Here is a 518,374-nt window from a genome sequence, read left to right as displayed (position 1 = left end):
CAGATAGTTTTCATATGTAAGCTTCAATTCAAGGATAAATTGTAAATGTAACATACAATAATAGTTGAAGAAACATGCGATTCTTGTTTGAACGATCATGTGAATTGATCACAAGAAGTTATGAAGAATAAATCAGTTTTTATATTTTTACACTTCTGATGGCGGTAAATTTATGACAACCACGTTTTACACCTAAATTCGAAATGATTCTTGACAATAGATGGGTTTGTTGTAATGTCGTTTTGTCTAGATTGGAAGTAGAAGTTAAGTAATCAAAAATGAATTCTGAAATTTCATAACTGGCAGCTCTTCAGCTATATTAAAGCGTCTTATGTAGTTAACAATGTACTTTTCACAATTTCAGATTATTTAATCAACTTTTGGACTCTGAAATTCCAATAGAATAAAGAATAAAATCATAGAAGTAGCATGCTTCGTCTCATATTCTTGACAACACGAAGAAACCGAATATCAATAGGAAACGCTGACATTAATCAAATTTATGCTAATTTTGTGGTTGAACTATTTGTTTGGCCGCAACGAGCTAATCGGTTCGAACGGCGCTTCAGTAGCAGCGTGGTTTGACGTGTTATGTGTGCGTATGGAATGTAAATTAGCCAGCGTATGGGAGGCCAACGCAAAAACGACGAAGTAGTAACAAAAGCGGTTTTCTGGCCCCCATATATGTAGCTACCGAACACAATTTGAATGTAAAATTACATCTGCTCGCTTCGTTTCTATTTTTATTGTTTTTTGATTTCTTCCATATCCACTTACACGTAAACACGGATACACAGCCACATCATTTTTCCTACGATCAAGAAAAGGAGTGAAAAAACATAATTGGAGTAAGAATGACCACAAAACCAGAGGGTTTATAATGAGTACATAACGTGGAGGTGTCGGAAAACAATTGATAACAAAGTATCATGAACAATGTAAAGGAATAAGACAGTTGATAACAAAGTAAACAGTTTTTGATGGGAAACTAATAAAAATATAGAGTTTTGGATAGATATCATATTGATAAAAGATAACAATCTGTGTAATAAAAACTCGAGAGTTATAAATTGAAAAACACAATTTGTTAAATCAACCTCTGGAAGAAAGAAAATAAGAAAATTTGAGGAACTAAGAAAGAAGAAGAGGAAATAGCCAATGAAACGCAATAATTTAGAAACCACATGTGAAAGGACATTTCAACCAGTGTTTTACGACTACTATCTTCCTCGGAGGACTGTGGAACAAAAGTACAGAAACATGAAATATTACACTTGAGGGGTCATGACCGAACAGAAAAATAAAATGTTTCTTGTGTATAAAAGTGATCGGTCATAAGATCGGAAACGAAAACGAGAGAGCATTTGCTTAAAAGAATTTGGAAAGTGTGTTCGAGTCAATCAAATATTCTTCACTTTGTAAACTGTTACATAGCAATAAATCAAGAAAGTGTCAATCAAAGGAATCTGTGATCACTGTGAAATGGACAGTGAATGTTCTAGTATTTGGAACTGTGGTAATCTGCCAATAAGAAGTTTTTAACAGAGCAAATGATAAGAGGATCGCTAGCGGGAAATGAAGAAATTTGCACTATCTGTTAGAATAGGGTTACTATTTTAAAGTATATGTCTTTCAGTATTAAAAAAATCATTTTCGCTTTGAAAAATTCAGAAAATTTGACAACAAAAACGGTGGGTGGTTTTGGTTTACAAATAGTAAAACGTATGGGGTGAGAGGTGTTTATTCAGCGGAGGAAAGTTCACCGTTCGACAGTTTCTTTGCAAAAGATTGACTTCCTCCTCATTTTGCTCAATTCTTCTCTTTTTCTTCCTCGCTTGAGTGCTTTTTCACTAGTATCCTACTTACCGGCAAAGCAATAGACACTTTCGAAAAGAATGAAAGCAAAAAAAAAGGAGCAAAAAGAAGACGGACCACAAAGAGCCGCAGAAGAAAAGAGGAAGAAGGGAGGATCAGAATGAGCTGAAGATGAAGTTAGATGATGAGCTTTTTGTTAGATTTCGCGCTAGCTTTCATGCGAAATAATGTGCATTAGATTTTTCACCAACTTCTTTTTTTACCCTCAAGAGAAGTGAGACCAGAGAATATAACTCACATTCAGAATATAATATTTTCATTGTGTCATTCATGTCAATCAAGTTTTTTGCCGGTCACATGGTTGACCCTTTGTAACTTCGTATATACACATCTTGAAGTTTTCAAGAAAGCTCGGCAAAAAACCACAAGCAAAAACAGTCGAAGTCAGAACTGATGACGTTTTTGGTAACTCCAGCAAGCATCAAGACTAAAAACCGCGCAACCGTTAATCAGAAAAACAGGTGAAACGAAATCATATGTTTTGTAGAATTCTTAGTATGCCTCGAATCTTTTTTGTCAGTAGGTTTATTGAATAAAGAATGGGGACATTGCTGAGTAAAATGAGATTAATTTCAACGTCTGGCATATCCTGGTCCGGTTCTAGGCGGTGGACAATGATCGCATGATCCTGGTTGTCCTGGTGGTCCACGTGGTCCAGTTCCTCCGTGTGGTCCTGGAAGTCCGTCGGATCCCTTCTCTCCTGGATCTCCTGGAAGTCCTGGTGGCCCGGCCTTTCCTGGTTGTCCATCCTTTCCTGGTGGTCCTGGTGGCCCTTGAGGTCCTGGTGGTCCTGGTGGTCCTGGTGGGCCTGGTGGAGCTCCGTTGATAACCTTTCCTGGCTCTCCAGTTGGTCCCTTCTCTCCTGGAACTCCTGGCGCTCCTTGTGGTCCGGATGGTCCTGGTGGTCCTGGAAGTCCTGGAACACCATCTTGTCCAGCTGTACCAGCATCTCCTTGTGGTCCTGGAAGACCTTTTGGTCCGGGAGGTCCGGCTGGTCCTGGTGGTCCTGGTGGACACTTTTGACATGGTGGCTTTGGTGGTGGTCCTGGGAGAAGTGCTCCGTCTCTTCCTGGTGGTCCTGGATTTCCTGGACGTCCTGGTGCTCCTGGCCGACCGTCTCTTCCTGGTGGTCCTGGTGGTCCTGGTGGACCGACTTGGCAGGTACAGCAAGATCCCGCAGCAGATGATGGTGGATTGGCAGCAATTGGTTGTGCTCCGTAATTGTCACGACGGGTACGACGGGCGGTACGAGCTGGAATTCCCCCAGAAACAGATTGAACGGTAACCATCTCACGCCACATGTCACGAGATCTGGTCTGAAATATTTAGCTCGTTATTTTACTGCGCTAAATGGAAATTTGCTTACCTTGCAAAAATCCACTTCACTGTTCATAACCGACTGAAGATGCTGCACATGATTGTACACAAGAGGAACAATTATTACTGTAGCTAGCATAGAAACGATAGCCAAAGTTGCCGAAGCAATGGCAAGCAGCCGGAGAGAGCGCCGTGGGGCGCATTTCTGCTCCATATCTGTAAAAACAATTGAAAAGTGGAAAACCAAGAAGAAGAAAAAAGAAACTAGTCGATAGTACAAAAGAAAATGAAGAAAAACTTTCTTATTGTACACATATATATCAGTGAATGTGACCTAATTAGATAACAAAGGAGTGACCTGGATTATCTATCCTCAGTATCTCCGCAAGATTTCGCTTTCATACGGGTAAATGGATTGTACTCCTCCCGTGGTGATCACGGAGATAATGAGAAATTCCGAAGGTCTGTGTGAATTGGAGTAGTAGTAGTGTTCAATTGGTAATATAAAAGATTCATTGTTTCCAATCTACAAATAGTCCGGTATCAGAAAATTGCAAGAACAGGTGTCGCAAAATAGTGATAGTAGTTTTTCATTTTGAGCACAAGTAGGTACTTGAAAGCAAAGATTACTGTACCGATTTTCACTTTGGAATAATGAAAAACCATTATAACTTGCAACTTTCACTTTCAAACTTGAACAGTATCTAACATGCTGCGTCTGAGAGATAGATATTATTTATCTCGGTGATGTACTGCAAAATGTTTACTAATCGGTAACTTTCACTTTCAAACTTTGATAGTTTCTAAATTCCTGCGTCTCGAATATTTTGTTAATTGCGTCAAAGGTGTTATTTTGGTTGTAGTTTTATTTTTCTAACTTTCACTTTCTAACACGAACAGTTTCTAATTGTCGGCATCTTACAGGTAAATGTATCTCTGTAGCTCTCTCCAATTTTGTTTTCTCTGTTAACTTGTAGCCCATCTGTTATCATATCAGTAACTTTCACTTTCAAACTTGGATAGTTTCTAGATCGCTGCGTCTCAAAGAGATATTTGGTGAACAGGGCCAGGTTTTCAGTGTCAGTAATAGTGTACTTTCCAATTCTTACTTTCCAGTACGAATAGTTTCTGATTCTCTGCTTCTTTCAAATAAATGAATCTTAGTGGCTCTCTCTAGTTTTGTTTTCTTAATTTATTGGTATCCGTTTTGTTATCATCTCAGCAACTTTTACTTTCCGACTCGAACAGTTTCTAGCACGCTGTGTCTCGTACCCAAAACTGCGTTCAACCGCAATTCTTTTTCATGACTGTTTCATTTTCCAAATTTTGCAGGAAACATCTACCTACACACTTTCACTTTTCAACTTGAATAGTTTCTGATTTCCTGTGCCTCAAACGAAATATTTCTTTAGTTATATCAATATCTGTTTTCTTAACTGTATCATTATCAAAGTACTGTGAAGTTATATCATGTTGAAATTTTTCACTTTCAAATTCTCAAAGTTTGTGTCAAACTGCGTCTTATATTCTTTCTGAGTGCACGAAGTGTTCATCTTCTTCCTTTTCAATTTTCATGTTGCGAAATATGACCAACTGAAACACTTTCACTTTCGAACACGCATAGTTTCTAGCTGTCTGCGTCTCAAACATTTTCTCTCATATCACAGGCAGCGTGTTCATATTTTTTTGGGCGAGAACTAACTATGGAAAAAAGAGAGATAGAAGTGATGCTATAGTTAAGCTGGATAAAAAAGTTTGGGAAGTTCTTAATAAATGGAAAATAAAAACCCCTCATATTGTTCTGTTTAGCTTCTGTTAGAAAACAAAACAATGCATGACTAACTCGTTCCAAATTGTGAACAGATCACTATTAGTTGTTGGTCAAATTCAGCATGAGAACAAAAGAAAAGTGAAGTTTATGAATGAAGACAAAAGTCAAATATTGTTGCAGTTTGTTTTTGTTTTCTCTATTCAATCAAAGTTTCATGATTCATGCGGTCACCATTTTGGGTTTTTTACAAAATGAAAGACATTTTGGTATGGAAAACGTACAAAAATTATGTGAAATTCGTTCAGACATTTTAAAGTTAGTCTTCGAATTGTGTTTGAAGCATGAAACAACAGTTCTAGCAAAGTCACATCCCGAAGAATATTACACCTGTCCTATAAAACCTATTCTCTGTAAGAGTCGAACATGGTCACAGTAGGTAGGGGCGTACGGCCTGTATTGATGTTACAGATTAAAAATTGCATGTGCATATACATTAGGCCATCAGTGACCCATACCATAATTTTTGGGCCCGGGCTCTGAGTTACGGTAGTACGGTAGGTGCTCAAAGGTCAAAAAATTTATTTTTTTGTTTTTCATTTTTAAAAGCTGATTTTTTTCCAACAAAATATGCACAATTAGTATATACTTTTCCCAAATTATCAGACTTGAACAACTTTTTTTCACCGAGTTCACACCAAAATACCCAAAATTTTGAGACATTTTGACAGAAAATCGAAATTTTCGATCCTTATTCAAAAAAACCCCACGACAAAATTTTTGTTTTTCAAATAAAAATTCCAAATTCTTTGATTTAAAAATATATTCGTTCAAAACAACCTCTGAGCAGAAACCCAAAAGTGCGTCTGACTGAATGACAAAAAAATTTTTTAGACGAAAATCAAAAATTCTTTATTGATATCGTAAGATTGTGTTATATTGAACATTTTTTATACTGACACATTTTTACCAAACTAAGTCCATCTATGAGAAAATCATGTTCAAGATGAAAACAACACTTTTGATGCGCAGTGCGAAACGAGAAATTTTGCGTTGGTTTCATCTTGAACATGATTTTCTCATAGATGGACTTAGTTTGGTAAAAAAGTGTCAGTACAAAAAATGTTCAGTATAACACGATCTTACGATATCAATAAAGAATTTTTGGTTTTCGTCTAAAAAATTTTTTTGTCATTCAGTCAGACGCACTTTTGGGTTTCTGCTCAGAGGTTGTTTTGAACGAATATATTTTTAAATCAAAGAATTTGCAATTCTTATTTGAAAAACAAAAGTTTTGTCGTGGGGTTTTTTTGAATAAGGATCGAAAATTTTGATTTTCTGTCAAAATGTCTCAAAATTTTGGGTATTTTGGTGTCAACTCGGTGAAAAAAAGTTGTTCAAGTCTGATAATTTGGGAAAAGTATATACTAATTGTGCATATTTTGTTGAAAAAAAATCAGCTTATAAAAATGAAAAACAAAAAAATAAATTTTTTGACCTTTGAGCACCTACCGTACTACCGTAGCCCGGAGCCGGGGCCCAAAAATTATGGTATGAGTCACTGATGGCCTGGTATACATTTTAATACAAAAATAAATCCCTAGTACCCACGTTGCTCGAGTCTTACAGAGAATAGGTTATAAAACATTTGAAATATTGAGAGATCTACACGAACGATTTATTAAACATAACTCTTCAAATTATGAACTGGTTAAGTTTAAATGAAAAAGTGAGAAAAACAGAGAGATGCTCAGACTACAGACGGAAATAAATGAGGAAAGTGTCGCCGGTTTGTGTGGGAAAAATTATACCAGCTAATTACAGGATGATGACCACGAGATCTAAAACAATTAGGTGTAATAGAGATTAATTTTTAATAAAAGGCGGAAAGTTTGGGCATTGAGGATTAAGAATAGAATTTAACTAGTAATTGAGCCGCATCGGTTGGCATTTGACTTTGGAAGTGTTTAATTAATCGTCGGCAAGACTTTTCTTCCGTCGCTTAATATCCAGTTTTGTCCGTAGAATGCTGAAATCACTTTGATGTTTCAAGAATTCAATTAGGAGTAACATACTGATTTATACTACTCCTTGATGGCGCATTGTCCCGAGTGCAAATGCCATCTCTTATCAGCTGCTCACGAATTTCACTTTGTCGACACATTCCGAGTCGTGATCTGAATCAAAACAGCTCAAAAACTTTTGTTAAATCTTTTTGGATTGCTACCGATAATCTCTTACAGCTAACACTAAAGGAGATTCCGTCCGTCCTTCTTTGGCATCTTTCGGTTTTACTGATCCTGTTTGGCGATATCTGAAATACATCATTGTGATAGAACAAAAATAGATTTTGATTGTGACTCACCGGTTGAGAATTTTGCTCACACAACTGTGGGTGACACAAAGACGTTTCGAAATGTCGCAGATCTTCCAACCGCCCTGAAAACCAGTTTACTACTATGAAGAAACGAGAAAATTGGTGGTCTAACTTGAAATAACTTCACGATCTCCTCCCGTTCACACATCGACAACGGCAATCCAGGGCTATACGTCCTTCCCAGTTGATTTCGTCCTAGAAAACAATCAAATACATATAAATTAATCACGTTTCAATTCGATTCTTCCAAATCTCCCAAATCAGACAATCACATATAGCTAGACAGACAGATAAAAGAGAAATCCCGTCAGCGGTATGTCATAGTGATAGACGATATATTTATATCAGTGTTGGATCTCCTTGTCTTTCCTTTTCAATGTGCATGTAAAAAAACGGTAGTGAAGGGCAATAAATGAAACACTTGAATTCTGTTGTGAACAACTCGTCTATCTTTTTTCTATTTTGATTGATGTCACCGCTTCTGTAGTTAGGACAAAGTCTGATGAGTGTGAAGATTTACTGCTTTCTATAACAGTCGGCACTTAACAACAGTTTTTTTGGTTTATAAAAAGAATATACTGTAATAGACAGGTCTAGACAGTGATCTGTATCACAATGGAAAGTAATTAGTGGTAGGGAGATATGAGGAAGAATCAGTACTCTCGCTTATGCAAATCCATTTCTAATAACATTTTTGACCTTTGAAATCCGACTAACCTGAACTGCGGGCCACATCTTTTTCATATTGTGGTGGGGGTGGCACATCATAATCTAGGGATGAACAGGATAAGGAAGAAGGTGACCCACTATCCGATGTGTCTGGATAGTAGTATGGATTGTACATGCCAACCTGGAAAATAGAAATGGAAAATACCGTAAAAACTGTATTTGAGGTGCATGCAACTCTATTGTTCAAAGGGTCCATCAGAGGGCACCACTATTAGAGGGGCACTTCAAATAAAGGGGCACCTCAAATACAATTTTTATGGTAACCGCGCCCTATATGCTGATTGTGTGAGATCTCCCTAATATTCATAGTTCTCTTACTTCGAATGCATCCGTGAACTGGTTTATCAATGCTGGAGCAATTGAATCCAAACCGTGAAACACAGCTTTTCGGATTGGGGTATTTGTCGGATCACTCTGAAAACAATCACAGATATAGAAACTCATTCAATCTAGAAATGGAATAACCACTCACATTCAGCCAGGCCATAAAATCTCTTTCCAGCGTTTCTGGAGTTGACGTATCAATGACCGGCTCATCCATTGGAGCGTCTTTGTAGTAATGCAGGTATAAATTGAAATGAAATGGTCAGCTGTAAGAATGCATTTACTGGTATAAAACCAATGGATAAATCAGAAGAATTCATAAGAGAAAGAGATGAAACAAAAAGTTACGAATTGAATCAGTCGGACGTGAGATAATCGAAACGGGAATTTATGCCGAACTTGACAATTCTTGCCGAATACTCTGGTATTATGTTTCAGGCAAATCATCGGTCTCAGTTTTTTTCTCGCCGTTTCTGATCGTCATCTGGTTTCGTGGTTTTGTAATTATGGAGGAATGAAGAAAAGCGGTTGCTAGAAACAAGGAATATGAAAATTATAGGAGTATCAATGTTGAATTCGTGATGTAGAGGAATTTCAAAATATCAGGAGAAAGGAATTCAGAAATACTTAAATGCAAAAGTTGCAAATATAGGAATGCGATCAAAATCAAATGAGCAAAATTGCTCCATTTTTAACTGCATCATCAACCCCCTCAGTTTTTTACGCGCATCCGGTTGATGCTCGAAAGTGAGCACTACATTTACTATTAAGATTCGAAAATAAACATATGAAAAGTTTCGAAGAGATTGTTAATCGAGATAATCGCGTATCCGATGAAAAGAGCAAACGGTCAGATCAAATTAGTGAGTGTTCATCAAATGTATCAAGAACAAGCACCAAAAAGCGAATGAGAAATGAATATATTGAGATACAGAGACGAAATCATATCGGTTTAGAAGACAACAAAGGCACCTAAAAAAACAGTGGAAGCGAGATCGCGTCGCGTGTAGACATACGGATCGAATGCTAGTGATAAAGGACTCGTAGCCGTCCAGATGAACGAAAAAAAACTCAGCCAAATCATCCTGATAAAGAGATATTTACTGCCACTTCCTGCTTCTTGCCGCTCCCTAATTGGCGATAATGAAAAACTGTTCGATCAACAACCTTCAGCCTCTTCTCCTCCTGGTGAGGATATTACTGTTATGGCAATTTGGAGAAGAAGGAGGGAAAAATGAAAACGCGGGCAAAACAACACGAAACTGGAAGAGAAAGAGATAGAAAACAGAATCAGAAAAAACGAACTAATCGGAGAAAAAGAGAAACAGAAAAGACAGAATAAAGAGATGCTACTGGGGCAATGGCAAAACGGAAACTAATCAGTGACCAACGTTTTGAGAAATTGGTATTAAGGTGATGGTATAGGATATCACTTTCAATGTATGAAAGAAATCCTCCAGATATGACCCTTGTTTCTTTTATACCAACATATGTGTATAAATATTTAATATGATCTAGATTTATAACATTTTTCAAAATCATTTTCATTGCCATAGATGGGGGCGCAAAATCTTTGTAGGGTGGGTCTATTCTTACAGCTAGAGCTAGTAGCTTAAATCAGTTATCCGATGAATTCCTGGATTAACTCCTCCACCTCCACTTCTTAACTTCGGATAAAAATGTTATTAGTTCGAATTTCGAAGGTCTATTCAAATATAAGGTTGAAGAGAAGAAAAATCTGTCACAAAGAAAGAATAAAAATAGGAATAAAAAAACAATTGAAATTAGTGATTGAGAAATGAAACTATATGGTGTCCATTTGTCCATTATAGCTGTCCTTTTCCACTATTCTTTCCCCCCTCTCCTGTCCATCATCTGTTTCTTCACATTATTTGGTGGTATGGAATAGAGAAGGAATGGGAACAATAGAAAAGGCTGAAAACAAGATTGTTTGATTATACAGACGAAGGGACCTCTAACAAATCAGAAGACAACCACCAAGTTACAGTATGACATGTTTTATATACCCCGCTATTTGTGGAAGAAGAGGGGGGAGAAAGGCTTACTCCACATATTTTGGGTTGTTTTACAGTGTGGTCAGCCGGTAGGTTTTGGAATGAAAGAATAATGAAAAAATGGTGGAAGACAAAGGAAGACGGAAAAAAATCACAAAAATATACAAGCAAATTTAGAATCTGGTTTGAAGAATGAAATTTTCAGTTCAAAATTTTGAAATCAAAATTGAAGCGACGGGAAGAGAGAAACATATGAAGAAAGAGGGATCAGTGAATAGAATTTGAATCTGAAGTGGCTCGATCGATCATCGGAAGCTTTTAGATTGACTACAATCGGTTTGAATTGAGAATTGAATTGCGTCATTCATAAATGAAACTCTTCACATTAACGATCTGGTTTCAGAGTTTCAAAAATCTGTTAGAAAGGAAAAAGTGATGAAGAGGAAGGAAAAACAAACATGTAGGCCGAAGTGAAAATGCTGTTGCGCAATGTGGTGCCCGATAATATTTTCATTTTCGTTTTCTTCTATCGAAAAATTCAGCTAGATTTGCGATAATTTTAAAATTTCCACACCTTTTCGCTAATGATACTGTAGCATGAAGAGACGCAGACTGATGACAACAAAAATATATATGAAGATTAAACGTATAAAGATAACAATCAATCAGGCGCTTTGCCTCCCACAAAACAATTACACAACCCCCCCCCCCTTTTCCATATCTATAAGCCTTACATGATCCGATCAAATATATAAATTAGAAAACGGCTACCTGATTTTTGACAGTCTCAGGCCCGTATGTATGACCGATAGGCTGAAAAGTGAGAAGAGTGAAAACGAGATTAAATGTCAGCGGATATGTTGATTTAGATAATGCGTCGTTTTTGTTTAGATAACACTGATTTATCGAATTCGGCTGGTTGGCTGGGTTAGTTGAAAAAACGCCTTCAGAATTATCTACGAAATTGACCAGTGGATTTTTCTCAATCTTCACAAGCTTAATCCAAAAGCGAAAAACTGTAGAGTAAGCGAAGACGGTTAGCACTGGAAAACGATTAGAAGAAGCCGTTTGGTCTTCTGTCTCCAACGGATCCTGCCCACAAAGAGATTATGGACCCCCATGACGATGGCCTGCACATACCAGCCGACCGCTAAGGCCACAATTGCCCTATATCTCGTCTTGATCCGCGCATGAGTAAGAAATGGGCAGAATGCAACACGGGAGAGAATGAGAATGAAAGCAGTAGTTAGTTAGTTATTTCAGAATTGCTGCGATCTACATTTACACTCGATGTTCCGAAAGAAACGGAACGGTGGTTAGTGAAAGAAACGCGTTGGGAGGAATCATGGTGACAATGATTGTGATGATGAACAAAGTAGAACAAGAACAATAACGATGGCAGATAGTGTTTCAGGGAAGAGGTCAAACTACAGGAGATATGAATGTTGAGCTGAGGTTAGTATGTAAGAAAAGAAAATCCCAAAATAGAGCTCCCCAATAAAAAACGTCATGTTAGATGTCGGTTTCTTAGTGACTAGTGTAGAACCAAAAACTCTTAGAGATCAGTGAAAATTCGGAGGATAGAAATTTAGCAGTAATTAGTTTTTATCCGAGTGAAACTTGAAAGCGATTGAACTTTTTTCTAAAAATTCACAGTTTTTGCAAAAATTGATAACTGTTATAACAGTGATCTTGGTAAAACAAAAATATAAATAGGAATGCTTAGCTACAGTAATCCGAGATAAAAGGAAAACATGCAATTGGAATGATATTCAAGTCGGAATGATAAGAAGGTTTAGAAAGAAAGGATTTAAATGCAGTGCCATTGAGTATGGCTGAATTGGAGAAGACGATTGGCAGGAAGGACAAGTTGTTAGTGAATAATAGTTAGATGGGATGTGTTTTGTGGGAGGACGAATGAAAGTGCGGTGAAATCCATTGAAATACAGACTACATCTGGCCGCTATACACACATATGTACATAAAAGATATAGAGGCTATCCGAGCGACTAACTAGTTTTTAAGGAAGAAGACGAAACAGAAAGAAATGCCAAGAAATTCCATATTAAAAGCACCGTCGACACCAGAAATGAATGGCAGAATAAGAGGGGGCATCATCCGTTTTTCTCACACCTCACCTCACACTTCGTTTTCAGTTATTCTTCATGTTGCGCAACCGATCTCTTTCCCCTTTTTTCTTCTCCCCCCCCCCTACCTCTCACTTTTCGATAATTGCCAAGATTCGGAATGTGTGAGTATAGAAGGAAGTGCCTTTTGCCATGTTTCCAGTGAAAGCTACAATGAGTTGTCCGGTCTCAAAGCCTACTTTCGATTTCCAACAAAAACATCAATTTCTTAAAGGGAATCAAAGAATTGAGATGGTGTTGTAACGGGAGAGAAAAACGAGACAAAAGTTATAATGGAATCTGAAAGTGAGATGATTGGAAGAGAGACAGGTAAAAGCTAGTGATGTTGTGATGTCTAGAGATTGGAAGATTGAAACATAACACGAACATAAGCACACTCGGAAAATACGAATGCGGGGGTTGTAAGTTTTAAGCCAATTTCTAGTAACCTAGTAACTGAAAATCTTAGAAAAAAACAGAAACCAGCATTTTTATGGACTCATAAAACCACGTGCGTCCTCCAAAAGCTCTGCACGCCATCTCCTTCCTTAAACTCTTGTTATAAGCTTCCGGACTCAAATGGGGTTCGATAAAATGAGAAAGAAATCTGGAAAACAAAAAGAATACAAAAGGGTTCAGATCTTTATCCCCAAATGTTTTGATTGTTATAAGATCTGTCAGTTCGGATATCAAAAATGTTGCATTTCTGGACACCTGAAAGGCAGACACAATGAAGATGACACGATGACAGAATGAAAAAAAAAACTAGCGGCATTCAGAACGGTTATAAGTAGGTCTCGATCATACTTTCATTTGGGAATGTATGAGTAACAATGTAGCGGAGGACAAATGAACTGTCTACTTGAAAAGTGAACATGACTAATTCTTAATGGCGTGCGAGAAGCTGAATAGTTTCAGAAAATCTACATGAGTCAGCTGATGGGTCATGATGTCACATATGCCTATTTCAAGAATATGAGAATATGACTGTAGGTATGTACATTGAAGTTTGGTGTGTCAAGCGGAAGGAAGAAGGTTCAAGTATAAAATGAGGGACTGTTTGCACAGAAAAAGCAAGTAGAACCATATTGAAAATTCACACGCGGCTTTGTTACCGAGAAAGGAATTTTTCCCATTCTTTATAAACTTGAATGAGATAGTGGCACAGAAATTCTCAGGTAATGAAAACTCTTTCACAGTTTTTATGAACATGAACGGAATAGTGGCACGAAAGTTCTCACACAAAAAAAGCACAGAGCATCAAAACTTATGTAAATGTGGTTCATTGATATTTGTATATAATCACAATTCAATCACAACGTGAACGAAAAAAAAATTGGATAAGATCACACGATAGAAAAAATGAAGTCTCCGCTAGGTCTACGCCCGGTGTTCTGTAGGTTCATCAGAACGGGATCTCACAGCAAAAAGGTGTGAAAGCCGCCGATCATCTATCATTTACACCTCAATTTGTTCTGTCGTTCCCTCTTTTTTTCAACATTTGCCGCCACCATGATAGATTTCGCTTAGCGTAGAATATTTCTTTATCTTTCTATTTCCGCTTAATTCTATTATAAAACCACTGGACCTATAAACCTTTTTGAACTAAACCGCCGTTGATAAAGCACTTCCCGTGTGTTTTGCAGCATGCCTCACGCAGGTTTTTCGGACGGATCATACGTGAAGCCATCAATCACAGATTCTTTTAATGGGCGGTAAGTTTAATATGCTTTCTGATCTACAAGCTCGAATATCGAAAATGAAAAGTCACAAAGGAATGCCGCTTGTAAGACGTGTAGTTGTTTGTAGTATGCCAAAACCTTGAATAAGGGGTTTTGCTTCTTCTTCTTCTTCTTCTTCGTTACTGTACTTGAAAACTTAAAGATTTGAAGTTTTAAACACGGAAGAAAATAACAAAAAATGAATGTTTGTTTAGTTAAAATGGAAAACGGTAGATTGAAAACGGAAATTGAAAGCGTGCATAGTAATCGAAAACGTTAACCTAACCTAGTAGAAAATAAAATCTAGTAGAAAAGCCACATCTTGGATAGTATCATCTGTGTTCGCATCAGTGTAAATCCAAACTAGTGACCCTCCGTAGTGAGAAAATTTCACGCTAGGCTTGTCAGACATATCTACTGAAAAAACGCCTTTATTACTCTTTCCCAACTACTCTCCGCTACACACTGTATATTTCTCACTTTCATGGAGGTAAACTCTTATAAAAACAAGGATCTAACCAAGTTTTATGTGTAATTTCTCACCCGACACATTTGAGATGCATATCCATCTCACTCTCTTTTTCTCTGGTCATGGATGCGTTTCGCCCAAAATGACTGATGAGTGGTTGTAGGAAAGTTGCTAGATTGCGTAAACATTTGAAGCGGTACAGAAACTGAAAGCTGATCCTAGGTCTAAAAAAGTATCATTCTGGTCGAAAGAGTGTTGAACCTGACCGCCAGGGTGTAATGAAACTTTCCATTTGGCGCCAAGTTTTTTAAAGATTTGATTGTTTTGTAGGTTGAGAGATAGACTAGATGACGAACTTCTAGTGAGTCAAAAAGAACAAAAGTGAGCTCAAAAATTGAAAGTCAAGGCTGAATATTGAGAGGAGCTACTTTTTTGATGCTCCAAATAATTTCCGGTGGTCAGGATTTTATGATGGAATTTTGTTGCACTTTCACTTTATGAGCTTTTCAAAACGTGCAAATTCATGAATAGTGATCAAAGTAATGAAATTTAAGTACAACATAAAATTTTAAAATTATGAGAATATTTATCATCCAAAATATCAAAATCTAGACCGAGAGATGAGTTCAAAATGATGACTTTTGATGTTTGTATAACTATAATTCAAGTTTCTGAAATCCACTTCTAATGCCGTTAGTCAGCATATCTTTTGCTTCTCTTTTTTCACACCTACATGCCCATTAGTCATGTTACACAACGTTCTCGAACAAAACATTATCGGACGTGAGATCCACTTAATGCGTTTAATTTCCATGTTCATTGTACAAAACGCATTATTAGCTAAAACGTATGATCTCTTAAAGTTCTATCGGCCTTGAACACCGGCCCGCAGGAAATGCGTCGCATGGCGCAAGGCGCAACTTCTGCCATCGGCTTCTGACGCCACACAAGAATTTCCTGAAAACTACGAAATGAAGTGTGATTGGTTTGGCATGTACCTCCGCATTGAAGAATGACTGTCATGCAGCACGATAGATTAATGTACGTAATCGGGCTATCATAACACGACTGTTATCAAAGATATACAATCATTTAGCCTTTGCGGAATTTTTCATTGGGAATGTATATGATGACGATCGTTTCTTTTTCTTCTTTAGACAGGGCGGTGAAAGCGTGAGTGATATGTGAAAGATTCATAGAAATTTGTATTTTTAAATCTAAAGTTTACTATAACATGAAATAACTAACCAATTATTAATTCTAATGATCTAATGATCTCAGTTTTTCCATTACAACCATACTAGACACATTAAGACATTTAGCAACATGTTGATCTCCGAACTAATAAAGTCCTCGAAAAATAAACAATCATCGTGTTGCGTAATTCATCTCACTCTCATTCGAGAACCAGTCTTCATTCATTTTTCTTTCTATGGCGAAAATGAAAATAAAAGCTTCGATGGATGGCAGACCACGGATGCTTAGTAGTGTGTTAGGAATGGCTCATTGCGGTGGAAATCGAAATCATAACTGCATGTTCTCTGTTACACTTTTTAATTTCTATTGCCATGTATTTGTATGAAAGTAACTTTCATTAGAAAGAATAAATCAGAAAAGAAAACCGTTACAGTAGAAAAAAAGACAAAGACTTACTTTTGTCATCCAATTATTATTTTTACAATAAGTAAAGAATGGAAAAGCATAAAATATAGAACACAACTTATAATTTCAAAAAATATCTTATTAAAATAAAATTATATTGAATAAAACCAAGCATTCAAACTTTGAATATAGCTGTATACTGTAATTTCACATTTTTCTCATCTACAATTCTTTCCATCTCTCTTCCCATTTTTTTCCACAAGTTTCCCTTTAAAAAAGTGAAGTCGATGTTGCCTAAAAGAGAAAATGGCAGCTATATAATTAACCTAATTTAATGAAGTGCGATTTGTTGTGATTGTGATGAGATGTGAATCATCTACCCACACACTCAATTTTTTTGTTAAATAGAATAGTTAGTAAAATTGGCATCACATCATTTTACTGGAGAAGAAAAAGAGTGTGAGATATCTCAACTATTAGAAGCGGATGTCTCTTGTAAAAAAAAGTAAGAAAAAGTAAAACTGAAAGTAGTTGTCATAGTGGTTCCAGATAGTAGAAAGAAATAAAATTTATAGCGATATTGGCATTTGTTATATCATAAAATCTCTTAGAAATTAGAATGAGACCAAGAAGATTGAATGAAACTTCAAAAAAGGTCCAAACAGAACGGCAGCAACAATTGAAAAAAATTAATTCGAGGGACTGGAGCCAAAAACAAACCACAATAATCAGAAAGTGTTGGTATGAATTACAGTAACTGAATACAGTTGAACAGAACCATGCGGAATACAAGGCAAAGTTCTAGGAAAAGCGTTTGATATGACAGAAAATAAACAGGATGTGAAAAAGATATGGTCACAACACATAACTGCGTACCATACCATCAAAACAGAATAACATAACAAAACATAAAAAGCCAGGCAAAAACAGAGATAATGACGAACACTGAAAGCTAGTAGTAATTTTGGTGTGAAAGAAAGGACGCTGAAGACTCGTGGCGTTGGTAGGCCACAAATTTGCTTCTGATGACTTTAATTGGTTATGAGATATATCGGAGGCTTATATTGTGGGATTGTGGACATTTCAAAAGATACGAATCAAAACTTGAAACCATTTCACATTATTTGTTATCAATGAGAATGATTTCGCATTTCACTTTCTGCTTCCAATCAGGTGAAGATTGAAAAACACAACAATTCCGGGATCAGAAGATAGAAGGATTGATGGGAAGTTTTCTAAAGTAAAAGGTTGAAAGAAAGATTGCATTCTTCACATATATAAAATGGTTTATCATTAAATGACTGGTACACAGTCTCCCAGACTCCGAGAAAGAACTGCAAGGAAATTTTTGATCTACCCTCATGAAACGAAAAATTTGAGAAATTAGCAGGTCTAGAACATTATTTCTATAATTTTTAGCGTGAAGCTCAAGGTCAGAAGTAAGAAATTTTTAGTTTTAGAATTATTCTGATAGCATTATCCACTCATTCAATCCAAAAATCATGGTTTTATATATTTTTTCAGGTCGAAATCGCAATTTTTCATTTTGATTTCGGAAATATCTACGGGATTTGTTCATTTCTCAACATTATCCAACGAATAATATCTCAAAAGGTGCTCCGGAGATTTTTTCTTATTTCTGTAGGACGGTTTTTTAATTTGTTCATTAGTTTTCGAGAAAATAACAAAAAATTGAAAAAAACAGAATTTGATCGATTTCTCGAAAACTAATGAGCAAATTGAAAAACCGCCCTACAGAAATGTGTACAAATCTCCGGAGCACGTTTTGAGCTATTATTCGTTGGATAATGTTGAGAAATAAACAAATCCTGTAGATTTTTCCAAAATCGAAATGAAAAATTGCGATTTCGACCTGAAAAAATATATTTCTCAAAATTTTCGTTTCATGAGGGTAGATCAAATATTTCCTTGCAGTTCGTTTTCGGAGGCTGGGAGATTGTGTGGTATAAAACTATTCTGGCAATTTCAATATTGATTCAAGCAGAAAGCAGTTAGGTACCATCAGTAAACTTTAAATATGCCGTTTAATAGTTTTCTCATGAAACTTTCATCAAAATAAAGAACTGAGTCATTATTTTTATCTTGTCTATTCACACATCTTAATTATTGTTTCAAAATGCAAAACAACATTTTCCTCCGTTTCTCCCTCATTTTCGTTCAGACGATTGTTTTAATTTTCATTGCTGTAACGGTGTTTGAACATCAATCAACAAAGAGCTCACCAATTTTTGTACTTTCAAGGTTATTCTCTGGTTTTAGTTATTTTCCATTTTCCCAAACTTTAAAAGTAAAGCGTCAAACATCATGTTCCCTTGAATATTTTGCAATTCAGATCACAAGAATTGCAGATATAACTCATTATCAATCCTTGAATTCTCAACACAACAATAGACTTTCTTTTTTTCCATTGTTAATCAAAACAGACAGAAGCTCAGAAATCATTTCATGTATTCTAAATGTCATATAATTAGTATCCTTCGTCTTGAAACATAAATTACGTCTGGAGAAATTGTATCTTGCTAAAAATAGGTAAATATGATTGATTATACCCTGTAAAATATTCATGGTATCAAATATTCAGTTCCTGACTTCTAAACCTAACTTTCTCGGAAAGAAACACGGAAATTAGCAGTTTACACGTCACTCGGATCATTGCTCAAGTACACAATGACATGCTTCATAATTAACTTCGTTTGACTCAGTTGACATTCAACATATAAACAATTATTTTTATCTTACTCATCAAGATAGATTTTGCCAATCAGTCGCTGTTTGGCTTTTTGGTTATTTTTGTTTTATTCTCATTCAAGAAACGCATCCCTTTTTTAATCAAAGCTAGATGCATTCAGATTAAATGAGAAATTTGAATGAATCCCACGGATACTTCCGGCACCAAATGAAAATTCCTTCAGATTTTCCCGAATCTTACATTTTCCAATTCATCATTCTTGTTGATTTACGGTTGAATTTCTATATTGAACAATTTTGGGTCAGTATAAAAGGAGTTCGTGTTATTCTCAATATTCCTCGATTCTAGAAAGTTCACTACAATCTTTTCGAATGTTTTCATTCACATTGAGGGAGTTTTTTTCTGCGACTCCTGACTCAGTTTGGCATTGCCGTTTGGGTTACTCAATGCTAATGAAATCAACTTGTTCGAAACTTCGTTTTGAACTTTTTTGTTTCCAAATGAGGACAACCAATAAGAACATTTCTAGCTAGTTAGTTCGTTTTATGTGCTGATTGGAGTCTGATGGAAAATAGATTAGACGTGTTTTTTGACTTTTCTTTTAGGACTTTCAAAGTTCTCCGTTTTTAAAAGCTCGTTTAAGGAGAATTGTGATGAATGGCTTCCTATTTTTGGTCAATGTACTTCAAGTCTCCTGAAGCTTAAAAAAGACCTTTTAAAGAGTCTCGCATGTTTGAAATGCAGACCAATACATCTTGTTTCTTCCGATATTTCGGAATATTATCTGGTCCCGCCGGTCTGTCTGGCTTTCCGATTCAAGCTGGAAGAGTATAAAAGCGTTTCTCACGTCTCTTTTTCCCAAGAATAAAAAACGTTCTTATTTCTTTAATCCGCTACTGGAAAACACACTAGGTTCGTTTTGTTGGGCAGATTAAATCTTCAGAATTTTCTCTTGATTGCATTCTCAGAATACGAAAAAAGCTGAAATATGTACCTTTTCGATGGAACTCGTGCCTTTGAATTATAGTTTTAAATCTTTGAAAATGTAGTTATCACATGTATCACATGCTGGGAATCTTTCTCCAATGTTCTTGTTTTTCGTTGCAAGTAGAATGAAATGTGTATTCTGAGAACATCAGAAACTATGTGTTATGTGGCCAGACGATCTTGTGTTGCCCGTCTAAATTACTTTAACCATATTCGTAGAATTCAATTCCCAAGTTGCATAGTTCAGTTGTTTTCTAGAGACTTCTTCGCTCTTCTCCGAGTCGCCGATACTCATCAAAAATAATAATGAAGCTGTAGCAACAACATTCTAATTACGGATCCTTGTGGGCGTACCCTCTAGCACGTCTCACATTTTCTCATAAACTATTCAACGATAGCTTTTTTCTTATTTTTTTTCTCTCCTCTCATTGGCTCAATCAGAAGCTGTACATTTCTGCGTACCTGATTGGCTTTGTTTGTCTTCGAGAAAGGGGCGGGGCTTATCCAGCTAGCGGGCTCATCTACCCTCATTCTTTGGCAAACGCCAGTTTCAATTGCTCCTCTCACTTTTTCTCCCTTCATTTTTCTCTCATTTTTTTGAAGAGAAAACACTTTAGCATATGAAATGAGTCAGATGAAAAAAAAGTTTCTGTTTTCTCCGTCCCCTCTTAATCAACACTCGCTCATCCATGAGAAGTGCTCATTAGCCGCCCCCTCGGGATCGTCTCCGTTTTCCAGAGACATCACAACATCTCATCTTGCTCATTCCAGATGAATTCTCGAATTTCGGTCACTCTCCTGCTACTTGTTGCAGTAGCAACCATGTTCATCGCAAGCAATGTTGTTGAAGCTAGTCCAAGACCACAAGGGAACATGGTAAGGATCAGAAATCAAGGGAAATATTGACACCTAATCAATTTTTTCAGCTGCGCTACGGAAACTCGCTTCCAGCGTATGCACCACACGTTCTCTACCGTTTCTACAACTCCAGACAGGTGAGAAACAAACAAAACCAGTAATTAGTAGTATGTTCATTGATTCTTCTTACAGTTCGCTCCACTTAACAAACGAAATAATGCCGAAGTCGTCAACCACATCCTCAAGAACTTCGGAGCATTGGACCGTCTCGGAGACGTTGGCAAGTAGACGTGGACTGAATCTGACAGCACCACTTCTTTTGCATCTTATGTTACATCCAATAACCTATAACCGTTGAATAACAATGTGTGAACTTGAATTTCCGACCAATTTCATTTATTCTCTTTGCCTGCTCACTGATACTGTTGCCATTCTATATATTTTTTCTCCATTCTCAAATTCATTTCTTTAATTACCCTTCCTATCCCTTTCCTATCCATTACACCCTCTTCCGTATGACTGTGCTGATCCTTCGTTGTCCACGTGACAACACAAAATCTGTTGAAAGTAAAAACCGTAATGAATAAACTCATTCTATTGTTGCAGAAATCGTGTTCCTTCTTTTTCAAAAATTACAGAAAAAAGGCACACGTTGATTTCATAAAAATTTTCAAGCTTCTCTAGCTGATCTCAAAAAATTTACTCTAGTGCTTCTTAACAGATGAAAGCGATTTTAGAAGAAAACGTTTTGCCCAAGCCAGCAGTTGCTCAGTCGCCACGTAGCCCACCGGATTAATCAAAAAAAAAGGTAGGTCAGGTGTCCCGAAACGAAACTTTCGTGGAAAGCACGGATAAGATTAATGATGCAGTGCGAACTTTTCGTTCCGCCCTTCGGGATCGCGGCACATATTGAATCAGTTGACGATGAATCCCCCCACCGGAGGTTTATTTTTAGTTACGATCGTCTTTTTCGTTTCTTTCTCTGAATCGTTCTCCAACTACAAGCCAACGGTGGGTAAACTCACAATAGCCGAGAACGAGGAACGAATGGATGTTTGTGGAGTCCACAATCTGTGAGTGAATTGTGACAAACGGGGAGTAGTTAACACTTTTCCAGAAGGGACTTGGAGAATGGAGAAACTGTTGTCAAAGAGAAGGTCAATTATCCCTCTTCGAAATATCTAACAGCACTGTCCACCAGACATATCATCCTATCTCCACTCTCAAACTTGTTGGGATTCATTTACAATAAGGATGAGTGCAAAAACAAGTAGGAACAGATGCAATCCTTCAGTTTTTATAGTCATTATTCAGTATCCAAGTCTTCAAAATCAACTCAACACCAAATGTGCTTGGAAAACTGAACGAAGAGTTGAAGGTTGTTCTTATAGTAGTTTTGTCTCAATCGTAAAAATTGCTTCAGGCTCACTATATTGGTTTTTGTGAACATGACGTCCCACGTGGATTTGTGATTCTTGAGCAATCTCTGCCAAACCTCCGGAATCTAGTTTTTAACTGTTTGCCTGGTTAGTTAGTGTGACAGGCAAAAGTCTTAAAAGAATATTTCAGGCACCAAGATCAAAGCAGGTAACAAAGTAGAAGTCATCACCAAGCCAAACCCCACTGTTCCTGTTGAGCAATACATCACAACCAATGTATGAATCATTCACGCTATCACAACGAAAAAATAAAATTTAATCCAGGTTAACTTCTGCAAAAATATCTCGGAGGAAATGTGCACTGAACAGTTGTTTGATGGTTCCGGAGGTCCAGTTTTTGATATCACATATGAAAGACGAATCTACGTTGGGCACACCACTTTTAGTAAGTCACCAACTTTATTTTCTATTCACAGTCATTCTACTAATTTCAGATGACAATGAGTCAACTCGCGTTGAGCAGATCTATCCGTATCTACAGGAAATTTGCGACGTAGCTGGAATTTGTGATAAGTAATAATTCCAACACAATATAATGAGTTACGGATGTTTGTTTTCAGAGCAACGAGCAAATTTTCTCATGGCAGTGCGTCATTTCTCTCATCTTTCGACGAGTCGAAACTATCTTTTGTGGACCCTGATGAGCCCGTCATTCATGTCAATTTTCCTCCACATGCTGAATCATCAGAAGATACAATCGTTACGTCCCTCAATACTGCTTTGAATTCTGTTATTGATGTTGAAGATGTTGATGTTGGAGACATGAAGGTCGAAATCGAAGAAATCGAGAGCTCTGGAACAACTTCTGAAGAAGCAAAAGACACAAAAATAGAACAACGCAAAAAGTTTCAACGTCCATTGAAGTCTGGTTCTGACATTCGTGCAACAGAATTACAATCTAATGTCAGCTCTAATGGTGAAAAAGTTCTCATCCTCTTCGATTCGGATGGGAATGAATCGGAACCAGTGAACTATGAACCGCTTGTGATGTCTGTTGTACCAGAACAGAAAATTGATGAGCCAGCACCGCAAGACTCAACTATTGTTCGTGCCGAGCCTCGATCCGCTGTGATCATACCACTTTCTAAAACAGATAGCAAAGTTTCTATCACTTCAGTGACTCCCTCAAAGCGTGCATTTTTGATCGTAGCTCTCATTGCTATCTCTCTCATTTTTCTGATCCAGTGCTGTCTCTACGGCTTCTTTGGATACAAAGGCGCAGTCTACTACTGGAGACCGCTCAGAAGAAATGCCTCCGCCTAAATCGAAAATTTGTGTGTCTTAGAATACGGTTAGATTCTAGAACGTGTGTTTTAATTTCTTTCAATGAATAAAATGTTTTATTTCAATTCTGAACATTTGTGACCTTTATGAAGGCAAACGATAAATATGAAACTACTTACTAATTACACCGACAAAAATAAATACCAACGCTCAAGTTCTAGGAGTAGCAAAATACTCAAAGCTCCATTACAACCACTGTTCTAACAACCACATCGTAGAAAACACGTCCATTGTGAACTTGGAAAGCAGCAGTGCTCAATGGAAACAGGCTGTTGACCACCACATTTTTCATAAAGGATCGTTTCAGAGATCTGAGGAAAATAAATTATTTGAGTACAGTAGAGATTGAGTACTTACTGCTGCAGTGAAATCAAGTTCGGACCTTGGACAATTATGTGACCGGGAATATCGGCGGCAAGGACATCGTGGCAAGAAATCACTCGTATTCCCAACATGAATTTTCCGGGTGTCTGTCCAATTCCTATTACACCAATCCTGTACGACATGAACACTCCCTGAAAAAGACGGATGTTTATTCTTCTTTCCTATCAATGAACACTCACTTCCAATATACAGCAAATAAATTTACACGCGATTTCCACTGGCAGAAGTTCTTGAGCAAGATTGATAACCTGCATCACATCTTGTTCATCATCCAGTGTCCCTCCCCAAGAAGACAAATCTCTGAAACACTCTATTAGTTTCATGCTTTAATCCTTTCGAAACTTACACAAGGTCGACTTCCACGAGCATTGCCAACACGAACAGTTTGAACATCATCACAAACAAAAAATCGAGTACTTCAGCAAGAAATCGCCTCATGAAACTTGCTGCTCTGTAGAAAACTGGTTTTAAACTCATTAAAATGACAAAAAAGACTAACTCAAATTGCAAAGTATCCAATTCTGGTGGTAGTTGCTGTTGTGGTCGTGGATATGGGATGATTTCTGGTGGTCCTCCTTCGGACACGATTGATGTTCGTACAACTTCCACCTGGAAAAGTTTTTCTCAGTATTAATTACATAAATCATTCAATTATTTTCGGCAAGAGCATCCTAGTGGTGGTTGTTAAGATTGGCTTTATTCGCCTTGAATTTTAAAACTGATTTTCATTGGAGAAAGGTGCGAGTTTTTTCTCGAAACTGTAAAACGGTTGCTCGCTCCGAAATATTATTTGATTATTCATAAAATTCTCGGAATATTGGTCCTACGTTCATGGTTATGAAATCAGTAAGCGATAGAAATGCTTTAACCACTCTATTGATTTTTTCGTGCTCACACTTTATGTGTGCTTCCAATGATTTGTTATATTCTATTTAAAAAAAAATCATACCCATTGAATAACACCACTGTGTTCTTGTGGTTGTGCTCTAGCAGCGTCCCGTCGTCGTACTTTCTCCAAATACATTCTGTGCGCGTCCGCAAAATTCTGCTGTGATCCGTAGTCTGTTTCTATAGTCGTCAGTCCATACTCTTCAATAAAACGCGCCCGGTTCCTTCTGAATCTCGTTGCGTCGGTATTCATCCTGAAAAACACGAAATTACAATTATTTTACTTGTCATTCTTCATTTTAAACACTAATGCTCAGGGAAGAACAAATAAAAACATAAAAAGCTAAAAACCGAATCGATGAAACCTAGGCAAACGTGTATTGCGGACCGAGAAGTGTACGCACACCTAAGACACCACATCTGACGACACTTGGTGTGCACACAAAGAAACTATTGGAATGGGTTGTGTCAAAAACGCTGTGTACTAGAAATGTGACTGAAAATTTGTGAAATATGAATCACAAAAGCAGTTCGTTATATTGTTCTGGAAAAACAAGAGAACGATTGATTGGCATTTTGCAGAGAGGGTCGTTTTTTGAAAAGGTCCCATCGATAATCCTCATTGAACCCACTTGAATGGTGGGCTTAGCAGAAATAAGATCGTCATGGGAACCTTGAAAATCGTCAACGATACCATTCACATGAGGGTCAATGACTATTGTTCATTTCATTTACGATGTTAATCAGAACTTGACCAGTTCAAATGATTTTCTTCACTGATTAGCTTTGATTATCATTTTTCAGATACCCGTGTGGTATTGTATTGTATCTAGAGAGAATGTTAGGTCATTGTAAATTTTTAGATTTTGATCGGTTGGTTTATTGATATTGTTATGATTAACCGTTGTCCAGTGCGTTTTTGTGGTATTTCGTATTTTAATGACTAGTTGAAATTGGAAACCGCTATTTGACGTAGTCTGTCTACAAGAAGAAAATATATTTGACTTCGAAAGGTATTTATTAACTTTTGCGAATGTATAGAAAAATGTATATTTTCCCAATTGAGAATAATACTCTCAAGCAGTTTTGAACTAATATTTTAATTGTGCAGGTATTTTCACAGATGGTTTCATATAACTCATGCAGTTTAAAAATCACATTCTTGTCTACCACATTTATTTTTTCTTTTATTGTTTCATTGTTCAACATCCATACAGACGAATAGTGGGCTGTCACTGATAAGGTCATTGAATTCCATTCTCTTCTTCATCATCTGTTAGTGCAATCTATGTTTTGCCCTTTTTCACTTCCGATTGCGATTAAATCAATCAATCGTCATCTAATTTCCTTTAAAAGTTTTCAAAAAGTGGGAGGCTGGGAGGGTATAAGTTTATTTAGTGATGATTGTAGGCGGAAAACAAAGTCGGTCGCAAAACTGTCTAGCATGGCGGTGACCGAATTGAAGGCTTTGATGATGATTTAGATCACACAGAAGAAGAAAATCGCCTGAGACCGACATTATATACGGACCGCGAGCGCCTAGTTTCAAGGCCGATCAAGTTGTGTGGGATGTGTTTCTATCAGTAGTATTCGCAAGGTTGGACAGTCGTGTCGTGTCCGTTCAGAAGACAAATCACAACGGTAAATGTCGTTTTTGGCGCGGTGGTGAGAGAATGCAAGCTGAAATCTCGAGAGTAAAAAGAAAAAAAGAATGGGAGAAGAAAGGTTGAAGATGTAGTGGAGGTCCTTTATTCGCCTCCTCGCGCGACCTACGCATCAGATATCTAGACAGCGCACGCATCAGAGTTGTAATGACGATTGGGGTGGTCGTAAGATACGAGTGATAGAGATACCGACGAAGACGGTAAAACGAGGTACTAGTGATAGAGAGAAAGAAAATACAATACGGTGATAAAGAGAGCACGATACAGTATGAGAGAGAAGAAGGACAGATATGGAAGTGAGAAAAGAAAAGAATTTTTTTCTGATTCGTTTTTTTCTTCTCATCACTTTTTTTTCACCCCACACACATTGTTTATTCATACTATCTATGCGAAACAATTGATGAGAAGAAGACGTTGCAGAAAATTGACAGTTTCTGATGTGACTTTCTTATCAAAGAAAAGTAGCCATTTCCTTCTACTGAATTGGCCTTTATAAGAATGTCATATGAAAGTTTGAAATAAAAGCTAGAGTGTTGAAAAAAAGGGTTTCTCATTGTATTGTGACAAAAGTTTGAAAACTCAGCACAAGTTCTGTTTTTTAAAATAATGGTCCCTTGAACTTTATATAAAATCGAATGACATTTTATAATACCAAAAGTCTTAAGAATATAAATACCCAAATATTCCCACAGTTTTTTTCATGGAATATTTCTCACAATTAGCTTTGGTCTCTCCGTTCAGAATTTCATAGTAGCCACCATTTGTAGCTCTCATAGTCTTCTCGATCTCTCATAACATCATTCTCTTTTCGAAAAGAACTCCGAAATGGCCAAGTCAATTCTAAACCACATTTTGACGTGGGCTCAATTAAAAGAATTCATCATCGCATCCTCGGGACCCGCGTCATCTGACTGACAGCGTTGATTTATTTCACTTCCGTCTTCGATTGTTTTATAACTCCTTCATTTTTTGGAGAGTCGCCACTATACGTTTTCTTGAATTCTCTTATTCAACCTTTCATTTCTTTTCCTCACCTTTTTCCGTTTTTCTGTCATTCTAACTCCCTTTTTTCATGTCAGGTTCTTCATTCTTCCAATTAGTGGCGGTTAATGTATTTAGACTCATTCTTCGCATACCATTCGCTTGTGTTCCGAGTAAATCCTGTTCGAGGACATCAACAAAAAACGATGCATCTCATTTCCGTTGTCTCGCATCTCTACTTTAGTTATCAGACTCATTCAACGGTGTTTAATTGTTGAAAATTTTGAATAACTGAGAATTGCCGCAAGGTATTATTAAAAATTTGGAGATCATGGAAGTCAACCGAAAATGTTCAATTCGGGTAGTAATTTGATTGCTAATTACTAGTTGTCAACTATTCACAGTAATTGAAAAACGCAACTTCTTTTTGAAATTCGTCCAATACCATACCATGAAAGTCCCAAAATAATTTTTCAACGAGGAAACGGGAAAGTCATAATAAATCAAAAACTACTTCAATTTTTCATTTAAAAAAAGTTTCCGTTTTATCCATAAATCAGACTAATACTAAAATTTATGACCACTCTATTTTCGGACTATTCACATTATCGGGTCTCTACACGAAACCATTGGAAACCGTGTCTCGAAAGCCCGTTTCCAACGGAAACTCGGCCACTTTTCACCGTTTGATATATTACGAAATGCCTTTCTCGTAGGCGATCCGAAGATGCAAACCGTTTCCGCTCGTTCATTTTCTCCTCCTCCCATCGCAACTTCCATTATCGCTTTCTTAAGAATTGAGATCCTTCTTTCTCTTCTGCCGCTCCTTTTTGCAGATATCCTTTTGCCCACTGACCCTCACTCCCCAAAAAAAAATGAGGATAGGATTTTCCGAGAAGATTGGAAGAATTTTGCTTCATTCTTGAAATTGAGTTTGTCTATTTGGAAATATCAATCTGGTCAAAACTCCTTTTCATGCACTGAAATGGATTTCTGGAGGTTTTGGGGGCTACTCTTTTCAATTTGATTCTGATCTCTTCACTTTTTCTTGCTCTTTTGTTTTATAATTCTCTTTTTTTATCGCATTTCCTGTCTTTTTATTCTGTCTTTGTGGTCTTGAACTTTTTAAAGCATTTCGTCGCTTATCATTTGTCTATTTCAGTCAACATGAAATGAGTCGGTCTAACGAGAACAATGAAAAAACTGACGAAGTTGAGAAAGCGATCGAAGAGCTCAAAAACTTAAAAACTTTTGATGATGAGAAGTCTCGTGAAGGAACTTCTGGAGCTGTACCGCAACCAGTGATTGAAGTTAATGAGATAGCTCCTGATGAGAAACAACCTAATGAACCAACTCCTGATGTTGGTCTGAGTGCTAGTCCAGGTGGATCTGAGAAATCGAAAGAAGAAGTCAACTGCCTCAGTGTAACTCAGCCAACAACTTCTGAGCGGAAACCATCAAGAAATTTGGAGGATATCGATAGAACTCTCGACGAACTTCAACATCTGGCGGACGACGCATATATGACTGCACAACTGGCTCAAGGGAACCAAGCCAAATTGTTCGATAAGTTGTTCGAGACAAGTTCAGTGTATCTGAAAAAGTGTGAAACTGTGCCAGAAGATCTGACCCAACAACAGTTTTCCGATGAAGATGGCATTCTAGAGGAAATTGAGGAAGCGGTCAGAGATGCTGAAGAAAAGCAATATGAGCCGAATCATGTGAGCGTTGTATTGGATACGGAGTGCAGTTCTGATGATGACGTCGTTAACGAGCGGTATCTTGGTCTTGGAAAAGTTGGTCAGTTGAGACTGGATGAAGGAGGAGAATCATCACGAAGTACCGGTGGGCATCGAGTACGACAACGTGTGTCTAGTGTGAGTAGTGATGAGCTGTGACTGAAAATTTTGAATAAAAAACAGCAAAAAACTTCAGTGATCAACAGTTGAAATTTGCAGAATGCCACATTACATGATCGACGTTCAATTATATCCGGTCACGAGAGAGCCCGAAGTAATGATTCAAGGTCTACTAGCCTGTTCTCATCTTCAATTGCTTCGTTCCGTCGACCGATTTCTCATTTCTCCATAGACAACTCTTGCTTTGATATCACTGATCCGCCGACTCAACGTTCCTTGATGTGTACACCAGTTGAAAAGGTTTGTACTTTTTGTCTATTCAAGAATGTTACAAAACATGTCATGTTGAATTTTGTAACATGAAATCATAATTTTTCAAAAAGATGTGTATTCCTAGAAAAGACATTTGTGAAATGTTCAGGTCAGTGTCAGTTTGCTCAGCTGCCACTTCTCAGAGTAGACGTTCTTCAAATGCATTTTCGTCTTAGAAAGAGGTCAATTTGACCCTACTTTGCTCACTAAAATGGAGAGGCCGTGCTTCTCCGCAACCATTATATAATTCTTCGTCTTTTCAAACCTCCAGAGCTCAAAACTGCAAAACACGCGTTTCTTTTTTTTTTCAAAGTTATTTTTCTTTTCATATTCATCACATTTTCTGTATTTCAGATGTTCGTCAAAAACTCTCGCTCAGCACCGGAAATGCGGGTTCATGAAACCAAAATTCATCCGTTCCTACCATCACGTTCTCCATCCAATGATGCCACAACAACGACCAGTGATGTTGTGATCTGAATTCAATACAAATAATGGATATGTTTTTGTTTCAGCCGAGCGTTTCATCCGAGTTGTCTATGGAACAACCACCTCAACCAGCTGTAGCTAACTTGAAACTTCGTTTGAGTGAAGGATTGGCTGAAACCGCTTCTCCAGTGGCATCTCCAATTGTGAAACCAAAGGTTTGTTTCAAAATTTTGTTTTTATATTTATGAAACCTGAAACTAATTCAGAGCCGAAAAGAAAAGAAAACCAATCAACAAATGCTCAAAGGGTCGGCCAGTTCTCCCAACATGAATTCACAAAATTTGGTTGTGAATATTATGAAACCAGTAGATGTATGTTTGTATTTTTTGTTGCTCGCTTTTTGTTTTGCCAGAACTGACCGTAAATCAGTAAAAAAGCTGTTGAAAACAAGAATTTTGTAGTCTTCCAAACACAAATTTTTGTAGTTCTGGTCAGAGCTGGACGGAAGACATTTTGGGGATCGGAGAGATTTAGAGTCGCACTTTTTGGTCTATTAGATTCAATCTCTTTTTACTGTCTGTTTTTTAGTGCTACCAACATATTTTGTCATTCTCTAATAATGTCTGACACTGAAAGCGTTGACACATACGTCTTTTCCGAGGACTCTGTTTTTGAGGTATTCACTGTTTGGTCTAATGGGGCATTGATGTAGTTTGGAACGGAAATACAATTCTTTTTTATCCGAATAGAGCGAATGCTAAGAAAACGAAAAGAAAAAACAACCAATTTCCGCTTCGAAAGCATTTTACATTGCCTCCTAGCACCCCAAAATGCATCTTTATGGATTCCATTTGATCATCCGAAATCATTCGATTTAGCGGGGGTGGATGTTATGAGATGTCACCAAATCCCATTGAAAAAAAGAAAAAAATTTCGACAGTTCAGAGAATCGTTCATGTGACTGAACTTTGGAACGTTCCATTTACAAACTATCATATAATCCAATAGATTTAATGTGAGTCTGTGACAGATTACTTTAGAATGAGGTGCAAAAACTTGATAATCTCTGATAGAACTCAAATAGTCGAGTCAAATCTAGTTATGCGTCTGTAAATTGAACTGAAATAAAATAAAACCCACTCATAAGTCCATATACTTCAGTTCCAATATTCCGCGACTTACTAGTAAATCCTATTAGTGCAGCCAACAATAACGATTGAGAAAAAAGAATCAAATCTGACTTTCCTGCAGGTGGAGATAGAGGGTGACAAGCCAAAACTCAACACAAACCGGACATTTGAAGTTGTGACTGTCAATATTGCTAACGTGGAATTTGTTCGGAAGCCGAAAAAGTCTCTGTACGTGATGGCCAAGTTTGATGGAAAGGATGTGCATCGTTCTTCGAAGCTTCGAAAGTAAGTCGTCTAGTTTGTAGATCTAAAAACTTCTGATTTTGCAAATAAGGAACTGAAAATCCTAGTTTGTAAATGACATCAGGTTCATGATAGAAGCTCGTTTCCGAATTGATCATAGAATCGTGAAAACACAATTATAGTATTTTATACATCTAATAGAATTGGCGCATTTTCATTCACCTCTTCTTTACAAAATATCCTCGTTCAATTTCACGCCGAATAGCAACATTAGCGTTCCCACGCATTCAACAAAAGCAGTAAATTTATCGGTACGCCCACACCTCACAATTGTCCCAATTTTCTTCAATGTTCGATGTTTTTGTTGCGTTATTTATTGTGAATACATTCTCTTCTCTTTATTTTTCTTTCTCCTCACTTTACTTTTCCAAAAATGACCGATATGAAATATGGGCTGAGAAAAGCAATGTGTTGACAGCAAAAATGATGATATGCATAATTGAAGGCAATTGTATATGTGTATTGACGATTATTTCTTCTTTCAGCGAAAATCTTGCACACGACTTCTCCGTCGAAACAACCGACTCGTTCTCGAACTTGCATCTTGTCTTCCTTGAAGGTTTGTTGTTTTTTCCATTTGTTTACTACTTGTTTGCATTCAATTCAGATAAAATTAGAATTCATAGCCCTTTAAATTACTTTTCTCTCAGTTTTCTAATTGTTATGCAAATTTTGGTCAAGTTCAAGAGTGTTGAATATTCAACTCGCGGTCGGGTTTGTACCTGTGACGTAATGAATTGAATTGAATTGAGAGGGGCAAAAAAGAACCGAATAGTTTTTGTATTTGGTATTCTGTTCTGATCCTTCTTTTCGCCAAAAACCCAATTTGTGACCCTCCCGGCAACTAGTTTTGATCATCAAACATCACAGGATCAAAAGCAAAAGTGGCTCGTCCCGTGGGAAAGGTGTCGATTGCAAGAAAAGATCTTGAAGTTGGAGCTCCACTCGAACAGACTTTGAAACTGTGCGCCGTGTCCAAGTATCCTGATTTCTGTGGTCAAATTTGTATTGATATCCGTCGTCGGACGGGCTCATTTTCTTTGAGGTGAGTTTTTTTTTCCATCTACTTAACATCAATTTCGTTCATTTACTTGAATTATGATATTCAGTTATAGTTGCTTTACTGAAGGTAAAGAAACCAAAAAATGTCATAATTCAATCTACCATTGAATCAGTTTTTCTTCGAGTAACGACTAGTCGTACCTAAACTTTCACCTATGGAAAAGCAATTTTCCAGTCAAAAGACCAACTCTTTTTGTTGTGGTGGTTTTGAAAAATTATGAAACACTTGCGTTGAAAAACCGGAAAACCCACGTTTTACGTGTTCAGCACATGTTTTTTTCTTGTTTCAAACTTTTCATTGTTTGCAGACCGTCTTATTCTTATCAATCGCTTACCCCTCCTGACTATTTTCATTTATAAACTGATTTCCGTTTCTCCCGAAAACTTTTTCACCTTTGATTCAATGAGAGCTGAGTGTTTTTTTTTTGTCCGAGAGAAGTTCAAACATCTTACGTTATTCTTTTTGTTTTTTGTTGAGATCCATTGATTGATGTTTAACCGAGCGTAGCTCATCTTTATGAAAAATGTTGGTGGCGGTTTCACTGATTTTCTTTTTTTTTTCAATTGAAACTGAAGACGGGATGCATGTAGCCTAATTTAGTTGGAATAACTACGTTTGCCATGAAAGGTTCTAATTTACAAAAGTCTCTAATTTCATCTTCTTATTCCAAGTTTTAATTTGCAAACAAAAACTTCACATTCTCCTGCAATCAAAACCGTTACAATCAGTCTAGTGTAAAAACCAATAGACTCATTATCAGCCCATTTAAAACGTTTTCTATTTGGTTTTTGACTTCTGGAGCGGGCGAGAATAAAAGTGGCAACCAAACAGTTATTAGTATCATTGAGCTGTCAAACAATACCCCTAGGATTATACTACCTACGCGTACACCCAGTCTCTCTTGTTTCCCTAATCCTTTCTCCACATTTCTGTTCTTTTTTCATTTTTCGCCGTACACTTCGTCGAACGAACGTCTGCATCACCACTTGAGTACTTACACTAAAGGTCATTCCCACCACCATTCACCCCTCTATTTCGCCATTTTTCTTGCCAATCTTCTCACCCATTTCTCATCGTCTTCTTCTGCTGCGTTTTCTAAAGTTTTAGATTGACAAGGGGAATTTGTATTTTGTAAAAGTTCCTAATTTTCAAAAAAAATTTGGGTAGGGTACCCCGCATCTCATGGTTTCAGCTCCCGTGGTACAAAAATTCTTTTCAAAAAACAGTTGGTCAGGTGAGCTTTGACAATCTTTCTAATAAACTCTTGACTTGTGAAAATATCATGAAATTTCAAGGCACATGGATGTGTTTTCTTTTCTTTTCAAAACAAAAATTTCAAGATGAGATAATAAAAATCGTGAAATCTCAGAAATCGCAAAGAAAAGAAAACACTTATTTCAACGGCAGGTCTGGTGCTCGAACATTATTGCTTCCGAATACCACTTCTATGCTATGTTTTTCTTTCTGCTTGACCTGTCATATTCCTATTTTTGTCGGTTGGTGGGTGGCATGCCGGATTTCGAATAGCTCAACGCCCACATTATGTATAACTTTCTTTCCAGATTCTGTTTTCCAGCAGTTCTTCTCAGTTTTCAACGTATTTTTCTATTTCCTTGTTCCTTCTCTGACAAGTTGTGAGAGGTCTTGTTTTCTTTACGCAAATCTGGCACTTCTGCTCTAAAGATAGCCATCAACCGTTAATGAGAAAAACATAGAAGAAAATGAGATAGATGCGTAGGAGGAAGAAAAATGATATAAGTTTCTATTATTATTCTTATTATTCATATTCAGTATGACCATGTTATAGGAAAACAAGAAAAAAGTTTCGAAATCCAATTATACCCACTATTTTGAAATATCGAGTAGTCCATGGCCTCATTTTTATTCTCTGATGTACTGACTATCAATCACTCAACGGCGAACTTTCTCCTTCTCTCGACCTTTTTCCATGAGATATACCCCCGAAATACTTGGATTGTTGGTGGCGGAGAAAAGAAAAAGAAGAAACAGAAAAGAAGGGACCGGAAGCCGTGGGTAGCGTGTTGCTGCTCTTTCAACTGATATTGTGATATTAATGAAGGTGACATTGCACCGCAAGAGCTACCCGTGAGAGAGAGCAAACAGCTGTTTGGCATGCGTCCAACTCTTGATCACCGTAAGGCGAAACGTCTCACCTGCGTGGGAGTTCCTTATCTTTTTCTAATTGTTCCATTTTAAACACACCGTTTTCCTTTTTAAATGACCTCAAGTTCTTCGAGGGAGGGAAAGTAAAAGGAAGGCGGGGGTTGTGAAGACAAGAAGGCGGCAATTTGCAAGGAACAAATTGGCGTGAAAATAGAGAAAAAGAGGAAGAGCGCAATAAAATATGAATTACACCTTGTACTCGGCTCAATTGCATTGCATCTTTTGTCGGCAAAGAATTGAAATGAAGAAAAAGAAGAGTTCTGTTAAATGTGGGCCCCCGGAAGTCTAACTTCACTATCTCATCTCTTCATTCTTTTTCTCGCATTCAATGAGAGCACAACTTTTAACGGAAGAAACAAAAATTCTCTTTTTCTTTTCATTGGGATTGGGAGGACCCTGTGATCCGACCAACAGTTGGCAAAAAGTTCATGAATTATTTTTCAAGCTCATATGACATTCAATTAATTTTTGCCACACCAGTCGTTTCTAAATATTTTATAGGGACCATCCGTCTGGAAGTTAATTGTCGTCTCTCTGAAAGTCATTTTTCTCAACTTTCTCGTATCCTTAGTCTCGCAATTATGTTCTTTTGCTCTTTCTTGCCCTTCTGTTTTTTTTTGCCGGGAATGAATCTTTCATCTTTGAAATTTGAAACTTTTTTTGCCTCCGTTAAATTGAGCTCTTTCGGAACTCCCAGTTGCACATCTGGAAGATGCGCTCTCTCTCACTCCCTCAATTTCTTTTACTCACTCATTTTCCCGCCACCACTCTGATCTTGGCTTCTCTTTATCACCCTCTCAAGACGGGTCAAACCATATGATTGCTCAAAATATTTCGAGAGGCAGCTGAATAGTTTTTGTGTCCGAGTATTATTGTCTCTGAGTCAAATAGTCTGACTTCGCGCAGTGAGTGCCTCTGTTCCGTTTTGAAGAATCGGTGTTGTAGCTTCTGAAAAATTGAATTAAGAACAAAGACAATTATAACAACTATCAAAGCTATTGGTATCGAATTCCAAATAATAGTAATAATAGAAAAACAAAGCAAAATGATCAAATTTTTCCTTGAATTGTTTTGAAATAAGATAACTATTCCATTTTCTAAACTCATTCTCTCCTCTTCCTCCATCATCATCTCAACCCCCCATCACCCATCGATAAAATAACAAATAGGCCGACTTTTGCGTTGCTATAAATTTAATCTAATGGCAAACACATTGTGCGGGAAACGTCCCCGTTCTTAGTTTTCGTTCGGTTTTAATTTTGCGTCGGAAGTGAAAATGAATTACCAACATCAGGTATCTCTTTGTGCAGTGTTTTTGTAACAAATCTTCAATTCATTTCTACTTTTCTTCTGCTCCTCCTCCTCGCACCAACAGAGAACCATCCAGCCGGGCGGTTGTCACCGACAACACTAACTGTACAAATAACCACCCCCGCTGGTAGACGAGACGCTTTTGAGTACTTTTCTGATCTTCTTTGTGTATGTGTTTTTTTCTGCGAAACTGAACGGATGAGTGGGATCATAAAAATTGTGTTAATTTTTTTAGAAGAGAAAATGCCAGATGGATCCACATTGTCGTATTTTTACACCTCTGCTGTAAAAAAAACTGCTGCACGCAAATGCTGTTTGACGTTTACGTTTGTGCGTACCACTAATAAAATTAGTCATCCATTACTTATTCATGCGCTGGTCCTCCCAGTCATAAGCTTCGGGGTTTTTTATTCACGATGTTCTGTTTCAATTCTGTTCTCCGTTACAGAAGAAAACAAACATGTCTTCTTATATTTCATCTGGTGACACCCCCGCCTTTTTTTGCTTCCTACTTCTGCTTCTCAGTTTCCGTTTTCGACATATTTGTCTCAGTCTCAAAAATTGTAGTACGCCCGCGCTCATTAGAAATTGTAGCAGTTCAGGAAAGAGCGGCCTGAGCACTAGTATGTCCAGACGGCGCTATGAAAATATGTTATAAATAGACCCTTTACATCTCCGCCCACACTTTACAACGTATTCAAATTCAACTATAAATTAGAGTCGGAATTCAAAAATGAACTAGAAAACTCTGCATTTCAGAAAAGAGAAATTTTAAAATTCTAATCCTAGTATAATGCGAATTTCAAAATCTAGCATTTCAGTTTCGGAGGATGTCTCAGTTTTCGAAGGGTTCGTCTTCATTGAATATTCAATCTTGTTTTGTTCTTTCTTTGTGCGCCTGACTCACTAAATATGATCAACTCAACTTAGTTTCCACCACTTCCGCTGTCTGAAGTGGGAACATCTCACTCTTTTTTCTTTTTCCATTTTGTCCCTTCTTTTTGTTCCTTGATCGAGTTCTAATGAACAAAAGACTCCGCAAATTAGTAGAATCTTATATTCATCCTTTACAATTAGACACTTCTGTAACGCTGCCAAAGCCTAAAAAAAAGAACGTTCCGTCAACGTCATTTTGTAAACAATCCGTTTTGCTTTGCACAAAGCCGTTGGGTAAGCAATGTGCGAATAGAAATTGGAGTACAACAAAACATTGATGCTGTATACAAGATGTTTCTTACACATTCTTATGCTTGTTTTCTGAGAAAAACGATTATTGTCTAGGCTACAGCTATTTCTGTGTGGGAGCTTGTAATTTTTGTACTTTTGGCTTATTCTTTGCAACACTCATCTCTGTGGTTTGTTATCTCCTCAAACAATGGTTTATGTCTTGCAGAGTCGTCGACTACGGTGGATTGAAACTCAAAGAGAATCAATCTCTACTCCTACTCGTGTCCATAATCAACAATTCCAGCGTATGTACTTTTTCTTTTTCTCCTTTTTCATGTGCTTTGAATAGGCTCCTCTTTTTTCTGGGAAAAAAACTCTCTTCTTTTAGGAAGTGGGCAAGCTGTCCATCGACGCTGACGAAAAGCGAAGCAAGGAATGGTTAGAAATGCCATGTGCTGAAGGAATGCTCTCGTTAAAATTGACTCTCTGGCAGGATCTCCTAAAGGGCATCAATTCAGTTTTTCACGGTCAAGTTCGAGTTGACGTGGACGAGAACTGGAAGTCTGGACCAGCTAAGTGGTTCTACTTGCGTGCGAAAACTAATGAGGAAGGTGATAGTGGTGAAGAAGGTGGAGATATTGGAGAAGTCACTTTAAGAACCACCTATCAAATTGATCATATTCTACGCATGCAAGTGTACAAGTGAGTTTATTTCTATAACCTTCAAAGATATGAACAAATGTATCCAAATTACTCAATTCCATTTTCAGACCACTTCTCGATCTCCTCTTCTCGGCTGGAGATGTTCAACCACTCACGGCATCACTTGTTGCTGTCATTGAAGCTCTTCCGAAGGTTGAACTCGGACCAGTATCCCGTTCTTTGGTTGAACTCATGGCACAAACGGATCGTATTCGTCCAGTTCTCAGCTCTCTCTACGTCAATAGTATCTTAAAGTGCCAGTGAGTCATTGTTCAATTAGTAAAGACGTAACTGTGGTTTGTAACAGGGATGAGAATACATTGTTCCGTGGACAATCTCTTTCTGGAAAGATGTTGTTCGAGATCTTGACTACATTCGGTAAAATGTATTTGATCACTACATTGAAACCAGTTGTCGATAAGGTATGTGGTTTTATTCATACTATTGACACAAAAATTTCTGTTTTAGATCTACAAGGAGCGTAAGAATTGCGAAGTTGACCCAGCTAGAGTCGTTGTTGGAGCATCCTTGGAGAAGAACAGAAACAATTTGTTGGTCTACTTCCAAATGTTGTTTGAACGTGTCACAACTAGCTCTTCTGACTGTCCACATCTTATCAAACAACTGCTATATGACTTGAGAAATGTTGTTGGAACTCATAGTGGTAAGTCAACTGGTCAGTCACAGCAGTGTAATAATGATTTATCTTCCAGTCCGTCCAGGTGTTCAACGTCTTGCCGTCTCATCATTTGTCATAATGCGTTTCTTTGCCGCCGCAATTCTAAATCCAAAAGCTTTTGAGATCCGAAAGGACCAACCAGATCTCCGTGTGTCCAGAACTCTTTTGTTGCTCTCAAAACTTCTTCAAAGATTGTCGAACTGTAGTGTTAGCGAGGGACCATTGTCTTCAAAGGTAGTACATGGCTACTGTGAAACGGTTAAATATGGTATAAATTCAGGAAATCTGGCTGAATGGAGTGTTTGAAACAGTGACAAGTGAACAACACAAACTTCTTATGGCTACCTTCCTTGACAACATTTCTTTGGTTGGAGATCGTACTGAACCACCGAAATGCACAGTTTTTAAGGTATTTACCGTATTCTCCAGAATTAACATAAATATTTCTCTTACAGTTCGGAAACCTCCAACAAGTTGACCGAAGCCGTTTGGCCTGGAAAAAAGTACTGCACTACAAGAAGCGTTATGTCCAACTGACTGATAGCAATCTTATCTGGCAGAAGGATGTTCAATGTGCACCAAAGGGGACTATATTGTTGTCAGATATTAAATCAGTCACTGTTGATAACAAGAACATCATCACTATTGCTTGTGAGACTTCTCAAGTTGAATTCGAAGCACCAGGAGGAGTCGAAGCAAATGATTGGTACGTGTAAAACTGTTCTTTATAATTATGAATTCGTTTTCAATTTCAGGTTGAACGCTATTGAACGACAACGTAACCGTGCAACTCATGAGACCGCAGAAGAACCAGGAGAGCACTTCTTTGTTGACGCTGAAAGACATGTGGACAAAATTCATGTACGTTCTGATCTTTGTCTTTTCTACTCAAACTAATCATTGATCTTTTAGAATCTATTGTACAAGTATCGTGATACAATGATTGAATGGAGAGACCAACTGCAGTCAAATGCCGAATTAGATGAAAAAACTGCACCGGAACTGCTCAAAGCGAGCTATGTAGCCGAAGGAGAAAGACAAATGCACAAAGAGTCACTTATTGCTACCCTCTGTTCCACTATCGACGTCACGGATGCCATTCAACTAGCACATGAAGAATACGAGAAAGAGAATAAAGTAAGTTGTGAATAGAGCCAATTAAAAGGGAAAAAAATAACCAAAGTATTATATTTCAGGGTCAAATAAAGATGGAGGAAGCTCCAGCGGAGTGCAGTCAAAAACAAACTTGATGATGTCTGATGGCGTAATATATTATAGTTGATACAAACAATAGGGGCATAATTCTCCCAATACTTAACATAATTCTACACTTATTCTGTAAACCCAATAATCCGACCCATTGACTCTAAATTGTACTACCCAAAAAGCCCGAATACTTGTCGCTTCGCTTCACGCTCAGCACCACATAACTATATGACATAATAGACCATCCCGAACATACCCTCTGTAGTTGCCGGTGCGCATATCAAATCGATCTTTAAAACTTGTGATTCAAACCGTTTTCCCCCCGACCAAAGTGTTCCACCAAAAGACTATGAGAAAACACTTTTATTATCAAGCACTTCAACTTCACACCTTCTTCTCTCATCATAGTATTTTTCACCCAGGCCAAAGCTACGCCATAAACAACAACCTGTTATTTTTCAGCTTGTCGATCTCACAACTTGAATTTTTTTGATAATTGCTTTCCTCGAAACCGTAAACTCTGAAATTTGTTGAAATATTGTCTGATAAAACAAAATGATTCCACGAATAAAGATTTGAATACAATCTCCTGTTTATTAAACATAGTTTCCACAGGACATAGATAACAATACAACTTGAAAATAACATAATTATGCCAATAGATGTGAACTGATTGCTTCAGATGCAGCCAATGTTGACTGGAGAGTGAGCCGAGCGCATTCCTGGCCGATTTGAAGAGATTCGACAACTGTTTTATTATGGACCAAACCCGCAATAACGCCACTGTTGAAACTGAAAACAAAAAATGTGGACTCTTTGACAGAAAAAGAAAAAAGTTACCTATCCCCAGCACCCGAAACTGAAATAATCTTATCCATGTGAAGCGGAGGAGGAAGTGATTGATACTCCAGCTGACCTAACTTGTTTCTGGAAAACAGTTTTAGTTTGGTTGCCGGATTAAAAAATGTACAAAATACCTGTATGCCACTGCTGATCCTTTATTTGACAGTGTCACAACAAACACCGAGGTGTTCAGGAGCAATTTCGTTTTTTCTTTTTCGATAAGTTCAAGTACACTATCTGCGGAATCAATGACGGAAGGATCAACAGATACATGGCAGAGCTTTGCCCATTTCAGGAACTCATTGGCGTTTGGTGACGCGGCTGTTACTGCTCCAACCATGCCGGTGTCAAACACTTTCTTCGTTTTCTCGATATCAGTTGGCTCAAACCAAACTGTGAAATTTATTCTATCACTTCTTCCTATTAAACAATAAATACCTTGTTTCTCATGTTTCTTCGCAATTTCCAAAGTTCTGGTCATAACTGGAACTGGTAAGTTAGCATCGAGAAGAATGAAGTCAGCTGATTCTAGAGCGTCTTCATTGCTTTCAATCTACATTTAAGAACAGTAATTCTCGTATTCTCATTATTGCTTTTCTTACCAATGACGGGGTGAGGCAACTCAGAAGAGGCTCACAAGTCACAATACCATATTTCACATTCCCTCGAACATTCACGGCTAGATATGTGCATGTTGGTTTGTGAGGTACCACTTTCACTCTATTGGTGTCCTGAAAATATTATCATAGAATGTATCAACAGAGCGAAGACGAATGTGATGCACACACAAATCTGTCACTATGTTGTCGGAAGAATTGTCCATTCTGATCGTCGCCAATTGCAGAAATAAAGATAGAATCGCAACCCAATCTGTAATGGTATTCATTTAAGAGTTTTGTCAAAACTCTTTCTTATTCCTTTTGAGTTTTTAACATCAGATACAACAACTAAGCATTTCGATATAGAACTAACATTTGCTTAACATTGAAACATCAAAAATCAATCAGGTTAGAATCTTATACAGTGACCTTTACTCCAAAGAGTGAATCATTTGAATCAAGTGTGTATGCATTCATCTTTTGCTTATCGCTCTCTGCTGTTCCCTTTCTTTCATTCAAAAACTTTTTTCGAATGTCTGGACAAAATGACGACATCTCATTAACCAAAAGTCAATAGTCGTTTATTGCCGCACTCTATTCTTCCTTTCTTTCTTTTTTGAAATGAGTCAAAATCTCATCTCATTCGAATTCGAAAACAGTTATAGAGTAAACACGCACTTTGGTAATTTCTTTTTTCTCTCTCACTACTTTTCTCCATTCATTCAAAATTGTAACTAACCTGCCAAGCGCATCTGCATGGTTTCTTGCCACTCCTCCCATTCGTTGAACCACTTGACCATTGTATGAAGCGCCATCCTCCTGAAAACAAAAATAGAACGGAATTTTTTTGAAAAGAAAACTTTTTGATAGTTCTCACAACATTTTTTGGTTGATGCGATTTTTCATACGTGTGACACAAAGCCACTTTGATACTTTGAACAAATATCAACGCATCAAAAAGCTGTCCTCCCGATTGGCAGTGCCGGAAGCTTCCACACAGTTCCCATCTATTTTTTTCCTCCCCCCTCCATTTTTCAATCAGATAGGACGAGAGAACCATCATCACTGTTTCTCTCGCAAATCATTCCTCGTAAAGAAGAAACAAACATATGTGTTTTCCGTTCTTCCTTCTTTTCTCTTCCAAGTTTTTCCTAATGTTTTTGAAAACCTTCCCATTGATTTTTCACAGTTTTTATCATTGAGCGCAACTTCTCTTTTCATTTTCAGAATGCGGTGCGGCAAAGCTGCTTGGCTTTACGGCTGTAACTTGGTACTTCTCATATCTGTCATTCTCTTTCTTGTGGCTACCACCTTTATGCTGACAAATCCACTGTTCGTATTGATCCCAATTCACAAGTACGACCCGTATGTCATCGGTTATTGTCTCATCAATGTTTGCTTGGTAAGAGTGAACTTTTTGATGTTTAATTCATTTGAATTTCTACAGGCCTTTCTTTGTGTCTCATCAATTGTCGCCATTCGACAACGACAAATTGCCATTGTTGTTTTCTGTCATTGGTTGACATGTTGCACACTGGTAATCGATGCCGTCATGGTTTTCGTGTTCGCAAATCTCATGTCCACCGCGCACACTTCGCTCCATTCCCACATTCAAGTACTCCATCAGAGCAGCGTAAGTTTGCAAAAAAAGTAAATCGTATAGTGAAAAATCGAAAGAACGATTTGGCAAAAATAGAACTTACAGACAGTTTTTACACAAGATGTTTTTTCCAGAAAACTCTTTGTCCAGTCTGGGACAACGCCTATCAAGCTTTGACCTGCTGCCCACCGACAGAAGTTCTGAAGACCTGCTCAGGTACAAATATGATTTCAACTCGGCCGTCAAACAGATTTTTTTCTAGATTTTCTCAACATCACCAAGTTATTCTGTCCGATCGACAATTCAAACGATTGTCATGTTCATATCAAGAAGTAAGCATTCAAGAATGAAACCCGTAATTTTAGTTTTTTTAGGTGGCTCCATTCTAATACCGAAATCGTTGGTTGTCTGGCATTCTGTATCATGGCCCCCGTGAAACTTTTCATGACTGCTGCTCTTCGTAAGGATATTGAAAAAGTCGAGACAGAGATGGCTGAATTGGAATACTACTCGCAAATGATCAATGACTAGTAAGCATTAATACTTTTGTCTAATTTATCACTATTATTTCCAGCGATCGACACGGAGATGGATACATTGAGAGCTTCAAGAGCAATGCGAACTTGGCTGAAAGCACTTCAACGCAATCATCAAGAGTGAGCCGTGTTCGGAGCTTCCCTGGATATTCTCCATTCTTGAAACACTCTGTCATTGAGGAAGTCGAGAACGAGTTTACCGTTCGTGGAGATGAAATCAGAGAGGAACTACAACAAGCTATTGCTGCACATAATGCTAGACAACTTGAAACCGCTACTCTTCAAGATTAATTAACGGTTTGATTTTTACTTTTTTGACCATTCTCATTCCTTTATTTCAAGGTTGTGGCGGAACTTGAACCCCTAAAACAATTTTTTTTTCAAAACAAATGAAAAAGAAGAAAACCTTTCAACAACTAAAGTTCCATTACAATCTTGATAACTTCCTCATCACAAAAATGTACGTGTTCTGTTTCTTTAAGCTCTTCGAGCCACCCTGAAACATTTCCCTCTTTCGTTGTTTTTCTACCGATTCTCCCTCTCAGTTTCTATGTAGTTCACTTTGACACCTCTCGTTTTTTTGTTTCATTCTCACCTTCAAATACTCGGTCGTGATCGCTTCAAAATCAACGATAGCTGCTCCGATAGATACCTGAAAACATTCGTGATTTGTTTTGCAAATACAAATAAATGTCATTGAAACTGGTAGGCGTTGACTATTTGTCTAGACAAAACTAAACTCGTTGGTATTGTTTCAAACTTTTCCGACAGAAAGGATTTGAGGGAGTAAAGGACAAAAAAAGATACTTCAATGAGGAAAACCGTGTGTTCTCTTTGACTCACCACTTTTGGTTTTCTTGGAGAAGATGTAGAAGGTTGAGAATGAGTGACTGTAATTGGTCTTCTATCCACTAGTTTGGCAGCTAATCTTCCCGCAATTGACGCATTGTTTTCCAGAAGTGCAATATCTGAAGATAAAAAATATGGGGTATTGTGGAAAAATGGAAAAAAAATTACTTGTTTTCATAGAAGCTCCTTGTGTGAGTTCGTTAACCCGGGATAGAATGAATGGGGTTACGCTTTGGGATGCAATTTTTTGTTCTCTGCAGAAAAAAACCGAGTTAAATTTGAAAAATCAAGAAACATGACATAATAAAAAAATAAAAATAAAACTTACATGGCTTCTCGTACAGCTTGATCTATTGCTTTTTGAATCACATCACCATCTGCAGCATATTTCTCGGGTATCGGACAAGCCAAGATAGTACCATATGGTAGCCCAAGAGATTTCGATGTTTCTGAAACGTGAAAATAAATACGAACAGTCATTGAATTTACTCACTCAACAATTGCACAACTTCTTCCAATTTTTCTGTACTGAACTGCGCTCTGCTTCCCGATTTTTGAGTGAAAAAACTAGGAAAATCGTTTTGTATTCCGTATACCGCACAGTTCACAGAATGAGTTTCCAGGTATTCAACGGTTTTTGGAATGTCTAGAATACTTTTTACGCCGGAGCACACTACACAGACAGGAGTCTTGGAAAGTTCCTGAAGATCCGCAGAGATATCGAATGCTGCAAAAAATTAATAAATGCTCTCTCTGAATAGACTCTTACTTTGATCAGCTCCTCGATGGACACCACCAATTCCACCAGTTGCAAAAACACTAATTCCAGCAGCGTGTGCGATTTTCATGGTTGATGCAACAGTTGTTCCACCGACTTCTTTCTTAAAGTTAATAGTTTAGAGATCTGAAAATAAGAATGGAAAATTGTTGACTCACCCTAATTAGAGTTTTTGCAATATCCCTAGTGGAAACTTTCACTGCAGTCTTGCTTGATGCAAGTTTTTCCAATTTTTCGTCATCCAATCCTACATGAATCTGAGTTTTAGAAAAGTGAAAATAGGATAAAAAAAAATTTAATAACTAACTTTTCCATCGAACAATGCGATTGTAGCTGGATGACTGCCAGAAGATCGGACTTTCTGTTCCAAACTTTTTGCAGTACTGAATGAAAACATTATAAATTGAAATATAAATGGAAAGCAACACAAATTACCTCAAATTATGTGGATACGGCAATCCATGAGTGATTACAGTACTTTCAAGAGCAACCACACCTTCTCCATTTGCTAATGCCTCCTTCACTTGAGAAGAAATTTGAAGAAATTTAGAAAATGCACGTTTCTGACCGAAAAAACGAGTGCACATGGTGAGAAATAGAGAGTAAAAGGTCTCGTCTTCAACTGTGGCATGTACTGTCTGCCACACTACTTTCTTTGGTTATCGAACAAAATCAATATGACAAAAAAGATGAAAAGAAAAGATAATGTCGATTGCCCTCTCTATTTTTTGTTATCTCTGAAATGTGTACTAGTCTGTCAGTCTCCAATATTGCATTTTTAATAGAACGCATCTTGATAAGATAGTGAATTCGCCATGAGATGGTTGTAATGTTTTATTGAACTGTCGAAAACAAAATAAATAAAAACATTGAGAAAAGAATTGACACAGGAAAAGGTTCGATCGAGATCGCGTTAACGTTCGTCATGAAATAAATAAAAAATTACAGAGAGGAGATAAAAAATACATAAATAAGCGGTTAAATAGATAACAAATAAATTATAATGTCATTAATTTAGATCGGAATAAGCACTGGTGGCTTTCCACAGGTCACCGGCTCAAAACGTCCGAGTGGGGTGCGATAAATATCTCTGCGGCAGAAATTGCAAGTTTTTCTGCAAATGCGGAACGCCAAATGAGCTGTCGATCCATCGCAAGACCATTGAGACTGAAAAGTTAATACGGTGTAATTAATATAAGAATGAAAAAAAACATACCTTTCCCCAGACATCCTCTTTCTTCAAGAACCTCTTGCAGAATTCTGGTCCATGTCTATCAAAACATTGGTTGGACTTGTGTCCAGCTTGGAAGATGAGCTCGTAACGATCAGCAGCACTTTCCAATCCACATGTGTTGCAACATTGAATAAGAGAAAAATCAGCATCAGTGGCACATCTAGAATTGAAAATAAAATAAAAATATCAAAACTGTTTATGCTATGAATTTTATTTCAGTTTGAATAAAAACTCACCTGTCAAGGAATTTTGATGGGTTATGCTGTTGAAGTCGTCTACAAGCAATACTGGAGATAATATCAGAGCAACATGGTGGGAAGGCAGCTCCAAGAGCAGAAGAAAGTTCGCTAATCGTTATATTATCTTCTTTGTACATTGGTTTCAATTTTGAAATTTGGAAACCAGCGTCAACATTCTCTGAAACAAACGAAACATGCTAACAGACAGATTAACATAATAAACTCACGTATCACGAAAACGGCTGAAAAGATAACCACGCACTTCCACATAATGCTCAACTGATGTGTAATCGAGAATGTCCCAAGTCGTCGGAACATTGCTCGTACTTTTATAATACAGTGCCAATCATTCCGGTTCTGCGCCTCCCGCATTTTCGCGCCGCCCCAAGGCGTTGAGCAAGAGCAGCAACAACACAATGTAAACGATGACCGGAAGGCACACGAAAAAATGGATAGAAGGAGAGGAGAAAGGTTTACTGACGTGATTGGCAGATCGCACAGACAGTTAACAGACCGGATGATTGGTGTTGATTACACGTAATCTCACGTGTGTACAAATATAAGTTTTTTGAATCGTAGCTAAGGGAGTTAGAAAAACTTAAATATTCAGCGTTCAATAGTAACCAAAAGTTAACAAAACGAATAAATTGGGTGGAAAAAATACAGCAGACTTTATTTCCAGAATCATTTTTATTTTGCTAAACCCATCAAAGTGTAATAAATCTTTTTGTGAAAACAAATTTTTTGGATGCAGTTCTCCATAAACTCCTTATTTGCTCGACTGTTCATTCGATATCCTTAACGCCAGCAGTCAATTGAGTGTTGTGTTGAAGTCAAAGATCTGTAGTAAAGTTCAGCGAGCAGCTTGATCAACTGCCACCGCATATTCCTGTCTTGCCACTTGCAAAAATATGTAATGGTCAGCAGGAGCCCAACTCCCAACATTCTTACTCAAACATTCCGTTGCTCCTCTGGCTTATTCTCATTCTTCATCATCACTTATACAACAAAAAAGAAATGCACAAACACCGTTTTTGCGTGAGCCTCTCACAACTCGCCACTTTTACACTCATATCGTCTTCTGAGGTTGTTTGACGTTGCCGGTGGCCACACAGCTTGCCGCGCGGCACGGCATATCATTGACTCATAAATGCTAGACTGGCACATAAGCATGTTGTGCAACAACTTTTTGTGTTGTGCTGCACTTGGAAAATATTCTCTCTTCCGGCGAATCAAACACTTTAGAAACCAAATCAAACGGGGAATGACAGAACAATGTTCATTGAAAAAATATCACATACAAATATCTGGAGTATATCTGGAGCAGGGCAGGATTGTTGGGGTACTGTAACAAATACAGCTGAATTTATTGAAAATTATAAGAAAAAGAAATTTGAATGCTTTCAGAAGGTTTAACACGTACCAACAACAAATATCTCTATAAGTTATCCTGTAAAAATGTGGAACGATTTTCAATATGTAATATTTTTATAGAAAATTCCATTTTGTCCACCCAAATAATTAATTTTAAAAACATTATATTTCGTGCTTCCCTTTTTCTCAAATCGGTGACAACTGAATACTCACGTAACATTTCAAAGGTGAGACAATCCGCAGCTGAACAAATGAATTGGTTCATGACGGTGCCAGGACATGCCACCAAAAAAAACTGTGATTTATCGAACCAAGGTTCGAATTTGTATTCATTGAATCCAGAAATTATTTTAAATCCGAGTGTACTTTGCGTTGTTCTTTCAGTACTAAAATTTTTGCAAGTGTTTTACAAATCGGACGGTGCATAAGCTTCTGTCTTAATTAGTCATCAGACTACACTCACTCTGAAGTATCCTCAGATATTCCTCATCCGTTTTTGGAAAATTGGCGCGAAGTGGGTTGCTTATCTTTGCTCTATTTGAAAAAGATAGGTAGGAAGCGCCTGTCAGACACATGTCTGATCTGTTTATTTAGCTCACATTTGGCAATTTGTCAAGTGGTCTCAATTGCCAATAAGTCTTGTTTTCCAGGATAGGACACTGTTAGGATGGCTAGTTGACTGGAACTATCATTCCCGTATTACGTAAGGGATCTTAAGGTTTCATGCAATTCTGATAGTTTTTGATGTCATGTCACAATCTCTCAATTGACCCACTTCTTCTCAAAAAGTGATTAGAGAAAGTGTGGCGTGAAGGGTAATCAGTTTGTAGATTACGTAAGACCAACAACGTTTTGCGGAAGATGTGACCGATACGAGATTGACGAAAAAAGTATGTCAGTACTTAGCACCGGGTGGCAAGTATGAAGAAGTACACAATTTGCGAAAACCCCCTTCCGAAGGACGTCTGCGGTGATGGAGACTTAATTGAAAGGTCTTCTTCTCCTTCTTCTTCTCAACTGGTTGACCCCCCATACAACTATTTCTCTAGGCCACTACAAAATAGGGAAACCGTTTCACGTTACTGTCATTCGATCGTATTTCCTTTGCATTGAGGCAAATCGGAGACGCAAGCGGCTCAGTGGGAGCCTCCCAAAAGTGAAACAAGGAAGTAAAATTGTGTGGAAAAGAGCCGCAAGACGACGGCGCTCAAACTTTTGCGCGAGCGCTGTCTTCTCTACGTTTCGTTGACGCACGGTTTTGGCACAATTCAGTCTGGTGCGGCTCGACAAACACCACGTACGTATAGTGGTGTGCGCGTTGCGGAGAGCAGCCAAATAAGTAAGCGAGAATAATTGAGAAGGCAAACAGAAGAGGTCCCGCCGCTCCAGCGATGGGATGGCCGCGGAGCCACAGTGATGGTCGGCGGCGCTGTCACGAAGGTCCACACAACGGCGTCTCAGAGCACTCTGACCACACAGAACAGGCGACAGGAAAGGTCGTCGCTCCTTATTTGCCTACCAGATGCGAAACCGTATAGTTATTCAATTTATGTTTGTCTGTTTATTGGCTCGCCACTACTTTCATTTGTTGTTGGGCGAGTGACCAATTGGATGCGAAGGCGAAATCGAAACCGTATCCATCTTTGTGTTTACTGCTACTTGAAAGTTCTTCCCCGGATTCCGTGTTCGAGTGCGTGAGGACATACAGGCACCATAACTCTCAATCATAAAGTGAATTGTGACAGATTCATTTCTCAAAATATTAGAACTACACAGTTATTATTATTATTAACAATGATGATGAACAAAATCCACATGCATACAATAAACAAAGGATATACATATTCTATCAGTTTGCTGAAACATGACGACCCCAACATCAATCTATTCCAATTCAAAAAACGAATTCAACGAGATTTTTTTGAAATCTCCCTTTCTGTCATGAATTCGTTGTCGTGCCATAATACAGTTTGATTCAATGAATGAACGACCTTTGGCTGGTCAATTTGATGCGAAACACTGGACGGCACCAGATCGGCACGGCAAGTGGTACTGACGGCCACTGCGACAACAAAGATAGATAGACTTACTGTTCTATCAAGATAAGATAAATGACGACCGCGCAATTTTCAGGTAATTCAAATGATTGAAGTTCTTCAAATTGCGCCACCTTTCCCAGTTGGCAGAAATTCAGAAGTCGGCAGTACTGAACTTCCTCGGCTTACTTAAAGAAGACACATGGGAAATGGTCAACACAATTTCAGATATTATTTCTTAATCATTATCTGTACAAATATATCCTTGGCATGTTATATATCCTCGCATTTTTTTAATTTAAGCCTGATCATTTGTCCAGTCCGTGGGTGGTTTAGAGTTTAAACATTCGGGTCAGCAGCACACTTCTCAAGTTTGCCGGATTCACAAAGTAGTACAGAAGTGTCTCACGATCGAGGGCCTGGCGCCGGCGCCGCAGAAAAAACTGAGACTGTATGGAAAAGTTTAATCACGTATTCCGCTCGACTCGTCATTTATTTGAGCCTTCTCGCGATGCGGCCCGTTTTTGGTTTTCCGCCTCTCCTTCCTTTTCCCTCGATTTCCGAATTTGCCGCGACCTATCACAGGTCACGAACTTTAGTGCCCGCACGCCGCGTTTTGTATCTACCTGCGCATCTACACGCTAGCATACTATTCACTCAATCCGCGCGGAACTGCCACAAACAACAACAATCCGCGTCCGGCGAAGACGTCGTCACCATACCATCTACTCACATCTTACTCACCGTTCTTTTTTGTGCTTTTTTCAGTTTATCCTTTTTTAGGTGTCATACATTTGAATAGGTTAGAATTATTATAGGCACCTTCTAAAAGTTTTCATAATTCCCTTAACATTTGTTCTTGGGAATTCCATACAGTTTGTTTTATATAATTCTGTACGAATTAATAATTTTATACATCTTTTTGCTGTTTCCACCAGTTTTATTCATTTAATTATTCTAGAATAGGTATTTTATATTCTTTTCATAATAAATGGTACCCTCATTAATGACCACAAAACCGAAACCATCAAGTACATATATCACTGAATGGCACCGGCCCCTTCTTGTGCACTTTTCTCGTTTTGTGTATTTGTACTTTCCCAACCCTATTTTTCTTTACAGAAACGAGAAAGAGAAATCAAAAACCGAAACGATATTGAATCCTACGCCAAATTTGACTTTCATATTTTATGATGACCACGACTGAAAAGAATTCGAACTGTTGGCGACTTGAACAGGTGAGTGACCAGTTAGATAACCGCTGTAAGTTTGTTCAGCCATGTACATGACCATGGCTTTTCAGAATGAGTGAAAAATTTTGAGTTTGCACAACTGTTTTCTCGTCTCTCAGCGGTTTTGTGACTGACTGACCTCGCTGCTTATTTGTGAGAAATATTCAGAATGATCAGAATTTTCACACCATACCTCCGATTTGAATGCCTATCTGATTCTTATTCCACTATTTTTTCTCTCTATTTTACACTTGGTTCCTGCCATCGCGTTTAGATAAATTTTCCGTACGAAATAATTTTATTATAGAATATTAATTGACGTGACTCTATTTTCCATCTATCATTGTCTTCTTTTGCTAGTAGTGTAGTTCAAGAACTAAAGTTGGAGGAACCCAGAAATTGATGGCATCGGGTACCCTTCTTTTTTATATACGAATTGTTCAGTTTTACTTAATGTACGATTCTTCTTTGAATTTTCATTGAATTTTCCACTCTCCAGCAGAGGTAATCTTTCTAGTGAAGTTTATAATTGATGGGTATGCCCTCTACTTATCAGGTCTTCCATTTAATTTTATCAGTCTCTTTCCATTTTTTTTTCAATGTCACCTTAACATTTCTCTTCCAATTTGAGATGGGTGAGCCAACCTTGAATCAACTGGTAGTGCTGGTGTGTACCAGTGCCATTCAGGTTTTGATTAAAAAATCAACATATCAGTGGACAGTACCATTTTGCCTCTGCTCAACTTCAATGGGCCGCCTAGTGAGTCATTTTGAGGCGCCGCGACCTTTGCGCGAGCCCTGACGGTGCTAGGCGCCCGGTCATGACCAATGCGCGAAAGTTTTGTTGCGTAACCGCATGTTTATTGTCCGTTTGCCAATCTCTAACATTTACGATGATACCCTTTGCAGCTTCGGCCATCTTCTTTATGTCGTCCGAAAACTTTTTGATTGGAAACTGTGAAAAAAATCTGAAAACCAACATCTTTTGATATTTCCACCCTAGACTGTGATGCATGTTTCTCAGATGATGCGGAAGGAAATGGCGAAACCAATAAGTTATACAAAATGCGCCACGGCGGTTTCGAGAGTGTGAGAGAGATTAAGTTGTGGAAGGCAGAGAACCAACAAATACAGTACTAAGGGTTCGAGGAGTGCCTCGGCGCTGTGATGCCTGTCTACAAGTTTGCACTTGGCTGGTCAGTGGCGTTACGTGCCACTCTCCGTACTGCGCGGGACGTGGTCGAACTGATGCGAAGCACAATATACACGCCCCAAGGGGTCATTGTTTGCCGTTTACCCCCCACCTTTGCGGAAAGACCTTTCGTACTGTACTCTTGATGTGTGCTTCCTTCCGGCCGGGCACCCGCCACCGTGGTTGTCACAACTCGGATGGCTTCCACTTCCTCCACTGTCGAAACCCCTTTTCGGAAACCCGCCCATTTCCATTTTGGCTCAAGCCGATCTCACAATTTCTTACACTTCACTTTGCCAGTCTCGTCTTGAACTGACAGTCTTCCTTCGGAAGTGTGATGCGTCTATCTACATTTTATATCCTAATTACCGATCTCTCTCCTAATGTTGTCCTCTGTACCAGGGCATGTACTAGTGTTCCGACCTAATCTTACAATCATCTCCTCCTCTTTTTTACTTTTTCTATTTTCCATGAAGGGGTCACTTCTTCATCAGAGAATTCGTGGGTGGAGCGAAGGTGCCGCACTTTACTCATACTGTGCCCTAACCCGTTCACTGTCCACACTCTTGATTTTTCTCGCTTAATTTTCTAGACCACTTCAGTTTTTGGAAGCAGAAGATGTTGTTTCACGAAGTGACCAGTCTTGCGTGTTCAGTTTTTTCTTGGCGTAAATGCCCACTCTTCTTCTTTTTCCTTTCTCCAAGCTTCTTGATGCCCCCTCCTTCACTTTCTCCAAATCAAGGTTCAGCTATAGAAAGTAAAATCGCCTTTCACTCATTCTGGACAAGATTGACTCCAAAACTTCGGTGTTTTCTTTTTTCCACGTTCGTATAAGTTTTGAACCTTACATTTTCTTGGCAATTTTTTCCATATGATATCATCATCAGTTATTCTGGATATCCACTAATCATTGACGCTTGCGAAATCCCGAGAAATAGATATTGAACGATTCCATCTGACTGATCCGAGGCTGGCACTGCTTTGTTCGGTGACCCTCCCGATTGCCATAGTGATGTCCATCCATCACCTTGCCTGACAACCCCAGATGCCAGTGGCGCGGTTTTTGTAACTAATTGGAAGCCGAAAGCTGGCACGCGGTTTCAGTAAATTGAAAAGTGTTTAGGTAAACAGAATCTGCATGTTCTAGATTTACCTAATCTAACTTTTCTTGATTTATATTTTTCACTGAAGCTTGACTTGATAGACTTGTACATCCGGTCAAATAATTAGATGCAAAAAACGCCCATATTGGGGGCAAAACGTCCAAGTGAGAGTGGATCGGCGACTGGCGCTAAATTGCTGTTGCCGATGCGGTTACCATACTTGGAGGCAAGTCGGACAAGGCGGATTTCGAGAGTTGTTTTTATGTGCGTACGCTTTTCACCTCTTCTTGGTTGCCCCTGTGATTGTCTTCTCCTTCGTTAGACGCTTCATTTTCGTTTTCGCTCCTCATCATCATCATCATCATCCGACGCCGGGCTACTAATGGTTCAGGGCACGACGTGCGCGTGCGTGCCTCACACCATCGGATCGCGGATGTTTTGGCGGTTGGCTGTTCATTTAGGGGCGGCCGATTGAAACGAAGTAGAAAGAGATGTTGAAGAAGTAGGAGGAGGCAAAAGGCCTTCTTACTCGCGGTTCGTCGTGGCAGGCAACCTGACCCCGTTCCTTACTGGACCGCCCCCACCAGACGCCATTGGAATTTTAGGCATACCAGTTGAGAAAGGATCACAGTAGATGCAAATGTTTTTGTCACCAATTCCACATTTTAACAGTCTTCCTGTCTACACCCGAATGATACGGTTTCTTCCTTATGTTCCAAACTTCGCTGGTGTTCTTCGCCCTCACTTCGATACATTTCAATATTACACCATCCTGTATAACGAAAATAGGAATTATCAGCATGTGCGTGCCAAGTAAATATTTTTGTTGTCCATTTGGTGCCCGACCGTTCCAGGATCGGTATTATGCAATTTTTCGCTGAACAGAGCATATACAAACTGATAAGAGGTGTTTGTGCTGGCGGTCACTGATTACTAGACACTTTAATTTTGACCGCCAAGACAAAGTGTGGCGTATCGTTCTGAAGAAGAAATAAATTTCTGTCGCCGTTGTTGTACGCCGTCAGAAAGGACCTTGCACTTTGGCAGCGGAGATTTTGCAACAGTAAGAGTGCCTTCCAAGGTTGCGCGGGACGGTGCCAAGCGCAGCGGTCAAGCCAACGGCTTCCGCCAACATGATCCCAATCTCTCGCCTGTCAATTACCTAATTTTGCGGTTTTTTTTCCCGAATCCATCAATCCGGTGTCAATCCGTGTCTTCCGCGCCAGGTCATGCGGGCGTCGGCGCGTCCTTTTTCTGGTAATCACCCCTGGCATACTCCCACATTTCCCTATGGCCCGAACTTAATAGCTTCGACAGTCTCTGGTGCTTATTTACCACAACTTGGTCCATTTCTGGTCATTTTTACTCTAACTTTCACTTCATCGATGACCCTCGCCGCCACAAAAACAAAATGTGAAACTCGAAACGGTACTAGTTATACCTCTCTGCCTTTACTTTCTCGCGCCACAACATCCTCGGAATATTCAATGGAAGAAAAAGGCGGTCAAAAAAGTATTATGATCAAGCTGGCGGAAGAAGGGATTGTGGGTCAAACGAAGTCAGCCGCCGCGGCCGGCACCACCATTTCTCGATAAAAACAGCCGCATGTTGCGGAATATGTGCCATCGAAACTGGTTACTGTATTACTTTCCGATTGTTTCGGCTTGGCCTATACTCCCCGTATCAACGTTTTCTCTTATCGTCTTTTTTCAAGTTCCAAGTGAATTAACCGAAACATTCTTATGTTCTTCGCCCCTTTTCGATACTTTACATATCTTTTTTCAATTTAGTTAACTTTGTTAACCACACGACCACATTTACCCAAAATCGAACATGATGTGAATGTGTCAATCTCGTTTCGACGCATGTTTCTCCCCAATTTCCGTACAGTTGTGCCTCCTGTCGGTCACTCATCCTCTATCTCTTCGCCACTCTCGTTCTCGCGCGCCTCATCCAAATAACAGTATTCAACGTCTTAGTTGGCAGCCGGTTGGTGCCTGCCACGATAGGTTATCAGTTCAAATGGCACGCGCCTCTCGACTGCCCCATCAGCTGATTTGTCCGCCCCAAGCAACTGATAGTGCCAGGGCTGGGGCGGAGAGAAAGATGAGAAAAAAAGTCGTCTGATTCTAGGTGTCTGAACCTCGCTCACTTCTCACCGGCTGGTCCGCTCGTTTTTTGTTACATCTCCTCCATGGTCATATCTCTTTCTATTCTCTTATCATCTGTCTAGTTTGAGTTCAGTTTCTAATTCATCAGAGGTCATTCACTATCTTCTCGCTCATTCTATATTCTTCTCCTCCTGTTCACATGTTATCATACTTTTATTTTTCAGACAATGTTGGGTCTTGAAAAGCCAGGATCCTCAGACATTTCGTCTTCCTCCACTGATACTTCCGCCATCTCACCTATTAGCGTGAGCAGTATGCCACTATCACCGGACAAGGAAAAGAAAAAGGTAAGTACTTTGAGATAACTGTTTGGACTGTCCGAAAGGTAAACACAGTTTTGAAAGGGAACGTTTGCATAGTTGACTGTATTTGTACAGGCGGAAATTATTAGAGGTGGCTCGCTTCCTACACGAATTTCAAAACAACCTGACACCGAGCAACACCACCTTCCAAACCTCAAAACATGGTAGTATTTCAGATAACATTTGTACGGTACAACCCAGATATTCCACAAATTGTCACTTCATTCAAAGGATACCAAAAGTTGATGTTCCAAGGATACAGATATAACATCTATCAGGTATCATAGACCAATCCTGAAAAGTGACGTTCATCACGAGTTGTTTTTTCAGGTCGTTCCAGAACGAAACTTCAAATCTTGGCGATGTGTTTGTGCTAAAAAGATGCCTGATGATGGACAATGGTGTAAGTGTCGCGCCGAAACGACGATGGATAACGGGAAGGCTTGCACAAAGGGCACGCACAATCATCCGCCAAAGCACCGTGTCGCCGAGATCGAATTCATCAAGGTACGTAAGGGTGATGACTGAGACACAACTGTCTAGCAAAGAGCTAGTGTCCTTTGCAATTGGCGCGGTGCCAGATGAGAGCAGCAATATCATAAGGTTGAAATACATGCCAGCTGACTCTCTTTTTTGTTCCGATTGGTTTCTTGGATAGAAGTTCAAATTTCATAACGTCATGTGGAGGAACCCTTTAAACCCAGGCGTGTATCCAAGAGATCATGTACGTGCGGGAACATGGCAGTAATCCACTTCACTCTTTCGTAACCTTTGAATGTCACTTCATGGCACCAGACAGGGTAGTTAAAAGAAGATCGCCAGCCCTTTTCAAGAGCGTAGCACGTAATAGTTTGTGTGTATACAAGTCAAAAGTGCAATTGGATGCGCAAAAGTTTTCGGCGCCGGGTGGTGGCGCCGGGTGCCTAGGTCAGTTGCGAACTTGGTCAGGTCAAATAAAACAATTTGAGCGTGGCACGGTTCGAAACATTTCATTCGCCCGCCTGTGTGTCGCAATCCTTCCAACGAACCACGAGTAATTCGCAAACAGATCCGCGCTTTGCGAAGGTCAAGCTATGAATGGCAGGCACGCGGCAGTGCGCGCGCCGGACCAGGCCGCGCCCTACCACCCGACTCGTTAACCTAGATGCGCCAATTTTCTCGATCTATTGCGTCGATGCCATTCAAATTGGCGGTACTGAACTTTTTGTGAATTCTCAGAAATTAGGTCATCGGAAAAGGTCAGTGCAGACTGACGCAATTTACTGCCACACACAAAGAAAAGTACACTCGAAATTCAAAAGACGATTTGACCTTCTACGGGAAAAAAGGGATCTCAATTTAAAATTGATGTGGTTGAAATAGCTGTGAATTGTTTGTTTTTTCAGTCGCAACTCATCAATGCTGCATTTGAAAACCCGGACCATGATGCTGGGGACCTTGTCAACCAAGCATGTATGTATTTGAGCGAAGGAGTCGTTTTTGATAACAAGGAAAGCCTCAAGAAAAGCCTCGTATCCGCCAGAAGCAAAGAAGGAAAGCCAAGAAAGCAAAAGAGTACCAAAGGTTCTCTGAACCCATTGAAGAGAATGAAGATTGAGCCAGATGAGGAGGATGAGAATGTATTCAAAATGCAAAGAATGGAAAATGACATGTCTAGCTTCTTCCCACTTTTCAACAACGGTCTCTCTATGGTCAAAGTGGAAAACAACTTCAATCAGAGTCCAACTATCCAAATCCCTCAATCAAATCCTCCACCAGCTCCACAACCACAAGAACAAAGCAATCTTCTTCAACCAGCCGCTTTAAATAGTTTCAATAACTCATGGGTTGGATTTGAAGATCCCGTTGCAACAATGTTCTGGGCAAATGCTATGCTCAACCCCGGGATCGGAGGATTGGACGTACTTTCCACTTTTGCTGCAGTTTCAAAACATCTGCAGCATAGCCAAGGTCCAACTCCAGCTGCAACTGCACCAACAACTGCTCCACTCTCCTCAAATCTCTCCGTGAGCAGCTTAGTCACCCCTCAGATGCCAAAGGAAGCGTCGACTGCAATTCAAACACCAACATTCTTGAATCTGAAAGATCTGAAACCACTTCCACCACTCACCGCCATCCAAACGAGTCCGGTCATTCAAGCCGCCAGCCTGCTCAGGCCTATCCCATTAATGAGAGATTCGAGTACACAGACCACAGAGGTAGGTAGCTTGAGACTCTCACGTGATGACATCATTGTGATATTTCTTTTGTTTTCAGGTTATTCAAGAAATCAAAGTTTCCAAGTGTCTGACCTCTGGTTGTGGATGCCGTGTGATCCGAATTTGCTGTTGCGATGAAGGAATCTGCCGGCGAACAGCAACTTGTTAATGAAATATCAGAAGCCATCTCGCAGGACGAGAATCTCATAATGTTACATACTACCAACCATCTTTCAACTCCACCAACTGCCTTTCATGGGTCTGGTTACCCGTTTTCCGTTGTCATACCCGCTTTTACCTTTCCACCCCTGTTAAACTAGTCAAATTCGTTCACTCCAAATAACTTATTAACTTATTTTATTTTATTGTCATTGTTAGTCTTACCAACGGGCATACTGTCTCTTGAAAATATGATCATTTCTCGTCATTCGGCCAGCATTCAAAAACATTGTGATACTTGATCCCCTCCACACCTCAGTCACCAAAACGTCACGTTCACTTTTTCTCCACTCAACTCTCACGTCCTCATCATTTTTTTGGTCTGTATCAATTCATCCCTCTCTCCTCATATTACGAAGTGTTGAAATTATAATTTACTCTCAGAACCGGTAATCTCCCCCGACCGTTTTAGGTAGGTGCTCCCTCCAATCCTCTCATTGTCGATATCCAAATTTAGTCAGAAACTCTATAAGCAGCTTTTATGTATGGGAATATGAATACTCTCAATACTTCTTTCACTTATAGCGGGTTGTGGTGAAAAATGCTTCTATGTCGCACATTTATACTTGTATCCTCATCCAAAAAATAATATTTTGAATACCAGTTTATTGCACTGTGCAATCACTAAACGGTACATGTATGATCTTATAAAACTGTATGGTTATCTGCATTCTATTTCTGTTTTTTTTCCAATTATCTGTCAATGTATATCAACCATCTGATCAAATAAAAAGATTTGCAAAAGACTAATTAGAATGTGTTGAACAGCAGCAGACAAATTCAGATGAAAAACAGTCGGAAATCGATGAAAAAGCATAGACGAGGTTTGACCCAGTTTTAACCGAATGCGATAGCAACGCTTTTCAGCTGGATGGCTGTGCCATTTCAATCGGCGAAACTATTATAGTAGATCTGGCGCAAGACACTGACAGTCGCCGCCATTCCCTTTCGATTTTTCAAAAAATATGGGACACGGAAAGTGAAGTGGTAGGCGACAGACATCGAGACACGCACTCACGAATAAAAACCCACACTCGAATTTCGGGGGCGCAGGTTACTGCATTATGAACGATGACAATCCCTATCTTGGATTCGAATCTACAAAAAAAGGCTCAAGGGACGCTGTGTAATACGTAACCTCGATACTTTTAGAATTTTTTTTTTGAAAAAAAAAGAAGATGGGAGTGCAGATAGCATGCAGGGAGGTCTTTTTAAAATCTTCGAGGGGACTGAGATGGAATATTCGAATGAAATAGAGATTTATGAAAAGAGAAATTCTGGAAATTGAAAAATTATCGGATTATCATTCGTGGGTTTGATAATTATGTTTTTTTTTCAATAACGCTGTTGTAAATCTTCCAAACCCATGTAACTTCTGCTATCTGGACATTGAATCTACGATCCATCATCGGTTTTACTCAATTGGATTATACCACCCATAGCGATCTTTGTTTTTGGGAAGTTGCTGTTAGGTTTTCTATTATCAAAAAAATAAAGGCATTTGCAAGAATTCAATTTTCAGAAAAATCTCCTCTCGTTTTCCTGTAAACAAACTTTAATTAAAACTTCTGCAAACTTTCGAATTCATTATTGTCCTTAACATCACAATAGTTTTTTTTTCTTTTCATTTAGAGTGCAATTGAAGACTTAATGAAACGATACTCAAAATCCTGAATTTATTTTTTCCCTTTCTATTTTTCTTCTCTCATCTTATTTCAAACTTTGCCCAGCTGTAGTTTTCAAATGAAGATAAGAAAAGAGCCAGCTGAGTGCCAGCTGTTCTTGACCCTTCTATTAGAAACATGAGACGAAAAAAGCTCACAGAAAGAAAGTTGCGAAAAGTTCTATGTTTTCTCATTTCTTTTTGAAAAACACCGATTTTGCATCACTTTGATCAAATGTACAAGAAGAAGAGAGAAAGGAAAAGATTAAGAAAGTAGTTGGGGGTTTTAAACTTTTTTTATGGTTTGATGGTCGATACGGGGTCAGACTACAACTCTCAACAGCTGGGAGAACAACTAGGGCAAGTTTTCGAGATAATTTCATTGCAACCAAATCACAGATACCAACCTTATCACACTTTTCCGAACAATGTTAATGGATTGTTATTGTACAAAACTGATATAACGGCACCCGGTTGTTGTTCGTTTTGTGTAAATTACTTACCTACTATATAACTATGTCATACTCTTTTCCATCAAGTCAAAAATAGATGTTACCAAGACTATTGTTGGGGAAAACAACCTCGATGTTTGCACATTTTGAGAAGGGTCATGTCAAAATCCCAAGAGAGCTTAGCCATTCTCCCGGCCCGCCGATTCAATCCACTTGTGTTTTTTCTCCTTCTCCCCTCGTGTTCCAAAGAGCAAAGAAAATGTTGGGTCTAATGTATTTTCTGTAATATTTGTGATGTTTGGATGTTCAATTGAGTGAATTAGTTTGGTGACCTCCCTTCTTTCTATTTTTCTCTTCTCAGAAATTTAGTGGAAAAGTTAATGGATGTTTGAAAGACAACTAAAATGTTTATCTTATTCGATGCGATTGTTTATGTGATGTTCTTAATTTACAGGCAGTCAATGTGACGCCCTCACACTTCTCTTCTTTTTGTTTCATTGTAAACTTGGGACACTTCTGAGCTCCTTCATTTAAACTTTGGTTTTCAATAGTTTCCTTTTTTCTTTTGCTACCAACTTCCCCCCGAGGCGGAATACACTTTGCTGCTGACTTCAGCATGTCTAATGACTTCCTGAGTGTCTGTGTTTTAGTGTGGACCATTTTGTTCTCATTATTTTCCCGAATGTTCTCCTCTTATTGATGACCGACGAGAAACTGAATGCGATAAAAACTTTTTGAAAGTCAAATAAAACGTTTTCACGAATCGAGCCCCCGTGAAAAGGCAAACATTCAAGTCGTGCCGGTCATTTTTCTTCCTTCAACTTGATCTTAAAGTTAATCCTTTCTAACTTTTTTGTACTATCTGTCTACTTCAAGTTTCATTAATAATCAGTTTCCAGGTAATGCGACTTTTGATTTTATCACTTTTATTTGTCTCCACATTTGCGTGGTTCTACGGCCGAGATGAGCCGGATCGTTGGAGTGTCGGAGGGGTATAATCCAACGTATAAACAGTCAGTTCACTCTTTCAAGTTACAGGTTTGGCCACTTCCCCAAAAAATCATCTATGGGTCTAAGAACCGAACTCTCACTTATGACAAAATCGGAATTGATCTTGGAGACAGAAAAGATTGTGATGTTCTCCTGTCAATGGCTGATAATTACAGTTTGTTATAATCCATTTGATCAAGAAAAATAGTTGTAATTTACAGTGAATAAGTGGTTGTTCCCATACCCGGTTGAAATGAAAACAGGAGGCACTGAAGATTTCATTATAACCGTGACAGTGAAAGAAGAGTGTCCGAGTGGACCACCAGTTCATGGATCCAGTGAAGAATGTATGCGAGATATAATAAGTGTGGCAGATTAACTAATCTTTATCTCAGATCTTTTACGTGTCAGTCTCTCAGAGGCAGTAATTAATGCGCAAACCGTTTGGGGTGCACTTCGCGCAATGGAGTCATTGAGTCATTTAGTTTTCTATGATCAGAAATCTCAGGAGGTTAGATTAGATTCCAGGGTATTGCCAGATATCAAATTAAAAAATTTCAGTACAAAATCCGTACTGTTGAAATATTCGACAAGCCCCGTTTCCCAGTTCGTGGAATTATGATCGACACAAGTCGTCATTTCTTGTCTTTGAATGTTATCAAACGACAATTGGAGATTATGTCAATGAATAAGATGAATGTTCTTCATTGGCATCTTGTTGACAGTGAATCGTTCCCCTATACTTCTGACAAATTCCCAGAGTTACATGGAGTGGTTTGTTCTATTCTTGAGATCCCATGAGCTTAGTACTGTTTTTCAGGGGGCGTATTCTCCGCGTCACGTATACTCACGTGAAGATATTGCTGAAGTTATTGCGTTTGCAAGACTCCGTGGTATTCGTGTTATTCCGGAATTCGATTTACCCGGACACACATCTTCTTGGAAAGGGAGAAAAGGTTTTTTGACGGAGTGTTTTGACGAAAAGGGTGAAGAGACTTTCTTGCCAAATCTGGTTGATCCAATAAATGAAGCTAATTTTGACTTTATTTCCGTAAGTGAAAAGGTCAATAGGAAGACTTTTAATCTTCTTGTTTAGGAATTCTTGGAAGAAGTCACTGAAACATTCCCTGATCAATTTTTACATCTTGGTGGTGATGAAGTGAATGATTTTATCGTTGAGTGTTGGGTCAGAAATAAGAAAATCCGAAAATTCATGGAAGAAAAAGGATTCGGAAACGACACAATTCTTTTGGAAAATTACTTTTTTGAAAAGTGAGTCATGATGTCGCTACAGTATTCACCATTCAATTCTTTCAGGCTCTTTGCAATTGTTGAAAAACTAAAATTGAAACGTAAGCCAATCTTCTGGCAAGAAGTGTTTGATAACAATATCCCTGATCCAAATTCAATCATTCATATTTGGAAGGGAAACACTCATGAGGAAATCTACGAGCAGGTCAAGAACATCACATCCAAGAACTTCCCGGTTATCATTTCCGCGTGTTGGTATTTGAACTACATCAAATATGGAGCTGACTGGAGAGATGAGATCAGTGGAACCGCTCCATCTAATTCGAGGTATCGTAACTTTACAAAGCCGGAGAAATTAGGATTTTCTCTGTTTCAGATATTACTATTGTGACCCTACAAACTTCAATGGTACTGATGCACAGAAAAACTTGGTTTTGGGTGGTATTGCAGCAATCTGGGGAGAGTTGGTGGATAATACCAACATTGAAGCCAGACTTTGGTAAGTGTGACCAAGTGGTTCATGCTTGAATACATTAGCAGGTTCTAATTCTAGCGAAAAATTTCAAAAATCACTCTGCAAAGTTTCACACTTTTTGTTCTCTTGTGAATGTATCTTTCTCCGTGGAATTTCCGTTTTTTCACGTTGGAATAGCTAATTGCGCTAACGTGCTAACTAACATTCTGATTTTTCACACTTCAGGCCAAGAGCGTCCGCAGCGGCCGAAAGACTTTGGTCACCAGCGGAGAAGACTCAGCGAGCTGAGGATGCGTGGCCAAGAATGCACGAACTCCGTTGTCGATTGGTCTCCAGGGGATACCGTATCCAGCCTAACAACAATCCCGACTTCTGTCCATTCGAGTTTGATGAGCCTCCAGCGACCAAGTCGGAGCTTTAATAAATCATAAATGCCACAAATTGTTGCCAAATTTTGTACTTCTCTTTGAAAATATGAGCCTCTACAAATGTAATAAACCACTTGAAATGCTGATGTGCATATACCAAGAAAGGAAGAACCAGATTAACAGTCAGAAGCAGGGCGTGACCTGTTATCTAATAAACATGCTGCAATCCGGAAGCGGCTTACCCTCCAATTAGATTCTGGCCAGATGCTTTCGGTTTCTTTGAAGACTCATCCCACCTTTGGCAGTTTACAGAGCCGGTGTTTTTCGATTGTTGCCAATTAAAGGATTGCGTTGCGTAAAAAAGGAGGCGACGTTAAGGTATTTCCACCTTTCACCCTTTCCTTCACCATTTCTCACCCACCGCTAACGCGTTTATTAGGCATACGTCAAAAGGTCATTAGTTGGAAATGATTCTCGGAATACGGTGCGGAACATAATTATCATGTTGCGCGCGGGCTGTCTACAAAGGGTTGAGTTGCGTAATCTGCTCGACCCGGCTAACGGAGCCGTATTGGCAGGTGATGCGACGACAACATCTGGGCGCGCTCAACAATCAAATGTTTACGATCCGATGGATCATCGTTTGCCGCTGACTTTCTGGACAACGATATATGTCGGCATGTTACAAGTGTCGGGAATCGGATGACTGATCATTACGCAAAAGCGAGGGTCTAAATTTTCTTTGTTCTGTTTTCAAATGAAAAAAGAGACATTTGTTATCTATAACAAAGAGAAAAAAACAAAAATATTTCTCCCCGGCCGGGAATTGAACCCGGGTCTCGCATGTGACAGACGCGGATACTCACCACTATACTACCGAGGACACATCAACAGCCAATGCAAACTTTGGTGAAGAAAGAGGAAAACGGGAAAAAGTGTAAGATAGAGAGTGTAGCGAAATAGAGGAAGGAGTAGAAAAAGTATTGTGTGCGTTAGATGGAAATGATGAAATATCTCGGGATTTTTTGTTTTTTTTTTTTCACCCTAATAAATCAAGTCTGAAATTATTTGAAACGAAGTTGCGCTAAATGTGAAACACTCAAATCAAAAACACATGCTACATTATGAAATGTTGTGATTTCTGTATTTTGCCCAAACGGGGGAAATCAACTCCAAACAAAGGAACGTAGTGTCAGTTGTCACCAATCACACCATGTGAACCAAGTCATGACTTTTATGATAACTCTGTGGGTGTTAAGAACTCGTGATGCTTTCTGATAACGGCATAGAAATTACATAAACTTATAGAATGTTCGAGTTGCCGGAACAATCAAAGCTCATGAATTAAAGTTGGGGACTCATTGAATTGTTATGAAATTGTCAAATTTTTGATTATTCAGAGATAGTGTTTCATCAATCATTTTCTGACGCTCCTCGATGAACTTTTGTAACCTATGTGTGAACTGGGATATCGAAAAAGATAAGAAAGCGTGGCTGAACTTTTCTCGTGGGAAACGATGAGATCTCAATGGATGAGCCAATCCGTCATCCGCAAATCAGATAGTTCAACATACTATCTTGTTGAAATATGCCATCGTTCCTTCTTCCCCGTTTTCTATTAATTCGAAAAATGAAAAGTTGTAAGAAACTGCGCGAAACAAGGCTCTTGTCGACAACCGACACTTGTCCTCCTGATCGCTATCTTGATGCGCGGCACGTGTCAATGGTTTTCTTCTCTCCTCCTTACCGTAAACCTAGATCTGCAGGAGAAGTTTTATGGACTTTTTCCGGATAAAGCAGAAAAAAAAACATCTGACGGTGTTCTTTCTTTGTTCGTTTTTTTCCTGAAGATTTGCAAAACCTGCTTTTTCTTTCTGCACCTTCTCTATTCAACAGAAACCAAAGGATATCTGATTATATAGATTCATTCGAATAAAGGAATATATGAAAACTGGGGCTAAACTGAAAGATGGATAGTAACTAAATGAAGAAGTAAGAAGCAAATTTAAAAAACACATAATAAATGGAAAGATGACACGGTACCCATAATCAAAAAAGAAGGAGTTTTAAAACTTTATCCGGATTTGTTCTTGCTGTTCTCGTGCTTTGCATCTTTTTTGAGAATCTGGGCCAGGCATTCAATGTATTTCTGAGCCATTTGCAGAGTCTCGAATTTCGAAAGCTTCTTCCCCGAGTCGATTTCCGGCAAGACTTCGCGAAGCTGAAATGATGCCATGAATAGAAATGAATTTCAAATGGGAAGTCATAAATTGAATGGAAAAGAAATTGGTAGTGAGTGAGGTAAACATAAACGACTAGTATACTGAGAAAGGATAACATCTGTTACCAGATACGTCCTTCATGTCATAGGCTTGCACGTTTACAGTATACACACTCTTGGTTATGATTTTGAATGTTTGAGTGACTATGAATGACAAACGATTGTCTTCAATATATTGCTTATTCGTCAAATCATTAGTCACGCAATCATAATCAAAAGAATTATCTCCAAATGTAAGCCTAGCTGATGACTAGCCTAGATGACTAAACTTTCTATTCATCCACTACAGGTCATCTGAAATTTCTATGAGCTTTCCTTTTACTAATTCACATACCTCATCATAAGCAACATTCAATGTGTTCATTCTTCTACGCTCCCGTTCGTTGGCGGCACTTCTTCTCATCCGGAGCAGTTGTGGGGACGGAGTCTTGTAGCGGCGGCACTTCTTCTTGTCATCTTTTCCTCCACCGTTGCTGTAATGACTGAAAAAGAATAGTGACTATTTGAAGTTATAGTCATTCAAACTCACGAAAGACTTTCGGGGTAATGAGGGGAGTCCAAAGAAAAATTAGGGCTTTGAAGAGGGGTAGTCATAGTAGATTGAATAGATCCGACGGATTGATACATGAGAGCTGGATGGCACTGTGGCACATACATTTGATATTGTTCCCAGCTCATGATGACACACTAAAATAGAAAATGAATGACTGACTATCTAATGTCTTGGTCCGAGAAAAAAGACGATACGGAATTGACTCCGCCCACACTTCTTCTACAGTACTCCGTTTGGGGGGAGGTGCGTTGCGGAGAAGAGGACCGTGATTAATTATCTGCCACGATAGAAGAGCGTGTAAGAAGCGAGATACAAAAATGGAATAAAACGGTTTAGACATTGAAAGTGAATACTTTTGAATTATATCTATCTAGGTGTACACAGAACAAATTTTAAATAAAAGACAAGCCTTGTGGTTTACATTGATGTCTTGTATCCCAGTTTGGGGAATTAGAATATGTATTCATATTAATAATGCAAAACTATAAAATTTTGGAAATCAAATAAAAGTTTCATTAAAACTATCTGCATTCTGAAATATTCCAAAATTAGACTTTGCTAACTACAAAAATATCTATGCAAATTTTTTGATTTTGGATTAACATTAGCCTAAAGGACAAAGAATCAAAATTATGTCAAGTTTCTGTCCCAATGAAACAAATTTAAACCAACTTTGAAGAAAATGTAGTTTTACAAAACAAATGCTTCATCTCATCCTACTATACGACAAACACAAAAATATTTTCTGTACAAATTCACGCCTCATTAAATTTCATATTTCTATCAACACCTTCAAAGTTTTCACCGCCTGTCGTATTTGCTCAGCTAGTGCCTTATTTCAAGAACATCTGTTCCCAGCTGGTTCCAAACGAAAACTTTTTTAGAGTCACTCGGTGCTAATGCGTGGCTCATATTACGTGCGAAACCTGTTACACAACTTGGGAAAACATATTGAGTTCTCTCAGCAGGGGGTGACACTAGATATAACAGGTTAATTAGAAGCCCAAGGTGGGAACATTCGAAACAATCCTATGATGCAACCCGTCTAGCAATCATCTTCATGTCAATGCTCGTCATGGCTCTCATTATTGTTATGACTAGGAAATAGCGCAATACTTGTTGTTGATGAGATAAGAGGTTAGAATAATACACATATCAAGATAATTGCTCATGTCATAATTGTGAGAAGACTGTGATTGATATTCATGGTAGGAATACTAGCAGTGAAATAAGTTTTTTTTAAAGTATGTTTATTTTGAAATTTCACCCAAAATACAAAATACATATTCCAAATACACCATGAAATCTATAAATAAATAAAAACTAGGTGAAATCCGTCACCAGTTCCGTTTTTTGTCGTTAAAAATGACGACGATGAAAATCAAGATTCACCAATAAAAAAAAGTTGCCGCCAATTTGGCGTCAAATGAAAGGAAGAGATCTTGTCAAGACAAGTCTCTAATCGGGTGGCGGCACTTGGTGTGAACTTGGCGCGGCGCATCTTTTTATGTGAAACGAGGCACACGACTGCATTAAAACTTACGTGTATAATTATACTGTACCAGTTCACAATTAGAGAGTAGAAAGTGAGTATGGTTAAGCATACTTTCGGCAACATGAAATGTTTAGTTGAAAACCATTTCTCAGAATAACAAAAGCGCTAATTCCGTTTGAAGTTTTGTACAGTGCCTAAAAACTTTTTATTCCGATTTTTCATTCTGTGTTTCACCACGTAGTGACCTTCTTGCTCACATCCATTTGAGGTGGCAGGAGATGAGTGAGAATGGAATAGATAAAAATCTGAATCTGACATTAACCAATGAATAATTGTTTTGAACAACAGGTGGCATAATTGACAGAGACTACGTTACTCACTTTCATTTGGGTTTTTTCACTCACCAGGTTTAGTTTTCATGATTTATTTACTATAGATGTAGGTGTGTGGACTTTTCAGTTTTTTGTGTAGTTTTGGAAACGTTAAAATTTTAATCTTTCTTAAAGCATCACGTTTTTTTCATGAGAGTGTCAATCATCATCATTATATTCAGATATATAATTTTCGCTGAAAGTATCAAACCTACAATCTCATTTTTCTGAAACAATGTATCATATAGCCGTCATGTATTTTCTCAAGATACACGTTTCGTACTCAAATGTTGACTGCTCAATAATCCTTAATTGTTGGCTGAAATCTGAGAACATGTGACGTGTTGCAAAACTTCTCAGGATATTTTATTCGGAAGTTAGTTCAATTACCACAAAACTTGGAATGAATGAACACTTTTTACAATAAATAGGTGCAAATGACTGCAAAAACGTGAGAAATGAAATGAAGAGAGAAAGTGACGTCTTCACTTTTGGACAGGAGATTCTATTTGTAAAACCACAGGAATTGATGAAACCAAGTAAAGATGTGAGATGTTGAAAAAGCAGGAAAAAATTAATTTACAAATCAGATGTTGAAGTGGGCTCCTCTGCCTTGCGAGCTGCTTCCCGGTTAGCCATCCATTCGGAAATTGGTTCCCGTTTTGGTGCGAATTGGCGAAGTGGACGAACTGTTCGGAGCTGCCGGTTTGGGTTCAGGATACGATCCAGATCTGTCTTTTCCACCCAAACAAGATCCTCATCCTCCAGGGTGATAACATTAAAGTGAGGAATTTGTCCAAATTCGTTGTGCTGTAAATAGAAATGTGGTTTGAAACTTCGAAATATTCAAGTTACCTCAACGGCAAAACAGTTAAGCATGGTTTGCATGTAACGAGCAAAAATGTAGTGATTGAACTTCATTTGTTGAACATCTGGCTTGATTCCCGAAAAATACAGGGACATCTCCTGAAAATTAGCTCTTGGAATTTCTTCACGGTTCCCTATTTTTGTACCTTTTTGCATTCGTAAATCTTGAATGCAAGTTCTGTGTAGACACAGCAAAGAACTTGTGGTTGGTTGGCACAATCCTCCAAGACCATCTCATGGAATTTGAAGTTCTCTTTGATAACTGTCTCGTTCATGACCGAGAAAGCCATCTCGAGATATTTGGTGATAACCTTTGCCAGCGAGAATTGTGGCACCACACGATGCGCTGACACCAGATAGACATCACAGTTTTCTCCCTCAACTGTTGACTTCAACGGTTGATTAATAGCCACGAGATGCCTGAATTGGTGAGTTGACTTTATTTTTTGTTTTAAAATAGTCCCACCAAGTGTAACCGTAGTTGATTGGGAAAAGGATTATCTTCTTCTGAAGCAAGACAAGGTCGTTGACCTTAAACAGCTTGTAGAACAACTTGGTGTACTGAAAATAACTTATGAACTCAACTTCTGAATACTTTTAGTTGTTACATCATTTTTAGTCACAGTCTCCATTGCGAACTTGTTCTCGTACAACTCATCGAAAAGTTCCGCTGCGTAGACAAACACCGGCCTGTAATACTTCTTTCTAGTTTTTCTCTATCAGTCTTTGAATATTCACTCTTTGACAAATTTCTGCATCAAAACCGTGTTGAAGAAGTTGACCAACGCTTTGTTGGAGTTTGGATGCGATGCTGGTGGAAGAGTAACCTTATCTCCAGTCAGGATGAATTGACGCTAAATAACATTATTGGAAACAATATCCCGTGATCTGACCTACATCACATGACGTGACAAGCTCGGAAGCTGCTTCTGGATGTTCAGCTTTGACTGAAATTGATAAACTAATTGTCTTACAAGTGTATTATAGAGATCCTTACGTTGCCGATGGTAGAGTACCGTTTTCTGGTAATCCGGCTCAAAGGTGAGTTGATAGCTCATATTGGCAACAGACAGGCAAGAGTTGACAGCCAAATTGGATACCTAATGATATGTTTTTATAAATGGTCTCATGGAGTTGAGGGCGGAATGCGGGAGGTTTGATCATTGAAACGATGACTAGCTGCGGAACAGAAAGAAGATGACAAGTTATGAATATTCATTGTATAAAAAATCAGAGTACGGTTAGTCTATTCTCTATTCAAAACGAACAAAATTTGAGAAGAAATGAAAGCTGGAATGAATTCTCGAAAGGCAAATGCACAGCAGGTTGCTAAAGGTTACAAAACGTTGCTGAGAAACATGACGTCTCCTTGGTAATGTGAGAGTCTGGGCAAAGTTTTCATCGGAAGTGTGTTGGAAACATCAAGAGCAGCGAGTGTCCTGAATCTGAGAGGCAAGAGAAAGATTGTGTAGAGAAGTGCAGATTTCTCAACGGGAAATGGGCGGTCGTTAATCTTGGACGACTTACCGAGCAGCGCAGAAGCAGAATGGAGCCTCTAGGAGCCCATCGATCGGCTAGAGGCAAAAACGGCTGTGGTTGTGTTCGGCAAGTATAACAAACTAATAATTATATAGTGAAAATCGTGTGGTTTGAGATTAAAAATGTATGCTAGTTTGTCAGCTCTTGACTACGATTTGATGAGGAAAATGCAAAAAGTGGAAAAATACGAAATGAAAACAAACCCAGATCTACGTATTCCAGATATTTCGAAAAAAAAACTAATCTAAGGCTATGAATTCGGAAACGACGACGATCGCATTTCCTGAGTGGCCTCGATAAATTTCCACCAGCCATATTCGCCCTCGATAATTACCACGGTCTAGGAAGTGATGTTCAAAATGAGAAAAAGAAGCAGAACCGGAAAACGGCTGTACAAACATTATTTTGATACTCACAACTAAGGTCATTCTGTATTCTAACTAAAAACGAGAGGAAAACAGTTCACAAAACTAGAACTTAATTACGGTTATTTTAAGTTCCAAGTTTGGTAACTTATTCCAGAGTTACTGGATAACATTCAGGAATTATAGAAAACTATATGTGGCGGACGGGTTTCGCAGTTGTTCTAAAATTGGAACCATAAATATTTTGGTAGTAGTCAACGATGGCTTTTGGCTGATTGGGCTGAGAACTTATTTTGAATAAAATGTTTCACCAATTTTTTTTGCTAGAAGATGGCGCACTTTTATGACTAGTTCCAGCTTCAAATCTTTCATGCTGTCAGAAATATCAGTTTCAGAGAATGTTTTCAAAAACTTGCTTTCGTTTCACCTGTTCTCAAAAAGAAGATTTGATAGTTTCTATAGTTTTCATGCAAAAATTTTATTTTTGACAAAATGATCTTCAGTAAAATTGGAATCATATTCAGATCCGAGCTTAATTTATTCATGCGCAGTAGTTCTGAAAACCAATATACCAAAAAGCACTCTTTTTTTCTTTTTCCTCATTTTCGGACACGTTGTGTTGCCTGAAAACGTCGTCTTTCTCCCATGGCCTCTTCTCGTCTTCTCTTCTGGTTGGCCCATCGATCCGCCACCAAGCAAGAGAGAAAGAGACACAGACGTCGCAACGGCTGCCCTCTTCTCTCTCGCTGCGAGCGGGTCTCGCCACGACTGCCGACCAGCGAGTGATTGTTGTTCTCTAACCCCCGGCATTTTATTTATTTTTAAGTTTAAAAATAGATTTTATTACTTAAAAATGCAAATTTTCGAAAGTTTGTGACCAAAACATAATCTCGAACAGTTATTCACAACTTCCGATTGGTTTGAACCCCTAATTCTCAATTTGAACCGTTTTTTGCACGTATAAATGAAACATCTCGATAAAAACAATAATAAAAAATTCCAGCAATGGCGGAAGTTGCGCATCACAACATCCCGGCAGTGGACATGATCAACGCGACGTCTCGCCTTCAATTGGAGGCTTCAGAGGTAAAAATACTCAATTTTTGAGAGGAATAGTCCGTAAACTGAGGAATTTTCCAGGTCCGCAGCAACAAGCCAAACTGGGGATCATACTACCGCTCCAAGATGATTCAAGAGGACGACTACACTCTTGTCACCAACTACGAGAACGCTAAGGTAAATTTTTCTTCAGAATATTTTTAAAACTTCAAATATTTTCTAGTCGAAGGAAGAGCGTGATACAGTTATCGCTGCCAACGATGCCAACGGACAACTTGCCAAGACCATGGCCAACCTGATCACTCAAGTCGCAAAGGACCAAAACGTTCGCTACGTGCTCACACTTTTCGACGACATGCTTCAGGAGGATAAGGCACGAGTTGAAATCTTCCATCGTGCCGCTGCCCGTCAGAAACGAACTGCTTTCTCGCAGTACCTCGGAATCTTGCAACGTCAAGACAACTTCATTGTCAACCAGGTACGACTGTAGAAAATAGCGGCAACATTTAATTTTTCTTGCATCTTTCAGATGAGTTCCATCATTGCCAAGCTTGCCTGTTTTGGAGTCAGCCGTATGGAAGGACAGGACCTTCAATACTACTTCTCCTTCCTCAAGGAGCAGCTCAAAAATTCTACGGTTGGTTTCATCATCATCAAACTTTGGTTAAATCTTCTATTTTCCAGACAAACGACTACATGAACACCACCGCCCGTTGTCTCCAAATGATGCTCCGCCATGACGAGTACAGACATGAGTTCGTGGATTCTGATGGTGTACAGACGCTTGTGACAGCTCTCAACGGAAAGACCAACTTCCAATTACAATACCAATTGATCTTCTCCGTCTGGTGTCTCACTTTCAATGCCGAAATTGCTAAGAAAGCACCATCCCTTGGAATCATCACTGCTCTTGGAGATATTCTCTCGGAATCCACAAAAGAGAAAGTTATTAGAATCATTCTCGCTTCCTTCGTCAACATCTTGAACAAAGTCGAGGAACGTGAAATCAAAAGAGAAGCTGCCCTCCAGATGGTCCAATGCAAAACTCTCAAGACGTTGGAGCTAATGGATGCTAAGAAATATGACGATCCAGATCTTGAGGATGATGTCAAGTTTCTGACTGAGGAATTGACTGTTTCAGTTCATGACTTGAGTTCTTACGACGAGTATTATAGTGAGGTATGTTACTTTTAACCGTGAGTGAGGACATCTAGCCAATTTACCACTTCCAGGTTCGATCTGGACGTCTTCAATGGTCACCAGTGCACAAATCTGAAAAGTTCTGGCGTGAGAATGCCTCAAAGTTCAATGACAAACAGTTCGAAGTTGTCAAGATCCTGATCAAACTTCTTGAATCCAGTCATGACCCACTGATTCTGTGCGTTGCTGCACATGACATTGGGGAGTATGTCCGTCACTACCCAAGAGGCAAAACGTAAGTGAATTCAACCGCAATGAATTTTCCGAATTGTGATTACTTTCAGAGTCGTTGAGCAATACCAAGGAAAGTCAGCAGTGATGCGTTTGTTGACTGCTGAGGATCCAAATGTTCGTTACCACGCCCTTCTTGCCGTTCAAAAACTTATGGTTCACAATTGGGAGTACCTTGGGAAGCAGTTGGATAGTGATGCTCAGAAAGATTCAGTTACTTCCAAGTAAATGGTGCCATCTGAAGTCTTTTTCACAAATAAATCGATATTCACATTCCAATTGTCGTCATTTACCCCCAACCCGTTTCGGTGGTCTTTTTGTATAAACTAATTGCTGTGTACTATGAAATTTCACTTTTTTAGTGTCGTTTTTGCCGTACTACTTGTAGTACATCACATTCCCTCACTTCACAAACTTTGTCTCACTTCATTTTTTAGTGATATTTATACTATAGTTATTACTAGCATTGTCATCTAGTTACCATTTTGTAAACGATATGCCAATATTTTTTTCTTTTGATGAATACTGCTCCATCGTTCTCTCAACTTTGCAATTTCATAATGTTTCCCGAGTATAAAGGCTTTTTGAGGATTTACAGAGAACAAGTCGATTGAATTGGTTTGAAGGATTACAAGTGAGAATGTATAAGAAACATATGTAAAGAAAATTTTAATTTCTGGCGAAGAGCGCATCAAGTGAAGACGATATCCGGGAACCGTTTTTTGCAAATAGGAAAATTTGAATTTGAAGTCAAAGTTAACAAATTTATGCAAGTAAAAAAACTGAAAACTGCGAAAAGATTATTCTCACAGATTATAGTTTTATTGAATGCAGCTTTACAAAAAACTCGTGAGATAATCCAGCCAGCATCTGGTTTTGTTCAACATCAAGCGCTACTCAGAAAAAATCCATATTTTTGTTTGGATCGGAAGAATAGCTCCGGGACACCGGACGTTTGGCCGCAAGACGTTTTGCCACCAGTTATAGGGAAATTTGAAAAGTTTTATAAGGAAAAAATATATCATTAGTACGCGCTGATTAAACTAATTAAGATAAATAGACTTCGAAAATTGAAAACAACAGAACATCGTCGAGAATCTCGCGTTTCACGATCTGTCACTGACTTGTAAAATAAGTGTTTTTGTTGTATTAATGTTTCGGAGTATATTCATATTAATAAGCATATCAGCGCGTACTAGTGACCGATAACGAAACGTCCCTGAACCGAATGAATGATTGCAAGCCAAATTTTGTTTTCATCACACCAATTTTATTAAACTTTTTGAAGCTGAAGATTCTCTAGGGCCAAATTTATCTGTGTTTAGAAATGATTGGATATTAACCAAAACACAATCATTTTATTTTGTGAAACGTTCAAACAGAAGTCTTCTATTACTAGTTAAAGACAGTATTTTGCGAGATAGTGTACTGCTTCATATTCTCGATATCAGTGTTTACCTTTTATTTTTAAAACAGTTTTTCGAGTCATTCATAGAATCGAAGCACTCCCGAATAGTTTCAGGGACGAGAAATTCAATAAACCGAGCGACACCTAGGCCATGTAGAAAGTTTCTCTGTCGCACACTCTTTTCTGACAGTTCAATCTTTGATTCTCCGTCTCTCACTGTTTCTATCGGTTTTTGGTCTCCGTTGACGTTTGCCTCAACCAAGTGTGTTTAAAGGAATTTTTCATTGTTTTCGGCTGTAATACTACTTTTTTTTCGTATTTTTTAATATACATGTACTAGATTTGATATATGAAAATACGTCGTGAAAAATGTTAAACCTCTGGGTGGGCAGTAGAGTTTGTTTTGTTGCTTGGAAAATTCTTTTGGTTTGGAATTCTTCCGAAAAGTCAGACTCACTTCTCTAAATTACTTTTGATTCGTTTTTTATTAACCTACATTTCTCTGTTTCACAAAATATTACTTTATCTATATTTCAGATGAGCTCCATCATCGAAAAACCTGCTGAGGTGACCCAGAGCATTCATGAGCTCATCCACACTTTGAAGGGTCAAATCAAAAATGCCAGCGTGAGTTCAAAACTATTTTAAGGATTTTTACATAGTGACATTGCAGACAAACGACAGCGTCAACACAACTGTTCGTAGCATTCAAACTCTGCTCCGTCAAGATGTGCACAGACGGGAATTCGTTGAAGCCGATGGCGTCCAAACTCTTGTCGCAGGACTCACTGGATCAACCAATTTCCAACTTCAATACCAGCTGATTTTCGCCCTCTGGTGCTTGACTTTTAACCCTGAGATTGCTAAGAAGGCACCATCTTTCGGAGTCATCCAAGTTTTGGGAGATATTCTTTCTGAGTCAACCAAAGAAAAGGTGATCAGAATCATCCTCGCTACGTTTGCCAACATCTTGAACAAATGTGATGACAATGAAATCAAGAGACTAGCTGCTCTCCAGATGGTTCAATGCAAAACCCTCAAGACATTGGAACTCATCGACGCCAAGAAGTTTGACGATCCAGACCTCGAGGAAGACATCAAGTTCCTCACTGAGGAATTGACCCTCTCAGTCCACGACTTGAGCTCTTACGATGAGTATTACAGTGAGGTGAGTTTTTATTTCATCTGACTAAGGCAGTTATGAGATATTCAAGGTTCGTACTGGTCGTCTCACTTGGTCTCCAGTGCACAAATCGGAGAAGTTTTGGCGTGAGAATGCTTCCAAGCTCAACGAGAAGCAATTCGAAGTTGTGAAGATTCTGATCAAGCTCCTTGAGACCAGCAAAGATCCAACAATCCTTTGCGTTGCTGCCCACGACATTGGAGAATATGTCCGCCACTACCCAAGAGGAAAAACGTAAAAGCTATCTGCTCATTTCTCATCAGAAAAAATAGTTTCAGTGTTATCGAGCAATACCAAGGAAAGGCAGCAGTCATGAAATTGTTGAGCGCTGAGGACCCGAATGTCCGCTACCACGCTCTTCTTGCCGTTCAAAAACTTATGGTTCACAATTGGGAGTACCTTGGAAAGCAATTGGGAACTGAGTCTCAAGGAGAGCCAGTTGCAGCCAAATAAATACACCTTTCTGATAACTTCTTCTACACTCCGACGTCCACATTCCATTCGACTGCGCCCTGCTATTCCAGTTCCTGACAACTACTTCTTCAAAATCGGTTTTTGAATGTATACCGCGAATATTGTTGCTAACTTTTGTATGATTCGTTATTTCCAGCTTATTAATGTAGTAATTCTTTAATTCTTCTGTTCCATTTCAATACTTATGTGATATTTTGCTTATTTTCTAGTGTGATTGCTTAACCCTGTGATTTTTTTACACAACTCACCTCTCGAGATGAAAACTTCAGAGTGAAAACTTCTTGTTTTTTTTATTCGAATTGAATTAATTACCTGCGCTCACTGGCTAGAATCAGAAAATTTTTGGAATTAAAGAGAAGGATAGTTAGCTGACAAGTAAGTAGAAAAATTGATTTGATGAAAAATGCGAATTGGTTTTGCAATTTTCTCAAAAAACTCAAAAATCACAATTTTCTTCACTTCCACCTAGTTTCTCTCATACTTGTGTGTTTGGGTAACTTTACAAATAGATATATTACCATTCGACGTATATTTGAAGCAAAAATTACAGTAAATTTCACTGAAAACGCATCATTTAGACTATCGTCAGTTTGCAAGTTAAGTTGAACACTGTTTATCTAATATTTCGTAACTTTCAATGAATCAGTAGCACATTTTTATTGATGTTTTCTATGGAAAATGATTAGTAAGAATTCTTCCGGTTCGAATGAGGCAGAACACGTTTTCGGACTCAAACTGTGGTAACTGAATTAATCGCTAAATTGAATCAGTTATGAATTTCTATGGCTATTGTGCACAAAGCCTAACAAACATCTAGGAAAATATCACAAAAAACCATCCGAGCCGCGTTTTCGTGCAGAATTTCGTAGTTCCATGGAGAGCTAGCTTAAATGAAGAAAATAGTTCGCATTGTTGCATATCCACTCTTGTCGTTGAGAACAACAGTTGACATCTTCACCACATACTGCAAGTGGATGATATTACTGTTTACCGGGCAGAAGCCTAATCTAACTGAACCTATAATCCACCAATGAGAGCCACAAAACTTGCCGACCGAAACCCTGAACCACACAACGCTGAAAATTCCAACGATGACTGTAAACCCTATCTGATGCCTGACAGATGCGACTAGATGAGCCGAATCTGCGACAATTTTTTTTGCAGGATTCCGTTTGTGACGACAGCTTCGTCATACGGTCTAAATTTGTCCATCCGCAAGCGAAATTGAGATTTCTTCTTCACAACTTGTCTCCAGATAGCTTTCAGTGCCACTACTGCTCCGTCGTCCTTTCTGAATTCCCACCCTTTCCTCCCCGACCATTTATTTTGGACAAGTTTTAAGATTCGGTACAACATATAACAGTTTATGTCAAAAAAATCAACAAAGTGCTTAGCGGCGACGGTGGAAGGTACGCTTGACCTTTGGCTTTGGTGGAAGAATGATTCCGTCGTACTGAAATGATAAACGAATAATTTTAGCATGAGCTATTTGACTATTTTACCTTCTGTTGGAACCACTTGATGGATTCCTCACGCTCGACTCTGTGAGATGGTCCGACACGTCCTGGGGCACGTCTTCTCTTGGCGATACGGCGTCCGGCACGGTCGAGGACAACGTAGAAGTCCATTCCGTAGATTCCAATGGATGGATCGTACTTGATTCCCAAGTCGATGTGCTCCTGAAAGAATTTTTCATGTTTGACAGGCCTAAATTCATCTGAAATAAGTTACCTGGACTCCGAATCCGAAGTTTCCGGTGTCGGAGAAGTTCTCCTTGTAGAGCTCGTACTCCTTAACCTTGAGTCCCTTCTCGAGGATCTCCTCGGCCTTTGGTCCGCGGACGGTGCAGTGAACGGCGATCTTTTCGTTTCTGCGGATTCCGAAGGTACGGACGGTGTAGCGAGCCTTCGAGAAAACTGGGGTTTGTCCGGTGAGCTGCTCGAGCACCTAGAATAGTCCACAATTAATTTCTGAAGAAAAAAATCCTGAAATCTGAAATTACCTTAGCGGCACGGGTCAGTCTATCTCCAGACTCTCCAACGCAGATGTTGAGGCAGAGCTTCTGGATCTTGAGCTCACGCATAACATTGCGGGCTTTCTTTTCGCGGATTTCCGTCTGCTTCTCGATGTCACCCATGTTCTGAAAAATTGAAAGTAAGAAGCGAATCAGAAGATAATGGAGAAAATAAGAATAAAAATATAGAAAAAAAATTATTGAAGTGAAAAGTATAGAGTTTGTTTTTGGAACCCATGAAAAAAAAAACAAAAACCACTTTTTAAAGCTTTTCGCCTAAATTTTCTATATAACTGCTGCATTTTTGCCTAGAAATCTTTAAAACTAACGAAAAAATTAATTTGAATCAAAAACAAGCATCATCTAAACTTTCGAAAAGAAGTTTCAAGTAATTGTCTTGAAAAGGGCCCAAAATTTAACACAAAAAAGAAAAGATCGGAAATTCGCCTGCAAAATACGACTCCCTTCAATAGGTACGGTAACAATGACATGCGGCCGTGTGTTTCGCCTGCACATCTAACTTCTTGTTGGCAGTGTGCCAACTGCCGTCGTGCTGTCTTGCTTCTCTCGTTTTGCGTGCTATTTTGTGTGCGGGTCGCGAGGTTGCTTCGTTTTAGGCCCAACGAGGCAGGTTTTGAGGAGGAAACATTTAATTGATCGGGAACTATTAACACCAAGAAAATGGAATCTGGCAAGTTTTCTATTTGAATAATTTTTAAATAATTTTTTTTTGAAAGAATCAGCCATGGAATATCGAGTTCGTCAGTTTAAAATTCGGATGTAACAAGAGAAACTCCTTTTTGTTTTCGAAGATAACCCTGTTTTGATAGAATTTACGAAAGAAAGAACTTCAGAATTGATCGAAAAACAATTTTAAAAATTGAGACATTAAGACGGATTTGAACTTTTTATTGAAAACTGAACTTTAGAAAAAAAAATAGAACATCAAAATGTTGGTTTTTCACTTTATGAGATATGGCATGAGAATGTAGAATGTAATTTAAGAAATGGAATGATGAAAAAACACGGGGAATGAAAGTAACAAGAAGAACAAGAAACATACGAAAATGTGTGAAACAACGAGACCTGTAGCTGAAAATACCTAAGACAGACGTGAAAAGTCAATGGGAACATATAGTAGGATGACAAGAATGTTGAGAATCACAAGATAGGAAATTAACCGTTTCAGGACAGAGATCTAACAAAAGGAAGCGATTTGAAAAGGACTAGAAAACGGTTGGAAGCAATGGATATTGAACAAATAAGAAATGTAACAGTTATTATACTTCATCGACGGGATAACCATTTGGCTCTTTATCGAGAAGGACGACGGCTCTGAAAATCAGAATCAATTGAAGAAAACTATGGATCCCAACTTACTGGCAACGTTTTCCATGAACAGAGACACGAACTGTTGGGGAATCACCCGTTGAAGTTGGAGAGAGACTTGATCGACATCCAAATAGCCGGAGGAATGCATGCCGATACTCAGAAGAGCACAAAGCGTATAGATAGAAGTTGTAGAGATAACTGTAAAAGTAGAATTCGTCTCTGAAGTGAAACAGAAGCATAAGAAAACAGGAGACAACCGGCTAGGCCCTCGGCATGACTATATTTTAGATTTGTCCACTCACCTGGTAACTTGAAGAAGATTGGCAATTGCACGGAATATTTGCCAAAAAAGTGATCCGTTGACGCGACTGAAATAGAAACTTAGTTTCTATAGCTTTTCACTAAAATATCAACTTACCCAACAAAGAAAGAAATCACAGAAGCTGGGATATTGCAAAAAATGAAAGTAGCAGACGTTACGAAGAGGAGAACGGAAATACGACTTCGATCATCGCGCGGTGAACGAAGTTGACGTTGAGCACTGGATTCATTTCGGCTGTTTTGTGACGGTTGTCTCCAAAACCAGTTACGCTTGTCGATTTTACGAAGACCTCGGACAACACACATGTTGAGAATGACAAGGAGAAGTACTGGACCCCAACGACACACAGTCTGAAATAAATTTAAACTTATGAGTCGGTTAAATGCAGATATTATTTACTTCTCGGAAAATAATATAGCATCGGAATACACGGAGAGCTTCCACTTCTTCATTACGGACAATTGTATATGTTGTTCTGAGATTGAAACACTTTTTAGTGAAAAACCGAGAAGATAGAAAAACTTACATATTGGTTAAGGCATCAGACACGACTCCCAGTTTCTTTTGGAATACCGATGGAAAATAGATCAGCAATGCGATAAAATAAATCATGATTATAATCAGCATTGTGCGTCGACGGGAAGGTTTTGTTTCGTTATTTTGGAAGAATTTGATAGGATGACAGACAGATACATATCTGTCCACTGTCATTGCAACAATATTCAAGGCGCTGAAAAAGGAAAAGTAATGATTTCAGAGAAAAATTCCCGTTTTGGCTACCTTGCTGAAATCAGACCATTGATTAATGGGAGCTCCAGATGAGCGTGATAAAACATTCCAAGTTGCCAAGATGGGTCGATAAGCTTCGCATGACGGAGAAGAAATGGGATAAATGCAATGATACTCAGAATATCTGCTATTGCGGATGCTTTCAAGTATAAGAATATACTCGTTTTGATATGCAATAGTGTACATACATTGAGGCACTGATTAATCATTCCTGAATTATTCACGTGTATACACTTTTTTGTTGTTTGGGTGATATTACCTATGGATAAGACTATGGGCATGACAATGACATGAGCAACGTAATCGACATGATTCATTTCGGGAGAATCATCCAACGAAGTAGTGCGGAATCTGAAAAAAGTAATTTATGAAGAAGTGCACTCGCTGTTTTCCAATTTCCCAATTCTCTTCTCAACACAAAAAGTTTTCGCCTAAAAAGCTCGATGAAAGAAAATTTACGAGTTATTTCGGGTTCAAAACAAGTCAATGACAGATCGAATCATTTCAATCTTGGCCTGAATAACTCGCAGACATAGCTTTTTGGGTAGGAGGCCCGTTTTCCAAAAGGATATCCGAAGGAAGGATTTAGTGAGAACACAGTCTTGTTTAAAAAACATATGTGAATGCCGGCATTCCATTGTTGAACGAGACCGGAGGGAACCTTTTTATACAGGTTTTTTTAATGGAATTTTGCCGGAGATGACATCAAGTTAGAACCTTTGAAATTTGGTTGTATGAGATATGACAGTAAAGTAGCCGATATTATACTTTCACTTACAAGAAGTGTACCAATCCCACGTTATAGACAATAGTGAGGAACAGGACAAATGCTTTGATAAGATACTTGTATTTGTGTTTGCAGTTGATGATTTTACGAAGTAAAATGAGAAACATTGACACCTAGGTCACCACTTCTGAAAAATAAATTTCGTAGAAATTTGGAGGAGACAAGAAGCCAAAAGCAAGAACAAAGTAAGCCAAAATGAAAAGACGAAAAGGCGTTCGAAAAGAGGGCGTGTCCTGTCTCGTCTCAAGATTTATGGTTCCAGGAAAAGCCGGCGGTAAACGTTAATTGGACACTGGTATTAGAAATCTTAGGATTCTCGAGACGAAAAATTCAACTTTTTTCCAATTAAATCAGGGAATCGTGCCACCCTTTCTCGGAACGCATTGCAAAGATGATGCGATGAAAAGCAAACACTTGCGAAACAGCCCAAAAACAGAAAAATTGAAATGTGAGAAATGACGAGTACTCGAGTCAGAACTCATGCTTGTTGATTGACCCAATGGCCCTTTGGGACTACGTGAAGGGCGGTACCCAGCACCTTTTCTTTAAAATTACGTTTTGTTAGGTGGATGAAGGGAAATCATATTCCAGTCTCACCTCGAGATTATTATAGACGATGAAAACAAGAAATCTGACACACCATAACAGCGTCAGATGATCAGAAAGACTTGGGGGATTCTATTCCCAAAAAGTTTTTGTTTACAGAATTAAAAGTTGTTGCCAGAAACAGAACCAAAACCATTAGATGTCCTTGGAAATCAAATTTCGGGGAGCCGAGGTCTTCTTCTGCAACAAAATGCCATAATAGCCAAAAAGTTTTGTGCAGCATCGCATTCTCACATCATCTCTAGACAAACACTCCGAATTAGAAACCACGGCGAGAAATATCTTGAAATTGGTTTGTCATGTCAAGAAATCAATGCAGAAAACTTATGTGCGCCGTCATCCAACCGGGACCATAATATAAATGAGAGCAAGTTTTGATGGAGTAAATTTGGATGGGATGCAGCGGAAAAAAACGGAGATTTTCTGGGACATTTGAGTCAAGTTAAAAGGGGTCAACGCGTGATCCGATTGGTTTTATGATGCATGTAATGTACACAAAACTATTTCAAAGAACTCCTTTTGCGTATAAGAAATGGTAGCTAATTTGTAAGTACTTGAAGAATAAAATTTATTTTGAGAAAACAATTGAAACAATAGAAGTTACTATATACTCAAGATGATATGAGACATATGTGATTGTGGACATCAACTTTAAGCATGCACTTACGTATTTTCCGTTCCACTTACATTCTTGGAACTTTTCGAATACTTTTACCGCTTAGTAGCTTAGTTTTAAGAGCTCCTTGAAACTTGAACTTTTGAAAAGATTCAAGTGTCGACTGGAACACTTTTATCAAAAACTGATCAAAATATGACTGAACACTAACTCAAATAAATTTCGTGATCTTGCTCGATCCGTAACGTATGCAGTAATCCTTTTCTGACTTGCTCAGTCTATGATTTTGTAGGAGATTTCTGACCATTTTGTTAGTACAAAACTACAACGAAATAGGTTATTTTTGAAAACTCACATTTTGGAAAACGATTGAAAAACAATTCCAATTGATGACGTTTGTTTCAAAAAAGTACTCCAAATCTCGTGAAAAAAAGAAATCTAGCCAATTAGATAAATGTGAAGACTGCAACAAAACAGTGACAAAACAGAGGTCACAGAGTAGTCAGATGCTCAATTAAGTGGCTTAGTTACTGCGTAGGCGCAACCATAACAAAAATCTAACGGATTAGTTCTGAAACTAGTTGACTTGAGTTTAGCAGAACAAACATATGGTTCAGAAGAAGAGAAAGTATCCGATCATGCAAATAATCACTCAAGTACACCTGACTAATTTCGAAGTATGACCGAGCTTATATGTTGAAAAAAAAACAGTGAGAAACGTCAATGATGATTTGAAAACTGGTTGAAGTTGTAAAATTCTAAAATTGGATAACAAACTTTAAAAAAATGAAACTTGCAGTTAATGATACCTTTGGAACTAGATGTTCCTCGACAGAGAAAACACTTTTCAAATTGAGAATTCCCCGAATTTCAAAGTGTTCAAAATTCTGATATCATTGGTAAACAACAAGATTGAAAAATTGAAAACCGAGAAACTTTAACAAATCTGGCTTACCTCATTTCGACGTTTTCAGGCAACATCTTTCACAGCTATTTTGAGAGCGTACTCTTTCGGAGGTCCTTTTCTCAGAAGCAGCCACAAATGAAAAGAAAGAAGCAAGGAGTGGGTGTCCGTCAAAAATAGTTGAAGACTGCAAAAATCAAAAAGTTGAAAAGAGATGAAGAGGTTATTGCAAAGAAAAAAAAGAGAAGGTGGACTCTGTTATGATGTTGAAAATGATGATGCGAGTTTTGAAGATGTTGAGCAAAGTTTTGAGGATGTTAGCCTTAACAAAGTTTTACAATTTGCTGCAGACCCATCCCTCTTTTTTAGGAGAAAAAGAAAAAGAAGAAGAAATGTGACAAATGTTTGAAATTGGTTTATTCACGTCTTTGGACTAACTTGGTCAAAGATAAACTGAAAGAAATTGAAAAAAGCAAAACAAAAGAAACTAGAAAGACAAAAAGGAAGGCCAGAGGAAGAAAATGGAGTTGATTGGTGGCAAGTTTTTCGGGGAATTCGAATTTCAATAGTTAACTGATAAGATACTGGCAAAAAGTGAAGACTGATAGGGAAAAAACCAAAAGATCAGAATTACGTAGCACTTGTTCTGACCACAGGTATTCCCACAATCCAAAAGATTCAAAAATAGCAGCCAAATACAATATTCCATATGCCTACATGGACACAATTGAGAGATGCTCGCCTGCAAATTGTGTCTAGTCGTCACATTTTTTGTTGGACAATTTCGTCCGTAGAATTTTGGAAGGATGCAGTCTGGTCACTCAAAATGCAAATTGGTCCGAGATGGGAGCTTACAATTGATAGTTTGAACTATGAGTAACCTGCAATTGAAAAAGCAGAGACTAATAAAGGCTGCAAATATTCCAAAAATAAAACAATATATTCAAACGAATTGTTTTCTAATAGATCTTGGGGGGCTCTGCACTAGTTTTCATGAAAATAAGTGGAAGAAATACCATGTTATCCTTAAGCTATCGATAAATTCAAATAAGACCTAGGTAAACCCTAGAGTGAACCAGGGTTCCCTTATATATTCAAAAAAAATTAACATAACGTGGAAAGGTTCCCATAACTCGTATAAATCAGAGAATTCTCATGTCGACATATCTAAAACAGGAACTCAGGGAATCTCAGGTAAGTTTTTGACGCAGGTCTGTGTGAAAGTTTCATAGCGATCAGACTGGCCAACGTCCACATCATCAATGAGAAGAAACAAGGAAATTTGATCTTGTTTGTTTCCTGAGAAATCTCCGGGTACGTATCGGCCTAGAAACACATATAACTTCGCCATCTAATTAGAGTGAAACTAAGAAAAAAGATTGAAGGAGGAAGAACATAGGAAAAGCGGCGAGTCTCTAAACTTCCGGCAATTGGGTGAAAATAATTATTTTATTCTGCCCGTTTTTTGTGTGTGCCACTATAAACAATCTGAACGGTTTGTTTATGAAAACGACGCGTTTCGATTGCACCTGCAGAATCAAGGATTATAAGGAAGGGAAATAGTGGGAAACAATGAAACAATTGTAACAAGACATCAGAAACTACTAATCAAGATTCAACTTTTTAGATGTATGTTTTATGTTTTTTTTGAGATGATGAACAAAAAAGAAGAAGAAATTTAGTGAAAAAAGAATGAGTAACTTGTGTTTTTTCTTATGACTTTTTCTCCTGATCTTTTGCAACTCAATCGGAACAAACAAGAAAATAGAAAAAAAGGTAAGAAAAAACAAAGTTGACAAAAAACCTCCTGATTTGGAATTCAAAACGAAAAAGTACGAGGTTTGGGTAGTGGAGCACAATGAAGTGTGTCGTGTGAGTGTGAAGGACACGTACACGGTTGGCAGCAGATTAGATAGCTCTTTTCTCTATTGTGGAATTATTCAAGACCACAGCTCATCTTGAGGCGCCTCGACTTCTTGTTTAGAAATGGCACTTTTAAAGTGAGAAAAATGTAAGTGGAGAGAAAAACACACGGGATAAGCTGGAAAAAGTGCGGTCTGTGTTTTAAAATAAGACCAAGCTTAGAAGATTTGACTAGGATGGTGATATGGAACAGAAAAAATTTCAGGCTGATATCACACACAATGAACGAACAGACGTTTGCAAAAAAATGATGTAAAACATTTATTTTTTGATGTAATCACTAGGTTCAAAAAATAAATATCATATAATTACAGTATGCATAGACCAACATTAACAAAGTTTTTAGAAATGATCAAGAGAACAAGATTGTAAAAAAATCAGAAAGTTGAACCAATGAAACATGAGTATCATCTGAATGACACAGCTTTGTAAATACAATTCCTAAGAAGTTATCTGTTTTCATGACATTAGATCTTCGAGTTAAAAAAAGTAGGAAGCGTGTGCCCTTGACTGCCATGAGTGAATTAGCGAATTAAAAACATCCAGAAACTCTTCTTCGATCTATGTTCTTGTTCTCTACGCTGTTACTCCTACTTTTTTGGTCAGTACCAGGAAACTATTTTTTGTTCAACTTGAATGTTCATTGAGTATCAATATTTCTTTATTGAATATGAATGAGGATAGTTATGTGTACATATAAGGTGTCTAGTGAATAAGAGATCAACAAACCCAATTTCTTAACGGGCCACAGGCGCCGTCTTATGAGTATCAGAAGTCTTATGCTCGGATTGCACTCTACCAATACATTCATAATTCATCGCATAACGGGTTTGTCTGTTTTGATCTCAACACATAAGAATGGGTCTTGAGACGTAGGAGGTATAAAGGAATCTAAGAGTAGACGAAATGGAGAAGACACATTTAGAAAATTAAACAGAGAATAAGGAAAGCAGGATGGAAGAAGACAGAAAGGAGAGGGTGTCTGGGTAAATGAATCAAGGAATTATATCTTCCTGGTCAGGGTAGTCTCGGATGAAACCAAAAAGGAAATCAAGAGAAGAGCCGATTTGCATGGAGGTGGGTGGTGGAATAAAACGTTTTGGCGGTCAAGAAGCATCCTCTCAAGTTTAAGAAGCTAGACGATGAAAGTGGAAACTGGTGGGAAATTGTTTTGTTATACTGCTCTTCTTTTTTCTCCGGATGTTGGCTCAAAGACTAAAGAACTCACTTTTTTTGTTTAATTGAATTCAAGAGAGAGGACAACAAACTTTATATGAAAACACTGAACCAATTGTTCTCAATTTCTCAAAAATTTATAATTTTCACGTCTCACTGTCACGTTTCTTCGAAAAACGTTGTGGAGTAATGTCATCACTTTTCGGTAGGTATCGAAAACATCCATTAGAATAAAGGGGTTCGTGGAATCCGCCTTAGCGCCTCGCAAATTAATGAGAAATCTTTTTTTCCGGGATGGAAGAAAAATGGGAAAAAACTTTGAGGCTAGGAAACTTGTAACTTGAAACTTAATGTTCAAAGCTCAAACAAAAGAGAAGAGTGATGAGAAAGTTGCTGATTAATCTATTTGACCAATTACTAGAAAACAACATGTTTTTATGCAGTCAATTGAAAAAAAACGAAGACAACGAATAATAACTACATTCTATGAGAGAATATTCCGGACTATTTTTCAGAGATCTTCTAAGAAAACTCAAATTAAGGATATTTGAATTAACTTACTTAAAACTAAATTAAGGAATAACAGGTATAACATAAATATTTCAGCTTTGAAATCATGGAGAGAAAATTGCATACCAAAAAAAAGCAACTCAATCAAGCACTCATAAACTTAAAAACATATATTTAGACTACCTTTGATAACAATTGTCTCTTTGATTTTTATCTGATGGAGAAAATTGTAAATTGCGTCAGTGCGCTTGCTCCACTACAGAGTGCAGACAGCTCCGCAAAAAAGCTTCCAAAAAACCAACAGTTAAATTTTCCTGGTGGGGTGAATGAGCCAACATAAGCAAAGATATCTATGCCGTAGGCTCGCAAATGACTTATACAAACATGCTGCGGGTCAGCAATTGTGCGAAGACAGGAGAGTTTAAATTTTAATTGCTTATCAACATCATTTAAAAGAGAGAAAATTCAAATAGGATTATCATCTACAACTGCAAACTGAAAATCGAAGACTTCAAATAATAAACTATTTTAGATATGAAGACGCTAAACCAGTGAAGATATAAAAAGAGACAGACTGGCACGAAATGTGTAAGAAGATATCGGAATGAAAGACAATATGGAGCTGACGCTTTCCGAGCAAAATTTAGCACGTCTATTTTCGTGTCTCAATTTTTTCTGAACTTCTTTCTCCATTCGCAACAGATTGAATTATTTGAAAAGCAAAATGTACAGTTGTAGAACTTGGACATCAATCTAATATATCGATATCACAAAACTTAAAAATTGATGAATGGATGATAGTCGAATTAAGTTTGACAATGGGCGGATGTCTTGGGAATAACACTAGTCATTTTTATTGGCTACATAACACTCAGAACGTTAAAAAAAGTATGATTTTATTTGTTTAACCGAACTTATAAACAAAATTCAAACTTCATTTGAATTTAAGTCTTATCAAAACGTTTATTTTCAACAAAAAAAACGGTATATTTCCACAATAAGCCTAAGATTAAAAGAAAAACTAATAGATGAGACTGAAAATGTGTGGGGACGAATGTATAACTACTCCAAGTTTCCACAATCACCTTTACAGAGTTCACAATTGCCCCCCCCCCCCACTTCTACATGCGGGTCAATAATGAGCAAAAGAGAATTTTCAGAGCCTGATTCTGTTCTGATTTTGAGAGAGTCTGTGGGCGAGAAACGTGTTACCATATTTCTAGTACAATAAATGAATATAAAAGTCTTACTTTGTCCTTGTCTGCAGATCGTGTGTCTATTTATGGATCTGGGGAAAAAAATGGAATATGATGGGAGGATTTATACGCATTACTCAATTCCTTTAAATGTCATTGGTTTATTTTTTCGAGACATGGATGAAGCTAGATTTTGTGTTTGCTTCTGAATAAAACGTATTGTTTCCAATGTTAGAAACTTAAAGCCGCGCTCGATAAAATGAAGTTTTTGAAATCACTCTTTTAATCACTAAACCTTGAGTATCGCCTCGTAGAAATGTTCTGATACAGGGATACCACGTCAGAAATAAAAACTGAAGCTTATTTGATTTTCTACAAGCTGTCAATCTTGTACTAAATGTGAATCATGATTCATAAGGTTATATGTCTGTATATCTGTGTATCCTGATGTCCCAATCACATCCTTTCCTGTTTTATGAATGATACCCAAATCACAGCGTTCAGAGTTCACAAGTTCGGCGAATGCCGTCCGAAAAACACTCTACCCCTCTTTTCTTCATGACTATTTCTTTAATTCCCTAACCTCTCTCAAACGAGAATCGGACTTTTGAACACATTTTCCTTCTCATTTCAGTTTTCAGTATCTTATAAAAACCTTTTTTCGCGTATTGTGTAAGCTTCACTACTATTTCAAAGTTATTCATCGAACTTACCAGTTAGAAAACTTATTATTAGAAAAATGCATTTTGTGTTTGAAATAACGGATGGATTGTGAAATGCATCACAATGTTATTCTTCGCCTCGTAGCGTATAAAATCAAGTCTTGTAAAATCTCTAGATCACAAACATTCACACTGCCTAGTTGTTTTTATTTTGTGGACTAGGAAAATCTTCTTTTAAAACTTGTCTCTTCGCCGTAAACCTTGATTTTTTCATCGCCCTCTTCTCGTCTCAATTTTAAACAGCGAAATTGTAGTCAACATGTCATCTACTCCTGTAGAAGAACCAAAAAAAGAAGAACAAGACGGCTGTAAACTCGAATTCAACATCTTCGGTGAATTTTTGGATGATATTGAACACGAAAATGCTGGAATTCTAAATTCAAATAAACCAGCGACTGAAAAAGATATTGATTCATTGATCAAATTTATTGGTGGATTCCAATATTGGCCACTTCTGAATGAAGATTGCAAAATAGAAGTAGTCAAATATTTGGATTATCCATCGAGATGTAAATTGGAGAGATGCTCGAGAGCAGATTACGAAGCAGTTGGAAAGACGCCGATTGAAGTTTACAGTGTCGCAATTATTGAAAACGAGACAATTCATTCTTCTCTGAGTAAGGAACAATTCGTGAGTATTCCTTAAACTTTACTCGATACAAAATATTTATCAACATTTCAGGACAACGTGACAGTTTGTGTCCAGTTCGATCACGACTACAACTCTGAAAAACGATTCGAATTGATCTTTTCTCAACTTGGAGATGACACAGAAGTCCGATGGCTTCAATTAAATCCGAGAAATCGTCTGGAAAGCAGGAATTTGATTTTGAAATCATGCAATTACTACGTAGAAGCTGTGAAATTTGGAGAAAAATGGATGAAGAAAGGAAATTATGAGATGAAAGAGCTCAATATCGTGATGACAAACTATCCATTTGAAATAAGTCAAATCAAGTTTTTGCCACGTTGCAAAAGTATTTCTATTGCTGCAAATGACATGGAGATGATCCGTTGGTGGTTTCAGAAAATTCCTGATCAACTTGAAAATCTTCATATTACCACTAAGTTTGACAAGAAAAGAGAAACTTGGGCAATTCCAAGTGAATTTCTCAATGCTCCACAAGTAAGTAATTGAAAAAAATTCTTTTCACTCTTTTTGCTTTTTTCAGATCATGCTGACTCCTGTGTTGTATTTCTGTAGTAGTGTTGCGTTCACTGATGAACAATTTCTCAATTTGAAAGCCAATAATATTAGTTTCGACTGTGTAAATATCACTGAGGATGGAATTAATCAATACATCAAGGTGTTTTAAAACGGTTACAGGCCTCCACAAATCATTGTGATTTTTAGAAATGGGTCAGTGGAAAAGGTGTTGAGAATTTCAAGAGAGCTCTACTGTGGTCGAATGAAAATTACGATGAATCAGCAATCACACATGGATTGGAATTGAGACCATGGGATAGTGATTTTGAAGAGGAAGCGTTAGTTGAACAATAGCAAATTCGAAAGAAAAATGAATATTTTTCAGAGCCGGATTCTGTTGGGGCTTCAACACCCGATTTTTTAGAGGAACATGCTACCAAATTTACAGTAAAATAGATCCATATGAAAGTCTGACTCTGCGTATGTCTGATGATTGTGTATCTATTTATAAAACTGGACGGAGGGCTGAACGGAACGGAAAAACTTATTCTTACTACTCGATGCCATAATTTTAACATTAAATCCACGTCAGAATTGTGTATTTCTTTCTATAATTTAGTTGTGATAAATCTGCTCTGTTTTTCTGTTCATCCCATTATCCAAAATTCTCGCCTTTCTCATTTTTGATATCATCTTCATTCAACGGCAGCAATTTCTCCTTATCTTGATCATCAGTGTGTACATTTTGGAATTTCATCGTAGTTGGTAGCATTGCCGCTGAAAAAGTGGAAAAATGAATATTCAAAATAATTATTTGATTTCTGAATATTGAGAAAAATTATAAATATTTCAAAAAGTGTAGAAAAGAGATGACAATGGGGCGTGCCTGACGTCGGATGTGTCCACTACGATTATAGGTTTGTTTGCTTCATTCGCCGTCGTTTTTAAGAGAAGAGGAGAAGATGAAGCCACGTTCAAATGTAAGGGAAAACAGCATCGAAAAAGGACAACGAGAAGAGAAATGCATAACAAATATGTGAATGTGTTGGTTTTGTTTTTAAGTAGTGGGAGGCACCATCACTTGACTTTTTGAAAACAATTGCAGGCGAAAAAAAAAGAAAACAGTTTTTTTGGAAAAAAACATAGGTTTGAATTTTGTGTGATCCCTCAATTCCTTCAAGACTTTTTTCTAGACAAACAATCCTTTTCTGGTCGACGAAACGGTTGTCGTATATCAGATCATAATTTATCTATTAAAATTTGAAAATTGGAAATATATTACGTTTTTCCCGGAAAACATTAAAAACCATTGATTCAACAAGTAAAACTGTAGTAGGACTATTTAAAATAATTGAAGCATATCTGATGTAATATTAACAATAACCAGCTGCTAGAGCGTATGCGATTGGTTTTTCTTGCTCAGCATAAAACGCGACCGGCTTCTGTTTTGGTTTCGATTCACATTTCTTGTGTTCCGCCTTGCAGTACCAGCAGAAATTGTACATAGACAAGTTGTACTCTCCACGACGACAGACTTTGACAACGAGTGGCATGACTCTCTCAAACACTTTGGTTGCCGAATGAAAATCAGTTCTCCAGTCCTTTCCTTTCTCGAGTTCCAATGGTTTCTTGCGCCACTAAAACAATTTTCAGTGTAAACTCAGTAATTGAAAACTCATAAAACTAACAGGAGCACTGCAGACAAGTGCTTCGTTGATGTAAACTGATGCTCCACCTTCAAAAATCTTCTGTGTGATTCTAGCCAGAGTGAGACAATCGATCATAGCGTTGTGAGCTCTTCCTGGACTCTTCACGCCATGGAAAATTGCCATTTTCTCCATATAGGTCTGCAATTGTTTAATTTCATGCTGTACAATAATTCATAAATAAAACTTACATTTCCCTCCAATTTGTCTCGTTCTTCCATTGTCATGTTTTCTCCAAATGTTCTCCAAAGATTGATATATTGGCGGAACATGGATGGCAATGGCTCCCTGCACAGACGAAATTGATATTGAGCGATTCTCCACATATCTTGACGACTGTCGCTCACAAGAGCAAACTTCTTCTCTTCGAAATTATTCTGATCAAGCCAGGAGAGAAATTTCTTGTAGACATTGAGAAAAGTATCAGCTTTGTCAAGAGTTTCTTGTTTGATTCCTAAAAAAAAAGGAATTTGCAGATTGGCTACTTAGACAAAACTCCTCCAAAACTCACCAGTTAAATCAGCACAATAACTCGACAACTTTGGGTTGATCACTGGGCGAACATATTCGTTGAACGAAACATCATCACTCTGAAATCATAATTTTGAAGTTTTAAAAAACATTTGAAACAACTCACGATTGTGTTTGACTTGACGTCCAACACCGCCACACTGAATTGAATGACTTCAAATGGGTAGTCGTGGTACACTCCATCAGAAGTTGTTTCAAAATCAAGCATCTGAATAATCTCTCCTTATTCTGAACATATATATATATGTATATTCTTTGAACACTTACCAGAAGATTGTCATATGGACATTGACGAGACGACATAATTACCTGAAATATGTTGAATTGAATGAGAAAGTTGAAACCGATGCTCGATTAAAAAAAGAAAGAAGATAGAGTGGGCAAGAAAATTGATCAGAAACTGGATGAATGTTGTAAAGTGACCAGAAAAATGCGTACGCCTGGCAGAGACGGCAAACAGATTAGTTGACCTCGGGTCAACCAAAACGGAGAAGATGGCAGTAGATTATATTGCATATATTAACATGCCCTACGGTTTTTTAGTTTTAAAGTTGTATTTTATCAAAAATTAAATATAAAACATTAAACTCTATGATAATCCGTCTTCGTGGCAAGCCATATGTTAAGCGTGCAGCAAATTTGCATTTGCGCACACAGTGCGGACGTGGCAAAGAAAAATCGATTTTTGCCGTTGTTCCTTGGGAATTGTTTTGACGCGTTTTAATACATGCTAAATGTATTTTTGAGATTGATTGGTAAAGGGGGACAGTGAAACAAAAAAAGAGAAAATGCAAAAGAACGAACTGATTGTCATGTGTGGAGGTTTCTGCTGTCCGGAGGAGAAAAAAGTAAAATGGAGTGATGGTTCGTTTGCATTGTTGGAGCGGAGGGATAGTCAAGTGAACGAAAACGAATAAAATGTTTCATGAGAGTGCAATAAATATAAAGAAAGTTGATGTTTATTACAATCTGAGGAAGTTTATAGCAGAAAAAGAAGAACGAGAGCAATATAATTATCAAAATAAAGTAAAAAAATACCAATTTTGTGATAGCATTAATTAGAAAAACCATAACAATGTGATAAAGTGGAGATATAAAATAGTCCATCATTTGCTTTGTCATGAAATTGACAATAAATTACTTTTCAAATAAAAAGCGAAGTTAATTTTCACTGCTTTGGTCCATAATTAGTACCCTGCGATGAATGATGAGGTCCTGGTTGTTGTCCTGGGAAAACTGGGTAATTGAAGTGAATAGGTTGATAGTTTGGAATCTGAAATCGTAATTTCCTACTTTATGAATACCTCATTTTCTCTTACCGGAGGATGTAGAAGAATATGTTGGACATTCAGATTTTGATATGGAAAGATAACATGTGGAATCATGTTCATGGGCACTGTATTGACTAATGTTGGCAACATTTGCGGTTGGGGCATAACCACAAGTGATGGTATCGGGGCCTGAAAAACTGTTCAATTGAAAACAATTAAGATCAAACTAGTAGCTCACCATCTCAGTTGAATTGGAACTTATTTGAACTTCTTCAGAGTTTCCAATATCTCTTTCTTCACTCAAGGGCTTGCTTTCAGCGTTTTTGAAACCAGGAAGGAGAGGCCGATCTTCAGGCAAAACGATCGGTTTGAATAGGAATTTTTTATTTTTTATCAATCCGATAACGTTTTGAACTACGACAACTTGGAACCCTCTCAGAGGGAATCTCTCCAATCTTTTGATCACGTCGATACACTCTACCCATATCTAAAAATGTGGCGTAGAGAAAGAAATTGAGAAAGTTAGATCTTACTGATTCGAGTAGTTCCCTCTTGATTCCGTCAGGTTTCTCATACCTTTGTTTGATTGTTTCGATTCTAATATGCACATTGAACATCTCCACTTTGATCTTAGCATTTTTTATTTTTTGATCCAATATTTCTTTCCATGATACAGACATGTGTGAATTCGGTTGAACGAGAGTCTGTAGCGATTCCAATCTCCTTTTGTAAGACTCTGGCTCATAGTTCGACTTCCATGTTTCCTTTCCGATTTTTTCGATCTCAGAAGCGTAATTCGAGATAAGTCTTCTCACTTTTGTGTGATCGATCTCTGGTTCTCCATCATCAGCAAAATCAGCAAAGATTTCGTTCAACTTTCTGATTCCTCGTTTGATATCGAACAGATGAGTTGAGTCATCATCATTCTTATTTTCGAGCATTTCCAACAGTTTAAGTTCCTGAGCTGACATGTCAGCAAGCAAAGCTTCACACAGAATCTGCTCCGTTTTCAAGAACTTGTGCTCATCCTCACTGAAAGTGTCCAAATCCTTCCGTTTTTCTTCCCCAGACCATAAGAAGAATCCGAATCGTGTCTGAGAAAAACCACTTTTCCGTTTCAACAAAGTATAGCTCTGAAAATTTCTGAAATTAAACAATTATTCAGATTGTTCACTAACCATATCTTCATAACTTTCAGGCTCATCCGGGAAGTATTCCATGTCTTCAAATCAAGTACCTTTTGGAGGTATTCGGAAGTTTGAGATACGAAAATTTTTTTTTTAACAATAGTAGGTAGAAAACAGACACAGAACTGAAACTGAAACTGAAAACTGAAATAAGAAGACAAAAACTGTTCACGCTCCCATGCTCGTAAAACTGACATAATTCGATTTGAAGAGGGAAACCAAAAACGGTTTTAGAATCAAGGCTTTACATCGAAAAATCTGAGTCGAACAATGATAATGAATCTGAAAATACAAAAGGGTGCTGTATTTCCTTAATTTGGTCAACCCATTCATGTTCAAAAGAAAAGGCGGGGACTGTAAAAATGAACCGTAGTCCTCGTGTGGTGAGAAATATCAAACAATAATAATTATCTTCCAGAAGTCTGAGCAAGTCTGCTTAATTATTTAGATTAAAATCTGCAAAACTCAATTAATAGAGTTCTCGAATTGCACAACAATTTATTGCAGTCTCCTATTTGGGAAGAAAACTCTAACATAAGTATATTAAAAAGAAAAGAGAAAACGATACAGAGGCAAAAATCGAAATATCAACAGCTTTAAAACATTACACGTGAAATATAATAAAACCAAAAATGATCCCATCTTCCCAAATTGTTTCCATATTTTCTTTAGCTGTTTTGATCAAAATCACTGAGTGATTGGGTTGAGGGGTATCACTGGAGCATAGAAATCTAAAAAAGGAAATTATCTCTGAACGTGTAAATCAAGTTATCTACCAGAATCGGTTGCCGTTGATGTCGACGGTCCTGGTTCAACAATATTTGGCTCCAATTGACTGTTGTGAGTAAACGAATGAGCGGCAGATGGTGAAATACCGCATCCTGAAACTTTAAATTACGATTATTCATTAAACGTTTTGCGTAGAGTAGCATTTTACCATTGTTTGAACCACTCTCAACAGCAAAAGGATTTGCATGGAAATTGATGTTGTTGTTGATCACACAGTCATAGAAAACTTGCGAGACTGCAGGCTTGTACATGTGAATGAAACGGTATCCAGGGGCAGTCGATTCACAGTATTCACAAATCTTCATAATCTCCAAATTAGTCAGTGAAGCCGTCTGTCTCAAAGTTTCAACAGGCCCAGAAAAAACTTGTTGCCATAGCTGTAATTGATCAGTTTTTCTCTAGAATGGCATACCACTGACTTACAACAGCACGCGTTGCTGATTTAGTTTTTTTAAATAATAATAATAATAATTTATTCATCTTTTGTTGTGCGAGAGAAAAAAAAAATGAACCGGGCGAAAATTATAAGAACATACAACAAGAAGGGGTGAATAAAAATGTAAGATGAGCTATAGGACCCGCAAAGAGTCCAGCGCTCAAATTTTTGTAAAAATGGTCTGTAATGGCAGTTGGCGGAGTCGAGACGCAAAATTTTGTTCGGTTACGGTTTTAGGGAAGTAGGGTACGATTTTATCCCAGGTCGAAAAGTGTTTATGAAGGAATGAATTGTTTTTCTTACCGCAAAGTACTATTCTATAAGGGAACCGGGGGGATAGCGCGGGTTTTACATATAAGGCAAGATTTGGGAAATGACACTGGTGGGTTACAATTTTAAAGTAGGTTTTGAGAATTAGAATGATGCGTCTATGGTACATGGACATTTGGGATGAGATTTCTAAGCGTCGCTCATAAGGGGAAAGATGTGCATTGGATGAGGTGGGTTGAAATGGAACAAAATGGACGTGTACTCAAGTGCAGTGTAGTCCGGTGTTTCTCATGAAGTACGAATGAAACTTCATACATCGGATGCGCTAGAGTACAAGGCAAAGTCGCCCTCATACTGTCCCGACAATATGTCCCCATCAAGATTATTCCACTGGATCTGATCCGTAAAGTGCGCAAATCAAGCACAAGAGGAGATGAGCAAAGATAGGAAAATCATTGATACGATGGGTTGGGACAGGCTCCCCCTTCTTGAGACTGCGAAGTCGATGACGGACGGGAAGGCCGCGAGGCACCCGGCGGGTAACTCGGCCAGACGCTAGTAGATCATTATATCCGACAGCCCTGGCTAAGAGGAACCCTGGGAATGGAGAAATTTATGGAAGATGTTGAGGCTGGCTTGGTAACAGCTTCTCTACAGATCATCGTCCTGCAACCACGCAAACCAGTGGGATATGCGGATGATTCAGTACTAAAATCAGTACTGTAGAGAAATAACAGTACCTTGCTTGACCATACCCGAGTTGTGACTGCTCTCTGAGCGAAACACTTTAATGGCCCCTCACAAAATAAGCTCCCCAGCAACAGGTGGCCCGGCCTAAGCCGGTAATTACCACTATTGCACCCCAGGCTCGCCACAAACCACCACATCACAACACCCAAGCCAGACTCTCCAGACACTGCGGAGAGTAAACTTTAACATCCGTCAAGACATTTTTGGGACCTTGACTGGAAGTGAAATCTGTTGTTCTTATTCAGATTCTGAAAGTAAACAGATGAACTTAACAAGAAGTAGAAACTATAACATCTTTGAATTGTGAGTAAAAACTGCAATTTTCATTCTCGGTGTTCTAACTTATAGCATTTCAGGGAATCAATAAGAATTTAAATAACAGGATGTTATTTCTGGCGCATTTTATTTTTTCACCATCACATCCTTTATTAGACTGTCTTGATAAGACTGTCAAGCAAATTGGACATCTATAAACGGTCCGTGTGCGAATGAGGAATACGAGTCGTGCGAGAAACACCTATCGCGAGAAGCGTTGTTTCGGATCCGTAAAGACTCCGCACAAGATTCGCATCCGTAACGCATCTACTCGCGAAAAACCTTGATTGCCTCTATTCGAGCGTGTTTAGAGTGCGACAGAGGAAGACTATCACTTGTAAAATCGGGTCTATTGTGAGCGAGAAATAGGTCAACCAAATGTCTCCCCGTTTGGTCTCCCCGTTTGGAATGTAATTGTTACCAAAATTAATATCTTCCTATCCCCTTCTCAATTCGGAACTTTCGTTTTCTTGCTTTTTTCAACACATTTTCGTGCTTATATCAATTTACATCATAAAAAAAGATGAAAAAAATACAAAAATGTGTTGAAAAAAAGCAAGAAAACGAAAAATCGAGAAATAAAAGTAAATAATATTGTCCGAGAGGACTACAAGGGGCGAAAATTCGCGTGGAAAAACGTGAATTTAGGCCATTTAGAGCGATTTTTAGCATATGCTCCAATGATGAAAGTTGCTCAGAATTTTCTGAAGAATCAGAATCTGAAATAAAAAATATGACTTCTGTCCTCCTTTAAGTAGCAGAAATGATTGCATTTTTCGCTCACTCAGTACTAGTTCCGACAGCCCAGTATCCGGCTGTCAAGGTCCCAACTTCCTGCGTCGCTTTTCAATTTCTTCAATATCACTTCTTAGATTTCATAAATTTGCTAATGCATTTTTCATTTAAACTACGGTTATCAGAAACACAACTAGCATTTTGATTCAATCATCCAAGACACAGATCCTGTGGATTTGTTAAGCAAGTGCAAACTGACTCCTCACGCAATAACTGACTTTATTTCAGAAGAAATACCCTTTTTTAACCCACTCAATCTTTCTGTAGTGACAGAAAAAGTGCGCTCCCTTGAAATGTATGCACACTTGAATTTTAGGTATGTACTTATCATTGTTATTAGACCACTGTATTATTGTGTTAGTATGAAATAGTTTCTCTAACTTCTCATTTGTTACGATTTTTCTTATCAATTGTTATCACATATGTGTCCGTCAAGACATTTTTGGCACCTTGACTGGAAGTGAAATCTGTTGTTCTTATTCACATTCTGAAAGTAAACATATGAATTTTACAAGTAGTAAAAACTATAATACTTTTGAATTGTGAGTGAGTACTGCAATTTTCATTCTCAGTGTTCTAATTTATAGCATTTCAGAGAATCAATAAGAATTTAACGAACTGGATGTTATTTCTGGCGCAGCTTATTTTTTCACCATCACATCCTTTATTAGACTGTCTTGATAAGACTGTCAAGCAAATTGGACATCTATAAACGGTCCGTGTGCGAATGAGGAATACGAGTCGTGCGAGAAACACCTATCGCGAGAAGCGTTGTTTCGGATCCGTAAAGACTCCGCACAAGATTCGCATCCGTAACGCATCTACTCGCGAAAAACCTTGATTGCCTCTATTCGAGCGTGTTTAGAGTGCGACAGAGGAAGACTATCACTTGTAAAATGGGGTCTATTGTGAGCGAGAAATAGGTCAACCAAATGATGCCTTTCTCTCCCTCTTCTTGTCATCTTCCTACTAATGGAATAGTTATATTCCTACTAATGGAATCGTTCCGTCCAACGCTTTTCGATATGTAAATTGTTTCCTCTCTAAATCGTTGGTAAACCAGCAAACTTTTTCCCCGTCATTCTCCCCGTTTGGAATGTAATTGTTACCAAAATTAATATCTTCCTACCCCCGGCGAGGTTCTTCCTTGATCCTTCCGGACTTGGTGTCATTCCAATTCAACAAGATTGCTTGGGGTGGATCTTTCCGCGGACGTGGCTCTTCTTCTTTTCGCATCGACTTGTTCTCACTCCACGTCGATTGAGCTAAAGTGCTTTGTTGTGACCGAAAGATATTCTGATCACGAGCAACAGTAACTGAGATTTCATCAGAGATGATCTCATCTTTGAAATAAGTCATTGAAAGACTTGGTGGATCCGTTCTAGGACGGGATTCCTCACGTCTTCGACGTCTTGTTTTCATCTGAAAACCAACGCTTTCAGGTCCACTTTCTTTCTTTTCGCCTCATTTTCCTCACTATCACAATCCATACTACTGGCACTTTCTGCATTGTAATCATGATTCGTGTTTTCTACTACAAGTATATGCTTGAGCAACTGCATTGACTCTCTTTCAAGTACAGTATTCTGAACCTCATGTTCCTCTTGATCTTTTACTAGATCCACATTACTATCAACCACATCAGAAACTACTTTCTGTTGAATATTTAGCTCATTTGTTTCATAATGTGTAAACGTGACAGATCTCTGGGCCGTCCCAAGTGTTTGATCTCCACTACACAACTTGTCATCAGAAATATTGGCTTTTGTGCACCTCTTGGTCACACCAATATTCTCATCCTTTTCGTGAGTGCTTTTTGTGCAGGAGCTCTGAACCTCGTCAGCCTTAATATCCTCACAACACAACACCTTATTGGACTTCATAACAAAAATCTCCTTGGCATTATCAGCTTTCATAGACACCTTGTCTTCAGTGTAATCCAATTCATTTTCAAAAACAATCTTAGCAATACCTTGCCCTTCACACAGACTTTTCCTTTCCTTTCTGTAATCCATCAGTTTGTCTTCTGACTCACTATCATTTAAACATTTTGTTTCAGTACTTACTGTTACTTTCCCAACATTACTGTTTGAGATATGCACTTTCTCAAAGTATTTCTCCTCAGTTTGAACACCTTTCGTGATATCAACACTTTTCGTATCATCTTCTTTTCTCTTCTCAACAAGCAATTCTTTGCGACTACTAATCCGTTTCTCCCTTTGTACGCGCATGTTATACTTAAGCATTACATTCTCCCATTCGACATCCAGTGCCTTTGCAGTGCTTTGTTCAACAAGGTCTGTTAACGGTTTCAGAATTTTAGCAATTGTGCTCGCTGAACACCTTGCATATTTCTTGATGTTGTCACTTGCTTCTCTGTAAGCCTGTTCCAACAGCAGTCTTTGTGCCAGCTCAAACTGTTTCATTTTTTCGTACTCTATCACCAACTCTGGACACAAGTTTTCAGCACTTTGTGGGAAGACACGAGTTTTCTTTAGATCTCCATCGAAAACCATTTTGTATTCACTGTATGTTCCATTTAGTTGTCATCAACCAATAGAAATGAAACCAATTACTGATTACCGAACGAGTAGACTTGAGTTTCTGTGCGAAAATGAATTTTCGACACAAAAATCGATTGCCAACTTGTGAATTTCAACAAATTACACGGAATTCTGCTCAAAATTTTAATGAATTCTCTATTGCGAGCTATTGTAACCGGGTACTTTTGCTAGCAAAACTTTCTGCCACACAATAAATACTTTATAACTCACTTTTGTGAATTTTGGAGAATGATTGTAATATTTTTCTCAATTTTCTTAGAAAAAGTGAGAAATTCGAGACAAAAAGTGTCACCGGAGCGATGAAATCGCTTCTTTTCGCTTTCAAATGGCGAAAACTGCGAAAATTTCGGTGTTTTTGGCACTTTTCAGAACTTTTCTGTTGAGAAAAATCGATAATCTATGACAATTCGTGAATTACACGACACAGGCTCCCAAGCTTCCAATACGCCAAGCAATGCCAGAAAAAGACGCGTCAATCAAGTAGCTGGCGCAAATTCGGACGATTTTTCGAAAATTTTAGCCTTTTTCGATCTTTTGTTCTGTTACATTTCACGGATTGTTTTTGTTAGAAAGACATTCCTTAGACTGAGAGACGTTCAAAAAGTGTAAAAACTTTAATTTTGGTGGAGTAAATAAAAAGATACGGCCGTTTTCACAGTAAAATTCATGAAACTTTAAAAGTATAGAACTCCTCCTACGCTGAATAAAAATTCAACTTTTTGTGCTTAATAGACTCGAAAAACACTAACTTAAAAAAGTTCGGGAATTGTTTTTGGAAAAATTGTCACAGAAACTTTAAATTCCCAAAAAACTGCATTTCAAGCCAAAAATGGGGTCTAAAATTTGAATTCGCGCCGAAATTGCGAAATGCGTCAACAAAAATCGGCAAGTGCGCAAACAAAAACACGCGAAACGCGCAACACCGCACCTTGCTTTACCGGAAGCGGGGGAGACTGTGCACGAAAAGGAATCGATTTTACAGCGCAAAACACTATCCAAAGACACAATTCCCACTTTTCAGAACGAAAAGGTAGGTTTCGGCATTGCGACACGAAAACTTTTGGCTTCGGCCCCCAAGTAGAAATTCACTAACGAGAATAACGGATCACCTAACGTGACTCCGCCAGCGCCCAAGAGTGCTGAAAATTATTCTGCCAAATATTGATTTTCGGTCAAAAATTTAGCCCGTTATTTTGTTAAAATTGTTTTCCCAAACTACGAAAGTCCTTCTTCAAGCACAGCTCATTACTCAATTTCCACTTTTTTCTCTTCCATTCAATGAAAAACGCAGAATATATTCAGGTTATTTCATGACGACTCTACTCCTCATCTATTTCTGCCTAGCCATCAGACTGCATGCAGGTTAATCATTAGCAGTGAACTTCTCCCACCAACGTATTTTTTCAGAAAATTCCAACACCTCAACAACATCCACCTCCTTTTCTTTTGAAGATGAATATTCTAAAATCTCCACAACATGCTTCAGCTCAAGAGACTACGAACTGCTATTAGGAGACTTTATAAAACATACCTACGCACGCTCGTTTTCTAGTACTCTGCTCGAAAATAGTGTGGAAACTATTGGCCTTGCTGAGTTACGGAAGGCACTCGTTTTTGGGCCTGTTCGCCCATGGACACATTATAAGTATGAGAAACCTACTAAACAGGAACTGGAATCAGCATCAAGTTTAGAGGACTATTACAACCTAATTGAACCGACCACTCCTATTCAAAGTCTTGACAGTCTTTTCTTATTCGAGAAGACTATCAATATAGCGGTTGAGTATTTGGATAAGAGGCTACCCTCGATTCGCAACATTTTTAGACGTAGATTTGAAGAAAAGTCTAAAGGAACGAAGAACGATCGAAAATTAGTTAATATCATGATAGAAGAATGGAGCGAGACGGATGGAAGAATTGATGATGCAATTGACAAAATGCGGTGGAACGATGGAAAATGCCGGGATTGAATGAAATTCAGATTGATGTTGATTTTCTAAAAACAGTGTCCATTCACTACTTTCATTGATTGTCTCTTATTATGCATATTTAAATTTATTTGAATGAATTCATACACTAAGTCCGTTCTTTTCGTTCCTCAAATTTCCATCTCAAAATTTTCAATTTCAGCCAAAGTCTCTACAAATATCTCTAAGGTCTTTGTTATTTAAGTTTCCGTCACGGTGGTTTTTCCCTATTTTTCACGGAGACAAATTTGCACACAGAAAAAAGGGCGAGCTGAGGAAAAAAAGAACTGAACGATCGATGTTTATTGAGAGCGTTGGTAGAAACCTGATACTTGACCGTTGACTGAAACCGTTCGAACTCCTGTAAAAATAATCCTTATGTCGATTTTAAGATCAGATAAGCTGTTTTGACTCAAATTCTGTGAAAATATTAATCTCGTTCATTTTTCAATGAACCGGTGTCAAATTCTGACCGGTGATGCAATAAATGAAGCAATTTACAGCCTTGAGTCCATGAAAATAGTTTATTTTTTTCCAAATACATGAAAATTCGAATAGATAGTGTAACTTTAAACACCTGACATTAATTTTTTATTCCTTCCGCAATTTGAAAAAAAGTGGGCTTATCAGCAGAGGGCGGCTGCATTGATAGTCCTGGCTTCAACGTGTGTGAGAACTGATTTCAAAATGACAAGATAACACCAATGACTGAAAGAAGGTTGCGTTTGGGCGCTAAGTATGCAGGGCAATCAGAGTAGAATCGATAAGGTGTGTTACAGCGTTGAAGAATTTTCCGCGAAAAGAATCTGAAAGGAGTTTCAAGCTTGTGCGCTAGTTTAGATGATGGGGGAGGCGAATAAATGACGGAGCAGTATTCAACAAGAGGGAGAACGTAAGTTTTGAACAGGAAGATATAAAATTGGGGAGAGTTGGATTTGAAAGATTTCAGTAGTTGTCTTGAACGGAGTAAGGCAAGAACAACAACCCGTACCGTAATCCTACCGTAACCGGCCCAATTTTGGGTGTCATAATGATGGGTCGAAGTTGTTACCACCCCAGACTGATCTCCCCTAGTTTGGTTTTGAACCTTTGTGCTCGGGGCTCAAAAAATTGAAGCGCTCGGAGGTTCATTGATGTACCCCCAGACATCTCTTGAAACGGTTCAGAGAGAAAAAAGTTATTCAGGGAGAAGCGTCGGACGGACACACAGAACTATTCTATTAGTCGAAGAAGATAACTTCAATGTGCAAATGCGATGTGGTTGCTAAACAGGGTGATTGCAAAACGTCGTAGTTGCAAAACGTTGCAGTTTCGAAATGACTGGTGGCAAAATATCTTAGTTGCGAAATATTTTAATTGCGAAATGTCGCCGAGCCGTATAAAATAAGCAGGTAATACCAATAGTAAATTATAAAAGAAGAAAAAACACGTTTTCCCGTAATACTCTTTTATTACGGCACACAATCAAGAAAAGAACACAATAAACGGTCCAAAAGACCCAAAGCTAGAGAAAACACAAAACTCAAGCGACCCTTCCCAATTCGAAACTCTGCCTGACTCCGCCAGTAAAAATTCACTAACGAGAATAACGGATCACCTAACGTGACTCCGCCAGCGCCCAAGAGTGCCGAAAATTCTCCATTTCAAACGCGAAATTGACAAAATAGCGACGAGAAGTGCGCGCGTGCCCGTAGGTCAAACGCGGCAACACAGTGACATACGGAGTGAGTCTAGAAACTCAAGCGACCTAAAGAAGTGTTTCGAAAAGCACACGGTACCAACCGTACATCTCCCTTCTTTTCGAGTCCCTCCTGACGCTGTTCTCTCTCGAATGAAGTGCTATTTGAACGTTAGATGTAGTCATGGAGGCATTCTTCAATAATAAGGGGGATAAAATGGGTAAGAATGGTTAAAGATAGAACCTAATGGAGACCTAGAACTCAAGAAATAATGACCTAAACTCAGAAGGGTGGGGATTCTTAAGAAGAGAAATAATTTAACAAAGATCTACTGAACAAGAATATGAAAATAAGATTTAGGAGATAAATAAATATACGATACAACTTTGAAAAGGTAAAACGAAGTTAGTACTTATGGTAGCTGGCGAGATGAGATGTATCCAATCAGCAGCTGAGGAGATTTCTCGTTGTAGACTGCCGCCGATTTCCCTGGTTTCGACATCCGAATAGATTCCCATAATGACCATAGTTGTACATGTGACATACAACGGCGGGTCCTTGCGCGGTTGATGCTCCTCCTTCGTACGTCTCCATGCATCATTGAACATCATCCATGAATCGGGAGGATCCTTCCGAGAACGAGGTTCTTCCTTGACTCCTCGGGTCTTGTTGTCACTCACATTCAGCATGATTGATTGAGGTGGATCCTTTCGCGGACGTGGCTCTTCTTCCACTCTCATCGACTTGTTCTCACTCCACTTCGATTGATCCGAAGTGCTTTGTTGTGCCAGAAAGATATTCTGATCACGAGCAACAGTAACTGAGAATTAGAGATGATCTCATCTTTGACATGAGTCATTGAAAGACTTGGTGGATCCGTTCTAGGACGGGATTCCTCACGTCTTCGACGTTTTGTTTTCATCTGAAAACCAACGCCACAGGCGCCATCACCATTTTTTTTAAGTCCGGGCTTTCCGGGATTGGGAATCTTGAAATCAGAATAACAATTCCTTTTCACAACATTTTCTGTATCATTTGCTGAGAAACTTTGCTGTTTGGTGTGATCAGAAGTGAGAAGGCAGCTTTTAGAATTTAGTGGGGGACCTGGACACGTCACAGTGTCTTCAGCTTTCTGGTCCACTTTCTTTCTCTTCGCCGCATCTTCACAACTAACACCATCCATGCTACTGACCCTGTTCGCATTGGAATCATGCTTAGTGTTTTCCACTACAAGCATATGCTTGAGCAACTGCATTGACTCTCTTTCAAGTACAGTTTTCTGAACCTCATGTTCCTCTTGATATTTTACCAGACCCACACTACTATCAATCACACCAAAAACTACTTTCTGTTGGACACTTTGCTCATTTGTTTCATGATGTGTAAACGTGACAGATCTCTGGGCCTTCCCAGGTGTTTGATCTCCACTACACAACTTGTCATTAGAAATATCTTCTTCCTACTAATGGAATAGTTCTGTGTGTGTGTGTCCGTCCGACGCTTCTCTCTGAATAACTTTTTTCTCTTTTAACCGTTTCAACAGATGTTTGGGGGTATACCCATGAACCTCCGAGCGCTTCAATTTTTTGGACCCCGGGTGCCAGATTACTGTAGGATAACTGTAGCTACCGTAACTCAAAAAATGGAAAAGGGTTTCAAACCAAACTAGGGGAGATCAGCCTGGGGTGGTAACAACTTCGACCCCTCAGTATGACACCCAAAATTGGGCCGGTTACGGTAGGATTACGGTACGGGTTGTTGTTCTTGCCTTACTCCGTTCAAGACAACTACTGAAATCTTTCAAATCCAACTCTCCCCAATTTTATATCTTCCTGTTCAAAACTTACGTTCTCCCTCTTGTTGAATACTGCTCCGTCATTTATTCGCCTCCCCCATCATCTAAACTAGCGCACAAGCTTGAAACTCCTTTCAGATTCATTTGTCTATCGTTTTTACTCATATTTTCATTACATCATTAGTACTGGTGTGCTTTTGACACTTCAAACAGAACATTTCCATTTAAGAATATTAAAATTGAGAATATGCGATAAGAAGTTTGTCGAATGCTGCAATGATCTGAAATTATTTCGTTCTGTCCACACGACTTTTTTCGTTTTTTTAACTTTTTAGTTTTAATTTAAATTTTTATTAATTTCATTCTAATTTCTAATTTTGTATAGTTTCAGTGAAATGAGTGACGATTTGATGTCGATCCTCCACCCGCCCCTCTGTTCTCTCCAACCCCCCACTCCGCTTCTACAGCCCCTCGGTCCGCTTCTACAATCTCCCATCCCGCTCAAAAAAATGTTGACGAAGTGTCTGTGGAACGTCTTCTTGGTCTTCGAGGACCAAGTGTTGATGATATTCCGATGGAAGACCAAGATATGCCGGGGGAAGACCAAGAAGATCCTCCGAGATCAAGTGTTTATGAAATGCCGATAGAAGACGAAGAAGATCTTCGGAGGCAACGGGAAGATTCCGAGGCAACGGGAAGAAATGATTGAAAATCTTAAAGCAAAGGTTAGTTTTCACATTCTACTTACAACATGATTAAAATTAATTGCAGATTGAAATTCAGCGGACGAAGCTTCAAAGACTTTTAAGGGATTTGAAATCGGAAGAGACTCGAATCGAAAAAAGAAGACTATTATATGACACAAAGACTGAGGTAATTAATTGTTGATTATCACTATTGGTAACATTTGTTTTTAGAACCGTATCAAAAGGAGAGATGCTTCTAAACAAATCAAAAAGCAGAAACGTGAGCTAGCAGACAAGAGGGAAAAACTTCGCGAAGAAATGGAGGCAAAGTATCTAGGATGATTGATTTTTTCTATTTTTGTAAACTAAAATTTTTAATCTGTAAATCCTCTGCTAACTTTAATAAATCTATATTTGTTAACGGTTTTTAATCATTGTGCAGCATTTAATAAAACGAAAAAAGAATGAAATAATTGATAAGAAATTGATGATTCACTTTTTGACGCGAGCATTTCATGGAGAAATTTTTCTGATTTTTGTTCAGAAATTTTTTCACTCAGGAGTACGACTTTTTTGCATATTTTCAACCTCATTAACTCTTTTTATCCAGGTTTATCTGAGATATTGGCTCTATTCCAGTTTAGATGTCCTTTAAAAACTCACACGTCCCAAAAAACACTTAAACGTCCCTTAAAACACTTAGACTCCCTTAAAACACTTAAACGTCCTTTCAAACTCTGATTTTTTTCAAACGTCCTTTCAAAAGTTTAGACGTCCCAAAAAACGTTTAAAAGTCCCATAAAATGTTTAGACGTCCCTTGAAACACTTGAACGTCCTTTCAAACTCTAATTTTTTTAAACGTCTTTTCAAAAGTTTGAACGTCCCATAAAATGTTTAGACGTCCGTTGAAATCCCAAAATATAGTTCTGAAGATTTAGACGTCCCAAAAAACATTCAGACGTCCCAAAAAACATTCAGACGTCCCGAAAAACATTTAAACGTCCCTAAAAATATTTAGACATCCCTTGAACACTTTTAGTGATTTTTAATGTTGAAGGAACGTCTAAATATTTTTTGGGACGATTAAATGTTTTTTGGGACGTCTAAATGTTTTGTGGGACGTCTAATTATTAAAAACCAAATTTTCGAACTTCAAGGGACGTCTCAATATTTTATGGGACGTCTAAACTTTTTTTGGAACGTCTAAATGTTTTTTGGGACGTTTAAACATTTTTGAGCATATTTGGGATCCGAAAGGACGTTTAAATGTTTCAAAGGACGTCTAAGTGTTTCAAGGAACGTTTAAGTATTTTAAGGGACGTCTAAGTGTTTTTTGGGACGTTCAAGTTTTCAAAGGACATCTAAACTGGAATAGAGCCGAGATATTTTATGCAGGTTTATCTGAGAAGGCAGACAAACACACTGACCTGAGAAGCTCTTTTTTATGTGTTAATACTGAGTCATGACGACTGGAGGAATTCGCAATGTGCCCGGGTTTGAACTTTTGACGGTTCGCATACTAGACAGGCGCACTACCATTGTGTTATGTCAACAAATAGATAAGAAACGTTTGAAAGTGTTCAAGTCCCTAAAATTTTCTTATCAATTTTGAAAAGTGGTCAGGAGTGGTCAGGGGTGGTCAGGAATTGCGCCAGAGCATATATGGGTGATTTTGGGAAAAGTCGTGAAATGGTGTTTTTGAAACGAAATTGTGTGCTTTGTGTTCGAAATATAGCGTTTTTTATGTCTTCAAGGATTGTCCAAAAAGTGGTCAAAATGGTGTCCCAGAAAGGACAAAACCATACTACTCCCAACGTACTTTAAGTTTTTTTTCTTTGAATATTCTACTTTCCAAAATTTTTTCAACTCTATAAACTTGATCTTGTTCATAAAAAACCCGAATCATTTCATGATAATAAAACTTTCCATCTATAATTTCTCCATTTTCATCAGCCAAAGTATACGTTACAGGATCTGTTAGAAAAATATGAGTAACCAGCCTGTCTTCCCCGCCTTCGGCGGTTAAGCCGGCTGGCCTCTTCTCATTTACGTGGCAACCCTTTTTCAAATGTGCCCACTTGGCCGAGTGGTCTAAAGCGGCGGCCGTGTCCATGGCAGGCTAGTTCGATTTTGCCCGCTGGCTCTGTTTCTCTTCTCTTTCCAAAACCGTTGCGGACATTGCCTCAGACAACGCCCAATTGTCTTTTATATATAAGAATGATAACAAATACCTCCTGAGTCCATCTTTCCTCGTATCCCTTGTCAAATGTTCCTTGTTTCGCATAAATTCGTACATGATCCCCGATTTTGTATTTTCGTCTCACTCGTCGTTCCCTCCGCCGAAAAGGGAAATCTCCATTCTTTACATCGACAGGTGTCTTTTTGATTGATCGGTTTACGGAACGATTTATACCGTCGACCACTTTTGCCAAGACGTCAACATACCGCCAATTGTATTTAGATGTCATAAATTTTGCAAGTCTAGATTTGAGAGTGCGATTAGCACGTTTGGCCATTGCGCATTTTATTTCACTTTTAGGAGTACAGTGTCGAATAGAGAGAGAATCAAGATATTTTTTGACATGAACATTGTAAAATTCTTTTCCAAAATCACTGTACACATGAATTGGCGGGAATTTGAACTTTGAAATTATTTTTTTCAAAGCCACGACAACATCTTCTCCCTTTTTAGACTTTAGAGGCTCCACATGTTAAGGTGGTGAAAATTTCAAATGTTTGCCACGTGCTTTAACCTTTGATTGAATCTTTTTTTTCGAAAACGTACATAAAGTAGATCAATCAAACAATTGAGCCACTTCGAACAAACATTTAAATTTTTGTTTAAAGTGGCTCAATTTGTTGATTGATCTATTTTATGTACGTTTTCGAAAGGAAAATGATTTACTCAAAGTTTAAAGCACGTGGCAAAGTTTTGAAGTTTTTACTACTTGAAAACTATGTATTTTATGAGCCTCTGCTACGAATTGGAAGCTGATCAGAAAACACTCAAACTTTTTGATACAGGATTTGGAGGTCTGTGGTTGTTGATTTCTTTAAACTAAATAACGTTTTCAAAGCTAAAACAGATGAACTGACATCTTTTCCATACCCATCTAAATCTCAAAAAACCGAAATTTTCAACAAAATTTTTTTCTTTTTTTTCGCGATTACCTCTAAATATTTCCTTGAAAAAATGCTTTAAAATAGTTGTTCTGTTTTTTTTAAAGCATTTTAAAATATCCCAACGACTTCACAGAAAAGTTTTTTTTTTGACTCTTAGTCTTAGTTTGACTCTTAGTTTTGACTCTTAGTCTGGTGAAAGTAGGGACATGACCAAAAATTTTTCATAGCCCATCAAAAAGTCTATAAATTTCTCTACTGTTTATTTTTGCTCTTTTCACCGAAGGATAGAACATTGAGAAAAAAATTCATGAAAAAAAAATTTCGAAAAAATTTTGACGAAAATTGCTTTTCCTAAAAATCTAAAAATCTCGAAAATTAGGTCCAGTCACCGGAAAAGCTCTTAGATTTTTTTTTCTAGCTACGTCTCTGTGTTATATGATTGGTTCCCGAAAAGTTGAAAGCCATCACCCTCACACCGAAGGGGTTTTTCATATAAAAAAAACTGAGAGAACTAGAGACTGTAGGAGAAAGGAAGGCCGGAGAAAATTGTAATGTGATCGAAAGCGAAAACCGAGATAATCGGACTAGTGTGTTAAAATAATCAAAATAGTGTGTTGACAGAAGAAAAAAACATATTGTTGACAATAGACATTGTTATTCAATTTTCAGATGCAAGAGCACTCCATGACTCATATAAAAACGGGTTTCGGATTTGATTGTCCTGTTTCACTGTGTAATATGCAGTTCAGTCAGCATAATGCACTTCGAGCACACTTAGAAGAAACACACACGATATCGTCAACGAATCCCTCACCAAGTAAAAGGTGTATTTTTTCGAATTACCACGTATTTTTCGAAATCGCTTACACTGTGTATATTACAGAACATTAACATTATCTCTAATGGACAAGGAGAAATCTCCTTTTCCGGAAAAGGATGACGAGGAGAATGTGGTAAGTGCGGAGATAATGACAGATGTTTGAAAAATCTCAAGATTCGCAAAGCAAATATATCGTCATCTTGTTTTCGAAAAGTCAAAAAAGTCAAAAACATAGTCATCTCCAAGTTAGACTACTTCTTGGGAAAATAGTTATCTATGGATTCAAAAGTTTTCTTATCACCGAAAGTACTTATTTCGTTTCTGGGTTGAACATCATACGCCAGTATTGGAACATAAATCAATCTATTCATGTCAGTACATCTAAAAAACTTGTCGGATAGAGGCCGACAACCATCAATTTGTTGCAAAATTAGGAACTTTCTCAAATAGAAAGAGAGATAGAAAAACCGAACATTACAACATGCATAGTTTGATAAGTTCTTTTCCTGTCGGCAATTTCGTGTCACTGTCACAAGTTTGAATTTATTTCACAATCAACCAAAAAAAAGTGTAGAAAGGAATAATGGATTCTATCATCATCCTTATCAATTCATGTACACAATTAGAAAAAAGAGATAATCAACAAAATAAATCACAGAAAATAATGGGTTTCCAATTTTTCAGGAATGTGGCCACTGTGGAATGGTGTTCTTTGACAATACAATGTACCTCCTCCATCAAAGTCTTCACTCTGAAGGTGATCCGTTCAAATCTGCATTATGCGGAACTCAATGCGAAGAGAAATACATGTTCACAAACCCATGTCATCTTTGCGCATCATAGTACTCAAGCATTATCGGCATCAGTGACTTGAGCAGAATCGAGTTCGATGAAGGAGTTCAGGTACTCCTGCATTTGAACCTCTAATTCGTCGCGATGATACTCTTTGGCAGAATTGAGGAAGAATTCTGGAATTATATTCTTTAGTTAGTGTAGTTTGTAGAGTGTAGCAAAATTATGTCGATTTACGGTATTCGTCGTAAATCGACACAACCTTTTCTGAATACAAACTTTTCTAGTCTTTTTACTTACTTTTTCGGCCATCCCTTTGCCAGAGAACTCCTTCGGATGGCCTAGTGAAGTTTTCAAGGTAGATCCATCCTTTCATATTCCTTCCGCCAATTTTTTTTGAGTCCCAACGGATCTCCGAATGGTTTCGGGTACAAGGAACGTTGTTTGCGTTCTTCGCAGGTTTCTGAAAACTATAAGAATTTTTTGAGAGAACTACGGTACGTTTCTATTATCTCAAGACTTTGTATTTTTTTGTGGAACAAATAAAACTCCAACTTTCTAATATAAGAAAATTTTGAATAATTTTTTCTTTCAAACGGACACACTTATTCAGCGATGGTTCCAAAAAAATGTTTTTCTTGCCAAAGTAAAGCTAGTTTTTTGTTTTAAACAAAATGTTACATTTCAGACTAAATGTTCTTACCCATGAGTCAGATGCACATGCTCAAATGTCTCTACCGACATAGACTGCTCAATGTTCAAAAAATATAGATGAGGGACTAATCTTAGTTTTTTAAGTTCTATAAGGTCCAATTAAAAGCATAAAAAACAGGAAAACCTTTTTGAGATATTTCGATTTTTTCAAAAATCACATAAGGGTCCCTCCTTATGAAAAAAAATGTTTATCAAAAAAATAAACTACCTTTTTTCTAATGCAAAACTGTTGAATTTCTTCATCTACGAATCCGAGCGCATTATCCCAACTACCATGGGGGTGCCACTATCGATTTCAGGAAAGAAACTAACCATATTTTCTCTTTACTGGAAGGTTGCTACTGAAATGCAGAATCTTTCAAATGTGTAGTCATTGTTCAAAAAAGCGAGAACAGACGTGATGTCGAATTCTCCGTTTCTGAAGTACTTCTTGTAAAGATTATGAATGATTTGCATGTCAAGTGGAAACTCAACAAAGTCCATATCTTTGTAGCGGAGGTAGAGGACAGCGTGAGCAGATTGCTCATCCCTGCGTTGGAGCATTTGGATTCCGGATTGGACACGACGGGGACGAAGTTCATCTTATTGTTTTCCGTAGAGGGAAAGTTTCTCGAAGGTTTGGACGATGACTTGTTCGAAGTTTTGTTAAGAGAATCCGAGAAAGACTTCTTCTCGAAAATGGTACCAAAGTGGAATCGAACTCCGTAGAGATTCAACAGATCCTCTGTCTGTTTATGTGTTGCACGCCATAACTCCGTCCGTAGTGGTTTGATTTCTATGAAACCTGGATAGATGGATTGGAAATTTGACTTACATGGAATGTATTTTGACTCCCCCCCCCCCCCTAACCTGCAAAACAGAACTGGCGTGCAGTGAATAGCACCCTCCGATTTTCAACCATGCCTTAGGTGAATTGCGACTTATGTGATCGGAGACAACTTATCATGCGGATAATTAATGATTTATTCGTAAGTGACTCGCCTACAAGCCAAGTTAACTAACACAGAATGTATTTTGTCTGCCCCTTTTAACCTATCACTTTTTTATGCTTAATCGATAGCTTTTCAAAAGTTTTTCAAAATTTTTTTCACTAATTTTTTTGTGTACAATGCAGCATGGAGCACAAATAGAAAATACTTGTACTTGATAGCTAATGTCCTTGGGTATAAAAATATAACATTTAAGCAAAAAAATTCATTTTGAAAATATTTGAATTTTTCGAAAAAACTGATGACCTCCAAAAAAATTTTTTTTTAATCCACGGATGTTTTATTTTTGATTTCAAAAAAAGAACAACTTATTCATAGTATTTTTCCAAAAAAAAATTTGGGGGTCGACGAAGTGTGAAGCGAGATATAAAGGTTTGAAAATTTTTGTTTTTCAAAAAAGTGCTATGAATGGGGTGTGCGGGAAATAGAACCTAAGGGGACCACATGAAAAAAAAGGGGGGACCACATAAAAATAAGGGGACACCACATGAAAAAATTAAAAAATAAAAATTTTTTAAATAGGTCAAAATGATGTATTTTAATAAACTAGACGAATTTAGCAAATTTCTATATGTTTAAGAGGCGTTGTCTGTAAGATGAGGAATCCTCTTGGCACAGTTGCAAAAATTTGTTTCAATCCAAACTCTTTTTACAGCATATGTACCCCTATGGTAGTGATTTACAAAAAATATGTCACCCAGTCCCCTATGACGTCATTATAGGAAAATATGCCCAATAATCGACTTTTCACCCAAAAATTCATAAAAATTTCAATCTTCCAGATAACATCAGGAAACTTTTGCAACATGTTAGGAGTGTTTTTAACTACCCCTACACAAATTTCCAGCTCCCCAGACAGCCCAGAAACCATTCAGATAAATTTCATTTCCATGTTTTTTCAACTTTTCTCGAAAAATCCCTCTAGAAATCCTCAAATTTCAATTCGTATTCGAATTTCCCGCAAAAAGTTCTATTAGGTCCAATTGAAAACATCAAAAAGTAGGGGGACCATTTTGAAATATTTCGATTTTTTCAAAAATCACATAAGGGTCCCCCCTTATGAAAATTTCGTTTTTGAAAAAAATTTCAAAAAAAAATTAACTTCGAAAACTATTGGAATGTTGATAAAACCCTTGAAATAAGTCACTCACAAAATATAAGATCTCAGAAAAAGTGTTTGAACGGATTGCGTTTTTTTTGTTCTTTCAATTTTTTCCAGTTTTTTTCCGTTTTTATCAATAATTTGTACAGAAGTCCTCAAATTTCATAAGATCTTAATTTCTTGCAAAATTTAACATATATTTCAACTGACATCAATAAAAAACAGGGGGACCATTTTGAGATTTTTCCATATATTTCGAAATTCAGATAAGGGTCCCCCCTTATGAAAGAAAATTTTTATCAAAAAAATAATTCAACTTTTTTTTGATGCAATAGACGTTGAGAACATCGAGAAAATATCGAAAACATTTTTTTATAGTTTGAACGTTTTTTGCATCAAAAAAAAGTTGAATTATTTTTTTGATAAAAATTTTCTTTCATAAGGGGGGACCCTTATCTGAATTTCGAAATATATGGAAAAATCTCAAAATGGTCCCCCTGTTTTTTATTGATGTCAGTTGAAATATATGTTAAATTTTGCAAGAAATTAAGATCTTATGAAATTTGAGGACTTCTGTACAAATTATTGATAAAAACGGAAAAAAACTGGAAAAAATTGAAAGAACAAAAAAAACGCAATCCGTTCAAACACATTTCTGAGATCTTATATTTTGTGAGTGACTTATTTCAAGGGTTTTATCAACATTCCAATAGTTTTCGAAGTTAATTTTTTTTTGAAATTTTTTTCAAAAACAAAATTTTCATAAGGGGGGACCCTTATGTGATTTTTGAAAAAATCGAAATATTTCAAAATGGTCCCCCTACTTTTTGATGTTTTCAATTGGACCTAATAGAACTTTTTGCGGGAAATTCGAATACGAATTGAAATTTGAGGATTTCTAGAGGGATTTTTCGAGAAAAGTTGAAAAAACATGGAAATGAAATTTATCTGAATGGTTCCTGGGCTGTCTGGGGAGCTGGAAATTTGTGTAAGGGTAGTCAAAAACACTCCTAACATGTTGCAAAAGTTTCCTGATGTTATCTGGAAGATTGAAATTTTTATGAATTTTTGGGTGAAAAGTCGATTATTGGGCATATTTTCCTAGGATGACGTCATAGGGGACTGGGTGACATATTTTTTGTAAATCACTACCATAGGGGTACATATGCTGTAAAAAGAGTTTGGATTGAAACAAATTTTTGCAACTGTGCCAAGTCCCAACACAAACATTCTCACTCTTACAGATAATGCCTCTTAAATGAGTTGTTCTTTTTTTTGAAATCAAAAATAGAACATCCGTGGATTAAAAATAATTGTTTTTGGAGGTCATCAGTTTTTTGAAAAATTCAAATATTTTCAAAACGAATTTTTTCGCTCCATGCTGTATTGTACACAAAAAAATTAACGAAAAAAAGTTTAACTTTCTAAAAATCTAAATTTCTAGAAAATCAGGTCACGTCACAAGAAACGCATTCTAGGTTAGTGTTCACTTTTGAAAAGCTATCGATTAAGCATAAAAAGTGATAGGTTAGGGGGACGGGCAGTCAAAATACATTCTATGTTAGTTAATTTGGCTTGTAGGCGAGTCACTTACGAATAAATCATTAATTATCCGCATGATAAGTTGTCTCCGATCACATAAGTCGCATGTCACCTAAGGTATGGTGGAAAATCGGAGGGCACTATCCAGTTCTGTTTTGCCCGCTGACTCAGTTTCATTTCTCATTCCATAATCGTTGCGGACAGCGCCTCTGACAAACACTACTTGTCTTTTGTATATAAGAATGATCTGTGTGTATGAATGTTCAGTTATTTGTGTCCCAAACATTTCTCTCGCACAATTTTGAAAGGAGCATAGGCATACTTATCAATGCTTAGTGCGGGACTTAAGCGCTCTGCTGATAAGCCCACTTTTTTTCAAATTGCGGAAGGAATAAAAAATTAATGGCAGGTGTTTAAAGTTACACTATCTATTCGAATTTTCATGTATTTGGAGAAAAATAAACTATTTTCATGGACTCAAAGCTGTAGAGACTTTGGCTGAAATTGAAAATTTTGAGATGAAAATTTGAGGAACGAAAAAAACAGACATAGTGTATGAATTCATTCAAATAAATTTTGATATACATAATGAGAGACAATCAATGAAAACAGTGAATGGACACTGTTTTTAGAAAATCCACATCAATCTCAATTTCATTCGATCCCAACATTTTTCATCGTTCTTCTGCATATTGCGAATTACATCCACAACTCTTCCAACCATCTCGTTCCATTCTTCTATCATGATATTAACTAATTTTCGATCGTTCTTCGTTCCTTTAGACTTTTCTTCAAATCTCCGTCTAAAAATCTTGCGAATCGAGGGTAGCCTCTTATCCAAATAATCAACGGCTGTATTGATATTCTTCTCGAATAAGAAAAGACTGTCAAGACTTTGAATAGGATAGGTCGGTTCAATTAGGTTGTAATAGTCCTCTGAACTTGATGCTGACTCCAGTTCCTGTTTAGTAGGTTTCTCATACTTAAAATGTGTCCATGGGCGAACAGGCCCAAAAGCGAGTGCTTTCCTTAACTCCGCAAGGCCAATAGTTACCACACTATATTCGAGCAGAGTACTAGAAAACGAGCGTGCGTAGGTATGTTTTATGAAGTCTCCTGATAGCAGTTCGTAGTCTCTTGAGCTGAAGCATGTTGTGGAGATTTTGGAATACTCGTCTTCAAAAGAAAAGGAGGTGGAAGATGTTGAGGTGTTGGATTTTTCTGAAAAAATACGTTGGTGGGAGAAGTTCACTGCTAATGATTAACCTGCATGCAGTCTGATGGCTAGGCAGAAATAGATGAGCAGTATAGTCGTCATGAAATAACCTGAATATATTCTGCGTTTTTCATCGAATGGAAGAGGTTTTTTCAAAAAAAAATTACTCTTATATATGAAACGCTTGTGACATTTGTCCGAATCTCATTGTCGGCATTTTCTGAGTAATGAGACACGGGTGATGGCGGAGTCAGGCAGAGTTCCGAATTGGGAAGGGGATAGGAAGATATTAATTTTGGTAACAATTACATTCCAAACTGGGAGAATGACGAGAGAAAAGTTTGCTGGTTTACCAACGATTTAGAGAGGAAACAATTTGCATAGGGAGAACCGTTGGACGGAACCATTCCATTAGTAGAAATATAACTATTCCATTAGTAGGAAGATGACAAGAAGAGGGAGAGAAAGGCATAATTTGGTTGACCTATTTCTCGCTCACAATAGACCCGATTTTACAAGTGATAGTCTTCCTCTGTCGCACTCTAAACACGCTCGAATAGAGGCAATCAAGGTTTTTCGCGAGTAGATGCGTTACGGATGCGAATCTTGTGCGGAGTCTTTACGGATCCGAAACAACGCTTCTCGCGATAGGTGTTTCTCGCACGACTCGTATTCCTCATTCGCACACGGACCGTTTATAGATGTCCAATTTGCTTGACAGTCTTATCAAGACAGTCTTATATAGGAAGTGAGGGTGAGAAAATAAGCTGCGCCAGAAATAACATCCAGTTCGTTAAATTCTTATTGATTCTCTGAAATGCTATAAATTAGAACACTGAGAATGAAAATTGCAGTACTCACTCACAATTCAAAAGTATTATAGTTTTTACTACTTGTAAAATTCATATGTTTACTTTCAGAATGTGAATAAGAACAACAGATTTCACTTCCAGTCAAGGTGCCAAAAATGTCTTCAAATTAAATTAAATTTATTGCAACTAAAAGGAAACCATATAGATTCAAAAGACTAGAAACGATCCCTCACGAGACAGTTTCGAGTAGAAAATAGGGATGACATGATACATAGGAAACGGGGAATGAGAATACATATAAAAAGGAGGGTAGACAGACAAGTTGGCAAGGGGGAAGAGATAACCGTAAGAAAGCAAATTAAATGAGAAACGAATAATATGTATTTAACAAAATGACCAGATGAGATAATTAATTAAAACCGGGTAATGGCAGAGTCAAGAAGATGTTCAAATTGGGAGGGGGAGAGGAAACTACTAACATTGGCAACGATGGCATTCCAGATGGGAAGGATAACAGAGAAAAAATCGTCGGAGAGGGGGGAGAGATAAATGAGGGTCATGGGTCTTCGTGGAGAACTTGACAGTCTGATAAAGGAATTGAGATTGGGAAAATGAGATGCGCCAGCTATAAATTTATACAGGAGGAGTAATTGCGCTTTGAGTCTACGGTGTCTTATAGAGTAGATAGAGAGAAGTTCTAGACGATGCGAATATGATGAGAAAGCGATATTGCAACGTTGGAGAGTTTTCCTAGAGTAAGTTCGTAGAGTGGATTCAAGAAGTCTGGAGAGGGATGAGGAGGGGGCAAGACAGAAAATGACTGAAGCGTATTCAAGAATAGGAAGAACATATGTTTTAAATAGAAAAGAGTAAAATGCCGGATTATTAGACTTGAAGGATTTGAGGATTTGGGAAGAGCGAAGACGAGCTAGAGATACTGACTTTTTAATGTGGGCAGAAAACTTGAGGTCAGGTTCAAAGAGAATTCCTAGATCACGAACCGAGTTGGAAACCATAATGGGTGAGTCAACAATGTGAAACTGGTAGTGGGGGTTGAGAGCACCCAAGCGGAGTAAACTAGCTTTAGAATGAGCCAGGGGAAAGTCGTTGGAAGCTGCCCAGTTGGAAATCAAATCAATACCTGCTTGGAGGCTGGAGGGAAGGTGGGAGTAAATTTTGATATCATCAGCATAAGCAGCGATGTGTAGATGAGGGATTGAATGAAGGCTGATCAACAAATCATTAATGAAGAGGAGGAATAATAAAGGTCCCGAGACGGATCCTTGAGGGTCACCAGAGAAGATTGGAGCTTGACGGACACATATGTGATAACAATTGATAAGAAAAATCGTAACAAATGAGAAGTTAGAGAAACTATTTCATACTAACACAATAATACAGTGGTCTAATAACAATGATAAGTACATACCTAAAATTCAAGTGTGCATACATTTCAAGGGAGCGCACTTTTTCTGTCACTACAGAAAGATTGAGTGGGTTAAAAAAGGGTATTTCTTCTGAAATAAAGTCAGTTATTGCGTGAGGAGTCAGTTTGCACTTGCTTAACAAATCCACAGGATCTGTGTCTTGGATGATTGAATCAAAATGCTAGTTGTGTTCCTGATAACCGTAGTTTAAATGAAAAATGCATTAGCAAATTTATGAAATCTAAGAAGTGATATTGAAGAAATTGAAAAGCGACGCAGGAAGTTGGGACCTTGACAGCCGGATACTGGGCTGTCGGAACTAGTACTGAGTGAGCGAAAAATGCAATCATTTCTGCTACTTAAAGGAGGACAGAAGTCATATTTTTTATTTCAGATTCTGATTCTTCAGAAAATACTGAACAACTTTCATCATTGGAGCATATGCTAAAATCGCTCTAAATGGCCTAAATTCACGTTTTACCACGCGAATTTTCGCCCCCTTGTAGTCCTCCGGACAATATTATTTACTTTTATTTCTCGATTTTTTGTTTTCTTGCTTTTTTTCAACACATTTTTGTGTTTTTTTCATTTTTTTCAATGATGTAAATTGAAATAAGCACGAAAATGTGTTGAAAAAAGCAAGAAAACGAAAAAAAAGGCAAAAAGAGGAGGAGGCAGTTGGGCATGAAAAATAATATAATTATTTCTTAAATATCAAAAGTAAATGAATGATTGATAAAAAATGACGCGCGCTGTTTAACAGAAAATATGCGGACTCCGCATGCTGATGGGATCTGTAAACTCCCATGGGACCTGTGAACTCCCATGGGACCTGTAAACTAGGATAGAGCCCGAAATATCGTAGTTGCGAAACAAAAGTTAGTTGCGAAATGTCGCCGAGCCGTATAAAATTAGGCTTTCTTTAATTTGCATCTTAAAGGAGGACAGAAGTCATATTCTTTTATTTCAGATTCTGATAAATACTTCAGACAATTCTGAACAACTTTCATCATTGGAGCATATGCTAAAAATCGCTCTAAATGGCTTAAATTCACGTTTTTCCGGCTCAAAAGGAGCCTAGATGGAAGAGTTTTCCACGCGAATTTTCGCCCCCGTGTAGTCCTCTCGGACAATATTATTTATTTTTATTTCTCGATTTTTCGTTTTCTTGCTTTTTTCAACACATTTTCGTGCTTATATCAATTTACATCATTGAAAAAAATGAAAAAAACACAAAAATGTGTTGAAAAAAAGCAAGAAAACAAAAAATCGAGAAATAAAAGTAAATAATATTGTCCGGAGGACTACAAGGGGGCGAAAATTCGCGTGGTAAAACGTGAATTTAGGCCATTTAGAGCGATTTCAGCATATGCTCCAATGATGAAAGTTGTTCAGTATTTTCTGAAGAATCAGAATCTGAAATAAAAAATATGACTTCTGTCCTCCTTTAAGTAGCAGAAATGATTGCATTTTTCGCTCACTCAGTACTAGTTCCGACAGCCCAGTATCCGGCTGTCAAGGTCCCAACTTCCTGCGTCGCTTTTCAATTTCTTCAATATCACTTCTTAGATTTCATAAATTTGCTAATGCATTTTTCATTTAAACTACGGTTATCAGAAACACAACTAGCATTTTGATTCAATCATCCAAGACACAGATCCTGTGGATTTGTTAAGCAAGTGCAAACTGACTCCTCACGCAATAACTGACTTTATTTCAGAAGAAATACCCTTTTTTAACCCACTCAATCTTTCTGTAGTGACAGAAAAAGTGCGCTCCCTTGAAATGTATGCACACTTGAATTTTAGGTATGTACTTATCATTGTTATTAGACCACTGTATTATTGTGTTAGTATGAAATAGTTTCTCTAACTTCTCATTTGTTACGATTTTTCTTATCAATTGTTATCACATATGTGTCCGTCAAGACATTTTTGGCACCTTGACTGGAAGTGAAATCTGTTGTTCTTATTCACATTCTGAAAGTAAACATATGAATTTTACAAGTAGTAAAAACTATAATACTTTTGAATTGTGAGTGAGTACTGCAATTTTCATTCTCAGTGTTCTAATTTATAGCATTTCAGAGAATCAATAAGAATTTAACGAACTGGATGTTATTTCTGGCGCAGCTTATTTTCTCACCCTCACTTCCTATATAAGACTGTCTTGATAAGACTGTCAAGCAAATTGGACATCTATAAACGGTCCGTGTGCGAATGAGGAATACGAGTCGTGCGAGAAACACCTATCGCGAGAAGCGTTGTTTCGGATCCGTAAAGACTCCGCACAAGATTCGCATCCGTAACGCATCTACTCGCGAAAAACCTTGATTGCCTCTATTCGAGCGTGTTTAGAGTGCGACAGAGGAAGACTATCACTTGTAAAATCGGGTCTATTGTGAGCGAGAAATAGGTCAACCAAATTATGAAATAGGTCAACCAAATTATATTTATCAACACTATTACAACAAAAAATCTTGATTTTTTTTTTCTCTTCCATTCGATGAAAAACGCAGAATATATTCAGGTTATTTCATGACGACTATACTGCTCATCTATTTCTGCCTAGCCATCAGACTGCATGCAGGTTAATCATTAGCAGTGAACTTCTCCCATCAACGTGTTTTTTTCAGAAAAATCCAACACCTCAACATCTTCCACCTCCTTTTCTTTTGAAGACGAGTATTCCAAAATCTCCACAACATGCTTCAGCTCAAGAGACTACGAACTGCTATTAGGAGACTTCATAAAACATACCTACGCACGCTCGTTTTCTAGTACTCTGCTCGAATATAGTGTGGTAACTATTGGCCTTGCGGAGTTAAGGAAAGCACTCGCTTTTGGGCCTGTTCGACCATGGACACATTTTAAGTATGAGAAACCTACTAAACAGGAACTGGAATCAGCAACCAGTTCAGAGGACTATTACAACCTAATTGAACCGACCACTCCTATTCAAAGTCTTGACAGTCTTTTCTTATTCGAGAAGAATATCAATACAGCCGTTGATTATTTGGATAAGAGGCTACCCTCGATTCGCAAGATTTTTAGACGGAGATTTGAAGAAAAGTCTAAAGGAACGAAGAACGATCGAAAATTAGTTAATATCATGATAGAAGAATGGAACGAGATGGTTGGAAGAGTTGTGGATGTAATTCGCAATATGCAGAAGAACGATGAAAAATGTTGGGATCGAATGAAATTGAGATTGATGTGGATTTTCTAAAAACAGTGTTCATTCACTGTTTTCATTGATTATCTCTCATTATGTATATCAAAATTTATTTGAATGAATTCATACACTATGTCTGTTTTTTTCGTTCCTCAAATTTTCATCTCAAAATTTTCAATTTCAGCCAAAGTCTCTACAGCTTTGAGTCCATGAAAATAGTTTATTTTTCTCCAAATACATGAAAATTTCAATATACACTCATCAATATACACTGTTCATTTGATTCCATTCAAAAGTTTTATCTTTGATGTGATTTGGGTTCTATTTCCCGCACACCCCATTTATAGCACTTTTTTGAAAAACGAAAATTTTCAAGCCTTTATATCTCGCTTCACACTTTGTCGACCCCCAAATTTTTTTTTGGAAAAATACTTTAAATGAGTTGTTCTTTTTTTTGAAATCAAAAATAGAACATCCGTGGATTAAAAATAATTGTTTTTGGAGGTCATCAGTTTTTTGAAAAATTCAAATATTTTCAAAACGAATTTTTTCGCTCCATGCTTCCACTTCGGTAGCTCGCTGCGGAAACAATCATAACAGGAACATGAGAACATGGCTTCATGACATTTCACAACTGGGACATTTCGCAGCTAACGTACGTTTTGCAACTCCTACATTTTGCAGCTACGACGTTTTACCTACTTACTTACCTGCTTAGTCGATCCGTTCTTCGCTCATGGGCGCGGATCACAGCTATCCATTTGTTTTGATTTTTGGCGATTGTGCTCCAAGGCGCGATCAGTTGAATTCCTTGTCGCACTGAGCTTTATTTTTTCAGGGAGTCGGCCCATAGCATCGGCGGTCTTCCAACTGGTCTCTTCTCATTCCTAGGAATCTATTATTGTAGTAACGTTGTCCACTGATTATCGTTTCTTCTCATAACATGTCTAGCCAATCCTAACATACGTTTCCTTATAAAGACAAGAGGGTATTTCACTCGGGATAGTTTTCCTTATGTCGTTGTTCCGTAATGGTGATTCCGACGAGTTTCCTTTCAAGTGAGTTATGTGTGATTTTTACTCGTCCGGATAAGGCTTTTGTGAATGTCAATGTTTCTGATCATATGTCAACGCGAGATGACAGTTGACCAGACCATTCGCCGTCACTGGAGTCGACAACTTCGAACCATTGACTATCAAGAAAGAGGAAGGTACCGATGGAACCGCGTACGGTACGAGGAGGATTCAACGAGATGATGGTCCGTTCTGTCAAACATGTGTTCCAGAAGAACACCAGAAAGTGCAAACTTTCGTTCAAAGAACTGCACACTGTGTTTTACGAAGTTTCGGCTTCAATTAACAGCAGACCATTGACGTTTGTGGAAGACGATGTGCATTTCAGATACCCCCTACGTCACATGAATTTTGTCAATCAGAAGATGAAAACCACTCTTCCATCATCGATCCCAACGACTTCAAAGATATGGAACCAGTGGCGTAACAAGTATCTTGCGGAGCTCAGAGAAGACCACAAATTGAGAGTGGACTCGAAACGTGGTACTCACTAACAACCCAAAGTTGGACAAGTGGTGATCAGATGAAAACCAACCCAGAAATGTGTGGAAACTCGGAAGGAACACAACACTGAACCTTTCAAAAGATGGAGTCATCAGAGACGCAGACTTGAAAACAGAGATCGGAAGAACTCTGAATCGGTCCATAAACCAACTGATTCCAATGGAACTGGATGACTATGTTCTCGAGGAAGATACCAACATAGATTCTACGGAACCAACCACTCCAATTCATCAGGACATTGGTGAACAACGCTACAATCTTCGTTCATGAAAAAAGATATGCAACGACGAAGATCCATCCAACGAGGAGGACAGTAGCGACATTCCTTATGCTATTATGTTTGATAGCTCTCCTCACAGGAACGAGCGCTGAAACTCTCTCAGTCAAATGTAACCAGGAAGGAATCCAGAACAGAGGGCCCTTCAAATCATTTGAAGCATGCTCGGAGAACTACTGCACCAGCAAAACCCGATTCCAACGGACAAATGATGAGAAAAAGGATGTATGGTTTCCACCAGCTATCAACATTCATCCTCACCAAGTCACTACAAAAATCAACGACGGGACAGATATCAAAACTTGGGAAATGGACCCCGCAGTATCTTTCAGTGAAACCATCGACTGTACATTCTGCGCGTCAAACATCACAAACCCAGAATGTCACATGATTTTTGCAATCGTTCGACTTGGAGCAGCAGCATTCATTGCATTTCTCCTACTATATCTCATTTGTATTGCATACTTCAAACTTGAAGATGCTTTACAATTTGCTTGGACCATAATCAGATTCATCACTATTCTACTCGTCAAAACGCTCGTGTGGATTCGGGAAAAATTCAGAAGACACCGAATCAGAAGGACAAAGTGGAGAGAGATTCTGGTATTAGTGACATCGATTAGAGAAGCAAAAGCATTTCAAGAAATTGATATCGTCACACAATTCGAGACAGTATGCAATACTGACGGAAAGTGCGACACATTCACCGAAGAGATTATGCATCTCAATCAATTTCACAACGAAGGCTGTCTTCGCATTGAGAGCCAACCCGTGTTTTTTTTTGACACGTATAAAATCATACAGTGAATGCGTGATTTTTCAACGACTATGTACTCTATTGTACACTGTACACTCTCCCACTTTCGTGCCCCCTTTCACATTATTGCACTTTTATGATTTACCTGTGTGAAATCATCATCTATACTATTCTATCTTACTTTATATATTGTTATAAGCTCCGCCTCTGTTCTTGGTATAAAAGCCCAGGAGAGAGCGTCTATTCTATCTTCTTTACTAAATATATTAAAACCACAGCCAGTTGTGTTTATGGTGCATCGTGGGTCTCGGCCCCCAGTGTTTCTCAAGTCCCGCGTGGCAGGCGCTGGCTGGGAGCTTGACTAGTTCTATTATTCTGAAGCTGACGAAGGATGGACTTGTCGAGGAAGATCACCCGAACTGTAGTTCCCAATGAACTCACAGTCAGAAGGAAGGTGCAGCAACTGGCTCACTCAAACTTCACTTGTCGCCATTACGCTGCTGGGATACACAGTTCTTCGTGCATATTGGCACCAGTCACAAAATCGACAACGGGACATTTGCTTGGACAAGCTAAACGATAGCGAATCCAGCACTCATCGAGCTTTACAATAAGCTCAACCAGAAGACGGACCGTTCAACGTGGACAATTGGACATCGAAAGGACGTCACCCAAGAAACGGAAATCACATTTCGCACCCCGAAGGACAGAGTGGAGTTGGGTCCAAACTCACTTGTTTTTTCACTCATCCAGAAGACCCTGTCGTTCGCCTAATCGAACAACGAAGACAGCAAACCAAGAAGATGAAACACAAGTTTCTCTTCATACAGAACAACATCGACAACGCGACAAGGACAGTGCTTTAAGACTACGCTTCGGACAATTCTCTGTTACCACAAGATCAGAGATATCAAGGAGCCGCATAGGAGCCCTTTTTGCTCGCCTGGAGCCTCTCTCTGCACAGAGAGACCTCCAGTTTAAGAATTCCACCATGACGGACGGAAACAACCGGACGTTATAGTCAACCACGTCGACGTCGTCAAAAGGGAAGGATACAGCAACAAGACAATTCATATTTTGTTAATTGTATTTGCTTTCTTTTCTTTCTGAAGGCCGGGAGTGTACTCGATTGTACACTGTACACTCTCCCACTTTCGGTTTGAAAATCCGGAAAAAACTTTCCATTTTTGAACTGGACCCTATGATTTGTTCAGTTCAAAGTGTTGAATAACGTTCATTAAAAAAAAATATGATGTAAAATGCTTTTGTGAATCTTGATCATCGTGCCACAGCTCTAGAAGTCCAAAATGATATGCTGTTAAGAAGTTATAACTCACCGTAAAAATGTCCAATATAGCCAAAAACTGCGGAAAAGATGCGTATTATATTTATCAACACTATTACAACAAAAAATCTTGATTTTGAACAAATTTTTTTTTTGAATTTTTTCACTCAAAAAACTTTTGTTTCCAACTTTTACCCACTGTTTCATGTTTTTTAAAAATAAAACATTGACGACTCGCAACTAGGAGTTGAATCTTATTTGAAAAACAACATTTCGACTTTTTTCCAGCTAATTTCAGTTGTTTAGGACCTAATCAAAAAAACAACAATGTCTCACATGGAATGATCGCGAATTGATACCCCTGGTTTTGGCTCATTATATTTTCAAACTAACACACATGCGAAAGTAAAATGTTCCTGAAAGTATTGTGTTTTGTCATAACTCGCTTCAATCTAACTGAAATGGAAGATCTAAAAATGAAAAATAGCTTGACTTTTCTAATTTTAGAAATATACATTGCAAACCGTTACGATTTTCGATAATAAAAATCTAGACACAAAATAACGTTTTCCCTTCTGTACATGAAAACCGTAAAAAAGTTCTAACCGTAGAAATCGATTGAAATTAGTGTCATAAAGTAGCAAATGCATGAATTGGTCAAAAAAAATTCATAAAACCCTGGGGCACTCCAAAAGCGGAAATTTTTCTTTAAAAATTCGAAGTCAAAAATTTGAAAAAAATTGAAAACGATATTTTTCCAGCCAAGTATCTATTGACTTAATGCAATTTTGCTATTCAGTCTCATTCTTTGTATTTTCAGCTTTCTGAGTTGCAATAACTTAAAAAAAATTAACATTTGGTGTTTTTTGAAAATGAATTGGACTACAGTGAAGACAAGGTGTCTATGAAAGCTGATAATGCCAAGGAGATTTTTGTTATGAAGTCCAATAAGGTGTTGTGTTGTAAGGATATTAAGGCTGACGAGGTTCAGAGCTCCTGCACAAAAAGCACTCACGAAAAGGATGAGAGCATTGGTGTGACCAAGTGGTGCATAAAAGTCAACATTTCTGATGACAAGTTGTCTAGTGGAGATCAAACACCTGGGACGGCCCAGAGATCTGTCACGTTTACACATTATGAAACAAATGAGCTGAATATTCAACAGAAAGTAGTTTCTGATGTGGTTGATAGTAATGTGGATCTAGTAAAAGATCAAGAGGAACATGAGGTTCAGAAAACTGTACTTGAAAGAGAGTCAATGCAGTTGCTCAAGCATATACTTGTAGTAGAAAACACGAAGCATGATTACAATGCAGAAAGTGTCAGTCGTACTGGTGGCGATAGTTATGAAAATGAGGCGAAAAGAAAGAAAGTGGACAAGGAAGCTGAAGACATTGTGACGTGTCCAGGTCCCCCACTGAATTCAAAAAGTAGCTTTTTCACTTCTGATCACACCAAAAAGCAAAATTTCTCAGAAAATAACACAGAAAATAAGGTGAAAAGGAACCATCCTTCTGATTGCAAAATTCCCAAACCTGGAAAGCCCAGACTTAAAAAAAAGGGAGATGGCGCCTGTGGCGTTGGTTTTCAGATGAAAACAAAACGTCGAAGACGTGAGGAATCCCGTCCTAGAACGGATCCACCAAGTCTTTCGAAGACTTATGCCAAAGAGGAGATCATCTCTGATGAAATCTCAGTTACTGTTGCTTGTGATCAGAATATTTTTCGGTCACAACAAAGCACTTTAGATCAATCGACGTGGAGTGAGAACAAGTCAATGCGAGTGGAAAAGGAGCCACGTCCGCGGAAAGATCCACCCCAAGCAATCTTGTTGAATTGGAATGACACCAAGTCCGGAAGAGTCAAGGAAGAACCTCGTCCTCGGATGGATCCTCCCCATTCTGGTATTATGGTCAATGATACATGGAGACGTACGAAGGAGGAACATCGACCTTGTCATGAGACTTCAGTGCACAGAAAGGAATCTCATCAGCTGCTGATAGGTCACCGAATACCTAAAATTATCTTTCGTTTTATCTTTTTAAAGTTGTTTTTAAAGAGTTCTAGGTCTCCATTAGGTTCTATCTTTAACCATTCTTACCCATTTTATCCCCCTTATTATTGAAGAATGCCTCCATGACTACATCTAACGTTCAAATAGCACTTCATTCGAGAGAGAACAGCGTCAGGAGGGACTCGAAAAGAAGGGAGATGTACGGTTGGTACCGTGTGCTTTTCGAAACACTTCTTTAGGTCGCTTGAGTTTCTAGACTCACTCCGTATGTCACTGTGTTGCCGCGTTTGACCTACGGGCACGCGCGCACTTCTCGTCGCTATTTTGTCAATTTCGCGTTTGAAATGGAGAATTTTCGGCACTCTTGGGCGCTGGCGGAGTCACGTTAGGTGATCCGTTATTCTCGTTAGTGAATTTTTACTGGCGGAGTCAGGCAGAGTTTCGAATTGGGAAGGGTCGCTTGAGTTTTGTGTTTTCTCTAGCTTTGGGTCTTTTGGACCGTTTATTGTGTTCTTTTCTTGATTGTGTGCCGTAATAAAAGAGTATTACGGGAAAACGTGTTTTTTCTTCTTTTATAATTTACTATTGGTATTACCTGCTTATTTTATACGGCTCGGCGACATTTCGCAATTAAAATATTTCGCAACTAAGATATTTTGCCACCAGTCATTTCGAAACTGCAACGTTTTGCAACTACGACGTTTTGCAATCACCATGTTTAGCAACCACATCGCATTTGCACATTGAAGTTATCTTCTTCGACTAATAGAATAGTTCTGTGTGTCCGTCCGACGCTTCTCCCTGAATAACTTTTTTCTCTCTGAACCGTTTCAAGAGATGTCTGTCAATTTCGCGTTTGAAATGGAGAATTTTCGGCACTCTTGGGCGCTGGCGGAGTCACGTTAGGTGATCCGTTATTCTAGTTAGTGAATTTTTACATCTTGCCTTGGTTTTTAAGCATTTTTATCAGTTTTCTTGTGTTTATAGTGGGTTTTGGTGAATTTTGGCCGGTTGGCTGTGGAATAAATTAATTATTCCTCAAAAATCTGTGTTTTGGGTTGTGGTTGCGATTTCAGGTTCTCGCTAGTGTCAAATGGGCTACTATGTCACTTCCGCTTGATAACTATGTCACTTCCGCTTGATTCCTCTCTTGAATCCGTCGTTTATCTCTATCATTTGTGTATTTTCTCGTTGTTTTTAGCTAAGACTGCATCTGATTCTTTGGAATTTGTTGTACGTCTTACTTTCTCTTTACGTCAAAATCAAAATCTTCAAATTTTCGAGACGTGATGCTCAGTTCCTGCAAACTGCTTACTAAACGTTTATCAAGAATGGAAAAAAAAAACACCTTTCTCCAGTGATTAACCATCAATGCTATTGGAACGAAAAACTCTTGATTATCCGAATGAATGAAAATTTTGAAGCTGAACTTATCGTTAAAGTGCATAAATGTATCTCAAATTTTACTTACGATTGTTTTGCATAAAGAATCACTTCTAAAACATCTCCGACCGCTAATGGTTTGATAACTACTGAGTGGACAACTTTTCCATGAATGGATTCAACCTTTGAAGATGGGACAAAGCCGCTTTTAGATGTTTGGACAGCAGATTCCAATAAAGAGGCAAGACCACTAAAACCAGTCTAAGTACTGTTATTCATAGTAAAAAATTTTGAGTTCTTACCGCCATTTATAGAAACTGCAACAGTCGAAGCCGAGAACAAAACAAAAATCAAAACGAGCAACAGTTTTATTAGGTCAATCTGTTAGTTGGTTTAACGTCGATAGAATCTTGTTTTATAGTGGCGAATATAATTGATATAAGCATGGCACGGAACCTGGAGCGGCTCTTGTCCATTGTGCCTGGCACAATTTCAGTGGTCAAGTAGTCCATATGTTTTTAATTGATAAACTAATCACATTCGGGAGAGACACTAAAATAGCAGAGCATATGTTATCAATTGTTTACACAGAAAACTGCAAAAAAAACAGAGGGAGGAGCTTCCGAACAATGTGCTTGGTACTACCACGAAAAGCTGTAAGTATCCTGGTATAAAAGCATTTGTTGATAGCTTTCAGTTTCATACAACTCTATTTTGATGACGTGTTACTGTGTGGGGATGCGTCAAATATTGTTTGCTGTTCTACTACTTCTTCATTTTTTTGTTTTTTGTCCATTATCTACACAAGGAGTGTATGCTCATACCAATGATCAGGTTTCAGTTTTGGTAATCTGGTTCCATTAGTTTTTTGTAACCTACATTTTCTACTTATTATGACGCTTTGATTTTTAAGAAATCCTTCAAAATGAGCAAAGTTACAATGTCTCAAAGTGATTCGATCAAAAATTGTGCAAAAAAGGAAAAGTGTGTGGGCCTTTTTGGAAACGGAGTTGTTACGCTTAAAAAATACCGTTTAGTTTTAATCTTAATCTTATCTGTGGGCCCTACGCCCCTACATACAGGTGATGCTCGAGTCTTACAGAAATTATGTTATATGTATAACTTCATATTTAACATGTACTACGTAATTATAAGTTCTCTTTTTGCTCATCAATTCCTCTTTTGTTTTTATTTCTGTAGTAATTTATTTTTTCAAATTCAGAGTCAAAAGAGGCAGAAGTCTAATCAACCATGTGTTTGATCCATCGGAAGTAAACGCAGTTGAAGAGTTGCTTCATATCGAATCCCTGAATTCTCGAAATTTGGGCGAATACATTGGATCGTTGACTTTGAAAAACCCTGAGAACTCTCGAAAAGCTCTCGAGTTTTCGGCACGGAAGATGTGGATCATGAAACAAGAAGCTTTCAAAACAAAGATTCAGAAAGAAGTTATATGGAGACACGTGACTTTAAAAGCTACGATTCCGAGGAAGAGCAAGATTTGGACTCAGGAGATGTGGATTCTGATGATGTTGTCAAATCAGGAAGAGATCTAGAGGAGGAAGATTATCAGTTTGAAAATTCTCGTAGCAAACCTGTATCTGCGATCGGTAATTCTGTCAACAAGAAAAGCGGAAGAAAAGCAACAGTCTACAATCAAAATCTTGAAGATCAGATTGATTTATCACTTTCTTTGCAGTTACTACAGTAGGTTTGCAACCGGTTGATGAATTTTCTGGCGTTTTTGAAATTGAACGTGGACGATGATGTACGGCGTTTCCTTTGATTCGTTCCTTGGTGGACAGGGACGGTGGTCCGACTTTTGACCATTGATTGCCAGGTTTCTTTGTATCTAAGCTAAGAGTAGTTCCCAGTGTACTATTATCTAACTTTTCTTTGGCACTTTTCAGTTCTCGATACCATTCGCGATAAGAACACAGGAAAGGTTTTTCTTTTTCTTTTCTAGGAAATTCGCGTTTGATGAATTTAGCAAATTTCTTTTCCGCTGCATTTTTAAATTGGTCTAACTTTAGTGTTGTAGAACACTAGCATTCATCTATTGGAAACTCGTTGGCATGAAACCACATTTACCTCAATTATTCCGAACTATACTTGGTTGTATTTGATTTGATTCTTTTCTTCACGATTTTTAGTCATATTTCAAACAAATAAAATAACAATATACAGGTGATGGTTTACAAGAATTTTATTAACTGATTTGTCAAGGCGTAGTATCTAATTTTTTGGAAACAAAAAATTAATTGAAATATAAAGAAATGACGGCATAGAAAAAAAAAGAAGATAAAACAGTGAATTAATAGAAAAAATAAAAACTGCTGAAAGAATGATATATAAACACCCGTTAATTCTCAGACTTTGGTACAGAACTCGTTAATTCTCAAAACACCCGTCTATTATATAACCACCCGTTAATTAAATAAACACCCGTTAAACCATAAAGTACCGATTTTCCTCAAATGATTTGTTGTTGTTTATTGAGGTGAGACAAAAAATTGTGAGACTTGGCGAATTTTTTTTCTGTTCAGAGCTTTTATAAAATCAATGCTCCCATTGGTTCACATTTTCAATTTCCTTATCAAAACACTTTGGATGTGACAGTAATTCCAAACAATATTTGTTCTAACAAATGATGTAGTGAGTGCTAAAACTGAAAGATTGACACAAGCCTTATCTATTTCAATCTGTCAATAAGGCTAATTCTCTTACGTCATTCCATTTACTGTCAATTTCGTGGACTTGTATAAAAGGGGTGCCTGGAAGAGGAATAATCACTCTCGCAATGAAGTCGATTATCATTGCCTCTCTTGTCGCCTTGGCGATTGCCGCTTCCCCCGTTTTCGACCGCACCTTCTCTCCAAAGAGCGAGTACGTCTACAAATTCGATGGACTCATCTTCTCTGGACTCCCAACTACCTCTTCTGATGCCTCCCAAACCCGCATTTCCTGCCGTACTCGTGTTCAAGCCATCGATGACCGTTACATTCACCTTCAATTGACCGATGTCACCTACTCTGCTTCCCACATTCCACAAACCGAGCAATGGCCAAAGATGGAATCTTTGGAGCAACGTGAGCTTTCCGATGAGCTCAAGGAGCTTCTTGAACTTCCATTCCGTGTCCAAATGAAAAATGGCCTTATCTCTGAGATTCAATACTCATCTGAAGATGCCGAGTGGTCCAAGAACAGCAAGAGATCCATCGTAAACCTTCTCTCCCTCCACAGATCTGCTCCAGTTGATGAGCTGAACCAAGAGGAGAAGGACATGGAAACCGAGAAGGATTCCCGTTTCTTCAATGTTCATGAGAAGACAATGGAAGGAGACTGTGAAGTCGCTTACACCATTGTTCAAGAAGGAGAGAAGACCATCTTCACCAAGTCTGTCAACTTCGATAAGTGCATCACTCGCCCAGAAACATCTTATGGCTTCCGTTTTGTATCTAAGTGCAAAGAATGTGAGAAGGAGGGACAGTTCGTCAGACCACAAACCGTCTAAACCTACACGTTCAAGAACGAACAATTAGAGCAATCCGAAGTCCATTCTTTCTATGCTTTGAACATTGAAAGCCAACAGCTCATGAAGTCCGAGACTCGTGCCAAGATGGTATTTGTTGAGGAAAAGGAAATCACCAAGGAAATTGAGAAGGTAAATCTACAATAAATGTTACTTACTAAATATTAATGTTCTAGCCAACGGGAACAAAAGAGGATATTGTTTACTCCACCGGAAACGAGATGCTCATTGATCAATTCTATCAACAAGGAGACCAGGCTGAGTTCAACCCATTCAAACTTCCAACCGAGCAAAAGATGGAGCAACTCCAAGAGATTTTCCGTCAAGTTCAAGAACACGAGCAAAACACTCCAGAAACCGTTCACCTCATAGCCCGTGCTGTAGGTTTTCTTCGTATGTGCAACATCAATGAGCTCAAGAAGGTTCATACCACTATTTACACAAAGTCAGAGATTAAGGTACTACTTTACCACAGTTTATGTATATAATTTTATTGCTTCCAGGCTCAATCAGTTATGGAGACAATGAACTTCGTTCCCGTCGTGTTCAATCCGGAATCCAGATGCTCCAAGAGATCGTCAAAAAGATGAACATCCGTCCACATGTCCAACGTACCGATGAACAATCTGCTCACGCTGTTTTCTACCTCCGCTACAAGGATATGGACTTTGTTGTTCTTCCACTTGACATGCAAACCATTGACAACCTCCTCGAGAAGTACGTCAGAAATGAAGATTTTGATATCAAATCTGTTCTTACTCTTGTGAACAATGATTCCACTTTTGAGCTTCACCGTACCCTCTCCATCTACGAATCCGAGCGCATCATCCCAACCACCATTGGAGTACCACTTTCCATTTCAGGAAAAAAACCAACCATCATTTCTCTTACCGGAAAGGTTTTGGTTGAAATTCTAAATCTTGGAGCTCGTATTACCCTTGATGTCGTTCCATCAATTGCTTCTACCCACGTTACGGATGTCCGTTTCTGGAGCCCAATGTTTGATCAAGGAGTCAAGTCCCTTCAGTCTACCCGTCTTCACGCTCCAGTGAGATTCGAGTCGACTGTCGAGTTCAATAAGAACAACCTTGAGATTACTCACAAGTTTGTTGTCCCAGAGAATTCTAAAACCACCGCTTCGTACCACACTCGCCCAGTTGCTTTTATCCATGTCCCAAAAGACCAAGAGATTACAGAAATTGAAGAAAACACTATCTCTCACTCTGAGTATCAACTGGCTTGCGAAGAAATTGACCGCCATTACGATGTTCTTGGTCTCAAAATCAACGCTCAAGGAAACGTTCTCTCAAAGTGGTGTTTTTCGAAAGCTCACATGACTGAGCAAGATTTCGAATACACTCTTGAGAACAAGAATCGTCCAGCTGAGTTCGTTGCACGTTTCACCATCGAAAACTTGGAGAAGACTGATCTTACTGAAATAAAGGTTGACAGGATCTTCGAGAAGGAATTCGATATGGAGAACAATAAATCTAAAAACCGCCGTCAATACTTCAACAAGATGATCCGTGAAATCCAATCTGAACAAGGATACAAGAACCTCATCTCCATGAAATTTGAGGCTCCACAAAAAATGTACTGGAACCAGGAACTCCGCACTGTCTGTGACCAATACGTTCGTATGTGCAAGATTGAGATGGACTGCCGTCGTTCCCCAGTTGCCGAGGAGACCAAGGAATGGACTCTTCACACCGAACTTTTTGCCGTCCGCCCAGAAATGCTATCTTCCCTCTGCCAACTCCATGAACAACCAAACCGTGAGGTTCAACTTGCTCTCAACGCCGAGTGGGGATCATCCAAGAAAAGCGAGATCATTGTCAGAGCTCAACTTGAACAATCCAAGGAACAGAAGAAATACGTCCGCATCATGGAACGCGAGTTCAACGGAATCCCAGAATACAAACTATTGATCAAGGCTGCCCGCCTTAACCAAATCAATGTTGTCTCCGAGTACAAGCTGACCGAAGAAGCTGAACACACCTTCTCTCGTCTCTTTGACTTCATCAAGGCTTACAACTTCTGGAGTGTTTCCGAGAAGCGTGTCGAGAATGAAGAACGTCGTGCTGTTCTCCAACTCATTGTTGAGCCACTTTCCCGCCAATACATCAACATGACCATCCAAACTCCACAACAACAAGTCGAACTCAAGAATGTCCGTGTCCCACGTGTCTTCCTTCCAACTATTGCTCGTCGTGCCATGGACCAACAAGTCTGGGAAAAGACCGGAGCTTCCTGCAAGGTTGATCAATCCGAGGTGTCCGCCTTCGAAAACATCACCTACAGTGCCCCACTCACTACCGGTTTCTCTCTTGTTTCCAAGGACTTCTCTGAGCAACCAACTTTTGCTGTTAGCTCCAAGAAGATTAACAAAAACAATGATGAGTGAGTTATTTCAATTCAGTTGTTTTATTATAAAATTTATCTTTTTCCAATTTTTAGTTATTGGCCGGACTGTAAGGACTGCGCATATAAACTTGGGGATGCGAATGCTGTAAGTTTTGAGTTCAAGTTGCACATTCACAGTTTCTACGTTTAGTATCTTAAACCAGTTGTATCAAATATTGCTGCTCTGTGGCATGCTGGCTGTAGTTTGCAATCAGAAACTCTATACGACTGTATTACAACGAAAGACTATATGGAAGAGACTATGTATAAGATCGTTGAGAAAATGTTCCCACCAAGTTTTGAAACTGAACCAAGTTTTGGACCTGCACGCCATGTAGGCTGTAGCCAAATATTGAAGATATGTCCTGACAAGTGAGTCATTACTTGCACTATTATTTTTTTAACGAACATTTTAGATCGTTAAATGGGACGCAACTCGCATCAACAGAGTGGTCTTGCGCGACGTGCTCAACAGTGTTGAATAATATTCTGGAAGTAAGCATTCAAACTCACTACGTCATTCTTTTTCTTATTTATCATTTGATTTTTCAGATTGTTGAAACTCCGATTCAGAAAATTAATGAGAATGCTGCCAGTTTTTTTTGCAAAAATCAGAATGATCTCTGCACACAATCATTTTCTGTTGCAATAACTCTATGGGGACCATTATACAAAATCTTCAAAGACCCGGTTTGTTCTCACTGCATCCAGTATAATGTATATCTTCAACATTTACAGAGTACCATCAACAACGTTTGCAAAAAAACAATGGAATGTGTCGAGTGAATTGACTTTCAACTTTATTCTCTTCTTTTCTGTAATTGCAACTCAAGAAATGTCAATAAATATTAAGCGAACTAATTTTCCATAAAACATATAGACCTTTGACCATGGTACGAAGTTGTTCGTTTATCTCTAAAGGAATCCGCCAACCGGATCCGAAAATTAGGAGAGTACAAAGATTTCCCTGAAGAATTCCGCCAATTTTTCAAGAAATCATTTAATCAATCAGGCAAATGATCACATACGCGAATATCTGTTGAAACTGAATCCTATTCTTTAAGACACATTCTCTGTGAAACTCGAGCAACAGTAAATCACAGTAATAGCTCACCATTCCGGTTGAAATGTAATTTATTGGAACTTCTTCGGAGTTTCCAGTATCTCGCGAACCTTCTACATTCAAAGGCTGACGTATATTTTCGTTTCTTCGTTTCTTCTCCGTTGTATCTTCTAAATCTGCTGAATCTTCAATTTAGATCGGCAACGTGATTGGTTTGAATTGGAATTTCTTATTTTTTATGAAATCGATAACATTTTGAACTACGAAAACTTGGAATCCTCTCAAAGGGATGCTCTCCAATTTCTTGATCACATTGATGCATTCAGCCCATATCTAAAAAAGGGTGGTTTATAGAAAGCAAGTGAGAAAGTTAGATCTTACTGATTCTAGTTGTTCCATTTTGACTCCGTCAGGTTTCTCATATCTTTGTTTGATTGTTTCGATTCTCTCATGCACATTGAACATCTCCACTTTGACTTGAGCATTTTTTATTTTTTGATCCAGTATTTCTTTCCATGACACAGACATGTGTACATATGGCTGAACGAGTGATTCTTTCGATATCTGCAGCGTAGTTCGAGATAAGTCTCCTCACTTTTGTGTTGTCGATTTCTTCTTCTTCACCATCTGCAACTTCAGAGAAAAGTTCGTTCAATTTCTTGATTCCTCTTTTGATGTCGACCAGATGAGCTGAGTCATCATCATTCTTATTTTCGAGCATTTCCAACAGTTTCTGTTCCTGAGCTAGCATGTCAGCGAGCAATGCTTCACATAGAACTTGTTCCGTTTTCAAGACCTTGTGCTCATCCTCAGTGAAACTGTCCAAATCCTTTCGTTTTTCTTCTCCAGACCATAAGAAGAATTCGAATCGTGTCTGTGAAAATCCGCTTTTCCGTTTCAACACAGTATAGCTCTGAAAATTTTCAAAGTAAAAAAAATTCCGATTGTTTACTCACCATGTCTTCAAATCCAGTACCTTCTGGATGCATTCGGAATATTGAGATACGAAATATTTTTCTAAAAAACAACAGCCGGGAGAATACAGGCACAAAGCTTAAACTGAAAGCTAAAATAAGAAGACTGAAACTGACCGATTCTCGCTCCCATGCTCGTAAAACTAACATAATTCGATTTGGAGAGGAAAATCAAAAATGGTTATGAAATTGAGGTTTTTACAAAAAATGTGAGTCGAGCAATAATAATAAATCTGAAATTTCATATATATACTGAATATCGTAATTTTGGTCAATCCATTCAAGACCGTAAAAAATGAAACGTAGTCCCGGCGTGGGAAAAACATCAAACAATAATAATTATCTTCGATAAGTTTGAGCAAGTTTTCTTAATTATTCAGATTTGAATTTAACAGACAAACAGAATTTTGCCTTTTCTTTCATTAATCCTACTAATCTTTTTCTGTTTAACTCTCCAGTATTCCCTTTCCACCAATACCTACAAATATTTTGCGACGCTTTATCTGGTCGACAGATCTGCGTGCGTACACCACCACGCAAAATTGCATACTGCCAGAATATTGATGCGTACGCTACCCCTATCACTGTGTTCATTTACTCATTTGTTTTTACGTTGTTTTTGAGTCATGGGACGGCGATAGTATTTTCAATATAATTTCTTACTCTCTACTATCTCTGCTTAATTATAATTTTAATTTTCACTCAATAAATCTCTCATCTTTAAGGTAAACAATAAATAATGATCGAGGGCAAAACCAAATCTACTCCGAAGCCATCCAAACCTTCTTCGCCGTCAAACAGTGAGTTGTTTGATAATCGATGTCTCTTTATGGAACACTTTTCTTATAGGAATTTATTTGAAGCACCGCCCGCCACGATCGACGAACGACATCACTGACAACGACACCAAGAAATTCGACAGCGACGCGTCCATCGAGGAAATTATTGAACTTCTCCAGAATTTCTCGTTCGACGAGGCAAAGCAATTGAAGCTCACGAGAATTGAGAACATAAAGTTGAAAGGTATATTATTGCGTCAGGTTCTGAAGAACTTGAAAAAGTGTGTTCGAAAAGTTGCACAGCTTTTGATGTGGTTGAACACAAGAGTTTCGCTGGTACCAAACAGTAATAGGCTGCACTACGAGTTCGACGGTTATATATATCATTAAATGTATTTTTGATTCCAGTCACATTATCTGTCTCATCTCTTATACAAATTATTCTTGACACTCTCTGAAAATCAATTTTTCAAAAAAAATTTTGCAAAAGCAAAATGACCAGCTAAAAAAGGACCTTCGATTCTCAAAAATTACTAACGAACAGAAAGCCGAGTATATCAAGAAGTTAATCGACTATATTGGATAATAATTTTCTCTGTTCTCCATCGCTCAGTGTGTCTTTTTTTAGTATTATTGAAATATTTCGTGTCAAATAGTTGTAATTCGGGTTTTTTTTGAATAAAATAAGAATGATTATCGATTAGTACGTCAAATCAAAGAAGTTTTCCAGAATATTAGTATTTGAATCAAGACACTGATGAAGATTTCTAACAGAATCTGTTGCAGTGGATGTCGACGGTCCTGGGTCAACAATATTTGGAACCAATGGACGGTAGTTAGTCAAGGAATGAGCGGGAGATGGTAAAATACCACATCCTGAAACTTTGAATCACAATTATTCAATAATAGAGTAGCATTTTAACATTGATCGAACCATTCTCACCAGTAGAAGAATTTGCATGAAAATTGATGTTGTTGTTGATGACACAATCATAAAAAACTTGCGAGACTGCAGGCTTGTACATGTGAATGAAACGGTATTCAGGAGCAGTTGATTCACAGTATTCACAAATCTTCATAATATCCAAATTAGTCAGTGAAGGCGTTTGTCTCAAGGTTTCAACAGGCCCAGAAAACACTTGTTGCCATAGCTGTAATTAATCAGTTTTCTCTAGAATTGCATACCACTGACTTACGACAGCACGCGTTGCTGATTTAGTTCTTTTTAATCCGTCCATTTTCTTCTTACACGCGTCAATTGATATCCACTCCTCGTAAATTTTTGTTTTTATTTCAGCAACTTTGATTTGCTGTTGAATAATTCGAAGTTGATTCTCATTGTATGGTTCCAAGTTGACACAATTACCATTCCGTTTGAGAAGGTTCTCCAAGTAAATCCGTTTAGTTTTGTACGACATCTTTCTGGTTATGTAAATTTCTTTTTTCTTTGCAGCAATTTCTTTTCGAAATATTTTGATATAATTTTGAAACAGTTCAGTCTTGATGAAGCAAAATTTCTTGATTTCTGGTGCCACGTTTGCATCATAAATAGTTTTGAGTCCTGAAATTGCAGCTTTAAAAGCCTCCTCCAAGTTTTTTTCTTTGTCACGTTGATAATACTCAAGTAGTAGTATCCTTATTCGTGCGTTTTTTGCCGTCATTTCGGTCAGCTGATATTCCAATCTAATTCTTTCATTTAGATCTTCACCATGTTGTCCATCTTCATCAAAATTGTCTAGGTAATTTATCGTCTCTAAGCAGAAATTGTCTATTTCTTTCGTAGAGAAATCCAAAAAGCGTCTCAATTGACCATAGGACTGAAATACAGTAGCTTCGATTACGTTGAGGGAAAATTGGAGGAGCTCACCATTGATGAATAATCAGGACGACCATCATTTGTCATTTTGATTATCTACTTTTCATTGGAATGAAGATGAAGCTGCTCCCGATACAGTCTACACTTGGTAAATGATTCCAAGAAATAACAATACAAAATGCAAAATGCAAAATCAAATGTAGGTGGAATGAAAGGAAATAAATAGTATAGGAAATAATCGAATAAGGTGAAAAAGAAGGAAGAAGGCTTCTCCGGCAATAAAATATGATTTTTTAACGGAAAAGTCGCTTAGAGGCATTATTTTACGAGTAGAGAAGAACAATTTTATTCCCGTGGGAAAATAATCGTTTGGATACGATAAATCATAAAACTGAAAAAAGGAGATGAATGACAATACTGTTAACAAAAATGTACAAATAATTTGATATTTGATATTTTATTTAACTATTTAAATATACAGAAAATGTCACTGGAGGTCAGGTAAAGTCCCTCACGAGACGAAACCTGAGAAAGGAAACCGGGAATAAGGAATTATAAAATAGGTGTTGGGCAAGGGGGAGGGAGAATAAAGAAAGAAAAAAAAATCAGAATCGTGCAATATTATTTACAAGAAGAGAGTTGAATTCCGATGGGCAAAGGAAATGGGGAACATTAATAGTTAAGGCATTCCAAATAGGTATTACAGTTGAGAAAAAATTAGAGCAATTAGGATTTATACAGATAAGAGACATTGGGCGACGGGAGGAGGAACTTAACCTGACATGGGTCTCAAGACTAGGAAAATATGAGGCGCCGATTATAAGATTGTATAAGAGAAGTAGTTGCGCTTTGAGCCTACGGTGGCGCATAGAAAAGAGGTCAAGTTGGGAGAGGCGATCCGAGTAGGAACAATAAGGTGTGTTACAGCGTTGAAGAATTTTCCGCGAAAAGAATCTGAGAGGAGTTTCGAGCTTGTGCGCTAGTTTAGATGATGGGGGAGGCGAATAAACGACGGAGCAGTATTCAACTAGAGGGAGTACATAACTTTTGAATAGGAAGATATAAAATTGGGGAGAGTTGGATTTGAAAGATTTCAGTAGTTGTTTTGAACGGAGTAAGGCGAGAGCAACAGCCCGATTAATGTGTCTAGTGAACTTGAGATTAGGTTCTATTAATAAACCTAAATCCCTAACAGAATCAAAGGAATCAATGAGGGAACCTCCAATAGTGTACGGGTGAGAAGAGTTTCGAGGTCCGAGACGAAGAAGGGCAGTCTTAGAGTGGGCCAGAGGTAAGGAGTTATCAGAAGCCCAAGACTCTACCAAGTCTATTCCCATTTGAAGTGCTAGAGGATCATGAGAGTAAAGATAAAGTGACCAGAAGTACCGATATGATTAAAAGAGGTAATTGGATCTTGTTTGTTTTTCAATGAAACATCAAAAAAAATTGAAGAAAACATAAGGCTTTTTTAGAGTGGCTGATGAATTTGCCTCAACTTTTTTCTGAATGCTGAACAAAGTAAGATAAAAACAACTCCTAGAATATATCAGAGTACTGTACATAAGTAGATTCACTCAAATCTGATTTTTGCTGCTCACCATTGATCAATATGTCATAAGAGTTTTTGTTTTTCAATCACACAGTTTTCCAATCAATCTGGTCAAATTTCAGCACATTCCTTAACTTTTGTCACCGCTTCCCTCTGATATTGGAACGACCGCTAAATGGCTTTTTTTCTGACTTTTGTTTCAATTTGCAGGAGCAAGATCTTGTGATTTCATTTTTTTTCAGATATCAAACGTTTTTGCTCTTCAACATTAACTAATGACCTTGAAACAACTAGACATAGAATATATGCGCCACTTGGTGAACACATGTTCACCAAAAGGCTGCCGCTTCTCATTTTTGTATTCATGTCCTTATTCCTGTGTATGGTTGATTGTGTTTCAGCTGAATCGTTATGTCAAATCGCCAGCGCTGTGATAATCAAAAACTATTTGGTAAAAAAGGTAAATCAAAAAACCTATTTTCAAAAAAAAGTTTTAAAATCCGTAACAAATTTCATTGCAGATATTCCTGTTGCTTATGTTAAAGGAATTTCACGTTCGTCCTCTCCAATGATCACTTCACCACCAGATTCAAGACGTCGTAAGTGAAAGACAGACAAACACTCTCACGATAAACTTCTTCCAGATGTACCAGTAGCAATTGTACGAGGAGTTCCACGTGCACCCAATCATATTACAGATGGCCCATCTACTGCAACCTACAGTAAGATTTTGTCTTAAAACATGTTTATCAGAAATCACATTTCAGGCGTTCCGGTCGCTCGTGTTACAGGAGTTCCTCGTGTTACGATTCGCGAGACTGCATTACCCGCTGGTCAGCAAGTGCATCCGACTTATCGTAAGTGCGAAACGTTTTGAGTAAAAAACAAAAAGTATGTTTTCAGCAACAATTCGTCCCTTGATTTTCTTAAACAATGATCTCACTATTGGCTCGCGATCATACGTGGACACCGGACAGTTTTACCCACCGCGAATCGTTGAGCAAAGAGAATCTAGATCCCCACTGCAAAGCTAAATAGTTTGATTAACTACGTTTAAAATAATATCTTCTTCGCAGATGTAAAGTTTTTTTTAAACTTTTCAGTCTGACTGTTTTAAAACCGAAATATCATATCTTCATAACCACTTGTAATTTTGTGGTGATTTATACTGTCTAGAAACTAAATGTAAGCAACTTATTCCGAAACGAAAGGTACCTAGCTCGTATTGGTATGTGCGATGCTAGAGTATGATCTGACAATGCAGTCACATCATGAATATTGTGTTTTTTTTTTCTGTAGCTGACCCGCCTTTTAATCCTGCTGATAGTCCTGATTGACTTCTCTAGTCTTCCAAGCTCTGTAAAAGTAACATGTCATCAAATCTTGTGGAATTCAACCAAAAAATGTGTTTATCATCCAATTAATCATCATAAAACTCGTAAAGTTGAGATGATCTTTTTTTAACTTAAAATCCAAAAATGACACGGAGATGAGAAGAAATTTAGTAGAGAGGTCCCAGCAAATCGTTGATTTCTTGAGACTGACGAGCCTTCTTGATCAAGAGAGTAATTTCATCATACAGAGTCTGAATAGAAACATTTAGTAGGGGTCTTTTTTGATTCTGTTAAAGTACTCACCTGGAACTCTTCTCTCGTTCTTGCCTTCTCGATTCTTGCGAGGTATCCGTCGATGTGAACAGTATTGGAGTTTAATCTTTTCAGGATGACACCACGGATGTAGTTCGAGATGTTTGGCTGAGTGACTTTTTGATCAAGTTTCATATCGTCGAAGTACTTCTGGTAGACTTTGATGGCAGCCTAAAAAATTCATTTAGAGACAACACATAAAACAAGTGGTAAACTACAATTTTGTAATCTTCAAAAACTAATAGAATCTGAATACGATATGTGGGGGAAAACTTACCGAAACTTCTTTTTTGACAAGAGTAGCGGCATGATCAAGAGCTAGTGGTTCCTCGGTCTTGACATCTTCACCTTCCACCTTTGTTTTTTTAGCTTCTGGCTCCTCTCCGTCAACTTCCATTGGTTCTTCAGCGCTTTCACCAGTTTCAGTCTTGGTGTTGTCGCTTTTGTCCGCTTTGTCTTCGGTAGCTGTGCCAACCTCCATTTTGGTGTCTTCCGCAGTCTTATCTCCCTCAGCGTTGTCTTTTTCCGTAGACTTCTGTTCCTCAGAACTTTTCTCTTTGTTAGAATTCTTATCTGCCTTCGTTTCATCGGAAGTTTTTTCGTCTTTAGTTTTGGTTGCTTTCTCAGTTTTTGATTGTTCCTCGGTCTTGTCTTCCTTCAATTCTTTAGAAATTTTTTCATCTTCTTCTTCAGTTTGTTCCTCAGTTTTTGCTTTATCTGAAGACATGTCTACTTCACACTTGGTTTCTTCAGCAACTTCGGCAGATACAGTATCTTTTTCTTGGTTTTCTTCTTTTTCCGTCTCCTCAGCAGTCTTTACAACTTCTTCTTTGCTTTTTTCAGACACAGCTTCTCCTTCTGTTCTTTTCTCGGTTTCCACTTTATTCTCGACCTCACCAGTCTTTTCTGGTTCAGTATTCTTACCAGCATTTTAAATATTTTCCGAAATTTCACCATCAGCTTTCTGGATGTCCTTTTCAGTTGTAGTCTCCTCTTCACCAGAAGTTTTTTCATCCGACTTAATTTCTTTAGTGTCCACATCTTTGGTCGGCTCATTCATTTTGGACTCTTCTTTTTGGTTATCGTTTCCTTCTTCAGAGATTTCCATTGGCTCAACCTGATCCTTCTTTCCAATCGACATGTCTAACGCTTCCTCATTATCGTTTTGTCCGGCGACAACATTTTCAGTAATTTGCTCCGATTGCTGAGTTGGAGTCTCTTCTGACTCATTAGTAGATGCCTTGGTTAGGTCTTCCGGGCAATCAGTTTTTGGAGTAATGTCCTCAGAAGTAGGTTTTTCCAGAGAGGTGTCTCGAGGTGGAGTCGGAGAAGACATTTTACCTGAAAAGCTATAAATTAGTGAATAAGTCAGAAATTGTCCATTTAAAGGCCAAAATACGGTACGATATTTTTCAATTTGATAAGTCAAAACAAAATTGTATTAATTCCAGACAGGAAAACAAGACAGAAGTTTAAAAAACAGAAACGAATGTGATTATTTTCTGGCTATGAGTTAAATGTACTTCCGCTTTTCCACGGAAAAAAGCGAAAGCAACGGGCAGAAAAGTGAGAACACGGCGAGAAAGAAAAGGACAAGACGTCCCGTGTTGATGAGAAAAAGAGAGAAAGGAAAGAAATGCCGTCTCTGCTCTTGGGTGGTATCGATGAACCAAAAGGGATTTTCTAAAAGGGGATGAAGAGTGACAGAAAGAGGGCATTGCGGATAAAGAAGCATAGCAAATAGTATGCTGGATGAGAGTAACTAGATGAATGTACATTACTGCGCCGTGAGTGGGATATATTGTGAAACGGAGGGCATGTCCTTGCCCGTATCGGTTACTAGTCATGTTGCACATGTCACTCAAAGTTATGATTAAGAAAATATGTTTAAAAAGTCTCATTCCAAGAAGGTTAGACACGTAACAAATGAAAAATATTTAGATTGAAAAGTATACTACACTTGGATTAGAAAATATGCAAGAGTTCTGAAAAAAAAACTGAAAAAAATGAAATAAAAGTTTTTTTGGTAGATGTTTCGAAAATGTAATGCTTGCTGATTTACATACGAAATCAATAATGGACCACTGCACTATAAAGAAATCACAATGAACAACTGGCCTGTTTGCTGAGGAGAGTGGTCAGCAAACGGCGCAGAATGTAACACATGCCATTACTCTTTCACGCCGTATAACCTTGATGAAACAATCAGAATTACACTCGGTTTATATAACAAAATCGAAGATGAAGCTAGTGTAAAACTGTTCAAACTGAGGTGGAATATGAAAGGGGAACTGATAAAAAGAGACGCAGACTCAACAGAACCAACAGCGAACGATGACTGTGTCCCACAACTCGTAGTGCAGTCAAAATCGATCGATAGGGTCGGCTCTTGTCGTCCGAGTGGGACAAATGAGGAGGGAAAGGGCCGTGTGTTCTGAAGAAGAGATGAGAGAGGAGAGGTTGGTATGTTTGGTTGTGTGTGTTGAGGGAATGAATGGTGCAAGTGTGTCTCCAGGTCGATTCGGCAATGACAGATGTGTTTTACTGTCTTGGAAAGGCAGATGGTGAGACGTGGAATGAAGACTAGGCAATAGACGATTATATTGTAAGGCCATCCTGATCGCAGTTAATTATTGTGATGGGTAGTCAATCCTTCGAATGTATGGCATTGCAAAAATGTTTCGAAAACTTTAGAAAAATAATTAATGGACAAATACAACACGCCTGATTCCAAACTGAAGGATATCTGAAACTTTGATTTGTTCTTTAATCAACACACACACAATTTCTACCTGGCAAAAACAAATTTATCTTCCCATTGGTACCAGAACGACCTGCGCTAAATCATTTCCTTCAAAGTCCGGATGCACTTTCTTTTTTTACACTTTCAGTTAACTTTTCAAGGGTTTGGTAGGGAAATCTGATATCAGTGTTATTTCTAAATTTGACATGTAACTATAATGAAAACAACGAGGGTTTTTTGACAACTTTGAGAGAAAATTATTGAAGAATTGCAACTTACTCTATAAAAGTGGCAACACGAAACGATGAGCGTTATCCGTGCACGTGTACTCGAATGAACTATTGAATACAACGGCTGGATATCGCTAATCGTAACTCTGTCAAAAAATACTAGTGTTGTGTCTCGTGCTAATAGAGATACAATTTGATATAATCACTGCTTTATTAGTGATTCTTAACTACTACAATATGAGGGGGACAAGGGGAACAATATATCCGAAACAGTCACGTTCCGGTAACAAGTTAAAACGTAGAACTAACTTTAGAACGAGAGAAAAAGGATGACATTTCCTCTTCGCGGGCAAACGGGGGAAAACGAGGGAAAGCGGGTAGATCAAAAGTATAGATCAAAAATAATATAAATCTTTGTGACTAAATAAACAACGTCACAACACCTCCCTACGTAAAGATAAAACATACTAGTTAATCAGGTAACAACAATGATGGTATCAGGATAAGTAGAACAATAGGAATTATCACAAATGAGAATTTAGATGTGAGCTGATGGATCGTACTTGACGACGTTCTTCCTGACACGGGTTGTCCTTCTTGGTTGAACTGGAGACGGAGCAAGTCGTTGTCCTTGAACTGCTTGTTGCGCTGGAGATGCTGATGTCCCTTGACCTTGATGCACTCGTTGTGGTGAATCCATGACTGGTGTAGACGTCGCATTATCCCTCCTTGCTTCATCGGTTGACTTCCTTGCTGACCAAACTGTCGGCAACTCGAACACGTCGAACATAGTGGTAGCCCACTCATGCTCCTTGCTTCGCTCCTGTGTTGACTCTTCCAATCTCATCTTCATTTGATTGGAGTATGGGTTCAGTAATGGGAGGATTAATTGCTGCCAGATTCTTAGAAATTTTATTGAATTTGTTATGCGAGCTATGGAGTCAGGCAGGGGGACATCTTTCTACCGTGAGTCCACCAGCATATCCCACTAGTTTAGTGGGTGCAAGACGGTGATGTGTAGAAAGGCACTATTACCAACTACCAGCCCTGACTTATGGAAAAGAAAACTTCCTTCCCCTCGTGCCCCTCATCCCAGGATTCCTCTAAGGTCAGGGCTGTCGGATCCGAAGATCGCTAGCGTCTGGCCGAGTTACCCGCCTTTAGCCTCGCGGCCTTCCCAATCCATCCTCGACTGTGCAGTCTCAAGAAAGAGGTTACTGTAACTTCTACTAGGTCTTTTGACGGGGTGTCTTTCAAGACATTTTTAGACATTTTATCGATGCTCGATCCACTCTGAGAGTGTATCTTAATATTTCTCAAAAGTTACTGACAGAGCTGAAAATACTGAGCAGAGTGGTTTATTGGAATCGTGCTATTGAGATAAAAAATGAGGATAAAATAAGGAAACAAAATTATTTTGTCTGGGTATTTCCAATGGTTTGACGTTTCGGTAGTGGATAGAAGTAGATCGGGTGAATAGAAGTGAAACGGAGTAGACCAACAAGTTGGAGGCGAAATTTCGGAGCGATTCGGGAGGCATCTGGAATGACAAAAGGTAAAAACTCTAGCAATTATTGGTTTTTAACAAATACCTAATAGAAAAATGCAGTGATCTTATCGCCGATGGCGATGTCCTTTGAGGCGAATACACCCATTCGTGGAATAATTGGGTCTTTGTGGTTCACACGGCTGAGAGTTTCGATGAAAAGGGAGTTTGGAGATTCGGAGTGGCGGATGAATCTCATTGCGTTTCTGTAAGAAAGAAATTCATTATCACTCCAAATTCTTCAAACTTTTTATACCCGATATGGCGGGAAATGATTGCCATTTCAGCATTGAAGATGGAAAATGTCTTGTAGAAAGGTCCATCTTTCAAATTCAGCTGCGTGGTTCGATTCATAGGACTGGAAGCGTCGGGCTTTGATCGTTTAGCCACTGGAGAGCCATTCGAATCTTCTTCTTGCTGTGGGGCGAGGAAGAGTTCTCCGACCAGTTCCCCGATCAACTCTCCTGCTACGATGGGTTCTCCTGCTACCAACTCATATTCATTCCTTTCGTCTTCACACAGAACCACAAGCATTTTTTTGCCACCTTTCTGCAATTGGCGTCTGGGGCAGTTCTTAGAGCATTTGCAGGCTGAAGAACATTCAACAGACACGTATTCATCTCCAAATCTATGCTCGTCTAGATTCTGGAGACGGCCCATATCATCCGGAATGCAGAGTTTTGTTCTTTTTCCAAAGGAATTGCGACGGACCATCGATGCGTACTGCAAATAAAACATTCATTTTCATCGATTAGAAACATTTAAACTTACATTGAGGTTACACTTGCACCATTCTTTATTCTTACAAGGAGTTGTTCTTAGTTGAGGTGATGGTTTATCACTCGGTCCATTTCTGAGAGCTTTTTTTTGCGTAGTTTTGTCGAGACGGCGAGTTTCTTCAATGCACTTAGACAATACTCTTTCTTGCATAACGTGCTGAGACACAAACTGAAAACATGGTATTCCCTTGGAAACCCGAAATGAAAACTCACAGTATAAATTGGAAGAGGTGTTGTTGGTCCCGTGATGCACATATAATGCACATTCCCCAATCCGCTGTCTCGTTGGATCTTGGAATGGAAATATGTGAGATCCTGAAGAAACCAGTAGCGATTGGAACAATCATATTGAAGATCCAGAGTCATGCATTGTTCCAACTCGATTAGAGCTTTCTTCTCCTTGTCGGAGACCTTTTCCTTGATAACAGCTACAAATTTGTTCCTGGCTTCCGCAATGTCGTAGACCCTCTTGTAGTGCTTGCGGAACCATTCGACGTCGACGTCATACATGTGCTCAGAATTCCATCCGAGATATAGAACGGCAAACTCCTCTTCTGTTTCCGCTCCCTATAATACATTATCAGTCAAAAGTTAAACGTGCATGAAAATCAACGTTTGTGATATTCTTTCACTCTTATCCGCTGTTTTTTCTTGCTTTACCAATTTTCGAATAGTCAGGCCTTCTTTTCTTCTCTTTCCTTTTTCAACTGTTAACTCGTGTATCAATCGTTATCTCTCTTAGAAAAGGAAACATTCAAAATGAAATGCATGTTTTACAGCCATAGAGTCGAATCAATTGCTCAAAATGAACAAGGATATGGAAAAAAACGAGAAAGAAGGAGAAGGACTCAACAATTCTGGGTGCGATGAAGTTGGATCGCTTGCTCAACAGGACAAAGACGTCCCGAGGTAAGAATCACTAAAAAAGAATTCGTTTCAACTAAATTTCGCTTTACAGTACTAGTGGCTAGTTCTCATCTCTACAATTACCCCCAAATTAAAATGAACTAACTAGCACCATGTCGTAGGCCACTTAGTAGGTTTTGAGTAACTTTGAGCACCAATCAGGTCGATCGTCAAAATTTTGAAGCAGGAAAGAAGTGTAGATGTACTCCTGTAAAATGGATCTGTTATGAGTTTGTAAGCTGTGGTCTCGTAGAAGAAAAAGGGGGAAACAAAGAGTTTTCATTTCATCTCCCGACCATCCCAAACTTGAAAAAAAACATACTAACCATCAACATGTTGAGAGTAACTGCGTCTGAAGCGCAGGTTAACATTATGAAAGTGGGGTGAATCTGGTTAATACCGTTCTGTGCATAATGCACTTCAGGCAGGAGTAGCGAATGTATTTCTCTAAAAAATTTTTTATGATAGAATGTGATTCAAAAAAGAAGAGTGCCGCACAGCAGAAATTGCGAATACTCGATCCCATTGTCCACCCAACAAGAAAGATCCCGAAGCCCTCCCTGTTTTTTGCATGGGGTGGAAAAGATATTTTAAAAACGAAAGAAATGCTGAGAGACGAAAAGAAGAGTGAGAGAAAATGTGAATTCGGTAAAAAAAACAAAGCCGTTTGAATATATATTCGGAGGTTGGGAAAAGTTGTTTGACCATCTGGCTATTCAGAAGCATGTTGTTTTTTTAGATACTGTGAGTAAAACAGATGACCTGCTTTCTCGTCCTACTCCTGGCCTAGACTTCACACCTTTTCTCCATAAGTAAAGTTATACTACTGACTTTTGTAAAACTAAACAACGCTTACTTGACAAAACAGTACGATCGTTTTCCTGAGTTTAATATATTAGTGAACCTATCTAATCAATGTATCAAATTGGACCACTGTATTATATCCCTAGCAAGTGTGTAACCTGGTCTTTTCCCTCCCTCCCCTCTCTCCACCTTCCCCCTACCAGAAACTATGTCGCGATCCCCAATCGAAGAGATTGGGATCACTTAAATTAATTTTTCTTAAAAATTCTTCATTTTTCTCCAAAATTTTTCGATTTTCTTCATTAAAATTCTCACAACACTCTTAAAATCAAAACTCAAAAGGCTTGCAACAAATTTTAACTCTTTAACGCAAAAAAAATGTTAGGAAATTCCGAAAATCTGAAAATGTCGAAGAAACTCGTTGAGTTGTCGCCGAAGAGGCTTCAACAAATTTCAACACAGGATACAAGGATTCAAAGGAAGCAAATCAACGAAGAATCGACAAATCAATTCGGAATTCCCAGCTAAATTTTCGAAGAGAAAATAAAGCTGTCAGGATGATGCAACGACAAAAAACTGCTTTGAAACTAGGAATTGGAGGAGTCAAAACAACGAGGAATCGTCAGTCAATGCAGAATCCCCAGCCAAAAAATTTCGAAGAGAAAATTTAAGCTGTCCTTATGATGCAAACAGGAAATTTGCTCTAAAAAATCTTCTATTCAAGCAAAGCCGCTCAATCAAAGCTCTCTCGCTCTCTCGCTCTCTTTACTTCTTTCTCGCTTTAAACAATCAATGCTCACCGCTCCAATTCGCCTGATTCAGGTAAAATTCTCTTCACACACGCCCAAACATGGCAACAATCCCGGAAGCTTTGGATCCCACCCAGTCGACACCCCAGCTTCCCAGCCTCTTCCGTCAACGATGTTTTCGAGCCATTCTTCAAGCAAACCAGCAGAAGTAGTCGCACCAGACTTCTATGTGGAAGTCCAGAAAGCAGTCGAAGAGACTGCTAGAAGGTCTGAAGCAATGAGGCAACATCTGCTGGACGAACAACGTGCAGGACAAAGGAGGATGGAGAAGAGACTGGAGGAGCTGAGAAGCCAGTTGGAAAGAGCCCCCCAGCCGAAAATCAGCCAAGAGGCGCTCAAACAATTGGAAGGAGAGGCAAGAAAGTTGGTGGAAGAGACAGAGGAGGAGGCGAAGAGAAAGCTGAATTGCTTGGCTATACTCAGCGAAGAGCTGAGAAAACGCCGAGAGAAGACCCAGCAGAAGAAGGAGAAGCTGAGAGTACAGATGAGAGGAGCCGAGGCACGATCCGAGAAGATCGGAACTTCCAAAGAAGCTATCAAGGAAGCAGTCTCTAAGCAGCTAGAGAAGAACAAGGACTCGATAGAAGCAAGGTGCTCATATCCCCACCAGGCCACCGGAGACGTCTCAAATACTGTCAATTCAGTGGCAATCCCACCAGCAATACCAAGATCAATCAACTTTACCACCAACAAAGCGTCGTTTGATTCCTCGTGAAGACATCCAACGGACAGCCGGAAAATGCCGAGACGTTCCCCAGCTCCCCGTTCATACGTCCAAAAGATCCCCAGCAGTTCTCTCCGTAAGCCTAATACTTCATGAATAGCAAGAGTTTCGGTTAGACGTAGGGACCGGAGAGGTTCCCACGACAAACCGACAAAACTAAATAGAATCACGATAGCGAAGAGCTATCAAAAGATTTCATTCACTCAAGCTTCAGGTGACGGAGGAGCAGCAACAACCAGCACTTCATGGAGAAGACTGCAGGAGGACGGACAAGGAGGAGCCGTTGCGAACAGACGAAGAGAAGACGGAGAATACAATCACCCGTCGACATCAGGACAGCAACTGCGAGAGTACGGTTACGGAGGAAAGAGAAGCAAAGTTGGACACCAACGCCCGACGACATCGAGTCAGCCCATGAGGGACACTTACATGCGCTCGACGTCACGCTTCCCCAGCCGCGCCGGAAATAAGAAAGAGTCGCAAGACCACCTTCTAATAAAACCTGTTAATGTTAAAAAATTGTTGAAAAAATGCCTTCAAAACAACGATTAAAAAGTTTGAGACTCTGTATTGAAGATATCTTAAAATTTTCTTTTCGTATATCTATTTCTTTCATTCCCCATCCAGTCGGGATTCCTTTCTCTTTCTGTAGCAATACAGATACTCTTGAACTCTTTTCGCAGCTCGAATTGGGAAGACCAATTTGAGTGTAGTCTCTGAAATTCTATATTCAGTACTTCTCAGTGTATATTGGCAAGACACGAGACTTGGACAAATATAGTAGCTCCTAGCTACCTATAGGAGCAATCGCAGCTGTAAGGATGCAACCGATTCAAAGGAACAATCATCTCCCCAGCAATCGAAACATTCTACAGCCAGCGGGATTAAAAGGATCAATACGATGTGATGTCGAAGAGACATCGACCAGAAGGACGGAGTTCAAAGGCAATCGATCAAGGGACGCCGAAGTCGATATACGACAGACCACGTCATCAAGGAACATGAATCAATACTTCACATCTTATTCCTTTTTTCCACCTCACGTCATCTCACTAGTCTGATCAACCCCCCAGCTTATTATTTCTTTTTTAAGCGGTACCACGGACAGGTAATCTAGGAAACTCCCTATAGATATAGCATCTCACGACCTCCCCAGCCGTGAACTTCGTCTTAAAAACTGCTCCGAGCACAAACTACGGAAGAAGGACGTTGGAAAACGGCAGGTCAACCACAACATAAAGGACGACACTTGTCACTCTTCAAGCAAAGAACATAGTTATGAAACGCGTTCTTTAAAGAGCTACCGAAGAGGTATCACTTGATTGAGAATTGGTCGAAATGAAGTGTCGGAAAGCAACATGGATCACTTCAAGACAGGAATTCCAAAAAGAAGATTCATATTGGATGAAAACATGCTATGATTATACTTGAGAAGACCCCCCCCCTTAAAAAGCTAGTTCTAAAAAATTATAAAAAGTTCTTACCACATCACTATAAAAAATAGACAATTAAGTAGAGAATAGGTTGCAGGTTTTCTAGAAGCCGCCAAAAAGCACGTGTTTAAGTGCCAGAAAAAAATATCAAAAAAAACCACTGCGATTCTTTCTGATCAAAATATAATTGAAGAACGACAACATTCCAACATCTGGAAGAAAATTCTGGAAGATTACAAAATGTTACAAAAGGAATTTGTGTCGGTTCTGATTCGATTCTGAAGTATCGATGCTGAACAGAAGAAAAAACTACTGCGGAATAAATATTAATTCAGATTTTACGACTTAAGTCACCTACACTATATTAATAACAGAAGAGCATTTGCAGGTGGAATCAGAAACATCTCATACGTTATACACACAGTACGTCAGAAACATTGTAAGCGATAAAACATCCTATTTTGGTTTCCCACTGAAATAAACTCAATATGTTTAGAAGGAAAATGGCAATTTAGTAATTTTTGAAAAATTCACAAACGAGGAGGCATATACTGAGAATATAATCTAAAAAAGGAATTGCCGAAAAAAAGTGGGTTTGTTCGGATTAGCCGGGGAAGCGGCGATTGCCAAAACGACAAGAGAGGCAATGATGATCAACTTCATTGCGAAATTCCTCTTCCAGGCACCTCTTTTATACAGGAACACGAAATTGACATGGAAAGGTTGGAAGACAGAGAATTAACTTTATTGACATATTGAAATAGATAAGACTTGTGTCAATATTTCAGTTTTAACACTCACTACATCGTGATAATTGTACATATTAGAAATTACCTATCAAAGTACAACTGTCATTCTTTCCACCAAAAGTGAAAAGTACGCATTTGATATTTGATCGTTTTCATTGACAAAATTTGATCGCAATGTCTCGTATTATTTTTCACCCTAGAGTTTACTGATTTACAAGAGAAAGGATAATTTTGAATTGAGAGTGGAGCTTATTTGTTTTCTTTGGAAAATAGTACATTTGTTATTCATTAGTAATTTAGGAGAAAAAGTTTATTCAGATAGAACAATAAGAAGAGATAAATAAGAAAAATAGAAATGAAGAAACAGAAGTTATGACCATTCAAAACAGACATGTAGACAATTACGAATTTTAGAATTTGAGACTTGTTTTGAGATTCAACAAAATAAAAAGTGGTATTGTTGCTTCCTCGTTTTACTTGGCACGTTGCTTGTCGTATCCTCAATGTTTCTCATTATCCATTTGAAGTTCCAGATATCACATGATTGCATTGTGAACTGGCTGGGCATCATTGAGAAGGTAAAATTTTTTCTTCGTTTCTTAATTGTACACATTCCTGTTGCGCTCCCATAAGCCAAATCAACTTTCATAATAACTACAATGAACAAGTAGTAATTCTCTGATCCACATTTAGAATCAAATATATTTATTTTCGAGAACAAGACAGGGGAAATTCGAAGTGAACTGACATTGAGAGGGAACGTGTCTGCTAAGAGGATTATGATAACATTTGACAGAAAAACCAGGAAAAACGTATGGTAATGGAGAAAACGGAAGAGCGGGAGAAGAACAAATGGATGGATTGACGAAGACTGGGATATGCAAATTGGAAATGTGAAATAATCAGCATACATATAATGTTAATGGACCTCTTGATTAAGAACAAAACACAACAGGTCGGAGAACAAATGTAAAATGAGCAGCATACATATCAATTTATAAGGGCCCATTTGTTTGCAAATGTAGTGGAACTCACGATTAAGAACGAAACACATCATTGTACATTTTTTGTGGGTTAACAACATTTTTGAATCACCACGGCATAGAAACTGGACGGGATCGCAGTTGTGGTTTCGAAGAAGCATCTTTAGACGCAGGTGGCATCAAGACATCGGCGACTTCCTTGCGTGCACTCGATATTCAGGTTGAGATCAAGAGTTCGGCTTCCGACCCTTTGAGAATCTCCGATTTCTCGGTCGATGCCAACTCTTCTGTAAGGAAAATATAGTTTTAACACAGTAAACCTCATTTCGTCACTCCTCAACAGTTCCCAAATTGTCACTTCCCTCCCTTTTTTTGACTGGCCGAGTGGCCGAGGGGAAGTGCGTTGAGTCGGTGGTGGAAGGGGGAAGGGATCGACCCCATGCGAGGCGTTTTTGTTTTTTTGTTTTTTGATTTTCCTGAATGGGCAGTTTCATCATTATTTGAATGCTTTTTGGGGATTTTTTATATTGTCCTGTACGTATTTTATTATGAAATGTCATTATTCGAAGTTTTGGAAACATTATTTTTTTGGCCGAAATTTTCAAAGTTCCTTACGTGCCAATTTTACACGAAAATTTTTTTCATCAAATTAACACTCGGGAATCGTCAAGGACACACATGGACACATAATCTACTAGTGACATGAAATATCCAGCCCTGAAGCTGATTTGTAGTGATTTTTCGATCCAAGTTTGCAAGTTTATCCAATACTTTTGCCGAAAAGTGATTAAAAATGCACTTCTCACGTCTCTAATAGATTATGTGTTCATGGGTACTGTCCTTAACGATTCCCGAGTGTTAGTTTGATGAAAAACTTTTTCGTGTAAATTTTTCGTATAAAATTGGCACCCAGGAGGTAAGGAACTTTGAAAATTTCGGCCAAAAAAATAATGTTTCCAAAACTTCGAATAATGAAATTTCATAGTAAAATACGTACAGGACAATATAAAAAATCCCCAAAAAGCATTCAAATAATGATGAAACTGCCCATCCAGGAAAATCAAAAAACAAAAAAAGAAAAACGCCTCGCATGGGGTCGATCCCTTCCCTCTTCCACCACCGACTCAACGCACTTCCCCTCGGCCACTCGGCCAGTCGAAAAAAGGGAGGGAAGTGACAATTTCTGTTGAGGAGTGACGAAATGAGGTTTACTGTGTTAAATCTGAACCAAACTTTGAGAGCCCATAACTAAGAGCAGAGTGTCGAGCGGATTCCAATATTATGTGGGAGCTCTATTGGAATGGTCCTTGACCTCCCACCAAAGTTTCGTAGTTGTGAACTTGACGTTCTTAATTAAGTACCTCTTCGGTACTCCTGACCAAAACGTCTTCACACTTGTATCCTCATATCGGACTCTTCTGCCTGATGCTGTGGCATACTTAGCTTCTTGGACTGGAGGTTTGAATGCTGGGGAAGGGAGTCGTTGGAAAAAATCTTTTTCATTCTTCCTTGCAGAATGCTAAAGATGTCTTCTTGAATGTCTTTGATCCTCTCTTCTTGGCATTTGAATCTTCTTTTGGGAACAAACTTTTAAGAGACAATCTCTGACTGCCTCAAGCATAGGCCTGCAGGCCATGTTACACATGCACCAAGTTGATCCGTTTTGGCTGATTTTTTGATACCGAAACGAACGATTGAAGTTGAAAAATAAAAATGTTTCTTTCGAAATAGGATCAAAATCTTTTTTTAATTTAAATACCTGAATGTCAGTTTCTATCGTTTTCTTCAACTTCCGTTTCATTTTATATCTGATAGCTTCACGAGCCTACGATAGTGAGATGTTCTGGCACATGAAAAACGTGCATTCCTATTTTATAAACGATTTTCAGTTATATATTTGTGTTTTAAAAATATATTCCATTGTTTTCAAAAACGTTTCTAAGATTTTGAGTCAGAATCTGGAAAGTTACTAGAGCTCAAACGTTTTGAGTTGAAAAAATGGAGGAGGTGTCTGTGACTCAGTGAAACATGGCCAGAATTGTCTGAAAAGATGTGTGAATACTATTTTAGCTCTGAATAACTCAAATCGAAATAATTTTTGATTTTCTTCACCAGCCATTTTTTACCATAGAGGGGGGTACGTTGAAATGTCTCAAATTTCGTCACTTTTTGGATCATAACTCTCCTAGCCACTGAAATCTGGGGAATTTTTCAAATAGCCAATACAAATATGTATCTAAAAATCATAAATTTACTTTAGACCACAGTACTTCGACATGCCGAAAAATTCAAAAAAACATGAAAAAATTGAAAAATTTTTCAAAAAAGTGATTTTTTCTATATTAGGCGGACGAGCTAGAAAAAAATAGTTATCTTGTGAAATGCACAAAATGAGGTTGGGAATTCATTTCTGAACAGATTTTGATCCTATCTTTCGAAAGAAAAATTTTTCGTTTTTCAACTTCAATCGGTCGTTTCGGCAGGTCAAAGGTGGCGGAGCCTAATCGGGTATAATATAAAATCCTTAGAATTCTTGGGGCAGTACCATATCAAAAAATAAGCCTATATGGATCACTTTGGTTTATGTGTAACATGACCTGGTGGCTTGAGCGAGACATTGTCTCTTAAGAGACAATCTCTGACTGGCTCGAGCATAGGCCTACAGGCCATTTTACACATGCGCCAAGTTAATCCGTTTTGGCTGATTTTTTGATATGTTACTACCCTAAGAGTTCTACGAATTTTATACCATACCAATTTAGGCTCCGCCCTCTTTGACCTACCGAAACGATCGATTGAAGTTGAAAAAAATTTTTCTTTCAAAAGATAGGATCAAAATCTCTTCAGAAATAACTTGCTGGCCTCATTTTGTGCATTTTACAAGATAACTACTTTTTTCTAGCTCGCCTGCATCATAGAGCAAATTTATGATTTTTAAATACATATTTGTGTTGGCTATCTGAAAATACAAAGACTTTCCCAGATTCCACTGTCTAGGTGAGTTATGATCAAAAAAGTGACGGAATTTGATGCTTTTCAACATGGTAAAAAATGGCTGGGTGACAAAAATCAAAAATATTACTGATTTTAGTTAAACAGGACTAGAATAGTACTCACACAACTTTTCAGACATTTCTGGCCATGCTCCAGTGAGTTACAGACTCCTCCTCCATTTTTCGACTCAGAAAGTTTGTGCTCTCGTAACTTTCCAGTTTATTGCTCAAAATCCAAGTATCTTCTGGAAAACATTGGAATATACTTCAAAAACACAAATAAACAATTAAAATTTGATTATAAATAAGAATTCTGGTTTTTCATGCGCCAGAACTCAGTATCGTAGACCCATGAAGCTATCAGATATGAAATGAAACGAAAGTAGAACAAAACGACAAAATTTGACATTTTACTATTTATTTGTGTTTTAGAAGTATATTCCAATGTTTTCCAAAAGTTTCTTAGATTTTGAGAAATAATCTGGAAAGTTACAAGAGCTCAAACTTTTTGAGTCGAAAAAAAAAAGAGGAGGTGTCTGTAGCTCACTGAAACATGGCCAGAATTGTCTGAAAAGTTTTGTGAGTGCTATTCTTGCTTTCAATAACATAAACCAGAAATACTTTTGATTTTCGTCACCCAGCCACTTTTTACCATGGAGGGGGGTACGTTGAAATTCATCAAATTCCGTCACTTTTTTTATCATAACTCACCTAGACAGTGGAATCTGGGGGAAGTCTTATCATTTTCAAATAGCCAATACAAATATGTATCTTATTGTCTTCGGACCACAGTACTTCGACCACCCGAAAAATCCAAAAAACATGAAAAAATAGACAATTTTTTCAAAAAAGTGATTTCTTCTATATTAGGCGGGCGAGCTAGAAAAAAATAGTTATCTTGTGAAATGCACAAAATGAGGCTGGCAATTTATTTCTGAAGAGATTTTGATTCTATCTTTCGAAAGAAAAATTTTCATTTTTCAACTTCAATCGATCGTTTCGGCAGGTCAAAGGGGGCGGAGCTTAATCTGGTATGATGTAAAATTTTTAGAATTTCTAGGGTACTAACATTTCAAAAAATCAGCCAAAACGGATCACTTTGGTTTATGTGTAACATGGTCTGTAGGCCTATGCTCGAGCCAGTCAGAGAATGTGTCTTAAAGAATAGGATTGAGTTTCAACAGATATTCGCAAATGTAATCATTTGCCTGATTGATTAAATGAATTCTTGAAAAATTCGCGGAATTCTTCAGGGAAATCTTTGTACTCTCCTAATTTTCGGATCCGGTTGGCGGATTCCTTTAGAGATAAACGAACAACTTCGTACCATGGTCAAAGGTCTATATGTTTTATCATTCGATTGATACTGACACAGGAACACCTATGTATTATCCCGACTCGAATGGAGAGGAATAATGCTTTTTAACGAGATTTTTGATACAAGATATTGCTTTGATTCGCCATTCATTTTGCGTGTATTCACCTGGATTAGTTCGTTTAAGATTTATCGACATTTCTTGAATTCCAATTAAAGAAAAGAACAGAATAAAGTTGAAAGTCCATTCACTCGACACATTGCATCATTCTTTTGCAAACGTTGTTGATGGTACTCTGTAAATGTTGAAGATATACATTATACTGGATGCAGTGAGAACAAACCGGGTTTTCGAAAATATCCTTTAATGGTCCCACTAGAGTTATTACAGCAGAAAATAATTTTCTGCATTTGCCCTCTCCTTCCTTTTTGCAAAAAAAACTGGCTGCATTCTCATTTATCTTTTGTATTGGGGTTTGAACAACCTGAAAAATCAATTGATAAATAAGAAAAAGAATGACGTAGTGAGTTTAAATGCTTACTTCCAGAATATCTTTCAACACTGTTGAACACGTCGAACAAGACCACTCTGTTGGTGCGAGTTGCGTCCCATTTAACGATCTGAAATGTTCGTTAAAAAAATAATAGTGCAAGTAATGACTCACTTGTCAGGACATATCTTCAATATTTGGCTACAGCCTACATGGCGTGATGCAGTTTTATCCGATAATTCTGGGAAAAGTTTTTTAGCGAAGCCGGGAAAGGAAGCCGGGGAAGCGGCAATCGCCAAGGCGACAAGAGAAGCAATGATGATCGACTTCATTGCAAGAGTGATTGTTCCTCTTCCAGGCACCCTTTTTATACAGGAAAATGAAATTGACAGTAAATGGAATGACGTAAGAGAATTAGCCTTATTGACAGATTGAAATAGATAAGACTTGTGTCAATCTTTCAGTTTTAGCACTCGCTACATCATTTGTTAAAACGAAATGACAGTTCTACTTTGATAAGTAATTTCTAATATGTACAAATATCATCATGAAGCGAGTGCTAAAACTGAAAGATTGACACAAGTCTTATCTATTTCAATCTGTCAATAAGGCTAATTCTCTTACGTCGTTCCATTTACTGTCAATTTCATTTTCCTGTATAAAAAGGGTGCCTGGAAGAGGAACAATCACTCTTGCAATGAATTCGATCATCATTGCTTCTCTTGTCGCCTTGGCAATTGCCGCTTCCCCGGCTTTCGACCGCACCTTCTCTCCAAAGAGCGAGTACGTCTACAAATTCGACGGACTCATCCTCTCTGGACTCCAAACTACCTCCTCGGATGCCTCCCAAACTCGTATTTCCTGCCGTACTCGTATTCAAGCCATCGATGACCGTTACATTCATCTTCAGTTGACTGATGTCACCTACTCTGCTTTCCACATTCCACAAACCGAGAAATGGCCAAAAATGGAGTCTTTGGAGCAACGTGAGCTTTCTGATGAGCTCAAAGAGCTTCTTGAACTTCCATTCCGTGTCCAAATGAGAAATGGTCATGTCTCTAAGATTCAATTTTCTTCTGAAGATGCTGAGTGGTCCAAGAACGGAAAGAGATCCATTGTCAACCTTCTATCTCTCCACAGATCTGCTCCAGTAGATAAGTTGAACCAAGACGAGAAGGACATGGAAACCGAGAAGGATTGCCGTTTCTTCAATGTTCACGAGAAGACCATGGAAGGAGACTGTGAAGTCGCTTACACCATTGTCCAAGAAGGAGAGAAGACCATCTACACCAAGTCTGTCAACTTCGACAAATGCATCACTCAATCAGTTATGGAGACTTGTTTGGCTGTTGCCGGAACCAAGAACACCGTCCAACATTTGATCCACCACATCCAGAAGAAGACCATTTCCCCACTGAGAGCTGCTGAACTCCTCAAGTCAATTCAAGAGACCCTCTTCTCAAGTGAGCACATCGCCGATCTTCTCATCGAACTTGCCCAATCCCCACTCGCTAAGGGATACGAGCCACTCCGTCAATCTGCTTGGCTTGCCGCCGGATCCGTTGTCCGCGGATTCGCCTCCATGACTTAAGATCTTCCATTGGCCCGTCCAGCTACCCACCAATTCAAGGAGAAGTACATCCGCGTCTTCATGCAACACTTTCGCAGTGCCGAATCTACTTACGAGAAGGTTCTTGCGCTCAAGACTCTCGGAAACGCCGGAATTGGCATGTCCGTTAACGAGCTCGTCCAACTCATCCAAGACACACGTCAACCAATTGCTATCCGCACTGAAGCGGTTGATGCTCTCCGTCTTCTCAAGGATGTTATGCCACGCAAGATCCAGAAAGTTCTCCTTCCAGTCTACAAGAACCGTCAAAACAAGCCAGAACTCCGTATGGCTGCCCTCTGGAGAATGATGGAAACTCTCCCAGAAGAGCCAGTTCTTGCTCACATCGTCTCTCAAATGGAGAAGGAATCCAATCAACACGTTGCTGCTTTCACCTACAACGTCATCCGTCAATTCGCTAGCTCCACCAACCCATGCACTCAATCATTGACTGTCCGTTGCTCCAACATTCTTCTTTTCACCCGTTACCAGCCACAAGAACAAAATCTTTCCACCTACGCTCAACTCCCAATCTTCCAATCTGACATGCTTTCCGGAGTTCAATTCGACTTCGCTACCATTTTCGAGAAGAACTCTTTCTTGCCAAAGGAAATTCATGCTTTTTTCGAATCTCTTTTCGGAGACAACTGGCTCAGAAACTTTGCTCAAGTCGGATTCACCCAACAAAACTTTGCACAAATCATCCTCAAGGCCCTCGAGAGACTTTCCCTTTACGGAAAACAGTCCGATGAGCTCCGTTCCCGTCGTGTTCAATCCGGAATTCAGATGCTCCAAGAGATCGTAAAAAAGATGAACATCCGTCTACATATCCAACGTACCGATGAACAATCTGCTCACGCTGTTTTCTACCTCCGCTACAAGGATATGGACTTTGTTGTACTACCACTCGACATGCAAACCATTGACAACCTCCTCGAGAAGTACGTCAGAAATGGAGATTTCGATATCAAATCTGTTCTCACTCTTGTGAACAATGATTCCACTTTTGAGCTTCACCGTACCCTCTCCATCTACGAATCCGAGCGCATCATCCCAACCACCATTGGAGTACCACTTTCCATTTCAGGAAAAAAACCAACCATCATTTCTCTTACCGGAAAGGTTTTGGTTGAAATTCTAAATCTTGGAGCTCGTATTACCCTTGATGTCGTTCCATCAATTGCTTCTACCCACGTTACGGATGTCCGTTTCTGGAGCCCAATGTTTGATCAAGGAGTCAAGTCCCTTCAGTCTACCCGTCTTCACGCTCCAGTGAGATTCGAGTCGACTGTCGAGTTCAAGAATAACAACCTTGAGATTACTCACAAGTTTGTTGTCCCAGAGAATTCTAAAACCACCGCTTCGTACCACACTCGCCCAGTTGCTTTTATCCATGTCCCAAAAGACCAAGAGATTACAGAAATTGAAGAAAAGACTATCTCTCACTCTGAGTATCAACTGGCTTGCGAAGAAATTGATCGCCATTACGATGTTCTTGGTCTCAAAATCAACGCTCAAGGAAACGTTCTCTCAAAGTGGTGTTTTTCGAAGGCTCACATGACTGAGCAAGATTTAGAATACACTCTTGAGAACAAGAATCGTCCAGCTGAGTTCGTTGCTCGTTTCACCATCGAAAACTTGGAGAAGACTGATCTTACTGAAATAAAGATTGACAGGATCTTCGAGAAGGAATTCGATATGGAGAACAATAAATCTAAGAACCGCCGTCAATACTTCAACAAGATGATCCGTAAAATCCAATCTGAACAAGGATACAAGAACCTCATCTCCATGAAATTTGAGGCTCCACAAAAAATGTACTGGAACCAGGAACTCCGCACTGTCTGTGACCAATACGTTCGTATGTGCAAGATTGAGATGGACTGCCGTCGTTCCCCAGTTGCCGAGGAGACCAAGGAATGGACTCTTCACACCGAACTTTTTGCCGTCCGCCCAGAAATGCTATCTTCCCTCTGCCAACTCCGTGAACAACCAAACCGTGAGGTTCAACTTGCTCTCAACGCCGAGTGGGGATCATCCAAGAAGAGCGAGATCATTGTCAGAGCTCAACTTGAACAATCCAAGGAACAGAAGAAATACGTCCGCAACATGGAACGCGAGTTCAACGGAATCCCAGAACACGAACTATTGATCAAGGCTGCCCGCCTTAACCAAATCAATGTTGTCTCCGAGTACAAGCTGACCGAAGAAGCTGAACACACCTTCTCTCGTCTCTTTGACTTCATCAAGGCTTACAACTTCTGGAGTGTTTCCGAGAAGCGTGTCGAGAATGAAGAACGTCGTGCTGTTCTCCAACTCATCGTTGAGCCACTTTCCCGCCACTACATCAACATGACCATCCAAACTCCACAACAACAAGTCGAACTCAAGAATGTCCGTATCCCACGTGTCTTCCTTCCAAATATCGCTCGTCGTGCCATGGACCAACAAGTCTGGGAAAAGACCGGAGCTTCCTGCAATGTTGATCAATCCGAGGTGTCCGCCTTCGACAACATCACCTACAGTGCCCCACTCACTACCGGTTTTTCTCTTGTTTCCAAGGACTTCTCTGAGCAACCAACTTTTGCTGTTATCTCCAAGATGATGAACAAAAACAATGATGAGTGAGTTATTTCATTTCTGTTGTTTTATTATGAAAATTCTCTTTTTCCAATGTTTAGTTATTGGCCAAGTTGTCTGCAATGCGATTCATCACTCGGGGATGTGCATTCTGTAAGTTTTGAGTTCAAGTTGCACATTCACAGTTTCTACGTTTAGATAGTTGAACTAGTTATAGACAATGTCGCTGCTCTGTGGCATTTCGGATGTAAATTGGATTCAATAAATTGGAGGCTCTGTACCAAAACGGCAGACATTGCGGAAGATACTACGAACGCGATCGCTAAAAAACTTTTCCCAGAATTATCGGATAAAACTGCATCACGCCATGTAGGCTGTTGCCAAATATTGAAGATATGTCCTGACAAGTGAGTCATTACTTGCACTATTATTTTTTTAACGAACATTTCAGATCGTTAAATGGGACGCAACTCGCACCAACAGAGTGGTCTTGTTCGACGTGCTCAACAGTGTTGAAAGATATTCTGGAAGTAAGCATTTAAACTCACTACGTCATTCTTTTTCTTATTTATCAATTGATTTTTCAGGTTGTTCAAACCCCAATACAAAAGATAAATGAGAATGCAGCCAGTTTTTTTTGCAAAAAGGAAGGAGAGGGCAAATGCAGAAAATTATGTGGACGGATGTTCATCTTTTTTATGATCTCTTGGAGCATCTGAATTCCGGATTGAACACGACGGGAACGGAGTTCATCGGACTGTTTTCCGTAAAGGGAAAGTCTCTCGAGGGCCTTGAGGATGATTTGTGCAAAGTTTTGTTTCTGAGCCAGTTGTCTCCGAAAAGAGATTCGAAAAAAGCATGAATTTCCTTTGGCAAGAAAGAGTTCTTCTCGAAAATGGTAGCGAAGTCGAATTGAACTCCGGAAAGCATGTCAGATTGGAAGATTGGGAGTTGAGCGTAGGTGGAAAGATTTTGTTCTTGTGGCTGGTAACGGGTGAAAAGAAGAATGTTGGAGCAACGGACAGTCAATGATTGAGTGCATGGGTTGGTGGAGCTAGCGAATTGACGGATGACGTTGTAGGTGAAAGCAGCAACGTGTTGATTGGATTCCTTCTCCATTTGAGAGACGATGTGAGCAAGAACTGGCTCTTCTGGGAGAGTTTCCATCATTCTCCAGAGGGCAGCCATACGGAGTTCTGGCTTGTTTTGAAGGTTCTTGTAGACTGGAAGGAGAACTTTCTGGATTTTGCGTGGCATAACATCCTTGAGAAGACGGAGAGCATCAACCGCTTCAGTGCGGATAGCAAGTGGTTGACGTGTGTCTTGGATGAGTTGGACGAGCTCGTTAACGGACATGTCAATTCCGGCGTTTCCGAGAGTCTTGAGCGCAAGAACCTTCTCGTAAGTAGATTCGGCACTGCGAAAGTGTTGCATGAAGACGCGGATGTACTTCTCCTTGAATTGGTGGGTAGCTGGACGGGCCAATGGAAGATCTTGAGTCATGGAGGCGAATCCGCGGACAACGGATCCGGCGGCAAGCCAAGCAGATTGACGGAGTGGCTCGTATCCCTTAGCGAGTGGGGATTGGGCAAGTTCGATGAGAAGATCGGCGATGTGCTCACTTGAGAAGAGGGTCTCTTGAATTGACTTGAGGAGTTCAGCAGCTCTCAGTGGGGAAATGGTCTTCTTCTGGATGTGGTGGATCAAATGTTGGACGGTGTTCTTGGTTCCGGCAACAGCCAAACAAGTCTCCATAACTGATTGAGCCTGGAAGCAATAAAATTATATACATAAACTGTGGTAAAGTAGTACCTTAATCTCTGAGTTTGTGTAAATAGTGGTATGAACCTTCTTGAGCTCACTGATGTTGCACATACGAAGAAAACCTACAGCACGGGCTATGAGGTGAACGGTTTCTGGAGTGTTTTGCTCGTGTTCTTGACTTGTCGCCTTGGCAATTGCCGCTTCCCCGGCTTCCGACCGCACTTTCTCTCCAAAGAGCGAGTACGTCTACAAATTCGACGGACTCATCCTCTCTGGACTCCCAACTACCTCCTCGGATGCCTCCCAAACTCGTATTTCCTGCCGTACTCGTATTCAAGCCATCGATGACCGTGACATTCATCTTCAGTTGACTGATGTCACCTACTCTGCTTTCCACACTCCACAAACCGAGAAATGGCCAAAAATGGAGTCTTTGGAGCAACGTGAGCTTTCTGATGAGCTCAAAGAGCTTCTTGAACTTCCATTTCGTGTCCAAATGAGAAATGGTCATGTCTCTAAGATTCAATTTTCTTCTGAAGATGCTGAGTGGTCCAAGAACGGAAAGAGATCCATTGTCAACCTTCTATCCCTCCACAGATCTGCTCCAGTAGATAAGTTGAACCAAGACGAGAAGGACATGGAAACCGAGAAGGATTGCCGTTTCTTCAATGTTCACGAGAAGACCATGGAAGGAGACTGTCAAGTCGCTCACACCATTGTCCAAGAAGGAGAGAAGACCATCTACACCAAGTCTGTCAACTTCGACAAATGCATCACTCGCCCAGAAACATCTTATGGCTTCCGTTTTGGATCTAAGTGCAAAGACTGTGAGAAGGAGGGACAATTCGTCAGACCACAAACCGTCTACACCTACACCTTCAAGAACGAACAATTGGAGCAATCCGAAGTCCATTCTTTCTATGCTTTGAACATTGAAAGCCAACAGCTCATCAAGTCTGAGACTCGTGCCAAGATGGTCTTTGTTGAGGAAAAGAAAATCACTAAGGAAATTGAGAAGGTAAATCTACAATAAATGTTACTTACTAAATATTAATGTTCTAGCCGACGGGAACAAAAGAGGATATTGTTTACTCCACCGGAAACGAGATGCTCATTGATCAATTCTGTCAACAAGGAGACCAGGCTGAGGTCAACCCATTCAAACTTCCAACCGAGCAAAAAATGGAGCAACTCCAAGAGATTTTCCGTCAAGTTCAAGAACACGAGCAAAACACTCCAGAAACCGTTCACCTCATAGACCGTGCTGTAGGTTTTCTTCGTATGTGCAACATCAGTGAGCTCAAGAAGGTTCATACCACTATTTACACAAACTCAGAGATTAAGGTACTACTTTACCACAGTTTATGTATATAATTTTATTGCTTCCAGGCTCAATCAGTTATGGAGACTTGTTTGGCTGTTGCCGGAACCAAGAACACCGTCCAACATTTGATCCACCACATCCAGAAGAAGACCATTTCCCCACTGAGAGCTGCTGAACTCCTCAAGTCAATTCAAGAGACCCTCTTCTCAAGTAAGCACATCGCCGATCTTCTCATCGAACTTGCCCAATCCCCACTCGCTAAGGGATACAAGCCACTCCGTCAATCTGCTTGGCTTGCCGCCGGATCCGTTGTCCGCGGATTCGCCTCCATGACTCAAGATCTTCCATTGGCCCGTCCAGCTACCCACCAATTCAAGGAGAAGTACATCCGCGTCTTCATGCAACACTTTCGCAGTGCCGAATCTACTTACGAGAAGGTTCTTGCGCTCAAGACTCTCGGAAACGCCGGAATTGACATGTCCGTTAACGAGCTCGTCCAACTCATCCAAGACACACGTCAACCAATTGCTATCCGCACTGAAGCGGTTGATGCTCTCCGTCTTCTCAAGGATGTTATGCCACGCAAGATCCAGAAAGTTCTCCTTCCAGTCTACAAGAACCTTCAAAACAAGCCAGAACTCCGTATGGCTGCCCTCTGGAGAATGATGGAAACTCTCCCAGAAGAGCCAGTTCTTGCTCACATCGTCTCTCAAATGGAGAAGGAATCCAATCAACACGTTGCTGCTTTCACCTACAACGTCATCCGTCAATTCGCTAGCTCCACCAACCCATGCACTCAATCATTGACTGTCCGTTGCTCCAACATTCTTCTTTTCACCCGTTACCAGCCACAAGAACAAAATCTTTCCACCTACGCTCAACTCCCAATCTTCCAATCTGACATGCTTTCCGGAGTTCAATTCGACTTCGCTACCATTTTCGAGAAGAACTCTTTCTTGCCAAAGGAAATTCATGCTTTTTTCGAATCTCTTTTCGGAGACAACTGGCTCAGAAACAAAACTTTGCACAAATCATCCTCAAGGCCCTCGAGAGACTTTCCCTTTACGGAAAACAGTCCGATGAACTCCGTTCCCGTCGTGTTCAATCCGGAATTCAGATGCTCCAAGAGATCATAAAAAAGATGAACATCCGTCCACATATCCAACGTACCGATGAACAATCTGCTCACGCTGTTTTCTACCTCCGCTACAAGGATATGGACTTTGTTGTACTACCACTCGACATGCAAACCATTGACAACCTCCTCGAGAAGTACGTCAGAAATGGAGATTTCGATATCAAATCTGTTCTCACTCTTGTGAACAATGATTCCACTTTTGAGCTTCACCGTACCCTCTCCATCTACGAATCCGAGCGCATCATCCCAACCACCATTGGAGTACCACTTTCCATTTCAGGAAAAAAACCAACCATCATTTCTCTTACCGGAAAGGTTTCGGTTGAAATGCTAAATCTTGGAGCTCGTATTACCCTTGATGTCGTTCCATCAATTGCTTCTACCCACGTTACGGATGTCCGTTTCTGGAGCCCAATGTTTGATCAAGGAGTCAAGTCCCTTCAGTCTACCCGTCTTCACGCTCCAGTGAGATTCGAGTCGACTGTCGAGTTCAAGAATAACAACCTTGAGATTACTCACAAGTTTGTTGTCCCAGAGAATTCTAAAACCACCGCTTCGTACCACACTCGCCCAGTTGCTTTTATCCATGTCCCAAAAGACCAAGAGATTACAGAAATTGAAGAAAAGACTATCTCTCACTCTGAGTATCAACTGGCTTGCGAAGAAATTGATCGCCATTACGATGTTCTTGGTCTCAAAATCAACGCTCAAGGAAACGTTCTCTCAAAGTGGTGTTTTTCGAAGGCTCACATGACTGAGCAAGATTTAGAATACACTCTTGAGAACAAGAATCGTCCAGCTGAGTTCGTTGCTCGTTTCACCATCGAAAACTTGGAGAAGACTGATCTTACTGAAATAAAGATTGACAGGATCTTCGAGAAGGAATTCGATATGGAGAACAATAAATCTAAGAACCGCCGTCAATACTTCAACAAGATGATCCGTAAAATCCAATCTGAACAAGGATACAAGAACCTCATCTCCATGAAATTTGAGGCTCCACAAAAAATGTACTGGAACCAGGAACTCCGCACTGTCTGTGACCAATACGTTCGTATGTGCAAGATTGAGATGGACTGCCGTCGTTCCCCAGTTGCCGAGGAGACCAAGGAATGGACTCTTCACACCGAACTTTTTGCCGTCCGCCCAGAAATGCTATCTTCCCTCTGCCAACTCCGTGAACAACCAAACCGTGAGGGTCAACTTGCTCTCAACGCCGAGTGGGGATCATCCAAGAAGAGCGAGATCATTGTCAGAGCTCAACTTGAACAATCCAAGGAACATAAGAAATACGTCCGCAACATGGAACGCGAGTTCAACGGAATCCCAGAACACGAACTATTGATCAAGGCTGCCCGCCTTAACCAAATCAATGTTGTCTCCGAGTACAAGCTGACCGAAGAAGCTGAACACACCTTCTCTCGTCTCTTTGACTTCATCAAGGCTTACAACTTCTGGAGTGTTTCCGAGAAGCGTGTCGAGAATGAAGAACGTCGTGCTGTTCTCCAACTCATCGTTGAGCCACTTTCCCGCCACTACATCAACATGACCATCCAAACTCCACAACAACAAGTCGAACTCAAGAATGTCCGTATCCCACGTGTCTTCCTTCCAAATATCGCTCGTCGTGCCATGGACCAACAAGTCTGGGAAAAGACCGGAGCTTCCTGCAATGTTGATCAATCCAAGGTGTCCGCCTTCGACAACATCACCTACAGTGCCCCACTCACTACCGGTTTTTCTCTTGTTTCCAAGGACTTCTCTGAGCAACCAACTTTTGCTGTTATCTCCAAGATGATGAACAAAAACAATGATGAGTGAGTTATTTCATTTCTGTTGTTTTATTATAAAAATTCTCTTTATCCAATGTTTAGTTATTGGCCAAGTTGTCTGCAATGCGATTCATCACTCGGGGATGTGCATTCTGTAAGTTTTGAGTTCAAGTTGCACATTCACAGTTTTTACGTTTAGTATCTTAATGCAGTTGTATCAAATATTGCTGGTCTTTGGCAAGCTTCCTGTCTATTGCAACCAAAAACTAAAGACTACTGTGTTACAACGAAAGAAGATATGAAAAATACTATGAAAGAGATCGTTAAGAAAATTTTCCCAAAAAGTAGTGATACTGGACCAAGTGCTGGACCTGCACGCCGTGTAGGTTGTAGCCAAATATTGAAGATATGTCCTGACAAGTGAGTCATTACTTGCACTATTATTTTTTAACGAACATTTCAGATCGTTAAATGGGACGCAACTCGCACCAACAGAGTGATCTTGCTCGACGTGCTCAACAGTGTTGAATAATATTCTGGAAGTAAGCATTTAAACTCACTACGTCATTTTTTTTCTTATTTATCAATTGATTTTTCAGATTGTTCAAATTCCGATTCAGAAAATTAATGCGAATGCTGCCAGTTTTTTTTGCAAAAAGCAGAATGCTCTCTGCACACAATCATTTTCTGTTGTAATAACTCTATTGGGACCATTATACGACATCTTCGAAGACCCGGTTTGTTCTCACTGCATCCAGTATAATGTATATCTTCAACATTTACAGAGTACCATCAACAACGTTTGCAAAGAAAACATGAAATGTGTCGAGTGAATGAACTTTCAACTTTATTCTGTTCTTTTCTTTAATTGGAATTCAAGAAATGTCAATAAATCTTAAACGAACTAATCCAGGTGAATACACGCAAAATGAATGGCGAATCAAAGCAATATCTTGTATCAAAAATCTCGTTAAAACGTATTATTCCTCTCCATTCGAGTCGGGATAATACATAGGTGTTCCTGTGTCAGTATCAATCGAATGATAAAACATATAGACCTTTGACCATGGTACGAAGTTGTTCGTTTATCTCTAAAGGAATCCGCCGACCGGATCCGAAAATTAGGAGAGTACAAAGATTTCCCTGAAGAATTCCGCGAATTTTTCAAGAATTCATTTAATCAATCAGGCAAATGATTACATTTGCGAATATCTGTTGAAACTCAATCCTATTCATTAAGACACATTCTCTGTGAAACTCGAGCAACAGTAAATCACAATAATAGCTCACCATTCCGGTTGAAATGTAACTTATTAGAACTTCTTCGGAGTTTCCAGTATCTCGCGAACCTTCTACATTCAAAGGCTGACGTATATTTTCGTTTCTTCGTTTCTTCTCCGTTGTATCTTCTAAATCTGCTGAATCTTTAATTTGAACCGGCAACGTGATATGTTTGAATTGGAATTTCTTATTTTTTATCAAATCGATAACATCTTGAACTACGAAAACTTGGAATCCTCTCAAAGGGATGCTCTCCAATCTCTTGATCACATTGATGCATTCAGCCCATATCTAAAAAAGGGTGGTTTATAGAAAGCAAGTGAGAAAGTTAGATCTTACTGATTCTAGTTGTTCCATTTTGACTCCGTCAGGTTTCTCATATCTTTGTTCGATTGTTTCGATTCTCTCATGCACATTGAACATCTCCACTTTGACTTGAGCATTTTTTATTTTTTGATCCAGTATTTCTTTCCATGACACAGACATGTGTACATATGGCTGAACGAGTGATTCTTTCGATATCTGCAGCGTAGTTCGAGATAAGTCTCCTCACTTTTGTGTAGTCGATTTCTTCTTCTTCACTATCTGCAACTTCAGAGAAAAGTTCGTTCAACTTCTTGATTCCTCTTTTGATGTCGACCAGATGAGCTGAGTCATCATCATTCTTATTTTCGAGCATTTCCAACAGTTTCTGTTCCTGAGCTAGCATGTCAGCAAGCAATGATTCACATAGAACTTGTTCCGTTTTCAAGAACTTGTGCTCATCCTCAGTGAAACTGTCCAAATCCTTTCGTTTTTCTTCTCCAGACCATAAGAAGAATTCGAATCGTGTCTGTGAAAATCCACTTTTCCGTTTCAACACAGTATAGCTCTGAAAATTTTCAAAGTAAAAAAAAATTCCGATTGTTTACTCACCATGTCTTCAAATCCAGTACCTTCTGGATGCATTCGGAATATTGAGATACGAAATATTTTTCTAAAAAACAACAGCCGGGAGAATACAGGCACAAAGCTTAAACTGAAAGCTAAAATAAGAAGACTGAAACTGACCGATTCTCGCTCCCATGCTCGTAAAACTAACATAATTCGATTTGGAGAGGAAAATCAAAAATGGTTATGAAATTGAGGTTTTTACAAAAAATGTGAGTCGAGCAATAATAATAAATCTGAAATTTCATATATATACTGAATATCGTAATTTTGGTCAATCCATTCAAGACTGTAAAAAATGAAACGTAGTCCCGGCGTGGGAAAAACATCAAACAATAATAATTATCTTCGATAAGTTTGAGCAAGTTTTCTTATTTATTCAGATTTGAATTTAACAGACAAACAGAATTTTGCCTTTTCTTTCCTTAATCCTACTAATCTTTTTCTGTTTAACTCTCCAGTATTCCCTTTCCACCAATACCTACAAATATTTTGCAACACTCTATCTGGTCGACAGATCTGCGTGCGTACACCACCACGCAAAATTGCGTACTGCCAGAATATTGATGCGTACGCTACCCCTATCACTGTGTTCATTTACTCATTTGTTTTTACGTTGTTTTTGAGTCATGGGACGGCGATAGTATTTTCAATATAATTTCTTACTCTCTACTATCTCTGCTTAATTATAATTTTAATTTTCACTCAATAAATCTCTCATCTTTAAGGTAAACAATAAATAATGATCGAGGGTAAAACCAAATCTACTCCGAAGCCATCCAAACCTTCTTCGCCGTCAAACAGTGAGTTGTTTGATAATCGATGTCTCTTTATGGAACACTTTTCTTATAGGAATTTATTTGAAGCTCCGCCCGCCACGATCGACAAACGACATCACTGACAACGACACCAAGAAATTCGACAGCGACGCGTCCATCGAGGAAATTATTGAACTTCTCCAGAATTTCTCGTTCGACGAGGCAAAGCAATTGAAGCTCGCGAGAATTGAGAACATAAAGTTGAAAGGTATATTATTGCGTCAGGTTCTGAAGAACTTGAAAAAGTGTGTTCGAAAAGTTGCACAGCTTTTGATGTGGTTGAACACAAGAGTTTCGCTGGTACCAAACAGTAATAGGCTGCACTACGAGTTCGACGGTTATATATATCATTCAATGTATTTTTGATTCCAGTCACATTATCTGTCTCATCTCTTATACAAATTATTCTTGACACTCTCTGAAAATCAATTTTTCAAAAAAAATTTTGCAAAAGCAAAATGACCAGCTAAAAAAGGACCTTCGATTCTCAAAAATTACTAACGAACAGAAAGCCGAGTATATCAAGAAGTTAATCGACTATATTGGATAATAATTTTCTCTGTTCTCCATCGCTCAGTGTGTCTTTTTTTAGTATTATTGAAATATTTCGTGTCAAATAGTTGTAATTCGGGTTTTTTTTTGAATAAAATAAGAATGATTATCGATTAGTACGTCAAATCAAAGAAGTTTTCCAGAATATTAGTATTTGAATCAAGACACTGATGAAGATTTCTACCAGAATCTGTTGCAGTGGATGTCGACGGTCCTGGTTCAACAATATTTGGCTCCAATGGACTGTTGTGAGTCAACGAATGAGCGGCAGATAGTGAAATACCGCATCCTGAAACTTTAAATTACGATTATTTAATAAACGTTTTGCGTAGAGTAGCATTTTACCATTGTTTAAACCACTCTCAACAGCAAAAGGATTTGCATGGAAATTGATGTTTTTGTTGATGACACAGTCATAGAAAACTTGCGAGACTGCAGGCTTGTACATGTGAATGAAACGATATCCAGGAGCAGTCAATTCACAGTAGTCACAAATCTTCATAATCTCCAAATTAGTCAGTGAAGCCGTCTGTCTCAAGGTCTCAACAGGCCCTGAAAACACTTGTTTCCATAACTGAAATTAATCAGTTTTCTCTAGAATTGCATATCACTGACTTACGACAGCAAGCGTTGCTGATTTAGTTCTTTTTAATCCATCCATTTTTTCCTTACAAGCGTCAATTGATATCCACTCCTCGTAAATGTTTGTTTTTATTTCAGCATATTTGATTTGCTGTTGAATTATTCGAAGTTGGTTCTCATTGTATGATTCCAAGTTAGCACAGTTACCATTTCGTTTGAGAAGGTTCTCCAAATAAATCCGTTTACTTTTGTATGACACCTTTCTGATTTTGTAAATTTCTTTTTTCTTTGCAGCCATTTCTTTTCGAAATAATTTGATATAATTTTGAAACAGTTCAGTCTTGACGAAGCAAAATTTCTTGATTTCTGGTGCCACGTTTGCATCATAAATAGTTTTGAGTGCTAAAATTGCAGCTTCAAAAGCCTCCTCCAAGTTTTCTTCTTTGTCACGTTGATAATACTCAAGTAGTAGTATCCTTATTCTTGCGTTTTTCGCCGTCATGTCGGTCAGCTGATCTTCCAATCTGATTCGTTCATTTAGATCTTCACCATGTTGTCCATCTTCATCAAAATTGTCTAGGTAATTTATTGTCTCTAAGCAGAAATTGCCTATTTCTTTCTTAGAGAAATCTAAAAAGCGTCTCAATTGACCATAGGACTGAAATAAAGTAACTTCGATTACGTCGGGGGAAAATTGGAGCTCACCATTGAAGAATAATCAGGACGACCATCATTTGTCATTTTGATTATCTACTTATCACTGGAATGAAGATAAAGCTGCTCCCGATACAGTCTACACTAGGTAAATGTTTCCAAGAAAGACAATAAAAACTGGAAAAATGCATAAATCAAATGTAGGTGGAATGAAAGGAAAGAAATAGAACAGGAAATAATCGAATAAGGTGAAAAAGAAGAAAGAAGGCTTCTCCGGAAAAAAATATGATTTTTAACGGAATAGTCGCGTAGAAGCAATATTTTATGAGTAGAGAAGAACAATTTTATTCCCGTGGGAAAATAATCGTTTGGATATGATAACTCATAAACCTGAAATAAAGAGATGAATTACAATACTGTTAACAAAAATGTACAAATAATGAATTGACCAGAAGTACCGATGTGATTAAAAGAGATAATTGGATCTTGTTTGTTTTTCAATGAAACATCAGAAAAATTGAAAAAAAACATGAGGCTTTTTAGAGTGGCTGATGAATGTGCATCATTTTTTTTCTGAATGTTAAACAAAGAAAGATAAAAACAACGCCTAGAATATATCAGAGTACTGTACATAAGCAGATTAACTGAAATTCGATTTTTGCTGCTCAACATTGATCAATATATCATAAGAGTTTTTGTTTTTCAATCAAACAGTTTTCCAATCAATCTGGTCAAATTTCAGCACATTCCTTAACTTTTGTCACCGCTTCCCTCTGATATTGGAACGACCGCTAAATGGCTTTTTTCTGGCATTTGTTTCAATTTGCAGGAGCAAGATCTTGTGATTTCATTTTTCTTCAGATATCAGACGTTTTTGCTCTTCAACATTAACTAATGACCTTGAAACAACTAACATAGAATATATGCGCCACTTGGTGAACACATGTCCACCAAAAGACTGCCGCTTCTCATTTTTGTATTCATGTTCTTATTCCTGTGTATGGTTGATTGTGTTTCAGCTGAATCGTTATGTCAAATCGCCAACGGTGTGATAATCAAAAACTATCTGATAAAAAAGGTAAATCAAAGAAACCTATTTTCAAAAAAAGTTTTAAAATCCGCAACAAATTTCATTGCAGATATTCCTGTTGCTTATGTTATAGGAATTTCACGTTCGTCCTCTCATGTGATCACTTCACCACCAGATTCTAGACGTCGTAGGTGAAAGACAGACAAACACTCTCACCATATGCTTCTTCCAGATGTACCAGTAGCAATTGTACGAGGAGTTCCACGTGCACCCAATCAGATTACAGATGGCCCATCTACTGCAACCTACAGTAAGATTTTGTCTTAAAACATGTTTATCAGAAATCACATTTCAGGCGTTCCAGTCGCTCGTGTTACAGGAGTTCCTCGTGTTACGAATCGCGAGACTGCATTACCCGCTGGTCAGCAAGTGCATCCGACTTATCGTAAGTGCGAAACGTTTTGAGTGAAACATAAACAGTATGTTTTCAGCAACAATTCGTCCCTTGATTTTCTTAAACAATGATCTCACTATTGGCTCGCGATCATACGTGGACTACGGACAGTTTTACCCACCACGAATCGTTGAGCAAGGAGAATATAGATCTCCACTGCAAAGCTAAATAGTTTGATTAACTACGTTTAAAATAATATCTTGTTTTTTTTTTAATTTTTAGTTTTTTTTTAAATTTTTCAGTCTGACTGTTTTAAAACCGAAGTATCATATCTTCATAACCACTTGTAATTTTGTGGTGATTTATACTGTCTAGAAACTAAATGTAAGCAACATATTCCTAAACCAAAGGTACCTAGCTCATATCGGTTATGTGCGATGCTAGTATGATCTGAAAATGCTGTCACATCATGAATATTGTGTTTTTTTTCTGTAGCTGACCCGCCTTTTAATCCTGCTGATAGTCCTGATTGACTTCTCTAGTCTTCCAAGCTCTGTAAAAGTAACATGTCATCAAATCTTGTGGAATTCAACCAAAAAATGTGTTTATCATCCAATTAATCATCATAAAACTCGTAAAGTTGAGATGATCTTTTTTTAACTTAAAATCCAAAAATGACACGGAGATGAGAAGAAATTTAGTAGAGAGGTCCCAGCAAATCGTTGATTTCTTGAGACTGACGAGCCTTCTTGATCAAGAGAGTAATTTCATCATACAGAGTCTGAATAGAAACATTTAGTAGGGGTCTTTTTTGATTCTGTTAAAGTACTCACCTGGAACTCTTCTCTCGTTCTTGCCTTTTCGATTCTTGCGAGGTATCCGTCAATGTGAACAGTATTGGAGTTTAATCGTTTTAGGATGACACCACGGATGTAGTTCGAGATGTTTGGCTGAGTGACTTTTTGATCAAGTTTCATATCGTCGAAGTACTTCTGGTAGACTTTGATGGCAGCCTAAAAAAATGCGTTTAGAGACAACAAATAAAACAAGTGGTAAACTAGAATTTTGGAATCTTCAAAAACTAATAGAATCTGTATATGATATGTGGGGGAAAACTTACCGAAACTTCTTTTTTGACAAGAGTAGCGGCGTGATCAAGAGCTAGTGGTTCCTCGGTCTTGACATCTTCGCCTTCCACCTTTGCTTTTTTAGCTTCTGGCTCCTCTCCGTCAACTTCCATTGGTTCTTCAGCGCTTTCACCTGTTTCAGTCTTGGTGTTGCTGCTTTTGTCCGTTTGGTCTTCGGTAGCTGTATCAACTTCCATCTTGGTGTCTTCCGCACCCTTATCCCCCTCAGCGTTGTCTTTTTCCGTAGACTTCTGTTCCTCAGAGTCTTTTTCTTTTTCAGAATTCTTATCTTCCTTCGCTTCATTGGAAGTTTTTTCTTCTTCAGTTTTGGTTACTTTCTCAGTTTTTGATTGTTCCTCGGTCTTGCCTTCCTTCAATTCTTCAGAAAATGTTTCATCTTCATCTTTAGTTTGTTTATCAGTTTTCGCTTTGTCTGAAATCATGTCTCCTTCACACTTGGTTTCTTCAGCATCTTCGGCAGATACAGTATCTTTTTCTTGGTTTTCTTCTTTTCCCGTCTCTTCAACTGTCTTTACAACTTCTTCTTTGCTTTTTTCAGACGCAGCTTCTCCTTCTGTTCTTTTCTCAGTTTCCACTTTATTCTCGAACTCATCAGTCTTTTCTGGTTCAGTATTCTTACCAGCATCTTGAATATTTTTCGAAATTTCACCATCAGCTTTCTGGATGTCCTTTTCAGTTTTTGTTTCCTTTTCACCAGAAGTTTTCTCATCCGACTTAATTTCTTTAGTGTCCACATCTTTGGTCGGCTCATTCATTTTGGACTCTTCTTTTTGGTTATCGTTTCCTTCTTCAGAGATTTCCATTGGCTCAACCTGATCCTTCTTTCCAATCGACATGTCTAACGCTTCCTCATTATCGTTTTGTCCGGCGACAACGTTTTCAGTAATTTGCTCCGATTGCTGAGTTGGAGTCTCTTCTGACTCATTAGTAGATGCCTTGGTTAAGTCTTCCGGGCAATCAGTTTTTGGAGTAATGTCCTCAGAAGTAGGTTTTTCCAGAGAGGTGTCTTGAGGTGGAGTCGGAGAAGACATTTCACCTGAAAAGCTATTTATTAGTGAATTAGTCAGAAAATGTCTATTCAAAACCCAAAAGACGGTACGATATTTTTCAATTTGATAAGTCAAAAAAATTGTATTCATTCCAGACAGGAAAACAAGACAAAAGTTTAAAAAACAGAAACGAATGTGGTTATTTTCTGGCTATGAGTTGAATGTACTTCCGCTTTTCCACGGAAAAAAGCGAAAGCAACGGGCAGAAAAGTGAGAACACGGCGAGAAAGAAAAGGACAAGACGTCCCGTGTTGATGAGAAAAAGAGAGAAAGGAAAGAAATGCCGTCTCTGCTCTTGGGTGGTATCGATGAACCAAAAGGGATTTTCTAAAAGGGGATGAAGAGTGACAGAAGGAGGGCATTGCGGATAAAGAAGCATAGAAAATAGTATGCTGGATGAGAGTAACTAGATGAATGTACATTACTGCGCCGTGAACGGGATATATTGTGAAACGGAGGGCATGTCCTTGCCCGTATCTGTTACTAGTCATGTTGCAAATGGCACTCAAAGTTGGGATTAAGAAAATATGTTGAAAAAGTCTCATTCCAGGAAGGTTAGACACGTAACGAATGAAAAAAATTTAGATTGAAAAGTATACGCTTGGATTGGAAAATATGCAAGAGTTCTGAAAAAAAACTGAAAAAAATAAAATAAATATTTTTTTTGGTAGATGTTTCAAGAATGTAATGCTTGCTGATCTACATACGAAATCAATAATGGACCACTGCACTATAAAGAAATCACAATGAACAACTGGCCTGTTTGCTGAGGAGAGTGGTCAGCAACGACGCAGAATGTAACACATGCCATTACTCTTTCACGCCGTATAACCTTGATGAAACAATCAGAATTACACTCGGTTTATATAACAAAACCGAAGATGAAGCTAGTGTAAAACTGTTCAAACTGATGTGGAATATGAAAGGGAACTGATAAAAAGAGACGCAGACTCAACAGAACCCACAGCGAACGATGACTGTGTCCCACAACTCGTAGTGCAGTCAAAATCGATCGATAGGGTCGGCTCTTGTCGTCCGAGTGGGACAAATGAGGAGGGAAAGGGCCGTGTGTTCTGAAGAAGAGATGAGAGAGGAGAGGTTAGTATGTTGGTTGTGTGTGTTGAGGGAATGAATGGTGCAAGTGTGTCTCCAGGTCGATTCGGCTATGACAGATGTGTTATACTGTCTTGGAAAGGCAGATGGTGAGACGTGGAATGAAGACTAGGCAATAGACGATTTTATTGTAAGGCCATCCTGATCGCAGTTAATTATTGTGATGGGTAGTCAATCCTTCGAATGTATGGCATTGCAAAAATGTTTCGAAAACTTAAGAAGAATAATGAATAGACAAAAACAACACGTCTGATTCCAGACTGAAACATATCTGAAACTTTCATATATTTTCTAATCAACGCACACTATTTCCACCCAGCAAAACAAATTAATCTTTCCACTGGTACCAGTGCGACCTACGCTAGATCAATTCCGCCAAAGTCCAGATGAACTTACATTTTTTACACTTTTAATCAACTTTTCAAGACAGTTGGTACCAAAATCTGATATCAGTCATATTTTTACCTATGACAAGTAACCGGCAAAGGAAATAACGAAGATTTTTGACAATTTTGAGAAAAAAATATTGGAAAATGCAACTTACTCAATCGAAGTGGCAATACAAAAACGATGAGCGTATCCGTGCACGTGTACTCAAATGCGCTATTGAATACAACGGCTGGATATCGCTAATCGTAATCTCTGCCAAAAAATACTAGCAAATGGGAAATGATTCAAAAAATCAGGAGGAAAAAGTACAGCGTCTCTCACTAACTTGAAAGATATGAAATGATAGAGGGTAAAGAGATGGTGGGCTGTTTTTATCACGACCAATGCCTGGTGGTGTCTGTCTCCGAGCATTGAAAGACGCAAAAGAATGATAAGAATTGCACGGCCTTTGTGGCCTTAAGATACAATAATATTACAGTTGAGAATTAAAAGATAAACCGTGTGTGCTCTTTGGTTTTCTAGCAGTGTAATCAACTGTTGAATGTTGGAACAAAATCTGTTCAATGATCTCTTCTTTTGGATACTGAAATGAAAAGCTGAGTTGAAAGTTTCATGTCCAAAATTGTGATGAGATTAATAACAATTTGAATAATTTTTAGTCATCGCAGTTACCTACTTATCCCAATTAAATAAATGTAGTGCATACAACTTTGATATTTGTTCTGAAAACAAGTGATCTTCAAGAAAAAACTTGATCAGACTGCCAGCTTTGAGTTCAGTTTAACTTGCGAAAATACTTTTTTCCGATTATTCAAGAGAAAACAAGAGTTTCGTTGCTAATATGGTCAGGTAACTTTGAGCCACAAGTGTTGCACAGTTTTTTAACACCAATTACTTTGCAAAAATAAAGAAAATGTTATGAACGTGAATATTTTGCTACAGAATCACTAAGAATGTTTCCTGATAACTGTTTAAAATCTCGACAATTCAGACAAATGACGTTTTTCAATTCTCGGAACCGAATAACAAATATGTAGTGATAATTTTTCTCCTGATACTGAAAATCGGAATCAATAACTTTTTCTTCCACTTTCTCAAAGCATTCAGGTCAACTCCCAGAATTCTTTGAAGAGTGTGTTCCTATATAATTGTTGTTCGACAGAGATGAGCTTGATTCCTTGACAAAGAGTTTCTAGATGTATTCTCATACGTATCATATCCTGTTGTGAGTTGAAAATTAGGAAAAATTAAGTTCACACCAGCACAGATAGTATCAATAATAGTTTACTACGTCTGCAATGGTACCTCATTGATACGAATACACGTGAGTTCAATTTCTCCGTGTTCCAGATATGATCGACAAGAGTATTTTTATTGATATCTACCTCTTGAATATCAATTTTAGCAAATCCTCGATAATTTTTAGTTTATAGGTTTTGTTTTTGCCATAGAAAAAACTCTCATAAGCAATTTATAAAATTTACAATTTGCCTTCATTTGAAAGCATTTCATTATCTAAAAATAAGTCGTCAACTGTTATAAATTGTAGACTGCTTCACTGAAAATCTAACAAACATTTTACTGTTCAGAAATCAACTTTATACCCGGGATACTAATCGAATTATTAAAATCAGTTACATAATCAATGGAAATGTACAATGCCTGATATGGATGTTAATTAGGCAATTAAGATCAAAACATAAGATGAGTTTTGCTCTTTCCGGATGCAATCTTGATGGAACCACTTTTCTGCACTCCAATCTTCCTCCTGACAACGTACCACTCCACGAGAAGTGCTGTGATCACAAGAGCTAAACATATGAGGAAAAGATTCCGTGCCCATCTGAATTAAAACCTAATTATCAACTCTCATATTTGTTCGTGACATACGGTGGTACGGAATGATCTCTCTGTTCCCCGTTTAGTTCATAGTATTCTTTCAGTGCGTATCCAACATCATCCACAAGATCTTCAATAACTTTAGCCAGCGGCCAACCTGAAACAACAAATATATTCCGAACCGACTAATTTATGCGACTACCTTGCACCAATGCATTGTTCACTTCGCTTTGAATATTGGGTAGTAAGACTCGAAGTCGGTGAGAACCTAGAATAATTGAAGTGATCAACAAAAACCTGTGTTTTGCTTCATGTTCAACAAGTACCTGTGTGCAGTCTCACGTAAGGAATTTTCCGGGCGTCATTCACAACTCCGTCAATAACAACGAGCTGAAAAATAGGAAGATTTCAGGAATTCAGGAGTGCCGAATTTGCAACTCACTGCTAATAAGTTAGTCTTTGAGCATGACTCTGACACACCAAACCATCGCTCGTACACTTTCCAGGAGTAAATCTATAAGAATGATAATTTATCAGGGTTTCAAAACAATTATCTGTGTTCTTATTGAATTTCCGTTCACAACCCCCGATAAGCTGCAGAAAAACAACGATTTTTCTATTTTTATTGTGGTATTCAACAATCATTCAACCATATTGAACCTGCCCCACAGAAAAAGTTTCAATTGAATAGAAATATGGAATAGAAAATGATTGGGTTCCTCTTCCTGTTCCACTTTACTCCACATTTTATACTAAACACTTTGCTAGTAAAATGTTTCCCATTATTCAATGGACCAGACTAACCTTGAGAAACTTCCGCACATTTCCGACAATTCCAGTGATCATGTCTCCATCAATCTGGTCGCATTCATTATCGAAGAGGCACGCGTACTCGGTTTTCTTCATGACTTCATTGGCTGAAGCAGGCTGCTCGAGTTGTTTAGCTGAAATTAGATTGGAAAAGTTAACCGGGAGGTACAAACAGCTGTGTAACTGAACTGATTATAACAGCCAAAGTGGATGAATTGCCGTTAGTGAACAATGATCGATATCTGAAAATGACAAATTGATATGACCCGAAATTGGATTATCCAAGTATAAAACATACTTGTTGTATGCTTTTTCGATTCCATGCACATTTGTGTAGGCGAGTTGATGATGTAGATCACAAACAAATGGTAGGCGTGGGATAGTGTAGCAAACTGATCGATGCTGCAAAACAGTGATTTTGTGATATTTCTGATAATCGAATAGCGCCCACGTCATCTTCAGTTTTTACTTGTGTTTTATTTTGAGTTGCCTGAAATTGGATCAGTTTTTTTCTTTTCGCCAGCTCATATTCGTTTTTTATGTCCTCTGGCACATCCTAATTTAACCTCCCAAGACCTCAAATTTCATATGCATAACATATTCTTCTCCCCGGGTTTCGAGTACACTATAGTGACTTTTTCTCATGCATATGTCTTTTTTAACAAGTGTTTCACGTGCCACACGCAATAGTGTTGATTTGGTGATCCCGGTTCTTTCTTTTTGCTTTTTTCTGCATCTCAAAAAGAAAGAATGGAAGATGGGATACATCAAATAAATACACATATATCATTTTTTGTGAGTTGTGTATGTCTACATCTGTCATTGTGGTTGTGGATTGTGGTAGTGGGTCCATCGAAGGAATGGAGATTCTTTTTCAGGAAGAACCCATATGTCTTGACTCACTCATTGAAATGCATTCATTCACTGTTTTTGTTTACAACCTATATGTTATGTTCAGGATGAACAAAAAGAAAAAAGGAAGAGAAAAGGAATAGAGAATTGATGAATATACTGGTGAATATAAGATGCACACAACTAACTTTTCCTTCCAAAACTTTTCTCCTATTTCTATTTCCTTTTCTTGTATTTCTTCGTTTCTTTTGTGATGTTATGTGCACTGGTGATGTTTTTCCAGATCCTAAGGCTCTTGCAAAAAGTGATGAGCTGCGAAAAATGGATGATATAGAGCTGATGTGAAGCTTTTGTTTATTTAAAATGAAGCAAAGGAGAATTCCAAAGCCAGATTGGTCGGTTTAGAAAAGAAAGCTGGTGTGAGAATATGTTCATATTTTAGCTTCTGTTCCAAAACACTTCCTGTCAAATCTTTGCTCTATTTTTTGGATTTTCATCTCAATTGAAAACTTTCTTCAAACATTTTCGAACTTTTTTTGACACAACAAGAGTCCTTGAGAAACCTGGCAAAGAGGAAGGAAGCATAAGGAGAAAGGAAGAAAGAGATTTCTTTTTGTTGTCGCCGAGGACTTTTCCACTCCTCGTTTTCAATACAATAGAAAAAAGAGTTGGAGTTTTTGGGCGAGCACAAATTGCGTTTAGGCCTCCCGACAACAATGTCGTTCACCTTAGCGGTTTCCAAAGGAGACCGCGAGAATGACTAATGTCTTTTCTTGATCCAATATTCAGATACTTAGGATTTCAGTTCAAGCACACGTCGATTGGATCGAAAGACGTATTTCACATCATTGACGGGATTCCTCCTACACTTCCTGCATCTTCTAGTTCAAAAATTTCAAAAGTTTGTGCTAATCCTGAGAAGAAATTTGTCATGAGATATGATGGCAGATAGTATATCTCGGACTAGATTTTTGCAAAAACAAAGCAGACAAACGATTGTCTTTCACTTGATTGGTTTCATAAGGATGGGCAAACGCTAAATATGCAAATAGAAAAAGCACGGCGTCGTCGTCTTTTTTCCACGCGGCTTTCCTTTTCTCATGCTTCTTCCTTTGTTGACTTTTGATGGCCGTTCAACTTTTTGGCAAAGTATATAGAGCGAGAAGACATATTGAGGTTCAGAGGATGGATGGAAGAAGGGAGGTTGGAAAAATAGAGTACAACGGTGAGTATAAAATAATTGGGTTTCTAATTGCGGGTTCAAGAACGCTTGAGTGATTTGTGAGACAAGGGGAGAAACGAAGGAGACGTGAGGTTATCCAGAAAAACAAAGAGAATATATTATTCGATACCGCGACATATTTTCAGAGCAAAACCCCCTTTCCTAGCCAACTCCTGGACTCTTGTATTAGAAAACAAGACATTTTATACCCAGTTGCCTCAACAAACAAAAAGAAAAAAGTGAAAAGTGAACTCACAAAACTGGGTTCGGTGATCGGAGATGGGAAGTTGCATGGAGAAAATATGGGAGGCACAGGAATCTGTCCCCCTTGGGTATAGACCGTCAGAAGGCAGATGGCGGGAAGCAGGCGCATCATATTGCCAAGTTAGGACATTGTGTCACAATAATATGCTGCCAAAAACGTCGTCGACTGATTCACCAACCGAGTTGCTCTCTCTGTGCTTCGCCGACGGTCGTGTCCGACGGGGCGCGCCAATGCGCTCCGCCCACTTTGGCGCGACGGCTGTCCGTAGGAGACATTGGGCAATAGGAAAACGGGGCTTATAGTAGTGAACACTGGACTTGAAAACATTTCCCCAAGGGGCCACACACTAAGAGAATTCACTGCAACACACACTCTCTAACCTACAAACATTCGCCAACATTCTTCATTTTCATACCCCTTTGTTCTATGGGACAACTCCAGGTTGCCTAATTTAGTTTACTCCAGAGTGTCTTTTCTTTTTGAGCATTTTCCAAACTTTGTACTTTTTTTTGGATTACTAGAAAGTAAGACACTAGTTTTGAGAAGTAAGGCGAGTCAAATATTCATGAATATTCAGTGAGAGTTACCTAATAGGTGTATAATTCAGATTCACGTCACATAAATGGTATTCTAGAAGGGAGTGTTGAGTTCCAGTTACAATTGTATAACGAAGCAGGAAACTTCTAAAAAGGGATCTGAATATTTTCCCACCGGCACTTCTCCTTTATTTTCCGTGTTTGAGTGGTCATTTCCGACATGTCGTGAAACTGAAAAGGAAGATTCGAAGTGCTCGAAATATTTACTCAAATGTCGCCGATGTGGTGCAGTTTAAATAATTCACCACTGTGTACTCAAACTTTTCCCTATCTTTTCCACGTTTCAAAATTCTCCTGCAAACTCTTATGAATATTAAATGTATCAACTTCTATTGGGTTCATCTTTCAATATTGCACTGCCTCATAAGGAAACTCACTTGGCGAAACTATACGTCATTTTATCCGAAGCTTTATTTGAAACGGCGGTTGCCTAGTACTCCCTCGGGAGGTCTCAAGAAAAGAGTGCTTTCAAAAATATTGCAATTATTTTTCCTGAACTTTGGATGGTCAGGTCAACCACTCGAAAAAGAACACAAGTGCTTTTGAAGGGCGTTTGTGATTAGAACCATTTGTGGTCCATGTAGGATTTCTCATTCTCAAGTGTAATTTAATCCATCCTGGAGGTAAAGGTTCTCCATGTCATTTTAAAGCACTCTTCTTTTTCAATGTCGTGGTGCACTTACTACAAACCACAAAGCAACAACGAAATTTAATAGGAAACGGAAATAAAATTCGTATTCAGAATGACGAAAAAACATAAATTGTCTAGTCAAAGTGAGATAAACTAAGATTTCACCCGATTCTTTTTTGTATATTTTGAATGTTGTGTTCATTTCTTTTCTCTGACAATCCAACTTATCTGTGGGAGCTTTCAGTTACTTCTAGCTACTGAGGCAATTGGAGGAAAAGAACCCAAAAAATAATTTCCGTTGAAGAGGAGAGTCTACTTCACCAAAAGAAGGGAAGCAATTTTCTTCGAGAAAAAGAAGCCACATTTACAATGAACCGAACCGTTTATTGCTTTTGTAAGTGGCAAGTGACGCTAACTCAAGGATAATACATTCGAATTCTAGTGATGCTAGAATTGGAAGACAACAGGCAGAACATGCGCTACAAAAAAAAACGACAGAAATAAGAAAGACTACAGCTATTCAGGAAAAGTGAATGGATGGGTTACGTGGGTGATCATGACGTTGTTATTTTCTCGGGCGCGGACCACTTTGCCAGCGATTGTTTTTGCGAGAACGGGGGAGTTTTTGTAATAGAGGTGGGTGCGCTACGAAAATTTTATCGAAAATTGGAAGCTTTTCGAAATCATACCCACAAACAATTTAATAAATGATAAAAAACCCGATTTTGTAAGAGAGAACTTTTTAATGAAACCCAATGTGTTCCATGTTTGTGAGTCTGTATTGTCAATGCTTGAGAATGAGATTTTAACACTTGAAACAGTATGAAGCTCAAATTAGGTTGTTTGGATGAAAACACAGTTGACCAGCTTTAAAGTGAATTTTCTGATAATAGCTGTGCCGACGTTGGTTTTTTTCTTTGCTTGGGACTAAGTACCCTATTGTAATACCCTTACATTCAAATTCTGAGGTTTCGCAACCTTTCTTTCTTTAGTTTTTTGTAACTTCTTCTGTCGGTTTTTTAGCCATTTAATAATATTCAGAACTGCACGTCTGAAGACTAATGATGGATGAGTGTTTATTCAGAAGTTGTAATCGTGCATAACTGGAATATCAATGAAGATGTTCAGACATTTGTCACAGTTTCATAATTTATTCATACATATAATATATTTTGTTTTGTGCACAAATGCACAGTTTTTACACGTTACTGAGTAGAAATTCTGAAGGAATGTCGAGGAAAGAGATCGTTGACATCAAATACAACAAGAACAATGAAATGGATGCAAGAAATGCTGAACGATACAAGTAGAAGTTAGAAAAAAATGAGTTGATAGGTGAAAGGTATCCGTATCAGTACCTAGAGTATGATTTTGATCCGCACAAAAAACAATGGGAACATAGAAATCTTAAGCGTCATCCTCTGATATACATCTTGAAACATGTCGATTACTGCTTGATATTACTGTATTTCTTGGTGATCCATTGGTTTCGTATATTGATGACGCCAAGTAGAAAGCGTTGCAAGCAAATTGGGAAAAATACATCATTTGGGCGATTGCTGAAAAAACCAAATCTTGAGGGTTAAACTGGATTATCAAAAACGTCTTGGTAAGTCATATGATTCTGACCCAGTTGCTTTCCCAGCCAGAAAACATAGCGACTCTTCGAGAAAAATAGAGAAAAAGGGATTATGTAGAAAAATGGGTTCGGTGAGAGAAGTTTCAAAATTGAGTTTTCGGCAAAGAATCGAAAATTTTGCTTCTTTTTCTGGTTCTTCTTTTTTGGGGAACCCGGAAATGTGTTGTGAAGCACGACGAATAACACACAAAACTCACGTTCTAACACATGAAAAATTTCATGGTCCATTGTTCGTTCGTCGTATGAAGCCAGGGCCCGGAAAATGTGTGTAGGGAGATTCAGAAGAAGATTGACAACAGAAATTACAATTGAACGCATAACCATGGCTGTTTTCTTTTTCGGATTCCCGTAGTGTACCCGTTTCACACTCTGTAAAAGATTATGAAATAATTGGTCAATAGAAGTAACATTAACTAGTTTGAATTTTCTTGAAAATACTTTTTTTCAATCCACTTACCGGTGTGTTAGCAGTGATTGATATGGCAAGTGCAACATGAGCCTTGTTATCCAAAGCTTCCAGTTCCGCTGAATGAGACAACCTAAAGAAAAATGTTGATTCGGACCGAAAACAGATTGTGCTACCGTTTGGTAGTAGTTGTAGGGCCACTGATTGCAAATCTCCTGTCTATAGTAACTCGATCAAACTCTTCCATAGAAAATGGAGAATAGCAATGTATCAGTACCAGGAAATCCAATGTTATCCTTAGCAATGATGGTACAGCGTAAAACAGGAATATATCAACCAGATGGATGTGCTGGAAAAAAACAAAATGTTTAGAAAGCTTTCACCACAGTGATAAATCATTTGAAGTGACAACCAACAAGTCCAGATACAAAATTTACTTACCTTCCATGCACTTTGATCAAATATTTCATATTCTCCACACATTTTTTCATTTGTTCTATAAGTGACGATGGCTAATGTATAAATTTGTGTTGTACCCACAGCACCAGCCAGAATTCTGAAGAATCAAATAGTAATTATTTCTATACCCAAAAAGTGTATTTACTTGAGCGCATTTCTTGGTTGCCGCCAAATTGTTCGATACTTAAAAGGATGGAACACTGCTATATATCGTAGTACCGATAGAAAAAACCAACACCAAACAGAGAAAGCGGATGTAGAGTGAATCAAATATATTCCAAACTGAAATATAAAAATGATGTGACCAATAATTTTTAGTTGAGTTACTTTGCATATCGTACTAAGAACCACGACTGGAACTTCTCCTTTTGGTGTAACATGGAAAATTGCTTGCATTAAGAGAGCAAATAACGTGATGGAGTCACCAATCTGGAAAATGGTATACATTGTTAAGATAGTTTGTTAACTGTGAACGCTGATTTTTAGTCATTCTGTTCCTTGCAGTTTTATGCATGCGGTATTGTTCGTTTCCTGTTTTGCACGACAACATCCAGTGAATCCAAAAATAAATCTAGTCTTTATTCTTTCTAGATGTGATTTTCAATCATTTCTCGATTCTCACGTTCCCAACACGGAGTCTTTGTCGCAGTCTCACACTTTCTTTATTCTTTCTTCGGCTACCCTAATTACACATTGCTCACCACTACACTTTGCTCGAGTTTGAAGAAATATTTTCATAATTTTTTGTTTTTCACTTTTGTGTTTTAGTCCTCACACTAACTCACCGACATGGCAGCTAGTGGTAATCCTGACGAGGTTTCGAAGCGGACGACGCTTTTTCTGGAAGAATGAGAACGAATAACAAACATCAAAAATCATGAACAAACAGATTTAAAATAAAATAAGAAAAGAGGAAAACTGCCCCCGTGATGATAACTTGCAAACAATAAAACTACTCACCTTGCTAATCGTATTAGCTTCCGTAAAACGTATGTGTTGAGAATGACTCCGGCAATTGGTACAGTAAATAGCATAACCATATAGGCACTTGCTATGAATGCCATCCTGGTGCAATAGTGCTATTGCATCAATTGGAAACAAAAAATTTGAAATGATGTTGGCTGGAATGAAATCGAGTTTGTTACAATTTCCGTTTAAATTTGGATAAACGTCAAGGGAGAAAAGGTCAGAGAATATGGAGAACAGACTTTTGAAGAATCTAAGAACAATTTTTATCTGAAAGTTCCAATATAACAATTTCAAATAGTGTTATCCAGAATAAAAAGATAACCAAACATAATTTTTGCAATTGAAACATTTAGAGTAAAAAAAATATTTTGCAGTCAATAGCTCGAACAAGTGGACTTGATTATTTCTATTCACCAGAAACATTTTCCATCAAAATATTTAATATGATTTTTCTCTCATCCAGACAGCAAACAAGGATTCATAAACAAAATAATTGTTTTAAATTCTATCGGATTGTCTAGGATAACTTTAAAATTTCCTGTTCGGAAATTATGGGTTTTGACTTTAAAAGTGTTTTTGAAATAAAATAACTTGTGACTTTGCAGCTCAACAATATTTTGATAGTGATCAATTTAAATCTCAAACTAACACTAGCTATGAAATCAAACCACGAGAGGTGCGCAGTGCAATCAAACAGAACGATTTTCAAAACTGTTCTTAGAGTCAGAGAAATGACTGGTTCATGGAAATGACCACGTGCAAGAAACCACCAATGATGGGAGTTAAAGAACATGCATACAGAAGCAAAAATAAAAGAAAACAAGGATTTTCTGTTTCTCACGTCAGAGAAATCCGTGCAAAGTTGACTCCAGCCGACGCATGAACCCTTATTCGGCCACTGATTTAATGAAAATTGTCTATATCAAAATTCGGATCATCTGATATTGTGCCGTCAGACCTGTTGGGTGATAATCGTTTAATATCAGATTTACCAAACTTTTCCTCGCGCAAGAAATTCGTTCTGAGATGTGTTCAGGACTCAAGTGTTTTTAGTGACGGCAAATCAAAAGGCACGTTGCTAAAAATACTGGAAAAATAAAAGAGCATATGTCTTCGTTCCAAATCGTGATGACTATTTTTCTCTCAACCTCTGCTTTTTTTATTGATACAGAAACTTATATAAATAAATGAGGTGCCGAAAACGGAGGTGTCTTCGCGTGCAACTTTTTCTAGCTCTCCAAATTATTCTCATTAATCAGAGAAGATACATGAATCACTCATCGGACAACGCTTCTTGGTATACATTTCCTCATCGAGACTGAATGCAAAATGAATTATGTAAAAAGTGTCGAGAACTAGTATATGTCCACAAGTGAGGACACCCTTAGACCACCCTACATTGAAACGTTGAGTTGTTCGATATCACAGACTATAAAACAATGTTTCAAGATAGAAATGGGATTAGAAAATGAAATCCGTTCCCAAAATAACGACTGGGTTGGTTTTACGTAACAATCTAAAAATAAAACAAAGTAATGGGTTTGCAAAAAGAAACTAGAAAAATTTGAACGATCAAATAACAACCAAATGTGATGATGCTCAACTATTGCCGCAAGATAAATGATTTCGATGAGATCAGAATATAAGTGTTGAACAGAATACTTCTTGAAAAGCCTAACAAATAAGAATAGTACCCCCAAATAGCTGTTATATTTCGAAGAATCGTGATGATGGCATAGATAGTATGTAGATTCGTGCACGAATATTCATTAGGAGGGCGGGACATCGGAAATGCGCATACCAAACGTTTCTCACATCTCTCGTACTCCAAGAAACTCATTCAGACATTTACATTAAACTAGGCGACAAGGAACGGGTTGTTTCAAAAGTTCATATTGAAAATGAGTAAATATGGAGTGGCAAAGAAGGTTCCGTGACATCACGTCTTCTGCCTTTTTGGAAGATTGACGACCGATCGTTGATCTTAAATGAAACTGCGAAGTATTTGCATATAAAATGTCTTATTAAAATAGGAATTCCCTCTGAGACATTTTTGAAAGTGTTCGTCATTTTTGAAAAAAAAAACGAAAAGAAAAGAAAGTAGAATTTCTAAATGCGACAAGGTCTGGTTGAAGTAAATGTGACCTAAAGTTCAACTTCTTCGTTTTCTTGCTTCCATCCCACACTCAAGTCACAACGTTTTCAAATATTCATCCTTGCTTAGCAATTTCACGTGGGATGATTTCTGAAAAACGCAAGACTATTCTATATTCCAACCTACTTTTGGAGTGTTGCAAAAACATCAAACTTATCTTCAGATAAAAAGAAAAAAACCGAGATAGACGATATACAAAGAGTGGGTGTGTAGATATGCAGAATAAAAAGAAGTTCGAGACACGCACTCCTCAACTAATTAGAATGGAAGAAAAAAGATATGGAAGTGAGGGGCAATTGAAGATGTAGCATTTAATGAAGGTTCCGGGTTTTTTGGGGGCACAAAATGCATGCAAATACGAAAACTTAAATTAAAAATAGAGGCAACGCTCTGACGGAAAGAAACATCATCCGAAGATTTTTTTTCTCAAAATTCAATATGATATTTGGTGAATTGTTTGATAAATCCCGTTCATTTCCGATAAAGCAAATAAGTTCAGTAGAAATTTCAGATTTTCAGAACTTTGATGGTTGTTCACTGGAACTTTAGCCAAAACAATAGATGTCTAAACTGACGTTTGGGTTTGGCTCTTACTGAAAAACTAAATATTGTTGGAACCAAACAATAGTTGTGTTGTGAAAAGTGAAATGCTTGAAGTTTGAAATGGGCTGTTCTGAAATGCAAAACTGAAAAAGGGAGTTACGAAAAGTTTGATCTCAGTGAAATTGATTTTGTGAAGAAAAAAGAATAGCAGGGCTTACAGCTTTTCAATTCTGCACATGGTCCAGTTTTAGGAGATAAACAAGTTTTAGACTAATTTCCTTCGAACATGGACCCAACCCAAATTTCTCGGTAACAATCGGAAACAACATCTAAAAATACTTTAGCCATGAAGTTGTTCTCGGAAAACATGCAGAATGGGTGAAAATGGGAAAATATACGTAAGAACGTTCCGATTCTTGAAATGATTGACAAGAGCTCACATCGACAGAGGCAATTCAAACTTGTTTGAAGCACTCAAAAATCTTTTTCTCAAGCGGCTTCTATTTTGAACAAGAATCTCGTTTGTGTCGGACTAGAGAAGCGGCGCCTTGAATTTCCGAAATTTCTCACGCTCATTCGAACGTTCTAATTCAATTGAAACAAGGAGTGGACTTCCTCAGTCTGGCAAATAAATTACACCAACTTCATTTTTTGGTCCGATAGACAAGGAAGCCCAACTTTGCGACCAAATTTGTAGCAGGTGGGTGTAAAAAGATACTTTCTGGCACGAGGGATGGATGAAAGGTTAGGAATGCATCTGACGCATTATTCAGAATGTTGACCTAACATGATTGAAAACTAGAAAGAATATGAATATGTTTCGACAACTAACAATAGACCAGACAGATAACAAAAAGAGGCGGAATGTTGCGTTTTAATGGAACCTCGCCCTGAAATTGAATTGATAGAGGTGGGGGTAAAGGTGGATGGATGGACAATGATGGGGGGAAGTCTATCTATTTTTTGTCGTGAAATATATATATATGTTGGTTGAGCAACAATTTTAACAACTGCGACAGCGGTGTCGGCTAGAGAAAATTTTGAATTTATTTCCTGTTTTATGTTAAAAATAGAGATACTTCTAGTTTTCCTTGCGCACTCCAGGAAGAGACACTTGGGCCTAACTTGTTTTGTTGAGTAGGCACAAGGAATAAAATGAGCTAGATTAGCCAAGTTTAAGATGTGCTTTCTTGTGAAACATGTTTTGCACGATCAGATCAACCAGATTTCTGACTTGAGCTCTGAAAATGTTTTTACCGAAGAGATATAGAAGACATCGAAAAATGAAAATTGTGGAAAAGCACAAACAAATACATTTTGGCTTTTGGAACAATGGAGAATGAAGATGAAGGCGTAGGAGAAAAATGGAGACGCGAATTCTAATGAATGCTTTCATTTCTTGGATGGAGGCTAGGATTGTCAAATCCAAGAATCAGTCATTTCTTGAACTCTCCCACTACAACACTTCCTATCAGAATAAGTTTATTGGCGTTCTCGTATCGAAAATAGTCAAACTCAGAAACTGAAGAATGATCACATATTCTGAAGGTGCTACTATGTGACACCATCTTTAAAAGGAAAAACACAAAAGTTGTGTAAGCAAGAAAACGTGAGGACAACAAACAATGGAAAAAAACGTTTGTTTCAAAAATCACTTGAACGTGTTACCATGAAAAATTTAGGCATTTGAAAGAAGAAGGTATTGCAAGATTGGAGGCTAAACGTAAGATCATGTGCACAGAAGAAAATGAAATATTCAACACATAAATTCTCTATAAATTGGAAATTTGTATTGAAGAAAACGCATTCTGACAATTGCTGAGAGGAACTCAAATTTTTCAAAATTTTATTTTTCAAAAAACGCGAAAGAGAAACTGAAAAATGCAGGTGTGACTAGAAAAGCGAATGCTCGTCATGTTATTATTATTAGATTATTGGAAAAGACGAATGTACTTCATATTTTTGTAGAAAGCAATTTTCCAAAGGTCTCTTGTTTATCCAGAACGTTCTTCAAAAACTTGTTTACTGACAAGTTGAATATGAATAGATAAGATATTGAAGACAGAACTATTAAATTTCGAGTAAAATCTCAGACAATCGGATAACATGATATAACTAGAAAAGAACACGTTACCTTTTTTAGTCAGTCAACTAAATTATAACTATGACACAGCAATTATTTTCCGAAGTAGGCTGGAAAAATCAGAACGCTTTTCTTTGATTTCAGTGAGAAAAGCAATTTTCACATATTCTGGAAAAACAAGTAAAAAACTCCTGACGTCTCTGAAAAACTGAGCAGAAATGGTAAGGACTACGTCATCACTGAGTGTTCAGAAATTTGACAAAAGTTCATTGGGAGAGAGAAATAGAACAATAAAATATCAATAAGAAATGCACCGATGCCTGACAAAATGTCTTTATTCTCCGTTTCTCTTACATCCTCTGCAAAAAAAACACAAACGTTAAATAGAATTGACCGGTCTGTGCCGAGCTCACTTGAGGTCACGACAACTATTGGAAATGAGAAACGATGCGGAGGGTGTAGCGGTAGGGATTAGGATGGAAATAATTGGTTTTCAGATGGAAATAGAAATAGGAAAAAACGGGTGACATATTCATTACAAATGTGCTGGAAGAAGCTGATAGGATTTGAGAACAAAGAATTTTTTCTTTGTGTGGTACAAAATGGAAACAAGAAAATGAAAGGGAGGAAAATAGTGAAAACGGTGAAAAAATGGCATTATGACTATGAATACAATTCTGAGGTTATTTGTATCATCACGAATTCCGATCAGCTTTTGAAATCTTGAAATATTCATAGTTTTCATAAAACTGATACTTTTTTAAACGATCATAAACCAAAAAGACCAGTTGAGCTCACAGATTTTTAATCCGGAGATATTTTCATTTTTTGAGTTTTATGTCATGTCTAGGTAACACGTCTACATCATTAAATTTTCACCTGGTTTTTAGAGTTCTGGAGTTCTACAAATGACGACTCAATCTAATGCTAACCTCTCATCTTCTAGAAAAGGAAAAGGATGAATCACTAACTAGAAAAAAAGAAATGTAGAATGAAGTCGTCTGCTCCTTGTTTCGGTTTCCTCCTTTTTTTCCAAACTCCTCTGAAATTAGCTTGATTAGGTTCAAATTGAGTGTACGTGATAATACGATGGCACACCCTCATACTACTCGGAAGATTCGATTCATTCATTATCCGAAAAAAAAAGTGGATAAAGTTTGGGAGTCAAGGGTGGAGAGCACGTCATCTTGAGTTGACAACAATGATATTTAGAAGAAGAAGAAAAATGAATGTTAGGTTCAGGGGTCAATGATCGCGCCAAGCCAAAAGGCGCTAATGAAAACGCTTTGAGGAATATGTGGAAAAATTGAAAATGTCACAAGACGCAACATGTCAAACATTGAGACGACGATGGAGTTGGATATTGTTTTGTCTTTTTATAGCTTTCAAATTGAATGCTCACTGCTGAATGAGCAACTACAATTATTGAGAGTTCATCGCTAAGTCAAATATTGTTTTGATCTATATTATTTTGATTTGATTAAGAGAAATTAGATTAAAACGTTTATGGAAAGTGTTTAATGTACATATTCAAATGTTCATATCAAAAGCCATGAGGAAGTTTGAAACCAGACCCTATAAATCTATTGCACACTACATCTTGAAAACAAGAGGCAAGAAAAATACTGTTCAGCTTACAAATCAAAGCACCCAGCTTCAAAAAAAGGCAATAATTCAATTCTCATTTATTCTTGGTGGAGGCGGTCTTGAGACGTCCCGTCGATGAATTTCTCGGTTCAAAACATTTCGCTTCTTTTCATATCTGAAAACATCAGTGATCATATCACAAGTTTTTCTCGTCCCCTATCCACTCACTTTTTGACAATATCGAACACTTCCTGTTTGTAAAGCTTCATCATAAGATGCTCGTACTCCGTCAGTTGCTCGAAATTGAAGAGATCCCACTGCAATGAATTTTTTATTTTTGTTTTTTATCTTTTCATTCGTTTATACCTCTAGCAGGTGGTCCAGAGATGAATCCGATTGAGCATACATCAGTAACCAAGGTGGGAGCTCCTTTTCTTCGATGATATGAAGATTTGCATTCAAGTCAACAGTTGATCGGCTGGCCACATTTACAGATTCCGTTCGGAAGATTGGGTTCGAGATCCCAGGATGTTCATATTGTGTTCTTTTCATCTCTTCACTGTAACATTTCCTTTTTTGTTTTGAAAACAGTACAATCTGGCTTACTTATAATAGAAAACACCCTTCTGCGGATCAAAAATCTTTTTCCATCCAGGTTTCAGACTCTCATGAACCAACGGATGCACCCAATGAGTTCTTCGGTTCGCATGATCCACGTAATATGGCTGGTTCTCTGTTGTGAATTCAACCGCCCAGTTCTCCGGTAGTGGTAGATCACTTGTACAGTCTGAAACAAAATAGGAAAATAGCTGAAAAAGGAGAAGAATGGTACATACCACAAGATGATCGGTACTGTTGAATTGTCATCAAATGTTCACTTGGCAGTGTTTGTAGAGATTGAAATCTTGGGGGCTGTGGAGATGTGAGCCCTTTTTCACTGTAAATAAAAAGTTCTAAATAAATTTAAAATAAACAAAATGTCACATGCCTTAATTGTGACGTCATATTTTCAACTCAATGAATTGTTTTTAAGATTTATTTTACTAAAGTTAGGGGTTTGTAGTCTATCAACTTTAATAATCGGAATAATAATATACTTACCCAACACTGAGCTCCCGCATTCCTTGTTCTACATTACCAATCGAGTGTGATGCAGTTAGTGATTTTCTTGGCACGTATCGCAGTGCTCCTCTGAAAAACGCAAACATTATCATAAATATCAACAAGTTATCACCGTCGTTTCATGGAAAACCGATTAAACGGTACAACACGGCAATCTAAAGTAAAGTTGACAGTGGCGTCCTCCATGGTTCTTGTTCTTTCTTGAAAATGACAACGTTGTAAATTTTTTCGGTTTGTTTCCAGAAAAAACAGGGGAATACGAGACAAAAGTGGTAGTCACAATATTGTTTCAGAAGGTTTTTTGAATACATTGGGATAACACGAAGAGAATTTGAATTCTATTATAGTTTTTCTAGCGGAGAATTCAAAAATGGTAATATTGGTGTATTTCAAAGAGTACTTACCGATTGAAACTTCTGGAAGAGAGAACGTTGTTGTTTCGGACACCAAATGAAGTTGACGGCTCTTCTGATGGTTCCGTGTAAACATCGTTTTCGCTGTAATAAAAACACGTAATGAGCCCATTTTGAGACTGACTCGTTATCAACACTACAGTAGCTTCAACCGTAGAATTGGTTGTGAAAGTGTGATAAACTATCAGTCTAATTTAAACTTTGCTGATTTATTGGCGCCATACTCTGTACTATCACCTGTGATCTCTTGAAATTCAAATAAAACTTCAAAAGAGTCGGGCGTAAAGGGCTAAAGTTGTTTCAAAACCGAAAATGTTTCAGAAATCGAACAAGATGTTGGATTGTGATTCATGGTTGAAGAATATGTACTTTGAAAACAAAGTGACGCATTTTGTACTATTGGTTCCTTTCAAATTCTTCTCACAACTTTTTAAGCTTTTAAAAGAAAAAAAAACAAACCTTGCAGTAGATCTGGAATGCAGTCGTTCGAACTCAATTTCCTTTAGGTCATTAATATCGAATGAATCTTCCTGGTCCTGCTGCTCGAGATCATCGAGATCATTTTCTTCAACACTTGGGTTTTCCGAATGAAACATCTCAAATTCTGACGGTGGTGTACTTGATGGAGGTGGAGGGACCGATGACAAAATTAATGTAGAAGCAGCAATTGGATTCCTTCTTGTCCTACTTACGGCAGTGGCTGGAACATGAAATTCTTTGAAAAGATAATTTGATATGTAAATAATACCTGCTAATGACGGCACAGTTGGTGGACTTTCCCGTTTCACGTATTTACCCTGAGTTCCTTCAACTGATGTTACTGGTTTTCTTCTGGTGAAGAGCATACTGAAATGAAACAAAATTATAAGAACATAGGAATACCTTTTGAAAACAAACAAACGGAATCTAAATCTCAATAGGAATTGATTGAAATCTAGTTGAAAAGTGAGGTCACGTCTTCGCTCATAGATTTATGCATAATACATTTTGAAATGGGTAGATGCGCAAAGATAAAGATTTCATCAGGTTTTTTTTCTCAACTGAATTCAATAAAATGCCTTTTTCAATTGACATCGAACCGGAAAATGTTTGTTGTTACACCTATCAAGATTATCTGAAAATGACGATACTTTTAACAGTTCCGAGGTGATAAAACATGAAAAGACGGGCGTTTTTCTAACGACTCTTGTGACCCAAATGAAGACATAAAAAACGATACGGGTTTCAGTGCGACACCAATCAAACATTGTTGCCATTTCAACCAAAATGTGCGATTGGCAGAGAAAGAAAAGAATGTGACTAATCGGCAAACATTATAATAATTTTTTTTGAAACGAAGAGAAAGAACTCAACGGAGAATGTAACAAACTAAAGTATCATTTGCCCTGGGTTTTCAGGAAGAGTCTCTGTTGAAGAAAAGCTCGATCGGCCAGTTGATGAGGAAAAACCCGCGAGTGACACGGCAAAAATAGTGGAGTGATTCCGGAGAGTCAAAACAGCAACATGTGTTACTACCCAACGACGTATTTCACTGTGCGTATGTGAGTGTGTCTGTGTGTGTGCCGGTGTCAACCAACTCGGCGTTCTAAGACGTGATGAGAACCGAACAAGAGCGACATAGGTGATGGAGTAAATAGATTGGAGTCGCAGAGGCGATGAAGAGTAGTACAGTACGTCTAAGTCTCTGCAGGTCGTTCACTCTCTCATTTATTCAAAGACTACCATAATCTAACAAGGTCTGCCTGCCTATGCATAGAAGGATTGACAATAAAAAGAGGAAATGCGTTGGAATGCGCAGAATTGGAAGGAAATGGGGAGGAAAAGGCGGAGGTGGTATGTGATGTGATGTTTTATTTACATGTTATGCAAAAACAATCAACGCAAACTAATTAGAGAAGTGGAACAATGCAGGGAGGCGGGAGCGAAGAAATAGGCAACTTTTAATTCAACAAACAATATGTACAACATGCTTTTGTGTACAATGATGCATTTTGTTCTGACATGTGTAGTTGTGTTTTGGTGAGCTAAACGTTACTGACGTGATTTTTTTGCCTTTGAGAACGATTATTTGCGCAGTGCAAGTTCTAAGAAAGAACTAGACGTTAACTACATTAGAGCTTGGTAAAGAACAAAACGAATATTGCAGTGACAGAAAATATTCTGCCAATGGGGTTGGCAACTTCAATTCTTCACAAAATTAAACTTTTATTAAAGAGTCATCGTTCTCATCAACAAAATACAGAGTTTCAAAATCTATTGTACAAATACTCCAATGGCAAAAAAATCAGAAATTTTTTAGTTTGAGCAAATATGTTTGAATTGATCTGTTATGCAATAGTCATGAGATCAGAAACATTCAAAAACATCGTTAAATATGTGAATTTTGCAAAATGTATTTCATTGAACGAAGCTGAACTAAAGTGAAATGACCGTATTCTTATTTTATCGAGGAGTGTTATTCAAACAATTTACTGTCATCCACTTGGGCACAGAAAAGTAAGAGATAGTAGACATTGTTTTCTTAATCTCTGAGACCAACCCGAAAGGAAAGGATGTGCGAGATAAACACCGTTTACAATATAAAATTCTCATTTCATCTCTATCTCATCTACCGCCTGACACTATTTTGGGCCTATTCGATGAATTTGCATACTATGGGAGAAAGATTCGAGAAGTACGCATGAAGGTGTAGGAAAGAAAAACATGACGAACACCATCAAGAGAAGATCCAATCTTAATGTTTCTATCCACATCCGCCCTCGAAACTGTCCGAGTAGTGGGCAATTTGTTGCAAATTTATCGGGAACACCAACAAAAAGAGATTGGTTTCTGATGACGAAGAAAGTAGTGGGAGGATTTTGAATTGTCCGAAACGGATTGTCGCCTTTACAATAAAAAAGAGGATATAAAAACGATTAATGGAAGTTGGTGTTTGAGAAAAGTTGAAAAACAAAACACACTTGTTTTTACTTTGTCTGGAGGATGAAATTCAACTGTAATAAGCGAAAATATTGCACTTGGCGAGTGTTAAATTATTATGTATGTTTTTAGAATATCTAATAATTCGCAAGTATGATTTTAAATGCTGGTAAGAATTTAGGTTATATTTTCAAAAAACTAAATTTTATCTGAAAACTTGTTACTTCAACTTCAATAAACGTACTTACCATCTAAACTTGTATTATATTTCAGCTATTTCTCAGTTAAACATCAATATCTGTGTTATATTAGAAATGGCAATTTTGTGACAAATCGTCTGCAGACTACATACGGTTTCGCCGTAAAACATGAATTCGTCACTATCCCTTTGTTTTCAACCTTGACCAAGTTTAACATGCGTTAATCTTTATTGAAAGCTGATTATTCTGCCTTGTTCCGTATGTTTTGTTCAATGAGTCACACATTTCTTGTTGATTCGACCTTTCTGAACCGTCCGGAATAAGAAGAGCCCATTTTGTACTTCCGGCATCTTTGTGGAGGTATTGTGTATTTACTGTCTGCACAGTTCAAGTTTGTGTCTCCCAGTCGGCTCACTGTGTGCTGTGTCCTCCAGGAGGGTCAGACCTATTTTGGGATTGACCTGGTTATTGGTGGGCGTGCCCCGTAATTTGTCACACCAAACAAGCCTGAACGTAAATGTGCACGTCCAGGCGACCCTCTTGCAGCAAGTTGACCCACTCTTTCGATATTGTTCTGTTTGTGTATTGGGGGCAATGGTATCAATCGAAAACGAAAAGAATGAAGCGTGCGCAAGTCAAGAGACATCGTTAACCGTTCGGCATTCCCCTATTTGCACTCGTTCCCAAAAATTGTGTTTCATCATTTTCGTCACAACTTGACTGGATTTTGTCTATTGTGTTCTTTTGAATTGCACTTTTAAAAGGCACAAATCCTATATTTTTGTTTATTTTCATTTTCAAATTTTTTCTCCAGATTCGTGAAATTTCATGTTCAAAATTATTTTTTTAAATAATTCTTCAAATAATCCACCTCTCCATACCCCTCCGTTTGTTTGACTAGAACTTTTTAGTAAATCAAAACAACAAAAGAGGCACTGTAACCCACGCCTAATAACACCTTCCACTTGTTCATTTCCTGAAAGAAATGTATTTTCTGACAAAAGAATACATATCACACCCCACAAAAGTTCACACCCACTCTAAAAGTTGTCTTCTTTTCCTATTCCCCTGTTTCTCTTCAACTTTTCACATTTCCCGAAACCCATGTACATGTGAAATGCTGTCTTTGGACTCCTCAAGAGGATGAGTCTTGATTTTTGAGTTTTCGTGTCAGAGCGTGCCTTTAAAAGTTCGTGTGCTCTGGACTCTAAGGTCAGGCACTTCTTCTGTGGTTCCGAGTGAGAAATGTTTATATATTTTAGTATCCTCTCTGAATTGTTGATATTTTCTATCAACAGAAAAAAGAATGAATTATTCGATTCATTCTCTGCTTCCACCTCTAACTCTTCACGTCTACAGCTAAACCCATTGGTTTTCCTTTTCTATTTTCTTCTCGTTTTTTCATTCTGAGCCAGCTCAAATTAATTGGAATGTTTGCCAATTGAAAGGTTTAGAGGGTTTCTATTCCGGCAAAATAATCAATTCCGGTTCTTGACCGATTTGACATCCCGACTGCCCTCCTCCTCCTTCCTTTTCCTTTTTCCCGCAAATATCGAATGCATACAAATTGTTATGGGATATGTTATGAAAGTCGCAAGTTTTTTTGAGTTCTTAGTGCCGTCATGCCCTTTTTCTCACTTTTCAACAACCCCCTTTCCTTTCCCTCATTTCTGTTTAATCCTGTCTTTCTCTGTGGTTTTCCCTCCGTTTTTTTTGCATTTATTTCTCAGTCGAGAAAAGGAAATGGAAACAAAACGTGTTGTTACGGTTTGATCTTCTATGTCCATTTGCATTGATCGTTCTATGACCCTCATATCTCTTTTCAAGATGCAATTCTTTTTTTGTCAGATGACGAAGATGAACCTGACGTTGTAAAGTTCAACGATATTCTATCACTCCTCCTCCCATTACTTATTATTTCCACTAATACGTCTTTTCATGTATAGTAGAGAGAAAACGTTTGTCCTTTTCCTTCAAAACAATAAGAATGTAATCGATGTGTGTGGTGGTTAGGGTTTTCAACTTTATAATTATGTATGTGAATTTTCCGTATCCTACAACCCCAATTTTTGTGAGATTCGCTAATTATCTTTCTGAATAAGATGTACTTGAATTCAATTTGTTAGAATGAACTGTTATCAGTGAAACTTCTTTAGTTCTCTATCTTTTACTATTTTCATTCTTATCCCTTTTCTGACTAGTTCCACCTTCAATATATTCACTGATCCGTTTCACTTTTCCCTATTCCAATTCACAGTTCTTTCTTCATTCTCTTCATCTATCCTATCCACTTGTGTTTTTGTTTGCACTGTTCCAGTTGTCCAACCATGTTTGTTAACAAAGTGCCTGCGGTTGGTGCCCCGTTAAATTCAAATATATTCAAATCAGCCTTTTTTGCGGCTTCCCGCCTTGCCCTTACATATAAATGTGACGTAAAAAGTAAATCTCAGTACCAACAATCACGTTGGCAGACAAACGGAATCTCTGATCGCTTGTTAAAAAAGAAAACAACGTGCTTTGTTATTTTGTGTACTTGAATTCCAGCATCTTTGTTTTTTATCTCGGGGGAACACTTCCGGCGAACCCTCACCTCCGTGTCAAATGACTTCATTTTATCTTTTTTTCTTCTTGATGTTATTTTCAGATGTTCCTGCTTCTCCTTTTAACAACACCCGTGTGGGCGGATATAGCCACATACGGATATCATCCCAAAGGTGCGAATCCAACATTGTACTCCCCTGAAGACAGGTATATTGATATCTAATTAAGAAAAATTTGAAAAGAAAAACGCTTTAGTGTTCTTCAACTCGATGAGGTTACATTCAATGATACAATTTTTGGATCACAGTCTGGTGATGCAGGATATCTTGTGGAGGTAATAATTATTTAACTAACCAATGCCTATACTTGTAATTCAGTTCTATTCTGACTGGTGTGGCCATTGTCGAGCATTTGCTCCAACCTACAAAAATCTCGCAAAAGATGTCGATGGCTGGCAGAATATTGTCAAAATCGCTGCGATCAACTGTGCAGATCCGGTCAATGAGCACGTGTGCCGATCAAATGGTGTCCGATTCTTCCCATTGATCAAGGTAATTTGATATGTCGTGTGGTCCAATAACAACTTTGTTTAGTATTTCCCACGTGACTCTATCAACTCCACAGAGGGATCTCAAATTAAACCATACTCAACTGTTTCTGAGATGAGAGGGCAACTAACGAAAGCTGTTATGGATGATTATGCATTGAATCGTTATAAGGAATGGCCAACATTCGATTTCCTGAAGGAGTAAGGATAAATATATTTGGTTTCAGTAAGAACGCAAGTGTTTTTGTAGCGTTGTCACGTATGGAGAATTGTGGAACGAGTCATCGTCTTCTGCCAACCACATTGCTATAATTTTTGAAACCAACCAAGCTAGTCTTACTGGTGCTCAGGTAGACCTTAACTATATGACATTGCTCATATACAATTTTAGTTACTGCTTGATCTCAGTGCTAACCGTGACCGTCTTGTTGCTCGTCGATGCTTGAAGAGTCACCCACTTGCAGAGGCTCTGAAAATTACTGACTTCCCATCTCTGGCAATTTTCAAACGAGGAGAACGAAAACCAGTTCTAATTGCTGAGTGAGGCGCATTAAATTTTGCAGAAAACAGACACATATTTTTCAGACTCCGTCGCCTTCTTCTCCGCGAGATTGACCAATTCCTGGGAAAACCATCTGACAATCATCTCCAAACGATTCATTTCAGCAGTAGAAAGAACAAGACTGTTGACTGCAATAGCAACCCAGAATTGTGAGCATATTTCAGTAATAGCCTCGAGAATGTTTAAAATTTCAGGTGTAAACCAAACTACTATGTGTCGGAAGTGGATATGCTTAAAGCAATGCGTTATGCACTTTTCCGTGAATCTGCTAGAACTGGAGCCCCACTTCAAGCTGCTAATCTTTCTGCTCTTTACGAGTTTACTTCCCTATTGGCGGATAACTTCCCAACAACAACCATCGAAGGAAGCGACGACAATTCGGTATGAGCTTACAGGGTTGTCTGAAATTAGAATAAGAATATGTTTTTAGACTGTTCTTCACCTTGACAGATCTAGCCGTGCTGTTCGCGTGTTTTCAAGACTCCGTGACTACATAGCTGAAAAGGGATTGGAAGCACCAATCAGTGTTGAAGACTGGCAGAAAGAGTTCCTCGCAGCAGAAGAGGAGGCTGGACACCCATTCCCATTGAACACTAACTGGGATCACTGTGCTGGATCATCAACTCAGTACAGAGGATACACTTGTGGATTGTGGACTACTTTCCATGCATTGACTGTTTCTGCATTTAAGAACTGGCAAGCTAAGACCAATGGTACGTTCAGAAATCTGATAGTTAAACAAAATTTCTATCGTTAAGATGTGACACTCCCACTCCCACCACTCCAATCTATCCGTGACTGGGTTGGATCATTCTTCGGATGCAATCATTGCAGAGATCATTTCTTGAAAATGACAACTGATACATTCAAGATGGAAGCAAATGTAAGTCAATGAAGAGTTTATTGCAAAACAATACTTTTTCAGGTTCGTCGTCCGGAAGATGTTTATTTGTACCTGTGGAAAGCTCACAACAAAGTTAACGCGAGACTTCATGGAAGAGAGACCGAAGATCCAAAGTTCCCGAAATACCAATTCCCAGCCAAATTCTTATGTCCTGACTGCAATACTAAAGGATTCTTGAACGAAGACGATACTCAACCCTTCCTAATTGATTATTACTCTAGAATCCGACCATTTAGCAACTCTACTCTTATCAAATCGTAGAATCCATCACCCCTCTCCACCCCCATTCCGTTCTCAAATTGGCTACCTTTCATCTCCAGTATAACATATTCCAGGAGTATTCTCCACATAGACAAAAGACGTCCTTCTTGAAAACTTCAATTTTGAACATTTTGAAATATGCATTTATCATCTTGCCATAACTATTTATTCCAGAATAAACGCATTTCTATCTAAAATTTTATAAATTTATTCTCTGTTTGCATTTGAAAAAATGTGAAGAAAACTTGAAGATGGTGATAAGAGAGAAGCCGGCATCAGGGCGTTTTCACGTCTTTTTTATGTGTGTGTACTCACTGAATGTATCGACATACTTTTCTTAAAAAAGAGTCACAAATTTTTTGAGACATTGAATTTAGGAAATTTAGGTTTTCTTCTGTTATAGGAAAAATAGGTGGCTCGAAGGATTAAAAAGATAAAAGAAATCAATTTACAGTTTTCAACAACTTTCGCTTTTTTCACGTTTCAGTTAAAAGTGACATATGATGGTTATTTTTTGTGTCTAAAAATTTCCTCGTAGTATGATTCTGTTTTTCCATGACAAAAACACTTTTGATGTTATTGATATCTGGAGTTCAACAAAATCATTTCTCTGTTAAACCGTTGTCTTTTCAAAGTTTGACTGGTCCGAAATGACAAAAATATCGAGCAAATACGTTTCCCACTGTGGAGGTCGTCATCCATCGAGCTATTTTCGTCATTTGTCCGATAGGCTCTTTTCTTGCCGTCTTGGTTTTTCACTCTCTGCGCGGTTTTCCAAGCTGTCCGGAAAGCCGTGGATGAGTGAGCAACTGAGGTGTGGACACGCAGACAATCCGCATGATGTCTGTATTGCAATGACCGGCTTCCGTTTTCGTCGTTGCTCTGCGCAATGCGTTCGATCTGACGAAATTTTATGGTTTTCAAGAAATTGAAATCTGGATTCTTGATTGACACAGAAATTGATTTATGCGTTTGTCCTTTTTTACAGAGTACCGGATGTTCTAGTTTAATGTGATATTTTGAAATTTTGCTTTTATAACTTCTTCGGTTGTTAAAAATATTAATTTTGTTGTTTCATTTCATTTCATTAAAAATATTCTAAGCTCTAGAATCTAACAATCAAATTTGGAAACGAACGGTCCACAGAAATGGCATCAATTCTGTACAACTAGCTCACTGGCATTTCTGGTAGATCATTATTCTCGTTTTCAATTAAAATCTTTTTACCTACCTGAGTTCTCATCTTCCAGAAAATTCATTTAGCCCTAGGTCTTCTTAATCGGGCAAACAATAATAATAAATAGCCATATCCGATTACCTATCCAATTACTCTTCCGACTACAGCCAAAGCCTTCAACTACATTCGCTTCCACCCCCACTTTCTCTTCTCCACTTCATGATCGATCATCTTGTTGCTTTTTGTTAAAATCCAGCGCCAGCCGAGTGCACAAAGCCGCGCACCGGTGTCGAAACAATGGATCGGCTAGCTCTTCCCCTTCCCAATCGTTGTCTTTTGGCCTCCGTAGTGTCCACTTATGGCGCTAAACAACTGTTTTCGCTTCTTCTTCTTGCTAAACAATATTTGTCTCTTCCTCCCACTCTTCATCAATGTTTTCACTTTTTTCTTCAAGAACTCAAGTGGAGATAACACGTTTTTTAGAAGGATCGTTATGTCATACCTTTCTTTCGTCTAGACCTGGAATGCGGAGAATCGTCACACCGTTTTTTCTTACATTAGTGCTCCGTAAAGAAGGTCTTGCTTTTTTCGATTTTTTCTTTAATCATTAGAGTTAATCATTAGAGTTAAACTGTTGATAATACTCTTCATGCAAAATTTCAGTTTATTTTTTCAGTATTTGTATTAGCTCTGACAAATGGAGAGTCTTAACAGAACTACCTCAAAACTCTTAACAGAAACATCTTCCTTCCTATTTAATATATTCTCAAGAAAAATGATTTTCTCATTCTTTACTAATTTACAGTACATTCAAATGTATCTATAATGCTGACAGCTGAAGTTACAACTTATTCATTAAGTGTCATACGAGTGCCTTCTCTATTGAATTCAATTGCATTCTTACATGATTTCCCTTCATTCACTCTCAGATCACTTTCATTCGATCATCTCATTTTCCATCAAAAACCAATCCCATCCTGATCATCATTCCATTCCTGATAGCTGAAGAATGCCGAAGATGAGAAAAGTCGCTGGGATGTAATTTGCATCGAAACAAGTAGTCGTTCGGTTTGTCTTGTAAGCGACTCATATTGGGATACAAGTTGTTATTCGTACAAGCTTATCTCAATTCTTTGAATGACCTCAATTTCGACTGACCGTCTACATAAGAAATGCAAATATTTGTTGTTTATTTCATCTCCTTCCACTCTTTGTTCTTTTTTTCTCTTGATCATTCAGTTTTGGCTCCTGTTCGTTATACTAAAAACGTATAATCCTTTTTTAGACAGTTCATGAATATGTCCATTTTTATTTTTTTTTAAAGTTAGTCTGACATAAGTTCATTTAAAATTTCTAAAATATTAAATCCTCAAATAGTCCCTCTTATTGTTTCATTAAGTTTCATTGATAAACAGTGAATCTGACTAATTTGAATTTTATTCAATTCACTGTGAAGATGACCTCATTCATTTGGAAGACGATAGAAACAAGAAGGAGAAAATAGTAGTGGCTAGTTAATGTGACCGAAGACAATTGCGGCCGGAGGAGCGGCGGTTGGAAACAGTACGGAAGATGACGGAGAGATAGTCCGCGCATTTCGGATTAACCGTGGTCAAATATCACAGTGTTTCTCTTGCCACTCTCTCTCTATGTCTCTTGGACTCATCACTTGCAGACCAGGGGCCCCTCAATACATTGGTCAACAAATGAATGTGTAAGAGAGAAAGAAAACGAACAGAGACAACCTCCGGCGTCTTTATTCGGAAAACCGAACGTTTGCGGGTTTCTGTGTACTTTCGGCTTATTGAACCTATGCATATTTTGTGTTCCAACTCGAGCTCATGACTTTTGACAATACCCGACTTTTGTTTTGTTTTGCTTGTATTACATATGGATCAGAAGGTCATCCTTTGCATTATCCAACTTTGATCATTTCTAGAATGTACCATAATTTTCATGTCTGTTTCCGCCATATGTTCGTTTACTCTACTATTTTCAATGTCAAATTCAAATGACACTATTCTGATCTTCACTTATAATCTACTTCATGTTTACTGGACCATATTTGAATTTTTCTTTACTGTACCACGGTCCCCATTTTTTAAATATCATCTTTCCACAGGTTCCCCTCAGAAATTATTACTTTTCTTTTTTATGATAATTCTTCAAATTCTTCTCTTCTTGTACTCATCTTCTGATCAGTCCAGTATTTTTTTTTCAGAAATCATCATATTCGATTCTCAATGAGTGTGCACCTGTGAAATAACAATGGTATTAGTAAGCAAGGTAACCGATTACTATTTATTCAGCTGTTTGTGTTACGTAACTTGTTTTTTCAGGGTGATTTCATCTGGATTGAGCCTGGAAAGGCCGAGGGTTCGATCCCGATCGGAGCCCGTGTCATCGATCAGGACCATGGTCGCTTGAAAGTAATTGATGATCTTGGAAACGTATGTTTTGAATGTTTCGAACATTTTGAGTGATACTAACCGTCGGGTCTTGACCTCAATTCGTTTCTTACTTTCGCTTCACTGCGGGGGCAACCATCTCTCGTTAACATGTTATCACGCGTCTGATAAGTTCCGATATCCTGTTGCAACTTTTGAGAGGATTGGAATGAAGGAACAAAAGTACATTTCATTTCAGGAACAATGGCTATCGGCGGATCGACGAGTGAGATTGATGCATCCCACATCAGTACAAGGTGTAGAAGATATGTGTCAACTGGGGGATTTTCATGAGAGTGCAATTCTCAGGAATTTGTTTGTCAGATACAGAGAAAAACTGATCTATGTTAGTTCTGATAAGGTGTGAATGGCAGTGAGCCTAAAATTTTCAGGCGTACACTGGATCCATTCTGATTGCTGTGAATCCATATATGGATATTGCAATCTACACAGCTGACGAAATCCGTATGTACAAAAGAAAACGAATTGGAGAACTCCCACCTCACATTTTTGCAATTGCTGACAATGCATATACAAATATGAGAAGAGAAAGAAAGAACCAATCAGTCATCATTAGGTAACAGTATTCATCTCGAATTGATTAATGCGTTAAACTGAATATTTTTCAGTGGTGAATCGGGTGCCGGAAAGACAGAATCCACAAAACTTGTCCTCCAGTTTTTGGCAACAATTAGTGGACAACATAGTTGGATTGAACAACAAGTCCTTGAAGCAAATCCAGTTCTTGAGGCATTTGGTAATGCGAAGACAATCCGCAATGATAACTCGTCTCGCTTTGGGAAGTACATAGATGTACATTTCAATGAAAGTGGATCTATCGAGGGTTTGTAATTGGTGATGGTGGATGTCTCATTAAAATAGAAATTCAGGAGCCAAGATTGAGCAATATCTACTGGAAAAGTCAAGAATTGTCACACAATCAGAAAATGAAAGAAACTATCACATTTTCTATTGCCTGTTGGCTGGTTTATCCAAAGACGAAAAAGCAGAACTAGAGTTGGGAACTGCTGCGGACTACTACTACTTGATCCAAGTGAGAGTTTTAGTTTTTTTGTTTGTTATCAAGCTATTGTATTTCAGGGAAAAACACTAACTGCAGAGGGACGTGATGATGCTGCTGATTTGGCTGAAATCCGTTCTGCAATGCGAGTTTTGATGATTAATGAACAGGAGATCGGAAGTATATTCAAACTCTTGGCAGCACTTCTTCATATTGGAAACATCAGATTCCGACAGAATACAACTGATAATATGGAGTCCGTTGATGTCGCAGATCCGTCAACACTTGTTCGAATCGCGAAACTCTTACATTTGCATGAACAGAATCTTCTTGATGCAATCACTACAAAGAGTCTGGTGACACGCGAAGAACGCGTCATTTCTAGATTGAATGGCCAACAAGCGATTGATGCAAGAGATGCCCTTGCAAAGGCAATTTACGGGAAACTGTTCATTCACATCGTTAGAAGAGTGAACGATGCTATTTACAAGTGAGCGACAAGATTCTAAGCCCAGAAACAAGCAATGATTTATGATTTTCAGGCCATCACAGTCAAAACGAACTTCAATTGGGATTCTTGATATTTTTGGATTTGAGAACTTTGAAAGCAATAGTTTTGAACAACTCTGCATCAACTTTGCCAATGAGACACTCCAACAATTTTTTGTCCAGCACGTCTTCAAAATGGAGCAGAAAGAGTATGATGAGGTAAGCAGACTGGGTGAACGCTTGTCACAGAGATGTTTTTGTTTCAGGAAAACATCAACTGGCGTCATATCAAATTTGTCGATAACCAGGCTACAGTTGATCTGATTGCTCAGAGGCCGCTGAACATCTTGTCACTTATTGACGAAGAAAGTATTTTCCCAAAAGGAACCGACAAAACAATGTTGCTAAAACTTCATTCCACTCATGGTAGAAATGAATTATATTTGCAACCGAAGTCAGAGCTTCAACGGGCTTTCGGAGTGACGCACTTTGCTGGAAACGTGTTCTATAACACACGTGGTTTTCTCGAAAAGAACCGTGATTCATTCTCGGGAGATCTATCTGCACTTATTTCATCTTCGAAAATGCCATTCTTGGCTAGACTGTTTGATGACATCGAATATGATACTGGTACAAGGTAAATTATTATACCGAGTAAAACTCAATCATTCATGACATTTTCAGAAAAAAGGTTACTGTTGGAAACCAGTTCCGTCGATCGTTAGAGCAACTGATGGTCCAACTGACTCAAACTCATCCGTTCTTCATCAGATGTATCAAACCAAATGAGTTGAAGAGAGCGTTGGTTATGGATAGAGACCTGGTATTGAGACAACTTCGTTACTCTGGAATGATGGAGACTATCAAAATCAGAAGAAGTGGTTATCCAATTCGACATGACTACTATCCATTTGTTTTCCGTTACCGCGTACTTGTTCCCAGTATTCGTGGTCCTGCAAATCGGATTGATCTACATGATGCTGCTAAAAAGATCTGCCACAAAGTCCTCGGAACAAATGCTGATTACCAACTCGGAAAAACAAAAGTTTTCTTGAAAGACAAACATGATTTGGTTCTGGAACAGGAATACTACAGAATTCTGAAAGACAAAGCAGTCATCATTCAGAAGAACGTAAGAAGATGGTTGGTCAGAAAAGATTTCGAGAAACAGCGGCAAGCTGCAGTAACGATTCAAACCGCCTGGAGAGGTTATGACCAGAGAAAAAGATATCGACAGATTATTTCCGGATTTTCACGTCTTCAGGCTGTTCTCCGTTCAAGACAGTTGGTGTCACATTATCAATCTTTACGCAAAACAATCATTCAATTCCAAGTTAGTAAAATATCAGAACTTTTAAGAAGCAATTTTTTTTAGGCTGTCTGCCGTGGAACACTTCTACGTCGACAAGTTGGAGAAATGAGAAGACGTGGAGAAAAAGCACCGCTTACTGAGATATCTTCAACTGCTTCAGTTATTTCTGATACCCACGAGGAAGAGCTGGTAAGTAAAATTTATATAGTTGTCTTTTTTCTTATCGTTACAGTTTTTTGTAACAAAAATAAATAAATAAGCGTTTTCCAAATTTTTTAATCAATTCATTATATAATCAATTAAGTTCGAACTATTGAATGGAAGGAACTCGAAGGTAATGTTGAGAATGTTGTGTTGGTTGCGTGAAATCTGTGGTCGTTATAGTCTCTTCTCTATTTCATATTTTCTTCGGGAAACGGATCGATTTACTGAACTATCAGATTATTTTTTCAGGTTGGGCATTTGTTTGACTTCTTGCCATCTGACGGAAAAGATTCTGGAAATGAAAATGACAGTACTGATAGTAGCAGATGTGGATCTTATTCGAAACTCCATGTGAGTGTATAATTCTAACAGATTGATATCAACATTTGATTTCAGCCGTCGCCTGTCATGCCATCAACGAATATTCCACGTATCGACTCCTTCATTGATGAAGACCTTAGCAAATTTCAATTCGGAAAGTATGCAGCTACATTCTTCCAAGCTCAAGCCACTGCCACGCATATCAAGAAACCTATCAAGACTGCACTTCTCTCACATACCGAACCAAGTGCTCAACTTGCAGCGTTAGCCTCGTGGACAACTATTCTTCGTTTTATGGGAGACTTGCCAGATGTCAAGCCAGGTTCAACTAATGGATCTGAAATATATGTGAGTAAACTTTCGAAATAAAATTTCATTGGTGTAAAACTTTTAGGATAAAACGCCTGTGATGAGCCGATTATATGCTACTCTTGGGAAGAAATTCAGTTCTCGAGATGTGGAAGAAGCATTGCTATCCAGTGAATACGGAGGAACAAAGACTCTGAAAAAGGGAATGGGAAAGAAGTTGATCAGTATGACATTGAAGCGAAAAGGAAAGATTGGTGGTTCTGACACTTCATCTATTTCTTCTGATAGTGCGTACTCTGGATTCAATGCAATGTTGGAAAATAAGCCAATGACCAGTTTGGACAAATTACATTATATCATTGGATTGGGTATTTTAAGAGAAGATATGAGGTTTGTTTGGATGTTATGAGGGACCAGCTTATTCTCAAAATTAATTGATTACAGAGATGAAATATACTGTCAGTTGTGCAAGCAATTGAGTAACAATCCATCAAAACTGTCAGCAGCTAGAGGATGGATTCTTTTGTCTCTATGCGTAGGATGCTTTGCTCCAAGTGAGAGATTCATCAAGTATCTTTTCTGTTTTATCCGTGAAAGAGGACCTGCTGGAACGGGTTACTCTACATATATTGAAGATAGGCTCAGAAGAACACAAGTGAATGGAACTAGACACCAACCACCGAGTTATGTGGAGTTACAAGCCAACAAATCACAGAAGCCAGTAGTTTTGGCAGTCACTTTCATGGATGGAAGTGTCAAAACACTCTGCGCTGATTCTGCAACAACAGCTTCCGAACTGTGCAAGCAACTTGCAGAGAAAGTTGGTCTCACAAATTCGTTTGGTTTCAGTTTATACATTGCACTTTTCGACAAAGTTAGTTTTTGGTCAAAGTACTCAGAATAATTTTGATATTCGCAGGTATCTTCTCTCGGAAGTGGTACTGATCACGTGATGGATGCCATCTCTCAATGTGAACAATACGCGAAGGAGCAAGGAAGACAAGAAAGAAATGCTCCATGGAGGCTTTTCTTCAGAAAGGAAATTTTCAGTCCTTGGCATGATCCAAAGTAAGAATTTTTTGAATTCTTGAAATAATATCAAAATGATTTCAGAGATGACCCAGTCAGTACTAATCTGATCTACCAGCAAGTTATCAGAGGAATCAAGTATGGCGAGTATAGATGTGACAAAGATGAAGAGCTTGCTGCAATTTGTGCACAACAATATTATATTGATGAGGGGGTGATGGATGTGAATAAACTTGAGAATAATCTCGCTTCATATCTTCCTGATCTTGAGATAGCGGGTAAAGATATGGCACTTGAGAAATGGACGCAGACAATCATGCATCAGTATAGAAAGGTACCCTCATGAATCATCGCACAGTGTTCACCTTTTCATCCGTTTTTTCAGAAGTTCACTGGACGTCTTCCATCCCAAATTGAAGTCAAAGAAGATGTTGTGTCTATTGCAAAGACCAAGTGGCCTCTCCTGTTCTCCAGGTTCTATGAAGCACTGAAATTCGCTGGACCACCTCTTCCAAAGAATGAAGTTATTATTGCTGTAAACTGGACTGGTGTTTATGTAGTTGATGACAGAGAACATGTTATGCTTGAATTCAGTTTCCCGGAAATTTCAACTGCCTATTACGGAAAGTGAGTGCATTTAGTGTGTTATTGAAAAACATGGAAAATGCTTCTTCAGGGGAAAACGAAGTACAACAGACACTTGCACAATTCGGTCTGTGGTAGGAGACGAGTATACATTCCAATCCCCGAACGCTGATGATATCACTAATCTGATAGTCTTGTTCTTAGAGGGTCTGAAGAAGCGAAGTAGATATCTTGTTGCAGTGAAGTCACAGAAAGGAGACGGTTCGTTACTTGTTTCCTTTTTTCAGTAGACTTCAAATTCCATTTTTACAGAGAAAAACAACTTCCTTGAATTCGAAAAGGGAGATCTTCTCATCCTGGTCAATGAATTCACCGGAAACACATTGCTCACTGAGAGTGTCGTGAAAGGAGAGAATTCCAGAACATGCTTGTTTGGTCTAATCCGTGCTGAAAATGTTTATGTTCTACCAACCCTTGTGAAGCCATCCAAAAACACATTGGTATAAATAACTATATGATTCTATATTTAATCAAGTATATATTTATAGCAAATATTCCCGAAAGATATGGATATGAGCCTCGATCTTTTTAACAACAACAAACAGTTCAATGTTATTGACTATAATGCGGAACCATTCACACTTGAAAACTTTGCAGAAGAAAATTTCAAGTGAGGTACTAATTCTATAACATGTTTCAAGTTTCCAATTTTAGTTCACAAGTGAAAAGGGTTGGATCACAAATCTCCTTGATGACACTGAGAAAGAAAGAATCACAAATCGAGAGTTGGAGATTTTCAAGAGATCACATTGAACATCCACTTCTCAAAAAACTGAATGGCAGAGATGATGCTTGTCGTGGAGCAGTGGAAATATTCGCAGCAATCATGAAGTATATGGGAGATGAACCATCAAAAAGAAGTCGCCTTGGAACTCACTTGACTGATCATATTTTCAAACTTCCAATTTCAATGGAAGCTTTAAGGGATGAACTTTACTGTCAACTTGTAAAGCAGTTAACATTGAATCCTTCGATTATGTCCGAAGAGCGAGGATGGGAACTTTTATGGATGGCCACCGGATTGTTTGCCCCAAGTGCTGCATTGGCCAAAGAAATAAGTCATTTCCTGAAGTCAAGACCTCATCCAATTGCATTGGACTGTCAGAACCGTATGCAGAAACTTGCCAAGTGAGTAGAAATTTGAAGAACTCAAATAAACATTCTAATTTTGCAGGGGCGGAAGTAGAAAGTATCCACCACATCTTGTCGAAGTTGAAGCTATTCAACATAAGACAACACAAATATTCCATAAGGTAAACGCTTTGTTGTGAATTTTTCGACCGATCAGTTTTAAACTTCCAGGTGTTCTTCCCGGACAGCACGGATGAAGCTATAGAAGTGGACTCTGCTACGAGAGCCCGCGACTTCTGTCACAAGATTGGATATCGGCTCGGTTTGAAGTCATCAGATGGGTTCAGTCTGTTTGTCAAAATAAAGGACAAAGTACTGGCTGTTCCGGAAACAGAGTTCTTCTTCGATTATGTCCGATCACTGTCTGATTGGGTTCACACGAACCATGCTATGCAGAAAGATGCTACTATGATCCCGATAAATTATCAAGTGTACTTTATGAGGAAGCTTTGGTACAACTTTGTTCCAGGAGCCGATCCACAAGCAGATATTATTTTCCATTATCATCAGGTATGTTGGTGCTATAGCTAATGTTCACAAAAAATCTGTTTTAGGAATCCCAAAAATACTTGCTTGGTTATCATAAAACTACTAAAAATGACGTTATCGAATTGGCAGCTCTCATCCTGCGAGCCATGACAAAGGACTCTAAAAATGCTCCAATTGCTCAAATCCCTCAACTACTTGATGACATAGTTCCGAAAGATTCACTCAAAATGTATTCTGCAAGTGAATGGAGAAAAACAATCGGAAACGCATATGCCAGAGTAGAACATTTGAAGTCTGACCAAGCGAAGATAGAATTCTTGAATTATATTTGTCGCTGGCCGACATTTGGATCCGCTTTCTTCCCAGTCTCTCAGTACTCTGACTTGAGTCTTCCAGATAGACTTTTGCTTGCCATCAATCAAACTGGAGTGAACATTTATCACTTGGATACTAAGAATCTGCTTGTTCAGGTAAGATGATTCAGAGAGTCGTGTGACTGAAAACTAGTTTTCAGTATCCATTCAATGTGATCTGTAACTGGACCAGTGGAAACACGTATTTCAACATGACGGTTGGAAATATGTTGAAGGGTAATGAAGGAAAGAAACTCCTTTTGGATACTACTGTGGTACGTTGATTTTTTAATATACTTTCAAGATAATAAATTCTTATGTATTTTTTTTCAGGGTTACAAAATGGACGATTTGCTCACCTCATATATATCTCTTCTGATATCAAACCAAAATAATCATCCCTCTAAACATAGGGAGGTGGCACTATAGATTCTATACATTTCATTTGTACTACCGATAAAAAACGTGTCAATCTCCAAAAACTGAATATATTGTCTTTTTCCCAAATGCTGGTTCTCTTGCTCATTTCCCCCATTTTTTTTTCTGAAAAATATTTTATAACTATATTTTCATGTCTGTATTTACTCCAATTTTGTTATTCGCATTTTCCAAAGTATTTTCCACTTGTTCACAAAACCATGTTGTGTATGTAACTCCTCCTACTGTATTAATGACACTATTTCTTGTGATTCCAGTTAATTATTTTGATAAATCATTCATACAAATGTCAAAGAACTGGGATTTTTTGGAAAATGGGAAAATTACAGATTTCTAGTACAATGAAAACTGAAATAGAGAACCGGAAGAAAAAAATGGGAAATCACGATTTTTACAAAAGATGTGAGAAGGAACTAATAAATTAGGGTGAGCACAACACTAGCAATGAAATTACTTTTTTTGTTGTTTTTGGATTTTTTTTTGAAATTTTTTTGGTTGTTTGGTTCCGATGAACAAAATAATATTTTAACTACAAAAAACGGACCACAAGGAGCAAAGAAGCAGAATGAGACAAGATAAAAAATATACATCAATTGGTTTTCAGACCGATGGGTCACTGTCAAGATTAATGAGAAAAGAACAAGATCGCTTCAAGTTAAAGCAAGAAGGTTTGAAAAATTCCAGAACTCGTGGAATGATTTTGTTGGGAGAAGTGCAATGAAAAATGATGAAAAAGTGAAAAATTCATGAAAAAACCTTTTTTGGCATTATTCCAAAAAGATATGTTTTGTATACCCAATTCACATTTTACTTTGCGGTTTTTGGCATACTAGATGTACTCGAGTTGCTTGATGAAGATCTATCTTCGGTTGGTGTCCTTTCTGCTGTTTGAATGTAACTCAGAATGTCTCTTGAGGACACCACAGCTAAGATACGCTTTCCTTCATCGATGATTGGCTGAAAATGAGAAGTTCAGGAATTGAAGACATGTTTTCATCTTCTTACCAAGCAACTCTTATCCGAAGTTATAAGTTTGGCAACAGTTTCAAACACCGTGAAATTGGTGCGTCCATAGACCAACGGATTCTGAAGAGATCGAAGAATTTTGACTGGCTCTTTGAGCATGTCGTGGAAGTTTCCGCCTTGATGGCTCATGATCTCCAAAATAATGTCCTTTCTTGCAAGCATATTCACGATTTGGTTAAAATCATTGACGACTGGAATGCTTGACATTTTTTTCTCAGCCATCATTTTAATGGTGTCCTCGATGGTAGTGTTCAAACCAATCTGAAAATATTTTCACATGTGAACAATACTTTACTTTTATTTTGATCTGAGTTCATGTTTTGAACTTTCTTTTCGATAATAAGATTATTTTTCAATTCCAGTCTCTAATTCTGTTTGATGATTTCTAAAACCGTTATCGTATCAAACTGTTTTTGTCTTTTATCTAAATTCCGGTTCTGTTATTCACCCTTTGCTGTATTTGCAGAAATCTCCAAGTGCTACCATTAGAGTTTACGCAGAGATTATAAGTAACTCGAGACTACTACTCCTTACAGAGACGATCGACACTCAAACAATCGAGACATGTACCTACTGGAAGAGACATCAGTCAATGTGATAACTTTCTCTTCAGATAGAAACACACAATAACAAAAAGGGCAACTCGACTTGGAAAAGAGAGAGAGACTGAAATGAGGAGACTCATGTGACCTTTGCAAAACTCGGCAGTGTCAGAGACACCATTGTTAACGGAGAGAGCAGTCGAGCGTACGCCGACAGGCAGACTTTTGTTATTGAGGAAAAAAGATCGACGGTCAATTTTTTGATATTGTTTGAACCAGAAGGTAAAAGTGGTTCTTGGTCGTCCAGAATCCGGATTTTTTGACACAAACAAACCTTCAAGACATCGCCATTCCACGTGCCAATTTTCTTTTGATCGAGGGTTGCCTGACGCACGTGAAGAAGAATCGCATCTCCAAAGTCACTCTAAATATTGTTATGTTGAGAACACAATCTATTTCATTTCTCACCAGTTTGAGAACAGTCTCCTGAAGAATCATACGAGTTGTCAAGAAGAACAGTGGTGTCCCTGGCTTTGGAATAATCTGAAACATCTAACATGTCAATTCTAATGTTATTTTTCAGTCTCCATACCGTATCAAAAATCGGAATGAAGCTAATTTTGTTGTGTGAAATGATATTAGCAGCTTCCCAGACGCTGCAAAAAAAACACATGTTATATTCGGTCCCTTTAGCCCAATTGATGGGTAGCAGTCTCCAGTTGAAAAGGGGGAGGGTGGGGGGTTCTGGTTGTTTATCTGATCTCTGATTTCCTCTCACTTTGTTTCATAATAAACTCAGGCAACGTGCTACGAACAAAGAACCGTATTCTTCTCATATGATTCTTGTTTACCACTCTTTTTGCGTTTTGCGGGAGAAAAATGTTTTATCGATACCTCTTCGTTTTTTCCTCTTTGCATCATTTGACAGCAGACACATAAACGTAAACATCACTCAATTATTCACCTATCTTTCTTTTTCAGTGGCATAAACATGCACCTGAGAGGTCGTTTCCAGAACTTTAGAACCGGAAACCCACTAGGAAAGTATTTTGGTAAAATATATGTTCAATGAAATGTAACAAAAGGATTACCTGTTTTGCACACCACTGCAAATGATGTTTCCGGATCCGATCTCCTTCAAGAACTCAACCAATGTCATGGTGGCAACCTGAAATTTAAAAACTTCCCATACTTTTATTTTATTGTTTTGATCTGTCAAACTTGGGAGTTCTTGGTTGTTTACTATCTATTGTTTCATCTCAAAAACTGCGAAAACTCGAAAACAGGTTCTACTCTTCAAAACTGACCTCGCGGTTTCCAGATGCCACCAAGAGGATAGCAGTGAGACAGTCTCCCATATTGAAAACACATTCTGCTTGGTACTTGTCAGTGTTGGTGACAACTGCAGCAATGTGTCCATGTTGAGAAAGAGCATGCACCGCTGCTTTGACCTGAAATTTGAAATAAACAATTGAGATGAGAAGGAAATTGAAAACGGATACCTTTGTTTTTCCATCAAAAACAACCAAAGAGCTGTGAGTTGGCTGCAAGTCATAGCATGTGATAGACTTCATGAAAGTGTGGTATGGATCCGAATGCCGATCTAGAAATAGAGAAAATATATAAATATGCCAATTAAAATAATTGTTCATACCAAATGCCGAGAGCACTTCGTATGCGCCTTCGTTGCTGAAAATTCGACATGGACGCATAATAGCGAAATCCTGAAAATAACCATTTTGTATGCTAAACCTGAACAAATCAATTCTTACCGCTCTTCTGAATACATTCTCTGGAACACTCATCCGTCTACGAGTCATTGGCATTGGTTTGAGATTATCGTCATCCGTTTCCATAGTCTGGCCGCCGGGAGCATTCATTCCATACTGATACGAAGTCTTTCGGTTTCCTCCATCACCATTGGCACGCTGAACTTGAAGTCGTGACTGCATTGTGTAGCGACGACGGGACGGAAGTGAAATCTCTCGAATGCCAAAAGAACTCCGACGCGAGTGGTCGATGCTTGGCCCCGACTCGTATCTAGAACTCAATTATTGTTGAGCAATAATTTTTTTTAATGGAAATTAAAGTGACATCGCATTAACTGAAAGTCCTCGTTTTGAGGAAGTGAAACCTTAGATGAAAACAAAAAGTGATGGAAACGCTGATATATTTTGGAGTGTTAAAAAACAAAACACATATTTCAGTTTCAGAAGAGAGATGATGGAAAGTGCGGGCACCATCAGCATTAATCCGGTCGTGCCCTCAAAAGGAAATCCGCCGGAGGGCAAAATTCGACCATCCCGTTCTCATGATTTGTTAGATCTAGATTAGTTGCGGTAGCACATACCCATGATCCATCGAACTGCCGTACACGTTGACTGGAGTAGTTTCCAACATTCCTCGTTGTCTTGTATTTGAATCAATCTGAAATATTTGAAATTAATTGTTATAACGTTCAAAAGATGGGAAAACTTTCACGAATTTTTTTAAATAAATGCTTATTTAAGATCAAAAAATATTTTCAGATTTTCAGATTTTCTATTTTTGTGGTTTCCCAATGGAAATAAGACCTAATGAGGTCACATTTTTTGAATCGCTCAGATTTCAGATGTAAACAAGCTTCTACTCACAAAATAGAGGGGAAGAAAATGTACTTTTACTCTCTGGTCACAACAACACAGAATAAAAAGAAGCACGTTGTTTACAAGCTAGACTCTGAATATCTAAAAATAGAAGAACGAGAGCGTTATTTGGTCCGTGTGCTTTTCCTCTCCTGCTCTCTTCTCCCCATTTTAGATTCAAGAGAAAAAATTTGAGCTCTTATGACTGAAATGTGAATGGGAAAAAAAAAGAAAAAAGAACAAAAATGGGAATTGAGAAAAATGAGAAGCGTTGTTAGGAATTGAAAAGCAAAAAACCGTATGACAAGTCAATCAGGCTAAGTAATCTGTGAACGCCTAACGAAAAAAAGAAGAGAAAAAAAACCGAGCATTTCGTGAAGAAGACGACAACGCGTGACTCGAATTTTGCGATTCTTCTTAGACCGGACGAAGCTGCCAGCATTTTAGAAGTGCGACAAATGTGAAAAACATCAACTGCGCCGTTAGGGGTGGTGGTCGCCTAGGAAGGGTTCAAAGTACAGGATGAGAGCTATTACTGACTAATTCAATTGAGACATAATGCTTTGTACTGGTGCTTACTAAAATTAGAGTGATGTGATTCTGTATTTTCGGTTGAAATGCTGCCTTTTAATCTGATACAATCGGGAATCCAAACAACACCAACTGTTACAAATCCGTCTAGAACATTTTTCATAATCCTTACCTATAAAGCAACATGTTTACTATATCCCGAAAAGAAACCACTTCGAGTACGTTCTTCTTTTGTTTTTAATGACGCCATTTTACTAGTAATCTATTACTTCAGGCATAATTCTTAGAGGTAAAGTTCATAGCTATTTCAGTATTCACATTGTGTTTTTTGTCCAGTTAGTACATTACCTTACACTAAACTTCCCAAGTGTAATAGTTAGGATGAAATGGGGGAAGACAAAAAATGATAATGAAGACTGTCAAAAAAATATAGTCAGATGAAGAGGAGTGTCCCCGAGAGAGGGCAACCAATAATAACTGATCAGGAGTCGTATTTTGTTTTTGTACGCGTTTGTTATCAACCCTCCCCTCGTTTGATTGCAATTAATACACGTTGGGTTAGTGGGAGGAGAGACAAAAAAATCCTGATGGAAAAGAACTGAAATTGATAACAACAAAAAATAAGAGGAGAAGGGCTGAGACGACATGGAGAAGAGGTATGCGGGTGAATGTAGTAGTGGTGGTAGTGGCAAAGATCAAGTGGGGCGGAGACTGGAAGGTTCGATCAAAACACGAGAGAGATTGCTCTAGAGGAGAACCTAGAGAATGGACTCTAGCGATTGAAATAAGGAGGAAGTGATAAATAGGTCCCGATGTTTAATGATCGGCAGGAATCTTACAACTTTCAGGTGTGCATATCTCAGGAGGAAACACTAGATGCAATTGTTTTGTGGTGTAAGACATTCTACCTTCGGAAAAATTATGCAATACATCCAAGCTTAATTATTTGGCCTATTGTACAGAAAAAAATTCACGAGAATGCGGGTTTTTTTGAAACTGATAAGAATATATTTATGGTAACGAACCAAAGATGAAACATTAATCAGCGAAAAATCTGATTATTTGCTCTCCCACGTTCAACATGTCAAAATGTGAATGACAAAAAAACTGTGTTTCTGATTTTCCTGACACCTAAAATTAAGTTACCCATAATTTTGATAAGTTACTATTACATCGAGTTCTCAGAAAAGGAACATGAAAGATTTTCAGGCTAGACAAAGAGAAATGAGCACGTGCGGCACAAAAATAAATATACTGGCCCCTCCCCATCCAGCACTTTTGAATCCAATTGTCTATTCCGAAAAAGGGAAGACTGCCGAGAATGACGAATGCGAACAAGAACCATGGCAGCGTGCATGTCTTCTCGTTTAGCGATGACGCCAACAGAAAGAAGAACAGTATATAAAAAAGTGGGAGATTTTGGAATGAGATTCCCCAAGTCCAGGAAAAAATCTCGTTTTCCTGTTTTGGAATAGGAGTTCTGTATTACCTTTTGTACATATTTTCATTTAATCAGCAGACAGGTTAAAAATAGACTTTGTTTAGTAAAGAAACGAAATGATTCGAGGAAAGTCACCAGTCCGGCAATACAATAACATATTGGCAAAGATTGCAAGTAAAAGAGGGTTGGAGGATTGCAAGATGGAACCCAACGCGCCCTACTACAGCCGACCGACACTACTCGCACAAACAACTATTTGTATGGGGCTGTGTTGCGTTCGTTTTAGTTTCTATGTGTGTTTTTCTTCCGATGACACACACGTGGTTCTTTTTTTTTTGCGAGTATCCATCACATTGCTCTTCTAACGCCGCCCCTCCCAAATTGTTACACCAGTTATCTAGACATGTGGCAAAATGAAAAGATGGCAAAAAGATGAGACGGTGTTTTTCATCAAACGCGGCATTTATAGAATTGAAATTCTTAGAGCGAATTACGACCGTGGTGTCTGGAGTCTAAGTCTAATACTGTAATTATTTTCAGAAAAGACGGGAATTTTTCAGAAGAGTGAAGCGATAAACTGGTTAAAAAGGACAAGAAACGGAATCTAAGAATTTAAGAACATTGTTTTTGCACAAGTTTACCAATAACTCTAGCAGGAATGCTTAGTTATTCCAGTAAAAACGTAACGCTCTATCATAAAAGTAGAATGTTAGAACAGTCTGCTTCTTGACACATGTTCTATTTTATATGCTGTTTTTCTAGTTTTCCGCTGACTTCTGACTCACGCCAGAGGGTATTCGGGAACCAACCAACAACAACAAAAATAGAATTGATATTGTTATCAGACTATTTTGTTGAATGAATATCCCGTACTATTAACAGAAATCTACCCGTTTGTGTTTTGATAAACAAGTATTTAGTGGTGAACTTTCGATCAGCAACGGAAATGTGATTGACCGAAAATACCCTTTTCGAAATATTATTCCATTAATTCGGGGAACCGATTGGGTCAGATAATCTGATTTTCTATGATCCTTCAATCAAAATAAAATAACTCACATTAAACCTCGGAGGAACATGAGCAGCCGGTTCACTGTTACGACGACGGTTTTTCTGGAAGAACTTCAGCATCACTTCTGAAATAGAAAATAAAATAAAAAAATGGAATAGACACAAATTATAAGAGCATTGATATAACACGTCAAGTCATAGTAATGGAAGTGATGAAAAATGAGAAGACGAAGGAGTTAATCAGACATCATTGGTTATTCCCGGGGCCATGTGAGTGTGACTAGTCAGCCGTAATAAAATACAAAATGAAGAATAAAAAGATACAAAAAGTGAAAAATAAGAGATATTGGGGGACATGCATGAAGTTGGAGAAAGGTTTCACCCGATTTAGAACAGAGAAATGACACATTGTTGTTCTTTTTGTTTGAGGGGGACCCAACGAGTCAGTTTAGTTCGGCTTCTTTCGCACTCTGTATCTCTTCTATTGTTTAGGTTTTAGCTTTTTTTGCATGGAAAATGATCACCAGAAGCAAGAAAAAAACAAGTTTCACATCCCAAGTTTCAAATTTTCGTTTCAAATGGAAGAGGGAGCCACGTTTTTTTTTGGTGTATCTCCAACGGAAGTCCATGAGTCTTCGTCATGTGGGCGAGGCTTGCTAATGGGAGAAGAGGGTTTATGATGGGCTCCAAATAAAATTTCTTAACATTGGTGAATATCATCGTCTGGCTCTAGACGACGAAAGGTAGGCGGAAGAAGAAGAGGAATAAGAGAACTCAAAAGAATGATAGAAGAATGTAAACATTATGGCAAAAGTGCAACAACTCTTGGGGCATGGTATTTTGAACAGAACAAGAAATAAAGTGAGACAAAGTTGTTTGATTGTCGGTGGGAGTCTTTTGTAGACACCTCGGGTGAATGGAATAAAATGAGGTGGTAACTTTAAAAATAAATTGTTTCTTACAATGTTTGATCTTTAAAATTGAGTTGGTACAATTCTACAAAAAAGGAAAACGTATTGTGGAGACACCACGAACGTAGTATTGTGTGTAATGTTCTCATAGTGAATTTATATATCTGTATATTTCTGTTTCTCAAGTTGTTATTTTCGAGAGACTACAGAGATTCAGACAAACGACTATCATCAGAGTGCTCGTGTATACAAGAAGAAAAAAAAGAGCCATCATTCATGTTTCTTTTAATGAGATGGAAATACGATATGAATCAAAATAAGTGAGCAACACAGCAATAACCTCTGAACTATGATTCTTCAGAATTCTCCAATTTGGATGATAGCCTTCTATTGTTCTTTCCAGTTGTTCCCTGTTTTTTTTTTGATAGTTGTGTTTTTTTTTCGGTGATCAAACAACAACTATTTGTTTTTATTGGAAGTATTCTGAATAGAATTTTTATCTGAAAAAAAACTAAAAAGGAACTATAGGCTTCCAGATTTTTATTTAATTTCAAAATAGAACAAAATGGAGAATGCAGTTTCACAGGAGCGGCTGTTACAATCTGCGCGGACAGAGTGAAGTTTCCAAAACTGACAGCTGATCATCAGACATCTTCAATTGGTCACTAGTACGAAATTGTACAATTTTGTATCGTCTCAGCTGTGTGAAGAAAACAAAGTGATCTTGTCTTGTATACAACGAACTCAATCATAAGACGTGATTCTGATGCATTTTTGAGATGTCACTTCTATCACAACACGATAACTTCCGGTTATAGTTCTAGGGCTTGTCTGTTTTTCGAAAAGCATATTAACATATCATCAGTTTATAACATATCATCAGTTTAAAAGCATATCATCAGTTTATAACAGATTCTCAAAATAAAAGGAAAAGAACAAAGTCCAGTACAAAACAGATTACAGCTGCAGAATGCACACGGTGAAATACAAAATGACGGAGTGGAGAACACAAAACTTCGCTCACAGATCCTATTTCGAACTCAGTGACATAAACTCAGGGACGTCAAAAAATATCCTCCAGGAATTTATAATTCTCGGGATATTTATATATGTAGAGAGAAAAGGAAAAGTGAAAGAATGAGAATAACTGGGTGCAGATGGACTGAAAAGATGTATCGAAAATCATGTGGGCTGAAACCATTCTGTCTTTCCTTCATACAGATATAATCGAATTTTTCCAAGTTTATATAAGAGAACACCACCCACACAAAAAATAAAGATATCGCGGATAGTACGATCTAGCACAAGACGTGGAGGCGGAGGAATTGAGTTTTGGGAAAAAAATCAAAAGAATTTTTGATGGATAATAAATTGATTTTTGTCATCTGACTAAAAAGCCATTAGAATTGTTGACTAGACAAAACAAAATGATTTCATGATGAGAAATCTTTGAAACTTCTTTGTGTACTCTGACCTACTAGAAAATAAAATGTTTTATTGGAGAATATGTAATACTGAAAGGGTTTGACCGAATGATTATCTTGCTTGCGAAGGGTTCATTTATAAATCGCTAAAGATGATAGTACCTATTTTATTGATAAAACCAATAAGACTTTCATTAAATTTTTGTAATTTATAGATAGTCTATAAAATAAAAGAATGACTCAGGCCATGATCTTGAAGTACTACTATTAAAGATTTTTTGTTTTTCATGACTTTCAAATAGAATGTTGTCAAAAATCTCTGACTTCATCAATGGATACAATATTTTGGACGCGGAACTGCTGGTAGTAGTACTTTGACAAAAATCAGAATAAGCAGAGTGAATTCTCAAGCGTCACTTCATAACCGACCTGTTTGATAAGGACCGTTTCAGAAGTTGAAACAAGAAACCAATCAATTAAAAAAGAAAAAAACCTTCTGGAGGAAAAGAAAATTAGAAAGAGTATTCAGTGTAAATTGTTTGAAAGTTGAAATATTTTTGGTTTGCTATTGTTGCATTCTGATGTTTTGATTAGAAACACGAATCTTATGAAAAATGACAATGTGAAGTTCTACTATCTGAATAGTTCTGTCATGGTGAAGATGAACAGAAACTTATTAATATTTACAATTAGATCCGAAACTCAATGCAAAAATCGTCAATTGACGAAGTAGGTTTCAAACAGAAATTTTCAGTTCAACCATTGTTCTGGAAAAACACTGTTTGTTTTAACGCAACCATTTCTTACATTGTGTGTTTTAAATTAAATTTTTCAAAAAATGTGGTTTCCCACCTACATGTGACTTTGATAATATCAAAATTAATAAATCGAAAACTTGATGGTTTGAAATTGAAAAAACATTGTTTTTTATAAGAAGTTTTCATGGCAAAATGGGAATTGTATATAGAGGCAACAAAAAATATTTATCCTTGCACTCGTGGACAAAAAGAAACAAAATTTTTTTATTTCTGTCGCAGAAACCTAAAAAGAATAGCTCCTAAGCAACAGGTGCTATGGAGAACAAAATTGCCAAGGTGCCATGAAACAACATACGCGTTTTGATGGAAGAAGGATTTGTAACTAGATTCAAAGGTATTGGAGATACAGCCAAAACATTTTATCGTGATTCAGTTTCAGAAAATTTTCAGATTGTTCAACCCTCGACAGTGCTGTCATGTCATTTTAAATCTAGGTCTCAAAATGTCAGCTTCTTCACATCAAACATTCTTTCGATTTCCATTGAATTGTGGTCTTCCATTCATTTCCTGATTCATTAGCCCTGCCGACTCCAAACAACAAAAAACCAATCGTCTGCTATGGACCATTAGCACCGGTAATTATCAAAAAGAGTGTCTCCTTTCATGACCGACAGGCAGGTGGTGCATATGTCAAGCTTGGTCATGGTTTCTGCAGATGTTTTCCATTTTCATTCAACCGACTGCTATTTCTGAATGTATACATAGTAATTCCCTATTCCGATCAAGTATTCACCTGTTACTTCACTATTTCGAGAAGTTGTTTTGGTTGGAGGATGTCCTCCAAACGAATGCATAATCTGGTGCAAAAGTCTCGCATCGTCCATCTGTTGCAGATGAATATTGCACCAACACCTGCCACATTCTATCCCTAATTACTTTATTGAAGCCGTTCCATTCTTCTCTCTTTCATTCTCCTTTTCCTTCAGTTTAAAGGTGACTAATCCTTTGCAGGTGAAAAATAATATTTTGGGGTTTTTCCTATTGCGGACTTTTAAAAAGAAAAACATATTTTTGAAGTTTTGGAAACAGTAAAACTAAAGTTTCACTTGAGAATTTCCAAAAGTCAGTTTTTACCACGCACTTTAGAAACATTTTGTGAAGATAAGTAGTTGCATTGTTGTTCCTTATTGCCCTTGTCTTACTACCAGACCAATTGACCGTTTTAAGAAGTGATTCGGGTACAAGTAGAATATAAATACCTTCCAAAAATCAAGGTTTCCGTCTTCATCTTCTTCCGATTTGAACAGTGTGTGAACCCTCTTGAAACCGGCACACTCAACTTGTGCATACTCATATTTGTCTACTTTTAGTTTGGCCGTGGTGTTCACGCGTGAATGCTACCTTCAAATAAAGTGCGATTCACTTCGCCTGCCCAGTCTTCCTCTGTTTCTTGTCCGGGAGCAGAGATCGTGTGTTTCGCGCATTTCAAAACAATAACACTTGCGCACGACATTGTTGTTTCCATGTTCAACTCTGTTCATTCATAGCAATGTTACGGATGCTTCACTTTTTTGGAGAGGAGTCTCGTTTATATGTTCATTTTTGGGTTTTTTGTCGGATTCTCCGATATATTCATATTTTTGAGTGGTTCCAAGCGCATTTCTTCTTGAAGCTAAACCGGATTTCGACCCGTGTTCACAGTCCATGTGTTGATTGTTTCCTCAAAAGTGTGTGTGGCCTCTAGAGACACACCTCGCAGATGTATCAGATATCCTGTGACTCTAATTGACCTTTTCTCCAGAAACCGTTCCCTCATACTATCTTTCCGTTTTTCTCTCTCTTCTCATCTTTCATTTCTCACCGACGTGAACAGATACCCCATCGCATTCATCACCATCAGAACGTCATCTGGCTAGCATCCAGTCCGATTTCTTCCCCTCTCCTCACTTCTTTCACAAAATAATACTTTTTGCTGTAATTTATCACCTCGTTTTTTGCGTTGCTTTACCACATCCATAGATCATTCACCTCATACTGTGAAATGAAAAAAGAGAAAGAAACAGGAGGAAATTGTTGAACGACTACGATAAAGATATGTATAACTGACACAAAGGAAGAGATCAACATGTTTGATATGTAAGTTGGCCATCGCCGGCAATTGTATTATGTTCTTCACACTTTTGTTATGTGTTGCAATCCAAATGCAAATTGCTTCTCCGCAAGACGTCTACAACTGTTTTTTATGTTGTATCCTAATATCCCTGGGTACACGAGATATTTGTTGGTCAACAAGTGTAAATGAGAGTTTCATTCGCTTAATATTTGAGTGTCTACATTTTTCAGAATATCATTTATAACATTTACCTTTCAAAGAAATTTATCAGAGATCTTGAAAAAGTAGTTCTCTGCCACTAGAGTCGCATTTTGATTGAATATGCTACAACTTCATGTTTATAAATTCTATTTCAAATCAACCGACTCTTATAAAGCACAATGAAAAAGAAACAACACCCGAATGAAAAGAATAGAGATAGTGGAAGACGAGTGTCTTTTAAGTAGAGATTAATAAAACGGTTAGCGCTGAACCTCTCATTTTATTTATTTATGCTTCCTATATGGCGCATCACTCATCCTAACATAATAGTCAACACTACTGAATTTCTCCAAACGCTTACTATTAGAATATGTTTATGTAAGAGTTTCTCTCTCCTTTTTCCCACCACATCTTCATCAGATTTCACACTATTCTCCAATTCACAAACATTTAGTTTCGCGTTCTACTAGTTTCTAATCCCGTCAGTCTAATCCAATCCGTTATTGTGAAGAGCGAGTCAGTTGTTCAGTTCCGCGAAAAAAACCTGAATGAAATTTTATTTCTCAAATTACTGTCTGTCTATTGTGAAGAATATTTTTTGGTTGCGCCAGAGATCTACACCAATATAACAATGCAGTGGCTAAAGAAGCATTTTATGGTGTCATTGATGTTGTAAAATATATAGAATTGAGAAACATGTTGCTTTTTTTCTTACTATCTGAAGCTTGGAAGATTATTTTCTTCAAGATTTTCTCAATTCCATAATCTACTTCATAACCATTTTTCTTTTCCCCAAAATTGCAACAATTTATCCTCCCCAAGTCTTCTCCGAAATTACACATAAATACCCTTAATATGCGAGAAATTCATATTGAATTCACAAGAAAGATTTTACTCATTTCAAATTCTATTATTTTTCCTCACATTATCCTTTCTTTTCATTCTTGCGACGGCACGCGAGATCATTAACCCGATTCAATTCGCTTACTGATTTCGTGTGTTCGGATTCGACTTTTCTCATTTTATTTTCTCTTTACGGATATATTGTTTCGAAATCAGAAATCTTATTAATGCGTCATTGATATGGAAATTGACAGTGAATGATACGATTCACGTTTCATTGTCTCTTGTGTGTCTCATTTCATTCAGTGTTCTCGAGTTTTTAGAAATTAGGAGGTATTATGTCTCTAATTCGATACGTTCTCAGAACTGGGTCACTTATCCGGAAGATCAACTTCTCCTAATCAAGCAATTTTTGTTATCAGTGCTTGATAGTGCGTGCGAAGCTTGCTTTCTTTCTTTTTCAATTCAAATCACCGAGTATTTGCTTTCACACCCCTCCCCTCTTTTTCCATTTTCATATTTCTCCATTTGCACTCTATACTAACCCAAAACAACCGTACTCATGACATAATATAGTTTTTTCCTCTTATTCTCACTTTCTCAATCCTCTTTTTTCTCTTTCCCATAACCACAACCGAAAATTGAAAGTGAAAAAAGATTCGCTTTCTCATACATCGCTCTAGGAATAGGAAATTAATTAGAAAACCGCAAAATAAGGCAACGGGCATTATAAATAACCAAAAGCAGAAGGGGAGAGAAACAACCGGAAAGACGAGTACTGTTTTTATGTTTTTTTGAGTGTACGCGCGGCACCGACACCGGCACACATAGCCCTTGCATATAGGACGGTATTCCCTCTATGAGCCAACGAGCCGGCTGTCCGTTACTATTGTATTTGTACACTGGTTTAGTCATTGTACACTGTTCTTCTGTCCGTTCCCCTTCTTTTATGCTCTTTTTATTTATTCGTCATTTGCTTCATCTGGCGGACTTGGCAAATTATCTAGCCTTCTTTCGAAATTAAAATTCAAAAATTACTACTATTTCTATTTTTGACGTGTTTTTTCAACTTGACCATTTCTCTTCTACCTCTTTCCTGTCCGCAATTTGTAACTTTTTACCCAAATCTAAAAACTGTCTGAAACGATCAAAATTGAGGGGTTCAATGTAATTGACCCATAAACTGCGCTTCCCTTTTCCCTAGGCGCCGAAACAAGTTGACGTCTCCAATAACAGGGTAAGCGATGGAGGTGAGTTCAATGACCTTCATGTCATCCCGACTCGGAATACCGTTATTACTCGATCTTTCCAAAACACAGCTTCCATTCTAATTTCGAAACGATTTCCGCATTCCTGTCTGTCCGAAACCGGTGATTTTCTTTTCTATCGATGTGCGGTGATTTTTGAGTCTTATGAGATTGTTTGAATCATATCCAGATTTTCGAGAGCCACACATCTTTTGGGTTGCCGCCTGTTTTTTGTTGTTATTGTTTGTAATTGAATTTCATGTTGTTTGAGTGGACAGTGCGAGATGGAAAGATGAATGTACTTATGTATTCAATTTCATTTGGTCTTCCTCTATTGTTCATTTGATTTCCGTTTCTTGACCGTTACAAAGTGACCGTTTCCTGTTTGTTCTTTTGAAAAAATAAATTTCAATATATGTTAATGACTCCGCTATAAGTTTATGAATGCAATCAGTCTACATAACGCGCTTATCGCATTTCCAATTTTTCTTTTTCTCTCTACACCTACTGTCTTTTACCGCAAAAATAACACATTACTTTTTTTACCATTCTTCAAGCTGGTCCTTTCTATGTAGAATATGACACTATGTAATCTTATTTCCGTTTTTTCTTTTTTTTCTAATCAACCGTCATGACACATGTAATATTTACAGATTAAAAATTATTTCCACACAACCCACAAGAACTGTTCACAATTTTGCGGGTGGAATGAGGTAAGTATCGTATTTTCTTTTTTTATCCTAGCTCACCTTACCAGAAATTCACGTGTGCATTGGCGGAGATGTCAGTTTAGAAGATGTCAATATGATGTTTTTATGTTTATGTGCATTACAAGTGGAAGTCGTTAAGTGTAGTTGTCTACGGCTAACTATTTTTAGCTCACATGACAAATCTTGAAATTAGAAAAAATCATACAAAAGAGAAAAAAAAGAGCAAATTTTATCTACAGTATCTCAAATTATTCAGGGACATGCAACCACCTTCCATGGGTGTAAATGGATTTGGAAGAAGAAGTCATAATTTTTCGTCACCGTCACTGGTCGATTACAGATCTCAGCCGCATCATTATGGATCCCAGCCAAGCGTAAGAAAATTTTTTCATTAACGGATATTATTTCATGCGTTATTTCTCACCTCGTATCGCCAGAAAGGAGATATTTAGAACCTGATGGATCATAACTTCTAATTTCTCTCCCATTATCTCACACATCGTAAATTTTTTCTCTCAGAGGGTCAGAATGTTTACAAGTGTCTACAAGCAAACATTCATTTGTAATTTATGAATCAGAATAGTAAGATTAACACTCCCATACTAGTTCTGATGACGAATCACATGTTGTTTAGCTAATGTGTCACCCCCACAACACACAAATTGGATTTCAGATAGTACAGAACGGAGGAAGCCAGTCGCCTCCTGACTACGCATTACTGTTCGACCAGCCAGTTGTTGTTCTCAGATCGAAAAAAGTGAGTTTTGCATTTTTATGTTTCAAATTTATAAAGTACTTCCGGGAATCTTGATTAGTGCCAAAAACTTTTTTGTGCATTATTGAATCAATCTTTTTATGCATGAAAGGATTTTTCTTGTATATTGCTCACCATTTCTAGAGTTTCTAAAATTAGTCTCTTCCGTGACCGAAACTATTGAATATTCAATGAATTTCTCACTGAAATCCAGCATGAAGATTTTCTAAATAGAATTGATATTAGAAAAAGCTGAGATAATTACCACTTAAAAACAAACTTGAAACACTATTTGTCGTTCGGAAACTTCTGACAGAGATTCATTAAGGGAGTAGATTTCTCATAACATTTGTTAAGAGATATGCTTCTTTATCGTTTGCTTAATATTTCAGCCAAGTACGGTCAGATCTGCCAAGGAAGAATCAAGGCTACGCTCCCAACAGCCACCCAGCAACATTCAGAGAGTGCAAGTAAGCCCGCGAGTCTGTCTCGTCTCTTTTCCTAATTAAATAATGTTTCCAGGCTATCCGCAGTCGTCCCCAATCTACAGCATCCTACAACAGCCTAGGTCTGTCGACTGATAACGAAATTATTTTGTTTAACCCAAAAGTTTGTTTCAGCCTCATCAGGAATGGAGAATATTCAATGGAGAAACTCTGTAATGTCGTCTGTAACCCCAGATAATCGTAGACATACTTTGTATGACGAAGAAGACAATCCACGTGTGGTAAGTGTTTGTGTGTTTTTTTTTTGCAAAGTTGAAATGAGAACACACTGGCTATTAACATATCTCCTTTATTTCCGAGATTTTGTGTTTTTCAACACCATTTAGAGAACAAATTATTGTTGCATTTGTGGAATCTTAGTAAAATCAAAAGCGCACAGTAAAGCAAAAGTTAAATTGGGTTGCAAGTAAAGCAGGAAGAGGTGAGAGCACTCTTTATTGGACAAAGTTACGATGCTCCGGTTGTTGTTCAGTCTCGGAGAGAAGCTCGCGGTAGTCATCCTCACTAAAATAGACATGATGAGAAACAAGTCTGTTAGATGAATTTTAAGTCAACTTACTTGAGATTCTCATCATCGGATCTCTTTCCGATGCGGAAACCATAACGTCCGACGAGAAGATTGCGGCGTTTCTCCATGTTAATCTCATCAGCTTCATTTTTCTGTGCTCTGCTGTTTCCGCGCTCACGGTCCATCTTCTCAAGATAAGCTAGTTCGTTACGGCGCATTTGATCGTCCGTATTAAAGTAGCCTGTCGGAAGACGGGACTTTTGTCCTGGGAGCTTGTTCATAATCCAGTCCGGCAAGGATGGCTTTGTTGAAGCCATCATTTGCTCTCTCCAATCAGCGGAAGGCTCAGTTGGATGCAAGTTTGCATCAGCAAGGATCACAGAACCGAGAAAGAGTAAAATGAGACACGAATTCATGGTGGAAGGTCGGCCCTCACTGTCGAGATTCTGTTAGGCGAATGAAGATTGAGAATGAAAGAATGGGAGGAGCAAAGTGCTCAGGGGGCGGAGCTTTGCGCAAGCACTTCAGATGTCTGGAAAAAGGCAGTAATTCAACAGATTCGAAAATGAGTCTTGACAGGACCGATGTTTGGCCTCGTCATCTGACGTTCACCATTTTTCATCTTCTTCTTCTTCTCCTTTCTTTTTTTCCGAAAAAAAGAGGAAAAGCACATGAAGAAAATGTTGAGAGACGTGCGCAGAACACACATTCTTTTTTTTTGATTTCCGCAATTCAGAAGAAGAAAATGGATTACTTATCGGAGGACCTCGTGGTGAAGGCAATCATGCGGGAAAACGCATGAGTTTGTTGTAGAGATGGGAAGAGAGAGCATAACTTTTTTTATTCGTTTAACGGGAAAGCAATCATCAAGAGGAAGCGAATAGGATAATAGAGCATTCAGGAACATCAGAAAAAAGAGAGGGACACTCAAGAAGAGAAGGAAAGGGACAGAAATTGTCATTCGAATGCTTCCTTGTTGATTTATTGCTCTTTTTGGATATCTAATTGTATCCAATCGGCTGGCGATTTCCTCGTCGGAACCCTTTTCCCAATGCCACAGACTTTTTATGAGGTACCGTAGTCCCGTTGAGCCCGGTGCTTGCGTCACCACTTTTTTGCCTGGAAAAAACCTTTCAGTCCAGCTGATTGATGGGCATTCTTACCCCGAGGGACTCAAAAAAACAGCTGGTTCCTTGAACCCCTTTGGCACTTCCTGCATCTTTTGCAAAAGAGCACTGCGTTTTCCGGGACGGGCACGAGTGAAAGTCGAAGTACGGTAGAATTTGTTGATATTCTTTCTGAAGAAGTGAACAGATTAATTGATGATGAATATTTAAGGATGGAAAATTTGAAGTGATATCATATTCACTGTGAATTGAACTTTGATGTTTTTCTTCCCATCCAGTCACTCAAAACGAAATCAAGAAATATAATTGCGATAGATGAGAATATTTTTGAAAACTATTTTGAGAGAGGAATTTTTTTCCAATTTGGGTTCGCAGGTTCAAAAATTCGGTCTACTTTTTTATGTTTTCAAAACTCACAATGGTGCACTATTTTGAGAGTTTTCCAACAATTCCACCATGCGTAGAAGTTTTCCAACTTCTGCCATCTTATCTGCTCCAGCCAAAACTGGTGGAGACAAACTCATCAAGTGCTTCATTTGATTCATTTGATGATGGCGGTCTCTGGAAGTTGATGTTGAAACTTGATTTACTCACTACCAAATGCAAACCTCAATAATATATTCTCAACAAAACGAACAACTGAATTGCCAGTAAAAGATGAGAAAGACGGAAAAAACTCCTTTCTCGACGTGTCGTAACGGTAGTTTGAGTATGCTTTCGGGTACCATGGGGCACGAAAGGAAGAGTAAGTATAGTCTCCAGAACGGCTATTCAAGATGTCTGAAGACCAGCCAAGAACACCTCCAGAGCTTATTCCCGAACGCTTTCCGTAACGGAAAGGAGCTTTTTGAGCGTCTCTTATTATCTTGGCGACATGTCTGCAATAAAAAAACATTGTTATGTTAAAATGGATCGTTTTACATACTTCTCGATCTTTGCTCTGGACTTATCAGAGATGACAGTCTTGGTTGGAAGAACCAACGGGAAGCTGATGCTCACATTAGCGCGTACATCCTAAAAACAATATATAGTATATGAGAGATTGTCTCTCAACATACCGCAATGGGAAGAGTGCTAGCGACTCCAAAGTAGAGAACAATCAAAGTAGGCAGTAATATCATGAACCTCATTTTCCAAGTTGCTGCAATAAATAAAATCACTTTTCTCAAAACCAATACGTCTTTGGAGGATGAGAAGATATAGCGGGCTTTTACACATAGTTAACGATCACGAATTTGACGAGAAAATATCTATATCTGACTATTATCAAAACTCCTAGTAAGATTTGTTCTGATATTAAGTTACAGAAGACATGCTGTTTTATCCCTGGTACCTAACCTCTCTATCGTTAACTTCTAAAAATTGAAAACCGTCGAAACAAACACTTCAGACCTGTGTGAACAGAAGTCTGAGAAAACGGAGACTGAAACGTCAACTGAAAGCAGACTAATTTTCTTTGAGTTTTCCAACTTCGCTTCACTTTCTCATGCCATATTTAAGGGCGTTTAATTGTGTCCGAATTAGTCTGGCGCTGAAAACCCCACAAAGTTGTGGGCAAACCACTGTACTATTTTTATGATCTCATTCCATTTGCATTGGCTCCTCAAAAGTTATTTTAGATTTACAGTGGTTTTTCTATAAATAGAGTTTTCTGAGTGGGTGTTCGTCAGAGTAACAGTGAATCGTTTATTTTCGATGATGATAAGACAATAGATACGACATTGTAATGAAGAATGAAATTAACACGGGATCCGGAAAAGTACCGGATTTATCTTCATTGAGAAAGTTAGAAGTCGTAGATGTCGACGGTGCGTTTTCCTGGACGGAATCCGGCGCGTCCGATGGCGATGGACTTCTTCATGATCGGAAGAGCACGAAGTCTCTCGAAGCTGAGACGAGCCTCGACTGGTTCGACGCTGATGACGCGGTCCTCGTTGACGAGGTGGAAGCCTCCGGCGCTTTGAACGACGTTGATGTCGTCCTGAAACGATATAGTTTGAATAGGAGTCAGCAATTAAACATTTCTATGTGTTAAGTAGATAATGGAACTATTCCTACTCTTAAGTCTTCTGATTTATACAAAATAGATTATTTCGCCCCTATACCTAGAATTGTCTAAAAGTATTGTATTATCTCCCAAAACTCACATCTTGATCGTAGACCGGTTGGTGAAGAGCGATTCCTTGGTTCGCAATGAGCGCGATGCAGAAGAAGAGCATCAAGCGCGGCATTTTGGACAAGTTGTAGTCAACGAGTCCGGGAGAGTTGAGAAGGGTGGTTAACACTGTCGAAAATCGGGTTTATATACTTTTCAGCCTGAGCAAGAGACTATTCCAGATTATGCGAAGTTAGAGTTAAGGCGGAGTCAAACGGTCACAACACCGGAACCGGTTATGGGTTTTACGAAACCATTGATTAAATTTTGGTTTAATCTGGAGCAGCACGCGAGAAACACATTAAAAAGGTCGTTTGACACGCCTTTTTCTGAGAAAATTGGACATGTTATAATGATCAGGTTCAGAAAACTATTTCGGACCGGTGACGTATGAGGTTACGGTATAAACTGTATTGTACCGGCAGGACCATCTGGTTGTACAATTAGTGTAAAGATTCTATACAGAAATGACTTCAAAAGGTGTCCACAACTGTTTAACAAAGGATTTATGATAAGGGATGGACTAGACAACTATCAAAGACGAAATCGAAGTTTTTGGAGAGAAAGCGCATGTGTTTATCTGGAAATCTCTTTTTGAATGCCTATTCATTAAGGGCTATCGATGTAGCTAAACCAAGACGGATTTCAAATTTTTCTTTTTTTTTAATTCAAAAGCACAGCAACAAATGATCATTTATTTTAGTAACACACACAGCATTTCAGAGATTGCGAGAATTGAAAGAAAATGCAATCAATTATTGATTGTCAGAGTAGACACGATCGTCATCGGTCGAGTAGATCTCCTCGAATGGGACGAGCGATTTCTTTCCGCGGAGTCCGGCTAAAACAAATCCGCGCTTTCCTGGACGCATTCCAGCTCTGCCGATGGCCATGGAACGCTTGGCTGGGCGGAATCCATCACGGTTGATGTAGAGACGCTTAGCCAGTTTGAAGTTGCCCGATGCTCCTTCGAGCTCACGGCTCTCATCCTCCTCGTCGTTGGTATTGATGGAATCATCCTGACCGGAGCGTCCATTTCGGCGGGGGATGGACTCAATGTAGTTTCTGCAAAGTTCATCCAACTTTGCGTCACTGGTCTCATCCGATTCCAACTCCGATTCCCATGGTTGGGCATAGTGGAGGTTTACTGGGCGCCAGTGTCTCTTCTCCTTAAAGAGAAGAATATAACAGTCATATTTTCCTAAGAGTATTAATATTACTTACCATGAATGGTTTGAATTCTCCGTCGATTGCACATGCCGAGATGGCAAGCAAGGCCATGAAGACCAAGAGGAAGGCGAGCTTCATTGTTTGATGACTGGGAACCTGCAGTGGTTGAAAGCTGCAGAGCTTGTTTTTCCTAGGTGACAATGACACCTTGCTTTTCCTACCCCTTTTATGCTTTTCGGCTACTGTGGGCGTGGTTTTGTAGTCCAGAACAAAATCTTATAGGATGCAATTTTCTACTACTCAGGCGGAGTCAACCACTGATACGAATGGTCCCAGGTACGCCCCTACAAAATACAGTAGTATAGTGTTACTCAACAAATGATTTATTGAAGTTTCAAAAAATCAGAGAATAGTAAGGACAGTAATCAGATTGAAGTATAGACAAAAATACAGAATTCAATTATTATCCAAGTTTGAGAATCGCACCAACTTTGTAATGGCGTTGCCTGATCCAATGCGAGAAAATCGAGAAAAACGTTTTCCTGGACGCCAGAATGATCTGCCAATTGCGAGGGACCGTTTCTTTTTGATATCCTCTCCATAAATGTGTTTCATTTGACCTCTTCCACCAAAAGGAAAGCCCACGAGCCTCGAATCAACCGGGTACCATGGCCAGGATATGAAAGACGCCGCCGATATACGTCCCATGAAGGTTTTTCTGATGTCAATGGTAATATACCGCCTTCCGTTCTCCACTGTTGATTGGGTTGTAGTCTCTGAACGCTTGGTACGAGTCTCTTCTGTTTTTTCGACAATCTCGTCCGGCAAATCTTTCAACTTTCTGCCCCATGCTTGAAAATTGATTCCATCTAAGTTTCTCCAAACAGAGACATCCTCCGCATTCCCTGAAAAACAGGATGCTTTTGAAACTAAAATTATAATATAGTGATATCATTACCATCTGCATTGACATCACGGTTTTTGCCGCCCTGAAAAAATAATGATCAAGGATCGTAGAAGACATCATGTATAACTTACATCAGAAGATTTGTTCCCTTGAGAAAAAAGGTAGTCCACCGCAATACATACACAAGCCAAGACGAACAGGTAGCGAACCACCTTGAACATTTTGTTGGATATGTTCAGATCCTGTGACGTAAAGGGTGGTAGAAAATTGAAACGCGTTCAGAGCCTATCGTTTTTATAGCATGATTTGTGTAGGGCGGGAAGATTCCGTTAATGGGCGGGATAATGCTATCACGTAATAGCACGAAAAACATGGAGAAACAAGATAAAGAGAAGAAATGAGCAGAGATAAGAAGATTTTCAAAACTATAAATTGAAGTTGTACCATGTTGATGACTCATTCAGCCCCCATAGTGCAGTGCAAAACGGTGAGCGGCAATTGGTTGAAACTCCGTGTTATGAATGAATAAGAAACATTGTTTATCGGGTAGAGATTCCAAGTTCAGGTTAACAATTGACTACTGCAGCATACAATTTATTGATAAATTATACATAACTAATTTAATGTTAGGTTGAAAACTACAAATAAGACTGATTTGAATCAGCTCTGTTACCGATTTTGATTTTTTGTTAAACACGACCGTTTTCCGAAGAGAAGTATCTGATAGAAGTAATTGAGTAAACATTACTCTTTGTCAAGTTTCACAATTTAGTTTTCGCAGGTAGTTATTTTCTAGAAAACACCCTTTTTCAAATTTCTCGTAGTTTTTCCAAGCTTCTTCGTTTATTCTGTTTTGTCCTGAGTTTGTCTTTTTTCCACCTACGCATCATAAGTTATTCCCAACAAACGTCACACTATAAAGCGATTTTGTTGTGATTGATACTGAGATGAGTAAGATGTAGTTAGATTGGATGATGACCCAAAAATTGTATTTCTCTTATTTTTCGCTAGAGTTGATCAGAAAAATATGTTTTCCTTCCCTTATATGAGTGCTTTCTTCATTCAACGAATGTTTGGTTTATTGACTGATAGAGTATCAGCACGACACACTTCTTACAACCGCGCTCTACCGAAACTGCGAGAAAATTGTGTCCAAAATTGACAGACGCAGAGAAAAAGAGACATTTTTAAAGGGAGTTTCGGTGGAGCGCAATTGTAAGACATGTGCCGAGCTAATAAAAAAGTTTCGATTGTGAAACTATCTGAGACGTCAGGATAAACACAAAATGGATTCCTAACATGGGAATGACCCAGGGTGTAACGCTGGGATTTCTTAGATATTTTGGAAAATAATAGCCCTTACCCCAACTAGAACAAAATAAAAATCTTACGTGCCCCTTTTGAGTTTCCAGAGAATGGCAGACACAATTCCATTTTTTCGAATTTTTCGAGTTGAGTCACTTCGAGACATCGTAACTCGGTCAATTTAAGAGCAATCTTTTCAAACTAAAGTGTAATCGCAAGATATAGACCAAGGCTGTATAAAAGGTAACAGACTCATGTTTCCAGCTGTGACTCCTGAATTACTATAAATGAAAATGTGAAAATTTGCACTTCTCATGAAATCAGAAAGTGGTCATTTTCGAAAAAAACGTATTTGGGAGACCATGTCTATCTGATTGCCAGTAACAAATAAGGTAAATATACGTATTCAAATATATGGCTCGCCTTTCATTCCAGAGACTTATTTTCATTTTTTCAGTTTTTCAGTCTAACTTCATGTATAGGGATACGTGCGGTTTTTCCACTGGAGAGTTGATGGTTAGTTTCGAACAAATGGTATAATGATATTTTAGATTAAATCAGTTTTTAAAGTATTGTGATAGCCGTCTAACACAAAAACTGAGAATTCACCAAACGCGCTGAATTTATTTTTAAGGAATTGACGTATCCCTATACATGAAGTTAGACTGAAAAACTGAAAAAATGAAAATAAGTCTCTGGAATGAAAGGCGAGCCATATATTTGAATACGTATATATACCTTATTTGTCACTGGCAATCAGATAGACATGGTCTCCCAAATACGTTTTTTTCGAAAATGACCACTTTCTGATTTCATGAGAAGTGCAAATTTTCACATTTTCATTTATAGTAATTCAGGAGTCACAGCTGGAAACATGAGTCTGTTACCTTTTATACAGCCTTGGTCTATATCTTGCGATTACACTTTAGTTTGAAAAGATTGCTCTTAAATTGACCGAGTTACGATGTCTCGAAGTGACTCAACTCGAAAAATTCGAAAAACTGGAATTGTGTCTGCCATTCTCTGGAAACTTAAAAGGGGCACGTAAGATTTTTATTTTGTTCTAGTTGGGGTAAGGGCTATCATTTCCCAAAATATCTAAGAAATCCCAGCGTTACACCCTGGGTCATTCCCATGTAAGAAATGAGAAATTTGTATAGTTTCAGTTTCTCCCAGAACCTTGCGAGAACCCTTTTTTGCATTCAAGTGTCGATCCCAAATACTGTGACAATACGAATTAATTTGAGAGAACGGGATCACTAACAAGCTGATCTGTTCATACTCTTTCTTTCGGAAGGTCTCAATTTTTCCAATTACCTCAAAGAAATCCAAAATCCCGATTCAATGCTTTTATAATTCTTTGGATCATTTCCCCTTTGTTTCCTGAGAATCTGAAACTTCCCCGGACAGTTTTAATAATATTTTCTTCCAGTTTTGATGCTGAAAACCTGAAAAATGAAATCTTGAGCAACAGGGCACGACTTTATTTCCGAAATCAGGCAGATCTCTTGTACATATGTAGTTTAGCTTTGATGTGGAGATGAGAAGAGAAAAAAATACAAAGCAATCAATTAGGGTGGGTAATCGTTGAATTCTTAGACAATGTAGATTTCTGGAGTGTGTTCTGGGATGACTTCCATCATGTCAGCGCTTCTCTTTCCTGGACGGAATCCTTGACGACCGTATGCCATTGAGCGCTTTCCTGGACGGAATCCTTGACGTCCGTAGGCCATGGATCTCTTTCCTGGACGGAATCCTTGTCTTCCATAGGCCATCGAGCGTTTTCCTGGACGAAGACCCAATCTTCCCATTGCCATTGAGCGTTTCATGATGAGACCACTGCAAAACGCAACATAGGTTTCTGTTGGAATTCTAAAACTATTCCGAATCTTACCTGACGTCAATAGTGTGGAAGTTGTCCATGTCCGTGCTTCGTTTTCCTGGGCGGAATCCGCTTCTTCCGAGGGCGATGCTCCGTTTTCCCATAGCACCTTCTGTGTACTCTTCCTCCTGCTTCCACTCGTCGTCGTCCTCAGAATTGAGAGCATCCTGAACTGGGGAGCCCTCAAGAAGCACAACATCGACGGACTGAAAGATACAACCATCCTGATATAATCTACTTAAAAATGTGAGATTAACTTACCGGAGTCTCATCCGAGTTGTAGACCTGAAGTGGTACAGCACGAGCGTAGATTGCGCAGAGCAACGCAAGAAGAACAAAAGTAGCTCTCATGGCTTGCGAAGACGGGGCAAAATGAGAAAAATGGACCGAAGAGAGGGCTCGAGTGAGAGCTGAAAACAATGAGGATTACAGTAGATGTCGATCCGTATTTATACGCTCTCTCAATATATATGGGCGGAGTTCTCATATTATAAAGTCCCGAAGGGAGTATTGATAACAGGAATGCAGAGAGTTTAGAGGGAAATATAGCGCGGGCGGGCGGGCCTAGAGCGTGATTGGCTCTGTATTTGAAATGACGTTGGTCAGAACTGATAGAAAATGAAAGATGGTCATGAGTTTCAAAAGAATATGTAAAGTGGAACGGAATTGAACTGAAATTTGAAAAAGTGTGGATGGGAGAAAACAGTTCAGTATGCATATCTTGTACACAATCTTTTCTGAGACTCACTATACTTTAGGAAATGTCGAGAAAAATTTATAAGGTTAGAGTTGGTTTATCTATAACGCTATTATCAGTTAAATGTTAGACACCATGTTTTGACATAAAACCTAACCGGCTATAGTAGACAATAATAGTACCAGTCGGCGATCCCATCATTAGATTAGCTCTCTTGGGACAGTTTTACGAGCAAGGTTATCTAAGAACTCAGGTACGAATGGGCATAACATGTTATGCTCACCAGCCATATTCTATATAGAAGTTCTTAACCTGTGAGAGGGATCGAGTGGCTATGATTCTCATTTTTCCGATTTTCAGGCTCGATTGGAATACTTCCAAGGAGAGGAGAGTGACATGTTGAAACGTGGACAAGATCAAGCATCAAAACTTCTTGAGTGGTATAAAGAACGACTTCTGTCAGTTCAAAAGAAAGCGCGATTATTACAACAAGGGAGTGTCTCATTGGTAAGTACATAAAAAGTCTGGATGGCTTGTTTTTGTTCGGATTACCAACTAACAAAATTTTGTTTTTTCTAGTCCTCCCAAATGTGATGAGGGCGCCAAACAAGTACCACGACCTTAAAATCTCTAGTGACTCAAACTTCTTTCGTCTAGGTGTTGGTAAAGCATTTGATGGTAGACACTTTTCGAGGAAATATTTTGAAACTATGATATCACTACAGTAGGCGTCAATTTCACGTGATTCCTGTTTGATCTTTTGGTTTTCGTATAGCTCGTTAAATTTTGTGTCCAGGAAGAAACACATACACTTTTATTAGCTACAGTATACCAAGAAAAAGGCACAATTTCCAATTATATTTTATAAGGTGTCACACGCACATTGATGGGGTTTTTTCTGGCTTAGGTACTGATCGTTACCAGGAATTGCGTGGTTGTGATTTCAATTGTTCAGTTCCGGCTTTATGCAGAAGAGCACTGAGATTTAGGAGATGGCAAAATAAGAATTGGGCAGGGTACAGGAAATCTTAGAAAATATTCATAATTGAATGGTACGGAATTTAAATGAAAACTAACAGCGTACTCTTGAAACAACAAAACCTGCCCGTTGTAAACCAAATTTTCAAATAATGGAATTAGAGAAAGATTATTTTACGAAGCAAAGGATCTTATGTGTTTAGGAAGACAGAGAACTGAATATGACTAGTTTGTTTTGTCTGACCTAGTAAAAGTTAGAATTACTCAAACTGACCAATATTCATAACGAAATTGTTATTACAAAGTCCAAATGAAACTACATATGGATTTTCTTCCGATTATCACGTTATCATCATTGACCAGTATCATGAGAAGTGGGAGTAAATAAGAGTACTCATACATACAATTTTTCAATGAGATTGTCAAAAAAACAAGTACACCCTTGAAATCTTCCAGGACCCTGCTGTCCATGAACAGAAACTTAACTTCCTCCGTGCCCATATCACAGAACTGAACAGACGCATACTTGCTGTAATGGAAACAAGTGATAAAGGATTCCCAGCTCATCACAACAGAACCGTAAGTTTGCATTCTCTTCTTGATGTTACGTTTCCGTGCGTCACAGATCCCAACCGTAGTTTTCTGACTGATTTCCATATGCCAAGTACATTCCGTTTCTTGAGAGAAGAGTTTTATCATGCGCTTCATACAATTTTATCGCTATATAACTACATTTATTGTATATGTCAACTCCAATAAAATCTCGGAAGCTAGAAAACTTGAGGTGGCAGCAGATAGATTGGAGTTGAGGGATGTTTAATGGGAAGAACTGAAATTCGCGGTTTGATGTATGTAGAAAGGGGTTTATAATCAGGAAAGTGAAAAATAAAAAATTTAAAGTCCTTGACAAGAGAGGAAATATTTATTTTGAATAAAACTATCACTGAATATTGAACATCAAAAACACTTGATTTATACTTTATAAGAGTTCTAAATAATAAAATGTCCGACTGTTGTTTAAATTCAGTTTTGGCAATACGTTTTTAGGATGCTCTTTATATCTTAGATTCTAAATTTTTATTTTGATGATCAACTTTCGAGTACATTAATACTTCAGCATTAACTTTCTGCAAATTTTTTATCATAGTTTCTTCAGGCTTCTAACGGTCCATCGAATGGAGCTAATGACGATCAATTGGTCTGGTTACACCGTCAAAATCAGCGATTGAATCAGGTGAGAAGCATTGAATGTGACGTCACAGGATTGCCTTGATCTTCTTTTACTCTTCTATCCCTTCTTTTTTTCAAAATTTAAAAATAAACATTGAAAGAGGGTCAAGTGTGGACTGAGTGCACAATCAATTTATCAGGTGTTGTCAGTGATGTAGATCCAACTTGACACATTGAAATGATAAATCAGTGTTGTTTTATCTCCTCCTTGTCACCATCAGTTTCTTTTTCCAGGAGCTTGCTGAGAAAACACAAATGATCGATCAGCTGAAAAGAGAAAACGAAATGGTCAAGAAAACTCAGATTCAGAGAGTGGAAAGGTGTGTCGGAAACCAACATTCAGAATCTCAAACTCAATACTTTAGAAGTGTTCCAATTCTTCGACCATCTGCGTTTGTCCGTCCGGCTTATCAGGTGCCAACCATCATCAATAACAATAATCACTCGAAAAACCCATCACCGCATAAGATTTATGATACTTTGATGTAACTTTTAATGTCATCCAATTTCTCAATTTCTCACCCTTGTCTCCGAGATGAAAAATCCCTTCCCCAACTAATTACAATTATAATCCTCACTCTTCCCAACTGATTTGTTATATGAATTCAATCCGGAGCTTGTTCATAATGAAGTATATATGTGTTCTCAACTTTTTTCCTAATTCTTTCTTTTTCGTTCCCGCAATCATGTGTTTTTTAGTTCACGCAGAATATTGTACATTTTTTGTATGTGAAAAGAAATTAGAACGTTTTTCAAACGGCTTTACAACTACATTAAGTATATGTTGTAGTTGATCGAAAACGAGGATTGAGAGTGAAAATTGTCTTTGCAGGCAGGCCTCATCGATAAAACATTCTCTGAGAAAATCGAAAAACGCATTGAAAGGAAATCTGGTGGAATGATTAGAAAAAAACGCAAGATGTTGAACGTAGATAATCTGGTACCCAGTTCCTAGTCATGAGTTCATTTCATCCTATCATAAAAGTCAAAAGGAGTAAGAAATCAAAACAATGAGATCCAATGTTTGGAAAACAGATCACACAATTTATTTTCTCTCGTTCTTATGACACTAGTTGAATGGCTTGTTTTTCATTCGAGAAATCTATACTAAGAAGCAACGGTAAAAAAAGCAAAGTACTCAAAAGTGTTATTGGAGAAGGCAATCAAAAGCAACAGCGACATGATAAAGCAGCTCTTCAGGGAAGGTAATTTCATCGTTTTGTTTTGTCTCTCACCCAATCGTTTAGAAGCAAATTTATGAGTTCGTGAGCCCCTTTGGCTCTCCCCCAGGTGTGTCTCACATTTGATTCTCTTTACTCACCAACTGTTTATTTTGTGATTACGCAAAGATATCAGCAGGAGTGGGGGGACCCATTGTTTCAAAATCCAAGTGTTTCTTTTCTTTTCTTCTCAAAACAGTTGTCTTTGTGAGATGGATTAACCCGCAATCGGTTTATAAACATTATCTGTCTGTCAGTCAGACCAATTTTTTGAAACCTTTTTGGTGGAGGTCGATTGCTTTTTGCTTTCTAATGTATCTACATTTTCCGGGAGTTCTCCAAATCACTGCATGTTTTTGTTACTTCTTCTAAGTAAACACGTGCGTTCATTCGTTCTTTTTATTGCTATAGCAGTTGCCAATTTGTTCTTTTCTTAGGCCCCAAGTAGAGTTTCATATAAAAATCTTCATCAAATTAATATTTCATCATCACCCACTTGTTTCCCAGAATTGTCTTTTCTGTCTAATTTCAATGTCGGGTATTCTTCTTTTTTCGTTTTATTGTCCAGTGTCATCTGAAACCCAACCTTTTTTCCGTTGTCGCATCAAAATTTACAACGATCTCAACCAACCCATTCGGCGCAGAGGTCATACATAGTATGAGCGCAACCTGAGATCTTGCTACTCCTTTTCTGCCCACCTGCATCGAAAAAATGTTGCCGAATTCTGTCTTCCATTTTGTCCAAAGCAACTTGGATGACATACATCGTCAGAAGTGAAGGGAAAAATGCGATCCATCTCGTATTACACCCTAAATTGCGTGATAGAGGTGTCCCGTTATGGTTTCAATATCAATCTCTAATTTTTGACACCTTGGTTTTCATATTGGCCGTTGAAACATCACATTGTCTCTGAAAACGGAAACATTGTGAGAAAAATCCCTGAAATGGTACCATACCGTTGAAACCGCCAAATATTTCGGGATTTGAGCTCTATTTTGTCTCAACTTATTCCAGACTAGGTCAAAAGTACACGTCTCCCTTATTGCTAATTTGTTCCTTCCTAGTAGAAACTTGCAAATCAAGGATGTGCATAAAGAAAATCTTTTATCCATGCTTCAAAAGTTTCCAAAAGAGCACATAGGTCATGATGACGACGGCGGCAACCTTTCAACTCACTCCCACAAACCAAAAGTTGACACGTCATTGTTCTTCAATTTCGGAAGAAACTTTGTTAAAAGAAGTACGAGAAAAGGTGACACTACTTGAACATCCCATTAGCTATTCAAGTAGATCAGGTTTAGTGGATATCACGTTTTCACCCCAAACACCAAGCATTGAGAACTTTTTTCACTTTTTACTAGTATCTTGAGACGTCACGTCATTCCTGGCACCGGTCATTCTCATGTTACAGATTTCTCACAAAGTTTTGAATAATTATTTGCCGTCGTTTTAAAATTTCATTATTTGTTTTTGTTTAAATCCCGGACTAACTCATTATCCGTTCTTCAGAAATTGCAAGAAGAATCATTAGATGGGTTTTGAAAACGATATTTTTGTTCTTTCCATTTGAAATGAGTGGGATAATCAGATTCAAGTTAATCCCTCTCTGTCCCAAAATGCGTGGGCACAAAATTGAATTCTCTGCTTTTGGCTCATCATTTTGAATCTATACTTTATGACTACAATAAAAATCTCAAATGACGAACATTTTAATTTTTTTCTGCTGAGAACATTGGCTTCTTTGGTGCACACATTCGTGTAAAACATACTTGGTCTTGCAAGGAATAACTGGAAACTTTTGAAATCCGATCACGGTTCTGAAAACGACACCGTCAATTTGCCGAAAGGAGGATACGCATAATTGAGGGTTGCAAACATTTTTCTATATCGATTTGAGAGAGAAACTTGTTGAATTCTAGCTTCCGGTGTGCAATTCTCAGAATGTTTTCTTTTGGATTCAAAGTTTTTCGAAATAAATATTTGTCTTGTGGTCATCCAAAGATCCTTTTTTTTTGATTCCGCGTTCATCTGGAGTGCAGCTTTGGCCACTTTTTATCTGACAAGTACAAGCATTATTCATGAAACAATGTGACGATGGCGATCTTGGGTTCCTGCTTTCTCGTACTCCGAAATAGAATCGCTGGTATATTGGAGGGACCTTTCGTACACTTTTGACATTGTCTAGGCGGGGGAGAGACTACTCAATTTTAATGCATTCATGAAAGAAACCAACACACATTCTTTTCCTCCTATCACAAACAAAGCAATTTCAGCCTAGTTTGTCTTTTTTTCTCTTATCTTACTTTGCTTTTGTTCTGGAATTAGTTCCGGAATTTGTCGAGTTTTTTTCTTCTTGACACCTCCAACCTTCTACTGCATATTTCACAAACTCACACTATTGTCTTCTCGTTCATTTCGGCCTACGCAAAATATTTTTGTGTTGTTTCTTCTCGAAGATCATTTTTTGAAAGAAAACAATTCATCAGTTAGTCTGCAAACCTGCGTGGTCCATATACCTCAAGTAGAAAAGGTTCCGAACCTAAAATCTTTTGCACATTTTTCAATTTTTATTGTCTCCACACTTGTGCATGCATCCATTTGTCAAATTGAACCATGAAGGAATTCAACGTAGTATGAAAGCAAAGCTTAAACTCCTCTTGTTTCACTGAACCTTTTAGTGTAAATTCATAGTGCGCGCACTTTTTTTTGGGGATTTCGTTCAGTTTTACTTACTCTGTCACAATGAAATATGCTCTTCTGACCTGACTTTGACCTCACACCTCATACCGTTTGTTTACTCTGAAATCTGATTCTTCCTGACTTTATTCCCTGACCCTCACTTGTGAAACAAAATTATCAAGACAGAAAAAATGTGGAAAACGATAATTAATAAGCCTTTCCGTTTTTCCCAGACATGCTTTAGGACGAGTCATCAAAATAAGATTTGTTAAATCTCCACACTTTTGCCTAACTTTTACTTCATGGTTTAACTCATTTTTTATTCCCAAGATGACATGAAAAGGATTAAAAGAAAAGAAGGAGTAAGGCTTGAGCTGAATTCCCAAACTAGTTCAATACATTATATTCCGACATTTGGAGTAGACCTTTGCTTGGACAAAATCTTACAATTTCAAAAGACGGGATTAAGTATCCCAAATGGATCCGAATACATACTAACGAATCTAAAAGTTGTAAAGTAACACGAAAAACTACATCTGAAGTGTTACTACTACTGTGATTTCCATGGTTTCAGTGTCAAAAAAAGGGACATTTTTATTGTTTTTTGAATGTTGCTTAGTGATTGTTCGCACTTGACACAATTTTCACTTTGCCTTTCGCCTTCACATCGTAAGTCCTTCTCCATTTCTTTCCATTTTCTCTCTCCAGATTCCGTCAACTCCGCAAAACCATATTATCTTTGAATCTTGCAGTCAAAATAAAAAATGGAGAAACGACAAAAGGATAGAAAAACGCTTGACATTCGTTTAGTTGTGAATGCGTAGCCGAATTTAGGAACCTCACCTCCAGATTTTCTGAATATTCTCATTCAGATGTGTCACCATTGTCAATTTGTTTTTTCGGACGTTTCTTGTCTGCAAAGTCGTTTTCTTTTCTAACCACATTTATTGTTGCCGGCGACCTTACTCAATCTTGACCTTGTTGGTCACACACTTTGTGCTCATTCTTCCGACTACTTCGCACTTCTCAATTCAGACCTTTTGCATCAGAAACCGCTAGACATTCAGATTCTAAAAAAAGAGAAACTTTGGATGTACGCGGGGGAGCAATTTTGGAAGGTCCTTTTCTCTCGCTCCAGTTTAGCCTTAATTATCCTAGAGATTTTTTCGAAATGAATGCAGAGTGCAATTTCTTTTCGAAATTGTCGTTTTTTGTGTGTTTTGACCATGACGGAAAGTTTCCAAAGTTCCTGGTGGTCTTTAGCCTAGGAAAATCATTATTGAGGGACTATTCTGATGAGATCTCAAAAATATTTGACCAGCTAGTGGACCTTTATGAGTGGTACTTATCGAAAGTTTTTTTGAAGATTGTTGAGCAAAATTCATCATTTTTCTACTCATCTTTTTGTTCTCAAGTCTGTTGTAGAGTCTATTTTCGAATTGTGAGAAAATGAAATCAAAAGTTCTTAGAGTATAGTATGATGATCAAAAATCACAAATAGACAAAAACAGTTATTAGAATGTATTCGCATTGACTCCGGAGGGATATTACGTGAAAAAATCTAAGAATTTGATGCTTACATTATCAAACTAAACAGGTAGGGATCTTCCATGGTAAAATCTTTTTATGAAATGGCTGTTTTACATATTTGAAAAGAATAACACTAGACATATTTAAAACTAGCATATTGGTGGGGTTAAGCTAGTTGATCATAAAATGTTCTACTCCAATCAGGCTTCCTCCATAATTAGACATTTCTTGGCATTTAACCCAGACATTCTTAATTTATGCTTTTACCCTCAATTTTTGATTTTAATCATTCATATTCTATACCAATTTTTGGGAAGCATACATGCACCTGATGTCTGGTGTCATCTTCACACTTCCCTCCAATTTGTCTTTTCGAAGAATAGATGTTGTGAGCCCAACAATCCTCACTGCTCGAGTATCTCATCGCGCATCAGTCGAGATGACAAATTTTAGGCAACGCCATAGGCGGCAGGAGAACATAAAATTGAGATTGAACTACTACACAAGTACTTGTTTGATATTAACCATTTCTCCTCCATCCATCACCAGCTTCTTCTTCTTCTTTTTCTTCTCCTTCTACTGCTTCGTCTTCTTTATTCTTTCTACTTGTTCTACATATTCTCCTGCTTTTCTGCTTTGCTCTTGTTTTTTAAGAGGCGTTGTCTGTAAGATGAGGATTCCTCTTGGCACAGTTGCAAAAAGTTGTTTCAATCCGAACTCTTTTTACAGCATATATACCCCTATGGTAGTGATTTACAAAAAATATGTCACCAGTCCCCTATGACGTCATCATAGGAAAATATGCCCAATAATTGACTTTTCACCCAAAAATTCATAAAAATTCAAATTTCCCAGATAACTTTGCGAAACTTTCGGTACATGTTAGAAGTGTTTTTGACTACCCCTACACAAATTTTCAGCCCCTCAGACACCCCAGAAACCGTTCAGGTAAATTCCACTTTCATGTTTTTTCAACTTTTCTCAAAAAATCCCTCTAGAAGCCATAAAATTTCAAATCGTATTCGTATTCCCCGCTAAAAGTTCTACTAGATCCAATTGAAAACATCAAAAATCAGGGGGACCATTTTGAGATATTTCGATTTTTTCAAAAATCAGATAAGGGTCCCCCCTTATGAAAATTTTTTTTTCACGAAAAATTCAAAGAAAAATTTTGTTCCGAAAATACCCAGAATATTTATAAAACACATAAAATGAACCAATTCCGAAATATTACACCTCAGAAATCAGTTTGAACCGATTTCGTTTTTTTCTTCATCAAACTTTTTTTTCGTTTTTCAACGTTTTTATCAGTAATTTGTACAGAAGCCATAAAATTTTAAGTGATGTGCTGATTTGTTGCAAAATTTAACATATGATACAAGTAAAATCATCAAAAAACAAGGGGACCATTTTGAGATATTTTCATTTATTTCAAAAATCACATAAGGGTCCCCCCTTACAAAAGAAAATTTTATCGAAAAAATAATTTGACATTATTTCTATGCAAAAACATTTAGAACTTTGATAAAATATTACAAAACTATTTGTAAAAGAGTTTTGAACGTTTTTGTATAAAAATAAGGTCAAATTCTTTTTTCGATAAAATTTTCTTTTGTAAGGGGGGACCCTTATGTGATTTTCGAAATAAATGAAAATATCTCAAAATGGTCCCCTTGTTTTTTGATGATTTTACTTGTATCATATGTTAAATTTTGCAACAAATCAGCACATCACTTAAAATTTTATGGCTTCTGTACAAATTACTGATAAAAACGTTGAAAAACGAAAAAAAAGTTTGATGAAGAAAAAAACGAAATCGGTTCAAACTGATTTCTGAGGTGTAATATTTCGGAATTGGTTCATTTTATGTGTTTTATAAATATTCTGGGTATTTTCGGAACAAAATTTTTCTTTGAATTTTTCGTGAAAAAAAATTTTCATAAGGGGGGACCCTTATCTGATTTTTGAAAAAATCGAAATATCTCAAAATGGTCCCCCTGATTTTTTATGTTTTCAATTGGATATAGTAGAACTTTTAGCGGGGAAAACGAATACGATTTGAAATTTTATGGCTTCTAGAGGGATTTTTTGAGAAAAGTTGAAAAAACATGAAAGTGGAATTTACCTGAACGGTTTCTGGGGTGTCTGAGGGGCTGAAAATTAGTGTAGGGGTAGTCAAAAACACTCCTAACATGTACCAAAAGTTTCGCAGAGTTATCTGAAAAATTAAAATTTTTATGAATTTTTGGGTGAAAAGTGCATTATTGGGCATATTTTCCTAGGATGACGTCATAGGGGACTGGTGACATCTTTTTTGTAAATTACTACCATAGGGGTACATATGCTGTAAAAAGAGTTCGGATTGAAACAACTTTTTGCAACTGTGCCAAGGCCCAACACAAACATTCTCATTCTTACAGATAGTGCCTCTTAATGTTTCAGTGCAGGAAGGGATGGGGGAACTTTTATATCGGATCGAAATGACTGCCGACATTGTGATCGGACATGAGGCAATAAACTGATGATTGCTGGCTTACTCATTCGAAGAAACCCCCCGGACGTTTTTTTGTTTCGTTCTATTTCCACTAATGTAGAATTCTATATGCTTCTTTTTTATTGAGATGCACATACGGATGTCTACTCATTTTCGTTCCTCTGACTAACCACCATTCCTGGTATAACCTACATGGAATGTACTTCTGTTGCCCCCCCTAAAGTACCAATTTTTTTCGCTCATTCGATGAGTTTTCCCGAGAGAAAATGACCCATAAAGGGTTTTCCTGTGACGTGACTTCGTTTTTGAGAAATTGAGATTTTTCAAAAAATGCAATTTTTTCGAAAAATTTTTTTCATTAATTTTTTTCATTATTTTCCTGGTTTGTTCAAAAAAAGAGTTTAGAACATAATTATAGCAAATTTTATGTAGTTTTTGACAAAAATATGAAACTTATGAAAAAATAATTTTTTGGTCCTGAAAAAGGTCAAAATGTGACACCCTCCAAAAAAAAATTTTTTTTTTCGAGAGCGGCAGAGGTGACATATATGTGGTAAGAAAGTACAACTCATTTGGATCATTTTTCTATATAGCACTATAGTCGCTTCCAGTTGAAAATTGAGGAAAAAGTTGGTCTGAAAATTTTCATTTTTCGAAAAAATGTGACATGTCAGAAATGAGTTCGAATTTCTAACATTGAATAAGTTTCAATAAAAATCTTTTCAGAATAAAGATTTTCAGATTGTATTCCATAATTTTCAAACAAAAAAGTTCATCCCAGTTGACTTCTCTTGTCATAGCACTCGTTCAAATATTGCAAGTTTTTTCTTATGGTGGAAATTCAATTGCTCATAACTCCTCTAAAACTGAAGCAAACAGGCTCAAAAACGCTGAAAAACTTAAAAATAACTAGTGCTTCTTAAAAATCATAATTGGGTTGTTTTCCCAAAAATTATTTTTTTCGACTTTTGATAAGGGGGGACCACATGAAATTTTTCCAGAATCTTGAAAAATTTTTTTTTTTGAAAACAACCCAAATTAACGGTTTTTAGCATCTATTCTTGTTTATACACTAGTTTTAAGTTGTTTTCAAAAAAAAAAAAATTTCAAGTTTCTGGAAAAATTTCATGTGGTCCCCCCTTATCAAAAGTCGAAAAAAATAATTTTTGGAAAAACAACCCAATTATGATTTTTGAGAAGCATGAATTATTTTTAAATTTTTCTGCGTTTTTGAGCCTGTTTGTTTCAGTTTTAGAGGAGTTATGAGCAATTGAATTTCCACCATATGAAAAAACTTGCAATATTTGAACGAGTGCTATGACAAGAGAAGTCAACTGGGATGAACTTTTTTGTTTGAAAATCATGGAATACAATCTGAAAATCTTTATTCTGAAAAGATTTTTATTGAAACTTATTCAATGTTAGAAATTCGAACTCATTTCTGACATGTCACATTTTTTCGAAAAATGAAAATTTTCAGACCAACTTTTTCCTCAATTTTCAACTGGAAGCGACTATAGTGCTATATAGAAAAATGATCCAAATGAGTTGTACTTTCTTACCACATATATGTCACCTCTGCCGCTCTCGAAAAAAAAAATTTTTTTTTGGAGGGTGTCACATTTTGACCTTTTTCAGGACCAAAAAATTATTTTTTCATAAGTTTCATATTTTTGTCAAAAACTACATAAAATTTGCTATAATTATGTTCTAAACTCTTTTTTTGAACAAACCAGGAAAATAATGAAAAAAATTAATGAAAAAAATTTTTCGAAAAAATTGCATTTTTTGAAAAATCTCAATTTCTCAAAAACGAGGTCACGTCACAGGAAAACCCTTTATGGGTCATTTTCTCTCGGGAAAACTCATCGAATGAGCAAAAAAAATCGGTACTTTAGGGGGGGCAACAGAAGTACATTCCATGCTAGTATACTCTGCTCTCAGAACTTGTTGACATTCACACCACTTCACATCTTTCCGCTCTATACTTTACTAATTCGTTTTCTGTCAGTATATGTCAAAAATGCATAAACTGGTGTCCGTGTCCAGAGGCAACGTTCAGTCTAGTAACTCTACGGAGACATAAGATTGACAAGTTTTACGTGTTAGTTAAAGGACAACTCGAGGAGACGTGCTCAGTCCGATCCTTAATCGTTGACGATTCCTTCTCAGTTCTGAAATAGATGCTTTAAATCTCTGCACATTAATTCTCATGATGAGATCCCTTTTTTGCATACTGATTGAAAGAAAGGGCCCGTGGTCTCTCCGACATTTCCGGCTCCTCACTTCATTATCATACGCATAAACTTTGCTTCCGTAGACGGCAGGTCTTTTTTTCCTCTCTCAACTTTTTTATCTCACTACCACCGGACGAATAGACATTTCAATTGATTTTGAAAAAGTCAACGAAAAGAAAAAAGAAGGCGCTTCTTTCTGCTTCCCGGTGACGTTCCTTGGTCCCGCCTCCATTGGAGGGTGCCAGCTCATCCGGCTTTCTGCGACGCCTTCTGACCTCGACAGAAGCCTTTTCGTCCTATTCACATGATTTTCTTCCTGTAGCACGTTTTTCTTTTTTCTGGGTTTTGAGTGCTGGAATAACTAATTTTCATCTATCAAACTGTTAGGTTTTGACACTTTTCCTGGTTTGCACTTTTTCAAATTTCATGAAAAATTTAAGATATTCTTATGACCTCACAAGTTCTGTTGCCCTTTCCAGAAAAACCAATTAACTGTAATACTGGTTTCTATAAAAGCTCATTGTGTTTTTCTGAATTTTGAGACTTTCAAATAGTTCTTTTCCCTGAATCTCATGAATGTCGGCTTACTCAAGAGTGGCAGTTTTTTCTTTTCACTATTCAAAATTAAATAAATTAGATGAGACATAAGCTTCTGCAATGAATGATTCACCCAATTTCTTACGAAGATTCTTTCAACCATTTTGGATGTACTTCTTTGTTTTTTCCTTCTTTTTATCTTTGCCATTCCCATTGGCAGCTCACGTGAAAGACATTGGTTTGGCAAAAGAAATTATAGGTTGGCGACCAATTCTGGCTGACTTTCAGTCTCGATAAAACTACAGTAGAATAAATGAAACGAACTGGAAAGAAGGATCCTTTTTTTCATTTTACTTCCTGGAAAGCTTCCTTTTTCTTTACTTGCCTTTTTCTTATTCTTATTGTCAAACATCATAATACAAAATGTAAGTTTTTAGAAGAAATGTTTATAGAATTGAGGAACAGGCGCTTCCCACTTTTGCAAGAGTTTGACCAGGCAGGGTCATTCTCATCCTCGATTTTTGTGCTACGTCACAAACATTTCGATTTTCGCTCGGTGCTCTTTTTTGGAAAAATTTTCTTGACTTTTAAAAAGAATCTAGGGGAAGACTTTCCGTTCTTCAGACTTGCCTATGACAGTTTGAAAGAAAATGTGTTTTCACTTTTCCACTATTTCTCTCGAGCACTAAGAACCATATGTTTCTGATTTCCTCCCTCAACTAGTTTTTTCACGTTTTTCTTCATTCTTCTATTTTTTCTTCACCGTTTTATTTCAATTTTCAACATTCGTAGTCATTATCAGTTTTGTGAAATGGGGATGTGCATTCGAAACGTACACTTTTGCGGAACAAGACAAAAATTCAATCATTCTGAGAGTGGCTTCACTTTGAAGACATTCTCAATGCATTGCGGCATTGTGTTCTGAAGAGAATAAGTGATGCAACATTCTTTTCAAGATTAATTACTCAAAATTGTCTGAGACTAGACTGATACTGGAAGAGACCAACGCAGAATCCGGAAGTTATTTCTCTGTTACTTTATTTTTATTTTTTGTTCCTACTTTTCCTTCTACACACTGACCAAACCAAACCATCAAAGCCAAACTAGGAAGGTGAATTGGACAGAAGAAGAGAAAGCTGATCGCACGTGAAGCGGAATGAAATTTAAAGTGTTGGACCCCTTTTCAACTCTTTTTCACTCATCGAGACTAAACTGAAATCTTGAACAAATGTTCAACTACTTTCAAGACTCGATTTCCACTCTCCTTTGAAACTTTCTAACGACCTTTAGTCGCACATTTTCACATTGGATTTTGGATTTGAAATGAAATTTGAATACCTTGAGAACACGGCTAGTGCAATGAAAAACTAGAAAAAATATGAAAAACATTGAGCACACACTGCTTGCACAGACTCAACGCAACGTCCATATTTCCGACGTATTTCCTTACAAATTCTGATTTTTTGTACTTGTACTGCCCTTCTCATCTATTCCGGGTTTTATTTGACTTTTACTCCAGTTTCTAGTTTGACCCATACCTCCTAGCTTCCCTATTTTTACACTACTGGAATATTCTCTTTTTTCTTTTTCTCGGTCGGTTTGAAACTTTTCTTTTCTTCTCCCTCAACTCATCCGCATTTTTCCAGGTATAACAAAACAAAACGTACTTTTCTTGTCACGTGGGGTGACTAGTGCTCCCTAGTCAATGCTAATTAAGTTATTCCAAAAATCAGTTCTAAAAAATAAAAAATTTATTCATCCTCATCTTTAAATTATAAAACATTAAAAATACCAGAAACTTAAATCGATGATAAGATTAACATAATCTCTTAACATACTTTCCATTAGACATGTCTTGTTTTGTTCATTTCTCAATGTACGTCCCAATTCCGCTTTCATACCAATGTTTCTATTTCAGATTGGAACTATGAGTTAACTAAAACTTCAGTCATTCAAAATGATACGATTTCTTCTCACCGCTCTGTGCGTGGCTAACTCGTTCGACTCAGCCGACTTGGCATTCATTCCGCTGACAAAGAAGTTTTTGGACAAGCTGAAAAACGAAACACTTTACAACAAGTTCGCCACTCCAACCCAATATGACGGTGAGTCCGGACTAAAAGTAACCTTGGGTTGGGTTGGGGTGAACTGAAAATAACGAAACCCACAGCACAGTTTCCATTGACTCAAAATGGTTTTATCATTGTTTTTAGAGTATATACGCGTTCACGGTCCAGGTATGAACGAGTGTTGCAGGCTTTTCTTCTTAATTAACTGTTGCTTTTCTCTGAGAGATTTTTCTGACACCGCTACACACTAAACACTGTTCAACGTTTTGCTCACAGTCTCACGTCAACGGCTTTTCGCACTAATTTGTGTCATTTGTCCTTAGGAATCACGTAGATTAGATGTGTGTAACCTGATTTGATTTAATGATTTTTTCAGATGTTCCGACAAATGTCACACTTTCAATGTTTATCGAAGGAATGAGTTCCTTCAGTAAGTTTACTTCAGTCCAATATCCTCCAATGTATTTCTTACTACGCAGGCGCTCAAACTATGGACTATCATCTTGATGTGTATTTCCAAGAAGAATGGTATGATCATAGACTTGCTCACAATGCATCAGCTCCTATTCTTGTCCGAGACTTGGAAGTTTTCAAGATGATGTGGCACCCGGATGTTTATTTCGCAAATGCAAGATCGGCGGCTTTCCAGGTCAGTTAACAACCAGTGAAAACTTACTTCCACTTGTGTTTTGACTTTTGGAATCGAAAAAAATTGGGTTGAGAAACGATTTAACCTACACACTCGAGACCTTGCAAAGTCCTTCTGACGAAGAGAGCTTTAATAATATGCAAATCCTATTTCAGGACATCACGGACGACAATTTTCTTGTATGGGTCTATCCAAATGGACGTGTTTGGTATGACGCGAGAATCTCAATTGTAAGAGACTAGAAGTCACAAAAATCAAGAAGTCACGTTTTTTTCCTGTTTAGGTCAGCTCCTGCAACATGGATCTTTGGAAGTATCCACTGGATTCTCAGGAATGCGCACTTCGGATACTGTCATATGCATATCCAATGACAGTTCTTCGTCTTCTCTGGTCAGAAAAAGAAGATGTTCCTGCAATTGACCGTAATCCGGATATCACGATGCCGGATATGTCATTAAAACATATTCGAACAGGATATTGTAACGGAACTTATGCAACTGGGGAATGGAGTTGCATGACGGCAATATTTTATGTGGAAAGGGAAATGATGCATCATGTCATGCAGACTTATGTCCCAACTGCTCTAATAGTTGTTATCTCCTGGTTCAATTTCTGGCTGGAAATAGATTCAGCACCAGCAAGGGTATCTTTGAGTATCACCACTCTTCTCACTATTTCTACTCAAGCTAATGCGGTTAAACTTGCTCTACCGGAAGGTAATAAACATCCTTAATTATTCATTCTACTCCAATGTTTCAGTGAGCTACATGAAAGCTATCGATGTTTGGATGGGATCATGCATGGTAATTACCAAAACTGAAGAACCTTGAGACCGATACAAACATTTCAGGCGTTCGTGTTCGGAGTCATGATAGAGTTTACAATTTGCCATTATGCCAAAAATTTGGAGATGCTTCGTGGAGACGGACAACCATCTCTCATTGTGGATACTGCACTGTCAACGCTGTTTGGAGCAGCTCGCGACATTGACGATTTGGTGCGAAAAGTGGCCACGCTTGTATGTTGCTTGCACTGCTTTCACACGCTAAGCTCATTTTCAGACTGAATTTTCGATTCTACTTTAGTAGTCTCAAAACTGCAAGAAAACAGACTTTAATTTGTCTAACCTCGGCTAACTTTTTGATTTGATTCGGAAGAAAGGAAGAATAACTGAATGAGTTTAAGCGCTTTCACTTTTTTCCTATCACTCACACACTCCCTCACAAGTACTCACATTGTTTCACTTTTAAGTTCTCTTCCAGCCACTTTCTTTTTCAGGTTGAAGAAACTGATTGGGTTTGTTTGATGCAAATGCTTACGCAAGCTATTCCTTTTTTCTCTAATTTCTAAACTCCTGAAGCATGTGAACTCTATTTAGTTCTTGCAACTAATTTATCAGAGAAAGTGTAAAAACTGCCACTAAAGTTTTACGCATCTCTTGGAATGAATCAGAATGATAACCTCTGTTGCATTTGTTCTATCAAACTTTCAGATTGGTTTTTCTTTGAAAACGTCTCAATTTTCAGAATGAAGAAGAGGGAGTTCGCGGAGATGGAGAACAGCATATTGCATTAAATATGCTAAATCCCGAAGAGCCCCGGCTCCGCTCGTTGAACCAAAACAACGACGTTACGGCAAACGGAACCAGGTGACTTTTTTCTTATTCTCACCACAAAAATAACTTTTTCTTACCTGAAGATACTTTGTGGGGGCCGAACGAATGAAACGCAAACGGTCGAAAGCATCACTGTCCCGACTTCGTCAGCAGGTAGCAAGCATGCGTCACGCAGTGAGTTTTGCTTTCTTGGCTTACAGTATGACGCTATCATCAATCTCGTTTTGCTCAGAAGCTGGCGTTTGAAGTTTATTTTGTTGAGTGTATACACAGAACACGTTTCATTTCAAATCAATGATCTCTCCAATGAAAAATCCGGATTCCAGACTGTTGATGTTTCTCGACGTGCTTTCAACTGGACTCGTGCCCTCCGAAATCTTCGTGGTCGCCGTGTTGCCCAAAGAATTGACGAACGGTGTCGAATCGTGTTCCCAATGATTTTCTTCCTGTTCAACGTCGCCTACTGGAGCTTCTACCTTGTCTTCAACTAACATTCTCTTATTCACTGTGATTGATCTCGTACGTTGTGCATGTCTACCGAATTTTCACCCGTTTCCTCTCATTTGCTAATTTTTTCATTCATTATGATTACTTGAATTGTTAGCTATTGGTTTTCTGAAATAAATTATTTCCTTGATAAATTCTCGATTTTTTAACGATGGAAAAAATTCAATACGTTCACCCTCTTGATTTACAAATCACGAACACAAGTATGAAAACCTTTTCAGAGTTTTCAATGCCTACACAGCAATTGAAAAAGTTGGTTTACTTTCTATAACTTTCCTGTGAGCATCACACTAACATAGTTAAAGGATTGTTTTATAATTTGTTACGAATAACGTCTACTAGGCACCAAGCTCTTAATGGTAAAAAACATCTTTACTCTCTGGTCAGTGTAATAGTTTTTTCTAATATTTACTACCATGTCAAATCAAGTCTTCAGAAATCGCAAAAAGTTCGAAAAAATTCAACAAAAAACGGAAAAAAAACTTTGCTCAAAGACGTCATCAAGCTTTATCACACTCTTCTCAATTTCCTTTTTACGTTTTGTTATTCTGTGAAACGCTATTCAACATCTATAGGTTCAATCAAATGATAACTCGCTAAACTTTGCTCACTTATTTTTTCAACTTAAGTCAACTTTCTCAGGTTTCCCTTTTTTCTTTGTTTCTTAGAAAGCAGCGAATGGAGTTCTAAAAGTTGGTGCGAGACTGTTTATACAATTTTTGTTTATAAAACCTTTGTTACTTTCTTGATGGCTCGCAATACTTTCTTTCACCATCCTGCCACTACTTTTTTTCTTTATCTCTCAAAGACAAACAACGCAAAATAAACGTAGAACCGTAGCAAACCGAAAAGAGAACTAAAGTTCTTTACCGTCATCGAACGGCACAAGTTCTGAGAACTTTGGTTTTCAACACTTGAGATCCCCTTACAAACATCAACAATTGTTAACTTTATATGGAAGCCAGGCTTTGTTTTTAACTACTTTTCAACCAAAATCTTCTATTTCTTAATGACTTGCCACTCACCGACATATAAACACATGTTTACTTGTTTCTCTTTGTTTTGTTATTTACACGTACTAATCGTTTCACTCTGGTAATTTATATTCGTTTTGGCAATAGATGAAAAAGGAAACGTTGTGTGTCCTCATCCCTTCTAAATGTGTTTTTCAAAAATTTAAATGTGTTTTTCAAAATCATTGGATTTGTTTTTTTTGAGAGCCTAATCCCTCAATTTCCAAATTCGACGGGACAACGCCCTCAATAAATAACTATCTCCTACTTTTGAGAAATTGCTTCGGGCGCCGAGCACTGATGATAACTCCCTTCTCTCAACATTTCTTCGGACCGAACGGCAATTAGTTTAATCAAAAATGTTTATTTTTGCAAACTGCTTCAGAAAGGCAAAACAACCAGTGAGACGTGCAAATAACCTATCTCTTCACTCTGATTTCCGAAATTTCTCTTCTCCCTCCTAGCCATAAATATGTTATCTCTAATTTGATGGTTAACGCGAGACGATTGGCAAAAAGGGATAATATGGTTTCGGTTCACTTTGTTTTTTTTACTCGGTTCATTTTCTCGTTGCAACTACTTGAAAAATGTTCCTTTCTCTGTCTCTCTCAAAACCACCTATTCCTTTACCTAACGGACACAATGGTTTCCGCTCTGATATTCGGTTATACTGCTTTTAATCATGTGTTTACATCTTCAATGATAGGTTTACTTTAGGTTCAACTGGATACTAGGATCGCATTCTATTACAACATTTTCTCAGCGTGATTGTCACGTTATAACTTTTATTAGTTTAGAAACTTCCTTGAAAATTGTGCGCGGTTTTTTGAGAATGAGTGTTACTAGCCGTACCAGATAATTCATTTATTTTGTTTAGAAAACGTCAAGCATCTCAAATACACACGGCATTATCGGATAACTAAAAAAAAATTAGAGATGTAATTCCGACTAGATTCAATGGTGATTTTCTGTCGATGAGACTCTACTCGTCAAAACTTTTCTCTTTTCATTAAATCCTTGGACTTTCTCACATCTTTCTATTTGCTTCTTCAATTATTTCTTTTCTAACTTATATGATAAGTATACGGTAGTTTTATATTACAGAAATCAAGCTTGAATAATGCAAACCGCTATACGTAACACCGTCATCAAATCGACTGGGCCCTTTCCAGAAAATGACACCAACACTTCTGGAACAACTACTTCGATGGATGAGGATGGAGGTAATTAGGATTAATCTTCTGTGTGAAACCTACGTCTCAATTTTAAAAATCGATGAGATAGCTTCCTTTACACATATTCATGTTCATGCATATGTATGTTTAAAGTTCTCTGATCGAAATATCAAAATCATAATCATTTGGTGAATGAAACATCCCAGAAAGACAGTGTTTTTTTATGATTTTCTATACATTTTTAGCTTCAAATGACCTAAGGTTCCTGATGTGTTTCCAGATGAGTGTTCTTTCAGACATGGAAGCAACTAATGCATTATCCGGGAGTCCATTTGCAGTAACTACATCTTTCCTTTCTTTTATAAGAAAGAACCAAAAAAAAACCCACGAATCAAGGATCAAGAACTTTTTTTTCAAGAAACCAAAAATTTGCATGTGGGTCAAGTGCAAAAAACCATTACGATCCCTTTATGTAAGTACTGTTTAAGAATGCCTCAAATATTAGTTCACTTTCAGGAAATGATTTGTCACATGCACGATATTCATTACGGAAAGCCGGCAACTAAATGTGGATGGAGTAGATGCCATCACAAATGGTTCAACGATTTTTTTACTTTTGCTTTACACTGTTGTCATCACACTGAGGAACGTCCTTTCATGTGTCAGGTAAATTTGTTTTTGTTTGTTTTAGCATGGTGGTCATGCTTTTGACAGTTCATCCGAGTGGACTGTGCTACAGTGTGTCCGTATGGCTGAAGGATCTAAGACTGCAATTGCGTAGCGTAATGAACTCTAGTTTTGTTTTGTGGTCTCGGTATATGTATGTATGTATATAACTGATGATTGGCATGAATTATCTATGCAATTTCTTTCAGGTAGAAGGCTGCAATAAATCATACAATACCGAGAAGAAGTTGATAGTTCACACAAGAAACCATACCGGCGAAAGACCATTTCAGTGTCCAATTGGAGAATGCGAGAAGCGTTTTTTGAGATTCGAGGATATAGAGAAACACAAAAAGAATTGCCATTTGGTTAGTTCTATGATTGATTCTAAAATTGATAACGCATTTTGATGAAATTTAAAAATTTCTTATAGCTTTAACTTTTTATTTTTTCTTGAGTTCTTAGAATAATCATGAAATTTCAGATAAAGAGCTACGTTTGTTATCAATGTTCAAAGGAATACACTAATCCAACATGGTTGAGAAAACACATTGCCAGCGTTCACGGAGTAAAGGATTGTGAGAACAGAGATGGCGAACTTTTGAACAAGGATAGAACAGTGGTAATGACTTCAAAAGAAGAATTGATACCGCCAATTGTTCCAATTGTGAATGTCGTTCCACGAGTTGTTCCAGTGAATATATTGACACTACCAATAGTACCAAGAGTTGTCCCAGTAAAAGTGCTGACACCGCCAATTGCTCCAATTACTCAAATGGTACCACGAGATGTTTCATTGACTGCATTGACACCACCAATTGTCCCAGTTGCAAACTTGATACCAAGAGTTGTTCCAGTAAAAGTATTGACACCGCCACATGTCCCAGTGGTAGAAAAACCTATTTTTGTACCAGCACGCTACCCAGTATCATACGTGCCATTCTCTTCATCTGCTTTCCAATCTCATATCCCAAGAACGCTCCAGTCGCACCCGTGGCACTCAACTTTCATGAATATCGGGCAGAGGCAGAATACCGTTTTCCAACTCATTCAAACCTAAAAGTTTGTTGGTGCGAGTTATGCAAATCTCCAGAACCCACGCTCAATTCAAAACAATTTTCCCGTGCGACTGCTTTGATTAACGGAATAGAAGCTTACGCAAACTATTCTCTAACTTATAGTAAATTTTAACATTTCATGGTAAATTACAATTGATAATGTTATTTCCTCTCTGTTTAATTTTTTTATCTGTTTTTAATGATTAAGTTGTTTTCTTAAACATCGGTTCAAAATTCTTCCTAATCTTATTAGTTTTCGATGTATAATTCCACAATCCTATTTGTTGTTTTTGTATTTGGTTAGAAGCGACTTGTCACCACTGGTTTTTTCATTATTCATTTTTCGTCTCACCTCAATTTTACCTCAATTTTACCTCAATTTTACCTCAATTTACCTCAATGTTACCTTAATGCTACCTCAATATTATCTCAATTTTATCGTAATTTTAGAATTTTTCCATAGAGTCTCAATACCCCTCCCCCATTGAAACGGTAAACTTCTTTTGCTAGCAGTTTTTTAGTTCTGCTGTGTTTTTTTCTTGCTATTCTTCACTTCCACACAATATTAAAATTTAAACATAATTTCATTTGTAGAATTATATGCAAGTTTTTAAATCAGAATATTTTTTATTGCATCCCTTGTATTTATTTTTGAATAAAATATAATAGTGGGATAACACTCGTATTTCTGGTTTATTTCTGAAACCGTACATGAAATCAAATTGTGATAATTCAGTCACTCTCATTTGCTTCAAAAAATAAATGTTGAGGAAAACAAGTAAAATTATCATCATTGAATCCTAGTACAAAGTCAACAACGCCACACTGACTTTCACTTTCTCTATCAGTTGTTGGCTACAGTCTCTGCTCTAAAACCAGACAGGCTGAAAACCTTCGTAGCAGTGTTTGAGACTGCTTTTGAAACAAAGAACCGCCGTAAGAAATTCTCCAAACCCAGAAAAAAGATCGTTATCTGTGTAGAAATTTCTTCAGACCGTATCGAAGATTTTAGATATAGAGTACATCCCCGCAAGTCTGTTCCTTCAGCGATTTTTCTGAAGACTGTTCGTTTGAAAGAAATTAACTAAATCAGGTTTTCTCATGCTGATTAAAAAAAACTAAGAGTATGCAACATCGTGCATTTATTGGAATACATGGTCAGTGAGTTTCACAAGTGAATGAACAGAAAATTAATTTGAGTAAACTGACCGATTTGTTGACAAGATGTGGAATTCAAAGAAAAAAACGTTGAATTTATATACAGACAGATAGTTTTCTTCGTGTATTCCGCCTCTGAGGTTTTCTGTAGTATCTATAACAAGTCTTAGCACAAAAGGTATGCCGATGTTGTTTTCGATGAAAACGTCCATGATTCTGAAATGATAAAAACTGGGTATTTTAATGATCTCATTCTGAAACTCACTTGTTGATAATCAGAAAACAGAATCCTTGGAAAATATAATGTCTGATGATATCATACGGCAAGTTATACATTTTCCTGCTTGGCCTGGTAGTACACCTCGATGTAAAACTATTGAATTATAGTCGGAACTGTTTTTCCGATAAGCACGGCAATGAAGGAGGTGGTGCCATACGTGATCAATTTTGATAGCAGCCCTTTTTTCAGATAAAAAACTATGAAAACTCGAGTACAATGTTATCATCGATAAATTTGATCAATTCCGGTTCCCATACATGAATTGTATTATAGTATTCAGAAACAAGTACACAAAAACGAATTGAGACATTTACAGAAAATCAAATTGAATTTCGATTATATCATGTTCTGCAATGAATTCTGAAAAGTCTAGAATTATGCTCAAAACGTTCGAACATATCTGTTACAGAACAGTTTTAGCAGTCTCTGAAATTTGAAATCCTATTTGTACAAATGCTCTTGGAAAAAGTTCAAAAATTCCTCGTAGATTTTAAAACTACCTATCTTATAATATCCAACTCGACTATACGAACAGGCGCTCTATTTTTTTTTGTTATCTTCCTTCCGTCTTTTTCGATTTTTCGTTTCGAAGTTGAGTTTGTCTCTTCAAAAATAATGAATAGACCTCATCGAAAACATCCTTCCTTTTTTTCTCCCACTATACACTTTGTGTGTCAACGAGGCGCCCAGCGTCCGAAAGGCGAGGGGAGCGGAGCAAAATGAAATAGCATGGGCGCCAGTTAGGGCGTCAGACACAATTCGAACACACGCGCCGCGACGCGGCTGCTGCGGAAGCGTACTCCGCTCCATACCACTTGGTAAACTCGCGTCAAACATTACAGAGTGAAACGCTTCTTTGCATCATACGACGTTTTCTGGCTGAAAATTTATTGCTGATTTATTTCTTGCAATGTTTTGGAGACTGAACGGCAAAAACTACAGGTAGCAGACATATTACTAGCTCCCTGAGTTCATGCCGTTCAGTTTTTTGAAAGCATTAGTTCGAAAGGTAAGTTTTCTCAAATTTTGTAATAATTCCAGATAAAGTTTTGGACTCAAAGTGTTGGTAAGACACTATTCAGAGTAACTGAATACGTAACTAACTAGACACTGGAGGAATTTCGGCCTAGACCAGGATGTTGCAACAAGATGACGTCATAGTTTGGCATCTTCAGTGGATATGGGAAAAGCATCCTTTCCAAAATTTTCAGTATTTGGAGAAAAAGTGTTATTGACTGGCTGACACTGACCTATTGCAAACAACCTCGGGCATAAATTATGAATAGTACAGGTTTCAGGTCGAAACTAGCAAGAACTGAAAATTCATAAAACGCGTTGAACGAAAGAGTGAAATGTAAAAAAAATGTGGGGAATGCAAGTTGATTCTTTTAAAAAATAGCAGAGGTGAACATCAAATCGTTTGACCATCAAATTATATTATAATCTTTCAAAGAACTCCAGTTTTTTGCAAAAAAAAAATCCATGAAACAGTGTTAATTTTTAACTAAAAAAATGAAGGAGTACCACTTCGGGTAAGACAGTGACAATTTCGTGAACTGATTCAGCTGAGAATTAACAAGGAAATGGCCTGAAAAGTGTCGATACTCCCACAAAATTCCACTTACAGAGCCTCAGGAAAGTTTTTTTTCTGAAAAATACGATTCTACCCGATCTTCATCATACACCTATTCCTCTGAAGTCGTTTCTCACAAAGAACTTATAACATAACTTTATAAAAATTTATTCTTGGATCCTGTCTCATAAAGACTTTTTTGGCAACGATTCTGCATGAATACTTCTCTCGTTCTTCAAGTCCATTTATTTGAGCACAGGCAGAAATCTTTTGTTTGTAAAGAGTATCCAAAAGTTTGTTTCCCAAAGTGTCGCAGACACCAATTCATATGAATCTGGTTCAATTTGGGTGATGTCGTAGTCTTAACAAAATATTATTCATTCACAACTTTGTATTCGCTTTGTTCTTCAACATGTTCCATATATAATCCGTGTTTTTATTCATCGATGAAAAGAGGGGCCGACACAACAGGAAGAAATGTGTTTCTCGAAGTCATATCCACTTTTCAACAGATTTTTCCGAGGTTTGCAACTTTCTGCATGTTCAAAAAATTATTTTTCTGAATTCCATTCACCATATGCTCCGCTTCTGAACTTTTGAACACTATTGTTAATTCATACAATATTAGTATTCATGATCGCTGATCTTTCTGATTACCAAATCAGTCAATCACCATATTATTGTAATATTAATAATTATAAATGATTACATATGCCTCTGTCATGGTAACTCTGATTTTTGTACCTTACTGGTGTTCTGCAAACCAAGAAGCAAATGATCTTTGGAAGTTGAACCTTTATATACAGGAAATTGTGCAGTTATATGAACGTTCAGGAAATCACGAGGAAATAAACGCAGAAGAACCTTTTCGATTATGCTCGCCTGGTTTTCACATTTTGAGTAGCAAGAAGTTAGATTCGTTATATGAAAGGCTTTGTGAGAACCTGAGAATTTACAACTCATTTTAAGATGTGACAGATGATGATCAACTCCTCATTCGCACAAAAAACGCTGTCTTGTAACATCTTATTTCGATTTTCGACAGATGTTATTGTCTACCCTATGCACCCAGACGTTTTTGGTTGTCACGATGATTAATGAAGACCTTTGTTCTGTCATCTCAACAGACGTCTACAGTAATTACTTGTTTAATCTTTTTCCCAGAAGGTAAGATCAACAGTGGATAAATTCTTAGTCAACAATATGTGACCTTTTACTAGAGAAAAGTAGAGAGAAATCTGGCGTTCCGTGCATTTCGTTTTGTATTTCTTTTGTATTTGAATCCAGAATTTTCGCTTTGAAGTTATTTCTGCCCGAGTCTTCTGCCGATATTCAAAAGTCGCCTGTCTACTCCGTCGGTCAGGTTGGAAACATTATCCTATTTGAAGTGTGTCTTCTCCATTGCAAAAACCATTTTGATAAAATCTGCGGCTGTATGTGTCAAAAGAAGAAAAGAAGACAAAGACAGTTTTGAGAAGGCATGGGGGGCTGCCTTGATTTCAATTTTGAATGTTGCGACCCCGTTCAAGGTAACCCTCTTTTTTGGCGCCTCATGTACTTTCGTCTTCTCTTTTTCTACCGGTTCTCGGTACACGGGGAGGTCCTATTTTTGCCTTTTTCTTCACAATTCCTTCTAGGTTGCCCCCAAGCACCTTTCGTTTGAGTTAGTGCAAGTCATCAGAAAAAACGTGAAGACGCAGAATGAGAGACGTTTTGTTTGCCCACGTCATCATCGCTCATTTACGACGTCGCTTTTTACTTCTCCTGTCTTTTTTGCGTATTCTCCCCGTATTTGAGAATATGGGTACTGTTTACCTTGCCTTCTTACTACTCTGAGAAGGTCCAACGGTCCGTTTGCACTTGTTGCTAACGAAAGTACTCGCATTTCCTTCCCACCTCCCATTGCCTTTCAGAGAGAGTGCGCACAAGAGAAAAAGAGAGATTCGTCCACGCCATCTATCCCCTCTAGACTCCGCCCCTTCATTGCCAACACGGTCGGCCGACAGTTGCCTTGTTTCATTCCACATTTCTCTATTCCAGCGAGAGGTCCCTCAAACGACTGAGCTTCCACGTCAAGCCTCAGCTATCGAATGAAAAATTGCTGGCAAGATGTAGGCAGTTCAGTTGTATGCGGAGACCAATTTCCTGATTAATCCAAGTATTCCTTCCCCCTTTTCACTGTGCTCCTGCTTATATTCACGGCATCTGCCTACCCAGCCCGCCACACATATGGGCTTCCTCATCTTTCCCAGCGAAACTACTAATTACGCTGGCAAGACAAGGCAGTCTACATGTGTGGCGGTGCTACCTTTCTTCGAGGTAAGTTTCGTGACCGAAGACGCTGGAAAAGGTCGGCACGTTTGGACTTCCGTCTCTTTCCCAGCTGATAGGATAGCATGCTGGCAAGAAATGGCAGTCCAGATGTGTACACCTTCAAGCTCTTGTCATTTTTGTTGACCAACTCAACATTTTTTAATTACTGGTTTTCAGAAGAAGCATTTCAGAAAAAATACACCAAATTTGAAAAAAAACAGAAGAATTCATAAAGAAATTCAGTCAAAAACTTTCAAGATTCTTGAGTATCCGGAATTAAAACCAATGGAATGCGGAGATGCTATATTAAACGGCACCGTGCTAAATCTGCTGTTCAGCTGTGTTGAAAATTTTGGATGCGAATAGTTATTTGGTCCCTCAGATTTAAAGAGATGGATTTTCCGTTCCAAAAAATGGAGTGTATTCACATTTCACAGCAATAACGATATTCATAAACCTATGAAGATCAAAGCGAAACCGTTATCAGTCAAAAGCAATGAATTTATTCGTAAACACAGTTTTTTGTGAGTCAATAAACTACCGACAAAGGGAACAAAGGGTGATAAATCGAAGTGAGGGACACTCCTCAACATTCAACAAAACACTCATCACCATGGGGCGCTTTGAACGTTTTGCGATACATTCCTTTTTGCAGCAACACACTTTTTTTGTGATGGATGACAATGATAAGGGAAGAAAAGAGAACCCATTATCACAGTGATGAATGTTCAAATATATCACATTACAATAGAGATCACTGCACTGTTGGAATTTAGAAGAATATGGTTGTACTATGGAGACAAAGGAGATGTGATGACTCAGACTGAACTTCTTGGGAGACTTTACAATTCTCATACCGTCGACTTAGAGGTGAGAATACACCTGTAGTAGTGCAAATACTGAATGGGAACGTTTAGCTCAGCAGGTGGGTGAGAAAAGATATCGCACTAATGGTTGGTTACTTCTCAGATGCTACATTGTTTTTCGGACTGCTAAGTGTTTCTTGTTCACACCAATGTGTATGAAAATTTGTAGTAGGGACTCGAAGAATTCGGGTATATAATTTAGTTGGTGTCATCTTGAAACTCGAATTTTGAATTCTCAACGCATTTATTATTCTGATGTACGGAGAGGGACCCGAAGCTCTAATTAATCTAATGCCACCTTCTGCTTTCCCATAACCTAGAACGGATCAAAGGTCTAATTATGATGAACGAACAGGTGCTCTTCCGATGCGGCAAAATGATTAGTAACGGCAAATCTCTCGTTCGTATGCTACAACGTAATATGACCTTTTTCGTTTAATGAGAATGATCTGCTGAAAATAGAATTTACACACTCGATGAAACTAGAATACCTCCAAATTTTATATCGTCACTCCCATTGAAGACAATGGGAGAAGAGACGGCGACGTTTTCATGCTGATAGACAGCACCTTAGACAATTTGAAAAATGAGACACATTTTCTTTCAAATTTTAAAATCACTTCTCAGTGGTTGTCGCCAGTAAAATGATTGACAGAGAAATTTAGAGTACTTCGAGAAATGACCTAACGCGAAGAAAATGTTTCGAAAACTGTCCGTGTGAGGTCAAAATGACTAATGTCTGAGGGACGCCGCGCGGGTTACAACCGTGAAATCGTATCTGATTTTTTGAAATTTGAATGGAATACCAACGAGTTTGTTACTAAAATAATATGAGGGAAAAATGTTCGATAACCATTTGTGACTAAATAGTGACTGTGCAACCTCTTTTGACCGTTTGTGATTAAAACTAAATGATCTATAATTCAGTTTATTGAAGCTACGTTCCAACCTGTTTCTAAAAGTCGAGGATATTCAAAAATCCAAAACATAGACTTGTATAACTTTGATGGATCAATAATACGTTTTTATAGTATTTAGGAAATATATTTATTTAAAGGGTTTCTTCTTTTATTTTTTTGTGTTTAGTAAGATGTCATCGTTTCCTTGATTCACTAGCAGACCCAACATGCAAGGAGCTAAAAAACATTATGAAGCTAGTACCACACATGCCTCACTTTCCATTATTAGTATATCCAACGTTTTGAATTGATAACGGTAGCCATCAAATCCAATTATGAATTTGTCCTTTTTTAAACCGAATCAAAACCTGGTGAACTTTTTGCGGCGCCTTTACGATAAACCCGCTATCAGTTTTCAACACGATCCTCCCTCCGATCGATTAAAACGTGGTTTAACCATTTTCCCGTAATCGTGCTTATCAGTGAAATTTGATACTTCAAATTAATAGTTTTGATCATAGTTTTCCTTGAAAACCCGCGAACAGTGTTATCAAATTTTGTAAAAATCAGGCGCCCTGCCCTGCGCCAATTCAGTCAGGTAACAAGGTTATTCTCATTATCAGTGAAACGTAAGTAGGGCAGTTTAGTTTTATGTTGTGAAACTGAACTGGTTTGAACGATTCAAGAATGTTAACTTTGGGTTGTAGTTTGTGTGATTATGTTCTGAAATGTTTTAGATGATCTTCCCATTTTACGGAGAAGTTCTTGGTTTACCTTAGGGTTCAAAAAGAAATTGATGCTCCAAACAAAACAATCGAAGCATGTGAATTCACTTAGCAAAATGCTGATTAGAGCAAAGTGAAAATACATACTTCCATTGTGTTGTGAGCACACGAGTACTAATATGAAGATTAGAACAAGAATAGAAAGAATATGAATGAAAAGGATAGCATGGACAAAAGCATGAACCGAAAAATGGGCGGGGATATGAGCACGACACGCAATCCACCTCATTCGGGAGGAAGCAGATATGTAATCCGGATCATGGAAATGTGAATGTGCAATTGGTTATGGAACAGAAGCAGAAAGGGCATTATACACTTGATGGAAACGGAACGAATAGCAGAGATTTAGGATTTAAAACTAATTTAGGATTATTTTTCCGTCTGATTATCTGGACCAATAGATCATGTGTCGGTGATGACAAGTTCTGACACATAAAACTCGAAATTTGCACTTTTCGCATCAAACACGTTTTGTTGATAATCTTGTAGAGTACAATAGGATTAGTAGTTACTCTTGATATTATGAGAAAACACTTAAAAACAATACGTGAAAACATATAACTGTGGGAGCTAGCTCTTGGAATCTTTTTCGTTATGGGTATAAAGAATGAGATGGTGTAATTGACATATCTGGATGAATTATTTAAAACAATACAAATACCGACTCATTTGATGTTTCGTGAGGCAAGTTCAAATTAATTATGCTTGAAACATCTATCGTTTGAATTCCCGAAAGTCAAATAATTGAATATATATACATATTTTCTATGAAGTGTGCACTTATCGAATAAATGGTACTTTTTCTATTCACCCTGCAAAGTTTTCCTCATAATCCATACCGATTTCATTCAATCCAGAAGTTTCTTTGTCTCAACCGTAACTACCTTGGTCACGCCCTCATTGAGTATAAAATAGCTGTTGAAGCAGAAATGGAAATCATTTTCGATGAGTCGGTTTTCTCCCTCTAACACGTCGTGCCTCAACACCTCGCGCCTCCTCATACTCTTCTGATAATGGGATGCCGCGGCTAGTGGTGGCACACTGTCTTATCAATGTGTTAGTACTGCTCGTCGGTATGGAGCACAATTCATTTCTACACTATGCAGTCGAATTGTCTGACCCTACCATTGAATTTCCTTATTTTTGACCACATGCATTGATGAGTTGAAGTCGGTTATAAGCTTAAATACAGAACATACCCGTTGTTATTAAAGCTACCAACCGACTTCAGATCATACTTTGCATACTTTTACAAAGGTAAGTCTTGCTAGTTGGCTAGAATATTAAATTTATCTAATTAAAATTGAAGAAAACCTCATGTTTTATCTGAAACAGTATTCTATATGAATCGAACTATTCACCAAACAAAAATGTGTTTGAACTACTGCAAATGTCACCATGACGACATGTTTACTTGTTGAAGAATAAAATTTATTGAAGCATATCATTCACATGTGCATTAGTTAGATAACAAGATAATGATAAAAATCTTACTACGAGGTCTTCCAGTTCAGTGATTTTCTGTTATTGTATTAGAGTGAAGAATATCATGATGTCGAATGAAAAGGATTTCGATCAAAGTCGGGTTAAAACAAAAGTAACTTCTTCAGTTATAATGATTTTCAGCAATGAAAAATGAGTTTACGATACTGGATGTCAATTTCTGAATTGTGTGAGAAAAATCTTTTTCCCTACACTTTTCACAAACAACTTGGTATGTTGATTTCAGTGAAAGTCAGAAATTCTTTAATCAACATTGACAATTGCCTTTCACGACTAGAAATTTGTCACAAACATTTTGGACTATAGCGAAAAAGACAATTAGATCATTAACATTACATTAGACGGTGATGTATAAAAAAACGCCTCAGCTCTGTCATGTATTTGGTTTGAAAAATATCATATTTTCAAAGAAAACTGGTAAACTCCCGGAGATTTTGGGAGAGTAAAAACCAGATATTTTTGCCCCACACACAGTTCGGTGATCTTAACGATAAGAAACCAGTGAATACATTCGAATTTAAAAACTGACATGTCATAACTTAACATTACACTTTTTCTCATAAAAAGTTTGAACAATTAGGATTGTCAATTCCATGGATTAGGTATGTCAATGTATCGGGAACGTCAAAAATTAGGAATGTAAAAGGAGTGATGGTCCATACACGAAACTATAAGTTCCATCTATACAGCATGATCTTAGTAAGTGTATTGCTAAAAATAATGTCTTGAGAGTGAAATTTTTATTTTCAATACTGGAGATATTTTTTCTATGATTAATTAATAACAATAATCTATGTTGTGTTCAACCATCAATTAAAGTTTTGGTTGCCTCTACAATAGAGTAGATTACTTTTTTGAAATTCATTCCTAGATTCCTATTAAATCGGCATAATATTTGTTTCACTCTCAACACAAATATATTTTGAAGACTAAGATGTACTAATTTGATTGATACTTTCACGTTTTGAGGGACATTGAGGGTACTGTATTCCCATTCAAAAAAGGAGTCCTTCATATCATTAACGCAAACTTTCTGAAATTCTGTGATAGTTTCCATGTGCGTGTTGTTTGAATACTTGAACTGCTTTCCTTACTGTTATCAAATCCCCGTATCACTGATTTTCTAATTTCAATTTTTCTTCTCTTCTCCACCTTTCGAATATGTAGAATTGTGTTCTCTCGTGCTGCTACACTCTCTACTTTCTTCTCTTGTCACTCTGCGGTCTCTTCAGTGAGGAACAAGTCATCGCTTTCGGGTGCATGAGGGCCGTCACACACTGACTCTCTCTGTCTTTTGCGTCTTTTCGTCTCTACATATTTCATTCGGTTTTCCCTTTCAACGACAGAAGAGAGCGACAGAAACACGCACTCTCCGACTCATTCATCACCGCTCACGCTCTCTCTCTTCTTGTCGCTCTCGTCGTCTGCCTCTCTCTCTCTTCTTTTCATTGAGAACAACGAACGAGGACATTGACGTTAAAAGTGTATGTTGACTGAGGAGGTAGCAGACAACTGCGACGCCGGGCCGCTCGGCCCATCTTTCGTAGAGGCAGAGACACTCGCACACCAGTATGTGTTGAATCCTTTCGTTGAAAAATAGCTAGAGAGAAGTGAGCGTGAGTGTTGGGAAAGATAGCGTTCACTCACTGGAGAGGTTGAAACTGAAAGAAAACACAGAGCGGGCATTCGCCCTTTTTGGAAGAACAACAGTTTATGCGGAAAGAAAAATAAACATTGCCGAAGAGGACATGGTAGAAATTAAAACTAAATTGTATCTCAAAAATATTGAAATTTTGATACATAACGATTGGACACTAAAGGAAAAGTCTAGCATAATGTATCGTACGGATGCTCTCGCACGAAGAATTCTCTTTCTCATCAGGTTCTGCAATGAAACTAGTAATTTTTACTGAAGATTGATATAAACGGTTAGATTCTCGTTCCACTGAATAGCTTTGGGTTATAACTAACTTCATGTGAGTAAAAGTGATGAGAGATTCAAAAAACTCTTTTGTGGGGTTTGTGTTAACTCTCAAGACCAAATAGTTAAGAGACAAATGTCTGACGGCTTCAATCATCGGCTCACTTATTAGAAATATGATGAATTCATTCATTGATCGTAAATTCATTCATTAATCGGAAAGTCTGAAAGCCGAAATGTACTTGAACTGAATCTGGAAAATAAGACCAAAACAATAGATAGTACCAAGCAAATTGAGTTTTTTTGGAGTCTTGTTCACTTTAATTAAATAACTCTTTTCATAATCGTTGCAACTTTCAAACAATTGAAAAAACCAAACAAACAGTTTGCTCAGCTCTGCTCTGGAACTGTTGGACAAAAGCTTCATAAAAAACTACAAGGTATGTTTGTCAAGTTTGAACTCAAGGTTTTCTTTTTGGGAAATAGTAAAATTCCAGTTTGATCAGATTTCCCAACTTTACTTTTCTCAAATACAAGGCAATCCGAAGAATATACATGGATTTCGAGAAATTCAATATCAGTACGGTTTTTCTTTTTTTCCATAAATTCACATGTTGAAATTTTTCTTGTCGTTGCTGGAGGAAAAATTTATGTTCTTTTATCTAATTAGTCTTTATCAAAAACATGTATTATGAGACAAATGTGACGAATCGAAAATATCTGGTTGTCTTCTGCAATATTTCAAACTTTGCTGCACTGTGAATTCATTTCTGGCCAACTAGTATTAACAACACAATAACAACACAAGGTAGATAACCATTCAATTTATGATCATTCTAACCTACTGACATTCTTTGAAACTTCTTTTTTAAAATTTCACTTTTCAAGCAGATAAGAACGGGAGCGATCGTGATAAAAGCACAGAGACATAATTTTCAATAACGTGTTGTGAAACAAAAAGAAAAAGTAACTTCGAAGCTGATAAAAATAGCATTTGGTTCTGAAACATTATTTGAAACGTGAATCGGAAAAAGATATACAATTTTCTTTCAGTTCAAAGTTGAGTTTTGTTTCCTTCTTCGTTTTTTTTTGAGTATTCAAAACACAACCAATTACATAAAATGTTTGGAAGTGCACAAAATGTGGATATTAATTTATTTATTTGAAACGAAGGAACAAGTCACTGACACGTTACATTCAGAAGAGGAGTTGAGTGAGATTTAAATTAGACCGGGTCACAGAATTAGATGGTATGGGTATTGAGGGTAAGATATTTAGTAAGATTTAGTTTGGCAATATTAGATTTAAAACACCGGGAAGAAATGTTAACAGGGAAAACATGTTCAGGAAGTTCATTCCAGCAATTTAATGTACGATTTCCAATGAATTGTGAACGTTGATTGGATGTATTCTTTAAGGCGCACCGAATGTAATATTTGTGCCTACGTAAGTTGGCGACATCGGGATAGTACGTACGAAGGTTATCATAAGTGCATATCTCCTTAGATATGAGGGATTTGTATATGCACAGAAGGTCATTAATAAGTCTCCTATATTCCAGTGATTCCAACTTCCAGGTTTCCAGACAATCAAAATACGAAATGTAGCTCATATTGAACTTTTTGTAACATCGATATAAAAATGATTTCTGGAGCGATTCCAGCTTCCGAATCATAACTTTTGTTATAGGTGAGAACACAACGGTGCCATACTCGATTATTGGCCGAACATAAATTAGGAAGCATTTCAAAATAACTTCAAAGCTGGAATGTGTGAGAATTCTAAAAAGCATGTTGATACGTAAGTGGCACTTCCTGATAGTTATCTCTATGTGTCTTGAGAACGTCAGATCTTGCGAGAAATATACTCCAAGATCACGGATAGTTGAGGTAGTAGGAAGTGATAGACCGTTTAGAGTAAATTTACTGGAGACATGGATATAACTGCTTTTACGTTTACTCAACGAGAATTTAATGACTTCGCATTTATTAGGAGCCACAGACATCTGCCATGTTTTACACCAGCTTTCAAGTTTGAAAAGGTCTGACTGTAAAGTAGTTTCATCAGTTCCGTAAAGTTTGAGATCATCAGCGTATAATAAATAATTCGATATATATTTGTCTCCAATATCATTGATGAATATCAAGAAAAGAAGCGGCCCAAGAACAGATCCTTGAGGCACACCTGAGCTTACTGCCATAGGTTTAGACATTGTTTTGTTAACCATTACTTTTTGAGATCTCCCTGTTAAGAAGGACTCAAGCCAATTAAGTAGGTTCCCGGCTATTCCACAACTTCCGAGCTTTGAGACTAGTTTAGAGTGAGATACGGTGTCGAAGGCTTTTTTGAAATCCACATAAACTGCCCAAATTGGCTTCTTACTGGAAGAATCAGATAACAAACCTCCAGAATAACGTATTAGTTGCGATTCGCATGACTTTTTATCTCTGAAACCGTACTGATTGTTAACCAGTAATTTGGCGCTTTTTAAATGTCCAACAATAGCATTTCTGACTAGTTTCTCCATAGTCTTGCAAACGGACGACGTTAATGAGATCGGGCGATAATTCGAGGCGTCACTCCGAGAACCTTTTTTGAATAATGGCGAAATGATTACTTCCTTCCATAGGCTGGGGATAGCACCTGTTTTAAGAGACTCGTTGAAAATAAGTGATAGTGGAAGAGCAATAGACGTCGCTACTTTTTTCAGGAAAAGGGCTGGCAACTCTATGTGGATTTTCACAAATATTCGTCAAGGTAGAGTCGGCAGGTCCATTTGATAAGATTGAACCAATCGCAAATCGGTAAGACTTCCCACTTTCACGTTTTTCAAAAATTTTGAAAGATACAACGTGGATAGGTTTTTTGACTCTTTCAAAAATAAGATGCAGAAGTTTTTCTTGTTTTTTTTTTTGCCATGTCATTTTCGTTAGTGGAGATGATAAACAGCTTTCCCAATTGTGTCTTTGTGTCTTGGATAGTCTGCTCGAACTTGTCGGCGGTTTCCTGGAGAAAAAATTTGTGCGATGAATTCGATTCCTGGTCGTCATCTTGGAGTTTTCCTTTTCTATCGGTGAACTCGAGTTCTTCTTTTCCACCAAAAGAAAGGATTCGAACTTTGACTTTATGATAATCCAAATGAATGTGCACTTCGTTCAGTTTCCAGTTTTCGTCAATGAAATTCAGTAGTTTTTTACATGTCGATTGCAGCGCTTTCCTGAAATAAACATGCTAGTCTAATAGGAGAAGAAATATTCATTTTTAGTGAAAACAAGGAGAGGGCCGTGACGGCCGAACTTTCTCTTTGCCAACTCGAAAATTTGAGTATTCCCAATTTTCTGTTAGATCCTCAAAGAAGCTGCCCGTAGTTAAAACAAACCTCATTGAGATGAACCCGAAGAAGCATTTTTTAATTTTGAATAAAGGTGAAAGATTTCATGCTTGCTGACACAAAATACACTCAAAAAAGTCAATCAGTAATCTACTGGAATATTGATACACAAGAAAAAACATTGAAAAATTAGAGTCGAGAAGGGGTTCAGAAGTTCTCAAAAGTGCTCCTTTGATGAAAAAGGCGTGAGGCATTGGTGAAATGAAATATTTGAAATCATTCGTGTAAAGAGATGAGAATTAAGTGAGTGAGAAAAAATTTCAGAATTGTCGTGGATGATTCAGAAAAGCAACGTGGGTGGATCGTGCCGAATCTCGGCTAAAGTCTACTGGAAAGTCTATCGAGCAACGAATCTGGTTACACTTTTATGATTGACGATGTTTTGATTAGAAGTTATTATAATTCTATACATACGGAATGATATTATATTTTTGAAAACTTACAAGAACATCCACTGCATAGGTAAATCACAAACAATTCGTTGATTAATTGAGAATATGTACTTTGATAAGTAGTATTTGTGTCTCACATTCATATGATCGTTACACAACCTCGGGTTTGAGGTCATTTCTTTATATATATACTTATTCTAGTGAAATACTTTTAGGACTATTTTCAAAATCAACCATATTCTTGCATTGATTTTGTATCTTTTGGTTCGTGGTTTCTCATGTTTTGCTTTACTCGATATGCTGGTGTTTCTTGGCAGTCAAAGGTCACTCCTGCTTCTCTCATTTCTAACAGTATGCACGAGAAGATAGAGTGCGTCGTCACGAGGTGCACTGTTCCTTCGTGTATCTATCTACATCTGTTCGTTCACTCGTTTTTCTTTCCGCGAACAGACGTTCCGTTACTCTCCCATGTGAAAATTGCCACTATCTGAAAATTCAGTTTTTGACACCAGCAATTACCGTAAGCCCACAGAATCACTAACTTTTTTGTGCATTATTTTTGTATAACAATTCAATACTTTTTAGCCCTGTTTCTTATTGAAGAAAACATCAAAGGTTTTTGGTGAGGCATTTCCAGAAACGAGCTGCTTTCAGATTGTAATGCCACTCCTTTACAAATTACATTTGTCTTTATCATCTCTAGACAGAAAAGCGATATCAACGTTTTTTGAAAATAGGTGTCCACCTTCCTATTTTATCATTTTGAAATTCAAACAAAATCCCTCTTCGTTCAACTTTAACAAATCTTTAGCCATTTCCCCGCCAGTTTCATCTAGATTATCATTTCTTCTCTTTTCTCTTCTAGAATCTCTGCTATCTCTTCCATTTCTCTGCGTTCTCCATAGTGAAGAGCAACTATCACACCTGAAGCAGTTTTGCATATGTTTTGTCTTTGGCTGCATTTTTCTCCTTCTTTTTCTCTTCTCTATTACGCAATTGGCGACTCCGCGACAGACTCGGCGACAGTGTCGCTGAAAGAGTATGCCAACTGAGGAGACGTTCATAGAAGCAGCCGGTGCGGCATGCCGCGAAGGGCCTCTTCCTGGGAGGGACTGATCACAGCGTACTTGTACGTGATTCTTTCCACTGTAGAAAGACAACCGGAGAGGTGTCAGTGTGTGATGAGAAAGAGTGTAAACTCATAGTAGAGGGATGAGATTTAAGATAGCTATGGTGCGCATACCAAACGTTTCTACAATCACAACAACACAATGACACCGATGAGTTGTTTTGGAAAGCGGAGAAGATCATGTCATCATACTTGCTTGAAATCAGTTTTAGTAGAGTTGAAAGAACATTTTCAATGATTGCGTTTCCGCTGGACCCGAATTTTTGCTTCTTTAACACGGTTTAAATATTAAAAAATCATGAGTTGTAGAAATTAACAGTTACGAAAAATTCAAAAATAAACAAGTCCGCATTTTAGTTTGGTTTCAAAGCTTTTCCTTTTCAAACAACAACTTACTCATGAGAAAAGCTTCAGCAGAGGGTCATAGAAAGTCCATATGAAGCAATTGCGCACCAACAAAATTTGCGAAAAATTAGCGCGAAACTCAAACAAACTTCCCTAGTTTTGATGAATTCGATATTTTTCTGCGCCGACCGAAAGAAAGCAAGAAGAATAGAATAAAAGCCAGCTTCGTTCGAATAATTTAACTCCTTATCTTTCGTCGGACGTCGCCTACGTAATCCCGTGTTATGGATGAGCAGCGACTCAACTGGCAACCTGTTAAGTTGTGTGCAAACTCGTTACAATTGACTGATTGAATTCATATCGACAAAAAATGACCTTGTGCTTCAGTAAATGTCCAAATTGAATATCAGATCTAGCTTCTAACACAGTCATAAAACAATGACGTATTTTTTAAAACAATAATTTTTGTTGTTTGTGAAATTTCTGAAAAAAATCTGTCACATTTAGTTCTCAGGAATTTCTTCGAATTGTGGAATTACTTATTTCCAAGATTTAATGCGCTTTTAACTTTCAACTTCTTCTTCGTATCGAATTCCTTTCTCCTTTTTAATTCTAATTCGGAATATTCTGATTTTTTCAGGTAATATGGATTTGACGAGTCAAATCTTCTGGAGCATTGTTCTGCCTCTTTTCAACGAAGTGGTAAGTCATGTCTTGTGCAAAAGCTCATTAGTGCCTGCTGCTCCTGATTTCTGATTTTGAATTCTAGTTGTTCTCAACTATAAAGCCTTCATTTTGATATTTAGGTGGGAGGAATCCTGGGCGACTGGGCCGATTTCCTTGTGTTCCTGATCTCCCATCAACAAAATGATGGATCTATTGCCGTTATGGAAACCTTGCTGAGCGACGCCATGCAAATGATGGAAACAAAAATTCTTGAATTTCGAAAAGAATGTGTAAATTACTGCGACCTCATGAATCTGACAGCGGAACAGGAAGACAAGTTTGAGGTCTTGAAGAGGGATCTTAAACAATTCAAAAGCATCATGAACAGCATGAAAGTGAGTTTTCAAAAATTGGGGAAAAGGAAGAAATAAGATTTTTAATTCTATTTCATACTTTAATTTGAACAATTTTTTCACACTTTCAAAGCTAACGTTGACATGTTTTATGGAAATCCTACTAGCAAAAAATTATTAAAATTGAAATATTATAATTTTCAAAAACAAATATTGTTGATGAAATCTCATTTTCAATTTCAGCATCCTGGAATCACATATGCGTGCTCCGATTCTGCTAAGGAATGGAACCACGCATACATCGACCTTCTCATTGATGTTTGTGGTGCATATGAATCAGGTACAATTTCCACTTTCTTATTGATATTATAGTTTATTTAATTTCAGGATTGGAGACCAACTTCGAGAAACTGTCCCAGAAACATTACTCAGATTTCGAGAAGAGAGATTGTGATGAGGAGACGGTGGCCCTCTACAGAATTGCAACCTTTCTCCTGAGCCGCAACAAAAAAGAAGTACTTCAGAAATTCCCGAAGGTAATACAATTTCAAATTGTATTCACAACAAATTAAACTTTCAGCTACACGATGAAAATTTTCTCCGAACGGAACAATTGAACGAAGTGAGAAGAGCTCGAATCTCTTTCGCTCGATGTGCGGACAGCATATTGGATCATGAATTGTTGAAGAAGTTCACCGAAGCAATTGCCAGTCCTCCACGTGATGAAACATCGTGGGCTCAGTACCTCTTCAACATTTTCTCTTGTATGGATCTGGAATCAAATGAAGTGGACAGTAGAATTTTGAATGATCTCAGATATGGATTGGAGGTGTTTGCCAAAGAACAAAATACTCAGAATAAGGAGAAAAAGAACAAACATATTGAGGTAATACTTTCAAAACAAGAGTTGGCTCTGCACTCAAAGTTCAGATGAATCGCGTTTCACTTCATTTAAATTTATTTTCAGAAATGTTTGGAATCTACAAAACGCTCTCTCGATGCAAAATATCAAAATTCTCCAACTCTTCTCTCACCGAATAATAAGGTTCTCATTGCTCTTATTCAAATGAATTTTCACCACCACCGAGATCTGCAGACAGACAAGGGTATTGAAAACGTAGAATAAACAAAGAAAATTTCCAAAAATTGCAGATGCCCTCATCTCCAGCGACTGGCTCAGAAGTGTGATTGATTCGATGAAAAAATTGGGTTTGAAAGAGTACGAAACATTTTGGTATTTTCTGGAGACAATCAAAAAAACTTCTCTGGGAGACAATATTGCTGAAGATATTCTAGAGGTGAGTTTATATCATTCGAATATGTCTAAAAGCACATATTATTACAGATTCTCAATAATTGGAAAAAACTAAGTGTCAGAAATAAGAAGTTATTTGATTTGATCGAGAACGAAATGAAAGTCAAGATGAGCCAAAGTAACAAGCGATCGAGAGCCGAAGAGATTGAAAAGAAAAAGAACGAATGGAAAAAAAGAAGAGTGGAAAATAAAATGAGAAAGCTTGAAAAAGACGGCTTGCAGAAAAAAAGAAGAACGAAGAAAGGAATGCAATTTCTTGAAAGAGAAGACTTGCAAAGAAGACCTTCATCGAGCCGCAGAGTAAATCAAGAATATCAAGAGCAAGTTCATGAAGATCAAAATCAAGTTCATGACGACCAAAATCAAATTTATGACGATCAGGAGCAAGTACATCCAGAAATGGAGATGAATCTTCACAACGCCACAAATTCGTCTCTTGTCACTATCACTCAGGAGAGAGGGGAGTTAATAATAGGCCTTGTCATCCTTTCTCGCCCTAGGATTCAAGCCATGATGAAGGGATTCTCCGACTTTCCACATCCCATTCGTGTGATGGAAAATGAAAAAGCTATTCAAGATTTCAATGATTTCCTTGACAAAACAACATGCAGAGCTGTCGTCCAAAAACTTGTCGAGGAAATCGTTGATGGAAATCATGTGGAACAATATGAATATCATGGAGATACAACTTCTGTACCAAGAGATGATCAAGAAGAGGATGTAAATCAAGGCATAACTTCAGAGTCCGGAGATGATCTCAACGAAATTAAAGACGATGACAATGCCACATGCAGAGATGTCATCCAAAAACTTATTGAGAAAATCGCTGATGGAAATGAAGTTGAACGAGATGAAATTCATGAAGAAGAGACAACTCTGAGAAGCTACGGAATTCTCGAAGACGAACTCGAACAAAATGCACAAGACGGATCCAGTAATGAAGGATCAGCTCCACAAGAAGCACTCGACAAGAGATCTGTGCCAAGCGATGATCAAGAAACAGATGAAGATCAAGAAAAGATACCGGAGTCAGGAGAGGATCAAGATGAAAGTGAAGATTATGACTTTTTTGATGACGGTATTGACCTTGGATAATTTGCACATAGTCCCATTCTGCAGCATACTCCATCTTTCGATTTCTCGTTTATATTATTGTTCGACTCACTTTCTTAATTTTCTCACATTTTTCTCATTTTGAGTTGACTTTGATTTTTTCTCCTGTTCAACTTTATCCAATTATCAAGCAAGTTTCACTTATTTTTGTTATGGTTCTATTTGAATTGTTTTGTCAAGCATTTGATTCGAGATCTCATCAATACTGATTGTTCGCAATTCAGATAAAATGATAATTTCTATTTGTTCTGTATTAATATTGGAGTTCAAATGCTCTGTTTTATTTGGATAAACATTTTCAGCTTTCAGAAAACTTTATTTTTCAGAAGGATCGACAATATCGTGAGCTGGCGTTGTTTTGTTGATGGCTTCGGATAACTCAGAAGCCGGTTCGTAAGAAATGACTGGTAGCTGAATCAGGTCAGTTTCATCGTTTTTCATATATCATGTGTTCTTAGATTTGTCCTTTTTGGCTTTTCTGACTTGCCATAATCAATTGTGCAATTCCTTTTACTTATTAGGTAGACAAGAGTCATTTTGGAACTTCAACTTAACATAATTATTTTAAAGAGCGTACCTGAGTAAATTTAATAAAAAAGATAAGTCAGTGAACCTTCTAGCGATTGTTCTCTAGCTTCATCTCCCTCCTTCTTATCACCATTAGAGTCATCGATTATTTGATTTTTCACATTGCTTAGAACGTATTTGAGTATTCTTTATCCGTTTTTCCTGGATTACTCGGCCCTGCCCATTTCCATGAGGATTTGAAATTTATTCATTTTTTCTCTGTTCTCCGTTCATTCTCTTCATTATTTGTTTCTCTGGACTCTCTACATAAAACAATTCCCTCATTTTGGACAAGGCGTAGACGCACAACCGAGACACACGACCTTTCTCCTCTTTTTTCATTCTTCTCCGTCTCTTTTTTCACTCTCATTGACACTCGCCATTCGCCACTCGCAACTCGCAACTCGCGACCCGCGATGGAGAAAGGCATCGCACGTTGCGACACCATCTAGTCTTATACGCGGAGGACGACGCTTTCTCCTCCGTCTCTTTGGCGTGCACATTGTTGGCCGTTGTTGAAAATATCTGGAGAAAGGACAGCGAGTGAGAAGGAATAGCATTAAAATCAAGGAGAGTACATCGACACCTCTTAGAGAACATAGGTTCACAAGTATGCAGAGAAAAGAATATTTTTATTGGAAGACGACAGAGGAACCGCGGGTGTGATAGTGCTAGAATGTTTTTTGGGAGATTGATTTGTCACGAACAACCAAAATCGCCACTGTCCATTACACGGATAACACTGACTTCTAATCAATATACTCTTAAAGATACACTTTGAGGAGAATCAAGGTTCGGAAAACTTTGTAAGTTTATAATAAAACATTTAGGCGAAACCATACAAAATTACAATAATCAAAAGTTTTTGTTATAAGTCATAAAGTTTTAAAGCAAAGTGTGTCTACATATTTTTAGTTTTCCCGAGATATTTTTTTATATCTCAGAATTAGTTCTTTTCCAGATCTTTCACAACATAAGTGAAGTGTTTATTAGAATTTTTAAGAAAGATATTCATATAATTTTTCAGCATAACTGAAAGTTGTAGACTAGTTCAGCTTTCAAAGTCACCTGCTCAATTTTTCCGTGTGCGTTCGAGCTGTATTAATCGTTTTCGCTCTCTAACTTTCACATTTCAGGTTAAATGTAGAATCACACGGAGGAGAAGGATAACCAACTTCTCCTATTCAAAGAATATAGAACTGATTTAGTGAGTTTCAATAAAACAGTAAACTTTGCACAAACATGATGCCTTCATTTCAGAAATGGAGCGAGTTTGAAGATATTCGAAGTATTGAATCGATATTTCAATTTTCTGAATATTCGGCGTGAATATTCGGTGTCGGAAGCTGGTAACAAGAAAAGCACTATGTGTAGTAAACGAAACAACACTATTCCTAAATTGAACGATGAAGTTCTAAAATTCAAAAGAGCGAACACGGCGGAAGTGATGTTTTATGCAAACCACCAATTTTCTTTATCTCGATCTATCAATGCGTGCACGTATTAACAACTAATCTTGTTTGTCGAGGTCAACTGCCGACTCTGATATGCGTAAAAATCTAAATTTGCAAATTTCAAAATGTTCCAAGGAGAAAGATACAACTCCGAAGGTATTATTTAAATTCGAATTGCGGTGTGACGAGAAAATTAATATTTCAAGGATTCCTTCAATCCATCATTTGCATCAATGCTTATTCTTGAATTCGATCAACAAATGTTGTATTTCAGAAGAGTCTCACTGGTGAGAAAAACATGATACACAAACGGATATATCATATTGTGAAAAACATAATTTTCAAATTTTCAAATCATTCTTATCGACCTGCACAACAATTCGAAGAAGTTTAGAAACAGAAAGAAATAAGTGAGAGAATTAGTTCTAAACGCTCAAGTATTGCCTCAATTGCAATTACAGAATTTCGCAAGCAACTTATGATGGAGACTATCAATTTATTCTATAGAGAGAAAGAAACATCAGTGGCATTCAATCTGCTAACGGGTATATACAACCGTGATGAAGTCATCGAATCAACTTATGACTTAACGCTGATAAAAGGTTCGATTTTTTTTGAATATGTAGGTCTTTATATATAATTATTTTGCAGTTAGTTTTCTACCTCAAGAGTAATGGTGTCGGAGATTGTGAACAATGGCATAAACGAAGGATTTTGAACTGAAGAAGGAGAGGAAGAGAACAAGAAGCCGGATAAAAAAACGTTAAAAACATGATATGAGAATCAGAAGTAAGTTCTTGTCCATCCATATTATGTCTTTATATTTAGTTCCAGAAAAGCCCGTTGAACCATCAAATCGGAAGAACGCTGGCTGAGAATTCTGAGACATAAGAGCACTGAGAGAGAGAGAAAGATCAGGAAAATCAAGCAAACACCAATAGAAAAGAATGAAGAGGCTGCTTATGCAAATTGCCAAAACGGAGGTCCATTATCTGATAGAGACTTACACAATACAGCGTCGATTTGGATGTTTTTGTGTTTGAAGATCCGTTGTTAGTCTACGCTTCATGAAAAAAAGTAACAAAACCATTATATTTGGGAACCGGCGTTGGAATTGCATCTGATCGACAATCAACTTTATCTGAAGGTGGAGAGATCCGTGACAATTATAAAGATCTCGAGCAAAACGATTATGTATTGGTCATGAAGAAGAACTGTAGAAGAATAGCGGGTATACTGTAATACTGATATAATATAACAATTTTTTGTGTTTCCAACATTTTTCACAGTATTTCTTTGTCTTTTTCGATTTTTCTTCATATCATGCTGTTTCCATTTTGTTTTATTCTTTCCAAAATTTCATTTTGAAATTTGGCCTTTTTTTGTTCATTTTCTTTATTTTCTTCCTCTTCATACTTTTATTTGTGACCAATATTTTTAAATTGCAACATTATTCGGTATTCCATCAAACACATTTTTTCACAATAACATATATTTTGGATATTTAATGAAATAACTTCTTTCTATTTGAGTTATATTGATAATTTCAACTTTTGAGAACTAGTTTCGAAATACTAGCCACTTATATTTCTAATACTTTCTTTTATTTAAAAATATTTTTTGTTTTAAAACATTTTATTTGTATCTAGGTTGTATCTCTTGATCGATTCCAGCTATTTATCTGGTTATTCAGAAATTCTATCCAAATAGTAATTTTAAAAACCGTTGCAAATTCAGGATTGAAAAATTATTGAAAATCAGGAAAAATTTCAAATTCAAAAACCCACGTTTCCAGAAGAATTTCTCGGTTTCTCTCAAAATTTTGAGAAAAAACTATAACAATCAAAAGAGCCCGAGAAAATCAAGAAATTGAAAACTCTACTATTAAATTAGTGTCATAGGCAGTTTCGATCAATCCAGCTTTACGCAATTTTGTAAGCCGTCGTACAAGTGTACCGTCGTCTATAATAATCAATTAGTTTCTAACTAAATGCGTTAATTTTTAATTGTTCTTCTTCTATCTTTCTCATATCATGGAAAATAATGTCTCAAGGTTATTTTCAGGTTCTGCCATGCAAGTGAATACGCCACCAGAACAACATTTCCTAGCACTATGTAATGATTTTTTATACAAAGTAAATCTGCATACCCAAAAATGAAAACACAATGCATCATCTTTGCAGACTAAAGACTTCATAGCGCCTATTGATCCTGTTTTGAATGCAATCAGAGGAATGAAGATGAATCAGGATAACTTGGATGGTCTATCATCGTTCATTCTGGAAGAAAGCGCTAATTTGAGAAAGATCCTCTGTAATCTTTGTGAGGAAAACAAGGAAAGCCCTTGTGAAGAATTAAAAGATAAAATATCCGCTTCTGCAGCTCAAGCAACAGTAATTCACACCAAATTGAAAGTGAGTTTATTGTTCGAAGTTAGTTTTTCTAACTACAGCTGAAATTTACCTATTTGATTTTTTTTTGAAATTTCAAGCAGTAGTCTCAACGACATAATTTCAATGTTTATATTTTTTCAATGTTACAGAACCTGATCAAAGACGGAATCCTGAAAACTGACGGAATTTCCAAAGACGAACTCGAACATTTTCAAATTTTTGTGCAGCTTGTATCGAAGCGTTTTGACCACTCATTATGTAAACTGTTAAGTAAGAAAGAACTGTTATAGACGCATCAAAGATTGTTCATTTTTTGCAGTTGTGACAGTCAAGAGGCCAGACGAACAGAAAGAATTCGATAACGAAATCGAAAAACTGTTCAGAGATCTTCGGATGAAAGAAAAAACTTGGTCGTTTGCATGTGTTCAGAACTATCTCATGTACATTGATCATTTGAAACGCACATATCAACCTAAAGAGATCGCAACGTCTCTCACGGAGGTACCTTTATGCTTCAAAACGTCATTTGGTGAATATTATGTATTCAGCGGTTGCTTTGCAATGCTTCAATTAGAAACTATTTCAGATTTTTCCGGATTTGGGTTTTCTCAATGGCAAATCTTTCATTGCCTCGTTGAACCACTTTGCTACACTAGCCAAAAAAGTCGACGAGTTGCTATCAAACAAATTCCTCAAAGCGGTTGAAAACGTTCATTCTTTTGTCCCATTAAATGCATCTATGGCAAAACACCAATGCTTCCAACTTCTCCAACTAATTGATTTGAAGAGTGAAATATCCATATCAACATATTCACACTTGTTATATCGATATAATGTTTTCGCAGACGACATCTTTATGAGAATCATAGAAAATCGGGAAAACTCCAACTACGCTGATGCACTAAAAAATGAATTCACCAGTTTTGGATTTGCTTTCCGAGTAAGTATCTAATCAATCAACAAGTTGTGTTTCAAAAACCTAATTACCATTATATAAGTATAGCAACATTTCTGTTTTCAGAACACTTTGTTTCGAAAGTCGAATTTGAATAATCACTCTCTCGATTCTCCAAATATTGATGTTGTTTTTGGTTCCCTTCTTCTTGCTAATTTTTACGAGGATTTTTGCAAGCTTCAGCAAAGACATTGTATGTTTTTCATAGTGAAACCAGTGACTGTAATTTACAAGTTTTCAGACAAAGATGGTTCTATATTTCTCACTAATGCAATTCGTCAATACTCAGTAAAAGCCCACGGAACTCAAGTTTTGTTCTCAATTCTTTTTGCTATCGAGCGTGGGAAACATTTTCTTAAACAAGACATTGATGATTTCAAAAGTTATTTGACGAAGGCAAGTGACATTTTTGAACAAACAGAAATCATTGTCTCTTTAAAGGTCTATCATCAAATGGCTTGTGTGAATGATCCTATTAGAACAAACTCTGTGTACGAAACTGTTCGAAAAACATTCAATATTCCATCGGACACCGAATTAGTGAATTTTTATCATATGCCCAGAGACGAAAATAAGACCGAACACAATCTGGACATATATAACTGGTTTCAAGCTCCACATACTAATCACGAAATGCGTCGAAATTATCAACCCGCTCGACCTGTTCAGCGTTTTCAACCTGCTCAGCCTGTTTACCGTTTTCAACCTGCTCAGCCTGTACAAAATGTTCCACATGTTCAAAATGCTCAGCATGGTCCGCCTGTTCAATATGCTCAATATGCTTTTCCTGTTCAGTATTTGCAGCCTGTTCAGAATGTTCAGCATTTTCAACATGTTCAGCCTAGACAGAATGTTCAGCATGTTCAATATTCTCTGCATGGTCCGCCGGTTCAACATTCTCAACATGTTCAGCCTGTACGGCATGTTCAGCCTGTTGTTCGAAATCAAAACGATTCCGACGATATTATCACAATCGATTAAATATCTTGCTATTATGTGTATTGGGTGCGTTGGTTTGTTACTACCATCTGGTCATTTTTAATTGTTTCCCTGCTTTTCTCATGTCCTGTTATGTTTTTTAAGCTTTGTGTAAAGCAGTGTTAATTAAGATTTCTATAGTTTTCAGGTGTTTGTATGGACATTCGTTTTTATGATGCTTCCCCTTTTTTTTCAAATCTTTGTCAACATTATAATTGCTAGAATTTTGATGGCTACGTACCAAAATTACTAAAAACCCCTACTTGTCTTCTGCCCAATTTGAGCCAATTCGAGAAAACTCTAATTTTTATGTTTCTAGGATTCTAATGATTCTTCATTTTATTATTTACTAGTTTTCAATCTCAACATGTTCATGCAATTATGATTCTCATTTGGTGTGCAACTTCGTATTTCTATGCGTTTTATGTTTACTACTATTTGCTTCATGTTTATTACAGTGTTGTGAAAGAATTGTCTTCTTGTGATCAATTTTCCCTCATAATTTTGTACTTCTGTTGCCTTTTTAATGAGTTATAATTAAAACGACAAATCACTTTGGTACTACCGAACGCGCTTAAACGTTTTGAAATGTTATTTGAAATTTGGTGTTTTTTACGAAATTAAACATAATTTGAACCATCGGGAAATGCTCTTGATTTTTTGATGTTTGTTAGACATTTTGATTTAATTATAAAAACAGAAGACTGTGTTATTCCATAGTTTTTTATCCTCAGGAGTCTAAGTTTTTCAAACGTTGAAAAAGAGGGGGTGAAAATTTTTCAAATGCATTCAAAGGAGAAAACCCGGCAAACATTTTTGTGTCTGAAGTTATAATTAACAATTTTGTCTAAAATGAGAAACTGAAATCTTGCTTCATCACTGTTATTGTATTATCCCATTCGGCTATCAACCGTTAGTAACAACAATTTTTTGAACACGATCTAAGATTCATAACTAACTGTGGACAAATACGATTGGACTCACCATATATTTTTATATTGATCAATTTTTTAAATATGTTAAGAGACGATATATCTTTTTTTCAGATATTCAAAAAGATAATAGTTTACCATCAAACATTCGAAAAATGAAAAGTGAACTTAAGCACTAACTTGGAAGAAGAGTTGATTTGAAGAGTACTAAAATACATCACTAAAAATAGAATTGCTTAATTTCTGGGTAACCTGGCTAATAATTAATAATCCATGGTTAGAAAAGTGTTTTATTTAAATGTTGATATCCAGATTGTATGAACATAAAACATTTTTTTTAGGTTCAAATCAAATCCTTCCCAAAACAATAAAGTGAATAGATGAGTAATGAGTAATGGTTGTTCTTTCCCGCCCTAGTATTTCTTCTCTTTCGTTTCTGCCTGTCCGACGTTTTCTCCTGCTATCGTCGTCGTCGTCGTCACCGTCTAACCACACTTTTTGACAAAGGCGCCGAGTGTATCAGCAGCCGGATCGCGGCTGATAATATGTATAGTGTCATTGCCTCTCTTAATACATTCACCACTTCTATTATCCTAATTATTATCACCTGTTCCTGGGTATTGCAATCGGTTCCTGTATCCACTTCTTCCTACAGAACTCTTTTATATGGCGAAAAACTGAAAGGTTTTCTGACGGTTGGTCCTTTTTTCTCATTTGGTGTCATTATTGTTAGAGGAAGTTGTCTTATCTTGCGGGGGTGATAGTGCGAGTTGATTCGATTCAGTGGGGTCGAAATGAAGAGAAAAAACTATCGTAGTGTAAATCATCCCTTCGTATTTCAGTGTTTCTTCTATTTTCCCAAGGTTATTTCCTTCGTTTGGAAGACACTAAAAACAAGATTATTCACTTGAAAACATACCAAATATTATATCTCTCACGTATTATTTTCTTTCCATGAATATCCTATTAATGACGTTCCGAACATATCAGATAAAAAGTTTTGCATTACTTTTCTAACATATTACAAGTATCTATATGAAACCTAATGATAATAAAAATTTGTCATTTTAGTGTTTCATTAAATTTTTTGATGAATTCAAAAGATGCGGTTGACCCAAATTGGAACGATCATAACTACACTTTTCCGAGACTAACAACCGTAAAGTTTTTTCGGTTCTATCAATCAAACACATCACTGATTCATTGAATGAGATCAAAAAGATAAAAACACACGTGATTTGGATAAGAGAAGAGGTTGGGTTGAAATCGAATGTTTTCTCTGCACGATTTCAAAGTTTCTTCTTGTTTTTAACGATTCCCAATCGACATTCCAGATTTCGCCTGCCGACGAGAATGGTGATACCTACATAGTTAGTTTCGACATAAAAGAAAAACCAAATGATACTTTGGTATGGGCAGTACACACCTCATCCGCTCCTTACGACATGGCTGTAATGACTGATAATTGTCGACGAGTGAAAAAAAGTCCACCGGTTGTGAAGAACATGCCGGTTACCGATTCGACCATCAATGGAGATGGACTAGCTGGCAACACGTTGGTAGTTTCCGGTGATAACAGTGAGGTGGGGGTCACAGATTTGTCGATGACTGTACACTTTTCTGCAAAACGTGTATATTGAAGGTTCTTGCTTGCGCGACAGTTATCATCCCTGGCAAGGAGTTGATGCACGCTTCGTTTCATCAGGAACCAATTGAAGGACACGTTCATATAATACCAATCAAAAACAATGCGGTAATGATAGGTGTTTGAGGAATTGAGGTAATAAACATGTTTGTTTTTTTAGGTTCGATTGGTGCCTGATCTCAAGTACATGTCTAAATTTGACTATGTTGAACCGGAAAAAAAGATTATGACATGGGCTTTTGTGGATTCATGTTTCAATACTAATGACTCAACAAAGCAAACGGATTACAGTGAAGTTGGGGTGGACTCCAGGGCAACTTTTGTATACAGTAAGTTCTTTGCTTCTTCAGGATAATTTTGTGAATTAAAATATCGGACCTTGGTACAGAGTAGATTCAGTTTCGAGAACAGCAATGTTGCAAAATTTCTCCATCCCATGGTTCTCGTAACTTTGAAAACCCAGACTGATAACATTATCACGTTCTTTGTGTCTTCTGCGTCTTTTGAAAAAATTACAAAAAGTAATATGATAATAGAAAAACAAAGATCAAACTAATTTCCAGCACTTCCGGAGAATTACACATTGGAAGCGTTGGCGTTGTATCGAGAGGACAAAATGTTTGCATGTGCAGACATAGTAAATGTAGAACCAAGAACATTGAAATCACTTGGTGTAACGCTACGACAGAATCATTATTTTGAGCCAGTAGTTGGGTTGAAATCCCCACCTAAAGAACTTCACATTCGGGATGATTGCTTGGACATTTCAACGGAAATAATTCACAAATGTTATATGAGTTACTATCCATCAGTGAGCATATTTGGATCAGAATCAATTATGTTGAAAGTAACAGCCCTGGTAAGAAAGATAATTGGTTAAAAGGTATATTTCAGAGTTTGGTACTAAATACTTCCTGCAGTGCTCTGAGACCTCAATTCGCACGTCCTGCCGCTATTGCTACATTCCTTCATCCCATTATTGGAAGGTAAGAAAACATTATTCTGAGAACTTTTACATCTCAAGTGTTTTAGAATTGCACTAGTCGACACCGATGACAAAATTTTGCTGACTGGAGAAATTAGGAACATTTTTGATGAGATGTCTACAAGAGCTACTGTTCTGGTATATAAGTATTCATTTAAAAGATTATCTTTTCATCTATGCTTTCAGGTTTCAAACAAAACTGCCGAATCAACTTCATGTACACATACCACTTGCGATACATGCCACAGGGTGGAGAATGCTGCTGTCGTAGTGGGTAAAAACGAGAAAGCGGTAACAATGACAGGCGTTTTCAACTGGTTCAATATCTCGGATATGCGATCGGCGATAATTGATCTTGAATGGATGAAAGTTTGTGCCAATCTGACGATTCTTCCATCTGGGGCGCTCACAATGCATGCAATGGTGAAACGAGTTGCTCCATTCTCATCAGCTACTGTTGCGTCTGTTGTTGCACTTGAATACCCTGCAAACAATTATACCGAGGTTTTTTGAAATGAACATTTTTTTCAAAATTTAGCAGAGTTCCAGATTTTAATAAACAAAAAACAGAAGTTTACTGATGTTCAAGCTCATTTCCGTCCACTTGACCGAAGTATCACCAGTGGTCCTCCATGTGGAGATCAAAATCTTGGAGGCGTCACTAAAGTCTCATGGATAAACGGATTGAAGAGGAATCTAATGAGCCAGGAAAATGATTCGAGTGTGATTTTCGATGAGAATTTTGTTACTGGAGCAACAAGTATGCTGGGTACCTCAATTCTTTTGAAAGAAGGTAAAGAAGTATTCTGCGGTCATTTCGAACCACCATGTGACAGAACTGTCGCTTTTGCTGAATTTGGACACCCATTTGACGGTTATATAAAAATGGTTAGCTTTTGTTGATACTTCTAAATAATTTAACAGTTTTAGACCCAATATGTGAACTCAAACTGGGAATCTGGATTTCCAACCGAAATTTATTATTCGCTGAAGTACAGTAACCAAACAGACCCAACTGTAAATCCGGTATATTTTTTATTACTTCTTCAGAAAGTTATTTTGTTATCTCACAGGAATCTGTCACTTGGGACATTGTGAGTGATCAAAACCTAACCTGCAATACTGCTTTGATATTCAACCCATTACAAGTTGATGTGAGTTTGAAGATTTTGTTCCTTTTTCCGTTTCTCAAACTCAATAAAACTTCTTTTTATCTAGGAAACCGAATGCTCTATCCAAAGATACGAGTTTTGCCCTATCGGAAGTGCTGCAAACCGCTCGAAACCTCTTCTAATGCATGCTCGCTGGCATTTAACCGCCCAAAGTTTCCCACTTTCCGGCCCTTACTCAGGTTTGTATCATAGTATTGCAACTAGCAGAGTTCAATTGATAGAACATTTTCAGTTGTTGGAAAAACTCTCAGGTTGCGTTCCATCAAGAATCCGAGTCAAGTGGGATGTTACCCAGTGAAAAAAGTGTCAGAGGTGCGTGAAAAATAGATTAAACTACTTTTATTTTGAAATGAATAAGATGAATCAATAATAATATTTAGAGAAAGTTGTTTTCAGGCGACATTCAGATGGGTGGTTTACACCAACACATCGCTGTCAACAGTACAGAAAAGAATTTCTGAGAAGACTAAAGTTCCAACATTCAAAGCGAGTTTACACCGTATTTTGTATTAAAGAAAACTTAGTTTTTTTTCAGATTGAAGTAGATTACACACGAGAGCTTTATCAGACAAGGTGCACGATTTTTAGAATTACAATTCTGGGTGAGCAGTTGATATTTTGAAAATTCAAATGTGAAAGTTGTTTGTATTTCAGAAGAAGATGAGAAACTGGAACAAATCTTAGACTCATTCGATGTAGAAGCCCGGAAGTTTATAAACGACACCGAGTTAGTGTGCAGTGGAACACAAGCGTTATCACCTGAAGCGACAAATGCTATATCTCAGAATATAATCACCTCATCATCCGTCTCACACTCATTTGTCTCAATTCCCTTGCCAAAACTATTACTTTTCATAGCTATTCGTTTTCTTTGATTGTTTGTTTTTCAAAAATATGTGGTTCATCAAATACGTGTATAACTACGTTTTTAATAATGCTATATATATATATTTTGCCATCTTGGTCCAATGATAAATCTGTAAATAAATGGAGAAGTGAGTGTTCGCATAACACGATTATAAACTTCCGGTGCGCAATGTGTACATCTCACTTTTTCTTTCCCTTATTCAGGTCTCCAGATTAGTCCGTCTTCTTCTCTTCTCGTAACGATCACATCGAGCAAAACGTAATTCCACCTGCTTGTCGTAAGCGTGTAATCGTTATTTCTCGATTCTGCATTTGAGGTTTTTCTCCTGTGTTATGCGTCTTAAGAATTTTCTCGAGTTTTTGATAATTATAGGTTTATTAATGCGAAATACAGATAGGGCAAGCAAAATTTTTCATTCAATGTGTTTTTTGAGTTAATGTAACAAACTTTTGTCATACTAAATTTCGAAACAAACTATCGTTCGGTTATTCACAGCTAATGGTTAAGTCGAAATGTTATCTTTTCATATTTCGCAAGATCTATATCCACTCACAAACACACGAAGCGTGTATACATGCCGTTACCCTATTACAACCAAAACTGATATCTTATCTGGATTCCGTGGAATTTTTGAGCGGAATTCATCAAATTTGTGTGACCAAATGTCACATGAAGACGCAGTAAGCAACGCATAAATTCACCCTGTTGAAGAAGGCGAGCAATATAGGAGAAATAAGGAGGAAGAGATGAGGAGAACCTCCGTCCAGGACCCCCGCTTCCAACAACCATTTCCTTTCACGTCAAAACTAGCAATATGTTTCTCGAAGCGGGTTAGGTGGGACCCATTTTTTACGAGCGATTACAACAAGTTGCACTTACTACACTCTCCCGTTTTATTCATATTTTGTATGTTGTACAAAGTTGCAAAATATATATATATATAAATAGATATATTCTAAATTTTAGTTAGTCGGATTCCCTAACGAATAACTACCATCGTTATGAACATTCACATAGCGACCGGCTTATTTTCTGTTGCTCATTAGTTGTACCCTGCTTCCCGTAACAAGGTTCATTAGAGAACAAAGAGTGTATTACCTTCTTGATTCATTAGTTAGGCACATTTTCGTTATGTTCAGATGAATAAATCTTCCAGATTCTGTTTTAAAAAAGTAGCAAAGTTGCATGTGATGTTTTTAAGTTCTCATGAAGAATGCACTTGGTTATGATCGAAAACTAGTCATATCCGTTTTTCGCCCATTTTTTTGGTTTTGAGTGATAAGTTTGCATGCACTTTTTTCTATTTCCGGTAGTGGTATCCTATAGTTCATCTCGATTGATCTTTTCAAATAAAGACTGTTATTTTTCAATATTAATACGAACGAACTCAAGCAGTTTTTGCTTTTTTTCACATGATTGTTCTTGTTCTTCAATTTTTTATTAAACTTATATCTCTAATTTATACATCATTTGTCTCAGTTTACTTACCATTAGTAGAATAAAATGCCTGAATAAAGAAACGTTCATTTTATAGCTTTCGCAATCGCAATCCGCAAAAAGGGACGCCGTCAGTGGTGTCCACTTCTGTTCCATTAGAAGGCCACCCTTCGCAGCAGCATTCACACCGGTTACTTAGCGACGCGAGCCGTCTATTAGTGTGCTAGAGAGAGTGGACACCAACTCGGGCAGAAATATAAAGCTTGACCCTTACGAACCCTTGATATATCGCCGTTCAACGACCACCGTGGGGCCGGGAATGCGTTCCAGGCTATGGCCCTTTTGGTTTTCACTCCTTTATTTTTTATCATTATCAGAAGTTGTTGCACAACGTAATGCCACCTGCTCGGGTTAGTCTTATTTTTTAATTCACATTGAATTCTACACAATTTTGACATATTTTCAGGAACGGTTGTTCTTAATGCAACGAAAGACTTCCAATATCTTACGACACCAAATTATGAGACGAGCTATAAGTATCCTGCTTTTTTAGACTGCAAGTTTTTTATTAAAGCTCCTGATAAATCACGTGTTGTCATTGATATAATTGACTTGGAAATGGAACCACGGATATTCGAAGAATGTTCCGATTTTGTTGGATTGTCAGAAGGTGAGTGGTAAATTGAGAAAAATAAGCTGAACCAATTTAGAAATTGTACATTTTTATTAGTTTGAAAGCGGAAGCCTTATTTCTTGCTTGTCTGCTATGAACATGTGAACACTAAGCTGAGAAATACGCCAATATTTTTCAGATGTGACCGAAAAGAACTTTTCAAGAATCATTACGCTCTGTGAGAGTTTGCGGATGCGGCAGGTAATTATTAAGTTGAATGAATATATAAATTCTATCAATAATTCCAGTTCATATCAACATCAAATACCATTACTGTCATTTTTCAATCTGATGAATTGTTTGAATTTCGTGGTGCTAGGTTAAGCTATCGTTATTATGGTTAGTTGTTTTTTTTTGTTATTTGATTTCCAAATGTAACAAATTAACAGTTATCTATTTCTATCGCTTATGACAGAAACAGACTTTGAGAACTAAGAACACACTAAACTCACAACAAATACCTTTTATTGAGTTTCGCAAAAACGAGAACTTAGAACTGATTTAATCATTCAAGAAGAGTTCATATTTGACCTTTTGACGTGGCTTGGGTCATCCGGATTCCACGTTCCTTCTCTCCTTTGATTTCTTCTCTTCCAATGGGTTTCGTGGCTGAAGAACCTAGGCGAAGCCACTTCCCCCTCCTCTCGGCGATCGGGCGTCCTTTTCCGAAGACTCTCTCCAATCCAAATTGTGGTATCCTGTCCGAGTGTTTCATCCTTCTTCAGCTGACATCCAGTTGAATTATTCGGCAACGCCATCCGCAGATACTGTCGAAGACCATCCAGCGACTTCTGATTCCACTTCTCCAAGATGAGTGGTATTTTGTGCTTTCCAACTGGCATCAGCGGATCCACCACCTCCACGTTGACTGACTTCTCCATCCATATTTTCCACTTTTCGGTCACTTTGGCGACGTCCCCAAATTCACATTGTAGACTTCTCGGCATCATCCAGACTTTCTCCACTTCCTTCGCAACTGATTTTACGAACTCAACTCTCTCGCTGTTCTCATCCTCCTTATCAGTGTACTCAACAAGCACCACTGCCTCCTTCACTTCTCCCCAATCGAACTTCTGAGTCCACCCCGTTATCGTCTTATTACGATACTCGAGAACACCTGGCCCCCTCGCCTCCAATCTAGGTCCGATGACCGCAACACTCGCCCGAATCTTCACCTTCTTTCTTTCCTTCTCCCCTTCCGACTTGAACACCTCTCCCACGTCACCCGTGCTTGCACTTCTCCCCCTCTCTCCACGCACGGCAACGCTCTTGCACTGTATCTCTGATACCTCCGTCGGAACCTTCCGAAGTTTCTCTCCTGGTCTCTCCCGTTTCTTCTCAACTCCAATGAACTGTACTTCTGCCGAGTTCTCTTCGGCATTCACCAAACCATATGGATCTTTCCATTTCAGCTCAACGCCAATGCTCTCAAAAGCATTAGTTCCTATCAGTATCTTCTCCACCCAATTGTCAACCAACTGGAAAACTACTCTCACTTTCCGCCCTCTGACCACCATGGGAATTTTGATCTGCCCCCTGACTCTCATCTTAGAGTTTGACGCATTCAAAATTGTGAATGTCGGCTTTCCGAACACTTCAACTTCCTTTTCCCAGTCACGACACCCCGCCTTCAACCTCTCATAAGCAGTAGTCGATATCACCGATACGACTGCCCCACTATCAATGACAACCCGTCTCCGTTGTCCCAACATCTCCACCATTTCCACGGTTTCCACCCCAGCATTCTTGACAGTCCCCTCCTGGATCTGCACTTTATCGACTCTTTTCGATACACATTGCCAGGAACCATGTCCAATTCCTCCACAAGTGAAGCATTTCATTTTCGCTCCACTATCTCTTCTCTCCTCTACAGTTTTCCGGTCACCACGCCTGCCATGCATCGAGAATTCGTCATCCGAATCCCTTGGGGACCACTTTCTGACCACCTCCAACCTCGAGGGCACCGGAACTTCCTTAGTATCACGGGCCTGTCCAGCCTTCTTAGGATCACTTTTCTGCTTTCTGAGCAGTCCTCTCAACTCGCTACTTGCCTCACGCTCCTCCTTTAGCGTCTTTTTGTACTTCGAGACAGCCTCCTCAGCCAATCTCTTCTCCTCTTTCACCTTGTTCACTTCTCTAAACAACGTCTCTCTCTCCTTATTCCAAGCATCTTGTAACAATGCCAACTCATCCTGGGCCTTTTTGACATTCTCCACGATGCCACCTGGCACCATTTCTACACCGTTCTCACAGAGTTCACGCAACTCTTCTACCGTTTCCACTCCATTTTCCTTCATTACTCCAATAATCTCTAGCGGCCATCTCTCTCCGCCAAGCTCTTCAAATCGTTCTCGCAACTCATGACAGTACTTTTTCACCGGCTCTACAAGCACTTCTGACTGTCTCTCATTGCCTTTGCACGCCGCCTTGAGTGCCTCATACATATCACTCTCCATACGACCCGACGACTCCAAAAAGTCAGTGAATCCCTTCACCAACTTGCGTCTCTCCTTCAGTCTCACCTCGTTCATTTGGACAGCCCATGACTTCTCGGAAGAAGTAACACTCGAGCTTCCCTTTTTCGTTCTCTCCACACTGAACGACATCACCGTTTCTCACCACCGTCTCACCAATATCACACCAAAGTATCTCACCACGGTCTCACCGTTTTTTTCTCTCAAAACGAATTCGAATTGAGAAATAGTTCTAATAGCGAAGGAGCTCGGATCAGGTCTTATCACCTTCACCAGCGTCTGACTTCTACTACTACAACTAATTTGGTTCGGCCCCCAAGTTATCTATTTCTATCGCTTATGACAGAAACAGACTTTGAGAACTAACAACACACTAAACTCACAACAAATACCTTTTATTGAGTTTCGCAAAAACGAGAACTTAGAACTGATTTAATCATTCAAGAAGAGTTCATATTTGACCTTTTGACGTGGCTTGGGTCATCCGGATTCCACGTTCCTTCTCTCCTTTGATTTCTTCTCTTCCAATGGGTTTCGTGGCTGAAGAACCTAGGCGAAGCCACTTAACTATATATCTCCTTGTGTCTAAATGTTACAATATTTTACAACTGAAAACTGATGTTGATCACACTATATATGCATTATTCTGTTTTCAGAACTTCCATCATGTCCCCCGGGCTGGACAGAGCTATCCAACCAGACATGTGTACGTCTAGAAACTGATCAAAAAACAGACTGGGTCAGAGCTCAGGTATATTCAAACCTAGAGATGACTAAATTCGATGATATATTTTTAGAACCGATGTTTGGATCAACGAAGTAACCTGTTGATGCTGGAAAACGATGCTAAAGTGAATGAACTGGAAAGTGAGTTTTAAGAAAAATAGTTATAGTATGACTAAACTCCGGGATTTGACATTACAGAATTGTACAAAGCTGTTCCTACTAAACTATGGACTGGAAATAACGATGCAGCAATTGAAGGGAAACTAGTTGATATTAGCAGTAGGGAAGCTCCCCTTTTAACCAGGTACAGTGGCAAAAAAACACTTAATTTGTGTTGAATTGGATATTTCAGTCAAACTTTCTCTTCTCTGACTGATAACAACGACGATAATGATTGCATGACACTGCAATTTGGAGATACTGAAATGTTGCGAATGGATAGTTGCGCTTCACTAAATGGTTATATTTGTGAGATGAAAAAAGACGGAACATCAGTATTGTACGATCCTCCAATTGAAGAAATTAAAGGAGGTTCCTTCTCAAAAACTAGTCAGTATACGTTATGGATACTTTTGTTTTTAATTGGCTTGCTATTCTTGACAATTCTCGCCTTCCTGTGTTTCAGTGAGTTTTAACATTCTCTCACATTTTGTTTACGACATTTTTTGTTTTTCAGTCTGCTGGAAACAAAAAGACGCTCGAGTTCACACAGAAAACGCAACCATTCAGCAGAATGCATTCATGAGCGACTCTGCGCCTCGTGCGGACCAACCAAGAGTAGCCGCACCTGGACAAAGTGAGTTTCCTAGATCGTTTCGTGAATTTTATAAATTATCTATCATGTTAAGGTAACTCTTATAATTTCATTATTTTCTTTGATTTTCTGATTTATTGAATTCAGATACCGTGCATATTGCAAATGACACTAACAGAACAGCTCGCAGTTCTCCTGTTGTTGTACCCATTGAAAATAATAGACCACCACCGAAGAAATTTCCCATGGCTCCCGTGCCAAACAGACTACCGATGCATGAAGAACCATCTGGGTCTGAACCGGCTGTGGAGACTGCGATCCTTGGTGGTGACAATGACATTGAAACTGTGAGTGCGGCTCCACAGCCACAGCCAAGAACACTCCCACCAATGCCAACGAGAGAAGGAACATTCCAAAGTATCAATACAAGGTTTGTAATACCATCTGATCTTCATATTCAAGTCATTGATTTCAGAGATGGTAGCACGATGAGAACCCGAAGGAACAAAGAACTGTTCGAACGACCCATCATGCACGTCCTGGACAATGTCTCTGCAATATCATTGGACGAGTTTTGGAGCAACAAAAAACCCTGAGCAATCTGAACACAGTTAAACAAGCGATCAGCTTAGGGTGCTACGACTAGTTTCACGGGTTTTATGAAATTCATTCGTTCATTTATTTTTTCATGCTTTGAGTATTTATGTTACTGCCAAAAAAACAACAAAATATGTCTTTCTTTATTATGAAGAATATCATTTTTGATCGTTGATGCAATCTTCTCATCCGTAAATGCAAGAAATAAGTAGATCATATCACAAGATTTTGTGTGGGAGCTCATGATTGTGGAATATGACGTTTAAGAAGCAAGATAATGGCATAAAGAACATCAAACAACATCGAAAACGTCTTGTCTCGAATTTATGTCCTCATACTTCACCGGAGGTAGTGCCATTGGCAAGACTACGCATCTGAAGAACGTTCGATTCCTACGGAGGCCAAGGAAGTTTTTCCAATTCGATTTGAAACCTTTGTTGAGTCTTTTTCTAGCACTCAATTTCTTTTGTGATCCCGTCAGTTTCTGTAAATTCGTATTCTAGAAACTAAAATTAAGAATTGAATTATACCAAGTAATCTATGTAAGTACATCCAATGGAAATCAAGTAGACGTTCCATAATGTCAATCCTCCAACCATAATCAGAAGGATAGCGCTGAGCAAATAACAGAAAACAACCGATGTGCGAGCAAACCCTGAAATAATAACATTTTTTGTTTCGAAGTCTAAGTGTTTTTGTTATTCTAAACAACTTTAAATTTTTTAATTTTCTTCGTACTACAATGCCGTGTTTTCACTTTGGTTTTACGATTAGAGTGTTTGAATTTCTATACAACAACGTTAGAACCACTGACCGTCATAATCGCAAATAATGTCCTGAAGAGGTGCATGTTGTAGTATTGTCGTGCAATAAGTTGTTTGAGAGTAGTCCTGAATATAACAGTTGAAAACCATGCATTAATGGCATCCCGTACCAAAAATAAATGATCGTAAAATGACTGATAACCGGCAATAATGATAGTAGCTGCAGCTAGTGTAAGATTAGCGACGAACAAAAAGAAATGGCGATGGTTGTGAGATCCAACACACTGGTTGATCCAAATACAATGGTGATCCATCCCAAGAACACATCTCTCACATACAGAGCAATGGTGGGCACGATCACTTTTCCAGTAGTTGCACTTTTCACAAAATGCATCTCCCTCTTCCTAACAAGAAATCGTTTTGTTCGTTTGTCTGTTACACAAAAACTCACCCCGGGGTTGACAACTGGCGGTATCGTTCTTGCTTTGTAATAATGATATTGGATATTGAACAAAAAATATAATCCCATCACTCCCAGTGTAACAAGAAACCATACCGGTTTGTATCTGAAATTTGATTAATCAAATATGAAATGTTTAATGATAAGCAGCAATTTACTGGATCGCAACAAATGAATAACTCACAATTGTTCGTATGGAATTATGATAAAAAAGGAAGTGAAGGCAAGGAACGTTGAGATGAAATACACGAAGAGAACCAAGAACTGAAAAATTATGTTTTACTTTTTATTGTTTTTGTTTTTTTGTTGAAAAAAACCATCAGAGACCAAACGTTTTCACGATACGGTAGAACATGTCGATGCATATTTTGCTTTGTATGATTGGCAATCATTATTGCGTCCTATTAATGCATGTTATATGTTTTCTCTTCTCGTTACAAAATTAGTTTCATTCCGGAAAAAAGCTATTGAGCTAATCAAGTTCTTACTTTTTTCATAAAATATTTTATTTGTTTTCCTCTCATTCCGTCACTTCTGATATTCAAAATTTTCAACCAGGAATTGGAAATTCGAGGAGAAATGCTTCATTAGCAGCGAGCCTTTTCATTTCCTCCATTTCTTCGATTCTTTATTTCGCATCGATGCAGAGCAGCTGGGCACCGGCTCATTTCTTTTTCGTGGTGGCTGCTCTCCCATCTGCTCTTCCAAACATTCGCTTTTGATTTTCAAGTTCAAATGGTTTTGATTAGTTTTCCGTATTTTGCAATATTCTCATTTTAAATTTTCAACGGCAATTTTTTGGCTCATTTCCGTCTTTGCGCAACTCAGAATTTAATTAGAATTCCTGTTTTTCAGAGCTTTACTTACTTTTCCAAGCTGACGCATAGTAGAATTGGCCACATTCATCATCGGCACAAAAGTTCCGTCATCGATCTTCCTGTCGATTAAGTCACATAGCCGGTTCATCCTTTCTGAAAATTATATAGAGAAGGATAGTACAACCAAAAGTGAGAAACAACCACTCACCATTGCACATTTTTTCTTTTTCTTCCGTTATACTCGTCTTCCCATCGTACTACAAGTCCCTGCCTTCTCCTTTTTTTCCTTTGAATAGAGGTTCGGTCGAAAGGATGAATGCCTACGTTTTGGCCCGGCAAGCGCGCAGACCGAAAGTATCTCCAAGAAATAGCGTACTGGCCTCGGAGAGTGCAGACATGACATTGACCGTGCAATAGTGTGTTGAGGTCCACCAGTGCGCCTTGGAGACTATTGGCGAAGCAGGGGAAAAATAGCGTGCGCGGGCGAAGAGAGTACAGGGTTTGAAGGAGATGCGAAAAGTGAAATAGAGTAGAAGAGACATGCGGAGAGTGGACACAAAAACATTGATGAGGAGTCGAGCCGTTCTTTTTACCCTCTCTGCTCTATGCGTCTCCCATTTACGCACAACGCCAACGTTATCATTGATTTGTTTCACTTCAACACCAGTATACTTCCAATTTAGTTTGCTGCTTGTAGAGCTTCTTTTTCAGCACGAGACTTTGGCTACGTGAGTTTTTGGGAACATCTCTTCGATTAAAAGATATTCAAGGAAATAGGGAGTGAATGAGAGATAGGAAGATTATGGTAGCGCTACTGTCTTTTCGCAGACGACGTCACATGACCGGTTGCAGTTTTTTTGTTGAGACTATTTGAATATATGGCCTTGCCGAAAGGAACCCCGCGGCCTTGCATTCAGGTGTTTTACGAATTGGATCTCATGTTCCCTTGAATGGAAAAAAAACGATTCTGGTTTCAAAACCTGTCGACAGATCACAGAAGTACAGCTATAAATCTAAAATTCTTTTTACCACTACAAATTCGTCCGAAGTCATAGATATTTTTAACTTCGAAGCACCTCTTGTTGACTGGAAAAGAAGAAACTGTCATTGAGAAATGTTCAATCCAGAAATCATCTATCAGCTATGTAACTATTTAAAAAACACCACGACGTTGTTTTTGTATACATCTTCATTGTTATTTTGGTTCCCTAGAATTCAAAAACATCAACAATTTCCTCGTGATTTTGAAGTCAGTTTTTGATAAAATCTTAAAAAAAGAGAAAGAAAGAACCAATATTCAAAATTGACAAGGTTAGAAGATAACAATCTATTGCAGACGCTTCTTCACAGTTTCCATTTACTTCTCTTCTTCTTTTTTGAGAACAGATCGTCGGAGATGAATCTTTTTCTTTCATTTTTTGTCTCCTCCTACTATCTAGATCGCAGGCGAATCAACCCCATTCTGCCCTATTCTCATCCCACTCCCATTCCTTTTTTCCTCATTTTTTTCTTACTCTCATTCGTTTCGTGTAACGCCTTCATACGTCCCATTCTAATTTCCTCGCGTTTCTCTGCTCGTGTCAAGCTACCAAGCACTTTCAAAAGAACTGCTCAATTGTTGGTTTTGAGCGACGAGAACTGACGCCGGCTGCTTCATTTTTCGTGCATCCGTTCAGAGGACCAGGCACTGCCAGGGCATGGAGGAGAAGCGACGCTGCTGGCTCCTCGATTTTTCAAGACACTCGCTTGGTTGGATAACTGGCTTATTGGCACAATTTTGGTTTCTCATCGTTTCAATTTTCAACAAAAGAAAGACAGAAAATACAGTTGAGGGTTAGTTCCACGATTCAGGGACAGTAATGTGTTGTACTATTGTCTTTGGAGATAGCGCTATCAATAAGAAATAACGATACGTTTCAGTACTTGTTCACTAGGTTAGATATTGAAGCACAATTTCGTTTACTTCAATTTTTTTGGTGTAGTACTGTACAGGTCTCTGTGATTCTGGCTTTCAGTTTTCACTTTTTCTGAAGCTCTGTGACTTCCACAGACACAGTATCCACGCTATATGATTTATGATGCAGCGTTCCATTTATAACTGGGAACATTCCATATCTCAGAGATTTCCTTCTCCTTTCATCTCTTTTCATCTCTTGTCACCTTATCACATCTAATCTCTAGAATCTGGTTTTTTGAACTGCATAACACATTTCCTGTCTCTAACACCTCACGAACTTTCATGCCGTCTTTTCTCAGTCGCATGATGATTAGAGCGGTTGGCACCACCTGGTACGGCAGCCCTCCATCTGCCTCGTTCCTTCTCGCGTTTTTCTTTCTGTTACCAAGACAACAACATTTGATGTTTTGTTTACTCCTTTGATACTTTCAGCTTTTTCCCAACTACATAAATCATTGATTTTTCAGAACTAACTATGGATGAGTTACGCCAACTGCATGAAGTTTATCTATCTCTGCTAGCTCAAAACCAACAGCTTACTTCGCGGCGGTTAAATTACTTGTTCAATCGCAACTCACCATATCTCAATCGTAGGGCAACTCAGATTGTGCTTGAGTAAGTTAAGAAATAGAGCTTTAGCTCACGCAGTTCATGTTTCTAGAAGTGCACATAGAGACGATGATAGATACCTGCGTGCACTCCAAAGAGCCATTCCTTATGATATCAAGAGACAGGTTAGATTCGAATTACCTAATTGAATTTTCAGTTTTCTAATTTTCAGGAGCGCATAAACATCGTTACGAGAATACCAAGATTCTTCAAAAATAACGCTGCGTTGTGGCAAGTGGTTGCTAGATATGTTGCTTTTGTCATCACCGAACCTGATTTGAACCACTACGAACTAAACAAATTTGAATATGCCCAGTTTTTGCTCTGTTTTCCTCGTTGTAGGTTTTCAAAATACTTAATTGTTGATACAAAATTCTTTTCAGCCGCTTGCACCCAAATACTCGATGAATTCATTAATGATACGCACCGTATAGCTGTTTTGGCTTATTTGGAATTACATGTAAAGCCAACCTGGGGTCTTTATGAAATGCAACAAGTGAGCAACGCCTACGGAATTGTACGTTTTAATAGACATTTCAAATAAACTGGGTGCAATTTCATTTTTTTGCAGATAGCTAGTAGAGTTCCACCACATGCAATGGAGTGTTTCGTGCGTCTCATATTGCTCTCTGAAAACTATTGCTACCACAGTATGATGGCTGCATTGACGCCACATGCAGAAAGTGGTCAACTAAGACTTGTAGATGCCATTGATTACATGAGAACAAAATGTGTCCCTTGCTCGGATAACATCCGCATCGGTACTGTCGATGACGATCTCAAATTTTCTATTGAAATTCAGTTTGTGCTTGCTGTGAGTAGAGTGGACTGAAATACGGGCTTAACGATCATTTTGTTTCAGCTGTTAAATAGATTGAATGTATATGGAGTTGACAGAGTGATGAGACTTCTTCAAAAACAAGACCTCGTAGACAGTGATGTTCTTCAAGAAGTCGCTAAAAGCCACATCCGCGCACTGGAGACTACTACAGACAATGTAAACTATATAATTTATTTTCATATAACATACTTAATTTTTACAGCAACCGGAGAGTCATGCAATGATATTTTTCTCCCGCCAGGCAGCGTTGACAAAGTATGCTCCAGAATACAAAGACAGAGTTCTTGAAAGAGTTCTGCGATTTGGAGAAGATAGACTAGAAGTCATGAATGACACTCAATGCCGAGTCTTTTGTTCGGTATAAAGTCTTTTTTTTCAGTTTACAACTAATAGTATTTTCAGATTCTGTGCACTGTAAGTTATCCAAAAAGGACATCTCGAAAAGAAGGGAGCGATGAACTTTTTGAGTTCTTGTTCAATCGTTTGATGGAATCTTTGCCAAAACTGGGCACCAATGATGTATGCAATACAACATCAACCTGTTTTTAATTAAGTTTATTTCAGATGAGACAAGAGTTCAACAACATGCAAACCATCTTGTACTGCCTTCATAGCTTATTCTCTATCGATGAACGGCGCAAGGAAATTATGGAACGTCTTGACCCACTCTGGGCTCACAAGTAAGCATCAATGTCGTATGGCATCTTCATCACAATCGTTACAGAATTTGCCATGCCGTTGACTTGCACATGGTCACATCGTGCAACATGAAGTATGATATCACAAGAAGCACTAATCGAGATGAATTGCAAAAGCTTAGACGCAATCAAAGCATTATCAACAGCACTGGGTAATATTCAATTATAAGAAACAAGCGTTTACAAACGTTAATTTTTTCAGACAACTTCTCGTCTACATGCTAGGACTGCTCCAAACAGATAAATTGCTCCTGGATCTGCCACACACAAGCAGAAGATCGTATCACCGAGGCAATCATAACCGGTATTCTTAATTATTAATCAAAATTCCGTTTTTCAGATGATACATTCACCGATTTGTTCACAAAATCTCTTAACATTGCTTTGACAAAAACTCAGACAACACCAGGATCACCTGTTGGCTTTTTCCATCGTAAAGCATTTGGACTCGTCGAGCTGCAGTTTGATGCGGATGGAGAGATCATTCCAGAGGATCCTACTATAGACGGGGAAAATAACAATGAGAACGATTCTGATGACAGCGACTCGGATGATGAGGATGATGAGTCCGATGAGGAGGAAGAGGACATTGAAGAAATTCCAGCTGAAAATGAAGAAAATGAAGGCGAAATAGACTTGGAAGATGAAGATGACGATGGTGACGCATCATCTGTTGCCTCAGAGTACACCATTGGATCAACTGACGATGAAGATGATTTGGAATGGGAACAATTTGTGCGTGATGGAGAAGCTGGTATTCTTCATTCTCAATGGGAAGTGAGACGCCAAGAAAATCTGCTCATTGGAAATGGACATGATAACACCGCTTTCTACGTGGGCGTCTCTTCATTTGTTGTCTTCATGGCTTCTGCTGTTTCCACCATTCAGTCTTCGCTCGATATCAATGACGATTACAGACTCTTCTAAATCATGAATTTGTTTGTCACACTTTTTCTGCGGTTCTAATCGCTCATTGTTTCATTTGATGTTTCGCTTGATCTATATTTCATCCAATATTTCCGTTCAATTTTCCCGCAGTGTATACACCCAAGCATTCGGCCGTTTTTCCATTGATTTTTCTCTCTGCGCAGTTCCTCGCTGTCCAGTTTTATATTGCGTCGTGTGAAAACACACACACAAACAATTTCTCAAACTACTTTTCGTTGGTTGGATATTTTTGTATCATTCCTATTTGTTTCAAATAATTTTCGTCTTTTATACTTTTCTTTTAATCTTTTCTACTTTTTCCGTTTTTTCTTAAGACTATCTTTTTTTAAATATCTTTTTCCGGTCGTAAATATTTAATTTGCTGTCCCGATTGCTTAATTTCCCGAATAAAGTTCAAAAAAGTATGCTCTCACTTTTATCATCTGTAACTTGTGGTTCTAATCCATTTAATACTTCTCACTCACCTCGATTTCCATTGTTACTAATCAACTTGTTGTAGAAAACCAGTAATGTCTGTTGCCTGGAATGTGCAAAACGGAGAGCTCGATGCTGTGAAGCAGACCGTTAATGACCAGAACGTTCATGAGGTCTATAACGGGCGGACTGCTGTTCAAATCGCCGCCGACTATGGTCAAACTGCTGTCATCGAGTATTTGATCAGCATTGGAGCTAACATCCAGGTATTGTCATTGTAATTTGTGAACGTGGCTAAGCATTTATCGATTCAGGATAAGGACAAGTACGGAATCACTCCACTGTTGTCCGCAGTCTGGGAAGGCCATATCGATTCGGTCAAATTGCTTCTTCAACACGTAAGTTTCTGATATTGAGCAATAGGATTGCCAACAATCTCATTTTTCGTAACATTATTGCTACCATACCCCATCAATTTACCTGAACTATTTTCAGGGTGCCGACCGCACTGTCCAGGCTCCGGATGGCACAGCTCTTATCGATTGCACCGAGGAAGAGTCGATCCGCGAACTGCTCAAAAACTAGGACCACCATCAGCTACTCACTTTTCAACACCATATACATGCATAATTATTGTTTGCCAAAGCTGACCGATCCGCTTAATTCACATTCATTTTAATCTCACACGCGGCATTTACAACTTTTTTCTCGTCCCTCCCATTCCCGATTTTTGATTCACTTTTTCTCTTTTTCTTCGCTTTATAGTGCGGTTGTGATGTAAACGCTAATCATCGATTCTTCATCCCACTTCTCTGTTCACGATTCTTGTCACATATGTATCTGCTTTCGATGCGACTACGTTTCAGTATTTCCTCCGTGTCTTTTCACTCGGTTGTGCTTAAATGCAGCTTTACATTTGCTTTATCATCCTTTTTCTCTTATCACCTTCACGCTTGTAAAAATAATAAAGGTGTTTGCTTTAAGAAAGATTGATTGACTTCAACTTTGAACAAATCTCGTGGAACAATCGGCATAATAGTATTTGAACTGCACCACCACTTTCACTTCAACACTTATAATATGCCAGACTCAAAGGATAACCTACGGATGCTGAATTATGATTACGACGATAAGAAGCATCTTCTGTACTGGCCAGAGTCAGCTCGGTTAAAAGTAAGTTTTCTATACGGTTGTATTAATACTATTCTGGATGTGGGCAAAGAAGATAAAACATTATATAATCCGTTATTTCAGTCAACAAAACCAGAGACCCGCGGATCCATGCATTATACAATGCCTGGTATCAAAGAAGAGTTTGTTCGTAGCCCGATTGATCATCGATTTCAAGTATGTCGTCTACACATTTTCAGTCATTTTCGAAAGAATTTTCCAGGATTCATTCAATAAATTCTTTACTTCATATGATCTTGATCTCAACCAACGTGGTCTGGTTTGGTTTATCGTGAGTTTAATTCTTCAACGATAATCCAATTAATACTGATAATGTTTTAGAAGAAAGGAATATTGGAAGGAGCTTTGAATGGTACATCTGACATGCTGACATGGCTTGGACAAGGAAAGGATAAATCTGGTAGACCTTCAGAAGTGACGCAGATTACTATGGAGGTAAGAATTACACTTTTCAATGTTTTTCTATTTTTCAGTATCTAATTTACACACCTGTTATTTTTATTGCAGTTATGGACTCTTCGCTTTCAACTTTTGTTGAATTTGCGCATGCATGCACAACTTTTGGCCGAATTAGCCGCATTTGAGGAATTAGACGCGCCCGATCTGTTCTATCAGTACAAGACAAGCAACAAGACAGGTAAATTTTCTTATCAGTGACTTTGAGCTGATTATGATTTGATTTACGAAATTCTATTATGTTTGCAGGTAGTTTGGTTCCGTTTGCAATGCGAATCATCCACGCGGAGGCTCTCCGATTTTCACCGTTTCCGTGGAGTAGCCTGATAAGAATTGAAGCACTTCGACTGCAAGTTGAACAGGTCAGTGAAGACATCGAGGACAATTTCAGTGTCAATTTTACAGATTGTCAACATTTTCCGGATGCAAAGTGCACCAACAAGTCATGTTGAAGACTGGGAGAAACGATTGGAATGTGCCAAATTATTGTATGTACGAGTACTTCATGAACTTGGGGTGAGATGACAATTAGAATTGCGAAAAAAAACGTCGAGTGAGTTTCAGGAATATAAAATCTCTATCAAAATGCTAGACAAAGTGCGTCAAGAAACTAAAAACCAAGAAGAGAAGATTATCCTGACTAGAGCTTTGATGAGGATGGCAATGCAAGCTGGAGATGAGAAGGCAATGAACTATTTTGCTGAAAAGGCGAATAATATATCTTCTGGGACCAATGAAATGATCGTCCATAAGTGAGTATCCAAAGTTGAAAATGCATAATGATAGAGTGCTGTTTTAGAGCAATGAGAAGTATATTCCTCGGATCCAACAATCATGCTTATGAGTACATCTCGAGGGTTCCAATAACTGATGATTCTGCGGTCACGCCTCAATTTTTAAACACGAAAGCAATGATTCAACTGTACAGTGGAAAAGCCGTAGATGCTGTCAGAACTGTTTGCCTGGTCAAACCGGTGAGATTTTTTTTTTACATTTTTACTGTGTTAATGAGCTTATCACATACCATATTGAATTGACGTCAACATTTTTTTTGCAGATTATCCCTGGTCCAACTACTACAAATTTGAAGACAATTGCCGAGTTGTGCTATTCGACTGCAACAAAAGATGAGCTCATGATATGATGGAATCAAACTATTGGCAACTCAATTTCAAATCAAAAATAGTCATTCAAGGTGGTGGTGCTTTTTTCTTTAAATCTAGTCTGATCTTGAACTAATCGTGGCAGCTTTGCGTTAACCATAATTCTCAAGCATACTTTCCGCAATCAAACAAAAATGCATATTTATTTTTTATTTCATAATTTATTTTGCTTCTGTGTCAAATGAAACTGTGTCAAGTGAAACTATTTATCGAAGTAGGTTGTCAAGAAAACTTATATAAGCGATTGAAAAACGGAGAATTTCAATTTTAGAGAGTTTCTTCTCTACGGGGAGTGTTGGGAGAAGTGCACGTAATTGTGAGAAGGCCATGTTGAAAGACTCCACACGAATCCTAAAATCAGAAAAAATACCGTGTTTCATAACAAAAAAATGGAGTGATCACCTTTCCCGAGTTGCGTGTAGATTTCGATATTTTGGTGTTGCACGTCTTCTCTTTCTTCTCTCAGCTTTTGACAGTTTCCTGTATTCTTCTGAAGTTGTGTCTAGTCCTCCATCTTCAGTTAACATTTTTCTCTAAAATTAAAAAAAAAACGTAGAAATCGTTACGACAATAAAATAAAATAGAATAATGTGAAAGAAGAATAACAGATTTTGGAACCATCTAAAAATGAATTAGAAACACTGGGCGGCGCGATGAGCCATTTTATTGCTCATAACACTAATTGAGTTGGACCAGGGCCATATGTGTCCCTTTCTCGCGCGCCGCCACTAGGGGATTACCTATTTCAAGTGGTAGTAGACAATGCAATACGACTTTATTACAAGAAAAGAGAAACAATAAAGAATTACTCGTAAGAAGATGGCACCGGAACGTTTTCCGGAATAATAGTGAGGATAAAAATATTGCCAGAAGGGTGTAAAGGTCCCGTATTGAGAGAAAACACTGGGAATAGACAAGATTAGTACTGGAACGCTGTGTTTTCATATGTCGCAACAGAATTTGACCGTTTGATCCGTTGAACAGCATTTCCGTTTCCATTGACGCCGTTTGTAGTTTTTGGAGCGTCTTGCTTCAGACCATTCTGATGTATTCCGTTAGGAATTACTTGCTGAATCTTCATTTCTATCTGTTCTTTTTCTTTTTCTGAAGCTAGTCGTGCTTTTCTCCTGAAATTAGTTATTTTACAGGAGTTTTAGTTTTGCGACATACTTATAGTAGTAGTATTCAAATGCTAGTGTAATGATAGATAACGCAATTCCAGCCAAAATAACAATAAACACTCCACCAATGTTTTGTATCGAAATACCATCACTCTCATCAGAGGAATCCGGACAATTGACTTTGTTAGGGTTATCCGTCCACCACTTTTCTTTTAAGGTTTCCAGTCTTCTTTGATTCAATAGCATGAGTATTCTGAAATAACACTACTGAAAAGAAATCAAGAACAAATTAACGCTCTGTTTCGGAATAGGAGATTTTAAAAAGAATAGGGGACTCATCAATAAAACAGAACTTTCAGAAAAACATAAAAGTCTCTACTCTGAAATTCTCAGATTGTTAGGTAATGTCAGGAAAAATCTTCCAGAAAGTCAGAGAAGAAAAAGAACAATTGGAAAAAATAAAAACTTTAACTGGTGGACTTATGTATGAAAACTTCCTACAAAACCATATCACAAGTGCTTGATTCAAAATCCCAAAAAGACTCATTTTATTTCCCCCGCAACATTCTGATTTTCTAACAGCAAAAAACAACTTGACTTGGTAGAATTTTAGACATTTTCAGAAAATTCAAAGCTCTTTATTTATTTTATAGTCCCCTGTTATTCTGGGTCTTTTGAAATCCCTTATTTCTTTCAAAATCCCCTATTCCGGAATAGAGCCCAAGTGACTCCTTACGCGCTGGAAATTTTGTCTTTCAAAATGTGTCCACTCTGAACTGCAATTGCATATGGCTTCCTGGAGAACTCAGTTCCAACTTGCTGTAGTTTACAGTTTGTCAGAGCTGCATACTTTATTTCAGTGGCATCTCCTGCAAGTTGCACGTTTTGCGGACAGTTCTAAAAGGAGTTCTCACCAATAAATGCAAATCCATCGACCGAATTCAGAACCCGGTCAACTGCCGCATCCATATCTGGTGGCAGTTTGGATTCCTGCATATATCTCCACATATTGGTAAACTTGTCAGACACTGGATAATCCCAAACAGCCAGTTTTGCTCGATCTCGGGGAGACATGCTTTCGTTGAGAGACATTTCTTTCCACATACTAAAAAATGTGAGTAGGTTGATACCCATATGATGATAAACCTCGACACTCACTTATAAAATGTCTCCTCGATTTCTGCCATCCTTCTGAAATAGGTTTCAGATGCACTTCCTTTGATCGGTGCATACTCTATTTTGTACTGCTTGGCTAGATCATCGAGTGAACTGGAATACAAATCTCTGATTGTTTCTTGTATAAAATTATTACCTGATAGGTTGTTCCAGACGAGAGACAGTCAAGAATGCAGCGAGGTTAGCAGTGTATGAAGCAATAATAATGAATCCAAACAGCCACCACGTAGCGGCTACTAATCGGCCAGATATGTTTTTCGGGGCTTCACCACCTCCCTGTGGAGTAAGGGAAGTCATACAAAACCAAAGACATTCTTTCAAACTGAACTGCCGCTTTTCAATGTCATTCTGATATCTGAAAATGCAAAACACAACATCAGAAACAAGAAAACAATGTGTACTCGTACCTTTCTTTGTTGTTTGTAAACGAGTAGGGACTAAACCGATCAAATATCCATAGCAAAATACTCGTAAATAAATATGCAGCCACAATGCACAACCAGACAGGCCATTCCAAGACTTTCATGAATTTGAAAAGCGAATACTCCACGTCAGCCTTTTTCATGAGAATCGTGGTACCAACGAGATCATAATAAGGCACTGTGAAATCCACGTCATTCTCTCTTTCAGCCATAACACTCAACGGGGCCAGTGCTATATCAGCTGAACCGGATACAAGAGCGCCGATGAGTCCATTCCAATTTCCGTTGTCATCCATGGTGCCAAAACTTCCGTCTTCCACTTCATAGATGGTATAAGTGAAGTTCACTTCGACTTGTATCATGTTGATTAGGTCAATGCAATATCCTTCGTAGGGAGTGTTGGGGTCGCCAGTTCTTTGAACAAATGGAGGTTGCTAGAAACCGAAAAACGATAAGAGAAAAACGGCAGTGACTTACTATCAATGTGACTACTCGAAAAATGTTCAGACTTCTGACATCCACTTGAAGTGTTCCATACATAACTGACAATTTGTTTATAGGTGTCCAGATTCCAACCTAAACCGTTATCATTTTCGTTTTACTTTTTTGTGCACCTACTTCTTTGTTAAATAGAGCATCTTCATGATCTCGATCTCGATCGATTTTATAAATTCTTACTTCCACACTCTAAAACATTCAATTTTCTTAACTATTGATGGGTTTTACCTGGAAAAACACATTGTTTTCTGTTTCTGTATAATTTCCATATTCATGTGCCGGATTATTCAAAATAACTTCTCGTACTGTCGTTGTTATATTTGATTCCGAGGGACCTGCTTCACATGTAAAAGTCGGAAGAACATCAAATGTAGCATTCATCTCTCTTATTGTTTCAAATGCATATCCCATGACATTCATATAAAATGCAACATTCAACTGCAAAGTCACGTGGTTTCGCAAAGTTTTTGTTTTCAAAAAAATTTAGTTTACCGAATCCCAACCGTTGATCGAGTAATCCAATTCTAATCCAATTTCATTTCTGAACAAATAATCGTCCAAATCTCGAATTTCCATTATTTTTCCAACTGGAAATGGACGCAACCAAAACATAAGTGCAGATTCACAGCTATCACATTTGAAAGCAGTGATGTCCTGAAACACGGAAAATTAGTGAATGCAGGATAAATTGAAATAAAACCTTTGTGAGAACATATATGTTGAAAACTCGTTGTTCAATGTAGTCTGCTGCCTAAAACATTACTTGAGTTATAGTAACAACAAAACTGAACTCACTTCCAACGTGAATCTTTCCACATTTTCAGTCTTCGCCACTAGAATCAATGAGTTGATAGATTGAAATCGAAGTTGTGTTATTTGAGCTCTCATTTTCAATACTGTAGTTTCCATTTGCACAAATCTGACACCTGGTAGAATTGAGAAAGCTCCTCTCCAAGCGGTGAAGTCGGGTGCTAAATAAGTAGATACCAATTTTTTTCAATAATTAGTTACTTACGATAAATATTGTCATACAGCACAGTACTATTGGGAGTTATATTCAAATCAGCAAAAATATCCGTTATCACATTTTGAAATACAAGAGTTGATAAAACCATTGTTGAATAGGACGGAGAAGTGATAGTTGGGGCACTTGTGTCTGCAATTTCAAAGGTATTTTCTTACAATTTTTTTGTGCTGACCATTGAAATAAAGAGGCAACGGCCAGTAATTGAGATCCACTTGAATTGTTGGCACTTGCGAAATTCTGGCGAGTTCAGAGACTAAACCGATGGAGGAAGGAGTCCGGCATACGCTTATGACAAAACTGACATTCACCATTTGGGAACAAACTGAAATTTTGATAACCATTGTGACACTTGTTTATAGAAACTCACTACTATTAATATCGGATGTGTCGTTGAACTCAAACCTTGCCAAAGTAACAGTATCGATCCGGAATTTGTCGAGAAAAAACATTTTACTGATATTCAAGTGTCGAATAGCTGACTTTGCGAAACTGTCGTTTTTGTCCAGGGTTAATACTGAATGATAATATTATTTTATTCTATAATATTCAAAAAATAAGTCTTACAAATATTTTGTGCATATACATTTTTAGCAGGAATACTCATGAATAATAAAAGTACAAAACAGTTATAGAGTATAATTCGGAACTCTTTGGAAAAACTGAACATTGATTGTTGAGGAGAGCAAATGTCATGAGAACATGGTGTACAACGGTTAGGAGACATCTATGTGAATAGGAAAATATTTTGATGTGAATGCTGGAGGTAAATGCAGAAAAAGGATCGGATTTCGTCAGGGGCAGGTAACTCTAGAATGCCTCTTCAGTATGCATAATCTCTATATTTCGAGAAGCACTGATGGCTCATAGAAAGCCATTTTATTATTTGCCATTTAAAGAGGGGAGGTGCCCCTCATTGTCGGACCCAGCGGTCACAGGATTATTTCAATTGAAATGGAACATTCTAGTTTTTGTGACACAAATTATATAAATTAGAAGGATTATGTTGGTAGTAAGAAATGGTTGGAGAATGGAATAATAAGATTATAGTTTTGAATATGAAACAATTTAAGTGATCGACTTTCTCGGAGTCATATCTTGGCTGTGACGCGGCGTTCGATTCGAGTTTCTAGAGTGAATTTCGATTCCTGCATCAGAAACTGGTGTGAATGAGAGTTGTCCTTTCTTCTTCAACTCATCTTCAGCTTCACTAGTTGGTGACTTCCGACCGGGTTTCTGGAATGAAATGTTTCGAATTTTTTATCTTTATGAGAACTCGTACCCCCGGAAATATGAGATCATCATCGTCGTCTTCTTCATTAACAGAATCATCTTGCCTGCTCTCACAATTTCTGGGGGAAGGTACTCTTGGTGGACCATGTCTTGAGACAACAAAAAATGTTTGGATCGTCTGGTCGTCCTAGAAAATCAACAATTCATTAAATTGAAGAAATTGAAAATGAACTTCTTCCAAAAAGGCACACTTACTTTTATCTCAATTTCTTCTCTCATCTCAAACTGATAAAGTCCTGGGTCCGATTCTTCGATTTTATTGTGCGTTGTCTCGCTTACCAGAATTTTCATCGGCTGTAATTAGTATCTTTGAATTCTAGTGATGCTCCTGGCTCCACTCACACTTGAATTCTGCTCCATTTTGTTTGCAACCAAGACAGTTTCTCCGAATAAGCAATACCTTGGCATACTTAACCCCACAACACCTGCAACTACAGCTCCGGAATGTACTCCGGCTCTTATATCTATTCTGGGAATTTTCTCATTCATATTAACCATTTTTCCGGCTTCAATCAAAAACTGTGATGCACAATCCAGAATGAATTCAGCATCATGTTCTGTTTTAGTGGGAGCACCGCTCACAACCATATAAGCATCTCCAATAGTTTCAACCTGGAATTATTTTGCATAATTGACTGCGTTCACTGTTTTTGAACAACTTTGTAAACTCCATGAACATCAATAACTTTATCGAAGTTTGTGTAGATAACTTTGAGAAATTCAATAACTTCCAATGGATTCAATGAACTACACATTTTGGTGAATTCTACTATATCTGTGAACAATATAGTGACCGAGTCGAATCTCTGTAAAAATATATGTATCCCTACTACCCTCAATATTTGAAAAAGTTTGCAACCTCGCAACACGCCACTGCACTTTCTCCATTCCGCAACTGATTAGCAACACTTTTCGGCAACATTTGATAAAGAAGTTTGTCTGTCCGTCGACGCTCTTTTTTCAATCGGTTCATGTTTTCTCGCATATTACGACTTTTTTGTGCTTCCTAAATGGACACATCAATGACATCGAAAGACTTTGCCCTCTCTATACCTGATGTAACAATAGTTTGAGTTCTGCTGCTTGCTGAGTGCTGGCCAGTACCAGATCTCTACTCGAATCGTGAAGTGCAAAGTCGTTGATGAACAAACCCGATTTGTACATTTGAGGTAGATGGCTCATACTGAAATAAATTGAACTGGAATATATCAAGATTATGTTCAGACTAACACCGGAATTCCAACATAACATATACTCTCCCATTCTTCCATATAAAACATTTGACCTTTCAAGGATAGAAACTTCTCACGTTCCACATCACCCATTCGGTGGCGTTCTTCAGTCACTGAAAAATATCAAACAGTCAAAAACTACCTCGTCATAGTTTTTCGTGATTTAGATCTTAATCTCACTTTGATCAATGTCGGTGTGTTTGTAGACTAATAGCCCATCTTCATCTTCTTGAATTGGCTCACACGATATGAGTTCGAAAATATTGTTTGAATGCAGCATAATCTGTATACTTTCGAAATTTCAGTTTATAAAAAAATTACAACCAATCTAACCAAATGTTCATGCCAGTTTCAATTCTCGTGTTTATCAATACTACCGTTTCAACAACATTTTACTTCATGCATCCCATATCTCCACTTAACGTGTTATGGTCTTCGACCTTCTCATCACAAACAATTTCACAAAGGACGATGGATGTTTTATCTGAGATATGCCGACAACGGCGTCACACCCAACTTTACTTCACAACACCATATATCCGTTTCAAATAAACCTCTTCCCAACGGAATCTGATGAAAGGTCTCATCAGAAGAAACGTTTGATTGATCTTCTTTCCAACGACCCCGGCCATCACACGTAGCAATCCAATTCCAATGTTTCTGCAAGTCCCCAACTAAAATGTTTTATAAAGTGTAAAATGGAGAGCAGAGAAAGTGGGTCTGTCACCGCACAAACAAACAAGCAGCTCCGTTCGCAAGCGATTGATCCATTTAGTTTTCTCCCTCTCTTCCTTCCATTTTTCAATTCGTTCAAACCGATTGAAAACCGGCGCTCTCGGTATTCCAAACATTTTTTTGGAAAGAATGAGAGGGAAAAAAGAGAAAACATTGCGGAGCGTGGGCGATTTATATTTATTGTGTAAACTCCCTCCATTAGAAACCTTATTCGCATTCCGCGGTTGAAGACGATGATGAATGGGAAAATGTCAAAAAAGATGTCAGATGTGATCTTCACTTTTTCGAGGATTGAATCGTTCATGTTTCGGTACGCAGTTCCCTGAAAATAATTTAAAAGGTCAGAGAATGAAGAAAATGTATACCTGTCTGTTGAAATCAAGATTGTTGAAATGGAGACGCATGATGACATGTTCTAAATTCATGTCATGTTCAACATCCAATAACTCAATCACGACTTCCGTTTGAAACAACTCTTTAGCAATATTACGTATCTGACCCTGCACATAATGAAGAAATCCACGTCTTTTGCTTCTGAAAAACAACAATCAGCAAGGTTTTTGAAAAGCGGGAAGGGTATCGCGCTTTTTTCCCACTTTCCACTTTGTGTTAAAATTACTCTAGTACTAATCTCCCCCTAATGAAATCCAATAGTTTCCCATCGTAGTCAAAGTGTAATTCTGTTGAGTCCACGTTGTAATGGTATTCATGACATTCCCACTCTAATAGAAAGTAATGGGTTCGTATTATATGTCATCGGCGTTTTTGCCGAACTCTGGGAAGTGTTCAATTCGAGGTCAGGTCATATGTGAATACGTCTCATTGACCTGACACATAAGTTGAATCCCTCTTCACTCTCCCCCTTCAGACACAGTTGTTCCAAAAGAAAAAAGTTTCACGCGTCAACCAGGAACATTTCGGTCTGACAGAACCCATCAAACATTTGTCGACTACGGAAGGAACAATCGTCAAGAGTGCGGGACGACAGTCTTTCACACACTATTCGAAATCTTCAAGTTGCAACATTTTTACACAAAGGAAACCGAGCGGGAGCGCGAAAATTTAGTGAACAAACAAGATTCTACAAGCATCAAACTACATGTCGATCTTTGAACTATTATGATCCATATACGGTTTCCAATTCACCATTTCCCTTTTCTCTCTACTGAAAAGAAAATATGAATAGACACTAAATGTTTTGTTACTTTTCGGATGGTTTGCATACCAGTCCGTGTAGAATACAACCAGTTATATAAATGATGAGTTGTCCGTCTTCCCTTCTTTTTCCTGTCAAAGCACTAACCTATAGTGAAGTGTCAAACCGGTACGGCTTTCGTGTTCGCAGTAGAATGATGGTGGTTTGAGTTTTGGAAACGTAAAACGGAGGTATTCATGCAAATTATCCAACCCATTCAAAAACTGTGGAAATGTACGACCAAGTATTCGCAAAACCTGTAAATTTGGAGAGATGAGAAAACTTGACCGAAACCTCAAGTCTATTGGAGTTACCTTATTGAACTCGTATTTTCCCAAAAACTTGTAAAAACTTGTTCCGATATTAGCCATCAGTTCATCGACCGGATCTCCAGTAACATCGTGACACGCCCAAATCAATTTATGCGGAAGTCCCTCCGAAAACTTTTTGTCCATTTGAAATGTATCTTCAGTAACCCCCGAAACAAACTGAAAACTTAAGAAATGTTTATCCCTAGTCTTGCCTTTTGAAAACCTTGACGACCTTACTCGCGTCAAAAACAACATGACCATTGTAACATGCTGCCTATCGCTTCATAAATCATCGGGAAAAGATAGTTGTCGTAACCTAGAACCTCATTCAAAAGATATTGGTCATGACACATGTCAACTTTATATCATCTCTAGCGTATTGTCGCCCAAACCATAATCTATTGGTGGTGATAGACCTTATCTGCACGTTTATGCAATACAGGCTCATTACGCCATCGCCTCTTTATGAGATTGTTATCTAACAGGAAATACGCTATCGGAGTGACCTATGAACAGCTAAACGAGAGGATTGTCCTTGAAACTAGTTGCACAACCTTCACAATTTCTCCAAAAGACGGCTTTGTTTCACGGTCATTTTTGCGCTAGCTTGCAGAGACAAGTCAGCTTACCTTAACTTCTGACCAAGTAGATTCGCCATACTTTTCTTTAATATAAGTTGCAATATGGTCGATTATCAGGCCGTACATGTCAGTGGGGGAGACGAAAATATGAGATGAAATAAGATGACTAAATGGGCAAGACGAGCCGTTAAGAAGACAAATTTCCTGTTCATTTAATTTGTACCGGAACCCACTATAGCTATGTACCATTTCCGGTGGATACACTCCTTAAGGCCTCTTAATATACATTTTCGATAAAAACAAGATTTGGAAACGATCTGTGAATGAATAGAACTGAAATATAGATATTCGGTGAGCTGGCAAAATGTGAACACTCTGAAAGCTTATTTCCATTAGCTTTTTGTCACATTGATTTAAGTTCTATTGTTGTTTCGAAGACATTCATCGACGTGTCAGTTTCTTTTCCTCTGTTCAGTTCTTTCCCTCGCTTTATTCTTTTTCCTTTTCTCTTTCTCTCTATCGGTGCAACTTGACAGTAGAATGTAACCGCGAGGGTGGAAAAGCAATATTTTATGTTGTTGGAAAAAACTTGGCTTTTTCTACTGATTCACCATTATATTGAAAGGCAACTATACAATGGGAAAATACGTTTTCAGAAAGGAAATTGTAATATAGAAACATTGATGCAACTTTTTATACAACAAAAGCCTTGGAAGGAGCTGAACTTGATTGTTGTGCATGGAATTACACGAATAACTACACAAAGTTATACATCTCTCTAGACAGTACTCAAATTAGTTGAAATCATCCCGATTGCATCCATTATTATAGTGTCCTAAACTGTATTGTTGACTATTTCATGAAGACTGGATCTCGATAAGTCGTTTGATATTTTTGCGAATGCAAACAGTTTTCTCAGGTGACAAAGAAAAAAAAACAGCGATTCATCTGCGAGTCGTTTATACATGTGCAAGCGACGGTCAAAGATAGGATGACAAACTAAAGAATATTTGCATTATTTGAACACTCCGAGATGCAAGAATTTGACATTTGAAGTGTCTAGAATTTCTTTTTTTTTCGAGGGATTCTTTCCGTCCAATAATTAATATACAGTTATGACCTTTCCACTCGAATATGAGAGAGCACACAGTCCAGTTGAGACACTTCCTGTCCCTAATCCCAACGGTCTCTTTCAATTATATGGACGGATTGGTCATATTTGCTAAAGAAAAGCGTATACCTGTGGTTTTGAACATAGTCTTGACAACCACTTCACCAGCGTGATACAAATTAATTCATCGTATTGTATCTTTCTAATTTGAATTACACAGAATTGAGACTCAAAACAGTTTATTTGCGATAACAAGCAATGAATAGATAAATATGACAAGAAAAAATGTAAGTTTGCTGCAGTAGCATAGTTTACAGTTGATGAGAAATATTATTAGTATTTACAAAAGTACAGAAGAAACAGGTAAAGATGCAGAAGAAAAAGGCTTCACTAATCACATGTATTGTTGCAAGAAGAGGTCTGAGACGTAGTCAGTTGAAAGATTAGCTATGAGAAAAAAGGGTTCAGCTGAAATGGAAATCAGTCATAGAATTGAAGAAACTTGAGATCTTCATGTCTATAACTTTGATACCATCTACGGAACTCCACAAGTTTGGTGTTTTCCAATAATTGCTCTCGTGGACAGTATGGGCATTTGAAGCGTTGTTGTCTTGCATGCCTGTATAAAGATTGTTTTGAATTTTTTGAACCTTTTTCAAATGTTCTTTAAACTGCAGTCATTCTACCCCCATTTTCTTTCTCAATTCTCTTTAAACTGTGCTTTCGAAAACTCGGAACTCTCCCTATCTCTTCTTCTCTTTTCCTCTAGATAGTGTCCATTTGTTGGAGAGCTTTTGTCTCAGTTAGAGAGGTGTGTTGAGTGTGAGCGCCGTTCTATGCTATGTGTGTGCGTCTTTCCTGGTGAGTGTTTTGTGTGCTTCAAATCTGATTGATCGATCGTACGAATACGCAATCGACGAGGAGAGAGAAGGGCAGAGGGGAGGGGCCCCGGACGCCAGCTCCGCCCACCTCAGCAAAACGAGGCCTCGCTGGGTCGACGTAAAGCAGTCATTCAGTGTCGACGCTTTCCTGGTCTCCCGACAGCACTCTCCTCCACCTCAGCCTTCCTCTCCCCCTATTCTTCCCCTTATTTCTACTACTTTGACTATTCTAAAACCACTGCCCTCGTGGCCAGCAGTCGGTTTTCACCTTGATCTGAGAGCTAAACATAATGCTTATCTGAGATCATCGTGAAAGCTAGTTGCAGGTACACAGGCTCTTTGACATTAATGAATAATCGAAATAACAGGAAAAATGAATTTCAGGAAGCTATAAACGAATTCCAGGTCCTAGTTCAGATTTCAAGAGGTGAAAGTCAGGAGAACGATAACCCAGGGAGGAAAAAGTCCGAGAAATAGTTTTTGCTTTTGATCTGACTACTCGAGAGGAATTTTCCGGAAAGTCAGAAAAATTTAAACTCGCCTTGGCATATTCCGATTGAGACGATAGTTTGTACTCAAACGAGTAATGGCGTCTTTCGAAATGACATGACCACATGCGAGTCGCATTGGAGGATTGATTGAGGTGCATTGTTCTTTCAGGATGGGGCACGCAAATACTGAATGGTTTCCGAAGAAAAATGAGTCTACCGGCAGTTCACAATCTAACAGACACGGAGACTCGTATCCCATACAATACAACTCGGTGAACTCCGTCATTCCTCGGAAGCCGTATTTCAGTCTGAACAAAATTGTTTTGAGAATGAAAGGCTCAATGTTTAGAACTAACGTTGTTTTGAATGGTGCTTCGTACGGAATGAAAAATGATGCCATCTTTTTTGCAAGTTTCTCTCGGCTCGTATAATCAAATAAATGTTTGTATCGATCGTCCTCCATTGCACCTTTTCCAACGAGGAGCGCTCCAACCAGCCGAGTCGCTCTTTGTTTATCATCTCCAAACGGAGATTTAAACCGCTTCAATTGTCGAACAGTCCGGTCATAGCTGTCAAGACCTGAAAAAAACAAGAGATGAAGATCTGTACTCCTCAAGTTCCAGTTGTTATCCAATTTTTGTGTTCTGCGGACCGTTACTGTAGCTGCTTTCTGTACCCCACTGATATCATGAAAGAGTATGGAGAAGGAGGCAACTGCACAAGTCTTCCAAACACACACATACCCTCTCTTCGAGCAACACACCCGTCGTCCCGATTTTCTTTCGTTCACCACACTCCAGGCAATTTCATACAGTAGCAGCCCCGCGTTAGCATTGCAAAAAACGAAAGAGAGAGATGGAAAAGATGGAGAGTGGCATATGAGAAGATAGTACTTGAATAACGGAGAGATAGACATTTTGATGCAGTTAAACCCCGTCAATAATTTTGAAATGCAAATCGCAATCGGGATGGAAAGAAGGGTGCGGTTCAAACTAACTTCGAGAAAAAAGGGAATATTGGAAATTGTCATACAGATTAGTGTACAAAAGCACTCTGGTCTGAAACTCAAACCAAACAGAATCAATAATTCTGTCATTACAACAAAAACTTAGCAAACAGTAAATATTATTTCGGAACAATCTTTGTTACGATCCATCAATGTCAACTAAACGTTGCATCAGTTAGCTGCCGGATCTTTCATTAAAGTTACGCAACTTTTGTTTCTTCAAGATTCTCGACAACCTACCTAGTTCGATACAATCAGTAATCATCTGAGTTTGTAGAGATCTTCTCAGAATTCTCTCATCTGCAGGTTGGTATGTTTCGAGATAATCTAATGATGATCCGATATCTCCCTCTCGCAAGTCGACAACAATTCTTTGAAGTATTTCCGGCTCCTCCACATAGTATTTCGGTTCGACTTTGGTGTACTGAAAATATGGAAAGTTTTGTGTAACTAATAAGCCATTAGTTTTTGAAAATTTCTCTTTCAGCAAATCAAATTGAAAAGTTCAAAATCTCTTACTGATTTTTGGGAAATATATCAAATCTTTATGAAAGAAGGTGCATGTTAGAAAACTGTAAACCGCACGGAAATGTGTTCAATTAAAGGATTATAAACGGTCTTCTTGCCTCTTTTACACACATGAACATTCTAACAGTCTTCTCTGTCGTTGTCTTTTGACATATAAAGAAATATGCCGCCCAACATTATACTTGTTTGCCCCCCTGACCGAGGTTAAGCCGCAATGAGAGAGGGGTGTTCTCCAATTACTGTCGAGTACAGGAGAGCATACTTGGACATTGTTATTGGCAGTCCTTAAGGTATTCCATGTCGAATAGTACTCAACCACAAAAAATTAATATAATTTGGGATGCAGTATTAGTCATTGCAAGTGTGTCGGTTATTTCTCTTATGATAAATTGCCGGCCGCAAATTGATTTTTGTTCGTGGCGATCTGTTTGCTTAGTTCTTTTCCGTTTATGTGTCACAATCATACAAAACGACTTTTGTGTTCTTTAAAGAACAATTAGTTCATGACAGAAACATCATGTCCATTTCTTAACAAAAATAGAAAAATGCATACCTTTGCCGGGATTACCTTTTTCAGCATCTCGCCAACAGAACTCAGTCCAGTGCACATTGCATAATCATATATCATTGAGTAACCAAGTGTCCTTCTTTTTTTCCTTTTTTCAAGATCCAGTGGTCCGTAGAATGGAGTTAATATTTCCTTGTCAAACTGACGTTCCACACATCTTCCTATTCTCACGACAGGTAAATGAAATGTTCGGTGTTTTTCAGCTATGTCCTTCGTTAACTGCATAGCTTTTCCTGCTATGTTTTCCATAATAATTTGTCCAGTGACTGACACAGTGTCTCTTTCTTTCGTAAGAAATAATGCATCTCGCATTTTATACAACCGTTCCTCTATCTGTTTTAAATATTGGAGAGAATTTCCTTCTATCTTTTCAAACTCGGTCTGCAATAGTGTTGTTTTTGCTTCCAGTGTCTTCAATTTGAGTTTGATTCTTTCATGCTGGGATTTTCTCATCGAGTGTTGGCCTGAAATTTCATTTAAACTTTCCTCTTATTTTGTAGTATTCTCATTTTAAGGAGTTCTTGGAAACAACTGGCTTTCACGATGATCTCAGATGTATTTCTTTGTACTCTGCAGATCACAGGGAAAACCTGTCGCTAGAAGAACTTTTTTATAGTTTCAATATGTTTAGTAGGAATAGAGGGGAAGAGAGGAGGGAGGAAGGGCGAGTCGAACCGACCGCTCATTGCGGAGGATGAGGCACGGAATGAATCGAGCACTGACTGCCGCCGGACGGAGACCCATAAGGGGGCGGGGCCATACAGTCCGCCCACATTCATCCGAACGCCCTGATTCCAACGTCCTCTCTAACACTCTGCCACTCTCACTATTTCTCCCAGTTCCGTTATTTAAAAAAAACTGAGGTTCAATGGAACAAGTTGAGGATATTTAACAGGGCTAAAACGATTGATAGCAATAAAAAGATGAAAGACGAAATGTTATCCAGATGGATAATTCATTTAACTGCAAAAGTATAGAAATTTTAAGTAATATTGAGAGTCAGTTTCAGAAGACATGTAGAACTCTTTTAAAGAAAATCAACAATTTATTTCATGAATTAGAAAAAATAGCAAACATGAAATGAATTAATCACTTCCAAAATCAAAAACTAAATTCAAACTGGTTTTATCCACTCTTGCTCATTCTATCAATTTTCATCTCAACATAATCCCTCTGATTCATTGTCTAGTCTACATTTTTAAAAACAAAAGGTCATTTTTTCCTGCTCAGGAGATTGAATTTTCCGGAAATAGCCTACAAGTGCTTTCGTAATACTGGTCTTCTGATTTTCCTCTTCATTCCAACTATCAATTGTTTATAACTGAAAACGGTAGTCATAACATAAACGAACCGTTCAAATGTAATGGATCTTTGTTATGATGATCCTCAATTACTGAAAACTAATAGGATGGAGAAATCTAAACAAATTAAAATAAACGAATAAGATCCGTTGCAGAGAATGTCCCCAACATTACGGATTCTTTGTCGAAGGGATATGGAGATTATTTCAGTCATGATTAATCATAAGGATTCCATATGTGGACACTTCAGCTGGTCAAACCAACCGGTCTCTTTTTATCGAGAGTAGCACCTTATGTGCTTAGCTACACGCAGTCCAAATAGGGTGGTTTTATATTTATTTGCTCCTAAATCATCCTACTTCGTCCTTCTTGGTTGAATGAGGTGGATTTGAAGGCTGTTGGAGTTACGGATACATTATTATGTGATCTTTTTTGCTTTTTTATCGGGCGATGAACAAAACGGCGATTCAATAAATGTGAGGATTCCCACCAAAAGGCCATTGCAATAAAGCAATCGACAAAAAGCTTTATTGCTCGTGTTTGACTTGGTAATTTCAAAAAACGCAAGGCCACTTGTTGAGAAGTAAGGGAGAGTCGATGGGGCGGAATGTGACGGCTCTTATAAAAAACGACAAGGACGCCATGAAAAATTATGTGAAATGAAAGAAGGATCGATGTGTGAGAATATTAGAAATCTTAAGATTCTAATCTCAATGACCGATATCTAAAGGATATTCTTTTTGATGATTCCGAGAAATTAGAAAGAGAGACAGAGAGAATATAAAAGGAAATGATGATGAATAAATGTATAAGACGAGAATTCGAAGATTATGAAAATAAGAATGTGGTCTCACGAGAGAAAAAAAACACTTTTTGGGTTCTTGCTCATTCGGAATAGCGTTGCATTTTTATTTATATTAGAATAATATGTTAAATAGCAAACGTCAATAATATCTCAACTATGTTTCTGAGTTTTTTCTTGTTTTCTTATATGTGGAACATATTAAAAAATTACGTTAATTCAAATCTAGTTTTTGACAAATTATTTCTTTTTCAAATTTTGAAGAACTACAAAATCTTGTAAATAGCGGAACCAACTTTTATATCAGATACATTCCTACGATATGAAATAATTTCTCTCCGGCTTTACATTTTGTTCTTATTATACTAAGATAATTTTTACTGTGAAACGTTTTTAAGTTTCAGAAAATTCTTACTTTCAACATTCTGCAACTTAGCGGAAGGTTCGAATTTGAATAAAGCTTTGGACCACATTTTTTTGTAAATCTAATTCTATCAATCGCGTGTTACATTACATGCGTAATACAATCTTATGCCATAAAAGTCCTTGAGTGACACTTTGGATATATTCTAACTATGTTGCCAAGTTTTGTTCCATAAGCTATGTTTTCAATAACAAAAATGAACTTACGACTCCCAGTAAGCCAACACCGATGTTTTTTCAACTTTGCTATCTTGAAGGTTTTGAGTTTTTTCTTGCAATTTGTGTTTTCTGTAATTCGGTCATCTGTTACAATTTCTTACAGTATTCTCATACCTTGTTTATTAAAAATTTCAATTTAGTCCAATGTTTTATACAGGTGGAAACCTCCAGATCATAATTGTTTTGGGGGTAGAGCAAACGCCGTTTTGTTTGAGATCCTGAAAAACGGAAGATGTGTGTTGGAGTGAATAATGTGGAACAAATGTAAAGGGTCCGGAGAAAATGTTGAGGCTATTCTCAGTCCGTAGTAATGCCTCCGAGGAGAGAAAGAGGAAGAAGAGAATCGATAACTGCGCGGCAAAGCGTAGAAAAAGAAGCAGAAGAAGCACCCCTATGTCACTCTTGAAGATGAGAATCACATAAATATACTTTATCTCGAATTATTCCAAGTTTTCTACTCTATTGAATGACTATCCAACGGTATTAACAACACTGTTTGCACCAAACTCTCCATTCTTGATGGGGTTTTCCTATTGATTTTCTCGGAGAGAAGGTCACGAGGGTATACATCGGGGAAGTGAATAGACCGTCGGAAAGTGTAGTATTCGGTGGTGGCCAACAAATGATTTTATTAGTGGAACTTGTTTTCAGAAATGAGAAAACAGCCGAAAATCGCACTAAAACGGCGGTTATTTCGACATACCTCGTCCAGCTGGGTTGTAAAGTTTTGTTCTTTTCTTTCCAAATATTTGTTTTTTGAGTTTTAAAATTTTTATAAAACTTTCCGAAAGACTTTATATTACTGTTGTGGTGAAAAAATAAAAATAAAACATCCAGGAATTGAGGATGACAACTGATTCTCTTTCATGTGATGTATCAGCTGCTCGCCCAGCACTCTAAGATACCTATCATCACGTTTAACTATCTTATCATTCTATTTTCTATTTGCTGTACGTTTTGTGATCGCCTAACAATTTCTAAATAATGACTTTTTGCAATATGAAAAAACATCAGAAAAATATTTTTATATCTAAAGCAAATTCATACAATTTCACGATATTAATCTCATTTAGATTCTTGATACTTTTTTCAATATCTTGAATGAAATAAATTGACATGACATGGAGTATATCCTAATATTAGATTCTAATATGAAAGAGTCCTAATATGAAATATTGCGTGTCCAGAAAAAGAAAAAGAAAAAAAAGAAAAACATTACAACTTGTGACTTGAAATTGCATATGCTGGGAAGCACAAAACAAAATTGAGAGCAAAAGAAAGCGTGCAGACACGCTCAACTGCCTGGAAGAATACGAAGTGTTTTCGGTGAGATTTTCCGTGAAACCAGAAATGGAACAATGCCGGGGGCGTCCTAATTCTGATGACCCACATTAGCATAAAGAATTATATATTGTTTGCCGATGCCATTGTCTCGCCACCAAAACACCAATTTTCTGATCCTATTACGCCGAGTCAAATAAGGAAGTGACAGTTGTGTTTATTCAAAACAAGAAAGAAGAAGTAAATCTCAACTCAAGATTCGTATAGTAGAACGCTCACTTTGAAAATTGAGCAGGGTTTGTTTTTCTTTGCCTCATCGTTTTTCACTGCGTATTCAGACAAAATATTGGGAGAATAAAAAGAAGTTTCAATGAACTTTTTAAAACTAATTATCAAAATTGTTCAAATTTTCTTTATTTACGAAGAAAACGACTTTCAGTAGAAAACCATAACTAAACATTCAAGTTATTCAAATTGAAAATAATTAATATAAATTTGAAATGAAATTCAATATTTCTTGGCTTGTAATGGTAAGTAGAAAAAAATGAGTTTATATTTTCAATCCATCATAACTGAAATATAAATGGCTTTTTCCAAAGCGAATTCATTTCTACATGTGAATAATTTTGAAGCGACCATAGTGAACATGTAAATTATAAGATACAACGCCTACCAAGTTTCGGAGGGTTGTTGGTTTTCTTTTTGAACGTATTCAAAACTTTGTTGGTGGGAATTGCTGAATACCCACCTGGTCACATTTTCTATTCATGTATTTGCGTGGTGAATTCATGAATTGGTTATAATGAATGTTGCAGAACATTTATATGTATGTCTAGTTATAATTTCATTATTGACTTAACTTGAAATTAAATTCTGAGTAGAAATGTTTTTTCTTTAAGAAATCTTAGAATTAAATGTTCTGAAATCTAATTATCTTGATGTAGTATAATTAGGAATTTAGTATTATTTAAAACCCGTGTTTTTAAATTTTCAATTGTAAAATCATTTTTTCAAACACATTTTTAGTGAGAGATTCAAAGAATAAAGTTAGTTCCGGATCATTTGTTCGCACCGACCTGCGTCAAGTTTTCATTGTTGCATCATTTTCCCATCGGTTTCCACTCATCATTGACGTTTTCATGACCCTATTCTTCTTGTTTCAAGAAGATGACGTGTCGTCTTACTATATGACGTCTTACTTGTCCTTTTTGAAATCCGGTAAAAGATTCCCGGTTTCTTGTGAATTGTCATTCACTTGAGAATTCATGACAACTGGAATTGTCAGACATGGCAGTCTAGTATGCTATCGTTTGTCATTCAGTGACAAAAGATCAAAACTTCCCTGTTGGTTTCTGTTGGAGAAGAGAAAGATGGATGAGACCCATCTAAACGGAGCATACATTTCGAAGGAGAATTCACGAATTTCGAATTATATTTTTTTGTCACGCACAATGTTCATTTAAAATTCTTGTTTTTTCTGCAATTCGAAACTTTTGAAATGAAAAGATCTTTGAAGAAGGTCTTATTTTTCAGATCCGATTCTATTGTCCTCTCTTTGCTGGTTATACAGATCCGATGATATTGCAGCCAATTTTCTTTTTTCCACCATTGTCTGCGATGCATCATTTTTCTGAACAATTATAAATCGACTAGCATAATTACAGGAGTGACTGTATAATCGGTGCAACCATTAGACGTCTAATAACTACTCAAACCTCAATACAATAACATTGTTGGTCTCAATATTACATTTCTATACGAGGGACTTTTGAACAAGCTTTACCAGTCTAATACGCACGCTCAAGGAGAGTACAACTACTTGTCATGCAACTTTACCAGCCATTGTCAGAATGAATTTTTAACACAAGCTGCGGATCATATGAGAAGTTATGGGAAGAAGTACAAAGAATTTCTTTGCATGTCTAATCTTCAAATAGTACGACTTCAATATGGGACATACTGTTCTATGAATCAAATTGCTTTCAGTTTTCCATAACCGGATAACTCATCCTTTTTGCCCAAAACAAATCACTGGAGTTGTTTTAAAGTTCTAAACATTGTTTTTAAAAGAACGATGTGGTTTGAAACTGCAACCTGAAAGCTCTAATAAAAACATTCTTTCCATATTTGATTTCGTAGATTCAGGCTTTTGAATCAAAACACTTTGATGTATAAAACTTGCTTTTGTTGTAATTTTCACTGATTCAAAACAACTCTTTGTATCTACAACGGTTTATTCAAAAAACTTCTAGAAGGAATAATTCAGAACATAACCCGCCTGAACAAAAATGACAGAATAGTATATTTGAACATAAAATGAATTGTAAGAAACATGTCTGGAAAGTACCATTAAAAGTAAAAGTTAATATGTTTTATGTTTTTTTTAAATTTTCAAGTTTTACAAAAAATATACAATAAACACAGCGGAAAACATTGTCAGGATAACGAACGAAGATTTTTTAGAAGAATTGCACATGTCATCGGGGCAGCAACAGATTTCACCTTTCTTACCATAATCTCTGCTTTTCCGGCAATATTCTCCATTGAGGTTTTGAACCCATCCTGTGAAGTTTGGATCTTCAATTCCTTGACAGTCCACTTTATCACATCCCATTGAATAACCATTCTTTTTTCTAACGTCTGGATCCGAATAAGTAGCTCTGACACAGTACTGCGAAGAAGTATGACACACATCAGGATTGATTCTCAGCAAATGGCCATCTTCCCAAATTCGATGATAAAGTCGGCATTTCAATGCATCCACACCGCAATTTGTGATGATAGTGAATAAAAGGAGCAAAACAAGGACACGTCGGCAGTGCGGCATGGATGGTTGGGGCTTGAAGTGAAATGTGGGCTTCATGAATATGTTAGAGGAGGCACTATATGTGGCAAAAAGGGAGAGAATGTACAACCCCACAAATGGGCGGAGACAAAAACAGAAAAGAATGATATATCAGAAGAATGTCGCCATTCTGCTATTTTTAGGGGGACCGTTGAGCGATGGAGCAGCATGTGAAAGGATGAACAAAAATGACTGAAGTTCTTGGAATTGGCACTAGAGAATAGTCGCATCAGATGGGGCGATTCATCTATGGATGATTCGAAACCGAAAGGATCAATGGGGTTCTCTGAATTTGGTATCAACCATATGACTGCATAGAAGAAGTCTGGAACCTGAAACTTATTTCGAATACACTGTTTCCCATATTTCTAATATTCAATATTTGCAAAAGTAACTTTTCTCAAAAATTAGAATTTTCGTTAAGCGAATAAAACAGATTTCACAATCCAATTCATAAAATAAAATAGTGACGATGAATTAAAAAAATTGCCTTTAAAACGATCCTTGATTGACAGTCTTATAAACTATAGACCCAATAGGTTTGCTTGATTTTATTGTGGTTTATCCGTTAGTTTTTTGCAGTACAACATTTAAAAAAAAATTCAAAAACTCAACAATGGTTTTTGAATTCTCATGTTCTTCAATAAGAATTTTTCCCATTTGCCAGCTTTTTCACGTTATGAGGTTGTAATAAAAATTGCAGACCACGAACTATTAATCTTCAGAGAGTTTGCAAGAATTTCTATGACGAAAATGGTTCCATTTTCACGTGGTTAAAATTAAGAGTCATTTTTCAAACCGCTACCCTCATCCACCATTTATCGTTTGATTGATATATTAGATTTTGCAGTTTCGGTTACTGTAATTTAAAACTATCCTTTCATGCATAAACACACTAAATCAGAGAATTCCTGACAGAAGGAAATCCCTGGGTGGATTCCTGTTGCGAAAGCAAAGCATTCTTGCTTATTCACCACGAAACACCATTTTCCCTCCCTCACTATTTTTTTCTTGCACAACAAAACAAACCATACACATGTTTGTGAGCCATCTCTGCCGAACTAAGCACCTTCCAACACACCACATTTAAGAAAAAGATTCATGTTCACCAAAAGAGACGATCAAAAAAACACAGAGAGAAGTATCGGAACATAACAGTGGTTGGTGAGAAAAATAATTAAAGACAAAGAGTGGAAATTGAATTGAGTTATAAAGGTTTGGATGCAAACACCAAAAAGACTGACAGAGTAATAGTCGAAAAATATTTAAATTAAAGCTAAAGCAAATTGACACTAAAATATTTCCTGTTGTATTGGAAATGTGCAGAAACAGTGCATGAAAAAAGTGAGGAACTAGTTTTGAGAGATAGGGTAATAAGAGATATTTCATAAGTTCTTTTTTTTTCAAAATTAATTATTCGAGAAGTTGTATGGAAAAAATACGCCGTATTATTGATAAAACTCCGGAGACTAGCAGAAACAGGGAAAAATTAAGGAGTTGTCGCATTACTGTGAAATGTGATACAATTGAAAATATGCATCGGATCATAAAAAAGACAAAACAAACTTACAAAAAAGGAAAATAAAAAAGCAATTCACAGCAGTGACTGAGTCAGAAAATGAGGTCCAAAAGTAAGAGAAATAATAATTATTCCAAAATCAATTACAATATTAATAGGGTGTAAAACGGTTCAGTGTTCTCAATGCAGGGTTAATTTGATATGAAGATAATGAAGCAGCTGATAATGCATTTCCTAAATACTGTTCTCCAAATGCAGACGCATTTCCAGCTGAAGGAATCCGTCCTGGTAATTCTTGTTGTTTGGCTTGGTGGTACATTAGGTACTCGTTACCTTGAGCAGCGGCGGCAGCAAATTGTAACCGAGCTTGCTCATTGGCCAGAAGAGCAGCTTGAACCGTTGCTTGATCCATTCCAAATGCAGATTGTTGCAACGCACTGGACTGAAGAGCAGCCGCATTGAATAGTAAAGGTTGCCCTTGAAGTTGTGCCAATGGATTGGCCGCGAGAGCAGCTTGTAGTTGGAAGGCATTTGGTTGCTGAATTCCAGAGATAAGACCAGCGCCTCTTCCAAGCAGAGATTGAGCAACAAGTGGGCTCCTCAGAAGAAAAGCTCTGTTCATTTGAGCCTGTGCAGCCATTGCGGACTGAGCCATCAGAGGATTCATAGTATCCAGAATTCCTGTAAAACTTATTATAAATTGTCCAACTAAACTGTTTTCTTACCTCCTGCTGGTTTTACTTTCTTTGAGTGTACACGAGCTGTGGCACAGTTCACTTCAATCTTTCTACCTTCGATCATCGAACCATGAAGTTCTTGACGTGCTCTCTCAGCATCTTGAGGTCTTTCCATTGTTACAAATCCGAATCCCTGCAAAAAAACATTGCCGAATTCAATTGATGTCGTCAAATTACCTTTGAACCACGTTCATTGAAAATAATTTCTACGTCAGAAACAACGCCGAACTTTTCAAACATAGTTTTAAGATCTGGATCTCTGAATCTGAATGGGATATTCGAGACGTGTAATCTTTTCGGTCCATCGGGTCCAGCTGAAACGTACATTTATGAATCAAGTATTTTATTTGGTTGGATCCCGCCAATTCGTCCCTCTTCTTTTGAATCATTCTGTGACAAGCATGATATCTACACCTTAGCATGACTACCTTGGTTACGTGAAATTAATTTCAATAACAAGAAAAAAGAGAGAAAAATAATACTGATTCCGTTGGCATGTTAATCACTTCTCTTTTCCGGTCACAATTCCGAAAAAACCGTTTTCTCCATGCATTTCAAGACGCTGAATGTAAAAGATGTAAAAGAGAACAGCACGAATAAAACTCAAGAAAGTTGCGATTTGGATCGGGAAAAGAAAAGGAGAGCAAGGCTTACAGCTAGTGCTGGGATCGGGCTGTGTGACGGCCGATGTGCCATTCGTTGGCCCGGCGGTCGTGACTGCAACCTGTTGCCCTTGTTGTCCCACAATCTGTGGACCGATCTGCGGTTGTCCCATTTGGGGACCCAATTGTGCTGCCTGTGCAGCAGCTGCCATATGCTGTTGAATCGAAATTTGCAAATCGTAGTCGCTGTTTGGATCGTCCTGTAAAACAAAAAGCGCTCATTCACAGATCATGCGCCTTAGGAAAATGTATCAGGAATCGCAGCTCTTTTCAATTCCAGAGCATGCCAAGTTCACAACCGTGCACATCTCATTATTGAGATGCAACACACCACCTCTCACCGTGTCTAAGGAGTTAAAATAGTTGGACACAAAAAAAAAGAATATTCTGACAAAGTGAAGGAATGAAGTTCCCAAATAAAGCGATTAGGGGTATAGAGAAAAAGTAGCACGTGTACACCGTTTTCATCTAGAATTTGGTAATACCCGAGAGTCCCTGAAACAAGTCACTTTTGCTCCATAGTCATCTTGAGTACGAAAATAGTGTGCCAGTTGAAACTATAATGAAACAGAAAAAAACTGGTTGCCAGTCGCGAAACATTCGCGAGTTGATATCGATAAGGGTTAGAAAAACTGATAGATAGAAAGGAAAATGGCTACAGTTTGAAATGATATGCACATATAATCACACACTTCATGACCATTTTGTTTTTTTTGAAGTCAAAAGCGACATTGGTTCTCGGACACGAAAAGTTGGGGGTTGGGTTATTCCGGTGCTTTGATCCCAGCTACGTATCCATTCATATAACACACACGAAATGTGAACGAGTGAGGGGTGAGAGCATGACAGTAACTTGGTAAGAGGGTAATTTGAACATACCTTGACTTTCGATTCTGTTGGATTCTCAATGTGATTGATCAGCGATGGGGCACTAGTTGCCAGCATGATGTTGTTTTGAGATTGGTGTGCTGAAAAACAATTTTATTTAATTAAAAATGGTTTAAATTGATAAGATAAGTTTGGAAAACAGTATATTGTAGTTAGAACTTGTCATTAGAATAAACGATATGCAGGTTGAGGCCATAGTAAATGAACGGCAAGTTTCCTCTAATTCCATCTCACATACGTATCTATGTTAGATCTAAAACAAGTGTTACGCCCGACAAGATCTATTTCTGATAAGCACCCGGTTACTATTTTCGCGGCTACGGTTGGAAGGAGGAATGAGGGAAAAACGGAGCGAGGATGGCTACTTTTTCGAGAATTTTACAAAGTTGACAAGTGTCTTTTATCTTCTTGCTCATTAAACGGCTCGCTTCAACGCGTCGTTTCATCAAGTAATCATTTGTTTCTCAGGACGCAACATTTTGAATGGGTTTCTATTCGGCCCTTTCCTATGGATCTAGTGTTGTATGGCCCACTTCCCATGTTGTATCAAGAGTTTGTAACAGAAACAAATTGTTCTCCAATTAAAACGTTTCTTGTAATTTTTCTTGATATTACGGAAAATGAACGGTGACTCCCCCAATAAATTGAACAAATAGCGCGGCGAATGAGTAAAAGAAAAAGTTGGAGTGTTGTAAGAAGATGATGAGAAGAAAGCAAACGAGCAAATACACAGTAAAGCTAACCTTTGAGAACAAAAAATTGAGGAAAGGTAAGTGGATGGCATGAGTACTCTCGTTCCTCTCTGTTCAACCCTCCGAACCCGACCTCATCTATGCAAATTCAACCGAGAATGAAGTGAAACGAAATGGAAGGGATGAGTAGAGTAGAGTATGAGACAATTACAGTGAAGTACAGCGGATGAGGGAAAATGGTGAAAACGAGGCGACGCATACAACCGAGGTGGATAGTTTTGGATTATGCAGGTCAGGTCCTCAATGACACGCGGGTACTTGCAAAGACCATTTCGAATTAGCGGTAGTGGTGGTCAGAAGATCGTAACCCACTGTACTTTCACTTGTATTCATTTTTAAGAGTGTTATACTAATTTCTGAATTCAACGGGTAAGGGGTAAATTTTGAAATATTCCTGACTCATTCAATAATTCTTTGCCAGAAAAATTTCAAAACATGTAATATTTTGAAATTTTGCCAGCAAGAGCCAGTTTCTCAAGAAAGAAATTCCAGTAGAGATTTCAGATAACATCATCAAAACACAATCCGACCGGAAAGTCATCAAAAAATCACTCAAAATAATATCAATTGCATAAATATCCGCTAACATTTCCGGAGTAACCACCGGAGTTATATTGGAAATAGAAAGAGATGTATCATATTGCCGAGGTACCTGAGAAGCGATAAAAATGAGACAGCCGGTTGTTATCAATAGAATAAAAACATTCGTAGTAGCAGTAATCTGCACCTCTTCTTAAATGGCTTTCTTTATGAGCTTTGATCATTGAAGACTAGCGCACAGCAAAAAAAACAATCATTGTGAATAATTAAATGTAAAAATAGAAATGCTGAAAAAAACGAAGAGAAAACGAACCTGCTGAAACTGCGAGTTGCTGTTGATGCTGTTGAACGGCAATCTGTTGTTGGGCTGCCAATTGTTGATACAACAGTGAATTACCCAGTCCAATCGGAATTTGCTGATTTTGTTGAGCTGCTCCTGAGGCAGATAGTTGATACAGAGTTTGCATGGGCAGTGCCTGAAATTGGAAAGAATAAGGTATAAACTAAAAAGAGTGGGGACAGTTAGAAAAGAGGAAAGAAGACAATTTGTTTTTTTAGTAGCTGGAGGAGAACAGAAAGAAGAACGGAGAATGCAATTCTTGAGCAATTATTGTGGCCCATAACATCAACAAATCTATTAACCGATTCACCATATGCCAAGAGTCAGACACATTTGTGAATCAAGGAATTGGGGTGTCTTACGAGGTATCATCACGTTTTACTATAAATGAACTATTCCACCTTGAGGAACAATTTACTCTTCTACCGCTGTTGTTTTTTTTGCTACCTCAGAAAACCGAACAAAAATAGGCCTGACCTTGCAGTTTTTTCTCTTCAATTTACTTTTTTCACTCACTCCTTTTACCTCTGACGATACCTTTCAATAAGAGAATGAAAGTTACCCTCAATTGGAGACGTCTTCGTTGGTCGGAAATGAACGGTGAAGAAGGGTTAGAAATATTATTAGGAAACGGATAGCATATGCTGATTGCCTTCTTGGCCAACATCTAATTTTTTTTGGGTTTTCGAGATGAGCCGTATGATGGAATAGTATAGGATAAAGAAGAATAAAAGAATACACTAGCGACGTTTTGGGGGAGCAGCTGCCATGCCTTTGGCGCAATTCAGGCAGCGCGAGGATGTGTGGGAGATGATTGAATTTGATAGGTTCGTTATGTGGGAGACACTGACAGAAAGACGAACGAATCTGGAGACGGGTACGTCTTGGAGGAGGTTCGTGCTCCTACCTAATATTATTTTAGTGTGCTCATTTCCTATTTCCTCCATCAATTAGTGACCATTTTATTCACTTTAACGGATATGACCTGCACCTGTGTTGAGATGTACTGACAACCTAAAGCGGAAAATGAAATAACGATGGCTACTCACCATTTTATGCGGGGCCATAAGTCTTACCATAAGGTATGTTTTCACGTTTACTACTAACTATCAAAACTGACCTTTGCAAGCCTGTTCCCGATGAGTCACAGGTTTTTTGTCGTTTTGTTTTTATTAACATCTTAGCTGCGGCTGATGTAGAAAACAGACAAGAGTCATAGGGCAAATGCTAACACAAGTTAAAATATGCTTTTGGTATAACTATACAGGCGTTGTAGTCAAATTGATCGCCCAGAACAATCAATCAATTGTTTTAAAATCATTAGTGCTTTCATAATTTATTGATCCGACTCATCAAAACTCCAGACAGCGGACTCCAAAGTTTAAAAAGCACTAACTCTCTCAGGGTGTCTCTCTCAGGTGACGCTTCTCTTCAAAATCCCAGCAAAACTGAACAGTTGTTAGAAAACAGAGTGACACCGGGTGTGAGAAGCTATTTTGTTTCGAATTCATTTCGTCCCTCACACATGATGTTTTGGACGAATCTACATGAAACACACGCAGCGGGTGGTAGCCAGATGAAAAATCGAGCGACGAGAAAAAGTCGAATGAAGCATCAGGAGGTAAAGAACGAATCAGTGGGATGAGATGGGCAGAAAGGGAACGACAAAAGTGGAACCAGATTGAAAAAAAACGAAGAATTGCGAAAGAAAAACGGGAGAAACTGGGGGAGACGCAACTATCAAAAATATATGTGAATGAAAAAAAGAAAGATGAGAACATGTGGTACGTATTGCCTCAAAAGAACAGATGTCTTCGTACCACGTTGATGAGAACGCAATTGGAAACAAAATGAGGAGAGAATGAGATCAGAAGATCTACTCAGGGAATGTGTGACAGTCATACAAGGGACCATTGCTTTAGAGGGAACGGATTTGAGTGTGAAGAGGTCAATTGTTGTGCAAAGACCGTATGCAGGTGACAGACAGATGAGGTGTGGGAACAGTAAGATTAGGTAAACCGTGTACTCTTTTTCTGCTGGTGTACTCAAGGAGATGGGCTACATAACAATTAGTTTCATACACAAAAACTGAAATCTCTCAATTTTACCAAAATTTGATGTCTGAGTTCCACCAGTTCAAAATTTGAATAGAAACATCAAAAAAATTATGTTTTGGCAGTACAAAAACTAGTATTTTCTCCCAGAAACTAATATTTCTTTCGTGTGAGTCGAAAACAATGAAAGAATGAAAGACAGAAGGTTCCAGAATATTCAAGTTGGTAAGGCTGCCTGACAAGTTGGCCAGTCTTTGGCTTGTTTTTTCCTGACACATTCCTTCTTCTTCTCATATTTGTTCTGATAGAAATAACCCCTTCCTTTTGTTATGTTCCGGTTAAGATATTATTTATCCTGTCTATTATGTATTCTTATTATTTCCTTTATTTTATTACAACCCTTATTTTGAACGTTAAAAATTGGAACATTTTGTATGAAAACAGCCAAATATGAGTATCTTAACGACTATATGTTTGCCTAGTTAAACATTTGCAAAATATTAAAATATTCTCACTCAAAATATAAAATAGATTGTTTCAATGTTTATAACTAGTTCCCAATACACCGAATCACTCATCATATGGAATCTATTGGTGAGAAAATTGTTTTCCACAACTTTCCCATAAAAGAGATAGAAACTGTAGGGATGAAAACAATAGTGACTTTGGTTGTCAAGTCCCTTTCAGGCAATCCTTACCCCCACTCCGCTAAACTTCGACTATCCAGTATAATTGTCGAGTAAATTGCGTGATATTCGTGTCTCTCTATGGGTCACTATTCATTCACAGGCTTTCCGCTTGTTTTAACTCCTATCGCCGCCCTGAATTCTGAATGTTCGGGATGTCTCAAATGTGTGCGTGTGGTTATATGTAGTTGTGTCAATGTTTCTGTTTCCTTTTCTAGCACAAATAAAAGGAAAGGGGGGCCATCTCACAACCATGTACTCATCTAATTATCGTTGAGTAGAGTAAAGCCTTTTTGCCCCGCTTCTTCCTATTGCCTTCTTCTTCTTCTTCTGCTTCTGTGTCGTCTTGAGCGCAATGAGACAGCGGACAGCTGCGAAAACATTTAAGAGAAGGTCTAGATGCGGTAAAACGAGATTTCTCACGCAATTTTATGGGAGTCGGAGGTTTTTCGGTTGGGTGAAATGCAAAATTAAAAGTCATGCGTGATACGGTAGCATCCAAGCAAACAAACGACGAGGATTCTGACATTTTCGATTATCCCTAGCTCACTATTCTCAGATTGGAGTCAAATGAGAAATGAGTTTTACGAGTAAAATGAAATTGAATTCAAAAGGGAAGCATAACCATTGCAAAATGAAAATTCGTATCTGCTCACGCGTAACCGATTTGCTCAGAAGTGCAAAATGGAACCAGATGCGTCTGGTGGACGCATTTGACCTGTTGGAACTTTTCAAAAAATGAACTTTTCCAGATGTCACTAGGTTGCATTTGTAACATTTTAAAACAGTCTGAGTCTAGGACCAAAGAAGTTTTTAGCGAACACAAATGTTAAGAAACAGAGAAAAAACTGCAAATCATGAGAAATTAGTAAGAAAAAAGGAACATACCTCAGAGCTCACTACATTCGGGTCACATGCATTGTGAGAGGCGTGAGTAGCAGTGCTCACCTCTTCGAATATTTCAGCCATGGTTTCAGAAAAGAATTAGGAACGGCTACAGTAACCAGTAGGGTGGAAAACTAGAAAAATAATTTTGTGTTGGAAGACCGGGACGAACTGGGGAAGTGGGAAGTGGATGGAAGACTGACTGACTGACTGAGAGTCGTGTCGTCGGAAACGGAATGGTTGGAAAGGGGGCAGTATTTATGCGCTGTGTCTGTATGTCACACCACAATTGGCCTCATCCAAAGAAGTGGCGAATCACGCAACACAACTCGGAGAGCTCACACGCCTTCTTCTTATTCTTCGTCTTCTCCGTCGGCTTCTGCTCCGGCTTCTCGTTTTTTTCTTCCTTCTGACAATTTGCCACAAATAAGGAGCAAGGGAAACTGACTTGGGCCGGACGGATAGCGGGACACACGACAGACACGAAGACGGGGCGGCGCGGGTTTTTACTTGTGTGACCACTTTGTCCGGAGATGTCGTCGAAAGGCTGTCTTCTTTCCAATGAGTTGTTAGTAGGGTCAACTGAAGACTACTGACTTCTGGGCGTTAAGAGCACTGACGAAGACGACGCAAAAGTGTGCTCAGAGGCACGTCTTATTAATTGAGAGGAAATAGGCGGAGCCCCATACCCGATGTCGTCTTCGTGTCCCTTTTCCTTACCCTCTCATGGGGCGACACACCCCATCTCCCGAGATGTGCGCTAAAAGCACTACCTACTAATCATATTATCTATTCTGGGTGTGGAAACTGTCACTTGTTTGAAGAAATATTGGGAAAAGCAGAGAAATTCAATAAATGAATAGAAGACAGTTTTTGAGAAAAAGGGATTCAGAAACAATAAGTTCTAAAAGAAAATAACAGTTCTCAGAACTTCCCACGATATTTTCTCTACTTACCAAGATTCTAACTCTACGAACGTTCTCAGACATGTGGTGAATAATGTATGGTCAGCCAACACGAATGAATTGAAGTCAAGCAGAGTGAACCAAAAACAAAACCAGAGCAAAGGGAGTGAAATTTACGAATGATTCGATGACCGGATTAGAAAAAAATGACGCCTCAACTCATCCTCACTTTTCAATTTTTGCTCATTCAATTCAACATTATAATGTTTTTCAAATTAGATTTTGTTAACAAAAAAGGAGCACAAAAGAAAAAAGAAACGCGATTCTTGTTTGATTTCCTGAGTTTGCCAGGGGTCTCCTGTCTCCTCACTGAATCAAGTGAGACGAGAGTATTCAGATTTCAAGATGGCTGTGAGAAACGCAATATCCAGCCAAGAAAATTTTTCCGGGCTGAATAACAAAAGCAGGACAAGTTGATGATGAATTCTCTTTTCGTGGAGCTTCCTACTGTAAGAAGCTTAGAAACATAATACTAATAAAGTGGGGAAGGCTAGAAGTGAGAAAGTGATGAATTATGAATGTGCCTAAATAAACTTGAGAATGACGAGTTGGAACCAAGAAGAAAATAAGAGAAATAGTAGTGCTTTGATTTGAAATAAATAAGAATGCCAGGGAAGAAAAGTGTAATCGAATAGGGGCTTGAGGGTGTTGGTTGGCACACTGGTTAATCCAAGAGGTCCACGTGAATTGAAATGAATTCACGGTCTTTGCTCGTGTGTGCTCATATATCCGTATCAAATCAGGCATACTGAAAAGAAGAATGGGTCCGCTCTAAAATAGTTTCGTGAGCTGCTTCCCGACGCGTCTTGCACATTTAATTTAAAATTTCTGAATTTTAATTTATATCTTGGATGACCAGGGTTGGGAGGTTTTGATGCCGATGCCTTTTTGGAATGTCACATTAAAAATGTTTCTTCTTTTCTTTATCCGGAATAGAATGGGCCCATCCGCTTTTTATGAGAAATGACAAAGTAAATGTGCATCTAGATACTGAAGTAAAGTAAAGTATCAGAAATGGATTTTTTTTCTGACTAAATGAATTAGAAATGTAGAAATGGAGAAGATGTTATAGAGACTCGTCACTAAATATCATCTTATAATTCTATGATTGATTTAGCTGCAATATTTGCAATAAAAATGTTTTAAATGTCATGTATTTGGTAGTCATACCTCACACTGAGAATACGCATGAAGGTACATTTGCAAAGGAGAAATTAGGATTCCAAGTGAAATCGAGCGAATAGTTATTATAAGAGTATATGGCCATATGCTCCACTTTTGCTATTATTCACCAAAAGTATAAATATTTCGAAAAGGAAATGAGAAAAAGAGGGGTTAACTTCCGTAGAAAGCATCACCGTTTTGTTGCGATATTTGATGTGTGATTTAACTGCTAGGATTAGAGAAAACGAATTTTCTGTGGTTGCCGCTGAATTTTCTGTTTTATAAACAACAATAAAAAGTCATCACAGTAAGAAACTGAAAAATGTTTTGAGAGGAACAAAAAATGTCGCCAAGATCACAGGAGATTAGACAAACGCTTTTTTTGTGGCGACGGAAGCGAAATCTACTGTATTAACCTAGACTTTGCGACCCCCGCACTTGAAACTGTCAGAAATGTCAAATAAGAAAACATTTTGGTAGCGCTTCTTTTGTTGATTCTATTCTGCTCTCCATACACAAATCTTTTTGCCCTCTTCTAACCATTCCGTTATTCTCACATCATCTGCCTGTCTTCATTGCCACTATTCGGACGCTAAACTTGGGATTAAGCGACATAAACATTAGGCACAAACACATACCCACTTACTCTTAAGCTTTTTCACTTGATGGGCGCGGGAAAGAAAACGGGAAAAGAAAGTGGAAGGGAGGGGGGACCCCAAGTAGTTAGTGGGAAGAGGACGAAGAAGATCTTTGTGCCGGTAGCTAGCTCTGGGTGGATTGAAGTGTTTGGGTAAGATAGTACTCGTTCTACCTCCTTTCTCTCTCCTTTCCATTTTTCTCTTGCTCTCGTTTAGAGTGAGTGCTTGGGAATATCTTGGATCGACAAAGTCAACATAAGCTCTGTGACAGTGTCGGCTCTCGAGATGTGCATCGATATATGTTCAATTGGTGGCCAGTATGTTTGAAGACGATGTGGATTGGAGAGAACCGAGAGAGGTCATGTGGATAGGTATATTGATCTCGACAAAAATATACATGAGACCGTATTACAATTTTCAAGTGTTTCCATCTTCTGTTGCTTTTAAACAAAATAAAACGGAGCAGTGAGCCGATTCGTGTTAATTAGAAGGTGGGGGTGTCCGATTTCGGCGGCTTTCAGGAAACACAGAAATACGATAAGTGGCTAGCAGATATCTTAAATTCATACGTATCACTTACATAAAGTTGTATCATGGGACTCTAGTGGGAATTTGTAATGGAAGACTAAAAAAATGTAGTCTTTTAGAAAATTACGAACATGGAAAGTAGGTTCCACCAAATATCTAAGCTACTACATTTCTCAGCATGTCTATTTTGTTTGTACCAATTGTTATGAGCCACCCACCAAAGCACCGGATAGAGGTTGTCTTGTTACGTGAAGAATGAAAACGCAATTCCGCGGAAAAAAACATTTCCGCTGACCCTACTCTTATTTTCAAAATAACTGTTATAAAAACACTTTTTGAGAAGTGTGTGACTACAAACTGTTCTGGCGAGCTCGGTGCATCCCAAGAGTGGAATTAAGATTAACATAAAAAGGTATGCAAATTTTGAATGCGCGGTTATTCACACGCACACTTTTCCACTATACTTCATTTACATGACTGGAAATTGGAAATTTTGGTGCGAAGTGGTGGTGTCACGTTTTGTGATCGTTGTCGGGGGAGGATCGTTGGAACTAACTAAAATTAGTCAGGGACTTGCTCAACTTTCTAGTGACAAAGTTGGGTAAAAAGTTGTTTAATTGAAGATGGAATATAATCATATCTGTTTCATAAATGATTCAACGAAATTGAGGCATAAACAACAAACAAAATTGCGCATTGAAATGTTTGTGGCTGTATAAAAGTTTAGTTTTTCTCATGATCATACTGTTTTTTGAATGAAAATAAAACAAATATTTTCAGAATATCAAAGTGTAAAACAAAAATCCCCAAAATGCTGGCTGGCCAGGTTGAGTTGATAATTTCTAGGTGATTATTCGTTGAATTTAGATTACTTATTTTTTTCTTTTCGCTGACCCTTCCACCCAAAACTAACTTTCTTGGTGTACTCTCGGTTAGAAACAACCCTTTTTTGCAGGAATTTATTTGAATGCGACCTGCTAACACCATCTAAACATTTGTTTCCAAACTTATATTTTTATATAGTTTCATATCCAGTCAGATTGTATTTTTATTTATTGTCGTTGTTTTCCAACATTATGAAAAAACCAGCCTGGCTGCTGCGCCTTCGGCGCTTCATCAGGCTGGTGTCTCCTCATTCACGTGGCCACCTTCTCTCAAACGTGCCCTCATGGCCGAATGGTCCAAGGCGGTGGTCGCTGCCCAAAGAGCGCAAGTTCGGTTTTGGGCCCGACCGCCTTTCTTTCTCATTTCTCAAAATTTGCGGACATTGGGACAGATGGACAAACCCCACATGCGTTTTATATATAAGAATGATATCAAACTCTTAGCGTTGGTCGAAAAAAACGCCATGTTTTCAATGTGAATGTTTGAGTTAATTCTCTTCGACACTAATCGTAATTGCATCCATCTGACAAGGGTGATGTGCTCCGCTATTTTTCTTTCAATTCGCGTCGTGCCGATAAAAATTGCCACCGATTGTGCCGCAGGGCAGGAATGTGGAATTAGTGCTACTTTGCGTTGTCTCGATGAGCAAGAAATAGTAAGAAGATGTGAGGTAATTAGAGCAAAGAATCAAAAACAAATTATGGAATTCTTTGGTCAAACTGCGATAGAATAGATCAAAGAGGGGAATTGAGCGAGTCAAATGCGGAATGTGAACGAGGATTGAAGGAAATTAAAAACAGAATTATGAATAGAAATTCTAAATCTGAACTATCGTAGTGAATAAGATTCCAGTCTTTGTTATTTTTAAGTGAAATGTGTTTTTTATTTGGAAATCTATTTGCATGACACTCTGTTTCCAAAAATATTGAATTTCATTTTTTTTTCGAAATCAAAAACTGACAAACTTATGAGTCATTCTCTCATGGCTTTATGGATTTTCCAGCATCGTTCGTTGTATCGTATACAAAGTAAGTGGACAACTTATGCTCTTGAGTTTTTACCAAAACGAAGGGCTCTAGTAAGACACTTGAGAATAATAGGATGTTACGCTGAACTAGAAAAAGTACTTACCATATTCGAGACATCGAAGTAGATGAAGTTTTGTTCCGTTATCATCCGTACGTTTTTTGAATCTGGAATACAAACAAAACATTCGAAACATCGAGCATTCTTGTATAGTTTCCCGTGCGTTTTTTTTGTTTTCCAAGGCTATGAAGGCTTTATATGGAACATAAAAATGATGAAGTGCAAAAACAACATATTCATGGAAAGAAGATAAAAACGGAGGATAGACAAAAATATTGGGCTATAATTAAAACAATTTATTTTAAAGACGTTCTGACCTTCCATGTAATCAGAAAAATAAGGAAGAGTTGATTCTCAATGCTGTGATATCTTTTTGACCGATCTTACAATGTTTTCTCAACTAACGTAATATTGTGAGAAAAAACCACCAAGTGACAAAAATCTGGAAAAAAAACTTGAGTCTAATACAAAATGCCGCTCTCAGTTCTTTTCAAAAAGAAGGAAAAATGTAACTTCAAATTAAAAGAGATATCATGTTTTCTTAGCTCCGTTTCATTAGGGAAAAACAGAAAAATAAGATATCGTCACAGACGCACGCTTCCCATTTCAAACGGAACAAACAAAAAAATTTATAAGAGGAATGAAAAAAATACACGACAGAATTATTAAGATTATTAAGATCAAGAAAAAGGCAGCCAAGTAATCATGGGAAAGTGAAAAGTAGATATTCAGTATTCAATGACCTGAATCGCCATAAAAAAGGTTCAGTACACTTCCGAATCTAATATGAATAAATAATAATTCAGTGAAAAGAGATAAATGGAAGCTTTTGTCAAAACAAAAAAGACCAGCCAATTTGCTTAGGAAGTCAAGAAACAGCCATAAAATATTATTGAATGAGACCATTTAAGTTATTTTCAGCATAGTGGAGTTATCGCTTGGGAATCCGTGAAAAGACCAACTTCCGTTATTCCAACTTGTCCGACATTCATTACTGCTGAGGTATTTTGCCATGCCACAATGTAAAACTGAAACAGAAATTGACTAGAAATAAAATAATAGAATTTCTTACGGTAGTTATTTCTCCTGGTAACAGGACAACTTCTTTTGTCCATTCTCTCGCAAATGGTTTTGCACTGTTTTCATATACATTCCAGAAGCATCTACAAAAAAGGTATCTAGTTTGGTCTGCCGATTTCTGACCTGTGAACTAACCTAGTTGCAAAGCCATCTTCACAAACGGAAAGGTACAATCCTTTTGTTGAGAGAAATTTGCGGAAGCTTAGGTAGGCGCCCGGTGCGTCGCTAATTGTGAACTCCGGCGCTTCCAGGACAAACCGATCGGCTGTTTTTCCTCGGGAAAAGCCAACAAAATTAGCGACCAAGAAAGGTTTCTCTGAAACAGTCAACATGATTGAAGTACAGGAAAGAGTACTGTTACCTTTTGAAGAATCTGGAGGAGTATGAATTCCAGTCAACTTATTTGCCACATTTCGTTTTACAGAAGTGATACGCCATCCAACCAAATAGCCTTCTCCGGAGGCACCTGTTCCAGAACGTTTGTAATCGCAAGGTGCATTATGTTGGTCCATCAAACATTGCAGAGACCTGAAAAAAATGTTTCTTGGCTCTTTCTTACTAAAAGAATTCAAATACTTACTGACAATCGTTGTCCACGCTTTCATTGAGTAGAATCAACTCATTTATTGAGTTTGATGCATTCACTTTAGTTGGTGCTGCTTGTTGTTTCACTTCTCGAGACACAAGATGAGGTTCTGGTGGAAAGTCTACAATACTTCAAGGTTTTCTTGTTGAATAAAATATCAAAGTTTACCTGGAGTGTCACCTGATACAACATGCTCATCATCTTTCACTTCTTTGCTGCTTCCAGATTTGAACAATTCAAGTTCCCTTCCTCCGATTTCCTTTACAATACAATTTTCCGGTTGATCAAGTTCCGCAAAGTATTCAATTTCATCAAGCAGAATCAATCCTCCTTCTGGTTCATTTTCGAAATTATACCCTTTCAGGACGATCTACAAAAATCTCACATAATTTAGAATCGGAAATCTTAATCCTGATTCATTACCACAAAAGGTTCCATTACTGGTGGAATACTTGCAATAATTGTATGGTTGTCGGTGGGAACGACAGTCATGCAGTTTTCAAGGTTTGCCTCCAGAACTTTTCTCGTACAAATATCAAGCTTCGGTTCACTTCCAATTGTTCTTGCTCGACTGAAAAGAATTGTATCATTGAAAAGTAATTCAACACTTTACACAAACCTTCTCCAGAAACGAAAACTCAATATGCCCGTAGATTGTTGACAACCAATTGCCAAAGACACTAATTGCCCATTTTGATGGGATGGGCGCGGATCGGATGCAAGTATCAAAAAGCTCTGATCTACAATGAACAATGTGATTTTCTCCTTTTCTCTGAAAAACAAAACAAACCAAAACTTCCAGGAAGGGACTGAGATCCAGTTATCAGAGCTAGTTTTGTGGGGTCAACATGGCCTTCTCCGAGAACCCAATCCAAATCATCTTCAATAGTGTTCTGCCAAGTACAGTTGAACGCTGACAAGCAATGCAGTTCAGCATCTTTTTTTGCGTAGTCAGAAGAAATACCGCGTTCCGAATACGCTCGTGCACGGACATGAGCACCCAAAAACCCTGGAAAATGTTATTTTCTAGTTTACATTCACAATAGTACTCTCTACCAGTATAAGATCCTTGATGACTAGTCTGTGCGCCACTGTTGTATTGTGTTCGGCACTCAGAACTATACCGGTAGGTGGCTACTGAGCAAGATCCTTGATTTGAAAGACACGAACAAACTAAAATGTAAAATCATTAGGACATGGTATAAATGAAGGTTTACAATTAAAGAAAATCTCATCGAAACATGTTTGAAAATAATTTACTCACCTTGGTCAATGTTGATGTACATTGAATATAGAAGTAGAAATATAGTATATTTCATTTATAGCTCATCGATAAGATCTTTTCACCATATCGGTTTAGAATCAAGAAACAGGGAGGTAAGAAAAAATAAGTGAAGTGAAAAGAGACCTCAAGCTTCACCTGTCCGGTTTGTAAATGACACCGAAATGAAAATAGACGGTCACTTTTGCAATTCACTTTTCTTTCGCTTTTCAACAAGTGGATTTATTGCACTTCGTCTTGGATGCGACGTTGGAAGAGGAATGGACAGTCTCGAAGACAGCTAATTATACTCTCTGCGTTGTGGCACCCACTTTCTCTTATAGACTTCTTCCTTATTATGCATAATATCCGCGTGCTGACCCCGCCCTTTGTTTCTTTTCAATTTTCCCAGTAAATCCGTACTCAACACAATTTCCCGTATAAGAAAATAAAGAACGATTTTATTTCTTCTTCTAATTATTATGCAAATTTAATCGGCTTATCATGATCTTTGGACAGTTTCTTTTGTGTTGGCAGACAGGGTTGATGATAGGTCACAACAGTTCCATTTTTGAATGCAACATTGTATCCGAACTTTGGGATGTTTGCACACGCAACACCAGTCCGACCATGAGCGTCTAATGCTACGATTGCTCCTAGAAAAATAAAAAAAATTTGGTTGAATTTATTTGGAAGATATGAATACCTGAAAACTTTGGATAGACGTCCAAAATTCTTTGAATCGCTTTGTGAGTAGCTTTAGATGGCTTTGTTCCAAGTTCCATTTGTGTGACAGTGTAAAAACTCGGTAAAAATCGCATCATCACATCGCCATCTCCAGTTGCAGCGGCTCCTCCGAATGTGTTGGCATATGCTCCAGCACCTGGAATTGGACTATCCCCTACGCGGCCAGGAATCTGAAATAAGAAACTGAATGAGACTAATCAAAATTTGAAGTTCACCTTGAATCGAGCCCCATTTGAAGATGTACCAGCACTAAACTTCTTTTCGAGATCAAATACTACCATTCCAATAGTGTCATGATTAGTTCTGTAATACAAAGTATAAAATAGTACCACTGTTCTATCGGTATCCCACTTTTCAACATTGTATCCAATCTCATTAGAACTGTATTCTCTCGATAACAACGGTTTTGGCTGGTAAGGTCCACAAGATGTACCTGGATCTGGTGACACATTCTGAAACATTCAATTTACAAACAAAGTTTTTCACAATAAAATTCACCTTCCAGAAATTTGGCTGACACTTTTGAACTTTCCAAGACTCAATCCAGGACTTTGTTTCATTTGTTGCCAATTCGGTTTCTTGAAAACCAATTGATTTGGCGAATTGTGTGGCCGACTCTCCAACCAACAAAGTATGTTTTGTGTAATTCATAATTCCCCATGCAACTTTGGCAGCATCACGAATTCTATGAAGATTCGCCACTGCACCAACTCTCACTCCATCTCTACAATGAAATCATGAACGCATTCAAAAAAGACTACCTTACGCGTCGAAAACCAATGAATCCAAACAGGTTTCACCGTTCTCATCTGGTGATCCTCCATATCCAACTGTTGTATCGCATTGAAGAGCCTCACAGGTTGACAATCCCTCCACCAAGCCGTACATGCGACCACCGGCCAGAGTAGCATCAACAGCTAGAACACACACTTTACAAGACTTGGAAAGATAGGGAACGAAAAACCTTTTTTGGTTGCTTTGGCAAACCCATCACTTCCCCAAGTAGTAATTACTACTGGAACATTTTTGTCATCAGCATTTACGAAAAGAATGGAATTTTGGGTTAAGAACACAAAATATAGAAGAAATCTCATTCTACCACAAGAAAAATGACAGAGTGAGAAACCACCAAGGAGTAGCAAAGAAGAGTAGATAAAATCAACCTTCAAATAAAAAGAAGATACACGACCTCAATATTTTTGATGATGCAGTCAACGTTCTTAGTTCCATCTGGCAACCCTTTGGCTACCCCGTTTTCACATCTGGTTAGGCCATATGTCAGAATTGTTTATTACTCGGTGGAAAAATGAAGAAAGAGCAAAGACTTGTGAGTAAGCGCTAGAATGAGAGTGAAAGACAATTGAATATAAATACTGAAGGATTACGGTTTATACATTCATAATTAATAAGTTATATTGATAATTTTTAGAATTTTAGCAGATGAGTTGTTGTCCTTTAGCGTCTCGAGCCAAGCGAATTGGTAGGAAACCAACTTCTCCCTTGTTTTCGCCAGCGTTTTCAGCAATGACGCGGAGCTGAAATTTAAGAAAAAAGTTATAAAAGTAGCTTACGGAGGCTAGATACCTCATAAGTTCCTGGTGGAAGTTTTGAACATCTGACATTCCACTTTTTGTTTTCTCTTAAACTGTCTCCCATAGTTAGTCCAGATTTCTTGTAGAAACAATCCATTTTGTCAGTGCAGACCGCAATTGAGAGACCCTCAGTGGCATAGTATTCATAAAAACAGAAATACACTTCTTCCAAGAGTGGAACGTTCAATGCTTCGGAGACCAATGTGTAACTACTGATATGAGAGTCGAAGAATGGTGCCACCAAAAACTTTTGAGCTGAAATAACCGACAGTAATACTCTAACACAAAAACCAGTTTGACTTTGATACCTGTTCCTGGTGGCAGGTTGATTCCGGTAAGAGGATTTGCCACCCGTCCTGATGTTCCAATTTCCCAACGGTTATTACCGGATGATCTCCAGAACTTGCAACTCAAATCAGATGGATTACAAGACAACGCCAAGCAACTTTCAAAGAGTGATGGGACAGATGATAACGATTCAGCTGACGTCAGAGGGGCTTGTGGTGCGGGTTGCGCTGCTGCTGGTTGGGGGACCGCTGAGATCACCGATTGGATATCAGCAGCTGGTTTTGGTTGTTGCTCCACTACACTGTTACTTTGAAGTGATCTCTGCAGATTGGCAATTGCAATTCGTTGTTCATCAAGGTTAGCAGGGAAACTTGCATCAATTGCTTCAAGACCGGGAATTCCTTCGATGCCCTTAAAGTCACGTTTGTTTTGATATGAAACATTTTCTAGACCGATGTTACCTTCAATGATCCAACCGACTCAGCAAAACTTCGTTTATCGTTATCATTGGTGGATCTAGATGGTGGATTTGAAATCAGTGTGGGATGACTATCCAAAGACTCTCCGTTGCACTTAAGTGATCCCTCTATCACAATGTCTTGAATAAACAAAGCTCCTCCTTCTTTCGCAATAAAATTATTTCCAGAGAACACAATCTGAATTCAGAAATTGCAATCTAAATTCCAGAATTTAGTTACCTGTGTTGGAAGGTTAGGGTCGTTGGGAGTTGGAATATCTGCAGACATGGGAACACCATTTCTGATCTCAAACTCATTGCAATTAATGAGTGGAAACTTCTCTTCGTTAGAATTACGGGCACAAACCTGTCAAGAATAGAACGTTTTCACATTATATTATTTCCTTGTTATTTTATGTTACCTGCAATTTTGGTTGTTCACTTGTTGGTCCCACTTTACTTCTCCATGCAGTGGCTGTCACTTTCAGCCCAGATGTCATACAAGGCAACGCATCGGAAATGAGTTGTCCACTTTCCCATCCATTTCTCGCCGGAGATGTTAGAGATCCAGCAGATTGGCCTAGAATAATAAATCATTCTGAGAACAGAAGTTGAAAATATTTGAGTACCTGGGAGATTTTGGACATCTAATGTAGGTAGAAAAGCAGCTGCTTGTGGTGATTCTGTTAAAGTGGTCCAATCAAGCTCCTCTTCTTGAGTGTTGGACCAACGACACTTATCAGCAAAAGAAACACAATTCAAAGATGACACTGAGCGGATCTTAAGAAAGTTTGATGATGAAAACTGAAAAGATGAAAAAATTCAGCAAACCTCATCTTGCTGCATAGCAAATCTTGGTTGCACAGGGTTTTGAGAAACAACAGCTGCAGCGCTACCAGCAGCCGCAGGACCTCTTTGAGGTTCAGCTCTAAATGGTCCAACTCTTGGGAATCCACCGAAATTGTTAAAAGGAACCTGTGGGGCATAGTACCCACCATATCCCGGACTATAACCAAAGAAAGGGTTCGGTAGACAAGAATGAGCTATAAAAATGAGATGAACTAATCAAAAACATAAAGATAGGTGAACTCACAAAAGTGTATAAACGACCAGACAAACGTCAGTCGCAGCAGTAGCACCATAGTAGAATACCTTTTTGTGTTAATCAAAACGTATCGACAGCACGAATAAATGAAATATGAAGTTCGGGCGGGCAGCTAGTATAATGTCATAAGAGGGGAGGCGCAAGCACAGTAATCCTCTCTACCTGATGTTACCACATTCTCGTTCTCTTTTCTCTCCTTTTTGCGATCCCTGATGGCGACGACGGCGCGGCTTTAGTTGCTCTACATTTTTTATCTCTTTTTCTTTTTCCGCCCAAAAACAGTATCGAGGGGTGGGGAAGTCTATTGAAAGAGAAAACTGTAAGTGAGGTGAGTAATAGGGCAAAGAAAACTGGTATGATGCCGTGGCAACATCATCAGGTAGGATTAGAAAGTTGATGGTTTTTTATATCTTCTGACTCATTGAATTTAAATTTGTCGAACAGAGAATCTTGGTTACGTAACTAACTAAAGCTTCTTTGTCCGAATCTTTTCACTTTTTTTTCACAAGGAGATGGCAGAGTTTCAAGCATGAAGTAGAAACTAAGGAATTTCTCACCACTTCTGTACTCCATGAAGGATTGAAAAATATGCGATCGGGCTTTTTCAGATAAATTCTCTCGTCTCAAATTTCAATTTTCATAACTTTTCGCAACCTCCAGTAAAGTTTTTATTAGCCACTAATATATTTATTCGCCGAATCGGATAACAACTACCTAAATCCCATATCTACTCATTTTCCGCCAGACCATACCGGTTCGCAGTCTCACTCCTCCACGAGAAATGGATTAAACTGCTCATTTGGCTATCGTGAAACTTGTTTTTCGAAACATGGCTCTACAATCCTCTGCACTATTGTTGACTAGGCGGCACAAAAAAACCAGATCTAGAGTGGAATGTAACATTTTTGATCGTAATCTTTATTGTATGTGTTATACACCACCGCGTATCATTAAGCCGGACAAGCAACATGATAGATGTCGCAAAAAATGAAAAAAAAACGTGTATATATGCCTATGTACATTCATGAGTATTAGAAAAAAGAAGATTTATCATTTGAACTATCCAGTAGATTTCTAGATTCTCATAGAGTCATCTGAAAAGTCAAACACAACGTTTCAGAATTTTAAAAATCAGAAATAACTCACCACAAATAAAACATTCAAACTGATGAATCATTAGCAGGTGAATGATGATCATCTGATGAAGAACAACTTCTTGCTCCTTCTGCCTCCAAATCAATGTTGACGATCCGAATTTCAATTCCAGCTGGCATTCGAGATGACGGTTCCTTTTTAAATCGTCGCATTGTTTGGCGCGTCGTTGACCATACTTTTTTGGCCACAGTGGGCTCAGTCTCAAAATTTATGCTCTAATTGCTTAAACTGTTTTGGCTTGAAATCAAAAACGTATATCGTAAAAATCAATGTCACAACAAAGATATGGTCACACAAGCTATTTGAAACGACGCAGCTCAAACAATACGACGAGTTGATGCTAAATCAAAAAAAAACAAATCTGAAATTAAGAAAATAAATCAGCTACAACGTGTATAAAATCATAACTTTTGAAAATGATCAATATAACTTAAGCGTTGAATAATCAGAAAATAAATCAAATTTTTCAAAACTACAACATTTAAAAGTTACCTGATCTTCTGTTCCAACCAAACAGAATGCTACTACCACAACCACTGTTACAATTGAGACCAATGCCTGAAATCAAATTTTAAACAAAAGATGAAAAAATAATAGCTTACCAAATATAGCCCACTTCCATAACTATTAATATCATAAATAGCTATACATAACCCAAAAGTGAAACAGCATGAACTGACGCAAAAAATGAAGACGAGCGGATTCGGCCGAACTTTCCGCCAAACACTCGCTGGACACATTTCTGATCGCTAGTTTTCTTTCATCAGTCGACCAATTTAGTCAGTTAGCGGTGCTCTTCTTGTCTCTGCAGTGCAAAAATTGCGTGAACAACAGGAGGGGTAAAATGTGCGAAGAGCACACGCGGCGTGTCATCGGCGTGAAGAAAACCATTTTATGAGGTCCATTCAAGTTTTTGAGAAATGGCATCAATTATTGGAGGGCAGGTTCCATTATTTTATACATTGTTTTAAGGAAGAAAAGAGAAAGAAACAAAAAAAAAGAAGTGAAATGGAAGCAAGAAGATAAGTGGTTCGAGGAACTAAAAATCAGCAGGAGAGAAATTTTCTAGTCTGCTTTTTGTTTTTTTGTTGATCTAAGGAATAGTGTAATTATTGGATAATTAAATGAAAAGTACTAATACATTTCTATAAATAACGCTAATAATTATTGAAAAGTGAGCGAAATACTCAGAGGAGACTTCTAATAACTCATTACAATGCCATTAAGGAAAATTGAGCTTTTTTACGTTTTGGTCAAATTTCACATCATACGCAAGTCACACTTCTTCAGAGTAAACTTGACAGAATCGATTTCCAGAAAAATGGTGAATAAAAACAACAGATATCCATGGTTGGTTTTGTGCACTGTTGCGAACAAAATTAGATTGTCTTGGTGTGTTATTTGGACACTGACAGAAACCACCAACTGAAAGAACTAAAAAGTGGTAGAGCATTTTTCTCAATCTAGCTTCTGTGATACTTTTGGATCACTTTCAGAATAGTTGAGTACGGAATTTATGAATTTTTAATCCAAAAACGAGATATGTCATGATTCTTGATGTTCAATCCATCATTTTCTTACTTTGGAATTTTACAAACATGAAGTAACGGGGTGTTCTCTATTCAAAAAATAAGAAATAACTAAAATAGCAAGGCGAAGAAGCAAAAAAACAACAATGCTCAAATAATCCACTTGTGTCCTAATTGTTTTGTTTGAGCTGATGTGAGCTGTCGAGAATTCAGAAGTATGGGCGAGAAGATGTGCGCGTCAAGTAATTATTCACATTTTGAGCGTAGGCATTTTGAAATGAAAAGTTTGACATGTGTTCTAGGCGAAATGCAGCTAGCCGAGGAAAGAAAATGTAATCTGGGAAAAATGAAAGCATTTTTGGAAGTTCCGCAACAGAAATGACATTAAATGTCACATGTGTCATCTGGATTAAAAATTTCCTAATCTCATAGTTTTAAATAAAACACGCTTACATTGTGCTATTATTTTTTCTTTTGAAAAATGTTACGGCGTGTTGTGAGCAACTCGGAGAAAATAGACCAAAAGTGTCCATCAAGCCTTCCGTCGATTGTTTTGATTATTGCCTCTTGAAAGAGTGAGAGCTTCTGCTCTCTCTTTTTGGAAACACAAATTTGTGGTGTTTTTATTTTATGAGTGAATAAAAATGAATTTGAAATTACAAAAATAATGAAAATGAGATAATAATTATGGCAGATAAAATGTGTGAAGATGATGCGGAATTATGATGCCATGGATCCTGCCAGGGGTATTTTGGAGGTTTGCGTGGTTCATCATGCCGGCCAATTTGGTCGATTTTGCAGCAATTGAGACCACAGCAGTATTCTTGATATCGTTGACATCTGGAAAAATTGAAAACTGAAAAGTTATGTTCAGAAAAAATACTGCTGGTGTTTCAATCTGAAAAACAACATGTGAGGCTTTTCATTAATGTGAGATTTTTCATTAACTTTTTCTAAACCTCTCATTTTTATGGGAACTAACAAACAGTTCATCAGACACACACCACGAGTTAAAGAAAGTTTTACATTTGTGTTCATCCTAGTAGTTTTTCATTTTTTCATGATATTTACAGAAGGATTTCTGATACTCATTATTCTCCATTTGGTGTTCTGAACTGGATGCCATAAAAACTTGGCAAAACATCTTTCCTTATCAACACTATCACCATTCCCGTGATTTCTTGCATATCTCCCTCTTCTGGTCATTTTCTATTATTCTTTCTTGAATACGCAATAAAAACATACTGATAAATGATATCAAATATCGGCATGTTGTCCTCCTCGTAGAAAAGATGTTGTCGTTCAGTCTCATTCATACGATACGCGCACGTATCCCGTGTGGGGAGGTAATAATAGTTGTCCTGTAATTTCTTATTATATCATTCCATGATTTTCAAGGTCAAACTAACCAAATAATAATAACGGTCACCAAGCCAATAGTCTCGACGAGTCAGATAGATGTGGGAACGATCATTGTACATTTTGATTTTGAAAATGTTGAATCCGTCAAGAATGGTGAGCATGAATATCCGATACACTTCATCGTTGATCTTGGGGTCGCCATCGGTAGCATAACCACCGTTCAAACTTCTGAAAAATAAAACAAAATGAAAATTTCCATTCGTTTTTGCGTTTCTTCAATAAAATCTCACCTCGTTCTTTGGAAAAAGTAGTTAATTGGTCGTTCCTCTTCTTCATCCTGATTTTCCAAGTTTCGTTGAAGGTTTACAGGCACAAATACAGCCAAAAATGTACATAAACTAAGAATCAGCATTGAGAAGCAACCATCAGTATAGTTGTCGACTGCTTGAGCAAACAAAAATAGATCGATTTGCGTTGTTGCCGGCGACGCGATGTGTACCTATGCATGCGACCTCAGGTGACTCATTCGGAACAAGAAATTGAAGAAGCGGAGGTGTCTAACAAAGATGGCTCCATATTATTGTGACCGGAAAAGGGTATTAATTTGATTATCGTTTATGAATCATCATTGATAGTATCATTACCATCAATAAGCATAACAACAATCAAAACATGATACTCATGATAATTAAAATCCTGCAGTTTCTATAAATCTGGATAACATTCTTTGATGCAGTTAAGGCCCTCCATGCAGTATTTTTCCAACCCGTAATGATTATTTGGCAGAACAATAGTATTTCAATTTGGGAACGACACCTTCTTATTCAGGATCATCTTTCTCATCTACCTGCCACTCCCGTAAAACTTCTTTTCCGCGCTTGTAGGCAACATTTTCTCTTTCTTCTACGATTTTTTCATTGGAATTCTTTTGTAGGAACATTCTTCCGATTGGAAACATCTCAAAAAACTTTCGATTATGATACGACGATGATAGACAACAAAAAGAGAGATTGAAGAGATGCAGACTTGTGATAATTCCTACTTATCTTTCTCTTGTATTCTTTCCCTTCCCGAGAAAAGGAGACGCATCCGTAAAAGAGGTTAATCGACTACACGTCCTCAACACATCCTTCTCGTTTCTCATTTTCCCGTCAGAGTACCCCTCCCATCACAACCCATATTATCACTCCAACCCATCTACAGCATTTTTGATGATTTCGTTGTTACCCACTTTCGTTTCTTTTTACTTTCTAATTTCATTAGTTAACTATGCAACAGGTTAGTGATTTGTGTTTTATGTGTTTGGATATCGACTTCTGAACTTCTACGTTCAGCACAAGCTCCAACATGTCCGAATGGTCAGTTGCCTGAATTAGACTCCTCGTTGAGACCGAAACAATGCTTGCCAGGTAGACTAATTTTGTGATTTCCAAACAGCATTGATCAAAAGATATAGGAACATCGGAGAACTTGATGTGTGGCGCCAACCATAACTGTTTCTTCACTGGACTCAACTATATGTGCTGCCCTTCCAACGAACCGTCAATTGATAACCAACCAAGCTGTCCATATCCAAAACTAACCGTTTTGGATCCTCATGGGCTACCATTGAAATGTAGTCAAATTGCAAGAAGCTGCCCAGGGGTCATTATTTCGATTATTATAGAGATAATAGAAAATTTTGTTTTCAGGAAAATATGTACTGCGCTGATGTCGGACTTGGATACATTTGTTGTGAAGATCCATCATTCCAACGTAAACATCCAGAAGTTCCACCACCACCAACTCAACAACCGAAGAAGAAGTATCGCGTGAAGACCACAACACCACTTCCAGAAGAAACATTGGAATGTCCAGCAGATTCTATTGGTCTCTTGAATAGTAATGGAACACGAGTAATTTGCAATTCCAGAAATCCATGCCCGGGAGTGAGTTAGGAGAAAAATGAGAATACAACTGAAATTTTTCGTTTAGACTGAAACGTTCTGCTTTGGAGAGTACAAACGTTCAATTTGCTGCCAAAAATATCTCTATGCATCTGATATTCTTGATGAACCAACCACAGAGAAGCCTAGAAGAGGACTCCAAAGCATAAATATGGCTATGCGACATCCATTGCCAGGAAAAATGCACGATGGACAATATCTGAAGCCAACAACCTCAACTACTACTACTACCCCAGCTCCTACAACAACTACAACCCAACCAGCACCAATTGTTGATCATGAATTCCCACAAATTGCTATTAACAGCGTAGGAGTCAGAAGGTGAGCTCTCTCAACTATAATTTAGTTTTGTTATTCATGAGAAACGTATTGTTTTAGAAAAGGACCAGCTACCGTCAATCAATTAAAATCTGCTGAAGTCGGGGGAAACGCTATGGTCACTCGTACTTGGATTCCAAGACAATCATTCACTTTCCCAACTCCACCAACAACTACTACTGTCATGCCAACCACTAGAACAGTCCCATTAGTAGGCATTTTTATTTTTAGAAAATGTGTACTTCTACTTTTGAAATTTAGGCAGTGGCACGTAGAAGTCGTCTGAATGGTGTTCCTAACTTTGCCGGAAGCGCCGATTTCAAACCGGCTACTTTGAATCTTGAGAGAAATCAACAGAATGATCCGGTAATTTAACAAGCAGTATTTTTCCGGTTTCTAAAACTAACATCTCTCTCAGAATCGCCAAGCATTGGCCCAAAAGTTGCTATCTTATCAAATCAGAAACGGATGGCCATACGACGAGCGATTCTACAGACCAGGTTGAATTTTTTCTTATGGATATATTGTGTTGTCAAGTATAAAGCTTTTCAGATGTCGATGTGTACACTGAAGAACAAAAATCAGAAATTGCTCGCATGCGTTTCCTTCCTCAATGATTTCAACAAAGTTATCTCGACATATTTTTCAATTTTAATAATATTAATAATACTCACAATCACGTGTTCTACTTCAATAAATACCTCAGTTTTTGTTTTCCGTTTTTTTCTATCACGAGTTTCTGGTTTTATTCGAATAAGATTTCATCAAGATAGAAATCTCGTATGTTTGCTTTCGAATTCATTTCTGACGAATGTTTCAAATGTTAGAATATTTTCACAGTAGAATTCATGTTAGAAAAGCCAGAAATAGCATTAATTTCCGGTTGAGTCATACTAAAAAGTGAGGAATTTCACATGAGAGGGCGATGGCCGTCCTGTAGTGGCCGAAGTTTCACTGTGGCAGAGTTTCCTGCCAGGTAAGAATATCTCTGCACACAAAACTGTTTCCGTTGTGCTCCACGTATTGATTTTCATTCTTACTTGCTCTTGAACACGTTTAAATTCTCGCTCCAAAATTTTTAGCGAATGAAAGTAATGAATGTCTTTTTCTATTATTGAAGATACGAGATTTAATTAGGAAATCTCTTCCCTGCTTTCTCGTCTTGTTGTCTCATTGCGTAGACGTTGTTCCACATTAGAATATTCATCATGTGGCCGGAGGGTCCCTTATTGATTTGGTGCGTCTCTTCTCTCGCAGTGCGTGTGTGCCTATTACGCTCTATCCGCCTCAGCCTCTTTTGCCTACGCTTCCATTTGGAAGCAGTCATCAGTGAGCCCTTACTCGCTATTTATTCTAACTCACGTCATTTAGAATATTTCAACGGTCTTTACGACTTCTCAGCTTATTTTTATTACAGGAAACAAACCAAACAGTGATATTTAAACAAAATGGGAGCTCAGGGAAGTCGAGTGGATTTTAAGCAAGCTGTTTTGGATTTGACCTCTAAACCGGGAAAAGTAAGTCAACAATAACTGTAACTAGTTTTGTCTGAAAATGAGCAACCATTTTTAAAGAAGCATACACCTTGTAATACGCAATACTTTCTATTTTTTTCAAAAAAAAATTTCAGGACGATGAACAATTCTGGGATCAAGCTTGGTGGCCAGATTCAGTCAATGATATCTTTGCCATGATTCCAGGAGAAGACATTCGCAAACTTAGAGATGAATCTCCGAAAAACTTGGCTACCCTGGTTTACAAAGCAGTTGAGAAAATCCAGTTCTCGAAAAACCATCCAGGCAACATTGATCAAAAGAAGGTTTGCTTTCAGTTTGATTTCTTCACGCAAAATTATGTTTTCAGACTATCAATGCTATCCGACTGCTGACCAGGATGATTCCGTACATGTTGGAAGATGCTGAGTGGAGAGGCTACTTCTGGTCTCCGATTCCCCATGGCGACGCTACGAAACCACTGGCAGCGGTACTTCTCGAGACACTCTCTGACCTACTTTTCTGCCCGGAGTTCACCATTACTCATGCAAACGGACAAGTGAGCGAAGGTAGATATCCATCAACCTAACTGAAAAGTTTTACAGAAAGTGAATGACCTCTCAACGATTGATTCGTGTGAATACATTTGGGAAGCAGGAGTTGGATCTGGAAACAAACCTCCGATGGTTGCTCAGCATTATCAGAACCGCTCGGAAATTCTGAAGCTCTTGCTCACTTGCTTCTCAGAAGTCATCTATGCTCCAGTTTCTGGTTAGTTAGAGTATTTGGTGAATTGAGTTATTGAATAAAACTGTCCCAGATGAAAACCGCCTCCGATGGATCTGCCACTTCACCGCAGTCACCAACCCACATGTTCTACCAATTTTCACTTCACTTCTAAATATTGTATGTGCCTATGACCCAGTTGGATACGGACTCCCTTACAACTATCTGCTCTACAACGACTCAAGAGAGCCGCTGGTCGAGATTGCCCTTCAAGTGTTGATTGTATGCCTTGATAAGGAAAGTCAACCGAAATCCGATGACTCTGGATATCAAGACAACTACTTCATCAACTACTTGAGCAGAATTCACAGGGAGGAGGACTTTGACTTCATGTTGAAAGGAATAACCCGTCTCTTGAGCAACCCTATTCACTCATCATCGTCCTATTTGCCAAATTCCACAAAGCGAGTAAATTTCCATCAAGAGTTGTTGGTTCTTCTCTGGAAATGTTGCGAGTTCAATCAAGTACGTTGTTTTCAAGTCGTGTTATGTCAATGCCAAGCCAATATTCTTTCAGAAATTCATGTTCTACGTTCTCAAGACTTCTGACGTTCTCGACATTCTGGTTCCAATTCTCTACCACATTTCGGATGCTAGAAATGACTCTGGTAAACAATAGCAGTTAGTATTGACGACTAATAAACATTTATTTCAGCGAGAGTCGGTCTTATTCACATGGGAGTTTTCATTATTCTGCTGCTCAGTGGGGAACGCAATTTTGGAGTCCGTCTCAACAAACCCTATACGGCGAAGGCTAATATCAATGTGCAGGCATTCACAGGGACTCATGCTGACTTGTTAATTTTGGTAAGCACTATGCAGACCGTCGAGTGAACTAAAATAGATTGACCGGGTTTAGCACAGATTTTCATTAAGCGAGCACGTTTTACAATCTGATGGAATCAGTGGGGTGAAACCTGTTTTGTCTATATCATTTGACTCACTATGAAAATATAAAAAGGGAACCTTAAACAAGACTCTCTTCTCAGATTAATACAAAAAAACGTACTACGCTATCGTGTCAGTTCACAATAGCTTTCATTTCATGCGAATCATCACATCTAGTTCTCTACAACATTTATATTTACTTTGTTTTCTTCAAAAACCCAAATGTTTTCAGGTTTTCCACAAACTCATCACCACTGGAAACTATAGACTTCAATCCCTATTCGACTGCTTTTTGACAATCATGGTCAATGGTAAGCACTTGAGTCAAGACTATGAAACAACACCATAGCACTCTTTGAAATGACACTTGAGATTTTCAGTGTCACCATATATGAAGTCACTATCAATGGTGGCGGCAAACAAACTCGTACATCTTGTCGAAGCATTCTCAACTCCGTGGTTCCTTTTCTCTTCACCGACCAATCCTCAACTGGTTTTCTCGCTCCTTGAAGTGTTCAACAATGTCATTCAATACCAATTTGATGGTTTGTTCATGAAATAAAAAATTCAAACATTTTGAAATCATAGGTAATTCTAATTTGATCTACACCATCATCCGGAAGAGGAACGTGTTTTACCAACTCTCCAATCTTTCAACTGATGCTGCATCTATTGCTAAGACTCTTTCGGGAAGGAAGAATAAATGTAAGACAATTCTTGACTAATTTCTTCGAATATCAATTATTCCAGCTGCCAATAGAGATGAAATGGTTGATCAGTTGAAGAGTCCAACTACAGCAACACCTCCAGAGTTCCCAGGAGCTGGAGCCGGACCAGGAACCGCATCACCTGCAGCAGGACGTACGTTGCTATATCCATAAAAATCTTAGTTGCAAAAAGTTTTCAGCGAGCACTACGGCAGGACTTGCTGCTACTCCTGCACTTGCAACAATGACTGGAAACGTAGGAAGTTGGGAAGAAAAACCGACCGCTCCGGAAGGTAAGGCACAACGTTCAATAAATGTAATAAAAGTTGAGTTTCAGTTCCGGAGGAGTGGATTGCAACTCAAGAATGGGCTGAGGCATGGAAGTCAAAATTGCCATTGCAAACTATTATGCGGCTGCTTCAAGTTTTGGTTCCGCAGGTGGAGAAGATCTGCATTGACAAGTAAGTTTATTGTTGAAACGTATTGTGAAATGGAAAAATGTATTCACACTTGAAAAAAAATTTCTTTGTCATCCCAACAAACTTGTTTTTAATTTACTCTAGAAAATAAACTTTAAAGTCTTTTTTGAATGAATCTTTTTTCAGAGGTCTCACCGATGAAAGCGAGATTCTGAAATTCTTGCAACATGGAACCCTCGTTGGACTTCTCCCAGTGCCACACCCAATTGTGATCCGTAGATATCAAACCAACGTTGGCACCAACCATTGGTTCCGCATTTACATGTGGGGTGTGATTTATCTCAGGTTTGTAGAACGTTTTTTTGGATTTCAAAATGACGTTTTCAACATTTCGCAATATTTCTGAATCTATTACAGAAACACCCAACCACCAATTTGGTATGACACAGATGTGAAACTTTTCGAGATTCAACGAGCGTGAAAAATCTAGAACATATGTCATTTTGTGAATATCGCATGTGCAATATCCTGCATTCGCATATCTTCTTTTACTTCAAATGTTGTGCATGCGAAGTGACCCTCTTTCTCCTTTTTTTCTCATCTCTAGTTTCTTCCCCCACCCATCAAACAAGCGTTCCAGCTTCGTACATCTGTGTTCATGTAAATTGATTCTCTTCTTCTCCCAATTCTTCTCTTTTGACGTATGTATTTCTCACCGACATATACAAAATGTTGTATCTCCAAATTATTGTTTCTCATAGACAACAGTAATAAATTTCTATTTTTATCCATTTTCGAGTTCAACCAAAAAAAGAAACCTATATAGTTTATCTTGTGTAACATACTTTGTAGGAAGGAAGAGAAATCCAGCAAAAAAAGTACGTTGCCCTATTGTTCACAAGTGAAAATTTGATTTGCTTGCTTACAAAAAAGTTGAACAACGCGAGGGAAATGACGCATTGAAACTAGCTGTGAGTCTAAATTCAGTTTTAGTCGCGGTTTTGAATAGTATCGTCTGAAAAGTCAGAAATTTGTTTCCTTCGAACGGTCGCATGTTTTTTGTTTTAGTTTTTGTGATTCATATTCATTCAAACTTTGGATTTAACATTAGTTTATTACATCTAATTAAAATTGAAAAATGATTTATCTAAAATCACAGTGATTGAAATATTTGTACCTTTCTAAAATCTCAAAGTTCAACCTCTCACTTTTCACTGATTCTTCTCAGATTTCAAAGAAATTTCAGTTTTTTTAATCACCCGATGGTTCAAGTTCTCTTGTTTTAGCATTCTTTTGTTCGTTGAAACGTATCAATTTTGATTTCCAATTCCAATCTGTCAGGGTCACCAATCAAGTAAAAAACGGTCTCTTGTTTTCATCTCATCGCTTTCTTAGATCGTCTCTTTCTCATTTCTCTCGCACTATCATCAGTACTTGATGACAACGGTCAATTACTTACTCGAACTTGTGGGAGATATCAAGTGTATGATTGATAAATTGTGCCCCAGACGAGTATAGTGAGGAAAACCAAAAAGACTAACGGGAGAGAGTGGGAAAGCGGAGGGAAGGAAGAAAAGAGAACGACCCGGGAGTGGGAGGATGACAAAGAGACGGTTCATGCGAGTGACGAGAACCTCGTATATCATACAAAACGTACGGAGTGCGCAGACAATTGGCAAACTGACCCCGCCCCTTCACCCTACCCCCGCGACTATTTGGCACATACATAGCGCGCGCAACGGGAAGACAGAGAAAACGAAGAAGAAAGAAGAAAGAAGGAGGAGGCGCACCAACCGCCCTGTGCCGTTCATAACCTTTTCGAGACGTGTCAGCTTTTTTTGACATCTTCATCTATCTATCTCAATCGGGGGGACCACTAGTGTCAACTCCTCCTCTTCTTATACTATTTCCCTCGCTTTTCCGTGTCTGTTAATATTCATAACCTTCTGCAGAATCTTCCATGAGTTACAATCATCTCTTCAAGGTAAGTATTTCTAGATCTCACACTAGAATCTCCACATCCTAGATATTCTATACAGTTTAAGATTTCCTTACTCTCCGAAATTTACGATTTCACGCCTCATAGTTTGTTTTGTACGTACATTCATTCATACAAAATGATGATTGTGGTAGAATAGTTGTATCGGTTGTTCGGGGGGTCCTTTACAACACGCATAACTGATTTAGCACGTAAACAATGCGGGTAATTTATGGACGCGGCGGAGTAGAAATATGAACAAATTATGTTGGAGAAGGGAACCAAGTTGTCCCTAGGGGAATAAGCCTGAATGACCATTTCTCATATTTTGGGTAGTTCTACCTTTTTGTAAACACTACTAGCCCTTGATATTAGCAAAAAAACTGAAGTTCTCAAAAAAAAAAGTTGATTGGATACCATAAATTATGATTTATTCATGAATGTTCACATTCAAACCGTTGCATAGCATTACAAAAAACTACTAAACCCAGCATATACCAAATGCGCGTATATAATTAGAATTGGTGAAATGAACGAACGCATACAACTGTCAGACTCGTCATACCAGCTAATCGGATACCACCTATACAAAAGTATCAATCAATTTCATTTCAGATCGTTGTGGTTGGAGATCACAATTGCGGAAAATCATGCATCTTGTTAAGGTTTGCCGAAAACAACTTTCGAATGGATCACATCAGTACATTAGGAGTTGATTTCAAATTGAAGACAATCAAGTTGGGAAGGGATAAGGTAAGAGAGGCACGAAGGTCTTTTTTCAGAACCTTTGTCCTTTCTCAATATTTACTTTACTTTTCATGTTTACCCAGGATTTCCGCTCCTGTATTACTCCCGTGTATCGTTATTTCCTTTGCTTGGCAAAGATCGATTCAAATTTTGAGTGTGAAACACATTTTTTGATGGGCATATTCCTTATCACAAAAAATTTCATGAACACCGATACACCCACACAAACAAGTTTATTATTAGTTGCGTGATGATTCATTAGACAAGAGCCTACCTTAACTGATATCAATCTTTCTGGTCAACAATTGCATTATGGCTACTGATTGCAGATACGATTAGAACTATGGGACACCGCTGGAATGGAAAGATACAGGACGATATACAACTCATATTATCACTCTGCTCATGGTGTCATGTGTGTCTACGATATGACAAATGAGAAATCATTCGAAAATTTGGAAAAATACTGGCTGAAAGAGATCAAACAGCACGCTCCAGCAAATGCCGTTCTGATGTTAGTAGGGAACAAAGCAGATTTGGATCAAGAACGGAAGGTGAGCAGATTATTACTAGCTGTCAACTATTTGTTCCCAACCTTCACAATAGATTGACGGTCATAAATTCACATTGGCCATCTGTGGGCTTGAGGGGTGAATTGAACGTCTGGAGGGAACCATAAGACACGTGTTGCCTTTTTTGGAGTGGGTAGGAAGACATTAGTATGCGATGCGCAGGTGCAACAAGTACCATTCCTTTTCCCCACTTCTTCAGCTATCCTATTAGCCCGAATTAAACAGAGGACGACCTCTCAGGGACTTTCTTTTACTACCATCATCTTTCTTCTACCTCCTTCAACAAACCATCTATGTACATATACATAAATGTACGCATAGTAGTGATGTTGTATCAGAGTAAACATGGTCTAGCATTGTACAGTAATACAGTTTTTGGTTGTTCAGTCCACTCTTTGAAAGTGGCTTGAAAAGGTCCCAAAGGTATTACAAACATAGGAAAATAACAATAATAAACGCTTGTGAAAGCTCAAATAAAAACAATGTTACTTTTTTGTCTGATATATGAAGATTTAAAAGACAATCTGAAAACCAAATCTTGTTGCTTTTTTTTTGGTTTTCTATGCTTCCTACGCAAATAGAACCGCCAATCTGTCGAACCTAATCTATCAATTTTATGACTCTGCGCCGCTACTCGCACGCTTCGAGAATACGACGGAAAGCAGTTGTGCTTACTGAATCTGCCGGCTTTTTTTGTTTCGTGCAACCAATTAGGAGGCTTGTTCATTTCTGGCCCGACCGCCATCCATCTTTTTCCAGTGTCCGACACCACAATAGGGAGCCGAAAGCGGCGAGCTCTTTTTGTTTTTCAAGCCTCCCAGAGAGCTTTGTGCACTTTTCGTTTCTTTAGTTTTATTCTCAATTCTGGATAGGGTGGGATTGGAACAGCAAACAGATTCCCAAGCACTCTTGAATGTGAATATTACAATGAAAATTGTTCATAAGTTGTTACGACAAATCGGAATGTGCAAAAGCAATGTTACACACATTTTATATATTGACTGACGAAATGTGTTGGAGGATAGATGTGTCCAAACAATTTGATTGAGTTACATTCTAACACTACAGCATCGCCGAGAAGAAAACGGCAAGAATGAATAAGGAGGGGCTGTGAAAACAAACTTAATCGCAACTATTATGCATTGTAATTATCGGATTTATGCATTACATCCACTAATGGATGCGGCCTGCAGCAGGAAACGTAATGATTGTAATGAAAAAAACATAGTGACGGATTTCAGGTTGACTTCGATCGCGCTGAAAAACTGGCTTCGCGACTTGGTGTATCCCTCTACGAAGTATCTGCGAAAACTGGTAAGACTCTATTATTTTAAAAGAATTGGTTGCGATTGCGACCCAAAGAGGGACTTTTGAACGTCGTTTAAAATTATTTTCTCAATGTCGTAATTTTGAATGAAAAAGTTTCTATTCCGACCAGAGAATGTGAACGAATATTAATAAATGTTCGGTATACTATGAACAGAATAATCACATTATTCGTGAAATTTTGTTTATTCACCATTTCTGGAAACCAATTCATCAATGTTTGTGAAATTTCAGGAATCAACTGCGAAGAAGCTTTCCACACCCTGACAGCTGCAATGCGAGAACGACTAACAGCTAGCAGTATGAACTCGGACGAGTCGGATGACAATGAGGTTTGTTGGATGAGACAATATCCGGTCTCCAATTTATATGCTAATATCTCTCCCAATAATAAAACGTTTTTCTAGGAATTCTCTTCTGCCTTCCATGTTGATGGAGTCATCAAAAGCGACAAGGGGAAGTTCACATCATGTTGTGCAAGTGCGCCGGAGCCCGCGTTCGTTTGATACCTTATCAGAAAATAACTCTTTTTAAATTGAAAATATGCTTTAATCTTTTTGTGAATCTGCTTGTCAAAACCGTTAATAGGTGCTATGTCGTTCTTGTGTTTTACAAACTCCCTGAATTTGTCCCATCACTTTTTCTTCATTTGGTCATTTCCACTTTCATGACGTTTTCAAAACGTCATCACAATCGCTACTATGTTTTATATTAAATTCTCGACAATCGGGTATTGCGTGTTCAATATTCATTATGAAGTCTAGTTCTAAATTTTTATTTCCACAAAAACCACAGAGAAGAAGAGAATAGATTAGATATGGGAGAACATGTTAAATTACGATGACAAAAAAGAGAAAAAAATTACCGCGACTAATTACTGGATGGAATGTGTTTTTGTGGGGAAAAGCTAACATCAGGGTGAGTAAATATGTAATACAATGGGGAGGAGATACCCTCAAAAATATTATGAACATAGGGCAGACTGGTAGCAAGCAACTAAGAAAAATATATGCGTGAAGATTTTTTTAAAGAAGTTATGGTTGAGTTTGTCGTTCCTTTTTTGGAAGCAAGAGAAAGAGTGAGAATATTACATATTAAAAATACATGAAGTCAATTACATATAATTACAATTCTGAGAGCTGATACAGAATCGGATCCGGAGAGAAAGAAATAGAATTTCACAATTTCTAGATTGAAATTTGATTGGGTGATCTTAAATCAGATTATTTTATCAGGCTTAATTTTCGGCTGGTTGACGACGGATCTTGTTGAGAAATCGTTGGTATCCAGATGAAAGAACTTTCATTGATCCTCTGCGGAAACGAGCAAGCGATCCAAGACGTCCACCATCGTTGCGGTAGACAAGGGTGAAGTAACGAACGTTGTATTGGTCTTCACGTCCACCTGGAAAATATTTTTGAATATGAGTTGTTATAGAGAAGAGGATAATTTAGACAGTTAGGATTTATGGATAATCATACTTACAGAAAATAACTTCGTTGGTATCGACAGCATCAGCGAACATCTTGTAAAGGCATCTCTCCTCCTCATGCTCAATGGAATCGGTTCCAAGTCTGCGGCAACGCATGCAGACGGACATCTAAAACCATTCATTTTAATTTGTACTATTTTGTTCAACTCCTTACGTCAAGACTAGCCCAAACACGATCGGCCTCTTGCTTGCAGTAGTAGAATTGAGCTTGACGAGCATTGGCAAATTTCGGGGCATTTTTCATAGATTCCATAGTGGTTCGGTTTCGACGGAAGCTCTAAAAACTAGTTTTTAAAATTTAAACTGTTCTCTTATTTTACTATGTTACCATAAGTGCGTAGTCTCCATAGTCCGCATCGGAAACATTGTTCTCTTGGCTTGGTCTCAGACGTCTAAATCTTTGACGGATTTGCTCTTGTATGCGGCTCATGAGCGATGGAGTCGGATCGTCAATAGCTGGGATCACAATTTTCAAGCAGTTGCTTCCGTTGCTCTAAAATAACTTCATCCTTATTACTAAAAAAAATCTGTTGAATAATTACCAGCTTGCATCTCTCAAGGCGGAGAAGGTTTGGGTCCCATTCCTCGCGATTATTCTCCATCGCAAACTGAATAATTTTTTATTTTCTTTTTTATTGGCAGTGACGTCACATACCACTGCAAAGTTCTTGTAATATCTTTTTGGAATTTCTTCCTCAGCGACTGCAGGTGACTCATCTGGCTCTCCACCGTCCTTTCCTGGTTTACCTGGTTGATCGGTGACAACACTGTTGTATCCCTCATCATTGGATTGGAGAGAAACTTTTGAGATGCCTTTGGCTAGTGGACGATGGATTGTTGGTTTCTTCAGCTCTTCCATGAGATCTTTGTGGAATGGAATCTAAATATTCAGATTTATTTTACCAGGTACTAGTTATGCTTACCAAAGAGTCCCAAACGTTATCTGAAGAAATCCACTTGTCTTTGATGAGCTCATTCAACGAAGTACGCTCAGATGCGTTGACGCGAATCATTCCTTTGAAAAGGTCCCGAATTTTGAGAGAAGACAAAACCGGTGCACGAATGACTCCGTTTTGGATATTCTTCACCAAAACACCGCGTGTGTCCGCTCTGAACGGAGAAAACCCGGTTGCCATGACGAAGAGGCAAATTCCCAAGCTCTAAAAATAACTTTGTCAGATTTCCCATAAACGTCACAAGTATATCAAACGAACCCATAAATCACATTCTGGAGTAAGTTTGTTGAGTTTGCCATGCAATTCTGGGGCGATGAATGGTAAGATGAACAATGGAGTTCTTGCATATGGTACCCACTTGAGGAGACGGTTGCTCTCAATGTCAGAGACCTTTACCATATTATCTTTGATGAAGATGTTCTTGGTCTGTAATTGTGGGCGTTCAAGAAGAAATGTCAGAAGTTATTCTTACGTGGAGAGTTCCATGATAAATTCCCTGAGCATGCAAGTACTCAAGAGCTCTGGTCACTTGAACCAACACAACCTTGATACGGTCCTCATTGTACTTTCCAGCGGTCAAGAGATCCGCTAAAATGTCTCCATTTTAATTCTTAAATACTGAGCTAATTTTGATATGAAACTTCGAGGTTTTCAAAATTTTCAGTTATTTTAACAAACGTGAATTTTCCACTTACCATGCACCGTTGTTGGACACAACTCCATGACTCTGTAGACAATGTCGCGGAATTTGTCAACCTATGAATATTTGATTCGAACCGAGAAACAAAAGTTATCATTACCGTGTAAGACTGCAAAAGACATGGATGCTTGATGTTTATGAGTTTTTGAAGATCAGAGCCTTCATTTTTAGCAGTGAGCATCAGGTCGTTAAATGTCGGGTGATACTCTTTGATTGCAACCTTCAAACTTAATTATATGGTGTGAACTGGGAATCTAATCAGAAAATAATGCAGCTGAAAGTGAAACGTCACAACTTGCAAATGTGACAGCTGTTGTACTTATATAGATACTTGGAATGTACTCTAAAAAAGGCGCAATTCAAACCAGAATCACATCGTTCTTAAACCTTAACTGTATCATAACTAACCTGCAACGTAGTATCCATGATGGTACCAATGTACATTGTTCCAAAACGTCCGGATGCAATGCGATCACTGACACCGGTGCCATTCATCACTCCAAACAAACACGTCACCTTGAGCTCTGCAGGTTTTTTGACAATTTGCTTCGGCTCCTCGTTGAGCTCGTTTGACATGCAACGATTGAGAACACCCATTGGTTTATCCAATTCCGGATTCGATAGGAATTTGCATTCCATCTTCATCTGAGTTATCATATTGTTAGGGTTAGGTAGAACATTTAGGCCAAGAATCTCTGTTATTTGAGAAGTAAAAAAGCAGAGACTGAAAAGGAAGCAAGACCAAAATGAAAAAGAAAAAGAGAGAATGAGGTAAAAAGAGAAGTAAAGAAAGAAATGAGATTGGTCGACAAAGAAATGGATAGGATTTGGTGTTCACAGTTTATGGCAAAGGAATGGAATATATTTGGCTCTGCGAGCATAAGAAAGGTTTTGATGACTGCCTGCTCATTACAGAATCCCATTAGGGAGACTTGTTCTTTTTCGTAAAGAAAGAGATTATACATGCAATAGAAAAAAATTCTTACCGTAGGGAAAAGAGCAAGATTATCTGAAATGCTTAGCTTCCCATGTGGTTTTGAACTGCTGAATAAGAAAAATCTCCACACAAAACATGATTTTATTTTGGGCTAGATTTTCAGCTTTTTGACTTTGACACGTAATCGGAACATCCTATGTGTAACACCAAATTACTAATCTTCTAGTTAATCTAATTAGGATCAATGCATTTTCTCGTATATTGGGAGTAGAAGAGTTTGAGGAAAAGATTAAGAAGCAAGATTAAGCAACAAACCATCTTACTGTAGCTGATGATGCAATTCGGAAGCTACTCATGTAAGAAAATGGAAGAAAGAGATCACCAAAGGAGAACACTAGAAGTTGCTTGGATTCTAGCGGTGCGCACACTCCTATTCTAAAACAATTACGAGAAAGCATAGACTACGGTAACCTCACTAGGACACATAAAATGAAGAATGAGAAATATAGGGCGTGACCGCATGCTGGCTCGTTTCTTCCGATCATCATTTTTCCATCAATCTCCGCCCACACTGTGTGTGGAGCATAGTAAAAAGCCCACGTGAGATAATCGACATTTTAGAGAAGAGAACACAAGAAAATGGGAGAGGAACTATCGATGAAATCAAAAAGAAAATTGAAACAGGCTGAAAATAGAAAAATATGAAATGTGACGAAGAAGAGGCAAAGACTGAAATCCTAGAATATCAAAGTCTGAAGTACATTTCATCGAAGAATGTAAAATCTCCTAGTCTAGAATAATGAAAACCCAAATGCCAACATTCACTCTGCCTGGCTCAACAAATCGAAGTGAAGTTGGTGAGCTCCAAATGTGGAAAAACGGCTTGTCGAGGCAGCCCGCCACATCCCATTCTCCATCCGAAACTAAGCAACACGTCACTTCATTTTTCTACGATCGAGTCGCTATAGTGAATTTTTTCACTCCGGCCAGACTGAATAAAATTTGAAACATGACAGAGCTTACAAAATTAGCTGCACTTGATTCTAGTGGACGCGAATGAATTATTTTGGGGCTGAGAGAAAAAGGGGAGACAATATAAATGTTACTTGCAATAAGACAAAAATAAAGTCTCAGAGATATAAATTATTCTCAAGTTTAAGTATTCTCGTGTTGATTTCGCAATCTACTTTTTTCTAAAATCTCCCGAGGGGAACTTTTTCTGGTTCGGATAGGAATGTTATTATCCTCCGCACGTTTCCGGTCATCTGATTCCAGCATATTGCAGAATAAAATCTTATTTCCAGACTCGCAAGATAATTGCGAGAATTTCCGCCGCGGCGGACTCAAGACAAAAGTGCACCTGACTCAAAATGATTTGGGTATTTGAATAAGAAACTTAGTCAAAAATCGAAATGTTCTTGCACTTCTAATGGCATCAAAAGTACACTCAGTTATAAAGAAGTGTTATCAGTAGAAGGTCGGAAATCACCGAATTTCGTTGACACAGTTTTTTGATAAGGATAGATGTGGGTGATAGATGGTAAAGCTATTTCAAAATATGGGTTTAATCAGTTTGGGATGGAAAAACATAACGCTGAAGTTTAAGAATCTCAAAATATAACTGATAAAACTTTGGATTCCTTAACATTGAATTTCACATTTCCAAGTGGAGAGTTCCGAACGGAATAACCCAGAGCAAATCTATAATTTCTTCTTGCCGAAACGTTGCGACTCCATTTCCTCTTCAGACATGCACTTTTCTGGGATTTGTCAAAAATCAGCAAAGTAAGGATTAACTCGGCTTACTTCAATGGCAACGAATTGTAGGTTACATCTGGACACGACTAATTTTAGTTTTTGTTTCAATTTCTTGATCTTTTGTGACTGTTGGCTTCCGTTTTCATTCCGACACCAAGAAAACGTCACGAAGAATGAAGAAAAGGTAAAAAGTTCTCATAATCTTAATGATACGAGCTTGATTGAATGTGAAGAGAAAACTCCTGAGGTTTCAACGCTCGACTCGATTATTCGGAGACTTCGAGACGGGATGGCAAGTGAAATACTGGAGTCACTCCAGGCACATGTGTGAAAAATAGAATCCGAAAAAGTTTGGTGATGGCCCCATGAAAAAAGTGCATTCTGTGAGCCGATGATAAGCGGGAAGAGTTTTTCGATTAAGACGGGTGCTCAGAAATGTCGATCGGTCAGAGGAGCACGCGCCTTGCTTCTTGCAGGCGCTCGGCGGCTTGTAAGAAACAGCTAAATGCACTTTTAAGGGGACACTCTCCGTTTTGTCTTCTCAAACCACAAATACTTGCGGCTTATCTCGACCAAAACGATGTTTGGCACCGGATGAATAAATTCTCCTGACTCATTGATCTCAAATCTTCTTTATAAACTTCTCATTTTTCTAGTTTGAAAATGTATTCGGAATCGGACGACAAATTTAGAAAGTGCAGGTATGTGAGTAATATGACATGGGTCAACCCAAAGATAAAAATGATGGTCGAGAGAAATTGAAAGTGCAGAGGAAATTGTGACGGGTCGAAAAGAGAAGAGAGGGAAGAATGACAGATGGAATCATGTCTTGATGATTTTTCCAACTCATTTTCAAAGCAGCGGAACTCTAACTCTTTTTTCAAGAGAAAAAGAGAAGTCGAGGAGCCGAGTTGAGCATCTGGTCCTTTCAAATGACCCCCTTTCGAGGAAAAAGGAAAAAAGAAGAAGAAAAAGAAGAGGAAGAGGAAGAAGCACGCAACAGAATGGATTGAAGGATTCGAGGATCGCGAAATTTGAGGTGTCATGGAATGGTTGAAGAAATAATAAAAATGATTAGGTAGGAAGGCATGACTACTGCTCACGAATTTCACATTAAAAATGATGCATTTATTCTCTTTCTTTTGTGATGGTGTCTAGTCAATTTGGCGCTCAGGGACGCTCGCCCACGAACTCGGCATTTTTCTTTTCTCTTTTTTTTTCTTTTTCTGTCTTGTGTTACGATCAAATGCCTTTAAAAATTATTCTCAAAATTAGGTTCAAAATAAAAGAAAGAGTGAGTGACCAACTACTTGACAGGAAACGTGCATCGATAAAAAAAGGAATGAAAAAAAATGATGAACTGATTAGAAACGAAATTGAAGGCGGACTGAGGTTGAAAGACACCGAACACGCCTGCGGGGAATTCTCATTATATGTAACGACTATTGTTAGTTCGAAATGATTTCATTAGATATGAGTAAGTGACGGAAATGAATTCAAAAAAGTTGAATAAAGTGATTGTGTTGGTCAGTGAAGAATGAAGGAGCAGAAGATATCTCACCTTTGATTGAAGAGCAGTGAAGATGGTAGCCGATTAGAGGAAACTGAGATAATCACACGTGTGACCTGCAATCTGTGGTTTCCAAAACATTTAGAGTTTGAGAGAAAGCAATCAAAAAGTGGAAGAAAAAAGAAAAAAGGAAGGAACATGTTACACTAGAGGAGAAGAAAAAGAGAAAGAAGAAGAAGACGAAGCGATTCACTAGGAGCACCACACATCGAATGAAAAACGGGGAAGACATTGATTCTTCATGAGGTTGAAGTTTTGGGTGCAAAACGTGACGGAGTCAAATTGGAGAAAATTTTTATTCCGAAATGAGGGGCTTCAGATTTAGATTTGGATTATTTTAAAGAACATGTGAAAACCTAAGAGACTAGAAGGGCTTCGAATTAGTTTCAGTTTTTTTTTATAATCTGAGGAGGAGCCAAAAAACGGAGGAGAAGACCTACAATTATAGTGGTTAAAGGATTTGAAACTAATGCAAGGATTGACAACGAGTCATACAACATCTGGATCAAACTCTCGGATTTCTTATTGTAGTTTCTGCTATGATCCAAGAGGAACATTCCACAAAAGTGCAAATTAACATCATTTCAGGTTTTTCCAATACATATCCGGATTGCAAAAAAAAAAAGAAATGTGGCTTATGTATACCTTCTCACGTCATTCTTGAAAATAAAAACTGAAAAAAAGGCATCCATGTGATTGCAAAAAAGGAAAACTAAAATTGGAAAAGTAACTTGATTGAAACAGAAATAAATCAAATGTAAAAAAGTTGGATTGAGACGGAAGAGCGGGTTGGGTCAAGTTAAAAAAAAACTTAGCTGATGAGTTTAAAGCATCCGAGCAACGGGCGTGGGAACTCTGGCTTAATGCTAGACATTTGCTAACATGTGGAATGAAGTAGCAAGGAGACAAGAATGTGTAAACTAGAAAGGATCAGATCATCTAGAAGCTCATTATTCTAGTAGACAAGTATTATATATCATTCTATCGGATGATTTTCTAAAGATGGATTGACTGACGAATTTAACTCTTAAATCTAGTTCCACTACTGTACACAGTATTCGAATAGGAGCACATTTTTCAACTCACTAGATTCTTTCATACAACAGAAATGAAAGTTAGTAGAAATCGAAAAAACAGAATTATATATATATATATATGATTGATCTACTATCTGCTTGACTACAATTTGTTAGACTATATTTATCTCGGTCAGAAAAGAAATAAGGTGTTATTATATGAACTTCAGAACTCATATTGAAAATTGATCAATGTTTAATCTTCGATTCTATCACCCCGCCTATCAATTATCAACTCACATCAGTAGTAGCTGTCGGAAAAGGAGAACAAACACAGAATTGAATGTTTAGGTTTTGCTTTCAAGAATGAGAGACAGCGAGGCGCCTGCCCAATAATTGGAGGCGGAACCTCCAAGAGCCAAGGCGCAGCGCGGCGCAACTGACGTACCGGATTAGGCAAATAGAGGGGATGATGTTCTATGACACTGGACCGAAGTTTAGAAGCCGAGGACAAAGAATAGTAATAGCTCAAAGCTGAAAAGCAATTGGCTTCTCACATGAGGAAGTAATGCATCGCGCTGTTCCAAAATTAGACTACCGAGGGAGTTGGCATTATCAATATAACACGTGACTCGAGAAGCTTGATTGCCAGACTCCACTCTATTTCAAGATTCAACTCAAGATAATTAGAATTGAGTGATATACTTTGTTTTTGACTCCTGAATGTGCAAAACGGCAAGGATGAAGAGGGGACCACTGATCATCAGACAGGAAAAATGGGAAGCCGCAAGAAAAGAAAGCAGTGGAGAAAAGCTAATTGGTAGAAACTGAAGCTGGGAACCACAAAGATAAGAACTACCGACTATTAATCAACATCAGGGGTTGAGACTAACGACTTGACAGGTTCAAAAAAATTGAAAGCTGCTGAGGCACGTATCCTTTCCTTTCAAAAGATCCTGCGGTGCCTGCCTATCCTATCAAGATGATAAAGTGGTCGCTTCATTTTGAATGTTGGGGAGGAGAGTGACCCAGTTTTATTCTGCCACGTGCATTGATAATGGAAAGGTGTTGAACACAGAAAATAAAACTTTACCGTACAGCACAACTTAGTTTACAAATCTCTGCATTGTATGACGACTTCCAGAGTGACTGAGTTCATGCAACTTTTTTTTCGGAGTTTCAACTGCAACACTTAAAAAAAACCACCTGCAATAAGAAGGTGCGTTGTAAGTATAAAATGTTTTATTGCAGATGACTAGAATACATTCAGAACAGTTGAAAAAAATGAAACATACAAACTCCAGCAGGGAACATTGAGGAGAAAAAATTGAATACAAAAGAAGATAGAATATGAAATGACAAGTGAAAATAAGTTATAGGCGGATGATAGGGAAACCAATGTTGGGGGGGGGTCATTCAGTGGTTGATGTCAAGAAAAAAAAATTGATGTCAAGAAAAATCTGAGGGTGGGTCGGAAAAATGAGAATGGCAAGCGAAACCCGTTTCTAATAAGATAAAAATCAAGGGAACATATCAAAAACTGAAGAACGCTCTTGTATGACACAAAATATCATTCATGTGATTGATCACCACCGATACAAAACGGAGGCGTCGGCCGCTTTTAATTTGCAGAAAAAAAAGGAAGATAAAGAAAAGATAGATGTGCACTTTTACAGTGACAAACAATAAATCGGATGATTTTTTAGCGATGGCACCAGGAAAATGTTGTCATAGTTTTGTTTCTACACGTGGGTTGATGTTCTGCTAATTGGTCGGACTACTTCCGGCGACGACAGGAAATTGTAGTTGGATGTCTTTGGAGTCTCGACCTCTTGCAACGTTTCCATGACTGGCAACTTGTCTCCCATCGCTACACCGTACATATCTGAAACGCCTGAAATAAGAAAAGAAACTTGTTATGTGCACGCGGTTGCTGGTTAGGGTTAGTACCTCCAGGGGTTGAGAGTCCACTTCCAAACGATCCATATGAGTGTTCATACCGGTTGTAGATGTATTCATTGGCCGAGTTGTTGAAGCACTTTGGATATAATCCTCCTGGCGGTCCAAATGATCCGTTAGCACCAAGAAAATCTAGATCTGGATTGTTCTGTGGAATCGAAATGTAGTCCTGTAATAATGACATGTATAATAGGAAATTGATTGAATGAATACCTTTGTAGAAAGATGAACATTGTCTACCGGACTACTACTGTACATTTCCGGGAAATACTGTCCATCCAATGCCTCACATTTCACCGTCACATCAGATTGGTCATCTGAAACTTCAAATTTCAACATTACACCTGCTATATGATTTTTAAAGACTAACCTATGAATTTTGATTTTTTAGATCGACAATGAGTTTTGCACAAACAAATGCAGCAAAGTAAAGACACAAGAACGATTCCTGCGCCAAATATTGCATATGCAACCGCCCGATCGAACTTGGCGGTGATAACTAAAAATTGAATTCTGAATATGACATTTGATAGATGACTCATACCAATCCAATCGAAAAGATTCCGCTTTTTGAGCAATGTTCCGCGATTGTCAAATCCTAATCCGTTGTTTGCAGAACAGTTGTACACTCCGAAATCTTCTTCTTTTAAATCCTTGATCTTCAGAATACTTTCTTTCCCATAAGGCTTCGGGTACTGATGCACCTGGAAAGGAATTAGTGTTCGGAATCCGTTTACAATGACAAATGGGATTTCCAGTTCTTTATAACCCATACCATCACATTTGATTTGGCATTATACCTACCGTAATCCTTCCATTATTAAAGTTAATCTCTTTCCCATTTAATGTCCATCTAACATTATTCGTCTTCGGTCTTCCACTAATCTCACAAATGATTTCTGTCGCTTCGTCGAGGGAAGCTGCTACTTCGTCTTTCATAGAAACTGTAGGTGGGCCTGAAAAACATATTGACAATTGTTTTGGGATACATCAACCAAGTTCAAACCTCTGATATGCAGATAGTGAGATAAAATTTGTTTTCTGAAGCCATCCACGGTAGCGGTACAGTTATAATTTCCTTGTTGCCACGTCCTCACATTTTCTAATGTCAAACTGAAAATATAATATTTATGCACGTGTATTCCGAAAACAACTATTACTTTTCTCCATGACCAATAATCTCATCACTATCTCCACGTGTCCAGAAAATTGCCGGTGCAGGATTTGCCAGTGTTGCACAGTGGAAGAATGCGTTGTCCCCTTCGTTCACTTCTTTATCTTGTGACGTCGACATTATACGTGCTCCAACTAAAATAAATCGTTTTATCAGTATAGGATGATCTTTGAGTGTTTACAAGATCAAGTTCACTACTTTTGTGCCTTGGTCACAGTTGTTTTTCTATAAAACTACTCATGCTTAAGAATTTAATGTAGAAAGCATCGAGTTGGAACATATCGCTTGAACTGCTCTGACGCAAAACTACGAATCAGCAGGATCTGCTAGTTTTTTTGAAATCAAATAAAATTTAAAAATCAAGGGGAAAAGAACGTACAGGCAACATTCAATTTGATAGAGCCTCTTGAAGTTCCAATCGCATTTGTAGCCTCGCAGTGAATGTCGCGGTTGTGATCTTCCATTTTCAGTGTTTCGAATGTGAGAGTCTAAAATTATCATATTATTAAATCAAACTAGATTCAAAAACATACATCTCCAGTTTCTCTCAACTTCTGATTTCCCTTGTACCAGCTGATCTTCACATTATCGAGTGGCTTTGCATTTATATTACAGGCAAGAAGAGCGGATCCATTTTCTCTCAAAGGAACCTTCGATGCAATAGTCAAATTGATTTGGGGTGCATATTGGAGAGCAAGTTTCACCGAATCCACTTCAATCTGTAATCAACCAAATTTTTTGAATGATTTCTGACAATTCTTTTACCTTATTGGGAAATGTCATGTGCTGGCTGATACATACGAGATATTTGTGGTCATCTTCTGGCCTTGGTACAAAACTGAAAAAGAACATTTCAGATAAATTAATTCTTATGTATTCAAAACTGATTCCACTTGAGAATTCTCTCCTTTGAAACATACCTCACGTTGCTCATAATACTGTAAATGCTTGAGTCCTCTCGTGAATTATGTTCCCCTCCTTCGACTTGAGTGGTTTCATTTACATGTGCAATCACTGTCTCTTGTGAGATTTCTGGTTTAGCTGAAAGGGTAAATTGAAATGGACTGTGCCTTCGGTTTTCTGTACCATGAATTCCTCCAAATTTGGAGCGAGACTCTCCTAACCAGGAAATGATATGCTTTCCATGTTCATCGGATGCAATTGCCCATCCAATAGTTGGTGGTGGTTTTCCTTTCCTTGATAAACATGACTGGGTAATTGGATCTCCAGCAATCGCTTTCAGGGAATGATGACTTTTCAATATTTTTGGCGGTGTTGGTCTCACTGAAATATGAAAAATATGAGAATTTGTTTTTCCTCCCGTCACTAATTTCCGTTTCTCATTCCCCCCTCCGTTCAATTCGTTTCAATGTGAAAATATTCCACCGCATTATTTGAATAATGACCCGTCGGGGGGACCCGGATCTTCACAATGAGATTTACACCAATATCGCGTGCCCACCGCCACGAGTCCCTCGCCCAGAAGCGGCGTTGTTTTTGTGTTCAACTGAGCAGCTGCTGCCATATCAGAGAACGCGGCAAATCGGATGGTGGTGGTTTGGTGAAGGAGTACGCGCGGATGCGTACCCTCAACAGCCACTTCAGAGATAAATTGGCGCTGGCAGCACACGTTTATGATGACATTAATTGGCAGCCGCCGCGCGAATTGTCGATCTGTCATTTGAATTTCATAGCAAGTTCTCAAGTGAAAAAAAACCGTAGACTTTTTGGAAACCGGAGATTGTGAGAATTTAGTTTCGACTCGTTTTTGAAGCAAGTGTAATGTTGCGGAACCGATGATTAGTGCAAACGATTTGCACTTTAGTACTTACCTAGCACAGTGAGTTTTGCTTTACTTGAGACAACTGCTTTTGCGTGGTCGGATTCTGATATTTGACAAGCGAAGTCATCATCATCAAACAAGGTGACATTAGAAATCTGGAAATGGACAACGTAAATGATATCAATATAAAGAAAAAAAACTCACCTCCAAATTGTACTCCCCATTAGCAGCACTTCCAACCATTCTGTATCTTTTGTTACCAGGTAATGGTTTATCTCTATCCGTACCCAATCCAAAGTCATCTTTCATCCATTGAACTGGTCCTTGCTAAAAAATGAAAAGTATTACTACCAAGAACATCATTTCTTTCTGCTCGTTTTTTCTGCCTAACATTTCATGTAAATTGCATTTTTGCAGAATTTGTGCGCTAGTAACCCAATCAGGACGAAAAAACTTTAACAGGGAAGTTTCTTGACCATCAGCGCGCACTTCATTCGACACTTCATTTTTTGAAAAGTTATGAATTTTTCGAGCGAGCTTCATAGATCATTCTCTCAAAAGAAATCTTACTTGATGTTCAACTCTACATGTCAGAATTGCTGTTTCTCCGACTGCAGCCAACGTGTCTTTTGGGGCTTCTACTATTCGTTGTTGCAATTGTTGGCAAACAGCCAGTTGAAGCAAAAACAGTGGCCATAGAAGCCACCGTACCATACTGCCTGAAAATTTATAACTCGGCGTAAAGAATAAAAAGAAAGAGGAGGAAGAAAATAAAAGTTTGAATGAGACAAGATTATCACGCAATGTAGATATTATTAAAACTCCTAGACATTTTCTAGTGGTTGCCGGTTGTCCACCCACAAAAGTTTTCACACGTAAGAAAAGAACCAGTATGTCCAGCTGTCCATTCAAAATGATCTTCCGATTGTTTTGGTGCTCAATCATTGGCGAGAGAGAAAGTTGAGAAGTTGAGAAGAAAATTTGGGATAAGAAATGATGATGTGGTTGAAGCGAGACGCAAACACAGACACACGTTTCTCACATTGCAAAAAGTTAGCGCGAGTCACTCTCCCTGCGGACCTACGCCGGTTTCTTTCGGGCCCTACGTAGCCTCTCATTAAATATCGTCTAACGGGATGATTGGAGAGGATTGTTGTTAGTCGTTTGTAGTATTTATGTACCTGTTTCACAGGCCGCAGGTGTTTTTCCATGAGACCCAAGAAAAAGATTTGTATTGTTCCACAGAAATGTTCAGAAAAAATATAATTTGGATAAGGAAAAAAGACCGTCTTGAAAGATTACGGTAGGTTTTTGAATGTTGCCAAAAAATTTTCATTTGAAAAGTCGTTTTTAAGTTTTCCACTCTCTCAGGGGAACAATTTTTAGCGGACGCGTTCAAAGGAAATTGACCAATATGTCGCATTCAGAAAAATCCCTGGCCGCCAAAACCAAAAACGAAGTGCCATTTGACCATAAGAAAGGATCCTGTTTAATGGGGCCTCCGGTGGTTGACATGAGAGATTATTGGAGGGCAAAACGAAAAGCGGTAAGGATTAGAAGAACAGGAGAGGGAGAGAGTCATGTAGTCGTGAGAGTACGAATTGGAATTGGACGGGTGATTCAAGAGGGCATACGGAAGGAGGCTCCTTGTTGAGGAGCATTTCAATCTGATTATTAATAACGTAACCTCAATAAACACGTATTATGAGAGAATCACTAATGATGTTTTGGGTACTAGAGCGACAATATGAAAAAGGAATTGAGTGAATGAGCTTCAGGGGAAAATGAGACTAGGCTAGAATAAAAATTTAGAGGAAGCGGGGGTCCGGGTAGAAGAATTGAATAAAAATAAAGACTAGAATGAGAATAAAAACAAAAATAAAGAAAGAGAGAAAAAGCAAAAAATTGAATAGTTTTAGAAGATACGGAGCAAAGAAAAGAGGAGGAAGAAACGCTCATTTGTAGGCGGCGCGACAACTTTTGAGCTTGACAAGAAGACGAGTTGCAACAGACAGGACTAGCGAAGAAAAACCCACGTTTTGTTTTGGCAGGCAATGTGTGTCCCAGAAAAACGAGCTAAGGATAAGATAGATGTCCTTTTTCCACCATGATGTAGTGCAATGTCTATCATAGATGCTCGAAGGAAATTGAGTAAAACGAGTGAATGCTCGGAAAAAATAGCTAGCTTTTTCAGAGAGTCCAAAAAGTGAGAACATAACAATATACGCTTGTTGTCACTAAATTTCACACTACATCTCAAACATGTCACACAAACTTAGTCATAAATTGCTAAACGCGCTCATTCATCATTACTGAACAATGACTGGCATATGCTAATAAGCAAAGTACCTCGTCTTCCGGGAAACTTAGAAAGATCACTCCTCGGGGAGAAGGTTTTGACAGAAGGTACTTGCTCTATCTCTTCTTTTTTCTATCCACACTCATTTTTCTACAAGGTGATTAGCACAACGTGAAATATGAGATTACCCTCAGAGGCAACACATGTTAGGACAGGCGGCATTGAAAAAATAAAAAGGAAAAAGAGGGGCGAAACGTATCCGGCTATTTTTCATCTGACCAGTATTTTAGAACTAGATTTTTGATATTGATACGAAATATGAAAGTGGGTGAAGTAAAAAAAGAAAATGTATTGAGTAACACAGCAGACAGAAAAGTTGCTTGATGACATAATAGTATGGTAGGCAACAACAGCATTTCAGAAACGAACCCAGAGAATTAGAATCAAGTTCACCATTGCACAATGAACTAAATTACATAAGGCCGTGTGTTACGGATGACCGCTCAATGAACACAGTGATTAAATGGACGACACCAATTAGAAGTGTCGAAGGCCTAACTGGATTAGTGTTTCACATCTTGACAACAAACCCAAGTGCTCTGGATCATGAGGACATGGGTTGAAATTAATCACTGCCAAGGTTTGAGAGAAGAAACAAATTTGATAACAAGGGGAAGGATAGGAAAAATCGAATAATAATTCATGTTGAGATACGTGATTCGTAAAAATGAAAAAAGAAATGGATGTGAAAGATATGTAAAAATACAGGGGATTAGTGTGGTATTTTCCGTATATAGAATTGGAAATTTTAGAAAGAGTTGTGTGTTAAATCCAATGTAAAAGCTCTACTATTTTCTGCAAAAAAATTGTAAGAAGTGATTCTAGTACCAGTCCGACAAAACAAAAACTGAAATTTCAGTAAGATCACAAACTTTGTGAACTGAAGAGTATGCTCTTCAGATGAAAACCAAATTTACTAATTTTTTGAAAAGAACTTCAAAATACCAAAATTTAGTTTTCTAAGAAATCTCTGACCGCTTAGAAGTTTTCCTCATTCAAAAACGTTTCACACATATCCGGTCACTCACAAAGAAAACGGAGAAGATAGAATTATGAAACTTGAATGAACAAAATGGGCGCACAGAAAGAGCAAGTCTTTCGAAAATCTGTCGGTTGCTCTTCCGAGTTCATTAATGAGCCCGATTATACCGATAATTCAGTTTGGCATATCTCCACGTAATGGCCATTAAGGGAGGTCCCGCACGAGTAATTTAGTCGAAATATGGCCCTTAGGAATAACGAAATGGGATGAATGAAAGAGACAATTTGAGATGTGCAACGAAATCTGATGAATTTGTGAGCCGTGTCGCCAAAAAATGGATTGAATGTCAGTTGTACTAATATGATTTTTTGCTCCGACTTAGAATGTTTTTGTTGGATGCACAAAGACGCTACTTCTTGTGGTCTAACACTTTGTATTTCGACTTGAAAACAAGAAAACAACTAACAAGTTATCTGATCTCTTCTTCTTTTCCCTTCTGCTTCTAAATCTCATTTGCTAGACGATTCTCGGAAAAAATTAAACCAATGTCGGATGAACATAAGGAACTAAAATTGAAACGATACAGAAGTCAGAGAAGTGAAAAAAAACAACGAATGGATTTTGTGTTGATAAAAACCACCGATTGTAAATTGAATACGAGTTGGGAGGAAAAGAATGCATAGAGGTCGTGAGGTCATAGAGGAGTAGATAGAATGCGGAGGCATCGACAACTGACTCACGAACCATTCTATCTCTGCTGATCGGGCCCCCTCAGGCTCCTGCTCGACAAAGCGAGAGCCTGTTGTAATTATGAGAGTAAGCTCCTCCACCAGCACGGAACACCAGCACTTCTTCATTCCCGTGCTCACGTCCTGTCAGTTTTCGACGGACACAGCGAGTACTCTACACTCTTGTTCACGCCTCGTAGTTGATTTGCATTAACGTTTACTATCTTATTGTGGTTGTTGGTGGCGGCGGTGGGAAAACTCTTTTCGAAGCGTCGAAACACCACTAAACTCCGTAAAATCCATAGGTCAGCGTGAGAATTGTAGAAAGAGATTTAGAATGTGTTCCACGGCAGCGCAAAGTTTTGATAGAAGTCGTGTGCGACGTAGGCGTTTTAGGATAAATGACATATGTATGCGTCCCCTGTGGATTCGGTACTAAAAACCAGCAATGAGCACATTCACATTCGATGCAGAGCTTGTCCGAAATTCGAAAAAAAAGAAGTTGAAATTGAAGGAAAACCATTGGAAGAAAAAAAACAGAAGCTATTTTTGTTTACCATTGTTTCTGAAAGAGTAAACAACTCTAATAAGAACATTGGTAATGAGAAGAATAATGGAAAAGGAGTGGGATGGGTAGTAGTTCTTTCTTAGAATAACGAATAAGAAATCCGTTATGAATATTTTATAATCGTTCTTTATGAGAACTTCTCACATCAGTATGAAAAATTTCATCAAGAGGAATGGAGGTCAATTCAATTTGAGAAAAAAAGTGAAAAGAGAAGGATGAGAAGAAAAAAAGAAATGCAGGGTAGTTCTCATGGGCAGATTAACGTGAAACATTTCAAACGTTTCAAACAAAATGAGTAATTGAAAAAAAGAGATAAACAAGAAACGGAGGGGGTCTCACTCAAAAGTGGATACGCAAAAATAAGCTTGAAAACTTCTAACTTTCTTCAGAATCTGATCATAGGCGAATGTTTCAAATTGAAAGCCTAAAACCCAAACAATGGACATAATCGGAAATCATAGGACAAATGTCAGGATGAAGAACGTGGTTGCAAGAAGAAGGCGGTGATTACGCAACTCTCTTTCCCTTCAACCAAATGTTCCAAACGATGTGTGAATGGGAAGAATCACAGCTTGATAAACAAGCAGTAATTCACCCAATGGTGCTAGAAACTGAGAGACAAGTGGTCCTGAAACGAAAGTACGCCAATTTGTAGGAATGGAGGAATGAAAAACAAAACAATAAAGGTTTCGAGAAACTCTTGCAGGAAACTAAGAAACCACGGCTAATTACAAGTTCGTGTCCGGCTCTTGTCTCGATTGTCGCAATTTCTTCATAAGCAATGCGTAGGCCAACAAGTGGGCCGCATCCTGAATTTGAATAAAATAGTAGAAGTTGGCGAAGGAGAACGACAACGATGTCGACGTCTTCGAAGAAACGAAGAGGGTGAAGGCAAGGGGCGGCGATTGAGTTTTGTTTCGACAATGGCCATCCCCGGGAGAGATATATAAAGAAAAGAGGAAGCGAAAAAGGAGCGGTGGGAGGAAAAAGGAGAAGATGAAGTTTAGTAGCTTTGTAACGCATCGGAGTCTAGCCTGTAATCGAAATAAAAGTAAGTTGCAACATAAAAACTCGGCACTTTTATTATTAGGTGGTTGCATATAAGTTCCGAGTTTCAATTCGATTTCTAGAATGTATGCACTTATGTTGGTTATAAGCACATTTTGTGTAACAAACAGAGAACACACTATCCCATCTGAGGGATCGCTGTTTCTATTGAAAAAAAGGATATAAAAACATCTCAAAAACAAAGAAACCTAGGTGTGTATTTATTTCAGTACTAGTCAAATTGGTAGGTTTGGTTTTGTTTCAGGCGATGCTGACAAAGATATATTGTTTTTAGTGCAACGAGCAAAAGGTAGACTAGCTAAGCTGCTCGTGAAAAATGCAGTATCTTTGTAATACATAAGATGACTTGATCCTTGAGAAGTGCGATTTTGTGGTGAGACGGGTGGCACATGGAAACACTTCCAGTGTTTAACGAGCCACCGAGACTCTTTATATCTATAGGTACATTGAAGAAAATGCAGAATAAGTTGAAATGTTTGTGACGGAACTAAACTGAAAGATAGAATTTATTTTGACTTGGAAGAGTACCTGATGACGTTTTCTTGATCTTTTGTTACTTATCGAAACCAATAATTAGTGGACAATGGGAATACAATAAATGCATGGTATTACGGATTCCTAACAGGAGTGACAGTTCATACTGAATGGAGCAATTGACCAACAGTATGCTCAACAGTTCCCACAATGAGAGTCACTTATTGAGAGAAATGTTGCAAAAACAGGAAAAGTATATCTAATTTGGTACATACATATCGTGTACCTGAATGTTATGTTTTATAAAACTTTCACTTGGAATAGCCAAGAATGGAAATAAATACACGTGAGAACTCCGCGTGAGGCTCGGCTCAATTACGATCGAGTTTCAATCATTACGGGGAAAGACATACGGATGTATAAATATCTTTTCTTGGGAATATGTATGCATAAATGTTTGTACACACACTTTGCAAACATAATAAGAATTTGGTAATTGGAGAGAGCTTTACGAATTGGATTCTAAAACAATGATAAAGAGTAATATAGAAAAATAAGCAGAAAAAAGAAAAAGAAGAGAGGATTTCGGAAGGTACAAGAAATCGTGTGGTGACATATCAATGGCAATTACTCAGTGCACGGGTACAAGCGAGCTAGGTGGTCGAAGGACAAGAAAACAAAAGGTCATTAATTCCGGTCAGACGACTGGTGGCTTTTCGAACAGTAATAGGCAAGACTCGGAGATATTTTTGTAATACAAGGGAGAATGGACTCAATTAATGGAATACCTCATTTGACAATTGGAAAACTCATCGTACAAAAAGCAGCCTAGAGGTAGAAAAATTTTTTGAAAACTGTTGCACGACCTGTTCACAGTGCTCATTAATGTTTCATGAATGTGAGAAATTAGACACGACACAATTCAAATTTTATTCACACAGACAACCTGTGAGAATTTTCAAAATTTGCAAAATTAGATTTTATCCGTGGTGGTTTGAGTTTCCGTATGATATCTGATTTTTGAGCAGATTTTTGAGTATTTGAGCAGTAAAGCAATAGAGACCTTACAAAAATCGATTAGTATTATAAATGACTCCTCAACAAGATACAATATACGATATACAAGTAAACTGAGAGGAAATTGACACTCGAGACGACGCGTGTGAGGGAGAGGTGAACTGTTGCGCAACGGGCAGCAGACGACGGACCATCCGGACATACGATACGCCCACCTAACCAAGCTTACCTAATGCACAGTGCGCATCTTCGCACTACGTCATACACCAGAAGTTCACTCTCTGACGGACCAACAAGGATGTAGGAAGAAGAGAGTGCACCGATAAATATGCACATTGAAAAAGGAAGACATGGAACAAGTACACAAGATTAGATGATGATGTTCCAAAAACCAATATTTGTACAAAATGAACGTATTTAGACAAAACGACAAATTTCAGAGTTGAGAGGATTAAAAGTATAATTTTTAATCAAAAATCAAAATCTGAGAAGAATCTTTAAACAAAAATTAATTTGATTATAGGAAACGCATTATTGTTGAGAATCTAGCTAATCTAAATTGCACTAACTTTACCGCACACTCTCTGCGCAGTCTTGCGAAAAAAAGACGATGCGACTAATTATTTCTAAACGTCTTGATTTCGAACGCCATACGGATTGGATTGCCTCCGGAGACCGGAAAAGAATGCGCACCAATTGATGGGTACAATAAATGACAAATGATGTTTATGGGCGTTGGCAGCTTCTCTATTTTGTCCAAGAGAACTGAACACGCGAGGAGATGCTCGCTCTCGGAAGGAATGATCGACCACTTGAAATCTGGAACAGACGGCTGGTTGCGTAACCCATACCATAAACAGATGACAAATTGCCGACAAAACCAAAACTGATGAGGATGATGACAGTCGAGAAGATGGAGTCGTTGGTCCCCTCACCGTTGTTTTTGCTTTTTGCCACACCGAATGACCGCCCTCATCAGTCATCTGTAATCCCACAAAAGCACATGGGAAGATGTCATGAAACCAAGAAATGTCTCAAACATTTATATTACAGAAAAGAAGCAAGGCAGCTTTTTCATAACAGAAGTACAATTTGTTTTCGCTGTATAATTGGATAATCACCGAATAATAAGTGGGGGGATGATACAGAAAAGTGTCATGTGGGAACGCTTGCTTAGTAAACGGTACGGTACGATTCGACATGAAGAAAATGGCAAAGAAAAAGATAAGGTTTGCATGGTTAGAGGACAACTGAATTGTAAGGCACGGTTGATTCGGAGCAATTTGAAAGTGGCGGGAAAAATGCATGTTTAATCAAGATATATTGAGAGCGCTTATTATGAAACCAATAAGTGAATTATGCGGATGCGGATAGACAGAAAACTTTTGAAGGGGGAATGCAAATCATAAAAATGCTACCATATAAATTAAGAAAGTACTCATAGGGCAAGTTTAGTGTAAGGCAATAAACTGAATAACAATTGAAAAACTAAAACAAAGCTCATAGAGCTCAAAAATATGTATTAATGATTTGGTGATGACAGCAGATCCTTAATGAATCCACTTAGCGACTTGCTCATTTTGAGCTCTTGAACATTATGAGTGATTTGGGTTCTGGCAGTTGTTCCTCCAGGATTGACGCGTTCATCAATTTCTTGAAAGATCTGAAAATTCAAACGTCATTGTTTTTCAAAATCCTACAAACAATTCTGACCTGTGAAAAACGTTTTTTTGAACGGGATGACTCGCCATTGTACGGCCTCATGAATGGTTCAATATTGCGGAATAGTTCAGCACCAGTAAGAGTATCCGGTAGACGTGTCAGGAACTCCACGCAGTCATCGAAATCCATTGTTAGCAGTTTAGGTTCATACATTCTCAGAATCCCAAGCGCTGCCTTGAACAGGAACTCCTCTCCATCTCGGAAGTAGACATCCCAGATACGACAGGTCACATCGAGTGGCAGTGATTTGGCGTACATGGCAAAAGTCCTGAAATAAATAATAAAAGTTTTTGGATTTTCTGGATACTTACCATTCAATGAGATAGAGGTCCGGTCGGACATCAAGCTTGTCTAAATGTTGATGGAGAGCCGGGAGTTCCTGCTCTAAGTATCTATCATAGGCTATGAAGTACTCAGTCATCTGCGGTTGTTTTAGACCAAAAAACGCTGATTGCAATGGTCTATCCAATAGGTTAGCAAATGAGATGAATGCGGGATAAGGCTCCATTTGGATAAGCAGTACTGCAGCTATAAACGTCATTGACTGCACATATCCGATATCCGGCCGAAGAATCGCATAGGCACCTGGAACAATTTGATAATTAATAAATTGTCTATAAAAATAATTTCTTACTTAAGAGCTTGAGTAGGTGGTCGTAGTATGGTCCGTCCTTTTGAAACATTCCAAGGGATGTGAAAGTCCTCGTTGCATCCAGATGAATTTGAGTGACTGAAGTTTCTTTTCGATCTACCGAGTTCTGATAATATAAATTATAGCAAACACGAAACTTTTTTGGATCCCCTACCTTTTGTTGTTCAGCAAGCTGCTTTGCTATTTTCTCTTCAGCTTGTTCCATCAATCCATCATAGAGTTCTAAACGGAATCAATTTTAAATGACATGAAATGATGAATTATATAATCGCTTGGAATAACTTTACACTTCATTTTATATTCTCTCACCTCTTGTTATCTCAATCTCATTGCCAATTGTCAAAGACCACAATTCTCCTCTTACTTTCGCAGGGACTCCTTGCCACCATAATTCACGACATCGCTTGGAATCTTTCCTGCAACAAAGCAATATTGAAAAGGAGAAAAGACTCTATCTCTTGCGCCCTTCTCGCGCCTTCGTCAACCACTCGCCCTACTCCTCTCTCATGCGCCTCATTGGCTCAGTGGCAGAGCGTCTGTCTAGTAAACAGAAGGTCGCTGGTTCGATTCCAGCATGAGGCACCGAACTTTTTTTCCTTTTTTTGTCTTGTTTTAAACTTACATTTCTTCCCATTTCGGTAGTATCTGCTCCATCCAAACACGGCAGTGTGAAGCAGCTTGTTCTTCTAAACGTTTTTGTTCTGCTTTCGCCTGCAGCCTTTCCTTTTCAGCTCGCTGCTCTTTCTTTTTTGCCTAAATGAATATAATATAATTTCTGAAGTCACCAAAATTTTTCTCACCTGTTCTAAAATATCCAAATACATTTGCTTGTGCTGTGCTGCTTCATCTGCTGATTTTGACGGTAACCCACTAGGCCTTCCTTCCAGAATCAATCCAGTCGTTGCCATCACACCAGAAGGTTTATTCCGGCTTCCAAACATCTTCCACCCCTGCTTTTCCTCTTTGTTTCGAGAGAAAAAGTTCCTGAAAAGATTGCTTGTTGTGTGTTTGTAGGTCAATGCGCAATCGAGATGGCGCATTGTGATAACATCGCAAACTTACTTGGGGAAATTGAAGAATCGAGACTTGGAAGATGTTTCCGGTTTCGGTGGTGGCTCGTCAAAGTCCGATAATTCACTTCGACGATCTAGTGAGGAGCGTTTCGAGTCGCTTTCTGAATTTTCCATCATGAATGAAAAAGAATGGACAGGAAATATGAATATGAATGTGCATATATTTTGGGAAGAGATCATGGGACAGGATGTTATAAAATAACAAAACTTGAATAAGTGACTCACCTGTACACCCGATTCCGGAATCGTATTGGTCCTGCTCGCTAGAACTAGAAGAACAATCTGCTCGTGTGTTGATATTCAGTGAGCACAGTGGTTCATCGAGACATCTGCAAAAAACAAGAAAACATGAGGAATGCATAGATTTGGCTAATGATGTTTGGTTTTACACGAAGCAGATGTATATCAATCGTAGGCTACTGCTGGTTTGGAACTAAACACAAATCGATAGGAAATTGAGAGAATAGAAAACGTAAAAAGAAGAGAGTATAAGAGAGGAACAATGGGTTGCCAGGGGTTTTACGAGTTAGTCCAAAGTATCCATCACCTATTGGTCTTCGTTCTTTTTCTCTCATTTAGTTTCCATTCTTCAATCAATTTTCGTCTGTGTTTGTTCTTGAAAATCGGAGAAAAAACTAAACGGAAGAGACCTAGACGGCAATAGAACCCGCTACAAACGATTCAAGTCTTTTGCTAGACAGAAATGTGTTATGAGCGAACATTTCTGGAATAAAAAACAAAACAAAATAGGAGTGTGCGGTGGCAGATAGAATAATTACGTGTTGATGCTTAGCTGACAGGGTTCAATATTTCAAAATTTGTGTGTTTTGACGATTCCAAAAAAAAGAACACACGTAAGTTTGAAAAGGACAAATCAATGAAATCGAAATGGACAGACACAACTGGTTTCACGCATCCCCATCGTTTCTTTTTTGCTGTCTTTCACTGCGCATCGGTCATATTCCTTTTTATATCCTTGTAGTTCTTTGGATAAACAGTTCTTAGGATAGTTCTTTAAACTTGAATCTTTGAAAATAGACAAAAGAAGGAATCTCGGTAGGAGGAAGTAGTAAGTTTTCACTCATAAAGTCTATTTGTTAAAATGGGTAAACATGAAGAGAAAAACTACATAAAAGTTTTCAACGGAATTGATCAGTTTCAGAGATAACAGGTGCATTCTATTAGAATAACTATTGACAAAATACGTTTTCCTAGATTACTGCAAGACTTATACGATTTTCAAAAGACTACTCGAAAACATATCTTTCGATTGAAAACAGAAGCTTTACTGCTCCGAGACGTATTCATTAAAGTGTGCATGTCTTCCCAAAACAACACTCTAGATTATTGTTTTTCAGCTTCTTATTTTCCTCTCATCCAGTTTTCCTACTTATTTTTCTTCGATCAGCATTTTCCCAATGTTTATAATATTTTTCAAATAATCAATCACAAGGAGTCAGTTGTGCCGAACCGAAAAACGTGATAGTACTTGAAAACTCACAAGACGCCGGGAAAATCGCACGGGGTTGAGGGAGGTAACCCCTTTGTTTACATTTGCCCTTGGAATTATATCAGAACGGCACGAACATCAAGTCCTCTTCATCCTAGCCGCCTACTTTCCTTGGGAGAGTTCTAATATAAACTCAGTTAGTTTATTCTATGGTCATTTAAAACCCAACAGACATATTTCAACCAGAACCCCCATGCCCGAAAAATCCTATTAGTGTTGGAGCAATGAACAACAGCAATAGCAGACAAGGAACAAGAAAATGACTGAAAATGACTGAAAATAACAACAAAAAAAAAGACTCACTTAGCGGCTGACGGCGCCAGAGCCGGTGTTCCATTGGCCGTTGTAATCCGTCGGGCAAAGTTCAATTGGATTTGCGCCGATTCATATGAGCTGCGACGAATGTGACCTCGACGGAATTTGGTTTCTGTAACAGAACAAAAATACAATTTAGGGTAATGTGATGCCTCGACGTTATGTGCCGTGTCGCCGGGTTAGAAAACTTCGGGAGAGAAACGCACATTTGTTTCGCTGCCTTGATAACGAGAATTTGTCTGATAAGTCTACTCTTTGTACGCAACAACACTAGGAGGGAAGTGTGGCCGCCATAGCTCAGTCGGTTAGAGCGTGGGTCTAATAAGCCCAAGGTCGCAGGTTCGACCCCTGCTGGCGGCAAATATCTTTTTGGTTTTTTTTAAATCATTACTTTTTAAAACCATTAGTCTATTTTTCTAAATGGACCTTCACGTGAATAAAAACCTCATTTTTTAATTTTCTGACATGTAAACATTGAAGACATGGCTAATTTTAGAACCAGGAATTGGAAGGTCATTTCTCAAATAACATCTTCAAATCAGAAATGAACATTACTCTTACAGCTATGACAAAAACACTTCAGTAATTCAAAACATTTTTTGTTATCGAACAAATGTTTTGACCTCCCCACTCAGCGCTTCCTTGTTTTTATAGTGCATTCTAGATAACAACCCCTATCTCCATCAAAAATCAAAACTGACCTTGTGTAGTTGAAGGTGATTCCGTTCCTTGACATCCCAAAGATGGCGTCCTGTCCAGACTTTTTGTGTCTGTATTGTAGGAAAGAGGCAGATTCTCCACGACTGTCGCCAAGGAGCTGCTCTGTGAGCAACTTCTGCCCGCCAGTTTTCTGTCTGAAAACGAGTTGACGGTCATTGAATATAGTGGAGGTACCATCGAAGACGAGGAATAATCCAAGAATAAATCGACAAGATAGGTGCAAAATGAGGCGTGGTTAACATCGGTCAAGTGAGAAATAAAATAGGCGGAGTCAAGGTGACACTTGCTGGTAGCACACCCAGGCAATAAACCAAATAGAAGAGTGATATCGGGGTGAAAATTGGAAAAAATGTGAACAATTTTTGGAGGGCATTGTGAGTAAGGTGTGTAGCCGATTTTTGTTTCAATGCAGACAAGAAACGGAAACAAAAAGAACAGAAGATAAAAGATATTTGAAGGGTGAGAGAAAAGGAAGAATTGAAGAGAAAAAGAGCGTCAAGAAACAGAAACAGATACTGGAATGCGTGAAAGGAGAAAAAACAAAAAGTGACAAAAGAATAATTTCTAACATTTGTTTCATTGTTTGTTCAAAGTTCTTATTGAAAGAAAACCTGTGAAAAACATAGTGAGGAAAACGAAAATAGGAAGATAGGATTACCAATGGTTTTAAGGTTTTTGAGTACACAGATGTTCAAATCCAAAAACAAAACTGTCAATTTTGGAATGTCTGATAATTTAATCAAAGGGAATCTCTCAACTACCAAAATGAAAACTACGGAATAAGTCAGTTTAGATATATTGCGGAATTTGGTCAAGTGGTGGGACAGTGGTTACATTCTAAAAACGGTATTGAGGGCGTTGACACGTGAGTCACAGACATTACGCCTGAAAACAATTTCATCAATAATTTGACTTAAAAAATCAACAAAAAAGGATTTTTGTTCAAAAGAGCAGAAACTGATGTTCGTGAAAAAGCTATAACTACCGACTGACACGAAAGACGGTGTGTCTGCATGCTCTGGTTACGTTCGTTAATGATAAGGTTGTGAAAACTAACGACTTTGTAGAAGAAAAACAGAAGAACGGCAACGAAAAATGGGAGGTCGTTAACTTGGATGTAAAGAAAGAGATGGGAGAAAAGGTGACCCTGAAGAAGGGCAAAGAGCAGTGAGAAGAGGCAGATAACTAATGAATGCGGGAGGATGGAAAAGAGTGAAGAAGTAAGAGAAGAGTAAGAATCATAATGAAATATTGGAAGAATCTTCCTAGATGAATGAACATTTTTAAGGTTCATCATTTCCATTCGAAGTGTACTCTGAAAAAGAAAAAGAAAACGAATGTGAGGGGAAAGATATATAATCCGAGACGCTTCGTATTCTCGATTCATTTTTTGTGAAATTAAATATGGGAAAGGAAACAACTCGCTCGTCACGGATGGTTTTTGGTTTTTTCCTAAATTCTTTGCCTGAAAGAAATGGTGAAAATGATGAAAAATTCAGCGTGAGAAAGAAAAAAGACGAAAAAAAGTGAAAAACTCTCTGACTTTCTGGCCACCCCTCACATCCACCTTATCAACAAGAAACTACTGGAAAACAGAAAAAGAGAGAAAAACGAAGAACACTTTTCAATGAAGTTATGTTGAATACTTTTGTTTTCTAGATGCTTCTCTATTGGGAAAGAGAACGAGAAAAAATTGGAACTTTGAAGATGAGTAGACAGGCAAAAGGAGGAAAAAACACGATGGCCATGTTCAAAGAAAAAGAGAAACTTTACTTGTTAAAACATAGAATCCTAAGGGTCAAAGGAAAACTAATATTGTGTGATGTTTCACTAAAACAATTTGAATCCCAATCAAATAATGCTGGAGAACTGAACGCATTTATGCTCACTGAAGTACACCAAATTTGATACACTATTTTAGAGTCTACCCAATGAATAAGGAAAACTGTTCAACTATAACTATTTTTAATCACACTAAAATTGCAAGAAACTAAAAGAATACACGACAAAAATGAGAAATTATGTTATTAAAAAACCAGAAAGTGACGAGAAAGTGACAGGCTATCAAAAGAAATTAAAATCAGACGTTGTCACTTCAAAAAGAGAAACATGAGAAAATGAATAAGCGGAAGAAAGAGAAAAAAGCGAATATGAAAGAGATACAAACAAAGAAGCAAGCCGCGCACCGGCCTTCTCATAATTAGCATACGCGCAATATACACATGCACTGGTCATTCAGTCACAAAGACTGTACCTTGGAGACGCAGACATTAAAAAGTGCAAAGGGAAGGTCCATCATGTTTTCATGCAAATCGATATACTTGGCGCACAAAGTGACCAATGTGGACATCGTTTTGGGTGGCCGTCGTAGTTGAGGGACGGGTGTGGGGGGCGAAAGAGGACGGACATAAGAAAAGATAGAGAGAGAGAGAGAGGGAGAGAGAGAAAAAGGGACAGAGAGAAATGACGCGTTTTCTCTCTTTCCCTTTCTGCAGTAGTAGCTGCTGCACCGATACAAAAGAGAGTACGTTAAATGAGGAGGTGAGTAGCGGATTGCGACTGGCTCGTACTCAAGGATAAACAAAATGATTGTATTGCGCGACGCGGAAAAAAAGTGAGAGAAGAACCACTCATCGTGTTACTTTGCACGTAGAAAAAAATGAGTGCAAACCGAACGGTGAGAACAAAGATTGAGCTCAAGAGTTGTTCTAAACACCCTCTGACCAATTGCCAATTTTGAAAGGTTTCGATCTTTTTATATACGTTTTCAAGAGCATTCCACGAAAATCTCAAAATCTACGTTAACCTCGAAAGAACGATAACAGCTTTTTGAGAAACTGTGTTTGTTTACTGTACTTAGAAGTTATTATAGCATTGGAAACATATTCAACCTTGAACAAATTCACCGTTTAAGTAAAACTAAAAGCGTTGAACAAACTAACACTAAAACAAAGAACATCTCAAAGCCATCTCTTCGGTCACTTCTCTTCAATAAGACTTTCCTTACAAATCGGTATAGAATGTCTTACTCATACTTGAAATGAAGTTTCTTCAGATATATCTTCTTTTCTTGGGATGTACACGGCATATACCCTCGGGAATATCGGATTGGTTGCCATTTTGTTTTATCAAAAGAACAGATGCAGACTGAGGAATGCTTCTTTTTAGCGGAAGGCTCTCAAAATACTTTTCCGAAAAAAAAAGAAAGTGTAATATGCACTGTTTTTCATTTATAAAAGTGTCTAGACAGCCATATGGACAGTGTTGTGAAATGTATTGTAAAAAGGAAGGTCAACATGTTGGGTGTCTAGACATTAGCTTTGATCTTCTAAAATTAAACAAAGGTTAATTGAGCAAAGTTAATTAATGTGAGAACAGTTTGATGACATTGAAATCATACAGGAGGATTTCGATCACATTCAAAACAGTTCAAATGTGCAAAAGTTTGCTTTTGAAATAGATTAGATGCGTAATTCTAGAACCTTTCCTAGATCAGTGATGAAAGGTGAAAACCGATTTCAACGTTATGTTCTCACTTATGAACTCAAATTTCTCAAAGAATTGTTCTAAACTTGAGAAATACCCGAAAGGATTCAAAAGTGATCACTCAACAAATTGCAAGCCAGTATTCACTACCATAATCAATCACTAGACTTGCAGCTTCTGAAGCATTGGTCCAAACTCTGCAAGAGTTGGTTTGAAAATCAGATAAGATGACAAATGAGTTCATCTAGAGCCCTCTTCCCAAACTCAGAACAAATGGATTGTTATGGAATTGATGTTAAAAACAATAACAGGCTTTTTATCACAAAAAAAATTGGGTCGACATAGGTTTTGAGAACCTAGCGTAGCTGTTTTGGTCCCTAAAAATGAAAACAGCCAGATCTCTACTTGCAAAAGAATTGAACATCAGGTCGGAAAAAAATGTAGCTTTAAGAATCACTATTTCTTTTTTGAAGTAATAAGTTGTATTTATGTCTATGGTTGCACATATGAGTACTTTTCACAAATTTTCATTGAAAACAACAGGATCAAAAAAGTTCAGAAAACCTTGCTCGACAAAGAAAGGGGCAAACAGGTTATTGGATTTTCAGAAAATTGACAAAAATCCAAATACAATGTTGGATTTCATACTTTCATTTCATAACTTCAATTTTTAAACTTTGACTTCCCAACAGACCCCTTTAGTTAACTGTATTACAATTACAAAAAATTATCTGAACGCTCTGAAATAGGAAAAGAAGAATGATCAGCACAATTTCAGAGTCATTAAAGAGGATTAAACTGCGAAGTGAACATCACTTCTAGAATGATTTACTGAATCAAAAGAACAGAATGAAGAGAGCACCACTGGCTAAATGTTGCATTCCTATTTGACTTTTTCCTGTCAGAACAAAAAACACAAGAAAAGCTGGACAACACATGTTGTCGGCTATAAAAATGTTAGAAAAAGGTTCCATAGGAAGAAAAAGAAACACGTAATTGGGGGAAGATAATGCCCCAAGGGGTATCTTTTAGTGTGTTTGTCTACGGAATGAAAAATAAAAAGGTTTTTGGAGACACGGAAAACAAACTGAATGGGTACAATATATCTTGTATCGAGAGTAGGTGATAATGACGAAATAAATCACAGTGATGGGAAGATAAGATTGAAAAGAAATGGGTAGAAGAAGAAGAAGAAGATAATGACGAAAACACATGTTTTGCTGGTCCTGGTACATAACAAAATGTTAAAAATGATTGATAGATCTCAATTCAAAACTTGGTCTCAAGAGTAGCAGCTTGGTTCTAAACATAAGCTAATACACCTCACAAACGTTTTCACTGATCCAATATTCTCCCACACATACGCGCACACACTGATTTTATTATCCATTGTTGAAGAATAAAAAGTTGAATGAAATGTGAACCAGATGAATCACAAAATGTGCATCTTTTTTATTATTGTGGTATTGAGAGTTACAATGCTTCTTGCAATCTGATATATATACTTTTGTCAAACGAGTGAAAAGCAATAGAAGAGACAGTTGAGTCACACAGATTGATAGATTAGAAGTTTGAATGGGTCCCTGCGGTCAAGTTCTGGTGTGTCATCTTTCTTATTCTTTGCCATGATCAAAATTCGGGTATGCATGTTCTGGATTCCACTTGGAAATAATTGAGCAACTTTGACTAGTTTTTATAAAAGAATGCATCTAAATTATTCTTGTGGTTCAGAACACTCAACGATTTTGGTATGTTTCAATGCAAAACATAAAAACCTTAAATTTATGAGTTTAAAAATTATTTTAAACGTTTCAAAAATCCAGCGAAAATAGATGTATGTTGCTGTGCCGTATCACGATTTTTAGAATCATGCAGGTTTAGAGTGTTCAGTGGATTTGAAACTCCCACTTACTAATGGTAATAGATGCAAACACATAAATTCATCTGAAACGTCATTTTTTGTTCAATCTAAATTCAAATTGATAGAAGCAGCAAAATTTATTCATAGGCTTGGAAGAAAAGATACTGCGAGGTTGCGTTCATACTGCCATACATTCAAAAATAACTACGATAGCTTACAAACAGATGATATTAATATTTACAAATCATTAGGGGTTATCAATTACATATGCAAAATTCTTGTTTCGTCGAACTTGATGCCACTTGATTTTTTATTATTTCTCTTCTTCTTCTTTTTCTTTATCGTTATCTTCTTTTGCGATCTCTGGTGGTCCCTCTGAGTCTGCCTCACGGATTGATTTTTGATGCTCCATCATTTTTCGTTTGGCCCCGATACTGACATTCTTGACAGATCTGAAACAATTAAGATGAGAAAAAATATTGGAATGCAATGATGACTCACGGAGTAGTTGGGTTTCTTTTGCGTTTCACTGCTCGCAAGTCTCCCGGGTACTTGAACAGACGGTCTTCATTGTTCTCATCTTTTTTTGGTGCTGCTGGTTTCTCAGTCTTGGACGAGAGTATTTTCTTGCCATTCTGGATAACAAAATCGATTTGCGAAATAGTTTCAGTATTAATATGGTTATCAAGTGTTCTGGTCGGTCAGTTTAATTAGATTCACAAGTGATCACCGAGCAAGATTGGAAATGTAAAAACGTGTTAAACCTAGATGAAATTCACAGTTTTGAAAACCTTCAATAGTTGTTGGCACATCAATTTTTCAAAAAATTGAAACAAGCATAACACTATAAAATATCCGGCTCACCTCATCTTCACAATGAACAAAAATTGAGAATTGTCTCGTGAAGCGTTGAATCCTCTTCATTTTCACAACGGCCTCCTCCATGGTGGGTCGATGGAAGGTCGATGTAGTGGGAAGATGTTGATCTAGCTCAGCCATTTGTGTGTGTGTGTTTGAATGAGCTGAAAAGAAGTATACTGATGAATCTTAATTATACATGTTCCTCTTGAAGATGTGGGTGTGTATAATCGTGTTAGTTTATAAGGTCACAAAAAAGAATATAAAGAGATTTGAAGAGTGTAGGAGGAAGATGATAGCATGAAGAAACAAAAAAAATACCCGAGAAATGTCAGTCTACGCAACAAGTTGGTCAACGAGCAGATCACTGCACGGAGAGAAAAAATCAAAGAAAACCGGAATGCAACAGGCAACATCAACACGAAAAAGTCATATGTTTCAGTGATAGCGGAGTCATTACGTTACATTTCATTACATTTTATTTCGATTCGTTTCGAGTCAACCCTGTGCTCTCCAGCAATCTGATTACCAATCGACTGATAAAAGAAAAAATGTTGACATTGACAGAAGAAGGTGTAAATATAGAAATGAAAAACGATGGGCACATCGTGATAATCGCAGAAAAATCTGATAAACTCTTTTGAGAAATGAAAGAGGGAGGCATAAACAAGAACATACACCACATACACCTTGAGACACGATAAATGACAGATCATCTGGAAGATATCCACCGCTTCACGATAAACCGAAACCACCATTTTTTATTCATGACAATTCGAAGCGAACATTAATCACCGGGTGGTGAGTTTAGCTCACGACATCATATAAATTTAAGATCAGCAAAAAATGGAATACGTGTCTGGAAAATGATGATGGAAACTGAAAAATCGAAATAACGGGACCACATTTTCTTAGGTTGGCCAAGAAAAAGATCAGAGTGTAGTCGTTTGGCGAATAATAGATGATGTTTGCCGAAAAGGTTGTATTTCAAACATGTCTTTTTCTGGGCTTTAGCTTCTCGGCACGGATAGAAAAAACGTCTGGCTCTCGCTAACTCTGTAAGGAATCAGATTCATCATTTTGTTCTTCAGACTTCGGATTATACTCATGATGTTTATACGAAACTAAGAATGGATTATGTGAAAAAGTCGAGAAAAGTCTCGAGTGGGTTTTGAAGAAAAGTATGAAATTTCGAATCACGTCAAATAATAGTTTCTGTTGTATCATAGGACATTTTGAGTCTTCCATCCAGACTACTCTAATTTTTGAAGAAAAAGAGGACAGAACCAGATAAAAGTGCAAGGTAGTGATGACATATATTTGTTCCGGATCCAATTTGTTAAAAGTTCACATTGAAATCCAAAAAGTACATGGGATTACTAAGATTTTATCCGATTTTATTACCAAAATGCTAAAAGGACACCTCATAGCTCCAGAAGTATGATGAGGTGTCATCGTCACGTCTTCAATTGTTGTTGAATCACATCACGTGTTCATTTTAGTGCAAGTTATATATTCAATATGCTATTTCAGGAATCATACCACTAATAACAACTACATAATAATTTGAAAACATTAGTTTGAAAATGCAAAAAGGCGATGAACTAACTCGGATGAACTTTGTAATCTGACACCTAGAAACATTCCTAAATACTAGAGACTCGAGTTTTCCATACTAAAGTATCAAGAGAATCAGTTCAATTTGTATGTATTTCTGAAGAAAAAGAAAAAGAAATGACTTATACGTCAGAATATGAAAATTGTATTCAAACTGAATCATAGGAACATACCAAAACAGCTGGTCCAGACTGACAGATATTTATGTTCAGCTTGTGACGATTTAATGAGAATTCCCAAATGATCTTTACAGGTAGAGATGTTTCGAAGAATCGAGAAAAACTATCAGAGAACAAAGAAAATGAACAAAATGAATTGCGAGAACTAATTCCTTTGTGTGGGTGGACTTGGTTTAAAAAGGAATTAAACAGGAAAACGGTCAGGGAAAGCTAGTAGAACTGCGATTCTCTTCCCATTTTCTGTTTTTTTGCCAGCTGCTTCTCTAACGGAGAACTAATTAGCTTGATATATCAAACCTTTTCTAGGTTTCCCTTTTCTTGTATATTGAGACTCATACGTGAATCTTCATAGCTTCTCAAAAGCTTTTTGTGAGATGAAATAAAGAAGAACAAGGTCAAAGAATATGAGCAACATCATCGGATGTCCTGGTTTCATTGTTATCTTTGAATAAATTAAAAGAAAGAAGAAATATGGAAACTGAAAAAGGAGCACATATACACGCGGAGAAAGATGAGGAATGATCATTTTCCACCCGTGTTTTTTAGCCTAAACACGAAAAAAAACGGAAACAAATCAAATATGATGTGCTTCAGCAAGGGAGAGTCTCATGTTGCGTGCAGTTATGCTGCTCCGGTTCCGGGTCATGATGAGTGGTATGAGGAGCAGAAGAGGCAAACAGGGGTGACACCAATTCAAGGCAAATTTCAGAGTGATTTCTTATCGGTGAGCACACATCTGAAATAAAGAACGCATCAAATCATGATTTCTAACGGGTTAGTTTTGTTCCGACTCCGCCTACAATGGAGCACCTAGAAAGGGTGGGGCAAGCTGTTTTCGCATAAATGAACGGATTCTGGTCATACAGACAGCTGAAAACTTGTATGTTCGTGAGGCTTATGATCTAGTTGGCAAATAGTGTTCTACTTCCTTGTGGGGAGAATGGAAAAGGCGTCATAATGAATGTCAAGAAGGATTTGTTCTAAAATGAGGATATATTAATTCTCTATCAGATCAAATGACCTCAAATATTAAGAAAATCTCCTGAACACTTGAAACCACTTACTCGGAGCTGGAGTTCATTCTTTCTTTTTCACTTTATTTCACAACTTACCAATAAACAATTGCGTGATGTATGCGACGAAAACATTTGTTACTATACCGATAACGCTGTAGTACTGATAGGAGACGGCAAAAATGCGGTCAAACCCATAAGCTCTGGAAAAATAGCATTAATTTCTCATAATCAGATTAGAAATGTATTACAGTGGGGTTGAAGTAACTTCTCCAATGTGTGAGTCGTCATAGAATGACATCGTTGAGTTTCCACACTGACCGAGTTCTAGTTGCACTGGTTTTACCTGCAATGAACACTCATTTTGATTTCATTTTTATTAAGTTTGCATACCTTTACTAGTACACTTCCAATTGAAATAGAAAAACAAGCAACTATTGAGGCAAGAAGACCAATAAAAGCAGCTACTCCTTTGACTCGAGGAAGGAATAAGCCAATCACAAAAGAACCAAGAACTGGTCCACCACCTGCACCAAAGACAATGAAAGACACCTGAAAGGAGGAATTGGTATCAAAAATAAATGAAGAACAGATGAGATTACCTGCAAAATGATTCCTTGCAGCATACTACACAGCATAGCTACAAATATAGAAATGAAAGAGAGGAATATTGCTGTAAATTACATTTTCAGCGTTGTTGTATCTTGAGCAACAAAACTCACGCAGAATTCTCATTGCTTTGTGGACATCTGCACTATTCAGAGGTGCTTGTTTTTTGTGTTTTCTGAACACATTCCAAACGTCATTTATCAGAATTGAAGATACAGCAGTGAAAGACGCAGACAGCGTACTGTAAAACAACTGATACAACTCCAATCTTTCGTGATGTCATACCTGATTCCAGCGCTATAAACTGCCGCAGCGAAAAGTCCAACTGATCCGGGGGTAGTAGAAATAACATCAATCACAAATTGAGGCAACAATTCATTGGCGTTTCCTATTGTTGGATGACAATCTTTGTAGAAGGCGAACATTGAGAAACCGACCGACACGTACAAAAATAAGATCACTGAGTTGCAACCAATTGTCCACAAAAGAACTCTAAAAAAAAAGTTTAATTGATATGTTGGTACTTGATAATTTACTTTTGAGCCTTTTCTAGTGAAGGCATGGCCAAACATCTTTGCACACTCAGTTGGTTGGCTCCGAACAACGACAGTATGTTTCCTGTTCCTCCAATCACTAACGACCAAACTGAGTGACGAATTGTCGGATTGATCCGGAAGCTATAAATCTTTTTTTCATTTCTCAAATGGCTTCTCAGCATTTTTGAGCTATCGCCCATAAAAGTGATGTAAGTCAGCTTGCAGTTTTTTTCAATCTTCACATTGGATCATTGCATAAAAATCAGAAAAAAAAACTAGAGGGAGTGTGCTAGACGAGTTTGCGTCAATAGGTCGCTCAATTTATCCGATTAGTTTCTTAGCTTGTCGGGATTTGCATCCGGGAGAAAAAGATTTGAAAACACATCTCATCTTATTTTTTTATCTAGACATTTTTATCTATCTCTCACTCAGATATAAGGGACATACTCATTTAGAATCAATCTTTTGCCAGTTGTGATACTATCGAGAATGTCTCTCCAACCCATTTGGTGAATAGACATGGAAACGATAAACGCCATTGTGAAGATTATAAGTGCCATTTGGATAGCGGACGTATGGATTCCCGCTTTTGCACCTCCCTGAAAATTGTGATGAATATTATTATCTTCGCATTTATGCTAATAATATCTGACTTACAACACTTATGTAAACTGCTGACAGAATTGCAGTAATAAGAATTGAAATGGTGATGGGAATTTTGGTGATTGTAGCAATAGCAAGAGACGGAGCATATAATGCAACAGAGTTGTATAACATCATCTAAAAATGAAAATGTAACAAGTCGAACATACAGAATAGACTATACATCTTTTAGTTTGTGTAAAATGCCTTCTTTTCTTTCATCTCTTATTCAACACAAATTATCTGAGTATGCGAAGTTTGTGTTTTCAAACATCGAACATCGGATAGAATTGTTTGAAATAAAATTCATGTCAGAGGGCAATTGTAAGCGATCTCCCAAAAATGATAATCCATATTTTCAAAAGCAAGATTTGTTCGGGAACGATCAATGCCAATAATCGAAAAAATTTGAACTTTCAAGACACTTAAAAAAACGTATTCTCACCTGCACACAAAAGAGAAGAGTTGTGACAAACCGGCAGTTGTAATTGAATCTTCTTTCGAAATACTAAAACATTCAGTCTTGAACACTATTTTCAGACAAGGATACAAATACCTCATAGATAGTTGTAAGTTTCAACTTGTACAAAACAGGAAGGAACACGTAAGCCACGAGTGGAAACGATATGAAGTACATCGGAGCATACCATAGCATCATTCCTCCCTGATAGTAAACCTGAAAACTTCATCCATGTTTTTGAACCCTCTTATTTTGACTATTCTCAAGGTTACACATGCTCATCAATTAACTGAATGTATTAGTCTAATCAAATATTCAACAGATGGGTCGGCACCAAGAAGTGTCATTAGCCATTGTGAGATTCAATTGAATCGCTTTTTCTTTTTATGTTACCCGCTTTTCTTACCTCTGCTGGGAATCCTAGCACTGAGATGGAGGAAATAAATCCGGAACACATGGCTAGAGTAGCGCTCGGTACCGATATACTGAAATTTTTTTTTGGTTTTGAAAAGTTTTTCAAATTAATTGAAACATGTTTAGTATCACTGTTTATCACTTACTCAGATCCGACCATTGCCTCGCGGGCAGTTTGTTCCTTTTTTCGAGACTTTCGAATTTTGTACAACCCGTACAAAGATATGCCTATCATGCATGAGAACAGAAGAATGTAGTCGGTGAATAGCATTCTGAAACAAAACAACTAATGTTTTAAAAAACTGATATCAAACTAAAGATATGAAAATTTTCAAGAAATTATATCACGAGATGAGATTAGTTTTATCGAAGAACTAATGTATTAGGATACTTTAAAAGAAAATGTCGTTGAAACTGAAAAGTGGAGTTAGAGAGGATTAAAACAGAAAAAGTTAAGACAGGGCTCAATAGAGGTATAGTTGGGGGCTCACGCAAAAGCTGCACAATATAAATCTTTGCTTTTCAATTGTGTGTGACCACCCTTGGTTTTGTAATGTTTTCCGCCTCCATTTTTTTTTTTTTGCAATTCCATTCCCTTGTCACCATCATCGGAGCCAAGAACAATTTATTAAAAATGTAGCCAAACACTTTTTTCTCAATTTTTTATACGGCTTTACAAATGATGTGAGGCAAAGTGAAGAAACAGGAGAGGGTTCATAAAGTGCGGACACTTTGACGGGTGACGGATCAATGTGTAACAAAACGGCAAACGTACTCACATCCGAACGGACCACGGATCTCTATTTCCTCATGTTTCTTCGTCTTTTCTATTTAATTTTCAAATCAAAAAAGTTTCGCTCCCGGGTGGGCTCGAACCACCAACCTTTCGGTTAACAGCCGAACGCGCTGCCTATTGCGCCACGGAAGCACATTAGAGAGTAGAGGCGAAGGTCGGTTACATGCAAGTAAACCAAGCGACAAACAGGCGGGAAGACTGCTTGAGGGGAAGGGACATGGCCAAAAAGTTAAATTTGTGTTATTTGAAGCTTGATAACAGATAAATTGAACATTATTTTTTTAGTATTAGAATTCACTCAAATGTTCATTGCAAGCTTTTCAATACTAGACAAAAGCAATAAAGATTTAAAAACAAGAAAAGATTTTCTATAGAAATGCCCGCGAAAAATAAAAGGATGAAGTACATTTGAATGAGAGAGAGAGTGAAATGGGTGGCAAGATTCATCAGTTTTTTTACTCAGACTATCTTGCTTCCTGATTCGAGAAACCTATACGCGAAACATGACTCAGACTATTTTCTGTTCCGGAAAACAGTTTTTCATACGATAATCGAGAAATTTTTGTTTTGCAGAAATAAAAAAGCAGACTAAATCTATCATCCAGGAATTTTCGATTTTTATGAATTTGATAACGGAAACAACGCTCAGAAAAGAATGTATTTTAAGAAAAAGTTCAAAGAACTCATTGTGTTTTTTCAGCAGTTTCTCAGAACTTTCTGGTAATTTTTAAAACCTTCTAATACATTCACTTTCCCTATTTCATTTCAATAATTAATTCTCATAATGACTTCTTTTCATTACTTTCTCTGAAATGTTTGTTTGTCAACAGAAATTCTTTCTCTTCTGCTCTTCTCTGGTGCTTTTTTTCTTCTTTCCCCTTCCCCTTTCTCTCTCATACCCTTAGTTTTTGCTCCAATCGACCAGTGTCGATTTCATTATCCTTTCTCTGCTTCTACTACCTTCAGCTCGTAAAAACAACTCGCGCAACCAACCATTTCTTCTCCGTCTATTGATTCTAGCTTCAAGGAAATATAAAAGAAAAAGATGGGAAGAAATAATCATGTGCCGAAGAATGATGAGCTATTCTAAGACCTCCCATGCCCTTTTTGCTCGCTGTGTCTCATCGATCTTTCTAAACTAGTCCGGTGTTTTTTTTTGTTGTTGTATGTTGCATTGTGTTTTGAAAATGTTGTTGTGTCCTTGAAAAAGAAAGACATGTCCCTTTCTGCGTGATTGGCCAATAGCCGAAACATCTGCTCTTAAGACGAAAAAAGAGAGAAAAGGTGCATAAGTAATGAAAACAAATTGGGCGTAATTACATCTGCTTGAATGTTGACATGGTGATTTCATCCTACATTTTTTGTTGTTTTCTCCTTTGAAAGATATGTATTTTCATGTTTCCAGCAAAGTGCTCAGTATCACTCATGTTTGTCGTTAGATATGCATTGGAAAGTTAACGTATAATACCAAAGCTAATTCAAGAAGTTAGTCTCCAATGGAAAACACAAACGTTTTTTTGAGGGAAGAAACCCAAAACTGAAAGCTTTCCACTAGAGTCACCAAAGTGATATTTTGTTCATTTCTCACTTTTATAAGTGCAAAACAATAAAGGGCTTTCTCATCACATCTGGTGCATTTTTGTAATATGCGCATCCAACGCGCGGAAGATGATTGTGCCTGTCACATCACTCATTACCCTTCTTTTCCATCGCTCACTTCACATTTTCATTCTGTTGATTCATTACCCACGAGTATAAACATCGAATAGGGAGGTCTTCCTCTTCTTTTCTATTCTATCCGGTATCTAAATGTGCATTATCCTCGGTGTTATGGTGGGTAAGCAAGCTGGTTCCCACATTACCGATCCGATGACCGCTGTACTCTTATATGTAGTAAGTAAACTGGAGAGATAGTATGTTTTATGAAGAGGTACGAGTGACCAGTGTGCGCAATTCTTTTTGTCAATGCCTACCCATTCCAACCCCGTCATTTGCCCTCTGTCCCTCAAACGGCCGACACACACACAAACGGGGCCGGACAGAGACACTCACAACGATACGGTTAGTTCATCTAAAATGACAATTCGGATTTAGAATGACCCTTCTCCTCCTCTTTATAGTCAAAGACATCTATGGCGGTTTGAGAACGATACCAATTTTATTCGCGTCATTCACTCGTAACCAAAATGTTTTGGTTTTATTTGAATCTTCCCTTTAGTGTATTTGAATAGAAATTTGATCGCTCCGTGAGTTTAGCTTTAGCTTCAGAGATCCAATCCTTGACACCAACCACCTGACGTTTGGGTCGTCTATTCCGATGTGAATTTATCAATGTTTCCGGATGGCACTTATGTAATATAAGTGAAAATTGTAAAAAGAAGAGGGATTTTGAATGTTCTCATATAAAAGGGGTTTCAAATGGAAAATATAAACTTTGAAAATGTTGATTTCTTTAAAAAAAATTCCCTATTGCAAGCTGCTGTTAAAGTTTTGTGAACGTCATCTAAAGAAGCACATAATGCCTATGTTTGAATACTGCCAATTTTGAATTCAAAAGGTTTTGAGAGAATTTCCCACTTCAATCTACGTTCCCACTTCACCGTTATATTACTACACGCGCCGCCACTTTCTCTGCCATTCACAACGTTTCCAGTCTTTACTCTCTCCCTCTCTCCTTCGCGGCGCCCGGCGCTCTCAAGTTGTCTTCAACCACCGCCTAGCTTTCCAATGTGTCCTCGGTAGTATAGTGGTGAGTATCCGCGTCTGTCACATGCGAGACCCGGGTTCAATTCCCGGCCGGGGAGAAATCTTTTTTTGTTTTCTCTCATGACTTCAACATAATCATAGTTTACCCTTCCGCTTCGAATCTTCTTTTCCGCTATTTTTCATTTTATTTATGCATTGCCCTGTAATTATGATCTCTATCGACACTCGATGCATTCACCTATCTGGCGGAGAGAGGTAGTGTGCTAAGCCAAACAAGACGATTACAAGAGTTCTATGAGAGGAAACAACTTACCGTCATCTCACTGAGACGTATGCGTCTTCTTTGTAGATAGGTCGAGTGCCGTCGAGTAAGCAGCTAATAGGCCGACGACATGACCTGCGACCCGTCATGTTCAGTCCGGCTTTCTCACACATCTACGTTTATCTCTCAAGTCTTCACGTTTCCTGCCATTAGAACTCTGCTCTCTCACATTTTCCACTCACTTTCCCTTTAACATGTGCTGTTTCGTCTACAAATAAGTTGCTCTCGATTTGCACGTATACTCAAATTTCGGTTTTTGAATTTCAGTTGAGTCGTTTAACTTATGTACAACTTTTTTTTAAACTAGTAACCCTTTCTGCATGTTTGTTGGATTATTTTATGTTGTTGTTTACCTCTCCACATTTCAACGCGTCGAAATTTCACTTTCATTTTTCCCCTCTTTTTTCTCTATGAAAAACACGCCGTAGTGTTCATATTTTCAGGCTAAAATGGGTAAACAAGAACAATCGGAACCTCTTAACCAGCCGCCTAATGAACATCATGACGTGAGCACTTCTTTCATTTTCACGTCTTTTAATAAATATTTCAGGAAGATGTTGGCGACAAGGGACTTGAAAAGTCGATGACATTGTTCAATGGAGTTTCTATCATTGTCGGATGTATTATTGGATCTGGAATCTTCATCAGTCCAACTGGAATCCAAGCACGTTAGTTAAGATACAATCGAGTCGTAAAATAGTATATGTCGTCGTGTGTTGTTGGACTATAAATTTTGTACTGTGATTTTATTGTTTTATCTTCCAATAACAATTATTTATGATCAGTCGCGTATCCGAACTAAAAAGATCAGAACGATATCATGATCTTAGTGAATAAGTCGGGCGTGAAAGCCATACATCTGTGTAGGGATTTATAACATCAAACTGGGATCATTTCAGAAGCTGGATCTGTTGGTCTCTCACTGATTGTGTGGGTTTTATCAGGCATCTTTGCCGCCATTGGAGCCTACTGTTATGCTGAGTTGGGAACACTCATCCGCAAATCTGGAGGAGATTATGCCTATATTATGGAGGCGTTTGGACCATTTTTGGCTTTCTTGAGACTTTGGATTGAGAGTATTGTCGTGAGACCATGTACCGCTACAATTGTTGCTCTCACATTTGCGATCTACATGTTGAAACCATTCTACCCTGACTGTGAACCACCACCACTCTCCACTGAACTTATCGCCGCTCTACTCTTGGGTAAGACTTTTCGATTTTTGTTGTATATTATCACAACTGATTATTTAAGTTTTGCTCACCGCCGTCAACTGCATTTCTGTCAAATGGGCTAACAAAGTTCAAGATATTTTCTTTGTTGCAAAGGTTGCAGCCCTCATCTTGATCATTTTCACTGGACTCTGGAATTTGGTTTCTGGTGAGTTAATACCAAGATTATGTAAAACGTTAGCGTTTAATTTCAGGAAAAGCTGAAGCTCGAGATTCTTTTGAGAATATTTTCGAGAACACTGCCAAAGACTTCCAAACTGCTTCTCTGGCATTCTACTCGGGATTGTTTGCTTATCAAGGATGGAACTATCTTAATTTTATTGTTGAAGAGCTCCAGAACCCGAAAAGGTATATTTTATAAACAGCTTCACAGTGTCATTGATAATTTTCAGAAATCTCCCATTGTCTATTGCCATCTCATGCTCTCTTTGCACCATCATTTACACTTTGACCAATGTTGCCCTCTACACTTCAATTTCCCCAGACGAAATGCTTGCAAGTCCAGCCGTTGCTGTGGTCAGTGAAGAAAACTTTAAAATAAAACTCAAAATCATATTTTAGCTGTTCGCTGAGAAGAACTATGGGTGGTTTGCCTTCTGCATGCCAATCTTTGTTGCCTGTTCTACAATTGGATCCGCTAACGGTGTCATTCTGACAAGCTCAAGGTAATTCGAAATTGTCATGAAGAAGTTAATAATCTGAATGTGTCCCAGATTGTTCTACTGTGGTGCTCGTGAAGGACAAATGCCGAATGTGCTGACAATGGTTAATAAGCAGACAAAAACTCCAATTCCAGCCGTCATCCTAACTGTGAGTTTTTGCTTCTAATCTTAAATTAATCTACAGTGAGTTACAGGGTCTTCTCTCCTTGTTCTACCTGCTGCTGTCCAACAATATCTACTCTTTAATCAACTACATTCAAGTCAGCTACTGGATTGCTATTGGAGGAGCTATCTTGGCTCTTTTCTACTTCAGAAAAACCATGCCTGATGCTCCACGAGCAGTTAAAGCCCCAATCATATTCCCAATCATCTTCTTCATTGGATGCGTTCTCTTAGTATTGGTACCAGTTCTTGGAAATCCAAAGGATACCGCCATCGGAATTCTTATCATGCTTTCCGGAGTTCCTGTATATCTGATCTTCATTGCATGGAAAGGAAAACCAAAGTTCATCGATTCGCTCACCGGTATGATTCTAGATTCATTAATTCTCATAAAAATCAATCAATCTTTTACAGATTCTGTCACTCTCTTCACGCAAAAGTTATTCATGGTTGTCGACGCGAACAAAGAGGATTAAGTTTTTCTCAATTCATACTCACCGTTCAGAAGTTCAAACAGTTATTAAACAATCCGTTGTCAAACCAAGTAGTTTATCTGTTATAACCAAATTTTGAGAATTCCTGATCTCAAATGATTTTTCCATGTTGCACAGTATTTTGTTCAGATTAATAAATTAATTTCGTCCTTGAGTTCATCAGTTTTAACACAGACATTTTTTTTCATTTCGAGTACTGCAACATTTTTATTACAAGAATAAGTATTACGAATTATTTTTATATTTATTCATGAGTGTGCGGTAGAGCGCATGTCTGTTTTTTGACAATTGAATATTGAAACTGGTATATATTACTTTAAAATTGGAGGTAACTTAGGAATTGAAGAACTTGAAGAAAGAAGTATTTTAAAATTATTATAAATTTAGATTCAGAATTCCATCTTCTTGGTGCATCTTCTGGTAGTTGTCACATCCGCTTTTGAGTAGTAAATAATATGGCCGCAGAAATGAATGACAACAAATCCATCCCAAGTTTCCGGAACTTTCTCAGTATATGTTTTCATTGCGTCCAAGTATGTAAATTCTTTATACGAGCTTGTGTATCGATTTCTGGAATGACGTTGCTTAATTATTCTCTATTAACATAAGGCGTAGTTCGGACTCACTCGTTTACGAAGAATACAGCAGCGATGCTTTGATCTGTGTAATATGTCAGCTCTCCTTCATTCTGAAACACATTTGAATGCATTCCAAACCAGCTAGAAAAAAGCAAGACTCTGAATAAAACCAAAAAACGTACAAATGTCAGATTTCGTTGTGGACGGAGAGTAGTGATAATTGACATACTTTCGCATATGATAGTCATTGTCTTTTTGTCTATGAACTTGATGAATTTGATTTCACCCAATTTTGTGTCATCATCAGAGAGCAAATCAAAATGTCTCCCCATGATTCCTTCTTCTGCATGAAAACCGCCAAGCTGAAAATGTTTTTTGTTTGACATCAGAATAACAAAAACTCAACTCACAGAATGACAAATTTCATGGATCAAATGAGACAACAGCTCACTCAAATTACACCTCATTTTGTTGGACCACTCAACTTCATTCTCCAAATCAGCCGGTAGACTTTTTATGAATCTATCGGGAACCAGAAAGTAGTTCAGGAAGTTTCTGTTTGATGAAATGAAATGAGAGAACTTGCCAACAAGAACGTTCAAGAATATATCGGGTTTGTTACGTCTGGAAAAATTTTTGGTGTTCAAGAAATGGTCAAAACATTCTTACTCCAATGAAAGAAGTTGTTTTCGAAATTCAGCAATAGTACAGGAATAAGTTACTACTTCAAACCCACGGAACTCAAAATCCTCGCGAGCTGAGAGAAATAGTTCAGCAAACTTTTTTGCAATCCATTCCACTGAAAACAAAATGACTATTCTGTGAAACTAGTCATTAGACTTACCAAACACTCTCAGCTTTCTCAAATAACAGTAAGTTTTTTCGCTTTTATCGTTGGCCAGAATAATAACCAAACGGAGTGGATCTTTATTCACTTGACCCATAACAGTTGACATTGTTTCGGATATTTCGATAGTCGAAAAAATGTTCGGGAAGACTGAAATAGAACAATTAGAAAAAAAGAAAACAATTGTCCAGTGTTTTATATACTGTAATAGATGGCAATCAGGTGGAACGAGAGGAAAAAAACAATTACTGGTGAGAATTTTAGAAGAAAGTCATGTGAAGTTTGTAAAGAAAAAAGAAGAAGACTTTCAGGCACCTAAAGATCAAATTCCATTCGAATGATAAAATTCTCCAATTTTTTAATAAAGCTCTTCTTCTCTTGCAAAATGAAAAAAGAAAGTCGAATGTTGTTGGAAACCAAACATATTTCGACAGGATTCTCGGTGGAGCCGCAAAGCTCCGAACGGAAATTATATATTGCAAATTTTCATTTCAGTTTTTCATTTTTTCTCCGAACTATTTTGATTACATATTTCCGTTTTGCCAGGTGACAGGCAAACCGGATCTGAAAAAGATGGGAATTTGATTTACTGAGTTTCTCAATTCGGTCGTCTATGTGATTCTGGAAGTTGATGAAAATAAACCTGATGACAATCTTCTCTCGTTAAGCATACATTCGTTTTCTAAATGAAGGCTGAAAAGAACTCGTTATTATACATAATTTTGAAACCAGTTCTACGAAAGAACTGTTTCTAAAAAAAACTCTCTAAACAAAGAAGTCAAACAATAATTTATCAAAACAGAAACTGAAATTAATTGCACAAGAAAAGAAAAAAGGCATTGGGTAATGAGAGAATTTGTACTCAGTTATGACACGTCTTTGATTTCTTCGTGAGGCGAGCCACCCGGCAACCGCGAACGAGCAAATACGTGTGGATCGCTATTGTAGATATTATTTTTTTCAAATAGTATGTAGGCGCCGTGAACGAATTGAACGAAAAGTCGATCCCATTCCGAGTCTTCTGGTACAATTCCACAAAATGTGAAGTCACTGCAGAAGTAGAACCATTTTGTGTAACGTGCCCTAAAAACAAGCGATATGAATACGAAAGCCCACCGAATAACTCACTCTTTGAGAAAGACAACTGTGAAGAGTCCAACTTCGCCTCCATTGATCGTCAAACATCTAGTCTCCTTATTAAAGTGATAGTCGGCGACCGGCGGTGTAGCAAGAATATTTGCGCTTAACATCTCCGAAACGATTCTTGTAGTGATATCATCTACTCGATTTACCAGGCAGATTTGTCCATTTTCGATCAGGTCGACATATCCAGACATGATGCCATCGTGATGGTGATACGCTCCAAGCTAAACGTTTATATTTTGCTAGTTTTGAGAGAAAGTATTTTTCAAGTAAAACTATTCTGACTATTACAGACTAGCTAGAAAGAAAAACTTACAATGTGCAAGACTTCGTGAATGATATGGTTTGCAAACCATCCAAACAATTCTCTGTCTGAATCAGAATATTCGTGAAGAGATTGTACAACCGGTAGTTGATCGATTTTGTGTTTTGGCACATGCAATTCAGCTTTATTGTTGACAGCTTTCGCCACCATACTTTTTCGATTGTCATCACCATTACTGTCTTCAAGGTAAACAGAGAATAAGGCGCCATCCTCGAAAGTACTAAATTAAAAATGTATGAAGAAGAACGTTTTTGTATAAGTACTTACATTTCAGTCGTGTCAACTCGATGACGGCTGTAGAATAGATCCGAATGTATCGTATCGCTGTCATAACTTTTCAGATAGCATTTCAGGTAAGTGAGGCTCGCAACGACTGAAATTTGAAAGAATCTCCAATGTGCTCTCTTGAAAACATCTAGTCGTTTCTATTTAATGAATTTCCATAAAATTCAACAAAGATTTATAATATTTTACGATATTTTTCCGTGAAAAAAACTTACAAATGGTATCGAATTTGCACATTGTGTCCGCGTCGGCAACTTCTCCGTTTTTTCCAGTTGGAAATACCACGTGGACCAAGAAAGTCGGTTTTTCTATCAATCCACCCGTCATGGCAAACCCGTGTTTTTAGCTAAAAAATAACACGATTAAAAAATAATTTTTCTAACGAAAACCGTCAAAAAGAGAAAAATGGGCGAAAAATAATCAAGAATAAAAATAAAAATGCGTGATGAGAAATGGGGGCAAAGGGCACTCGTCACGGGTCAGTAGTCACCGCAAAGTGCGCCAACAAAAAGAGGAGGGAGGGGAGGTCCGGAGGAGAGGAAGGACATCGGTCGCACGTTTCTCACGCAGAAATCAATATTTGAGGCTGGAGGCAATTGACGGAAGAGATTAAAAAATAACGAATTTATTTACAAAGATTAGAAAAGAAATTTTGATAGAAAAGAAACAAGAAAGAAAACAACGAAAACATTAATGTAGAAAATTCGAATGCAACTAACAAGTAAAGAGGGAAATGCTGATTTAACGTCTTCCACTACGACAGATTTTGTCATAAATATCTGGGAACGCATCCAAACACTTGCTGGTTGATCTTTTCCAGTCGTACAAAGTTCTGTCAAACATTTCAGCGTACTCGGCTCTTGTCATATAGATATCAGCATACGTCATTTGGAATCTGAAAAAAAGGACAAGTCAAAATGATTCACTTTATGTCTATACTGACCCATTAACAGATCTTACGAAAGATTCCAATCTTCTCGTGGTTCGCTCATGATGATATCCGTCCTTAGCAGTCACTCCATAAGCTCCGACATCCACGTACATTTTGTGGGTTGCATTTCTCAACTTCATCAGACCAGGTTGCGATTTCAGATAGAAAGGGCAGAGCCAAAGTGGGTAAATCTAAAAATGTTCATATTCTTGCAAGAGAAATATGGCTAATCAATGTTGTTCTCACCTCGATTTCTTTATGGAAAAGTTCAATACATTTCTCAAGAGTATCCAATGGAACAAGCATATCTTGGATGACATGGCTTCTGTCGTACAGTTTTCTGAGTACGTTTGGTGTAGTTGCCTTCAAGAAAGCAATTTTTGGTGGACACATCCAAGCCATAAGGTAACGGAAGAGCACGTTGTTTCCAAATGGTACGATATCTCTGAGCTCCCAGAAGATGCTCTTCGAGTGACGGTGGTAGTAATCACGGAGCGGTATGTATTCAATTGATTCGTGTTTTTTGTTTATCAAGTCTTCCACATGAGTGTAGAACCATTTTTTGTACCAACGACCAATTGGGTTGACAACTTCATCCTGAGTATCCGGACCTTCGGAAAACCTAAAAAGGTTAAAACATAATGTTGTGTCATGTGCAAGTTATTTTCTTCATGAACATAAAGTATACCTCCCATTTCCGATGCCTATCGGTCAAATGACTTGGCTTCCTCAATCAAATATATAAGTACAACTCACTCTCCAAGCATAATACATCCTTTGTCCTTTGTGAACAAAAGTGCCTCCACGAAATCTACTTTGTCGGAATATCTATCACTGTCTTCTGTCAATTGCTCGCACATTTCATCCAAAGTCTCAGTTTTCTTGTATGTCAATTTCACGTATTTCTTGCATGGAATGATTCTCATGGTAGCAGCCGTTAAGAAGCAGATGGTTCCTTGACTCCAGGGAATTGCAAAAAAGAGTGAATTGTCCTGTTTTGCCTGCTCCGTTTTAGCGGCCTGCAATTTTAATCAACTGAAGAAGGTCTTCCAGGATTCACTGGATGTTCAAAGCACTATCAAGCATTAGTTCACTTCGAAAACACTGACAAAAGGTGAGTTTTAACCAAAATTAGATAAGAAAAATGAAAACTTAAGAATTAATTTGAAAAAAAACAACATCCAGTAAATCCTAGAAGACCTTCACAATCAGAACACAAATTCAACTGATTGACATTCACGTACAGAATCTGGGTAGATATTTCTGAGTTCTCCGTCTGACATTAGGACTTCATAACCAGTACAAATGTGTTGGAACATTCCATATTTGAATGATCCAGATTCAACTCCACAGCCGTTAATGAGTCCTCCAACAGTGAGATCATCTAGTTCCGGTAAGACTGGGAGCGTGTATCCAAGTGGAATGAGGTAACGGGAGAGTTGTCCCATTGTAACACCCGGTTCCGCTTTTACAGTCATTTTCTCTACATCGAGCTGAAAAAAACATAATTCTTATCTTCTATTCCATTCTGATCTCTAAACACATCAAGTTCAAAAAATCACTTTGAAATAATTTCCCTTTCAGTTTCAACTTTGAACTCCGTTGATAACATCACTATCATGAAAATAGGTCCTCTTATCATAAAAAACACACCTCGAGAATATCAAAAAGCTTATCAGTTGCAATTTTTGTGGCGTTCTCCTTGTACAGTGGGAATCTGAAACTCATCGTAAGCCATCCTGGACGAGCGTTCACCAATTTTGTCTTTCGTCCATTGCTGTTCCATTCTTTTAGCTGACACATCAAACTTATCAATTCTACCTCTTTAAACAAGCAAACATACCTGTTCTTGAATGAAACCAACTTTCCTGACGTGTGCATTTGGTGCTGAATTGACAGCATGGATTATTTTGTTGCGAATTTCGAAGAGCGTGTTGAAGAGGAAAGAAAGTGGTAGAAGAAACGGAACAACAAAAACCCATCGGAAGTGGAACATTATGAATTCCACAAATTTTTCCCATCTTGTCGGTTTTTCATCGTCCTCATCAATAAGGTTCATGGCTGCAAAATCCTTTTTTTAATTGTGCTTTTTGAGTGAGAACGGAAGAATAATTTGAAGAGAAATGAAAAAAAAACCAATGTTTGTTATGGTATAGTTAAGCTCTGAATAAGATATTCTTTTCAATTATTATCACCTGTTCAGTTATCTCTAATAACTATAATCAATCGAATTTTCCGTCTTTTATTAAAGGAGACTTAAATTTTTTCTTAGAATTCAGTTTCAGCGAAAACAAGTTAGTCATTGGTGCTAAACAGCTCAATTAAATTTCAGTTTTGCTCAACATGAATACATCTTGATTAGCTTTTCCTCTAGTTTTCTTGCTAACTAATTTGAGGGGTACAAATAATATCCTGTTTCAATCCGGTGAAAGCTAATTATAAATTAGTTATTGTGGTAGCTTCTACTCCTACGGATTATGACTAAGATTGCAGCTATGCCTACTTCTGCTCAACAAACTAGAAGAAATTCAAGAGTCGTTACTGCACGAATTGTTTCTGGAAACCAGGTGAGTAAGCGAGTGACAGAATTTCCAGCAAATAAAAAGCGCTAGAGCACCGAACTGATAGACGAGGCCCCGTTATATGCAAACTGATAACAATAAACGCTACAAACATAGATAACTGCCGACGGAATGTGTTGTTTCAGGGTCAATACCTAACTGTTCCATCAACAATCTACATTGCGCGCGCAAATCAACTACAAACGGCACCACCATGGCAAGGAAAGAACATACTGTGGTTAGGAGGGAATCTCGGGTTTAGAGAAAACATGAAAAAGTTAAGTAAACTTTTACAGTATCAAGTTGTGTGTCTGCATTGTTCTCGTATTTGTGTTTTGTGTGCTCACCGTTGTCATTTACTCAATTCTGCTGGCCAAGTTTAGCGACAACGAGCAGAAAATCAACAGCGAAAGCTTGTTATTTGATGACAAACCAACGGAAGCACAGATACATGGTTAGTCAGGACAATCATATTTTATGAATCTCAAATTTGAATATGTATGATTTGTAGAAACAATAAAAATGTCGTTACTTCAAAGGAGTTTAGTCACATTCTGCAAACTGATCAATTCAAGAATAACTCTCAAAAAATCACACGCACATCACTCAACTGAATGATAGGTGGCTGGTGAAACCAGTATTCTTTCAAGTATTCAAATGCTTCAGAAGTCATAACAGTTAAAATATTTTTATTGTATTTGACTAGATTCAAAATATCATTAAAGTTTTTTGTTGAAAAATTGAGATCCACACCAATCAGAATTGAAAAAAAAACAAAATGTCATGGAATCAGTCACGGCAAATTATAAAAATCAACACTGACTAAAAGAATAATATGAGCATGTTCTTTGGAAACATTAAACTGTGGACATGAAATTTTCATGTTTGCCACAACTGCATTTGATCCTCCGAGAGATAATATTGACTTTATGGTTGTTATTCGTTCCTCCAGCGCATTAGTTACGAAACCGTCGACGGTTGTCGAATCTCGGACGGCGGTGGTCAAGTCCTCCCTATAATGGAATTGTTGCTAATTTTTCTATAAGAGATGATGTTACCTAACGAAAACATCACAAAATCTTGCAATTGGCAACATTCCTTCTATGACATCTTTATTCACAAAATGTGGATATAATGAGTTTGAAAGATGTACTCCAGCAATCTGAAATGCACTTCTGTGCTAATAACGTATCTCTCATAGTCTCCCATACCGATGTTGCATTTCCTGCGCTTTGATTCTCATGTATTCCTATTGATAAACTCATATGTCTTTCAAATACGACATGCGACACGTATTCCTTGTGTTGCTTTCTCCGCACCTAGAATAAGATATCGTTACCGGTTGCCCATCCATTCATCAAAGTCACCTTATCAACGATCGTATTCAGTCGAAGGCGACTTTTTGCTGACGAAGAATTATTGTCGTCCATTGATTGTCTGAGATGTTGCGAAATGAGAGAAAAGGGAAAAGATCAAGAAACGCTCACTTGATGTTGAGAATTTTCAATGTCAAATTCGACTGGACGGTCGGTTTGAATCGGATAGCATCTCTCACTGTGCCCCATGAAAATCGTCTTGCGTCGTGCTGACGTTGGAGTGAAGAAAATGAAAGTACGTTGGTGATTGACGGGGATGCCGCTTCGGTTTTCTGAATAATTACTGTTAAAGTAGATTATTCTGTCTTCATTCATGTGTGAAATGTTGAGTGTGGTGGCCTGACTCAAATTCAAAATGTTCGGAACTTTACAGAATCATACAGTTGTGCTAGTTTCATTTCCGCTCAATAATCAAATTTTAAATTTCTGAGCTGTTTGTCAAAACTTCATCATCTTTTACCGCAATCAAAGTTCATCAGTCACATCCACCATTCACATGACTAATAAAAAAGAGAAACTTCAGTTTGGTAACCACACCCATCTTTTCAAATACTGTAACTTGTGCTCCGTCACAACACACTTTGAGGGTTTGAACGAAAACTATTTCTATGATATTCAATTTTTGATGGCATAGTTATAACTGCTAACTTTATGTGAGATAACAGAATAGAGTGTCTTTTGATACTGATAAGAGCATGAAATGAATGGGCATGAATGACACCGACCTGTATGACTAGAAGGCGAACCAAAACTCCGGTAATGATGCACACAAGGGAGTCATCGCAAACAGCATTTGTGATGTCGACAGCGAAAATTGCGTTGCCCAACGGATAAACACTTTTCGCCTCGGTCAGCAAGTTGCCAATCAACTCGTGGTCAGAGTATGGCAGAGCCTGCAATGAAGAGAGAGTTTTATTTGTCAACTGAATGCAACATTTGAAAATTTATCACTGACGTTTCCAATGTCTGCAGCGTAATCTGACGTTTCATTCGGATCACTCGCTATTTTCTTGCAAACGGAGACTTGAATGAAGTTGCGTGGGCCAGCGTAGTATTGCGGTGGTGGACATTGTTGAGTGGATAAAATAAATTCTCCAACAAGGCCATTTCTGAAAGAGGCATTCATATAAAAGAAAAATTAAATGAACATTTGTGGAATCTTACTTGCAGTACGAACAAGCAAATGTTTTGCTCGGAGTGTGGTATTTTGTTTCATGATTCGGACAATGAAATTGATTGCAACGAAATGCTCGTGGAGCTGAGTCTGATCGTTTTTCTCGTCCTTCAGACCCATTGAACTGGAAAAAAATGTCAAAAATTTGCAATGTTTCAAATTGTGCCAACTGAATGAAATCACTTTTTCAAGTGAATTTGTCGGTTAAGAACAATTTAATTTTAACGGGAGAAAAGGTTTACCTTGAATAACGCCTTTTTCTCTTTTATTTCCTTCTCACTGGAATCTCTGATGACGACTGGACTATTTCTGGCACTTGACTCGTTTGGACCATTATTTGTGTTGGCTGGTTCATTTCCATCAGACAACACAATGGCTGTTCCGGTGCAGGTGAGTAGTGCAACAGCTGCAATAATGAAAATAGGTTGTTCCTCAAATAAATGGAGTATTTTATGCAAAACTTACAGTCATTCACATTAACAGACTCTGAGTATCCAACAACCAGATTGCAACCAACACTTCTTGCTTGTTGAAAGATTTCAGCTCTCAATGCAACCCAATAATCGCGACGAACGGTTTCCGGATTTTCATCCTCATTCAGAATTTGTATAGAACGACACGTCAGAAGAGAGCCCAAACCAACTTGTCTGAAGTAATGTAGTTTACTAAATTGGTATTCACAGGAATGTTCGTACCTCTCTGCTGGTAACTTGTCAATTGTCAAAATAGGTTTAATCGGTTTCCCATATGGCGCTGGTTGAAAGTTGCCATGAACTACTTTCACGCATGTTCCAATCACTCGGCATGTGAGTAAATCTGATGCGGACCCTTCCATATCCACAGACTCGTGCACCCTGAAAAAGTGAAAAGCTAGTCAATAGCCGATAGTATCTCAATTATTACCCAATAATTGCATTTCCTCCCATTTTGTACGCTTTTTGTGCAATTCCCATCATTGCATCTCGCATAGTGACTCGAATAGCATTTTGTCTTGCTTCGTTTGTAGCTCGAGGTGTTCGAATTCTGTAAAGTCTTCGGTTCGCTGACCGATGTTATAGTTCTATTCATACTTGTCAAGCCATTCGTAGTCCGGATCTTTTTCGCATCGAATGTTATCGACCAATCCAAAAATATCCGATACTCGAAGACATGTAGGAACGAAACTCGCTGAAAACAGTGACTTTTTCGATGGGAAATGTAGTTCAAGGTTGGAAATTCAATGATTTATCGGAAGTGTCTCCAAGGATATTCCGGCGTTCATACAATGCGACGTTCGCAAAAAGTACATTTACGGCGTTGATCTATCACAGAGAGGAAAATGCCGAGTCTTGCAAAAACTTCGCCTCTTCTTCATGGTGGTCTTGTGAACGGAGAAATACAAAAAACTCACTTGACATGATTTGAACATAGTTTTTTGGGTTGTATTGCATAAGAAGATGCATTTTTATAGACAGCGTAAGTTCTCCACGATTTCCATAAATTGTATCGTAGACTCTCATTGTGAACGTTTCTTCAAAAACTTCTGATTTCGCTAATCTCATTCTTTCCAAGAACACGTTGCAGTCGACGTTGACTCTTCCGATCGCATCGTTAGCGGAGTACGTGTCATGGTCCATAACTCTGAAATTTTTTTTCTATTTTTGTTTTTATTTTGACTAACAAGGGATTGCAGTCAAAGGAATTTATTTATTTAAAAAAAACCCTAGTTAGGGTATTTTCTCGATTTTCTAACATTTTTGATTCTTACCGCAACTGTAGCCATTCTTCGGTTAGTTCTTTTTCATCTGTGTCGAATACAAATTGTTCACTATTCCAGACTGGATTTAAACTGGTTATGACCTCTGTTTTATCGACTGTCTCCAAAAATCGAACTTCTACAAATGCATCAGTTGAGTTTATACTCTGAAAATTGATTTTTCCTTGAAGTTTCAATATTTCAAATCAACTTACCTTGTTCATAACCGGTAAAGCTTTTGCGGATTGAACACATATCTCAAGCCTGACCGGCAAACGTTCGTTGCAAACCGGAATCAACATTTTTAGAACATCTGAAAATACTGAATTTTTATAGTGAAGAAATTTCGAGAAATATAAAGAGCCAGCGTGGCTAGAAAGCTTTAACTATATCAAAACATCAATGAAAACAGTGGACTAGTTTTCAGGGACTAGGTTTCTCTTTCTGCTCGGCCAGTGCCAACACTCGCTGCCATATGTCTAATGAAAAAAGCTATGCACCAGGAAAAATAGTGTAGACGTTGGAGAGAAAGAGGGAATAGGGTGTGTTTGCGGGTTGTGGTGTATGTTCGCCATTTTTATTTGCTTACGTTTTGACACCTATAGTTTTTTTTTACTAAAAAAAGGAAAAAACAATGAAAAACAACAGTGTATACAGTACAGTAAATTTCGGCAATGATTCTTGAGTTTTGTTTCGTGACTCTCTTCCGTTTTCTACAAAATATTGACAAATTGTATTTCAGCTTGGCTCCTGGAAAGATGAAGTGGGGACCAGATCCAGACGCTGAACTTGATTTGCGAATCGAAAAGAACAAAAAAATTCTGGAAGCACTGAAACCTGTCGCGTTTGAAAGATTGGTTTTTGAGCGTGATACTATTCTTCAGGTGTTTTCTTTATTATTTTCTATTTTGAAAGAAAAGTTCAGAGGCTTCCCGGTGGTGAGTTACCAGATGATGATGTTGATTGGCTCTATTACAGTTTAGATGTCCTTTAAAAACTCAAACGTCCCTTAAAACACTTAAACGTCCCTTAAAACACTTAGACGTCCCTTGAAACACTTAAACGTCCTTTCAAACTTTAATTTTTTTTAAACGTCCTTTCAAAAATTTAGACGTCCCAAAAAACGGGACGTTCAAGTTTTCAAAGGACATCTAAACTGTAATAGAGCCGTTGATTCTATCTGGCCAAGACAACTTGCTGAGCATCACTGCTTCCCAACGGAAGAGCTGGCAAGAGTGAGTTTATTTTTATTTCCACTGTCAAAACTGGATGTAACCATGCAACAAATCAGATTTTTTTAAAAGAAATTCGTCAAACTCCGATTTCCGGCTTACAAACTTTTGAACTGTAGAACACCCGATATCTACTTTTGCCGTCATAAGAAGCATGAGAAATGCTTTGGATTTGCGAGGGTTAGTGATGGATACAATCGAAAATATCTTACTGTTAGATGTCATTTAAGATACACAAAAATCATGGTTTAATCACGGTCAGCTGTACTTATGCTTATCACGGCCATGAACCATCAGTTGGACAATCTCGTTTTGATGGAATTCAATTTGCTTGCATTCGATTGTTCATTGGGCTATACTGGAAACACAACAGTGATATCAATTGGAATGTACATCATACAATAAAATGTTTCAAACACTGGTTCACTGAATCACATCCTCTACATTTTATTAGTACATACGACTTTAGGTAAGATTATCATGTTAAACTTTAAAAACTGTTTCGGTTATCTTTCATGTCAGAGCAATCGCCGCAGAGCTTGAATACCCGGAATTAGCCGATTTTCCTGTTGGGTTCGTCTTCTTCCACAGGCCACCATTGAAATCTTATCCAACCACGGAGGAGCTCCTCAGATTAGATGAATTGAATAGGAAAGAGCCACATAAACGACATGTTCATCCTTCCACATTTCCAAGATTTCACGGTGATCCAGATTTTGTTGCTTCGAAGTTAGATCCATCGGTTGAAAACAATGATCCCGATACAGATCACAGTTGGTTCGTCAATCGGGCTCATGCGACAAAAATGGCAATGCACATGCTATGTGTAAGCTTGAAAATTAAAAAAAAAATTTTTAGAGTTTTGTTTTTACAGCACGCCGTCAATCTTAGAGATATTATCAAAGAGGAAGAAAAAGAGAAAAGTAAGACTAAGGACGTAACTGAAGAGTGGTTCAAATATTTCATAGAAATAAACAATATGGTGGAACATTTTGAGCCAATACTTATGAAATTCTTTGATGAAGTAGAATATGGAAATTCATCTATTGACGTTCCTCCTTCACCGGAACGGTTTCCAACCACGTCATCTGATGGCAGAACTGGTCCAAATCTTCCAAGAGGATGGCCAGAAGCAATGATGCCGGGTATCACTCCAGAAGGAACATTCGATTCTGAAGTGGTGAAAAATTCGCTAAATGAGAAATTAGCGACTACGATGCGAACAGCCACGGAGCTAAACAGAGCAAGAGCCAGTTGGACAGCTGTCAGGAATACAATCGGAGACATTGATCATGCAAATTATCTAAAATATACAGCACCAGGAAAAGTTGAACCTTCACTCTTTCCCGCTCTATCCGATGGAGGACGAGGATTACTTCAGCCCGTTTTTCTTGATTCTGATTCCGATCAAACCGATTCCGATGACTCGGAACAGGAAGAACTTCGATTGACAAAAAATCAAAAAAAGAGGATCAGAAGAAAAAGAATAAAACAACGGGAAAGAAAAGAACCGGAGCAGAAAAGAAAGCGCAACGTCATCGAGATCCGTGAACAAGAACTTTGGTTGGCTGGTATTAATCAGCATTTCAAAAACACCGTTTTAAGCCTTGTTCTCAAACCAATTATATGATTTCCCACTTTAAAATAATTTATTTACGTTTACCTTTTATTCAAATCCCTCCTTACTAATTTTATTTTAAAGATTTTGTCATTTTCAGTTTTTCATTCCGGTTGTACTAATTCAATCTTACCATTTTAATTCCATTAGTTATAAACTCAATGTCATATGAAATGTGTAGTTGAGACTCTTTTTAATCTGAATATTCCCCGGTTTAGCTCTGATGTATCTTTTTTCTAGATTGCGACACATATTTTAAGAAATAGAAATGCCCCTCGTATATGTGAACAAGACATGAAAAACTAAAATGAAAGATTCAGATCAGCCTTGAGAACACCCCCGAGAAAAAGAGATTCCTTTCAAATAACCTTCGCATTTTAACGACAATCGAACGACAAACGGAGAATTGTCTTCTGGCGGAGATTCGTATCGGAAAACTAGATATTGTGAGCTTACATTAGTCAGCATGTTGTTTTTTGAACTGAAATATTCAATCTACATCATATAACGTTTCAAAAAAGAAAAAAAAATCAAATATAGTAATAAAAACATCCGAGAACATATAAAAAGGGTTTCGCGTTTTGCTCTCGGACGGCGTCATGAAGGTTTTATTGTTACTGTTTTGTGTTTTATCCCTTGTGGAATCAATCTCCCGTATTAGAACAACTGTTGTAAATGCACAAATTACCCTTCGCTGCAAAGCTCCGAAGAGCCCAGATGCCACAGTCTTCCTGATGGAAAGAGATTTTGATGATAGTAAGTTACTTGCTTTTGGTGTTATTTCAGCTAAAGATGTTTGTCCCAGGTGCAATCGATGAAGACGACACAATGGATTTTTCCACATATACATTCGGCAAATCACCGGAAATGAAGCTGACACTAGAAGGCGAACAATTCGAATTTTCTGGTTTGGATCCTTACATCTATGTCACTCATAACTGCGCGAAATCACCAGATAGCTGGAAAACCTATACTGTCGATTTGATGAGCTCAATGTATTATTCAAGAACCTTCGATATCATTATAGACCTTGATACCGAAACATCCATCATTAACTACAAACGAATTCAAACTTAATTGTACTATATTTGAAATGAAACTAACATTTATGACAACAAATTGGTGGGATCTAAGAAATAATGCTGAAACAATAAAATACATTTTATGGAGATGATCAAGAATTGCGGAATTGCATCAGATTACATTATATAGTCAAAGACAATTGGATAGCGCTATGAAACGGACAGAAACAAGTATGTTGAGATGATGATGCAAGAATGGAAAGGCTCATGTCAAAAAACGATATTTAATAGTGGTATACGGGGATTCTAGAAATTGCGTTCAATTTGGAAGTGTGATATCAAAGACACTGCGTGAAATTCATTGAAGTATCGGTGTTTCAATCAGGTTTTTGCTGGTAGTTTGTACTCTCGGAACTTCTGAAATATACAAATTTTTATTGTGGGTGCCTGTGATTCATCTTTTTTATGTTTGAAAATGACGTTCCCTTTTTTTAAAGTGTTTCACAAAGTTTTTGATAACCTGTTGAGTCAAAACCCACCTTCTTCTACGTCATCGTCTATATACGGAAGTGGAATTGATTTCAAAGGGGGATTCGGAAGACCACTTTGGAACGGAGCATCTCTCGGAAGGCCAACACATTGGAGACTTTCAGCAAATGCGTCAATGTTAACGACCGACAGGCCGGCATGTAGCCCAAAACGGCCATAAAGAACTACGGTAGTATGTGGATTACTGTCTTCCAATCTGGAATGTTCAATATTTGATCTTACAAATTTTCACTCTACAAATCGGTTACTACTAGAGTACAATATCTAGTATGTAATTTATTAGGGCTACTTACCTATCAATATGACTGGCCCACCAGACATCATTCATGCAGATACCCCAGTTTTTGCATACGGTCGAATCTTTGTAAGTTGCTCCTGGAGTATAATAGACTCTGTCAATATCCTTTGCTTCTATGACACAACTGTTTCTTTTCTGAAAATACAGTCATTTTGTTTTTGAAAATTGAAAAATGTAGATAATCAAAAATTATTATTTGAAAAAGAGGATTTGAAAAACTTACCACATATGCATAACGGAACTCCGACATTTGATACTCAGCCAATTCATTAAAGTTATAATAGTTCTTAACATAGATCGTTCCATCTGTTAAAACAGCTACAAATGGATCTTCGTAGAGACCTCGACGACGTGGTTGTGTGCTAGCCGCAGAAGTAGATGGTACGTTGCTAGCTGTAAACATTCCAGCTCTCATATAAAAAAAACTAAAACTACATACTGCTTGGAGAAGATTTAGCGCGAGGTTTTGGTGGCGTTGGAGGTTTTGCAATCGGTTGCATTTCAATTTCAAGTGGAGTGTTCTCTTCGACATCTTGTTCTGAAAAGATCAACATTCTCTTCAAATTAGAAAAAATGTTTTAGAACACGAACATTATACTTTGGTAATAACAACTCACTTGTCCCCTTTTTACGAAAGTTGAAAGCACGACGAAAAATGTTCATGACGGATTTGTAACGGTTCTGAACGTTTGAATCCGACACGGTTGCTTCTTGACTCATCGCATCCTGAAATAATAAATAATTAAATACTTCCTCAGAAAATTTAGCACAACTATGCAATTCAACACAAAAAGGAAAGTTAGATAACTATTCTTGAAACATTTGTTGGTGTGACGATTCTCTAACAATATTTGCTCATAGAAAATGATAGTGATAAGAAAAAAAATGACGAAGAACAGGGTGGCAAATGACCGTGAATAAGATCAATGTATTTTTGAAAAATAAAACATGATTGCCACTTATTTCTAGTTGTTTGTATAAGAAGATTTTCCATGTTGATATAAAGCGGCACAAATAAAATTAGCTCAGTTTTAGGAGCAATTCGTCAAAACGTCAACAACAACAACATTTTCATCATTTTTCTCTTGAATTGCCTGGAATTTTCAGAGAATGGCAGAGAGAAACGCAACTTTTTCAAGAGATAGTAGGAAAAAAGTGTGTGAAAAAGTGCATAGCCGCCGAACGAACTGTCAGTAAAATAAACAAGGTCGAATTCCGTAAAACTGCAAACAAATCGACTTCGACAGGAGAGGAGCAGAGTAAAATGGCACTGGGACAAAAATGTGAAACTGAACGAATGGTAAAATTGAATGGACAACTGGTAGGATGGGTGTATTAAATTGCATTGCACTCACAAATGGAGAGAGGTAATAAATTTTAGTACTTGTTGAAATGAGTATTTGAGCTATACATAGCTATGGTTGGTCATGGGGACTTTTCTGCAGGCCAATTATAAAAATAAAACAGAAATGACCAGAAAAGTACAACATGAATAAGAAAAAAAATAGTTGAATCAAAAATTTAATCTTCCCAAGAGGACTACTAAATTCCAAATTTTGTCATAAGATTTCTTATCTGCTTGCACTTTGACGATAACAAAGTATAAAAATCTCATGATAACGAAAAATCTCACAAAAGTATATTTATGATTGACTCGACCTATTTAAAATAATAACCTTGACATGTTCCACATTCACGGGTATTGATGAGAGAAAAACTTCGTTAAGCCGTTTTGAAGGCAACATTTTTCCTGCGTTCAATAGAAAGAATGCGGATAAAAGCAGATGCGTAGACAAAGAAAACGAAAACATTTTTGAGAAACAGTCGTCAACGCATGCGAGCGCCAGAAGGCAATGCCCATAAAAGTCAAAAGCTGGGAGGCCCAAAAGAGTTCAAAACTCATTTCTAGAATCTAAAAGGACGCATTTTCTAATGCAAAACGAATAGAAAGAAAAAAACGAATAAAGTTGAAGTTAAATATCGACACATGATACCGAACGATTGCTGGTGATGGGAGAAGAAAGAAAGAAAGGCGGAATAAACTTGATGGTGTGGAGCGAAAAAACGGGGAACAGACCACCTATACACTCGCGTCTTGATAGATGAGAAGGGCAACGGAGAAGAAAATAATTTCGTTTTTGATGCTGACCTTCCGTGCCACGACGTGTTAAGTTTACATCTCCTTTGTGTTGTCTGGCAGCCAAAAAACTGGTCTCATCGCGGTTCAACCAACGCGAAACATCGGAAAAACTTGTAAGGGAAAATAATCTTCCTGGGTGGTCTCATTGTGAAAACACTTTTGGTATCGATGAATACAACAGATAACCAGAAACACAATATATGGATAGAAAGTAAAATGTTGTTGAAAATGTGAAGAAGTTCTCAAGAACAAGTCTATAGTATTCAGTGAAATTGAGTTCGAAGGCTCTGGTGTCGGGGAAAAACAGCTACTGAATAATTGGATGTTGTTTTTGTTTTGCATTGACTCTCCACTGCATTGACCCTCTTTCTCCTTTCGAAAAATTATTCACTGATCACAAAAACAGTATTAAAATTATTTGTAAAATGACTAAAAGAGAAAAAAGAGAGAACCAGAGAGTGAGAGACCTAGAGAGTCAAAGAAAACAAGAAAAGAGCTGTGCGCGAATATGCATAACCAAACGATCACATGGTTATTGATCGGTTTCGGATTGGCAATGTGAGTTATGGTGCAGAGAGGACATTAGACAGAGAGGCAATGTCAAACGACGAGGGTCACCCCGTCACCTTATTTCATCTTAAAGGACTTTGGAGGCGCGCAACGGAGACACATCGACAGGCCAAAAAAACGACACGTATACACACGATCTATCTTGCTACTATGAAGGCAATCCAAGTGACCGTCTAGCCTATCCGATATGAATGCACGGACGGTTAGATGGGAAGGGAAATGAGAGGAAGGTTGCATGTAGATGCGGGGCTAACGATGAGAACATGGGAGGGAAATGATGTTGGGAAGAGAAGGGAACTGTGAAACCGGGTGAAAAAAGGGAAAAATGTTGTTGACAACAGAACCAAACTCTTTTCGTAAAGAATGTGCAACATAGTGTGCCACTTTTTTTCTCTTTTGTGCACAAAAGTTTACTCAAGTTGGAGACATTTCGGTCAGAAAAGTCAAACCTTTGTTTGCCTACGAAACTGAACTTTAAAAACGCCAACAGGCGCTGATTTTTGACTCAATGGAGAAGAAATATGAAGCAAAACAGGTAAAATCTTTCGCCTGATACATTTCTAATCCATTTTGATCTCGTGATAATCTCTTATGTCCTTCGTCAAAATGAGAGTGAGAGGGATTTATGAAGTCATTCAACCAGAATATTTTAATGAGAATGAAGACAAAAAGTTGAAAACAACAAATGAAGCAGAAGAAATGTATGATATTTGAAAGGGAAGGTATAACTTTCTATAATTTGTTTTTATTCACAAATTAGAAAATATTTAAAAATCTGGGGTCTCAACTAGAACAATGTGTTGCATAAATTAAGAAAATGTTGTTAGTTAGGAAGATTCTGAAGAAATGTGAAGGAACTTGCGAGCGGCGAGATAGTCGATGACCTGAAATTTTTTTTTTTGAAAAACAAGACAAAATGTAAACAATATCTACCTTTTGTTTCAAGTTTTTGGTAGTTGCCTCCGGGACAGGCGACGTTAGTTTGAAATTTATCTTCATCTGAAAAATGTGTCTTCAAGTAGTGAGAATCCAAAAATCATAGAAGTTTTTGATAATAAAAACAAATAGTTTCACCAATAACACAAAGAGAATCAGTAAATTTTCTTACCGGAAGGACGAAGTTTTTAATGATTCCAGGATTAAGGTTATTTATTTTGTATGGAACAGTTTTGCCGCTAATCTTATATCTGTTTCCGCTCAAGTCGAAGTATGGCCCAAAGTCTTCGATAAGAACAGATTCTGGATAATATTGAAGCTCTACACTCTCCATTTTACATTTGACGCCAGCATTGGAGCAGGAAGATTGCACCTGAAATTATCATTTTCCCATAGAATGAAACATTAAGTATTACTGCTTCGAGAACGTCATCTTTTGCTTTTTCATATGCATCATCCACATCGACTGCTTGATCATTCACTCCACAACTCGGTATGCAGAAGGTCCAATGAACTGGTGGAGAGAAAGTTATATTCAGTGATACAGTATCCGTCAGTTTCTTCAATTAATAGAGAAAGTGCTGTAATAAATTTGTAGCAAAATACCTCTGTGATAAGTATCGGTGGAGTAGTAGCAGGTAGAGCTAATGGGCGGAACATATCAAAAAGAGAGAAGCGTTGTTTCAGCTTTTCAGTGTGAAGTGGTATTATGCTGTCCCTGAAAATGAGGAAGGTTGAAAGATTAGAAGAATGTTTTGTTACCTTTGTATATCCACGGGTTCATCTGAATAATCACGAGACTGTGGAATTGGCTCGTCAACTTGGAATGCAATAGGAGGTAATTGTGGATTTGATAACAAGTTGATCGGTTGAGCAGCTGGTGGAGGAATCAATGGTGTTGCTAAAAAACAAGCTGTTGTAGAGAAAATGAACTCAGAAAACTTACAGAATGTTGGAGTACATGAATCAACAGTTCGCAATATCAGAAACGCGATGAAAACTATCATGTTGCAAGAAATTGTTCAGAAATAGTGAATGCTCCCCTCCAGAATGAATGAAAGTGGTAAAACTATAGTAATATTGAATATTGGTTCAACACAAATATAAATAACATTAGTGGTTGAACTTGTTCCATCTCAGATTGATAACTACGATATAGCAAAAATGGTCGAACACAAAACTCATAAAATAAATACAATAGCAAAAATTAAATGACGCCTAAAAATAGAAGTTCTGTAAGAATAGGGATGCTGCGGTGATAGGTTCAAGTCTATAAAAACTAAATATTCATCTAACACCTGAACTATGATAATTTAACGGCATTTTATAATTACAAACATATTTTTCTGCACTAAACACTCTTTCTTATTTTATACTAGATTCATTAATTATTCAGTACCAGTCTATTTCAAACAAAGGAACATTTGCATGCATTTCAAGGATTGCCAGTGTTTCTACGTTCAGTCAGTTTTGACCTTTCACCAATCTATTCTTTACTTTTATTTTTTCTGTTTTTATGTTCAAGTAGAGGAGGGGTGCGTCTTTTTTCTTCTTTTTTTATTGTTGCCAGTTTTCTGTCCACACAATTACCAACTCTCATTTTGAGACAGTATGGCTGGCAGAATGCCAGAAATAAATGAAACAAACGCTCTTATCACTTCACAATAGTGGCCGCACAAACATTTAGAGTTTGTGTATAGGCTCAGTGCTCAATTGTTCATTTGAAAATTTGTACTTTTTGGTCTTTGTCACCAATTTCGGGACTAAACTATTCCAAGAGTGTGAGTATACTACTTGAGATTTATTGTTCAAACGGGAAAACTTCTATTGTGAAGGCGGTTATACTTAAGACAGGAAGTTGTAGAAAGTACATTTACTCTTGAAACATAAAACACGTGATCCAATGTCTTTTTTCCGATGTACCGTATCATCGCTAATTCATTCACTTTCGCTTGATCTTTCCTTTTCCAACAATTGATTCATCTCTATATCTTTTATTCTCTCTTTCCCCATTCTATGTCATAACTGTCTTTCGTGGCGGATTTCATACATGTTCAAAGTACGTTATTCCATTTCGATTTCTAAAACTTTCACTATTTCCAAGTTCTTTTCCACACGCTTAGAGAGGACTTCTTTCTGAATATTTCTATAGGTGGTCGTAATTGGATAGAATCTTTGAATAGTCGCCAAGGTCACATTGTCTTGAGGTACAATTTACTATCCACCAGAACAACATTACTTTGACCAAATCAAAAAATTCAATAGTATTTCAGTGTGGCCGCAACGTTTCTGTGTAACTTCAATTGTTTGGTTTAGGCATCCGCCCCATTCTCAATATTAGCTCAAATTACTTTGTATCATATACACATATATCGAATAAAACAAACTGAACTACAGTTCAAATATCTATTTCATCTAAATACAATGTCAAACTTTCTATTGATCTATGTCGCAAAGTTCAACAGGTGGAAAACTAGTTTTCATATCAAAATTGGCGTGTTGTTTCGATTTTGAAAGTTGTTCAAGTGTGGTATTTCAGTTTGATTAAAAAATAATGTAAGGTGTTAACTAAAGTCAATAATAGATTGAAACTAAAAAAAAACTTTTGAGAACTGAACTTTCGAAACTTCAGTTTAAATTCCAGAGTATTAATTTCGATCAAAAGTCAATCGGGTAACTCGATTCAGACCCTTATCACATTTTCTCTCTCACCGCTATCAGTAGTTGTTCAGTCTCTCGGTTTATAATACTTTGTGGTATATTTCCACATAGAATTATTCGAGAAAATAAAAACAAAAACCAATTCAATCGGCATACTAATAAGAATAACCAAAAAAGTTGTGTCCAACTCATAAACAAAGTCTTAAAAGGTGCGAATCTTCTTGTTTCTCTTTCTTTCTCATAGTTTTTGTCATACATGTTCGTTGTGTTCGCAAAGCTTTCGCATGTTGTTTTCCTTCCTTCTTCCCAAATTAAGTGTCGAGTGCCTAATCCTCCAGCGTTCTCTTGGTGTTTCTTTTTTTTCGAGCACAGCACTCAATATTCTTTCTTGTACACACATTGATGCTCCGGAGACTCATTTATGTTAGATTTAGACGCCTGCGTCTTTTCGATAAAGGAAAGCGACCGAGAACGCACTTGAGAAAATGTATCAACTCCTTTTTTTAATTCAAATTGAACACGGATACTATCCGAAGCTGATATTTTGTAATCAAACAAGACATACGAGTCATCAATCATAATCCATATAAGAAGATCAAAATATCATTTTCATTTCTGAAAAACAGAGAATTAAAAATGGAATTTGTACCATGGGTTCCATGGGAACTTAATAAATCCGATTTCTGGCAGAAATCCAGATTTGAATTATAAAATGAGAATTAAGAAATAAACCTACAAAAAATATGAGATCTTACAAATTTCTGTGTTTATTCATTTCCATCCCCTTTTTCGTATTCTGTTAACTTCCCTGATTCGGTTTTTCACTCGGCTGGTTATTTCCATATAACTTGAATATTTCTCATATACTTGCCTAACCAAAATCTAATAACTTTGTGACTTATTAGTTTTGTCGACTGATATTGCTCTTTTTGCAGAAAATTTCCTTCCCTTTTGAAGAAATTAGAATTGCCATTAAAAACGTAGTTCTAGCAATGGCATTGAACCATTTTATGGGAAATCCTATAATTAAAAGTCGAAAGAATGCGGAATAGAATTATAAGAATGAAATAGATTGTGTGACGTTTGTTCCTTTTTTATTGGTAGTGAAAAAAGAACTGGAATAGGTTATGAGAAGTTTTAAGAATAGGTTATGAGAAGTCCGAAACTGTTGTAGTTAGACTAAAAATACTTTGTAGTTCATTTCACTTGAATTGATGATTCTTCTCAATTTCTATCATCTTTTGATCTTGTTTGACTTTTGGAATTCCCCCGAAACCCTCTGTCTTCGTAGTTAATTGTGATAATTACACCGGTATATGATACCTTTTGAGTTAGACACTTGCTGTTACTTACTTGAAATATTCAACACGAGAACATGTTTTTCTTTATCTTTATATTACTATGACACCAAAAGTTTCAAGTTTAACATGTGACTATTATGCTTCCCGGATTGAGAGGATCGTCATTGTGTCTGTGTTTTTATTCAATAGTCTATGTAAATAAAAAACACCACACTCATTCAACAATTGTGTATTATTGATCATTCATGTTCATTTTTCATACTTACTGTTTGGTTTATTAAAAACAATCTAACTGGTCCGTGTCACTGACTAACTGACTTGTACTTTGTAGTAAATAAAACTGAATCTATGATACTCCTTATCAAGACCAAAAGTCAATCATATTTGTTTATATCTTTTTCTCGTGTTATTCAAGTCCCTCACTATCCAAATATAAACATAAAAAGATACAATCGACGCATCGAGATCCTTCCCTATTGTGTCCTTTTTTATTTTGTTCACACTTTTTCTTTTTTCGGGAAAAGATTTCTGGGTAGGCTGAGAGAAACCCGGGAAAAAATAATTACGAATCTTTGGGGAACCGGTTCTTTGACGAGATGGTGGTCGAGAGTGAAATAGGCGGAAGGTTCCATAGAAACAACTTCAAAGAAAAATTGTCAAAGAACAAAGATTTGAAAAAAGAAGGCAGTCATAAAGATACTGATTGGATACTTTAGTTTATAATGACAGTTTTCAGAGTGACTCGTGTTTCATGAGGATTGCATGATGAGTAGGGAGGGGTCTATCCGATTTTTTCGTTTTTTTTTCTGTTTCTTTGAAGAACTTTTGTGTCTTCGGTCGGAATGCCGAAAGTGGGAAGAAATGAAGAGAAGAAAAGACAAGACTGTGTTTTTCCCTGGCTTTCTCCTTTTTTGCCCACCCCCACGTCAAGTATTAGTGGATCAAAAACCGTGTCCTTATCCATTTCATTTTCATTCATCTTTTTATCTTCACATCTTGATATTATGTGTCTACCGTGTTTTTTCTTTCAGTTCTTTTTCTTCTTGATGTTCAGAAGAAACTAAATTTTTTGACCGTCTTTTCTAGTCACTGAATCACTTTCTTACTGACATTTCACCTTGACTACTCAATCGGTACAGTCTTTGAAGATAACTATCAAACTTCCTCATGAATTTTTTGAAAAGAAATTAGTCGTCTATTCCTCGGAAGTTATTTGTAGCCTATCGAATCTTTTCTTTTCTCACTTCCACGATGTCGAACTAAAGTACAGAACGCTGAGATAAGAAAACCTGAATGAAAAGAAAACAGGGGGGATTCTCATCGGCATCGACTACGTTTTCCGCCGTCATTTTCTTTTCAAGCCAATTGTTGTTATCAATCAATAATCTCTCATTGAGTTGTGGAAACGGGTAATAGTGCACGAAACGTAGAGATATCGAAAATGATCGGTGAATTCATGGAGTACGCAAAATCGAGAGTGCTTCAGTCGGAAAGACAAAATCGACAGGTGTGTCGAAGCGTTGGATGATGCTGCTGGAGGGACTGACGGCCCCCCGATACCCGATGCTAGGCGGCCCTTTTGCGCGCACACGTAATTTGTTTGACCTCTGCTGGCGCGCCAATGGAAACCACTTGTAATCTTTAAACTATCTTGGATTCTCGTACTATTTGTATGTGAAAGTGTGTGAGTGAGTGAGTACGGTTTGTCAATTTTTCATTTTCCTTCCACACTTTCTCTTTTTCGTAAATTCCCTCTCTTTGGTGGAAGGCTCCGCTCAATGCACACATGTTGCACTATTTTTCGGGTAGGTCAACGGAGCAGGTTCAACAATACACCTTGTTCTGTGACGTACTTATTCTTCACCGAAAATCAATCTTTTTCGGAGCGATTTTCAAGATGTTCTTTTGTTTGTGTGAAACGGAACTTTTTACATTTTCCACGTTTTACCCTGTTTATTTTTTGCACGATCCACCAATAAGACCAACTTTTTCTTATCCATTTTACCGCCCATATGTTTCTTACTGACCATATGAATGCCAGAAAAAAATAACGTTTCTCCTTTTCTTATCATATTGCCGATGAAATACCCAATCATTTTACGTGCTGTTGACTACATTCTCTCACTACAATTGTTCACAAAAGGCAGTCCGTTACCTGTGTTTTGTTGGAAATAGAAATTCGTTGGTCGTGGAATAATTCCTTGATTAGGTTTTGAGTGATTGATGGATGAGGTTGATTTATATGGGTGAATAGGACAAGAGGAATTATTTAAAATTGTACTTCATGGAGTCTAGTTTTTGTTTGAAAAAGAGAAGAAACACAATTTTCTTCAACAAAACAAACGTTTTTTTTTCATGTTTGTTGTTTTAGAAAACAATAAAATAATTGTTTATTTTTCCTCATTTTTTAGTGGTTCGAAACAAAATGTATCTCTGAGTCACAATATGAACCAGTATTACACTCTACACACTCTCGATGCAATCTATTCGAAATCATTATGTTCCTACTTTGAATGTTTCATTGTTCTCATTTCCTGGATTTAGTTCAGACATAAATCAGTCTAGAACGGAACACAAGCTCTGAAATCACAGTATGACTAATTTTGATCTTTTTCATTTTTCAACCTTACCCAAATTCAAAAAAACTAAGGAAGAGACAACATGTCATTTGAATCTTGCGCAAATAGAAAATGACACGTCTGCAAAAGCGTTCCCGCTGAAAATGTGGCACTTGATGTGGGCACGCCAACACATATTATGCTTTTCCTTTCTCGTTCTCAAGACTTCAGAATCAAAAAAACTTTTTGTTCCCTCTACTCTCTGAGAATATAAATTTCAGTTTTCTTCGACTCCCCCTGTCTTCTTCCTCTTGCTTCGGAAATTTTCTCTTATTTTGGAACATTTTTCGTTTTTTTTTCTCCGAGACAGTGTTACTTATTGAATAATGTAATTGTTGTTACATTTCACTTCATAACATGTTTATCCCTTTTCCTCGATTTTACATTCTACACAAACTCATTTGCATTTACCAGCACCCACAAAGCCGTTTTTGCAGATTGACGCGTTCTCTTTTGCCCTTTTTCAATTGGCTTTTTGGTACCAACTGATGTATAGGATTAAACTGCAATTGTGAATGACGAGACTTCCTGGGAGCGCAAAAAATGCCGAATAACAGTGAGTGAATGGCTTCGATTTCGCATTTTTGTTCAAAAAGATGTACACCAAAAAATGAAAAAAAAAATGGAAAAAGGAATAGAAAAGGAAATAAATTGTGGCGGAAAGCACATAAAAGTGAAGGTCTTTACTTTTCTTTCTCTCAGTTCCAACAAAAAGGAAGTATTCTATAGAAATGTTTCAAAGTTGAAACTTGAAGCCGCATACGTTTCTTGAAAAAGTATTCACACTCCATTTTTCAGCAAGGCTATTAAAAAAAGGTATTTCTCTTAATACATAGCGTTTATTTAACTAGTTCGATCATATAGTTTGAGCCACTTACATATATTGTGCATTTCACGCTTTGAACTTTGAACTTAGGGTGCCGTATTTTCTCTACGAATAATATTAGATTCTGGAAACGATAATGTAATTAATGATGAGAAAAACTATTGAAAACCGGAATTCTTTTTATCGAACCTTTCCCAGTTTCAAAAATTTTTTAGATGTCAAAAATGTGGGCGGAACCATTTTAAAGAGGTTAACCGTATTTAAACTGGTTCCATCGAGATGGTCGTTCTCAGAATACTTCCAAATTTTGGTTCAGTTAGTGAGTTGGTTCCGGACTTTAGTCTTTATGTAGTGAGAAATAAACTTAGTTGTTGGAATTATATCAAGAATCAGTTTCCGATATGAATTGAACGTGTTAAAAAAATTATGGCAGACATCCCTTCCGATTTATCTGTTTCCTGTTTTGTTCGCAATTTCCTTAATACTGAAACATACTTTCGTCATTTGCTTTGAGTACGGACCTATAAATTGTCTACTAGAAAAAAAGTGTGTCAATAAAGCAAAGCACAGAGACAAAAGTTCATTTTGGTCCCGTTTGCTTATATTCTCTCGTCAGACTAGAGAGAAATGTTTAGTCCTTCTTTTTTCTTCGCTTTGCCATTTTTTTCTCTTCTTTTTAGGATCTTCCTTCCTTCCTAAAAATGTAGAAAGACAAACTAACAGCTGGGTCCCTTCTTTTCTTTTTTTCATTCTTTGTCTTTTTGAAAGTCATGTTGTTGAGATCTCCGTTACTCTTAAATCAAGACGACCACCTGTTTTCAAACTTTGACTGAGTTATCGTTGGACATGCATTTTCTCATCCTTTCCACTTACTCTTCAAATAATTTCGCTCTCGAAACAACGCGTCAGCTGTTTTCACCTGCTTGAACTTGAGCGACATTTTTTGTGCTTTTGCTTTTGCTCTTTTCTACATAGATAAAAATGTTTTCGAGGTGTCTTCATGAAATTTTCAGAGAGTGACATCAACTATTCCTAGATTCCGTTTCTCTTTTCATTTTTTCTTCCAAATATTTCTTTTCATAGATGAAAACATGAAGCGGTTTTCATCATAATACTAGAATTTTAGGAAAAAAAAAGAAATATTGCTGAATGTCCAATTACATTCTCTTTGATATGTTTCTCAGAATCAGACATATTCATTCTGAAACTACATTTTTCTCTAATACATCATAACTCTAGTTCTAAAGATAAAATTTCTGAAAAAAGTCACGTCTCCAAGTTGATTCAGAAAAATCACCTGTGTGGAATCCCCTGTTTCAATGGTTGCGTCATATCATTATTCTAGAATTCATCATCTCGATACCAGACTAATCCCGTTCATGCGTCTGGTCACTTTTAACACCCCCAATCCGTATAAAATGAGCTATGCACTTGCTCTAAAGTTTAATATTTTGTTACGAATCCTATATTTAAATTTTTGCGAGGGAGTCAGAAGCAGCTGAAATTGAATCTGAAACTAATTTTGAAAATATCAAATTTGAACAGCGTCAGAAGTGTTTCGTCTCTATTCTTCTGTCAATTTTTCAGTCACTCCGTAGTCCAGCTCAAAATATGAATATATTCTAGAAATATATTTTGATTTAGTTTTTGTAGTGACATAACCTAAACGTAGACAAAGAAAGTTTTATCCTGGAAATCCAAATATGCCAGCCGATGCAGATTTCTTCAGATGTTTTCCCTCCCTCATGACTCATTTAAGCTTATCGTATGTCCATTGAACCATAAGAAGATATAACTGACTTTGTGAGAAAATCGCTTCCTCTCATATATTTCTTTCCGCATTGCTACTCTATGCCCCTCTGAATATGACGGCTTCATTTGGACGTTGGTATGAACTTCCTTGAATTGGCTCCCATCACTTCCACATGCGTATCGTCTATTTTTTCCCCACGGAGTCAAGTTTTTTTTCTTGACTTTTCGGTTCATTTTCTTTTTGTTCTTTGCGAAATTGACCAAAGTTTTTTTGTGAGCAGAGTTCTTTGTCAAACAAGTTTGTGAGAAAATACTGTTTCAACCAATAACTCTTTCTTCTTTGAAAAAGAAACGGTTCACTGTACTTATGAAAACATCATTTTTAAAGTGCGACGCGATTCTTTAGTCTATAAAAATTGAGAATTCATAACTTCTTGTCGTCTTCGTTTCTTTCATAGTGCCAACACTGAAGCCATGGAAACTTTTAGAGCCGTCCTCAGAATTTTTTATTTCTTCCCACTTCACTCTATTTCGCTTTTGTGCTTTCAAGTCCTTTTCGTTTCTTCAGAAAATATATCTAGCTTCCGGTATAGGATTTTTCTTTTTTTTCGATGTGAGAAAAATTGAGATGAACTATTTTGGGACCTTATTCTGCAAGAATGTAGTTGAGCCGTTCGGAAGTACAAACATTGTGGCGGTAGGATCATAATCCGCGTGGGAGTCAATATCAAAGAATATTTCCAGAAAAACAATCGTACGGATATAGTTATAATCATTTTTGTCTGATTTCTAAAATTAAGAATTCAATTTTGTCAATTTTAATTCAGCCAGTGTTATAACCTGTATTAAATTTCCGAAGTACCTACAACTGTCTGCCAAAGTTTAATTCAGACATTCAAGTAGTCTGATATCCGAGAATTAACAAACAACTGGGAATATTTTGAGCCTGTTATCACTTTTTTTTACAACATTAAGTAACATTCATTCTGTTAGTGATCTGTCTATTCTTTTCACATCACAAATCTTTTTTTGATAATCAGTTTTTTTCTCCATTCGTCTCTCGGATTCATATGACCTCCAATATTTTTCTCAATCTTTGAACACCTACAGTTCTCTTTTCGTCTTCATTTCGTTATCAATATCCCCCACCCATAAATGGGTACTTCATTCCGATTCTCTTTCGTTGTTCCGTTTGCAGATAGTTTTCACCGCCCCGAATACCGATACAGCATTCCATGTGAAAAATCGTCTTTTTCCACGCAAGACACTCTCTTTCCTTTTTTGTCAAAACTTTTTTGCGCCTCGTGCCCTGGCAATTTAGACTGGCCTACGTGCCGAGGGCGCCGCCAATTTTCCCTTTTTTTTTCTCTTCGAGCGGACTCGCCGACTCCGCCCCTTTTCTGGGCAGGAAACGCAAAAGACACATACACACACCCCGAGTCTGTGTCCCTTCCTCTTTCTTCTCTCTCGAGCTCGCATACACACACACACAAAGTAGCTGGTTCGAGGCCCCAGAGCCTTCTTCCTCTATCACTCTTTTTCTCTCCAAGACCCAGTTGTGTCGAGTTTCATTTTACCCCGATTCTCTCTCTCACCTCTTACCCAAACTCGAACCCCACTCCCATTTTCTTTTCCACTTCCCCCCGGCTACCAACTCTTTGCTCTCACTCTCTTTTCTTGGTCCGGGAAATTTCCTGTCCCTCAAAAATTTCTTCTTTTCTTATCCTTTCTTTTTTCTTTTTTTTCAAAGTTGCACTTTTTCAAAAGGTCCTTTCATCTTTTAGAGTTACTGTATTGTATCAATCATGCTTGTCCCGCCGGTGTCCATGATAATGTATCACGAGCTACCATCTATCAAAAACAAAAGTGAGTATTGAAAAAGTGATCTTAGTTCTAGGAGGATGTGTCTGGATGAGAAAGCCGTAACTGAAAACAGATGCACACTTGGACGGAACACCAATTGTAGATTTATGTTCGTACCAAAATAGTAAGGGTACACTCCAAGTTGAACTTTTTGCCATTTTTGTCGAAAAGTTCTTTCTAGAACCGGGAAGAACACCTTCTATTCCTAGAAGTCGTTTATTTATATGAGACACAAGACGGCCAAGCATAATATTATTCATCAACACGAGGAGAGAGAAAAATAAGAAAGTGACGCATATCTGTTCGTTTTTGAATACAAACAAGATTATGACTTAGAAGAAGGAAGCTGAAATAATAAGAACAACTTGAAATCTGAAAACAAACTTCTTCACTTTTTTCGATAACAATGTGAATTTCGAAAACATGTTTCGAATCGTCTACTGTACTCAAAGTTCAATGGAATGCTTTTACAGTAGTTGAAAAAAAAATTATGACAGTTTTCGTAAGAGAAAACAATAAAATTGAGTTCAAAAGATTTCCAAAAACGGTTCAAAGGAAAAGAAGCCTCTCAGTAACAACTTGATCTAATCCCATGAATCCTTATTTCTATAAATAAAAATATTGTTTCTTGTTCCAGAGAGAGAGAAAATTCCGGAAGGTACGCTGTGCGTGGTATGCAGTGATTTGGCGAGCGGTATTCATTACTCGGTGGCAAGCTGCAACGGTTGCAAGACCTTCTTCCGACGAGCTCTGGTGGTAAGTCTTTCCGTATTCCTGCTGAAAAAGGGAAAAAAGAAAACAAATGTGTAGATTGCACCAAGAATGCTCCCTTCCCTCCACTTGAATCGGGGCCAAGATTAACGAGCTGAAGCTGAGGCATTCATCCTGAAAAAGAAAATCAAGCGTTGTGAGATGACTTTTCTTTCCGCGTTTCTCTTTTCGTTTTTTTCTTCGTTTTTTTCCTTGCCTTTGAAAAAATCGAGCACACATCCGTACATCGTCTTGAGTTGGGGGACCCTCAGTTCTTTAGAATTGGCCTCTTTTTTTTCATAAATCACTCAAGTGCATCGTCCATCATCTGGCATGTGCCGTATTTTTAGCTTTCTACCAATTCTGGTTTACTCTAAAATGAAGACTATAGAAAAAAAACAAAAAGAAAAGTACTACACTAAGACATGTATAGCATGACTTCGCGTGGCATGAATGACGGAGATGCGGAAAAGTTCTGAGAGAGAAAAGAAGTCCCTGAAAAAAGTTCCTGCTTCCTTTTCTATCTTCTATCGTCCGTCTTCAACATCTTTTTTTTGGGCACGTGCTCTGGAAACTTCGCAAGTTTTTAGTGCTCTCAGTTTCTATTTGCTCAAAAGATGTTTCGAAGAAAAAAAAGGGCCCGGCCTCTCTATCTCTCTGCGTAACATTGAAAAGAGAAAGAAAAGACAGAAAATTGTCGCCGATGCGCAAGAAAATGCATTGTTCCGCTCCAATTGTATCAAATTTGCCAGAAGGGACCGTCAGACACGGAAGCCAGAAACATGAGAAGTAGTGACCAAATAAGGTCTTGTTAAACGCATCCAATAAAAAAAAACAGAAGAGAGAAAATGATTCAACCAGACTTGGTCTTTTACAGAACAAGCAGACATTCACATGCCAATTCACTGGAGACTGCGTGGTGGGGAAGTGTAAGTCGAGAGCAGGAACAATCATTCAATTACTATATACTCTTTTATTCAGCTGTCCGATGCGTTTGCAGAAGTTGTCGACTGAAAAAATGCTTCGATATGGGAATGGATCCCAAGGGTGAGATTTCCTCCTATTTTCTCGATTTTGTCTCATAAAAAGCTTCTAGACAGAAGCGAAAAAATGATGAAAAAAGAAAAACGTAGACAAATCAAATTCTGATTTCCCATGACAACTATACTTATATCGTGATTGATTTATTATAAACTCGTCATTGCAGCACAAAAACTGACTGCAATAAACATTCTCTCATGACATTCTAGAATCGTAGGAAACTTAATTTCTTTACGGGGCGCGGCTAAATTTGAGACCGATTTTTTGGTCAGTTCAACTGTTGGAATTTGTTGGGAGGGGTTCAGAAGTATTTGTCATCAAAATGATCTTTGCTTCGACATGAATGAAAAAATGAACGTCACATACTTTTTACCAACATTATTTTCTTTGACAAGGTACTCAGACTATGAAAACTTCGGAAAAGATGTACCACATGTTTCCGATATCTATTCGTTATATGAAAACAAAAACGCAGTAAAAAGTAATGTGCTAGCGTACCTATTTCCATGAAACAATTCAAAAACTGCAAATTCGATATTATTTCAGCAATCCAACATGATCGAGACAAAATCCGGTACACAAAAGCTCTTAAAAAGAAGCGGGAAGAAGAAAAACGGTTAAAAGAAGTGATTATCAAAGAAGATATCGGAAGTCCACAAAGTATAGCATCTGATACATATATAAACACGTCAACCCCATCATCTAGTACTATGGTGAATTGTATGGTAGAACACGACCATCCCTCATTAGATCCCGATGCTCAGGTTGGTTGATATATGTTCTGAACAATGATGAGCTTCCACATTCCAGAACGATGTAAAGTCAATAATTGATGATTTATTACGGATAGAGACGAAAGTGAAATCACTTAGGAACTCTTTTCGTTTTGAATCTCACCCCTCTGCGACTTCTTGTATGTATTCAAGGTATGTTGACAACAGTTGTTTTTCTGAAAACGCTTGGTTCAAATGGGTAGTCGTAAATTTGACATTGTTGTTTTTGTTATTTTCGATTCTCCAAGTTCACCAATCTACCCCAATTTAACAATTCTATTGGGGCAGTTCTCTTTCTTTCCTAGAACAAATTTTTCATTTTATAGCACTGTTGTTATTGAGGTTCAGTATTTTTTTCCTCTTTGAGCCATGTACTTTTTTGAGTATTCTCTCCGTCCCAAGCAAAAGAGATTAATCTGGTGTCGCTAGGAATTCTAAGAATGAGCAGGCTGAAAAACGGTTTTGTTGTCCTAATTTGAACTAAGGAAAGATTGACTTACATATAGAAAAAAGTAAGATAGAAACAAGTTTGAACCAGTTGTGTTTGCAGAAGGAAGTGAATTTTCTAATGCATGTATTTTTCAGCTGCTTACTGGATGACGTGTCATATATGGAAGAGAACACAATGCCGCAAGAATCAACGGTGGAACCATTCGAGTGCTCTTTAGAGAACTTGAGAGAATGGTTTGTGAGGGATCTCTCATTAATGTTGGAATGGGGAAAATGTTTGCCGATCATGGAAGGATTATTGTTAAATGATAAGGTGAGTTTCGGTTCCAACTCTTCAAATTTTGCGGTATCATGGAATGAAACCACCTTACTCTTCTTATGATCTAATATTACATGTTTCTTTTCAAGCTGTTTCTAACCAATCAACTTTTTTCAGCTGGCACTCATGAAAGCCTTTGCCCCAATATTCCCGCTTATTCAATTAGCTTTCTACACAAAGAACGAGTTTGAGTGTGATATTGTAATAAGTAAGTGCAAAGGGATTTTATGAGAGCGAGAAAAACCCAATTCGTCTTATTTCAGAGCTTGAGCCAGATTGCACCCCAAAACCAATACCAGAGCGGCTCAATTATCCGGACGGCTCATTCATCGAGAAAGGAGGAAAACCAGCCAATTCATGGTGAGCCATCTCAATCTTCTTCTTCTTCTTCTTAAAAAATCTTCTGTGTTTTTTTTCTCTTTTTCTGTCATCTCAATATGGGGTTTCCAGGGAGGAGATGCACGCAATGTTAATTGATGGATGCTACAAAATGATGAGGCAGCTCAAGATCAAAGAATCAACGTTTGTACTCTACAAGCTTCTTCTCTTCCATAATCCAGGTTAGATTATATCGCCGCAAAAAAGACGGAAGAAAATAGGAGGAATAGAAACGAAAAGACGGAAGACGTGACGTCACAGGACATTCTCTTGGGATTTTTCTCATTCTTTACTCTTAGTAGTCTTTTTCCAAAAAAAAACCGTTGACTTTTGAAAATGGCATTCCCAAGCGTTTGGAAAACTTTGCAAAGGATATATTCGATTGGCTTCGTCAAGTGCAAAACCTCAATTTTCCAGATGCGGAAGGACTCTCCTCACTAGGCAAAAAGACAATCGAGTGTGAAAGGATGCGTTTGCTGACTCAAATGTATTGCTATCTCTCAACAGAACGAGGAAGAGAAGCTCAAACTATCTTCTCAAATCTTCTGATGATGTCAGCAACGTTAAGTGTAAGTATTTATTCATGTAAACTTTCCAATCTTAATCTCTCTTTTTCAGAAAACAGCATCATTCATCAAACGTGTCTTTGATTTCAATCATATTTTTAACCGAACCAATGACCTGATAGACCAGTTGATTATAGTCGGACTGTAGCTTCATGTATCCACATTTCTTCTACCTACTCCCTCCACATTTCCATGTTTAATCAAGATCTCAAGAAACTTCCATTGAATTACTAGTGGAGGGTTTTTCAACATTGACCCAATGTAATTTTTCTCCACAAAGTAGTCACAAATTTTGCCAATACACGTGCATTTTCATCTTCTCCACCCCCCTCCACCCAATGCTTCTCAATTGTCATTCTAGTTCTTTATTACAGTTATTATGATATTTCTGTTTCTCTTCCTCCATCCAGTTTGCATGAAAAATAATACGATTGGTATCCGGGTAATCTAGTGAGTATGTTTCATAGTTCAATCAGATTTCTATAAGAATTTTATTTGTTGACTTGCCATAAATCTATTGGGATAAACACGTTTTGTGTCTTTGTTGCTTCTCACACGTACCAAAATTTGAATACTCAACACGAACTCTGTACACATGTTCCAGTGGTCAAACAGAACAAGTCGGTAAATTCACAATTAAAGTTTCAGAAAGAACAGGTGTACAAACGTAGCAGAAACCAGCATCAGGTTACTGTTTAAATACAACAACAAGCTATAATACATATAAAACGAAATAGAATTCACGAAAAATTGCAAGTACAAATATAGTACAATTTATGAATTATTTTCAAATGGTTAAGATCAGCTTGATTTAAAATCAAACTACAAGTTCTCGTCGTTTTTTCCAGTCAACTTTGTGAAACAAAACTATTTCAAAGTAATCAGACTATCTCATTTTCCGATTTCTTCTAAATTCCTATTTGTCTCGACTGGCAGTAATGTTGTCAACATAATAGAAATTGAGAGAGCAGTAGGTATGTTAAACATCAAAGTCAAAATAGCCAAGCTCCCCCACCTAGCACACGTGCTGCCGACACGCTACAGAAAACGGTATGCGTTTTCAAAATGAGTTAACTAATCTGAATAGACTTTTGTTTTTCAGCTTTTGAATCGTACAGGTTTGGAGACTTGTGTTAATCGTTTCAAAATATTCAAAAATTTGTAAAAATATTTTCCAGTTTATTTAGGATGTAAATTCATAGAAAGAGAAAAGAAAGCGTAGAATTAAACAATCTACACACATTCGTCCCATTTCAAGTTTCTCAAGCTTTTTTGTTTCTGAAATTACACTAGTCCTCTTCCAGGCTTCTACATCCGTCATCTCCTATTTGAGGCTATGGAATAGAAGAACATGATTGAGATGAATATCGCACCTGACCTGAATGCCCCCTTTAATGGAAATGAGATGCTACAAAGACGAAACTGGGACTGATTGTTATCGATGTCCAAGTTCTGCTTTCATCTAAATTCGGCCAAGAGATGTAATCTGGGCTTCTGAGGACCGCCTCTCACTCTTCATCCTCCAGGTCATCCATTCGCACTTCGACAGTTGTCACCAGTCGGCTTCATTATTTTCATTCCTTCGACGACTTTCCTTTTTCAAAACATTTCTGTGAAGAAATACTTGTTTTCAGAAACATGCTTCACTCAACCGCCCTCGTTGATATTGTCAACAAGACTCTCCCATATCAAGCACTCGGAGACTCTCTTCTCCCAGTTAACAACAATGCTGAGTTCATGAGCCACACCAACGCTTTGACAGTTACTTTCTGTCATGATGAGCAACCAGTTGCTTTCGGTTCTATTGTGAAATGCAATGAGAGACAAGCATACGTTATGTTGGGTGAGATCGACAAGAAGTTTGAAGATAAGACTATCTGGATTGAAGAAGTTTCTGTTGAGAACAAACTCAACTACGTTTACAAGGCAAGTTTGACCGGTCTCATTTCTTCTAGACTTGTTTTAATAAAATTAGTTTATACTGCCCTTTTTCAGATCACCAAGAGTGTCCCACTCATCGATTACTCTGGAGAATGCCACTTCGAGCAAACATTTAGAAACAGAGAGGAGAAGTGAGCACCTACTCATTCATCTATAGTTGTCTTCATTCTTACCGTATTACAGACCAGTCCACCTTCACCTTTTGGACCTTCTCATTAACAAAAGCGTTGGACTTGTTGATATGGATATCTCCAAGAACATCACTGTCGATTTCGAAAAGTAACAACTCAGATTTCGAAGATATCATCTAAATAATCTTTGATTCAGGTACTCGAACTTTGCTTCCTGGAGAGATACCGTCGGTTTCGTCGTTGGAGATAAACATCTTTTTGAGCGCATCACCGTCAACAGGTGTCCTTTTCCAATGATCCCACTTCTCATCTAACTTTTACCTTTTTTAGATTCGAACTTCTTTCTTTCGCATCAGATAACACCGATGTGACCGTCGAGGACGTGAATGTTGAAAAACTAACCGATGTTCTTGATTATGACGGAGAGGTGTCTATCTACGACAGAGAGGAATTCCTCACCGCTCTTCTCAAAACTGGAGGAGTATGTTTACAGTACTTATCTTGATTAACAACAACGTTTTTTGGGGTTTAGGTCTCTGCTAAAGTTGCCAAAGAAAATGGACAAGTGACTGGATATATCGTGAACACCAAGGACAATGTTCTTCAATGCTACGGAGAAAACGAGAAAGCTCAAAAGTAGGACGATTTCAGTATCCAATTGAATTCAAAAATAATATTCAGAGCCCTTTTCTCATCTGCTGCCGCCAACATGAGCGCCAAAGTTAACATGTACGTCCGCAAGGAGTCTTCTCCACTTATCGAGCAACTCTCACAGGTAATTCTATGTTTCGAGACCTTTATCATTTCTCAACTCTAAAAAATTACAGGCTGCGGAGACCAAAATTCCAATTACTAGACTCAACACTCGTGTCATTATCAACACTGTCAAGTTCAGCAAGGTTGCTTGCCTCAACATGGGGCTCCATCTTTTCTAATCTCGGGATTCTTCAAATTCAGTTTTCAACCTTTATTTATTCAACCAAGGACATACTAAATATATATTAATAAAACATTTCTAAAGTTTCTTACACCATATTAGTAAAGCTAAACTAGAAAAATAAAATATTAATGTTACAGTTCCGTAATTCAATCTTCAACCAAACCAGTATGTTATTGGCTATTAATAAAAATTCGTGTTTCTTCTTCCACCTCAGTTTTTTCCACTATCGGAGTCCAACGTGTATCATCCAATGGTTCATGACGGAGTATCTTGACAGTTTTTGTGTAAAGTATAGACAAGTATCTGACCAATATTTTCGAAGGAGTCTAAATATGAGACTCTTTTAATACGATTACACTCATTCAGACATACCATTGTTTCACTTTTGTTCAGCATGTAATGAGTGATGCAAGATGGTTCAGCAAATGAGTGGAAAAATTGACTTATGATCCGACATTCATTCCGACTTTTGATGAAGCAAATCTGGAAATCTTTTCAAATTTGAAATCCATATTGAAACTCACATTGCCGCTGTCTAGTTCCAAAAAGTATGCGTTCCCACCAAATAGTCCAATATATCTCGCACGTCTCAAATGAGTTTGATCGTGTTCAAAATTGGGAAGGTACAAAATTGCAAACCCTCCATCGATCAATTTGTATGATTTGTTTCCTGGCATGTACTTGCACAAGAAGTCGCAATATGGTTTGTGTATTTTGCAATACTTTCTCAGTCGTTTGTGCACTAATTCTCGTTTTTCAACGCCATAGAAAATCCCTTCTTTTGTTCCCAGCATGATACAATCTAACTCCACAGTTCTACGAGAGAAGATTCCAAACTGAAATATTTGTTTTGTTGACACCTTCTCAAAATCTCTTACCAAATTAATTTGCGGAATTGCTGCATTCTCAAAAACTTGAAGAGTTGCTTTAGCAAATTGTTCATATTCGGTAGAAGAATGATTGACCATATTATAGATACGATCATCCAATGGAAAGAACACATAAGTCTACATACATTATTGTGGAAATTGTTTTTAATCTGTTGAGTTACCTGAATTTTATTGGTTCGTTCGGTAGTCAATCTTAGCATCGCAGGAATAGTGATGTTAGGAACAGTTTCAGATTGGACTAGAAGAGATGATGCATCTGCTTCGTCATATTCACAAGAACAACGGTTATGAACATTCGATGTCATTTTAGTAGAACAATTTTCCAACAATGAATAAAATTGCGAAACAGAAATAATGAAACCACTAATCAGAATCAATGAATGCCATCGATACTGGTAGCTATTTTGTGTAAATTGTATAATTATTTTGTTCTCTTTATATAATTATTTATTAGTGGTAAAAATGATGTGTGAAAAATAAAAAATGTGAATTAGAAAGGCTACCAGAGAAACATCACTATTTGAAATGGAAACGGAGAAGTCAGAAGCATCGTCTTGACAGAAATTTATTGGATTCCGTATTGGTTCATGCTGCTTCGTCTATTTTGTCATAAAAACTCATTTATTAAATTTTTCTGAAACCAAAACCAGAATTAATTGCTTTGGATCTATCTTCGAATTGATGTTTTTGAAAACGCTCCCATTTTCTGAAATATTATCTTCCATCTTTCTTCCATTTTGCTTTTTTATTTCTTCAGTTTGTCAAGTACACCCAAAGTCATGAACACTGATTTATTTGAAAAAAAAAGACAAATTGAATGTAATTGTAAAGGAAACAGGTTATGTAACCGGGAGCAATATAAATATCTCATTCTGAGACGAATGACGAGAAAGAACAGAAATATAAAGCATTGGGGGACATCTAGATATTTTGCGGATTGCACTATTCGGGCTTCTGCGTTAAGCGAAAACTTGTGTAAATGGCGTGGAAATGCTGTTGAACAAACCCTACGGCAGTTTTGAGCTGGATTTCTTATTACTATCAGATAGGGAGCGAAAAACGAGTAAATGCATAGTGATTATTGGGAAAATGAGGGAAAAAAGAAGAAAGAACTTGAGCGGGGTTTCGGTTAACTGGAAAATTGTTTGGTCTCTCGTACACACTTACAAATGGTTTTAAGATATCTCACAAGGAAACAAATAAGAGAAATTAGAAGAAGAAACGTAAAAGAACAGAAATAAAACAAAGAAGTGTGCAAGATGACCGAAAAGACGAGTTTTCAGTTGGACCGCGATTCTCCCACCCTTCGCTAAGCATGTGTTCGACATTTCCCCAAGTTCCATTATGAGGATGAGCAGGTTCAATGCTCAAAATGTTCAGAAGCATTTGATAGACATCGACAATTTCGATTGGACCAAATCGTTCGTTTTCTCTGAATGCTGGACCACGAGCAACGAAAATACCCTTCATGTCGTCATGAGTTGGCTCCCATCCGGACGCTTGTTTAGCATCAATTGTCGGATCACCGCTGTGTGGAACAGTTGGAAGCTCCTTCTGAAAATAAATAATTCGTTTTTGCCGAATAAAATTTTGGTTTAAAACATTCCAGAACTATCTCAGCTTACCGTAACAACACTTGTTCCTGGCTTTGTGATAAGGACAACACCACTCATGAAACGAGAATTTTTCCAGTGAAGATCGTCGGGCAACTCAGACATCTTAAATATATAATTTTTTTCAAAAGCGTTCAAAATTAAAAACTAATGTAAAACTTACCCTATAGGTCTTCACAAACGGAGTGTCATTCTCATCGTAGTCTCCCATTGGGGACCACACCTCACACACACTGAATTCGTAATGAACCTGAGAAAAGAATAAATCATCAACTGATTTATATCAGAAAAACCCACAGTTCCTTCGTCTTCTGGATTGGTGAAGACCATAATCATGCTGTGGGAGTTCACAATCTTTTTCACCTGAAAACAGACATTGGAACCGTATTTATTCACTTTTTCCCATACCAATGAAAAATCCGGAAGGCATTGTTCCATAAAGAATTGTTCTTCTTTCTGTAGAGGAGTATATCCGTGATCAGACATAACCACCAAATTAGTCGAAGAAAACAAGCCGCGATCCTCGAGTAGTTGCTGCAAAGTATGTACATAAGAGAGTAAGTAGACGAGAGAAAAGCAACGAGGAGGGCGACCCGTTGGCTAGTCTCCCCAATGCATCCCGTATGATGACAAGCATCGGTGGTTCAGTGGTAGAATGCTCGCCTGCCACGCGGGCGGCCCGGGTTCGATTCCCGGTCGATGCAATTCTTTTTTGTTTTTGTTATTAATTCATCTTACAAGTTTTTATTAGTTTGGTCGATGCGGGCATTGAAATATTTTGCATTATCTTTGTATCTTTGATACTTTATCATTTTCAAATTTACCTGAAGCTCATTGATATAAAGATCAAATTTAGCAACTTCTTGCTCCACTTCATCCGACTCTGGTCCATGCTCTTTTTGAGCATTTCCGATGTTAGCATAACGAATCAGAAACATCTGTTGCTTGTAAACTTGATATTTGGAAATTCTGTTGGCAATTTCTGGGAAGATGTCTCTCAAGTTGTCAGTTTGATGTGCATCATCAAGATTTGCCCAACGTTTCTCTGGTACTTGAACAACCATATCGTAGAAAGCGCGCTGGAAAAAGGAACATGACTCTGATGAAGTTTATTCGTTTTTCTTACATGACAATGTGCGAACCAGTAGCAGTGAACATCAACACCAGCTTTTCCAGCAGTGTACCAGAGTGGAGCCTTTGCATCATTCCACCAAACATCGTCTGTGTCATTTGGTCCTAAAAATTATCTGTCATGTATATCGTGCGGTCTAATTTATTATTAAAATACCTGTTCCTCTTTCAAAAGTGAAGTTTGTTTTACGATCCCACATGTAATCAGCAGTAAATCCATGATTCTCAGTGTAGAGACCTAAACACACATATTTCACAATTTTTCAACTCGAGACAAAGTGTTCATTTGTAATTCGATGCACCTTGCAACTGTTGTCTTGTCACAACACATGTTGCACATCGAAAGCATATTCATATCCTAGATATCACTCGACCGAACCGCTGTTTTCATATATCACTCGACATGTCTTCTTTTCATGTTCCCCATTTATTTTACAAAAAGACAAGGCAAAACGAAAAGAGCACAACGAAGCAAAAGATACATCTTTCTCTCCTCTCTTCCGAAGACCCATTATTTTATTGCCGCAAGAGAAGTTTTAAAAGTAACAAAAAAACGTCTTCAAACGGCTCGTTATCGCATGGCTTGAAGACGCCTGTTCCCCTCTACGACGTTTTTTGTCGCTTTTTGAAAGATGACTTCCCACGCAGTGGCGACGCCGCAAGAAATGCTCGACAAACATGTGGAAAAGCGGAGAAGTCATTATCAATAATTTCACAGAACTATGATCTGATCTTTCAGAAAATAATGGCAGAAGTTTGACGGAAACATGTGGGAACATGAGAAATTTGTCGGATATTTTTGATGGGAGATTTTCAATTATGTGAACCTCATGATATTGGGTTTTCTGATAATCCTACCATTTTACAAACGTTTCTCAAAACATTTCAGCATTAGTGCGTTATTTGCTGGAATTTGCAGACTGGCAAGAAATTTCTAACGAGAGTAAATTTTGACTGATAAAGTTCTTTGATATAACATGAAACTTGATATAACTGTTAATGCATAGACTGTGCTTATCAACTGACCTGTCGATAAACTCATCCATTGTGGCCATGTATGTGTCGGAAATGAAGGTGTCACGTAATCTACTTGCACTCCGTGCGTGGCAAGGTGTCGGATTCCTGAAAACTTATTCATATTGGAAAACAACTCAAAAATGTATGTTTCCCTACCGAAAGTTGCATCCTGCTTGGTATTATTCAATAGTGTTGCTCCATATCCATCAGCAAGAATGACGATGAGATTCTGTCCAATCGGATCGCGTGCGGCGGCTCCAGAAACCAGTCCGAGTAGGACTAGTAGCAGATCCATCTGAAAATGAACAGCCATCTTATTGTCAGACAACACTCGATGTTGAAAAACAAAAACAAAGAAAAAAAAGAATGGAACACAAAAGATGTAAAAAAGAGATATATGATGGGACCTGGGAAGATATACGCCAGAGTTCAAACGGATATGACGATTTGAGTGGTTCACTGAAGCATAGGAAAAATCCGATGGAAGCTTAGATTTTTTGGGTTCTCTGAGGAGAAAAAAAAAGAAAAAAGACATACAACAAGAGCAAGCGTTCTATTTTCCATGAATTTTTTAAAACATTCCGTTGTCTCTTTTTCTTCTTTTCAAGATGAATCAGTGTTCAAAAAAAAAACGTAACACAGTAGAATTTGTATAAATTTTAGGTAAGATTTGCCTCGAGAAAGACAGATAGCTCAAAAAATAGATCAGATGGGAAATGTGTCAGTCCCTGGTGGAAATTTGAAATTAAGTGTCAATGGCAAATTCGAAAAAGATTGTCTGCCGCTTGCAACGATGACTGAGTGTAAAAAGCAAGGCAAGTACGATGAGAAGCAGCAGGAGAAGGGAAGGAAAAAGACAGAAAGAAGATCAAAACGAAAAACGACTCGGTGAGCTGCCGATTCGCATGAGGAGTGATCAATCGAGAGGATTCTCGGTTTTCCCCACGGATGAAAATGAGGGGACATCAGATTGATTTGAGAAAACGATCATTTTCGTAGTGTTTTCGATTTTTTGATTTTTTGTTCGCATGAGAGAAGTCGAATGGAATGAAAATTCAAACGGAATAAATAAAAAAAATTTCAAAGTTGATTTTCATATTTTTTCAAATCAGCCTTTGGGAAAATACAGACTGGTTTACTGTACCAAAGTAGTAAAAAGGAATTTCTGAGGCACATAGGAACATCTAATAGAATAACACCAAAATCACTTGTCTCGCTATTATAAAATTCCATGAGAAACGAGTGGTCGCGTGAGTTGGTATAATAAAATTAAGATTACGGCATATGCGACAAGAAAGGAGAATAAATGAGTGAACCGCTTCTTTTCCCTTCTTCCGCTAAGTCATTTCCTAGTTGTGTTCAGTTACGCCATGGGGATTACTTTGAAAAACGCGATTGAGGGTCCAAAATTTGGAATCTTGGACTATGTTTGATGTTCATTAGAAAACCACGCCAAATCCTCCTTTGGGAAAGAAAAAGGGTTCTTTTCAAACAGAGAATAAAAAGAAGAAAGAATGAAAGACAAGACCCGCTATTGCAATTTTAAACTTTTTACCTCTCCGGATGAAATGAAAGGAGTGCGCAAAAGTTGAAAGGGATGCCAAAGATTTAATGGATACCGGTGTTCGTTACACAACATTCGGATGGAACGAACGACAGTTGCGCAAAACTGCACGACGGCTGACGTGTAATCGTGCGCGACCAACTCACAAAATGAAATATGATGAATCTGATTGCGGATGAGTGATGGCCAGATGAATTGAAATGGCAAAACTTGATTCTGATTTTGATTAGCGTGGTAACCTTGCGCCGTATGCCTGTGAAAACAGAACAAAAGCGGAATAGTGGAATTTGCCATTGAAGGATAGTCAGATGGGAGAATTCAAAAAAGTGGAAGAGGTTGAAAGCTCCAAATATGGAAATTGTTCAATCAAGCAATGTCAAGGCTCCCATTTCACATTTCACAAAGAATGCATAAATTTTCATGGATTTGACTTTTTGAAAAACACTGTTCTTGAAAAATATTTGTAATTTTTATGTAGAAAACAGTTTATCAGAAATTTGTTGTAATCAGACTTTGACATATTTTCGATCCAGAGAAGAGAACTATCAACTTATATTCAAGGTACTTTCAGTGAATCAACGATAAAACAAACTTTCAACACACCAAAGTCTAGTGTGAAAAACGAGAGAAAAGTCCAAACGGTTAGTACGAAAGCGTTGTCGGATGAAGAGCATGAAGTGTATAACAAAATGATTGTGGCAAGTAACAGCTGACACGGTTTTTCGCGTATCTCTTCTTCTGATGCCAACTGTGTGAGTGAGTGAGTGTGTGTTTGTGATGGCAGCGGAAATGCATGATGATAGGTGGGGTTCGGCAGCTAATTTGGTCCCCACACTTGCCAGTGAGTTTTTCATACGAATTATTGATTACACATCATTCTTCAGTGGAAAAAAAGAAAAATGACAATTTCAGAGACCAAACGGTTTAGATCCGATTGATTCAAATATCAGTTTAGTTTAAAAGAATTCAATCACATAGAGTACATCCCTGAGGGCGTCTCCCTTCTTTCATAAAAACTTGGATATATATTGAGCGAACATACGTACTGTTTGAGATCAAATCCGGTTACCGGTCCTGATTTTCTATCGGTATATGTCTACGTGATGCGTTGAATAATTTGAACACAAGAAGCGGAATGAACAAATTGTGAACATCGAAGGCAGTTGGATAGAAAAAAGTTACATGGAACGCAATTTTTTCAAAAGTTTTCCTGTTTAAAAGTCAACCCTGGTAGTTTCATCTAGAAACATGACATTGCGCATTCACAAACTGGAAGCTTCGTAATCGCAATGTTCCATCTTCTGAACTCTGAACCCATTCAACCCATCCGTTGTGCCAGAGGTCCCACAAAAACAAACAAAAAACAGCAAGAGAGATCTTTATCCATGGAAAAAAGTAAGCAGGTGTGTATTATGACTAAAAAGCAAATGTCATCATCAAACGGGTTACAACCAGCATATTGCCACTTCGTATCTATACGTCAGGACATCTTTATGGGGGAGAAAATAAGCCGGAAATGCTGAATTCTGTAGGTAAACAGAGTCAAAGGGAAATCAGCCAGTTTGGTCGGAAGCTACTACGCATTTCAGTCAAAAAATCCGAGGAAAAAAGGGCTCTGGTCGGTTATTTTGGTCCTTAGAATTATTTTTGGTCCTTAGAATTATTTTTGGTCCTTAGAATTATTTTTGGTCCTTAGAATTATTTTTGGTCCTTAGAATTATTTTTGGTCCTTAGAATTATTTTTGGTCCTTAGAATTATTTTTGGTCCTTAGAATTATTTTTGGTCCTTAAAATTATTTTTGGTCCTTAAAATTATTTTTGGTCCTTAAAATTATTTTTGGTCCTTAAATGTTTTATTGTTTATTCACAGTGCCTGTGACATTTAAATTTTTCATTTATTTATTTAGCGTTTTTATTTGCCTTGTTAATTGTTTACAATTTCATAATTCAGTCTACCTTCAAATTATTTATTCGCAAATATAACAACTGATAACAAAGTTGGAAACTAGGAGTACATTTTATTTAGTGTAATTCGTAAAATATTTATTTCCCTCTTCCACCTTTAGACCTCCCAGATCGAGAGCCTCTGGAACTTCGACCACGACCGCGAGCTCCTCCTGATTGTTGTGTACGGGTTACTGCATCCGCCCTCGATGTTTGCACACGGCTGCTATGACCTCGTCTCAAATTTTGCCCTCTTCCTCTAGCTCTCTGAGCTCTTCCCGGTCTTCGTCCTCCTGTTTCAGTTGGCGATTGTCCACGTCGGTCACCCATGACACTTCCTGAGTTCACTCTAACTCGAAGTGTTCCTCTGCGAATCGTGACATCTCCACGGTCTTGATTATCGCTCAATTGCTCTTGTCTACCTCCTCTCTGTGTTTGACCACGGTCAGAACTTTGGCCTCTCCTTAACGGCGGCGTATTCCCATCAGTTCTTCTCTGTCCGCTTGTTGATTGAACTCTCCCAGCTCCTGTACCTCTTCGCTGCTGACCACGGACGTGGGTATTGCCACTCGTTCCTACTCCTCCGTTAACAGACTCTCGACGACTGGCTCCCGGTTTTCGGCCTCTCCTTGTCTGTTTGCCTGTCACCTGCGTACTGCTTCCTGATAGTTTGCGTTTTGATTTCTTCTCAGGGGGAGGTCGGCTGTTGTCTGAATCAGAATCGCTCTCCATTGTACTCGGATTATGTGGCAGACTGTCATCGGAGGCCGGATAAATTTCTTCATCATCACTCGGCAGATTGTCTACATCGATCAAGTTTTCATCAGAATGTTCGTTTTCTGATCGGTACGTATCATTAGCATCTTCTGGATCCTCTATTGGTTCTTCATCGTCTTGAGAAGAATCATCTGATGGTGATTGTGAAGTGGTTTCCAATTGGTTTCTTCGTCTTCCAAAAGTTTTCATCTCAATGAGCAAGTTATTGAGAAGACGCTCGCGTCTGAAGAAACGGCGAAACATATAAACTGCCATGTACTCTCCGAGGTTTTCGTCGGGAATTCCAAACTTTGATTTCAACTCTCGCTTGAAGGCTCCCCAGGTTGCTTCAATAGATTGAGTATGCACACGTCTGTCAGTGGGATTCACAAAGTTTAATTTATGGTTGACCCATCTATGAGTGAAGTTCGCTTGAATCTGGGGAATCCCTCCGTATGAGGACCAACCGTCAGAGACAACCATGGAACCTTAAAGTAAACACAGTTGTTAGTGAGCGAAGACTGACTCGCCATTCAAGACATGGTCTTTTATTGGATGGAGAGTTTCGAACCTTCGAAAAATGATCCGCCTCTGCAAAATTTAGAGCACATTCACAAAACTATAAAGAAAAATAGAAAACAAACAATGTGAAACATAAACAAAAAAAAGAGAAAACAAAAATTACGGCCAAACAACTTGGCGTTCTATGCGTTCCGCGTTTTTCTGATCATTTTTTAATGTCACAGGCACTGTGAATAACCAATAAAAAATTTAAGGACCAAAAATAATTTTAAGGACCAAGAATAATTTTAAGGACCAAAAATAATTCTAAGGTCCAAAAATAATTCTAAGAACCAAAATAACCGACAAGAGCCGAAAAAAGCCCAAGCATAATGGAGAAGTGTTTGTTTAGAAAAGGTAAAATCCAAAAATTAAAAAATTGGGAATCGGGTAGCAATGACAGAAAAAAGACAAAAACGTTAAAAGGATTGCACATCACAAATTTCTATTCGTTTGTTTCTTGTTCAAAAAATTTTTTTTTTCAATACTGGTAAAGCAAAATTAAGATTCGAAGATTAGTAAACGGTGCTGATGGAGCGTAAGAATTCAACAGCGTCCTTGTCTTCTTTGCGACTGTTCAACACATCCAGAACGTCTTTGGCTGGAAAAGAAAAATTTAGATAAAAATCAAATGGCACTACTCACTGTTCGACACTGGTTGAATCAAGATTAGGTTAAACTGACGCAGGGTGTTACCTCCAGTTGCTCCAAATCCAGGAACCTGAAAAACGATTTTGTGTTCATTTGTTCATGAAGACTATATAAGCAACTCACATCATTGAGTTCTAAGAAAGCCTCTCCTGCGAAGTCGTTGGATCTCAAGTAGTCATGATCCATGACAGTAAAGTGAAGCATTGCAGTTGATGGTGGGTTTGGAGGGATGTGGCTGAAAATACATAAATGAGTTATTTAGTTTTTGAAGAGAATCCTCACAATTCAAAAGTTTCATCAAAGATTGGATTTAATGATTTTGATACCACTTTGGTTTTGACGACTGGGACTGCTGGGTAGCGGAATTTCGGAATGATTTCAATCACAACAAATGGATCGGATAATCCATTTGAATCAAGCGCAATAATTTGCTTGGCTCCAATTACTGGAAAATTTTTAATAATTTGTAAATTTAAATTATCAATATACGACTCTCACCATCAAGAACAAGAGTTTGTGCGTTTCCATTATAGTATGCACGCACATTGAGAATTCCGTATTTGCACTCACTCACTTCGTTCTGAAAGGGTGTTTTGCAGTGAATTAAACTGAATTCTATCATCCACTAGACTAATTACACAATAATAGACAGCAGAAGGTGAAGCGTATATCAGCCACTGTGACATGCACAAGAACATCAAACGGAGATATAAGATCACACTACAGGAGAAGAAGCGGAACTTCAATTTTTGGAAAATTCTAGCACTTTCTAAGATCATACAGGAAGCAGTATATTTTTTACTTCTGCAAATGAAAGCCTGTCAAGAGAAGCCAAAATAAATAAAAGGGAAAAGTACGCGACTAGCAAGAAGAGCTTGATAAAAATAAAGCAGTCCAAAAAACCGAATTAGAAGCACCGCATATGAATGTGATACTAAGTTTCATTCTATCTGAGGCTTCAGTTTCGTGGGCAACTTACTCCGAATTGGTGATCAGCAAGCGCCTAAAATGTGTGGTGAGTCTTGGTAGTTTTTTAGTAAGGGGAGAAAATGTAAATCACATTCAAACAGTTGTAATATAATAGGTAGAGTAAAGCGTGGAAAATAATGAAAATGCGCCTCATCGTGAAAAAGGTGGATGAAAGTGAAAAAGCAAAATAGATCAAGCCGAAAAATTAGAGAAATGAAAATACATTGTGTGATTGTGCAAGAACTAATGTGATTGTTAGTAAGACAGCGATAGAAAAGTTATAGATAAAGATTGCCGGAAGTGGTTTGATAATAAAAATACCTGTTGTTTGAGAAGATCTTTGTAATACTTTTCAATGAGCTGCTCAGTTGGAGTTTGGTTCAATGACAAGATTTTCACAAGTTTCTGAAATCACCGTTGATCTATAACCAACTCGCTTTTATTTTACCATATGATCTGGGTTTGTCTCCAATGCCTCCATAGAGAGTCCTTTTCCACCTGCATGGAAAAACTCAACCAACACATGCCAAGCTTCGAACAATCTATGGTAGAATGCTGGTTCCATTCCAATGTTTTCAGTGACACACTCGCGAAGAAGTTTCACAACAATTGACACTTGAGCACTCATGACTCTCAAAAAGTTTCTGTGTAGCAAGTTCTTGTGGACTGCCGAGAGCTCAATGTCCAACTGAAATTAATATGTTTAATAAGAATCAATACATAACTGTCTGATAACTTGCCATATCAGTCAGTGGTTTAAGCGAATCCTCAACCAATTGGGCGGATGGACTCCATGCCAAATGGAATACGTGTTTTTTCATCTGTGGAAGAAGACGTCCAGTCAATAAGCCAACGATTCTATCAATTTCACCACAGATGCTGTTTTCACATGTTTCGAGACGATTCTCAATTTCGGACTTCCACAAATGGTTTCCCTATAAATTTTTCCTGTGAATCACTTTATAATTTCAAAGTCTAACATTGAGACGACTGGAGTCACGTTCATAAGCCAACGACATGTCATCCATATGGAGTTTCTCAGTGATGTTGAGACTGCGACGCACTTGTTCACAGTTGTTAATGGCAGCACACAACTGAAAATAATATGATTAATGAGATTAGGAAGCGTCTTTTCGGTTTTACCAAGTGCAAGAGTTGAGATGGTATGAATGTGGTAAGCTCTTGAGTGAATCCTTCGGCTTCCAAACCGGAAATAATTTTTTGAGTGTAAACTGTGACAATGTCACAAATGACTTCGACAAGGAGTCTGGTGTACTCAATCTTCAGACCAGCGTCGTTGATATCAACGCGCTCCCAGAATACGGTAAACTGAAAGGGAATATGTTCACGGTTGCACGGTAATTCAAAGTGAACCTATGCAAACGCGCTCTTTTGAGAAAAATCGCTTACCTAAATTTTTTTGTTTAAACTGTATAACTTTGTCAAGAAATAGTTTTAAGGAGAAATATAATCGAGAAAGGCCATTTTTTTGAAAAAACAAAAAATATCAAAAAATTGCAATTTAGGCGTCAAATAATATTACCAAAATATAGTCTCAACAAAGCGCGTTTGCATACGTTACGATTGAATTATCGTGCGGTTGGAAACCAATGTCATAGTTTCATACCTGCTCAATGATGTGACAGATATCAATGTGGCTGCTGGAATGACGCATATCGTTTGAAGATGTCGAAATCTGAATATAAAAAATGTTATGAGTTTCTATACGTAAAATCTTACCGGCATATCAAGTTGGCAACTGAGGTGAACACGAGCAAGTGCTTTTTCCTTAGCGACTTCAAGGAATTTTTTGATACCTTTGTTGAAGATAGCATACCATTCTGACTCATCACGAACTCGACTGAAATATTGGAATTTCAATAGCTTCGTTCTCATATTACACTTACACTCTGTTCGCAAGTCTATAGTTGCGCAATTCAACAAAAGCCATGTGAATACGCATCAAGTCAATCAAGTCATCCTCATTTGGAGGATCCTGAGCAGCCGACAATCTCATTTGAGACTTGAGATCCATTTTCTTCTCACTCATGAGCTCAGAAGTCAAGTATTCGGTCAAAAGACGATCAAAGGTGTTCAAAGTGAGTTGAGAATAGTCGATTCTGGCAACTTCACGGATGACTGCAGCGTAATGCAAGAAACGTGAACATTGAGTGTTCACAATGTTAAGCAATTTAAGAAGCTCCTTGCATGGATCTGGATCTTGAACCAACTCAATAGTTCGGTCAATGTAATCTTCAGCACTTTTGACGACAAGAGACTCGAGATGAGCATGGAATGGACGTTTGTACGGAAGGTACTTCTGGTAGAATGGAGATTCACGAAGAGCTCTCATGCATTTGATCAAGCTCGAGAACTCTTCTCCACTGTTTCTCTTGCTTGGAGTAAATTTCTCACGATGCTCGATCATCATACGCTTACAGTATGAATCGAAAGATGAGAACGAGTCAGTGAGCATGTCTTCCTCTTCCTTGTCCAAAGTGAGTGGTTGCCACTTATCAATTATTTTCTGGAGGGTCTTGTAGAGAAGAGAGAACGAGATGTCAATGTGGATCATGGAGTGGAATGCAAGCCAACGACTATAAAAATTTTAATTTTGGGTTAGTGTCTGCCTATTATTTTTATGTTGCTTACCACATCGCAAGATGCACATCTGTGAGATCTCCTTGGATCGCATGTTGACGCAAAATGATCATAGCCCTCTCTGGATAGACTCCATCCCAGAAACGTACTGGTTGTCCTGTCTGGCGGATCTCATACAATGCAAATTGACGGAGAAGCTCAATATGCTCCTTTACATCCAGAGTCTCGTCATCATCTCCAGAGCGTCCTTCTTCTTTTGTCGACAACCAGATCTTCAGTTTGACCTGCCCACTTACTTTGCTCTTCTCCGAACGTGGCTGGAGGGTAAACCATTGTTCCAATCCCTCTGGTGGGATCTCAGCAAGCTTGAGATTGATGCATCCGAGGAAGTCGTCAGTGCAGTCGTCAGAGTTGGCACGAGCACTTTGAGTAACTTCCTTGAAGTATCTTCCAATACCTTTGAATCCTCCACTGATTTGATTGAGAGAAGAAACCGCATCAAAAACTGATTGCTCCTCATCATCATGATCCCTGAAACCAAAAATTGTCATATTATGAGCTATTTCAAGCTTTTTAAAGGTATACTATCAACTCTCTGCCTCTTACTCACCAGATGTCAATATGGAACTGATCTCTTTGAGTGTCTTCAACAGTGAACTGGAATTTCTCACTCCATTTTGGGTTCAACGTTTTTTTCTGGACAGAGCTAGCCTTGATAAGTTTTGCTGGGATGGTTCCAGTGTCTTGTGGCTTTCCCTTCTTTCCAACTTTACGACGGAATGATCCCCCGAAACGGTGCATGAGACCATCTTTCTTTCCATGGAGCTGCAAATTTAACATGGTTCACTATCTTTTTCGGTCCTTGAAGATTTACCGCTCTTGGTGACTTTGCCTCCTGTTCGTCTTTCTCCGGATGCGCCGAATCGGTCATTGGCTGGTTTTCCTTACGCGTGCCTGGTACAACTCCCATCATTGCGAACGGATCGCTGAATCCTGAAATGAAATGACGTCATTAATTTCCCATCTCTGAATTTTTGACTATGCTAACCATTGACGTCTTTTGCAATCAGGTCTTTTGCCTCGAGAAGCAAGATGTTGAGCAAAACACTGGGTGGCTGAAAGGCAGATTTTCGTTTAATGACAGGTGATTTATACCCAGTGACTAACGATACAATTCTTCTATTGAATATATTTTCTAAAAAACTATCTGTGAAACCCAACCTTGTTCTGTTTCGCCTTTTCCATGAGAGCGGTGTGAAGAGTCGTATCACCTTGGAAAGCGTTACGAACATATTTGTAGAGGCTCTCCTGACTTTCCTCAACGTCTCCTTGGCCCAGTTTGTGGGTAATAGTGTACAACGCCTCCACGTAGAGAGCCTGAAAAGAAGAAGCACTCGACTAATACGAGAAGTACGGGAAAATGGGTTTCGTGTTTGTGTGGGTTGGAAGTTGAAGAGGCGCAAGAACAAAGTAACAAGTTGGAGAAGAATCCGGAGAGAGATGAGTTTTTCGAAGAACCGGATAGCTTGTTTACACATTTTGAGTGAAAAAACGGTTAACTTCCAAAAACATTAGGACATGTACAGTTTCCGAGTATTCAATAACTAACTCAAATAATAATTGAATAAACAATAGTGCTACAAAATATTCGTGAGATTCAGTTAGTTTCCTGTAGGTAAAGCAACGTCACAACCCCTCGAGAACTCATTTTCGCTTGGACCTTATCACCCTATCTATGACGAACCTCGATTTGCTTCTTGTCTCCGTTTATACTCAAATTTTTGATGGTGTACAATTCATCATCCCTCGAGGTGTCTCCATCACTTGGAGCTGTCACTTTTTCGAAGAAGTTCCCATCCGACGCTTGGACCCTGAAAAAGAAAAAAATGGAAGTTCTTGCAGGTTTTGAGTTTTGTTAGTCTCTACTGCCTGGTTGAGTTGTGCTCCTGTGTTACTGGTTAAATTGAGGATGAAATGAGTACTCTTTTTATTCATTTCTATCTCCGGGCAGTTTTTGTCGTCATACTTTATCCTCTCCTAAATATATATCTTCTTTTTATTTGCACATCCACCCTCACCCTATCCATTTCCTTCTTTAATGAGAGAGATGACCTGAGTGTGAGATGAGCTCAACCCGATAGTCTTTCAAGAGTCAGTTGTCTCATTCGAGTAACAATGAAACACATGAAAATTGACGAGAAAACACACTTATTCGTTTCGAAAAACCACTTAAAAATACATTGAAACGGAACATGTTTTGTCTATTGAAAGATGTTGACCCGAAACATACTGGCGTCTTGAAAAACGAGAGAACGAGAAGAAAGAAAGGTAAAACAAGGCATGGAGATGAATTCGAATTCAACGGGTTCCGTTGTTTTTCTTCTTCCCAGAACATTTTGGTTCGCTAGAATATGTATGCTCTCCGTTTTACATTAAACCAGAATTTGAAAAAGTTCCTCACCTTCAAGGTAGAATAGATGAGATGTTAGAAGAGAAAGAGCATTTGGAAATTTGTGAAGGTGGAACAAGTTTTTGGTCTCGAAAATGACCCGTTTCATTTGCAGTAAAAACTTCATTGGAATATATGTCTCAAAAAATGTTCAAAATTCAGTATTAAAATTCAGATTTCTGAAGACAGACTCAACTTTCATAGCATCATAATATGTCTAATATTTTCTGTCAGGATGAAGCTATAACTAAAAACTTTGAACTAATTCAGTTGTCTAATTATCAACATACAGTACTACAGACTTACTGTTGGCGTCGACGAAGTTTTGCACTTCGCGTTCGACGTGGCTTCATCATGATCACCTAGAAATGGAAACGCATCCGCGGAGCGGACGACTGCCAATATTCAGTGTGGAGTCGAGTGCCGCAGGCGTGTTTGCCTTTGAGCCCGCCCACTGCAGAGTAGGCACTGCCCAAACAACTTTCAGACACCCAGAAACTACTTTCAGCTGCAGTTTTTGTATGATATCGTGACGAATTATCAGAATGATGAGAGACAAAAATACGCCATAAAAGTTCTGAGCCGCAATTTGAGCGCAGAAATATGTCTGCAAGCCCTCCAGATGAGCCACAAAGTCTTATTCGCTTCAAAACATCGCCTAATTAGTTGTCTCGCCTCGAAAGACACAATGGGCGGTCACGCATGTAATTAAGAAGGACAAATTGTTGGTTTTTACTAAATTTGTGGTTTCAGACAAATTTTTCTGGAAGTATTCGAATTTCTTTAGAAGAAGAAAGAATAAGAGAATGATACAAAATTGCAAATATTCTTCTCTCTTTTTTCGGATTCATAAATATTCGTGTTTTCTGGAAAGAAATTGTCAATGGCATTCTTGTCGTCGAGAGCCTAATGTCTAACTCAGTTTTCTAACTTCTTTCAAATTTTCTCTTTTAGTCTCAGACATCACACCCACGTTCGTTTGAACACTTTTTCTGGTAGTTTAAATAGATATTTCTAGATGACTGAACAATGACTTTTTAATGAGAAAAATGTTTAGTTCTTAGAGATCATCAAAATATGGAACGTGAGAGAATGAATTACTGAACTCCGGGTGGTTCGACTCAGTTTCAACTCTATTTTTGTTCGGAAACCCGATAGCTGGCATTTCTTCCGTGCCATCATCCTTGTTGGTCACATCTGGTTCGTTCACAAACATAGTCAAATTTCATTCAGAAGTGTCAACTGGAGATGTCGAAACCCGGGGATCCAAACGCCTACACGGATGTGACCCAAGCTATGATAGCCAGGAAATTGAAATAATAGAATTTCATAACCTAAATCTCATTTCACGCAAAACTATGGGGTACTCCGGATATTAAACTTTTTCAGTGACATCCGGTACTTTTCCAAACGGAGTATAATTTTTCAAACTAAAGAATTTATGAGTGCAAAAAACGTAACCCGCTTTCCACCTCCTTCTCTTTTTTTTCATCTTCTTTTCCAAAATTTAATTTCCGTATAAAGCAAGTGAGAGCGTCATAGACCCAATTGAGTGAATTATATGTCTGAACTACCTGACGCCGGTCCGTCTGATATATGATCAAACTGCCTTTTGTTTTTACTTTCTGTATATCTCCTAAACATGTAAAAATAGTGTCGTGGACCGGCGGGTGTGTTTCGCGTAAATATTTTCTCAGTGTTTTCAGTTTCTCTCATAGAAAAAAAATCAATGGAGGTGAAAAACAGGTTTGTGGTGATTCTCATTACCAATTGCACCTGTTTAAAAAATTGCACAGTTAAGATATGTGTGAATATCAAGATAGCAGGTGAAAAACAGACTCTGTGGAGACGAAATTAATGAAAACATCGAGAGGAATCTGATTGCGAAAAGAAAAACGATTTTAAATAAATTAAACAGGATGGTTCTTTTAATTTTGCTATTATTGCGGTATTGACTCAATTCCGCAGATAAACATAATTAGAACACTTGGAACACTAGTCCGCAGATTCCTAAAGCAATTAATGTTTGTACGTGCGTTTCTGTCTCTGAACTCTTGCGGTGCGTGCTACTTGACTAAAATTGTTCCTTCGGCAAGCATCGTTTCCCGAACCTTCCTGTCATTATAATGGCGTCATATCAGGACAACGCCTCCGGGTCTTTGGGAAATGAAAAGGATATCCATATATCCTGGGTATATAAAGAGTAATTTATTTTTTGTTGGATAAAACAGAGGGATGCACAATTTTACATGACTGAAATGCTTGCAGGGATCTTACGGCTTAAGAGACAACTATCTAACTAACCCGTCGGAAAAAATTGGATGAAATTGGGGGATCTAAGATTATGGTTTCATAATAATAAGAAATTCAAAAATAATAAAATCAGTCAAAACTTACTGTGTGAAGATATCCCTCGGGTCAGTCTGACTAACGGATAGTTCTCGTATGAACTGATGAGCTTTATTAAATTGTCGTTCTGCCCAGGCTTGCGCACTTCGCACTTTCTCCACATGGCCCGCCACAAATTTCTGTCCGACAGCGAATTTGTGACTGACCACTGTTTCGACAGACATTTTGGTTCACCCTGTATTTTGAGTATATTGAAAGAATAAGAAAAAACGACAAAAACGAGGAAATGGGAATAATTGAGTTTCTGGAAATAACTGGGTAATTACATCACTTGAAGAAAAAACATCCTGAGATGGTGAAAACTAAAACTGCACAAAATTATTTGCGTTTTGTAATATACTACGTTGTATCAAACGCATTAGGAACTAATCCAGGTATATAACAACTGGTGATGTTTCTCAAAAAAGATAAGTTTTTTAATAGGTTCTGTATTCATCCAAATGCAACACACTTATGAGTAAAGAGAACAAAAAAAGGAAAACACAGCGTCAAGGTTCAAACAAAAAACATGAAACTCTTTGAGCATTTTTGTTGAGTAATAGTCAAGCAAAAAGAGAAAAATAGCCTGAACAACTAAATTTACCAGATCTGATTTGCGTGTTTTGTCTTGGCCTATTGCTCGCTATAACTCGATTCGGAAACTTTTTAGAACGAATAATGGGCCGCATGGCTTTTTCTTCTGTCAAATAAAACGAGAAGAGGATGAGAGCATCCGGAACGGAATCTCGTCAAAAACAAGATGGGCTCAGACTCAAGGGTCATACTGGTAGAAAAAAGAACAAAATAGAGGAGACGAAAAAGGAAAAAGTTTGGTTCTGTTTCCGTTGGGATTTGACAACTTTTGATGGGAATAGACAAGAAAAGTAAGAAAAAAACTTATGCGAACTTTTTTGGTTCTATAAGGACGTCGATGCAATTTGAGACGACCTGACTCTTCGTTCCGTACTTAGAAAATACGAGGGGAAAACAGAACACAGCTCTAATTTGTTATCGTGTGCCGCTCAACGGTTCAGAGATTACTATAGTGTAATTTGTATTATTGAAACTGTTTCCGATAAAAAACGGTTAGGAAATACATGAAAATAAAAGAGAGCTCAAAAAAACTGAAAAACTCAGATACTTTGAAACTCGATGAGATAAAAATAGGATTATTTCACAAGAAACGATAAAATGAGTCACAAAAAGAAAGGAGCATAGGAAATTGCGAAACACTCCAGAAGAGTTTTTAGGCGTAGGTTTCTTCTTGAATAAACGGAGTATTTATTACAATATTGCTAAAACTAAGGATTTTTTTGTTTTAAACTACAAAAAAGTTCTTGCTAGTCAGTACAAAAATGGTGGAATAAATTCCAAAACTACGAAGTACATTTCCTCCAACTGACCAAGCGTATTTCGTAGTTTCCTCAATATGTTCACTTGAAATTTGAAACGTTTTGTGAAAAATGAAACAATGCCCAGAGATTTCATTGCTTTCTTATGTTGAGAAACGTTCACTTCTTGGAACGAGAATTTCCAAAAATCACTAAAGCAATTTTTTCCGGAAATATCCGAGCGTTGAGACTGAATCGACGGATATTCACTCTTTTTGGAAAGAGTTCGTAAAGGTTTCGAGACGAAAGTGGAATTGAGACGGCGAGTGAAATTTCATGAATCCTGTGTGAAAGTCTGGGAACTTCTGAGAAAGTCATTCATTTACTGCTAAAGGCTGACCAAAGTCATTATTCTATGGAAAAAAGAGAAGAAAAAACAACAAAAAAGCGGTGCCCACCCTATGTGAGAAAAGAAAACGAAAGCTGATCATTTGACGATACGAATGCTCTTTTCTTTTTGAAACAAAAAGTTGAAAAAAGCTGTCGAAACTAAGTCGACGTTGTCTTGTATCCGTGGAGAATCTCCACCAACAAAGCCAGCCACACATTCAGTTCTAGGCAACGGTGACATTTTCAACGGCAAATTTTATGAAATATGCATCGCGTTTCGAAGGTTTGGTGTAGAACCGAAACACGTCATAAAACAACAACAGCCTCTGTTTGTCTCACAAGGCGCCCTTTGTGATTTCCCAAGAAAAACGAAAAATGGGATAACTCGAAAAAATGCGATACGGAATGTATGTAATAGACGAAAATAAAGGGAAGAACACACGAGAAACGAACGAGAGGCGGAAAATGCGAGGGAGGAGGGAAAAAGCGTTGGGCAGAAAAAGTGTATTGTTTTCTCAATAATAGGCTTCCTTAACTTAGCCGCATGCTTTGATGGGCATCGTGTTCTTAAATGTAGTGACGACGATTGCAGGAGCAGATACACTACGTCTTAGCTGCTAAGCTCTTTTCGATTTTATTCTCTTTTCCATGTTTCCTATTTCTTATTTCTTATGTCTTGTTGCGTATTCTCTTTTTTCTAATTCTCATTCTCTTACTCTATTTTCTTTCCATCATTTTCAGTTTCAGAAAGGAAAAAACTCTAGAAAAATGTGGAAGAAGCACAACACAGAATTAATGCATTGACAAGTAAACCACGAAGGAGATACTAATGTTTCTTTTTTCTGCTCCAACATCGCCTTTTTCTCCCCTTTTTTTCTTGCCTGGCTCCTCATACGTGACCCGACGCCTGCTTACTGGATTTTGGGGACATGTATGTACATTCTGATGGATTCAGAATGCAAAACATGTCTGTTTTTGGAGAATTACGGATGAATTCACATGCAACACGAAAAGCTGGGATGCTACACAAATGCACTATTCATTTTTCCTTTTCTTTCCCTTTTTTCTGTATGTGTGTCTGCGTGGTTTGTGACCCGCAAAAACATCACTCATCGATTAATATTTCATAGATGACATGGACACTATGGGTCACATGGCTTAACAAAACAAAACAGAAAGTTCTGAACGATTATTGTTTCATGAACAATAAGCAATTTGCATACAGTAATCAGATACATAACTTACTGTCCATTTTCAAAAAAACCGAAGTGCTACGATCTTGTATTGCGTTGTGCCTATCTGGTAATTTTGGACACTTCTAGTATTCTAGAGTTAAAACTCAATATATTCACCTGCTTATTTGAGTCTTAATCAAACTTAAACTTACTTTTCAGAGTGCTCATAAACTGTATAGTGGAAATTAAGCGGATATCGATACCGATCTTTTTTTCTCATCTTGACAACACAAGTCAACATCTTATAGAGAATATAACTGGAAAATCGGATCGAAAAGAGTAGAACCTTCACCAGCTTTCCAATTTTATCCGGTTTAGAAAACCCATTATCATTTTTTTATAGTTTTTTACATGTGTAAAAAGCGATAAGGTTGTCATGCAACCCTGTTAGAAAATGGTTAAATGGAATCGGGCACAGTGTAGTCAAGGTGACAATTATGAAAATAAAAAAGTGGAAAAACCTAGAACGCGGTGAGCACATATCCAAAATAGGAGATATTCTAATTGTTGGCTATAAGAATGTCTATTGCGTGACACAGTAGAATATGCCGGATTTGCTCAACAGGATGTTCCACAAAATTTTTGACAACGACTTGTAGAGGAAAAAGCGGATATATCTTTTTCGTACAAAATGAAGTATAGAAACAAAACTAAAGTAATAAAATGTGTGGATGTGAAGTTGAGCAAGTTGCTACTAGATATCTTGCTCCACGTCTTCTGCTACAACGTCTTTAGAATAGAAAATGAGCTTATTAGAAGGCAGAACCCTCTGGCGACAGCTTCAATTGAAATGAAGATGAAGTATCTACTCCTACACGCTTATGAAAAATTGACGTAAAATCTTGATCTGTCCGGTAGAAAAAAAATTCCGGGTTAGTGCGTGATCTAACCCTATTAATATGCTAATATCTGTGAAAAAAGTTTGAAAAACTGATAAATCTCTTCCGAACACATCTAACATTAATGATTGATTCCTTTGATATAAAAATAACTCTTTTTGTAATCTCTGTGGACCAGCGCTTGAAAAAAAAACGAGATTATTCTAATCAGTTACAGCTATTTTCAAATCCATTGTTCGAAGTTCTAATCTTTCGAGACTTTATAGTAAAACAGTTGATAAAGTGCATGTACAAGTGCACTGAGAAATGATGTTGGACTTGGCACCAAAAAGTGTGGGGACAGAAATATCTATCTAAGGAAAAAAAGAAGAAGGAAAAACCCGCATGTTTTTTTGGGTAGCACATATTTGTAACATTCGCTGAGCAGTGAGCCGCCAAAAACCCAACATGCTGAGTGCTCTTTCAGTTTTCAATTATGGTGGCTACTGAGCACCGCTTGGTTCGAAGGAAATAGGTTTTACTTTTTTTAGTCTTGAGAAAACTGAAAATACCACCAATTTGTTGAGACCAACAATTTCAGTTTCAAAAATAGAATACCTGAATTGGGTGACGTCTTCCAGTCGCAAAGAAGATATTGATCTCATTTTTAGGCAAGAATACGTGGACGTTTCAACTTCAGCCGGTCGAGATTTATAAATGAAGGGACTTTTTGGCGTTTGCGGTCGTGTGGCTCCTTGGAGATGAGTCGCGCGCAGGGAGCACATTCAGTCAAAATCCGTTTTATGTGAATCCATTAAAATATGAAATGCGGGCGACTCATTACAAAAGCCACTCTTATTTTATGACAGGACGCTTTGGCCTTGTGACATTTTATTTATTTCTTAGTTTTCTGACTATGAAAAAACGGACGACGGCGCAAAAAGATGAACTTTGATGGCATGAAAGATTTAGACAGGATATCGCATTAAAATTTGACCTACTCCGAATGAAATTTTAGAGATGGGACTGGAACTGGAATAATTCCAAAAAAAGAATAAGAATTAATTAAAAATTCAAAAGTGGAGGGAGCACTGAGAAAGAACGTCATATATTCCGAAAAGAGAAGAAGCCAAATATTTCAAAAAGATTCAAGATCAGAAAGATTAGAATGGCGAGCCTGCTACAGCGGCGGGAGTCTACCTCACGGTAGGTCCGCTAGCTGTGATGTAAGAAATCATTAAACTCTTCATCAGTTTGGTTCATTTGTACAAAGTGGGTTTGTGCAGATGGGTCGAGTTCAGGGAACCCCAGGGTCTATGTGTTCATCACTACTATGCTGGTCAGTAGCTGCTTTGATGGTTTCGGACCCTGGGTATTTACCATCCCCCTCCCTTATATGAACAATGATTATTATCAGATCAGGATTCCTCCAACTATGTCATAGTCGTCGGGTGTTGGCACACCACTGACTATGACGGAGTTTCCCGCCAGGAGCCTCACGGCCTTCAACTTTCCCTTTCAGGTTTGCACCCTCCAGATCAAGTCGGCATCCAACCGGTCCGCGCGTGTGTTCTTCAGGCCAGAGCTCTATTTCAGATCTAGAGACAGAGACCATCCGAAACACAATGCCAGATCAGATTGCGGTGGTTGGGCATCCTTACTTCCGGGTCGCTACCCAACTCCTCCCTACCGCCCAAACGGAGAGCACCGGAATGATACTCTCCCCCAACTCTAATCTATCGTATTAATCATCGTAATTCATTTTAAATTTTAAATTGTTTTATTTCTTACTATTGCAAATAAAACTTACTGTTTTGACTGCACAGTGACAGTTTTCGTAACCAATCGTTCATTCTCGTAGCGCGTGAAAAACATACTAGTCCTCCTCCTTACCAGAAAAAAATGCTCACCAGTCGTATGATAGATTGAGGCCTGTGTGATTTCTATATCTAATGCTTTTGAATTTCGCTCTCTTTCTCTCTCTTTTTTTGCCTATGCGCTCCAATAATTGCTATTCACACTCTCGATGCATTTTAGACGTCCAAAGCATTGACAGAAGAAGAGGACTGAGAATTAAAAGTCCAAATAAATGTGTATATTTTGAAACCGACAATTTTGAGAGCAGAAGTCAGAATAAAAATCTTGATTTAAAAAAAAACAGAAATTTTAAGATTGCTTTTCTTGTAGTGTTGGTGACTGAGCAGAAGGTATTCAATAGTAGACATTTGAATATTTACCAACTTCGAGCTCACTCAATATGGAAAGAAGTATAATAAAAATATTACTGAGGAATAAGAGACATCGTTTGAATTATTCATCCAATTCTGATGGTAACAATTGCTTATAGCACGTTTTTTGGTTGTGAGCATATTATTTGGTGAGTATGTCTAGATCAATAAGGGTTTTCTCAATATTAAAAATGAAACTTGAACAAAAACAAGAACATCTCAACCAGACACAGTTACTATTTAGTTAAAAACTAACCTGGTATTGATAAAATCTTCAAGGTCGGCTAGACGTTGAGCGTTGGAAATACGTCTTCTTGTTGATCTGAAATATTCTTTTTTTGATTGTGTAAAGCTACATTTTTATATCACCTCCTCCGGAAAAATGCAGGTTTATTGGCTCGGTAACTGGCAAGTTTGGTACAGTCTCCAACGGATCCCGTGCGGTTCTCCATAGCTCGAAGACGAGCTGCCTGGAAGAATCAGGAAGTTATGTGTGCACAGAAAACTAAAGATTGTGGTGGGCCCTTCTATTTCACCAGATCTTAGAAATCATAAATGTGTTCTGAGATAATAAACCAATCACTAAGTCAGACCAACAAAAAACAGAAAATCTAGGACCTTGTTCTCATGAAAAAAACAACTTTTTGTTATCCGATTTCAAATTATTTCCATTTCAATTCAATCTTTTTTCTCCGTCTTTTTCTTTTTGCTTTTTTTTTCTATTTTCAATTCTTTTACAGAGCCGGTTCAAAGTGACAAAAACAGACAGCGTGTCTAGAATAAAAAGTAGAATGAAGTGACAATGAGCATAAGAAAAATGAACTTTTCTTTATGGGACTCTCTGAAACCGCCCCGTTGTTATACGTGGGAGTGAAGGACAAGGGCAAATGGAGAAGAATAAGTGCAATGAAGCGACAATTGATTCTACTACAAACTTTTATGCTTTGCCCCCAGGATGATACTAGTCGATCGGAAGAAAATGACTCAAGTGACGTTGTCTGGACTTCTTTAAAGAAGTTGAGTAGTCAGAGAGTTCATAAGATCGGTTTTCAGTTTTTTCCTTCATATTTTTATGAATTCGTTCTTTCAAAGTTTTACTGGTATTTTAATCTTTAAAAAATCCGAAAATGAATGAAATATATTGTTAAACGGGAAGATTCAATTTCCAAAAATGAGATTAAATTCGAAATTCCAAAAGAGGAACTTCTTGCTAAAGTTTTCACATATTCACACATTTATCAATTGCATTCACACGAGACACACAGTTTATACATATTTCAAAGAAAGTGGAAATAATTCGTAGACAAAACTTGGTTCGGTCTATTGGTTTAGATTAAACCAGGATGACGACAAGAAGCAAAAGTCAAAGAAACGGATGGATAGGCAAAACAATGACCTCATTTGGAAACTGAGCATGATTGTCATGAATTTTCAGAAAGTTCGACACTATCGTTTTTTCAGGCATTTTTTAGCTCAATGAAAATTCATATTTTCCCGTTTGCTCAAATTAGGCTGAATTTTTTCTAGAATAGAAAACAACTGTTGAAAGACAGTTGTTATCTTTCTATTTTTCTGCTAACTATGAAACATTTCTCCCGATAAAAATATATTATTGCATTCATCAGGCTCAGCAATCTCAAAGTACATAATACATCAGTTCTTGATTTTTTCAAACTGTCATTTTCACACTTCAAGTTTTTCTCCGCCCCTTTTAGAATGTAACCTCTTCACTCCAGTCGACATGCAGCATGTTCTCATCAATTGAAGACCGGGGCATGTTTCAGCTGTTCACTTCACCGCATTCGTTTCAATAATTATCAACACTCTAAAACGGGTAAATGCTTTCAATATTCAACAAAATGAGGGAGGATACAAGAAAGAAAAGACAAACGTGATGTGCTCATATCACGATAGTGGTGTGGACAAAGGGCAAATGTGGTGAATGGGAGGGAATGGAAAAAAGACGTTAAAGAATGAAATTAGTTAATGGGCGTGTGTAGGCACATTGTGTTAGAGATGTTGCTCATTTTGAGCTGAAAAGTCGCATGTATTTTTCATGTTTTTATAACAATGAAAACCGTAAAAAGGATTGTTATGTAATGAAAATAAGACAAATCTAAACGTGCCGGATTTCTTAACAAAAAAGAAAGTAGGCGGATGGAAAAAAATTGAAATATCTGCAATCCGGAAGAAACTTGGGGGTGTCCCTCTGATAATGCATTTTTCACTTATGCCAGTGTAATTTTCAATACTACATTTGCAAATACACAAAACATTCCCAAACCGACTGATGAAAATGGAAAAACAAAATGTGTTTCCGTCGTTGGGAGAGGTAAGAATTTTCATGTCGAAGTGCATGAATTTATGTTTTTGAATTTCCCACTCGATTGTTGGTTTAGATTTTTATTTAAACTAAAAGAAACATAGAATCTGCTTTGTAATAAGAAATTAAATCAAAGAAGTTTGAAAATTGTTCGGAACATTTTGGAAAGACAAGATTTCGGAAAAGGAGAGAGTCACAAGATGATGAATGATATATTTGGTGGAATATTTTATGACCCTGAATTGCCCACTGCCGAGAGTTTCCTGGTCAGGAATGGATTGACTATCACGAACAAGAAAACGAACAGAACGTTGTAATGGAAACGGCGCCTGTTGTGTGGCGACACTTGAAGAAGAAGGGGGAGAAAAAACAAAGAAATGTTTTGTTTCCTCCATTTCTGGAAATGCTCGTCTAAATTAACCACCCCCGGGGAGTATGGGAATGAAAATGCGACTTTGGTGCAGTATGTCGCGAATTCTCCGCATTTCAAATTCAATTATGACAGCACAAAGAAAAAAGAAGAGGAGACATTTGGTTTGACCAGTAGCCAAAGCCGTTAAGAGTGAAAAATGCAACATGTGAAGAGATAGAATTGAACGAGTGTTTTAATCTATTCTTATTTTTCAATTCAAAATGAACAATGACTAGTGGGTTGCACCTGTTTTTTGACAAGATGGAAAAAGGACCACCACTCTTGGGACCTTCGAGGAAGTTGATTGGTGTTGAATTACAAATGAATTTGGAACGACATGACAACTCAACAAAAGTTTGGTCTCAGGACTTAAAATGACAAAAACTCAATAGTACGTTCTTTTTCTAAACGTTTGAAGAATATAGAGACGGAAACAAAATTACTGGGTGCGCCTGGTGAAGAGATGGGGGAAGCCGTTGGGGATAATATGGGAAAACAAACGTTTGTCTGTTCGTCTACCACATTTATTTAGAGAAAAATGCGATGACCTCACAGAATAATAAGAACTAGAGATTATCAGAAAAAACTGTTTCAAGACAAAACATGTTGCAGTTATTCAGAAAGAAAATTAATTGATAACGTTTTTAAGTGGGAACAAATAAATTTCTTCGACTAGCATAAAAATTTGTCTAAGACAAAAACATGACAGGACACGTTTTTCTTTTGTTCAGCTGTTCTTTTCAAACTTGATTATTCTATAATCAACTACACTTCTCAAGTTCAAAAACAGAATGAATTCTCGAAAACTAAAAGAAAGTCGCTCAGGAATAGAATAGAGCTCGTTTTTGCACAACGCAGTTGTTGTCGCCTTTCATCTTTTCTATTAGAGGACGTAGCCGTTTGAAGAATGTTTTAAAAAGGGCAACTGAATAGACACGCGTTTTGAAGAGGAACAAAATAGGCAAGAAGGAAGAAGCTGTGAACTATGAATGGGAATATTCAGAATTTACTGATCCCTGCGGATTGAAAACCAATTTAATTAGCTGGGTGGACATAGATCTAAAGGAAAACAATGCGAGTCGGAAGAATATCTGTGTCTGTGGCGTTTCGGGACAAAAAGAAAGTTGAAGTAGATGGGTATGACCACTGTGAGATGCGGAAAAAAATTGAAAGAGTCTACTTTAGCCGTGCACACAAAATAACATAGTTCCATCCACTTCATAGACATCTTTTGGACAAAATAGCCTAAAACTTCGTCTATTATAGTAGACAGGAATAGAACTGAGTTATGAACATGTGAAGTTCGAATGTTCGACACAAAAACATTATGGCTGCAATAACATTGAGAGCAGACAACATAGTCAACATTTGCTCTTTGACTGGTATATTGAAATTCAATACGATATATTGAGTGGGAATGAGTGAACACCTTTTTTGATTCTGAAAATTTATGCTTTTTTGTCTGGAAAGCTCTAGGTGTGACCTGTTCTTTTTAACAACTGTATTGTTTTTAAATTTTCCATAACATGTCCATCTAGGGAATCGTGATATTTTTCGTGGGCACATCTACTGTACCAAGCTTCTAGATAGGAATACTGGGAAAAAGCGTCTTATGATATGCAGTCATAAAAAACTCAATTGAGATGGGGCCAGAAAAACATGATTCTCTGTGGAATGCTCTCACTTAAAATGGAACGGAGAAGCATAGCCGTAATATTGGCCCGGTTTATTCGTTTTTAAACTCATCTCTCTTTTCAGTGAGATTCCATATGGACGATGTGGTATACACAAATACACACACACGCATACACATACATAAGCACGCAAATAGTTTGTTTCCAGATTTTCGCGGCCCCCCGTTTGTTTTCGACCCACAAAAACCTCTTGGCTTGTTCATGGTCAAATTTTCAATCCAATACCGCCCTCGCGTTTTTGCTAACTAGTGGTCATGCTCCGGCTTATTAACCAAAACAACACTCAAAATGAGGGTCGAGGTAACAAGGGGTGAGAAAAAAACAGAAGTTGAAGAAGAAGAAGAAGAAAGTTTTGAGCAGAAGGTTTTCCCGAAAAACAGGTTCCGAAAGATGATTGTTGTGTTCGAGTTGAAGCGCTATCGGAAGTTTGTGATGCAAACATGTTCTGACAAGAACCAAAAAGACAAGTGAACGAGGCACAATTGCCACAGAATATTGATGTGGGTCTCACTTGAAAAAAGAGTCGAATAGAAATAAATGAAGGCGTTCATTAGCATAGAAATTGAAATGAAAGGCAAAAAGAGAACTGGCGGTCGCCAACATTCGAACCTCATTCCAAAATTTTAGTTGTCTGACCTTTTATACATTCGAAATTGGAAACAAAAAAAGAAGATCATAAACCCAACTCATTTCGAAAGGAGAAGAGCATTTTCTTGAAATAAAAATTGGAAAACTGAATGCATAAGTATTTCCAATTGTTGAGTATCACAATTCAAGAGTCCAGAAGTTGAAGTCCCACCCCCTACAGTAACCAACTTTTTCAGATTCTTTTTTTTTTGAAACTCATTTCTCAATCTAACATTTTCCTAATAATATACAATTTTCAAACAACATCAACTTTTCAAATAAACTGCTAATTCTATGTACAAATTTTCAGTTTGAACACAACTGTTCTTTTTTCCGGGATACATAAAATATGAAACAAAGATGTGGAATAAAACATGAGAAGTACATTAAAAATTGGTACTTTACTTCAAAACACAGATCGGAAATATAGAATGATATGAAGAAAAAAATACTAGATGCTTGAAAAGGACAACCCCTTGTGTCTTGCATACTTTAATCGCGGTTTTCTTTTCCTCGTCTTTTTTTCGATACTCAAGATTTATAAGGATGAGAATTTGTGGAACATGAGAGGACTCGAAATTGGAGAGCCCCACTCAATCACATCGAAGAATGAGCTATTTGGACTTTGGAAACAAAAATATTGGAGCTGACACGAACCACAATGAGGAAATTTTGATTGACAGGAGTGGAGAATAAAGATGTATTAAGTTCAATTCCGTAATGCAAATAGTTTTGCAGAAATAAAGCAGACTAAATATAAAACAATTTTTTGGAAACATACGTTTTGCTTGTACACTGAAAGAACCTGATTTTTTTAAAATTCCCATTGACTTAAAACTAACAATTCGATATTAAAATGCATACAACTTACCTCAGAATGTTCTGGTGACAGGTGTATTTCTATTGTCGGTTGTTCTAACATCATGGAATAAGTTAGGTGTTTCTAGAAGTTCACACTGATCAGAATACGCCAATAGTTGTAATACGTTAAGAAAATTAGAACCCTTTCAAGAGGAATCTGCGAACACTTTGTATTATAATCAGCAGAGAAAAGAGTAGCAGTTCACTTCTTACAAATAGAATTCACCGGATTTGGGGCAGGAGTTTGTGCGTCAGTCGATAAGAGGATTAGGATATAACAAAACCCGAGAAAACGATGCACTCAATCATAACCTCTTTGAAATTTATATTTTTTATAGATTTGAATGAGAGGAAATTAGTCAGATTTCTAGAGGAAGTTAGTGGAATTGGATTAAACTGGAAAGAAAGGAAACATATATTTAGAAACAAAAAATGAGTGGGCGACTAAGCTAAGCGAACTCTTCTATTCAATTGTGGTCCTTTGGGAACCAAGTTCTTGGAAAATTGAGGACAGAAAGGAGATGCTCTTTAACATTTTTAACAAAAAGATCGAAACGTTGAGAAGATTAGAGTTTCCAAAAAACGGAGGAAAAAGTGACAAATGTGCCTGGCTCCATTTTTTGTTACATGGCTTTAAAAGAAAGAAACATTTTAAAATAATGAAATTACCTAAGTAAAAATATTTCATATCACTCTTTATTAACACTTGTATAGGTTTCCAAAGACATAAGTAAAATAACGTCCCTTTGTTGGGAGATGGAAAATGTGTTGTAACAGTTTAACTAGTTGGAAATCTGATAAAGTTGAAATAAGAAAAACAAACTAACAAACAATATGAATAATTAGGTATGTGTTTAGATAATTATCGATAAAGGATTCTGCAGCTAAAATGGTTTTTCAGTGTTGGTTTGAAAGTAACGATTGTTGTAATTCTGATTTCGAATCCAGAATTCAGTAATAAAATAGCATGCGTTAATTGAAACCGTGCTCCTGTTTCAATGTAGTGAACCAGTTTCTCTTTAATTTTTTCCTGCTTTTCAAACTTACGCGTCATTGTGCTCTCAGATTTAAAGATTCATGGAAACGATACTTTTTCAAAACTAACCGAAAACAAATAACAATCAAACACACATTTCCGTATTTGTTTGACGTTAGTCTTTTCTGACATAATAATTTCCCGTACGACTTACCATATGTAATGGATGATCCATTGATCAGGCCGAACAAAGTGACGTTTTCAAATGAGATCGCCAAGAATTGTCGGAGCTATTTTCCGTTTCTCTCAAATCAGAATTTTTTCCAGAATGGGCCAAGACGAGAAACCAATGCGCACCAAAACGCGCACGAATTAGATGATTCTTGACAGCAATGTGCAAGTGATGCCCTTTGTTGTGGCCTAATTGAAGTTTCGGAAGCGAGTAGCGGATTGGCACCACAATTCTGGGAGTGTTTTGACACGATGCTCCTCGCCCGCGCCGCCTCCGGCCCACGACCCCTTTTTCGTGTCTTTTTTCCAGCAGAAACACACTTCAGAACAGAAATCCAAAAATGTGATAGACGGCTTCACCAAGTTGTCGTCGATTGTTGTTGAAAATCAAACTGAACACGAACGTGTAATTCAAGAGGTAATCGATAATAAATTAAATACGAAACACGAAAAAAAAGAGTTGTTTCGAAAAATTATAAAAATGGATAGCGATTATAAAATGTCAAAAATTAATCTGATTTTAAAGCTATTTTCTCAAATTGAAAAACTACAGACCGTTGAACTTTATGTCTATGAATGAATTTAAGGGTTCTGTCTGTCTATGGATATTAGTAATTCGGTTAGTAAAAGAAAACCAAACAATGTAAAAAGAAAAGATACAACTAATAAAAACAAGAGAAGCAATCTAAAAAAGGGATGCATATAGCGGGACCCTAAATTCTTATGAAGAAGATAGAAAACGAAGGATCGGAGACGCACAATTTAAGAGGGATAAGTATGGTTAAGAGGATTGCGAACAGACGCATGTTGTTCGTTATATCCCAACATGCATCAAGTATCGAGATAATCAGAATCTTACGGACTTAGAAAAAACCAACGGATTTTGTTAAGAAGAGCAGACTCATCTCAGATTCTGAGGAAAAGACTTGAAAAGAACTTAAGCGTAGAGTCGATAGGAAAAAAGAATGAATCTCAAAACATCCATCTTATGTGGTTCAACACGAGAAACCATTTCTGTGTCTGGTCGACTACGCACAAAACGTCAAAACTTGGTGGCCCCATGAGAGTCCGATTTCATTTGAACACTCTTCATCTTTCGAAAAATACGCACAAGAAATAAGAGTCGTTTGATGAGCTCATCAAGTCGTTACAGTACCAAACAGAAAAAAAAAACAAAGAAAAACAACGGATGTGTATATCAAAGATCTCGGTTTTGGAAAACCCCGTTTTCCGGTTGTCAAATACTCAGTGTTGTAAATTGTGTCAAAAACTTTCATATATCTGTCAACACAAGTTTTTTTTGAGTACAAGTGAGATGTGAAAATACATACATTTCAAATAACTCTTCTACCCGAAATAAACTGACCTCTTCATCATTGACCAAGAAGTCGGTTGCTCCGATCGAAACCCGCGGAGCATAACTGGAGACAGGAAACTTTTTATCTTCAATCAGTGTTGGCATTGACTTGGCGATAGAGTTCCTTTGTGGTTTTTGATACTTCCTGTTCTTTTGTACCGTCTTTCGTAGGGGCACGACACTTGGTCGGCCAGACGGAGAGCATCTATAAGGGACTGCGTTTGCTGAAAGTAGAGACAATTGAAATTTATTTTAATCCAAAAGAGAGTATCAAAACGTTTGGAAGACAAGATAAGAAAAATGTTGAGAATGATCGAGACAGTTGAGATGAGCAAAAAGCAGAAAAGCATCAGATGTCAACAAAACAACTATTAAATGCATAATGATCACTTTGACAAGCTAGAGCTCAAAGTCCGCATATGGGTGTTTTATCAGGAAAATATGGACAATATATCTTGAGAAAAGAAGGAATAAAAGTGAATGAACTGATCGTTTCATTTCCAAAAACAAAAAAATGGGGAAGGAGGTCCTTCTTCTTGATACAAGAGAACGTTTTGAGAGAAATGCAACGGAAAAATGTCGTGTCTAGAAATGGACCATAAAAGAAGCAGTTTTCGCACAGATGGTTTTACGACCACCAAAACAAAACATGTAAGCAGATCTCATGTTGTTGAATGAAAAAATAATGAATATGTGGATTTGCCCCAAGTTCGATGAGTGACATCGCTGCAAACAGAAAGTGCTTACTAAGTTATTTGTACCCGCCATGATATTTACTCCTCGGATGATTTTCTCCAATCGTTTTCTAGGAAAAAATCCAGCTTTGCAAATGCAAATTGCGCCATAGCATCACTAGGAAATAGTGTTTTGCAACCTGATGAAGTTCAGTTTTTGAAGCGATGTTCAAACAGTTTTTGATAAATTACCGTTCCTATCTATCAGAATCATCTAATCATGGAAGTTATATTAGAAAATTTGAATATTACTAAACTCAAAAGAAAGGTTTTCGAAACAAAATAAAACTGATTGACTGAAATAGAAAAGAATTCCGATTAGTTTTCAAAATAAGCTAGTTCAACTAACATAAAATGACTGGAAACATGATGACATTGGCGGATATGCCTCCAGTTTTCCAAGAGCTCACGCGCATCGGAAATCGAGCAACGCAGATCCATGAATATTAATTCTCACCTCAAAATGTTTGTTGTTCGTTCAGATTTTGTTCAAGTCAAATATTTAGGTTGTTTTTCTAGTTTAGAACAAGTATGACACAGCGAAATGCGGAAAAATGGTAAATTAAAACAATGTAATGAAATTCTTTAAAGTTACTATTTCATTTTTTTGATCAATCGAATAATAATAAGGAATTTCTTTTTTTTTAGTGTTCACATATCTCATTTTCCGCAGCAAAACAGTTTTTGCTGAACTAGATTTCCAAAAAAAAATAGAAAAATCAAACATCTTTCAAGCAACTAACAAAATTTTCAGTGTCCTCAACGTTTGGGAGTGTTCTCAATTTCCCGAAATCTAGAACATCTTGAATCACTTGAGATATCACAATCTTCTTAACATGAGCTGAACATCTTGATAATCCATCTGATCAGCAGAATATCATCAAAGATTATTTTAAAGTCATGACTATCTGTATATAGATTGTGTTTTCAATTACAGTAAAGCATTTATCACCACACTAACCAACGGTAACAAAATTGATGAAGATTAAAAACTATTCGAAGCAAGCTTGATTTACAATTAAGTTATCTATTTCTATCACTTAGGACAGAAACAGACTTTGAGAACTAAGAGCACAACTAAAACTTACAAGTCAAAGAGCGTTTATTTGTTGCCAAAAAGCAAAACTTAGAACTGATTAGTTAAGGAGAGTTCAATTTCACATCAGCCTTTTACGTGTCTTGGGTCGTCCAGATTCCACGTGCCTTTTCTCCTTTTGTTTCTTCTCTTCCAATGGGTTTCGAGAATGTAGAACTTCGGCGAAGCCACTATTATCTGAAATAAGTCTGTTCCTTCATTAGTATGAATTCAAATAATACTACCTAAATATGGTGCAACCTAAATAAGGTGTACCTTTTATTATCGGACGAGATGTAGATTCCATCGAGTTTCAGCAGATTTCAAAATTAAGGAAGGACCAGAATTTCACACTGTTGTGCATGTAGCAAACATGTATCAAATTCAAACACTGTAGAATTTTTATATCACACAATACAAAAGCTATATAGAAAATATTGGTCGATCAAAACATTTTACATTGAATAATTTCTTAAGTGACTCTGAGTCTCCATTTTTTTATTTACAAATTTTATCTATTTTTCAGACTATAATTTATATTTATATATCACAAGGTTTTCCCGGAGTTTCATTATTTGGTAGAATGATTCTCTCACTATGATGTTGCATCTTTATCTGTAAATCATTCTTCAATTTTTTCCCGCGGAACCTTATCATGTAAAATTTTGGTGATCAGAATTATAACTAGAAACTGAACAGAAGCTGGTTATTAAAAATTTAGTGACTGACTATAATCTCCTGAAAAATGTATTTTTGTAAGAATCTTTTTGTTGCAGGAACACATCCAAACAAACCAGATGATATTCAGGAAAAACTGAAGCATTTTGTTGTATTAAAGATTAAATTATAAAAATGAGTTCTAACAGGACAAGTAAAAAAACAAAATTAAAACATAACTCTTATTCACAGTTATTGGGGTGTTTTATATTTCCAGAATAGTCAAATGGTTTACAACAGTGTTTCGGAAGTTTATGTCTTCTTCCGTATGATCAGAACCGAGCAATAAACTTGTTTTATAGTTACCTGCTGACAGTGCAAATTTCTATTTTTATAACCACACCGTCCATTCAGAAAATGAGTCATTCCGTATCACCCGATTTACGAAAAACACTTCTATATGGTAGAGCTCAATGACTATAACTTGTCTTCTCGTATCTAAACCCGATGAAGATTTTGTGTGGGCGCAAAATAGAAAAGTAATATGAGATTCTGGGAAAAATTCACTGCTTGCTCATCGAACAATGTAGTTTTAAAGAATATGGTCTTCAAGGACCAATAGAACTTTTTCATGTCTCGTATTATTTTATTTCGTTTCACCCGGTACCATCAGAAAACACACACAATTGTCATCAGGTTGTCATAAACAAGGACATCAGAGTACATCTGAAGATCAAAAGAATGTAATGAAATGCTTTTCAAAACCAGCGCGTTCTCATGTTTTCTTCTGGTTTTGTCTTGACGGAAACAATTGCCGACAGCTTTGAAAAACATCTATATAATTGACCTGCAAAGTTCATTCAGGAAGCCATCGGGGTTTCCTCTTTGATATTTTTTTTTCAGAAATTCAGTACAAAAGAATAATATTTGTTTTTGGTTTTTGAATTATTTCTCATCAATTGTGACACTACGTATTTTCTTATCAATTCCAACGACTGGCCGTACATTTGAATGCAATGTATTGTTTTTGAAAATGTTTTGGTTTCTCATATTATTTTGCGTGGTTGCTTGAGTTTCTGACTTTTAAGATTGGCAACTTTCTGTTTCTTGTGAAATCCGATTCTTCATTTCAAGAGAAAGAAGGCCCCATCATCAAAACTAAAGACGAAAGACAAGACTAGAGATACCAGAATTTCAAATCAGAACTCTACTTCCAAGTTCTTCTTCCCATTTCCCTTCTGACACTTTTTTCTACCGTAGACGGGAACATTGCGTTGGCCGAAGCTCCGCCTCTTTCTGGGCGAGGGATGATTGAGACGTCGCGGCGGGCGAGAGCCAACCACTTGTGGTCTATGCGGCAGCAGTCAGACACAGCCTGAGGGGTGAAATGGCCCGTGCAGTCAACATATCTCCATTCGCTTCATATACAGTCGTGCCAATTACTTCGGCATGGCCTCCGGACGATCCGCAAGCCGATCGAGTTCAATTTGCTGGTATGACGACTGGAAAAGCGCTGCTAGCTATTGCAATTGTTGCTATGATTATTATGACAACCGTTGGTAATGCGTTGGTTTGCCTCGCGGTTTTACTTGTGCGGAAACTGAAACACCCGCAAAATTTTCTTCTGGTTTCACTCGCAGTTGCCGATTTCTTTGTCGGTCTTGTCGTGATGCCACTTGCACTGATTGACCTCCTATTTGATAAATGGCCACTTGGAAGGTAATTTATGTTTCTTTTCTTTTTCACCAATGTTCAAAATTTAGTCGTTCACTTTCTCTCTTTTTGTTTCTTGAAACAACAATATCAAAAACTAAAACCTATTTTCCCAAAAATAAATTGAGAGAATTTCTCCATTTCTTTTGAAACTTGTTTACCTCTTACGAAAAGCGTTCGGTTTTTATAGTGTCTTATTTCCCTGTTGACCATCACATCCCATTCTAAATTTTAGAATTGAAACGCGATTGCTCCATTCCTTTTTTCGCATTTTCATTCCCTTTTTTGGTTTTGGAAGAATTCCATTAAAGGTTCTCACGTTGCACTTTCTGAAACATTAAAAAACCCCTCCAGCATTGGAAACAAAAAAAAACAGCTGTGCATTGTGCTTGTCTTAGACGAAACTTTTGACGAAACTACTTTGATGCATTCTTGATTCTTTTCTTTTATTCTACTCAAAACTTGTTTTCAAAAACAAACACATTTTGACCTAAAACAATCTGAAATTCATCATGTATCTATTATTAGACGTATAATATTTCGAATAATGAAAGACAACCGTCAAAAGAACCGAAGGAGCAGGCGATCCGATTTTCGACAGAAAGACAAATGAGCAAGTATTACAAAAACGTATGTCATCTTCCGCTCGCTTCAAAAAGGGCTTCTTAAAGGAGGTCCAACCACTGGGAAATTGCAAATTTTGAAACAAAGATGACCTTCTATTTGTTTTAGAATCTGGGTCAGATGGGGGATACTCACCAAAAAATAACACTTTTCTAACATAATTCCAATTTTCAGTTCAATGTGCTCAGTGTACACTACATCCGACCTAACACTGTGTACCGCGTCCATTGTAAATTTGTGCGCAATATCAGTCGACAGATACTTGGTTATCTCTAGTCCTCTTCGATATTCCGCAAAACGCACGACGAAGCGAATCATGGTTTACATTGCCTGCGTATGGATCATTGCTGCCATAGTGAGCATCTCATCGCACATCATCGCCAATCTTCTGGACGACGGCACTTATGTCGATGACACGGGAACTTGTCAGGTCAGCTGGCCCCACTTTTCACCTCCTAAATCGATGTCATTATTTCATTCGCCACACTTTTTCCGGTCCCTTCGTTCTTTTTTCTCTCACTTTCTTTCTTCACATCTTGAAAACCCAAACCAAACGCATGTGTTGTCAATTCAACACTTTCACCTATTCATAAGTTTCGAGACGCGAAGAAATTTGCCTCTGGGGTCCCGGCCGGTAAAAAAGTGTTGAGATGACGAGTAAAATCGCACAGCCAATGGGATGGAGAAAGGGGTTTTCTCGCTTCGTTTTTAAACAGAAAAAGAAAGAAGAGAAGAGTACACATATTGTGGAAATAACTATAAGAATTGGTTTTTTGTGGACGACGCGGGAGATAGAACAAGAGCGGTGGTGTGGCGGCGGCGGAAGAGAGAACGGCGGGGCCATATTACTTTGAAGAGAAAAGAGGGGAGTGAGACCCGCCTGTGAAGAAAGTTAACGACTATTGCGATTCATCGATTATTACGGACGTGTTTATTCACCCGAATAGTGAAAAAAGGTGAATAATGGTTTTTCAATCCATCATCGTAGGGGTCCCAAATGCCAAAAACTCAATATCCGGCCTATGATGGGTCGTAAGAAAAAGAGAGTATAATAAATGGCTGCATTTATCTTGCTAGTATGGTCCGGAAATTAAGAGAAGCCAGAAAAAACGATCAATTTAGGTTCTACATAGGACTGAATGTGCCAGCGAAAGAATAAGAGCAAATAAAAAGGGACTAGCCAAATTCAGAAATCAGTAGAAAGAGGAAAAGCTGTATACTTGACAGGACAGCGTATAAATCTTGATCCAAGTGAAAACGGCAATTAGGAGTGCTACTTGATTGACAGATACACGCCTTGAACTATTGTTCGCTTCAATTGTTCGATTACTTCCGTTTCGAAAATTTTCCTCGAAAAATAGGGAACGAGATGGGTCATAAGTTTAATGTTTGTAGACAGGTGTATGTTCAGTTCAGTTTTTGTTATTCGTTCAGACTACTTTGTTCATTCTCCAAGCAACCACAGCCAGCATTGAACCCGGTCGTTTTTGAGTGAATGTTTTGCGAATCCTTGTGACGCGTTTAGTAGTGCGCTAACATAAAACATATTCTAAGCCGTTTGGAAAGTTTTTTTTACCGCCATCACCGGGGTTTAAAGAACGATGGACTATGGGATGACAAAAACGCCATTTTTAGTTTTATGACCCTAGAAATAAGACCTTTTGAACGTTTCAACCATTTCCTGATTCCAAAGATGTTTCGTGACGTTGAAAACGTCTCATAACCACCACGCAAAGGTCTGGATATCTTGAAACATGAAACCATTTCTAGAATATTGCTTTCCGTAACCGGAGAGGTTTCGAGATTTTTTGGAAATTTAGTCTTTTTTCTTTTCTAGAGCAAACTTCAAGAATACGTAGGAGGAATGAGAGAAAAAGGGGAGCAGGATAATCAAAGGTTGCATTATTTATGCAAATTAATTTCTCTTATTTTGAACAACCCGCCAAAAATGGGAATATATTTATTTTTAGAATCATAGTTGATGAAACGAGTCATCTCAATTTCTTATCTTAAGTTCGTGTTTTCCGATCTTTTTCAAAGTGTAGTGGGGGTCCAGAGAAAAGCTTTCGCGTCATTAACTGATCATGTAGTGTTGTGGAAGAATGCACAAATGTTGGGCAATAAATAATCATTAATGTTCCCCGAGTTTGACGATCAGATAACACGAGGAAGAACGGGTTAGAGAGAAGAAAAGAGCTTTCTTGTTCCGAAACTAAGTTTTCGCAGCTGTTTTTTCTTTGTTTCTACATATGTTTGAGTAGAAGGGATGGGAGAATGAGGGATTTCTTGAGATGAGTCGGTATATGTATTTTGACCAAATGAAACAGATGGCCCAAAGGTTCTATTTTTAGATATAGATTCATAGCATAAGATTCCTGATTAATGTATCTAAATCCCGAAACTAAAATTATTGTGTGGTCATCGGAGATTGCTGCGGGTGCGAACAGAATCCATAAAATATTATTCATCTTGTGTATTTCATATTTCACGATTATTTCAGATTTGTATCAAGCAAGGCATGTTTTGAAAAAAAAAACTACATGCAGGGTGGCCTTGGTCTCATTTTTCAGAACCCTCAAACTTGGAACTTCTGGGGGCGCTTTTTCATGTTCTGTTCATTTTTTTGAATTCCCATCTGGGAGAAAAGTGTAAAAAGTATACATGTTCAAGTTTCCGAAATGTTTCCTCTCCCGTCATCCTTTTTCTTCGTTCTTTTTTTCTTGACTCGTTCGCTGCTTCCCAAAGTGATTTCCACAACCTATAAAAACTTCCTGCGCACCAGAGCCAGAGGCTTTACCAAACGACCGCACGCAAAAAAAGTAAAGAAAGAGAAAGAGAGCCGCCTCTTCTTCTGGGTCCTACAAAAAATTCTATTATACCACCAAACATACCGAAGCCCCCCACGGCTTTTATCAGATGAATGGTTCCCCGGGGACAATGAAAAATGATAGAAGTCCGTCAGAACGACAGGCGAAAAAAAACTGTTCCCTTGTTTCAGGTCATTCCTCATTTCATCTATCAAAGCTATGCCACCATCATCTCGTTCTATGCTCCAACTTTCATCATGGTAATTCTGAACATCAAGATTTGGAGGGCTGCAAAAAGATTGGCGGCACAAGACAGGTTAATGTCACATTGCAATTCGGTTGATGCATCGGAGAGGCCACAAAATGGGTCCGCTGAAACGAAAGACTTCTTGCAAGACAAAGAAACGATTGATGTTCCTAAAAAAGAGAGGGCCAATTCAACCAACTCGAGGCTGTTCAAATTGGAACGGAAATATCTCCACCGACCAAGCGCATTCTTCTCTGCTGCAAAAGGACCACTGGTACGTCAGTGAAAAATGATGAGGAAGAAGAGGGAGAGATTGAAAGCATAGAAAAACCAGCAAGGTCATTTTTTTCCGAGGTTGAGAAGCCGATAATTGCGTTCCTGAAAAACCAGATGGAGTCAGGGGGTCCAGTGAGGGGCTATGGGGTTTCAACACTCAAAAATCTGAATAAGAAAGCGAAGGGACGAAAATTACAGAATATAGTATAACAGCATTCTACAGACTACACAACCACTTTTGGTGAACATTTCTCAAAAAAAAAGTAGTGCCAGACCTATCAATTAGTTTTAGTGTTAGCATTGTTTTATGTATTCTTTGTTTCTCTCAAACCCAATACAATATGTATAAATAGCTAAGAGAAAAGCACTAAACGGTGCTTAAAATGTTCAAAGTGGCACTTATTGGAGATCTGAAGCGGTGGAAATTCTTTCATCTCCTCCATCTCACCCCGTGTTTTTTTCTTGCCTGTTGGGGCATCGTAGTCGTTCCAATAAAATCATATTCAATGGGTTTGTGTTGCCTGCCCTCTCCGACATGTGACGCGAATTTCTTTGTGAGAAGCTTCGGGAGCTTAAGAAACTGGGAGAAAAAAAAAGAAAATCCTTCTCAAGAACTCTTTCAGGGACGCAATCATCAATGCTCACAAAAAAGCTCATTTCAAGTCCAGGGATTTTGTATTGTTTACCAATCTGGATCCGATTTCATTTTTGACCTATAGATGGTGATCCAAAATGAGACATAGTCTGAGAAAGCTATAAGGAACCAAGACTTTTTATTGTACACTTGACTTGAACACCAAATTGAATAGCTCGAGAATAGACATCCATTGTGCAACATTTTGAAAGTTCAAAGTGATTGACTACGTCACATGACACATATTTTTTAGAGCTGAATTGGAGGAAAAACTCTTCAAACTTCAAAATAACTTTTTCTAAACAACACTTGAAAACCAGTTCTTGTGACAAACACTGATTGATCAGAGAAAGTACATTGCACTCATTATTACAGATTCGTCAGACGGAGAAAAGCGAATGCAAAGCAAGAAAAACATTGGGGGTCATCATGTCTGTGTTTATAATCTGTTGGCTTCCGTTCTTCATTCTTGCCATTTTCAAATCATTTGGCATGCAGATTCCTGATTGGTTGGATCTACTTGCATTATGGCTTGGGTATTCCAATAGGTGAGTTCTATAGAGTATATCGCCTGTAAATAACTTCTGTCTCCTGTCACATCTTTCCTTTTCAATCAGGAACTGCCAAGGTAATAAAAAGCGAGAGTGACTGAAAATCGTAAATGAGAATATGCCCAACCACATTTCAATCATCGAGTCCATAAACTTTGATGAAGATGCATCCGTTTGGCATATTCTAGAGAGCGCGAAATATGAGCGGCCCTCCCGCTTAGCTCCACACTATTTCTAACCGCCAATAACGCCAAAAACTTTTTATGGTAGTCAAAAAGATGAGACAATCTCAAATTTCGCTAATATGACGTACATCAAGAAGCATTTTCCAAAAAGAGTAGAAGGGATTCCTGAAAATACAGGAAATTGGGATTAACTTATCAGAGGTCAATGTATACACACACAAATGGAGTGCTCTGTAATGTGACACCAAAATGGGAAAAAAGGAAACGAAAAAAAATGTCATGAAGATTTTAGTTTGGAGTGCAATTTCTACGTGCAGTTTCTGAATAAAATTCGAAAAGGGATTGTGAAACTTTTCAGCAATTTACGTTTGAAATGGAAAGTTTATTTACAAAACTTTCAGCACATTGAACCCATTAATCTACTGCAAATACAACAAAGAGTTCCGGATACCGTTCCGTGAAATGCTTGCCTGCCGTTGTGCAACTCTTCAGACTGTCATGAGACAGCAAAGTTTCACAAGCCGCTATGGACCTCCTGTGTAAGTTTCTCAGTTTCAAGATAGTGGAAATATAGTTTTCTGGGAAACATAGCGCGTGGAAAGTTCTGGTGAGATGGTAATAGCTCTTAAAAGAGAAAACACTATTCGAGTAGTCAAAATAATTTAACATCAGAATCATGATTTGAACCTAGAAAAACACCATCCGTGCCACTTTTCACCCTCACACCTCAACAGTCTATCGATAGAGAATCGGCGTCATACGGGCACACACAGGTTATTATTCATGTTTTTCTGACTGGCGCGTTTACAGTCGCTACCGTACCCAATCTTCCAGCTATCGACCGCTTCTGTGAGTATAACCCTACTTACCCATTCAACTACAAACCTTTCTTTTTCTCACATCGTTTTTCTTTCTGAGTGATTCCGTGTTTTCTTATAACTTTCTTTTAAACGCATGGAGTTTTGGCAATTTTTTCTTCTCGATGTTGGTTTTGCGATTTGCTTCCAAAACTGCCTTTTTCACATTTTGCATGAGTTTTAATTCAAAAGTGTAATGATTGATTTTTGATTCTGCACGTGAATGTCATCTACCCAACTTATTGTTTATTTTCAGATCTCGACGCAATGACAGTCACGAAGCAAGTGACGTATAAATACGACGATATTATGTACCATTTCATAATTTATTAACTTCTTATTTTCTCTTCTTCTCATATACTTGATTGTCAGTTCAATGGTCTTCAACGCAACTTAATTGTCTATCATTTTGGCTTTATTAACCACCATATTGTGGTGCTGATCCTCATGCTTCTTCCGATTTAGGTGAGATCTAGGTTCGCGCGGTTCACAAGTAAGGTTACGTGATTTTTCTCTCTCCCGTTGTCTGCTTACTTTTGCTTTGTTAGCAATGATACTTATTGTGTCAAACACATTGACGTTATTCTGTATAAAATTGTATTTCTGAATATAAATGACTGCTCTGATGATTAATATTTGGACATAAGGCAAACAAATTAATAACATTACTAAAAACATTAAAATTGAACAACTTGAAATTATTAAGATTTGATAATTAAAAATGTGAACTGCTGATGAAAACTGGGTTCTTTCAAACTTCGACAGCCATTGGGCCTGCAGTCGACATTGAGACAGCAGTGAGCTGGGTTGGAACTACTTCAGATGCAGTTTGTCTTCTGTGTCTTCCAAGGATGTACAACCACAACAATGTACCTGTAAAATGTCTGATAATGCATTGAACCTCAATGAAGCTTTTCTTACCCAAAATTATCACCACAATCATTGCTACCTCCACGAGTAGAAGGATAACTTTTTGATGAAGTTCTCTTGCTCTAAGATGTAATTGTTCAGTGACTGAACAAGTGCTGACTTGGTTCAAATCGGTTCCGTTGACAATTGAGAACTCAACGCGGACATAGGCAAGGCGATCAGATTTTGCGTGGAAGAATAATCTGAAATAAGATTATTTTTTCAGACTAGATATGAGTGTTTTGCATACTTTGAGTGAAATTTGTCTTTACAGTTTCTTGATTCTGAGTATCCAGTCAAGAGATCCAATCCTTCCCCATCAAAAGTGTACCAAGCAGTTGCACTGCCATTAAGTTCAGATGTTAAAGTATTCCACTCTGTTCTGTCGTCGTCTTCGCATTTGGTGATTGAAAACTCAATTGGTGCGGAACTAGACACATACAAACGAAGGGATACAGCTGGTTTCATTCTTGCTCTTTCCAATAAATGAGTGATTACCATTTCCACCATTGATTCTGATCCCTTGAATACTCGCATAGTTTCATCCACTCTTCTCTCATCTGAAAAATTTGTGTTTTGAAATCTCCTTCAATAAAAGAGATAACTTACATGGTTCTTGTATGTACTCCTCGTTCAACTCATACAATCTCATCTTTGCTCTGAATGATTCATAAATTGCAACATAGCCGATAGTGTTTTCCACTGCTTCGATATGCAAGTACAAACTGCAAATAAAACTTGAATTTGAAAAAGTTCTTTTTTCCAACTCACCCAAACTTATCTTCTGATTCGTATTCATATCGAATAGGCTGAAAATCTGACAGACAACTTGAGTCCTCAAAAAATTTAGAGATGAAATCGATTGTTGGTTTCTCAAGTATCGCTGTTCCACTTTTCATCGGTTTGAAAATTTTCAGCTTTGGTGAAAATTCGCAGCGACTGATATACAGTTGAACAAGTCCAGTGCAATTGAACATTTCATAAAGATCGACGTGAGCATTATTTTTTCCTAAAAACAGATCTAGTGTTTCGGTAACAAAACAACAATCAGCATTCAATTTTTAGATTAAAAAAAAAGTAACTGTAAACCAACCTGCTTTGATGAAATCTTGAATATTTACGTTTCGAGATATAGTGTCTCCTTTATTCAAATTAAACGCAACAGTAGTGTGCTGGTCACCCTTCAGTCTCCCTTCTGGCGTATTTACTCCGCTGTAACCAACTACTCGGAAGTAGGTGGTTCCCATGACTTCGATTTCTCCTGATTCAATAGTCACATAAACTCTGAAAGATATTATTTTCCCAAATCCGTGTGGTTTCAATCAATTACCCGTGGTAGATTTTTTCTTCCGGACAGTTGAGATCATTCAAAAAATGAGAAATTATTTCCAAAGCTTCTCTGGTCAAATTCATTTTTTTGTGATTGGCATCGACAGGAATTGTGTATTTCATTGACGAGTAACACGCACTGAACGAAATAGTCGAAGGAAGCTCTTTTTCAAATGTTAATCTGACATCAGAACCGGTCACCAATGCTATAAAACGTAAAAGGTGTTTGATCTAACACAATACAATTACCTGTATCTATCATATGTTTGATCGGAGCAAAGTAGGTATTTTGGTGATGAGGTAAAACAACATAATCGAAACTCCAAAATGTTGATTCAATTTTGTCGAGAGTAGAAGTAATTTTGATAACTTCTTCATCATTTTCACCGCGAACCCAAGTATGATGGCAGTTGTAGATGATAACTTCTCCGATTCCACTATGATCTACAGACTCAATTTCCAACCACAAACTGAAAGCAAACATTGGTAATCAGAGAAACGGATTATGTTTTACCATACCCTGATATTAACATCAAAAATTAACAACCATTTACCAAACTAACGAAGGATAGAATTCTTCAATATAAATATTACTAACACTACGTTTTTTGAGGAGTTTAGCAATATTGGAAATTAATTTCAAAAGACACAAACTTCAAGCTATTGAACCATATATTTCATGCATGACTTACTAGGAATTCGATCTCGACACGCACTTCTTCATATGTTAGGTGACAAACTTAATTGACTGCGCTGAATTAAAAACGCTAAACAAGATTCATAACCGATTTTAGCACAGAAATCTCATTCTATTATCCCTCTACAATACTCACTGATCTGGAAAAGATTCTTCATCATCTGCACATTTTTCTTTTAGTGAGATGAAATCATTCCAGTAGCGGGCTATCTGTCGTCTATTCGTTTGAACGAGATTGATGTTGAATGTTTTCCAGTTCTTGCATCGTGACATTCGAATATCTATACTCCCTTCCAAAGTAGCATTGATGCAAAATGCTGTTCGTGGCCAATGGTTCCCAGCCAACACTCCTGCGAATTACCGTTTGTCTAAGAGAAAGTTCTTTGTGTAGCTTACGTCGAGGCAGAATTGTAGAGAAGTGAACATATCTGGAGGTACTCTCACGTGGTATAATTGAAAACGGAACGTGGATAGTGGAATCCCAATTTTTGAACGGAATCCATTGGGACGTTAACTCTCCTTCTAGAAAATCTTGTTGAAACGAAGATCCTATTTCTCAAACTTTTTCTAACTCACCCATAGATGTGAAGACATTTTCCCGACATCTCTTAAAAATGAGAGAACCACTAACAAACGAGTTCTCCGCACGGACAGTGATGTTCAGCCCATTTTGGATCATTGAGAGAAAACTCGAAGTCCCATTGAGTTCCACAAAAGTCAGTTTCTTATCAAGTTGAATGAACCGCAAAGTATTGTTTTTTTCAAAATCCCATAAATCAACATAGACACTGGTATTCAATTGATTCTCGATACAAAAAACAATATCATCGTGAAGGTAAACTATAAAACAGTGAAACTCGTTTTTAAAAGTAAAGTAATTTTGAGACTTACTTTCAGACAGAACATGAGCAAGTTGGATGGTGTAGTCTTCAGACCCCCCAGAAGTGATGTTCACATCAAGTCTAGCATCATGACGTGCATGATACATGAGACATTTCAGAATTTTTGGTAGTAGAAGTACAATCAGGAAAACTTTCGTTTCCATCATTCAACTTGAGTTTTTGTTCTCTTGAAAAGATACACAAAAAATGTGGTTGATGCAAGTTACACTCAACACCCTAAAAATCATTTGGCCCCATCTCATAGTTGGGCGGAGCAATGAATCATCTAATGGTTCCAAGTGTCTTTTTGTCATGCTGCTGTCAGCAAACAGTACAGTACTCCTGTGCAGCTCTAAAAAATGAATGCAGTTTGTTTTGATTTGGTTGGATGGTAGACGGCCCATCAAACAACTTTACAAAATTAAGTGATGGGAAACTGACAAATCCTAACTTGAGCTTCCAACTTTACACTGATCCATTATTGATAGCAAATCATAAAAGAGAGAACGAGTGGGAGGGAAAGTAAGGTTCAAAAATAGATGCAAGACAAACAGTGAAAAATTTATTCGTTACCAATAAAAGACAATGTTAAGATGGAGTAATAGAAACATCGATGAGACGAATTGGTGGAAGAAAAATAAGGTCCAAAATCTCATACTTGCAACGGGCCGGGCCGGGCCGTGACGAGAATTTCCAAGGACCGGCCCGGCCCGAAGGCTCGGCTGACAAATTTGAACTGAAATTTTGAACGAAAATTTGAGTTTTTTTGAATTTTTTCCAAAAAATGTCGAATTTTTGACTATACTTCAGAATTCAATCAAACGATAGTTATGCATCAAAAAATTGAAATTTTTAATGTAAAATTTCAAAAAAATTCAGTAAATTTGGTAAAAAAATGTACCTTTTTTTGAAGCCGGGCCTTCGGGCCATGCCGGGCCGTAAATTTGCAAGTATGCAAAATCTTAATTAGCATGTATATTCAAACTTTTTCACATCAAAGCAATGAGATCATTGTTCACTTTTCATGTAACGTATATGAGAATCAAAACAAAATAGTTGTATCCAAAAAATTGGGCTACAAAAAGGTGAAACAATTTCCATGCAAATCGCTATAGTAACATAGTTTGAGAGAGTGATTAAAATTTTAGGGAAATAGGAATTTCAGGAATATTTAACGCGATTTTTTTCTTTTCGAATCAATATCCGACTCCAAAGTACACAGTAGGAATAATATGCAAGAGATTAATAAGAGTTTGAGATATCTGAGTGGTGAGGTACGAAGACGAAATGTTGGAGAGGAGGAAGCACGATAGAATTCTGAAACAACTCTCACTTTCATTGAAAAAGTAGGTTGTCCATGAATCTTACCAATATTTTCAAACTCGATATGGTGGATCGTCGTTGTCATCTTCCTCCTCAGAAGAATCGTCGTCACGGTAATTTGGCCTTGGCATTCTTTCGTTTCTTGGTGGAACTGAATCAGTCTCAACTTCTTTCGGTTGTTGTTGAGCAGCAACGTTTAGTGCAGCTTGCTCTCGAGCAGCATACGCCTCTCTTAGGAATCGAGGACGTTCTTCGTTTAGAATAGCCTGTATTTTTTGTCTCGAAACTTCCTTGATCCGTCGCATAGTCTCAGCCTGTCTTTCTTTTTCTTTTTTGATAAATCGAGGAATACTCCTTGAATTCAATGTTGCATACTTTTGTCTCAAAGTTTTCAACGCCTGTCGTACTTCGGCAAATTGTGGACCTGAAAGTTTTCCATTTTGTACAAATCGCTTGAACGCTTTCATTAGGTCAAAAAAAAATCTTAAATTATCTCCAAAAACATAGTATTCAAATTGTTTTTTATGCCCATTTTTCATGCATGTGATAGTCGAAAAGAACATATGCCAGTCGAACCACTAGTATATTATAGAACATCATTGTGATCATTTACAACATTCACCAACCTTTCAAAACTGGTAGTTTCTGTGTCACGCTGGTTCCTGTTCCTGTTTGCATTTCAATTGCTTCTTGCATTCGAAGTGCTCTTTTCTCGAGATCACACTCCGATTCAATACGCAAAAGCGCACCATCGTATTTAGTTATGTAGCTTGTTGAATTCCTGTCTGTTGAATACCTCTCTGAAAAATCTGGCTGTGAAACTATGTAACTTTCAAGATTTTAAATTTACCGTATTTATCCCAATAGTCCATGAGAACGTTTATTAAGTCATACGATTCCATTATGATTGAGCTACCCTACAAACATTAATTTATAAATTACAAAAATATAAATATCAACAGAAACAATATCACAACTGATGAGATATCTGCTGAAAAACATGATGGTTCGAGAAGGATGTGAAGAAAAAAGAGCTAAAAACCGTGTTACATTTGTTACCGTACTACCGAAAAAATGAGATGAGTAAGGGCTATTTGACACAAACGTTGTAAGTTGCGTGTAGTATGATGAGAAGAGTATGATGAAAAGAGTATGATACATTAGCAAACGTTTAATCTTCAGAAAACAACTAGTTATTGACGCGCGGCTCCCAGATCGCCTCGCTCTCTGACAAGAGTGCAGCACGTTAGATTTAATCAAAACATAAAAGAATAATTGGAGGAAGATGAAGAGAAAGGAAAAAGTGGCAGAAGCTAGAGAACATCAAGAAATAACCAATGCAAGAAAGAGGTAACCAACATAAAAGGAAAAAGAAACATGCACTCAGAGAAAAAGGGCGACGTGATATAGAGGGCGATGAAGGTAGAGAGGAGATTAACGGATACACGAGAAAGGAGAATCGATATAAGCCAGGTGGACGTTGGTTCAGAAGGGATTTGTTTGAAACCAAGATTATCGTAGGCCAAAAACAGTATTTCAGGCAAGATTTTCTTAAAATGACACATTAGGAGGAATGAAACAAGAAACAACTATTGAAACAGAAACAACAAGAAAGAGAAAAAGGACGACAAGTTTCGGGAGCCACTAATGATGTTCACCTTTAAAATTTGATTCAAAGCATGAAATAGCATGAAATAAAATTTTCAATAGACTTCAACTACGGCCATATTTGGTAGTAGTCCATTTTTAAAAATATGGATAACTATGGGGACAAGGCGGAGTTTCAAAACAAGAAACGGTGAATAAGAAAATAAGTATCTGTTGAGTACTAATTGAGATATATCATGCAATCCTTCACATTGTTAAAGAGATTTCAATACATTTGTAATTTATAGAGCATCGCATATGCTTTGTTGTGCACATTTATAATGACATGGTGAGCATTAATTAGTCCGAAGCCGGTAAGCGGGAATATTCGAGATAAAAGGGGGGAAGAGGGGAGATTAAGAAATATGAGAAAGGAAGAGAGCAAAGAGAAACCGGAAAATAGAGACGAGGGACAACGAAAAAAGAAGATGTGGGGAGGAGAAGAGAAAGCACGAAGGGGAAGAACGTCATCGAGTTGTTTCATCATGGAAGCTGCAAACATTGAAATGACCAGTATCGTTGCAATCTAACGATGAATTTGGTGGTATATGGATGGTCCTGACTCCAGATACTGTTGTCTCGTAATACACAAGTCGCGAAAGTATGAATGAGAAGCAATAACTGATCCGACAATCCAAACACAATATTTTAGGTTACACGCAGAAGACGCTCAAACTTTGACACGGCAGAAAACACAAATTTCATTTTCCAGTGGTGCAGTGAATAAACTCTATAGCAAGAAGTTGGATGTCTCTTCAAATTTGATCCGAAATTCCACTGAACATTGCGTTGCCATCAGAAAGAAAACGTCTTTGTATAGATCTAAGCATCGTCCCATCATAGTTTTGAATAGCCTGGAATACAAAATCTTGAATACCATCTCTAACTCTTTTGAGAAGGCTTGGCTGAAAATTGAATGAAAAGTTGATACGATATTGAAAAGAAATTGAAACAACGCTTCTGGGCAGCAAAACGCTCACATTCGATTGATAGTATGATCATTTGATAACTCAAGAGACTTATTGAGAGAACCTGCATTTTTAGATTTTGTTTTGTTGGAAAATCTTGACTGGCGTAACAATATTTTTCTTTGATGTAACGAACAGATTAGCTTTCGTGGAGGATGTACACCAGCTTTCCTGGAGAATGAACATCATTTTTCTTTCAGAAGCGCAGATAGATCGGCTCAATAGGCAAAGAATGGTCCCAACCGCAAAGAACGATCCCAAAAAATAAAAGAACGGTCCCAAGGAATCGAATGGTCCCTACCGCAAAGAATGGTCCCAACCGCAAAGAATGGCCCCAAAATTTTGGGTGACACGAATTTTAGAATTGAATGGTCCCAACCGCAAAGAATGATCCCAACTCAAAATTTTAAAATTTTCCAGCAAAACTAATTTTCACGCCTCTATTTACCTAGGTTTAGGAAGGGCCCGTGGAAAAAATTTTTTTGGGGGATTCCGAATCAGTGTGCTGAAAGAGGGACAAAGCTTACACAATGAGTGTGATTCTTGTGAGGGACCACTTTTCACCATTCTCTTAGGCTTAGGTTTCTTGGAAATTCGGAAAAAAAATTGACAAATTAATAGCTTTTGCCAATTTTTTTTCCAAAATTTCTAAGAAACCTAAGTCTAAAAAAAATGTTAAGTAACAAAAAAGTTCTCTCCCACGTCTTCAGTCTCACACCTTCAGCCAAAAATCAGCCAAAAAATTCAAAAATTTGAGTCAATTTTGAGGGACCATTCTTTGCGGTTGAGACCATTCTTTGCGGTTGGGACCATTCAATTCTCAAATTTGTGTCACCCAAAATTTTGGGACCATTCTTTGCCTATTGAGCCGATAGATCTTCTGTAAAATTCCTCCCAGCAGTGTTCATGTTGGAGGTAGTAGAGGTATTCCAGTATCCTCCATACAGTGCCACGGCATAAGTGAGACCATAGAAACTTATGGAAAATGATGTGATGCTGCATGTGACATTTGGAAAGTCAACAGAACACAATTTCTCTTTTTTGAACAACCCTAGAGCTTATTACTAATATAGCTGTTGCAACCTCAACTCCAGTAGTTCTCCAAACATTGGGTAAACATCATTGCAGTTGGTACAAGCCAAGATTTTGGAGGCTCGTCATCGTTGTTACACAAAAAAGACGACTTTATTCAAGATGACATTTTCCATTGCAAACATATTCGATTCCAAATTGTAGATGAATTTCTATACCTGTTCGACTACACATTCAATCTGAAAAAAAATGATGAAGTGAGAACTTGTTCGTAGATCTACGAAGTTGGTTATGATAAAAATACAAACAATTGAAAACATTATCGTATTTTTCAAATTAATTTTCGAATTGGTTAAGAACAGTTAGGAAATTCGCAAGTTTTAAGAACCGATTGGAATCACAAAACCCAAAAATGGGTGAACAGCCATAATATAATGCGCTCTATTGAACACGATAAGCGCGCGCCGTTCAAGTCTTGAAGTGAACGTTTGACGTTACAATCAAAGTTTCTCTTCATTTTTTATATTATGTTTTAAAATACTTAAAGATTGTATAAGTTTCACAGGACGGTGAAGGTCAGAAAACCAAAAGAAGACAGAAAATGGAAAAAAAAATTCCTATTTTTTTTAATATCTTCCAGCTTACGCCAGCTTTTAGATTAAAACATATATGCTTGTTACATTAAAACAAGATTTGAGACTCGAAGAATAAAAAACGCTTTTCTGTATCACATCGAAATTCGAAATAATGTGTACATAATCCAACCGATTGTAAGATTCAGTGCATTACGATGCCGTTTAATTTAGTTTAAGAAATTGTCAAAAAATGTTTTAGATATAGCTTTCGTCCACCCAAACGGTAAATGTTTTGAAAATTACAGAAATAATTGACCCAACTTGTTTCATTCATGAACTAATACAAAGGTTATTACAACACAGCAAGTAAACTTAATATCTCTGAAAAACTATATATATATTATTTTTTCTTGACATTGAGAAATGTTCTGTCTGTCTACTAACACGAACCCTCCTCTTAGCAAGTTTCATCATCATCCTCATAAACGAAGGTCTTTCCAACAGATGGTGACATTCTGGTCAGATGTATAAACTGAACACGTGAAATTTCTAATAACTCCACCACTTCACTATTTTCTCGCAATGTATACTATCATCTGTTTTTTTGTGCTTGTCTCAGGTCACATACACAAGCTTCTAAAGTTCTTTTCTTGAATGTACTTTCATTTCTCTGAGGTATACTACGAACATATGAATTTCTATAGATCACATTTTCCATTTCGGAAGCAATTCAGTAAGAAATCAGTAATCTTTTTGAGAAAGCAACAAACTAAACTGATGATATTTTTCTTTTCTTTGATTGAAATCGATTCACCAGTCACGTGTTTTCGTTCTCAACCATATACACAAACGCTTTCCTGAAATAAGGCTGTGCAGAGACGGGCCCACATATTTCTCATCAAACCAGTGCATCGCACTCCAATTCCTTTCCTTTCCTCCTTTCTTCCCTTTTCTCGTCTTCTCTTTTCTCAATTGACTTTTGCAGTCTTTTTTGTGCGAGCGCCTCGCATTTCTCCGTTCATGTGGTGATGTATTATGAAGAGCGCATTCGTGGCAGTTAGTGTGTGTCTGTTTCGTTTTAACTTATTGATCGGAGGGTAAAAACTATCACTACATCTTTGTTCCACTTTGTTTTGATTTTGAAATAGACTCCAAGCTTTTGTTGTATAATAAAACAAACTTGGTTTTTCAGGTATCCTGTATAGACGAAACGATGGAAAATGATACGGATCTTTCGGTAACATTAGGAATCAGAAAAAATGAACCTTCTTTTCTATTCAGGTTCCCGACAGCACTGATCAGTCTTCTGCGAGAAACGCTCCAAAAAGTTTGGTAGTCTGTGTAGCTCCTGAACCAGACTGGCAAGAATGTTTCGAAAGAGAACAGTTAATGAATATCATCCGAGATACCGAGAAAAAATTTGATGATGAATACAAGAGCAGAACACACACCCCGGAAGAAGTGGAGCAGTCTAAATGCATGTATTTCGAGGCTCAACAAGAATTTGGATATCATGTGGAGACTTGGCCACCCATACCAGTGTCGTCCACTTTGGAAGTTGAAAAAATAAGTTCTCAAGAAATCTGAAATCAATTCATTTCTACATTTTTAGATATCGGACGATGAGGGCGAACGATGGAGTTATCTTGTAAGCAGAATAACTGATTTCAAAACAAGAGAACGTCTCTGCAAAAAGGACTGTAATGGTAAGAATACTAACTTCTAAATTCATATCATATTCAACGATTTTCAGATACTGTACTTGTCGTCGTCGACAGCGAGGACATTTTGCTGAAAGTGGCAAATGACGCTGTGCTATCGCCATATATTGCTGTAATAAAATCAGAGTAAGCATCTCAAAAACTTCTTGAAATATATATTTATCAACTCAGAGATGACATGACACCGCGTGTTACCAGTCGTTTGAAGCCCGCAATGTTGCCATCCTTGGAGGGCGTTGTTTACGTGTGCACTTTGAAAACGTTGACCTGCTCCAAATCAAAGCTGATGCCGTTTGCAAAACTTTGCATCTTTCACAAAATCAACGATGTTGTTGCATTCAAAAGTATTGTAGCTGAACGTACTGAAATCTCTCGACTTGCGAAAATGACTTCAACCATCTGGGCTCCGTTCAACATATTTGATAAGCCAGAAATAGTTGAGTGTGCTGCGATGGTAGGCTTTAACTTGGCGATTGGACTCAGAACATTTTTATTTTTACAGTTGCTTGGTGCTCGTGCAGAAACCTGTGACAAATCGTTCCTGGATTTTGTTGAGTAAGTGTTTTGTCGTTTTTTTTAAATTCAAATACTTTTTCTTCACTAATGGATATTTTAGAAAACACTGCTGGAATCAAAAATCAAACGAGCGAGCTGCATATTCAGCTTGGGCTGACAGAGTGGTTGATAACAATTCGAGAAAGGTTCTGGAGAAATCACAATCAATTTACCAAAACCATCATTACAGAATGAAGAAGTTGAGGAGATTATTGGGATTCGCGTCGAGTTTTGGTGGAACAATGATTTAACGGTGGCTAACGTGAAACGATTTGTGGAACCGACTAAGGAAGGCCCATTTGACGTTGCACGTCCGTGGATTGTTGAGCAAGCCGAACGTTGAAATTAGCAACATATCAATAGCCAAACAAGATCAACTCATCCATATATGTATCAGCTTTGTCCAAAATTATTTTCTAGTTTTTTCTCATTTTAAAACCAAAATCGTCCTTTTTGTATTCTCAATTCGTGTCTTCACTTTTTATCTCCCCCCTTTACTCAGAGAAAAGCGCATTTCTATAATTCGTTGGTCCTCCATTCCAAATCTTCGCTTTTTATGATCATGTGCATTCCATACTCAAATTGGATGTATTACATTTACTAGAATTATATCTGTAATAAAACTCATTATTTGGTAATTTCACATTTACTCGAAATCGAAAAAAAGAAATTCGCAAAACTACGCAATTTGAAAAAGGGTAGGACAAAAATATACGGGGAAGAAAATGTGCACACACGTCCATCTACTACAAACTACCAACACAGAATTGGTTTCTAGAAGACACAAAATACTAGCAACAAAGCATTTTACGTTTTGGATCGTTTTTAACAGAATAATATAAGAAATGAGTGTAGTAAAACCAGTAGATAGCATAAAAAAACGGTTCGAGAGGAATTTTGTTCTAGTAAGTGGAGCGGATCGACGAGACAGCGGCATGAGCGACGAGAAGTTGAGCTAGAAGACGTGACTCGAGATAAGCACGAGTGTCGACAATCCAATCACGAGCCAAATGAGCAGGTTGACCCTTCAATAGTTGTACAACACGGATAGCCTTGTCCAGATCTCCATTGTGGACGTATTGCTTGGCACGAGAAAGAATCTGAAATCGATTTTACATTCTAACAAAGCTGTTACAACTTTTTTGGGATTTAACCTGATTTTTTCTCATATCTCCAAACTTTTCTCAAATCTCCAAAGAAGATTTCGCAACATTTTTTTCAAAACTACCACACAAGAAAAAATCCTACCTCATAATTGTCGGTATTATTGACATCAATCAGTTCCTGCTCGGAGTACTGTTTCGGCAGATCGACAAGGAAAATTGACTTGACGTATGACCAGAAATAAGCTCCTAGTGTTCCACCATTCTCATCGATCGAAGCAGTTTTGCGTCCGACTTTGTAGAGTTGCTCGAATCGATTCTTCAGATCTTGCTCTGTGTAAGTTCCAACGGTCGTAGCTTGTTGTGGGAAGGAACCAATGATGGCGTTGACAAATGCATCCTCTGGGTTCACCTGAAAGTAGCCAATAATGAAAAAGAGAAGTGAGAATACTATTCCTAGATTTTTATGAAAATCCCACAAACAAAACTACTGTCGTTTACGATTCGCTTCCTCGGCTTAATCTGAAAACCATTCAAGCACTTGAGAGCAGGTGAGGCTTGAAATGGTCCAAATGAAAATCTCAAGAATGGTTCGGTATTCAAGATAAACTAGACGACCTCCATAAATCTCGAGTCCCACTGAACCTGAAAAACGTACTTCTTTGAGAAGATTCAACGACTCATTCAATGGGAGTCTTCTCTCATCAATGTTGTTTCCAGCCTTATTTCCATGTTTCAAAGTGTCAATCAAGTTGTGGCAAGCAATCCAGAACTGTTTAGCGCGACGATTCTCATTGTCAAGTGCAACACGACTTCCAAGAGCCTCCTCAATACCTTCCAATCGGCTCAATGCTTCTCCGACTTGCTTGCTATGATGGTTACGTTCACGGAGAACAGCCTGAATAGATATTCATTATTTTTTGTTCCACCCAATTGAGAAACTACCTCTTCGACCTTTTGGTTCTGCTCAATTTCGAAAAGTTGTCTCTGGGTACGAATGACTTGTTCCAAATGCTCGGAGTGAGCTGATGCGGTGCGCTTAAGCTTGTCTTCAAGTTCTCCTTCCCACGAGCTGCGGCTTTCAACAAGCTGAAAATAGTATGTCTGATGTGTTGCTAAAAATCTCTGAAAACTCACAGCTCGCTCAATTTCAAGTTCTTTCTGGAGACCGACGCGGCTCATCTCAATTCCTAACTTCTCCGAAGCAATGCGCTCATCAGCAAGACGTTGTTCTTCGAGAGCCTTCGAAATATGCAACTCCTCACGAACTTGTTGATCGGACAGTTGACGACGAAGTTGATCTACTTTGAGGTGGGCGTGGGCGATCAAAGCATTGAGCTCTTCCTCGTTGAGATTCTTGTCCTGCAAATATTCATAATCATATATGTTGTTTAGCTTTTAGTTAATTTTTTCAATCAAACACTTTTTTATTTTTCCAATTACAGTATTCCTTTTTAAAAGGAGTTGACGATTGAGTGTTGCCCACACACTACTCTCATTAAAATACGAATATCCATTCGGTTTTTTTCTGTTTCTCTTTATTTGACATGTTCTCTTCCATTTCCTTCTTCTGTTTCTTCCCCTCATCGCGGTCAAGAAGATGTATTATGACGTGCCCTATAGTGGCGGAGATTGACTCAAGCCCATTACAGTAGTCTTCCGAAGAAAATGCGAGAAGCTGGGCGGAGCTAGAGATACGCCACGTCGCGGCGACGCCTTCTCAGCCATTGGCTCATGATCGGCACACTGGACTTTCTCTCATTACCCTCGCCTTTTTCACTTTCAATTTCCGCAGTTTTCTTGACTTTTTCTTTTCTGCAACTTTCTCTCCACAAACTCACTTTAGCATGAACATCTACGTTAGGAAGAATGCTCTTCATCTCAAGGGCAAATTGTTGACGAGATTTCTCAATCAAATCCTTGTACTGGTTGAGAACAGCAGATTCTTGACGAGACTGAAGATAGTTTGAGAGGTTGTGAATAATTAGTCATTTAACTAACCTTATTGACCAAAGCGTTGATTTCGTCGAGTTGATGAGAAAGTTTGTTGGCAGTCTCTTGAGCGTTGAGAAGAAGTGGGTTGGTAGCGGTAACCGCGTCCTTCTTTCCGTCGTTCACAATCTGTAATCATGTTAATCAGTTTAACTAGTAAATAATGAACTGCTTTTAACTTTTAACGCCGATATTTTAATTACTGCTACTCACCTTGCGAAGACTGTCAATGTAGTTTCTTCCATCAACTTCCTGTCCACTATCGACACGAGCTTCAGCTTCAGCTCTTTGGAGAGCAGCAGTAACATTCTCCCAGTTCGCATTCTTGGCGTCATCGACAGTCTGCTTCAAGATGGTAGCGTGCTCGTTGATAGCATTGATGGTCTTCAGTTTGGCCTCAGTAGCGACCCGGACTTTTCCTTCCGCAGAGAAAATTGCGATCTTGAGTTTATCCTCGAGTTCTGAAAATTGTAATTTCTAAGTTGTTTTTGAGAAAGTATACCACTTACGCTTATTCTTAGCAGCAACGATTTCTGGGGCGAGCTTTGGTTGAACTGGGGTCACATCCTTGCGAACATCGACCGGGTCAACATGGACAGGCTCTTTGGGAAGAACTGGTGGAAGTGGGGTCAATTCCAATGGAGGGAGAGCATTTCTGTTTGTCTTCGAAACTGCCAAGCTAATATCCTTCACAGGCTCGATTTGCTTCGATTTGCTGCAATTTATACCCTTTTCCGTGATAAACAACGATTTCACTCACTTTAATGGCGACTCTCCCAAAACTGCGCCGAAAAGTTGTTCAGCTCCTGGGACATTGACTTCGACCTTGTAGCGGAATTCCGGGTCGACGTAGGAATATCCAACAACACCTCCGGCACCTGCGACAGCAGCTCCGACAAGAGCCAAACCCTTTCCACCGCCAGATTTTCTGCAAGACTCATTAATTTTGCGGAATTATTTAATTGTGACTCACTGTGGTGGTGGCACTGGTGCTTTTGGTGGAGGAGCAGCTTGGTTTGACTGTTGGCGAGCTCCTTTCAAGGTCTTGCTGACTGATCGTTTCTGTAAATGGGGCAATTTATTTATTTTTCTGCCTTTCACGATAAAAGGTGAAAACAAGTTACTTACCGATGCAATTCGAAACATTTTCGCGACGAGCAGCGAATAATTTACCTGAAAAACAATTAATCAATTTTTTGCTGAGAATTTGTGAAGAGAAACGAAATAACATTGGAGATAAAAAGATACAAACATCTTGTTTAGTGTTCGAAGATTAATTTGCGCGTCATGCACACAAAACGCGCCAACAGTCCCTCTTGCGCATTTTTTGCACACACTCGACCACACATCACTTGCAATGACGGACCAATGAGAAAGATGAGAAGAAAACGTTATTTAACGAAGATTAGAGTAGAGATAACCAAAATCAACACCACGGAGTGAATAATGTGAACAGAAGGGTAGCAATTTTAATTTCTCCAAAATTTGTGCAAGATGAAATTGATGTTTTGCAAATTTTCCCGCTGTCATTTTTCTCGTCAATTCAAATAAATGATAAATTAAAGCAAAACCATCCTAACATAAGAAACTCATTGAAAAACCAATTCACATTTGATAAATGGTGTACAAAACTAGTCAAGTTGAAAACAGGATTCACCAATTATCTGGTCAAGGTCAAACGTACTTCGGTGTAGTCAGACGGTTTATAATTTTCCTTTTATTTCAAATCATTCCCATTCCAACCGCATTCGGTCATGCCTTGATTTTTTTGGTGGCTGTCTAATTACATGATTATCTATGTTGGTATTTTTCTGTGAAAACCTTCGTGACTCAAGATTTTCATAATATTTTTTCGGTCCACGGTATTCGTAGCAATTTTAAGTAGGAACCTTCATTTCGTTTACTTTATGTACTTCCCATAACTCGTGAATCATCCAGATTTTTTTTGAATACGAAGGACGTTGAATGAACTGACAAGAAAAAGAGTGGTAGAAAATGAGAGACGGAGAGAAGTACCGTAGTTTGGGGCGCGGGTCTTGCTGCGAATTGCCGTTGAGAGTGCTGCCTCAAAGCCCTGCGCTCCCTCATCCCTTTTGCTATTGATTCTCTTTTCTTTTCTCAATTTCCCTCGGGCTCGTCGGGCCCACGCTTCTTCTTCTTTTCATTTTCATTTTTTTCGTTCTTTCTGTTAGAGCAGCCGCTGCTGAATAAATATTCGAGGCGGCCCATCGTAATTGAACTTCTTCAGACTCTTCTCACTTTCTTCTGCCCATTTCTCCCAACTCTTCTAACTTTCAAATTCCAAACTTTCAGAAGATGTTTCTCTCCAAGCTTGGAGCCCTGTGCACGAGGATGGATTTCCGTGAAGCCAACCTTCCAGCGGCTTCGTTTCATACAGTTGCAGCTATTTTGGTATGTAAACTTATCGAAAATCTGGGGCAACCAACTTTTTCCAGGCTATCTTTTCGATGATGTCCACTGATTGGATTCTCATTGAGGATATGAGCGCCAAGAATGGAACCTTTGCCTTGGATTCACTTGAAATCGCACAGATGTTCATGAAGAACTCCGAGCCATGCCGTGCAATTGGTAAACCTTTAAAAAATTACAGAATGTAGTTGTTGAGAAGTAACCCTGATGTCTCTTGCTTGTTATGAAGCTAATAAAAAAGAAACGGATACACAAGTATATAGATCCGTCTTGGCAGCTTCTCAATCTTGTTGTATTATATAATTCGCTACTGATTGCAGGTTGTCATGATTTCTGGGAAGCCGTCCGTTTTGGCGGATACGTCGACGAGAGTGGAAAATCACATGTCGCTTTCCACACACCATCGAGAGGTATAATTTTTAAGACTTCAAATTCAGAAAAATGTTAAACAACGTGTAGTTCTCGTTGATTGTATCACTCCGTCTACGGCCAACTATTTCTACATCCTCATTGCTCTTTGCTTCGTGATCTCTGCGACGTCATCCTTGTGCGCTACGATGAGTCTTCTTCCACCACCAGCACCATTCCTGGCTTGGCTCCGAAGCAACTCAATTTTGGAAATGTCGAACAGTAAGTTGGAAAGCGTCTTCCAGTTTTTTAATCATTTCTTCTTATCTTTCAGTGTTGCTAACTCTCTGCTGCTGTACAATTGCAATCGTTGCTCAAACCGACATCTCAGACCAGCGTCCAAATGACATCGTTGCCATCGGAGCTGGAGTTTTCCTTGTCTGCATCTCGGGACTTCTTTCTTTCCTCGCTGCCATGGCTAGCATCCGTCAAAGGTTGGTTTAATGGACGGAGTGAATCATGAAAACTAATAATTATATTTTATAGCAACCGCAAGACTCGCATGCGCCGTATCGACAACCAACGTCTCCTCTGTGCACGCTCGCTTCGCTCTTGGAGAGACGCCGGACGCCGTCCAGAAGACGTCCGCCCAATCGTTGATTTTGAAAGGTGCGTATGAGGCCAAGGATCTGCGCAAGCATAACATATTAGAAACAGCGAGCGGATTATCAAGTCTGGGGGAATTAGTCACGGAGACTTATGATACTACAACAGACTTGAGGAAATAGAAATGAGCACTGGTCTGTCTGATCACGTGCAATCTACAATGTAGTTTTAAAATGTCAAACAATCTGATTTTTGTCGCGAATGTCTGTCGCGCACAATTCTAAGAAATTGTCAACCGGAACTTTATGAATCATAACTATTTTGGATTTCTAGTAGGAAAAGCAAAATGTTACTAGATTCCAAGTTTGAAACGGAGACATAACACCCGCTGCAATAATTAAAGTCAAACAAGGAACATTTGAGCTTCTTTTTTCAAAAACAAAATTCGTAAAATAAAACAGTTTTAAAATCCAATCAATTCGATTTTCAGATACCTCGACGAAGCTACCGAGTTGGAGCAAACATCTTCTCAATCATCTTCTCAATCAAACCCTGCTGTCTAAATCAAATCACTCCCACTGGCTAACACTAGCAACGAAAATTCTGTTAACATGTTCCATCCTCATTTCTGCACCCTACACCTTGTACCTAAATCAAATTTCTATCCATCTACCATTTCCCTGTACCACACTCAACCATAGTCACCTTTTTTGCTTTGTACACTTCAAGCAATGTGAATTCTAGTTTTCAAACTCCGGTTACTGTACTATTTCCCCTTGTCACAGCATTCTATCTTTTCCATGCAAACTAACTTCCGGTTGATTATCTCATCCAAAAACACTTCCCGTGTAGAAATTTCTTCTGTATTTTTCCCCTTCCCCGACCCCGCATACCATGTCCATGTGCAATTCCAAAAATTCCGATTTAATGATCCTCTCACCAGATGCTTTTTAAATTCATATAATTCCGAAAAAAATCCCAAAGCTTCAGTAGGTGAACTGTAACCATAGCTTTACTCTTCTGTCTGATGGAATCCCCGAAATATTGCGATTTTACTTTTCTCTGTCCTTTCCTTTCGTAATAATTTTAATAATTTTAATAAAGATGAACAAGGTACTTCATAGATGTAATTCCCGGCAATTTCTCATAATAAAATCTTTCGAAAATTTGGGGATTTGGAGTAATAAAATTTTTAGGTTGCCCCAATTTTAAAATTCTAGCCAATTTTTAAACGTCAATTCCAAACACAGTTCCTCTTCTAGAATGTTTGATTGACAGTTTTTCAACTGTTGAACTGATAAAGCTGTCATCGCTATTTTGTTATCAATAACACAACCCAGCACAATTTTCAATGTTGTTGACGTCGACTGTACACTTAATTTCAATCAATTACACCCACCACAACTCTCCATCTCGTGCCCTGGCACAGCATTGTGAAATCACTGGCGCCCCAAAAAAAGAGTGACAGATGCACGTCGAGAAGAGGAGCGACCGCACTGTTTTTGTCTCTTCAAGGAGGCGCTCGCTCGAAGGAAAAAATATTATGAGGAAATCGATGAGCACAGTCAAAAACAAGTGAAATTGGTAACCATTGCATACAGACGCACGCTCACTCATACAGACGTATTCATCTTTTCAAAGACTGCAATTGTCTTAGATTTTGATACATTTTTGACCCAACTGCCCAGTCGAAGTTAGTCAATATTTGCAACACTTTTCAAATCAAAACTTTTGCTGTCATTTTTGATTGTTTTGTGAGTTTGAGTGCGAGTATGCATATTGTAAAGTGGAGACACTTCTTGCCAGAAATAGGATTTGTTTGTTTGAACTATAATTATCTTTACTTAATCCTTTTTTTATTCATTTTGGTATTAAACCTTATCTTTCAAAGAACTTTTGATTGTTTGTCAGTTGATCGCGATGACAGTTTCCATTTTAATTTCTTTTCAGCATTTAAAATGCGCGCGAAAACTCCCCTCGCAGAACAGGCATTCAAAAATGGGTGTAGTTGTCAATAAATTTCTTCGCGCCAGGGAGCATGATATCTTTTACTAAGATCAATATCTCATTGGACCAATATATTTCATTATATAGATTTTATTAGATTGGTTGTTGGTCCGAGAGCGAGCACTTTTCTCATAGATACAGAAAAACATTTTTGAAACGGACAGTTTTTAAATATGAGGGACACTGTTTGGAGATGTATAGAAAAATCGTCCTCTTACCGTGATTGACCAACATTTGAGGAAACTAACATATTAATGTTTGATGAAAACCAGCTTCAGAATTTCCAATTCCAGATCG

The 518,374-nt window shown here is 37.8% G+C and overlaps 118 protein-coding genes and 3 pseudogenes across 121 annotated transcripts; 49 read left to right on the top strand and 72 right to left on the bottom strand.

The window, feature by feature from the left end:
• Nucleotides 1-6,931: 6,931 nt before the first annotated feature.
• On the bottom strand, nucleotides 6,932-8,607 carry GCK72_023989 (uncharacterized protein; the record flags this gene model as incomplete). Its single annotated transcript, XM_053735669.1, has 8 exons — nucleotides 6,932-6,989; nucleotides 7,036-7,137; nucleotides 7,209-7,274; nucleotides 7,326-7,399; nucleotides 7,450-7,532; nucleotides 8,055-8,187; nucleotides 8,385-8,480; nucleotides 8,539-8,607. The coding sequence occupies 8 exons, from the start codon at nucleotides 8,605-8,607 to the stop codon at nucleotides 6,932-6,934; spliced, it is 681 nt and encodes a 226-aa protein (XP_053579235.1).
• A 12,184-nt stretch (nucleotides 8,608-20,791) lies between these two features.
• Nucleotides 20,792-21,166, top strand: GCK72_023988 (uncharacterized protein; the record flags this gene model as incomplete). The annotated part of the gene is made up of 3 exons (XM_003118315.1): nucleotides 20,792-20,896; nucleotides 20,947-21,015; nucleotides 21,071-21,166. The coding sequence occupies 3 exons, from the start codon at nucleotides 20,792-20,794 to the stop codon at nucleotides 21,164-21,166; spliced, it is 270 nt and encodes an 89-aa protein (XP_003118363.1).
• Nucleotides 21,167-21,802: 636 nt separating this feature from the next.
• Nucleotides 21,803-23,580, top strand: GCK72_023987 (uncharacterized protein; the record flags this gene model as incomplete). Its single annotated transcript, XM_003117734.2, has 8 exons — nucleotides 21,803-21,951; nucleotides 21,996-22,148; nucleotides 22,193-22,256; nucleotides 22,302-22,404; nucleotides 22,448-22,533; nucleotides 22,582-22,702; nucleotides 22,752-22,830; nucleotides 22,878-23,580. The coding sequence occupies 8 exons, from the start codon at nucleotides 21,803-21,805 to the stop codon at nucleotides 23,578-23,580; spliced, it is 1,458 nt and encodes a 485-aa protein (XP_003117782.2).
• Nucleotides 23,581-23,776: 196 nt separating this feature from the next.
• Nucleotides 23,777-25,126, bottom strand: GCK72_023986 (uncharacterized protein; the record flags this gene model as incomplete). The annotated part of the gene is made up of 6 exons (XM_053735668.1): nucleotides 23,777-23,912; nucleotides 23,959-24,116; nucleotides 24,165-24,285; nucleotides 24,332-24,436; nucleotides 24,485-24,594; nucleotides 24,935-25,126. The coding sequence occupies 6 exons, from the start codon at nucleotides 25,124-25,126 to the stop codon at nucleotides 23,777-23,779; spliced, it is 822 nt and encodes a 273-aa protein (XP_053579234.1).
• Nucleotides 25,127-28,690: 3,564 nt separating this feature from the next.
• On the top strand, nucleotides 28,691-39,907 carry GCK72_023985 (uncharacterized protein; the record flags this gene model as incomplete). The annotated part of the gene is made up of 19 exons (XM_053735667.1): nucleotides 28,691-29,395; nucleotides 29,477-29,677; nucleotides 30,044-30,160; nucleotides 30,205-30,333; nucleotides 30,385-30,489; nucleotides 31,370-31,533; nucleotides 32,037-32,110; nucleotides 32,422-32,596; nucleotides 37,503-37,581; nucleotides 37,665-37,978; nucleotides 38,047-38,238; nucleotides 38,286-38,400; nucleotides 38,447-38,642; nucleotides 38,692-38,891; nucleotides 38,938-39,066; nucleotides 39,113-39,363; nucleotides 39,413-39,518; nucleotides 39,570-39,794; nucleotides 39,854-39,907. 19 exons carry the CDS (start codon nucleotides 28,691-28,693, stop codon nucleotides 39,905-39,907), a joined length of 3,531 nt encoding a protein of 1,176 aa, XP_053579233.1.
• A 606-nt stretch (nucleotides 39,908-40,513) lies between these two features.
• GCK72_023984 (uncharacterized protein) lies at nucleotides 40,514-42,085 on the bottom strand (the record flags this gene model as incomplete). Its single annotated transcript, XM_053735666.1, has 7 exons — nucleotides 40,514-40,655; nucleotides 40,704-40,790; nucleotides 40,841-41,099; nucleotides 41,145-41,259; nucleotides 41,309-41,437; nucleotides 41,495-41,576; nucleotides 42,045-42,085. 7 exons carry the CDS (start codon nucleotides 42,083-42,085, stop codon nucleotides 40,514-40,516), a joined length of 855 nt encoding a protein of 284 aa, XP_053579232.1.
• A 448-nt stretch (nucleotides 42,086-42,533) lies between these two features.
• Nucleotides 42,534-43,732, top strand: GCK72_023983 (uncharacterized protein; the record flags this gene model as incomplete). The annotated part of the gene is made up of 6 exons (XM_053735665.1): nucleotides 42,534-42,707; nucleotides 42,753-42,938; nucleotides 43,040-43,121; nucleotides 43,168-43,237; nucleotides 43,280-43,435; nucleotides 43,480-43,732. 6 exons carry the CDS (start codon nucleotides 42,534-42,536, stop codon nucleotides 43,730-43,732), a joined length of 921 nt encoding a protein of 306 aa, XP_053579231.1.
• A 33-nt stretch (nucleotides 43,733-43,765) lies between these two features.
• On the bottom strand, nucleotides 43,766-45,655 carry GCK72_023982 (uncharacterized protein; the record flags this gene model as incomplete). The annotated part of the gene is made up of 10 exons (XM_053735664.1): nucleotides 43,766-43,804; nucleotides 44,037-44,093; nucleotides 44,285-44,409; nucleotides 44,459-44,544; nucleotides 44,619-44,739; nucleotides 44,784-45,017; nucleotides 45,060-45,171; nucleotides 45,227-45,325; nucleotides 45,376-45,451; nucleotides 45,504-45,655. 10 exons carry the CDS (start codon nucleotides 45,653-45,655, stop codon nucleotides 43,766-43,768), a joined length of 1,101 nt encoding a protein of 366 aa, XP_053579230.1.
• Nucleotides 45,656-46,082: 427 nt separating this feature from the next.
• Nucleotides 46,083-46,913, bottom strand: GCK72_023981 (uncharacterized protein; the record flags this gene model as incomplete). The annotated part of the gene is made up of 4 exons (XM_003118132.2): nucleotides 46,083-46,235; nucleotides 46,285-46,462; nucleotides 46,539-46,719; nucleotides 46,769-46,913. 4 exons carry the CDS (start codon nucleotides 46,911-46,913, stop codon nucleotides 46,083-46,085), a joined length of 657 nt encoding a protein of 218 aa, XP_003118180.2.
• An 8,903-nt stretch (nucleotides 46,914-55,816) lies between these two features.
• Nucleotides 55,817-58,318, top strand: GCK72_023980 (uncharacterized protein; the record flags this gene model as incomplete). The annotated part of the gene is made up of 5 exons (XM_003118048.2): nucleotides 55,817-55,936; nucleotides 56,128-56,229; nucleotides 56,282-56,458; nucleotides 57,337-58,149; nucleotides 58,208-58,318. The coding sequence occupies 5 exons, from the start codon at nucleotides 55,817-55,819 to the stop codon at nucleotides 58,316-58,318; spliced, it is 1,323 nt and encodes a 440-aa protein (XP_003118096.2).
• Nucleotides 58,319-61,385: 3,067 nt separating this feature from the next.
• On the top strand, nucleotides 61,386-63,620 carry GCK72_023979 (uncharacterized protein; the record flags this gene model as incomplete). Its single annotated transcript, XM_053735663.1, has 10 exons — nucleotides 61,386-61,475; nucleotides 61,522-61,648; nucleotides 61,695-61,820; nucleotides 61,869-61,984; nucleotides 62,035-62,247; nucleotides 62,294-62,524; nucleotides 62,570-62,745; nucleotides 62,791-63,051; nucleotides 63,101-63,223; nucleotides 63,425-63,620. 10 exons carry the CDS (start codon nucleotides 61,386-61,388, stop codon nucleotides 63,618-63,620), a joined length of 1,659 nt encoding a protein of 552 aa, XP_053579229.1.
• A 2,021-nt stretch (nucleotides 63,621-65,641) lies between these two features.
• Nucleotides 65,642-66,526, bottom strand: GCK72_023978 (uncharacterized protein; the record flags this gene model as incomplete). The annotated part of the gene is made up of 3 exons (XM_003118040.2): nucleotides 65,642-65,788; nucleotides 66,183-66,330; nucleotides 66,378-66,526. The coding sequence occupies 3 exons, from the start codon at nucleotides 66,524-66,526 to the stop codon at nucleotides 65,642-65,644; spliced, it is 444 nt and encodes a 147-aa protein (XP_003118088.2).
• Nucleotides 66,527-68,846: 2,320 nt separating this feature from the next.
• On the bottom strand, nucleotides 68,847-70,192 carry GCK72_023977 (uncharacterized protein; the record flags this gene model as incomplete). The annotated part of the gene is made up of 8 exons (XM_003118386.2): nucleotides 68,847-69,077; nucleotides 69,123-69,233; nucleotides 69,281-69,554; nucleotides 69,601-69,695; nucleotides 69,743-69,824; nucleotides 69,873-69,988; nucleotides 70,032-70,081; nucleotides 70,132-70,192. 8 exons carry the CDS (start codon nucleotides 70,190-70,192, stop codon nucleotides 68,847-68,849), a joined length of 1,020 nt encoding a protein of 339 aa, XP_003118434.2.
• Nucleotides 70,193-72,043: 1,851 nt separating this feature from the next.
• Nucleotides 72,044-73,756, top strand: GCK72_023976 (uncharacterized protein; the record flags this gene model as incomplete). The annotated part of the gene is made up of 7 exons (XM_003118328.2): nucleotides 72,044-72,124; nucleotides 72,179-72,274; nucleotides 72,321-72,575; nucleotides 72,627-72,734; nucleotides 72,782-73,276; nucleotides 73,330-73,532; nucleotides 73,582-73,756. The coding sequence occupies 7 exons, from the start codon at nucleotides 72,044-72,046 to the stop codon at nucleotides 73,754-73,756; spliced, it is 1,413 nt and encodes a 470-aa protein (XP_003118376.1).
• A 1,717-nt stretch (nucleotides 73,757-75,473) lies between these two features.
• GCK72_023975 (uncharacterized protein) lies at nucleotides 75,474-76,572 on the top strand (the record flags this gene model as incomplete). Its single annotated transcript, XM_003117961.2, has 4 exons — nucleotides 75,474-75,563; nucleotides 75,610-76,104; nucleotides 76,151-76,353; nucleotides 76,398-76,572. The coding sequence occupies 4 exons, from the start codon at nucleotides 75,474-75,476 to the stop codon at nucleotides 76,570-76,572; spliced, it is 963 nt and encodes a 320-aa protein (XP_003118009.1).
• A 1,411-nt stretch (nucleotides 76,573-77,983) lies between these two features.
• GCK72_023974 (uncharacterized protein) lies at nucleotides 77,984-78,730 on the bottom strand (the record flags this gene model as incomplete). Its single annotated transcript, XM_053735662.1, has 4 exons — nucleotides 77,984-78,046; nucleotides 78,096-78,272; nucleotides 78,325-78,540; nucleotides 78,596-78,730. The coding sequence occupies 4 exons, from the start codon at nucleotides 78,728-78,730 to the stop codon at nucleotides 77,984-77,986; spliced, it is 591 nt and encodes a 196-aa protein (XP_053579228.1).
• Nucleotides 78,731-79,887: 1,157 nt separating this feature from the next.
• On the bottom strand, nucleotides 79,888-81,944 carry GCK72_023973 (uncharacterized protein; the record flags this gene model as incomplete). Its single annotated transcript, XM_053735661.1, has 9 exons — nucleotides 79,888-79,942; nucleotides 79,988-80,158; nucleotides 80,242-80,307; nucleotides 80,358-80,611; nucleotides 80,661-80,736; nucleotides 80,788-80,991; nucleotides 81,042-81,261; nucleotides 81,310-81,401; nucleotides 81,829-81,944. The coding sequence occupies 9 exons, from the start codon at nucleotides 81,942-81,944 to the stop codon at nucleotides 79,888-79,890; spliced, it is 1,254 nt and encodes a 417-aa protein (XP_053579227.1).
• Nucleotides 81,945-89,749: 7,805 nt separating this feature from the next.
• GCK72_023972 (uncharacterized protein) lies at nucleotides 89,750-91,206 on the top strand (the record flags this gene model as incomplete). Its single annotated transcript, XM_053735660.1, has 5 exons — nucleotides 89,750-90,121; nucleotides 90,173-90,616; nucleotides 90,663-90,797; nucleotides 90,845-90,975; nucleotides 91,023-91,206. 5 exons carry the CDS (start codon nucleotides 89,750-89,752, stop codon nucleotides 91,204-91,206), a joined length of 1,266 nt encoding a protein of 421 aa, XP_053579226.1.
• An 804-nt stretch (nucleotides 91,207-92,010) lies between these two features.
• On the bottom strand, nucleotides 92,011-93,177 carry GCK72_023971 (uncharacterized protein; the record flags this gene model as incomplete). The annotated part of the gene is made up of 6 exons (XM_003117750.2): nucleotides 92,011-92,274; nucleotides 92,326-92,484; nucleotides 92,535-92,797; nucleotides 92,855-92,933; nucleotides 92,981-93,082; nucleotides 93,142-93,177. 6 exons carry the CDS (start codon nucleotides 93,175-93,177, stop codon nucleotides 92,011-92,013), a joined length of 903 nt encoding a protein of 300 aa, XP_003117798.2.
• Nucleotides 93,178-94,042: 865 nt separating this feature from the next.
• On the bottom strand, nucleotides 94,043-95,365 carry GCK72_023970 (uncharacterized protein; the record flags this gene model as incomplete). Its single annotated transcript, XM_053735659.1, has 5 exons — nucleotides 94,043-94,147; nucleotides 94,194-94,334; nucleotides 94,384-94,632; nucleotides 94,679-95,278; nucleotides 95,324-95,365. 5 exons carry the CDS (start codon nucleotides 95,363-95,365, stop codon nucleotides 94,043-94,045), a joined length of 1,137 nt encoding a protein of 378 aa, XP_053579225.1.
• Nucleotides 95,366-96,100: 735 nt separating this feature from the next.
• On the bottom strand, nucleotides 96,101-96,426 carry GCK72_023969 (uncharacterized protein; the record flags this gene model as incomplete). Its single annotated transcript, XM_053735658.1, has 2 exons — nucleotides 96,101-96,213; nucleotides 96,270-96,426. The coding sequence occupies 2 exons, from the start codon at nucleotides 96,424-96,426 to the stop codon at nucleotides 96,101-96,103; spliced, it is 270 nt and encodes an 89-aa protein (XP_053579224.1).
• A 3,386-nt stretch (nucleotides 96,427-99,812) lies between these two features.
• Nucleotides 99,813-100,046, bottom strand: GCK72_023968 (uncharacterized protein; the record flags this gene model as incomplete). The annotated part of the gene is made up of 1 exon (XM_053735657.1): nucleotides 99,813-100,046. One exon carries the CDS (start codon nucleotides 100,044-100,046, stop codon nucleotides 99,813-99,815), a length of 234 nt encoding a protein of 77 aa, XP_053579223.1.
• A 2,515-nt stretch (nucleotides 100,047-102,561) lies between these two features.
• Nucleotides 102,562-103,221, top strand: GCK72_023967 (uncharacterized protein; the record flags this gene model as incomplete). Its single annotated transcript, XM_053735656.1, has 2 exons — nucleotides 102,562-102,613; nucleotides 102,659-103,221. The coding sequence occupies 2 exons, from the start codon at nucleotides 102,562-102,564 to the stop codon at nucleotides 103,219-103,221; spliced, it is 615 nt and encodes a 204-aa protein (XP_053579222.1).
• Nucleotides 103,222-105,253: 2,032 nt separating this feature from the next.
• On the bottom strand, nucleotides 105,254-106,134 carry GCK72_023966 (uncharacterized protein; the record flags this gene model as incomplete). The annotated part of the gene is made up of 2 exons (XM_053735655.1): nucleotides 105,254-105,717; nucleotides 106,002-106,134. 2 exons carry the CDS (start codon nucleotides 106,132-106,134, stop codon nucleotides 105,254-105,256), a joined length of 597 nt encoding a protein of 198 aa, XP_053579221.1.
• Nucleotides 106,135-107,393: 1,259 nt separating this feature from the next.
• GCK72_023965 (uncharacterized protein) lies at nucleotides 107,394-107,720 on the top strand (the record flags this gene model as incomplete). Its single annotated transcript, XM_053735654.1, has 3 exons — nucleotides 107,394-107,417; nucleotides 107,464-107,565; nucleotides 107,610-107,720. The coding sequence occupies 3 exons, from the start codon at nucleotides 107,394-107,396 to the stop codon at nucleotides 107,718-107,720; spliced, it is 237 nt and encodes a 78-aa protein (XP_053579220.1).
• Nucleotides 107,721-111,404: 3,684 nt separating this feature from the next.
• GCK72_023964 (uncharacterized protein) lies at nucleotides 111,405-112,165 on the top strand (the record flags this gene model as incomplete). Its single annotated transcript, XM_053735653.1, has 2 exons — nucleotides 111,405-111,455; nucleotides 112,007-112,165. The coding sequence occupies 2 exons, from the start codon at nucleotides 111,405-111,407 to the stop codon at nucleotides 112,163-112,165; spliced, it is 210 nt and encodes a 69-aa protein (XP_053579219.1).
• Nucleotides 112,166-113,152: 987 nt separating this feature from the next.
• Nucleotides 113,153-113,371, bottom strand: GCK72_023963 (uncharacterized protein; the record flags this gene model as incomplete). Its single annotated transcript, XM_053735652.1, has 1 exon — nucleotides 113,153-113,371. The coding sequence occupies one exon, from the start codon at nucleotides 113,369-113,371 to the stop codon at nucleotides 113,153-113,155; it is 219 nt and encodes a 72-aa protein (XP_053579218.1).
• Nucleotides 113,372-117,089: 3,718 nt separating this feature from the next.
• Nucleotides 117,090-117,779, bottom strand: GCK72_023962 (uncharacterized protein; the record flags this gene model as incomplete). Its single annotated transcript, XM_053735651.1, has 2 exons — nucleotides 117,090-117,682; nucleotides 117,728-117,779. The coding sequence occupies 2 exons, from the start codon at nucleotides 117,777-117,779 to the stop codon at nucleotides 117,090-117,092; spliced, it is 645 nt and encodes a 214-aa protein (XP_053579217.1).
• A 4,674-nt stretch (nucleotides 117,780-122,453) lies between these two features.
• Nucleotides 122,454-123,144, top strand: GCK72_023961 (uncharacterized protein; the record flags this gene model as incomplete). The annotated part of the gene is made up of 2 exons (XM_053735650.1): nucleotides 122,454-122,505; nucleotides 122,552-123,144. 2 exons carry the CDS (start codon nucleotides 122,454-122,456, stop codon nucleotides 123,142-123,144), a joined length of 645 nt encoding a protein of 214 aa, XP_053579216.1.
• Nucleotides 123,145-133,183: 10,039 nt separating this feature from the next.
• Nucleotides 133,184-133,897, top strand: GCK72_023960 (uncharacterized protein; the record flags this gene model as incomplete). The annotated part of the gene is made up of 1 exon (XM_053735649.1): nucleotides 133,184-133,897. One exon carries the CDS (start codon nucleotides 133,184-133,186, stop codon nucleotides 133,895-133,897), a length of 714 nt encoding a protein of 237 aa, XP_053579215.1.
• On the bottom strand, nucleotides 133,559-136,821 carry GCK72_023959 (annotated as a pseudogene). The gene is made up of 6 exons: nucleotides 136,728-136,821; nucleotides 135,838-136,165; nucleotides 135,249-135,453; nucleotides 134,886-135,191; nucleotides 134,446-134,675; nucleotides 133,559-133,841 (listed from the first exon to the last, which is right to left on the bottom strand). Coding segments are annotated over exons 1-6 (1,446 nt in total).
• Nucleotides 133,979-137,104, top strand: GCK72_023958 (uncharacterized protein; the record flags this gene model as incomplete). Its single annotated transcript, XM_053735648.1, has 8 exons — nucleotides 133,979-134,047; nucleotides 134,092-134,308; nucleotides 134,419-136,315; nucleotides 136,373-136,424; nucleotides 136,470-136,690; nucleotides 136,735-136,813; nucleotides 136,871-137,008; nucleotides 137,057-137,104. 8 exons carry the CDS (start codon nucleotides 133,979-133,981, stop codon nucleotides 137,102-137,104), a joined length of 2,721 nt encoding a protein of 906 aa, XP_053579214.1.
• A 469-nt stretch (nucleotides 137,105-137,573) lies between these two features.
• Nucleotides 137,574-138,370, bottom strand: GCK72_023957 (uncharacterized protein; the record flags this gene model as incomplete). Its single annotated transcript, XM_053735647.1, has 4 exons — nucleotides 137,574-137,714; nucleotides 137,763-137,921; nucleotides 137,977-138,294; nucleotides 138,338-138,370. The coding sequence occupies 4 exons, from the start codon at nucleotides 138,368-138,370 to the stop codon at nucleotides 137,574-137,576; spliced, it is 651 nt and encodes a 216-aa protein (XP_053579213.1).
• Nucleotides 138,371-139,094: 724 nt separating this feature from the next.
• GCK72_023956 (uncharacterized protein) lies at nucleotides 139,095-139,524 on the top strand (the record flags this gene model as incomplete). Its single annotated transcript, XM_053735646.1, has 2 exons — nucleotides 139,095-139,155; nucleotides 139,205-139,524. 2 exons carry the CDS (start codon nucleotides 139,095-139,097, stop codon nucleotides 139,522-139,524), a joined length of 381 nt encoding a protein of 126 aa, XP_053579212.1.
• A 310-nt stretch (nucleotides 139,525-139,834) lies between these two features.
• Nucleotides 139,835-140,552, bottom strand: GCK72_023955 (uncharacterized protein; the record flags this gene model as incomplete). Its single annotated transcript, XM_053735645.1, has 3 exons — nucleotides 139,835-140,010; nucleotides 140,078-140,285; nucleotides 140,331-140,552. The coding sequence occupies 3 exons, from the start codon at nucleotides 140,550-140,552 to the stop codon at nucleotides 139,835-139,837; spliced, it is 606 nt and encodes a 201-aa protein (XP_053579211.1).
• A 2,358-nt stretch (nucleotides 140,553-142,910) lies between these two features.
• On the top strand, nucleotides 142,911-143,533 carry GCK72_023954 (uncharacterized protein; the record flags this gene model as incomplete). The annotated part of the gene is made up of 5 exons (XM_053735644.1): nucleotides 142,911-142,959; nucleotides 143,021-143,098; nucleotides 143,144-143,221; nucleotides 143,267-143,356; nucleotides 143,403-143,533. 5 exons carry the CDS (start codon nucleotides 142,911-142,913, stop codon nucleotides 143,531-143,533), a joined length of 426 nt encoding a protein of 141 aa, XP_053579210.1.
• Nucleotides 143,534-144,000: 467 nt separating this feature from the next.
• On the bottom strand, nucleotides 144,001-145,481 carry GCK72_023953 (uncharacterized protein; the record flags this gene model as incomplete). The annotated part of the gene is made up of 4 exons (XM_053735643.1): nucleotides 144,001-144,084; nucleotides 144,137-144,316; nucleotides 144,423-145,051; nucleotides 145,100-145,481. The coding sequence occupies 4 exons, from the start codon at nucleotides 145,479-145,481 to the stop codon at nucleotides 144,001-144,003; spliced, it is 1,275 nt and encodes a 424-aa protein (XP_053579209.1).
• Nucleotides 145,482-147,656: 2,175 nt separating this feature from the next.
• On the bottom strand, nucleotides 147,657-147,965 carry GCK72_023952 (uncharacterized protein; the record flags this gene model as incomplete). The annotated part of the gene is made up of 1 exon (XM_053735642.1): nucleotides 147,657-147,965. One exon carries the CDS (start codon nucleotides 147,963-147,965, stop codon nucleotides 147,657-147,659), a length of 309 nt encoding a protein of 102 aa, XP_053579208.1.
• A 745-nt stretch (nucleotides 147,966-148,710) lies between these two features.
• On the bottom strand, nucleotides 148,711-149,953 carry GCK72_023951 (uncharacterized protein; the record flags this gene model as incomplete). The annotated part of the gene is made up of 4 exons (XM_003118389.2): nucleotides 148,711-148,870; nucleotides 148,921-149,387; nucleotides 149,436-149,612; nucleotides 149,657-149,953. 4 exons carry the CDS (start codon nucleotides 149,951-149,953, stop codon nucleotides 148,711-148,713), a joined length of 1,101 nt encoding a protein of 366 aa, XP_003118437.2.
• A 1,992-nt stretch (nucleotides 149,954-151,945) lies between these two features.
• Nucleotides 151,946-152,677, top strand: GCK72_023950 (uncharacterized protein; the record flags this gene model as incomplete). The annotated part of the gene is made up of 1 exon (XM_003118058.2): nucleotides 151,946-152,677. One exon carries the CDS (start codon nucleotides 151,946-151,948, stop codon nucleotides 152,675-152,677), a length of 732 nt encoding a protein of 243 aa, XP_003118106.2.
• A 24-nt stretch (nucleotides 152,678-152,701) lies between these two features.
• On the top strand, nucleotides 152,702-153,238 carry GCK72_023949 (uncharacterized protein; the record flags this gene model as incomplete). Its single annotated transcript, XM_053735641.1, has 2 exons — nucleotides 152,702-152,762; nucleotides 152,901-153,238. The coding sequence occupies 2 exons, from the start codon at nucleotides 152,702-152,704 to the stop codon at nucleotides 153,236-153,238; spliced, it is 399 nt and encodes a 132-aa protein (XP_053579207.1).
• A 7,169-nt stretch (nucleotides 153,239-160,407) lies between these two features.
• Nucleotides 160,408-160,982, bottom strand: GCK72_023948 (uncharacterized protein; the record flags this gene model as incomplete). The annotated part of the gene is made up of 3 exons (XM_053735640.1): nucleotides 160,408-160,644; nucleotides 160,702-160,780; nucleotides 160,825-160,982. 3 exons carry the CDS (start codon nucleotides 160,980-160,982, stop codon nucleotides 160,408-160,410), a joined length of 474 nt encoding a protein of 157 aa, XP_053579206.1.
• A 365-nt stretch (nucleotides 160,983-161,347) lies between these two features.
• Nucleotides 161,348-162,241, top strand: GCK72_023947 (uncharacterized protein; the record flags this gene model as incomplete). Its single annotated transcript, XM_053735639.1, has 1 exon — nucleotides 161,348-162,241. The coding sequence occupies one exon, from the start codon at nucleotides 161,348-161,350 to the stop codon at nucleotides 162,239-162,241; it is 894 nt and encodes a 297-aa protein (XP_053579205.1).
• On the bottom strand, nucleotides 162,110-163,654 carry GCK72_023946 (uncharacterized protein; the record flags this gene model as incomplete). The annotated part of the gene is made up of 3 exons (XM_053735638.1): nucleotides 162,110-162,654; nucleotides 162,742-163,081; nucleotides 163,454-163,654. The coding sequence occupies 3 exons, from the start codon at nucleotides 163,652-163,654 to the stop codon at nucleotides 162,110-162,112; spliced, it is 1,086 nt and encodes a 361-aa protein (XP_053579204.1).
• GCK72_023944 (uncharacterized protein) lies at nucleotides 162,302-165,381 on the top strand (the record flags this gene model as incomplete). The annotated part of the gene is made up of 4 exons (XM_053735637.1): nucleotides 162,302-164,883; nucleotides 164,941-164,992; nucleotides 165,038-165,246; nucleotides 165,291-165,381. 4 exons carry the CDS (start codon nucleotides 162,302-162,304, stop codon nucleotides 165,379-165,381), a joined length of 2,934 nt encoding a protein of 977 aa, XP_053579203.1.
• GCK72_023945 lies at nucleotides 163,832-165,377 on the bottom strand (annotated as a pseudogene). Its single transcript has 3 exons — nucleotides 165,284-165,377; nucleotides 164,406-164,853; nucleotides 163,832-164,021 (listed from the first exon to the last, which is right to left on the bottom strand). Coding segments are annotated over exons 1-3 (732 nt in total).
• Nucleotides 165,382-165,535: 154 nt separating the features above from the next.
• Nucleotides 165,536-167,114, bottom strand: GCK72_023943 (uncharacterized protein; the record flags this gene model as incomplete). The annotated part of the gene is made up of 3 exons (XM_053735636.1): nucleotides 165,536-166,606; nucleotides 166,652-166,849; nucleotides 166,989-167,114. The coding sequence occupies 3 exons, from the start codon at nucleotides 167,112-167,114 to the stop codon at nucleotides 165,536-165,538; spliced, it is 1,395 nt and encodes a 464-aa protein (XP_053579202.1).
• On the top strand, nucleotides 166,682-171,337 carry GCK72_023941 (uncharacterized protein; the record flags this gene model as incomplete). Its single annotated transcript, XM_053735634.1, has 8 exons — nucleotides 166,682-166,744; nucleotides 166,839-167,621; nucleotides 167,666-167,947; nucleotides 167,993-168,841; nucleotides 168,970-170,882; nucleotides 170,940-170,991; nucleotides 171,037-171,257; nucleotides 171,301-171,337. 8 exons carry the CDS (start codon nucleotides 166,682-166,684, stop codon nucleotides 171,335-171,337), a joined length of 4,200 nt encoding a protein of 1,399 aa, XP_053579200.1.
• On the bottom strand, nucleotides 167,187-167,917 carry GCK72_023942 (uncharacterized protein; the record flags this gene model as incomplete). Its single annotated transcript, XM_053735635.1, has 2 exons — nucleotides 167,187-167,627; nucleotides 167,855-167,917. The coding sequence occupies 2 exons, from the start codon at nucleotides 167,915-167,917 to the stop codon at nucleotides 167,187-167,189; spliced, it is 504 nt and encodes a 167-aa protein (XP_053579201.1).
• On the bottom strand, nucleotides 168,134-171,387 carry GCK72_023940 (annotated as a pseudogene). Its single transcript has 4 exons — nucleotides 171,294-171,387; nucleotides 170,405-170,852; nucleotides 169,917-170,020; nucleotides 168,134-168,678 (listed from the first exon to the last, which is right to left on the bottom strand). Coding segments are annotated over exons 1-4 (1,191 nt in total).
• Nucleotides 171,388-172,013: 626 nt separating this feature from the next.
• On the bottom strand, nucleotides 172,014-173,066 carry GCK72_023939 (uncharacterized protein; the record flags this gene model as incomplete). Its single annotated transcript, XM_053735633.1, has 4 exons — nucleotides 172,014-172,409; nucleotides 172,458-172,616; nucleotides 172,672-172,989; nucleotides 173,034-173,066. 4 exons carry the CDS (start codon nucleotides 173,064-173,066, stop codon nucleotides 172,014-172,016), a joined length of 906 nt encoding a protein of 301 aa, XP_053579199.1.
• A 724-nt stretch (nucleotides 173,067-173,790) lies between these two features.
• Nucleotides 173,791-174,232, top strand: GCK72_023938 (uncharacterized protein; the record flags this gene model as incomplete). The annotated part of the gene is made up of 2 exons (XM_053735632.1): nucleotides 173,791-173,851; nucleotides 173,901-174,232. 2 exons carry the CDS (start codon nucleotides 173,791-173,793, stop codon nucleotides 174,230-174,232), a joined length of 393 nt encoding a protein of 130 aa, XP_053579198.1.
• A 299-nt stretch (nucleotides 174,233-174,531) lies between these two features.
• On the bottom strand, nucleotides 174,532-175,741 carry GCK72_023937 (uncharacterized protein; the record flags this gene model as incomplete). The annotated part of the gene is made up of 4 exons (XM_003118128.2): nucleotides 174,532-174,707; nucleotides 174,764-174,992; nucleotides 175,038-175,658; nucleotides 175,706-175,741. The coding sequence occupies 4 exons, from the start codon at nucleotides 175,739-175,741 to the stop codon at nucleotides 174,532-174,534; spliced, it is 1,062 nt and encodes a 353-aa protein (XP_003118176.2).
• A 942-nt stretch (nucleotides 175,742-176,683) lies between these two features.
• GCK72_023936 (uncharacterized protein) lies at nucleotides 176,684-177,306 on the top strand (the record flags this gene model as incomplete). The annotated part of the gene is made up of 5 exons (XM_003118146.2): nucleotides 176,684-176,732; nucleotides 176,794-176,871; nucleotides 176,917-176,994; nucleotides 177,040-177,129; nucleotides 177,176-177,306. The coding sequence occupies 5 exons, from the start codon at nucleotides 176,684-176,686 to the stop codon at nucleotides 177,304-177,306; spliced, it is 426 nt and encodes a 141-aa protein (XP_003118194.2).
• A 469-nt stretch (nucleotides 177,307-177,775) lies between these two features.
• Nucleotides 177,776-179,257, bottom strand: GCK72_023935 (uncharacterized protein; the record flags this gene model as incomplete). The annotated part of the gene is made up of 3 exons (XM_003092729.2): nucleotides 177,776-177,859; nucleotides 177,912-178,091; nucleotides 178,199-179,257. The coding sequence occupies 3 exons, from the start codon at nucleotides 179,255-179,257 to the stop codon at nucleotides 177,776-177,778; spliced, it is 1,323 nt and encodes a 440-aa protein (XP_003092777.2).
• A 3,213-nt stretch (nucleotides 179,258-182,470) lies between these two features.
• Nucleotides 182,471-185,877, bottom strand: GCK72_023934 (uncharacterized protein; the record flags this gene model as incomplete). The annotated part of the gene is made up of 9 exons (XM_053735631.1): nucleotides 182,471-182,621; nucleotides 182,669-182,774; nucleotides 182,820-182,885; nucleotides 182,944-183,007; nucleotides 183,060-183,131; nucleotides 183,422-183,561; nucleotides 183,617-183,669; nucleotides 183,726-183,829; nucleotides 185,758-185,877. 9 exons carry the CDS (start codon nucleotides 185,875-185,877, stop codon nucleotides 182,471-182,473), a joined length of 876 nt encoding a protein of 291 aa, XP_053579197.1.
• Nucleotides 185,878-188,400: 2,523 nt separating this feature from the next.
• Nucleotides 188,401-190,561, bottom strand: GCK72_023933 (uncharacterized protein; the record flags this gene model as incomplete). Its single annotated transcript, XM_053735630.1, has 9 exons — nucleotides 188,401-188,552; nucleotides 188,830-189,001; nucleotides 189,090-189,171; nucleotides 189,215-189,387; nucleotides 189,480-189,594; nucleotides 189,643-189,779; nucleotides 189,825-189,926; nucleotides 190,283-190,337; nucleotides 190,458-190,561. The coding sequence occupies 9 exons, from the start codon at nucleotides 190,559-190,561 to the stop codon at nucleotides 188,401-188,403; spliced, it is 1,092 nt and encodes a 363-aa protein (XP_053579196.1).
• Nucleotides 190,562-196,921: 6,360 nt separating this feature from the next.
• On the bottom strand, nucleotides 196,922-199,214 carry GCK72_023932 (uncharacterized protein; the record flags this gene model as incomplete). The annotated part of the gene is made up of 9 exons (XM_003092740.2): nucleotides 196,922-197,009; nucleotides 197,063-197,151; nucleotides 197,201-197,393; nucleotides 197,441-197,621; nucleotides 197,671-197,771; nucleotides 197,936-198,025; nucleotides 198,361-198,453; nucleotides 198,829-199,069; nucleotides 199,118-199,214. The coding sequence occupies 9 exons, from the start codon at nucleotides 199,212-199,214 to the stop codon at nucleotides 196,922-196,924; spliced, it is 1,173 nt and encodes a 390-aa protein (XP_003092788.1).
• Nucleotides 199,215-204,132: 4,918 nt separating this feature from the next.
• GCK72_023931 (uncharacterized protein) lies at nucleotides 204,133-206,303 on the top strand (the record flags this gene model as incomplete). Its single annotated transcript, XM_053735629.1, has 11 exons — nucleotides 204,133-204,236; nucleotides 204,285-204,363; nucleotides 204,407-204,580; nucleotides 204,623-204,777; nucleotides 204,827-204,926; nucleotides 205,025-205,116; nucleotides 205,162-205,287; nucleotides 205,333-205,519; nucleotides 205,569-205,851; nucleotides 205,897-206,021; nucleotides 206,064-206,303. 11 exons carry the CDS (start codon nucleotides 204,133-204,135, stop codon nucleotides 206,301-206,303), a joined length of 1,665 nt encoding a protein of 554 aa, XP_053579195.1.
• Nucleotides 206,304-209,748: 3,445 nt separating this feature from the next.
• GCK72_023930 (uncharacterized protein) lies at nucleotides 209,749-217,659 on the top strand (the record flags this gene model as incomplete). The annotated part of the gene is made up of 27 exons (XM_003092728.2): nucleotides 209,749-209,766; nucleotides 209,820-209,930; nucleotides 210,127-210,273; nucleotides 210,320-210,504; nucleotides 210,557-210,771; nucleotides 210,818-210,981; nucleotides 211,029-211,438; nucleotides 211,491-211,656; nucleotides 211,704-212,074; nucleotides 212,122-212,770; nucleotides 212,813-212,938; nucleotides 213,203-213,304; nucleotides 213,350-213,622; nucleotides 213,669-213,973; nucleotides 214,028-214,457; nucleotides 214,503-214,651; nucleotides 214,697-214,946; nucleotides 214,998-215,239; nucleotides 215,289-215,458; nucleotides 215,510-215,697; nucleotides 215,746-215,867; nucleotides 215,912-216,385; nucleotides 216,432-216,510; nucleotides 216,560-216,898; nucleotides 216,943-217,347; nucleotides 217,392-217,505; nucleotides 217,564-217,659. 27 exons carry the CDS (start codon nucleotides 209,749-209,751, stop codon nucleotides 217,657-217,659), a joined length of 6,300 nt encoding a protein of 2,099 aa, XP_003092776.2.
• Nucleotides 217,660-218,475: 816 nt separating this feature from the next.
• On the bottom strand, nucleotides 218,476-224,963 carry GCK72_023929 (uncharacterized protein; the record flags this gene model as incomplete). Its single annotated transcript, XM_003092745.2, has 12 exons — nucleotides 218,476-218,625; nucleotides 218,674-218,955; nucleotides 219,571-219,660; nucleotides 219,705-219,779; nucleotides 219,829-219,892; nucleotides 220,328-220,404; nucleotides 220,544-220,687; nucleotides 220,739-220,839; nucleotides 220,891-220,960; nucleotides 221,009-221,276; nucleotides 221,587-221,663; nucleotides 224,892-224,963. 12 exons carry the CDS (start codon nucleotides 224,961-224,963, stop codon nucleotides 218,476-218,478), a joined length of 1,470 nt encoding a protein of 489 aa, XP_003092793.1.
• An 8,347-nt stretch (nucleotides 224,964-233,310) lies between these two features.
• GCK72_023927 (uncharacterized protein) lies at nucleotides 233,311-235,271 on the top strand (the record flags this gene model as incomplete). Its single annotated transcript, XM_053735627.1, has 6 exons — nucleotides 233,311-233,424; nucleotides 233,724-233,807; nucleotides 234,197-234,274; nucleotides 234,327-234,372; nucleotides 234,425-234,531; nucleotides 235,107-235,271. The coding sequence occupies 6 exons, from the start codon at nucleotides 233,311-233,313 to the stop codon at nucleotides 235,269-235,271; spliced, it is 594 nt and encodes a 197-aa protein (XP_053579193.1).
• GCK72_023928 (uncharacterized protein) lies at nucleotides 234,745-235,234 on the bottom strand (the record flags this gene model as incomplete). The annotated part of the gene is made up of 2 exons (XM_053735628.1): nucleotides 234,745-234,814; nucleotides 234,870-235,234. The coding sequence occupies 2 exons, from the start codon at nucleotides 235,232-235,234 to the stop codon at nucleotides 234,745-234,747; spliced, it is 435 nt and encodes a 144-aa protein (XP_053579194.1).
• A 548-nt stretch (nucleotides 235,272-235,819) lies between the features above and the next one.
• On the bottom strand, nucleotides 235,820-237,075 carry GCK72_023926 (uncharacterized protein; the record flags this gene model as incomplete). Its single annotated transcript, XM_053735626.1, has 6 exons — nucleotides 235,820-235,937; nucleotides 235,982-236,116; nucleotides 236,363-236,506; nucleotides 236,554-236,823; nucleotides 236,871-236,959; nucleotides 237,004-237,075. The coding sequence occupies 6 exons, from the start codon at nucleotides 237,073-237,075 to the stop codon at nucleotides 235,820-235,822; spliced, it is 828 nt and encodes a 275-aa protein (XP_053579192.1).
• Nucleotides 237,076-237,731: 656 nt separating this feature from the next.
• On the bottom strand, nucleotides 237,732-238,176 carry GCK72_023925 (uncharacterized protein; the record flags this gene model as incomplete). The annotated part of the gene is made up of 2 exons (XM_003092748.2): nucleotides 237,732-237,926; nucleotides 238,093-238,176. The coding sequence occupies 2 exons, from the start codon at nucleotides 238,174-238,176 to the stop codon at nucleotides 237,732-237,734; spliced, it is 279 nt and encodes a 92-aa protein (XP_003092796.1).
• Nucleotides 238,177-238,855: 679 nt separating this feature from the next.
• GCK72_023924 (uncharacterized protein) lies at nucleotides 238,856-239,408 on the bottom strand (the record flags this gene model as incomplete). The annotated part of the gene is made up of 2 exons (XM_003092737.2): nucleotides 238,856-239,269; nucleotides 239,325-239,408. The coding sequence occupies 2 exons, from the start codon at nucleotides 239,406-239,408 to the stop codon at nucleotides 238,856-238,858; spliced, it is 498 nt and encodes a 165-aa protein (XP_003092785.2).
• Nucleotides 239,409-239,726: 318 nt separating this feature from the next.
• On the bottom strand, nucleotides 239,727-240,398 carry GCK72_023923 (uncharacterized protein; the record flags this gene model as incomplete). Its single annotated transcript, XM_003092746.2, has 3 exons — nucleotides 239,727-240,175; nucleotides 240,229-240,259; nucleotides 240,309-240,398. The coding sequence occupies 3 exons, from the start codon at nucleotides 240,396-240,398 to the stop codon at nucleotides 239,727-239,729; spliced, it is 570 nt and encodes a 189-aa protein (XP_003092794.2).
• Nucleotides 240,399-243,077: 2,679 nt separating this feature from the next.
• GCK72_023922 (uncharacterized protein) lies at nucleotides 243,078-243,715 on the bottom strand (the record flags this gene model as incomplete). Its single annotated transcript, XM_003092743.2, has 3 exons — nucleotides 243,078-243,321; nucleotides 243,377-243,570; nucleotides 243,626-243,715. The coding sequence occupies 3 exons, from the start codon at nucleotides 243,713-243,715 to the stop codon at nucleotides 243,078-243,080; spliced, it is 528 nt and encodes a 175-aa protein (XP_003092791.2).
• Nucleotides 243,716-244,125: 410 nt separating this feature from the next.
• Nucleotides 244,126-246,758, top strand: GCK72_023921 (uncharacterized protein; the record flags this gene model as incomplete). Its single annotated transcript, XM_003092730.2, has 6 exons — nucleotides 244,126-244,146; nucleotides 244,422-244,568; nucleotides 245,496-245,618; nucleotides 246,196-246,273; nucleotides 246,504-246,589; nucleotides 246,635-246,758. 6 exons carry the CDS (start codon nucleotides 244,126-244,128, stop codon nucleotides 246,756-246,758), a joined length of 579 nt encoding a protein of 192 aa, XP_003092778.1.
• Nucleotides 246,759-258,924: 12,166 nt separating this feature from the next.
• On the top strand, nucleotides 258,925-261,791 carry GCK72_023920 (uncharacterized protein; the record flags this gene model as incomplete). The annotated part of the gene is made up of 10 exons (XM_003092734.2): nucleotides 258,925-259,072; nucleotides 259,413-259,466; nucleotides 259,516-259,685; nucleotides 259,841-259,915; nucleotides 259,969-260,401; nucleotides 260,445-260,488; nucleotides 260,536-260,703; nucleotides 261,212-261,333; nucleotides 261,384-261,474; nucleotides 261,627-261,791. The coding sequence occupies 10 exons, from the start codon at nucleotides 258,925-258,927 to the stop codon at nucleotides 261,789-261,791; spliced, it is 1,470 nt and encodes a 489-aa protein (XP_003092782.1).
• On the bottom strand, nucleotides 261,582-261,794 carry GCK72_023919 (uncharacterized protein; the record flags this gene model as incomplete). Its single annotated transcript, XM_053735625.1, has 1 exon — nucleotides 261,582-261,794. The coding sequence occupies one exon, from the start codon at nucleotides 261,792-261,794 to the stop codon at nucleotides 261,582-261,584; it is 213 nt and encodes a 70-aa protein (XP_053579191.1).
• A 2,201-nt stretch (nucleotides 261,795-263,995) lies between these two features.
• Nucleotides 263,996-265,721, top strand: GCK72_023918 (uncharacterized protein; the record flags this gene model as incomplete). The annotated part of the gene is made up of 4 exons (XM_053735624.1): nucleotides 263,996-264,043; nucleotides 264,512-264,661; nucleotides 264,871-265,029; nucleotides 265,146-265,721. The coding sequence occupies 4 exons, from the start codon at nucleotides 263,996-263,998 to the stop codon at nucleotides 265,719-265,721; spliced, it is 933 nt and encodes a 310-aa protein (XP_053579190.1).
• Nucleotides 265,722-279,891: 14,170 nt separating this feature from the next.
• On the bottom strand, nucleotides 279,892-280,976 carry GCK72_023917 (uncharacterized protein; the record flags this gene model as incomplete). The annotated part of the gene is made up of 2 exons (XM_003092742.2): nucleotides 279,892-280,234; nucleotides 280,852-280,976. 2 exons carry the CDS (start codon nucleotides 280,974-280,976, stop codon nucleotides 279,892-279,894), a joined length of 468 nt encoding a protein of 155 aa, XP_003092790.2.
• Nucleotides 280,977-282,919: 1,943 nt separating this feature from the next.
• Nucleotides 282,920-285,703, top strand: GCK72_023916 (uncharacterized protein; the record flags this gene model as incomplete). Its single annotated transcript, XM_003092735.2, has 8 exons — nucleotides 282,920-282,976; nucleotides 283,081-283,335; nucleotides 283,537-283,633; nucleotides 283,681-283,829; nucleotides 283,874-284,179; nucleotides 284,261-284,399; nucleotides 284,446-284,591; nucleotides 284,639-285,703. The coding sequence occupies 8 exons, from the start codon at nucleotides 282,920-282,922 to the stop codon at nucleotides 285,701-285,703; spliced, it is 2,214 nt and encodes a 737-aa protein (XP_003092783.2).
• A 7,842-nt stretch (nucleotides 285,704-293,545) lies between these two features.
• GCK72_023915 (uncharacterized protein) lies at nucleotides 293,546-297,677 on the top strand (the record flags this gene model as incomplete). Its single annotated transcript, XM_053735623.1, has 16 exons — nucleotides 293,546-293,695; nucleotides 294,335-294,583; nucleotides 294,643-294,753; nucleotides 294,806-294,974; nucleotides 295,209-295,492; nucleotides 295,540-295,631; nucleotides 295,678-295,768; nucleotides 295,817-296,134; nucleotides 296,180-296,518; nucleotides 296,561-296,656; nucleotides 296,704-296,784; nucleotides 296,849-296,981; nucleotides 297,035-297,114; nucleotides 297,199-297,288; nucleotides 297,338-297,404; nucleotides 297,457-297,677. The coding sequence occupies 16 exons, from the start codon at nucleotides 293,546-293,548 to the stop codon at nucleotides 297,675-297,677; spliced, it is 2,571 nt and encodes an 856-aa protein (XP_053579189.1).
• A 1,749-nt stretch (nucleotides 297,678-299,426) lies between these two features.
• On the top strand, nucleotides 299,427-300,594 carry GCK72_023914 (uncharacterized protein; the record flags this gene model as incomplete). The annotated part of the gene is made up of 5 exons (XM_053735622.1): nucleotides 299,427-299,517; nucleotides 299,574-299,777; nucleotides 299,920-299,981; nucleotides 300,029-300,119; nucleotides 300,506-300,594. The coding sequence occupies 5 exons, from the start codon at nucleotides 299,427-299,429 to the stop codon at nucleotides 300,592-300,594; spliced, it is 537 nt and encodes a 178-aa protein (XP_053579188.1).
• A 2,490-nt stretch (nucleotides 300,595-303,084) lies between these two features.
• GCK72_023913 (uncharacterized protein) lies at nucleotides 303,085-304,330 on the top strand (the record flags this gene model as incomplete). Its single annotated transcript, XM_053735621.1, has 6 exons — nucleotides 303,085-303,121; nucleotides 303,179-303,284; nucleotides 303,333-303,604; nucleotides 303,657-303,776; nucleotides 303,882-304,164; nucleotides 304,210-304,330. 6 exons carry the CDS (start codon nucleotides 303,085-303,087, stop codon nucleotides 304,328-304,330), a joined length of 939 nt encoding a protein of 312 aa, XP_053579187.1.
• Nucleotides 304,331-304,623: 293 nt separating this feature from the next.
• On the bottom strand, nucleotides 304,624-306,521 carry GCK72_023912 (uncharacterized protein; the record flags this gene model as incomplete). Its single annotated transcript, XM_053735620.1, has 7 exons — nucleotides 304,624-304,815; nucleotides 304,862-304,986; nucleotides 305,146-305,221; nucleotides 305,266-305,499; nucleotides 305,547-305,661; nucleotides 305,740-305,819; nucleotides 306,423-306,521. The coding sequence occupies 7 exons, from the start codon at nucleotides 306,519-306,521 to the stop codon at nucleotides 304,624-304,626; spliced, it is 921 nt and encodes a 306-aa protein (XP_053579186.1).
• A 2,284-nt stretch (nucleotides 306,522-308,805) lies between these two features.
• Nucleotides 308,806-311,405, top strand: GCK72_023911 (uncharacterized protein; the record flags this gene model as incomplete). The annotated part of the gene is made up of 12 exons (XM_053735619.1): nucleotides 308,806-308,945; nucleotides 308,992-309,064; nucleotides 309,112-309,277; nucleotides 309,323-309,456; nucleotides 309,511-309,753; nucleotides 309,802-309,936; nucleotides 309,983-310,138; nucleotides 310,183-310,299; nucleotides 310,345-310,460; nucleotides 310,505-310,630; nucleotides 310,681-310,769; nucleotides 310,819-311,405. The coding sequence occupies 12 exons, from the start codon at nucleotides 308,806-308,808 to the stop codon at nucleotides 311,403-311,405; spliced, it is 2,082 nt and encodes a 693-aa protein (XP_053579185.1).
• Nucleotides 310,874-312,434, bottom strand: GCK72_023909 (uncharacterized protein; the record flags this gene model as incomplete). The annotated part of the gene is made up of 3 exons (XM_053735618.1): nucleotides 310,874-311,082; nucleotides 311,891-311,975; nucleotides 312,321-312,434. 3 exons carry the CDS (start codon nucleotides 312,432-312,434, stop codon nucleotides 310,874-310,876), a joined length of 408 nt encoding a protein of 135 aa, XP_053579184.1.
• On the top strand, nucleotides 311,936-312,425 carry GCK72_023910 (uncharacterized protein; the record flags this gene model as incomplete). Its single annotated transcript, XM_003109746.2, has 3 exons — nucleotides 311,936-312,106; nucleotides 312,155-312,238; nucleotides 312,336-312,425. 3 exons carry the CDS (start codon nucleotides 311,936-311,938, stop codon nucleotides 312,423-312,425), a joined length of 345 nt encoding a protein of 114 aa, XP_003109794.1.
• Nucleotides 312,435-312,920: 486 nt separating the features above from the next.
• On the top strand, nucleotides 312,921-314,631 carry GCK72_023908 (uncharacterized protein; the record flags this gene model as incomplete). The annotated part of the gene is made up of 10 exons (XM_003109440.2): nucleotides 312,921-313,013; nucleotides 313,095-313,187; nucleotides 313,234-313,302; nucleotides 313,353-313,466; nucleotides 313,539-313,668; nucleotides 313,737-313,849; nucleotides 313,893-314,003; nucleotides 314,052-314,239; nucleotides 314,287-314,461; nucleotides 314,545-314,631. The coding sequence occupies 10 exons, from the start codon at nucleotides 312,921-312,923 to the stop codon at nucleotides 314,629-314,631; spliced, it is 1,173 nt and encodes a 390-aa protein (XP_003109488.2).
• Nucleotides 314,632-315,569: 938 nt separating this feature from the next.
• On the bottom strand, nucleotides 315,570-319,343 carry GCK72_023907 (uncharacterized protein; the record flags this gene model as incomplete). The annotated part of the gene is made up of 15 exons (XM_053735617.1): nucleotides 315,570-315,777; nucleotides 315,821-316,024; nucleotides 316,508-316,640; nucleotides 316,686-316,876; nucleotides 316,930-317,040; nucleotides 317,084-317,302; nucleotides 317,355-317,803; nucleotides 317,847-317,945; nucleotides 317,988-318,056; nucleotides 318,360-318,521; nucleotides 318,568-318,618; nucleotides 318,663-318,838; nucleotides 318,883-319,023; nucleotides 319,067-319,216; nucleotides 319,262-319,343. 15 exons carry the CDS (start codon nucleotides 319,341-319,343, stop codon nucleotides 315,570-315,572), a joined length of 2,445 nt encoding a protein of 814 aa, XP_053579183.1.
• Nucleotides 319,344-319,959: 616 nt separating this feature from the next.
• GCK72_023906 (uncharacterized protein) lies at nucleotides 319,960-323,801 on the bottom strand (the record flags this gene model as incomplete). The annotated part of the gene is made up of 14 exons (XM_053735616.1): nucleotides 319,960-320,127; nucleotides 320,174-320,311; nucleotides 320,380-320,478; nucleotides 320,527-320,796; nucleotides 320,844-320,990; nucleotides 321,044-321,190; nucleotides 321,238-321,367; nucleotides 321,415-321,529; nucleotides 321,597-321,699; nucleotides 321,971-322,076; nucleotides 322,358-322,473; nucleotides 322,517-322,685; nucleotides 323,455-323,603; nucleotides 323,661-323,801. 14 exons carry the CDS (start codon nucleotides 323,799-323,801, stop codon nucleotides 319,960-319,962), a joined length of 1,998 nt encoding a protein of 665 aa, XP_053579182.1.
• A 2,028-nt stretch (nucleotides 323,802-325,829) lies between these two features.
• GCK72_023905 (uncharacterized protein) lies at nucleotides 325,830-335,676 on the bottom strand (the record flags this gene model as incomplete). The annotated part of the gene is made up of 8 exons (XM_053735615.1): nucleotides 325,830-325,968; nucleotides 326,772-327,029; nucleotides 327,078-327,300; nucleotides 327,968-328,151; nucleotides 328,824-329,287; nucleotides 330,175-330,216; nucleotides 331,557-331,637; nucleotides 335,361-335,676. 8 exons carry the CDS (start codon nucleotides 335,674-335,676, stop codon nucleotides 325,830-325,832), a joined length of 1,707 nt encoding a protein of 568 aa, XP_053579181.1.
• Nucleotides 335,677-337,364: 1,688 nt separating this feature from the next.
• Nucleotides 337,365-344,841, bottom strand: GCK72_023904 (uncharacterized protein; the record flags this gene model as incomplete). Its single annotated transcript, XM_053735614.1, has 8 exons — nucleotides 337,365-337,498; nucleotides 337,547-337,894; nucleotides 337,939-338,083; nucleotides 338,128-338,264; nucleotides 338,605-338,812; nucleotides 339,492-339,580; nucleotides 341,106-341,268; nucleotides 344,761-344,841. The coding sequence occupies 8 exons, from the start codon at nucleotides 344,839-344,841 to the stop codon at nucleotides 337,365-337,367; spliced, it is 1,305 nt and encodes a 434-aa protein (XP_053579180.1).
• Nucleotides 344,842-350,940: 6,099 nt separating this feature from the next.
• On the bottom strand, nucleotides 350,941-352,975 carry GCK72_023903 (uncharacterized protein; the record flags this gene model as incomplete). The annotated part of the gene is made up of 11 exons (XM_053735613.1): nucleotides 350,941-351,051; nucleotides 351,096-351,186; nucleotides 351,239-351,419; nucleotides 351,465-351,631; nucleotides 351,684-351,810; nucleotides 351,858-352,059; nucleotides 352,113-352,260; nucleotides 352,309-352,429; nucleotides 352,480-352,698; nucleotides 352,746-352,862; nucleotides 352,954-352,975. The coding sequence occupies 11 exons, from the start codon at nucleotides 352,973-352,975 to the stop codon at nucleotides 350,941-350,943; spliced, it is 1,506 nt and encodes a 501-aa protein (XP_053579179.1).
• Nucleotides 352,976-353,430: 455 nt separating this feature from the next.
• Nucleotides 353,431-354,791, bottom strand: GCK72_023902 (uncharacterized protein; the record flags this gene model as incomplete). The annotated part of the gene is made up of 7 exons (XM_003109532.2): nucleotides 353,431-353,606; nucleotides 353,657-353,867; nucleotides 353,913-354,000; nucleotides 354,049-354,149; nucleotides 354,196-354,421; nucleotides 354,464-354,614; nucleotides 354,662-354,791. 7 exons carry the CDS (start codon nucleotides 354,789-354,791, stop codon nucleotides 353,431-353,433), a joined length of 1,083 nt encoding a protein of 360 aa, XP_003109580.2.
• A 339-nt stretch (nucleotides 354,792-355,130) lies between these two features.
• Nucleotides 355,131-357,176, bottom strand: GCK72_023901 (uncharacterized protein; the record flags this gene model as incomplete). The annotated part of the gene is made up of 9 exons (XM_003109476.2): nucleotides 355,131-355,232; nucleotides 355,282-355,544; nucleotides 355,598-355,988; nucleotides 356,039-356,233; nucleotides 356,276-356,401; nucleotides 356,457-356,614; nucleotides 356,664-356,814; nucleotides 356,866-357,077; nucleotides 357,128-357,176. The coding sequence occupies 9 exons, from the start codon at nucleotides 357,174-357,176 to the stop codon at nucleotides 355,131-355,133; spliced, it is 1,647 nt and encodes a 548-aa protein (XP_003109524.2).
• Nucleotides 357,177-358,299: 1,123 nt separating this feature from the next.
• GCK72_023900 (uncharacterized protein) lies at nucleotides 358,300-359,034 on the bottom strand (the record flags this gene model as incomplete). Its single annotated transcript, XM_003109760.2, has 3 exons — nucleotides 358,300-358,494; nucleotides 358,787-358,852; nucleotides 358,897-359,034. The coding sequence occupies 3 exons, from the start codon at nucleotides 359,032-359,034 to the stop codon at nucleotides 358,300-358,302; spliced, it is 399 nt and encodes a 132-aa protein (XP_003109808.1).
• Nucleotides 359,035-360,479: 1,445 nt separating this feature from the next.
• GCK72_023899 (uncharacterized protein) lies at nucleotides 360,480-361,597 on the bottom strand (the record flags this gene model as incomplete). The annotated part of the gene is made up of 4 exons (XM_003109623.2): nucleotides 360,480-360,663; nucleotides 361,069-361,184; nucleotides 361,233-361,413; nucleotides 361,476-361,597. The coding sequence occupies 4 exons, from the start codon at nucleotides 361,595-361,597 to the stop codon at nucleotides 360,480-360,482; spliced, it is 603 nt and encodes a 200-aa protein (XP_003109671.2).
• Nucleotides 361,598-362,396: 799 nt separating this feature from the next.
• GCK72_023898 (uncharacterized protein) lies at nucleotides 362,397-364,066 on the top strand (the record flags this gene model as incomplete). Its single annotated transcript, XM_003109678.2, has 9 exons — nucleotides 362,397-362,463; nucleotides 362,520-362,594; nucleotides 362,642-362,829; nucleotides 362,877-363,113; nucleotides 363,160-363,452; nucleotides 363,510-363,660; nucleotides 363,711-363,815; nucleotides 363,868-363,949; nucleotides 364,002-364,066. The coding sequence occupies 9 exons, from the start codon at nucleotides 362,397-362,399 to the stop codon at nucleotides 364,064-364,066; spliced, it is 1,263 nt and encodes a 420-aa protein (XP_003109726.2).
• Nucleotides 364,067-364,897: 831 nt separating this feature from the next.
• GCK72_023897 (uncharacterized protein) lies at nucleotides 364,898-368,223 on the top strand (the record flags this gene model as incomplete). The annotated part of the gene is made up of 15 exons (XM_003109756.2): nucleotides 364,898-364,966; nucleotides 365,080-365,268; nucleotides 365,313-365,501; nucleotides 365,548-365,713; nucleotides 365,763-366,193; nucleotides 366,246-366,336; nucleotides 366,384-366,535; nucleotides 366,849-366,927; nucleotides 366,997-367,161; nucleotides 367,205-367,321; nucleotides 367,367-367,477; nucleotides 367,524-367,616; nucleotides 367,661-367,784; nucleotides 367,929-368,087; nucleotides 368,160-368,223. 15 exons carry the CDS (start codon nucleotides 364,898-364,900, stop codon nucleotides 368,221-368,223), a joined length of 2,199 nt encoding a protein of 732 aa, XP_003109804.2.
• A 1,479-nt stretch (nucleotides 368,224-369,702) lies between these two features.
• GCK72_023896 (uncharacterized protein) lies at nucleotides 369,703-372,871 on the top strand (the record flags this gene model as incomplete). Its single annotated transcript, XM_003109657.2, has 6 exons — nucleotides 369,703-369,726; nucleotides 370,336-370,473; nucleotides 370,797-371,021; nucleotides 372,281-372,353; nucleotides 372,600-372,697; nucleotides 372,773-372,871. The coding sequence occupies 6 exons, from the start codon at nucleotides 369,703-369,705 to the stop codon at nucleotides 372,869-372,871; spliced, it is 657 nt and encodes a 218-aa protein (XP_003109705.1).
• A 731-nt stretch (nucleotides 372,872-373,602) lies between these two features.
• GCK72_023895 (uncharacterized protein) lies at nucleotides 373,603-376,158 on the bottom strand (the record flags this gene model as incomplete). The annotated part of the gene is made up of 12 exons (XM_003109513.2): nucleotides 373,603-373,769; nucleotides 373,851-373,965; nucleotides 374,012-374,134; nucleotides 374,186-374,350; nucleotides 374,400-374,465; nucleotides 374,513-374,737; nucleotides 374,781-375,017; nucleotides 375,072-375,239; nucleotides 375,286-375,401; nucleotides 375,509-375,569; nucleotides 375,614-375,733; nucleotides 375,922-376,158. 12 exons carry the CDS (start codon nucleotides 376,156-376,158, stop codon nucleotides 373,603-373,605), a joined length of 1,800 nt encoding a protein of 599 aa, XP_003109561.2.
• Nucleotides 376,159-382,536: 6,378 nt separating this feature from the next.
• Nucleotides 382,537-386,424, bottom strand: GCK72_023894 (uncharacterized protein; the record flags this gene model as incomplete). The annotated part of the gene is made up of 16 exons (XM_053735612.1): nucleotides 382,537-382,688; nucleotides 382,745-382,922; nucleotides 382,967-383,070; nucleotides 383,124-383,252; nucleotides 383,298-383,457; nucleotides 383,558-383,709; nucleotides 383,760-383,866; nucleotides 383,914-384,061; nucleotides 384,307-384,415; nucleotides 384,461-384,646; nucleotides 384,693-384,765; nucleotides 384,848-384,968; nucleotides 385,014-385,211; nucleotides 385,760-385,865; nucleotides 385,915-386,037; nucleotides 386,281-386,424. 16 exons carry the CDS (start codon nucleotides 386,422-386,424, stop codon nucleotides 382,537-382,539), a joined length of 2,190 nt encoding a protein of 729 aa, XP_053579178.1.
• An 8,004-nt stretch (nucleotides 386,425-394,428) lies between these two features.
• Nucleotides 394,429-399,075, bottom strand: GCK72_023893 (uncharacterized protein; the record flags this gene model as incomplete). The annotated part of the gene is made up of 12 exons (XM_003109741.2): nucleotides 394,429-394,569; nucleotides 394,620-394,896; nucleotides 394,940-395,213; nucleotides 395,263-395,386; nucleotides 395,435-395,502; nucleotides 395,590-395,696; nucleotides 395,903-396,033; nucleotides 396,081-396,264; nucleotides 396,343-396,454; nucleotides 396,579-396,682; nucleotides 398,167-398,290; nucleotides 398,880-399,075. 12 exons carry the CDS (start codon nucleotides 399,073-399,075, stop codon nucleotides 394,429-394,431), a joined length of 1,842 nt encoding a protein of 613 aa, XP_003109789.1.
• A 5,483-nt stretch (nucleotides 399,076-404,558) lies between these two features.
• GCK72_023892 (uncharacterized protein) lies at nucleotides 404,559-405,244 on the bottom strand (the record flags this gene model as incomplete). The annotated part of the gene is made up of 3 exons (XM_003109544.2): nucleotides 404,559-404,697; nucleotides 404,747-404,880; nucleotides 405,110-405,244. 3 exons carry the CDS (start codon nucleotides 405,242-405,244, stop codon nucleotides 404,559-404,561), a joined length of 408 nt encoding a protein of 135 aa, XP_003109592.1.
• A 2,245-nt stretch (nucleotides 405,245-407,489) lies between these two features.
• Nucleotides 407,490-410,844, bottom strand: GCK72_023891 (uncharacterized protein; the record flags this gene model as incomplete). Its single annotated transcript, XM_053735611.1, has 14 exons — nucleotides 407,490-407,635; nucleotides 408,012-408,115; nucleotides 408,164-408,258; nucleotides 408,306-408,464; nucleotides 408,515-408,585; nucleotides 408,635-408,762; nucleotides 408,807-409,013; nucleotides 409,058-409,198; nucleotides 409,505-409,656; nucleotides 409,715-409,837; nucleotides 410,145-410,207; nucleotides 410,256-410,375; nucleotides 410,566-410,644; nucleotides 410,720-410,844. 14 exons carry the CDS (start codon nucleotides 410,842-410,844, stop codon nucleotides 407,490-407,492), a joined length of 1,713 nt encoding a protein of 570 aa, XP_053579177.1.
• Nucleotides 410,845-414,846: 4,002 nt separating this feature from the next.
• GCK72_023890 (uncharacterized protein) lies at nucleotides 414,847-416,929 on the top strand (the record flags this gene model as incomplete). Its single annotated transcript, XM_053735610.1, has 10 exons — nucleotides 414,847-414,903; nucleotides 414,948-415,065; nucleotides 415,297-415,602; nucleotides 415,652-415,777; nucleotides 415,824-415,977; nucleotides 416,022-416,145; nucleotides 416,191-416,294; nucleotides 416,343-416,439; nucleotides 416,486-416,816; nucleotides 416,868-416,929. The coding sequence occupies 10 exons, from the start codon at nucleotides 414,847-414,849 to the stop codon at nucleotides 416,927-416,929; spliced, it is 1,479 nt and encodes a 492-aa protein (XP_053579176.1).
• Nucleotides 416,930-417,336: 407 nt separating this feature from the next.
• GCK72_023889 (uncharacterized protein) lies at nucleotides 417,337-418,481 on the bottom strand (the record flags this gene model as incomplete). The annotated part of the gene is made up of 6 exons (XM_003109674.1): nucleotides 417,337-417,517; nucleotides 417,574-417,635; nucleotides 417,708-417,887; nucleotides 417,936-418,149; nucleotides 418,195-418,324; nucleotides 418,370-418,481. The coding sequence occupies 6 exons, from the start codon at nucleotides 418,479-418,481 to the stop codon at nucleotides 417,337-417,339; spliced, it is 879 nt and encodes a 292-aa protein (XP_003109722.1).
• A 757-nt stretch (nucleotides 418,482-419,238) lies between these two features.
• Nucleotides 419,239-420,452, bottom strand: GCK72_023888 (uncharacterized protein; the record flags this gene model as incomplete). The annotated part of the gene is made up of 5 exons (XM_003109587.1): nucleotides 419,239-419,455; nucleotides 419,501-419,739; nucleotides 419,832-420,060; nucleotides 420,108-420,213; nucleotides 420,341-420,452. The coding sequence occupies 5 exons, from the start codon at nucleotides 420,450-420,452 to the stop codon at nucleotides 419,239-419,241; spliced, it is 903 nt and encodes a 300-aa protein (XP_003109635.1).
• A 414-nt stretch (nucleotides 420,453-420,866) lies between these two features.
• Nucleotides 420,867-423,115, bottom strand: GCK72_023887 (uncharacterized protein; the record flags this gene model as incomplete). Its single annotated transcript, XM_003109506.2, has 7 exons — nucleotides 420,867-421,020; nucleotides 421,069-421,247; nucleotides 421,303-421,678; nucleotides 421,813-422,075; nucleotides 422,301-422,549; nucleotides 422,710-422,850; nucleotides 422,900-423,115. 7 exons carry the CDS (start codon nucleotides 423,113-423,115, stop codon nucleotides 420,867-420,869), a joined length of 1,578 nt encoding a protein of 525 aa, XP_003109554.1.
• Nucleotides 423,116-423,533: 418 nt separating this feature from the next.
• Nucleotides 423,534-424,076, top strand: GCK72_023886 (uncharacterized protein; the record flags this gene model as incomplete). Its single annotated transcript, XM_053735609.1, has 3 exons — nucleotides 423,534-423,623; nucleotides 423,764-423,855; nucleotides 423,914-424,076. The coding sequence occupies 3 exons, from the start codon at nucleotides 423,534-423,536 to the stop codon at nucleotides 424,074-424,076; spliced, it is 345 nt and encodes a 114-aa protein (XP_053579175.1).
• A 334-nt stretch (nucleotides 424,077-424,410) lies between these two features.
• Nucleotides 424,411-428,204, bottom strand: GCK72_023885 (uncharacterized protein; the record flags this gene model as incomplete). The annotated part of the gene is made up of 16 exons (XM_053735608.1): nucleotides 424,411-424,630; nucleotides 424,676-424,779; nucleotides 424,829-424,936; nucleotides 424,985-425,054; nucleotides 425,105-425,265; nucleotides 425,719-425,886; nucleotides 425,949-426,102; nucleotides 426,158-426,291; nucleotides 426,410-426,573; nucleotides 426,633-426,814; nucleotides 426,863-427,021; nucleotides 427,071-427,190; nucleotides 427,238-427,334; nucleotides 427,558-427,787; nucleotides 427,915-428,069; nucleotides 428,118-428,204. The coding sequence occupies 16 exons, from the start codon at nucleotides 428,202-428,204 to the stop codon at nucleotides 424,411-424,413; spliced, it is 2,313 nt and encodes a 770-aa protein (XP_053579174.1).
• GCK72_023884 (uncharacterized protein) lies at nucleotides 426,459-430,764 on the top strand (the record flags this gene model as incomplete). Its single annotated transcript, XM_053735607.1, has 8 exons — nucleotides 426,459-426,557; nucleotides 427,731-427,765; nucleotides 428,645-428,769; nucleotides 429,068-429,137; nucleotides 429,254-429,314; nucleotides 429,365-429,603; nucleotides 429,657-429,960; nucleotides 430,009-430,764. The coding sequence occupies 8 exons, from the start codon at nucleotides 426,459-426,461 to the stop codon at nucleotides 430,762-430,764; spliced, it is 1,689 nt and encodes a 562-aa protein (XP_053579173.1).
• A 587-nt stretch (nucleotides 430,765-431,351) lies between these two features.
• GCK72_023883 (uncharacterized protein) lies at nucleotides 431,352-431,829 on the top strand (the record flags this gene model as incomplete). The annotated part of the gene is made up of 2 exons (XM_003109460.2): nucleotides 431,352-431,508; nucleotides 431,558-431,829. 2 exons carry the CDS (start codon nucleotides 431,352-431,354, stop codon nucleotides 431,827-431,829), a joined length of 429 nt encoding a protein of 142 aa, XP_003109508.2.
• A 303-nt stretch (nucleotides 431,830-432,132) lies between these two features.
• GCK72_023882 (uncharacterized protein) lies at nucleotides 432,133-433,341 on the bottom strand (the record flags this gene model as incomplete). Its single annotated transcript, XM_003109718.1, has 6 exons — nucleotides 432,133-432,191; nucleotides 432,314-432,519; nucleotides 432,617-432,756; nucleotides 432,845-433,014; nucleotides 433,061-433,159; nucleotides 433,239-433,341. The coding sequence occupies 6 exons, from the start codon at nucleotides 433,339-433,341 to the stop codon at nucleotides 432,133-432,135; spliced, it is 777 nt and encodes a 258-aa protein (XP_003109766.1).
• A 2,817-nt stretch (nucleotides 433,342-436,158) lies between these two features.
• On the bottom strand, nucleotides 436,159-437,274 carry GCK72_023881 (uncharacterized protein; the record flags this gene model as incomplete). The annotated part of the gene is made up of 7 exons (XM_003109575.2): nucleotides 436,159-436,215; nucleotides 436,265-436,330; nucleotides 436,440-436,640; nucleotides 436,684-436,827; nucleotides 436,874-436,985; nucleotides 437,030-437,168; nucleotides 437,214-437,274. The coding sequence occupies 7 exons, from the start codon at nucleotides 437,272-437,274 to the stop codon at nucleotides 436,159-436,161; spliced, it is 780 nt and encodes a 259-aa protein (XP_003109623.2).
• Nucleotides 437,275-447,230: 9,956 nt separating this feature from the next.
• Nucleotides 447,231-454,572, top strand: GCK72_023880 (uncharacterized protein; the record flags this gene model as incomplete). The annotated part of the gene is made up of 19 exons (XM_003109688.2): nucleotides 447,231-447,291; nucleotides 447,926-448,044; nucleotides 448,916-448,967; nucleotides 449,020-449,085; nucleotides 449,626-449,843; nucleotides 449,890-450,005; nucleotides 450,438-450,615; nucleotides 450,739-450,829; nucleotides 450,885-450,981; nucleotides 451,072-451,181; nucleotides 451,417-451,568; nucleotides 451,618-451,709; nucleotides 453,200-453,637; nucleotides 453,690-453,785; nucleotides 453,834-453,917; nucleotides 453,968-454,118; nucleotides 454,170-454,273; nucleotides 454,319-454,412; nucleotides 454,465-454,572. 19 exons carry the CDS (start codon nucleotides 447,231-447,233, stop codon nucleotides 454,570-454,572), a joined length of 2,427 nt encoding a protein of 808 aa, XP_003109736.2.
• A 448-nt stretch (nucleotides 454,573-455,020) lies between these two features.
• Nucleotides 455,021-455,772, bottom strand: GCK72_023879 (uncharacterized protein; the record flags this gene model as incomplete). The annotated part of the gene is made up of 3 exons (XM_053735606.1): nucleotides 455,021-455,413; nucleotides 455,456-455,584; nucleotides 455,629-455,772. The coding sequence occupies 3 exons, from the start codon at nucleotides 455,770-455,772 to the stop codon at nucleotides 455,021-455,023; spliced, it is 666 nt and encodes a 221-aa protein (XP_053579172.1).
• Nucleotides 455,773-456,676: 904 nt separating this feature from the next.
• Nucleotides 456,677-459,523, bottom strand: GCK72_023878 (uncharacterized protein; the record flags this gene model as incomplete). Its single annotated transcript, XM_003109682.2, has 10 exons — nucleotides 456,677-457,021; nucleotides 457,093-457,185; nucleotides 457,244-457,330; nucleotides 457,378-457,443; nucleotides 457,489-457,614; nucleotides 457,905-458,159; nucleotides 458,207-458,316; nucleotides 458,369-458,449; nucleotides 459,238-459,333; nucleotides 459,385-459,523. 10 exons carry the CDS (start codon nucleotides 459,521-459,523, stop codon nucleotides 456,677-456,679), a joined length of 1,398 nt encoding a protein of 465 aa, XP_003109730.2.
• A 3,312-nt stretch (nucleotides 459,524-462,835) lies between these two features.
• GCK72_023877 (uncharacterized protein) lies at nucleotides 462,836-463,975 on the bottom strand (the record flags this gene model as incomplete). The annotated part of the gene is made up of 1 exon (XM_003092239.2): nucleotides 462,836-463,975. One exon carries the CDS (start codon nucleotides 463,973-463,975, stop codon nucleotides 462,836-462,838), a length of 1,140 nt encoding a protein of 379 aa, XP_003092287.2.
• Nucleotides 463,976-464,568: 593 nt separating this feature from the next.
• GCK72_023876 (uncharacterized protein) lies at nucleotides 464,569-473,296 on the bottom strand (the record flags this gene model as incomplete). Its single annotated transcript, XM_053735605.1, has 20 exons — nucleotides 464,569-464,654; nucleotides 464,699-464,774; nucleotides 464,828-464,939; nucleotides 464,987-465,149; nucleotides 465,203-465,284; nucleotides 465,995-466,078; nucleotides 466,122-466,361; nucleotides 466,414-466,608; nucleotides 466,654-466,767; nucleotides 466,817-467,002; nucleotides 467,301-467,369; nucleotides 467,414-467,534; nucleotides 467,581-468,270; nucleotides 468,326-468,805; nucleotides 468,885-469,099; nucleotides 469,149-469,267; nucleotides 469,323-469,389; nucleotides 469,496-469,651; nucleotides 470,019-470,145; nucleotides 473,121-473,296. The coding sequence occupies 20 exons, from the start codon at nucleotides 473,294-473,296 to the stop codon at nucleotides 464,569-464,571; spliced, it is 3,558 nt and encodes a 1,185-aa protein (XP_053579171.1).
• Nucleotides 473,297-491,447: 18,151 nt separating this feature from the next.
• Nucleotides 491,448-497,640, top strand: GCK72_023875 (uncharacterized protein; the record flags this gene model as incomplete). The annotated part of the gene is made up of 5 exons (XM_003109463.2): nucleotides 491,448-491,779; nucleotides 492,572-492,827; nucleotides 495,396-495,725; nucleotides 496,737-496,909; nucleotides 497,499-497,640. The coding sequence occupies 5 exons, from the start codon at nucleotides 491,448-491,450 to the stop codon at nucleotides 497,638-497,640; spliced, it is 1,233 nt and encodes a 410-aa protein (XP_003109511.2).
• A 1,065-nt stretch (nucleotides 497,641-498,705) lies between these two features.
• Nucleotides 498,706-501,937, bottom strand: GCK72_023874 (uncharacterized protein; the record flags this gene model as incomplete). The annotated part of the gene is made up of 12 exons (XM_053735604.1): nucleotides 498,706-498,827; nucleotides 498,876-499,066; nucleotides 499,114-499,423; nucleotides 499,473-499,588; nucleotides 499,635-499,872; nucleotides 499,957-500,147; nucleotides 500,194-500,398; nucleotides 500,442-500,662; nucleotides 501,026-501,239; nucleotides 501,286-501,411; nucleotides 501,466-501,729; nucleotides 501,781-501,937. 12 exons carry the CDS (start codon nucleotides 501,935-501,937, stop codon nucleotides 498,706-498,708), a joined length of 2,355 nt encoding a protein of 784 aa, XP_053579170.1.
• A 1,190-nt stretch (nucleotides 501,938-503,127) lies between these two features.
• On the top strand, nucleotides 503,128-503,358 carry GCK72_023873 (uncharacterized protein; the record flags this gene model as incomplete). Its single annotated transcript, XM_053735603.1, has 1 exon — nucleotides 503,128-503,358. One exon carries the CDS (start codon nucleotides 503,128-503,130, stop codon nucleotides 503,356-503,358), a length of 231 nt encoding a protein of 76 aa, XP_053579169.1.
• Nucleotides 503,147-503,995, bottom strand: GCK72_023872 (uncharacterized protein; the record flags this gene model as incomplete). Its single annotated transcript, XM_003109583.2, has 3 exons — nucleotides 503,147-503,517; nucleotides 503,720-503,893; nucleotides 503,944-503,995. 3 exons carry the CDS (start codon nucleotides 503,993-503,995, stop codon nucleotides 503,147-503,149), a joined length of 597 nt encoding a protein of 198 aa, XP_003109631.2.
• Nucleotides 503,996-508,528: 4,533 nt separating this feature from the next.
• GCK72_023871 (uncharacterized protein) lies at nucleotides 508,529-509,934 on the top strand (the record flags this gene model as incomplete). The annotated part of the gene is made up of 8 exons (XM_053735602.1): nucleotides 508,529-508,552; nucleotides 508,597-508,872; nucleotides 508,928-509,021; nucleotides 509,069-509,162; nucleotides 509,208-509,490; nucleotides 509,539-509,591; nucleotides 509,653-509,737; nucleotides 509,782-509,934. The coding sequence occupies 8 exons, from the start codon at nucleotides 508,529-508,531 to the stop codon at nucleotides 509,932-509,934; spliced, it is 1,062 nt and encodes a 353-aa protein (XP_053579168.1).
• Nucleotides 509,935-510,493: 559 nt separating this feature from the next.
• On the bottom strand, nucleotides 510,494-513,832 carry GCK72_023870 (uncharacterized protein; the record flags this gene model as incomplete). Its single annotated transcript, XM_053735601.1, has 12 exons — nucleotides 510,494-510,691; nucleotides 510,840-511,106; nucleotides 511,353-511,592; nucleotides 511,640-511,783; nucleotides 511,832-512,056; nucleotides 512,536-512,649; nucleotides 512,696-512,815; nucleotides 512,900-513,147; nucleotides 513,196-513,401; nucleotides 513,447-513,614; nucleotides 513,660-513,748; nucleotides 513,815-513,832. The coding sequence occupies 12 exons, from the start codon at nucleotides 513,830-513,832 to the stop codon at nucleotides 510,494-510,496; spliced, it is 2,037 nt and encodes a 678-aa protein (XP_053579167.1).
• A 1,170-nt stretch (nucleotides 513,833-515,002) lies between these two features.
• GCK72_023869 (uncharacterized protein) lies at nucleotides 515,003-516,633 on the top strand (the record flags this gene model as incomplete). Its single annotated transcript, XM_003109618.2, has 7 exons — nucleotides 515,003-515,098; nucleotides 515,143-515,275; nucleotides 515,437-515,526; nucleotides 515,576-515,746; nucleotides 515,799-515,958; nucleotides 516,011-516,133; nucleotides 516,561-516,633. The coding sequence occupies 7 exons, from the start codon at nucleotides 515,003-515,005 to the stop codon at nucleotides 516,631-516,633; spliced, it is 846 nt and encodes a 281-aa protein (XP_003109666.1).
• Nucleotides 516,634-518,374: the final 1,741 nt, after the last annotated feature.

This window comes from Caenorhabditis remanei, chromosome X (genome assembly GCF_010183535.1).
Source record: "Caenorhabditis remanei strain PX506 chromosome X, whole genome shotgun sequence".
Lineage (NCBI taxonomy): Eukaryota > Metazoa > Nematoda > Chromadorea > Rhabditida > Rhabditidae > Caenorhabditis > Caenorhabditis remanei.
Note: the sequence above shows the minus strand (reverse complement) of the source record. Positions and strands in the feature narration are given on the sequence as shown.